This window comes from Lycorma delicatula, chromosome 5 (assembly GCF_047948215.1).
Source record: "Lycorma delicatula isolate Av1 chromosome 5, ASM4794821v1, whole genome shotgun sequence".
In the NCBI taxonomy this organism is placed as follows: domain Eukaryota; kingdom Metazoa; phylum Arthropoda; class Insecta; order Hemiptera; family Fulgoridae; genus Lycorma; species Lycorma delicatula.
This window is the reverse complement of record NC_134459.1, coordinates 2,327,991-2,904,706: the sequence shown is the minus strand read 5'-3', so window position 1 is coordinate 2,904,706 and position 576,716 is coordinate 2,327,991. Positions and strand designations below refer to the sequence as shown.

At 33.0% G+C, this 576,716-nt stretch overlaps 6 protein-coding genes across 11 annotated transcripts in view; 3 read left to right on the top strand and 3 right to left on the bottom strand.

The window, feature by feature from the left end:
* LOC142324663 (uncharacterized) overlaps positions 1 to 28,953 on the bottom strand; it is a 37,731-nt gene extending 8,778 nt beyond the window's left edge. Inside the window, exon 1 of the mRNA XM_075365535.1 lies at positions 28,824 to 28,953. Within this exon, the coding sequence (XP_075221650.1) occupies positions 28,824 to 28,830 (7 nt within the window). The 5' untranslated portion in view covers positions 28,831 to 28,953. The remainder of the gene's footprint in view (positions 1 to 28,823) is intronic.
* LOC142325816 (galactosylceramide sulfotransferase-like) lies at positions 9,881 to 13,623 on the top strand. Its single transcript, XM_075367841.1, has 2 exons — positions 9,881 to 9,993; positions 12,582 to 13,623. Exons 1-2 carry the CDS (start codon positions 9,881 to 9,883, stop codon positions 13,621 to 13,623), a joined length of 1,155 nt encoding a protein of 384 aa, XP_075223956.1.
* On the top strand, positions 28,933 to 113,843 carry LOC142324662 (venom protease-like). Of its 2 annotated transcripts, none has more exons than XM_075365534.1 (7): positions 28,933 to 29,090; positions 55,397 to 55,669; positions 56,291 to 56,463; positions 92,523 to 92,641; positions 98,465 to 98,718; positions 108,385 to 108,533; positions 113,548 to 113,843. In XM_075365534.1, exons 1-7 carry the CDS (start codon positions 29,021 to 29,023, stop codon positions 113,716 to 113,718), a joined length of 1,209 nt encoding a protein of 402 aa, XP_075221649.1. In that variant the 5' UTR covers positions 28,933 to 29,020; the 3' UTR covers positions 113,719 to 113,843. The 2 variants fall into 2 exon arrangements, with proteins under 2 accessions (XP_075221649.1, XP_075221648.1); XM_075365533.1 differs by lacking the exons at positions 92,523 to 92,641; positions 98,465 to 98,718; positions 108,385 to 108,533; positions 113,548 to 113,843 and adding exons at positions 61,409 to 61,515; positions 64,198 to 64,457; positions 66,231 to 66,391; positions 77,648 to 78,511.
* Positions 113,844 to 120,433: 6,590 nt separating this feature from the next.
* Prp3 (pre-mRNA processing factor 3) lies at positions 120,434 to 206,429 on the bottom strand. Of its 2 annotated transcripts, none has more exons than XM_075365529.1 (13): positions 206,022 to 206,429; positions 202,353 to 202,531; positions 180,056 to 180,276; positions 175,582 to 175,776; positions 160,939 to 161,124; positions 160,368 to 160,556; positions 154,863 to 155,023; positions 148,623 to 148,708; positions 141,267 to 141,409; positions 137,464 to 137,678; positions 132,558 to 132,704; positions 131,769 to 131,859; positions 120,434 to 120,505 (listed from the first exon to the last, which is right to left on the bottom strand). In XM_075365529.1, the coding sequence occupies exons 2-13, from the start codon at positions 202,501 to 202,503 to the stop codon at positions 120,488 to 120,490; spliced, it is 1,803 nt and encodes a 600-aa protein (XP_075221644.1). In that variant the 5' UTR covers positions 202,504 to 202,531; positions 206,022 to 206,429; the 3' UTR covers positions 120,434 to 120,487. The 2 variants fall into 2 exon arrangements, with proteins under 2 accessions (XP_075221644.1, XP_075221643.1); XM_075365528.1 differs by lacking the exon at positions 120,434 to 120,505 and adding an exon at positions 121,054 to 121,659 and having other exon boundaries at positions 206,022 to 206,428.
* A 2,375-nt stretch (positions 206,430 to 208,804) lies between these two features.
* Positions 208,805 to 221,232, top strand: Ufc1 (Ubiquitin-fold modifier conjugating enzyme 1). Its single transcript, XM_075365527.1, has 4 exons — positions 208,805 to 208,990; positions 209,594 to 209,725; positions 211,927 to 212,094; positions 220,972 to 221,232. Exons 1-4 carry the CDS (start codon positions 208,868 to 208,870, stop codon positions 221,050 to 221,052), a joined length of 504 nt encoding a protein of 167 aa, XP_075221642.1. The 5' UTR covers positions 208,805 to 208,867; the 3' UTR covers positions 221,053 to 221,232.
* Positions 221,233 to 252,232: 31,000 nt separating this feature from the next.
* On the bottom strand, positions 252,233 to 502,014 carry LOC142324656 (uncharacterized). 4 transcript variants are annotated; one of them, XM_075365524.1, is made up of 9 exons: positions 501,788 to 502,014; positions 368,962 to 369,039; positions 275,882 to 276,066; positions 273,506 to 274,232; positions 270,039 to 270,166; positions 267,757 to 267,906; positions 262,577 to 262,723; positions 260,669 to 260,735; positions 252,233 to 257,265 (listed from the first exon to the last, which is right to left on the bottom strand). In XM_075365524.1, the coding sequence occupies exons 1-9, from the start codon at positions 501,805 to 501,807 to the stop codon at positions 257,199 to 257,201; spliced, it is 1,569 nt and encodes a 522-aa protein (XP_075221639.1). In that variant the 5' UTR covers positions 501,808 to 502,014; the 3' UTR covers positions 252,233 to 257,198. The 4 variants fall into 4 exon arrangements, with proteins under 4 accessions (XP_075221639.1, XP_075221640.1, XP_075221641.1 ...); XM_075365525.1 differs by lacking the exon at positions 501,788 to 502,014 and adding an exon at positions 433,997 to 434,082; XM_075365526.1 differs by lacking the exon at positions 501,788 to 502,014 and adding an exon at positions 434,041 to 434,078.
* Between the last annotated feature and the right edge of the window lie 74,702 nt (positions 502,015 to 576,716).

The window sequence follows — 576,716 nt, the reverse complement described above, 5'->3', positions numbered from 1 at the left end:
CACGCAATATGAAGCTGCAGTGATGGTCGTGCCACGTTCCATGAATTCCACCCACAGAACTCCATTCCGGTCCCGGAACACAGTACCATATGCTTTCTGCTGGAGAAGGTTCGCTTGAACTTCTTTGGTTTACTGGGAGAATGAGAATACATCCGCTGTTTGGATTGTTCTTTTGTTTCTTCAGTTTCGAAATGGACCCGTGTCTCGTCCCCTGTGTCAATTTTGTTTTAAAAATCTTCTTCATTGTGGTAGCGCTGGAGAAACGTTAGGGAGGCGTCCATTCTCATTGTTTTGTGATAGTCGGACAGCATCTTGGGAACCCATCTCGCACACAATTTGCGGTACTGAAGTCTCTCACTCACAACGGTGTAGAGAGCTGACCTTGAAATTTCAGGACACGAATCGCTCGATACAGAAATTGTGAACCGACGATTTTCTCGAATCGCCTCATCCATTCGCTCAACGAGATCATCGGTTGACACTCACCTCCTTCCCTGACCGCTGTATCATGAACATCTGTACATCCTGCTTTAAAGTTCCTGCATCATTGTCGCACTTTGCCGTCACTCATTGAAGTTTCACCGTACACATTACTTATGCGTCGATGAATTTCAGCCGCATTACACCCCTCAGCCTGAAGAAATCGAATTACCGCACGCACTTCACACTAGGCGGGAGATGCTATTGTTGTAGATATGTTTACCTGCTAGCTGCGTGTTCAGATCTAAACGAAGTAACCCGGCGTGATTGAAGGCCATACTAGAGACGCTGCGCAACACATATGCGCAAAGGTTCATCCGATTTTTACGCGGGTTTTTATTCCCCGACCGATCGGACCTTGAAAAAAAATAACCCTCGTATATCTGTATACTGCTTGTAGCTCATGGCTTTCTGTACAAATATTTAATGCCGCTGAAGTTGTGAAAACACAACATTAATTTTTTTCTCCCTAGATATAGGCGTAATAAATAACTGATGATAAGTTTACGTAGAAAAACTATCGCTATTTTGAATAATAATCATTTAAAATAATATTGTACGTTGGAGCTTATTCTTATATAAATTATTTATAGATAATTTTAGAAGAAGCAAAAAACGATTACATTTAGCGAACGATAACATAAAATTCTTATAACCAAAAAAAGTGTTTTTGCTATTTTTAATGATATGCAAGATTTTTATTAAAATAGTGTACTTAAAAACAGTAAACAGATATTATTTCATGTAATAATAACACAAAACAAATCACGTTGCATTATATATCGCAACTTCAGCTGTATACGGGTTAAGATTTAAAAAATTATAAATAGTGTAAATTATTGCAACGATTAAAAAAATGCTACTTATACGTTCCCTATTAAGAATTGTCTATCTGTGATTAAATTAAAAAGATTGTTTTGGTTTGCTACAATAATTAAGCAATTTGTCCTTTATTTTGGCAGTGTTTCTGCTATTTGAACTTCATAAAATTGTATTTTTTCAATTATTTTTGTAAATCTTTCCAAAAAAGTAGATATTTTATAGGATGTGATGTTTTCTGTAGAATGTGTTTATTTTTTTTTTAATTTTTGAGAAAGAAGAAAACTGATCTTTTAATTATTTGTATATACTATAGACTTAATTTTCTAAGCGTTTGGCACCATCGGTATTAATATATTTTTTGTATAAAATAATATTTCCACTTACCAAAAATTTTTAATATATGTATCAGAGCACTTTCGGAGTCAGCTTTCCATCATCAGGGATTATTTGAAGTTATTAATCTATATAACTTGTTATTCGTGTATATAACTTATGTGTAATTATAATTAAATTGTTAGGTTCATAATAGGCGATTGACACTTAATAAATTAAGTTAGCTTATAAAGATGACGTTACGTTTTTATTAACGTATAAATTATTTTATTAATCGACAATCGACGTAACAATTTTAACATCGATTTAATTATAATTATACATAAAAAATTATACGCACAAACATTAAATTAATAACTTCAAATAATTTCTGATGATGGAGAAATTACAGCAAAAGTGCTCAGATACTTATATTAAAAATTGTTGGTAAGTGGAAATATTATTTTTCACAAAAAATATTTTATACTCCTCTGAATGAATAAATCTTTTAGGCGATCCTTACTGTAATTTGCAGAAGCCAAATCATAAGTATAATATGCATACTCATTTTTTTTAAATTATGAATTTTAGGACATCCTACAGTCAAGGCTATACAGGCAAGCGGCAGAGCGTCAAGAAAATATTTCAAACTGGTACATGCTTTCAGCGTTGACCAATACTGGATGAAAGCGGCAGAGTGTTGCCGCACAGACGCTGTTTCTGTTTGATATTTTAGTTCACTCGTGAATGGCAAACAGTGAACATTTGAGACGAAAGTTTGATGGCTGCGGGTAGAATATAATAAATTCATTTAGTTATAAAAAAATTTGGTTTAGTTCTGTGTCGAATTCGTTTAGTTAATAGCGTCGAATAGCGAGCATTTGTGACAGAAAGTTATTTATAAAAGATCTGATATTAAATAAAGGATCTTAAAAATAATAAAGCAAGCGGAGAAGAGCAAACAGTTACAGAAATTTGGGACAATGCAGGAGAAATTAAGAAAGACATTAAGAAATCTTTGCATAATTCTCTGGTTAAAATTTGGGAATCCGAAAAACTTGCAGAACATTGGACGACCGCTGCTATTACACATCTTTTACACAAAAAAGGCGACAAGACAAATGCGGACAATTATCGTGGAATTTCGTTATTGGATTGTACATATAAAATGTTATCTAGAATTATTTATAATAGAATTAAGGACCGACTAGAAAGCGAGGTAGGCGATTACCAAGGTGGTTTTCGGCCTTGGCGCAGTTGTCGAGATCAAATTATTACTTTGAAATTACTTATAGATATTTATAATAGAAAGTAAAAACAGATGATTATTCTTTTATTGATTCAAAAAGCATACGATTGCATACATAGGCCTTCGATGTTAAAAATTCTGAGAAATCTCGGATCGGATCCTAAATCGGCAAATATGATGGGTTTAACATTGACAAATACAAAGTTTAAACTGAAGTTTCGTGGCTAATTTTCCGAACCTTTTTACATAAAATCCGGACTGAGACAAGGCGACGGACTTTCACCTTTATTATTAAATTGTGCACTAGAATTTCTGATACGCGAACGGTTTAAAATTCATCCAAAAAATATTCACATAGGATACAAAAGAGATAACTTAAATTTAAATCGCCAAGGATTTGCCGACGACTTAGCTTTATTAGCTAATAGTATCGGAAAAGCCAGAATACAAAAAAAGTATAGAAGAACTTGCAAATAAAATCGGACTTAAAATTTCTTACGAAAATACTAAAATGATGGCTATAGATCCTTTAGTTATTAACTCTGTTAATATTAACAGAAACAAAGTAGAACTTGTAGAAAAATTTAAATATCTTGGAGAGATCATTACTTTTAATCGTAACGAAAAACAAAATCGGACCGAAAGACTTAATAAATTATTTAAAGCGCTACAAGTAACCAAAAATACTTACAACAAAAAATCGCTTTCGATTAACACTAAAATTAGACGTTACAAAACTGCGGTTAAACCGGTAATTACTTACGCGAGCGAGACTTTATTTAGATTAAATCAGAAAAATAGAACCGAACCTTTGCTTAAAGTCGAACGTAGGATTCTTAGAACCCGCATAAACAAAAAATATAAACACGAAAATCGGTACAGATTATCGCCTAATAAATTTCTGTACGAAAACTTGGAATCCTTAAGCGATACTATGAAAAAGAAGCGAATTTCGTTCTGCGCACACTCGTTAAGATTACCGCAGGATAGGATTACTAAGAGAATTATCGATCGATTTTGGTCTTTAAAAAATCCGCCATTATGGATCAAAGAAATTAAAGAAGACATGCAAGAATTAAATTTGACTAAATTTTTTAATTAAATTTTTCGGATTTATTAAGATTTACTTAATAAATTCGAAAAATTAAAATATGTTATTAAAGATCCGAATACCGACTTTAAAGTAAGAACTTTTAATTATACAAGACTAAATATCGGGAGAAAGTAAAAGCTAAGATCTTAAAGGCCAAAAGATCGGCAAAAAAGACTTGAATTATTCTGACTAAAGTGGTCCTTTGCGGCCTTAAAAGTAAAAAAAAAAAAAAAGATCTGACCAATCTTGTGGCAAAGTAATAGAAAAGAGTACAAAAACAAAAATGTAATCGACAAATTGTGGGATGAAGTGGGAAAAGAATCCTATCCAGGTGAGTTTATTTATTTTTTATCTCTGTTATATTTACTATATATCGTACCGTTATTTCATCTACATTATTATTCGTCGTATAATTATGTACGAAATATATGTAATATTGTATACAGTGGATATACTCTATTAAAAATTCTGTACTACAGGCTAAGTTTTTGTCTAGTTAATTACCGTGCGTTCCTAAACGCTTAGTAAATTCATCTCTAATTGCAGATGCTACTTGGCCGAGTTGTTAATTCTATTTTCCCCTTCGGGTCTTCGGGCGGTCAGCAAATCGCCATCGCTATCGATCGTTCTTGTAACTTGGGTGTAATCGGCATCTTTTTCAGCATCTCTTGCACAAAATTGTGCAGAATGCACGCGTACTTAACATAAATACTTTCTCTTTCAGGCAACATCTATTTTGCAAGGAATCATTTACCGTAGCAAATTCCGAATGCGCTTCCTGGTAGAAGAAGGTCGATCGTTGAAGATTTTTTGCGGAGCGGTTAATTTCTTGGATATGGACGCATCAAATACGGCTTAAGCGGGTAAGCCTCATCGCCTATCAAAATATCAGATACGGCTACGGGAGACCCTGGTAAGATTTGTCGAGGAGGAACATTGAACTTTCTACTTTCCAAAAGCCGAAAGAGAGTCGATGCGATAGATGTACCCCCGTCGCTTTGCTTTCCTTTTCCACCGACTTATTTGTATCTGCTTTCCACTTTATCCGTATCTGCTACAGCTTGTAGAATAATAACGTAAGCGGTTGAAATATTCCGATCCGATATTCGGCGGGCATTTGATCTAACAACGCTTGCCGTCAGTCGATACTTGCAAATCGATTTGGGAATCTCCATCCCTTGTAGTAGCTGTGTTAACGCTCCAAATTTTTTGAGCCGTTTTCAAAAAATTTATGATGAATCGGTTTAGAGATATTAATTCAAAATACAGGCGATACACATACATACGTACATTTTCCAGAAATTTAGATGGCTTTTTTGCACTCGGCAAATCGTGAAACTTAAACGTTAACAAAAGGCCCGACATTAAAATTTAGGACAGATCCATAGTTTCCCTTTATAGTTGTAGCAGCAATAGATCTGTACTAGTCAGTCAGGGAATCAAAAATTATAGCGAGAACGCACTCAAAGATTTCAAAATGTCTCGTAAATCGTTAGTTTTAATTAATTTTATTTAATAATTAATCGACTGATGTTTGCGCAAAAAAAAAAATTGTTACAATTTAAATAAAATATCGGGAAGATTTTTTAAACGGTTTACAGTAATTTATTAAAACCGGCGATGGAAGCGTAGTATCGGTTATCGTAGTCATTTTGTTCTTTACATTCGTAAAATATACGCTAGGATAAGTTAAAATGTTTAATCGCTCTACACGATACCTGTAGATATTGTTCATGATATATTCATCATATTTATAGGCGCCAAATCTGACAACCGTATTTGTACCTTGAACATTTTTTTTGAGGAGCACAAAGAGATGATATATTTTAAACAGGAATTTATGTAAATATAATTCTAATGCTTATAAAAAATACTAGTCTGTTTTCTCGATGATTATTTTATTTTATTTTTTTAATGTTCCGGTGAAAATACATATTTTTTTATTAAATTGGAAGTTGTAACTGTAAAATAGAGCCGCGGTACGTACTCGTCAGGATCCAAAATTTAGAATCTTATCTAAAACGCTAATAATCCTTCGTTCAAAGAATCGTGTATTTTATTCACGTATCCGGTATCGATTGATTATTTGACCGTTAAAGTTAAGAGAAAAAAAAGTAACGCTATTCTTGGAGCGTTTCTTATGAACTAAATGTATCGTGATTTGTGGGAATCGCTTTGCCAAATTACATTTTAAGATATTTTGTTGTTATCCTAGAAAAAAGAAAGATTTTATTAATTTTTTTACGTTACAATATTTATGAATCGTTAAATAACAAAAAGAAGTTAATCGATCGTTATAATTCAGCTACGTGATTTTACTTGAATCCGAGCTAGTTTCATCTAGTATCAACTAAGGTAATTAATAGCGGATTTATTATCGAGTGTAATTATTATAGTAATATTTGGTCGGATAAAAATTTCGTATCTGCATCGCAACGTCGTATATGTTATTGTTTTTACTGAAGCAATATTTACTTTAACGATAACATGTCAGATTAAAATTTGATAAAATTTTCACGTTACTTTGCATTACATTTTTTAAGGTGCTTATTCTTAAACGACAAAAAATAACACGTTTAGAGTTAATATTAAAAAAAGTGAGACAAAAATGGTGTTAATTTCTGATTTCTGTATTGTTCTTTTAGATGAAAGAAACCGTTCTAGTTTTCTAATAATTTAATAACTTTTCTACATATAAATATTCTTTTTTCAAACATTTTAAATCGAAATACTTAATAATTTTATTTTTTAGTTTAATGTTTTAATGTTTATTCTACATTATGCATTTATTATTAAAAAAAGTGGACGAATGTTTTTATTATCGGTCATTAGAATTATGCGCCGTACTATTTATTTAAACGGCGAGTGCATTAGTAGAATCAAGTGTATTACTGACAGAACAAATTTGGCGATTACAAGATGAAGTGACAACAATGACATTATTGTTATCGCAATGAACATTAATTGTGATATTGTTTTCCAAACGGTTTTTATTTAAAATATTTTAAATAGTATCGAATAATATCATAAAAATAATCTTTTTTAATTACTGTAAGAAGTCGGTGTTCTTTGTTTCCTTCTACGGTATACTTGTAGAAGTATTCCTTCTAGTGCTGATAATCTTTTTTTTTACTTTTGAAAGAGAATGCGTAGAAAAATTGTTGTACTTGCAGTTATAATGTTAATCATATTTCTTCTGTTCTGTGTGATTATCGATAACGAATTAAATTCTTCTACAAATAACAGGTAATAATTTTACGTTTATTAATTTATTAAATCGGTAACATTATAAACGTGGAAAAAAGTTAAATAATGTTTGAAATTTACGAATACAGGATTTTCTAATTTCGTCTTAAAAAAATTACACAAATATCTGGTTTATTAAAAACTATATTCAATCTGTTACAAAATTATGAAAACACAAAATTATAGAACATTTTTAACTTTCTCCTGACGAAAACTAATCCATTAAAAATGTTACAATCGATTTAAAGTACCGATTACCGATTTTATTTTCGACCTTTGGATTGCTTCACGATGGATTGTCGATACGATTACAGTAAAAAGCGTTATTTGAAATTATCGGTTTCTTATCGCATTTGTACTATTTCAGGACGAGGTAGCCCGAGACTAAACAACCGTTCTTGAAAAAAATGTTATTAAACTCCAATAACCGGTCTTTAGTTAACCGATATTATTCAAATATTAAATTGTAGAAGAATTTATTTATCGGACTAAAATATTTACCGATATATAACCAAGCGATTGATTTCTATTTTGTTAAAGGACCGTTTCTTCTTTGTGTTATAAATTACATGTATGCACTTATAAAATGTTTCATGTTTCACTGAAAAACTAGTTATTAAGACTGTTGAAAATTCAACGTAAACAGATTATAGGATAACAGTTATTCTATTATTGTAATAATATCTAGTTTGTAATAATTTAGTAAAGTTGCAGATGAGAAAAAATTGTTTTTTCCTCAGAAAAAATGATACGTTTGGTGAATTTAAAAACCGATTTGTTCTAAACATTCTTGAGATTAATTCTAGCTATTCTTTCTCCTATTATTTGATTTATTTTCGATTTATTTGTTATATTATCAAAAGAAATGTAATTTAAAAAATGTTCTGCGTCGATCTGTTAAACCGTTAAAACATTACATAGATTCTAAAAAATTCAATCGTATGTTCTAAGATATCACAAGTTCTCCGGCGTAAAATTTTTTCAGCCCGGAGAAAAACACAAAGATGTTGCTTAAGAGCCGATCGGCTGCTTCCGACGAATCCGGATTCGGATGGCTGGTCTCCCCGTTCGGTACGTTACGGCTCAAAAGTACCTGGGAGTTATACTCGATGAGAATTTTCGGTTCAAGGAACATCTACAGTATGTAGCAAGCAAAAAAGGCCGCTGATGCTTTTTATGGAAGCCGTAGAGTCATTCATCCCGATCGGGGGTTGAATTACCGTACCGTGCGTATGCTTTACAAAGGTGTCAGTTATATGTTATATGTTATGCTATATGCTGCACCTGTCTGGGCTCACGGCTTGGCTTTTAGGTGTTACGCGGACATTCTGCTGCGGGCCTAGCGACTTCGGCGGTTGTAGAACATTTTCGCGGGAGGCAGTCTGTATTATAACCGGAGTCAAACCGATAGTATCTTGGCTAATGAGCGTAGGGAACGTTTCATTTCTAAGGTAAATAACCTATTGACGTCAGAACGAAAACAGGAGATTGAAGACCGGGGCCTTGCGTCTTGGCAGGTCAGGTGGGACGAATCCTTCACAGATTGCTACACGCACGGTATATTTTGTATGTCTAGTTTAGGTACGATTAGATGGGTTTCCCCGATCGGTATATCACACAGTTTCTCTCCAGGCATGGTCCTTTCGAGCGAGTTTGGCTAGGTTTCGTTTGATGGATTTGAGTCGATGCCCGGATTGTGGGACTGATAATACAACGGACTACGTCCTCTATGTCTGTCCGATATGACGTCGAACGTTCGCGAACTGTATGATAACTTTAGAGAATACATTCCTTTCTGGATCTCCGTATTATCCGGATGATCCGCGAGGAATGGTGTATAGGGACTGGTTTTCCTCGCGTCCTTGCGGTGTGTAGGTTTGCAGAGAGAGTTTAATCGAGGTATTTGATCGCGGTAGGATCCCGAGCGGCTAGGGTTCCGGCCTAGGCATTGGATCGGTCGGAAGTAGGCGGATTGGCATCGTGCCACGGTTATTTTGGTATTGTTTGTGGTTCGATTTGGGGCTTCCGCTGGTGGGGGTGGCCGCACCACCGGTGTACGGTAGCCATGCGACCGGGGGCGTGGCTTAGTTCCGCCGGTGGCAGTCCCTGATTGTGACTTGGTAATGCCGCGCGAGACTCAATGGTGGGACCGGGTGGGAGTGTCTTTCCTTTCGGGGGGTCAGGATGTAGTTATCTAATGGTTCTACATGCGACGTCGACGCGTTAGGTACGGTTTTTTGTAGGCTTTGCGAAATTTGTGTTTTGCGTACTACTTTTACAAATTATGCCGTTCATCCTTATAGGATGTTTTGTGTACAGGTTGGATTTGTGTTTTGTGCTAATAAGTTAGGGTATGACTCAAGGGTTTTTTAAAAAATATTTAAGTACTTATACTGGCGGGTAGCCTATAAGCTATCTCAGTCATTAGGTTAGTAGACGGTTGTTTTGTTTAACCACCCTTAGTGGGACTGGACTTGTACTGTATAATACTTTGAGTCGTTTTATTACTTACTTGTGTTGTTTTGTTCCTTTGATTAATATTTTGTTTCAGATATTTGTCGCTAGGTAGACATCTAGTTTGTCGATTTGTTGCTAACCTGTCATCGGCTCTTTGGTGGCTCTGGTTTGTTTATGTTAATACTTAGGTTTTTTGTTTTTGTTTTTTGAATACAAACAAAATGTCTGACAGGGGTAAGAGTAGGCAGATAAGACCTTCTGCTGACGTGTTATCCGAGGTTCAGCAAGATGATTTTTCGTCGTTGTCTGGTGATGAGGAGCTGAGGGCTGGACCGTCAGCGTCCCTGCTCGTGGGAATAAGGACTATGCGGTCCAGGATTTCCAGGGGATTATTGCGAGTGCTTGGAGCTCCGGTCCTCTTAAGAATTTTTAATGAACATCCAGCACTGCATGTGATAGAGAGTTCCAGTAGGACCAACAGAAAGGCCTAACGTGAGGCGGTTGAGAAAGAGTTAAAGGAACTTAAAATGATAATGACAATTTTGATGAACGGTTGCCACAGTTAGTGCGACCACAGCGATGGAGTGAAGTAGTTAAAGGAAAGCGTATTCATCGGGAGAATACCACGATGATGCTCCTCAAAGACTGTTTGGCGGAGAGTCGGCGAGTTCGAGTATCGATATCAGGCCATCGAATAAAGTACACTCGGGTTCAGAAGTACTTCGGGGAGTATCTTGATGACAAATTTCAATCCAAGAGGCACCTTCAATACGTTGCAAAAAAGGCTTGTAGTGCCTTTTTTGGGATCCGACTTGTAGCCGATCTGGATCGGGATCTCAATTTTATGACCCTAAGCATTCTGTACAAGAGCGGTACGAAGCAATTACGTCGTATGGTGCGCCAGTTTGGGCCGATAGGATGAAATATTGAGGGCCCAAGAACTACTATTATCGATGGTAACGGGTAGTTGCCGGATAGTTTCACAGGAAGCGGTCTTGGTGATCGTGAGAGTGAAACCGTTTGATATTCTAGCTGTTGAGAAATAGGAGCGGTATATTGCTAGGAAGTCGAGGCAGGCTAGATGGGATGAGACTATTAACGGGCAATGTACACACGATCTCTTCCCAGACATTAGAAGCTTGCGCGGTGCCTCATGAGTTTCTCGTAACACGTACGTAAATCGGTTTCTTACCGGTCACAGGGCCTTCAGGGGTAGATTCGGGTCTGTGCCCGCAGTGTGGGGCGCCGAATACGATTTGGAGCATACCGCAGTAATTTGTCGACTTTTCTTTCTTTTTCCTGTTTAGCCTCCGGTAACTACCGTTTAGATAATTCTTCAGAGGATGAATGAGGATGATATGTATGAATGTAAATGAAGTGTAGTCTTGTACATTCTCAGTTCGACCGATCCTAGTTCGACCAAAGAACACCGGTATCCACGATCTAGCATTCAAATCCATGTAAAAATAACTGGCTTTACTAGGACTTGAACGCTGGAACTCTCTGCTTCCAAATCAGCTGATTTGGAAAGACGCATTCACCACTAGACCAACCCGGTGGGTTAGTAATTTGTCGACTGGATACCGCCAGAGCAACGCTTGACATCAGTCAAAACCGAAAGGACTGGGCTGAACGGTCAACGGTTGCTGAATTTCTGCAATATGTGGCTAGTGAATCTAGGGTGCTGCTTGGTCTTGTTCCTGCGTACCGTGTTTTGTTACAATTTCTTGTTAGTGTTGTTTTTGTTTTGTTAGTGTTATATCGACTTTGGTTGTTTTGATATTGGTTTTATTTTTGCGTTTTTGTTTTTGTTTTGGTGTTTTTCCGCGTTTGTGTCGCACGTGAACTCGCTTTACCTTTCGGGTAGATAGGCGATTCAGTTCCTTCAACGACTATAGTTTTCAGTCTTGCTTGAGACTAGAGATGCGTTTTGTTAGTTTTAGTAATACTTGTACTTACACCGACGAGAATGTCGCTTGTGGCATTCGCATCGGTGGTATCCTGGGAAATGTCATATGCCAAGATGACCTCCAGTGAAGCCCATAAGGGCTAGGTACAAAGGGAAGGGGGTGGTTGTAGGATGTCTTCTCTTGGGGATCAGGATGTATATGGAAAAGTCAGTTGATTTTAGAGTAAACTATGTACGCTGTGCAAATGAATCGTATAAAAAACGATAAACATATTTTTTGTGAAAAAATCATTCAAACAGAATAGCTATTCTCAGTTTAGAATGACGTAAGCAGCAAATAACCCTATTTGAGTGCCGACAAAAGAAAAAGGCTCGTGCGATAACAAATTTTATACGCTAATATTTTTACCTTAAAATAATAATTTAATAACACGATTGCGAATAAATTTTTAAACGATTGTGCATCTGATAACACAATCCATGTGTTCACAATCGGTATCTGATTAATCGACTCTTGCAAATAGATTATTTATTCATAGGTTGTGATTTTGAGCAAGCCATTATAAAAATGGTTTTCCAATATTATTTTTCTTCGGTTTTTTAATACGTTTATCCTTTTCAGGATAATTTAATCTGATGCGATTAAATTAAAATCCATTATAAGTCAAACCAAGAATGTTTTTTACTCAGACCGCTTGCTATAGTTCTATCCTTATGTAAAGAGTTCATTGTGTAATAGAATAATTATTTTCTTTAAGGAGGTTATCAATAATATATAGTTTTTCATTCGGTGTATTTCTTAACGTCAAAGAAAGCGGTTCATCTTTTCTCGATTTAAAGCAGCTGAGTTATGCATCATTAAAAATCACTATTATCTGCAGTAAGAGCTACTTAATAGCTTGAAAAAATTCTAGAAACGCATTTCCATGCTGACAAAATAAGTTTTATTTTACATTTATGAATAGAGTTGAATATATTTCATCGTACTGATGGATGAATTTTATTTGTTTTAGGCAACATATTGTCGTCGGAAAAATTAAAACCAAAAAGCCAAAAAAATCATTGTTTTTCTTAAAAACTCATAAGTGTGGAAGTACAACGGTTCAAAACATTATAATGAGATTTGGTTTAAACCACGGATTATATTTTGTACTTCCGTATTCTGGAAATTATCTTGGAAATCCTCAACCGTTTGATCCTATTATGATTAATAAATTTACTATTCCGCAGAGTAAAAAGTTTGATATATTTGCACACCACACTCGGTACAATTATACCAGCGTAAAAAAAATAATGAAAGATAATGCAGCATTTGTTACTATATTACGCGATCCTGCAGATGTTACTGAATCTTTATTTAGTTATTATGGTAATTTCCTTAACCATGTCAACTCTAGTTTTGCAGATATTTTAAAAAATCCAAGAAAGGCGACTGTCTTAAAAAGGTATAAGTTTGGACGATATGGTAATAATCAAATGTTATTCGATTTAGGATTACACGAAAGCTTGTCGCCTTCTGTGAAACACGTTAATGATTATATTGAAAAGATCGATTATGAATTTGACCTTGTAATGATAGCCGAATACATGGAAGCGTCTATGGTTCTTTTTGCTAATTTAATGAGATGGTCTTTAGAAGATGTTGTATTTTTAAACTTAAATTCAAGAAATATTACGGCTCGAAAAATTCTTAACTTGTCGCAACGTAAAGTTTTGCATGAAGTTAATAATGCTGATTGGTTACTGTACAATTATTTTTTGAATAAATTTTACGACAGAATTAATGAATACGGGAAAGCAAAAATGCTGTTAGATGTGAGTAAATTAATCGCTTTAAATATAAAATTAAAAGCAGATTGTGTTGCCGCTGTTAATACACGAGGATATGCTAAAACAATTTCGTATAAAGCACGAAATAATGACTGGTTATGCGTTCATGCCACAAAAAATGAACTTGCTTTTACGAATGAAATACGTGCGATTCAAATAGAGCGACTGAAGGTTTTAAATAAACTTAAAATGTTTATGTATAATAATAAGACTGATATTTTCTGATAAATTACACTGATAGACAAAAAAAATTTAATGTTTCTTTAAGTGTGATACGATTTCTTGAATTGCTTTTTTGCGTACATTACAGATCTAAAAACAATTTTTCGTCTTTAAATGAAGCCCAAGCTGCACTTTCACATTAATTAACATCGAGTTAAAAATATTATCTTTTACCAACCAACTCTCTTATTTGAGGACCGACAAACATTCCTTCTTTAATTTTTCCTTCGGTTACATTCAGAAATGATGTACAAATATCAGGGACTATCCATCTTCATTGCTTTTACAAAATTTTTCATTAGTCCTAGCTTGATATGGAGAGGGGGTAAAAATATTTTTTTGGGTTAAACTAAGGGCTCGTGAATAATATTTTTCCCGTTTGGAGTTAAGTTGTTTTGTTTCTTCCATTCTTTGGTAAGATAATGTTTATCCCTAGCTCGGCTGTCCCCTTCGCAAAGAAAATACATGTACTTAGTATAGCCTAACCGCATGCCTAACAAAATAGCTATATTTTGTTAGGCATGCGGTTAGGCTAAAACATATTCCAGCTATGTTTTTATAATTTATTTTTCAAGAACATCTTTCATCACATCTTATGTCTCTTTCAAATTAATACCGTAAGCGATTGGTATCGAAGGACATTTGTTACTGTCGTGTAGTAGAACCGCTTTTAAACTATATTTGGACGAATCTATGAAAAGGCGGCAGTCCTCAGGTGTATGAACTTGTCCTAAGTGCGACATAAGCTCATCAATATTTGTGCAATAAACCAAATTATTTTCAGCTATAAAATACCGAGAAAGTTCTTTTAGTCGGCTTCGAAAACCAGAAATTTTTGTATTTTTTTGCAAGGTTGAAGTTCCAACCTTGCAGTCTTGATCCTATTAGTTCGTCTTGATTTTTTGATAAATTTAAATCCCTAATCGTGTCATTTAATTCACCTTGTGATATTATAAGATGTGGCTTATCGGAAGATAATTCAAAATCAAAATCATTGTTGACTTCATCAATACTCCCTGATTCTTCATTGCTGCTTTCGAAACATACATTCACAAATCAGGAAAGGAAATGGAATAATTTACTGTGTGTGTACTGTGAGGTACAGGCCTGATTCAAGAATGCAGTGAAGGATATTTTACAGTATGATTAGATTTTTTAGAAATTCCAGACACCTTGTTAAACAAAAGTAACAATCGGTTACATGATCCTTTGGTTCACGCCAAACCACAGGTATACCAAATGGCAAAGCCTTTCAGCCATTAACTGAAATATACACGACAATTATTGCATACTGTATGAGGAGCCCGTGTCTTATCCTGATCACTAATTTTACACTGAAAGTACAAATGAATGCTTTTTTAATTAAAGGTGTAATGTGTTTTCTATTGGATTTTACGATAAATTATCACATACATAACAAAAGGCATCCACATCATTTACACAATTTCGAGGCATTATGACACTCTACTGTTAATCTTAAGACGGTAATAACACTGAACAAAATTAATTCATTCCTAAATCCAGTGCTTAATACAAACAACACGGCTGTGTTTTCAGCTACATCTGTTGACCTGCACAGACATGATTAATCTTATCCATGTTCGCTCTTCAGTATTATATATGATGTCATAATATGTGACTATGATATGATTTAATTATTTGTCTAGTATTGTTTATTTATAGCTTACAAATTATGTTAACAAAATTAAACAATAAAAAATGGGCTAACAAAATACAATGTAGGAGCTTAAAATGCAACTATACGTCGAAAGATGAAAAAAATCCTTTAATTAAAATTTAAAAATTTTTCAAAAACGGTGGGTTATAGAAAGATTCTGAGTTCATATTCGTTTTCAACATCAATAAATGGATTAAAATCATGTATCACATGTTAGAAAACAAAAATTATGTTTATCAGTGTTATAAATATATTTTTTCTTATGTTATTTATTTTAGTGTTAAATTGTTTTTTTATACCTTTGACGTTTATGAAGTTGAGAATAAATTTATGTTAAAGATTGAAAAAGTGTAAAACAGTTCAAAACAATCAATAATTTGTAATTTAATTTTTAAAACATTGAAATAAGTATAGAATTGCTAATTATAAAATCAGTAAATTAACTGCTTATTAGTCTTGAGTTTAGGTTAGTTTTTATGTTTGCATAAGTCAATTGCACATTTCTGCTTGTTCTATGTCTGTTTTCTATTATTTTTAAGATTTAAAATAAGGATCATTTAACTATAAAATTAATTTAATGAATTTGTAAAAAGATGAGAAATAAAGATTAATCTACATACTTAAACACTCATTTTCATTATGCTTTTTCTTGTCAATGTCAACTTGATCAACTACAAGATTATTATAAGTATAAACATTAATTACTCTAGATTAGCAAACTATTTTTAGTTTTAATTAATTTTATTTTGTATGTTTTGATGGTTGATTTTTTTCTGCCGCAGCTTTTAATAACATTGTGTCTTCCTTATGATGAATGATTGAAGCTTTAAAACAAAAAATAAATTCCTTCTAATCGCAATAACCTATTTAAAGCATCTGAGGTACTGATCAGTTGCACTCTATGAACTGTACATGAGTTCCTGTGATGTACAGATAAAAGTGTCACTTATAGGACTGGATATCGCTTGTATTTCAGTAGGCGTGACATGTTGATTGTAACAGATTATTTGTTAAGAAAATAAGATAACAAGAGAACATTTCATACATTGCTTCTTTTACTAAAGAAACACACGCCAAGCTAGTAAGCTTGGCGTGTAATGTTTCTTATTCTTAGGAATGAATAGCTCTGTCATTTTCAGGGCTGACTTGTACTTCGTGTAGGGTGACCAACTTTTCAAAGACCCAACCTGGGACACATTCTTTCGATAATGAGTGTGAAGAACTAGAAAGGGGAACACACATGCACAGTGTAAAAGTCAATGAAACATATAATTTAATATGTTTCATTGACTGCTTATTAAAATTGTTTTATTTTGTGGACCTGAGACACGTCATCTTAAGTACAAATTTCTATTTTATTTTCCAATAATACTGCTGATTTACCTGCAGCTGTTAGAACATCTCTCTTTTCCTTTATGTAGAGGTAGAATTGAATGAATACATTCTAACTGAAAATTACCCCTAACTAGAAGTTCTGCTTTTATTAAGCTCATATTAAATTGGTTCCTCGTATCATTCTACTATGATGACTTCAAGCAAAATACCCTGTCTACAAAACTATTTGAACAGGAAATACTAAGAATTTTACTAATAAATTATGCTAGAATTTTGAACTTGTAATGATTAGTCTCCAGAACTGCAAAAATATCCATCCACTTTTTATGTACAGGATTCTCGTGATGTTTCAATTAAGTCCTTCGCATTTAGAAAGACTGTCAATGCATAAAATGTCCAACATGTTCAAAACTTGGAAGCACACTGAATGTCACCATATGTCACACTTGTTTTCAAGGAAAATGGTTGAAGCACACAAAGGTAGTTGGAACTATTGAAATCAAATTTTGTATCTAGATATGATAAGAGTTTTGGTTAAAAATTTGATGAAATGTTGTTTTATTTGGCATTCAATTTTTTTAGGTACATTTGTAAGTTTATTTGCAGTTAAGTAACCAAAAAAGGAACCATTTTTGTGTGAATGATCTTCTGCACAGCCTGCTCATAACATTGAACAACTCTGTTCGTGACTTCTCATTTTTTTGTGGCTTCTGATGGTCTCTTCAAATACTTTCAAAACATCTTGGAGAAACTGCATATAAATTTTTGTTTACTGAATCCAGAATGTAGTCAGTCTCATTTTGAACATATGTCCATATTAAATTTGGACAGTCTTCTTGTCTCATACTTTAAAAATATGAAACTATGGCAGGACAGCATTTTAACATCTTTTCTACAGCTGATAAGAGTTGAAGCCATCTTCTTGGGACATATCTTATGAGGCTATTCCCCCTATTTCAACAAAATTAAAAAAAAATCATGTAGAGCTTCTGTACCTTTAGCAGATATTGAAAAGCGATCAAATACTTTTAATACAAGAGCCTTGATATCACACAAAAGTGAATCACATCCTTTCTTGCAAGAGGGTTACACAATAGGTGTGCCGGACATTTGGCAGGTAAGATGTTTTTATTCTCTTTTTTTAAGAAGTTGGTACGTTGAGTGAAATTTTTCAAGATTTACATTTGCAGAGTCGGCTGAATATGCAGAAAGTTTAGAAATGTCAATATTGTGTTCGCTTAAAATACTCATAATCTTTTCTTTAATTTTTACTGCAGTTTCATTAAAATCTTAACAAAAATCAAGGAGTCTGTTGCATACACCATTTTTTACATCAAAGTACCTGAGGACTAGGCAAGATTTTTTTATTTCCATGTTTTGATGCATCGCTTGATGTAGTATAAAATGTATGGTCATTATTTAGATCTGAATGGATTAGTTATACACTAAATGGAGCCAATACATCTGTTACTAAACATGTTACATGTTTCTGCTTTTGTTCTCTAACAAGACACTTTAGTTGCAATTTCTGATTCAGGAAATATAAGTTTACTCAATTTTAGAGAAAAGTCTAGCAAACAATATGATAAAGCATGCTTATTAGTATGTCCATACTAGCTCAGCAGCAGCAATTTTTGACTGAGTGTTAGTTTCTTTATGAAAAACAAAGAATTTTTTATCGACTTAGAAGTTGATGCTCGTTTCATCCCTGTCTTATGTGATTCTGAGGTCATATGAGCTTTTACATCATTTTCTGTGCCATGCCCAACTCCAAATTTCTTTCTGCATATCGTGCAACGTGCTCTGTGAACATTGCTTACCTCTCTAATCCAACTATAAGTCTCTTGCCATATTTTATTGAAATAATATAGTCTTTTGGCTTTCTTCTTTAGTAGTGTCTTCTTCACATCCTTGTTTTTGTAGTTACTTTATTCTACTTCACTTTCTGATTCGCTTACAGGAATAACAATCAATGTTACTGATTAGAGTATGACAATGTTAATCGTTCAAAACGGCGATCAATGCTAGGCAGAGAACAACACATATGGTACTAGGTTATGGCGAGCGTTAATGTACAGAAAACAAAAAAGGTAGTTAATATCGGTGTGCATGCACCGGCTTGACGTCATAGGATACAAAGAGAAAGGAAGTGGAAATGAAATTCTGGAGCTGACCACACACTAGAAAGAGAGAGACAGGTATAGAGACTAACGTCTTAGATGCTATGCAGGATTTTTCATTTTTATAGCCTGTCAACCTTAAAAGACAGTATGAAAGTAAATAAGCTATATCTGTCGCCTTCTAATGCACGCATGTTTTCATTAGCTCTGTTGTTTTCTACTCGGGCGGCGTAGCCAATCGCTAAGTAGGTGGTGTGAATATTCACTCATTACAATTTCCAGTTCTACACACGCTATCCGAGAAAGTGAGAGAGAAACAATGCACGTGAAAATTGTATGTGCTACAGTAGCCTTTAATAGCAGTGTAGATATTTCACCGCTTGGAGATGTACCGTTCAAAACATGACATTAAATTAGTAGATGATTGCAGCTGCACACTTTAGTTACGAGCGTATAAATAGATTGCATGTGGCAACAGTATGCTCCATGAAAACAATACTGTCGTTTAAGTGTGAGACACACTATACATTCATCATTGAAAATCTAGAAGTGTCCCAGGAAGAGAGTACTCAGGACCAGGAAACTTGGAGCCAAACTCGGGACAGCGCCTGGTAAACCGAGACAGTTAGTTACCCTAGCATCATGTCAGTTCATATACAGTTTTTTTGGTTTGTAATATCCAAGATATAAACTGTGGTTTGTCATCAGTATAAGTTTATTAAATATGAAGGGTCAGCTTGGTGGGCTGTTAAAAAATTCATTTTTTATAAATAACCTCTTTAATTCAATGTTCTTGATTTTAATTTAATTTTTAAAAACTTTTTTTACGTATTAGATTTAGAACTTGAGTATTTGAAGTGATTTTATCTTTTTTTTTTAAATCAATAAAAAACTTAAACAATAAATAAAATAAATCGATCAATAATATTAAAATTGACAAATTTTAATATTTTTAATATTTTTAATATTAAAATTGACAAATTTTAATATTATTATTTTTTTAAAGTTTTATTGACTGCTGTCAATAAAATAGCCCCTTTCCAAAAAAAAAAGGAAAAACATTTATCCCTCCGTGAAAAAATCACTAGCAACATACTTTAAAACTAGTCTTGTCATCATAGGTCATCCAGTAATAGACTCTTTTTTTTTCTTTTTTTTTCCTCTACTCCCCTGGGCCGGACCGACTTGACGGTATTACGCCACCCAGAGGAGTGTCCGTTACTCTAATAGGCCCTCCCCGCCTACCGGCTATATACCGGCATGGCAGGTCAGGCCTACCGGTGGCTCTTTTGAGATTTTTTATTCTCTATTATGTCCTCTATGGAACCACATCATACCTACAAGTCGTGATGTACCCCCGGATCTTTTATAATACTCTCTTGTCCCTACAGCACACCCCAAGGAGTCCTCAGCGGATCATTGAAACCAGCACACCTAAGCATGCTGGCTCTCACCGCTGAGGCTGTCCACCCGACCTAACATACTAGAAACCCATACTTCTTTCATCTTCATTCTTCTGTTTTAGTACTGTCTTTATATAATCAGCAACCTTTCTCCAGTTCTCCTTACTGCTGAGCATGAAATCCACGGTCTCCTTCGGCGTTTTTCCATGAATACCCGCGTCGTGTCTTAGTCTTATCCATTTATTACATACTAAAAACGTATGCTCAGAATCATCGTCCTGTTCGCAGTACATGCACGTGGGTTCATTCCTTCTTCCCAACTTATGGAGATAACCATTGAAACACCCATGTCCCGTCAGGAACTGGGTGATCCAATAGTCAGTTTCTCTATGCCGCCTGTTAATCCATCCTGTTAATTCTGGAATTAAGGTTCTTGTCCATCCAGCCACTCCAGCCTTGTCGACTTGTAATAGACTGCCTTGTAATAGACTTGTCGAAGGATATTATAACTCCAGATAGAAACAAGATGACATGTGTGTAAAGGACCCTTGTCACTTAAAACTAAGACACTAAAAACACACCAAATTACATCAACACATTTAAAAATAGCATTCAGCACTTTTAAAGAAATGTCAGAAACAATCAAAATCAAGCACAGTCAGTTCTACGATACAAATAAACTTATTTCTGTTAAATTTTATCGCCTAGGTTTACCCTTCTTTATTCCATCATCATGTAGGCCTCAATATCTAACTCCATGGTGTCTGGGGTCTCGGAGATGGATTCTTCTGATCCTCCGCAGTAAATCATGGAGGATCTCCTGCTGCCGGCATCAGATGAACCTGGCTCTGATGGTGTGGTCAGCAGTGCATCAGAGTCGAGACTCGACTTTTACCGTGTGTACATTTCTCGGGTGATTTAGCTTCTATATCCTTAACGTTAGAGCCGGTTGAAGGCCCAATCCTTTGTGGAGAAGAAATCTTTTTTCAGTAACATCAGCTACCTTTTGTACGGTTTACGATTCGTTTCTTTAACTGGTATTTTCAGTTTGTAATTAATGATGCGTTCGACCATCTTGAGTAATGCTGGTGCCAGTTCATATATCATGTCTGTTTTAAAGGATGCTACTGTGGCGGGTGGAGCAACCCTACATTGCGTCGATCAGCATTCTGATCATTTCATATCGGGTGTTGTCTGGACCAGCGGCAGTGTTTGCTATTTTACTCGGAGCGTAATTGAATTTTTCATCATTGAAATCTTCATTATAATACAAATTAGCCGAGTATGAAACTATATATCGTTTTCAGTTACAGCTTTGTACTTTTTAAAATCATCATAATTTTCCGTTGCACCGACAACTTCATAGCGACTCGCAAATTTCTCAGCTATCTCAAAGACGAATCAAGGAGCTTTTCTCCATCCTTACTACAGATACCCTGGTGGTAGGATAATCCACCGAATACCGCTTTTACTTTACTCCATACCTTTGCCGAGCGATCTCTTCTGTTATTGAGAAGACATATTTTTACCGGACGGTTCTTTTTTTAATTAAAATAATTTTTTGGGCTCTAGCCCTACATTTATTAAATTTCCTTGCGTTAGGCTTTTTTTTAAATGTTAAAAGCGCTTTTGTTCTTCTTAATAGCTTCACGTAGAGCGTCCGACCACCAAGGAGCAGGTGGTCGTTGCATCATCTCTGAGGTCTCAGAAATGCCTTATTGCTGCAGCAGCTATGACATTTGTCACATGTTCAACACTGTTGATGTTTCCTGTTGGATTTGGATATGGACATCCTTTTTTTTCTTTTCTTCCCCCTTCTCTCCGCCGGCGGAACGATGCAGGCATTTGTGTAAGAGGAGGTGAAATCTTGCATAAGACATCCGGAGAGCCGTGTCATCCGATTCCTACCGACTAAACCAACCCCTCCTCATCAGCGCTTCCTGGAATTACCTTTGGGCATAACATCGGGGAGGGCAGGCACCCGCACAGGACAGAACAAACTCCCTCGACACAATAACACTCCCAACAAACAACTAACACACCAACTCACCCGGAGAGTGCACCGAATAACCGCCACACAGCCCCGCCCCACGAGCATTGCATGCCCGTATCGTGTTATCGCACACCGTGCCGCATAAGGTGCAACACACCCCACGCGGACGCAACCCGAGACCCGAACACGGGGGCGATGGAGACAGTCGACAAGCAACCCGGATTCCACTCCGACCACACAGTCACAACTTCCTCTATACAGCGACAAAAAAAAAACCCAAAAAAAACCCGAGATCACAACCGCTGCACAAAACGATCTTCTTCCTTAAGTTTTTCTTTCATGATCTTCCTAATAAATCCTGAGATACGCCCCACGACCGTTCATCGCTCGTCATTAAACGGACGACGTTATCTGACGTAATCAGGCCAACCTCCGAGAACAGGCTCCTCCTACTTGGCTCCCACCTGGGGCATTCGAATACTACGTCTTCTACCGACTCCAACTCCTCTTTACAGTAGAAACACTCACGCGTTGTCCTCCTCCTCCTGTCAAACAGGCAGGAGTTGAAACAATCCTGACCGATGAGGAAGTAGTCACCTTCTCCCCCTCCACTATCCACCCAGCCACCCACATCCGGTATTAGCCGCCTGGTCCAGTGGTCTTTACAGGTGGCATCCCACCTACTCTGCCCGCACCTCAACATCTGCCTAACCTCGCTCCTATTCCGGCCCCGGTACCTGTCACTTCTCTCCGTGCCACCAGATCCAAGGGTGAAATTCCGGTCAAAATGAATGCCGCCTCATACGACACCGTTCGATAAGCGGAGATGACGCGGATGAACATTCTCCTCACCCTCTCTAGCACGGCCTCCCATTTGGCTACTTGAAGCCCCTTCACCCAAGCCGGCACATCATACGAGACCGCTGAATCAACCGCAGAAGCCTGGAGCCTTCTGTGGGACTGGCGCGGCCCAGGATGTGGACATCCTTAGTGAAGCTAATCCAGTCGACTTTGCCAAGAACCTATCTCTTATGTACGGGATATAATTTAACGGGTGTATTTAATGACGCTGAGATTGAAAAGAGATCGCTTCCTTGTAACTCTTCAACTACTTTCCGATTCAATTTAGGCGCTACGGTAAAAGCTAAAACGATGCAAGGTGAAGAACCATCTCTGGTATTAAAGAAGGTTCCTTTACCGGTATTTAATAATACGAGATTTGAATTTAATAGAAAACCGGTCTATAGGTCTATACGCGGGGTTGAAGCGATTGAATCCCCAAAGAGGATTACGAGCATTGAAATCTTCCACAGTGATGACAGGAGAAGGGAATTGTTCTACTAGATTATATAACGTCTCTTCTCTCCGATCGAACTTAGTTAGATACACGCTGCATAAAGTTGTGTTGACTGGGAGGTGTATGCGTGTATTACATATACGCATATCCTTTACAAAGATGTCAGCGAAACTATTATGCTGTATGCTGCGCCTGTCTGGGATCTAAATGCTGTGAGTCCCTTTATGCAGTAGATTGTCGAATATAAAGATTTTGAATGATGTTTCTTCAAATTGTAGATTTTATCCGCAGTTATGGTAGATTAAATGATGAATTCTTCAAAAATGTAGATTATATGTATCCTGCCCGGAGAACCAAAAAAATATGTCGAGATAATATCCGCCTTGGTGTAGTACCTTAGTCGGGGTAATTACTCTGTGCTTTTACCGCCGGTTCAAATAATAAATAAATGTAGACGTTTATCACTTCATAATTAGATATGATCCTTTAATATTTGAATGAATAGTACAGGTTTACGTATAAGTGTATATAAATGTTTTTAATGATTCCACAAACGATACGTTGTTAAAGAATATATATTTTGTGAGTGTACGTCGAGTCCGTGAAGATTTGTAGAAGAAGGCTGGAAGACGACTAATTGAATGTAGTGTGTACGGAGCCGCTAAATCGTCAGGAGAGAAGTGCATCCGAAAGGAGGTGTGTTAACTGTATGCAACCGAGTGCAGCGAAGGAGCCGAGTGTGAACTGATAGAAAGACCTTTAAATTTTTAAATCCTTCTTAAATAAATTTTTAATAATGTGCACTAAGTCTGAACAACTATTAAAAATGTAATTTTCGTTTAAGAATATTATTTACTAAAAGTATATATAATTTAAATACAGTGAAACCTCCTCAAAACGTACGATTTCCCAAGTTCCAATATATTTTTATAGAAATTAACCTCTTCAAAACGGAAAACTCCGCAATACGAAAACGGAAGGGAAACAAAGATTTTACATTTAATTTTACGTATTAATCTTGTCCCGGAAAGGAGATTAAAAAAAATATTGTACGTTCCCACGATTTGCAAATACAGATCCAGTACTGTAACTGTTGTTTACAGCGGCGGCTCGTAACTAAACTTAGCGGGGGGTGCTGCTCCAGAAATTTTTTTTCTGGGCCTTTTCAAGTTCACGGTTAAAATTTTCTCTAAAATAAAAGTACCGAAATAAAAGGAATCAAACAAAATAGCTGGAAGCAGAATAATAATCTAATTCCACACTTTTATCACATTCAAGAATATCGTACACAGTTTTTAAGCACATTGCGCTTAAAATCCGTATTCCCCGTTTAACCGAATAAATAATAAAATTCCATACGGATAATATCTTTTTAGTATTATTAGATATTAACTTAGTAAATGTCCGCTTAAAATCACTACAGTACAACGGTGCTTAATTTAAACTTCTATGTACACAGAAACAAATACGTAATTAGTTTTTACTAATTACCTTCTCCTTCGCTCTTCCAACCTGTTTCTGGACAGATTTGGCAGTACTGATCAATACTGAAGAAACAAGTAAACCGCTTTCATATTCCTTCCACCGACTAAACTAGAAAAGGTAACGAACGAGGAACGATCCGTGGACATGCGTAGTAAAAAAAAACTGCCTTCCACCAGCACGCCTGGGTCGGCACAGCGGGAACTGCAGTGCTCTCTCTCCCTCGCAGCTCGCGTGTAAGTTCCTATGTGCGCATGCGTACAACAGCCAAACACCACGCCGCTGCAACTGTGAATCGCACAGTTCCGTGCCAAGATTTTTGTATATTTTCCATAAACTGAGGTACGGTTATTGACATTAGGTTTAAGGATTATATATTGTATAAGTATAAAGAAACAATTAAAGAAAAAAGGAGTTGTATTAAATATTATCGATAATATCGAGTGGTAATAGGGGGTGCTGAAGTTCTACAGTGCCTATACGCGAGCCGCCGCTGGTTGTTTATCTAATTATACGCCGTCACATTCTCGGCTCCAAACTTCAGGGCCATGAACACCGTGGTACGCAGCAGTATAGTTCCGTTTTGTCAAAATATATTTTAGAATATATGTTTATGTTATATATTTATAATGTATTATATATTTTTTAAAAGTAAATCGCTACAGTTTCGCGTTCTGTTTGTTTAAGTGTTGAGAGTTTCAGTACAGTACTTATTTGCCTTTATTTTTAGTGTAATCTAACGCTTTAAAACTGTAACTTAGTATTTTAGTTTTTCTTCTTTTAAAATTTTGCTCGTAATTATGCCGAGAAAAAATATTTTACGTTTAAAAGACGAATTAGATTTGATTAATTTAATTTCTAAAACGAACGTTAAAGAACTTAGTGAAAAGTTTAATCGTGGAAAAACACAAATTTACGACATTTTACTAGATAAAGATAAAATCAAGGAAGAATGGTCGAAGGGATGAAGGAATACTGATTGCAGACGGAAAACTAAAAGCAAAAATGAAGAAATAAATTCAAGTTTATTTAAACGGTTCACACACGCGAGATCAAAAATCTTCATATTTTGAGGCATATCCTGCAACAACAGACGAAAGAAATTGCAGCTAAGTTAAGAGTTACTACATTTAGCGCTTCTAAGGAAGAGGAAGACTAGAAAGATTTCGTTTGAGGTATTCTATTTCTTACAGTAAAATTTCAGCGAGGCTAAAGATGAAAACAAAGAAATAGTTATCGACTGGAAAAATAAAATTAAAGAAATAACCGCAGGTTACGAACCAAAATATATCGTGCGATAAAACCGATTAATTTTTTCGAGCTTTACCGAACCAAACACTGCGTTTCAAAAATGGAAAGTGTATTACTGCAAACTAGCGAAAGAAGAGTGGATTAAAAAAAAGTGTTCAGAGGTGGAAAGAGAAATGAACATTGATAAAATAGACGGAGCATACAGGAAAGTTAAGGAAAATTTTGGGGTACATAAATTGAAATCTAATAATGTGTTAAACAAAGATGGTACACTGATTTATAATACGGAAGGTAAAGTCGATAGGTGGGTGGAATATATTGAAGAGTTGTATGGAGGAAATGAATTAGAAAATGGTGTTATAGAGGAAGTTGAGGAAGTCGAAGAGGATGAAAGGCAGAAACAATACTGAGATCTGAATTTAAGAGAGCATTAAAAGATTTGATTGGCAGAAAGGCTCCTGGAATAGGCGGAATACTTGTAAAATACTTCGCAGTGCAGGTGAGGAAGCGATTGATAGATTATACAAACTGGTGTGTAATATTTATGAAAAAAGAGTGTTATACTCATGATACTAAAGAAATAGGAGCGGATAAATATGAAGAATACAGAACAATTAGCTTAACTAGCCGTGCATCAAAAATCTTAACTAGAGTTCTCTACAGAAGAATTGAGAGGAGAGTGAAAGAAGTGTTAGAAGAAGACCAATTTGGTTTCAGAAAAAGTATAGGGACAAGAAAAGCAATTTTAGGCCTCAAATTAATAGTAAAAGGAAGATTAAAGAAAAGCAAACCAACATACTTAGCGTTTATAGGCCTAGAAAAGGCATTCGATAACGTAGACTGGAATAACATTTTCAGCATTTTAAAAAAATTAGGGTTCAAATACAGAGATCGAAGAACAATTGCTAACATTTACAGGAACCAAACAGCAACAGTAATAATTGAAGAACATAAGAAAGGGAGTAATAAGAAAGGGAGTCCGACAAGGATGTTCCCTATCCCCGTTACTTTTTAATCTCTTCATAGAACTAGCAGTTAATGATGTTAAAGAACAATTTAGATTCGGAGTAACAGTACAAGGTGAATAGATAAAGATGCTACGATTTGCTGATGATATAGTAATTCTAGCCGAGAGTAAAAAGGATTTAGAAGAAACAATGAACGGCATAGATGAAGTCCTACGCAAGAGACTATCGCATGAAAATAAACAAGAACAAAACAAAAGTAATGAAATGTAGTAGAAATAACAAAGATGGACCACTGAATGTGAGAATAGGAGGAGAAAAGATTATGGAGGTAGAAGAATTTTGTTATTTGGGAAGTAGAATTACTAAAGATGGACGAAGCAGGGGCGATATAAAATGCCGAATAGCACAAGCTAAACGAGCCTTCAGTAAGAAATATAATTTGTTTACATCAAAAATTAATTTAAATGTCAGGAAAAGATTTTTGAAAGTGTATGTTTAGAGTGTCGCTTTATATGGAAGTGAAACTTGGACGATCGGAGTATCTGAGAAGAAAAGATTAGAAGCTTTTGAAATGCGGTGCTATAGGAGAATGTTAAAAATCAGACGGGTGGATAAAGTGACAAATGAAGAAGTGTTGCGGCAAATCGATGAAGAAAGAAGCATTTGGAAAAATATAGTTAAAAGAAGAGACAGACTTATAGGCCACATATTAAGGCATCCTGGAATAATCGCTTTAATATTAGAGGGACAGGTAGAAGGAAAAATGTGTACAGGCAGGCAACGTTTGGGATATGTAAAACAAATTATTAGGGATGTAGAATGTAGGGAGTATACCGAAATGAACGACTAGCGCTAAATAGGGAATCTTGGAGAGCTGCATCAAACCAGTCAAATGACTGAAGACAAAAAAAAATTGTAAATAAATTATAATGCCATTTGAAGACATAATTTTTTAATTTCATTAATTATTTATTTAAAAACCTAGATTATAGTACTTACCGATCAGAAATCAGTGTTTTCCTATAACCTATCAAATAGCAATAAAAATTCCATAAAAAATTGTATATTTTGTTTCTCGTCTAAAATTCATTAGATGGATAGAATCGATCTGAAATCTCAAAAGGAATCCAAGCATTCCCGATTTATGTTTGATAATAATATAATAATAGAACGTAACAAAATATAATTAAATTATTTTTACCGAAAAAATACACCTCAGAGTTTGAAAATTAAGTTTCTAGTCTAGTCTATCGTTTTACATAAAAACACTAGGGTCTCTAATTTTCTGTTTACTCTAATAACAGTGACATCATTAACGGTGTAATCGAATAGTACGGTAATTATATAACGGAAGTAAACATGTGAAGTACAAACAGTAAGAGATCCGACAGTTGCAAAGCATTTAAACCTGTTTAAATAATACGATTTAACAAAAATGTATTTTCTAGGAATTAGTACCTAACGATTAAAAATACGACGACTGTGAATTATTTTTAACGTATGTTATGGGTTTTGAAAGGTTTTAAACCGTTAAGCATCGTGTAAGCTGATCGGTATTTTAATCGCATTCACTAATAGATCTTTTCGGAATTTCCCAAACGCGCTTTTAATTTACGGTTATACAAAAAAAGTCAGAATGATTTGAGTTTTACATCGAAGCCGATGAAATAGCTTACCTGACATTTATTTTAAGAACTTATTAAACTTGTTTGCGGTTTCCTGGTAGCAAGTTTTCCTTCTTCACTGACGTTAGCGATTCACTCGACAGATTACGCGTCTTGTCCGTTTAAATAGCTCGCTACTTCATCGGCAAAAACCAGTTCGCTTTCAAAGCGTGAGTATTGCATTTAAAGATATTGCTTAGTGTTTAATCATGTCGGTTATAAGTAATCTTTTTTTAACGCTTCTTCTGGTAAATAGTGCATTTTCTCAGGAATACGAAGGTATATATTAAATGGAAATTATTATTGTTATTACTAGATAATTATATTAACTTCCTCTTGACAGTCTGATTGACGACTATCTCCGCTGTATTTTTGTTCGGCCGCTCAACAACCGAATATTTCTTTGGTTTTGCTCAATTTTCAAAACTTTGTTTTTAATCTTGTCACTTCCATTACAATTATTATTATTATTATTAGTATTATTGATTATAATAACTTTTAACTCGTCAAATTAAACCGATGAATATTTTATTTAAATGTACAACGCAACATTTTTTTACCGTAAATGATTAAATCCTTGAGAAAGCCTGCAACAGTAATAGACGTGAGAACAATTAATTTCACTTGGTGATTTCATTGGATTTTCCGTATTGTTTAATTGCTTTTACAGAACAATTGTTATCGACCTTCAGTTATTTTATAAATGTAGATTTTATTTCTTAATTCGGTAGGATCTTTATTACGATATTCAAAAGATAAATACTGTTGATACGTAATACAGTATAGTTTTAGGAAATCAGATAAAATAATTAAAATGTAAATTTAAAGATTAATGCGATTTTAGTCGGATTCGAATTACTTTTAAGGATAATTTTGGTTTACAAAAAAAAAATCACTTTTACAGATTATGACGTAAGAATATTAACCGACCGGTAAGTTGTAGGTTCTTGTGATCAGAATTTTGGTTTCTTATAAAGATTATTTTCGGTTTGATTTTCAATAGGTTTTGACAGTTTTTCATCTTACCTTTACAATTTACAAAAAAAAAATCAACTTTCATCTGATTATTAATTAATATATATAATACAAAAATGTTTTCACACGAATTTTAGTTTAAATAGGTCTTTTTATTTTTGTCAAAATTCTACTAAACTATCTGTATTAATATTTAAATTATCCTAAGTTAAAAATCTAAACATCGGTCATTAAGATATATACAAAATTATACCTTTCGTATATACAAAACTGTTTTGAATACGGATAGGATATTTCTGCATCGTGGCACTGTCCGTGGTAGTAACTTAAACAATATTTATTGATGACCTTGAAATTATGCTTATGATGTTAATTTTCGTTCGTATATTTAAAAATGATGTAATTAGTAAACGTAAATAATAAAATAGAATTTAACAACGTAGTTTCCTCTCTAGTTTATTATTTTGCACGCGATAAAAAAGAATACCTTTGTTTCAATTAGATTGTTACGAGCGATTACATTTTTAATTTTATTTCAAGTTATTATTAAAGGTTGTTACAGAAATTGAATCGAAAGGGTAATTCTAACAGGCAAATTAGTTAAGAGAACTGGTTCTGTGTTTTTCAGGAGGCTGATAAATTCATTGTAACTATTAAAAATAATAAAATTACTTAAGAATTTATAAAAATTTTAAAATGTAGTTCGTAAACGTTAAAAAAGAAAAAGAAAGATCCATAATTCTTATTATACTCAGCGTATTACGAAGCTCTTCCGGGACTTTCATAAGCTCTATTCTGCTCGTGCAAATAATGAAAAAAAGTTCATATACACGTATGTTCTAAAATGCTTCGTTTGGAAGTTCGGCTAGTGAAAAATGTTTCTCGGTTTTCAGGTATCCAGGTGAAATGAGGTCGTACTGAAAGTTTTAGGACGTTAATTAAGGACAACATTAGTGAGTTTTTATGGTTTTTGACCTGAAAAATTGAATGAAATATGTTCCGGAACCGAACCTTCAGGAGTTTTGAGAAATCTGGGGTGAAAGCCAATAAATTGGAATACAAAAACCTGTTTTTTTTTATGTTTGACGTACAATCATTTTGTTAGATGGGTAATAAACATATAAAACTTTTAAACAAAACTTTAGAAAATTTAATTACGAATAATGCGCACGTTTTGCGCTGTACGGTGTGCGTGTCTGTTTCCCTTAATGATTATTATTCGCCTCGATGTGTTTTATTCTACATCCAATTTTTTTCAGAATATTTTCATTATTAATTTTATCGTTTTATTTATTATTTATAGATTTACTCGCTTGAAAAGTATATTGTGTTTTTCTTCCAAAAGTTTCCAGTATTTTTAATATTTTTCCATCTGAAATCTATACTCCTCAGAATTTTCGTGCGTGCAATTCTTCATGGATCGGGATTTTCTTTATAAAAAAAAACTAATAACTCTATTAATCTTGGCAAATTTTTTTTGTTTTGAGTTGACGGACATAGACAAAACAAAAATTCAGTTCATTTTGTTCTATGAGAATGAAAATTTGTAGTGCGTGAAAAATGACATGCCTGAACAGAATTCGAACTCAGAACTTAAGGATGAAGTTAAGGCTGAGACTGAACCGCTCCGCCACGGAGATCGGCAATGTTTTCTGAATGTACTAAAATTTTCTCAGTCTATTTGATTTTGTTATAATTATACGCATCATATGGGCAGACATGTTGCAAAGGACAGGTACGCGAGATTGAATTTTTGAACTGATACTTCTGGATTTTTATTTTTAGCTTCTACGTTGTTAATGAATAAATACAACAGAATATACAGTACACAGAATAAACTACTTTACGTTTTCTTTGGCTTTTTAAACCCACTGCTCGTCCTAATCTACGGTTAGATCTAGCTACGGCATGGGGAAGGTGTAACTGAGAAGGTAGTATAAAAAAATTAAAATAAACAAAACTTGGAGATGAGTATTGAAAAATAATGTTTATAAAAAGCGGAAACGAAGAACGCAGTATGAGCAATATGATAGCAACAAAGTTTCGGGCTTCCTGCTACCTGCCTTTCTTTTTGTTTTTTAAGAGGTGGAGGAACCCCATTTACGGGCGCCTGAGCAGTGTCGGGCTCGCTAACAGGTTCCGCAAGATATTATTAAATGATGCTATATGTTCCTGCGCACTACCGACTAAACCTCTACTCCTGGCTACCCACCCTTCCTGGTACAGCTGGTGTGCATTACCCGCAAGATACCAAACATCAGACTAAATCTCACCACACAGTCCGCAACATCCAATCATCACTCAGAAAACATACCTCACGCCGCACACTCCACACATCACATCAAAGCCAGCCACATTCAATCACATAAACAAACACCTCACAAACAATCGAACACTACGGTATACGTACCTCACGAGTCACCATCGGACGCGGCAGCGGAGTGTACACGACCTCATCGCGCCCAGGCGATCCCCACACGTACGGGGAACCCCCTAGGCTCTCAGCCGCGTGCCTGTCCGCCCTTGCACCGTCCGATGACTCCTTCTTCTACCTCTGCGAGACTCCTCCCAGCCATACAGCTCTTCCATGATCTTCCTAGAAAACCTTGCTACAGCCGTCCAATTTTCCGCGCTTTCCAACACGATCTGCTACAGTTCCTCTGGGAGGAACATTTTCGTTTTATCTATGGGGTCAATATTTCCTTCCTTGCGTCCTCAAATCGGGGGCAGCGAAAGAAGACGTGATATGCTGTCTCTTCCCTCGTCTACTCGCACTGGACAACTAGCGCAGTGATCTAGCGTAAACCTAAAAAGGTATTCTCTGAACTCCTCCATGGCCCGCTAGAAACTGTGTGAGACGGTAATCCAGCGAGCCGTGGGCCCTCTCGCACCGACTTCTCAGGTCCCTAATTATGCGGTATGCCAATCGGCCTCTATCGCTAGTGCCACCGCATCTGACAATCCTCATTTCTTCCACGATGGAGCTAGCCGCTCTCCTTTTGTCCGCAAGTATTGACGTCCGTTGCTCTTTAATCTTCTTTCTGCGGATGATCTCCAGATCGACAGGTAATATTCCCGCCAACATTTCGAGAAATCGTACGATACGCATCTGTATACGGAGACAGCTCCTTCTATGTACCGATTCGAGAGCACCTCTGTATATGGCGTATCCAGTGACCCCTTCCCATATCTCGGCACCGTAAAGTAACGTGGAGTATATCGCTCCAAACAGCAGCCTCCTCCTCTGCTGCCTCGGACCCCCACAATTCGGCAGTAAAATGGCAACCAGCCGCATGACCTTTTCAGCCTTCGAGCAGGCCTCCAAGACGCGGATGCCGAAACGCATCCTGGCGTCCACCCGTGTTCCAAGATATTTTACCGCAGTCCTTGAAACTATCATTTGGCCCTCAAGCGCAATCTTCAATGTCGGTCTTCGCTTGGTCGTTGTAATCGCAACAATCTCCGTCTTATCTGAAGCCATAGTTAATCCGACTCCGGCCATCCGAGTTTTGATTGTTGTATATGAGCCTTGTATCTGAGCGATGGATACACTCGATATCTGAGCGATGGATCTGTCAGAGTAGTCGACTCCACCACAAGGGCTAAGTCGTCTGCGTAACCTACGAGAGTGACGCCCGACGGTAGAGGAGTGCGAAATACGCCATCATACACTATATTCGAAAGGGCCGGCCCAAGTATTGACCCCTGTGGTACTCCTCTATCGATGCACCGTTCGACTGCTCCGTCCTTCACTTCGCAGATCGATTTGCGCTCACTGAGGTAGGAGAGAATTATCCTTCTCAGATACGGGGGGACTCTCATACTCTCCAGCGCAGTCCTAATGACGTCACGGGTGAGACAGTTAAATGCGTTGCGAACGTCAAGCGCCACGAGCACGCAGATCTTCCCCCCGCCAATGATTAGGGGAATCATTGGCGGGGGGAATCATACGAGTTGGTATGGCAAGGGGTGCCATACCAACTCGGGTAACCGACCGCGCATTAAAATGCCGGCCGTTGAGCTTGGAGGTCTCTAATAAGCGAGGCTAAGACTTCCCTGGATCCTTCCACAGATAAATACCTCCAATCCTCGCCCTGACGAAACCACGCTCTCTCAGAACGTCCCGCACAGGCATGTGCGCAATCGGCCAAATGACCGCACCCCGATCCTCAGAGATAATCCGCTCCAGCCGCGAGCTAGGAACGTAGGGATCAAGAGACGAGCGGAATATCAACGCCCATCTCCGAGACGTAACTTTTCAGCCAGTGTCGCACGGTTCATATTAAACCGAACAATTTTTATTGCCAGCAACAGGTTGAGGTACGCCCGGTCCTCCTCCGGTTGTCCTTGTTATTCTCACTATCGGCCCCCTCGGGGCATGTGGAACTGCCAGTGCGGTGCCCCTCCGCATCGCACGAAAGACACTTCAGTGTTTTGCTACATTCTACAGCGTGATGTCCGTCCCCCAGCGATTATAACATACAGCCTTCCTGGCTTCGCCCCTGCAGTTCCTTGCAGAATGTCCTGTTTCTAAACATCGGTAGCATCGCAGAGGGAGATCAACAACATCCACTCTACAGCTCACAAGCCCGATCTTCATCCTTCCCTTTTGTACAACGGGTGTAACAATCGGTGCCGGGAGGCGACATATCGCCACTCCGGTTTTTACAAAACCCGGTCTAATTGTCACTCTCGTGTCAGCCGCTAACGCCTGACCGGAGGCCTTAGATAGCCCCTGTAAGATCTCACCCGGCAGTATGCCGTTCTCCAAGTCCCGTACCCGGAGAAAGGCCGTCCTGGTCTTCGTGAGAACACTACCACCTTTTACAGCGGACGAAACTATTTGCCTAAGGGCGCCGTAAATTTCCCTTTTCTCCTTAATCGCCCCCAGCCTTCCTTATAGAGAGAATTTCTGAATCCTTTGGGACCTTCACCTCCGTCTTAAATGATTTTAGGAGGTCTGCGTAGGACGCCGCCGTTTTGACTACTATAGTCTCCGTCCTACGGTTATCCTCAGGGGGAACATCACTACTCCATGCGGCTGAGAGTTTGCCGACCGGCAAACTTGCTACCTGCCTGTCGCGATGCGCGACACCCTATAGATCTGCTGCAACAGTACCGACATGTTTACGCTATTTTAAACTACGGTAAGTAATAAATATCTACAGCCGATCAAAGATATAATCCTCTCGGTCGATATTACATATTTTATTTATTTATCGATAAGCAGGTCGATAAGTAGGTTTTTGCTATTTTCACATAAAAACTACACTTATTATAAACTTTATCTGTATAAAACATATGGATATTCAATTACCCCTATTTGATTAAATATTATGGAGATCAAGTCGGAGGATCTCTGAAATAGTCTGCAATATTTTCTTAATACATACGTAAAAATGTTTTATGTTTGTTAACCGTTTAGATAATTTACTCGAAAGGTTTTTCGATAGATTTAAAAATTCGCCTGGTTTAAAGCTTTAGTTCTAAAGGGTTTACTTTGCCTGATTATAACTCTTGAAATTCACTGCAAATTTTTTTCAAATTTTGATGCGATAGTCTTTATAATGTTTAAAATAGATCGGCCGAATTTAAAACTACCAAAATTTCCTAGATTTCCATTTTTTATACTTCTTACGAAATAGTGGTATCTCCTTTACTACAACCGGTAAAGATAAGAGACGTACTGTGTCGTCTCCTTTATGAATTCCTTGTCGTAAATTAAACGTTAACATGAATTTACGATGAGCGTATTTTATATTTGGTTACTGAGGTTGGCACGGCAGGGAAGTGGACATAATATTGCCGTTCCTTTGGAGTATAAACATCGTAAATTGAAATTCGTAAATGTAGAATTAATTTTCTTTACTAAGATGACACTTGTATTTCAACTGCTTTTTTGAATTCTTTTAAAAGCGTAATAAACTTTTTTTTTTTTAATTTTCGGAATCAAATTATTTCCGGTTAAAATACCGTGTTCTATTTCATTACCGCCGATTAGAAAGAAAGAAGTCGTTTAAAAATATTTTTTATAATGTCAAACGAGTGGACAAGGTAAAACGGTAAACGTTTTAAAAAATCGTTCGGGCTTATTAATCGCGATATTTAATGAAATCTACATTTCATTAAATATTACGATCTTTTATATTCCCGTTTTACTTAAAATCCTCCTACAAGTTTTGTTTAATATTCATAAAATTTCAACAGTTAGCTTTAAAACCGGTTGTTGACCTTTGAACTATTGAGAGCGGGTATGTAAAATACAAACTTGCTATACCGACTCTAGATCAATGGACATTGTCAGATCCTTGCCAAATGACCTTGTACACGCCTATTTTTAAGGTACGTGTATGATTAATTAAACTTTCTTCTAACCGTTTTGAATGTTTTAAAAGTTACGAATTACTATCAACGATGATAATTAACATTTTTTTATATTTAATTTCCCGGTCGTGAAATCGCGTAGAATTAAATTAATTTTGCCTTTAATATACGTATGAACTACAGTAACCGTTTCTTACTTGAATAATCGCATCGCTTTCTTTTCCAAATTTATTTCTCTGTGTGATCCCTTTTGTTGGGAGTACGACCGATTAAAAGTTTCGTTGTTAGTCTCAGCAAACGGCCGGAATTCTTCCTTAAAGACTTGTTTATTTACGATTCATAATCTCTGCAGGTATCCGGTGTTCTTCTAAAAACGACCGTTTTAAATCTAAATATATATTGTTTGAGGTCGCGTAGTAAACGACAAATATCCTTCAAACAGGGATCTTATAAAAATCGTCTTCGTATCGACTACACCGATAGATAAAGAAAATTTAACCTTTATCAAAGCGTGATACCGTTTCTTGAATTGATTTTTTGCGTACATTTAAATACAATTTTTCTATCGTCTTAGTTTTAAATGAATTACACTTGAAAAAAAATTAAGGGAAAATATACTTAAAATCTGTAAAACTTATAATTTTGAACGGTCATACCCGCTGATGCTTTTCTCTTATAAATAGCCTCAGGCACATCCCGAATTAATGTCCAACAGTAATCGGCTAGCATATTAGTATTCCATTTCCCTTTATAGAGGCTTTCCGTCACTGAAATGTCTCGGTAGAAACGTTCACCGTGTTCTTCACTCGCCTCTCCGAGGTTGTCCGGGGAAAAATCCAGATGTGAATGGAGGAAATGCAATTTCAAAGAAATATTAAATCTAATAGCTTTCTATTAAGTAAGGAGTTGATTAATAATATCGTGGTAATTGTCGTATTTGTGTTTGCCGAGAAACGTTTTGCAAACGTCTTTAAATGAAGCCCAAGCTGCACTTTCTACATTATTTAACATCGAGTTAAATACATCATCTTTGACAACTCTGTCGTTTGGGAACCGACATATATTCCTTCTTTAATTTTTCCATCGCTTAAATTCGGAAATTTCTACCTGATGTGGAAAAGTCGGGGATTATCCTTCTTCATTGCTTTTACAAAATTTTTCATTAGTCCAATCTCGATTTGGAGAGGGGGGTAAAAATATTTTTTTGGGTTCAGCTAAGGGCTCGTGAATAATATTTTTTCCATTTGGAATTAAGTTGTCTCGTTTCTTCCACTCCTTGGTAAGATAATGTTTATCCTAGCTCGGCTGTCCCGTTCGCAAAGAAAAAACATTTATTTAGCGTAGCTAACCGCAAGCCTAACAAAATAGCTAACCTTCAAATCACCACATACGTTCCAGCTATGTTTTTTATAGTTTATTTTTTCAAGAACGTCTTTCATCACATCGTAGGTCTCTTTCAAATTAATACCGTACGGGAGGTGTCGAAGGTGTCCTCAGGTATGAACTTGTCGTAAGTGCGACATAAGCTCATCAATATTTTTGCAATAAACCGACTTATTTTCATCTATAAAATACTGAGAAAGTTCTTTTAGTCGGCTTCGAAAGCCTGAAATTTTTGTATTTCTTTGAAGTAAATTCCAACCTTGCAGTCTTGATCCTATCAGTTCGGCTTGATTTTTTGATAAATTTAAATCACCTTGTGATATAACATGCGGCTTATCGGAAGATAATTCAAAATAAAAATCACGGTTGACTTCATCAGTACTGCCTGATTCTTCATCGCTGCGTTCGAAACAGATTAACAGGTGGCTCAGGAACTGGAATAATTTCACTGTGAAGTACAAGCCTGATTGCAGATATTTTACAGTACGTTTAGATTTTTTAGAAATTCCAGACACACTTGTTAAACTAAAGTAACAATCGGTTACATGATCGTTTGGTTCACGCCAAACATCAGGTATACCAAACGGCAAGCCTTCCGCGTACCTTTCACCATCCTCTTAAACATATAGAAACATTAGCGTATACTATATGAAGAGTCCACGTCTTATCCTGATCACCAATTTTACACTGACAGTACAGACGATATGCTTTTGCAATTAAAGGTGTAATGTTTTGGTAAACTTACCGCATGTATGACGAAAGGAATCCGCATCGTTTACACAATTTCGACGCATTATGACACTGTACTGTTAAACTTGAGACGGCAATAAGACTGAACAAAATTAATTCATTCCTAAATCCAGCGGTTAATACAAACAACACAGCTATGTTTTCAGCTATATATTTTGACCTGCACTGACACGATTAATCTTGTCCGTAAGGTTCACTTTCAGTATTATATGCGTCTATGATATGATTTAATTGTTCGTCTAGTATTGTCTGTTTTTAGCTTACAAATTACGTTAACAAAGTTAAACGATAAAAAAGTAGGTCAGTATAGGAACTTAAAATCGTAACTATACGTTGAAAAATGAAAAAAAATCCTTTAATTAAAATTAAACATTTTTCAAAAACGGTGGGTGATAGAGTTATAGTTATAGTTAGATGTTTAACTACGCTAAAACAGTGAAATCCAGCTTAAAAACTGAAAATTCGCTTACAATTAACAATTCATCATACAAACATTAAGATTTAATTAATAGAATGAAAAAAAAAAATGTTGGCGATGTAGTCGGAACGCTAGAAAAAATCCCTCTCGGTTAAACTGTCTGTACTAGAACAAAATATTATGATTTAGCAAAAGTAAAAAATGAAATCTGTGCTTTCTAGATAGAAAGCACAGATTTAATTTTTAAAATGCGGCATTTTACTTTAATCTATCGATTTATAAAAGGTACGATCCTAACGAGTTCATTTATAAAACGGAAAAATCTGGATGCAGTCGCTAGCTATAAAAAACTTCTGCGAAAAAAATAATCGCATAAGGTAAAGCCTATAATAGAAGTATTTTTTTAAACAGATATTATTAATTTAAGAAGATATCTTTCAATAAAAAGCACCCGGTTGGTTTTTTAATAGCTTTAGTAAAAAATCGTAAAACTACACTCGTAGACAACCAAAGGACATTTCTGTACTCTATGTTCTCCTGGTGTTTTAACGCTCGCATTAATGTTTAACTTTATTAATCGGTTGCGGTCATCGAATATATTTTCAAATATATTAATAAGAACTCTGACCGAGCTTGTTCTTCAATTTTAGATAAAAATGACCAACTCTTAACTTATCTAACCGGTAAATATACGGTATAAACACAGAAGATGGTGTTTGAAAAATACTTCCTTTCGGAGTACACAAAAGGTCCTGTAGGGATACTTTTATCTATGTATGTTGAAAGCGGATAAAGAGTTTATTATGATTCAAAGAAAATTATAGAAACGCTTCAAAATCCTCCTAAAACAATTCTTGTAGGGAGTTTTTGATTTGTGTAGCGAAAATCCTTTTAGGAGAAGACTGCTATTTTGAAAATTACCTCGTATAGTTCACGGTATGCTTCTACGCAACGAGTTTTTATAGTTATCTTAATAATTGTGAATATTTTTATTTATAGATGTTACTACCTAATTAATAACATATATATAATTCGTTCACCATATATATACAAGGGGCCATCGATAGAGTTAGAGAGGAACTAAATATAGGTGTAAAGATTCAAGAAGAAAGAGTTGACGTTTGCAAAACGGTTGCAGAAACCGAAGAGGAGTCGCGAAGAATTTTAAATGTTACGGATAGGGTACTGAAAGAAGAATTTTACAAGCGTATTAACAGTCGTAAAATCAAAATATCGGTATGCACTAAGAAAAAACAGGACGAATAGAACGGCAATGAAACTAAGAGGTGAAAGTATTCGGGAAGTAGAAGGGTTTAAATATTTAAAGAGTAAAATAACAGGTGATAGAAGAAGAACCAAAAAAATTGCGAGCAGAATACACCAGACAAAGAACGTCTTTAACAAAACGAAAAACCTTTTTACAGCGAAAAATATAAGCCTTGAGTTGAGAAACCGATTACTGACAACATTTGTGTGGTAGCGAGTCAGGGACGATTGGAAAAGAGGAGACTTGTGGCTTTTGCAGTATTGCGTTACAAAAGGATGATGAAGGTAAGCGGGACGGAGAAAGTGTCAAACGAGAGAAGCTTTTTGAAACGATTAAAAAGGAAAAGAGCTCAGCTAATAGGACATTCTTAGGTACCAGAGTCTTGTTAAGAGGATGGAAGGGAGAGATTGTAGGAAAAGGCCTCTGTTACAGTTCATAAAATAAATAACGGCCGAAATGAGCTGTGATTCTTACTGGGAGCTAAAGGGCTGTTAAAAGCGGAGAGCTGCTGTCAACCGGCCCAAGGACTGTTAACCAAAGAAGAAATTACTATCTAATTTTTAGAAACCAACGCAACGTCTTTCAGCGATTTAAAAACGGTTAAAAATATTAAACGCAGAATATTCCGAGCGTTTTGCCATGCCCAGGGTTTAATATATATATTCGTGGATACCGGTGTTCTTTGGCGGTCGGGTTTCAATTAACCACACATCTCACGAACGGTCGAATCGAGAATGTACAAGACGACACTTCATTTACACTCATACATATCATCCTCATTCATCCTCTGAAGAATTATCTAAACGGTAGTTACCGGAGGCTAAACAGAAAAAAAAAGAAGGGTTTGATATAAAACGACCAGCAACGGAACAACCACCTCAGTCGGCAGTTTATAGATCCCCTTTCCTATTAAAAGATTTTTAAGTCGTATCACTAATAAACTGTGAAATTTCCAATCCGATCCAAAAAGTACATAGGACAAATATAAGGAGGATCTATCAAAGAAAATTATTAACATAGCCTCCCGAACGCTCAGCTATTTCCAACGGTGAAAGTTATAACGAAGCGTTGAGACAATAACAAAGTTTTATCGAATAAATCATTTTCCGATTTTGGTCTACCGTCAGCAAGTAACGACGATGATAGCGAAAATAAAGAATTTCTCAGCGAAAACTCGTACAATAATATCGAGCTTAACGATCATATTAAAACTAACTAACCGCTTTTATCCTGATATACGACTGTAATTTTAACTGTCGATCAAAATTATTGATTTATTTTATTTTTAAAAACGCCAAGAAGTGCCGGTAGTGAAATTTTTAATTAACTTATTTCTCTTAAAAATTCAGTTTGAAAAAACGCATTAGCAACGGTGTCATCTGGAATAGCGCCTGCCGCTCGTTTAAATTGTTAGTAGAATCCTCAAAGTCTACGTAACGATGTGCAAAAAATTCTCCGATGGAAGATGTCGTTTCAAAATGTTCGCTAATAGTGTAGAATGAATGCACAACAGCCCCGAAAAGTCCCTAGAAACATTTGACCGTACTTTATGGAATACGAACAACAAGAATCGAGTAACGGGAGAAATAACCGCAATATTATTTGGAGATTTCACCAGACTTTACCGATCGTTCCAAAAGACACAAGAGTTGATGAGATTGAATTTTCCTAGTGTCTAACGCAATCTTTAATCTCGCCTCGCGCAAAAGTATCGTCCTTTAAAACGAATATAACGATATTAAAATCTGATTTTGCAGTAAATACGCTTTTTTTTTTTAATTTCTGATCTCTATACATAAAAATGTTAATTCCCGTTAAAAATTTAACTTCTCTTATTCGGAATGTTCATGAAAACATTCAAGACTTAATATATAAAATTACTAATCGGTTTTGTGAAAAGGCAATACTGACAAAAAAAAAACAACAGATGGATATTAAAAAACACAACTACCAGAAAGCACTGCTCTTTTTGTTCTGTTTTGGTTCTTTCGAGATCTTGTATACCTCCTTTGAATTTTGAAAATCGGAAGATCGGTTGCGAAGAAATAACAACATTTTCTAATAACCGTAATCTATTAGATCGAGAGTGTACCTGATGCGTGCAAAAGTTAGCCCTCAATCTAGGTATTATAAGAGATATTATAGAGGGATATTATAAGAGCACCCCATTGCACCTTCCAAAGCAGCGCCCCTGAGACGCCCCGTTGTTACAAGAGGGGGGTGATGAATGGTTTAGCCTCGCACGAGGTGGTGCTCGCATCTCCTCGTCGCTCTAGCCTCACACGCATACGGTAAGTAAGCTTATTACTTACTGTATAAAACAGAAATTTTTTAAATTTATTTAATATTATTTTATTTTATTTAACGTAAATTTAATTATATTATTTTTGTAATATTATTCATTCGAATCGCTCGGTTCAAACTCGACCGACACAGTGATAGAGGCTTCACAGTTCATTAATTCAATTCATTAAAATTTGCGCTTCGACCGCCAAATCTCCACTACTACATATATTTTTACGCGTACATATTTATATAGGCTATGACACTCTCGGTAACGTAAGGATTCTAACGCGGGGTCATACATCTAAATCGGTTCAGCCGTTGAGCTAACACAAGGGAACAAATATACATACATACGTACACACACCGTAAATACATTACACTCCTTTTTGGGCAGTAAAATCCTTTTGTAAAAAGGTAGAGTAAATGTTATTGGAACAGATTAATTATGAGAGGTAAGTTTTAAATGAAGACGATTCTATTGATTTAAATTCTTAGCAATCGGTCGGGTTACTTTACTTTCGACTAAAATTAACTCGGCCGGCCCGTTACATTATTAAGAAACTTAGAGCTTTACATTTATAACGTACTAGATCTCAAGTCATGTCGATATACTATCGAAGCGAAGATTAAACGAAGTAGTACTAGTTATACTGAGAATTCTTCTCGCTCCTTTCGACTTTCACGTCCCGGTTAAAAGACAGCAAATTCCAGAGAAAGCAGTCAGTATTCGCTACGACAGAAAATAAAGTCTCAACATTCGGAGTAGGTTTGGAAAGAAATTATGTTTTTTTTCACGGGCAACTTTACGGGGGTTATCGAGAACAGGTATTAGGAACGGCCCTAAACTTCAACCGTGAGATTTTACAATAGAATGACAATTTTAAAGAACGAGTAATTAATTTTACGGGAGCGAGTAAAGGTCCTATCAAATGTATTAAGTCGGTAATGTATAAATAAATATTATTAACGCGATAATATAACGAAATTAACTCGCAGAAAAAATATTCTATTTGCAATGTAAACTTTACGTAGTAGATTAGAAAAAAGACGGCCTTCGTCGACTGTAATATCGTTTCGTTACATGATACACACAGATAGTACAGCCCCGCATGCAGGAAGCGGATATGATTGTTTACGTATCAGTTTACCTTACCGTTTCCAGTTTTTATGCTGATTTTGAAGATTTAGAAAATTCGGGTAAAAAAAACAATCTGAATATAGCTCGTGTTTGAGTACGATGAGTGCGATTCTAAATCGCAGGGTCGTAGATAAAATTCAAGATAGTTTCAAAAACAAGTATCTACAACGTTTTGAAATATTTCACAAATCCAGTTGCTGGCGATTTTATTTTAAAATGTAGAATTAAAATCAGTTTTACATAATAATTTTTAATTAGATTTTTTGGAGTTGCTTGTTTGACACCGCACGAGATATTCGTGGCTCGCTCTGCTCGTAAGACTGTGATCGATACTGCAGCGTGTACGCTGCACGTATAGACGTGTTCAGCATTTACCGTCTGATTATTTTAAAGTTTTTAAATCGGTTCAATATTTACGCCGCAATCGGCTTTTTTAAGTCATAATTATGATAACCGCTTGTGCGGAACCGAATCCGGAACTACCGAAAACAGATGTAACCTTAGAAGATGTTTGGATCAAGTCGGACGATCTGACCTAATTGAAAATCGAATGAAATAAAGTCATCGATGGCGTAATTATCTACGTCGAAAACCACGAGAAATATGAGGATTTTGCAAAAGAAATTGAAAATTTGTAAAAAATCGAAAATTAAGAAAATCATTTAAGAAAAGGAAATCTATCACTCGTAAAGCGTGAAGGAAAATGAGATGAAAAGAAGGGTAAGGCGCTGGATACGTTAAAATATAAAATTATTGTTAATATTGAAAACTTCAACTTCGAACGAACGCATCGTGTTGGAAGGAAGGGGTGCCACCATCGGCTGGTTACGATTAGATTTGGGAGTTATGAAAAGAAAATGCGTTTTAAATGTCTCTTAATATTTTAAGGAATTTAAACGTCGATATCTCTAAAGATTTTTCCGGCAAATGTTCGTCTGTCCACAGCAAATTAAAAGTATTATGGATAGGGAAGAGGGAAGGAGTATTAATGCTATAAATTTGAGCTCTAATTGCTACTCGATGCTCTGTGTAGTAAGTTAATGGAACTGTACGATCTGGAAATTCAGAAAACAAAACGAGAAAAAAGAAATCAAATCACCGTATAACGCCTGAAACCGCTAAGGGAAGTAGATCGTATCTTAATAAGATAGAAACGGGGTTTTATTTTTAACCACAAAAATTATTTAATAGAAAAGGACAGGCATAGAGCAACAAATTCATCAGCTTGCCCGGCGTATAGATTATCTAATCTCCAATTTGATCTTGAGGAATAATTAATGTTGAAGATTAGGTTTTAAAAAATAGATGTTCACACAAGTATAATTGTTATCGTGCAGGAGAATTTATTTATACGTAAAAAATCCAGGTTGAATCATAGATCCGACATTTACGTCCTATGTGTAATATGAGGACACCACAATCTTTATTTTATTTATCGGTAAGAATGTCCGATCTACTGCATGCAAAATTCAGAGATGAATGTATTAGACTATCGGTTGGAAATCTATGTCGGATAGAAGACAGATTAACGGAATTCCAATTCATAATTATAAGACTAGGCATCATAAAGGCGATTTAGGTATATAAGACTAGATAGGTATGTTACCTCCTGCCGGATATCTTCTGCAAATATCATGTTTTTTTCTCTGTTAATTATTATTTTTTTTTATATATAGTGGGCATCGACTGCTACGGTCATTAGCTCTTGTCACAAACAAAATACTTTCCCTCTTTATGTAAGTGACTATGTCAAATGCAGTCTTGTGAAACAGATCATCTGGAAAAACAGACTTGCCGCAAAACAATAAAACCCGCGAAAAACATTAGATGACACGGGTATATAGGGCCCATGTCACTTAAATTGTGCGATCCTTTTCTGTAGAAATGTTGTAAACAATCAAAGCGGGTGTAAAGGGCCCGTAACTATTAAAACACAATTAAAATTTCGTCAACCGTACTAAAATACTAGAACAAAAAACTGGAGAAAGCACAAATCACAGTTAAAATACAAACACAGCTAAAATGATTTCCACAATTATTCATGTTAATGAATGTATCATAGTCGCTCCAATAAACCTCTTCAAGTTTCTCAGTAGAAACTTGATCATTTTCTTTTCTCTTTTATCATTGTATGAGAAATCGTGAGCCAAATTGCCGGTTAGTCTGAGCCTCATTCTGTCTCCGTACGACGTGTACTCTTTTATTAAATGTTTCACTGCGAGGTGTGTGTCACAGATTCTACATATGGTTCCTGTTCTCCTGCTAGCATATACGTCGAAGTAAGTAGTATGACATATTTGAAGTCTAGTAAGGGCTACTTGTTCTCGACGGGTTAAAATGTTTCTTGTTTTAATGGGAAGTGGGGTATTATTAACGGAATTAAGCCTCGTTGTAAGAGTACCTCACCTCACCTTCTTATCCGTTCTTTTCTGATGACCTGTTTACTTTAGTTTTTAAGGTCATCTAGTCGAACTAAAGGAATATTGACTTCTTTGCTGTTTGCTGCTTGTTTGGCTGCTTTATCGGTTGCTTCATTACCAGGAATACCGACGTGGCTAGGTGTCCATCAAGATGCATTGTTTACTGTGTTATCTTTAAGATGTTTAATTGCTGTTAATATGTCTTAAACAAAGCCCATCGGACTGGTCTAGTCGTTAACTCTTCATCGCAAATCAGCTGATTTCGAGTCGTTGAAATCCTAATAAAGGCGGTAACTTTTAAACGAATTTCAATAATAGATCGTGAATACCGGTGTTCTTTGATGTTTTTTTCCCCCGGTGTTGCGGAGAAATACCATTTACGTACCCCCACAAGGGGAGTGTTGGACTCGCACGGGTTCGGCTAGATGTTATTAAGAGCCGATGCGTGCCCGCACCCTGCCGACTAAAACTCCTGCTTCATCGTTCCTCTCCACCCGGGGCCGGGTTTGCAATTGAGTATATCACAACCCCAGGAGTGCCAAAGCAGGGAGGCTCAGGAGTCCCACACCTTCACCACCACCGCCCACCCGCGCAAGCACGGACAGACGACGGCTCCACTGAGGGCGTCCCCACCCCTCCACACAGACTATTGATTACACTTCTGACTACAGCATTACGATCTAGAACTGCAACTGTTCTCACCTTGAAATTTATACTCGACACCTCAGTCGGGATATTGGTACTACTCGCCGCTTGTCAGGGGTAACCGGAGTCCCCCCGCTTTAACACCACCGCCCATCTGTGTAAACACAGATGAACGACAGCTCCACGAAAGGCTGTCTTTCAACCCCTTGCATCTTGCACCTTCCTATACAGCACACTTTATACAGTCTGTTAGCTTTACTCCGATGACATTGCCTACGTCTGTCTGACCAGTAATCACCATACATCTTCTTCTTTCTCTTTCCCATATAACGCATTGAAAAATGACTCCCTCTGACCACAATATTGGCGCTCCGGATTATCTACCTTGTGTCTTCTGAACAGGTAGGCTCAGAATGAGCCGTGGCCGGTCAGGAATCGGGTGAGCCAATAAATTCAGTACAACAAATCTCCTCCCGATCCACGGGTCCATTTGCCTTTTTGGGAGGTGGCCCATCTTGTCTGCCACTCTTCTATTAACTTGCGTTGCGCGTTATTCATCGTTTTATCAAGTTTTACCCGAGGTCGAGCCATCTGCTGTATAGATAACACTCCAGTAATTACAAACAATGCTTCGGTTGACACCGACGAATAGGCACATGTAAAAGAGATCACATGAAAGAGGCACATGACATGATCATTTTACATTGTGTTTGCTATTTTACTCAGTGTGTTTGAATTCTTCCTCAGTAAATTCTTCATTATAATACAAATTAGTTTGAGTATCAAACGATATTTTCATTTACAGCTTTATGTTTTCAATATCATCGCCATAAGTTTCCATGGCACTGATAGCTTCATAGCGACTCGCAAATTTTGGCTATGTCCGAAGGCGAGTCAAGGAGCTTTTCTCTATCTTTAATACAGGAAACCCGGTGGTAGGACGATCCATCGGATACAGCTCTGCTTCATACCTCTGCCGAAGCTGTCTGTCCTGTTATCGAGGAGACATTTTTGACAGGCGGTTATTTTTTCACTTAAAATAATTCTTTTGGTCCTATCCCTGCATTTTTTAAATTTTATTAAATTTTCCTGCGTAGGGCTTTTCTTCAAAATGTTAAAAGCGCTTTTCTTCTTTTTAATTGCATCACGCACAGCATCCGACCACCAAGAAACAAGTGGATGTTGCATCATCCCTGAGGTTTGAGGGATGTGTCTTGATGCTGCAGCAACGGCATTTGCCACATGTTCAACATCGCTGTTGATGTCTCCTGTTAGATTCTGAAAATCGATATCTCTAGTAAAGCTAAACCGGTCAGTTTTGCAAAGAACCCATCTCTTTTGTACGGGATGTATTATAACGGATGTATTTAATGACACCATTATTGAAAAGTGGTCACTTCCATGTAAGTCTTCATTTACTTTTCAATCTAATTTATGCACTATAGTGGCGCTGACCACACCTAAATCAACGCATGGGGAAGCAATTGTTCTGCTAGATTATGTAAATCCTCTTCTCTCCAGTCTAACTTAGGCAGATACAAATTGCATAGAGTAATTTTAACCGGGCGGTGTATGCGTGTAGCTACCGCTTGTAAATCAGTACATTCTTCGAAGGCACAACGAGTTGCTGAAACGATGGTAACTCCTTCAAGGGCCTAATCTTTGATTAGGCCCTTGATCAAGCCTAACTATATTGTACCCATTCAGTCTCAAAGTATCAGTATTCCATAAATACGTGACTTGTAAGCAAACACACAAAGGATTAACTCTCTCATTAATAGCTGTAACTCACTCAAATTCGACAAACATCCATTGATATTCCATCGCAAGATCAACTCATTTATACAAGCCATTTTGCAATTTAAGGTTTATCGCCTAGGTTTCCTCTTAGGCCAACCTTTTCTCCATTACTTATACGGCCTCTACCTCTGAAGATAGGGTGTTCGAAGCCTCGGAGACATTATCTTCTACCATCTGGTCATCCCCCTCTGATGCCACCGATTGTGGTGAGAAGGAAGTTTTGCGGCTGTTATCCAATGATACCGACCCAAATGGAGAGGGGAGTATTACATCTAAGTTCATGTTCGGTTAACTCCCCACGGTTATTTTTGGGGTGGCTAAATGCTCGCCTTCAGTTTTTCTGGAGGCTCTGCAACTACTTTTATTTGTATCTCTTTTCCATCAGTCACTTTCTCGTTATCTTTCCGATTTCCCTGAATGCGGACTTTTTCTATCTGAACTTCGACATGTTTCATATTAGACTGAGGCTTTTGTAATTTTTCTTGATTTTCTTTTATCGCATTACTTTTCGTAGGTTCTTGCTTAGGTTGAGTTCTCTTTACTTTAATTACGTCCTGACCTTTTAGTGTCGGTGCAGAGCTACTTTTTTTTATCGGTCGCATTCTAAGTTTCTCGTTAATAATCCTTTCGACCATATTCGCTAAGGCTAGTGCTGTCTCAGATATAACGTCTTTTGGTTTTAATGAAGTTGCAAGAACAGCTGCAACCTGAGCATAAGCCGTTGACTTAGGTTTCTTCTATGAACTATCTTCTTTGCCTTGATGTAGTTGATTTTTGTGTGGTCTTTACCTACTGGATGGCTACTACTTCGTTATACACCGGGCAATTTCGCGATCTTGTCAAGTAATTCCCATGACAATTCACACATACGGCCGGATCCTTGATCGATTCATCTGGACTCAACGGGCATCCACAAGAGCACACCTGTTGCCTTATACAGCATACTGCCGTGTGTTTAAACCATTGACATCCGAAGCACCTCCAGTGGAGTCGGAATAAACGGACGCACTTCAAATCTGTGAAGACTAGTCTTTACCTTTCCCCGACACTTTGGTTTGTTAAAGGTGAGGACGTGAGACGCGGAGGGTACAACTTCTCCGTTGCGTCGAGTATTTAATCGTCGACACGCTACAACTCCTTGTTCGAAAAGTTCTTCCACTATTTCCTCTTCAGCGCAGTTAAATAAGTCTCTACACACGACTACTCCCTTGGAAGTATTTAAGGTGCCATGAGGTAAAACGCCGGTCTTCTTTGTTTTAAGAAGCCGTGAAGACTGTAAATCATTAACAGTTTTGACGAACAAACCGACAGATGTCTTTGTAACTTCTTTAACCGGTTCTCTTGCGGGTCCGTGTTTCCACGCGATATCACGAAAGGACTGGTTTTTATCACGAAAGGACTTTTTTGAAATCTCCATTACTTCTTCTTACAACCAAATACTTTGATATTACCGACTGATTCTTCGGTCGAAACTTACTTCGATCCGACTTTTCCATATCGTTAACTTAAATGCTCTTTCTACGCTTCGGGTCTGAAGCCAAAGATTTTCCAAGACAAGAGTTTTTATATGGACACTCTGCCATAGATAAAGTGGAAGTTGATTGTTCCGTGAAAACAAAAATCGTTAATTTACTATGCGGTTGAACAGACACAGGGAACTCACCGATCTTCTTTAAAGCTTGAACCTTTACGCTTTGACTGTCGTTTACGAATTCGATGTATAAACCATTAAACGTCTTGCACAGAACTACCAGTACAATTTGTAACCTCTTGAGTAATTAAGAATCGGCTGACTTTCTGGAAGTTTCCATACTCCCAATAAAAATAACGATGTCAATAACGAATAGCAATAACAAGACGTCTTGGTCTCGGCGCATTGTTGCTAAACAAAACTTTCCTCAATTCTTTTCTGATTCTGTCAGTATCTTCTCTAATTCTATCAGCATCTTTTCTAATTTCGTCAGTTTCTTTACTACATTTCCGCTTTGCTTCTGGCGAATCGGTTGTTTCTAAACGACGGTGTTTACGTGCACCCTCTGCCACGTTGAATTTTCCAAGATGTTGCATTAAAGTTGATTCTTTCTGTAGTAAGGCTAGCCGCCGGAGTACACCCCCACTCCAGGGCTAGTAACGGAGGTCCGATCCGGTACTCCAGTGGAACCGACAGATGTTCTGGCAGAAAGCGGATGCGCAATCTCTGTACTCTGACTCCAGGCCATATTTACTGAAGCTTCCAGGGCTCCCACGCACCGACGTACATGGGCACCTTCGTTACTTGCTTGCCATCGCAGGAGGCTGTGAAGACAACGAAAGGGTCTGCGTTCACCTGCAATAACATCGACTCTAGCCGCCACATCGACAGCTCTAAATGTGGTATAAGTCCATTTCCAAATCATTTACACTGTGCATGACCTGCAGGTGGCCGAGAAAATCCAATTCGACATAGTGACTTGAAGGTGGCAGACTGGTCAAAAAAGATCATATTTCCGAGGAAAACACTCGGAGCTTCGTTAGTCAGCTATATGTATTGTATGTATATACCGCTCTGGACGTGGAACGTAGGTGGTGTGTTCCGGACGTGAGGATTATCTATCAGGGCGTTATTATTTTTTTAAATTGGAATATATGGTTATCGACTTCTGCGGTCATTAGCTTTCGTCACATTCTTAAAAAAAAAATTGAATTTCCATAAGGTTTGTCATACATAAGGGTGTAAAGAGCCCTTACATTTTATTCAAAAACACCAAAATTATCTACACAGACACATTTAAACGCAAACACTGAGAAAACTTACAGGATGTAAAGGACCCTGATATTAAAAAGAAACAATAAATAAATAAAACAAAACAAAAATAAAAAAAGATTGTCTTAACAATACCAAAATTATTCATATCCATAAATTCATATCCAGAGAGTCCATATCCATAGAATTCTTCTCTTTCCTTTCTTTTTAAGCATCCTCGGGGCAACCAGAACCGCATTAAGCAGCACATCAGCCTTTCCAGGATGCCGTGGAAGTTGACTGTTCCCTTATAAAATGTCACGTAGGTCTTAACCGATCGCCCCCCCCCCTCGCGTCATAGAAGCAATTCGACCACCTATTCAGGACGGCCAAAGAATCCTTCGACGGGGAGGTTTGAATTTACTTATATACTTTATGTTTATATGGCAGTTCTGCCATATAAACACTAGCCGTATTTGCAGTTTCCAAAAATGGGCTCTCCATTTACATATATGGAGCATACAGCACCATGTTCGGTTTTTGAACCATCGGTATAAATTTTAATGTGTTCTTTGTAACTACTGATGGTCGATAAAAATTCCTGTTGGATGATTTCTATTGGCTTCTTTTTTATTTCTTCACAAAAGAGATCCAATTTTGTATTTACCGCTGGTAAAAGCCATGGCGGTATTTCTCTTGTAGTAATTGCTAGTGTCTCTGGTAAAGCAATTTCATATTTTCTTGTCGATTCGTGATGCCTTATTCCTGCTGGTATGGAAAAGGTAGCACGATGTTCATATAATGCAGCCAAAGAGTGATTATTAAAAACATTGTTATTTATATGGGTAGGGAAGGTCCATATATTTGCTGCATATCTTAGCGATAGGATTTCTCTTCTATAATGTAGTGGTATTATTCCAGCTTTCGACAGTAGACTAGTCGCCAGACTTGTACGGAATACACCTGTGGCATATCTTATTCTGCTGTTATGTATTACGTCTAACATTCGTAAATGCGACTTTCTAGCAGATGAAAATACAATACATCTGTAGTCAAGCTTCGATCGAAGCAATGTTTTATACAGCCTCAGTAGTATTTCTTCATCTGAGCCCCGATTGATGTTGGATAAGCATTTAATAATGTTTAGGCCTTTTTTGCATTTAACACTCAAGTCCTGTATATGTAAACTCCATGCAAGAGATTTATCTAGTAATAGACCTAAAAATCATACATTGTCCTTGTATAGTATACGATGGTCAAAACAGGACTTCGGTGAGGAATTCTTTTCCTACAGAAGTATACACTGTATGTTTTCTCTGGTGAAATTTTGAATCCAGTATTCCTCGCAACTTCATTGAGGACACTTGTTGCAACTTGTACTTCACTATAGCTGTCGTGTTGCTGGCATACACAATTGCCAGATCATCAACATAGACACTTGTGCTGATTTTTGCTGGAATGGCTAATATTAGTTTAGTGATGGCGATCATGAACAAGGTACCATTCAGCAACGAGCCTTGTGGCATGCCATTTTCCAATCATTTTTCTGAAGAATATTCGCTGTTGATGCATACTTGGAAAGTACGATCATTCTTATAGTTGCTGAGTAAAATTGGCAGATTGCCACCAATGCCTCATTCATGCATTTGAAGCAATATTCTATAATGCCAGGACATATCAAATGCCTAAAACAAATTATTGTTAAATAAAAATAATTTAATCTCTTAATCTTATTTATTTAATGAAACTGTTATGCAGTTATTTTATATTTATTTACTACCACTTCATAAATTTAAAAAATAGGGTAATATAGTTATTACAAAGAATGAACATCACTTTTGTTTTTTTTTAATTTTACCAAAGTATTGGCTTCAATCAACAAATGTTTGTTGTTTTCAATCTGTTATTGTTTCCAAATTGCTGGGGAGTTAGAAAAAACAAAATATACTAAATATTACAATAATATATATGCAGTACGATGTAATACAGCAATTCATATGCACATAATAGATAATTCTATATATATATATATATATATATATATATATATATATATGTGTGTGAGTGTGTGTGTGTGTGTGTGTGTGTGTGTGTGTGTGTGTGTGTGTGTGTGTGTGTGTGTGTGTGTGTGTGTGTGTGTGAGTAAATTTTGGTGATAATTCTTTTATCTTTTAGTATTCAGTTACTTACATGAAACAAATTCAGATAAATTCATATCTTTGCAGTATCTGGTGTCACTTTACATTTTCTCTTTAGTATTAGCAGAAATGAATAAATAATTTTATTCTAAATTTTCTTGTAATAACTAATAAACTGTCAAATGGCCATTAAATTTAAAAAAAGATCATTAAATTGACCATTAAATTAAATTTTACCGACCATTAAATTTAAAAAACAAGATTTAACTAATCTCAAAAACAAAAACAAGAAGTTCTCAATTTGATGTATTATTTATTTTCTTCTTTTTTACACAAAAGTTTTCAGCCTATCCTTCACCAAATGTATGTTTTTGTTGAATCATTCTATTTTATATTGAAACTTGTAGTAATTGTTTTCCTGATAACTTAATTGTAAGATATTTTAACTTGAAAATTAGATTGATATTTTGAAGATATTCTTGTCGTCATTTTTGCTTAGTAATTAGATTGTTACTGCATAATGTTGTTTAGCCTGATATCATTCTAATATAGAAAGCATTTTTGAACAAAATTCAAGAAAAATTAGGGTAAAACTGATATATGATCCAGAGAGCCATAACTTAAGCTCAGTAGCAGTCTCTTTATGTTATCTTTACACTTTAATTTTCTTAATTTATTGAGAGCTTTTTTGTATGGACAGCTTTTTGTAAGCCTGCCCATATTTTAAACAAAAATGTAACTAAAAAAATGTAAAATAGAATAAAACTAAAAACTTTAAAAACATTTACTTTTCCATTTCATCTTTAAATTTTAACTTTTTGAAGTTGGTATCAAATTACATGTTAATAAGCTGTTGTTTTTAATTTGGTACTGACATATCAAAGTAAAGAATTAAAGAAGTGTTTGTAATGATTATTTTTTATTCACAAGGTTTTATTATTTTTTTTATATTGTGCAGTTGATAAATGTTGCACTAGTATATTCTATTTTGTAGAAAAAACTAAATAAATATGTTACTATGTTAAATCATATTTCTATATCTTGTGACTGATTTAAAAAAAGTTATCTTCCTCTCTTTTTCATTCTGCAATGTCCTTTATCCATTGATTGCTTCAATGACTCAGGCAGTAAGAAGTAATGCACCAGATTTATGGAATATTTCAGCTTCTAAAAGTATTTTAGAGTATATTAATGCACAAGTCTGTGCGTATAGGGGTGTTTCCTAAAAGGAAGAGTAATGAATACTCTAAAATACACAATTAACAAATTATCCCTTCCACCTGTCATTCACATATTCATAATTAGACATTATTTTACAACTGATAATAATATTGTTACCTATAAAAATAATTTTACTTTCTAAGCGTTGTAAACACTATAAAACTTTATGAGAACCAATCGCCTTTTTAAATCAATTAAATATATTCATCACAATCTCATTACAAGATTATTGCATTTTAATTAGTTTTTTAAAGGCTACATTAATGCCATTCAACCTATTTAATATTTATTAAAATACAAAGTATACGTTATAAAAATAAACAATTTAAAAAAAATAATAGATTTTAATTTTAAAAAGCTTATTCAAGTTAATACTTTATGTCATTATAAAGGATAAACAAGTACATAAAATATCAAAACCTTTTTTTTTGCCGCTCTTTGAAATTTGTCATTATTTGAATTTCATTAATTAAAGTGATTAAAATACAATACTATAAAAGTAATATTACTGCTTTTTTTGTTAGTGAATTGGTTGCTTTACTGAACAAATATAAAGTACTGTCATTTTCATTAATTTCTTATTTTAACATTTTATTCATCTTACAACCCATCTGTCTACTTATGATAAATACAGGTTTATATAGGAAGTATAAATTTGTGAAGAAATTTAAACAAACAATTATGAGATAAATAAATTAACAGGATTTTTCTATATTTTTTTTTTGTGAATGAACTATAAAAGTATGGCAATGAAGCTTCATTGCCAAACAAAAAAGAAGTTATAAATATTTAAGAATGAGTATCTACAAAATATGTAGGAGACAAACTTCTGTAAAAGTGACGAGATGATAAGAATGAATTTGCATCACACAAGATCTAGCTTTTTCTATTTAATTAAACTTTGATTTTCTTATCATGATAATGTATAGCTTGTTAATTTTTATAAATTATCTTAAAATTTTCTGTACGCTGAAAATATTAAGGAATCATTCATTTTTGTTTAAATTGGTGAGAGTCCAGTCATAATTATATTTGTTTCAATGATAGTAATTTATTCTTTTTAATATATGATATTTTTATTTTTTGATTTTTTTTAAGGTGATGTATGTAAGATTTCTAAAAATAATGTAAAGTGGACATGTAAAAGTTTGGAGACGTGTGAATCTGCTTTGAGAAAGTTAAAAACGGAAAGACCAGAAGTATGTAGTTTCAGTGGTTTTAACGTGATTGTATGTTGTGAACCTAAGTCTTCACCTACATCAACTGAACAATCGTCTTCAGTTACAGCAGGTATTACACCAAGTATTACACCAGTTACTGTTACAGAAAATCCAACACGTGCTAAGCCAACCGGATTGAAAAGTGAACAAAGTAAGTTATTGATTATTTTGATCGCTTTTATAAGTAAATTATACCTAATTTATGATTACATATCTAAATTTAATATGTATCTGTCATAAATTATTAATTGGTAACCATTTTGGTGAGGCTGATATAAAGCTATTTGATTTAATTGTGTTTTTAAATTATTCACTTTCATAGAAAATACATGTAAGTATTAAAATTGTTATAATAAGTTAGTCTTATTTTCACTAATTTTTTTGGCCTAGAAAAATGCAAAGATTGTTTTTATGCCATTTAATCAAATTAAACACGTGAACAGACCTATATTTTTAATTGGTCAGCAATTAATCACAATTGTTTCTCTTTAGTGTCAGAGACAAATCAATTTTGCCTTATTTTTTTAGTTTATATCGAGTTTGTTTTTTAATTTTAAATGCTCATTTTGTTCTATGAAAACTAATTTCTATCAGCAACGTGATGATTGTCAGTTAATCCATTGTTAGTCATGATTGTTACGAAAATATAACATATAGCCTAAGAAAAAATTTAAGTTTTTATTATCCAAATAAAGAGTAATCCTAAAGAATGACCTGAAATAATATTTGAATTCAGTGAAGCACAGATGGTTTACTTTCTTTTAATTTTCAGAATGCAGAGAGTATGCAAAATTTGTATATCAAAAACCATCGCAAGTTGCTCTAAGTGTTAATATTCCTGATGAAGATTATGATAACGATGATAAAGAAAATACATGTAGCATATCGAAAGTGCCACTCATTGTTGATGGATCACCTGTTTCACCCCGTGAGTTTCCTCACCAGGTATAATTTCAATGACTCAATTATAAAAATTATTTTAATTAAATTGAGATGTATAAATATATATGTTAGGTAATGAGCTGAAACTGATTCTTTTATTTAAAATTATCATCGATTGTTATTTGATTAATTAGTAAACTCATCGTAGTTTTGCTTCTTTGTGTAAATTATTTACATGAGTTACCTGTATTTTTCAGTTAAATTTTATTCTGTAATTAAAACTCAATTTTTTTTTTTGGTTGTATATAAAGTATAGTAAATGTTTAGCTAAAACATATAGTTTTTACTTATACTTACAACACTTAATGTACAACCCATAATTATTGTATGAATAACAAAAAAGATAAATGTACTTCATTGTAAATGTGTGATGTGTGATAATTGTATTTGAAGTTTTATGAATAAAGCTTTAAATACAACAATGGATTACAACATTATTGTTAATGATTGTGTGCAATTGTTTTAACATGTAATTTTCATATTTATAATGTCACATACTTATGATACAGTTATCCAGCATATATATATATATATATATATTTAATTAATAAATGCAAGAATGAGTGACTAACTCTGAAAGAATTGAAAGTTATGAAGATAAATAAAGTGCCTCATTTTATTTTTGAACAGTCATGGTACAATTTTTAGTATGAGTAATAATTGCATTTTGGATAAAGATGAGGTGGTAAACTGTACATATTGTTCCATTACACCAAAAATAACTGAAAAAAAAAATGTTACAAAATCAAAATAAGTTAATACGCTCTCCTTAGGTTACAAAAATGTCAAATACTTTTTGCAATAGTATTTTTTACGACTGAATAACTGAATCTATGCTTCTGGAATTTATTAGGTAATTATTGAAAGCATTAATGACATGTTAAACATAAGAGGAAAAATGTTTTTAATAACTTTCTTTGATGTCATTTTACATTAAATTGTATCTCTCAGCAAAGACTATTAACTCTGTGAAAGTAACAACATTTTCATAATTACAATAATGGTCTTAGTAACATTCAAAGAGCTGATGAAAGTGCTACGTATGTAAGCAAGGAAGTATACTATGTCTAATATAAGAGCAGTTGAGATTTATTTGGGTAATTTCACATCATCATTCTCAAGGTTTATTTCCAAGGATGTCTCTGTTCCATTCCCCTTTATTCCCAGCTAAACTTTTAAGATCTAGGTAGCTCTCATTTCCATTTATAATTTATACTGTTTTCTAGTCCCTCTTTTTTGCACCTCCTTCTTTCTATCAATGTTTTAACCGACTTTTATCCCAATACATTTCCCTGACAGTTCTTCTTCTTCATTTTTAATTTTGTTGTCTTTTAATTTATAACATTTTATCTTCTACAGAATCCTCCATGCCCATATTTCAAAGCCTTCACCCTTTCTTTTTCCCTTTTCCTTAGTGTCCCAAATTTCAGATCCATATAGAAATGTGTTCTCCAAATGTAACATTTCACAAGATATTTTTTAACTCCAACTTCACCTTACTAATACTAACTGTTTCTTTCTCTTATATGCTTTCTTAATTGTATCTATCCTTTTTTAATTTCATTTTCACTTTTGCTATCTTTATTTAACGCACAGTTTTAACAGTTAACACACAGTAGTATCTGCACAGTTTTACGTGTTTAGTTCTCTTGTGTAGACATTTCATGTCACCTGTGAAGTTATTCAGTTTATTCTTTTTCCTCCTAAACTGATTCCTTCATCTTTTCTAGAGCATTTTTGGTCATATCTGCAACAAATATAACAACAAGTTTGGTGACAATCAGAACTCTTGCCTCATTTCTCTTCCTCCATCAAACAGCTCAGTGTGAACACCCCTTATTTTCATACCAATTTTCTGGCTCATGTATAATTTTTTAATTAACCTTCTATTCTTCCGATCTACTTTTTAGCTTCTTAATATTTCCATAAGTTTATACCATTTGCTTTTTTCATAATTAAAACATGGAGCTCTTTCTATATATCTCTTACCAATAATTCTTATTAACCCAGTAGCATCCTTTGGTCTTCTTCCCCAGCTCCCCATCCTGAATCTACATTGTTCTTTTGTAACCATTTCTTCTACTTTTTTCCTGTCTTCTGTTCAAAATTCACAAATAAATCTCAAAACAAAACTTATTGTCCTATAATCTTTCATTTTGACACTTAAAAACTACAACTTTTGGAGGAATGGAATCATATTTGTTTTAAAAGCATCTTCTAGCCCATCCCATTTTTGTAGATTGTTTCACACAATTTCACCATCTCTTATAGTCCATCTTCATTAAGACATTAATCAATTCTACTGACAGCTCATTTACATACTATTCTAAATAAAATGTTGGAGTATATATATACGACATTTTCTAGGTATTTAAAGTAATTTTGTTCATAATAATTGCTTGTTATTATGAAATAATTGTCATTATCTAAATTATCTGTGTCATAAATATTATAAAAAAATTGTCAGAAATTTCACCCAAAATCAATATGGTTTCATATAATATGATCAAAATAATATAATCACACATAATTATGCAATCGTGATGCGATCACTTGTAATTGAAAAAAATTATTCTTCAATCAATTTTATTGCATCATCCAAGTTAAACGTATTATTCATTTTATCAAAATATTGTTTGACTGAAATCCTTATTCTTTAAATTCAGATATGCAGTTGCATATGGAGTATTCTTTGAATAGGGCATCAATCTTGAAAGTTTTAACTGTAGTTTATTATTTATTTTCATCAATTCATAAAATCCCACTCTTAGGTGACATACTGTCACTGAATGGAATTTTGTAATTATGAAACTGTGCTTGATTATTATTTACATTGCAGCAGAATTATTTTTTACATCATGGTTTGGTTTGTTAACAATTACTACCGCTTGCTTTGCTATAGTTACAATCGCTAACCTTGCCTATCGCTTCAGACACACATTTTTGTACATGCTTCATATCTTTAACTTCTCCTCCAAATTCTTCATTCTTAATGGTAAAATTTAAAACATTTACAAATATTTCCCTCCTTAAACTATGAATTATGTTCTTTCTGGTCCTTTTTTAATTAGTTTTTGAAAAATTTTGAATCTGTTAAATTCTTATCTGCGTATTTGAACTGTATGTATACAATTTACGTGTCATAACTATAACAGCTGTAAGCAATCTAACATTAAACTTTAATCGTTGCTGAAAATAGTACATCCATTCCCATGGGCAAGTATCCCGTGCCTAACTTATAAGAAAAAGTGAGGAATGAAATAGTTTTCCATTGCCATTTTCACTGAATTGAATATATTGCTGCACATAATCATCCAAAACTTGCCAAAATGCAGGTGATAGTCAGCTACAAATGACAACCTTCACTCTGCTGATTGTTGGGACTGGCTTAATAATGAAAATATTTACTCTCAGAGAAAGTAACCCTTTCTTGAGAAACAAATGCATTATCCTCTCCATTTAGTAGGAAACATTTGGATCTAATTAACTGTTTATTCCTACATGAGTGATGAAAATAATAAGGATTACTGATTTTAGTGTCATTAATGCAAAATTATTTATTGCTAAAACTGATGTCCTCATTAATAAAAATGTGAATAAATATAATCCTGGCATACAAAACTGAAAATATGCATGCAAACTTTCAATATAATAATAATATACCAATAATATAATAACTTTCAATACAATAATTTTAATACTTATATTCCATATTAAATGGTGAAGACTTTTGTGAAGTCCTTTTCTCTTTACTGGCTTTGGACAGTTTGCCCTAATATGATGTATGTTATAACTATATATTTAAAAAAAATATGCTTGTCATGTTTGATAACAATTTTTCATAAATTTTGGTTTTGGAACAGTTTAAAATTTAAAATGGATCATCCAACTTGCATGAAATTTTAATAAAACATTGTCATTTATTTCTAAATACTTTGTGCAAAACTTCAGATTCATACCTTTATTGATGAGCAGTAATTAATTTTCTAAACCAATTTTCAAAGCGATAAAATTTAGAGAAGATGAATTTAAATTGCTATCTTTATCATGGTACTGTTATTGAAGTGTTATCATTTCTAATTGTAAACTGTGTATTGACTTTTACAGAGGCTTTATTTCAGTTTGATATTAAAAAGGAATTTTTCTTTTGATGTTAAGATAAATTTTTTTTTCTGACCAAAATTTTCCAGGTGGTGTTCAGTAAGGTCAAAATTACAGAAGAAGGTTAAATGTACGTTATTATATACATTTCACAATTGCTTAAAAACATGCTAAGATGAAACAGTTGATAAATAAAATGTACATTGTTGCTAAAGGTTATTTTTTAATCAATATTAAAAACTTGGCTTTTTCCTATCTATAAATATATAATTATATGTATATAGTCAGTCACAAGTGCCTCTTAATTTTTATTGTAAAATTATTAGTGTGTTCTATGTAGTTAACTCTAATTAAAATTTGTTTTCAGAAAGATAAGTTATGAATTATTTTCGGTAAAATCAATACCGGTTATAACTAGTTTAATTATTTTTTTCTATAAGATTTTTTTTTATAAATTATTCAATTTAAGATGTTTGTGCTATATTTATCTAGATGGTCGTTGTTAAATTTACTTTTAAGATGTGACAAAGCTCTTAGATTTAAATTTATGTAATTATTAATATTTTATGAAACTTTTTCACATATACCAGTTTTATATTACAGTAATGTAAATAATATTTTATTTTATATTTAATAATGTTTCAGATCAAGATAGATCTAATAAAAGCTATGGTTTTTATTTGACAATTATAATGTAAGTAAAATATAACTATACAATTTGATAATTAATTATGATTTAAATTAAAGAAAATTTAATATTACTGATCAATGCTTGTTGTTTCAAATTACCTCATTAAACATGACAGTTAATTATGCGCCCATAAATTCATGTAAATTTCTGTTCCAGGTCATCATCGGTTATCAGTATGGAAGCAAAACAAAATGGGCTTGTGCTGGTTCACTGATTAGTGAAAATTTTGTGCTTAGTGCTGCACATTGCTCCAAGACACCTTTGTGGGTTATTTAACTGAAATACTAACATATTTTATTATTTGTAGAAAATATGTTAAATATTTTCAAAAGAATCATTTAGTTTTTTTATACACTTGTTTAGTTCAAATAAAATTAAAAGCGCTTGATAATAAGTAGGACGTTTTATTGTAGTCGCTGAATTGCCCCAAACTATGAAACACATTACTACAAATCTGAAGATATCCAACAAAAATAGTTGTTACAGTAAACTTTTATAAACCGTTGTAATATAATCCTTAATTCTGAGGTGTTGTTAAAAGGCTTTGACAAAGTAAGCCTAATGTCAATTTTTAATTACATTGATATTGCGCAAATATTTTCATTGATATTGCATATGATGTTATATTTAATATTCTTTTTATTTAATGTTTTTTGAATGGATAAATTGAACTATTTTGTTTTCAAATAATTACTTCTTACCTTAAATAGCAACACTGATTACTACGAACAAACTATTGTTAAGTTAGCAGGCAAGCTGTTCCTATTGACTGTGATATTGAACATTCTGAGTATGATACTGATATTTTAATGGATTATTAATAAATGTCTGCTGAAATTTTGAAACTTTGTAGCTGCTTGAAAATATTTGGGTATAATACATTGACAAATCTGTTAAAAACAGTGGAATTTCCATTTCTTCAGTAAGAGTAAACTACAGTATTTCTCCATCTTTTGTTGATATTTTTCTTTTCTATTGCACTCAATTTGGATAATATGATGTCAATAATTTACATCTGTCAATATTACATCTGGTATGCTTGAGAGAATTTTCTTCTCCTCATTACTTTTTAGGAAAATATATTTAAAATGTTCCTAATAGCATCAAGACTGACTTAGGTTAGATGAAATGTTACTAATAGTTTAATGAGTAATCCAGGTTACAGTGGTGGTTAAAACAGAATCTAATGTTTGATAATTTATTAACCTGCTGTGCATTATTAACCAGGCGGTTAATTATTCAGAGAAGTTTCATGACTTCAATAACTTCAGTATTATTGTCATGAAACCAAAGAAATCATGAGCAGATAAATGTAAAGAATGCAGAACAATTAGCTTAACTAGTCCTGCATCAAAATCTTTACTAGAATTCTGTACAGAAGAACTGAGAATGAAACAAGCATTAGGAGAAGACCAATTTGTTTCAGGAAAAATATAGGGTCAGGAGAAGCAATATAAGCGCTCAGATTAATAGCAGAAGGAAGATTAAAGAAAAACAAACCAACATACATGGCATTTATAGACTTACAAAAGGCATTTGATAACGGAGACTGGAATAAAATGTTCAGCATTTTAAAAAAATTTGGGGTTCAAATATAGGGGATAGAAGAACATTTGCTAACATTTACAGCAACCAAACTGCAACAGTAATAATTGAAGAGCATAAGAAAGAAGCAGTAATAAAAAAGGAAGTCAGACTAGAATGTTCCCTAACCCCATTCCTTTTTAATCTTTACATAGAATTAGCAGTTAATGATCTTACAGAACAGTTTAGATCTGGAGTAACAGTGCAAGCTGAAAAGATAAAGATGATATGATTTGTTGATATAGTAATTCTAGTTGAGAGCAAAATAGATTTATAAGAAACAATGGATGGCATGGATGAAGTCCTACACAAGAACTACTGCATGAAAATAAACAAGAACAGAACAAAAGTAATGAAATGTAGTGGAAATAAAGTAGATGGACCACTGAATATAAAAGTAGGACGAGAAAAGATTATGGAGGTAGAAGAAATTTGCTATTTGGGAATTGAATTACTATAGATGGATGAAGCAGGAGCGATATAAAATGCTGAATAGCACTGGCAAAACAAGCTTTCAGTCAGAAATATAATTTGTTTACATCAAAAATTGATTTAAACATCAGGAAATCATTTTTGAAAGCTTTATATGATAGTGAAATTGGATGATCGGAGTACCTGAGAAGAAAAGATTATAAGCTTTTGAAATATGTTGGTATTGGAGAATGTTAAAATTCAGATGGGCGAATGAAATGATAAATGAAGAGGTGTTGCGACAAATTGTTGAAGAAAGAAGCATTTGGAAAAATATAGCTAAAAGAAGAGACATACTTGTGTGCCACGTCTTAAGGCTTCCTGGAATATTCGCTTTGATATTGGAGGGACAGGTAGATGGGAAAAATTGTGCAGGCAGACAATGTTTGGAATAAGTAAAACAAATCGTTAGGGATGTAGGATGTAGTGGTATACCAAGATGAAATGAGTGGCACTAGACAGGGAATTCTAGAGAGCTGCATCAAACCAGTCAAATGACTAAAGACAAATATATATATATATATATATATATATATATATATATATATATATATATATATATATGTGTGTGATTTTTGTTTAATTTATAGCTTTTATACATCACAACATTTTTGGAAGAGAATTAATTTAAAAACTGTTATAGAATATAAACAAATAAATTATTAAATAATGAAATGATAATATGTGTATAATAAGAATGTGCTGTCATTTGCAACAAAGATGATGCTGCTGTTGTCTGGTAATAGACCATGTTAAGGTTAATGTATACCGTTTTTATTGCAAACACATCAGTCTGAATAATTAAATAATTCACTTTACAAAGATTAGATTAATTCACTTTCTAATTTATTTTCATTTCTGATTTTTTTTGTGTTGTATGTTGCTTTTAGCGGGCGTCCTAGATATGCAAAAATAGGAGATTTGGATACTAGTACTAATACTGATGATGCTAAACCAGAGACATTAAATATTGTTGAAATATTTGATCACCCTTCATACCTAACTGATTTTCCTTACAATGATATTGCATTGTATAAGTTGGAAAAAAATGTTTCAATAGACGGGTATAAACGACCAGCTTGTTTAAATACAAAAAGAAATATTCAAGAAAATAAGGCTGTTGCTACTGGATGGGGCAACATTGAATATGGTAGCTATATTTTATGTTAGGATATAAAATGGTAAACCTGAACAAAACAGAATATTTTAACAAAAAGTGTTAAGATATAGAAAATTTTAATACATGAAAATGTACACAAAGACACGTACAAAATATGTACATTTGAATATATGAAATAAATCTTTGATTTTATATAAACATTGTTGCGTGTTCACGGCTCAGTCAGGATATTGAGAGATTGACAATAAAAAATGTTTATATAATTACAACTTATTAGTTTAAGAACATAAATAAAGTAAGACAAATCAATAATAATAATAATCATAGTAATCACAACCACAACAATAATAATAATAACAAACAGTGATTACATACAAAACTGAATTTAAAGTATAACTCAGGATTTATTCACAGGAGTTAAATAATGAAATGCAGAATTCAGTCCCATTGACAAAAGACAGCATGACTGCTAGTTTTAACACTTTTAACCACTAGTCTTTTATTAACAACAACAGTACAATAGATAATACAAGTATAAAGTTCTTTTACGGTAAATACCTTTGCTGTTCACAAATAAAACTACCCTAACAATTTATGAATGAAAAATTTAGTACATTCTCTCTTTCACTCATAATCTAACAGTAACTCACCGAACCATTTCTTGTTTTCATGTATTGGAATTACTCATGACGTCACCTAAATCTTGTTGAACTTTGTACTTGCTAGAAGTCTGCTCCTTCGCTGTTTTCGCAGGATACTCTCGATCCAAACTCGCATAATACTCTATCGTAGCACTCTCTCGCAGACTCACATCTCACAGAATTGATCTTGCAGACTCACACCATAACGTCTCGCTTAAACTGATTGTCAACTGGTCTTCCCCGAAAGTATTTATACTCCTCTCCTCTTTACTTGCAGGACCAGACCCCCAGTTAAGCGTGAGAACGATTGACCAAGCCCTTTCATTCCCATGCATCCCTACCTTGGTCCAGCAACACTTCTCATGAAAAAACATCTGTTTCGATGTGTCAGTGAGCAGTATTATTACAAAAGATGATTGTTAAACGGACCTGCTAGCTTTAATGAAAGGGTTTCTTTTAGCCCCTTTCTGGATTCCTCCCATTATTATATTTTCTACTACTTTCTTCTTGATCGGTAGGAATCCATTACTCAGGTCCATTATATAATATATATATATATTTTCAGTAGTAAAGAAAATCGATTTGGAAGCTGATTCTAAAGTTTCAAATAAAGAAAAAAGTTAATACAAACATATGTCCGAAATTGCTTTGTTATAGAGTTATGGCTACTGAAAATGTTTTCCTGCATTTCCATACCCCCGACGAAATGAGATCATACTAAAATCTTTAAGGCGTTATATAAGGGTAAATCTGATGGTTTCTTATATGTTTGATCTGATAAATCGAATAAAACAGGTTTCAAAACTGTATTTATCTCTAAATATTTATACTCATATATCAACAAAATTGTCAAAAATATCAGCTAATTTCGGAGTGAAAAACAGTTGCATTGATCACTGAAATGACCGCAAAAGTGACTGAAAACAACATGAGTTTTGTAAAGCTTATATTAAATAGAGTTAATCTAATTGTTATTAAAAAATTAATAATTTTAATTAATCAGACAGATACAAATAAATATTTTCTACATTTCAACTGGACTTGTCAAGAGCTTTAAGTCTGTAGTTTCTTATGTTCACAGATCGATTCTCCGATTAGCAGTCATATCTAAACATACTGTTTGTTATTATTTTTAATTTAATACTGCTCTTTTTATATTTAGGTGGCGTTAGTAGTCAGCATCTTCTAAAGGTTTCACTAGACCTTATAGCAAATAAAAATTGCAGTACGTTTTGGCGTTCTGGTGGTAGCCTAAATCGTGGTATTGATGATGAACAAATGATATGTGCTGGAGATCTGGTGGGAAAGAAAGATACTTGTCAGGTAATTTTTTAATAAAAATGCATAGTTAAGCGATGATTATTTTCAAAATGCTCAAATCTGAAACAATCGATAGGAAATTGTCGGTTAAAAAATCTTCAAACTTAGAATAGTCAATAGGAAACTGTTTGTTAAATAACCCCTGCGTTTGGAGTTAATGCGAAAAAATTAGTTTTCAGGAAGTTAATAGAGCATATTTTAGATATTTTTTATGTTTCACACAGTCATAATTTAACTTGGGTATAAAGTGTGTATATTTACTTTTTAATCTACTTGAACAAATGCACACAAAATCTTTACATAAATCAAGATAAAAAAACAAGGCTCTCAAGTATTTTCCTTGTTATTTTAATTTAACCGTTTAGCTTACATACCTTTTCTGTTTTAAACGTTTTAACTAAATCTGTATGATCGGATGCTAAGCCGGCCGGTGGTGGTAAATTCCCCTGGTCTACACTAACGGGTAAATTATCCTTTCGCACCCACTACTTATCCCTGATCCCTTTTTTCCCAGTGTTGGTGTCTCTACTGGGTTCTCTATCTGCGGATGCCAGAACCTGAAGAGTCAACCCATCCGATGTTGAGGTATTGCCTGAGGGATACATTTTCTTGTTCAATGTTGTATATTATACCGTGTTTACCGGATAAATTCAGAAGGCTTAAAAAAATATTGCTGTATACATTACACGTGTGCATTCAAAATTCCTGTGATTAAATTCATAGAGATATTAATCTGTTTTACTTCTAACCGAATACCGATCTTATACGTATATATATAAATGAATGTTTGTTTGTCCCGTATGCGTTCCTATACCGTTCATCCGATTGCGATGAAATTTTCGTGAGTTATTTGCACGCCCGCGAAAGTTTTTAAATTACTTTGAACCCGCTCGGTGGCTTTGGGATCGAGATATTTCGAAAAATTGTATTTACGGTCCGATTTGGCTCGTATTCAGAACACATATTAATTACATAAAAAGAAATATTTTTGCAAAAACTATACCCGCTAGGTGGCGCCGGTGTCGAGATATTTACGAAACGAGCAAATAAATGTACAAACAGATTTTCTTCTTCTATATACATATGCTCGTGTGTGTGTCCTGAAACTTCTGGATCGATTTACGCGCGGGAAAAAGGGTGAAAGGGAAAACTGCTAAAGGGGAAAAGGAAAAAAGAAAAAATGGAACAAGGAAAAAAGAAAAGAGGAGAAAGGAAATAGGAAAAAAGGGAAATTTGGGAAAGGGGGAAAGAGAAAACGGATAAAGTTAAAGGTTAAATTTTGTGAATTCCATAATGTTCAGTTTTTTAACGTTTTATCAAACTTTCAATTGCTCAAATCTAGCAACTCAAATCTAGCAATAGCGAAGCATTGCCGGGTCTGCAATTATATTTATAAATATATATATATATATATATACATGAATGTTTTTTGTTTGTCCTGTATGCGTTCCTTTTATCCGATTACGATGAAACTTTGGTGAGTTGTTGTGCGTACGCCCGCGAAGGTTTCTGAATTAGTTTGGACCAGCTAAGTGGCGCTGGGGTCGAGGTATTTCGAAAAATTGTTTTTATGATCCGATTGGGCTCAGTGTGTTCAGAATATGTGTTACTTACATGGAAAAAAATACCGTATTTATTCGAGTACCCCCGCCACGAATAAGCCCCGCACCTCGATTTTCCGGACCGAAACTCTAAAAAAAAAAAATCGAGTATATACCGGTATTTTAAAGCGCAACAAATATGATAAAAAAATACGTAAATACAAAAATATTCAGAAAATAAAAGCATTTAATTCGTTCATTTAAATTACAATATTAATATTACATTAACAATTAATTACCGTAAGTACTAGTTTAGTTCAGAATCAGTAGGCCGGTAAAACGAAAAGAAAGTATCACGTTGAAAAGGATCATTTCAATACGCTTTTTAATATGGGATTTTATTTTTAATTAATCACTGTCACTGTCAATGTCTATAGAAGAGTTACCGGTAGTCTCCACGTCGCTCTGCCGAAGGTGATCGTCTTCACTACCATCAAATTCTCAACCGTCAAATTCATTAGATATTCCGCATTTTTTAAAACTTTTCCTCACTAATTCCGTGGAAATACCTTCCCGAGCGTCTTTGATCCAAACACAAATTTGGTTAAAATCTGGGCGTTTGATTCTTCCTGTAGGCGTGAGAAAGAAATTTTCATCAGCCATCCGTTTACTGTACGGTTGTTTTAATGCAGACATCTAGTGGTTGCATTAGAGATGTCAATCCGCCCGGAATTATTAATTGGTCTGTCGTACCCTTTTTTAAAATGTCTTTCACTTTATCGATCGTATACCCCCGATAACTATCCGTAACTAGCATACCGGTATTTTTTTTATTAAGTAAATCTCCTGATCGCTTTTGCCATACGCACCTGATCCGATCCAAAATTAAGGTTTCGTCCATCCAACCTGATTCCTGTGCTCTGATAATAACTCCATTTACCTGTAAGGTAGGAAGAGTTTTTCGTTTTAAAACAATGTACGGAGGTAATTTTGATCCGTCAGAAGTAATGCAAAGCGTAACGCTACACCTTTGTTTTTCATTACCACCAATGCGAATCGTAACACTTTTTTCACCTTTTTTGTTTACGGTTTTGTCAAACGGCATTTAAAAATATACGGGGGTTTGATCAGCGTTTCCTATTTGAGAAGGCAAATAGCCTTTATCTTTTCTAAGATTTATTATGTATTTGTGAAAACGTAATATTTTTTGTTCAAAAGCGTCTGGAAGTCGTCGAGAAACGGTCGTCTTTCGTCTTATTGACAAATCATTTCGTGCAAAAAATCGTATTATCCATCCACGGCTTGCTTTAAAATCAACTTTATTCAACGATTTCACGTGCATATGATCGACACGTTTCTGTCGTGACAGCATAACCGCATTTCCTTTTTTCCGTAACAAAGACTTACAATTTTTTTTCTATGTCTGTGTATTTTGGTTTTAAGCCACGAAAAGCCCTTTTATTACCAGTTGTTTATTCTTACGTCAGTCTCAAATGCAGCTTTCATCTACGTCAAATTTTCTTCCTGCCGCCCGATTTCCAATTTTTTTACCCTGTTCTATAACGCGCAGTTTTTCATTTACTGTAAGATCGTAGACGCTGTCCTTTTGTACTCATTTTAATGCCGTAATTAAAATAAATCACCGTATTAAACTCTGCAAGATAAACTAAACAGATAATATGCACATAACCGTCCACATATACAAATAGTACAACGACTATGGCGAATAGACAAGACGACGATGGGTAACCGATACTGTAACTGAAGCGTCATTAGAACCGGATGCAGCCTATACAGAATGAATCGGTTTTATAAAAATACTGTAACTTCGTTCCTATCGATACTATGAACAGGATGTTAATAATTAAGGATGTATTCTGTATAAGCGGCATCCGGTATTGATAAACGAAAGCCTAATGTAACTATATTTATGCGATTGAATTTAGTTACTTCTAAGAAAACGTTTACTTTACTTTACTTAAATTATCCTGGCTAAAGGCTATGTTTCAAGTAAGCCCCGCACCCTTATTTTTCTCTCCAGTTCCAAGAAAAAAAGGGCGGGGGGTACTCGAATAAATACGGTACCTCTGCAAAAAATGGACCCGTAGATAGCACTAGGGTTGAGATATTTGGAAATATTGCATTTATGGTCCGGTTTGGCTCATATTCAGGATATATATTGGTTATATGAAAAGAAATATTCTTGCGAAAAATGAAAAAGGGAAATAGGGAGAAAGGCAAACAGGGGAAAAGGGAATAAGAGAAGATGCGAAAAAGGAGAGATGGGAAGAAGGGAAAAAGGGTAAGGTTAAATTTTGTGAAGTTCCGTAATGTTCATTTTGTTAATGTTTTATCACACTTTCAATTGTGTTCATTTTATATATAAAGTGAAATCTAGCAATGGTAAAGCATTGCTGGGTCAGCTAGAATTTAATGTAATGTCCAATGTTTATTCAATGTTTTTATAAGGTTTTGCAATTACTGCTGTAAAGTCAATTTCTTTTTCATTTCAAGTATACGTACATATTAAATATTTAATAAATTGTTCATTTTATATCATTTTAATTTGCGGTTATTAAATAATACTGAAATTAAATTTATTACTCGATAGAAAAATTCACACTTCCAGTTGAGCTTATAACATTCAAGAAAGTACCCTTTGATGCTAAAAAAGATCATAAAATATAGTATAGATAGAATTTCTATAATACACTACAAAAAAAAACTTCACTACAAAATTTTAAATTAGATGACACAATATACGTGATTTGTTGTAAACGGTTCGTCGGGAAAGTTGTAGTCCTGACAAAGAAAACATAAGTCTTTCAGAATTTTATTTCTTTATTTTTAAAAATTTCATTCACTTTGTAATTTGATACATTTAGACATATGGTTTTCCAAAATGTTAATACTTTTAGTGTAATGCGATTTGTCCAACTCGGCAAAACAAGCTGAGTACAACAACTTTGACGAGGTCAAAGTTATCACGACTTTGACCTCGTCATTTGAAGCGAATCTTTGTCCAACGAACCATTTCTTCGGTTTTTAGGAAGAAAAAGTAATCACTAGGACACGAATCCGGCCAATACTTCGCATTTAGAAGCACTTCAAAGCGTTTGTCATAAAGTTTTTCAGCGATAATCCGACACCTGCTGTGCATTATCGTGATGAAAGAAACCTTTATTTTTGCCGAGATGTGAGCATTTAGCCTGAATAGCATCCTTCAATTGATTCAATAGAAAAGCGTAATTCTCCCCGTTATGGTCCTGCCTTTAATCCATATAGTCTATGAGCAACGCACAACGAGCATCTCATAAAACTAGCGATAACGTTTCCTACAAATGGAACCGTTTTCGTTTACTTTGGCAAACTTTCACTTGCTCCCGTCCGTGGTTTAGTCTCTGCCGTGTAATGGTGAATCCATTTTTCATTTACTGTTATAAAACGTCGAAGAAACTCGGTAAAATTGAATCCAAATAACTCTGAACACCCTTGAGAAATGTTCAGTCGAATGAGTTTTTTTTGTCGACTGTTAACAAATGCGGCATCCATTAGCTTTTTCATATCCAAAACATCGTGATTTAAGGTAGCGGAGGTGGTCTACCGAGCTGTTTGCGATATCGACAATTTCGTATACGTTCAATCGGCGATTATTTAATACGGAATTGTCAACTTTTGTCACGATTTTATCGGTCGTAACTATTTTTGGGTGTACCGAGCAACTAGAGTGGATGTACGACCGCATTTAAATTCTGCAGTCCACTTTTTTTGTCATCGAAAACGAAGGAGAAGAATCCTTTACAGTGGAGTTTAACTCTTTCTGTACGACCATCAGGGTTAAATCTTTTAGAACAAAGTATTTTATAACATCTTGAACTTCAATTTCAACCGTTTTTCAGAAAATGTCAAAAGTTATTTGCAACTGGATCGCCACAAACAATCCACTAAAGCGTGTGTCTGAAGCTTCGCATCACGCCGTCTAAAGGATTATACTTGACAAATATCGTTGCCATTTGGTTAAAGTTGCGCCATCTATGTCAGGGCAACAACTTCCCGAATGACACCTCGTGCAGTTAACAAATTTAAGTAGTCGGAGAAGCCAAGATTAGAGAATCCAAATCCTTTTTCTAATAAAATTTTCATAATTAACGTTGAGAACGGTAAGAATATTTTTTTGATTTTTCATTACACAGGAAATATGAAATAACAATAACCTCAAGACTGTAAAGTGAAATCATTTAGTACGTCAAACTTCAGGAAAGTTCAGTTTTATCAAAGATATGTATTACCTGGAATTGAAACGCTCAATTATTATTACCATTACTGTAGAGTTTTTATAACCTGGTAAAGAAACAAATTTTGTTTCCCTGTGCTTTGGTCACCAAAGCTGACCCGGTGTTCAGCGTCAAATCGCTGAACACCGGGTCGGGGGCAAAAAATGCAGGTCGCATGACATAGCTCGGGTGGAGGCTGTACGATACAGAATATGGCGATGCCTGAACCGGGCTAAGGTTGCGAGGACAGTCTCCACCACGTTGAACGCTTGCGTCTGGGAAAGTTGAACCTTCATCATTTCCGGGCGGCCACCAGTGAAACCATGAAAATCCTTGAGGAGTACAACCTCGAGATTCTCTTGGTCTAGGGATACTGTTAGGGAAAGGGTGGTCGGCTTCCACGGGGTTGTTGTTAATAATTCTTGTGGGACGGGTGGCCGTTCTCTGCGATCATAGTCGGCTCTGACTCGTTGTGTATCTTCTGGATGCCCCATTTGCCTGATGAGCAGTTCACCGTCGTGCGAATCACGTGTGGTACGCTCGATGTCGATCAATGAATTTCTGTCGAATCAATGATTTTCTGGCGAAGTTGGAGAGGGTTGTGGACAGTCTCTCGGGCACCAGAGTGCTAGTGGCTCTGGACGTTAACGCCAAAGTCTTCCGCCTGGTGTTCACCACTCACTGATCCTAGAGGCGCTGATCTCGAACAGTTATAGAAGCCAGGAACCTCTAATTGGTCAATGATGCAAAAGAGTCGCCAACTTTCTCTTCTGAACTGGGGGAAAATTACATCGATGTCACCTCGGTGATGGACGACTTGCTCAAGTATACCGATAGTTGGACTGTCTGGCCCGAGGCCAGTGTGAGCGATTACAGGGTTATATCCTATGAGATTGCTTACGGAGGCGGACTAAGCTCCGCACTGGACCAAGGCTCCAGATTCGGGTCGCTATAACCTTAGGGGCCTGGATCAGAACTGGCTGCGGCGCGAGTGCACAGCTGCACTACAGGGAATGTAATGGTGCATGGAGTAGGTGGAATTGGTGGCCGAACGATTTGGCCGGGCCATCAAGACCGGTTGCGACAGGTCCTACGGCAGCCTAGGCCAATAGGCGGAGTTCTGTGTGGTAGCCAGTCCGCTGATCTAAGAATGCCCGGAGTCATCATGACCTCTGCTTCTGAGGGACCGTCTGTTAGTCGCAGACGAAATCTTGGGAAAAAGTGGTTGTGACCTTAGCGTGCTACGCGCAAGGGTTACATATGCTAGGAAACGGTACCAGCGCTGCAGTAGCATCGATGTTGCGCCCGCGGAATACCTCCAGATGTACAGGCGTGTTCGTGGAAAATATGTTCGTGCCATCAAGGAAGCCAGACTCAAGTGTTGGCAAGACTTCACGCGTAAGATACAGGGGAGCCCCTGGCAGCTTACGAAATCATGTTGTCGACCAAAGCCATTGCATGTTCTGTCCGGTGTTCGATGGGAGTTTGGCGGTCGAGACCACACTTTAACACCTGTGGTGTCTTACCAGACGTTTTTGGATACTCTGTTTCCTGATGTTCCGGGGGTGAAGCAGAAGTCGGCTTTAGGGCGGGTGTGTTACCATTCCCTGACGTGCGGATTGTGGATCCCGTAAATATAGACTGAGCGGTTTCTCGAATAGCACTGCGAAAGGAACCAGGGATTGACCAACTTGACCCGAATATTTTTCATCATCTTTTGCCTACCGTATGAGAGCCGCTTGGTAGACTGTTCTCAGGGTGCCTTAGCTGGGGTTGCTTTCCGAATTGTCGGAAAGTGGCTTGGATGAGGGTGCTCATAAAACCTGTAAAGATCCTAGTGAGGTCGGCAGTTATCGACTCATCAGCCTCTTGCCGGTTATTGGTAAACTGCTGGAACGGCTAGTTGTGGAACGGCTCCGGGAAAGCATAGAAATTAACGGTTTTCTAAATTGCATTAACGGTACCGAGGATTGCATCTTAAATGCTCTTGCCGAGGGAGAAGGCGCTACATGTAAATATGTTATGGCAATTTTTATTGACATAGAGGCAGCATTTCCTTCCTGGTGTTGGAATTCTGTCCTCTATGAGTTGGAACGCCGCAATGTTCCCGAAGCCCTACAGACCGTGGTGCGAGACTATTTATCTAACCGCACGGCTCTGTACAAATACGCACGCCTATTTGTGGAAAACTCCGTAACCAGGGGAAGCCCGCAGGGTTCCGTTCTCGGTCCCCTGCTATGGTACCTGGTTTTCAACGGATTTCCGGGATTGATATTCCCAGAAGTGATCACGGTCCAAGCGTGATGACTGTCACCTTTTAGTTCGTGGTAATTCACGACCATAACTGGAAAAAAGAGCGCGGACGGCCTTGTCAGCTGAAAAGGGCTGGATGGACAATCAAAATTTAAAGATCTCTGCCCAAGAAGAAGTATATACTTCTGAAAGGTGCAGACAAATTATCGTACAGTAGAAACCCCCGAATTAAATATAAAGGTTGTGTAACCAGTCGAGTTAGAATTCATAAGTACCTAGGTGTATTGTTCTATGAAAAGTTGCCGTTTAGCAACCATTCTAAACAAGTAGCGGCAGAAGCGGTCCCTGTGATGCACACACTTAGGAGGATTGCTCATAAGGACTACGGGCTGTCGGGCTGTCGGGCCGTCAATTGTACATAGTATACCAAGGTACCTTCGACCACTTACGCGGTCCCGTTTGGGCGCATAGGTTGGATAGGAATAGAGCACTTATTCTAAATTTAAGGAGTGCCCAGCGCAGAAAAGCCTTGACAGTATGCAGTGGTGTTTTTAAAACAACCTTCTATGAGGCTACTACTGTATTGGGAAAGACTCTCCCGATCGATTTAGTGGCGAAAGTTCGAGCGGCTATGTGAAAATTGCGAAGAACTAGGGAGGCTGAGGTATTTCGGTTGCAGTTACGAGCCGGGCCGGAACGGAACGGTGATCACAATGTACCGATTCTAAATTATTAAAACGGCACACCACGACTAAGGGAAAGTCCTTGTATAAATTTATACAGAACTTGGGGGGATGGTACGCCTCTAATTCAATTTTAAGGGCAACGGGAGTTCAGGTGCTCAACAATCGTGTGAATTTATAAGAATATCTGCACAGGTTCCGCCTGGCAACTGATGAGCTGTGCTTTTACGGGGAGGTCCAGTCGAACGAGCATATTATGTTCGACTGCCCCGCTCTTGGGGGTGCCAGGACTCGGCCCACCCTAGAACTTAGAGATCAAGAGGAAAGTTGTTTGCTCACAAACGGCGAGTCAATGTGGTGTGAGCCGTATTGTTGGACGCGTGGGAGTTACGTGATGCAGTCGCGTTGTTCAGCCGGCCAATTATGGACTCCGAGTCGGTCCGTACTATTGCAGTAAAGTAAAATATAAATACTTTAATCGCTTGATTAATTTTGAAACTTAATTTAAATAAGTTTAATACTTGAAAACGTAATTACGTACACTATTATAAAAATCACATCAAGAACGATATGTGCTATTTCTAACCGAAAAGCACTCCTTGTATAACTGTGGAAAATATTTGACCGGAGCAGTATTAGAAAGTACAGAATTAATGAATAAAAATAGAATTACTCACAGTCCGTATTAGTAAATACAAATAATAAATATGAAACTACTCCAAAATATAATAATTTTATTAAATAATAACGTTGAAATTATGTGAAAGTAGAAAAAATAAAATTACTACAGAAGAAATTAACAATTTTTGAACGAGTACTTAGTACTCGATCAGTGAGTATCCGTAAAGTCAGGTTTTTCTAATTAGTTTTATTTTCAACTTCATCAACAGAATAATATTATTTTTATACAGTAAAACGACATTTTAATTTACAGTAAACCGGTGAAATATTATTCAAAACGTGAAACATCATTAAGTCAAGTAAAATCTTGAATTTTATTATTAGAGATCAGTCCAGTAACAGTATTGTTACGCGTATTAAATACAGTATGTTACATTCACGGGCTTTATCGGTACAATGACAATCCAAACATTGAAATTAGATCGCTTTCAAGTGACCTTCCGTGAATTTTTTTATTAACATCTCAATATGTTTTTTCGTGTGGAATAAACATTCAAAAACCGTTGCGCAATTCTAATCGCTAAATCTACGTATCGGTAATTTTATAAGAATGAAAGATACTATTTATTTATAAACCCTAAAAATAATTTTCATTGTTATTTACGTAATTTTTATTGATATTTATGCAAATTTTAATTTCTACTAAAAACTTAAATAGTTGTAATCGTTATTTGCAATGTTACCGTATACGATAAGATAATATTTGCGGTTTACTACTGAAAGGATTATTATATAAAAATTATCAGATTCATTCCTCGTTCTAACCGACAACTTGTTTACGTTTATGTAGCGCACTGTAAAGTAAATTATCAGAATATTCCACATTTTAAATAAATAAATTTACACTTTACCAACTGTATCTGACACACGACAAATTCATTACCGAAAGCAGCCGTAAATAAAAAATTAATTAATGTTATCGTCCGATTTTTGAATCGGTCAGTAAGTCCTTCATCTTTTGCTTAAAATATGGTTTATTTAAAATGCGATATTAATACAGTATTGTGATGGAAGCGTGTTATAAAGCTTCAGAACGATTTAGCAAAAGTCACTGAGCAGGTGACCGATTAAATAGTTTTATTGAAAAAAAATTATTAGGTTTGAATGAACATCTTAAAAAATATAAAATAGACGATGAGTCAAGACGTTTAAATTTCTAAAAAGAGGTTTACCAGTAATTCTGTTTTGAACACGACATATTGCTCTGAATATTTTCTTTTGGTTTTTATAAAGCAATCAAGTATTATCTGCTCCCGAGGTACAATATTATACCTAGTATACATTCTATCTACGCATTACAAACTACTTAACGAGTGTCATTTTAAGCGGTGCAGGGAATAATTCAAAGAACAAAAGACTTAAACCTAACCTATTGGTAAGAGGGTCAACATTTTTTTTTATTATTTTTTGAAAGAAATTGAGGTTTGAGTCGAGATCAACTGCGTTTCATCATAACAATTCAGTGAAGTCTCATCGTTTAGTTTAATAACTATCGCAGAATTTTTCATTTTATTCGATAAAATGAGTCGATGAAGTCTGAATTAAAGCGACTGAAATTTTTATTTTCTGACATAAATTTGTCATTTACTGAATTTAATTCTGAGAAAAAAGCTAAAAAAAAAAAAAAATAATATAAAAATAGTTAAATTTAATAATAATTAAAAAATATCGTTTCTCTTTTTAGTACATTTACTGTATATATAACCTATTTATTGTGAATGCCTCAATGACGTATAATGCGTTCTATTTAGTTCTCTTTACATTATTTTTATTTAAAAAACAATAATTACATATATAATTATTATTATTTATGATAATTTTTTTCAGGGTGATTCTGGCGGTCCTTTGCAGATTAAGTTAAAAGAACCGTACTGTATGTATTCGATTATCGGTGTCACTTCTTTTGGTAGAAAGTGTGGTGTACAAGTACCAGGTGTATATACGCGCGTATCAAATTACGTGCCGTGGATCGAAAGTATTATCTGGCCGTGAATGAGTCGCAGTAAACAGCAACAGTACGAAAGAAATCCGTTAAATACATCTCGATAAAAGGAACAAGAATTTTTTTCTTGAAATAACCAAATTTTCCTTAAGGTGCAAAATGTACGATCGATTAACCGTCTAAACTGATGAGATAATATTGCAAAATTTAGGAAAAAATTTATCTATTTTGTAGTTTAATTACAAAAAGTCTACTGTTTGTTATGCTTGACTTTAAAATTAAAAATACATATGTTTTTATAATCGACTTCAAGAAAATAAAGTTCTCAATTTAACAGTAAATGTAATCTTTGTGATTTTAAATGTTGTTCTTCACCAAAAGGATTAGTTTCAACGATTATTTTCTCATTTTGTACAGGAGTTCCGACGGTGGTTTCTTTTTTCTTAAAATGAAAATTTAAGTAAAAAGTAATAAATTAAAGTTATCATAGGAGAAAATTATCGCATGAAAAAGTAGCATTACACGATTTTAAGTTAAAATATATTCACCGTTTTTCTTTTATTTTTTATAGCGTTGGACTCTTATTGTGTTAAGTTATGCAGCCTAATATAATCTGATATTATAAGTGTCTTTGCAGAAATATTTAGGAAAATTTGTCAGAAAACTTAGAGTAAAGCTATAGTACATATTTTACCTTCTCGTATGCTTTAGATCGTGTAAAATAAAATAAAATTTGTAATTTCTCTCTACATTCTGTTATTTTTTTTTATTACTATAAAGATGTAAGTTTCTTAGCAGTGCATTTTTGCAAACAGCATAAAGACAGTGTTGGTTTTTTATACTTGTCTTTTGCATTTATTTTATGTTATTTCATAGTTTTTTTATAACAAGTTTTAAATCTGTTGAAAATGAAAAACATGATTGCCGAAAAAAAAAATAGGATGTTTGGCCAGCGCATATCATTACACGATAGCCCACGTACTATAAACTTCCTGTTGCCTATATCTTGAAAACGCCATTTTTCATTGTTCGACGTATTGATTTTGCTGCATTATTGGTAATATAGTATAATACTTTTTAAATTTAATATATATATATACATATATATAAAACGTATGACACTCCTAATAATGTAAAGATTCCAGCAAGGGGCCATACATTTAAATCGTTACACTCCTTTTTTGGGCAGTCGTGTAAAAATGTTGCCTAACCACTTTAAAAAGTAAAATAGAGTAAAAATATATGTAACACAGACATGAGATAAATATAAAACATAAAGTAAACCTTAAAAATAATAAAATCCACAGAAATAAGTTACATTAAAAAGTACAATTGCTCTTTTTAAGAGAAATTTTATAAAATAAAGGAGAAGCAACTAACACCATAATAGTTCTATTTAGCAAGACGGAATATAATTTTCTGTTAATTACTTTGCCTGCTATGAAATAATTTTGAATATTGCTGTTCGGGTTTGAATATTCTTGTTCTTTTAATCTTTTAAATGTAAATATTTTTGTATCCATTATCTTTTAAAAGCGATTTAGTAATTTACTAAAATTGGCAACGGTAGATCCTATCCTTTAATCTAGAGTATTACTTGAGGTTCAGTAAACCAGTCCTATTGTCTAATTAGATGAAGACGGATATATTTTTTTTTGTCTTCAGTCATTTGACTGGTTTGATGCAGCTCTCCAAGATTCCCTATCTAGTGCTAGGCGTTTCATTTCAGTATACCCTCTACATCCTACATCCCCAACAATTTGTTTTACATATTCCAAACGTGGGCTGCCTACACAATTTTTTCCTTCTACCTGTCCTTCCAATATTAAAGCGACTATTCCAGGATGCCTTAGTATGCAGCCTATAAATCTGTCTCTTCTTTTAACTATATTTTTCCAAATGCTTCTTTCTTCATCTATTTGCCGCAATACCTCCTCATTTGTCACTTTATCCACCCATCTGATTTTTAACATTCTCCTATAGCACCGCATTTCAAAAGCTTCTAACCTTTTCTTCTCAGATACTCCGATTGTCCAAGTTTCACTTCCATATAAAGCGACGCTCCAAACATACACTTTCAAAAATCTTTTCCTGACATTTAAATTAATTTTTGATGTAAACAACTTATATTTCTTACTGAAGGCTCGTTTAGCTTGTGCTATTCGGCATTTTATATCGCTCCTGCTTCGTCCATCTTTAGTAATTCTACTTCCCAAATAACAAAATTCTTCTACCTCCATAATCTTTTCTCCTCCTATTTTCACATTCAGTGGTCCATCTTTGTTATTTCTACTACATTTCATCACTTTTGTTTTGTTCTTGTTTATTTTCATGCGATAGTTCTTGCGTAGGACTTCATCTATGCCGTTCATATAGTTATTTTTTAAGAATTGCGTATTCATACGCAAACACGGATAATCTTATATTTTATACGATAAGATTACATATTTTGATACTTATAAGCGCAAGTAATTTCAAATCGCTACAGGATAAACTTCGAAGTCGGAGGGAGAAGAACGGGATAAGCAGTGAACAGTAAAACAGCCTTACTGCATTTTACTTGGTGGATTTAATGTTTAAACAAATATGTTTTCAAACAGGATTTTTTTTATTACCTAAAATAAAATTATAAAAGCTTTTTACATAACTCTGAAAAGAGGTATGTATCTATTTATAAAATCATTACTCAAACGTTTATTCTTAAAAGAAAAACGAGCTGACTTTTAACGAACGAAAGATTTGTTGTACAAAAAGGTTTTCTTCAAATATTATTATCCTTTTAACTTTTTCATCGAACGAAATACAAAAGATTTATCGATAATTAAAAACAATTATCGATACACTTTCCCGTGTAGATACAAGAAGGCAAGGTACGGTAATCGGTCCAATTTGGGCATATGCGGTTTTCACCAGATGACGTTTTGACACCAAAGAACCAAAAAAACCGGATGAAAATTTTCCGGATATTAATGTTCGTACGTACGTGTGCGTGTTCGGTGTTAGGTGTTGCGCCTTAAATAACGTTATATCTCCAGAACTACTCGACCGATTTTGACCAAACTCTGTAAGACTAGTCCTTCGGTATCTCAAGATTTCGCCTAAATAAGGTCTTATTTTTCTTAGGCGCATTTGTTAACGATTACAAAGTAATAATATTTCAAAAAAAAAAATTTGCAAAATCGTAAACCCGCCCCAAAAAACGCTCTAAAAAAACTAGTTGCTAGTCGGGTATAGTGTGTCATTAGTAATCCCTCTCACCACAAGGAGCGCTAGTGTAGCACTGACGTACAGCTGCTGTAGTCTTCTGTCATATTGTGACGTTACAGTTGAGCGGTAAAATTAAATTAACGAATAACATTTAAAGTGTAAGTGTTTAAACTGGCCGTTAGTACCGCCACACCCGCGCGAATGAAATACGGTTTGCGCGCGCGCTTTAGATAGAATCATTGAATTAAATAAATAAAAAATATTATATTAAAAAAAAAGATAAATATTTTAAATTAAGTTGTGTGTATGCGTGTATAAACCGTGCATCAGAAAAAAGTCACGTGGCGGCAAAATCCTACGACTTTATTGTCGGAATTTTTACACAGATTGGAAGTGTAATACGAAACTCAATATTTTTAATAAGCGCCGGAACCTTTTACCCTTATTGTAATAGTTTAAATTTAATTTTATTATCTGTTACCGACTTCTTTTTTGTTCATTATTTCACGATTTCAAACATCAGAATTTATTTTAAATAGAAAAAATGACTTCAGCAACAAGCAATCGCCAAATTATACTCTTAAAATAAAAGTAGCGAATATCATGAAATTTTATCGTATCATCTTATGTTGTATGCGTGCAATCACCCGTCTCTTGACGGTATCAATAAATGTCACCGTTGTCATCGGCTTTCCAGACGATTATTGATATTCACGGTGTATGTGTCTACTTGAAAAATTGAAATTATCAAGGTTTTTGCCGTTACCTAAGTGAAGTAAATAAATCTTTACGTATTTTTCTGCCGGTTTTTTAAATGTATAATACATCTTACATTTCATTTTTGTATTAGGCACATAAGAGTGTTTACTGAAGATCGGGCCAGATTTCAGAAAATAGTTCTGCATATCAAATAAGAGAAAAAATTCCACATATAAGCCGATTTCTAAAAAAAAAATAATAAATTCTGATCTAGATAAGACATCGAGTCGTCATTCAGTACGTTCAATTCTTTTGTGAAACGTTGTAGAAAAATTAAAAAACTATATTTATCGAATTTTTACCGTGCAGATGATGAACTCAGCATTATGAGTAATATCTCAGTAGTTAGGCTGTCATTCTGTCACTCCCACATGTAAGATGACGGTAACGGAAAACCTGATAGAATTTTGTTTTCTATCGATCGGTCTTAACCTAAAAATATTGAAACGAACCTAATTTGTTAATTTATTTAAGATACTTTAACGTTTAAAAAAAAAATAAGTAAAAATAAAGCCCGTGGGGGGACGCGACATAAAACATCAATCAGATTTGATGACGTCATATCTTGCAAAACGTTAGATAGTTGTTTACGGCGATCTATGCGGTTTGTTGATCTTGTGCTCTAAAACACATTTTTCGCATGTTATACGATTTCGGATAACAGTAAGACGACTACAAGTCTTTGCAGTGGAAGCGGGATTTGCAAAAGCCGTAACAGTAATTTGCCCGAAATTGATGTGGTTATGCTGGGAATGTGTTTCGCATCAAGCAGTGATTTCTGCTCAGCGGAATTCCGAATTATCAAAACTTCTATGTAAGTACACGACGTAAACATCGCCGTATATTAGGTTTTCGTAATTTTAAGTAAATATTACCTCATATTACGATCTTCTATATAAGTATTGTCGGTCAAAATGCGTTATATGTCCGCAACGCTTAATAGCCCGTCGACCATGTAGTTAGTTCTCAGATGGCGCCACTGAAACGCTACATTGAAATAAGAAAATAAATAAATAAAATTATAAATATAATCCAACCAAATTAGCCTGTACTCGCTAACCTTGAATAGCGAGCGAAGGTTAGCGAGCGTAGGTTAAGTTTGGTTATATATATTTATAATTTTATTTATTTATTTATTTCCTTATTTCAGTATAGCGTTTCAGCGGCGCCATCTAAGAACTAACTAATTATTGTTCGACGGACCGTCAAGCGGACGACTATTAAACGGGGATATAAAGGATTTTGACCGTATTGTTTTTAAGGTTAGTTGTCAGAAGAAAAACGCATCTCATAATTAGATAGTTTTAACGATGGCTAAATTTGATTTTAGGTCCTCAAGATCATCGTATGGAGATGATGCTGTAAGCTACGAGCTGCTAAAACGTGGTGGCAAAATATGTAAAATATGGCCGGAATATAAAGTTCGTGCAAATTGTATACGGTTTATTAAATAAGCATATATACAAAACAATTTGTTTGGAGTTTTAACGGTAGTACTTACACAGCGAGGCACTACACGGTACTTGTAAAACTTGGAATGCATTTTAGACTTAGTAATTTTCGAAACACCTGAAACACTCCGCTAAACATCTGATTGTTTTGTAAGGCGTGACATCATACGAGAGGCCATGACAGTTTGGACCGTTTTAGCGGGAAAATTGATCGGTTTATAAAAATGCAAAATACAACGTGTAAATGATCGTTTATGCGTTATAATGTTTATATTTTAATAAAGTAGACAGTGAGACATAATATAAACCCTTTCTCAAAAACAGTCGACCAGCCTATTATTGTTTTACGAGTATAATAATTACTATCATTTATCCTATTACTTATCTGGCGTCGTGTGGTGCCGATGATAAGCGATTAAAAATTTTGTCGTCTTTGTAACTGATATTTAATAACGATAATATAATTTGTAATGATTCACACCGTTATTTATTCAGTGAAGAAAAAGTATTTCTGTCTGTTACCTTGTTACTCTGTACGGTACGGTACAATTTTATAGTTCATTTTTATAACGGTTTTATTCAGTGTTATTTTCATTCATTTTAATTTATCCTGTGTTTTTGTGCCGATCGGGTTTTAACTATGAGAGATTTGTCGTAAAACATAAGCCGGGAAAAGTAACTAAAAAAAAAAAAATAAAATAATCAACCGCGTATATATAATCTTAAAATAACATAACTCTGAAACTGCAGTCAAAGACATTGCCCAGAAAGAAAATAATGTAACACGCGTTAGCGAAAGAACAAATTTTAATATAATAAAGAAACACAAAATTGATGTTAGCCCTAAAATGACTCGAAAGCGTGTAAAAAGATCGCCATATTAGACGATTTTACTAAAGCCGCTATCAAAAAAAAGTTCATCGTTTTTTTTTTAAATAACGATTTCTCTAACTTGAACAAAATATTAAATGCCGCGAAATCAGGTTCTAATCTGCCAGATGTTTCTAAAAGTACTTATATCGTGTTTTAAAATCGATGAATTTTCGTTTCACGTCTAGAAAAAATAATTCTTTATCGATTGAACGCGAAGATATTATTTCATTTCTTAGAGAATATTTAAGAGAAATTAGGCGATTTCGTGAAGAGGGTAAGAAAATTTATTATCTAGATGAAACTCGGATTAATGCGGGACATGTACAGGAAAAGGATGGATAGGTAAAAAAATAAAGAGCACAAAAGACGCTTTTATGAAAGGTTTGTCAACCGGGATGAAAACCCGGACCAGAAAAGTTAAAAGATTAATAGTACCGTACGTAGGAAGTGAAAATGGGTTTTTAAACGGTGTTTTGGGGTACTTGAATCCAGACCTTTCTAAGATGAAATGATTGGTGACAATTGTATCCAGCGGTTTAAAAGAATCGTTTAAATTGTTGCTAAAGGATCCGTCATAGTAATGGATAATGCGTCGTACCGTTGTCTGAAATCTGAAAAATTGCAAACGCTTCGACCCGAAAATCGGAAATTGCCGAACGGTTAAAATCGAAGAAAATCGGTTAGACCAAAGATATTTAAAAGCGAACTTTTAAAATAGGTTAAATAAAATTATATTCATTATTAAGCAGATGAAATCGCAAAATCAAAAACTCGTGTCGTGTTTCGTCTTCCTCCATACCGTTCCAATTTTAACCCGATAGTATTGATACGGGCACAATCAAAGTCTACACTGAGAGCAATAACACAACATTTATGTTAAATGATGTAAATTACTTATCGATAGAAGGCAGAAGAATAGATGCAAATGCTTGGAAAAATTGTATTAAACAAGAAAAGAGTACGGGAAACGGACAGTTTGTGTGAAAGTATTACCGAAGATATTGTGACAAATTTAGCAAACTATGACAGTAGTTTAAACTACTGTCATAGACAACCACAACTTATCGGGCAGTTGAGGTAAAAATATTTTTTTCTAGCGGTAACTTAATTTCTAAAAAATTTTATTTTTAAAGTAAATGTATCATTTTATTACAATTTTCTAATTTTTGTATTACGAGCTGTTTTTAATTCATTTTTATGTTATATGTAAAGAGAAGTGTTTTTTCCCGGATGGATTGCGCTAAATTAAATTAAATTAGAATAATCATAATGTTATGCCTTTTGGATTGCTGGACGGTTTCGTGAGAGAAAGTTTAAATAAATACGTTGAGAAAGCCACAAAAAAGGATTTTAAAACGTTTATGTTATGGAGAATGTAGAAAATTAGGTGAGTTATAATTAGGGTAAGTATGAAAAATAGAGGTTTTAAGAGTTCTAAAACCGATCAAAACTGGCACAAATTCAAATCATCATCTGAATTTGTAAGAAAATGAGCTTTTAAAGTGATAAATAATAATTTAACAGAACGTATCTGAGTTTTGTTCAAATAGTTTTAGGTGGTTCATTTATTAATAACTTCCTTATGAAATAAAGGAAGTATTGTAATCGCGAAAAAATTTCGGTTTTCAGATTTCACGAAAATATCCATTTTGACCATCCCTGAATTCATTTTGACTAGTATCGGCGTGACGATTATACGTATAGTATATATGGGCGTATGTATTTCGTATAACTCAAAAACGATTAGCCGTAGGATGTTGAAATTTTGGATTTAGGAGTGTTGTAACATCTAGTTGTGCGCCTCCCCTTTTGATTGCAATCGACTGAACCAAAGGTGTCCAAAAAGAAGCCCAATTAATTTTGATTTTGGAGTTTTTCTTAACTGTAGTAATAAGCCCTCATCGAGAGCTTTTCAACAATAAATCGTAAGCGGTACTTATTTTCATCGGTTCCAGAGTTGTAGGCAAATAAAATTTTAATTAATGATATATTTGGATCTCACAAGGGGAATGCACATGAGTTCGAATCCGACTTCATTTCTTCTTCTTTTTTAAATTTAAATATATTGATTTGTAAATAATTAATTATTAATCTCTGTTGAAAAAAATATGAAAAGAAATCAAAGTTTTTAGCAAAATAAAATTTTATGTACTTTTCATTTTAATTCAAACATTTTTACAGAGGTTAATAATTATTAATAAATCAATATATTTAAATTTAAAAAAAAAAAGTTAAAAACAATATTTTTATATGAGGTCGGATTCGAACCGATGTATCCTTAGTAAAGGATTCGTCACGTCATCACTTACACCACTTAACTACTTGACCGACGTGAAACAAAGTGGATGTATGAACTAATATAAAATGCTGATACAAATAAATGTAAGGCAATGTGGTGTCCACCACAATGCAGTTGTGTAACTGTCCACTTTATTAAAGAAATGGAAGATTGTATCTCGCTTTCAAATGAAATAAATTTAAATGAAATGCAGCAGAAAATGTGCATATGTAATTTAATAGGCGTACAAGGAAATCCTGTAGTGCCCACATCAATTTTTTTTTATATGCGGTAAAATAGAATAGATAAAATGTTAAGATTATCACACAAATAATTAAATTGTTTCACTATATATATATATATGAAACATTATATTACTTCTATTGTAGAATAAATTTTAAAAATATGTTAAATCTTGGATAATTTTATTTTAAATATGGATAAACAAGAATTTGATATCGATTGGTAATTAATTTTGAATAAATTTGCCAGAATTACTCAAATTAATATTTCAATACTGAATATTAAATGGCACCACAGCGCACAAAGCTAACAGGTCAATGACTCTTTTACAAAATGTCTTTGGTAAACGAATCATTTCAAGGTGTTTGTGGCCTGCATGATTGCCCAATCTGATTCCCCCAGATTACTTTATATGAGGGAGGCAGCGAAATAAGCAGTGTATTGCAACAGACCACGCGTTAGACATTCCATTAAGTGTTGTAAACAAATTGTACTGTGTGCAGTGTTACATTGATGCTGGAGGAGGTCATTTTCAACAATTTTATAAATTATTCCGGTTATTGTAATATCTGTTTTAATAAAATAACAAAATAAAAATACAAAGTAATAATTAAGAAAGTTTTGTCATTGCACTACATGATTCCAGTGTACAGCAACTTTCTGCACATATGTAAATATGTACAAACATGAACACAAAAATGATAACTTCATTTAGATAAATAAAAAATTGATAATAACAGCCAGTGTTCAAGCGCAGGTGAAATCAACTGGTAAAGATGTAATAGGCAATTCTGTAGTTTACCACTTTTCATCTACGGTTCAATTATTTGTGATAATTTTGACCTTGGCAATGAGCAGCACTAATTGAGAAATGTTTTTTAAGTAGAATGTATTACATATTAAAAATACGTCGGTTCTGCGATACATTTTAATGCATACACACCTATCATAAGAAGTAATGTATGCTTTTAAAAGAAAATAATTGGCTTACAATTTATATTCTTGGTTGAAGACACCTTTCTAGTGCTGCCTCTGCTTTGTGTAACAACTTCCCACAGTAACTATTACTGTGGGAAGGTCAACTAAAACTTTCAGATGATACGTGTATATCAGTTGTGCTTATAAATGTAAAAAATAATTATTGTACCGTCATGTTTTTAGAGAGATCTTAGATTTACTCTTTTCATTAGATTTCTGCTTTTTTTAAAACTTTAATTAAAATCTTGCTGACTTTCCTAATAGATCAAAGCTTACAGTCAATTTTTCATTGGCTTCCACTACCCAGTAGACTTGAAAATTTTATTATTGCTGTTACTATGATAACTACCGACATCAATTAACTGATAATTTGTGAAATTATAATACATGTAGAATCAATTTTAATATGGAGCACAGAATATAAAGACAAAATGCACATTTACTACATACAATGGAAGGGTGATGTCCAAGGATCAATATTTAATAAACGTATGGCTAATGTTTTTATAGTTCATTATTTTTATCGATTTCATACAGCGTACTTTGTAAATCTATAGATGAAGAAAATAAAAATCATCATCTTCATTTTTTCTGCCTGTTGGCAGATCACTGGCACCACTGTTGTCTCCATCTGTTTCTGTCCTATGCTTTTCTTTTGGTCTCATCATAACCATCACTACCCTTTATGTCATTTATTAACTCCAGCCTCTTCCTTTTCTCACCTTCAATGGAGCCTTCGAGAACTGTATTTATTTTTCCTTTTCCCCAATTCAGTTTTATTTTCTCCTTCTGGAGGAAATATGGACCTCCTTATGGAGGTCCATATTTTTTCTCAGCAGCAAGCATACACCGAGAAATACACTCAGCCCTTTATATGGGTATGCAAAACAAAATTAAAATAATAAGTGTAGTTTAATTTAAATTTAAATAAGCGGTTGAGGTGCAACCAGAAGAAGTTGGTGAAGTGGTAGCATGTTACTTTCAAAATTATTCTTTTTTTAATTAAACTGTTTCTTAAAGGTAATTTTTTTTAAATTCCATTCATTTTTTTTTTTGACAAACTGAATCAAATTTATTTTGAACTGTAGTTTTTAACTTATATCATAACAATTATGGTTATTTTTGCAGCCATCTTCAATGACTTGCATATATTATTTTTATTTAAGGACTAGTATAATGAATGATAATTAAATTATAATTTAACGATTTTTTATGGAAAAAATATAAAAGTTAAGTAATTTTAAGTTAACTTTTTTAATCGCTAGAGAAATTTGGGAGTTAATTCTTTAAAAGTTTTATTATGGAAAGGATAGCTGGATTAATGAATCCATATCAGGCATCCTTTCAGGAGACTTGAAGTCTAGGAAATCTTGAAGGATGTGTAATTTTAAAGTGCTTATTTATGATTTGGAGAAGCTTAATGAAAATATTTATCAGGTTATTTTTCTTTAAGTGTAGTTAACAGTTATTTATTTTGTATTATTTTTTTAATTAGTATAAAATTCTATGATTTTACATATTATTAGTTTAAAATTTAACATTTTAATGGTTTTAATCTGGTACACTGTAAAAAAAATTAATTTTTACATAAATATATTTTTATAAAAACTTCTACATTCCATAATAACTATCATAGAAAATAAAAACAAGTTTTTACTTCATTGTATGAAGTAAAGGAAATATTGTGATTGCAAAAAATTTTAGTTTTCAGATTTCAACGGAAATATCAATTTTGACCAACCCTGAATCCATTCTGACTGGTTTTGGCGTGACATCTATACACACGTACGTACAGACATAAAATCCAAAATAAAATAAAAATGGATTTTGGACTTTTTCGTAAGTGCAGTAACAAGCCTCTTTGAGAGCTTTTAATGATATATCATAAGCGGTACTTTTTTCATTGGTTCCAAAGTTATAACCCAATAAAACTTAAATTAATGAAATATTTGGTTCTTATAAAGGGAAGGCACATTGGCGAGAATCCGACTTCATTTTCTTTTTTTTAACTTTTTTTTTTTTAAATTTAAATATATTGATTTATTAATAATTATTAACTTGTAATTGTAAAACTTTTTTTACAATAAATAATAATTCAATATAACAAAAATAAAATATGAAAAAAAGTAATAAATATATAAAAAATATATGTAATCTAATAGGCGTACAAGGAAGTCATGTGGTGACAACATCAAATTTTTTTAAATAAATTTTTCATAGCTAATTTCATTGTAATTATTTGTTAATTTAATTAGTTATTGAGTTTTAAATAAAGAAGTAAACATTTAAAAATTTTATCACGTTTGCAAAATTACTAGGTCACATTCTCATATACAGTCAGAAGATTACTTAAAGTATATTTTTTTAAATATACTTTGTATATTGAAGTGATAAATACTTTTGTACTTATAAATGGTTTGACAGTGAAAAATAAATGATGAAGTAAAACCAAATTATTTAATAAATGAAATGTTTTCAGAGCTAACATTAAATTGTTTTCAATCATTCTTCCAGCATCTTCAGTAATGGTGCTGCTCTTCTTACCCTGGAATCAACTGATTCCTTTTTTCTTCTAAATACTATTTTGGTGACCGACTAACTAGAATGAGAAAAATGAATTACATTTGATTTGTATCTCTTCATCTGTTGTATCACTGTTGTATAATTTTGTGTTTATTTATTTTTTTTTTGCAATGTTCAACTGAGATGTGGTCCTTTTTGTGCATGTGAACATACAATGTAAAACCAAAGTGCATAAAAAAATACACCACAAATTAAACTATGTAACTGAATATGATAACACAGAACCATTTTATATGAAGAACATATTGAAACTGAAGAATGTAATTCTAGAAATTCTAGAAAATACAAAGCTGATTGATATACAAAAAAAAGTAATAACAAAATAAAATAAAAAAATACATCTCATTAACTCACTTAAACAAAGATTAAAAAAAAGAATCTCACAATTAAAAAAAATCTGGATTTAAGTGGTCTTCAGAAGTTAAACAAAGCAAATATACATAATTTTTAAACATACACATTGTCCCTGGAGTATATAAAGTGAACTGCTCTGAGTGCTAACGTTGTTCTACATTGGTCAAACAGGACACATCTTCAAACAAAAATACAATAAAACCTAAAAGCCCTTCATAGCAATACAGAATTAACACTTGCTAAACGCCTCTCATAGATTCTGATCTTAAATCTACTAGCATTCAGAATACCACACAAAAAAAAGGAAAAAATCTTAATAATCAAACATTATGAATACATGTCTGCACAAAAACAGATATCAAAGATATATTAATAGAAAAGACAAATTCATATCTAACATAATTTTTGACTACATTCCAAATTGTGTTAGGCACATTTGCCTAACATAAAAAAAAAACCATCAGTAGCACTATTCACTGAAGATTCTTTTAAGAGCGATTAAAAATGTTATGACTTAGAAATATCACATTTATTAAATTTGGTTTACCTTATTATTTAAAAGTTTATAGCTTTAAATAATATTCACCTTCAATGTTTTGTACAAAAATATTGCAGATTACTGTTTATTATGAATTAAACAATTTTGTTCATTACAACAGAGAATCATACCCGGAAGAGTTAATTTGGTTTTACTTTCTTTACTCATTAGTTAATTTTTCTCATTTTTTGTACTACATTAAATTACCACCTATTGTAAGTGTTTATATATGATGAAAAGATTTTGTTAGGTTTTTCGTCGTTGAATTCAATATTTCATGAAAATGAAATATTCGACATAACCTTCCAAGGACATTGAGTGAAGTGCTAAAGGCAAATATATATATTATATATCAAAAATAATATATAAATATTATATAAGAATCTAAATCTAGAATCTTAATCTCATCTTTTAATAATCTTTAAATATATATATTTTTGAATATATATATATATATATATATATATATATACATACATACATATAGATATATAATGTTCATTTTATGTATTTTGCATGTAATAAACCATGTTAATATTTTTAATAATATGTATTTTATGCAGATTGGATTATTTTATTTTCTTCTTTGTGATTTCTCTCTGGTATTTATAATGTTTCTTTTCTTTTTAAAGGAATAATCTATGTGACTTCTCAAGGAAAAAACTAATATGCTTTTAATACTATCAGGAATAAAAAAAAAGATAATTTACTTTTACTTTACAAAACCTTTTTGACCATATTTTTCGTTTGATATAACCCTTTTTTTATTACCACATGAGAATTTTTCTTTATCAGATTATAATTAATGCCTTTCTTTTGTAAAATTGTCTCTGCTAGTGCTTTGTTAAATATTTAAGTGCTTTTGCTCCATAGTTGTAATTAAAATGCTGGATAACTGTTATAAATATTAAATTACTAACTACAATAATTGGTTGTTACAGTTCAAAAATTTCATATTTAATTATAGCTAACTATTTACAGTTTAATAGTCAAATAGTATTATCTATTATTTAATAGACAAATAGTATTATCAGTAGATAAGCGTTAGTCAGACAGTATTAGTGTCTGACTAATTCTTTCATTCAGTTGAAATCTTTGATGATCAATTAACCATTCTGATGACCGGTGTTAGTCATTTAAGAGAGTTCGCAAGTAATGCTTATGAAGTAGGGATGAAAAATTAATAATAAAAATATTTAAATTATTTTAACATTTTAGATCAATGTAACCTGATCCTGGATAAAACATTTGAAACATAAAAGCTAAAAGGTGAAATCTATTTTTACCTACTGATGAATAATTGTGAAAAATTAAATGTCAAATTTAACTTTGCTAACGTTACTTTATTAAATAATATGCACTTATAGCAAATACTGATGGTTCTTCTGTAGAACTCATTGAAAATCATTATTGGAAACTGTCATATGAAGTGATCAGGTGAAATATTTTTTTTAATAATTTTTTTCACAAATAAATACAGTTATTTTTAATTGCAGGCTCTTCTTGGCTATGAAGGTAATAATGGAATAGAATGGTTGTGTGGAGGAATACTGATTAGTGAAAACTATGTATTGACAGCTGCCCACTGTATAAAAACTAAGCGTACCAGCAAAATGTAAGCCCTTTATCTTATTTAATTTAAAATTCTGATAAATTATGAATTTTATAACAAGTTAAGTTTGTTATTGAATCAATACTTTTAAATGGAGCAGTATTAATTGCATGGAACTATTTTAAGTGCAATTAATGTTAGGTAGAATATTGTTGTTTTTTTATAATTTTATATATATATATGTTGACATGTATTTTTTGTATATAGAACTTTAAAAGCAATCATACCGTTGTTTTTTGCATCCTAAAAGTAAATCATTTTCTGTCAAAATTATGGTTAATCATATGAAAATTTAACTCATAATCAATCCTATTTTATACTTACTCCAGAAAATATCATTTTTATTCACAACGATAAAGCAAATTAATTTAATGAAAATTTAATTTTAATGAACTTTTTCAACTTAAAAAACTATTTTACTACTGAACAATACATAACATTTTACTGTTTTGATATTGAAGCACTTGCATAAAAAATTACATATTAAAATTTTTTATTATCCTAATGTGTACATTGTAAGTTGTTCAACTAGTGAACTATAAGCAACCCTCTCACTGCCTGATGAGAATGATATGTATGACATGTAAATGAGGTGTGGTCTTGTACAGACTCAAGCCAACCGTTCCTGAAACATATGGTTAATTGAAACAACCATCAAAATTCAACAGCACCCGCTGTCTAGTATTTGAACCTATAACAGAAGCGACTAACTTTTACTAGGATTTGAACCTCAAAACCTTCAACTTAAAAAATCAGCTATTAAATAACCAATTTGCAATGATGAATTAACCACTAGTCCAACAATTGGGTAATACCATAATTTGAATATATTATAATTTAAAGACATTATAATTGAAAATATAACAGAGTAAAATACTTCTCTATGTGATTTGCTCCAGAAGCTTTAGTCACCTGTTATAAAATTTACAGAAAAAATTGAAAGAAAATAAATTTCTGATCTCCATGGTGGAGTGGTAGCATCTCACCTTTCATCTGGGGGTCCTAGATTTGAATCCCAGTCACACATGACTTATTTCTTATGATACAAAATTCATTTTTCATATTTCCGTGTACAAGTTTCTCTATAACCTTCTGTGATAAATTAATTAATTAAACAAAAATTAATACTAATAAATATTTCACAAAAATTAAGCTAAAGCGATTACAAATATGTATTTATGAACCAATATTAATCAGATCTAAAAATTACATATAATTATCAACTGTAGTATTAAATTATGAACTGACTGACACTTCTGGAAAAATGGTTCTAAATTCCTAACACAGACATCAATTTAAGGAGTCGAGTGGGAGATTCTGTTGTGATCAGACATACTGTTGTGCACTCTGTGTTATAATGTTATACTGGTTATTTTTCGGGTCAACGGTTTTGATATTGATTTGAAGGATTGGGAATCGACGGTGGAGATTTTCATAAGTATTTTAATATATTTTTATTTTTTGGATAGAGACTGACCTTTTTTATTGGTTTTTTATCTGAGCAACCTTATTTCCTTGGCAGTAAGAGGATGGAGCAATTAGAAGAAAGTGTCTCGGAGGAGGAAATTCCAGAGTTGGTCATGAGGCGGTGGCCAGCTGGCATGTTTGTGAACTGTGAGGAGGTCTGTGAGTCCATTTTTTGTCTGCAGGACTCAGATGTTGTGACAGTGTTTGACATGGCCAGAGAGAGCAGGTCAGAGTATGATAGGTCTTAGACAGTCTCCGGGTGTTAGACAAATGCTCCGTTAGGGCAAGCTAAGGCGTGGACAGGTGGAGGTCGAGAGGGGTCATAAGAGGACTTCAGTCCTCTTGAAGGACTTGGAAGATGAGAAGTTGGGAGGTTGTTATACGGTGGTTATTCATTCTATGGCGGACGACAGGATAGTCATTGAGGATCTCAGAGCTTATAAGAAGTTTGTGGAGTCTAAGTGGCTTTTGGTGTATAGTTGGGAACCAGGTAGGCTGGTATCTTAAGCGGATCCGCGTTAAAGGGTAGGCGGAGAAGTTAGATGGGATCAAGCAGCAGGGGCAGGGCAAGTTGGTAGGTGTGAATATTACCCGGTAAGGGATAAACCAGCATATATACTTATTAAGGATATAAAGAAGGATACGACGGAGGCTAAAATTGTTGCTGTGGTTAAGAAGGGGATAGAAGACCCTGATGTAGAGCCGAAGGTGATGTCGACGAGGCCTGCTTTGACGATCCGAAGTACGCCACGGTTGTGTTGCCGCATATTGTGGCCTCTCGTTTGGTGCGAAGGTGAGGCTGAAAATTGGCTGGGTGTTGTGACGGGTCTCTACACTCTGGCAGGATCCTTGACTGGTCTGTAGTCGACAACTGTTCTAGCGATCATCGATTAATACTTTTTGAAATAGCGGATGAGCTGCGCGATGACCATGAAGGACACTTTCCTGTTTGCCGGGGGGCTTCCTTCTTAGGAAGGTGGACGCCGAAATTCTCCTCTTTGTTGGAGTCCAGACTGGAGATTTTTACTCGAGATCTTGACGGCCTAGCATTAGATGTCCTGGCAGTAAATTTCACTTCTACGGTGGTGGCGGCGGCGAAGCCGCCATTCCTAGAGGCATGGCCGGGAACGTATATCTGACAGCAATGAAGTAATCTGTGAATCGACTCAGAAGGGCTGCGCAAAAAGAGGGTGATCCCGATCGGCGTGCGGCCGTAACTGCGGATCACCGCAGAAGGAAGGCTAGGTACTTTCATAGCATTAGGTCCTCCAAGCGTAATTCCTGGCAAGCAAGGGAATACAGACCCTTGAAGCGTTCTGTATAGAGCCCTTGGACATAAGAACAGGAAAGATGTCCTCTTGTCAGTTGTCGACCCGCGAGGGTGTGGTAATTGATAAGGACCGTGTCCTTAATAATTTGCTCCCGGATGACACAATGGTGGGTGAAGTTTCATACCACCAGGCGGGAAGTCGCGATTTTCAAGACAGACTTATAATCTTCTGAGATCACTGAGGCGGAGGTGCGCCAGGTGATCTGTAGTATGGCACGGCACAAGACCGCCGGGTATGATTGTATCACAGTGGAGCTCCTCGTCGTTTCCAGTAGTCCTTGATCCTCTAACTAGAATTTATAATAGGTTGCTCTTCGCCGGCCACTTTCCGGCGTGGAGACTTGTTGTTGTTCAAAGGTGGCAACAAAGATCCTACTGTTAGTTCTTCTTACCGTCCACCAACGCTCTTGCCTGTGATTGGCAAGGTTTTTGAGAAAGTCCTATATTTGCGTATTAATGTTAGATCGGTTACCGCTGATCATTTGCTAATGGACAACCAGTATGGTTTCCATCTGGGCAAGAGCACTGAGGAAGTGTACACGAAATGAACTAGAAGTGCTCTCGTTATTTCAGCCATCGGACCGTTTCCCTGCGTGATGGCGGCTCGGAGGTTCGTAAACTTAACTAAAGGATGCCCTTAGAACAGTGTTCTGAGTCCGCTTCTTTGGATCATAGAATTCGATTCCATGTTGTGTTTAAGGATGCCATGTTGTGTCGACGCGCTGCTACTGATTGAAGGCGATTCGCGTACCGAGGTAGAATTCCGAGCTGCTCGTGCTTGTGTGACACTCCGACTGTGGAGTCTCCAACGTAAGATGATTTTCAGCCCGGAGAAAACCGCAATGATGATGCTTAAGGACCGATTGGCTGCTTCCCGATGAATCCGGGTTCGGATGTCTGGTCTTCCCATTCAGTACGTTACGGCTCAAAAATACCTGGGTGTTATCCTTGATGAAAATGTTCGGTTCAAGGAACATCTACAGTATATGGCAAAAAAGGCCGCTGATGGTTTTTTTTAGAATCTGTAGAGTCATTCATTCTGATCGGGGGTTGAATTACCGTACCATGAGTATCCTTTACAAAGGTATCGGTAAAGCTATTATGCTGTATGGTGAGCCTGTCTGGGCTCATCGCATGCCTTTTAGGTATTGCACGGACATTTTGTTGCGGGCCCAGCGACTCCTCTTGCTGGCTGTTATAGGCGGTTACAGAACAGTCTCGCGGGAGGCAATCTGTGTTATAGCCGCAGTCAAACCGATAAATATCTTGGCTAATGAGCGTAAGGAACGCTACATTTCCAAGGTAAATAATCTACTGACGTCAGAACAAAAGCAGGAGATTGAAGACCGGGACCTGGCGTCTTGGGTGATTCGTCTTGGACGAATCACCCACAGGTTGATACACGCATGGTATATTTCCTATAGCGTCTGATTTAGGTTCGATTGGATGGGTCTTCCCCAATCGGTATATCACACAGTTTCTCTCCGGGCATGGTGCCTTTCGGGCGAGTTTGGCTAGGTTTTGTTTAATGACAAAACCTAGCCAAACTCATCAGTTTGGGACTGATGATACGCTGGACCACGTCCTCTACGTCTGTCCCCGATACGAGGTTGAACGTTCACGAGCTGTTAGGGAAGTTGAGAGAATACATTCCTTTCTGGATCTCCGTATTAACCGGATGATCTGCGAGGAGTGTTCTATAGTAGCTGGTTTTTTCTTCGCGCCCTTGCAGTATATAGGTCTTCAGGGGGAGTTTAATCGAGGTACTCGATCGCGGTAGAACCCGGGATGGCTAGGGTTCCGGCCTAGGCATTGGATTAGTTAGAGGTAGGCTCCCGCTAGTGGGGGTGGCCGCGCCGCCGGTGGCGGTCCTGATCGTGACTTGGTAATACCACACGAAACTCCAAGATGGGACCGGATTTAAGTGCGGGGTGATGTATATAATTTTTCTATTCTCTATGATTTTGTATTAAATAATGCATTATACTCCTACACTTTATACATTAAAGAGAAATTAAAAGTTTGATAATTATCATATATTATTATACGAGCGTGCGTTAAGGTGTTTCTCTTTTTAATCCATCCTTGACTAACTGGAACTAGATAAAAAAATCATTTGTATTTACAGTTTATCTTCCAAGAGTGCTGAAAACATTAAACAATGTATTCACATGAATAATTAAACCTTAACACCGGTTAACCGTTCAGACATTCTATTTACAGATGAATTTTAAACCGTATACCAGTTGCATACTGGTTTACAGGTATTCATTTTTACCCGTTTAAAGAACGAATACTTTAGTAAGTTATTAAAAAAAACATTTATACTTTTCTAAAGACAATTTAATTTTGATCATCTTGAAACGAATACTTTTAAATACTTGAGGTTATTTAATAAAATAATAAATTTATGCCTAATAATGTTCTAATTGTTACACAGTATTAATTCCCTCTTTTCATCTATCTAATTAAGGATTAAGGCAAGCGATCCAAAGATCCTTTATAATTTTTTTTTACAAAACAATAATAAACCCAGAAGTAAAACCGAGTCAAGCAGAACAAAGAAGACATGACTGAAGGAATCGATACGATTAATCTCAGTGTAGACATACGCTTTTTATCCTTTCGCTCTATGTTCTTTCTCTTGTGACTCTTTGGCGATGTGCTCCTCGTAAAAAATTGATTTTTTATCCAAATCTTACTCCCAAATATATTCTGTTTTTCCTCTGCTTCCTGTCGAGTCACCGGACACAAATTTAATAATATTTTAGTCCATTTTTCATCTTTAATTCTTCCTATGTTCAATTTTACTTCAACTGAAAAACAGAGCGAAAGAGTTTGGTTTTTAAAAGAGGTAAAATGGAGTATAAATAGAAAAAACGTGGGTGACATTAACCGAAAACAAATTATAAAAGGAATAATAAGTGAGGTTGTCGTATTAAAAACTTACAATAAACTTTATACGTAAGAGAATCTTTAGCGCTAGAGTATAATAGATAAAAAATAATTTTATACTCTTATTGTTACAGAGGTTCCCCAAAAGTAGTACTTCTTGGTGAACGAAATTACGAATCAAGAACTGATAAGCCTCAAGAAATAGGTATCGCTAAGATTATTATTCATCCTGATTACGCTAAAACTCGGCCGTATAATGATATTGCTTTAATAAAATTGGGGCGTAACTTTACTGTTAATTCCTATAGTCGACCTGCATGTTTACTATCAAATAAGGCTATAAACACTGATAAAGTAATTGCTACTGGCTGGGGTTCAACTGAAAACGGTAAGTTTATGTCACAATATTTATATTTTCTTTTACTTTTAGGTCTAGAAGGAAAATTATTGTAATCGGTCCGACTTAGGCGTGTGCGGTTTTCACCGTATCTAAACGAAACTAAAACACCGGATGGAAATTTTTCCGGATATTAATAATCATTTGTGCGCGTGTTCGGTGTTGGCCTCTAAATTAGCTTATATCTCCACAACTACATTTTTTTTTTAAGATATGGAGGAACCCCATTTACGGGCGCCTAAGCAGTGTCGGGCTCGCTAACAGGTTCCGCCAGTTACAACCAAGGGCATATGTTTGTATACCTACGCACTACCGACTGAACCTCCACCCCTAGCTTCCCTCCTTCCTGGTATTGCATATAAATCATTTCATCAGGAAGGGGGAATCGCCCTTCCTGATGAATGACACCCTTCCTGATGTTATGACACACAGTCATAACAGACCAACAGGATGTCACACGACACACAAACAACACCGAACACAAGGAAAGAAATGCCGCCTCTATATCAGTAAACATTGCCAAAAAATATTTACAGCCGACGCTTTCCACCTCCGTAAGAGCATTTAAGATGCAATCCTCGGTACCAACCCCTTTCGTGAAGCCGTATTGGCCTCGATTTAGAAAACCGTTCATATCGATGTTTTCCCAAAGGCGTTCCACGACCAGCCTTTCCAGCAACTTGTCGATAACAGGCAAGAGGCTAACGGTCGATACTGCCAATCTCACTAGGATACTTTCCTTGTTTTACGAGCATCCTCACCAAAGCCATTTTCCATCAAATCGGGAAGCAGACCCGGCTAAGGGACCCGAGAACAGCCTGACAAGCGGCTCTCTTATGACGGGCAGCAGATGTTAGAAAATATCCGGGTCATGTTGGTCGATCCCGGGTTCCTTTCTCAGTGCCGTTCGAGAAACCGCTCGGTCTATATCTAGGGGATCCACAGCCCGCACGCCAGGGAATGGTGTCTCACCCCCTCGACGCCGACTTCTGCTTCAGCCTCCGAAGCGTCTGGAAACAAAGTATCCAGGAAACCCCGGTAAGTCGCTTCAGATGTTAAAGAGGTGGTCAAGACCGCCAAACCCGCATCGAACACTGGACAACACTTGCAATGGCTTTGGCCAGTAACACGATTTTGAGAGCTTCCAAGAGCCGCGCTGCAACTCGCGCATCGGAGTCTTGCCGTAACTTGAGTCTGGCTTCCATTATGGCACGAACAAACTCATTACGGGCTTGCCGATAGATCCGCAGACTCTCAGCGCGCACGTCATCAACGATAATCTCCATTAGGGGACAACGCTGGTATCTTCTCCTAGCGGACTTAACTCTTGTATGCGGTACGCTAAGGTCAGAGGACCACTATTTTTTCCCGGGATTCCGCCTGTGTTTAACAGACGACTCCCCTTTAGCAGCAATCGTGACGACTCCAGGCGCTTTCCAATCAGCGGACTGGCCACTACCTAAGGGTCCCTCCGATGGCCGAGGCCGCCGTAGGACCCTACCGCAGCCGGTCTTGATGGCCCGGCTGAATTGTTGAGCCGTCGATTCCACCTCCTCTGACGGGAAGCCGATTAAATAGGGCATTGATACCGTCAACTTAAAAGGTCAAGAGGGTGAGGCTATAGGTCAAAATCGCTCTCAGTATCTCGAGATTTTGCCTAATTAAGGTCATATTTTTTCTTAGACGCACGTGTTAACGATCAAAAAGTAACAATATTGCAAGCAATAACAATATTTGCAAAAAAAAAATTGCAAAATCGCATACCCGCCCCCAAAAATGGTTTTTTAATCGTCCGCTATGTTGTGACGTCACAGGTGAGCGGTAGAAGTAAATAAATGAATAATACTTAGAGTATAATTTGTAACTCGGTCTGACTCGGTACCTGGTGCGTTAAGCCTCACGCCTACACCAGTCTGCCGACCGTACAAGCGAAATTTGTTCTATGTAAGTTGTGAGATTACATTACTTTAGTTAGTGTCGACCGTCGCCGGTAGTACTGCCATACCCGCGTGAATTATATACGGTAAGCGCGCGCGCGCGGGCGTTAGTTAGAATCATTGAATTAAATAAACGAAAAAATATTATATTTAGATGAAATAATAAATAATTTACATTAAGTTGTGTGTGTAAGCCGTGCATTCAAACATCTCACAGTTGAAGGACTTTCCGCGAACGCGGCTACAACTGTGTCGTCAACTTTTTTTTACCCACTACGGAACGGAGACGGTATATGCGTTTGGGGTAAGAGGTTTTGTGTATATATTTTTATATATATATGTCTGTTACCATTATCATCAAAAACTACTGGACTGATTTCGAAGCAGTTGTTTACATTACATAGGTATCACTTCAGCGCAGGTTCTTACACATGTTTTACGGTTATTGGCCACCAGGGTACGCTGCAGTAGATATGTTTCTTCCAAACGGCTTTTGAATGTTTCTAAGTCTTTGTAATTAGTATTCTTTTACTTGACGTTTATTTCGTCGTGGATTTTGTTAATTTTTTACTTTATTTACTTGCTTTAAATGGAACAGTGTATATCGTTATAATATCGTCATTAATTGTGTTTTAGTCATTTAAAAAGTATAATTGGAATAACCATCGTTTTAGCAATTCGGTATAATTCCGTCACAGCAAATACCTGAAGTAAAATTATACAGTACGTAGCGTAACAGATTTCAATTTTCAAGGTCTGTAGCTCAGTACGTAGGAATGATAACGAATCGTTTTTCTTTAAAGCTTCCGGTCTACGGTGAGAGAAGATAAACTACAATTAGGTTTTTAAAATTAAACTATTTGCTGACCGCTTTCTTGGTTTTTCGCGGTCCGTAATCAATGAAATCAAGAAACTTATAATCTACCTTCAAACCAAAATCTCGGGTTATAGAAGACGAAGTTTGTAAATTTTTTACAGATTATCGGGAGATTGGAGATGGAGAGAGACTGCAGCGACTTATATCGTGACGTCCCAAGTACAGAACTCGCATAGGTAGATTTAGTATCCGAGAGAAAACCAGAAATTCTCAAAGAGGAGGGGCGGAAAGCGATAAAGAAATTGAAAGATAAGTCATCAGGCCTAGATAGCATCGCAACGTTAACGATCAAAGCGACAGACGAATTTTACGTTACGACTACGAATGAGATCTGTAAATATACACGGTTAACCGACAAATGGCCTGATGAGCGGACAATCTCGTTGTTCATACCCCTACACAAACAAGGCGGCTCACAGCACTATCAAAATTGTAGAATTATTTCTCTGATTTCACGTACGAGTAAAGTTTTGTTCTGTGTACTCCGTTTACGGCACTATCTACGCAGAGAAATTTATTCAGAGGAAGCCGGATTCGTCAAAGAAAATAATACGCGTGAGCAAATTTTAAACGTTAGATAGTTGCAGAGAAAGCCAGAGAGTTCAACGATTCTCTTACAGTACGCTTCCCTGATTACGCCAAGACCTTCGACTAATTCATTCGGCAAGATCTGCGGCTAGTATCGAAGGAGAAGGGCGTTCCTGATCGTCTTGTTACCCTCATTCGGAACCTACATTTAAAGAACAGCGCGGTGGATAATGGAGCCCTTATACCCGTCGAGAGGAATACGACAGAGATGTATTTTGTCTTCGATCTTATTCAACGTTTACGACCGATCGTGCGGAAGAGCCTGAAAAACTGGCACGGCGGTGTACGAATGGGAGGCCGGCGTATAGCCAACTTAAGGATTTTTGATGGACGATTCGCGTTGTTCGCAGAGTCTGAACTTGAAATGAAGGAGATCCTCGATCGAGTTCAGCAAGAAAGCGAGGCGCTAGGGCTCAAATTAAATATCGGAAAAACTTATGACGATAGACAGCGCCAACGATCTTCTAGTTAGGGATGCGCGGTGTGATTTCGAGAAACGTTATTCGGAAAGATAGGGCGATCACGAGGAATACAAAGCTGAGAGCGCTTTAGATACTAGTCTTTCCATTAGTCGTGTAGACGTCGAGGTCTGAACCATCAAGGCGGAAGACCGGAGGAATATTGATGCATCCGAAATGCGGGTCCACAGAAAAATGCCTCGGCGTCGTATGAACGGAAAATAGGACGAACTACTCGATTATAAACTACTTGGATTATAATAAAGAGAAGGTTGTCCGCAATATACTTCCAGCGCATCCTCCGCTTTTCCGTTCCAGCCATACAGTCCGTAGACCGGCGAAAATCTTGAGAAGCTAGTTATCCAAGGAAAAATCAAGGGCCGCGTGACCACGCGGAAGACCGTCGAAAAGGTGGTTGTTCCAAATTGAAGAGGCGACTCTAGAAACGTCGGGCACGTTGGTTCGAATGGAAAAGGACCGTGAGCTACGGTAGGAAATTCTCAGTGGAGTATAAATGGAATCTGTATAAAGCGAGATATAAGTCGGAAATATAAAAGGGTTCATTGTTGGTTGACCGAGCTATAAACTATTTAATCAATTCTGATGGATGATGAGTCTTTTTTTCCAACTTGATGGGAGCTATATTTTGTTATTAAATATTTTTTTATCGTACACTAATCGGTAGTTTTTCAGCCGCATCTATGTAGGTGTGTTAAAATTGAAAAATATATATTTATTTATTGAATCTTAAAGAATTATTGACATCGGTGGAAAATGTTGTTTTACTATTTTTTATCAGCTAGTTCAAACTTCACGTAGAGGTGTTATAACGGATATCTCATTACACGTCATAATTTTAAAAAATGATACTATGTTGTATCTCTCTGTAGTGCTACTGCTTAGTGAAATTTAATGAAATCTCAGTAAAATTTTTTATCGCTAGTACGTTTTGTTCAGAGCTTGTTTCTAATCGTTCAATACTGTATCGTACTGTATTTACTGCTTATTATTCGGCGAGTTTAAATACAATTTTTTACAGAAAGTGTGTTTATTTTCTTAGATTTTTTAAAAATCTTTCTGCTTGTAAGCATTTCATACAATGTTGTACCCAAACCTTTCTTTTTTTCTGTTTAGCTTCCGGAACCACCGTAAGGTATTACTTCAGAGGATGAATGAGGATGATACGTATGAATGCAAACGAATGTAATTGAAGTGTAGTCTTGCACAGTGTCAAGTCGACCGTTCCTGAGATTTGTGGTTAATATGGGAAGTACACCGATATCCACGACCTAGTATTGAACTCCGTATAAAAGAAATTAACGGTACATTTCCGACAGGTTATGCAGAAGGAACATGGATTCAACAAAAATATTGCTTTAAAAAAAGAAAATTGTGATCCTCAGCGTTCTGTTACTCCAGTTTTGTTAAATTCTCCGATTAATTTAAAAAGAGGGTATAAGTAATATCAAGTTGACATTGATATTTTTAATATTTCTTACACAGAAGTATAGCTACAGCTATAATCCCCCAAGTCAGATACTTTGTTTTACTTGTCACAACTTACGGTGAGCTGAATCAGCATTCAAGGATGAGTTGTTTCACGACTCAAAAAATTATTTGGTTCAATGTTTTGAGCTTTCTTTTATTTATTTCGCTATTTTTAAGATAAAGTTATTAATTTTTAAATATTTGTTAACGAAAATTATTTACCGGTTTTTTTTTTTTTAATTTTGCATTCATCAATAATAAGTAAAAGAAATACCTATATTTTTTTAAAATAATTCTTTTATATATTTATCGGATGAGTTTCTATATTTTAAATACAATCGCATTTTTTTCTTTCCGTATTCTTTTTCTTAATAAGCATCGCTATCCCTCAGTTACAAGGAGTGCTGAAATGCGATGCGATCGTTTACAAATTGCAAACAAAACGAGATATTCAAACGGAAAAAATACGGCGTAAAACCAAATTTTATTTGCTATAAAAACTTATACTTATTTTTTTCATATTTTAGTTAAACATTTACAGCTGTACATTTCTACCGACGGTTAAAAATTCACCTTCTATTACAACCTTTCGCTAGTAGTTCCATTGTAGAAAGGATTCTCAGGAAATAAAAAAAACCGGACAAAACCGCTAAAAGTGAGAATTAAAGAAACATTCAGATCGACTGAATACGGCGACTTTCTACCCGGCATCCAAGCGACGCATTTAAGAAATTAAACGCAAGAATTTCTTTGCGTACCGCTAACAACGTAAAGAAAATGCTAAAACCTAAAAACATCTACGGGATTAAAAATCAGGGACTTACAAGATTAAATGATTATTGCGAATGTTTTTATACGTGCCAGACGGGAAGACATTTTACAAAGCGGTTCAAAGAAAATTTGCCTTATGACAATGTTATTTTCAAGAAAGCTTAACTGCGCGCGTCAAATTATGGATCGCGGTCATACTGATTTCGAAACCGGTTTCCTTCACCGCATATATGTAAACAAAGTTAGATAGATGAATGCGCTCAAGGAATTAAAACACGTAAAAACAGTTCGATTAATTCACGTATCTACCGATCGTGTAAACTTCCGGTCCGATCCCAGAGGATGGCGACAGTCAGTAATAATGGCTGCACCGCACGAATTTTTCAATCGTTGTTCGTGGACATCGGTGTGCACACGTCGCGTTTGTGCGTGGTTTTTTCTGCTGTCGATTTCGTTTGGCTTTGTGCGTGTACATGTGTATGTTTTTCGTTTTTCATTTTATTTTGATGCGATGACGTCCAGCTAGTGATTTTGTGAAGGTGGAATAGAATTCCGAAACGCGTTAAAAGTAAGTAGATACTATATAGAAAGTTCACGTAGACGGAAATAATTTATTTAACTAATTATCGATTACGACTTGGATACATTAAGACGCTTATAAATATACATATATAATTAACACCTTTTAATCATTTTTAATAATTATTAGAAGCCGATACAAAAATATACGTATAATCTCTTAATCGCGTATCTGTTACTAGATTATTTATTAATTTTTCATTAAATATTTATAGTTATTTAACAAACGATTAAACATTTTTCTGTCTATATTTGATTATTTCACGATTACGAAACAATTTAATATCGGAATTAAAGATTTATTTGTTTACGTACGGAAAGTATTTCATAACGATACTTTATATTGATGTAATGCGACTATGGAAATTACGAACGGCGCATATAATTATGGAATCGGTATGGGCAGATGTCTTTGGAGACATGCTGATCGGCCCTTAACTTTTCTTTACAGATAAACTGGGGAATCATATCACAAATTTCTCACCGATACATCTCACGATCTTCTAGAAAATATACCTCTAGCACATGTACAATAAATGTATTTCATGCATGACGATGCTCCTACACGTTTTTTTTTAACAGAAAAATCTTGGATAACATATTTGTTGAACGGTGGGATGGGCGCGACGGACATTTACCTGATCTCTTCCTGCTCGTTAGACTTAAAACTATTGAACTTCTACCTACGGTAATGTTTGAAGCGTCTGATGTATGGCACACCGATAAATACAATAGATGGATCGAGAAGTAAGTTTAATAATTGTTGTCGAAAGGTTATAGTGTAATATCTGGAACGTATTCGAAATTCAGTATTAGTTATTTTACTTGCTGCATTGATGTAATGATATCGTTTGATTATTGCCGCCGTCAGTAGGCGCGCTCTGGCGCGAGCGGGTTTTTAATTTTCTGGACGAGCACTAGTGTTTGCGGTGTGAACTGAGAAGTCGCTCAGCGCCTTTTCCTTTACGGATAATATGAAAATTGATATAATTCATACTTATAATTAATTAATTTTGTGTTATCGTTAGTATGTTTTCTGTTTAACGGCGTATTGTTGTTGTAAATTAAATATCAGCGATTCACGCATCCAGTGATCATTTACCGCTACCTACGAGGTCCACTTAGGCATTTAAGTTTCGATCGTTCAAATGGCCGGATTGAAATCTACTCTTATTATTTCAGTGTTACGGTAACGATTCGTTTAAGTGAAAAATGAAACGTTTGAAAAATACCGGTAAATATTTTTTGTTCTTCAGTAATAGTTAAGTTTAAATTATATTCGGGTTTTTGTTAAATGTCACCCCTATAGTGGCAGTTGAGGAATAACTGACGAATACCGTCTAATATTATCAAACGGTAAGTCCTGATACGGTTTCAATTAACCACACATCTCAGGAACGGTCGACCTGAGACTGTACTGCACTTCATTTACATTCGTACAAATCATTCTCCGTAGTATATCGTTCGATAGAGAACGATAAGACAGTAATAGACAATATTAGTTTAGAACGCACTAGTAAAATGTTGGACTACCAAAATTGCCAGCCTCTGTGGCGCGAGTGGTAGCGTCTCAGCTTTTCATCCGATGGTTCCGGGTTCAAATCGCGGTTAGACATAGTATTTTTCATACGCTACAAAAATTACATTTCATTTTCCTACGCACAAGCTTCGAGTGTTTGCAGTGAATTAAAAAAAAAAACACATTATTACCGAATATGACATTTTACAGAATCAATGTAGAGGTATCAATATGAGGTATTTTACAAATACCTCGTACCCGGTCATTTTTATAATTATTGAATTACGATAATAATAATATTTGTTTTAATCGTTAATAAACGACGGGAGAGTAAGTAATTATGCTACAAAAATATTTATTTAGTAACAGACTGATATTAATTGATCTTCATCGATGACGTAATTTCAGTAATAATTATTGTACGCGTTAAAAAATATATATGTATTTTGGGTTTTGCAAACTTTCTCTCTCTTTTTCTGTTTAACCTCCGGAACCGTCGTAAAATATTACTGCAGAGGATGATTTGTATCTGTGTAAACGAAGTGCAGTCTTGTAGTTTCAGGTCGACCATTCCTGAGAGGTGTGGTTAGCCCAACCGCCAAAGAACACCGGTATCCACGACCTAGCGTTCAAATCCGTATAAAACTAACTCCCTTTACTACGATTTGAATCTTAGAACTCTCGACTTCGAAATCGGCTGATTTGCGATGACGAGTTCAACGCTAGACCAACACGGTAGATTTTGCAAACCGGAAACTGTCTTCTCACGTTGAAAAATTCGAGAGTATTGTTGTACATAATAAGCTGAACGTAAAGTGTTTATCTGTAATCAAGAAATTATCTAATCACCTATTCGGACACCAAGAAAAAATTCATCATTCCACAGCTGTATCCACAACAAATTACACCATCATTATTAATGACTGATCTTTTTAATTTTAATTACTTTTTTGTTAAAAAACAATAACGTATTAACACATCTTAAAAATAAAGCGGGTAATATTATGTTTAGTTAATTATTTCCTACAGATCACTAGATTTGAACGCACTTCTGAATGTAATTAAAACCGAAAAATAAAACCAAAGTAACAGGATAATAAACACACTATTAATTTAAATAAGTAACATAAAATATGTACATTTTTTCCATTACTCTGTCAATATTTTTATAACACTTAACAGTAAGTAGAACTTGCACAACCAAATTTTTATTTTCTAATATAAAAAATACTTACAGACTTTTGTAACACATTTTGCAGTTGCTTGTATTATTTAATCGTAAGTAAGTTACTTTAATAATATTAAAAAAAATCTATGATTTTAAAATCACCGGTTCTTAGTTAAATAAACAATTAATGCTTATTTGTAGAATTGTTATCAAAATTGAATAGTTCAGTAGTATATACTATAAAAAAATTAGTAAAACGTTTCTGATTTCAGGTGGAACAACTAGTAAAGAATTACTTAAAGTTGAATTAAATTTAATCGATAATGATAAATGTAACTATTTCTATAGTGATCTTCCAAATGGCGTTGACGAAACCATGCTTTGCGCAGGAGATTTGAGTGGACGCAAAGATACATGTCGGGTAAGACAGTTGAATGAAACTAAATTTATAACCGCAATAAATAAACATTTTATTCAGACTAGGATATAATTAAACATTAATATATTTTATCATAATCTGGTAACCAAAAAAAAAAGAACTATCCGAATATTTTCTTGGCTAAATCATGGTAAAACCCTGATCATAGGAAACCACCAAGTATTTTTATAAATAAAAATAATAGATGTTAAAACAGTAGACATTAATATGGTTTTTGCATATTAATTATTGATGATAATAATAATGTAGATGTATTGAAATATTAAAAAAATGTAAGGTAACATTAATGAAAATTATTAAACAACGATGAAAAAAATCAGAAAATTAAGATTTTTACCTTCCTGGTGAATACACTAGAATCATTACACTCAAGGTGGAAAATATGGTGATCATGTCAAAAACTGGGAATTGGGTTTTTACAAATCTATATTTTAGTGTCCACTACTTCATCTAGACCAAATCAACATATCTACATTTGTATGTACACCTGCATTATATATATATATATATATATATATATATATATAAGATAACATTACTGTGTAATGTTTAGGATCAGACTTTTCTCCAAAATAACAACTTCAACAAAAGTCAGATTGAGCCTGCATGAGATGCGCCTGGATGTATCTTGAACAAGTAAAAGAAATTTGTCCGGTGAACTAAATCTAAACAAATTTCACAGCCTCATTTATCATCAAATCACACTCGCTAGATCACATCTAGAGTGGTGGGACAGTCCCACCACAGGTAACCCCTTGACAGTCAATCATGAAAGGTCTTTTAAGGAATACTCTACCGGCTGAACTAAGCAACGCCAGAGTTTAGAGAAGATAGCATGCAATCTGAAGCATTGAAATGCCCCAACGCTAGACAAACAAACAAGAAAAATACAAAGTTCAAAATCAAGCCGATGCAAATCACCTACGTTTCCACACGCTATGTAAACTTGCTCATTCATACTAGTAAACTAAAAATAACCATCGGTCTGATGGATCAACACAAAATTTTCATCATGAGTTTGCAAGAAATATGAAACACTGACTAGGACACCGTGGAATCTCAAGTATAGATTCTACAAAGGTATACATGGGAAGAGAGTGATGTAAATGTCCCGCAGTTTTTTGAAACAGGCTTTTAATTAGCTTCAAAATAATAAACTCCATACAAGAATTCAAGTCACAATCCCCAAGAATGTCAACACTCAGCCTAAAAGCATCTAATAAAATCTACACCGTAATAAATGCCTGCCCGTGTACCCACAAATAATAAAAATAACTCTCCAAAAGACCTTAAAGAAGCATAAAAGTTCTGGGATCTACTCAATCTGACAATAAATAACATACCCAAAAACCATGTTAAACAATTAATCAGAGACTTCAATGCTCAACTAAGCAGAGAAAGAAGATCATCAGAAAATGGCCCGCCTAAAAGAAAATAAACAAAAACACACAGGTTCTCATCAATCTCTGCAGAAATCACAACCTAATCTCAAAATCCACATATTTCAAGAGGAAACCTCAAAAATTAAAAATCTGGAAACACCTGACTACAGTAAAGGAGAATGGTAACTAGACTATGTCTTCATTGACAAACACCTTCACAAGTAGATTTACAATGTAAAAATCCTCCGAGGAGTAGACACAAGCTCAGATCACTATATAGTCAAAATTAAAATTAGGTTTACTTCTTAGAAAAAGCAACAAAACCAACCCTCTAAAACTAAAAGAAAAATGGACCCTACTCGATTAATCAAGAATGATAATTACCAAAAAGGAACCGAAAAAATAACAATCACGAATAAACTTGAAGGTCTAGTCAACAACCTTAAACGAATTGCAGAAAAATTAGCCCCAATAAAATCCATAAAAAACATCAATGGTGGAACAGCAAATGGGACGAAACAGTGGAGAAAAGACATGAAGCATGGTTATTTTCACCAATCCCAAAAATCAGAAACAACCTTCCAAAACCTAGTGAAACAAAAAAAAAGAAATCACATAAATCATAAGGAGAATAAAAAGACAACACCATAAAGACACACTGAAGTCAATAGGAGAAGAATCCAATAAAATACAGTTGAGAGACTATTACAAAACCTTCAAAAATCACCTCCAAAAATATGAACACCAAACCCTACTAATAAAGAATGAAAACAATAAACTGGTTCATAACAATAGACAATAGACAAACAGCAAAGACAATCCCTAAGTCCCAGCTAAATATTTCAACAAACTCTTAAACTGTGAAGAATTGACAGAACACCTAAACTTGAACAACAACACCCCAGTAACAACACCACCAGGAAACATCAACCCTCCCACAATAAAAGAAGTCTACCAAGCGCTGTGTGAGATGAAGAATTACAAAGCAGCAGGAGAAGATCAGACTTTTGTAAAGATCTGGAAACATGCAGCAAAAATTGCTCTTCATCAACAGCTTGTCTACATCTGGATCAAAGAAGAGCTACCAGAACACTAGACGACAGCCCTCATCCATCCGCTACACAAAAAAGGGGACAAAACAGACAATTACAGGGGAATCTCACTCATAGATGCAACATGCAAAATTCTTTCAAGACTCAACCTCAAGGGATTGGTTCACAACTCAAAAAAAAAAAGGAGAATACCAGGGAGGTTTCAGACCCTGGAGTAGCTACCAGATCATAATGACTTTCAAGCTAATAATGGATTACAACAGGAAAAGAAAAAGAGACATGGTGATAACATTTGTAGATTTCATGAAAGTTTATGACTGCATCCACAAAGAATCCCCACTAAAAATTCTAAGACATCTCAGGCTCGGGCTACATATCAAATTAATAAACATTACAAAACCGACCCTCACAAACACTAAGTCGAAAGTAAAATTCAGAGGTGAGCTCTTGGGATTGTACCAAGACAATGGGCTCTCACTGCTATTATTCAACTGTGATCTAGAAACGGTAATGAAGAAATGGCTCAAAAATGCCCCCAAAAGTAAAAAATAAACAAAAAAATGGAAAGTTGTCGGTTTACCGACAACTTGGCACTGCTAGCAAACAACAATAAAACTGTATAAAATTGAAATAGTAACCCGATTTAAATACTTGGGAGAAATAATAACAAACTACCTAAATGAAAAAACCTTACCCAAATTAGAACAAACAAACTAAATATCTCAAAAATGAACCTAGTATACTTACAATAAAAAAATGCCCAACAATAAACGCAAAAGTAAGACACTGCAACAGTTATATAACCAGAAGCCACTTATGCAACAGAAACACTCTTCCACCTGAATGAACAATTAAAGACAGGAAGACGAAAGAAGAATTGAAAGAACCTGCATCAATAAAAAGTACCAGAAAGATGGACAGTGGTGGATTGTGCCCAACACTGTAGTGTACAAAGAGTTAGAACCCATCATTGATACCATAAGTGGAGACTAGGATTCTTTGGACATATTATGAGGATGCAAGATTCAAGACTTCAGAAACAGTTAGTACAGTATAAGCTCGGCACGAAAAATACCAAGAGAGGATGCATGTGGACCAGAGAAATAAATGTGGATCTTTAGGAAATTAGACACCAGAAGACATTGCGTATAAGATAAAATTGAACAAGAAATCAAGAACACAAACACTTGCTTCTTACTCACAAGAAAAAATTCAAAACATGAACATTTTCAACTCTAGAAAGGGTACAAAGATCGGAATGTATGAAAAATTACTAGGAGAACCACAAGGCCCAAACCAAACACTCCCATCAAAGAGACTTGGATAATGGATTGACTAAAGGTATGCAGTCGTAAAAGGTAACAATAAATATCTATAAATGAATAAATATATACATATATATTTTTTTTTATTTGGATGATTGGACTTATGTTTCAATATCACAACCCTACATCCACATTTCATCATCTGTTAATCGCACATTTGAACAATTCTGAATCATCACCGATTTCATCTAATAATTAATTGTTCTGATATGTCTTTGCTATGTTGCTTATTGAAAATTCGGTAATTTTGCAACAAATTTTTTTGCTATCAGTTTCACATAAAAAATATCAGTCATTTTTTCATGCAAGTCATAAGAGATTCAACTTCTTTAGCGACTTTTCTAATAGTTATTTGAAAATTATTGATCACAATATTTTTCATTTTGTAGATATTTTCATCAGTAATTAATGTGTTAGGACATCTAACCCTTTTTTATCTTTAATGTTTTCATGACGTTCTTGAAACTATTTGTACCATTCCGCTTGGTGTTGACATAACATCTTCGCTATAACATGGCTTCTGTAACATATTTATTAGGCTTCACTCCAAAATAAATTGCCACTCATAATAAAATACATTGTAATTACTCACTTTCCGAATTTGATCTATGCATCTAAAGTGACTGATAATATTTCTACACATTATAAACAGTGGTGCGATTGCGTGAGAAATATACGAACTCAGTTGAAAAGACCTAATGCACAGAATTCAAAAGTTCTCATTTTCTTTTGATCAGAACTTGTATATAATTGAATCATGTATTTTTATGAATCTCATTAACTTTTCCCACAATTAAGCTTAAACGGCATGAATGCTTATTGTATCTAATAACAGTAGGCTGACGCCCAATAATAAGATTTACAATGATGATAAGCGGTGGAGTTTTTAGCATAAGTAAAATCCCGAGCGACCAGGATTTGATCCCAGAATCTTCCATACGTAATCCACTCCGCTGTGGATGTTAGCTATACCTTGACTGTATACCATTGCCTCTACAGTTGGTTACAATGTATGTTAACAATAACCATATATGTTTGCCATGTTCCTATGTTAAGTTGAAATTATAAAGGATTTTTTTAGCTGTCATCTTTTGAAACTCTGTATCTTTTTAGATACTGTTAAAACAGATTGCTTATACTTATACTACCATAAAAACTTAATATGTTTGTTTGATGAGTTTCATCACTTAAATATGAAAAATTTTTAATGCTAAAAAAGAGTCTTGTGTTTTTTCAGGGTGATTCTGGTGGACCTCTGCAAGTGAAATTATCTGATCCATATTGTATGTACGGTATTATTGGAGTAACTTCACTCGGTCGATATAATAAGTGCGGTACTAAGCAGCCTTCTATATTCACCCGTGTATCTGATTATTTACCGTGGATTGAAAAAATTGTTTGGCCATAGACAATGTATTTACTTGATTACTATTTCTACTAATAAAAATAGTCAAACAACAGATATTTTATTTAATATTCTGCCTCATTTTTGTATCAGTTTACTGTTCAAGTAAATTTTTCTTATGTTTTTAATTGCCTTTTGATTTATTTGTTGTAATTTTGAACCTCAAATTCTAAGCCTTCTTTTTTAATATGAACTATAGATTTAATAACAATAGAAATGATGTAACAAATTAAATGCAGGACATAAGAAATCTTTGTTACAGCTCCTCCCATTCTTAGATTGTGGTCATTCTCGTCAAAATTGTTTTTCTTCTATTTGACTTTTGGCTGATCAATTTGAAACCAAACCTTCTACATATTAAATAATAATAATAATAATAATTATTATATATATTTTTTACGGTCTCCTCACACCTCCTGTACCACCATTTGACTCCGTTCACACCAAGGCACAGTAGGATTTGTGATGAGATGGTCTTCTCAGTGGAAGAGAAAAAATTATCTTAAACATACTGACCCGACAAAACTCAGTCCTAAAGTACTGAAAAAAACAAGGTACTTATAAAAATTATTCGGTTACGTCAAAAACCAGAAATAATTATTAAAATATTTACCGCAAAATTTTGTTTTTTCTCAACAAGACCAAAAACCAAATTAAATATACAAATCATAAAAAATTTAATAAAATGAAAATTTAGACAGAGGTTTCTTGGAGTCGACATCGATGTATACATTTATCCTGACCTTAGTGCAATCATGACTCATGCGGTTAAGTGTGATGTGTAAACTTTTTAAAAAAAATTATTGCATTAAACACAATGCAGTAGTTGGAGCCATCTTTTAGCAAATTCACTTTGTCAACAAGTGTTCATTTTTTGTCATTTATTCACCAGAAATAATATTTAAAAAAATAAATAAATCTATCTGTAATAATCAATTACATGTAAACATGTCAAATTTTTCACATGCAGTAAGTTAAAAATTAAAAAAAAAAAATTAGATTTATCGGTTAATTATTTTTTGTCATTTAAGTTGTTCTAATAAAAGATTTTGAATAGAATAACGTAGTTTCAAGAAATCGTGTTTATCTTTTACTTATTTCATTTGGTTTTTCTGCCTGTAATAACTTATAAAAATAATGTTAGAAATATGTTATTAACATGTTTTTTATTAGTTATATAAATCATCTTTATATTATTTCATAAATAGCCGTTTATATTTCAAAATTATAATTATTATAAAAATGTATTTTAAGTAGTGAAATAAAATCAAGTACCTAATTTCATGATAATTATAATAATAATTGAAATCTAATAGCAAGTCTTTCATTAAACCTTGTAATATATTAAATAATAAACTATATTAACCGGTTAATTCATAGCTGTATGAATTTTGCTAACAAATTAAAAAAATAAATAAAACAAATGCTGTAATATATGCTATGAATGGCTTCCAAGGCACGTGGCACCTTAAAATTTCATGTTAGCCCTGAGAAGGGTTGTTTGAGGTTTCTGGAGTGGTAGCCATGAAAAGAGCTATTTTTGCGTTAGGTATGAGAAGAGCTGTTGGATCCGGAAGCGGTCTCCGAGTTCTGGAAGTCAACCGAGTTGACTTCACCGTCAACCGTCAGGGAGCTGCGGCTCGTCCATTGAGAAATCAGACCGGGCTTCCCCTCAGCGGCAGTTGGGTCCCCACTACAGCATTGCAGTGGTGACTCCCAGAGCCCCGCAATGTCGGGTCAGCGTCGGTTGTCTTTCACTGGCGTGGCCGAGGCGGTTCTCCCCGAGCAAAGAGACCAAATATCTCCCTGGATAACGAGATCACGCTCTATCAAGGCTCTTTTCGAAGGGCGGAAGCAGTTGGAGGCCAGAACATCCTATCGCTCTCGGGATGAGAAATCATTCCTAAATCCAAACGAGCTACTACTAGCTATTCAACAGCGTAGGAAGGCAAGGAGGAACTACTGCATTAAACCGGTAGATTATCAAAAGCTAGATGGCCTCAAGCAGGCATGTGAAAAAGCTGAAAGAACAAGGAAGTTGCTGCCCTTCTTCTGAACTGCCATGCCCCGAGGCAGCAAAGGAGGAAACTACTTGTAAGCGTAGTTTATTCAACGTTACTCTACGTAGCAGAGCTAGGGGAGGGGGGGAGTAATGAAGTACCAAAAGTACAAAGGCGTGATGGAGTCCTTACACAGGAGGTGCTGCCTAAGAATCACGGCAGCATACAGGACCGTGTCGAAGGATGCGATAGAAGTACCTGCGGGAATCCTTCCGATAGATATGGTAATCAAAATACAGATAAGATTATGCGAGCTTGGGGCTCTCTACCCCGCAGACAGAAGAAGATGGACACGTACACTGACGGAGGAGATGGAGAACAAGCGGCAAGATCGGCAGGACGGCAGCACTAAAAGTAAATGGACACACCGGCTGGTGAGAGATGTAAGGCGCTGGCGAGGGAGAGCTCGTGGCTCGCTGGATTACTGCCTTACCCGGTTTATGGCGGGCCATGGGGGATTAGTATACGGCCTCGACAATGAACAGAACTACCCGCCATACCACGTGTTGTTTCACCGTCGAAGGTACGAAGGACCTAGGACAGAGTTACTCGACGTACTAGGCAGAGAAGTGATGTTCCAGCCTGAGGAGCCGATGGACTTAATGATAGAAAAGAAAGAAAACGGGAAGGCGATCACTACGTATGTGAAAATCGTGATGAGAGACCTCCAAACACGGGAGGAGTCACGAAACAATAGGCGGCGTCGGAGAGTGCGGGGACGGACAGGTTCATGAGTGAACGACTAGGGGGTCCCCCGTACATGCGGGGGTCGCCTTGTCGTGAAGAGGCCGCGGACACTCCACTCCTGTATCTTATGGCGTCCGCAGGTAGTAAGTATAAGGGGTATGTATATGACCCTGGTTAGTTTACGATGAAAGTTTGCCGTACTGATATTACAATGCGCTTTCTTTTACGCATATATTTGAGTATTTTGCTTTTGATGTATTTTACGATATCGGGCTAATTCCCTTTTTTGGGGGCCTTATTGTAGTACGAAGTATTTTGTATCTTTTGCATTACGTGAGGTTTTGCTGTTAGGCTGCAGATTTTTTTTTTCTTCTGTCCGATCTATGCGTTTTTAGTGTTGTGTTGTTGCACCGATCGTGTAATAATAATGAACGTCTCTTTTCAGGCGTTTCTTTTTTTTTATGTTTTTCTGTTTATATTGCTGTGAGACTTGCGTATATCGTGTGACTTTTTTCTTTGTTTATAGTATGTAGTTTCGTAATCTGTTTTCTGTATCTTGTTTGCTGTAACTGATGCGTTTCTGTTGATTTTCCTATTACGATGCGATTGCACTATAACATACGAGTGTGTGATCGGGTCTTCCAGAAGGAATGCTTCGTTAGCGGTTCCAGGAAGGGTGGTAGACAGGGGTGGCGGTTTAGTCGGTAGTGCGCAGGTTTACATAGACATATTAATAACATCTTGCGGCACCTGTTAGCGAGCCCGACATTGCTTAGGCGTCCGTAAATGGGATTCCCCACTTCTTTAAAAAAAAAAAAAAAATTGCCTCAAGCAGGCCATCTGGAATTATACACAGTGGAACTGCATATGAAAGTATGATCTGGGAAAAAGGAATGAGAGAGGAAAACTTTTAATATTCACGGTTTGATCACCGACCAAGAAGGTCATATTGACAGGTATCAGCTTGATTACATTCTAGTTTTTTGGACGAAAAACGTTTCGTGTCATCATCGCATTCTTGGATATTAGCAAAAATAGACATTAAATTATCAAAATAGGCTTAAAACTGTGATGAAAACTAATACGATTAAAAAGGCAAAAGAAACACGACGATTTGGATAATATATGAAATATGAATAACGGGTTAAATCTTATTAAGTATATTAATTCTTTTTAGAGCCTTTCTAGTACATTCTTGTTGTTTCCTAGGACTCGCCTTATGTCCCTCGGCAATTTAAATTTGCGACGTAAGGCTGCATAGCATATGCAGTCCACAAGGATGTGATGCACCGTCAAGCGGTAGTCGCATCAGACACATAGTGGTGGTGCGCTCTTCGTTGACATCAGGTGTCTACGAGTAGCTTTGGAATGTCCTAATCTCAATCGACACAGGATCGCTTCCTATCGGCGAATTTTCCTGCAAGAAGAGTCTCATGGTAACACCGTGTCTTTTATGCGTCGGAGTTTATTATCTGTTGCAGCGGTCCAGTCATCTTGCCAACTTCTTCGAAGTGTATGTTTAAAGGAATTGAAGAAATCGGTGGTTGTAACTCGATTGGAGAAGGACGGTTGGCTGCATGCATCTTTAGTAGCGGAATCGCTACTAGTATCTTTAGTAGCGGAATCGATAACGTTCGTTATCCAGGATTCCCACACGGCTAGGGATCCAATAGAAATTAACCGGTGTGTTGTGACGATTTAATTCAGCGATTATATTGTGTATTTCAGTGGCGATAGAGTCTGGAATACAAATCCTCTTTTCTTCTTCGGGCCACAAAATGTTATAATCTATATGCGTAATAAAGCAAGCGTTTATAGACTAACGGTGAATTTATTTATTAATATAAAAGAACCGGCGACATATATTTACACGATAATTAATAGCGCATTAAAGCATAGTTATTTGACGGTATGGATACTTTTTTTTTGGTCCTTTTGGACCGTCAATATTGAAGTTCTACAGTTCAATACTTTAACTTACGATTAATACCGGAGAAAGGAATTATTGGAGATTCAGGTATTATTCAACATCGCAATCGGGTTCCCGATATTTCATATTATTATAATATTATTTAATTTATTTAAATTTAATTATAGGGTTAATACTTTAGATTATCTATTCGAGTTATTGATATTACAACGGGGATAGAACAGCTAATAAGGCAACGAGGGTCGATAAAGGCCTCCGTAACAAGGATCGGCAAATTTGTCGATACATTTGATCCTTTACACGGCGATAATCGTACCTTACGAGTTAAATTACACAACCTTTTTGATCGATCTTATTCAGACAAAGCTTCAAATGAATTTTCACGATGACGTTTTGTCTTTGGATCGAGAACAAGTCGAGGAAGATTTGTGCACCGTAGAGTGTAAATTACAACAATTAATAACCATAATAACAATCAAAAACCATCCGACCGAGAAATTAATTCAATACGGTTACAGCCGATTAATATACCTTTATTCAGGGGTAATATTTTAGAGCGGCGGCATTTTTATAACGTATTTATCGACTTAATACGTAGTAGAACTGACTTAACAATTTACAGCGACTACATTATTTGCACGCTTTTTTGAAAGATGAAGCCTTAGCCATCGTTAAAAATTTCACAATAACGAATGAAAATTACGTAATCGCTTTAGATTTACTAAGGACACGATATATAACAAATGCATCTTAAGGGCAGATTCCATAAAAAGAGAATCTGTAGATACTTTAAGTTCATTAATGAAATATTCTCGCATGTAAACTCGCTTGAGACGATACAACTTTCTGTCGATAACATGAATTTACAGTAGTCCGGTCGCTTTAAATACGCAAATGAATACAGGAAACAAAGTCAAAGGAAAGAACTATAATAATTCATCCAAACTTTTCAACAAACGCCTCACCTTAAATGCTATCAAGCAATATAGAGGAAATACTGTTAGTTATTCAAAATATAATTTTAATCGCGTAGTTTGTTCTGTAACTCGATCGTTATCTAAACCGGTGTAAAGAATTTTTAAATTTGACCTTTGATAATCGTAAAGCCTTTTTTGAAGATAATAATCGTCGTTCTAATTGTTCGGATAAGGCCCATTCTATTAATCGATGCGTTTCAAAGGGTCAATGTAGGATTTGTGCCAAAAAACACAATGATCATCCGTACGGGCAAAATTTATCATTCTAAATTATAAAATAATAAGTATGAAATTAATACCTATTGTTCTTTTAAAAATCACTTAAAGGAAAACAATTTTATCCACAGCAATATGCGATATCAACGATAAATATGGCGATACAGATTCGTGTAGAATCGGGTAATCAAGCAAATTTTTGCACATATAGTTTTGCTTGAAAATTAGGCCTCAACTTCTACATCTACCATCTGCAGAGATGGTGACATTTTAAGTAAGAACACATCCAGAATAATTCAGATGATTTTTATTGAAAAGATCAAAGAAAAAATACTGCACTGTTATTGGGTATTTAATGTCAAAAGTACATAGTAGATGATAAAAGGAAATTATTTATCACGCTTCTAAGGGATAGAATTTATTTAATGAATTACTTTAGTAAATTCCATACAGATAATAAATTACTTTTAATATAAATAAATGAGTGTGTATTAAATTCTAATTATTTAACATTAAATTTTAGCAATGAAATTTTTCATTGAAGTTGATACTTTCATGAAAAATACTTGTTTTAAATTACCAGCTTTTTAAACATGAAGCTTCCATTAAATTAAATAGATCTATTTTTTTCTTTAGTCATTTTGTTTCGACTTAACTTTTTAATCGTAGCTATATTTATCAAGAAATTATTTATTCGTAATAATGATGTTTATTAATTTTAGTATGGTTTGTCGTTTAAAAAGTTACGATTTCAAATAATTTTCATCGCCACTATAATTATGAAAAAATCAGTTAAAAAAAATTATATTTATCAATATACAAAAAAGGAAGTCCTCACTTACTCATTCACCGATAATTCCCTTTCTGTCTGGATAGCTACAAAGTTGAACTTTTGGAACCGGTTACTCCCAAACAAATATCTAGGAAAAAGGGATGAAATATTTCAACTAAGTTATTAAATCATCATAATACTAATGTTAAAAAAAGAGTATCTTTTAATCTGTTATAACTTAGAATTCAAATAAATAATATAACAGGTTAATAGTTGTTAAAAGTCTGTTAGGAAGACCAGTCACAAAGCAGCTGATGATGACAGTGAAATTAAATGATACTGTAAATAAAGTTCCAAATATAACTTTAATTAAAAAAATGTTCAATATTTCTTCTTTTAAAAGAGATGAATCGCATGACATTTCTCCGTTAACAAGCTAGTAATTAATATTAGGTAATTTTAAGAATTAAATTTTAACACATTCATCCAAACAAAGATCTAAAACTTTTTAACTTAAGTATTTGACAATAATTAAGTATATGATATTTCTGTTAAAACAATTCGCATAAACGAGTAATTTTTGTGATTGAAAATCTGTAGTCATTCTTGCCTAACCCTTAAACCAGAAAATTAAATCTTAAAGCAAATACATAAGGTAAAAGGATAAATAAATTTCAAAAATAAACACGATGCACATTTAATTATTTTACAAAATTATTTATTTCACAGCTAAAAGTTTACTTTGAGGTAAAACGTTTTCTATCGTAATCAGCTCAATAACAGTATTTCAAACACCTAACATAAATTAACAGGAAATTCCTTATACGAAAATTTATGTATACTGCTTCAATATACTTAATTGTCAAGCCATATCGCATTTTACATTCTCCAAATTAATTACAACCATGTACACTGTACAAAAAACTTTTAGATACTAAAAATTTTAGTTACAAGTTGGTATACCAGCACTTAAATAAAATTAAACAACACATATGTACTTTGTATTTAATATATAAATAAATGTTCATAATGGAAATAGAAAGCAAAACATCCAGACAAACTGTTAAATTTTCACTGTCATAAACGATATGTACAAAGGGCTTATCCTAATAATTCAAATATGCAGTTTATAATTTGTAACGCTTAAAATTATTTGTCATCTTGATTTTCAAGCACAGATGTACTATATGCTAGGTCCCAGTATTGTTCTACACCGTGTTTTCTAAATTGTTCTCGAGCAAGTTTCTCAGTTGCACAAACTTTAAATTTCATTTCACCAAAGCTTCTGTTTTGGGCAGTACCCTGAAACAATATTTTAATTATTAAATCTTACTATTTAAATTTTAAATGAATATTGATTAAATTCATCGGTATTCTAAAATCAATGACCTTTTTGTATACAAAACCTAATTTTATAAACAACCTAACCTAGAGGGCCTCTCTCACTCTCTCTCTCTCTCTCTCTGTGTGTGTATGTATATGTATATGCACATAGGCATAACCAGGATTTTCTTCAGGGGAACAAAAATAAGATAACATTTTTTGTTAAAAAATGGTTTATTTGAAAATACTAAAAGTAAAAAGTAAAAGTTGCAACGCTTTTCGAACCTATCTAAATCGTATTTCTAGCCTAAGAGAGTTCTGGCTAAATCTTGACAAAATTTCTTTCTCAAATTTATTTTTAGTTTTCAGAACCCTCTTTTTTATGCACATTCATCATACAATAACCGACAAGCCGATTTTCTGTCATTGTTGACTGTATTCAAGTTTTTACCATGTGTAAGGTGCTGTAGGATGTTCCGATACTGTATGTTGTGCAGGGCTGTGCAGTCTTGTTTTATAGATGGGTAGAAAAACTGGGTTTCTTTAACTAGTGTAGCTAGTGCTATCTCCTTCAGCCTGGCATTAGGTCATTTTTTCCTTTCCATTGGTTGTGCCAAAGTTCAGCTTCACCGAGGAAATCATTCAAATTGTAACTACAAAAACTTGTAGTTATTTAAGTTACAGAGTCATGTAACATCATAAGGAATCAACCTTGGATTTTTGAATCAGTACGCCAGTCAATGCAAAGGCCTGTTGTATCATGCATTACCTCATATGGAGGTCATTTTAAGCACCTATTGTGATTTATCTTTCTGTTAGTGGGCGTTTTAGGTGCCTACTGTGAGCTTGTTTCATTATTTTTCAAAACATTAAAAAAAAAAAAATTTATTTTTAAAAATATTTATCTTCCAAAACATGTCATAACGAATATTATTGTAATTTCTGTTGAAATTATGTATTCGTTTTTAGTAGAAAGCTTGATAAACCAAGTATGCTAGTTGGTTCAAAGTTAAAAAAGAAAACTTTTTTGAATCTTGTTTTTTTTTTATAAAATCTATTGTTTTTGTATTATTTGGATTTAAAAATTTTAAATGGCCGCCATTTTGAAAAATATTATTAGATAAGGTTGTTTACTTTTCTAACAACAGGTTTTTATCTTACTAAGTACCAAGACAAATTTCAGCATATTGGTCAAACCATTCTGGAGATAAAAATCATTTAGTGAAAAAAGCAAAATGATGGCTAGTGGAAAAACAAAGCATTTCCAGTCCCGTGTTTATAGAAACATTTTTCTTTATTTTATTATAAGAAAACCACTGCAGACTGTTTAGTTTAGTTTAGAAGTTAGATTAGGGACGGTGACCGCTATTTTGTAACAATTTAAAGAAGTGGTTTCTTCTTACCTCAATGGAAATGCAAATGTGGCTGCAAAAGAAAAACTACTCCAGCAAAGGATCAGTTATAAGTAAGAAAAAGTAAACTTGATCCAAAATTATCTGCTGTAGACTTAAATCGCGAATTAGCAGCAAGTGGAACAGATTTATATGTGACAACTGTTAGACATCGACTTCTTGCAGCTGGATGAAAGACTCATTAGCCAGCTAAAAACAGATTTTAATACCAGCAATGTGCAAAAAGAAAGGCTTTGTAAGCCAAACTACACCCTGACTGCACCGAAGAAGATTGGAAAAATGTTCTTTTCCAAGAAGTCACATTTTTAACTACAGGGACAAAGGGTTCCAAACATGAGAAATACATCAAATAAAAAAAGATCACCAGCTCATATCCAACTATCAGTTAAACATCCTCAGAAAAAAAATGTTTTGGGGTTATTTCTCATTTGAAGGCCATTGTTATTTACTTCCAGTAGATGGTATGTTGAAGACTGAGGGATACATCAAGATTCTGAAGGAGAGGATTGTGATGCAACCTCAAACAAATTCCCACAAGGCAACAGAGTGCTCCAACAAGATTTAGCGCCATGCCGTACTGCCAAAAGTGGGAAAATTTTTCAAAGAACGAAACATTAAAGTGTTCCAGTGGCCACGCAATTCCCCAGACTTAAATCAAATTGAAAATCTTTGGGTAATAATCAAAAAATAACTATCAAAAATGACCTCATTAAAGCAATAATATCTGTATAATAAAATAATATTAAGAAATACCCAATAATGTCATGATGAAAAAATTAAAATAATGTGCACTTTAAAATTTTTAAAAGTACACTTGTTAAATTGATGCTAATATGTGTTTGTGAAGTGATTATGAATAAAGGACATGTTAATTACTAGATAATCACAGATTGTACAGGTTTGATTTTTTTCTAAATAAAATTATTTTTTTTATCAAATAACATCCTGTGTTCAAATTAATTTGCATGCTACTATATACATAAATAATATATGTATATATTATTATATATATATTTATGTAATTTTTTTTTCAGTCATTTGACTGGTTTGATGCAGCTCTCCAAGACTCCAAGACTATGTAGTGCCAGTCGTTTCGCTTCAGTATACCCCCTAAACCCTACATCCCTAACATATCCTTGTTTTACATATTCCAAACATTGCCTGCCTGCACAATTTTACCCTTCTTTTTCTTTTTTCCCCTTCTTTATATGCATATATGTATGTATGTGTGCATGTGTGTGTGTGTGTGTGTGTGAGTGTGTGTGTGTGCGCGCGCGTGTATGCATTCATAAGTTGCAATCTACTCAATTTCCCAATATGAAATGTACACTTGTACATTTCTTGCAACAAAAGAAATCATCTTTTTCAATAACAAGCTCATGCATGTCCATATAGAAATCTTTATGTAAGAACTTCATTGTTATCACTTATTTTATACTCTATAATATATGTCTCACTTTCAACCCTCTCTGCAAAATTTTCCACAGTCAGTGCAGAATTTGTAATTCTAGACAAGCTGATCTAGTTATATACCTGGACTACAATGGTACATACTACAACTTCTTGAAACGAGAGGTATTCCACAATTTTTCTTTTTATACAGACACCCTGTGATTTCTATTGCTTATCCAATTATAGTTAGATTGCTTTGGATGGCTGTTTACCGTATTTTGTTCTGAAATGTGACTGCAAGATAATAACAGAGTTTGTTTTGGGTAATTAAAACACAAACGAGTGATATTCGAGGCCACCACAAACTCTGTCATTGAGTCTTGCCCACCAGGATGTAGGGCATGACATTTGGGTGGTAAAGCTGTTCGCATCTGTAACAGAATGTTACACGTGTCCCCTGTTTAACACTAAATGAGCAGTGATAAAGAACCGCCAGACTGTCTTTTCATTGTTTTGATCTCCTGGCAAAAACATTGCAATGAAAAACAAGGCAAACCAAACTTTTTAACAGTTGTCCTTAGGACTTTTTGACAAGGCTCCAGAATAAGAATATGACAAATCAACATAGGAGGCATCAGTTGCACTAAAAGTGAACACATTAGTAAGTTAGCAATTAAATTTATACTTGAAGTTATCACAATCCAGGAAACACATGCAGCTGATAATTACCAAATTCAATCATGAAGCTATATATATCAGTATAATCTCACTGCAGCAATAAATCATCCAAAATATGGAATCGCTTCAAATATTAGAATAGGTATTGACAATATTTCTATAACCCACTCATCTTCCTCACAAGATCTTTTTGGAGATATAATGATAACAATACACAGTGTAATCCTAGGAGACTAGGAAGAGAGAAGCAACCTTAAACTACTCTTTGATGCTAGCAGAAACCCACATTTCATTCTGCAAGATGAAGGAAAGACCTGACCTAACCTTTATAACCATGGGCGCACAACTATGCCAAAGTGTTAGAGAAGTACTTGACAACTTTCAGATCCTCAAGTCAGACTGATAGTAACCACTCTAGGCACAACAATTCCATCAACTGTTCTTTTCCCTTATCTAGATGGAATTTTAGGAAAGCCAAATGGAATAAATTCAACAAGCAACTAGAAGACAACATCAGGTGGATCCAATCAAAAATAAAGTACTATAAAAGAATTGCTGCGCTAGTAATCAGCTCTGCCAAAAAACATACCCTAAGGAGTAATAAGATTCAACATTCCCCTATTGGATTGAAGAGTGCCAAGAACTGAACAATGCTTATGAACGCACAAGAGACCAGGTAATAGGTGAGCCCTAAACAACGCTAGAACAGTTGGATAGAAAGAAATGCTGGAAAGCCTCAACATTAAGCACAGCAGCAGGACAGCATGGAATTTATTACATAAGCTGGTAATCGGCCAAAAAACACCCGTCACTGCTACTAACACTTCTAGGCCAAAAGTCACGGCCAAAAACCTATCAAAGATCATTACTGATAAAGACATAAAAATTTCACTAATTGCATACCTCACTTCTTGTGAGATATGCAATTGGTGAAATTCTTAGTCATCAACAGTTCTTCCCCATTATGGACCATATCACAATGGAAAAATTCAATGCCGCAATCAAATTAACAAAATGTAGAAAAGCTGCTGGACAACATATATCCTGAGTTTATTAAACACATTGGTCCAAACATGAAAGGATGACTTTTAAATTTTAGTAATGATATCCTGCGAAGGGGTAAGTTTGGTTTGCTTGGCATTTCTCCCGCCACCACCCTATTTGGTCACCCTAAAGCATAAGACCAAATATCTGTGCCACAAACAGCTCTGAGCCTTGAAACAGTTTAGCGACCGGTGTCCTAACTAGCTCCTAGACCTAATCTAAAAGCGTGAGCAGAATAACCATGGTACCATACACCATTCGCTTGCGTGTCCCATCGCCCACTTGTCATATTTCACTAAAATGGGTAGGCGCACCCTGTCAACTACTAAAACATATATGACTATCAATAATTAAATTTATCTTGTCAAAGATAAATAGTATCAGTAGTTGGCAAACTACTGATGACAGTTGAAAAAAGCATTCGCGTAAAGGAACTCCCACACGGTCCAACAATGCAGCTCTTGGCAAATTGACCTGCTACTTTTTTGCCAATTTTCCCCTTGACCTCTAAATTACCGAGTGGCCTTAGTTTTGCCGCCCTGCCCAAGAGCTGGGCAGTCGAACATCATCTGTTCATTCGACTGGACCACCCCGCAGACACACAGCTCATCAGCTTCCAGGCAGAACCGAAACAAATGTTGGTTTAAATTTACATGATTGGAGAGCACTCGGGCTCCTGTTGCCCTTAAAAACAAAGGAGAGGCATAACATCCCCTCAAATCCTGTATAAATTTATACAAGGATCTTCCCTTAGTTGTTGCATGCCATTCTTGCTGCCATGCTTCCATCGCAAGGCTGTAAGCCTCCTCCATAGGTGGGAGATGAGCAACTGTTTGAAATTTAGAACCAGTGTACTAAGATCACCGTTCTACTCTGGTAGAGGCCCGGCTCAAAACCGCATCTCAAATACCTCAACCTCCCTGCCTCTTTGCAATTTCCACATGGCCACCTGAACTTTCACCACTAAATCAATTGGTAGAGCCTTTCCCAATACAGTGGTAGCCTCATACAAGGTTGTTTTAAAAACACCAGTGCATACAATTATGCTCTGCGCTGAGCACACCTTAAATTTTGAATAAGTGCTCAATTTCTTTCCAAACTATGCGCCCAAAGGGATGCCACGTAAGAGGTCATACTTTCAAAGACACCTCGGTACACTATGTACAAATGACCGCCTGACAGCCCAAAATCCTTTCAAGCAAGCCTCCTAAGCTTGTGCATTACAGAGATGGCATCCACTGCTACTTGCCTATGTGGTTGCTAAACAGCAACTTTTCATCAAACAAAATACCTAGGTACTTATGAACTCGAACTCGGCTGATTACACAGCCTTTATAGTTAATACAGGGATTACGACTGAATGATAATTTGTCTGCACCATTGAGAAGCACAAACTACGTCTTGAGCACAGAAATCTTTAAATTTTGAATGTTCATCCAGCCCTCTGCGGTTGACAAAGCCACCTGCTCTCTATCTTCTAGCTGCGGTCATCAGTTACCACGAATTAACAGGAGACAGTCATCGGTAAAAGCCTGGGCCTAGACCCCTTCTGGGAATGTCAGTCCCACAAATCCATCGAATACCAGGTTCCACAGCAGCAAGGGACCGAAAATGGAGCCCTGCAGACTTCCCCTGGTGACGGACCTTTCCACAACTAGATGTGTATCCTTTTAGAGCCGTGTGATCAGACAAGTAGTCACGTACTACAGCCTGTAAGGCTACAGAAGACTGCGTTGTTCCAACTCATTGAGGACAGAACTCCAACACAAGGAAGGAAATGCTGCCTCTATGTTAATAAAAATTGCCAAGGGGTAAGTTACCAAAAGGTTTCAAGAAAAGTAAAGTAATTGGCATTCCTAAGGTTGAAAAGGACATCGTTCAACGCAAAAGCTACAAACCAATAGCACTTTTAAGCAAATGTTTAAAGATCTCAGAAAGAATACTACTTGTGTGTCTAACACAAAGCTTACCATGGATGGTCTGGATCTAGTTGTTGTTAGTTTGTACTTTCAGTATAGGGATCCCACTGAACAGCATTTGGAAAAATGGGATAGAATTGTTAGGCAGGTAGCAGGTTGTTCAATTCTTATAGGTGTTGATGCAAACGTATTCTTTACAAAAGTGTCTGTGATGCCATAATGTTGTACGCTGAACCCGTCTGGGCTCATCGTTTACAATTCCAATGCTATAGGGATATTCTATTGCGAGTCCAGTGTCTTCTATTGTTAGCTGTTGTTGGTGGCTACGGAACTGTCTCAAGAGAGACAGTCTCTGTGATCGCTGGCATAAAACCCACTGACACTCTAGCTACGGAACGTAACAAGCAGTATGTTTCTAAGAAGGGACGCCTTCTTACTTCTGGGCATATGCGAGAAATCGAAGACCAAGGTTTTGACTTTTGGCAAGCTAGGTGGAATGATTCTTCTACTGGTCAATACATGCATCGTATATTTTCAAATGTTAGGGAGCTGCAAGCAATTAAATGGGTCTCCCCCAATTGGGACACAACTCAATTCTTCTCAGGACATAGTGCTTTTAGAAACAGTTTGACTAAGTTTGATTTGGTCGATTTGGGCTTGTGCGTGGACTGTAGAGTCAATGACACTGCAGACCATGTCCTTTATGTTTGTCCCCTGTATGAAGCTGAACGTACCAGATTTGTTAGAGAGCTTGAGAGAGTGAACTCCTTTCTTGATCTGCGGGTCAACTGGAAGACTCGCAGAGAATGGACTATTGTGGCTGGCTTCCTCTGTTTCCTCGCCCTGAGCAGAACGACTGAAGGGGTACATAGCGTAGCACCCCAGGTAGCTAGGGACCACCTGGACAGTTGATTGGCCGAAGGTAAGTATGTTGGCATTGAGCCACATTTAGTTACAATTTGTGGTGATTATTATTGAAATTTAGCTGTCGGAAAAAAGATGACTGCACTGTCGAGGGTTTGGGTTACCATGCAGCCGTGAGCTGTAGCATCATTTTGACGAGGGCAATTTTTGAATGAGCAAGCATTACTGTCAGCAGATGGCGACTGCAATGCCAGGGACATGGATTCCTATGCAGGCCTTGAGATGTAGCGGCATCTCGATAATGGTAGTAAGTAAAGTAAATGTCATGCGGGACTCTGCGATGGAGTTGAGTGGGAGTAGGAGGTCCAGACCGGAGTCTATACTGAAACCAAACCAGTGTTTCAGTATGCCAAGTCAGTGGCATCCCAACAAGGCTTGGCTTATTACTATGAGATGTAAAAAGTTAGAGGGCAAAAAACGACTCCTGTTAAAGCCAATTAGGGCTAGGAACAGGTGTGGGGGGTTGTGGGGTTGTGGTGACCAGAAGCGTCACAAGGTAGTTGTCTTCCCCTTTGAAATTGGGATGTGTGCCTAACACCCATTGTCAGTAATAGTATACCAATGGAGCAGGTTGGTTTTATGCCAGGAAGAAGTTGCTGCAATCAGGTCCTTTTGCTTATAACCTATATAAAGAATTTCAAAAAAGGCTTAAAACATCTGCTGTGTTTTTTAATCTAAGTTCAGCCTATGATACAGTTTGGAAAGGACTACTGCTCAAGGAGTACCAGTTTCTTTCTTGAAAATCGTTCTGTAATTTACTGGATGAGATGCTGAGTGTACATCTCAAACATCCCATCATCTCATTCCAACACCTCATCATCCAACACATCTCATTCCAAGTACATTTCAAACATTTTCCACGGGCTACAAAATGGCCTACTACAAGGTGTACTGGCACCTCTATTGTTTAATATTTATATCTCAGATATACCACCAACTACATTTAGAAAATTCATGTATGCAGACAATATTGCCATCAGTACCCAAAGCCCAAACTGAGGGTGTACTGACAGAAGACCTTGGCACAATCAGTAAATATTTCAAAAAATGGGGACTCCAGCCAAATTCAAATAAAACTGAAGTCATGGCATTCCATCTTAACAACAGGGAAGCTCAACAAACTATTACCTTTAACTACAAAGAAGTCGCACTGAAACATAAGGATTACTGAACATCACTATGTCAGAAAGATATTCTGACCTTTTCATAGTGATGTGATAACTATGTGAGTTAGTGATAACTAACTCCAACAGATAGATCCAACTCTGAGGGTACCAGGATTTACCCTTCCAAAAAGACAGTAGTGCAACACGAACAGGATTCGCACAAATCATGGTATCTGCAATAATGACCAATGGGGTGCTGCAGAAAGCCCACAATGTAACCGATGTGGAACTGAAGAGCAATGATCGCCCACCTGGCCCTGGTTTGTCCAAATGCATCTTTTAGAAGGTCATTACAAGACACCCATGATCTTACCCCTGAAGCATTGGAATGGCTGACCCACTGTGACCTGCATTTGCGATTAAAAAAAATGCAATAGACATAATATCATTAATAATATTTACATAATATTGTTAATAATATTATTGACAAAATATTGTTAAATTATTGTAAAACTTGCAATGTTTGTAAGTTCATTCGAATAAATATATATCGAGTCATTCCCAACAATCGTGGTCAGGAAAAATGTCTCTGAACAAGTCCCGTTCAGTTATGACAGCAAGGAGGAACACTGTCTTGTTGCCAAATAAAACTGTTGGTCCATTTGCAGTTTTAGAAAAGAGCCATTATGCAGCATATTCAAATAAATAACTCACGTTTCGCTTGTTACAGCAAAAAAGAACAGCCCAAAAAACCTGCTATTGAGATCATTTAATTTTGGGTAGTTCCTTCTGCATTGTAAGAGTTCATGGAGATTTTCTGATCCCAAGATATGGACAATGTGCATGTTAACTTTTCCATTAAAGTGTAATGGTGACTCCTTACTAACAATATAACTTATGAATAAAACTTATTTAAATATATTATGAAGTGGTCAGCATAAAATTTTCTGCTAGCCATCTTAAAACTTTTCTGGAAATGCTTTTATATGAACTCTTTTCTTTATTTTCGCTGTTACAATATATACTTTTTTTTACCCATCCTATAAATATGAATGATTTTATAATTTTGTGTTTTACCTTATAGTAAAAAGCTGCAAATGTAACTGTCATAGTCAGTTTTTCTTTTCTTTCTCTTATTACTTTTCTCAAGTTATCGCCTTTCAGTGGAATCATCAAATAAATTTTCACTAATGAGATTTGAATAATGAAATTTTTTTGCATTCTTTTAAGCATTTCTTTGCTAAAATTTTTTTAATTTTTTTCTGAACGTAAAATAAGTTAACGATAACAGGGTGCATCAAAATTCAATTTACATTAACTATTTAATATTGAATCTTAATAAAATTAAACGGCAGATCTACTTTAAACCTTTCTTGGATAGTTAGAAATCTGAATTTTTTTGTTTACAAATTCTTGATAAAGCTTATCAATTATATAAAAGTGATGGATTGACAAAATATCTATTAGGGTCATCAACACTATAATCTTAACTGTAACAATATGTATTTCTTTAAATCCACATGTTCTCTAATTATCTCCTCATAGAAATCACCTTTTCTCGAGTTAACAACAAATCAATGTATAAAATTACAGAAAAAACTTTAAAAACATACCTCCCATACAAGATCACATTTGTTTGGCTCTTCTTTACCAGATGCAGCTTTAATTGTGTCTTCCTCCCATTTTATTCTATGTATCATTAATCTGGAATAAAAAATCATTTAAAAATTTTATCAAATAGAGGAAAAAGTCCAATATCTGTATGTAAACTTAATTGAGAAACAATTAATTTATTCATGAGAAATTAGTAAACAACTAACCTAACAACCAAAAACTAAACTTCAAAACACAACACAGTTCCGATCAGTCATTAAACTTTCTATTAAAAAAAAACACCAGAATATTTTTAAATTAAATCAAAGATACGTAAAAACATTTAGACAGCATTTTAACATCTTGTAAAAATTAAAATATGATTGCTTCTTTATGGTAAATACATTCAATAATAATCTAAAAATTTCATCTCATGATTTTATCATTTAAATGCAAAAAGATTAAAAAATTCAAAGAAAGAACCCTAAAAGTAAATAATATGTTAATGTAATTTAATTACTTTTTATTTCTGCTTTTACCTATTTTTAAAAAATTAATTTACAGTTTACATTATGCTTACATTTCAGGTTCTATTAATGACATAGTTACTAGGTTGTACTCAAAATCAAGTACATTTTTTCTTAACAGTTAGCAACAGCAAACTATACTTAATCACACAAATTTTCAATAAATTATTATTTTTGTTCAACGAAAAATAAATAGAGACTACAAAGCACCAATATATTTTTACTACTTTAGATGAGCAACATTATTATTAGCTTTAAGTACAAATTTGAAAAAAAGATTACCTCTTGAATTTTTTTTGTTGTTTAATTCCTCCTTCGACAACAATAACATTACAATCTTTGAACATAACAACACCACCAGTCATAAACAATTGTTTTGCATTTGTTTCTACTTTGAACTTTTTAGAAGCGCTGGTTAACTCTCGTACTCTAAAAACATAAACAAAGAATACATAATATGTATATGACTGCATTTTATACATATAAAAAAATTTATATTTAATACATCAACCCTAAGTACAGAATAACTGAAAAAGGATGACACCTTATTTCATTACACAACAGAAGCGCTTTTGCGAACTTGATTCCCATCATCAGCTGCATACATATATATATATTTATTACAAAGCCATCAAAAACTAGCAATCCATGATAACATACCACCCATTCACTTATAATTTTATGTTAAAAATATTTTTAAACTAATTAATTTTTTTTTTTTAATTTAAATTAAATTTAACTTTTCATACTTTAAAACCAGATAAAAATTTGTCTGGCATATATATAATGTATGCAGCTCATGATGCAAATCAAGTTTGCAAAAGCGCTTCTGTTGTGTAATGAAATAAGATAAGTCATCCTATTTCAATTGCTCTGTACTTAGGGCTGATCTATTACATATAAATTAATTTATATTGGTACAGAGGAGTATGATTATTAAAAAAATTGCTTTTAAAAAAATTATAAATGTGTGTATGTGTGTGCACATGCGCGTGTGTGTGTAATATACTTACAATGAAGGGAAATGACTCAGAAGTTTTAAAATATTACATACTAAAGTTGTTAAAATGCTGACTCAGTTCTGAAAGATTTTTCTAAGTAGTTCCTGAACATAAAAATAACAAATTATTATCAAGCTCTTACAGATCCTGTAGATTATAAATTAAAACTACTCCAATAGAGGCAGTCTCTCTGTAGAATTTTGGGAACACAATCAACTTTTGAATTTTGGCTGTACTGCATGACCAACAGTCACATGAGAACTAGCCAGATTTTGTAATACTATATATAGCTGTGAGCTCCCAGCATTGTGGAAATAGTAATAAAATATCACTCTTCAATCACTTGATGTGATTGAAGTGTCATCAATTGCATTAAAACCATCTTCAGCATTAGTATGAATGGAATATAATCGCAAAAGTTGTTTTGAATATAAGCAAAATTACTGTTACTGAAGAATTACTTGTAGTTCTTTTTCTGTAAGTGATACAAATAAAAAGATTTCTTTAGCATAGCTAAACTCTGAGATATCAACACACAAACACAGTATATATTAATCATCATATAATTAGACAGTTTTAATAGGCATTTTAATTAATATAAATAGAAAAAACTGATGAATAAAAATGGAGTTTTGACACTTTTAAAGACAGATGTGAAAGAGTCTTTACACCCTCTTCACTAAAATAAAATATAATTTTTCATAAAATCTGAATTTCTTATTTGCATGGTCTCCAATAAATAGACCTAAGGATCTAAGGATTCAACTGCTAATAAAATATTTTTTTATGGTTGCTAAAAGTCTAACCTTATGCTAAATAGAAAGAAATTTTCAGTGTAAACAAACTGTACTGTAACTGCTTGTAAATTTTTGTTCAGGTTGGTTCTTAAATGAATAACCAAAGTAATATTATAGCTTTCTAAAATAAGTATGTTTTTTACCTTCCACAGAAAACTCACATTTATTTTAATAATATAATTAAGAGGATAATTTAAGGTTTTATTCCTTAAACTGTGGCTTAAGAAAAATTTAACACTGATTCAGTGTTAAACTGTGTTAACAATGTTAAACAGTTTTACCAAATCTGTAGAAATGTTGAAAGAATTTGAGAACTGATCAACAAGAACTATAAAAAATTAATTAATGAGTTCAAGAAAACATCAAGATGAATTGTGGGACTTTGTATGAGATTGTGATAGAAAGTATGTACATCTGTTGCACATTTACTAAGTTTATTTCATGACCTGACAAATGAATAAAAGCAGCAATATAAGAAGATCTGTTTTGAGCTTCATGAGAATTCAAAAACCTAACTCATATTTAGAAGAATTTCAACAATCAACCTAAAAGCATCTAATAAAATCTATACCATAATAAACATCCATGCGCCCGCCAATAATAAAAACAAATCTCTAAAAGACCAAAAAGAAACAGAAAAGTTCAGAGACCTACTCGACCAGACCATAAATAACATCCCCAAAAATTATGTTAACAACCAATCGAAGACTTCAACATTCAACTATGCAAAGAAAGAAGATATCGTGACATCATTGGAAAATAACCTGCCCAAAAGGGAACAAATGAAAATGGACCAAGACTCATCAATTTCAGCAGAAACCACAACCTAACCTTGAAATCTACATATTTCAAGAGGAAACCTCAAAAACTCAAAACCTGAAAACACTGTGTGACTACACTAAAGGAGAATGGCAATTACCCCTTTCATGGACAAACACCACCACAAAAATATCTAAAACATAAAAGTCCTGTGAGGAGTAACAAAGACTCAGATCACTATGCGATCAAAACTAAAATTAAATTCCCAAAGTTTCCAAAGCAAGCAACAAAACAAAGTCCCTAAAACTAAAAGCAAAATTGACCCTACCTAACTAATCAAGAATGAAAATTACCAAAAAGCAAACAAAAAAATAACAATCACAGGTAAACTTAAAGACCTAGTCAACAACCTTAAACAAATTGCAGAATTAGCCCCAATAAAATCCCACATAAAGCATCAATAGAGGAACAGCAAATGTGACAAAACTGTAAAGAGACATTAAAAGCCTAGTAAAACAACGAAAATAAATCACCTGAACCCTAAGGAAAACAAAAACCACGATAAAGGCATACTGAAATCAATAGATGAATCAAGCAATACATTTTGTGGCAGTCAACAGACTACCACAAAAATTATGATTTTATGATAAAAATCATAATCCGGTCCATAACGAAGACAACACAGAAATCCTAGCTAAATATTTCAACAAAACTCCAAAATTGCAAGGAAGTGACAGAACATCCTAATAACAACACAACCCTCCCACAATAAAAGAAGTTTACTAAGCACTGGGTGAGATGAATAATTACAAAGTGGCAGAAGATCATATACCTTTTTGGAGATCTGAAAACTGCAGGAAGCCCAGCAAAAATCGTCCTTTATCAATAGCCTGTCGACATCTGGATCAAAGAAAAATTACCAGAACACTGGACGACAACCCTCATCCACCTGCTATGCAAAATAGGGGACAAAACAGACCCTACAACTACAGGAGAATCTCACACCTAGACACATATAAAATTCGTTCAAGAATCATCCTCAATAGGATTGGTTTACAACTCCAGAAAGAACTAGAAGAATACCAGGGAGAAAAAACTTCAATCCAAATAAGAACAAACTAGCTAAAGCAGAAAAACTAACCTGGTGTGCCCATAGTAAAAAAGTCTATCCATAGATCCAAAAATAAGACACTACAACACAGTTATAAAATCAGAAGCCACATATGCAGCAGAAACACTCTTCCATCAGAAAGAAAACTCAGAGATCAACAGACTCCAGAAAATCGAAAGAAGAATCGGAAGAACCTGCATCAATGAAACGTACCATAAAGACAGCAGTGGTGGATTGTGCTCAATAGAGTTGTTACAAATAGTTAGAGCCCATCAATGATACTATGTGTAAGAGGAGACTAGGATTTTTTCAACACATCATGAGAACCCAAAAATGCTCCCTAAAAAGGCAAACTGTATTTTATTACCTTTAATTTGAAATCTTCGTAGCTCTTGGACATAAATTACAAAAGTGAGGCCTATAAAAAGAGAAAAATCTGCATATCCTTGAAAGATAAATATTTGTAAATGTAACCAATCAAAAATGAATACATTTTCTTTTTAAAGGTCTTTAGAAGAGTAGCTCAATATCATGTGTGTTAAGAGCTGAAGAAAACATTGTGATGAATTATGGTACGTGTATGTATATGTTGTGTGTGTGTGTGTGTATGTGAGTGTGTACACTCAATAATACACATGAACAATGATACAATAACACAATGAACAATAATACACAACTAATATTTTATACAGTGAAATATGTACAATGTGCATGATTTTATTACATTTTCTACACAAAATGCTGAATTTTCATGAAAAAAGTTTTCATAGTTTATTAATTTAATTCAATAAAAAAAATTTTATCATCGGCAAATAATAGAAATTTTGTAAAATTAAAACACTTATGATTTTTTGACAAGAGTTTTAGAGATTTACAACCCATTTCTGACACATTCTAACAATAAAAACCTAACTTAATGATATCATACCAACCTAAAAATCAGATAATTTTATTGGATTATAATGCTATGATCCACTATGACTTCAGAAAATTGCCAAAAAAAAAGATACATACATATATATATATATATATATAGAACAATGATGTAATCAACTGGTTCCTTCTTGAAAACAATTCATTCTCCTACCATTCCTTAAAATTAATAGAATTTTAGAAGAAAAACATGCAATCATTCCACCATGGTACAGTGAGTGTACTCTCCAGAAGAACATCATACCAAAATGAAACTGCATCTGAAGGTATGACTTCTGATATAGTTCATGACATCCAAAGGTAAATACAGGTATCACTCAACATTATTCAGGAAACAATTTCCAGACTGTAACCGAGACATAAAACAGTGAGATTGCTATATGTTTTCAAGGACAGAATTTTGAAATAGATGACAGCCAAAATCGAATACAGTAAGAAAACATTCTTATTCATTGTTAAGGAACTTCTAGAACACATTTTGCATTGTTTTGATAGATCCCTAAAATTTACTTCAATCAGAGAAAACATTATTTTCTTCCCTACGAAACTTTGACGATAACTGAAAATTTTATTTAATTAATATTTACCTATATACTGCAACATGAACACCTAAAGTTGTATCTTCTTGTAATTTTCTCATTTTCTTTTCTCTTCTCTGTTCATCTGTTAATTTGCGAGATGCATTTGCTTCTTCATGTGCTTTTTTTCTTTTGGCCATCTGGGCCCTAACATGCGCCTCAATCTTTGTTGGATCTTGAACAGCTTCAGTTCCTAACACCCTCATAAGGTTTGATATTCTTAACTGAAAAAAAATTACATCTAATAAAATATACAAATTAAGTAAAACGTTATTACATTTCACAAAATTCAGAATATTTTTAATTTTCAAGCATTTCACTTTTACTATGTAACTGGACGGGTTTACCCACGGGAATGTTCCTTGTGTAAGAATGAGTTTATAAGATAGAAAATGGGCTGTCAAGATCACTGTTAGGCACCCATAAATATGAATTGGGTTAACTGATGTTTAGTAAATTACACATATTAACTTTTCCTTGTGTTTATACTCATGAATGTGCAATCTTTACTAAAAAGAAAAGTCACTGAATCAATATTCACCCACTACTAAACCAGGCAAATTATTTTTATATAATTCAACACAATACTTTAGCTTACAAGAAAGGCCTTTATTATGCATCCATTGCTATTTTTAATAAATTAACTAATTACCTGAAAATCTTCTCACTGATTTATTATATAAAAAATATAATTAAAAGAATAAAAAGAATATTACTGTCAATGAATTTTTAGTTAATATTAATTAAAAGATAATATAAAAAAACCTTATTTCTCTAAGTCTGTTAACGATTCTTTTTCCTGGATGTAAAACGAAGTACCATCATTAGCACTTATTATTAACTTATTAACGCATTATTTATACGTTAAAAAATTATATTTAAAATATTAACCTAAAAATGACACAAAAATAATATATAAACACAGAATAGAAGGAAATGAACATGTTGGATGCTAAGAGGAAATTAAAACCGTGATAAAATACAACCTGGCATATGCCAAATGTCATAAATTTATTTTTTTGATACTGAATAAAGACTACTGACAAGACTAACTCTAGGTAAATCACTGTTACCGACCAAAATAATAATGGTCTATAATAGCTTCTAAAGAAAGTTTTGGAGACACCAGGTAAGACTCGGGGTAGGGTTACTGAACATCAGGACAGATTGATAGACAAAAATGTACCCGATGAAGACAGTACAAAACACGCATGATCTACCATTCAATAAACAGAGATCTAAGTTCTGACTCAGTTGATCAACTATAGTGCCTCGGGAAGAACATGATGATGAGCCCCATGAATAGGGTTGGGCACTGAAATTACCAATTATTTGTCAGGGTAAAGGAAACTGGGAAAACAGACTGGATAGATCATCTTTACTGATTTCGGAATTTGGAGGAAGGGGTAAGTTGTAGAAATTCATTTTGAATGGTGCCAATCTTAACTAAGACTGCAGGGATGTTTGTTGCTAGCGGAATACGGGCAGTTATTAACATTTTCCTTGAGGAAAATAACTACACCTTCACGTCCTTTCCCCTCAGTTTGATGGTTGCATCTTTCACAGACGTATCCACAAGAGGACACCTCATCTTGGGGATGGAGGCAAGTCTCCTGCAGACACAGTATTAAAGGATTTTCTTCCTTCAGCAATATTCTCACGGTGGGAACAGAGATTATAAACATTTCACTGAATAATATTTGAAGCCAAATACTTTTTTCTTGTTATATATTAAATTTTTGCAAAATACTCACCAGTTTTCTGTTTGAACTTTATAATTTTCTTTTGGCCAGAGATACTGTACCAGGCGATGGTTTTTTTTATAGATCCCTTCAATACAATCGTAAGGTTTGCTGCGTTGCTGGTGCAGCAGGAGGACCAGCAGCACAGCAAACAATTTTTGGTGGTGAACTAACTGAAGTGATTTTCGGTACACTAATGTTGGTCTTTTTACAAAAAATATCCTTCTTCTTTCCAGTATTCAATGCTGCAATACGAGAAACGGGAGATTTTACCTGGTCTGACAAAGCCTGCATCAATTTGGTCAGTTCTTTGCGGATACGCACTTGTTCTATTATTGCACACTGCCAGAAAGAGCTTGGAAAAAGTAACACCAAGCTGTACAGGATTCCTCATGTTGAGGGATTTTCTATACTCCCCCCAGGCCCACAGAAAAGACTGATTGCAGGGATAGCTCTTCTGATATATCTGCTAATTCAATACCAGCCAAGTCACGGCAAAAGATCACTCCCTTGCTGGAATTTATGTACTGTGGGGCTTTACTATAACATTGTCCTTCCCTTCATTCCTAAAGGCTAGGAGCTTCTGACTCTGATCATCATCAATTGATGATGACCTTAATCATCAAGGCACCACTCCTAAGCTTTTTAATAGATTTAGGAGAGTCGCAAGCCATTACTATACATTTATTTATCAGGAACAGAAAAACCTAAGAGAATGATTAAACTTCACTAAAAGAAAACAAACATTAGAAAATTTAGCACTACCTTTACAGTTTTTTGTTTTCATATCTCCAGATACTCTTCGGCTGACATTGGTCAAACTCTTTTCAAACTCCCCAGTTTGCTGGTTTTTTCAAGTGGACAAACCATCACCAAAAGACCGTTATCTGAGACTGCCATACGGTTCCCACAAGTACCAGTGATATAACGGACCACTCCAGCAAAGTGCAAATGTACTGGAGCTAAGGTTGCGTAAAACTGGGTTCACCCTGTTGCCCATAGGACTAGTTTGAGACTCACTACGTAGAGCCATCCACCCACTGGCAAGATAGCTTCCACTTTGGATTAAAGTTGTGTTTCATAAGGTGTCGCAACCACACCGAGTGCAAGTGTAAGATGTTGTTGTGTTGCTGTGTAAGGGTATATATTGCAATTTGTGGTGTGGTATATGTGTATGTGTATGGTGTCAAAGGTTCTGCAGCTCTCTGTGTAGTAGGAAGAAAAGGTGCCAAGACTAGGACCGTGGGTATGCAAATCCCCTAAGTCTTAAAAAGTAAGACTTAAAGAACTTTCAATTGCACCATCTGAATTTTGAATAATTTAATTGTAATTTTTTATTTTACTGCATTTACCATAACATTATTTCATACCCTTGCATTTAAATAATATAGACCTTAAACCAAATTCCCTTTTTTATCTTATAATTTGTTTTTATATTTATAATTTACAATATAAAAATTTGAATTATTTACACCTGGCTCCTGAAAGGCAAATTATGTTAACTAAATAACAATAATGTTATTTAATGTTATTTATTAACAATAATGTTAATTATGTTAACTAAAATAAGGTTTTTATTTTTGCGTTTCATGTTTATTGTAAATTAAAATTAAATCCAGGGTAAAATAAATATCAATAAGTAAATATTATATAAATAAATATCAGCTTGGCATAGAGTACAATACTTGTTATGTGTAGTGAATAACATTTTTGTTGCAATATTTCATGAGTTCTGAACTTGCTAATCTAAGCTATAATTACAATATTCAGACCTTGTCTGTGCAAAATTATAATTATCTAAAAGAATTTTTCAAATTACATCTTTTATATATCACTACGCTGAGGTAAACGTAGTAACTTGTTTTATGCATTAGAATTTAATATAGTTCTAAATTCAAATTAATAGGACAACATTCAGAATCTTTAGATTCTGTTGTCTGAGGCCAAGAAAAAGCTGATTTTTACATTTCACTTTACTTCTAACATTTACTTGTTGATAACATTCATTTTCTTCATTCCAACAAAAAGTTATAATAGAATACAATATTTATAAAAATGCTGTACTAATACCTTTGGTTCAGGTGGAGGTTCTAAACCAAGCCTTATTTTTTCTTGTTCTTCTTTCCAAGCTTCTCTTCTATTCTGCCGTCGTAATTTCTTACGCTCTTTCTTTGTTAGAAATACAGGCATGTAAGTAGGTTTCATTGAATCAGCTATAAACAATAAAATGCAAAAATAACAATATCAAATCTGAATTTAAAGAAAAAAACAAACTGATTTAACAATATCAATATGAATAAAAAATTTTTAATTTTCTTTGAAGTTTATAACAAACAATAATAAAACTTTCCCCACAGCAGCCTATTTCGCACAACCCTTTAACAAAACATCTTTTATGGCAATTTTTTAGTTCATAAAATGACCCCTTATTAAGGGCTTAATTTAAAATGCTTATTCATAAAAATTGTGATATTCCTTACTTTAGTGTACTCCTTCACTAGAGGTAAGAAGTACTATTATTAGTTGTAAATGCACCTATGGTTACTAAAAGAATAAACAAAATGACAAATACTTAACATTTTGGAGTTAACGGTTTACCATTATGCAGATAACAATGTAGTTAGGCTCAATATCCATAATATCTAATTATTCATTACTTAATTAACAGTCCTAAATTTTGCATAATTTAGTTCAGAATAGTTTATTTTATCAATTATATTTTATATTAACCATTTCATTGCTTATTCTTTTTTCACCTCTTTCCTACACTGAATGCATTACTGACAAAAACCATTTTTAGTATTCATTTTTTTAAATTTATTTTTACAAATATTATGAACACATCCTTTTTATATTTTTCTCAAATAATCAGTAGTAATTGTAAAAAAATTTGTTTAATGAGAAATTTTTCTAAACTTTGTTTTACACTGACAAATAAATGAATATCTGCATTGAACCTTTATATAAATAAACTATTTTTTTATATTTGTCACTTTTAAAAGTATATTAAACAGAAATTTATTAATAAAACATTTTAGCATAAAATTAAGATTAAAAAGCTTATGAAGATACACCTACTCCGCATAAAAGGTGATTTAAATATTTATTTAAGACATTTTTTCTTTTTCATCTTTTATAACTGCATACCATCACTTTAGTCATTATCTAAGTCTCTTCCAAGGGACTGTTTGGGCCTTGCAGTCCTCCCAGTACTTTTTCATACATTCCGATCTCTTTGCGCTGCCTGGTGTTGAAAATGTTCATGTTGTGGGTTTCTTTCTTGCGAGTTAAGTGAATGTTTTTGTCCTTGATTTTTTTTGTTTAATTTTATCTTATCTGTGTTGTCTTCTGGTGTAAGACCAACTTCATTCAAATCCTATCTTTATTTCTCAGATCCATCTGTATCCTGTTTGCATTTTTTAAGTCAAGATTGTACTGTAATAGCTGTTTCAGAAATCTCAAATCTTGCATTCTCATGATGTGTCCAAAGAATCCTAGTCTCCACTTACACATGGTATCAGTGATGCGTTCTAAATTTTTGTACACAACTTTGTTGGGTATGTCCACCACTGCCCATCTTTCTGGTACTTTTTGTTGATGCAAGTTCTTCCAATTCTTCTTTCAATAGAGTCTGTCGGTCTTTGATTGCTTGTTCAGGTGTAAGAGTGTTTCTGCTGCATATGTGGCTTCTAATTTTATAACTGTGTTGCGTTTCATTTTTGCATTTAAAGATCATTTTTTTACTGTAGGTGTACCAGGTTAATTTTGCGCTTTAGCTAGTTTGTTTGTTCTTCTTTGGATTGAATCTTTTCATTTAGGTTGTTTGTTATTATTTCTCTGAGGTAATCAACTGAGTTACTATTTTGACTTTATTATGGTTTATGTTAACTTCTTCTAATTGTATTTGTTTTTAGGACATAATTTCTGTCTTTTTGAATATTTTGAGGCCAATTTCATTTGCAATGTTTTGAAGTTCTAATATTTGTATTTTAGCTTTGTTCATATAGTTTGCTAGCAAAGCCAAGTCGTCGGCAAAACTAAGGCAGTTTGTTTTGATTTTTTGGCCTATTTCTATTTTAAGGGGCATTTTTTGAGCCCTTCCCTCATTACCGTTTCCAGAGCAAAGTTGAGTAACATCAGTGAGAGACTATCGGTTTGGTGCAGTCCGGTTTTAATGTCAAACAGTTCCAAGAGTTTGCAACTGGATTTCACTTTTGACTTGTGAGAGTCAGTTTTATAATGTTCATTAATTTGAGATGTAGTCCAAGGTGTCAGAATTATTAGGAGGAATTCTCTGTGAATGCAGTTGTATGTTTTCTTGAAGTCTATAAACATTATAATCATGTCCAGGAATTACCATCATGTTGTGTCTAGGAGTGAAATTCTCCTGTAGTTGTTAGGGTCTGTTTTATCAATTTTTTTGTGTAGCAGATGGATTGGGATTCCCCCCCCCCCCCCACTAGATCACCCGGTGTTCTAGTAGTTCTTTGATCAAGATGTTGACTAACTGTTAGTGAAAGGAGATTTTTGCTGGTCTACCTGCACGTTTCCAGATCTCCACAAAAGTCCGATCTCCCACCTGTTTGGTTATTGCCACTGTCAGTAGGCGCACTCTGGTGCAAACGGGTGTTTTGGCAACTAGTATTAATTTACTAGACCAGTAGTGTTTGTGATGTGGACAGAGAAGTTTGGCTTAGCGCCTTTTCCTTTACAGATCATATGAAAATTGGCATAATTCATACTTATAATTAATTAGTTTTCTATTTTCATTAGTATATTTTCTGTTTAATAGCATACTGTTATTTTAAATTAAATATCAGCGATTCACATATCCAGTGATCATTTACCACTACCTATACAGTCCACTTAGAACTTTACATTATGACTGTTCACCGCCGTTTTGTAATTCTTCATCTCACTCAGTGTTTGGTAAACTTCTTTTGTTGCGGTAGGGTTGTGTTGTTATTGGGATGCTGTCGAAGTTTAGGAGTTCTGTTGGTTCTACGCAATTTTGAAGTTTGTTGAAATATCTAGCTAGAATTTCCACAGTGTCTTTATCGTTATGAGCCAGATTATGGTTTTTATCCTACATCAGTAAGGCTGAAGGTTCATATTTTTGGAGTTGTTTATTGAAAATTTTGTGGTAACCTCTAGATTGTGTTTTGATGAATTCTTCTTCAACTGATTTCAGTGTGCCTTATGGTGTTGTCTTTATATTTTCCTTAGGGCTAAGGTGATTTCTTTTCTTTGTTTTACTAGGTTTTGGAAGGATGTCTCTGATTTTTGGGATTGTTGTAACAGCCACGCTTAATTTTTCTTCTTCACAGTTTCATCATATTCGCTCTTCCACCATACAGGATTTATACAGGATTTTATTGAGGCCAATTCTGTGAATTGTTTAAGGTTACTGACTAGGTCTTCGAGGTTATCCATGATTGTTATTTTTTCGGTTGCTTTTTGGTAATTTTCATTCTTAATCAGTTAGATAGGGTCTATTTTTGTTTTATTTTTAGGGACTGGGTTTTGTTGCTTGCTTTTTTGAGACTGAATTTAGTTTGAGTTTTGACTGCATATTGATCTGAGCCTGTTTCTACTCCTCGTAGAGTCATTACATTGTAAATCTCACAAGTGGTGGGACTAGGACCCAAGTTACAACTCTAGTTCTGATCTAGTAAGGCGATGTGGAGTATGACTTGATAGATGAAGTTTCTTTAGATTCAGTTACATTTTTTAGATTCAAGTTACATTTGTATGTGACTAAGGCAAGCCAAATAGCCAAATAGTGGACACAGATTCTAACAGCAGAACCCATATAAGAAAATTTACAAGGGAAGTCTTATCACCGCTAAGCATAACAGTAATTATATGCCATACGTATTCAGAGTCTAAACAGTGTTCAGTGATTACAGAATTCACACTTTATTTTAAAATATGGTGCAGTTTTGTTTGAAAATAATTTAATTACAGCTTGCATTAATAATGCATTAAATGTAAATTGGAATAGGGGCACAAATAAAAAAAACCAATGACTTGTTGTTACACTTCTTTCATCCATATGTTCTTCAATATGAAGTTTATGGTGAACTTCAATCCAACTCTCCAAAGATGACAAGAATGTCGATACCAATTAGTAGGGTATTAAGAAAATTAACACCATTAGAATTCACTAACATTACTGGCCATAATTTAAATATTACTGACACATTATGTACAGGATTAACTGTTATTTTCTTTAGTTACATCTTAATCAGCCATGAAAAAATCAGAATGGTTCTAATGTTAAATATAATTCACTTCATGTTAAAAAATATATATGATCCGTTAATTGTGTTATTTTAACTGTTTGATATGACTTAATAACCAAATTTTAGCAGTACAATGTAAAATGAAATTTCTACATATTTTGAGCATATGCTGCTCTTATATTAGCTAAGTCTCTGTGATTAAATTTGAATGACTATATGCATATATTTGGTTTTATGAATATTTGATTTTTGAGTCGGTAACTTTTGAGTTATTTCAGTTTGAATATAACTGATTTTATGCAAATTACAATGTTTAAAGGCTTCAAAAGGATAAAACTCTCTAGCTTTCATATTTTTCCATAAAGTAGTTTTATATGAAACCTCAAAAAAACTTAAAGATAAGTGTCTCTTCCCCAAAAATATTCCATCCCAAAGTTGAGATTTTATGTTTTTACAACTTAGATTTTCAGTTAGTATTCGGAGTTACTTTCTTCAGTGCACGGCAAAATATACTCTGGACTTAAAAATATATACGTTACATGGAGATTAATGTGGCTTCTGTAGAACATGATTGCTTTAAAAAAAGGAAATTACTGAAAGTTCTGTAACCTAAAAAATTGGCCAATGTTCATGAAATGGCCAGTCAAAAAGATATGTAACATCCTAAAAATTAAATAACTCCTGTTTTTAGCTCTTGAAATATGGTAAGACTTTAACAGTAAACTACCGGAAAGATTACTAGACTGACAAAATCTTCATAGGCTGTCTAAATTGCAGCTCCAAGTTTCATGTATTATTTAAAAAAATTTTTAAATTAAAATATATAATTACGTATATAATTTGGAATTTTCATTGTGCAAGTCAGTAATCTATATTAACTTTAAAAATAAATAATTGATTACTTTTTTAAATACAGTAGTTGTAACACACATTATAAATTGAATCTGATAAAAATCCTCTACAGTAAAAAAGATCTTATCAAGTTTTCAATTTGAATATAAGTTGCTGTAATTAGATTTTTTTTGTCCTCAGTCATTTGACTGGTTTGATGCAGCTCTCCAAGATTCTCTATCTAGTGCCAGTCTTTTCATTTCAGAATACCCCTACAGCCTACATCCGTAACAATTTGTTTTACATATTCCAAACGTTGCCTGCCTGTACAATTTTTCCCATCTTTCTGTCCCTCCAATATCAAAGCGACTATTCCAGGATGCCTTAAGATGTGGCCTATAAGTCTATCTCTTCTTTTAACTATATTTTTCCAAATGTTTCTTTCTTCACTGATTTGCTACAGCACCTCTTCATTTGTCACTTTATCCACCCATCTGATTTTTAACATTCTCCTACAGCACCGCATTTCAAAAGCTTCTAATCTTTTCTTCTCAGGTACTCCGATCGTTCAAGTCTCACTTCCATATAATGCTACGCTCTAAACATATATTTTCAAAAATGTATTTGACGTTTAAATAAATTTTTGATCTAAGAAAATTATATTTCTTACTCGTTTTACCTGTGCTATTGCTGAATAGCACAGACTATTTTAAAAGGAATTATATAAAATGCCAATTTTATGTAACTCCTGTTTCGTCCATCTGTAATAATTCTACTTTCCAAATATCAAAATTGTTTTAACTTCATAGTCTTTTTTCATTTTTTTTTATATTCAGTAGTACATCTACCTTATTTCTACTACATTTCATTACATTTTTTTGTTTTTGTTTATTTTCATGCGGTAGTTCTTGCGTAAGACTTCATCCATGCCACTCATTGTTTCTTCTAAATCTTTTTTACTCTCAGCTAGAATTACTATATCATCAGCAAATCATAGCATCTTTATCTTATCACCCACCTTACACTGATCCTCCATATCTAAATTATTCTTTAACGTCATTAACTGTAAGTTCAATATAAAGAATAAAAAGCAACAGGGATTGGCAACATCCTCGTCTGACTCCCTTTTTTATTACTCCTTCTTTCTAATGCTCTTCAATTATTACTGTTGCAGTTTGGTTCCTGTAGATCTTAGCAATTGTTTCTTCTATCTCCCTAACATTTTTAAAATTCTGAACATTTTTATTCCAGTCTACGTTAGCAAATTCCTTTTCAAAGTTGGTAAATGCCATGTATGTTGGTTTGTTCTTTAATCTTCCTTCTACTACTAATCTGAGCGCTAAATTGCTTCCCTTGTCCCTATACTTTTCCTGAAACCAAATTGGTCTTCTCCTAACATTTCTTCCAGTCTCCTTTCAATTCTATGTACAAAATTCTAATTAAGATTTTTGATGCATGAATAGTTAAGCTAATTGTTCTGTACTCTTCACATTTATCTGTCCTGGTTTCTTTGATGTCATAAAAATAACACTCTTTTTGAAGTATGATGAAACTTCCCCTTTTTCGTAAATATTAGACTTAAGTTTGTACAATTTACCAATCACTTCCTCACCTGCAATGCGCAGTAATTCTGCAAGTATCCTATCTATCCCAGGAGTCTTTCTGCCATTTAAATCCTTTAATGCTGTATTAAATTCAGATTTCAGTATTGTATCTCCCTTTTCATCCTCTTGAACTTCCTCTTCTTCTTTTATAATACCAGTTTCTAATTCATTTCCTCCGTATAACTGTTCAATATATACCACCCAACTATCAACTTTTTCTTTCGTATTATAAATCGGTGTACCATCTCTATTTAACACAATAGATTTTAACTTATAACAAAAAATTCTTCTTAACTTTCCTGTATGCTTCATTTATTTTACCAATGATCATTTCTCTTTCTACAATAAAAGTATACTACGTAACCAAAAAAATATAAGTTAATTTTTAGTAAAGAAAAAAAATGTAATAAAATGTTATAAAATAATGCAATGAGCCTAACAAAAGACAAAGTAAGCACAAACCCATATAAACATAAAGGTACTGTACTAGTTTCATCACCTAAGAGTTGCCAAAAAAGTCTATCTGCAGACACTTCACTTCTAGTGCTGATCACAAGCTGTGCACTTGATAGCGGTGACTAAACAGTCATATGGCAAATTGTATCCAATGCGCTATAATCAATTATGTAGCCGGTTAATGTTGTGAATACTTATTGCTATAACTAATAATTTCAATCGATCTAAAAACTATTATACCTTCACAATAATAAAAGAATAAATATATATAAATACTTAACAACACTTACCAGGTGATTTTGCTTGTATTGGATGTTCTACTAGATGAGTAATAGCAGATTCTTTAATACATAAATTACCATCTGCATTAAAATATCTGAGAACAAACATTAAGTACAGGAGTAGTTAATATTTACTTATGTTAAGGAAGATAAAATATAAATTAAACTTATTCATTTTTTAACAAAGGAAGGTAATAAGTATTAATGATATTTAAAATCAGAAGTAATATTATACTTCACAATGTTGTAATTATCTACATAGATTTCATAAAAATGTAATTATAGTTCTTCAACAGGTACAAGAAAAATACACAATTTTCTACTGATGTTATATTTTGTTGTAACAGTTTCAACAAATCCATATGTTTGATCAGTAAAGTTCCTTACTGATTATTTATTTAAAAGTATTCCTACTACTGTCTGATACCCCCACTAAAGCTGATTATTTACAGAACTAAATAAATCATGAATAACAAGCATTCTCTGTACAATATAACATAAATGACAGGGACAAAATCTGGTCACTGTAAATTAATACAGTTTTCAAATTTTAATTAGATAATCTTTTTCATTAATCTCATAATTCAATAATTAATAAATGACATAAGAACATTAATATAGATATGCTTATAAAAAATATATACAAGTAAATGCATAAAAATAGAAAACTTTAATGTGCACTTAGTAAAAACAGCCAATATGTTTTTACTTTCCCGTCTAATGCTACAATAAAGCTTTAGAAGGGAAAGTATTATAATCGGTCTAATTTGGGATATGCGGTTTTCACCGGATCTTGATGTTATGACACCCAAAAAACCCAAAAACTGGCTGAAAATTTTCCAGATGTTCATATGTACATGTGTATGTTCAGTGTCACCCTCTAAATCACCTTATATTTCCAGAATTATTCAACCGATTTTGACCAAGCTTAGTCTGATTACTTCTATATACATACATGACATTGATGTCATTAAATTTTCAACATAAAAGGTCAAGAGAGTGAGGCTGTAGAGCTCAGTATCTTGAGATTTCACCTAAAGTTATATGTTTCTTAGGCAATTTTGTTAACGATTAAAAAAATAACAATAGCTGTAAAAAAATCATTTCAAACTGATGCATCGATCAACTTTTAAGCTTAGCATTATTCTGGTACACAACTGCACTAAACGATGACTCACAATCAACTGAAAAACTGGAGAATGTTAATGTTTCATCCACGCAGACAAAACCAAAATCTCTACAAAAGAATCTACAATCAGTTTCACAGTTTTCTCGTAAGAGTAGAAGCACAATCTCATTATTTAATAGATATATCGCACATTATTAATTTTAAGAAGTTATATTTTATTTTTTTTATTTTTTAATTACAAGAAGCAAGGAGAGAAAAAAGGGAAAAGGAGAGGGAAAGAAGAATTTTCCAAAATGATAACTTTCAATGTATTCTGAGAAGCAAATGGGATAGAAGGTGAAAAAATTATTTTTTATTATAGTAAATTACATAACAATAGAAACGTACTGGGATCTACTCAACCTGACTATAACTAACATTCCCAAAAAAAAAAATTAAACAAAAACATGTTAATCTGAAACTTCAATGCTCAACTAGGCAGAGAAAGAGGATATCGTGACATCATCAGAAATTCTTTTGGGCCCGCCCAAAAGAAAACAAACAAAAATGTACAGAGACTTGCAATCTAATCTTAAAATCCACATATTTCAAGATGAAACCTCAAAAACTGAAAAACCGGGAATGGAAACACCCTGACTACACTAAAGAAGAATGGCAAATAGACGACGTTTTAATGGACAAATATCACCACAAGGAGATCTACAATGTCCTCCGAGGAGTAGACACAGGCTCAGATCACTATGTAGTCAATATTAAAATTAAATTTACTTCCCAAAGAAAGCAACAAAACTAAAAGAAAAATTGACCCTGCCCATGTAATCAAGAATGAAAATTACCAAAAATCAACAGAAAAAAAAATAATCATGGCTAAACTCAAGTTAACAACCTTAAACACACCGCAGAAGAATTAGCCCCAATAAAATACAATTTTAAAAAAATCAATGGTAGAATACCAATGATTGTAAAAAACATTAACAGCAAATGTGGCAAAACAATAGAGAAAAGGCATCAAGCATGGCTATTTCACCAATCCCAAAAATCAGAAACATCCTTACAAAATTTAGTATAATAAAGAAAAGAAACCACCCGAATCCTGAAGATAATAAAACTGCACAACACCATAAAGACATGCTGAAGTCAATAGAAGAAGAATTCAATAAAACACAGTTGAGAGACTACTACAAACCTTCAAAAATCAGCTCCAAAAATATGAACCATTACTAATAAAGATTGAAAATGGTAAACTGGCCCATAACAAAAAAGACAACGCAGAAATCCTAGCTAAATATGTCAACAAACCTCTAAATTGCAAAAAATTGACAAAACTCCTGAACTTCAACACCAACACCCCCCCAATAACACCACCAGAAAACATCAACCATCCCATAATAAAAGAAGTCTACCCAGCACAGGGCAAGATGAAGAATTACAAAGCAGCAGGAGAAGAGAAGACTTGTAGAGATCTGGAAACGTGCAGGAAGATCAGTAAAAATTGCTCTTCATCAACAGCTTGTCTATATTTGGACCAAAAAAGAGTGTTCCTACCAGAACACTAGATGACAGCCCTCACTCATCCGCTACACAAAAAGGCGACAAAACAAATAGGATCTGTTTAAAAACAAAAATTGTTAGGGACAATCACAGGGGAATCTCACTCCTAGACACAACATGCAAAATTCTTTCAACGATCATCCTCAATAGGATCGGTTTATAACTCGAGAAAGAACTAGAATACCAGTGAGGTTTCAAACCCTGGAATTTTCCAGACTAGATCATGAGCCTCAAGGTAATAATAGATTACAACAGGAAAAAAAAAGACATAGTGATAACATTTATAGAGTTCAAGAAAACTTATGACTACCTCCACAGAGAAGCCGCACTAGAAATTCTAAGACATCTCGGACAACATACCAAATTAATAAAGATGATAAAACCGACCCTCACAAACACTAGGTTGAAAGTAAAATTCACAGGCGAGCTCTCCAAACCATTTGAGATCAGAATTGAATTCTGCCAAGACAATAGGCTCTCACAACTATTATTCAACTCCGCTCTACAAATGGTAATGAGGAAATAGCTCAAAAAATGCCCCCTAAAGTAAAAATAGACCAAAAAAAATTGTCTTGGTTTCACACCGATGACTTGGCACTGCTAGCAAATGACATCAACGAAGCTAAATCACAGATATTAGAACTTCAAAAATTGCAAATACAGGTGATCTCAAAATATCATTTGAAAACACAGAAATATGCCCCAAAAACCAACACAATTAAAAGAAGTAAACATAAATGACAATAAAATCAAAATAGTAACCCGGTTTAAATACGTCAGAAAAATAATAACAAACAACCTACATGAAAAAACCTTGATCCAAATAAGAACAAACAAACTAGCTAAAGCTCATAAATGAACCCGGTATACGTACAATAAAAAGTACCTACCAACAAATGCAAAAATAAGATACAACACAGTTATAAAACCAGAAGCAACTTATGCAGCAGAAATACTTTTCCACCTGAATGAACAATCTGACAGACAGACTCCAGAAAATCAAAAGAACTGGAAGAATCTGCATCAATAAAAAGTACCAGAAAGACGGGCAGTGGTGGATTGTGTCCAATAAAGTTGTATACCAAGAGTTAGAACCCATCACAGGAGACTAGAATTCTTTGAACATATCATAAGGGTACAAGATTCAAGATCTCTGAAACAGCTAGTACCATGTGATTTTGATTCAAAAAACACCAAGAGAGGATGCAGATGGATCAGAGAAATAAGAAAGGATCTGAAAGAAATTGGCCTTTCACCAGAAGAAATCACATATGATAAAATTAAACCCTAAAATCAAGAACAAAAACACTCGCTTCACAATCACAAGAAAAACTTACAAAATGAACATTTTGAACACTAGAAAGAGCAGCACAAAGATCAGAATGTATGAAAATGTACTGGGAGGACCACAAGGCCCAAACAGTCCCATCGAAAACACTTGGATAATGAACTGACTAAAGTGATCCTACGCAGTAATAAAAGATAATAATAAATTATATAAATCTAATATTACCATCTTTTCTTTTAACTTCATTCTATTAATTTTTTTATTCTCTAGAGTGATTTATTATTATTATTATTATTATTATACATTCCACAAAAGTTAACAAATTTTATTTTTCGCAAAATTATATGCGAGCATTGCTTATTATAATAAGCAATTATGGCTTGGGGGAATCAGCCTAGAAAATCAAACCGTATATGAATCAACAGCGAAACTGAAATTGAATTAACAAGAGGATAGATTGAGTTATTAATTTTACTGAAAATTCAATTACATACTCATGAAAATTAGCAATTGAATGTAAATTAGGTAATAATTAATTAATCCGTAAGCACGTACTTACAGTTTAATGCTCCAAAGAATCAACTTGCCTACTTTCTGATTGCTTGTATGTAACTGCTTAAAGTACCACTTCAAAAAATATTTCTTTCTACAAAAGACTATATTCAGATAAATCCGTATAAAAAACTAACATCTTAATTAGTAAAAGCTTTTCCATACAAGGTTTGATCGGCCCATCAAAGAGGTTATCATTGCCTTAAGTCCCTTGACAATCATTACCTATCATCACCACATCTCTTTTACTTCTGTGTTGTACATGTGATTGCCTCTCTTAACACATTCACTGCTGATGACACCACAATGGCATGAGAAAAGGGGAATTGCTTCACGCGCATGTCGCCACCTAAGCGTCAAGGGTAAATAATTTTTCTATCCTCTCCTAATCTTTTTCAGCAACCGGTAAGGATTTTGTTATCGTGTATCAGTGCAGAGAAATGATTCTTCATTTTCGTTGTGCAGTTCATTGTTACCTTTTTGTTGTGTTATACTTGTACAGCTTTGTTCAACATAGATCTTTTTTTTTGCAACTTCTTGGATACTGTTTTACAGAAAATCAGGTTAGTACAATTTTTTTTTTAAATTCTATTTATCATATTTTTATTAATTTGTTTTAAAATGCTTAAAATTAACTTGGTAAGAAAAAATATTTAGAAATTTTTTTTTTAAATTCTTTAAAAATAAACTTAACTAAAAAATTATCATAGTAAAACATAAAAAATCCTAAATTATTTATAAAATTACTAAAATCATAATTTTGTTATAGTTTTATAAAATCCGCATTTGACTGCTTTTTTTAGACCCAAGTCATAACTCTAACTTTTCATTTTAAATTATAGAAAATTTTGTGAAGTATGATACACATGCCTTCATTTTTATGTTTTATTTAAATTTTCATTTCATACTGAAATATATATAATTATATTCTAATCGGTTTAGTCTTTCCTTTACATTTGAGAACTTTTAAAATTAAAAAAGTTAATTTAATTAAATTAAATTTGATTAAAAAATATATAGAAACACTTTTTTGTTGAGAAATTATATTATAATTTCAGTAAATTATAAAGCAAAAAGCCTGCCTAACATTGCTCTGACAGAATATTAAACCATACATTTTAAAAACCATCAAAAAAAGAAATGTTAAATATATGCCAAGAAGGCAGGTTGCACAGCTGTACATCACTTATATACCAATTTGCTGATGTCATCATCACATACTTTCACGGTTGCGAAAATTGTAGACTTAAAACAACTAGCTATATATGCTAGTGATACAATTTATTTAAAAATTAGCATAACATGAAAGAAGAGAAAAAAAATTCAGCAGTGAATGTGTCAATACGGGCTCCCCATCTCTTTCAACAGGTTTGAAACTTTTTTCTGTTTAGTCTCTGGAAGTACCAACAGGTATTACTTAAGAAGATGAATGAGGGTGATATGTATAAGTATGAAGTGTAGTCTTGTACAGTCTCAGGTTGACCATTTCTGAGATGTGGTTAATTAAAACCCAACCGCCAAAGAACACCGGTACCCACGATCTAGTAGTCAAATCCATATAAAAGTAACTGCCTTTACTAGGATTTGAACCTTAGAACTCTCGACTCCAAAATCAGCTGATTTGTAAAGTCATGTTCACCACTAGACCAACCCAGTAGGTTTAACAGGTTTGAAACTTAAATCCACAATAAACATCTTTATATTAAAATAATAAAAGAAAAATACTTACTCATCATTTTCTAGAATTACAGAATCCCACCACTCAACCTCTGGAATTTCATCGACTTGTGTCTCTACTTTTGGAGCAATTAAAGCAAGTTTTGTAGCCGATGTGATACCGGTTTTACGAGCGATTTGTGATATTTCACTCTGAAGTTTCTCTAACTGAGCCTAAACAAATATTAAATTAATAGAATTATTAATTTAATATTATTAAATTAATAGAATATTATTAATTATAGAATTATTAATAGAATTATAGAATTATTAATTTAATATTAAATTAATAATTCTATTATTAATTTAATAACAAAATTATTTTAAATTAACAAAAAAATAAACATTTTATTATATGAAGTAGCTAATTAAAATATAACATAGCTGTAACATGACTGAATGAAACAGTAAAGATGTATTACTAATCACACCGATAAGGTAAAGGCAAAAAATAATAATCACGAGTTAAAAAATCAGCATTACAGAAAAAATAATTTTAAAATACAATCTTTAGTTCTGTACTGTTCCTCAAGCAATAATTTTATTTTAAAACATATGAAGGTATAATTTTTTTCTCTAAATATTTATATATATATATATATATATATATATATATATATATATATATATATATACACAAACTTCATAAAATATAATAACTTATCAACCATTTATTTATTTTATCTAAAATTTAAAATCTTTAATTTTTTTACTTTAATAATTTAAACTTTTATTCAGTTAAATTAAAAATTAATTAAAATTAAAATTAAAATTAAATTTGTAAAAATATGACGTCAAGGCATAAAATCAAATTAAAATTAAAAATTCAAATTATAATCAAATAAAAATAATTTTAAGTAAAGCAATTATGCATGTTGTCCATTTAACTGAACTTCCTTTACTATTCTGATTGAAATATATTAAATTTTACATCACTATCAAAATAGATGGTGGTGCCATCTACTGGAGCTTTTAAAATAGTCATCCAATATTCTATCTGAAGGTTTTAAATATAACTTAAATATATAAATTAAATTTATTTTTACGTTTAAGTATATAGTATCTTTCTAAAATATCCAATCCCTTACTATTTGTATTCATATTATTTTTTTTTATTTCCAGTATTTTTTAAATTTGTCCTAATATCAAATATTGTCAAATGTATCCACATACCAAACAAATAACCACATAGTAAAACATCTAAGTAATTAAACATAATGATTCATCTGATTTATATAATTTGAGTGGTATTTATAAAATTGAATGTAATGATTGTGACCATGTTTAAATAGGAAAGACCACTAGATTATTTAAGGCTAGATCCTTGGAACATTTTACAAATTATAAAAAAGGTAAACTGGATTTCTCTAATGTATCTCATCATCTGATTAAGAATAAATATACAATATGTGATATTAGGATAAATTTTTAAATACTGGAAATTAAAAAAATACATTAGATATTTTAGACATATTAGACAAAAACGTCATATTTTTACGTATGTAAAAATTTGTACAATTTAATTTTTAATGTTAATTTTAATTAATTTTTTAATTTTATTCTAATTTTTAATTTAACTGAATAAAAGTCTAAATTCTTAAAATAAAAATATTAAAGGTTTTAAATTTTAAATAAAATAAATGATTGATAAGTTATTATATTTTATGAAGTTTATAATTTAATTTGAGATGAATATGTAATGCAGCTGATGATGCGAGTAAATCGTGAAAGCGGTCCTGCACATATAGTGGAATAAGATAAGTCACCCTACTTTATTTATTCTGTACTTTGGTTGATCTAATAAAATAAAATAAATATATTTGTATATAGTACAGAGGAGTATGATTCTTAAAAGAATTGATTTTTAAAAAATAAAATATATATTATAAATCTATCTATGAACCATTTTTCATTCATTTCTGACGATTCAATTTTAATTACAAACATGCTTAAGTTTGCAACCATACTATCAAAATTACTCAAAATGAGTACTTTACACAGTTCATTTAGCAAATAGAACGTAATAAATAGCTAAACACATGGAAAATATGGCACAACTACTTCATTAATGTGCAAGTTATAGATTTACCAACAAAAATTGTAATGAATCTCTAAAGTACTCAAAAAAATAATTAACACAAAGTGAAAAAAAAGATTAATATAAATAATTTAAGACCTACTTAATGCAGCGATTTCCAAAGTTTTTCTATATAAGTGTTAACGTTTTAGAATCCTTGGACTATACTTGTAGATTTATATTTTATAATAATGCAACTTAGTATAATTCAATGATTTCTTTTTAACAAAAACCCAATCCCTTTCAATAACTTTATCATGTGACATCATCATCATCATCACAAAGGACATTATGTTTAGTACTGAAGGATTCCTATTATCAGCAAGATAATAAGCAGACATTTAAAGCAAGAAATAAGTTAAAAGTAATTTTAAAAATTTGTGTATGATTGTGGTTTTACTTCTTTCCAGCGCTTGTGTTATAATCTTTCAACCGTGTGGAATTAAATCAGTGAATATAAGAATAGAGGCCGATGAAGAAATACTTCTGGGTAATGGTATAAGCAATTGTTATTAATAATAATGGAACAGGAAACAAAATCTGTGGAAAAAATGCGGGATTCTTCTCACACTTTTCTGTTATTGTCATAGAAAAGTTTATATTTCATAAAACAAAATTTCTATATTGTTAGAATATGGAAAGAGATGGCAGAACCATATGGAACTGAATTAGCAGAGACTATAACAAAAGATTATATTAATTTATTACCATATACAATTGTAAATTTGAAAGAATTAAAACCTGGAGATCAAAACTGAATGCTTTATGGTGAAAAATTGTTTAATTACATGTTTTATTAAATGAAAATAAAAAATATATAGAATACTTCTAAAATCACTAACTATAAAATGTGTCATGGAAGAAAAGTTTTTCAATTATATCTTATGAACCATTCAGTAAATAAAATTAAATTTCATCCCATATTAAATCATATTTCCTTTACTTTATTCCAGTGAGTTTCAATGTATTTGAAGATAACCTGTATGAATTAAGATAAAGTACAAGTACAAGGTCTGTTCAAAAAATACGTAGACCAACATCATAAAACAATATGTACTTTATCTAGAAGTTACTTGTCTGGGTCCCCTTCAAAGTACTCTCCTCCCCGACGCACACTCTTATCCCAATGGTGTTCCAACTTTTGGAAACAGTTCTGGAATGCTTCTTTTGTGATGTTCTTCAGTACTTTCATCGCATTTGCCTCAATCTTGAGAATCGTCTTAAATCTTCTTCCTTTCAAAGGTCTTTTGAGTTTGAGAAACAAGAAGTCATAAGAGCAAGGTCAGGTGAGTAGGGTGGGTGGGGAAGAACAGTAATCGAGTTCTGAGGGCTGAATGGGCTGGAGTGTTGTCGTGATAAAAAAACTTGTCACCACTCTTCCACATTTCTGGCCTTTTCCGCCGTATAACATCCCACAGACGTATGAGAATTTCAATGTAGTAAGTCTGGTTCACTGTGGAGCCTTGGGGGAGGTACTCGTGGTGGACTACGCCCTGACCATCAAAAAAAACTGTCAACATCACCTTCACATTGGTACGATCTTGGCGAGCTTTTTTTGGTTTGGGAGCTGTTTCACCCATCCACTGGAACGACTGAACCTTTGTTTCGATGTCATAACCGTACACCCGAGATTCATCAGCTGTTATGATCCTCGACAAGAACTTTTCATCTTCTTCTGAACGTTCAAGCAATTCTTGACAAGCCTGGATGCAATGGGCTTTTTGGTCGTCCGACATCAGGCTAGAACAAATTTTTCAGCAATGCGGTGCATCTTCAATTTTTTGGTCAAAATCTCGTAAAATGATCCAACTGATATCCCACACTCTTCAGCAAGCTGAATGGTCAGACGTCAATTTGCCCAAACCAGGGTATTGATTTTGTCTACATGCGAGTCGTCAGTTGACGTTGAAGGACGTCCAGGACGCTCATCTTCAATTGACTGACGACCATCTTTAAAATGTCCATGCCACTTAAAACATGTTGTACACTTCATAGCAACATCACCTTAAGCCATCTTGAGCATATCAAAAGTTTCACTCACAGATTTTCCGAGTTTAACACAAACTTTTCACAGCAACTCTTTGCTCGTTCAAGTCACTCATTCTTAAATCTGCCAAACGAAAAAACACACTTCACAAACGACCACACAGCTAAGCAACTAATAATGATATTTGCAATCAAAAAACTGCATTGTAATCAGCTGATCGAACATGTAGATCAAACATGACAGCTGTACGAACATGGCGATGCCAAGCAGATCTGACTGGAACCAAGCAACTCAAACAGTCGACGTATTTCTTGAACACACCGCATATAAAGTATTCTACTTTTGCTTGGTTTTCATGGAAGTAGAAGTAGAATTGAATGTTCCACTTCAAAATTAGTGTTTCAGTATATGTGAGAACAGTTTAATCAGCCGCATAAGAATTTTTGAAAACTCTCAGCATGTCTGTAATTTTAACAAAATTCTATTTTTTTAACAATTTTTTTTCCACTGAACCAGGTGTTTTATAAATTCAAGTAACAACAAGATGTAAAAACAATAATAAAGGAAAGAAGTCTCTATTAACTGCTGGAACATTAGCTCTCTGTGAGAAGCACATAGTCAGTGGTTCCACATTAAAACAGCTGAACAAGCAACCTAATGCACACACTGTATTCTTCACTAATATAAAACAATTGTACTCTTTTCTAACAGAAAAGAATACAATTTTCCTTTCCTGCCTGCATTAATAGGAATTTTTCATTCCTTCATTACCCTTTTTCCTTCATAAAAATTATGTATACATCAAAATGTTTTAAAATACATAATTTAGTGCAAAAAAGAATTCTTTACAGCAGGCAGAAAAATGTGTAGGCACAGCTTGTTCTATTGTAAAAATTTCAATTTAAAAAAAAGAGAAACTTCGTGACATTAGATCACCATAAGGTCTGAATCTACAAAATTCTGAAAAATCTGTTATAATGCACACAGTCATCGATTTTTAGCTCAAAACTACTTACTGTAAAGTAGAACTTTATCTTAGACTGGGTCTCATGTTGACTGGATACTTTGATAGGGTTTAGAGCAAAAGCACTCAGTCAAAAATGAGAAAAAACTTAAGCCAAAGGTGATAAAGTGTTCATCCTAATGTTTGGAATATGAAAGAACTAATTTTTTAATTCTTTTTGGAAAATCAAGAAACAATTATAATTAACATTATTCTAATTTATCATTTTTCCAAAGTTAAATCTGCAATGATTTGAATGTGTCAAGGGAAGAATAGTAAAGCTGCAATTCTGTTTTATGACAACATATGGCATATATTATTAACAAATAATTTAAGTTTAATGTTTATGTAATAAGTATTAACCACAATATCAATATGTGTATATTTAATTATTGAATGGCTCTCATACATATATTCTATAACAATAACTAAAATTAAAACAAAATATTACCTTCATTCTCATTCGATCAGCTAATTGTTGGAATTTTCCAGGTTCATGAAATCTTAATGCTCTTTTATTTCTTATACTTGGCTTTGCTCCAATTCTTGGATCAAAAAAATGACTGTCAGAAATATCTTCAACAGTTCTTTCTTGTAACTGTTGCCGGAATTCCTCTCGCTTTTTTGCACGTATATTGGCCTTAAAAAAAATACATATATCGGCATGAAACTCAAAATGTATCGATTAAAAATATAATTATTTTAAAAATAGGATTCTGTAAATGGATATTTACAGTGTGTTTAAACTACCAGTATTATAATATCAACTGGAAACAATCTGATAATTGATAAAGGATGAGAGGTCAGGAATGGATATAAATATTTAGCTTCTCAGGAACAAAGTTACAAAACAAAACAAATTAATTTTTCAAATATTGACTTCAAAACTCAGAATGATGAATTCATTATAATATACATTATACATGTATATGATTATACATTATCTAAAACTTAATAAAATATCAACAATTAATAAATCTAGCTCTTTTTTTATATAAAACACACTAAAAAAATTAAAATACCTTAAGTGTTGGTACAACATGAGTAAGTTGAATTTCTTTGCCGGTTATGTCAACAGTACGGCCCTGACTATCCAAAATAAGAGGTGTTGGTTTGTCAGTTGGAGCAGCAGTTATCACCCCAGGTGCACTGCTTCTGCTTGTTACAGATCCTAGGACACCTGAAGATAATTTTGACTGAATCTGAGCCTGTACGTACATAAAATTATATTATATACACAAAAATAAAGAAAAATATAAAAAATAAATATGAAAAAATTATTTTTAAAAATCTGTAAAATTATTTAAATATTCTAATTTAACCAAATTTTAAAAATTGAGCATCAATTTTATAAAGTTTTTCTTAATTTTTTATTACAATTTTTTAAAACAGGAAAAAACAACACAACCGATACATGTCTATTTTCTTGAAAATAGACAAGTGTAGTAGCCATGGGATTTTCAGTGTTTTTTTTAAAGAACACAATTTAAGTCAAATACTGTTACAGAAGGATGAATATGTATGATATATATTTTTACAAACTTATTATCAAGCAAAGGTTCTGGAAGGTTCATACCAATTAATAGACAAAAAATAACAATATTAATCAGGGCTCTAAATTATTCAAAGTAGTGAACGTTAAAGGTAGTTGAGAAATTTATCTTATTAACGATAATGGAAAAACTACATTGTTGAATAAGATTAGGCAAACATCTAACTACCTTATAGAATTTAAAATTTATTGAAAAGGTTTTGTCAAAATTAAAAATTTAACTAAATTTTTCTTTTAAGGAAAGGACATTTATACAATTGGTTGAAGGCTTCAAATCTGTCTTTCTTGAATCTTGAATTATCCTACAAAAATATTTTTTTATGTGTTTTGTAAATTTTTATTTAGTATAATTATAGTTTATAATTGCTTACTTGTATCTATCAAGTGTTTTTTTCTTTTACAAATTTCTTGTTTACGGTTAATAATTGGTCATTATGTTTTAGATTTTGGATTAATTTTTTTTTAACATTCTCCATTTCAAATTTATGTTTACTTAATCCCAATCGTAAAAATATGAATGAATTTCCTTCAAAATAAATAAAAGTGAAAATGATACTTGTTAGTTACTGCACCGCCACATTTTTTATGCAACTTCTTTGTTAAAAAACAATGTAATAAACAAAAAATATGTCTCAGCAAGTATAGGTTATGTTTGGTTGGGTTATGTTTATATACGTACGATTCGTCAGTACATATAGTCAACATTATCTAAGTGTTTTGTAATTCTTATTTTTCATTAAAAAGAAATACATTTTCCACCTTAAATAAACTTTATTATTCACATCCTCATGAAATCTGAAGAAGTTGCGTAAAAAAAAAGTGGCAGTGCAATAACAAACAAATACCATGAAAATTTCTTCAAAAAGCCATCATATTATGGACCGCTCTTGATATAAATACAAATGCACTATATTTTGCACTATTATTTTACACTTAGAACTACCAGTTACAATACCTTTAAGGTAGGCTACATAATGGGATTAGTAAAGTGTTTTCAAAATTCTCCACTTTAATTAAAGTACTTAATAAATTTTTTAAGTATATCAACCAATTTACTAGAAAATAAAATACTGTTATAATCTACAAGAAAAATATTTTTAACTGATATATTCTCATTTTCCAGCAACAAAATGAATACCTTTTTTTTAAACAATTTTCTGTAAAATCTGAAAAATTTTAAAGTATAGTAAACTCTCTCTATAACAAAGTTTTCATAATAAAAATTTCTCTGCAAAAAAAAAATTGTTAGTTCCTTCAAATTTCTACATCAATCAATGTATTTTAAACAATCTGCTCTAAAAAAAAAAATAGCCAAAATTTCCCACAAAGGGCCAAAATGCATCAACAACTATTTCTGAATCGATGGATGAGGTGTTTTTCAAGGATAAACGATCAAAGGTTATTAAACCTTGTTATTTGAACTGTTTGCATAGAAACAAATTACACTAGATCACAACTGTGCTCTTTCTATAAATTTTATAAATGAATTTTCCTTATTTGCAATATAACAAGGATACACCAACAATTCAGTAGTACAGTATACCTTCTTTTTGCTACGTATAAGCCAAAAATTTTATTCTAATCAGGTTGATAATAAATAACCTTGAGGAGATATATATCATATTGTATTGCAATTAACAATAGGAAATTCTTAGAATTTTATGACTAGTTAACAACTGCACTGCACAACTGCTATGACTAAAAATGGCTGTATCAGTGAATTTATGTTTCACTAATGTCAAATTTTGTTAAAGGCAGTCATATGTTAATTCTTAAAATTAAAATATATACAACTGTGAACTGTTTAAGCTTGTACTCTCGTATTGCCCACTGTTGAATAACACATGGTACTAAGTTTCCTCTCCCTGACGGGGAGTCTTATTTTTTAAGACTTTGGGGGTTGGCGTCCCCACGGGCCTAGCCTCTGCAGCTTTTCTTCCCGCTATACAGTGAGCTGCAGAACACTTTACACTATACACATATACTACACCAAGAACACTACGTAAATTACAACATACACACTTACACAACAACATCCTACATTGATATTTCTTACATTTACACTCAGTGGTGTTACGTAGAATGGCTCTACGAAGTGAGTCTCAAACGATGTTTTCTGGGCACTAAGGCGAACCCAGTTGTATTTAGCTCTTGATCCAGTATGCGTGCACTCTGCTGGAGTGGTCCATTTTTCGCCGGTACTTGTGGGACCAAAATTTCAGTTCCAATAATAAATACTATGATGGTTGGTGGTCCATCTGAAAAAACCACCAAATCTAGTCTTCTGAAGAGACCTCGGTCAGCTTTGCCTGACGAGGATAAAAGTCCTACTAAAGAGAACTGCAAATCATTAGACTTGAATTCTAAAAATATTAGATTCCTTGTTCTCCGAAATAATCAAGAAGGGGGCTCCCTCCAAAAGGTTTTACCTTTCTTAATAAACAAAATTATAACAGGTGGAAGTGGTTCCTTGAAGAACATCAGGAAATTATGTGACGGATCGATTCTGACTGAAACATTCAACGATGAACAGAGTCGATCTATCTTACGTCTCCGTAATATGGGTGGTATAAATATCAGTGCAGAATATCACAAAATGTTAAATACAAGCCGAGGAGTAATTTTTTGTCAAGACCTTTTAGATATGGATATCACTGAAATAGTTTCGTCCCCAAGATGTTGTTGAAGTGAAGCATATAATGAAACGGCAGAGTGGAACAGAAGAACCGACACTGTCTCTTATACTGACATTCAATCTCCCTGTTCCACCATAGAAGATTAAAGTCGGTTACCTCTCGGTTCGGGTACGACCATTCATACCCAACCCACGGCGATGTTTCAGATGCCAAGGATATGGTCACACTACAACATCTTGCTTGAAAATGGAGATCTGTGCTCGATGTGCTAACCAAGGTCACAATGACACTAACTGTGAAGAAGCTGAAAAATTTTTGAACTGCAGTGGTTCACAAACAGCCTGCTCCTGAGATTGCCCAACCTTTAAAGAAGAAAAGGCAATTCTCAAAATCTGTACTGAGCAGAAGCTATCTTTCCCGGCTGCACACAGAGAATATAAAAAGATAAATAATTCACGGAACCTGGTTAGTTAAACCAGATGTATCTTCTGCCACTGCTACATCGAAACAAACTCCTACAAATGTTAGTAATCAGCAGTATGGATCCTGCAATGAACTTAAAAAACTTGTTCAGATGCTTTCTGACCAAGCTGCTTCACTTACAGCCACTATTTCAGAGCTGACAAAGATGAACTTCATGGCGATCCCTACAAAAGTTCCTGTTCCCAAAGTCTTACCGGTACAGGCAGGGATTATCACAGCTGGCAGTAAGCCACCTAATAAGCTCCCTGTACAGGGCAACCTACATAACCACTCCCTCTGGGATGTCAACTGCAGCATCCCATTCTAATAAATCTCCTCCACCATCACCTCATGTACTGGAGGCTATGGTTGAAGAACCACCCGACCCCAGGGCATCGAAGTTCTTTAAAATAAAAAATACAAAAAATAAAAACCGAATCACGTAAACTAATTTTTATATAGTTTCCTAAATTTATTTATAATTTTTTTTTTATACTTATGAACATTATTCAGTGGAATGTTAGAGGTCTTCGGTCCCGCATTGATGATATTAGAGTACTGACGCACGCACATGACCCACTAATCATGTATTTCCAAGAAACTCATCTTCTACAACATGACCCAATAACACTCAGAGGGTACTTCTGTGAGAAATCGACTGTCTAGTAGACAGTAGAGAGAGTGGTGGAGTGGCTATTTTCATGAAAAATGGGGTGTCGGCTACAAGGATTCAACTAACCACTCTCATTCCTGCTGTTGCAGTAAAGGTCTCTATCCCCTTCAAATTGCATACTTGCAATGTGTATCTCTCACCGAACAATGAGTTCAGTGCTCTAGATGTCTCAAATCTCCTCAGGCAAATACCATCTCCATCGTTAATAGTAGGAGACTTCAATGCCCACCATATTTTCTGGGGCTCAATCTTCTGCTCCACTCGAGGAAATATAATAAACAGAGTGAGATAAAACTTGAACATTCACCTGTTGAATAATGGATCACACACATTCGTGTCTTTATCATCTGGTACTGTATCTAACATCGATCTCATCATATGCTCACCGAATTTATTCCCTCATCTTAATTGGTCTGTTTGTGATGACTTTCACAGCAGTGATCACAGACCAATTATTATTGGTTTCGGTGTAGACTGCGAGGTTAAAAGAAGGCCACGGAGTTGGATTGTTAAAAAGGCAGATTGGAATGGATACCATAAAGCCTTCCAATCACAGTATGACGATGGAGCAAACATCTTTGACCAATGTTCCTCTTATGTCCATGATACCTGAGAATACCAACAGATATATTTCACAAACATCAGGTAATCCTAGACGTCCTTCTGTTCCATGGTGGAATGGTGATTGCAAATATGCTATTAGGAATCGACGACAGGCACTACGCAAATTTAATCATAAGCCTACAGCTGAACATCTAAATTTATACTGCAGGGCTAGAGCGGTATGCCATCGGGTATTCTTGAACACTAAAAGGAGTTCATGGACGAAATATGTGAACACTATCACACGCACTACTCTCACGTCTACTGTGTGGAAAAAATCCGTGCAATTTTTGGATCACCGAAACAATCTATTCTCAGTCTTATTGATGAAGGAGAACTCCTTTCATCATCTTCAACTGTGGGAAATACTCTAGCAAAATCTTTCCGCTCGGTGTTTATCACTTCATCATACAATAACGATTTTCAAAGGTACAAGATACAGATAGAAGTATTATCATTAAACATTGGTGATTCAGTTGGTAAATTAAACACCCCATTCGTATTTAAGGAGTTGTTACACGCACTTAAAAACTCACATGGCACTTCCTCTGGATCGGACAACATTCGCCTTGCATGCTTTCATCACACCTCCCTAATTTGGCACAACATTTTTTGAATATTTACAAAGGTTTATTCTCCAAACAAGTCTTCCCACCCAGCTGGTCACAAGCATTTATTATACCAGTACTAAAACCTGGTAAAGATAAAACCAACCCCTCAAGAAACCACCCTATTTCTTTAACAAGCGTTTTGTATAAAATAATGGAGAGAATGGTAAACCGTAGGCTTACATAGTACTTGGAGACATGGCTTTCTATCTCCAGAACAGTGTGGTTTCCGACAAGGACGATCTTCCATTGACCATTTAGTGTCAATGGAAACAGCCATACAAAATGCTTTCCTAAACCGCCAGCACCTCGTCGCTATCTTCTTTGATATAAAAAAGGCGTACGACACGGCCCTTAAACCCCTTAAAGAATGGGGAATCAAGAGCAATATGCTTGCTTTTACCTGGGGATTCTTAAATCACTGAACGTGTCGTGTTTGTGTGGACGATTCGCTCTCAGGTAGTGTCATCTTGGAGAATAGAGTGCCTCAAAGTAGTGTATTAATTGCCACCTTATTTTCTGTAGCCATAAACAGTATTATCAATTGTGTGCAGGCTCCTGTCTCATGTTCTCTATTTGTTGATGATTTTGCTATTTACATTGCGAGCCGTTCAACACCCACAGCAGAGAAACTACTACAGAACACTATATCTCACCTTGAAGCTTGGTCCAGGATTACTGGTTCCACATTTTCATCCGACAAAACAAAATGTGTAGTCTTTTCTCGGCTACGAAACCCTTCTATTCCGCAAGTTTTTCTCAACGGGGAGCTAATTGCTATATCTCCTTAGGTCATGTTTTTGGGTTTATTTTTTGATAGCCGTCTTACTTATAAAATAATTAAAACAAAATGTTCCAAACTTTTAGATATGATGCGAGTCCTTAGTAACACCAATTGGGGTATCGGTCATTTATGATACATTTTTACTATTCCTTCGTTCGTTCCCATTTAGATTATGGTAGTGTTGCCTACTGTTCAGCTCATCAAACGGTGCTTAAAATGCTGGATGGTGTACAGTATGCTTTCCTTCGGCTTGCCACAAGCGTGTTTAGGTCAAGCCCTGTCGCAAGCTTACTTGTAGACTGTGGTGAACCATCACTCTGGGATAGACGAGACCAGCTTATTATCTTATTTTGCTCATCTCAAAGGACAGCTGAATCACCTGGTTGTTGACTCAGTCCTTAGAAATCCTAATTTAGGAAAGTATGAGGACCATCCACGTTGTACTGCACCTGCAGGTGTCTGTACCCGATGTCTGCTGCAGCATATAAAAGTTGACACACTGTCATTCTTTCCAACGTATCCATGCTCATATTCTCCGTGGGGAATAAATCTTATAAATTTTACTTTTGACCTTACGACATACCATAAACAATCAACACTACCTACTGTCTTCCAGCAAACAAATGTTTCAGTGTGTTCTCTCCAAGATGAACCCAGACGCGGTGGTATACACTGATGGATCAAAACAAAACGATACAGTTGGTTGTGCATTTGTTGTCAATGAAAGAACTTATATGTTTGGTCTCCCCGGTATTACGAGTGTGTTTACCGCTGAATTATACACTATAAATAAAGCTTTAAATATCATTAACCCTAAATATAGAAAAATTCTTATTTGTAGTGACTCGTGTAGTGCTCTCCAAGACTTAAAAAACATTTATTCCACACATCCTATCGTCATTGAAATTTACAACGGCAATCTCTGAGTTGAATAATCGCAACACAGAAGTAAGTTTTTGCTGATAATAAAGTTTTAAACTGCATGTTTCTGTTTTTGCGTAGTGCTGGGTTAATACAAAAAATTTAATATAAAAATTTAATTTCTGTGGTTCTGTTTTGTTTTTGTTATCTGAGTAGGGAGCCGTTTACACTCCCTATCGGAATTTGTCAAATTTTATATAGTTTTATTATTTTTAAAATTATTTTTTGCTTTTATGTTTTAAAAATTTTGTAAGATTTTAATGATTTATTGATTTTTTTGTTGTAAGATTTTAATGATATTAGTTGTAAGTCTTTAAATATAATAGTTTTAAGTTTTATTTCGCTTTTTTAATTTTTGTTTTTAAGTTAGTTTTAATTTTTTATTATATTCCTTTTGTTATCCGAGAATGGGCCTTTTACACCCATCTTGGACCTTGTTAAATTGTATTTACTTTTGTTTTTATTTTCAATTTTACCTGTGATATTAGTTATAAGTTTTATTATTTATCCGTTAGATTAGTTTTCATTTCTTTTACTTTTTGTTTCATAAAAAAAACAAATCCGGGCGATGATAACGCATAGACGTTTTTTCGCCCACAAAAAAAAAACTAAGTTTCCCCAGTACTGAACTTACGTTTCTTAAACAATAAGTAACTTAAAAAAAAAAAATGTTAATTTTAAAAAGTAACATTTTGTGACTTTGCCTTTAACAAAACAACATCTCCTCTATAGCATAGAAATATTCTGGATTGTGAAATTTATTTACTGTATTTGTTTTATCACATTTCTGTAAAAACATTTCTTACAAATTTTTTCTGAGAATGATGATGTAATTTTTACGCAAATTGAACAAAAAAAATCTAAATATTAATAAAATATTATTTTTGTTATCTTACAGAAGATGCTTTTTTATTTCACAAGATGTCTACACTGTTAAATATATTAATGCAATACTGTAACAAAAAACTTACTATAGAAAAACTCCATTACAATACCTTTCATGAAAATAAATAAAAATAACATTATTAGCAGAAAAATGTTGTAATGTAAAATGTATAATTAGGTTATTCTTAGCTCAAAAACAATCAAATGTTACCTTACAATAATTTTACACATTAAGGTGACAGAATATAAAAATAAAATAATCTATACAGATTGTATTTAGATCATATTATTTTCACTATTCAGTAGTACATATAATGTCTATTAACTAATCAATCGCACAAATGTTATATGTTTACAATTAATCTATATATATATGAGGTGCGACAATAGAGTAATGAGACTGATTTTTCTTTGCAAGATGTGGCAACCCTGCAGCTTGCATAGGCACACCATCTTTGACCTTGGTCTATAAGCTACCTCTAGTCCAAGCGGCATATTGATGCAACTGCTCAGTCGTGAGTTGTGCTGTAATAAGTGAACACGTGTTTGTGTCCCTCGTCACAGAAATGAAACCGCAAAATATTGCGCAACTCTATGCCATTTCTTTTTGCGTTAAATTGGGTGAAAACGCGACCACAACTTATGGTAAACTTCAGAAGGCTTTTGGAGAGGAGCTCAAGTTTTTATGTCAAGTTTTTCAGTGGCATAAAATTTTTAGTGTGGCAGAATGAATGTTGAAGATGAAGACCGCAGTGGACGACCATCAACATCAGCACAGATGTCAACTTGACCAGGGTGCGTGAAATCGTACGATCTGATCGAAGATTATCCGTGAAAATGATCGCAGAAGAACTCAACATCAATCGAGAAACGGTTCGTCTAATATTAACTGAAGATCTTGGTATGAGAAAGATTTGTGCAAAAATGGTCCCCCAAAAATCTCACACAACAACAGCGAGAAACACAGAAAAATGTGGCAGCCGATCTGTTAGAGCAAATGGAAATCAATCCAGATTTGTTGAGCCATGTTATCACTGGTGATGAAGGTTGATTTTTTCAATATGATCCAGAGACAAAACGCCAAAGTTCGCAATGGTGCTCAAAGGGATCACCCAGACCAAAAAAGCTTGCATGTCAAAGTCAAAAGTGAAATGCATGCTTGTGTGCTTCTTCGATTCCAAGGGAATTGTTCATAAAGAGCGGGTGTCTCCTGGACAAACAGTTAACCAATATTTCTACAAAGAAATTTTAGAAAGACTTCATAAACGAGTTCTTCGTGTCCGTGCCAACATTGCTGAAAATTGGATTCTGCATCACGATAATGCGCCATCCCATACTGCTCAGTCAGTACATCAATTTTTAACCTCAAAACAAATTTCAGTACTACCACAGCCACCTTCTTCACCAGATATCGCTCCGTGCAACTTTTTTCTATTTCCAAGAGTCAATTTGGCGGTCAAGGGACACCATTTTCAAACAACACAAGATGTCCAAAAAGCTGTGACGAGGGTCTTGGAGGATATTACAGAAGATGAGTTCCAGAAATGTTACGGTCAATGGCAGAAGCGCTGGAATAAGTGTGTGCAATCAGAGGGGAACTACTCTGAAGGAGACAACACTAAACATGACTAAAACGGTAAGCAACATTTTTTTCACATCAGTCTCATTACTTTATTGTCGCACCTCGTATATATATCAATATATATATATATATATATATCATTATTCTTATCACATAACGTCTTTTAGTTTATTGTAGTACCATATAAATCTAACATTTTCTAACAGAAAGTACATTTTTTCAGGTGACTATCAATTAATTTTAATCAGTTTTATATCTGATTATTTTCATCAAGAGTGAGATTAGGTCATTGGTATTACGTGAAAATAGATCTGCCTGGGCGAATGCCTTTGATTAAAATCATCCAGCCAATCAAACATCTCATAAATTACTCTTACCAAAAGACATGAATTTAATGAAAAATGATCAATAAATTTAAGAAAGAAAACTGAATAATCAGCATCTCAATATCATGAAAATGTTCATTTGTTTCTTATGTTGCCTCTAAGTTTATCAGCAGCTTACTATTTGGTGGTTATTTTTAATTTAGGCCTATCTTATAGTAAAACACAGGGGGTGTGTAAATGTATTCTCTAAACATTTTTGAAAGATCATTGTTAATCATTAATGATATCAAGCACTTGTATTTATTTATTTTTTATTGAATATCTGTAAAACACATTAAAGAAACAATTAGATACTTAAGTGACTCATTAACTGAGCATTTTGCAAAAAAAAATCCTACTACTTAATTTAAAAATGATTTTGCATAAAAGAACATGTATTTGAAAGAACTTAATCGCATAATTTGTAAATTATTATTGTAAATCCTAATGTTTCAATTTGGCATTATATAACATTTAACAAAACTTTTTGATTGTTTTAAAAATCTGCACTTATTAATATCAAAACTGCATGTTAGATTTGCAAGTTTGGAAACTATGAAATAATGTCAATAAAAAAATAAGTTTTTGTATATATTTCCTTGTCAAAAAAGATCACCAATTTTATATGTATGTATGTATCTTCACTACAATTAAACATGCTGTACTATATGAAAAACGTCCCTAAGTAATTGCAAACATTTATTTGACTGACTAAACATTAAATAATAATAGAAATAAAACATAAGGCTGAAAAAGGCTTTGTTACGCTTAAGGTAAGGCTTTGTTTCAAAGGCTAAAACCCTTGTGGAAGTGTAATTTGCTACTCTGTCCTCTTAGTTTTCAAACTTCTTCCCACAATGAAAGCTTCAAGAAGGCCAATTCAATACATCCGATAATACTAAAAGTTAGTTTTACTGTGTTTAGATTTTACAAAAAGCAATAATGCAATCAGTATATTTCTTTTTAAATGAAAGAAATCTATTTATACTATATTGTTTCGATTAATCACTCGCTAAATCAAACACAAGTAACAGTTTCATGACAGAAAAACATTTGCGAAGTACTTATTGATCATGTAAATGTTTTATTATGCCATTAACCACGTTAATGGTAAATGGTCACATGTGGTTTCATCTACAAAGCTACTGTGCTGCTCAAATTTGCAACAAAAGTATACTGCGCTAGAGAAAAAGTTATTAAAGGCCATAAGTGAGAATAAATCTACCAAAAGTGAAAGTGACAGAGAAGAGTTACCATAATCCAATACCACACAGCTCCGTACCAAATAACTTTGAGGAATTTTTGCCCGATTACTTGGAGACCTGAGAAGAAAGTTTATTAGGGACAAAATGATGTTGCATATTAAAAATAAAGAATAAAATATAAGAAAAAATAAGAGATCTACCAACAATTTAAAATTATTGGGTTTAATTTTAGTCTAGCATACAAGTCAAATTAATATTTTCAAACAAGAATCAATACAACAATTTATTAACTCTGACTGATTAACATTAGTGTTTTCATTTGATTTACTAATAGTTCCCTGTTGCAGCTTTGCCCGCACTATATAGTTACTTGCGTTTCCTGTAGCACTGAATTTTTTTATTTCATGTTTTTTTAGTTAGGTAACTGGAAGCAGGTGCAGCCAGTCTCACACATACAGTAACGATCGCAGTGACTGTATTGGTTAAGCAACAGTGCCGTATACCTTTGCACTCCTTAAAAAGATCAGAATTAAAAAACACCATAAAATGGTTTTTAAATATTTATCTGAAGAGTATTTGCAAGCCAAAATCTACAGAACATCTCATTTACTATAGTCAGGTTTGGGAAAATTAACAATCATTCTTCAAAATTTTTTTTACCTTTCTTCATCCCCTTTCAGGGTCAAATTTCAAAAATCTAGAAACTGGTTTATTCACATGAAGATTACACTCACCAAAAATCAGGTTGATTTCTTCATTTGCTGCAGAGAAATTAAAAAAATAACAGGGATTCAAAAAAAATTAAAAAATCCATTTCAACCTCTGAAACTCAAAAAATCTAGAAAATGGTTTTCAGATATTCACAAACATTCAGTTCAAACCCAGCTCACACAGTGATAGACACTCACAGTTCACAATTCATTAAAGTTTGTGCTTCAATTGACAAATATTCACTATTATATATATACATATACATACATATATTTTTTTTTTTTTTTTGGGAGATGAAATATATCCAAAAACTTTTTCAGTTATGCCAAGAAACATGGGTAAAAATTTTGTAGTAATAGATCGGGTAGTTTTTTTGTTTATCCTGAATAAAAAAAATTACTATTCCTCTTCCTCTTTATATAATAGTATAAATTTACAACACTTTTCTCATTTTAGAATTTTTGGATGACTATTTAATAAATGCTAATTAAAAAAGTCACTGGAGTTAATAATGCTCATATAGTTTAACCAATTTTACATGTTTTTAACTATCCATAATTCTACGTCATTTACAGACTTTATTCTTAATATTAGCACCGATAATCAGGAATTTCCTCTACAAATAAAATTCAAAATTTTATTAAAAATGAAGCTACCAAGGTTTCTCGAGCAAAGCTATAAAAAAAGAACTTTCTTTAAATAACTTCACTTTGTTTTATATTTGAAATCCACTGACAACTAAATACCCAATATGTAAGCTCGTGTTCGATATGTACCATAACTATAATAGTTATACACAATCTAACACTAGTAACAATTCTCTTCCAGAAATAGTAAAGACATTCTCAAGAGTAATGAGATCCCATACCAGACTAGGTAAACATACTAGACCAGTGGTCGGCAAACCACGGCTCGCAAGTCACATGCGGCTCTTTGACTCCTTGGCTGCAGCTCTTCCACAAAATTTTTAGTGCAGACACGGAATATTATTTATTAATTTATCTTGTAACAGACAAGTAAACATTTTTGAAACATAAACCTACAGAAAAGAGGCATATTTTTAGAAAGCAACAACAGCACGGATAGTCGCTCGCAAACATGTGTATCATTATCTCTGATGAATTGCTGCGCGTCGAAATGTATTTTAACTATTTGTATTTAAAATACTTTTCGGCGAGCAGCAATTCGATAAACAAAGCAGCATAGATACAATTTTTTTTTTTTCTGAATTTATTGTTTTAATATTATTCGGTCGGTCGGGGACATTGAGGCGCATGTGATTCTTGCACAAGTTATGCAAGCGACCCCAGTCAGCACTCAACCAGTAGTCTCACAGCCCAGTAATTAAATTATAATCCATAAACCTTTCAAGTGACCCAGAAGTGTATATATATTTTAAATTCATAAAATTATATATATATATATATATATATATTAGTAGTTATACATATGTTAGTCATCTATTTAATACAGTTATATATATTTTTCCATCTGCAGATTCCACAGGTATTTAATGATCTTTTTTTACTTTTGTTATAATTTTGTATTTAATACTTTATTTTTACTCAAAATCAAACATTTTTTTAGGTGCCCAGCATGGCTACTAAGAAAAAGCAAAGAAAAACAGAAGATGAAACCCGTGAATTAAAAGTGGAGTGGAAAGAAAACTTTGCGTTTATCCAAAACTTAAATGGTCTTCCGACCTGTCTTATTTGTCAAGAAAAAATGGCACATAACAAAAAATCTAATTTAGAAAGACACTTTATTACTAAAAATGAATCATTTAGTATCAAATATCCGGTTGGTGATGCAAGGAAGAAAGCAGTCGAGGAACTCCAGAGGAGATAAGAAAGGTCAGCTTTTGTTTTTAATCGTTGGGTGCAATCTTCTAACAATGTTAATATGGCGAGTATTGTAGTTAGTCAGGAGATTGCTCAGAGAGGAAAGCCATACACGGACGTAGACTATATAAAGAGCTGCTTTTATAAGTGCATCCGAAGAGCTTTTTCGAGATTTTAAGAATAAAGCAGACATTTAAAAAAAAATTCGAGAGATACCTTTGTCTGCTAAAACAGTGAAAGAAGAACAGTAAAAATGTCTGCAAACATAACAAACTGACAAACTGAAGATCTCAAATCGGCCTCAACTCTACCAATAGCAATTGACGAGTCTTGTGATATAAATGACACAGCGCATGTTTCTCTTTTTGTGCGATTTATCTCCATTACAGGAGATAAAAAGTTCCATTAAACTAAGGCAAGCTCGAGAGTGTACTTTTGATCCTAATTATTTCCATAAAAATGTCTCTACTAAAGCAAAGTTTAAGTTTAAAAAAAAAATGGCTCTTTGAATAAACTTCAATTTTGTATTGTTTATATTTGGCTCTTTTGGATGATGAGTTTGCCGACCACTGATCTAGACAAACAATGCACATGATATTCTACCTTACAACTAAAACCTTAACTCTGTTCACAGCAGGATCTACCTACATTGTGAACATCATTATTCTCAGCAAAAACAACCCTGATTGGTCCCTCTAGCCATTATATGTTAGACATAATACAGGGACAGTGTATGAAAAAAAACATTACATACAACACATGCAACACATTGTTTGCCACAACTCAGTAAGAGAAGTAATTCATACCAAATTTAATTAATTAATATTATAAATTTACCTGTAACTGAGCTATTTTCTTAGCCTTTTCTTCTGTACGTTGCACTGAAGCTGAGGGAGGAAGCAAATTTTTATTTGATTTATTTGCTGATGTTTCTGTCTTGGTAGTAGGAACAGCATCATTAGTCTTTAATGCATTCAGTGCTTTCTTTCTTTCTTCAATCATTTTCTGTGCATTAGCCATCATGTCTTTAATCTGCAAGTAACATAACACACCACCAAATTATAAATTCTTCTGGCCACTTACATATATTGGCATCAATATTTATTTATTGTTTTTTTTTATTTTTTTAATCAACAATGGCTTATAAAAATAATCAAATTTAATAACAGTTTTAAAACTAAACAAATTAAATATATATTAACCATTGAAGCAGAATAACAGAACCAATACAGAGAAAACTCACACACAAACTATGCATATAACATGACCTTAAAAATTAATTGTTTTTTAGCAGCCAAAATTGAAATAAAACATTGAATTAAAGTGTTTTTCAAATAAAATATTTAGTATTAATAAATTTACTGAAGTGCATCACTCTGATGGCCACCCACCAAGCGGGTTATTTTTTTTTCACCAAATTTTGCAGTCTTTGATCCTGTGTAATTTTTAACAGATTAATAGACTTCAATGCAGCTTTCTTGAAATCATTCTTATTCCACATAGAAGATTATTAACTACTTAAATACCCAAAACTGTGTTCTGGATATGTAATAGTTTTTAATATAACTATTAAATTCAGATGAGAGCTCCCCATGTAAACAATTAACCAGTCATCAATGTCAGTCATCATGAACAAGCATTCTTTAGCAATATAAGAAGAAAAAATAGCCTGGAACCCTTAAGAATTGAAACAAAGAAATGAAAATTCACCAACACAAGATGAAACAGAAGAAGGAAAAACAAAAGAAACAATAACAGAAAAAAAGGAAGGGTGATGGGTTCACTGAGAAAATACCTTAGAAAAATCCTATCCTACTCCAATTAGATTATGGTAAACAACATATGAGTCTACACTTTGTGTGAGCCTCAAAGATGACAGAGGCTGGAATAAATATATTTTCCACAAACCCATCTTGAAAACAATGTTGGCATTCATCAAATATCTGGAATGCAAAGTCTGGAAACCAAGGTCCTATGTAAATACTGCACAACAACAGAAATTGGCTGTAAATCAGCTGGAAACTCTGACCCAGCTTTCTTGGGGATGAAAACAGTCCAGCTCCACAAGTGCCATAGAAAACTGCCAGAATCCAGGACCAAGTTGAAGAATAAAGAAATAAGTGGAGTCAGCATAGAATTCCTAAATCACACCAACATTCAGTCGGGCCACAAACGAGCTGGGCTTTCATCACCTCTTTCAAACAAAAAGGTGCCCACACACAGGACTACGTGGGATTGTGCTGTACTGGTACATCAGGGTCAGGGTAAGACCCCACCGGGTTGGTCTAGTGGTAAACGCGTCTTCCCAAATCAGCTGATTTGGAAGTCGAGAGTTCCAGCGTTCAAGTCCTAGCAAAGCCAGTTATTTTTATACGGATTTGAATACTAGATTGTGGGTACCGGTGTTCTTTGGTGGTTGGGTTTCAATTAACCACACATCTCAGGAATGGTCGAACTGAGAATGTACAAGACTACACTTCATTTACACTCATACATATCATCCTCATTCATCCTCTGAAGAATTATCTAAATGGTAGTTACCGGAGGCTAAACAGGAAAAAGAAAGGGTCAGGGTAAGATAAGAGTGCCAACAAATTCAGTCCAGTGACTTATAAACTACTGGGGGAAGAATGGCAGCCCGGAACAATGCCATTCCTCCTAAAAGGAAGATTGTCCAGAACAGCCCTCGCCGCTCTAGAAAAATTATGCTTAAATAGATGCTGACCTGCAACATATTCCTACCATAATAGACCATTTTGTGAGAGGGGTTGTAGACAGAAGATATACGAGCCCTTTGCGGCCCAGATGGAAGTCACCAGAGACAGGAAATGACTCGATGAAGTAGTCCTCCTGTGAAGAGAGAACAGGCTAACCCCAAAAATATGATTCAGCAGCACCTAGTTTTGTAGCATTGAACGATTTGCAACACTGGACATCAGCAAGAAGGCCACAGACAGTGTCCAGAGAAAATACATTACCAACAGTGGGGCTGTTACTACTCACAGGAATAGACTGGGATAAATCAGAACACAATAAGGGACAGGTAGTAGAAAGTGTCTTACTAGAAGTGTAGAAGTGTCTTACTGGGAGGGGATTTGGGCATCAGTAAAGCCACAGAAGATGTGATTGCCTCTAAATACCACCCACCAGCACAAGACAAAAGGTAGAAATTAAGAAACCTAACTTCAGCTAGCGTTGCTGAAGCTTCCTCGCCAGCCAACATTCTTCCTGGGTTCAACACGCCTTAACTTTAAACACATCAACACCTACATAATATGAGTCCAAGTGAACACAATGATGGTGATTAACATCATACTTTGTTGCAAAGGCCAAATTGCAATCTACACATCTGTGAATCACAGGCAGCGAAGCTTGAACAGTGCTGGGGAGAACATAATTCACATTCAAACTGCTGACAAGATGTAATGAAACTCTGGGAACAAAAGAAGAGGAAGAAGATTGTTCGGCAGGACTTTTCTGAATAGGTATTGAGCTACGGCTCTAAGGCGCACCACAGTACGAATTTTTAATGTTCCTTAAACTTTTTGGGCCAACACACTTGAAAAGCTATGGAGGTGGCAACCACACATGATAACTTGAACTCCTGTTTCGGACCGAGCTCCCAGACACCCAATGGATAGGACAGACTGTTAAGCAATTGCGTCTGGGTTATTACTTAGTGTCTCCCCAAAGGTTGGCATTCTGTCAACCCACTGCTGTCCGGATAGTGAACCTGGGCAGGTTGACCCACAGCAAAGAAATGCAAGCACTACTGCCAATTCAACCTGCAGGATCAAACTAATTCTTATATACCAACATTTTTGCCCTTAGAGGTTTTTAATTTTTTTTTTACATTTTTTTGTTCCAAATTAATCTATGAGTGAACAAAGAAAAAACAGTATATAAAATAGCTGATCAATAAAATAAATATTTTAAAGTTGCTAGCTAATATCATTAACCATATGAAGTAAATGATATGGAAATTAAAGTAAAATGAAATAGTAATATGCTTATCATAGCTTTCTGTCTTCTTCAGATAGCCTAAAATAGGATTTCAAAACCAAATAAAAAAATTTTATACAGCCCACATGCTATTACCATTATAAACAATATAATGAAGGTCTGATATTAATGAGTGTCAATTGCGCATAGTCGCACAGTTTTTTGAATACAAATTGATAAGGTTTCTTTACAAGAAAGGTTTAACTAATTTAAAATAAACTGAATAATTTTATAAAAATATTGATTAAGTTTGTAAAAATAAAAAATACTCATCATGTATTGTACATTATGTTATGAAATAACACCAAAATGGAAGCAACTTTTTAAGTGAAAACTTATAAAACAGAAGTTATTGTCAATTACACTTCAATAACAGTCTTACTAATTCATACATATACATTCACACACAAATATTTTGAATTTTGCATGAATATAAAAATATTTTTCACACTGAATTGTTAACCAATATGTCTGTCTATTCCCCTTACGTTACAATATGACATGAAGAAAAGTTACCTTCAAAAAGTTATATCTTATGAACCAGTGGTAGGAAAAGAAAGTTTTAGACAATATAAACATTTGTCCTTTTCTGCATTACTATTCTAAGCTGCAAATTATTTTAAGAAAATTCTTAAAAACTATTGAAAATCATCCATAAAAAGAAGCTTTGTTTTTCAATATTGAAATTCAATGTTCCAAAGAATGTTACAAAAAATTATATAAAAACTAAAGCTTATGAGTATTATTTAAAAACATTGTTTTTTTTTTGTAATCACAAAGTAATTAACAAAATTGTTATATTTAATAAGTTATTCACTGTTCTCATAACAAAGAGTAGCAAGTAGTAAACACCACCAGGATAATACACTTACCTGCATACTTTTTTCCAAGTTCCTTGCTACTCTAAGAATCAAATTTTTGCATTCTTTGTCCACTCTGTTTGCCAGACATCATTCCCAGCAACTAATCTGTATTTACATTTATAAATTTCTACTCAAAAGAAAAAAGATTTCAAGATACCAAATAGGTAAAATTGAAATTAGCACTCTAGTACTTCAAAAGAAGACACATTTTTAAGAGAATGGAAATGTGTTCATATATATAAATATCACAGAACAAATAACAATTCTGTTTTGTAAAACATATATTTAATTGAAATCTTACTAATAAAAACCCAATTTGTAAATACAACTAAATGTACATTAGGAATAATAATTTATCGTTTCAAAGTGTTTTATTTCATGATAAAAATAAAATAACAAAGTCATTACAGTGGTAAAATATAAGAATAAATCAGTGCTTTACTAACTTGATTAGCAGAAAGTGGTCCTGAAGATATAGTAACTCCACTATTAACGTTACCAGCTGTGTTGTTGGAATTAGAAATTTTAGCTTTTTTTGTAATTTCAATATCAGAATCATGATGACGTTTTCTGGCCTGGAGACCTGTCCTGACATCTTCAACAATTTCAAACACCTTTTCTGCAAGTCGAGATGCTTTGGAAGAGTCCAGCAATGATGACAGCTTCTCTGAAAACACATACAATCTACCTCAACAATATAATAGGTCTTGATTAAAAGTAACATTAATCTTAAAATAATTAAAAATTATACAATATAAAGAAGAGAGTTTAACACTTTAATCACCAAATGATACTACAGTTTACACAACCAGCAATTAAATGAATATTAGATTTCTTAGAGATTTATTGGCAAATATTTAGAAAAGATATCAATTTAATTTTTTTTTTTTCTTTAAATAGGTTGTACACATTTGAAGAAAAAATGGAATATTTTCAAATATTATAAAAATATTTTTCCAGAATTCTTCAAATAACATTATTTTCCAAGTTTACAAGTTTTCCAAGTTACAGTTTATTAATTAAATTTTTTATTACATAATTAGGTAATTTTATTACACTAAAATTATGTTTTCAATTTTTCTCTTGATTTATTTGATTTCAGTTGGTTTTTAAAACGTTTATTACATATGTTTATTATTTCTATTGTCTTTTTTGTTTATTTCTATACTGTAATAATTTTTAATGTTAATTACATTGATAGGTAAAAAACATTTTTTAATGTTCTCTAAGTGTTATACCATTTCTTGAATTGCTTTTTTACGTACATTGTAGATCTGTAAATACAATGTTTCTATCACCCTTAGTTTTAAATATATTACGCTTCAAAAAAAATTAAGGGAAAATATAGCTAAAGTCTATAAAATTTATAATTTTGCATGGTCATGCCTATGTTAGAATGATTTCGCTGATACTTTTCTTTTATAAACAGACTCAGGCACATCCTGAATTAATGTCCAACAGTAATTGGCTAACACGATGGTAATCCATTTCCCTTTATAGCGGCTTTCCACCACTGAAATGTCTTTGTGAAAACGTTCACCGTGTTCGTCACTTACGTCTCTGAGGTTCTCTGGGAAAAAATCCAGATGTGAAAGAAGGAAATGTATTTTCAAACAAATAATATATCCCACAGATCTGTATGAAGTAAGAAGCTGATTAACAATATCGAAGTAATTGTCAGATTTTTGTTTACTGAGAAAAGTTTTGCTAATGTCTTTAAATGTCGCCCAAGCTGCACTTTCTACATTATTTAACATTGAGTTAAAGACATCGTCTTTGACCAATTTTCTTTTTTGAGGACCTCTTTAATTTTTCCTTTACTTTCATTCGGAAATTGCCTAAGTACAAAAATTCAGGACTGTCCTTCTTCATTGCTTTTACAAAATTTTTCATTGATCCTAGTTTAACAAGAAGACGGGGTAAAAATATTTTTTTGGATTCAACTAAGAGCTCATGAATAATATTTTTCCCATTTGGACTAAAGTTGTTTCTTCCACTCTTTGGTAACATAATGTTTATCCCAAGCTCGGCTGTCACATTCGCAAAGAAAAGACATGTACTTAGTATAACTTAACTGCATGCCTAACAAAATAGCTTTAACTTTCATGTTCCAGCTATGTTTTTATAATTTATTTTTTCAAGAACATCTTTCATGACATCATATGTCTTTCAAATTAATAACATAAGCGACTGGTATCAAAGGATATTTATTACTACTGTGTGTGATATTTATTACATGTGTGTATTTATTACTGTAGTAGAACCACTTTTAAACTATACTTGGACGAATCTATGAAGACACCAGTCCTCAGGTTTATGAACTTGTCCTAAGTGCAACATAAGCTCATCAATATTTATGCAATAAACCAAATTATTTTCATCAATAAAGTACTGAGAAAGTTATTTCTGTCAGCTTCAAAAACCAGAAATTTTTATATTTTTTTTAAGTAAATTCCAACCTTGCAGTCTTGATCCTAACAGTTCAGCTTGATTTTTTGATAAATTTAAATCCCTAAACAAGTCATTTAATTCACGGTGTGATATAAGATGTGGGTTATTGTAAGATAAATCAAAATCATTGTTGTCTTCCTCAGTATTGCCTGATTCTTCATTGCTGCTTTCTTAACATACATTCACAGGTCGTTCAGGAACTGGAATAATTTCACTGTGAGCTACAGGCCTGATTGCAGATTGCAATGAAGGATATTTTACAGTATGTTTAGATTGTTTAGAAATTCCAGACACAATTGTTAAACAAAAGTAACAATCGTTTGCTTGATCCTCTGGTTCATGCCAAACCATAGGTAACCTTCAGTTAACCTTTCAGCCATCCTCTTAAATAAACAGAACAATTAGCGCATACTATATGAGGAGCCCACATCTTATCCTGATCACCATTTTACACTGAAAGTGCAAATTATATGCTTTTTTAATTAAAAATGTAATGTTTTTCTATTTGATTTTACGGTAAACTCACCACATACAAAAGGCATCCACATCATTTACACAATTTCAAGGCATTATGACACTGCACTGTTAACAAACTTAAGACTGCAATAACACTGAACAAAATTAATTCATTCCTAAATCCAGTGCTTAATACAAACAACACAGCTGTTTTCAGCTAATGTTTTGACCTGCACAGACATGATTAATCTTGTCCATGAAGGCTCAGTCTTCAGTATTAGATATGATGACATAATATCTGACAATGATATGATTTAATTCTTTGTCAAGTATTGTTTATTTAAAGCTTACAAATTATGTTAAAGTTAAATAATAAAAAATGAGCTAACAAAATACAATATAGGAGCTTAAAATGCTAACTATATGTTGAAAAATAAAAATAAATCCTTTAAATTAAAATTTTTTTTCAAAAATGGTGGGTGAAAGAAAGATTCTGAGTTCATATTCGTTTACAGCATCAAAAAACAGATTAAAATCATGTATCGCATGTTAGGAAACTAACATGTTTATCAGCATTATGTTTATGTTTATCAGCATTACTATTAATCACATTTTATATTGTAATTATTTATTTCAGTTGTTCTTAGCTAAACAATTTGACTAAAAATCAATTCTTTTTACTTCCTTGTACGAAGTAGACACTATGTGATTATGAAAAATTTTTTTTTTTCAGATTTCAACGGAAATATCCATTTTGACCATCTCTGAATCCACTTTGATTAGTTTCAGCATGCAGTCTGTATGTACGTATGTATATATGTATCTAACATAACTCAAAAACTATTAGCCATAGAATGTTGAAATTTTGGATTTAGGACTGTTGTAACATCTAGTTGTGCACCTCCCCTTTTGATTTCAATCAACTAGACAAAAAGTGTCTAAAAAAAGGTCCAAAATCCATTTTGGATTTTGGACTTTTTCTTAACTGCAGTAATAAGCCCTCATGAGAGCTTTTCAACGATACATAAAAAATGGTACTTATTTTCATTGGTTCCAGAGTTATAGCAAAATAAAATTTTAATTAATGAAATATTTGGATCTTACAAGGGGAAGGCACATTGGTTTGAATCAGACTTTATCTCCAATTTTTTTTTTAACTTTTTTTTTTAATTTAAATATATTGGTTTAATAAATATTAATATCGGATCGTAAAAAAATTGACAATAAATAATAATTCAATAATAACAATAAAAAAATATCAGAAGTTATTAACAAAATAAAATTCTTTGTACTTTTCATTTAAAAAAAAAAATGTGTATATGTAATTTAATAGGCATACAAGGAACTCATGCAGTGTCAACATCAGATTTTTTATAAATAAAAAAAAAATGCTGTATTTTAAAAAATAATATATTTTTATGCTTTAAGAGATGAAAAAAAGTGAATAGTTCTTTGATCTTATAATTTTTATAAATAGTTTTTAATCTTACAAAAAACTCAAAATTCTATCATAACATTTCACAGAGGCTACATTGCTACAATGCTACCAATGGACTAATCGGAGAGTAAGATATTTTCAAACTACAATAATGCTAGTCTGAGAAAATCGTATAAAATAAAAATTAAACATTTGAATAAAAATACATAAATGATACAACACAATGATTAAAATAAAAAAATACCACAAATAGAAGTAATAAACACAACCAAATCACTCCACTCAGTAAGCTGGTGGTATATGTTAAATGTTTTTGTTCTACGTATTTATACTAAGATTTCACTACAAAATTAAATTTCAGTATTGATAAGACAGAAATAACGACTGAAAGCTTTCTTCTTAAAATTACCATCAATAATCATAAATTTAATCTATTAGTTAAGGTGATTAAAGAGAATATAATGGCAACTGAATGCAGTGTCAGTGTTCACATTTTGCTATATATATATATATATTACTTCCTTGTACGAAGTAAAAGAAGTACTGTGATGAGGAAAATTTTCTGTTTTCAGATTTCAATGGAAATATCCATTTTGACCATTCCCGAATCCATTTTGAGTACTTTCGGCGTGACATCTGTACATACGTATGTATGTATATACGTATCTTGCATAACTCAAAAACGATTAGCCATAGAATATTGAAATTTTGGATTTAGGACTGTTTTAACATCTAGTTGTGCACCTCCCCTTTTGATTTCAATCAACTAGACAAAAAGTGTCTAAAGAAGCCCAAAATCCAAAAACATTTGGATTTTGGACTTTTTCTTAACTGGACAAATAAGCAGCCCTCATTCAAAGCTTTTCAACAATATATCATAAGTGGTACACTTATTTTCATTGTTTCCAGAGTTATAAGCCAAATGAAATTTTAATTAATGAAATATTTGGATCTTATAAGGGAAAGACACATCGATTCGAATCAGACTTGATCTCCTTTTTTTTATATTTATTTTTAATTTAAATATATTGATTTATTATAATTATTAACCCATGATTTTAAAAAAATGTAATAATTATTCAAAAATAACAATAAAAAAAAATCAAAAAAAAATCATAAATTATTAGTAAAATAAAATTTTATGAACTTTTAAAAATGTACATATGTAATTTAATAGGCATTATTACATATGTGTATAAGTAATAGATTTGGTGAAATATCTGATTATTTAATATTAATTGAAAATTATAATTTAAAGTCATACTATATTTGGATTTTCTAGTGTAATTTCTATTTAATTTTATTTAATTATTCTGAAATTTCTGTTTAATTTTATCTACATTAAACTATAGAGTGATTTAAAAATAGACCCTCACAAGAACAATATATACACTGAGGCACACATGCCCGATCTTTAATAAATTGCAAAATTCTTATCTTTTAGTTCATTACTCCTCTGATATTGTCGTACAATATTCTCCCTAAGTCACAGTTGATCATCATTTTGTTTATTTGTTTTTTGTTGCCAATCATTTAATCTCCTCTTTGGTGTGATATAAATTTGAGGAATATAGAACCATTTGCCTAATATCGCATTCGCAGCTAAGATACTATTAAAAGTGTTGAATGGGAGATTTTATGCAAGACTAGAGAAGATCAATTGGGGAAGAGCAGTTTGGGTTTAGAAGGGGGAAGGGAACAAGGGAATTGAAAAGCAAAGAGATTTATACATTGTCTTCATAGATCTGGAGAAGGCATTTGACAGGGTGGGATGGAATAAATTGCTGAGAATCTTAAAGGAAAAGGAGATTAATAAGACTCTGTACTTGTCACAGAAGGTAAAAATAAAGATTGGGAATGAGTCATCAGAGGAAAGCAGACTTGGGAGAGGGGTGCAGCAGGGATGTTGCATGTCACTGACTCTGTTCAATTGTTACCTGGAAGCGATAATTGAAAAGAGTCTAATTGGTAATAAGGGTGTAAATATGGGAGGAAGGAGGATAGAGTGCGCTAGGTTCGCTGATGACATGCCAGTGTTGGCAGAGAGTGAGTAAGTGATGAATGAAATGTTGAGAAGAATAAATCAAACCTGCGAGTACAGGATGAAGATAAATACAAAGAAAACAAAAAAGCATGATAATTAATAAATCAACCAAAAGGGCCACAATTAGGATTGAGGGAAATAAAGTTGGCAAGTGGCGTCCTTCAAGTACCTGGGGTGCATCATTAAGTAAGAAATGAAGTGTAATCAGGAAGTTAAAGTACGAATTGCTAGGGCAAAGGAAGCATTCAGCAAAATGAGGAGAGTGCTATATAGCAAACTAGATCTGCGACTAAGAAAAAACCTTGTGAAATGTTTTGTGTGGAATGTGGCTCTTTATGGGACAGTGACATGGACTATTAGAAGGGAGAGGAGAGGTGGTGATTGGAGGGCTTTGAAATGTGGGTTTGGAGGAGGATGGAAAAGATCAGCTGGACGGAGAAAGTTCAGATTGAGGAGATGGTTCGTAGAGTGGGAGAAGAGAGGTTATTGAAATAATAAAAAAGAGAAAATGAAGTTGGTTGGGACATGGGCTGAGATATGACTGCCTGTTGGTGATGGCATTGGAAGGATTTGTAACGGGGAGGAAAGCAAGAAGTCGGAGACTAATGAAAATGGTAGACAATATAAAAAGGAAAGGAAGTTACTATAAAATGAAACGGATGACACAGAATCGAACATAATGGCGGGTGGCCATGTGAAAACCTACCTTTGGACAGAACACATTATTATTATTATTATTATTATTGGTTTGATATAACTCTTCAAATCTTAATTTGTGTACACGTTCTGTAGTTTTCAAATTTTCTCTGTTTATATTCATAATCCTCTCTTAATCTTTTAATTCTTTCCTTGGTCTTAACATTTTCTTCCTCTTTATATTTATTTAATATACTTCTCTTAATTTTTTTATTCTTCCTTTGTTCTTAACATTTTTTTCTCTTCATATTCATTTTCTTCTTGTTTTTTGAGATATATTTCTTCATGTTATCTTTCTTTTTCTTGTATGACTGTTTCTTTTTCATTTTTGATTATTCACTAAATAATCCAATAATAAAAACTGAATATTTTACACCATAAGATCAAAATTAACACGAGGTAGAAGTTCACTAAACAGAATAGTTTAATTATTATTAAATTTTATTTATACAACATACTAGAAATCTGAAACTTTTGTTAATCAGCAACACAAAGATATGAATAATACTGATCTAGTAATAAAGGGACTTTTACTCTAGCCTAATACTTCATGTAAGATTAATGAATTAATAATTGTACAGATATTTGATATTAATAAAACTAATATTTCAGTAATTGTGTCCAAATTTAAAGAATTGGAGGATAGTATCTCACTTTCAAATGAAATAAGTTTAAATGAAGTGCAGCAAAAACTGTGTATATGGAATTTAATAGGCGTACAAGGAAGTCATGTGGTGTCCACACCATATATTTTAAACATACTAAAGCATGCAATAATATTATCACTACAAAAGTTGTTTTTTTATTGATCAATTAATTCACAACAGAAACTTACAACAAAGAAGCTTGTATGTGGGACTATGAAAATAAAAACTTGCAGTGTACGAAAAATGCCATGTCTTACCAGGATTCAAACCTAGGACCTACGGATGAAAGATAGAGACACTAACACTCTGTCATGGAGAGCGGCAGTTTAAAACTAAACATTGAAAACCTTTTCTCCTAGAAAATATTATCTAGATGTAATATTTCAAATAAATTAAGTAACCAATAATTATGATTCAAAACTAAACATAAGTTAAAGAAAATTGTTTGAAACAAATATTTTTATTTAAATACAAGAAAATACTTTAATACAACTTGGTACAGAATGCAATACTCTTATCACTTTAATCCTTGCATCTGTATATGTTTTTAAGGTGGTCTACTTTTCTTTCTTTTTCCTGTTTAGCCTCCAGTAACTACCTTTCAGATAATACTTCAGAGGATGATATGTGTGAGTGCAAATGAAGTGTAGTTTTTTGTACAGTCTCAGTTCAACCATTCCTGAGATGTATGGTTAATTGAAACCCAACCACCAAAGAACACCGGTATCCACGATCTAGTATTCAAATCCGTGTAAAAATAACTGACCTTACTAGGACTTGAACACTAGAACTCTCGACTTCCAAATCAGCTGATTTGGGAAGACGCATTCACCACTAAACAAACCTGGTGGGTAAGGCGGTACTACTGTATCTGTGCTATACTAAGATCGTACTACACAATAAAATCTTATTCCTGTGAGCATAAGCTGTAACTTAAGGTGAGTCAAAAGTTCAAAAAGTTTATTTTTGTCATTTTTTTTGTTTTTTTTTCACTTTATTACACTTCAAAATCTTGTGATTAATTTGATATATTTCACATTGTTGTACAATGTTCCTTTCTATTTTTAAGAAATTTTTAAAATTTGTGCTGCAAATAGATTTTTCTCCAGTGCTCCTGACAGTGATGAACCAGATGGTCACATAACCATCTGTGATGGTTACAGATAAATATAACATAACACTTGGTAGATCCTCCGCAACCACCTTATAAACAAAGAAGTATCCCTAGGGCAATTTTGAAAGTAATAAAAACCTGTTTTTCCAGCTTTATCAAACTGTAATTTATTAAGTAAGTGCATACATGGAACTATGAAAAATGTAAATGTTAATAATGTAGCGTGGAGAGTACTTCCAAAAAATGTATTTATAAAAAGAAAAATCTTGAATTTGGTGTGTATGAGGCTGTGGCTAAATTCAACAACGAAAACATTAGCTGCTGTGGTGTTATTCATAGACTTGAACTTCAACCTGGATATTACACGGTAAAGGCCATGAAAGAACTTGACATACAACGAATCCAATGGGCTGAAAAGTCAATTTCAGCTACGATTTTATTACGAGAGATTAGAGCATTGAAAACGCCAGAGATTAGAGCCACAAGAGAAAAGAGCGTTGCCAAGAGAAAGTTGGATGAGGAGCAGCGAGAAGAATATGGAGCTGGCCTGTTTTTAAGATAGGATAAAGTTGTAGTTTACTTACGTTTTATTTTATTTTTGCAACTTTGTGAGTTCTACAATTTTAGCACAAAAGGAACATTTTCTCAGAATCAAAATGACCAATCAAACCCAAATTTTCAGGTATGTCTTTACACATCCATATACACATTTTAACATGAGATATTTGTTGAAAACAATTTCTGTATGTTTTTACGCAGTTAAATTGATCAAAATTTGATACATGTAATACTAGAATACAAAAACATTTTTATTTATCTTTTATATCCAAATTTTTAAAAATCCTCATGTTAAAAAATGTATCAAGGATAGAGTAAACAGCACAAAAAATTTCATAATGATCAGACTAATTACAAGCTGAGAAAATGTTCCTAATATTAGTAGGGGAAGACAGGTCAGAAACAGAACTCCTGAAGCCCCTTAAGTAGAGTAAAAATTTTCTATAAATCCAATTTAACCAGGGAATATTTATGTTTTTGTTCTTCAGTTTTAAAGTGTAATGATACAATGAAGAATAGAAATAGAAAACTAATTTTTTTTTTCTCCTTTATTATAAAACAACAATATTACAATATCACAGAAGAATATTAGCACGCATAGAAATTTAACTTCAAAACATTAGAACAAGTTTTCAAAACATAAAAATGGACTACATCACTGTTTAGTGCCCAAAAATATGATTCGTGCAGATAATTAGTAAATAAAAAATTTCAACTTATCCTTGTTTATAATTTATGAATTTATAACTATTGCTAAAAACAATTTTCATTTTATTCTCTTAAAAATAACAATATACACATCCCTCTGTCAAACCAAATATCAGAATCATTTTCATGTAATACAGCCAATACCTTGGAACACAAGAAAGATCATTACAATGCCTTGATCATTACTATTTTTAGTAAATCATTAACAAATTCAAAGATACCGACCAATTTATTTAAAGGAAAATTAAACTTTTTTTTTTTTACTTAAGTAATATTACACTGTTATTGAGCTTTTTAAATAATACTAAAAAAAAATCTGAGTGTTCCATACTTCTATTTAACATGTACATAAATATGTGCTCAAATAATCTTCATTGACAGCTCCTGAAGTTTTATTTAGTTTCTTCATACATTTTAACCAATCAGCCAATTAAACAAGCTGCCACTTCTAAGTTACGCCTAGTCGGCATGGGATCATTGTTGTGCTTCACGCTCAAGAAAAAGTTGGAAGTAGCCAAAAACATTGTGTTGTGGACAATATTTGGGGCACTTTGGTTCATCAGAAATGCCAAATTTTGCTACGAGCTAGTATAATGATCGGAAGCGGGTATGGCACAAGCACAGAGAGGGACTCTTTAGAAGGCTGTCGTGTCTGAGCACCAGCATTTCAGATCCCACAGGGAGTAAAGAAAAGATCTCAAACTGTCCTTGACGAACCACCATGATTGGCAGAGCTACAAGAAACTGGATAACCTACATCAAGGTAGGAGCCTCACTACTGAGTGTTTTGTCACCCCCCTTTTTTTGGATGCACAGGCATAACAACAACTGAAATCATGAGAAAAACAACAAGTCAAACGGTAAGATTTCAACTCTATTGCTTTAAGGGTATGATCTGAGGTTTGTCATCAGTTACCTCCTTCCAGTGTTAGGGCTGTGGAGTAGGATACATGTAGTAAAAGCCAACCTCCCCAGATAAGGCACCCCTTTCCGTTTTCTTTTGTTTTAGGTTTGTTATAGGTGCTACAGACTTGACTACAGTGACCAAACCAGCAAAGAAATGGCTAGAAGAAAATGTTAGTTGCTTGTTTACACAAATTTTTTACTTAGTATAAATTCAAGTCATCCCCAAAGTCCTCTATCCTATATAGAGAAGATAATGAAGACTGCCAAAAGACAGCAACGACAATAGGAAAAGAAGCCCAGTAGTTGCCCAACAGGATGACAGAAGAGGCCTGCACTTTCCCCTACAATGTTCTTTTCAGAGCTGACAGGTCTTTCTAAGATTACGGTTTGTAATTATTTACAACTGAAAATAAGGAAATTCAAGCCAAAGAAGACAGAAGAAGGAACTACAACTCGCAACATCGAACTTAGCCCAGCCACAACTCGGCTGAGGCAAGATGAAGAAGATGGTAAGACTAAAGAAGATTGAGTAATCTTACAATTTTCAGTTTCAGGGAGTTGCTTGCTAGCACAAGCAACTCCCTCTGGTGAAAGGAGTGCAACGCACCCTTTGATAACTAGGGTCCCATCAAGCACATTCCTGCTAGACCAAAAGGCGCTAACACTGAAGGTGAAATCGCATCAGAATAAAGGTGCAAATACCTTGTTAGTGTCTGAAAAATAACCCAAGTTACAACAACCAAATAAAATCAAATTGGTCTGCAAAGTATGAGCAATCATTTGATTTTATTTGGTTGTTGTAACTTGGGTTATTTTTTAACTTGGGTAATTCAATTGGGGATTGCCCCCAATTGAATTCAATTTACTCAGGTACTCAAAAGTAACATGTTACAGCTCTATAAATGAATCAATTCTTCTGAGAGTTAGACCCTGTGTGCAGACTGGATATAAAAATTACAAAGATTTACAAAACATACAATAACATAAAAAATATATGTATATGAAATAAAAAATTATTTTCTAATTACCAAAAACTTTTTTCATAAATTACTTAAAATGTATTGTTCTCGATTTATTGCATTAAAATTCAATTTTTTATTTTATTCTTCAATAATTTGGATCTGACTGATAATGCTTTGTACATATTGGGCAGTCTACTGAAATTAAGTTTAGTAAAATAAAAAGGATATTTTTCCTAATGTTCAATGTAATATTGGGTAAGTTCAAAGATTTGTTTCTACTAGTCGGTTGTTGTTATTAGTCGGTTATTTGTTTATATTAGTCAGAAATCTATTTTTTTTTTTATAGTGAAAGCTTAACGCAGATATAATATAGGTTTGTTTTTATGACAGAGGTTCTTTAATAGTATTTCTTCCATAATTTGTTAGTTTTTCCATTTTAAAACAAAACAAATATATAACTGCCATTAAATAATTAAATACCTGCCTGATAATAAGAAAGACTCATCAATAAGGGACTGATATCCAGGCTTTGCAATGAATAGGGAGGTATCTATCTCCTGATACCCTTGGCGTTCTGTTCCATTCCACTTTACGCATTTAATGAACTACTATTTCATATATTTATATCTTAAACTACTCAAATTAAAGTCTTAATTTTCAATTAACTTGTATTTTATAATGCTATTCTGATCAAGGTTTTGCCTTGATCATAACCAACTAGTTCGACTGGTTTCTCGTGCCTTCCAGCCAAATGCTCGGACAGTTCCGATTTTTTTTACACATCAATTAGCATAACTAATAATTTTAACATAATCGATGTAATTTTTTATTATTATAGCACTGACTGAATAAAATATTTATTTTTTAACAAAAAAGATAAATAAACAATCAAGAAATATTGGAGTCCGGAAAAAAGTTTCTTCTCATTTTCCCACAAGATGGATTTAGGACCGCATAATTCTTCTGGTAATGTTAATTAAATCTTGTCAACACTTGTTAATTAATAATGTCAACACTTGCTTGCTTTTGAAAGGTAACCTATAACTGAATATTTTTAGAAAGGTTATCATTATATTGGTTAATTTATTTAAAACATATACTTCTTGAAAACGAGTGAAAATAAAGAAGAAATTTTATTCATTTTGATACTTTATTAACAAAAAAGGAAAAAATTTGCTAACACTACTAAAAAAATTTGAGATGTTTATGGACATGATGACACCAGTATGTGTCATCATGTCATGCCTAGCAGCATAAAGCTAGGTCAAGGTTTTTCAATCTGTAAATTTTGACGTCAATGATGTACCTTGCTCTGGCCAGCCAAAGACTGAAAAAATTGATGAAATCATGGAAAAGTTTGAGCAAGATCAACAATTAGCAGTCATGATATCAGTAATAAACTAAATATCTACCACAAAAGTTTTAAACCATTTAAAGACTAAAAAAAACTTGATGTTTGGGTTTCACATGATTTTCACAATGAAAAATTAAATGGATCGAATTTCCATTGGTAAATTGTTGCTAAAACAGAACAAAATTGAAATGGCTCATTACAGTTGAAGAAGAGGTCTGTACAACAATAATGCACAGAAAATATCATTGTCAAGCAAGGTAAAGCTCTGCAAATGGTAGCAGAGCCAGGATTGATGGCAAAATGTATGAGTGATGGGATTGGAAAGAATTGTTCTCTACAAGCTGATACTGCCTGGTCTAACAACTGATTCTAATCTCTACTGTCAACAACTGGAAAGAATACACTGAGCAATGAATTGACCAGAACTAATCGACAGGAAAGTTGTCTTCCATCACAATCCCAGACAATTTTGGTGACCTGGAGAAAATTAGTTGTATCTATTGTATAGTCCTGACCTTTCACCATCACAATACCTTTAATCACTTATCACACTTCTTTCTCCAGAAAACAAAACACATAAGCTGTACAGCAATGGATTATGATTTACTTCAAATATGTCATTAGGAGGTGAATCATATAGCACATAGTTAATTTAACAAAATTCGTTTAAAATGTAAAAAAAAATTATGTTTTACTTTTACATTAATTACAAGAAATCTTTTTCTTAATCCTACATTAAGAAAAAATTCAAACTGTTACGCTAAATTTACTGACTTTATACAAACAGCCTCAGTTCATAGCATCATTTTCAGTACAAGATCAGATACAGAAGTAAGCGGTTACATTTTTTTTTTTTTTAAACAAATACAATTCCCTTAATAATAAATGTTAATGAAAATAAATAAGGGTAAAGACCATCTAAGAATTGAAGGGCACTTTTGTTGGTAATTCTCTTTTATTACTATATCTGATGTTCTATTCATTAATGTCTAATTAAGAACAATAAAATACTCGCTAGAGATTTTTTAAAAATATTTTTTGCAAATAACATTCATAAAATTCCCAATATATAGACTCTTCAAAAGTAAAAATAGAAATTTTTAAAAGAAGTTCTAAAACAATTTTAACCTATAAGTTCACAAATGAAGACTGGGTATTTTTCCATACTATGATGTTGCATAGCATCAAAACTAATCCAATCTAAAAGTTGAGATTTTTTATTCTAAGTTTATCCTCAAGAATATACGATTCTGTAAAATGGAAGTTTAGGGCCTTTCCCTTTCTAGCATCAAAATGGGGCAATTTAATTCTTTAGACCATATATAAGAGCCCACAGAAACAAAGTGGATAAGATTCTCAGGTTTCACTCTTCAAACATCCCAGCTAGATAAATTTTACTGTACAAATTCTTAAATCGAACACAATTACTGCTCTAAAAATATTCCAAATTTTTGAGTATAATTACATGTATTTCCACTAAAAAAGCAAAAGATTGTTAAAAAAAACTTAAGTAGAAAATATTAAGGTTTATTTGAATATGATAGCTATGGTAGAAAATAAAAATAGTAAAGTGATTTTGAATAAAAATGTAGTGCTGAGTAAAAGAAAAATGACCATCACAAAGGGTTTGAAGCGTCCCCTACAATTGAAATTAAAAATTAAGATTAATACTATATATAAAATGTAACAATATTTTAAATACACCAAGCTTCAATACACTTTTGAATTAAGTGATGATTTCATATGACCTGTGAACTTAATAAATTCAAACTGATCACATAACTAAACAGCAGTATTATTTAGTCAGCATCTTGCTTGTAACTGACTAACAAATAATCAGTAGCAAAAAAATTTTTTAAATAATGAAACCGATCAAATAAATTTTACTATCTTCTGTTTATTTATACAACATTTTTCCCTTACAGTCTTACAGATGATTGTTTTTACATTTGAAAATAAAATAATACATAGAAAATAAATTGAAAACTTTTAATGTAAGCGTGCATTAATGAATTTACAGGTAAATAGGAAGAGATATTTTTTAAAGGAATAGCAGAAAAGAGATAAGTTGTAAGTAACTGTACAGGTTGTACAGTTGTAACAAAACTGTTACAACTAATTGCAATGTTATTCAATAACAAAAATAATATGGCTGGTTAAAATAATCAACTTTAATATTATTACAAATATGTAACTTTAAAATACTGTATTGTACAAAAAAGGAATTGATAACGAAAGCACCAAAACGTTTTTGTGCATTCTTAACTAGAAAACATTTAGTTAAAACAAATTCAAATTGGCCCACCAGTAAAATGGTTACTGGGAAACAGAAACCATCTCAGGACAAACAAATATGGTGAAATATATACAGCCCCACTCATGCAAACTGTCAAGGATAAAATAAAAATTTGCAATATAAATTAAATAAACTACAGCTAAACAGCATAAAAACAATGCACAATATTTCAATAGAAATAATAAATTCTTTAAATAGTAATTTAAAAAAGACCAGGTGGATGTCAAATTTTAACCAACTTCTAATCACCGACACTAAATTTCTAATTAATACATGAATAGGCAAATCCTTCTTCAAAATAATTTTTATTGGTACAGATGTACACAAGCAAGGTTATACGGAGATTTTCACTAGTAAATACTTATTGAACAATAATTGAGAATTTTTGTTCAGTAAGGTTTGAAATTTGTGATAAAATTTTGTGGAGACAAATTAGGTTGATCAGCCATGTATTACATCCAGGTTATATCAAGCTGATAAAAGAGGGGAGTGTACACGATAAAAATGGTAGAGCATGACAAAGATGGTTTATATAAAACAAATAATTGACTGAGGATGTACGCAAAGTAGTTAGGTTGAAGTTGAAAAAATTAGAACAAAATGGAATGGAGAAAAGCAATGAACTAGTCAAATGATTATTTTACAACACAAAGACTTCTTTTTATTAAATAATTAATTTTTAATTATAATTTAGTTTAACTGTATAAATAAATATGTAGTCTTCTTTCTATGTATTCTCATCCGGTCTGATACTAATGAAAATTTTACAAAAGCGAAATTGACTCCCTAGATCATTGTTGTTAGAATGAATCAATAGAATAACAATCATACAGAGGGTGTTTTGTTTATCAACAGCAATAAAGTCTAATTGTAATGGAGTCTAATTCATGTTGATCATATATGTAGTTAATTTACAACTATCTGTCTATTCTCTCTCATAATTGTGACAAACAGAAATTAACTAAATACTTTAAGAATAATTAATTTAAATGTTGAATTCCCAGAGTACTAGACTAGCACAGTCAAATCTGTAGACAAGCATACTTTGGCACTTGTATGTAAAGTAACTCTCATCATATAAAATAACTTTCAACATATAAACAAAAAAGGTTCTATTAATTTGTTCTTATAGGAATGTCTACCTAGTCACAGTGGAAAATTATTGTGTGCATTTAATTCTTAATTAGCAACTTACTCATATCTAGTATCTTTTTTTTTTTTTTGTCTTCAGTCATTTGACTGGTTTGATGCAGCTCTCCAAGATTCCCTATCTAGTGCTAGTCGTTTCATTTCAGTATACCCTCTACATCCTACATCCCCAACAATTTGTTTTACATACTCCAAACGTGGCCTGCCTACACAATTTTTCCCTTCTACCTGTCCTTCCAATATTAAAGCGACTATTCCAGGATGCCTTAGTATGTGGCCTATAAGTCTGTCTCTTCTTTTAACTATATTTTTCCAAATGCTTCTTTCTTCATCTATTTGCCGCAATACCTCTTCATTTGTCACTTTATCCACCCATCTGATTTTTAACATTCTCCTATAGCACCACATTTCAAAAGCTTCTATTCTTTTCTTCTCAGATATTCCGATTGTCCAAGTTTCACTTCCATATAAAGCGACACTCCAAACATACACTTTCAAAAATCTTTTCCTGACATTTAAATTAATTTTTGATGTAAACAAATTATATTTCTTACTGAAGGCTCGTTTAGCTTGTGCTATTCGGCATTTTATATCGCTCCTGCTTCGTCCATCTTTAGTAATTTTACTTCCCAAATAACAAAATTCTTCTACCTCCATAATCTTTTCTCCTCCTATTTTCACATTCAGTGGTCCATCTTTGTTATTTCTACTACATTTCATTACTTTTGTTTTGTTCTTGTTTATTTTCATGGGATAGTTCTTGCGTAGGACTTCATCTATGCCGTTCATTGTTTCTTCTAAATCCTTTTTACTCTCGGCTAGAATTACTATATCATCAGCAAATCGTAGCATCTTTATCTTTTCACCTTGTACTGTTACTCCGAATCTAAATTGTTCTTTCACATCATTAACTGCTAGTTCCATGTAAAGATTAAAAAGTAACGGAGATAGGGAACATCCTTGTCGGACTCCCTTTCTTATTAGGGCTTCTTTCTTATGTTCTTCAATTGTTATTGTTGCTGTTTGGTTCCTGTACATGTTAGCAATTGTTCTTCTATCTCTGTATTTGAACCCTAATTTTTTTAAAACGCTGAACATTATATTCCAATCTACGTTATCGAAAGCCTTTTCTAGGTCTATAAACGCCAAGTATGTTGGTTTGTTTTTCTTTAATCTTCCTTCTACTATTAATCTGAGGCCTAAAATTGCTTCCCTTGTCCCTATACTTTTTCTGAAACCAAATTGGTCTTCTCCTAACACTTCTTCCACTCTCCTCTCAATTCTTCTGTATAAAACTCTAGTTAAGATTTTTGATGCATGACTAGTTAAACTAATTGTTCTATATTCTTCACATTTATCTGCCCCTGCTTTCTTTGGTATCATAACTATAACACTTTTTTTGAAGTCTGATGGAAATTCCCCTTTTTCATAAATATTACACACCAGTTTGTATAATCTATCAATCGCTTCCTCACCTGCACTGCGCAGTAATTCTACAGGTATTCCGTCTATTCCAGGAGCCTTTCTGCCATTTAAATCTTTTAATGCTCTCTTAAATTCAGATCTCAGTATTGTTTCTCCCATTTCATCCTCCTCAACTTCCTCTTCTTCCTCTATAACACCATTTTCTAATTCATTTCCTCCGTATAACTCTTCAATATATTCCACCCATCTATCGACTTTACCTTTCGTATTATATATTGGTGTACCATCTTTGTTTAACACATTATTAGATTTTAATTTATGTACCCCAAAATTTTCCTTAACTTTCCTGTATGCTCCGTCTATTTTACCAATGTTCATTTCTCTTTCCACTTCTGAACACCTTTCTTTAATCCACTTTTCTTTCGCCAGTTTGCACTTCCTATTTATAGCATTTCTTAATTGCCGATAGTTCCTTTTACTTTCTTCATCATTAGCATTCTTATATTTTCTACGTTCATCCATCAGCTGCAATATATCGTCTGAAACCCAAGGTTTTCTACCAGTTCTCTTTATTCCGCCTAAGTTTGCTTCTGCTGATTTAAGAATTTCCTTTTTAACATTCTCCCATTCTTCTTCTACATTTTCTACCTTATCTTTTTTTCTCAGACCTCTTGCGATGTCCTCCTCAAAAATCTTCTTTACCCCCTCTTCCTCAAGCATCTCTAAATTCCACCGATTCATCTGACAACTTTTCTTCAGGTTTTTAAACCCCAATCTACATTTCATTATCACCAAATTATGGTCGCTATCAATGTCTGCTCCAGGGTAAGTTTTGCAGTCAACGAGTTGATTTCTAAATCTTTGCTTAACCATGATATAATCTGTCTGATACCTTGCAGTATCGCCTGGCTTTTTCCAAGTGTATATTCTTCTATTATGATTTTTAAATTGGGTGTTGGCAATTACTAAATTATACTTCGTGCAAAACTCTATAAGTCGGTCCCCTCTTTCATTCCTTTTGCCCAGCCCGTATTCACCCACTATATTTCCTTCCTTGCCTTTTCCAATGCTTGCATTCCAATCTCCAACTATTATTAAATTTTCATCTCCTTTTACGTGTTTAATTGCTTCATCAATCTCTTCGTATACACACTCTACCTCATCATCATCATGGGCGCTTGTAGGCATATAAACGTTAACAATCGTTGTCGGTTTAGGTTTTGATTTTATCCTTATTACAATGATTCTATCGCTATGCGTTTTGAAATACTCCACTCTCCTCCCTATCTTCTTGTTCATCACGAAACCTACTCCTGCCTGCCCATTATTTGACGCTGAATTAATTACTCTAAAATCACCCGACCAAAAGTCACCTTCCTCTTCCCACCGAACCTCACTAATTCCTACTATATCCACATTCACCCTATCCATTTCCCTTTTTAAATTTTCTAGCCTACCAACCTTTTTTAAGCTTCTAACATTCCACGCTCCGACTCGTAGAATGTTATTTTTTAATTTTCTGGTGACCCCTTCCTTAGTACTCCCCACCCGGAGATCCGAACGGGGGACTATTTTACCTCCGGAATATTTTACCAAGGAAGGCGCCTCCATTATTGCTATGTGAAAATGCAGAGAGCCACATTTTCTTGGAAAAAAAAGCAGCTGTAGTTTTCCATTGCTTTCAGCTAGTATCATAGTTCAGGTAATTCAAACACGGGTAATATAATTTTTTAAATGAATTTGGAGAACTACAGTTTTTGGAACAAGTGAAACAGGTTAGAAAGAGTGAATACTTTGCAGTTATATTAAAATTGCTCATTCACAAGATACGTTAAAAAGCATCACACTATGTATATGGCATTTATTTAACTATTTCCTGAAGAAATAGACCACTTACAAGTTATTTTGTTTATATTGGATTAGATATTACAGTAGGCTACAATTATAGTACTATTAAATAAACCAAAAATACATTTCCCTCACGTTACATAAGCAGGGATAGAGAATACAATGACACAGGTAAAATGATTGAAAGCTAAGAACTAGGCTGTATACTTTGTACAGTAAGTGCAATGGTTTAACAAGATTCTAATTATCTGATTATTACAATTTATGATTATTTTTTAATTCAGTTAGTTATACAAATCTTGTATCTACATAACACATTACTCCTCATCAACATATATGAGGGTAATTCAATAATTAAACAGACAAAATAGCTGTAGTACAAAAATGGTTTTTTAGATAAATACAATCTTTTTATCTACTTTTCCATGTAATCCCCACCAACTTCTCTGCACTTGTCTCTTTTTTTACGAGTCTTCTTACTCCCTCAGCGAAAAATTCTTTACCATAATCTCGAAGCCAGTTTTATACCTTTTTTCTTTACCACTTCAGTGTCATTGAACTTGATGCCACGCAAAGCTTCTTTTATCAAACCAAACAGATAAAAACCCAAAGGGGCAAGGTCGGGGTTGTAAGGAGGATGAGGTAGGAGCTCCCAACCCACTTTGCCAATAGTTTCCAGCATCAGTGTGACACTGAGCATTGTCTTGAAGAAGACAATGCACGGCTTTCCTCTGTCATTCCAGACATTTCCTTTTCAACACAAGCTTGACTTTGTTCTCAACCATGGCCGAGTAGTATAGGCAGTTGATAATGTGTTCAAATAATCGCAGAAAAAATCAAACCATGGATACTTCAAAAGATGATTAATATGACCTTATCAGCCGATAGTTGCGTTTTGAATCTCTTACAGACAGGTGATTCAGGGTGTTTCCACTGCATGCTTAACACTCAGACTCCAGCTCAAAATGATGTACCCAAGTTTCGTCGCAGATTAAAATCCAGTCCAAAAATGCATCGCTTTTGTTTTTAAAATGATTTTTGAATTTGGTGCAATTGCAAAATCTCTTGGCTTTGTGATTAATGGTAAGCTCTCCGAGAACCCAGCTTGCATAAATCTTATAGTAGTTCAGTTTGTCTTGAATGATGGTATGAGTGGCATGTGTGAGGCTATTATGCTATATGCAGCACCTGTTTGGGCAGATAGGCTAGAATATAAAAGTTTGCAGGACATATTATTAAGGGCTCAAAGCCTAATATTGTTATATTAGGTATGGTAATGAGTAACTGGTAATGAGTGGTTACCGTACTATTTCAGTCTTGGTGAATGCAGGCGTCAAAATTATAGACTGATTGCGTCTGAGAAGCAGCAGCACTATGTTGCCAAGAAGTCTGGTCAGATAAAGTTCGAGAAATTGAACATGGCAATGCCTCATAGTAAGCCAAATGGGATGAGACAAAGGTGGGTGTTATACAATGATCTCTTTCCAAATGTTGGCTTACGGAACGTCTCTTGGGTACACCCTAATAAATATATGAAGCAATTTCTTTCCAGCCATGGTGCTTTTAGGGACAGATGACAGAAATTCGGTCTGATAGCTTCTAGGATGTGTGTCATCAGTCTGGACAATTGGATGACACCTACCTGGTTTTTAAAAGTGCTCGAAGTATGATTTAATGCACACGGACATCTGTCGGCTTGATCTTATCGGGTCGGCATTGTGCCTCCATGTAAACTGGAGGAGCCAGGCTGAATGAACAATGTGGAAAGTGTACTTGGCAAAGGAGAGGATTGCTGAGAGGATCTAGAGCCTTGCTTGGATTTCTCTTGTATTCTGTTTTTGTTGATGGTTTGTTGTTTTTGTCCTTGTTTTGTTTCAATGATACTGTGTTATTATTGTTCCATGTAATATTTTTATGTTTTATTTTGTGTTAGTAGGTAGTTCAGTTCCTTTGTTTTGTTAAGTCCTTTCAGTCTTATTTAAGATGTCTTTTGTTTTTGGTTTATTAGATAGTGATACCGATGGGAATGTCACTCATGGCATTTGGATCGGTGGCATCCTGGGGTTTTGAAGATGATCTCCAATAAAGTCCGTAAGGGCTAGGAACGGAGGGGTTGGCGGAGGGTGTTTTTACTTTCAGGGGTCAGGATATGCCAACACCCACTCTACATTTTTCAGCAATTTGTTCAACTGTAAGTTGTTGGTCTTCTTAGATAAGTGAATCAAATCAAGAATCTAATGCAGGTCGACACTGTTACCAGTCGCCAAAGCGGTGCTCATCGGTCAAACTTTTGCAGCCACTTTTTAACTTTTTCACCCACACATAAAAACTCACACGATTCATGCAACTACTACCGGTAGTGACGGTTTACACTTTCCAAAAGTAAAAATCAAATCATAGAACGCTGTTCTTCAAAAGTATTTTCTTCAAGCAGACATGCTAAGACTTTAGCATGTCATAACTACGACTTTAGAGGTTATGTTTACATAAATATTAATCAAACAGCTAACAATCTTTGCAAGGTTGCCAACTGAAACAGAAGTTTCAACTGCCTGCATTAAGCATTTCCATCACTAAAAATATTTGTCTGTTTAATTACTGAATGACCTTCATAAAAGTAAGAAAAGTCATCAAAATTTTAACTTTATATGATAATTTACAAACAAAGTTATTAAGAAAAAGCAAGTTCACCTGTAGTCTTCTTTCTATCATATCCTGACATCAAACAATTCATAGCTGTCAGAACAAGAGATGGTTCAGTAAAGCCAAGGAATTTTTCAATTGTCTTATCAATATATGGTTTAATTTCATCAACTTCTTTTCTTGACAAAGATGCAGTCATCTTGAATAATTAATTTAAGCAGTCCTACCTACACAACACATCAAAACAAACAAATATATACATAAATTCCTGCTTGTAGGTCAAGATTTTTAAGTAAACAATTTTTTTTTTAATCATGGGGGTTGTCATCTTATATGCTTCACCTGAAATAGTCTACTTAAATTTTGTTTAAGTTAGTGTATTCGGTTTTCATAAATTATTAATTTATTAAAACAAAAATCCATTACTCAGTAAATATACATTTTTAAAAGTTTATTGGTATTACCATTTACTATTAAAATGAAATATTTTTTTTTTTTTTTAATAAGGACAATTCTTGTAAGTTTCTTGAATGTTGTGGGTTAATTTTTTTTCTGAATGTCAAATATTTTTCTTTTGGGAAAAATTGCAGAGGTCATTATTGCTCACAAACTACTATTAAGAAAATTTCAAAACTACAGGAAAAGTACAAAAAAAATTGTGTAAAAATTGTTTGAGAAAGGAAATTATGACAAAAGAAATTTTGCTACTAGTCCCTTACATATAAAAAAATTACAATTAACCTTATAAAGAGACCCCCATGAACAGAAGCAAAAAATAAGGTAATGTTGAGCAATTACTTAATAATTTCAGTTTTTCTAATACTTTAATATATCATAGTAGATATGTTTACCATCAGGAAAACAAGATCTCAATATCAGAAACCAAGTTTGGACAGCGAGTAATCTGTACAAAGTCATTGTCTACACTGCATTATCAGTACTCTAATAAATTAGTAATCAGTTTTGTGAGTTATGGGGATCTGTTTATATGCTAATCCATTCTGTGGTCACAGGTTAAGGTGAAGTTGGCCTCCATGGCATGAGTGGTAGCGTCTCGGCCTTTCATCCAGAGGTTCGGGTTCGAATCCCGGTCAGGCATGGCACTTTTCACACGCTACTTGTCATTCATCTCATTCTCTGACGCAAGGTGATGATGACCTTGTGTCCTAACGGTGAACCCAGAAGTAAAAAAAAAAAAAATATGTTAGGATTAAGGTTAGAGTTCTGTGGAGATAGTTCAGGGGTAAAGGTTATCAACAAAGGCGATACTAAACATCATAGTTGGCTTAGCTTCATACTTGGCCAAATTTACATTTAAACAGTACTACATAGAATGACTACACTGCGTGTTCCATGATAAAAGTCGTGTGTATGATGGAGAATCATCTTATGAAGAGCACCAACAATCAACTTCAATGGCTGATCCCAAATCTTAAATCAGCCATTATTAAGGTTAATTTATGGTTTATTTTGCGGTGTGAAAAAATATGATATTGATCAAGTAATTGCTCAGTTATCTTAACCTTAACTCTAATCTAAAACCTTAATCTTAACCTGTCTCCACAGAACAGATAGCATTTGAATAGGTCACCATAACTTACAAAACTGATATCTAATTGACTAGAGTACTGATAATGTGATGTTGACCTTGCTCAGGTGACCTGCTGTCACCCACCGGGTTGGTCTAGTGGTGTGAACGCGTCTTCCCAAATCAGCTGATTTGGAAGTCGAGAGTTCCAGCGTTCAAGTCCTAGTAAAGCCGGCTATTTTTACACGGACTTTAATACTAGATCATGGATACCGGTGTTCTTTGGTGGTTGGGTTTCAATTAACCACACATCTCAGGTATGGTCGAACTGAGAATGTACAAGACTACACTTCATTCACACTCATATAATTGTGTGAATGAGGATATTCATCCTCATTCATCCTCTGAAGTATTATCTAAACGGTAGTTACCAGAGGCTAAACAGGAAAAAGAAAGAAAGAAGGTGACCTGCTGTCTAAAGCTGCTTTCCGATATTTAAATCTTGTGTTTTCCTGATTCTAAGCATATCTACTATAGTAGATTAAAGTATAAACAAAATTAAAGGTGATCAAGCAATTGCTCACAATTACCAAAATAAAAACACAATGGGGGAAAAATCCTGGAAACTATTTGAATAAATTGGTAATAATGTACAGTATCCAAACACATGTAATACATTATATAAATGTATACAAGAAATTGAGACACAGTATAAACAGATCTCATCAAAAGTGACTGTAACTGAAAAATTTATGTTCAGGTAAAAGAACCACACAGATTTCACATATTTAATTCAAAAGTTTTACAATTTCAGCCACATCATCATCTAATATACTGATAATTTTGTGCTAGATTAAATCTCTGAGATAGTGCCACACAACAAAGAGTAAGAAAGAATGTGATGCAAGAGCAATGCATCACATTCTTCTTTATGTGGCAGTTAACTAAGTTATCTAAATTTATGTGGCAATTATCAAAAAGCACATCATCACTACCATGCTACCTCACATCATCATTACTACTATGCACTACTGAGGAATCAATGTGCATTTCCCAAACACAAATGACAAAGTATAAATTCTTCACAGTAACTGCCTTGTATTGAGACATTTTATAGTAATACACTACCTTGCTTATTTTAATGTAAACATAAAGGCTAAAGTTGGCCGAGTGCAAACTTCCTTAATGATTACACTGACTAATTTTCTGGGGCTCTTCAAATTACCTGGCTAAAAACTCAGAACCATCGGTTCTATAACTGTAGCTGAGAACAGACTAAAAAAATGAGTGTATAAATTTTTTTGTGGGATGGATATCTAAATAGTACTAGCTGAATCACAATAAAATTCATTGACAATGAGATAAAGGTAAGAGAAGAAGAATAACGGGAAGAGAACTTATTGTTTTGGTGAGTAGAACAAGTAAATAAACTCTGGGAATAATTTGAAACATATCTCAATGGAATCGTGTTTCTTAGAAACATCAATGTAAATAACATCCGAGTTTATCTCCAAACAAGTCTGCAAAACTTCAGTTAGAATATAAACTGATAAATATCAGTTGCTTTTACACTAATCTGGCTGCAGTAAACAATTAAGATATGAAAAACTAATGGACAGCAGATTACCTGGTAGTTAGAGCACAGAAAACACAAATACTGACAGAAACTGTTAATAGAGATGCCCAATAAAATCATCATGAAGCCCACTACAGTGAACACTACAATAGAGAATACGAGTGGTTGAATCTTTGAATAAATTATGTAAGGCATTTTTTGATGATCTTGTTAAAATAAAACAAAAGACATCACTTTCAACAAAAATACTTACTCTGAACTAGAACTGAATGTACCAGCAGCAAGTTAAAGAGAGTTGTTATGCACAATATCCTAAAAAATACTAATCTCGTGGAAGAGTAATTCACTGAACCTTGATTTAATTAACATCTTTAATATAGAATATAAAAGAATAATTTAGGTGAATTATTCATTCATAAATGACAGAAGTACAAATGGTTTTCAAATTCAGCTGTGTGCTTCTAAATCAGGCAGTTGAAATCATTAGTGACCATTAATTAAGTAGTTATTAACAATGAACTGACATATCTAGTACAGAGCCAGTGTAAATTGTAAAAGCTATTCAATTAGGACAACAAATCCCTTACATTGAATCATAAACAAAGTAAATTACCTGTAATGAAATACTTTTTAATTCTAATTTTTCGTGCAGATCTTTGGTTAAAACCAGGTGTTTTAGTTCAAAAGTACTAATTTTTTTGGTTTTAAACAGCCAAAACGATACTTTTTTTAATTATGTAAAAACTAGCTTAATTTCTAAATATCAATTCAGAGATTAAGAAGATGCCGCAAACAAATAAATAAGGTTATGTAAGTATATATATATATATATATATACAAATTGAGAATAAACAGTTGATTCCAAACTAAACATAACACATATGCACCACGAAATTAAACAAAAGTAACAGAAAATCATATACTCAATAACACTTGTATAAAAAAAAAACTGAAAAATGTGACACATTCAACGTTTGTAATATAACCGATAACCACAGTGTTCTAACATAACCGTAAAACTATTAACAGCGTTCGTAAGGCTATTCCCGTTATTATAATGGCGGTGGCTACAAAACTGAAGCAACGAAACTTAGAAATCTCAAAAGATGTGCAAGAAACTCCCTGAGAATTCAATTGTCATAAACTCATAGCTTCAAAAAAAGTATATATATATATATATATATACACACATGAGGTGAAAGCTTATATTCTGCTTAGTTTCGGTATGAAGGAAGAATGCTCAAGCTCCTAAGACTATTTCTTTTTATAAAGAATCGTGACTGTAATTACAGATTTAAAAGATTCTTTACCAGCTGTGAATGAATAAAATAGGCTGATATTTTTCAAATTCATGTACTTAATTGTTGTCCATTTATCGAATTAGAACAGAGTTTAATTTTTTTTCCAAAGACGTTTACATATGCCGGCCTCCGTGGCGCGAGTGATAGCGTATCGGCCTTTCATCCGGAGGTCCTGGGTTCAAATCCCGATCAGGAATGGCATTTTCACCCGTTAAAAAATTGTAATTTCATGTGAAGCAATACGTTATACTAACGGCGATCCCGGAGGCTAAAAGAATTGTTAAATATGATGATTCTATTTAACAATAAGAACTATGGCTTAAGACCTCCTCGAATAAGTTTTTCCCAGTTGATGTTTATGAAGATTACACATTCTTATACGAATGTTACTGTGGACTTAATTTTTAATAACGATTCATGATTCATAATTTGAGGATAACCACGGATTAGATAAGTAATAAATAAAAAAAGTACTATTTAACGTATAACCGACAGATAAGTAACACTTCCATCATATTTTCAATATTAATTACACTTTTAAGTGTAGGATTTATGAAGCAAACCAAAAAGTAACGACTTTCTGTATATTGTACTTTAAGAAAATTTTTTCGTACCTACTTAAGCAGTTCCTTCTTCATTGAAGTTTCCAGTGGGCCTAGCAGTACCCGCAGAAGGAAAGACGATTAACTCCGAAAAGTTCTGGAAGTTCAACTTTTGCATGATTTTTAAAAGGCTAATCAATAAAAATTTAAAGTATTTTTGAAAAGTGGTTGTGATAATCACATTTTTCCATGCTAATTAACGAATTATTTTTGTTTTACCTTAATTCTGTAGATTCTCATTGTATACACTATTCTCGTTGCTTTTTCAAATTAATGAAGATTGCTCAGATTGGAACCCTTTAAAGATTCTTTTAATTTCCTGCTAACTAGCGTTTCAAAGGGAAGCAACCCTTCAAATGAGGATATCTAAGGAATGAATACAGTTTGTGAGACAATAAAAAATTATTCTCAAGATTAGCTATACGTAGCAGTTTTTAATCTATTATATACTAGTGTTATTTTAGTATCCGTTCCTTGGTGTGCTGTCAACTATATTCTTTTCAATCATGATTTTCTATTTATTGTTAAGACAAATTTCGTGGATGATTCTTTCAAGCAGGTGAAAAATGTATCCTAACTAAAATTTGTCCATTCTCCCGTATCCAATAAGTTGACTATGCCACTTTTGTGAGAACGGAATGTACAGAATCAAAATTTCCCGGTTCATTGTGTCTGTTACAGCACAAATTCTTGAGGCCATGAAAGAGCAAAGCGTTCTTAAGATTACTATTAACGAATCTCACAGACTGCATTCTGTGAATGCAGAATCCAACCATAGCATGAATGCATTCATAGCAGCTCCTGCACTCATAGCTGAAAAAAGTTGCATCCATATTGCATTGTGTCGTTCATCAATTGTAAGAACCTGTTAAAAATAAAGAAAAATTACTGTCTTGTCGTTAGTTTCAGTATTTTGTTTTGCTTTGTTTTATTCACTTCCTAAGCTCAATATTTGTGCATGTGAAGATGTCAAGTCTCACTGGAATTCGAAACGAGAATCATCTGGATGAAAGATGATGTTATCAATTCGTCACAGAGGTAGAAGAAAAAGGAAACCGAGGCACTGAGAAATTTTCCCAATAGAATATTAAAAAGCATAATTTTTTTCAGTACAATCCTGATATGCTTGAACCAAAAATTTAACAGTAAAAGTGTGGTTTCAAGCATTACAAAAAGGAGCCCAAACCGCAAACAGAAAAGAGCTTAGGAGAAATTATTTTTATAATTTATTGTGAATTGAAATTTACTGCAGTCTTAATATTTTTGTAATTTGAGTTTTACACTGAAAAAAATAATTCAAATAAATATTTTTAAAATTCGGGTTGAGTCTGTTTTGAAGATTTTTTAAAATTTTTACTATTACTTTTTTTTAATAAGAACTTGAGAATTTAATTATACTATAATTATTAATTCTAATTTTAACACTAATTCAATTTTGTAAATAATAGTATTACGTACAGTTGTGGAGTAGCAGATGATTTCTGTGAAAAAGGTGACGTGTCTTTGTATACAACGGCTATATGTAATTGAGAGGTTAGTTCACAGTAACTTCGATAATGGTTGACGAATCGTCTAAAAAAACGCTTAGCTCTATCCCACTGCTAAAAACTAAAGCAGGACCTCGTGATAAAGATCTCTGGCCGCAGAGATTAAAAGAAGAATATCAGGCCTTAATTCAGGTATAATAATTAGTCATTAAAAATTCATGTAAACTACTAAACATTGATAAAATCTACCATATGTTTAAATATTAATGTTGGAAATTTTAATGAAAGTATGTTTCTAGTTTTCATTTTGCCCACCAGATCTTTAAAAATGTTATATGTTGCACTTTTTCAAGTGTACATTTTTGTAGTTTTTCCAGGTCATAACAATTGCATACGTTTAAGGAATAAACCCAATTGAATTTACTAACTACTAAACAACACCAAAATATTTTAGACATTTTGTGTATGTTAGTGCAAAAATGTTAAATCTTGAAAAATAATTATCTACATAATAAAATTAATGTATGATTATGTTAGCATGATGGGAAATAAGTATGACTTAGAAACTATCAGTAATACTGTGACTAATGGGATAAAGAAATCAAGTACAATTTTGGTTAAGATAATTCCAAGAGATTACAATAAAACTGCTTAATCTTTGTTTTGTTTATGAATCTGTCTTTTAAAATATCCATTTTATTATTATACTATGTAGTGTTTATGGCTATTTTGTATATAATTAAAAATATCTATCAGATTTTTGTATCATTTATCTTAATATTTATGTTTTTTCAGTATGTGCAAAACAATAAGGCAGCAGATAATGATTGGTTTCGATTGGAATCAAACAAAGAGGGAACTAGGTGGTTTGGAAAATGTTGGTACATACAGAACTTACTGAAATATGAATTTGAAATAGAATTTGATGTAAGTTGTTTTATTTTTATTTTTAATGTAAAATAAATTTGTAATAGACAGATTTTCTATAATCATTATATAAAAACTATACATTTTGCAATATCTGTTATATTTAAAGGTAAATAAAATTGACTTTTAAGAAACTTGTTGGTACTTAACGCATTAACACCACTGCAGCTACAGCTTTATTTAAAAACAAAGTAGTCAATCAGATTTTGGTGGAAAATGGGCCGATATACAGTTTAACATAGATTCAAAACAGTCTCTTTATTAATTTTAATAAATTGTTATTTATATTTATTTATTTTATAAATATAATTTAACCAAACTTAACCTACACTCGCTTCGCTCACTAACCTTGACTAATTAATAGGAGTGTTTTGATTATTTAAATAATAAATAATTGCAATAATTAATGAATTTATCAAATAAATACTCAAAAAATTACAGTGTTAATTAGTAAAGGTTAGCGAGCATAGGTTAAGTTTGGTTAAAATATTTATAAAATAAATAAATATAAATAACCATTTATTATAATTAATAAAGAGACTGTTCACTTTCCACCGAAATCCGATTGACTACTTTGTTTTTAAATAAAGCTGTAGCTGCAGTGGCGTTAATACGTAAGTACCAACTTGTTTTATTATTAAGTCCATGTATGATAAATAAATTAATATAGCCTAATATTTTACTGATTCAGAGTTCATTAGACCAACAGTGCATATACTCACTCTATTGTAGCTTGTCATAGTCACTCTTAATTGGTTCAGAATGTTATGTTTTAAGTATACAATTTACCTTTGGGCTACAGTTAATAATACTGCCTTATGATGATTGACCTGAGTCTGACAGGTTTTATCATTCTCCTTTATTCATATTAAATAAAGCATCTATTTTTCCTGATTACACTTCTCAGTTAAATAAGAAAATAGAAATTAATATTTTAATTAAAACTGTTCTGTTAAGAAGGATGATTTAGCTACTTTTTTTTTTTTTAATTAACATTTGTAGGTAGCTGTGTAAGCAGTAAAGTGATAAAAAAACAGTATTTACTTTTTCTGAATCACTTTTAAGTAAATACTGAAGTAATAATAATAATAATGATGAATAAAAATTATTCATATTAACTTTTTTCTGACTTCTAAAATATTTACAAAAGAGGTACTTTAAACTGCATATAAGTACTTGTTTTACTTAATAAATACTTAAATAAGTGAATAAAATGTTCTTAAGGTAATTTGAAGTAAGTACTGGAGAAAAAATTAGGTTTCTTAGATCAGTCTTTGATTTGGAAAATATAGATACTATTTTAATTCACATTACATAGCTGTGTATATAGCAACTGTAAAACATTTAAACTGTGTCAGAATGCCCTATAAACTATAAACAGTTACTTCATTTTGAGAAACCTTCCTTTTACAGCAGTCTTATGAAAGAAGAAGAGCAACTTTTAACACCCCAAGAAAATTGGAGGTATATTTAAGATATGCTGTGACCCAGAGTATTTAGAAACTGAATAGTGGATATTTAGAAATTGAGACAAATTGAATTTATTATGTGCTCTGACAATTCAGCAACTCATGAGTGCTACTATAATATTACACTAAATACTGTATTCGGTAGACAGGACCCACAGATACAAGAAATAAATACAGGCACTACACATAACAATGCAGAACCAGATTTTGAAAATCTCAGGATATACGTACAAAGGCAAATGGCTAATTACACAAAAACAAGATAACATATTTGAAACATATTTACAAGCACACAAAATAAGACAAAACAACTATTTAATAGACAAGCAATGTAGATTGAATATGTTATTAAACTACATACTTCAGGAGGTTCATATTTTTTTAAGACGGGCACTAAATGCAGCCCTACCACCTGCTAATTAACTACAAAAGGTCCTAAGAAAGAAAAAGTTCCACTATTTTGAAAATGATTTAATTCTTAATAATTTAAAATTTATTAAATTATTCATCTGCTATTTATTACATTTTTTATTCTTTAAAAGTTAAACTCTTTGTTTAACTTTTAAACAAAGAGTTTAAAAGTTAACGTGATACCGTTAACTGTGTTCTGTGTTGCCGATCTGTAAATTGGATTATATTCAGTGGTGATAAATTCTTTATAAGGATTTCAGGTAGCTCTATTTCAGGATTTAATATTTTAGTGTGTAATAATTGGTGCAATTTTTTTTTTAGATTCCAGTTACTTTCCCAACTACAGCACCAGAAATAGCAATTCCAGAACTTGATGGTAAGACTGCTAAAATGTATCGTGGTGGTAAAATATGCCTTTCTGATCACTTTAAACCATTGTGGGCAAGAAATGTTCCAAAATTTGGTATAGCTCATGCAATGGCACTGGGAGTAAGCATAATAAACCAATAACTTATTAATTTAAATTTAGAATTGAATGAGTGAATGCATAAACGTTTATTTCCATTATATAAAATACAACATAAAAAAGAATTACAATATATGAGGATCGTTCAATAAGTCCTTAGAAAAAGATAGAAAAACAAATTATTTTGTGTAGATTTTTTTTATTTTTCAACATAATCTCCTTTTAACTATCCTTTTAAGTCATCCAAAAAGTAGGATTTCAGAAGGTCCTCAAAATAAGCATCTGTTTGGGTGATGACCTCCTGATTCGACATGAACTGTTGCCCACCAAGCCATTTTTTCAAGTTTGGAAATTAAAAAAAATCACCGGGGCCAAATACGGTGGATGTTGTAATAATTCAAACTTTAATTCCATAATTTTGGCCATTGAAACTGTGCAGAGTTGCACCTGTGCATTTTCTTGATGGAAGAGAGAGGATCTTTTTCAAACGAGGCCTTTTCTTGATTTCTTCCCTCAGTCGGTGCAGTAACAACACATAATGCTCTCCAGTTATTGTTTGTCCTTTTTCCAAGTGATCAATGTAGATGATACCGCGTGCATCCCAAAAAACCGTGCCATGACTTTATACAACTCAGCTTTGATCTCTTTTGGTGTTAAGCCTTTTAAATATAAGTGTTTAATGGCCATTTGAAACTCACTTTTTTCCATTTTTCTAAATAAACAATAGCTTGTTGCTCGATCAACTATGACAGTGAAACCATGTGATGGATACAGCTGAAACTTTAACTGCACCCTAGGAAGAATGACGCTTACTAAAAGCAAACTATTTTCGATACTACAAGTGCCATCCCTTGGATTGTCTAAGGACTTATTGAACGACCCTTGTATAATTAGGAAACATAATATCTGCAAAGGATAACCTGTGAGCAGGTATGAGCCACTTTATATAGTATTTATAAAAAGGGAATATAAAAATTAAAACTATTTTTAAAGTAAATAGTTGCAATTAAAAGTTGTTACGTGAATAAATAAAAGTTCTTACGAACAAAAACTTCATTGTTAAAGATTGAAATCAATTAAAATTTAAACTTATTATCTTAGAAATATGACAAAAAAAAATGGAACATAATAATACTAGTAACAAATGAACACTGGCACCCACGCATTAAATTTCAACTTTTTAGATTTAGTAATATCAGGAAGATACAAGAATATGAAGATGATGAAAGTAATATTTATATTGTTTTATACTTTTATGAGTAGTATATTGTATAAATTGGAGAAAAATTAATATTTTTATATCTGTTATGTTATTAAAAAATTATTTTGTAACAAATCTTAGTATTAATATTATGACTGTAATTATAATTATAAATTTATTATTTATTATAATTTATAATTAAATTTATTTAATATGTTTGCCTTCTTTAGTTTTGATTAACATCATTATAGGATTTTATATAAAAAACCAAAACATTATTAAGATATCAGAAAATTAACTTGCTGTTCAACAAAAGATTTTTTTTATGTTTCCTTCACTTCATTAGTCAAATTTTACTAATTTTGGGCTGAGAAAAATGAATATGTTGAAGAAAAATTTTTATTAGCTTTAGTTTCTGTGATATACCATAGGTGGAAGTATTTTATTTTAATGGATTAAAAGAAAACGATACATTTTAATTACATATACCAACAACACAGAAAGTCCATTTGATATTTTTTTAATGACAGTTGCATTCCAAGAGTTCTTAATCGATAGAAAAATACCTGGCAAGTGGTTGGGTCTGAAGAAAATCATGTGATGGCTGCATGAGATTGTTGTCTTTTGGCTTTTCTGTCGTCCCTATACACAGACCAGCAGTAATTCGCAAGCATTGCTTCACTCCAATGGCCCTGATATTTTTGTTCCGTTACAGTAATATCCTGATTGAATTTTTCTCCGTGTTCATCACTGACAACCCCACAACTAGGAGGGAAAAAGTCCTGCTGTGAGTGGAGAAATTGGATTTTAAGGGACATGTTATGTCCGAGTTGATTGTATTTTTGCAGAAGTACTGTCACCAACTGACTAGTTTTCATCTCCTTTGTTACCTAAAAATCCATGAATGACTCCCTTTAAGGCTTCCCAAGCTTCCTTTTCTTTCACCTCCAAAATTTGGAAATGCATGATCCTTTACAAGTTGTAATTTGTGGCCCGACAAAAATACCTTCCTTAACTTTTGCATCACTTAATGTAGGAAATTTGTCCCTAAAGTACTTAAAAGGCCTGTCCTTCTTTGTTCATATTTTTGACAAAATTTTTCATCAAACCTAGCTTTATATGAAGGGATGGAAGAAGATCATCTTTTGGGTCCATAAGAGGCTTGGCAACAACATTTTTCTCACTACAGTTAAGATTTCTTGCGGACCAGTCTACTTGAATGTGATTTCCTATCTTATTATCCCACATATGAGGTTTGTTCAAAAAGTAACGAGAATTTTTGTTTTTTGGAAAGAATTTTATTTATTAGTCTACGTTAATGTTTTCCCCTTCAAAATAGTCCCCATTAGATATTATACACCTATGCCAGCACTTTTTCCAATCCCTGAAATACTTCTGGAACTCGATCTTGCTTTTAATCTCATCTGTGCTTGTAAAATGACTGCCTTTTAAGGTTCTCTTTATTTTTGGGAATAGAAAAAAGTCATACAGGGCCATGTTTGGTAAATATGGCAGCTGAGATATCATTGTAGTGTTGTTTTTGGCTAAAAATTGACGAACAAGCAATGAAGTGTAAACAGATCAGATGCATTATCGTGGTGCAAAAGCCGTGAATTATTTCACCAAAAATCCGGGTGTTTTTTTGGGTTGCTCTATGCAAACTGCGTTGAACATGTAGGTAATACTCCTTATTGATCATTTGACCTTGTGGTAAGAACTCATGATACACTAGGTCGTTAAAATCAAAGAACACGGTGAGCATAACCTTCACACTCGACTGAACTTGTCAAGCTTTTTTCGGTCTTTGTGGTCCAGAATGCCTCCACTGGGACAATTGAGCTTTAGATTAGACATCATATCCGTAAACCCATGTTTCATCACCTGTTATGACATCTTTCAGTAGTTCTGCATCGTTGTTGACTTCATTTAGTGATCCTGAACAACTTCCATTTGCCACTGTTGTTGTTTGAAATGAGCAGACTCATCAAAAGTAATATTTAACATTTTTAAAACATTGCTACACTTTATTCTATTCTTATAGCAAAATTTAATACAAATCCATTATTTATTCAAATAAAAACAATTTATACAAATAAAAAATCACTGATCGTACCAAAACACCTGTTATTCTTTTGACAGCTGACAACAGACTAAACATCCAATATGGCTAAAAATGTACAGATACTTTTTCAGACATGTTTACCAAAACAACAACGAAAAAATCCTGAGAATCGTACTAATACAACCCACAAAATTTCAAAATTCCTATTACTTTTAGATACACCTCATAGATAAAAAGCAGCAGTATTTAGTGTACCCCAGTTGCATTCCTAAGAGTACAGCAATGACTTTTAGATTGCTACAAATTTTCCACTTGTGTTCACCATATTTGATTGAGTCTAAGAGGATTGCCATGTTTGCATAAGTCTCCTTCATGCGAACTGCATGACCAACAGGAAGAGAAGGAAGACAGTTGCCATTGTGAAGCAATACAGCTTTCAAAACTAAGCTTGGAGAAGTCTATGAATAGCCTCCAATCAGTTTGATTATGATTCAAATTCAAACATTTCATCAAGCCAATAACGTCGCAGCAAACAAGATTGTTTTTCTTCTCAAAAAAAGAAGCAACAATATCTGTACTGTGAGACCCTGACATCATGTTGGAGAAGATTCCATTGCTGTAGTCATGAGACCCTGGAAGTTCTGTCTTCTTTGAAAAATCAAGATCTTGAATGAGATCACTCAGTTCCGCTTGACTCAGTCTGTGCGGTTATCATCTTGTTTGTCAAAATCAGAGTTATGGGATGTGGAAGGCTTGTTGGGTTCTTCTTACACACTGTCTTCATTTTCTACTTCAAGCTCATAATTTTGGGGTGGAGTAGGAACTGGTAAACTATCTGAATGTGGAATAGGTCAAATAGCAGATGGAAGATTAGGGTATTGAACCGTTCCTCTTTTCTTCATTGACAATCCTGCCTTTATCGGTGGAATCAAGCAAAAATAGCAGTTATCTGTATGCTTTGTAGGCTCCTGCCAAACCATAGGCACAGCAAAAGCCATAGATTGTTTTTTTTATTTTTCACCCATAATTGCAGTATAACTGAACAAGAATTGCATCATATATGTGGAGCCCATGACTTTTTCTAGTCCCGTACCTTCATACCAAAATAATGTGGATAGGCAGTCTTCACAAGAGGTGTTAGATTGCGTTTCTGTGATGAAAATGTCACCACAAATCTAACAAAAATTATTCACCAAATTCACACATTTTTGTGGCATTTTGATTTAACAAATCTATCACTTCAAAAGCACTTGCAAACCAGAGATTCTGCAACACAAACATATGAAACTCATAATCACAGAAACAGTAATAATGTTTATAACCTACAAACAGCTGGAGAATGTTGTGTTTTGTCATTTAACAGGTTTGGCAACTCCAAAAACAAAATTACCCCCAAACTAAAAATGCATGTCGGGTAAAAAATGGAATGTCATTTTATCTCTTTTTATGGTAATTTTTGAGTTTAGCAGATGGAAATACATAAGAATAAGCTATTTTTGAGCCCAACACATTTTCATTGTTGGGTAATGTGTGTATCATTTAGACAGGATGGCAAAAACATGTTTAGAATAGCTATTCGTATACATTATTTGTCACTTACCACTCATCTATTTCTTCAAGGAATTTTTGTTCACTCTGCTATAGATAAATTTAGCAGGAATAAGATTTAATAGTTTAGCAGAAATGTAGATGAAATGTCTTTTGCAGACTGAAGGTCATTTCAAGGTATTATAAAGGTGATACTAGATGGCCTCAGATATGATGAATCACGAGTATTAAAGAGATTATATTTTTAATAATATATAGAACAATGCTTTTGACTGTTAATACGCATATGCTTAACTTAATATCGGCGGATGGCAATGGTAGCAGCACAGATGTCAGCAGTATTACAGTACATGTACATGCTTGAACAAGTACCACTCCCACTGCACAGATGATGATGCAGTTCTCCCACCATAGCAGCCCTGTGGCCCAACCACTCTCAGGCTCCAATAAAAGAGTGTGCACGAGAGTGAATTTTTAATTCAATGTTGACCACCACCTGGAGAAGACCAAGAAGAAGATGGAAGAAGACAGAAGTTCTTTGGCCACCTCAACATGGGACCTCCCGGCAGATGCCAACATCCCCATCGGAATAGCAGGCCTGCCCAGCCTGCCGATGGAGCCGCTGGACGTGGATGCTACCTTCCTGCTCCATATTCCTCCTTCCATGGCCAGCAGACTCAGCAGCAGGAGCCGGCCTAGCAAGGGATCGCTCAGGGAGTACCGCCTTGGTCACACCGATGAAAGACAACCGACGCTGACCCAACACTGCGGGGCTCAGGGGGCCACCAGTGTCACACTGTAGTGGGGACACAACTGCCACTGAGGGGAAGCCCAGTTGATTTCAAAGGACGATCTGCAAGTCCCCGACTACAGCGTAATCGACTGTGCTGGAGACCAGCTTCTGAACACAACATCTCTTCTCAAAGCTAATGCAAAAAATGGCCCTTTTCCGAGCTACCACAAGGTTACAAATTACGAGCCGCCAAAGCCAGTCGATGACAAAAACGGCCCTTTTCAGGGTTATCACAAGGTTAAACAGTGCCATGTGCCGTCGAAGCCATTCGGCGACATGGTGTAGAGCTGTCTCATTGTTAACACGTTAAATTCCATTAAAAACATGTTAAATAAGTCAATTGTAGGGTAAAGTCTGGGCCTATTTAAGGCTGATTTTAGTAAGTGTTTTTGAAGCACAAACGCTTTGTTTAAGTGTATGTTTCTTGCTCCATCCCGTGTACATATTCAATACTGCAATATTGACTTGGCCAACACAAAATAATACATGTCTAGTGATATTGTTATTTTTTAGTTTACTAAATTTGGTGGAATTTAAGGATTAAGTGATTAATCCCTTTGCACTTATTTTTATTGTTTGCATTCCATTTAAAGTGAGGGATCCATACACCAAGATATTTTATTTACTTTTTCTGCTGTAGGACACAGACGTGGAGTAGAAATTGGCCTTTTGGAATTTGTTGAATGCATGGTTAAATTACTTAGGTTAGGAAGATGACTACTGTGATTTGTAGAAAACATCATAAACATGTTTTTTTTTATCATTTAAGGTTAGTAGATGTTCGTCAAGCTTTGACACCTCTAAGACCTTCAGCTGGCCATATAACCTCATCCCATTAGAAGCCCGTGTAAATCAAGGCAGTGTCATCAGCCAAAGATATTATATCATAGTTTTTTAGTTTAAGTAAATTATTTATGTACAATAAAAATAAGATAGTAGACCATATTCATATTATAGTAGACCTGTGTAGACCATATTCAGTCAAGCGCTTTATACTTGTATTTTTGTAGATGATAAGTACTTGCTTCTGTTTTTTAGGTAACTTGTAAAAAATGTATGAGATAAGCCATGTATTCCCAAACTATTTAATTTTTGTAGCAGCTTTGAATGCGGTATGGTATCAAAGGCTTTTGCCAGATCTAAAAAAAACTACTATAGTTTTTTTTATTATCCTTAAAGTTATTTATATGGAGCTGATAAGGTAATTCACCACATCTTCGGTGCGTTTCTTTGGTTGAAACCCATATTGATTTGCATGAATTATGTTGAATTTACTTAAATATTTTGTCACTCGTGATTTGATTTTGACAGTTTTTTCCGTAACTTTAGATAGACTGTTCAATAAGCTTATTGGACGATAATTGTTGGAATATAACGATCTGCGACTTATAATATTAGCAGTTTTAAATTTATTTGGAAAACACCCTATGGCAAAATATTTAATTCTTTAATAGGCTTAGCTATATATGTAGAGATTTATTTTGAGAGTGTTTTTAAAACCATCAATACAGCTGAATTATTTTTGAGAAGAGTAATTATATTGATTATTTCATTTTCAGAAACAGAAAAAGAAAACCATGAGTTTCCATATCTGCATCTGGTTAATGATTGTCATGTATAACAGGACATATTTACATTAAACAACTTTTCTGCATATTCCTTACCTACCTGAACAAAATGGATATTTAACAGTTCATATATGTAATCCCACAAGTTTCCTTTGGCTTGTAAAATTTTACTTTTGTGTAATAGTCGTGTTGACATTTTTTAATTAGTTCGCCTAAAACATTTCTGTATTTTCTATATTTAAATTTTCTAAATTGGCATTGAAAGGTTGTTTGAGGAGAGTTTTGTATAATTTATCACGATTTCTTATAGACACGGTAAAGCCACTAGTTATCCAGCTTTTTAAAGGTCTAAATTTATATGTTGTGTGCTTTTTATGCATACATTTTTTATGCGATGGGTAAGTTTATTCAAAAAAGAATTAAGCATATCATCAACATGACCTCACAACATTCTCCCGCTTTTCTAATTTAAGATTTTGCACTAACATATAATCTACTTCATTAATTGACTGTTCTTTAATACTGTTATTTACCTTATTTTCCATTCCAAGATGGAGGGCGATGAAAAAATGATCTGAGATCTTAGTTTTAAGAATTGATCCGATAATACTTTCAAAATAAAAATTAGTATTCTTAAGAAATATGATCGATACAAGATTCAGTATTTTCTTGTATCTGTGTGGTTTTATTTAAGTATGTCTTAAAAAGCAATTTGATAATAGTATACTGAAATATTCATAAACTTCATCTATGTTTCTGTTTAAATGGATGTTCATATCCCCTATTAAATTAATGTTATGGCCGTCCCTAAACCTATGTAAACACTGATTCAAACTGTTAAGGAATATATCCACAACTCCAGATTGTGATCTATAAACAGCAATGAGAGTAATCTTTGTGGATTCCAAGCCTCAAAATTATTTATTTGCTTTTAGTAATTCTAAATTAATTCTTTTAACCTTCAGTTTGAAATTAAGAAATAACTGCATAGATGTCTCAGTCATGTTCATGAAGCTTGTATCATTATAAGAGTAAAAATAAAAATATTTTATTAATAATTGCAAAGATTAAAACTATTTCACTACCAAAGATTACACGAGGGGTCGGCAACACGGCACCCGCAGGTGCCATGGTGCCCTCGATAAGATTTTTATATGCCCTCACTATAGTACTATCGTACTAAGCCCGATAAACATATCGGCATCACACATATATAAGATAATATAATTGTGCTAGCTTAGTGTCAGCAAATAACAATCGAGGTCGTAATTGACATGCTTGCTACTTAGTACATATTTTGAGTGTTATTGTTATTTTATTACTTATGTATTATTAGTAACCATATCACACAAGATAGCCATGCTTTTCACTATCAAATACGTATCGTACAGGTTAAACGGATTTTATAAATAACCCATCATGAATAACTGTTTTAGAGTTAACTGGGAAGAATAATTTTGTTTTATTGACTTTAAAGGCAAATTTATCTGCTTATTGTGTAATAATAGTATGGCACCCCCAATAACTGACAAAAGGTTGCTGACCTCTGGATTACACTGTTCCACTTTATAATTTTAAATAATGATTTAATATCATCTAAAATTTTTATTCTGATAGTTGTTAATATTTTAGAAAATTTAAGTTTAAAAAAATTATTTTTACAATTAAGAGAAATTTATTTCCCATTCACAAACTTCAAACCCGATATAATTTTCCTTTTTGTTTCAGTTGGGTCCGTGGTTAGCAGTTGAAATTCCTGAATTAATAGAAAGAGGGGTTGTTGTTTACAAAGAAAAAAGTGAAACGTAATAATTATTATTATTATTATATTGTACATTATATATTTAAAACATTCAATATTAAATATTATAATTTATAGTTTTATGAACTTTTAAAATATTTTAACTAGGAAGATATGTTTTGTGTATATTTTTTATATTATATTTGTTTGTATCTGAGAAAATAGAAAAAATAAATTTGTGATCCTGATTATTATTTTGGTCAAAACAACCCTACTGATTACTTTTTCCAATTTTTGCTAAAATTTACATAAAATTGTTTATCTGACTGACAAAAATAGATTGTTTGAAATTAGAAGCATTAAAATAATTTTTTTTACAGATTTTTGTTGTCTCCTTACAGCATAACATTTTAAAAACTCTTAATTTGTTGGACTGATCTATAGATCAGAGAAATTTTATATACTTTCTTGCTATTGCTATAGCAGCATATATCATTATAGCAAGTAAATTAAAATGAACCATGGTGTTTAAAAGCTTCTGTCAAAATGATTTACCTAATCGTCATGAAAAAGAAATTACAGAAATTGTTTGTAGTTGTGATTAATACCTGAATCTTTTAATCCAAAAAAAGTAAACATGTTCATAAAGTAGATATTACAGATACGGCTAAGGAATGATCCTTAACTATGCTACCATACCATAACATATAATAGTAAGCTGTAATGCTTTATCGGTACTAGGTAGATGTATATGCCAGCTTCCATGGCAGAAGCGGGGTAGCATCTCAGGCCTTTCATCCAGCAATACGTAACAGTGGTCCTGGAGGCTAGAAGATATATATTAATTTTGTCATTTAAATCTTTTTGCATTTAGAAGGGCCATCACATACATATGTGTTTTAAGAGGAGGAAGTCAGCTGGTATTGCCTTTTCTTTTTCTTTCCTGTTCAGCAACCAGAACCGCAGTCAAGATTACTTCAGTATCAATACGAGTATAAATGAACTGTCATCTTGTACAGTCTCAGGTTGATCATCATTTCTGAGATGTATGGTTAATTGAAACCCTACCACGAAAGAACACTGGTATCCGCAATCTAGTATTCAAATATAAAAGTAACTGCCTTTAGTAGGTGGGTGAACCCGGCTGGTATTGCTAGTCACTTGTAACTATTGATGTAGACCTGAAGTAAAAAAAATATATATATTTTATTAATTTTTTCTTTATATATAGTAGGTCTGAAAAGTTTCCGAACTAAATTTCTGTAGTTGATAAAAGTAGCGCCATCTCAGGACAACCAAGGAACTATGTAGTACAATATCTGATGAGTGTACAAAATTTCATCACTACAGTCTCTAGTTATACTCGGCCAAATACACTGTGTTCATGTGATACATGAGTGATGTGAGAAGCGCAATAAAATTTGATTAATCGGTCAAACCGTGAATTCTAAATTCTATTTGGAAGTAATGAAACTCCTGATGCATTGCATTCGCTGAAGCTGGCCCAAGTACTGGGATCCAGGCGGTTGGATCCTTACATTACACCATTATATTATCAGTTTTAACATGGTACACCAAAAATCAAATCACCATCTTGGACTCTCTCCAGCACACTATCTTCTGTTCCTGAAACTCAAGTTGATGTTTTATTTTCGTTTAAAATATGCATAGTACAAAAAATATGATATATTGTTAACATCCTACAGGTAATCGTTTGAGTTATGCGAGACACAGATTTGTACGTAGTGGATTCAGGATGGTCAAATGGATATTTCTGTTGATTTTTCATGATCGCAATAATTCCTTCATATAATAACTGTCCTGTTCTTGCTAAGGAATAAAGTAGATGTATTTTCTCCAGGTATTCTGTTAGGTGACTGCTGTTCGAATATATGCCTTTTTGCACTTTCCAGTATCCGAAGCATATGCCACCGATTCAATAATATTTTCATTAGTAACTTTTCCATATTGTTTAGGTTAATTATTTTTATTATGTACATATTGTTATATTTAGATTCACAATTTTAAGTTTTTATAACAGAATTTAAATCACTTTAAACGTTTACATCTTTTTAAGAACCGATTAACGTATAATTACTGATTATAATATATTAGCTGTTGAACTCAACTTAAATTAACATATTTGTATAGCTTACAAAAGTAAGAAGAAAAGAGTTACACAATTTATCGTAAATAAGGAGGACATGAGACAACATAACTGCCTATCAAAAATCCTGAGGATTTTTCCTTTATAATATGTAAATGAAAAAGTATTTGTAATCGACAAGTTTAACAATATAATTATAAATATTGTATTATACAAAGTAAAATTTAAGATGTGTAATATGAAAATTGAATAAAAGTTATCGGATAAAAGTTATATGAAATAATGATTATAAATTAAATTATACAATACGATATCAGCGAAAATATTAATTACACATTTACAGTTAAATTACTGAACCGATAGTTTCAAATTATGTTCACACCAATTTGGAATAACACAACTGATAGTAATGAATAATAATAGAGCTCGATTTTTCTTTGTGTTAAGTGCATAAATATTGTAGTAATCATTGTTCTAGTAAATCGGGTTAACTGAATGTATACCTGCTTAATGTACACCAAGCTAGTGTATCTATGATTACTTAATTTACTCCAGTGAACACTGGGATAGTGTATCTATATCTGCCTAATGTACACAGTGAATGCGGTATATGTATTTGCATATTTTGTATGTATGTATATGCATGTAGTTAATAGCCCGGTCTGTAAATCGTTTGTATGACATACAAGAATATGGTAAGCAATTTAAATAAAATTTATTTTAATCTGTAAAAGTTGGTAAAAAAATTTATGTATAGGTCTCTAGTGACCCATTAGCTGTTGTAAGTCTACAACTGACTAAAATTGTCAGGACTCAGATAAACCTGAGTTAACAACTCCATGCTTCCAATGCACGGGTAAAGTATTTTTGTTGATCAGAAGTAGATCAACTGAAAGGTTACAGGTGGGAAAACTCCATTTGTTGCACAGTTAATGCAGACAGTCATTTGACCACAGTTCCAAATGGATTATATAAATTTTTGGAACAGTTGTCAACAATCTAATCGCATAATTTCAACCCTTAGATAGTTAGGTTAAGGTAAAGATGTGAGGACATCTATGGTCTGTGGAAATTGCAAAAATAGGGAGAGATCTGTCAAGCCTCATGTGTTAACTCTGTATAAAATTGCTCAAATTTGAGAATTGTCTTTCCTATTACACAAATTATGATATTTGACATCTTTGATTGCACTTTCCCATCAACCGCTAAATGCCTTGTGATGTTGAAAATGTATAAATATCTGATTTAAATTTGTCTGACTATAAAAAATACTTTTAGCAGAATGAAAGTTAGCATCATCAAAAAATATTTTAGTAGGTATACCTCTACATGAAATTAATCTTTTGAAGGCAGAAATAAATGATTGTGAAGTCAAATCAGAAACTAACTAAATGAATACCTTTAGTGGCTAAACATAAGCCTTAATGTTTTGGATCTCTGCCCGCCACTATTACACAAGAGAATGTTTGGGAGGGAATCACTAACAGGCAGTAATTGACCAAGCTGCAGCACTTGATTGTTTAAGATTCTTTATCTCATTATTGAAATACATGGATTGTGATTTCACAATCCAGGTAAAGAGTATGAACTAATTCCTTAGTGGTTAGAGTACTAAAGTTATGTACTGACTTTTTTGATTTAATGTTGTGAATGAATCTGAAACCAACTAAATGCTCATAATACAGCATGTAAAGATGAAAAGCTTGTGTGTGTAATCACATACAACATTAGATATACATGAAGTTAACATAGTTTTACGTCTTTCTAATAAACATTCAAGATTTAAATTATTATTGAATGTAATACAATCAGTTGGCCAATGGGAAGAAGATTGTAGACGAGGAGGACCATGCCACCACAGTGAAATATCAAGTAACTTGCTTGGTGAGCAACCTCTAAACAATACGTCTGCTGGACTATCAAACGATTTGAATCGTAATTGAAGTTTTTTGTTGAATTTCAGAAACTATTACCTATAAATACTTTCCAACTCTAAGAATGTCCATGAATCCAGCAAAGAGCTATGGTGAAATCCGTGTACAACTTTCTCATCTAAGTGTATATTTAATGCAGTAGATACCTTCATGAATAAACATGAAAGTAGTATAAGTATCTGGTCTAAGGGTATATTTAATGCAGTTGATACCTTCATGAATAAATATGAAAGTAGTAAACAATCACAGAGTTAAAGTTTGGGTAATGTGATTTGTTTTAAGAGTAATTTTGATTTAGAGCATAGTAGATTGGATGTAATTACATGGGTTGAGTATAAAGTGTATATATAAAGGCAATGAGATATCTTGTGACTAAATATGGTGCACAAGAGGTTCCATAAGTTACAGTTTGTAGTGCTTAATGTTTTCTGTTTTGGAGAATTACACCAGCGAATCCATTGTAAATCAGAATTACTGGATTTAACTAGTACCTGTCAATACATTTTTATGTCTGAGGTAATGACAATTATGAATTCAGAATCAACAATATAGAAAATAAATCTTGTTGGATAACAGGTCAAACTAGAAGAGTGAGAGAAACCGTTAGTGGTTTTAAATGAATCGTCAAAGACCTCTCAAAGTTTAGTAGTTAAAACTAGATTTAAATACCGAATGATAGGGTAATAACATACATTTGAGTTAGAATATTTGTGACTTGGATCACATGTCATTACTTAACTTCAGTGATTTAAGACATGTGACTCAAGTCGCAAATATTCTTGTATGAAAATGGAATAGTAACATTTAAGATTGGTATCATTGTTTAGCCTTCTTTCCAATGACAAAAATTGTTTCATTAAATGGAATATCAGTATTAATTTCCTCAATTTTTCAGAAGTTCTCAAGTACTTCTTTTTCGAGAAATAAAAAATCTTTTCGAGAAATAAAAGATGTAATGGTATTGTTGCTCTTAAGTTAATAAGAAAACAACCACTGAATATATCTCGATTTGGTTTCGTAGAGAAAAATTGTTTAGGTAAAATAAAATTCAAGTAAAATTGTGTTCCAATAAGGATATCAGCTTTAATTGTTATATTAAATTCAGGATCTGCAAAAACAGATGAAGCAGATCTGTCATTAAAGTTAGCACATTTCAATTGGAATGAAAATTTCATATATAAAGAATGCAGTGTCCAACACTATATTCAGAATGAGAAAGTGTATTTATTCCTAAGATAGGAATATCATTTCATAAATCTTTGTTCTAATCTTTGTGCAAATTTATTAGTAAAAAAATCACTTGACTGCCAGAGCCTAGTAAAACTTGACATTACCATGTAAAACTTGAGTATTACCATTGCATTATTGTACGTGGTAATAGTTATATTTTAATTTAGAATTAATATTTATATGAATAAGAATTATGTTTTTGAGATCAAATCCTCAAACACATTTAAAATAACTTGCCAACTGAATGACTAACCAAACAACTGAAACAATTATGATCCAAAAATTCCTTCCATTCAACAGAAACACTAAAAATTTCTTACAATTTAAATAATTAGAATAACAGTTAAAATTATTTGCCTTATACTATGTTAGCATTTATATTAAAATGTTTAGTATAGGATTTAGTTTCATTGTACCGTTGTCCCTTGGAAATATGTCTTGAGATGTCTTGCTGGTTTGACTTATTTGCATCAATATCTTGAAGCATCTGTCTTATTTAATGTAAAAATAATTAAAGCATACATCATCATATATCCACTGCCAAAATGTGTAATTACTATTTCTATTTAGCCTATTTTTTTTTTTTTTTTTTAATATTAAATAGTATTATTACTTCTGCATTAATAAGTCATAATAATTAAAAATTAAATACTATTATGGATTTTTTAATTAAAATAGTTTATTAAAAATGAAAACTGAAGATGGTCAACAACAGAAAGATATCTTTTGATTCATTAGTCTCTACTTTATTAGAAGGTTAGTTTATCTATATTTTTTCTATAATAATTATATATCTTAAAAACTTGTATTATATTTTTAATAAAATTAAAAAAAATTACTGTCATTAATATACATTTTTTTTAATTGCTAAAATCAAAAGAAAAATTTTGTTCTTGCTAAGTTTTTGTTAAAGACAGTCAGTGATTAGTTTTACAAAACTATTTAAAACTATGTTTTTAAAACTTTAATTTTAATTTATTCTTTTGACTGATCTTCATGAGCCATCTTCATTCATGAAGAGTGGCACTAGTGTGAATGACCAGAGGATATTATGATTTAAGTTTTGAAATATTGTATTTACTAGATCTATTATGGTTTGTCTTTTTAAAAAAATATATTTGTAGTTTTAAAGAAATAATTTTTGCTCATCTGTAAAGGGATAGTTTGACAATCTTGTGTGCGATTAATGTTTATAGCACTATTAACTAAAAAAGCTACATTGATTTTCATGAATAACATATTATTCTTTTTTTAGTCCTACTTATTTCAGTTTGCTACTTGCTGCATTGTAAAAAGTACAAGTAATATAGAAACTTTAAAAATAATATTTACTCTCTGTAACCCATAAAGCTATTTTGTGTAGAGAGAATCCTGTTTTGTTTATCTGAAATCATATGATTCTTCTTCATTTTCTTTCAGTTACCTTTTCTGCAGTAATGTAATTTATAAATATTCACTTCAAAATGAGGTTATATTTTTGTTTTTTATGCACCATTCGTACAATATGTCATATGCTTTAATTAATTTATTAAAATAGCGTAGTTTCTATTGAACAATAATTTTAAAATGAAATGAAATATTTTTTCAAAATCTGTGAAATTTTTATTTATTGTTGTTGATTTTGCAAGATACTGTAATTCCAATTTGCTTCGGTTAGTTTATGTTGTGTCATCTCATGGAAAGGTTTTGTTAATAAAGTAGGCCATGGTTATCTCACCTGACAATTTTTAACTTTTCTCAAAATGCTCATTTTATCCTCGCAGTTTCTTGTGATTATTTTAAGTTTGTCTTTATTTTTTACATTGAAAAATATTAAAATTATATAATATTAATATATTATTTTGACTTGCTGATTAGATGACGGGTTATTATCTGATCGAAAAAGAGACGTGAAGAAGTGGTATAAGAAGCTGGAGATCCACGTTTTTCACTTAACACTCATCAATGACTTTTCATCAATAGATTTTTTTGTATCTTCCTATACAAAAAATTTCCTCTTTCCAAGTCTTTACATGAATATTGTAAACCTGTAATAGCACTGGTTCTTTCATCCTATTGACCCTCAATTACTAGACATCCCCATGCCTCTAAACGCATCTACTCCACATCACGCACCTGTGCATGATGTCATTTCATGACACAACATCCAGAAAAAAAAACAGAATTAGAAAATGCTTGTGAGTTTGATATGACAAAAAGTAAGAAAAGACACTAATAATCGTGTAGTGTGTCCAGAGTACCCACTGCTTTGCTGAATATGCAGTAAACTCCGCCCGAAAATTAGAATTTTGGACTCATTAGGCATTAGTGTTTTCCTTTGGTATTTTTTATAAATTTTAAATGTTGAATCTTATTGCTGTTGTTATTATTTATTTATTAAGGTATATTATTTTTTTATGTTTTATTTTTTGTTTAATTTATATCAACTTTTTTATTTAATTTAGTAAATGCACATATTTACCATGCCATGCTGTAAGTGTTAATAAAGTGAATATCAGTCCATATACTCTCTAGTTATTAGTTTTTTTTATTAAATGGAAATAAATCATGTAAAGTTAGATTTTACAATGAGATTTGCTGTTTAAGTTAATTTATACAATTCATGTACAATTCATAAATGAGTAGAAAATAATCAGTATTATAACTAGAAATTTTTGTAACATTGTTAAGATTACTATTTTTCCCTGCAGTTAAAAAAGGATCTAATGTTAAATCTTTGAATGTCTGAAGTAATTTGCATTCTTGTTCAAAAATTTGGGGATATATTCAGACTGCTCATGATGATGTTGGAAACAGAAGATATACTGATAAAAAGAAGGAGTGGTGGAAAGATTACCTAAGTAATATCTTCAAAAAAACTTAGAAAAGAAATGTGGAAGATGAAGAGCTTCCACTTATCATAAGGCAGTTCATAATATAACTATAGATCCTGCGGTATTATGAAGAGGTCAGTCACATAACAGTAGCACTAGGCAGTGTCTTTAGGTTAAGTCTCTTGGTTATTCATGTATTAGGGTGTTGGTGATATCATATAAATGGGCAAACCAACTTCCCCTTCCAATCCAGAGATAAAAAGATAGGTGTAGTTAATCAACTTTCTGGTTATTTCTTCTTCTGGACAATTCATGATAATACATAGGCTTCTACTGTGTATCAGGAGGAAAGGGGTTTCCATTCGGAATCTCAATTAACTAATGAATGAAATGTAAAAATCTTATAGATTTTGGATGTTGGAATACATGTAGCTTCCTAAAAAAACATTTCTGTGGGAACATATATAATATTCCACTGTTGAATATATATAGCGAGGAAAGGTCACAGTTCATTGTTTGAGAAAAAGTGATGTTTTTGAGAGACAAAAATAAAATTAAATGAATTGACGAGGGGGCTTAGAGAGTAAACTGTAAAAAGCAATAAAAAAAAGGTTATCTTGCCTTTATACACTTATTACAAAAAAATTTACATCTGTATTCAGCCATTTGGTTAAAATTACAAAGCATGCATGGTAAGAATATGTAGAATTATTTTTTAATCTTACTAATTTGTAAAAGTGTTAAGAAATTATCTTTTAGAAAATTTAATGAAACTTTTACTAATTGTACAATTAGTAAAAGGTTTTAGATTACCGAGTCAGGTTTTAAATTAGAGTAACATCAGCAACTCTAGAAAGTCAAAAATACATAGGTGGAAAAATTGTGAAACATAGTTTTGCAGAAAACTATTTAAAAAAGAAAGTTAATTTAAATAATAAATATATAAAGTAAAATATTTTAAACATAAAGTTATTAAGTTACAAGAGAAAATTATAAAAATAATAATAATTCCATTATATGAGAATTAAAATTCATCCAATTTGTGCAGATTGTTATGTGTTATCTCATTAGCTTGAATGAAAAGTTAGAAAACTAAAAAAGAGTTTTAAGGAATAAAAAGAAATTTAAATTAAGTATGATATTAACCAACCGATCAGTATTTATAATTGTGAGAATGAATAGATAGCTTGATTTCAATTTTTTTTCATAATTTTTTTATTTCAAGTTCAGATCTGCATGCAAATATTACTTGGTATGGAAGGTCATATAGTTTTTTAAATGATTAGAGAATGTTTTGAATTTTTTAGTAATAAATGCAAAATATGAGCCACAATTTTCAAAACTTTGATTTCGTGATTGACTATGGATCCCATTATATTCTAAACCTATTAGTATAAATTAAAAAGATTACAGAAAAAGATAGGGTCTATTAAAATAGTGGAATTTTAAAAACAGTTATTCATAAATGTGTTATAGTTTATATGCTAACTAGCCAATCAAAATTTGGAATTAAGAAACGTTTTTGAAGCTGATACTCGGAAAGTGCTTTCTTCAGTAGATCAAATTCTTTATAAAAGTAAAAAATGTATTTCTTTTATTTCAGTGACTAAAGATATAAGATACAGACATACAATACAATACAAGATATATAATATAAGATACATACACCGGGACCTATAATATTGTAACTTTTCAGTGTACTTCAGATTGTGAACTTAGAAATTGGAAAAATTGTGTTTATATTGATCAACATTATTTAATTAACCTTTTTATTTTGAACAAAATGTATATTTTATTTTGAAAAATTGTAAAAGTCATCTAAAAAGTTTTTTTTTTTTTAATATTTATTGTCTTAATTTTTAAATTAAAAAAAAAATATTTTGGAATAATGTTTCACAACTGTGGATGTCTAACCAAGTCATCTGTCTTCTGGTTTATTAGAGTTTTTTTTATACCAAGCCCCATATTACAACCTTTTTGGTCGCCAAATAATAATAATAGTTTTGCCAGAACCTTTTTCTTATCAGATAACGCTTGAATTGGAGGCACTGATATCAGATTGACTGGTGTTAATCGAGTTGATTTGAAAACCTCTCTTTCAAGTTAATAATCTTAAAACTTGTAATTTTCATATCTTACTTTACATTATATTTTAAAAGGCTAATTTTGGAGGTAAAAATATGTTTCATATCGGTTGTGTTATTAACACTATTAAACTATTTACTCAGTACTTTGATACCATTAAGCATCCAGTTTTTACCAAATTCCTTCATGACATAAAGTTCATTGAATAAATTGTTGGATTAATTTATTTGTACAGTTGTAACATGCTTTCTTGATAAACTTTTAACTCTACCAAAATAGCATTCATCTGGTAAAAAAACTATTTCTTGTTAAGGGAAATAAAATTTTACTTCTTTAATTCATTTTTTTTTGTTGTGTGTAAAAAAAATTTGTATTCTATTAATTATTTTATTATTATTATTATTTGCAGTTGTACCAACTCATTGTGGATGCAGCCTCTTTTGAACATTCCTGTTAAACATTCTCCCTGACAAACTCTGCCTCCAATCTCCTTCATGGCACTTGGTCTCAAGCCCTCCACTTCCAGCTGACTCCAACAGTTTGCTTGATATCCTTATCCCATCAATCTGTGGGTCATTCTCTTGCCCGAGTAAAACTATCTTGGAGACCATTCTAGCACCAAAGCTGTCCAGAGGCCATCCTTATCTACTTGCAAAGTGACCTGTCCACTGCCACTTTAGATGTTTTATATACTCCAGCACATGTCTTTTTGTCTAATCTAGTCAGTCCCAGCATACTTCTTGCTGTTTCTTGCTGTGCTGGTACTGATCTTCACTTTCTCTTTATTACATTGCTTAATGTGCATGTTTGGCAACCTTACGGCTGTTAACTAAGTACTGTCAGGAAACTGATCAAATACTTGTTTCTTTACAGTCACAGGCATTCTAAATTTGAACATGGTTGCGTTACATCCAAATACTTTCCATCCCAGCTTTGTATGTCATAAGACTACTGGAAATAGTGAGTTATTCATATTGTTGAGTTGTCCCAAGTAGGTAGGTATCTTCTTCAACACTTTCCAATTCGTTTCCTCCACTGTAATTTTTCCATGGGATCTGAAGGCTAGATCAATTCAAGAGTTAATCTGTAGGCCAATTTTTTTCAGACTACAACAAGATCATTCATGAGCATTTGTAACTCTTCAGCAAACAGTATAATGTCATCGGCAAATCTTAGGTGTTTCAGTTGTTTTCCATTAATTTTGATCCTTTCACACTTCTCACTTCAAATCTAAGCTGAGTCTTTCAAATGCCATCTTATAGGACACTGTAAATATCTTTGGGTTTTACTCCTTATGTTCGTTAGTGATTTTATACTGATTTTCTCCAACACTAATGAATGCTGACGACTCTTTATAAATACTATTCTGTATTTTAATGTAGCCTGTCTACTCCCAAGGTCGGCAGGACTGTCATAACTGAACTATTAGCTGAATAGTTGACAGAGTCTATGTCTGTATAAAATCGATGAATGCTAGGCAGAGAGGAACACAATACTCTTTCGTTCTACTTATCACTTCACGTAGTACTTGGATGAGATCTGTGGTACCGTATCCATTACAAAAGATAGTTCTCTTTCGGTTGGGCTTTATCCAGTAATCTGCTTATTCAGTTTTTAATGACTTTCATGAAGACTTGCACACAACTGGAAGAAGACATATTGGGTGATGATTTTTTATATTTTTGGATTTTTTATATTATGTAGGAGGATTATTAATGATTTATTCCATCGACTTGAAACAAATCCATCTTTAAGCCACTGGGTAAAAATTTTGGTCAGATAGATGTCTGTCTCATTCCTTATTAATTTTAATACATCCACAGTCAGTCCATCATCCCCAGCTGCCTCACCCCTTTTCACATCTCCTACTGCCATTCTAATTTCACTGGGAAGGATTTCTGGTACATGTTACCACCTTTTGGTATTTTCAAATTTTTATGTTTCCCATGTGATGTAGAACGCCTTTTTGGTTTTAGCCTCTTGCCATTCTCAGTTAAAGCAACAGATGCATTCTCTCCAAAAAAATTTTCTGTTTAACCTATCTATAGCGCCCTTATTCTCAAAAGCCACCATTACAAGTCTTCGATTACAAAATCCTCTAATTTTCTTTTTTTGTCAAATATACTGAAAACTTTCAGTATATTTCATTCAGTCTCTGTATTTCTGTTCTTTTCTTTAAAATCTTCAGAAAATTTCCTTTCTTGCTCAGTTTGATGATCCCAGCAATATCTTTTTGGTGTTACCATTAATAACATGGCTAAATGCAAATTATCATTAGAAATTAATCTTTTATTGCCTTAAGTTGAACGTTTGGAAAAATTCTCGTTCTAATTAGTTTGTGGTTGCTATAAATCTTGTGTAGTTTAAATCTTGCTACAAATCTTGGTTCAAATCTATTTAAAACAAGCATATCCTGGACAATATGCTGTAGGTTACACAGTATAAAGTCTACCTCGCTTTTTGTCACATAATCAGGACTTCTCTATATTCATCATCTATTGTGATGTTTTTTAAAGAAAGTTCATGATGTACATATTAGAGGATTCAGTAGATTAAACAAGTCTATCGTCTCTTTCATTTTTTAATTCTAAGCCAAATTTGCCCATTACTTTATTACCATGCTGCTTGCGCCCGCTTTTGCATTAAAATCCCCTGTAACCATTTCAAAGTGATTGCTAGGCTCCCCAGAAGCCTAGCAATCTGTTCATATATACTGCCTCAACTTCTTCATATTCAAGACTCAGTGCTGGTAGATATGCTTGTATTATCAGCAATTTGTAACATTCAGTTAATTGGAGCTCAAGCCTAGCCACACAATCCAATATACCCTCCATTTAAATGAATCTATCTTTAATATTCTTATTAATCAGAAATCCTACACCATTTGTGTTCACATTAGACTTACCTATGTGCTTTACACATTACCAGGCTGTAGTGTAGGTAACTTTTCTTGCCATCGAACTTCATTCAATCCAACTATGTCTCATTTAACATTTCTCAACTCCTCCTCTAGTTCCTTTAGTCGCACTTCATTGCTCAATGAGCGGCAGTTGTAAGTACTCATCCACAAATTTTATGAATATTATATTACTTTTAATTTGTGAAATGCACCCTTCAGAAAAAAGTAACAAAACATCTTTTTTCCACAGTCCCCAATTGATAAAGTGAGATAATAAAGCAGCTAACAGATATTTCATCGCTTCTTTTTAAAGTTTGATCATCCAACGAAGTGTAAATGTAAAGTATTTTAGTTTCTAAATCAGTTGCCCAAAAGTAATAGAAATTGATCTGTCTCATATGATATTCTTCCTCTATTGGAGTTTTTTGAAGTACATGGAATCGAGTCATAGAAATTAACCTTTGTTAATGAGTCTCATTCATAGAAAGTAATAAGCTTTTGTTTCTGGACTTTTTTTCAGTCATATAATTTGTTTTCCTTTTCCATTGTTTTTTGTGTTTAGCTTTGTGTTTCAGAAGCAACAGTAACCACACAAGTGGGATGCAGGGTTTTTAAACTTATTGAATTCATTGTTAACACAAATTTCTCTCCGTTGTGGGATTCTAAAAATAATATTCTGTAGTATGCTCGAGTTTTCTGCAGACATGAACCTTTACCATCTGATGGTATAAAAAAATCAGCAAAATATGTGTGCTTACCTCACTGCTTTCTTATACTTAGAAAGAATTAAAATATAACATCAACTTTCTCAGAATTATATTCTCTGCTAGTTATGATAATAGAATGTACGCATTTATTAGTCATTTAACAAAGTTATTACACTTCAGACCTAAAAGAACATGTTTTTTTCATCAAACTTTTTACATCGGTTATGAAAACTACTGGAGATATAGTTCTGGAACCTGTTTTGATTTTTCTGATCAAAACACATAAACTTATAAGTTTACCCCTTATAAAACACCTTCAAAATTTCAGCATTACCTCATTTCACCAGGGCAACTGAAATCCATGGGAAATTTTTTGCTAGCCATTAACTCTATAACAGAGTGTTTGTACATATGTTTGTATGAACATTTTTCTTTATTTCAAGCTCTAGAATTAGTTCCAAAATTATTTTCCTTTATTCCTGGATCATTCTGTATATTAATATTGCACAATCCAAACCCATTACCGAAGCTATTGATCGGAAGGTGAATTATAATATTAACATAACTGCCAATTATTTATTCTATGATGCTGCTGCTGGGTTGTGATCCCAATATATTAGAATGGTCTACTTTGAATATTTTTTGAATACTTGTACTGAAATAGTTAATCGAGCAATTATTTTAACTAAAGATCTCAAGTAGTTTTAAATTTTACTATAAAAATTTTTTCTATGTAAAATATAACAAAATTATATTAAAAAGCAGTACAAAGAAGAAAATTATCAGTATTCTAATTTTTATTTATTATTACACATTTTATTTTTAAATAACTGCAGTTGAGTAGTAGTCGGTGATGAGAGAATTGATGTGAAATGACATCTCTATAAATCTTTATAATTTGTTGTTTATACACTAACTAGCTGACCTGGCAATGCTCTGAAACTTTAAAAAAAAGGTAAAATTACAGAACATCACAAAATTTAACCTTTCCCTTTTTCCCACTTCACCACTTCCTATTTTTTTTTCCTTTTTTCCTTCTTCCCTTTTCGCAAAAATATTTCTTTTCACGTAACTAATACGTATTCTGAGTATGAGCCAAATCGGACCATAAGTATAATTTTTTCGAAATATCTCGATCGCAGCGCCATCTAGCGGGTCTAAACCGATACAGAAACCTTCGCGGGCGTGCGCATAACTCACGAAAGTTCATCGCAATCGGATGAATGGTATAGGAACGCATACGGGACAAACATTCATTTATATATATAGGCCATTATTCAATGGCCTATTTATTACTTTGGTGGGTGTTAAGACTCGGGTTTCATTTCCTACTTTTTTAATTGTAAAAATAGAGATTTTCACTTTTTTCTTACTCTTTATAAATTTTCACTTTTTTTCTTACTGTTATTAGATGAATTTGTCTAATGCTCTCTTGTTAGCCTTGTTCTATCCTTCAAAGACTCAACGTGTGCTTATTACGAATGTACAATTAATTAAAGCAATAATGTTATATATATGTATGAAGTACAAGTTCAAAAATTATAATAAAGATAATTAATATTATAAATGAAATAAAGACTTTTATTTATTTGATTGAACCAGCGAATAATAAAATATTTAGAATAATTAAACCTAATCGAGGTATTGAACAAAGGCGGCATATTACTCGAGAATTTTGGTCCTCCGGCCGCGGATCAAATCTGAACTTTTGAAGAACAGTCAACTTGATCTTCCAGAATTGCGGGTATAATCAAAAATTTTCAAGAATCTTAATATTCAACAAATTACTATATTAATAGGGCTCGCAGCAATTTGATGTATATCATTTACGTAATATCTTTCTTAATTTATATCGTCTCATCATTTATGTAATAACATTTGATTCATTTCATATTTAATTTACTTTGTTAATATTTCACATCGTTAATGTAAGTTATTACTATTATTACGGGTAGGGAACAATTAATTAGAAAAAGAGGGTTAATAAAGGCCGCTATAACTAGGATTGATACACTTACAATTATGATCCTTCACAAGGTGATATTCCCACCTTACAAATAGGAATCTTCTTGAATCGCGAAGGAAATATGAGAAAGGAGTAGAAGAAGAAGAAGAAAAATTTATTTAAAGTATACGTACACGACCATGGTGGTCGTGTAAGTGGTGGTTGGTATCATTGAAGTTGTTTAAAATAGGCTTTTTGATCGGATTACTTGTATCTGTTTTATTCGGCATCTATTCAGAACCACCATCACTACAATGTCCGTCGGTGAAAGCGATAAGGTGTAAAGTTGTTTTTTTTCACAACCAGGTAACGTTCCATTGATACGGTGCAATTCGTCGGCGGTTGAAGCAATGCTTTACACTTCATCAGACACCACCGCTAATATAGAGCCCATGGTGAAAAAACTGGTCGTTATTAAACCCATCTTCAACAACCACTGTTACCAGGGAGGTGGTCTACTTTAAACAATTGCGTAGTCAAGGAGCACATCATTACCGTCGTAATAAAGAACATTGCTGTTTCCAATGAGTAACAATACAAAATCCGTTGTAATTAACACTTTGTCATCATTACCTTCAAGAACAGCTACGACCTTGAAGAATCTTCCGTAAGAAGTACACCATATACGATTACAAATGTTTCTTTACCAAAAGAAACTGTGTAAATGATTATGTTGACTTTGAAGATACAGAAGAAGAAGAAGAAGAAAGTTCATCAAAAGTGGTGGGGAGTAACCCTAAACAAATCTACAGTTATAACGTAAAGCAATAAGAAAATTGTCAGACCTCCTCATTCACAGGTGAGCGGCTGCCATGGAAGGAAATTTACAGAAAGACAACACCGACCAGTCATTGCTGATCGCGAAAGAAACTTTATGTAACAACGATGACGACTACGCTTTAGTAGAGAAAGAAAATAATAATAATAAAAGGAAATTGAACGCAACAAAAATTACAGAAAACTTATAGAAATTGAACAAAAAAATTACGTATAGAGAATAAGAATATTAAAAATAAGCTGAATACCAAAGAAGGAAAAAAATCGCGTAAACTACCGTTCATTCGACCATGTACACAAAGTTTTATACGCCCGTACACGGTAAATCTGATAAGTGGTGGGGGATAATATTCACAATACCACTGCGTCTACAGTCGTATAAAAAAATTGCATTAGACCTCATTCACGGTTGAGCAGCGGTGATGGAAGGAGTTATAGAGAATCACGGCTTCCTCGGCAACTGCGGTAGTTATAGTTAAAGAACTTCTTTCGTCAGTGAAGGATGCTATATGATTCTTCATTTTCGTTCGCCGTAACCGAGGACCGAGTTGAAATCAAAATATAGGCGGACGGCTGCTTGATTAGAAAGAAACTTTCACAAATTAGATTGGGATTACGGTGACGCTGTATTCAGTGATGATGTTATGAAAGTGTTGTGTTCACAATTCGATGCAATATACACTAAGAGACTAGAGAAAACCGAATTCCTCCGTCGATTTCACGATGATGTTCGGACGATACCGAAACCGAGTTCGAATTACATCGTAAATTGTTCATATCATAACCTACATGCGAACGGAAAACCTGTTGTTTCTACATAACAGTGGTTAAGGTTACGTAGAAAACCGTTGGATCTAGTCAGAGAAGCGGATCATTTACAATCGTTTGAACACACAAACGGTTTTTACTATTCTTTTAACCGGTTGTGCGTAAATGTTGGTGCAACGAACCGGTTAACTTAGACAATTTACCGCATTGTAAGAAGTGCATCGAGGAAAATATTCCGCTTTCATTCGAGTCTATTGTGCCTCGAAGTCTAGAGCCCAGTCTGCTACGAGATGCTGATGAATCCACATCTTTGTTTAGAGATCTTAATTATTGTTGTAGCCTTCCATATTGGCTTAATGCCTGGAATATTAATTACGCTTACCGTGGATCGAATACAAACATTAACAAGAAAAAGACGTGTGAGAAAAAACATACAAAAAAAATCTCAGTGCGTCGCGGTTGCTACCTCCAGAGTGGTGTGGATACGCAACCAAATAAAAGGGGTCTGATGATTCAATGTAGTAACAGTTTAGCAATGGATGTTGATATAGCCGCATCGGTGTGGTTAGTTAGATTTTTCCCGTATCGTCGTGTAAGGACATTGTGACATCTGACGAAAATTGTGAACGCAGCGTTTCCGCAAGCTTTAAGCACAAATATTGATTTAGATCGTTTCAATACGGTTAGAGTAGTTTTCAATTATAACGCAACCTACGATGAAATTCACAGTCGCTTACAAGAATATTTTGATAGTTGATAGTTGATCGATACTGTTGAAGTATGTGTAGACGTTGTGGTGGTGAGAATAAGGTATACTAAAATATACCGTTCTTCAGCAATTACGATTAGCAACAATTCGCATTACGAACTATTAAATATGAGACCATTGACTTGTGCACCATATTTAGCCATTAGATGTCTAATTCAAATGAGAATGATTTTCCACAAACCTCAAAGGCCATGCGAAATGATTTTTATGTTGATGAAACAGGTTCAGATAACTTAAATGAAGTTATTCAATTGAAAATTGATATTTCTAAATTATTACAATACGGTTTTCCATTCCATAAATGGTTTTCCAGAACGTATCATTTCTTCTTCTGAACAAAATTTCTTCATTCCTTCAAATCAAGAACAGAATTTATGAACTTTAGAAGTTCTTTGGAATAATTCTTCAGACACGCTACTTTTCCAAATTATTCATTCTAATGATTCTAAAAAAACACACTAAAAGAAATATTCTGTCCATAGTAGCAGGTGTGTTTGATCCTTTAGAATTCATCGGATCATATTGTTCTCTCATATAAACATTTTATGCGATTGTTGTAACTTAAAATTAATCCGGACGAAATATTATTCATCGCTTTATTAATCACAACGGTTCAATTTATACAACCGTTTCATTCGATTGAACGAATTAAAATAAATCGTTCCGTGAAACCTAACATTGATAGTAGAATTAATTTTATTCAAATACATGGACCCTCCGATGCCTCTATAAAAGACTATGAATGCTGCATTTACATACGAATCGTATAAGACAACCGTACTTCTAATTTACTTTGTTCTAAATCAAAATTAGCATCCTTAAAACAAACACGCTACCAAGACTTGAACTTTTTGGTAGTTTACTACTTAAATCGTTTATTATTAAAGGTAGGTAACTGCCTTAAATATACATTTTGATGAGATATACGCAAATTCTACAGTAGCACAGTAGATTCACGGACAACCATCTAATTGTAAAGTATTTGTCAGGAATAGAATTTCTGAGATTCAGGAAAATACTTCAAATGCTAATCGGCATTATGTCAAATCCTCTGATAATCCAGCAGACGTATTCTCTAGAGGTTGTAACAAAGTAAATTACTTGACATGTCACCTTGGTGGCACGGTCCTCAATGGCTTTCACAATCTTCTTTCCATCGGCCAAAAGATATCTACTGTCTTATTCGATTAAACAGAACGATCTTCTTCACTACACATTTAGTTTCCGTTTGATTTTTTCAGAACGCTAAATTAATTAAAACGGAACGAATCATCGGTACCCTAACTACAAAGGAATTAAATTATACTCTTAACTTTTTTATTTAACGATCGAAACTCATGCGTTTTAGTATTGAAATAAATTACCTTAAAAACAAACTATTTCCAATCATAGCAAACTTATATCACTTGATCCATTTCTGGATAATTTAAGCTTACATCGTGTAGGAAGCAGATTACAACACTGCGTATTATATTACCATGTTAAACATCCTCTTATTTTACATCCAGATGCAAATATTTTAAAACTGATTATTAACTCTGAGCATTTGCGTCTTTTACATTCGGATGTTCAATTAGTACATCATTCTTTACGTCAGAAATATTGGATTATAAACGGTAAGAGAATTATTTCTTCTATCGTTGATAAATATGCAAAAGGATGGTCGGTTACCATCTTCCAGACGGCGCTCTAATTATGATTCGTCATATGGCGGGAAGGGTCTGGTTTCACATTCATTTAAAAGATTTCACTCATTTTTTCCGATAATAGTTCCAACTTCCGTTGCGCCAAAAATATACTTTATAATTTGTATCGATTTTTAAATTCAAAAAAACTAAAATCAGACATTCAAGCATTCACATGGTCATTTATTCCTCCCTCTTCAGCCCATTTTGGTGGTTTATGTGAAAGCGTAAACAAAAACGTTAAATTTTATATGCGTCGACTAATTGGACAAACGATCCTTAATTTTGAGGAATTATATAGTTTTAACACAAATTGAAGCCTGTCTCAATCCCCATCCTATCTTTACTATTTTAACAGATCACAGAGATCCAGAACCTCTACCTCCAGGACGCTTTCTCATTTTTTTTTTGTCTTCAGTCATTTGACTGGTTTGATGCAGCTCTCCAAGATTCCCTATCTAGTGCTAGTCGTTTCATTTTAGTATACCCGCTACATCCTACATCCCTAACAATTTGTTTTACATATTCCAAACGTGACCTGCCTACACAATTTTTCCCTTCTACCTGTCCTTCCAATATTAAAGCGACTATTCCAGGATGCCTTAGTATGTGGCCTATAAGTCTGTCTCTTCTTTTAACTATATTTTTCCAAATGCTTCTTTCTTCATCTATTTGTCGCAATACCTCTTCGTTTGTCACTTTATCCACCCATCTGATTTTTAACATTCTCCTATAGCACCGCATTTCAAAAGCTTCTAATCTTTTCTTCTCAGATACTCCGATCGTCCAAGTTTCACTTTCATATAAAGCGACACTCCAAACGTACACTTTCAAAAATCTTTTCCTGACTTTTAAATTAATTTTTGATGTAAACAAATTATATTTCTTACTGAAGGCTCGTTTAGCTTGTGCTATTCGGCATTTTATATCGCTCCTGCTTCGTCCATCTTTAGTAATTCTACCTCCCAAATAACAAAATTCTTCTACCTCCATAATCTTTTCTCCTCCTATTTTCACATTCAGCGGTCCATCTTTGTTATTTCTACTACATTTCATTACTTTTGTTTTGTTCTTGTTTATTTTCATGCGATAGTTCTTGCGTAGGACTTCATCTATACCGTTCATTGTTTCTTATAAATCCTTTTTACTCTCGGCTAGAATTACTATATCATCGGCAAATCGTAGCATCTTTATCTTTCCACCTTGTACTGTTACTCCGAATCTAAATTGTTCTTTAACATCATTAACTGCTAGTTCCATATAAAGATTAAAAAGTAACAGAGATAGGGAACATCCTTGTCGGACTCCCTTTCTTATGTTCTTCAATTGTTACTGTTGCTGTTTGGTTCCTGTACATGTTAGCATTTGTTCTTCTATCTCTGTATTTGAACCCTAATTTTTTTAAAATGCTGAACATTTTATTCCAGTCTACGTTATAGAATGCCTTTTCTAGGACTATAAACGCCAAGTATGTCGGTTTGTTTTTCTTTAATCTTCCTTCTACTATTAATCTGAGGCCTAAAATTGCTTCCCTTGTCCCTATACTTTTCCTGAAACCAAATCGGTCTTCTCCTAACACTTCCTCCACTCTCCTCTCAATTCTTCTGTATAGAATTCTAGTTAAGAATTTTTATGCGTGACTGGTTAAACTAATTGTTCTGTATTCTTCACATTTATCTGCCCCTGCTTTCTTTGGTATCATTACTATAACACTTTTTTTGAAGTCTGATGGAAATTCCCCTTTTTCATAAATATTACACACCAGTTTGTATAATCGATCAATCGCTTCCTCACCTGTACTGCGCAGTAATTCTACAGGTATTCCGTCTATTCCAGGAGCCTTTCTGCCATTTAAATCTTTTAATGCTCTCTTAAATTCAGATCTCAGTATTGTTTCTCCCATTTCATCCTCCCCAACTTCCTCTTCTTCCTCTATAACACCATTTTCTAATTCATTTCCTCCGTATAACTCTTCAATATATTCCACCCATCTATCGACTTTACCTTTCGTATTATATATTGGTGTACCATCTTTATTTAACACATTATTAGATTTTAATTTATGTACCCCAAAATTTTCCTTAACTTTCCTGTATGCTGCATCTATTTTACCAATGTTCATTTCACTTTCCACTTCTGAACACCTTTCTTTAATCCACTCTTCTTTCTCCAGTTTGCACTTCCTGTTTATAGCATTTCTTAATTGCCGATAGTTCCTTTTACTTTCTTCATCACTAGCATTCTTATATTTTCTACGTTCATCCATCAGCTGCAATATATCGTCTGAAACCCAAGCTTTTCTACCGGTTCTCTTTATTCCGCCTAAGTTTGCTTCTGCTGATTTAAGAATTTCCTTTTTAACATTCTACCATTCTTCTTCTACATTTTCTACCTTATCTTTTTTACTCAGACCTCTTGCGATGTCCTCCTCAAAAATCTTCTTTACCTGCTCTTCCTCAAGCTTCTCTAAATTCCACCGATTCATCTGACACCTTTTCTTCAGGTTTTTAAACCCCAATCTACATTTCATTATCACCTAATTACGGTCGCTATCAATGTCTGCTCCAGGGTAAGTTTTGCAGTCAACGAGTTGATTTCTAAATCTTTGCTTAACCATGATATAATTTATCTGATACCTTGGAGTATCGCCTGGCTGTTTCCAAGTGTATATTCTTCTATTATGATTTTTAATTTGGGTGTTGGCAATTACTAAATTATACTTCGTGCAAAACTCTATAAGTCGGTCCCCTCTTTCATTCCTTTTGCCCAGCCCGTATTCACCCACTATATTTTCTTCCTTGCCTTTTCCAATGCTTGCATTCCAATCTCCAACTATTATTAAATTTTCATCTCCTTTTACGTGTTTAATTGCTTCATCAATCTCTTCGTATACACACTCTACCTCATCATCATCATAGGCGCTTGTAGGCATATAGACGTTAACAATCGTTGTCGGTTTAGGTTTTGATTTTATCCTTATTGTAATAAGGATAAGCTTTCTCATAGGATGTCCAATCGCGCTCTTTCCTGAACTTGATTATTAAAACATTTAAATGAATCGCTTAGGTCGTTGGAAATTATTTCATAACTTCATACAACCTATCTGGAGAAGATGTTCTTAGGACAATTTACATTATTTACAGCGACACAATAAACGGCGTTTTCCATCCCGTAATGTCTATGATGGAGATTTAGTATTAGTTACCGATGAAAATTCTTCACCCCTGCATTGGAAACATGGAATTGTCACCGAGGTTTACTCAGGCTCTGATAACCTAGTAAGGGTTGTCGATTTGTATACGTTTAACGGTCCATTAAGAAAACCTATGCGTAAATTATGCCTATTACTAATCTCAAATGATTAATTAAAATATTTTTTTTTCGATTTAATTATTTTCATACTATCGTTCTTGTAATTTCATTTGATTTATATTCTTATAATGTGACTGTTTACAAACTCATAAATAGTGTATTGATGTTTATAACCTAATTTACATATTTCTATTAATTTAATTACGCTTTCATATATATACTATACATTATATGATTAGGTATTTTTTTATATATTAGATGCAATAAGACACCGTTAATAATTTATAGATCTTGAGAACTAGGGTTCTCTAGATTTATTTATTTAAGATTAATGTGAATGTAATTTCAAACTGTTATAGGTTAAAATAAATATTCAATTTTATTATTTATTTAAGCAATATGCTGATTATTATTATTATTCAAAATACTATTATGAGCTTTTTAATTTATTATACGTTTATATGATTACTATTAATATTATATTACAAATGAATATAAATACCGTTTCAATTAAACATAAATATTAACAATTTAATTATATTATTGTTCATTTATTCGTGACTAAAGTTGTTTGTTATTCTGTTGAAACGCAACATTATGGATTGTATCATGTACGTAGCTTATGTTAATTGCAAATATCATGTTATTGGTTGTTTGTCATAGTTTCATTTACAATGTTAAAACAAAAAAAAACAAACATGATTTTTGGCAGGCAGTTACGTTAAGAATCAGGTTTCATTTCCTCATTTGTTATTTGTAAAAATAAAAATTTTTCTCTTTTTTCCTACTTTTTATAAATTATCACTCTTTCTTTTACTCTTAATAAATTCTCACTTTTTGTTACTCTTATTAAAAGGATATTTCTTATGCTCTATTGTTAGTCAGTCTTGTTCCAATTCTCAAAGACTCAACATGTGTTATTATAAACGTATAATTAATTAATATAATAATGTTATACGTATGAATTACAAGTTCAAAAATTATGATAAAAATAATTTGTATTATAAACGAAATAAAGATCTTTATTTATTTGAATGAACCGGCGAAGCGAATATCAAAATATTTAGAACGATTAAACCTAAGAGAGATATTGAAGCAAGGTGGCATATCATTTGACAGTGGGTATATTTTAAAGGCCTAAAATATATTTTAAATTAGCCGTAAGATAATTTTTTCAACAATTATAATTTCTGTATTCATCTGGTGAATTAACAACTTATTCCGCGGAATTTAAATAGTTTTTTTAGATATTAACAGAAAGTAATTTTACAAATAAAACAAGGTCATAGCATCCCAGGTCTAATATTAAATATTTGAACGATCAATTGAACTTAAAAAAATCAACTTCATTGTTACTATTCTGGTCACCCACAGAATCTAATAATTATAAAACAAAAACATACCCACACATCTGCAGTTATAAATACATTTGTAATTATATATCTTTATACATAATTACAAAAAATGTATATACCAGTATAAATATCAAAAGTAAATTTTTATAACGATACATAAAATTAAAATTTAGAAAAGAAACTTGAGATTCAGAACGGTTTATATGCAGCACATTTCTTTTCCAGAAATGTCTACATTTATATTCAAAATATACTGCTATGAAATCTATAACACGGTCCTTTAATAGATTTAATAGCAACACGTACTTTCGTACTGCAATATTTGTAATTTATTTGCAATTGTATCTGCTATTCAAATAAAGAATAAAAAACAAATTTCCTTATTTCCTTCATAAAACTTAGCCTTTATTTAAAAAATCTGATGTGGACACCTCATGACTTCCTTGTACGCCTATTAAATTACAAATACACATTTTGTTACAATCTGTAATCATTATAAATTTTGACTAAAATAGGCTCATAGGGCTTAATTAGGTCGGTTACTTTATTTGTATCATATACTTTTTATTTTATAAATTTTGTATTACGTCGACGGACGATTTTAAAAGGCGACGTTAAATGGATTTATTCAGAGAACACCGATTGTGGATAATCACGGCATAATTTAATTCTTATCGCACATTCTTGCTAAAAATAAAAATTTATCGTAGTACGGCATCATGCTCGCAACGGGAACAAACTTTTCCCACAGAAAGCGTCGTGTTAGTGTGCGTACACGCACTCACATAGACCGAGTAATTCTCAGGAATGGTGGTGGGGGTTAGACTGCGAGACCATCGAAAGACGCAGTTTGTGTTCGGATTCGTAGGTGTGAGCTGAGTGCAGCGAGTTTGTTCGGAAAGCTGTTCAGGATGTTTGCAATTTATGTTATTAAAGGCCTCTCCGCAAAAATACTTCAACGGAACATTCGACTATTTAATAAAGAATTATTGAAAATGTTAATGTATAATGATAAATTATGTTCAAAATTATAACTAGAATTAATTTCGGATCGGCCAATTCCGTATTAGTATATGAATTAAGATGATTTGTGAAATTTTGATGTAAAAGTTCAAGTAGATAAATAATAAGGGTTCTTTGGTTCGTTTATAATGAGTGTTCTGAGTCAAATATTCACTAAGCAAGTGAGTTTGTTTTATATGTTCTTTTTATCAATTTATAAATAGTTTGTTTCTAATGTATAATTATTCATTGCTGTCAATTATTCACATTTTTTGATGTGTTGAGTTACTGTAACTGGTTTTATGTTATCTTTGGATATAAACTTATCAAGCAGCATAGTCTTAGTACATTGTTTCTCAAATCCCAACATTAGTAAATTCATTTTTTTTTTAACAAATTCTTTAAAAAATTTATATTTGGAGTAGTATAGAAGCTTACAAATCAAGAGGTTAATAGTTGTTAAATCAATATATTTCAATTAAAAAGTTAAAAAAAAAAAATTATTTATAAAAGTTAAAAGAAAAAAGGGAAATGAAGTCGGATTCGAACTGATGTGCCTTCCCTTTGTAAGAACAAATATTTCATAAATTAAAATTTTATTTGGCCATAACTCTGGAACAAATCAAAATAAGTACCGCTTACGATATATAGTTGAAAAGCTCTGGATGAGAACTTATAACTGCGGTTACGAAAAAGTTCAAAATCCAATGTTTTTGGATTTTGGGCTTTTTTGGTTCAGTCGATTGCCATCAAAAGGAGAAGTGCACAACTGGATATTACAACAGTCCTAAATCCAAAATTTCAACATTCTACGGCTAATCGTTTTGAGTTGTGCGAGATACGTACATACGTGCAGACATCGCGCCGAAACTAATCAAAATTGATATTTCCGTTGAAATTTAACAAACCGAAATTTTTTACGATCAAAATAATTCTTTTACTTTATACAAGGAAGCAAAAATTATCAATTAACAAGAAATAATTATTTCTAATTTTTCCTATCAGGGACCCAGACGGGGTTAAATGTTTTCTACGTCAATGAAAAAGCAATCATTTTCGTAACATAGTTCACACGAATAATTTTACATTTTAATAATTATTTACATTTTAAGTTATCAAGATGATTGAATCGTGTTTGTGTTTGAAACACAATGATCTTAATATCCATAGCCTCTACAGTCTTCCGAAGAATCAATATTATTAACATTTTTTTATTTCTCCACGTCTCGGTGGTACAGATGCTAACAAGCTTGCCTGCTAGACTGAAGTTCCTGGATTTGATTCCTGGCTACGATTTATAAAATCTGATGATTCAAATTCAACATAGTTGCTAATGACCTTATTAACCGATACGATTTAAAAGTAATATATATATATATATATATATAGGTAAATTAAAATTATAAACCAAAAATTTATAAACTTTTAAAATTAAAAATTGAAACATTTAAAAAATAAAACTTTTTTTTTTTAATAACTCACTTCCATTTCCTCTTCTGATGATCTTTATATCAGTAGTCGCTTTAGATGATTGGAAGAACTGAAAATGTTTTGAAGTAGTTATTAAAAATGTTTTATTTATAAAATATTTCAATTTATCGTCTCAAAAGTTTTGAGTAATTGAAAATTTCCTCATCGTAAAACATTTACAAACGATTAAGATTTTAGTTTAAAAAAAACTCAAAACTGAACATTTTACATTAAAAAAAAAATCAGTTATGTATCGTAATGGCCCTTACATAAACATGTTTAGTTTAATCGTTGCATGACTATTAACACTTTTTAAATACAACTATATTGTTTTTAAATTTAACAATATAGACCAAACCGATTAAGAAAATTTTCAATATTTATTTCAAAGAAAAACAACATTTATATTTCTTACATCCAACTTCCTTTAAGGTATTAATATTTATTACTTTATTGCTGTAAATAAGATTTAATCATTACAATAGCAAACTGAAAGAATTTCCATACAGTCATTTATTAGAATCTATAATTATATCTACATCGCTGAATAAATATCAGTAATTTAAATTAAAAATTATTACTTTTATTATTTATCACAGATCGGTTATATAAAAAAGATGAAATTTAGATACAGAAGAATATAATATCTTAGAATGAATTAACTAGAAACAAGTAATAATAGTGAAGATTACAAACAACAAATAAATGATGTATTATAACATATATATTATACTATTTCATACGCCTCTAGACATTCTATAAAACATTTTACTTAATTTAAAGAAATTAATAAGAGATTGAAAATTCTACTTCATATAGGTAAACACTACGATGAAAACTTCATACCGGTAAAAGTACAGCGTTTATAACAAACATTTACATTCACTTGTCAACCATTTTGCTTTATCTACCAAAGTAGATAAAAGTTTCCAAGAACGGTTTTGGCGATCGCATTAGGTATTTTTTTGATCTTCGGGACTAGTTAAAAATTATTGACCATCCCAATAGAAAAAAACAATTTCAGGTTTTTTGCAACATCTTTTCTATTGTTCATTTTTGATAAAAACGGTTCGTTATAAATTTAATAAAATTATAAATTTAAATCGTATATAATAAATTAACAGACGGTTTAGAAGTTATATAAGAAAATAAGTTATTAACTCTGCAACTTTTAATATTTCAGAGCGTATATGAAGTTAATGTTAATGAAGTGTTCGTTAACAAATAGAAAATTTACAAATAATATAATTTGTAAAATTAGTCTCATTTCTAAAATGAGACTAAAAAATGTAACAAAAAAGTTATTGCTATACAGAAGAATTTTCAAAAATGTTTTAAAGTAGATAAATAAAAAGCACAGTAACAATTATAATATTACACAGATAAATTGATGATATTCAAACAAATTTTAGAAACAGATTTGTAACGGCAAATATAATGTAATATTTTTTCTTTTGTCTTGCGCTGAGCTTTAATAGGTTATATTATCTATATTACTTCGGGTTCTAAAATATTTATATTAAAACCCTCCATTAAAAAGAAGGAATCGAGCAAGTCAGAAAACTTTATGTTAAAAATCTTACTCAAAAAAGTATTAACATATGAAAAATCTTCACGACTAATTTTTAGATAATATAAAATAAATGTTTAATTATTCTAATAATTACGCTTTGAAGATATAAAACAGTTCAGTCCATTACACTTACTCCACTAAATTTAATAGCGCATACACCATGGAGAAAGTAATGTCCTCAAGCAAATGTCTGATTATAAATGAGTAACAGGAAACGGAAGGATTTGCTAGGAATAAACAGTTTAGATTATTACGTGTAAAAACATGTTTTATAGCTAGTTTCAAAGTTTTAACGGCTAATCCACGTAAACAAATACGGTACTTCACTGGAATAAACAGGATACCGAGTATCCTGTTAAGTGTCATATATACTCTACTTACTATTGGATGTATTAAATTCGGTAAATGAAGCTAGATAAAAATACTAATCTAAAAACGATCGGCCTAAGGATCGCAAAGTTATTACCCGCATCAATTTATGACTGCATTTTTTTACGGTTTACTTTTTTTTTAATTTAGGGACACTACATTTGCTGAACATTATCATCGGTTAGAATATATTTACAAATTTTTTTTCACATAATAATCTGACTAAGAAGTAATAATAACATCCTTATTTTATAAATTTATGAATGTATATGATAATATTTTTCAGGTAGATAACTAATGTTAGAAAAAAAATTATAAATGCTAGGTTAACAGTTCTGTTGTCACAGACCTTATTTTAAGCATTTTTAGCCGCTTTTAATTTCGTAAAATTATTAGTTGCATATTTAAAATCTTTTTAATTTTCTGTTTTATAATTTTTGTAAATTAGGTTAAAAAAAAAGTTAAACATTAAAATTTAATTTATGAAAATAGTCTTTTCCATCAGATTCTGGATTTTGTAACGATAAACGGTTGAAACTTCAACTAAGTTAACAACATGTGTGTAAATAGTACTCGAATCCTTATTTTAATATCTGTAAATGCAAGTTTACCAAAAAGGTAGATAGGGAATGCTTTTGATATCATTTAGCTTATTGGAAATAAGCATATCAATACGTGGAGTGTAACTGCTAATATGTTGAAGTATTACTATTTTATATTTTAGCACTTCAAATGGAAATTTTTTGTTTACATTCTGAACAAAAACTACCGGCAAAACTTTACTGCTGAGAAATGTATACGATTTAGAAATAATTTATGACCGTAATTAAGTTTTTTCTTTCATTTTTATAAATTTTGAAGCGATTGTATCTCAAGTGTAATACTTATTTTAAAGACTTTTCCATCGTCAAGATGTACTTAAACGCGTTAATACTTAATGTAGAATATCCCGCAAAATAATATTTTTTCTTATTTGGAATAGCAAGACAAAAAATAATTACAGTACGCCCCAAAATATACAGTACTGTAGCTGTTATTCTGTATTATTTTTTGTCCAACCTGAATTCAGTACGGAAATCCACCTATGTTTTTAAAGAATCGCCGAAGCGACGTATCGTTGACTTTCATTTTCAAGGACGTTCGTCGAAGAATTCGTTAAGCGACTCCAAAATCCGATCAAGGTCACGTCCGTTATTCTCATTTGCGGCCGGTTACCGAACTTCCCTTCCGTTGACACAATACACAACCGGTAGGTCGAAATTTCGTAACGATAGGCCGCATAACTGTGTCGCTTGGTGCCGCCTTATTAAATTGCTCGCGATATTGTTCCGCCGCTAACTTCAAACCAGTTTTGAACTCCAATCTTAAGCGCAACGTTGTTTGCACTACCAACAACACATAAAGCCGATTAAACAAAACTCCGATGAACGGACATGCGCATGAGAACTGCGCGAAATCCAGTACTGTATATTTTGGCGCTTACCGCATAAAGTTGTATATTCAAATATGAATTTAAGAAAATAACAATTTATTTACTATTTGCCAAGTTAATTAAATCTTACCTATTTATTGGTTTTTTATTCTAAACTAATACTAGAAACTAAAGGAAAGCAATACATTAAAAAACATTAAAAAATTCATTATTTTCTTCAGCCTTAATGAAAAGTTTGATTTCTTGAAAAATATATAGTATAATGTTTCTCTCCTTTATTCAGAGGTAGAAAACACTACGTTCTGTCTCCACACTGCATTCTTGTTTTGTTGAAAGTCTATATCTCTAAGATTAATTGAAAGCAAATAGCAAAATACAAGAATTTCTTCAGAAAAAATGCAACATAGTAATAGGTCTATACACGTTTTTTTTTTCAAAAACAAAATTTTATTTGACACATATGTTTAGCATTTACATATATGTTAAATAGCTAAATTATTATCTTTAAAAAATTCTATTAGTAACTTTGGTTTCCATCATCTATATAAAAATAAATTAATTAGAACAAATTATAAAACCGTACACTTTAGAGCATACAAAAGACACAAATGCACATAAAAACAGTTAAAAAATATAATTTCTCATATTTTAAAAGAATTCCACAAGAATAATAAAAATAAAAAATATTCTGTAATATTTATTCACTGAAACAGCTCTTAGAATGTAACACATTATACATTATGAATTTAATATTTTATATCAATAACATTAAATCAATAAAATTATATCGGTATTAGCTGTTGATTTTATTATATCATTTTTAATATTATACAAAATTAATATCACACTAAAAAAATATAATTCTTTTTAAAAAAAAAGTGATAAATACACATACAAAAATATATTTCAATAATAAGAAGAAATACACAAGCGGTTAATAACAATGAAAAAATAGCTGCTTTTCACATTTTATTCTATTTAATTACATACAGTGCTTCTTAATTGAAGAGGTAACAAACACATCTTTCAAATATCTCCTGTGACAATGTATATAGAAATAATATTTATACACGCTAACAAAAAAATTAAATCTTAAAATATCAAAGGAATGTTATCAAAAACATTTTAAGACGATCAGATATTCACTTGCATGAACATACATATTATACACGCATATCATTTCTATATGCAGCCTATAATTACATTCAAATTATAAACAATTTAATACTTGTACTCGTAAAACCGATAATAACTATTAAAAACTAATAATTATTAACTTCAATTGTCAGACGACATATATTTTTATTTAAAATTATTATTCCATAATGAGAACAAATGTATATGTTAATATATTTGTTAAACAATTTGTCAGAAAAGCTCTTCAAACAATTTTATAATAAATGTACTACTAGTGCTATCAATTAAATACTGGCTGAAGCAGATAGGATTTTTTGGTGCCGAGTTACCCATCGGTCTGTTTAGTATATGTTTCAGTATAAGTATATTTCATGATCTTCCGCTAATTTTTAAACAGGGTTTCAATAATATGTGGATGGTGACAGAAGTTCATTAGATATATAATTTTATGATAAAATGGTTTAAATTAAAATTAATAGCAAAAAGTTAATTAAAACGGTTAATAGCAAACTTACTCTTCCTTACTGAAAAAACTGTTGGATCTGATTTACTTATTGTTATAAATTATTACGCAAATCAATGACGTAAACATCTGTATCTATATAGTTCTTGGGATTCTGCAAGTTCTGCCAGAAACAATATTAACCGATGAGATCATCATGCGAATTACAACGGTAAGTGTTTTGCACTTATGAAGAGATATGAACCTGGATAGCCTTAAAGTAACTAAGAACAGGCATTGCCAAACACACAATTAATAGATATATGTATATATATTGAAGAAACATGAACCGATCTGCGGTTGGATGTGGAAGAAAACATAATTTTATCGACCGATTCGGCAGTCAGAAGTTGCAAAATGTTTCACGAGTCAGATGTGAATGTTGTTTATCTGTAAAGTAAGTATGAACTTTACATATAAAATTCTGAAAAAATACATTGAATTTTCTCCCTGCTTCCTTATAGATGAAGCGGGAACAGTTACAAATGTTTGATGGCCAAAATCACACCTTTCTACAGAGTTTATATTGATTTCTATCGGTAAAAATTAATGAAATGTAAGTATTAAATTTGCACTGAAACCGAGTCGGCAATATTAAGTCCCATAAGTCTACTGATGTCTTCTTCAGGAAAGATATTAGTCGATATAAAACAGTCGATGTACAACTAAAACATACAAAGTTGCTGATTTATTATGAAATTATTATAAATATTTTTAATCTAAAATAATTTTTTTCTTTTTAAATTTTTTAGAACTTTCCTGACGAACTATCTTTATGTCTTTTAATATTTACTGTATATTTTTATCATTACAACTACTCTATTTAAAATTCAAGTAAATAAATAACACGTAAAATTAACACTATATCGCTGCAAAAAATGTTCATGTATTGAAACCACTCTCTTAACTATAACCTATCAACATATTAAAGAATAAATTTACGTTTAAAAAAATAAGTAAACGCTAATCTGCTTTATCGATTATTCTTAAATTAGTATTTTCATGCTCAAGTTAATAAAGTTAAAATAAAAGAATAAAGTTTCTATTAACATTAATTATCTAGTCGTAAAATATGTAATTCTTTGGCACAATGAATGAATATACTTAACTTATTACGACACAATATATATTATATTAAGAATAAATATAAAATAACAAAGATTTCATTAAAATAAAAACATCGGTTTAATTAAATACTGAAAAATTATAAATAATACTTATAATTGTAAGACGAACTACAAAAAAAAAGTGAACTTATTCAGTTTAGATTCATTCTTCAAAAGTTTTATGGCTTCAGAATGAGTTGTGTTGTGAACTAAAATAATAGTAAGGGAAAATATAATCGATCAGTATTAAATTAAAAACATTTTATACAAATTTGTTACATGCGTGTATTACACGAAAATGCCAGAGATATCGACAAATTTCATTTACATCAGGAAAAAACTGTCGTAAATCAATCTCATTTATTTTATGTATACAAATAGTCAATAAATGCATTACTTAAAAGAAAATTTTTAATATACTTTTTTTTTGTGAATTGTAAACTATTTGAAGGAGAATGCATAACCACAAAATAACTATGAATTTGAAGGTAACTATAAAATTGAAGATGGAATGATAATTTATAAAGTAAAAATGAAATTAAAAATTTTATTTAAAAGTCATTGTTAAGAATGAAGAATTTTTTATTTAAAAAAGATTTATATTGTGCAATCACATGATTGATAAAAACAGTTTTATTTATATGATGAGTTGATTTTTTCTGAATGAGAAATGCTTCTTTAATGATAGGAAGAGTTATTAAATGAAATTGTTTTTTTTTATGAAACTGGTTATTTGCTAATTCTAACTTTGAATTACAATCGGTACAATTATTCTCCTGTTTTTCATTGTTTCTGTTTAATATATTTCCTCAAAACTATGAGTAAACTCGTTGCTAAAAGTTACAAAATTATTTGATTCCATTAAATAGGTTTACTCCCACCCACAACTAATTACAAGTAAACCGTAACTTTTAAGTTTTATACTAATCACATCACTTAAGTATGAGAAAATAAATAGCGATAACATTAATTGAGAAATCATAAAAGTATTATATTTAATATCTTTGTATATAAAGATATAAATTAATACTTATTAAAATCATAAAAGTATGGTTTCTTTACCATTTCCCCAAAGCTGAACAGAGGAATTTTGTAAAAAACATCTTTAAGAGTACAAACTTTCTTAAACTCCTCGACTGTGACAAGATCTTAATTGATGGTTTATGCGCTTAAACATTTTATAAACCAACAAACAAATAATGAATATTTTATAAATCAAACTATATTTATTTAATACAATATTAATAAAAAATCTTATAGGTAATGTGAAGGTACCCAAGGTTAAGAAAGAAAATTTAGCCTATATTTACATCAAAATATTATATCTGATTAATATAAAAATATTTATTTACCTATTTTTCCCATTATGTCTAGTTCTTCACCTTTTATTTATTTACAAAATAAATGTACAAAAGGTGAAGAGAAAAGTTTTGTTTACTTAGATAAAATTTATTCATTCGGTCATGAAATTACAAAATAATCATGAAAGATAATTCTTTCATAAAAGCAACACATCATATTTATTTCATTTTTATTACAGGCCTATTCTTGTTCAAAATTTTAATTTAGTCCAACAACTTATAATACTACAGCTGTTTTTAATGCTGTGAGAAGAATGACTTTGCAAGTTTTACAGAAATCTTTTATAATGAGTTACAGATGGAATAAAAAAGATTTTTTATTATTAAATGTCTGATGAAATTTAAATTGAAGCGTATTTATTTAGCAGAAAATATAACTTCACATTTCTAAAAATAATCATTAAAAATCTTTTATAGTAACTAAAACATTTTAAATGATTATGTACCCTGAAATATCAGCACACTGTGTATTTCCTGGTGCAAGAGCATTTAAAAGATTAATCCCCAAAAAATTATAACTAAAACTGGAAGTAATCGATTTGAATATACATAAAAAAATTATAACATCAGATTCAAAATAAGATTTACTAAAATTAATTAGCGCTTATTTATTACATTACTGAATAATATTCAGAACAAATATCTGGTATTGTCATGAAAAAATGAATCAACATGGAAAGGAACATTTAATATTTAAAATAATAGACATTAAAGCTTACGTTATTTAGAAGTGATAAAATTAAAAATTTTAAAAATCCACAAAGCCGATTTGAAGAATAACACTGCATCACCCCCTGGTGGCCTGTGGCCTGTGGCCTGTAACCATGAAACTAATCTAAGAACCTGCTCTGAGGTGATACCTATGTAATGCAAAAACCATATTAAAATCGGCCCAGCCATTTTAGAGAGACATCTACTGCTGGTAGTCTATAACCGTAAAACATGAATAAGAATCTGCTCTGAACTGATACCTATGTTAGGTAATGCAAAAAACCTCATCAAAATCGGCCCAGCCATTTTAGAGAAACATCTACTGCAACACCCCCTGGTGGCCTACAATCGTAAAACACATCTAAGACCTTGCTCTGAAGTGATACCTAAGTAATAAAAAAACCGTATCGAAATGGGTCCAGTAGTTTTTGAGGAAAATGGTAACACATACACCAACCTCTTACCCCAAACACATATACCATCTCCGTTCCATCACGGGTAAAAATAAATCTTTAAGAAAAGTCATAACAAAAAAAATAATTATTTCTGTAATTAATTCATTACTTGTGTAACAATAATGAAAAAAAAATTATTTTATTTAAATACCTATCATGAAAATGTAGCAAAGTGATATACTATTTAATAATTTAAAAACTAATTCCTTGACTTACTGTTGACAAATGGTTTTTAAAAATATTTACTTTACAATTTTAAAAACATAATTAATTACAAATATATATTTGAACAAATATTAGAAAAAATATACATTAATAAAAAAATAGTTTTTATTTCTTGAATAAAAATTCATTAAAACTATTCACATCACTTACACAACATAAAAAATAACATTATAAAGTTAGTATTAAAAAGAAGAACGTATATTTAAAGTGAAGGAGCATTTGCTATGGTACTGCAAGTTTTTCAACAGCCAGCGGTCATTAATTACATTAAATGTCTTTGTTGCAAATAATAAATTCTCAAGCAAAGTGTGATCAGTCAATACAATTATTAACAATGATGACTTGAGAGAAAGAAAAGAGAAATGAAATGTTGATATTTACTTTAATAATGGACACATGAGTTAATGTCTTAAAACTGACCGACGTCACGTTTTTGTTTTTTCACAAACTGATTTTATAAGATCTACTAATTCCTGATAAAGGAAGCAATCTCTGAAACAAAAACATTAAATGACTATCAGTAATATAATAACAAATTCTTACCATAGATAACATAGTAAATGAAAAATTTAAATAAAATTTTCTTAAAATTATTTTTATTCTTACTATTTTAAATTCTTAAAATTCTCACTCGTACTAAATTAGTAATTGAATAGATGAAATGTAGCAACATCTATTCAAATAATTTAATACATCAAAGTTGATTTTTCTTCTATTAACAGGTTTTCAGTTAAGTTCACAGTGGTAAAATTAATTTGGTGCTGGCAGAAGCACTGATTCTGGTGAAGGAGGAGAAAATTTTGAATAGAAATTTTATTATGGAATCAAAAAAAGGATATTTTATTTTGATTGGAACAAAATAATCATAAATTACTACATTATAGATCATGTAAGGAATAAGTAGGTGTGTTATTTCACTGAATATGAGTAACCAATCCAGCATTTGGCTGGATGGATCAAGGAGAAACCGTAGTAAAATTTTGATCAGAATAGCAGTGAGAATATACAATTATTATAAAATGAGAAAGTAACTCAACTTTACTTTTTAATCTAAATGTAATACTAAATATATTTATATATATATATATATATACCGACAACGATTGTTAACGTCTCATATGCCTACAAGCGCCCATGATGATGATGAGGTAGAGTGTGTATACGAAGAGATTGATGAAGCAATTAAAAACATAAAAGGAGATGAAAATTCAATAATAGTTGGAGATTGGAATGCAAGCATTGGAAAAGGCAAGGAAGGAAATATAGTGGGTGAATACGGGCTGGGCAAAAGGAATGAAAGAGGGGACCGACTTATAGAGTTTTGCACGAAGTATAATTTAGTAATTGCCAACGCCCAATTTAAAAATCATAATAGAAGAATATACACTTGGAAAAAGCCAGGCGATACTGCAAGGTATCAGATAGATTATATCATAGTTAAGCAAAGATTTAGAAATCAACTCGTTGACTGCAAAACTTACCCTGGAGCAGACATTGATAGCGACCATAATTTGGTGATAATGAAATGTAGATTGGGGTTTAAAACCTGAAGAAAAGGTGTCAGATGAATCGGTGGAATTTAGAGAAGCTTGAGGAAGAGCAGGTAAAGAAGATTTTTGAGGAGGACATCGCAAGAGGTCTGAGTAAAAAAGATAAGGTAGAAAATGTAGAAGAAGAATGGGAGAATGTTAAAAAGGAAATTCTTAAATCAGCAGAAGCAAACTTAGGTGGAATAAAGAGAACCGGTAGAAAAGCTTGGGTTTCAGACGATATATTACAGCTGATGGATGAACGTAGAAAATATAAGAATGCTAGTGATGAAGAAAGTAAAAGGAACTATCGGCAATTAAGAAATGCTATAAACAGGAAGTGCAAACTGGCGAAAGAAGAGTGGATTAAAGAAAAGTGTTCAGAAGTGGAAAGAGAAATGAAGATTGGTAAAATAGATGGAGCATACAGGAAAGTTAAGGAAAATTTTGGGGTACATAAATTAAAATCTAATAATGTGTTAAACAAAGATGGTACCAATGTACCATCTTTGGTACTAATATATAATACGAAAGGTAAAGACGATAGATGGGTGGAATATATTGAAGAGTTATACGGAGGAAATGAATTAGAAAATGGTGTTATAGAGGAAGAAGAGGAAGTTGAGGAAGATGAAATAGGAGAAACAATACTGAGATCTGAATTTAAGAGAGCATTAAAAGATTTGAATGGCAGAAAGGCTCCAGGAATAGACGGAATACCTGTAGAATTACTGTGCAGTGCAGGTGAGGAAGCAATTGATAGATTATACAAACTGGTGTGTAATATTTATGAAAAAGGGGAATTTCCATCAGACTTCAAAAAAAGTGTTATAGTCATGATACCAAAGAAAGTATGGGTAGATGAATGTGAAGAATACAGAACAATTAGTTTAACTAGTCATGCATCAAAAATCTTAACTAGAATTCTATACAGAAGAATTGAGAGGAGAGTGGAAGAAGTGTTAGGAGAAGACCAATTTGGTTTCAGGAAAAGTATAGGGATAAGGGAAGCAATTATAGGCCTCAGATTAATAGTAGAAGGAAGATTAAAGAAAAACAAACCAACATACTTGGCGTTTATAGTAAAAATGCTGACGTGGATACCACATGACTTCCTTACATATACACCTATTAAATTACATATATAAGAATGAAGCCGTAATAAGAAAGGGAGTCCGACAAGGATGTTCCCTATCTCCGTTACTTTTTAATCTTTACATGGATCTAGCAGTTAATGATGTTAAAGAACAATTTAGATTCGGAGGTGAAAAGATAAAGATGCTATGATTTGCTGATGATATAGTAATTCTAGGCAAGAGTAAAAAGGATTTAGAAAAAACAATGAATGGCATAGATGAAGTCCCTACGCAAGAACTATCGCATGAAAATATACAAAAACAAAACAAAAGTAATGAAATGTAGTAAAAATAACAAAGATGGAGCACTGAATGTGAAAATAGGAGGAGAAAAGATTACGGAGGTAGAAGAATTTTGTTATTTGGGAAGTAGAATTACTAAAGATGGACGAAGCAGGAGCAATATAAAATGCTGAATAGCACAAGCGAAACGAGCCTTCAGTAAGAAATATAATTTGTTTACATCAAAAATTAATTTAAATGGCAGGAAAAGATTTTTGAAAGTATATGTTTGGAGTGTCGCTTTATATGGAAATGAAACTTGGACAATCGGAGTATCTGAGAATTAAAGATTAGAAGCTTTTGAAATGTGTGCTATAGGAGAATGTTAAAAATCAGATGGGTGGATAAAGTGACAAATGAAGAGGTATTGCGGCAAATAGATGAAGAAAGAAGCGTTTGGAAAAATATAGTTAAAAGAAGAGACAGACTTATAGGCCGCATACTAAGGCATCCTGGAATAGTCGCTTTAATATTGGAAGGACAGGTAGACGGAAAAAAATGTGTAGGCAGGCCACGTTTGGAATATGTAAAACAAATTGTTAGGGATGTATACTGAAATGAAACGACTACCAGTCAAATGACTGAAGACAAAAAAAAAATATATATATATATATTTTTTTTGAACTGATAAATCATTAATTTTTCAAATTTAATCACTATTCGATATTATTTTTTAACTAATTCTGTTACATAATTAATCATCAAGTAAGCTCACAGTCTAGGTAATGTGACATTAATATTTCTAACAAGAATTTGAATGCAAAAAGTTTTGAATGAAACTTGATGTTGCTCTCCCATGGAATCAGTGCAAAAATTATTATTTCAGATAATATCTGGAATTACTTTGGATTGTTCAATAATCATTTAGCACTTAATTTACAGCAAATAAACAGAAAATGAATATCCCAAAATCATACAATACTCAGAAAACTTAATAAATTTACTGACCTACTTCTAGGTTTACATATATTTCTATGATCTGTTGGTACACCATAAAAATCACCTATTTCTGCATCTGTAAATAAACATGAAACAATGTTAGTATAAGAATTAAGTCTTAATAAAAATTAAGTTATGTAAAAGAAAATTTGAATATAAAAATTATCTTATTACTGAAAGTCAAACATTTCATAAAGTATACATAGAATTCAGCCTGTTAAATTTTTAACCCTGAAATGAACTGGACTTGAAAAGGACACAAGTGTCCCAAATACAAAAGTCAACAAGTAAGAATAGTATATTTCCTTTTAAATTTGTTTTTTTTTAGATTTAAATCATTTAAAGAAAGATAAAAAATTACATTAAAGATAATTAATCATGAACATAGTTAAAATTTTATTTTTATAAATAGTTACAAGACCTTTATATCGTAGTTATCCAGAAGTAACTTCTGTATAACGTGTAAAATAATTGTATAGTTTTTAGACAATTGTAATTTTGAAACAAAGTATGACTGGCATGAAGTGTATGTCAAATTAAAGAGAAACTCTCCAAGAGACTTACCACCTATTCATTCGATTTAATATGGTTGTTTTTTTTTAGTTGTCCTCCAGACATCAAGACAATATTCAACTTCTTACCATTCATGACAGAGACTATCCGTTGTGGGTATTTCAGCTTCAGCTGATTCATTCTTTTAAATGTTTAAATTTATTTTTTGAGCACAGAACATTTGGCTCTTTACTTAACCCAATAAATAAAAATCCATAGATTTAGAATGCAATTCTTCAGTATCTGTGGCACTACATACACTCATATTCAGGAAGTTTCCCATTAAAACGTTTTCAGCAAAATAAGCAATCAATAACTCTGTCTTATCCAATTGTACACCACATATTTACTTTTAAAGCTGTCATATTCATCCTTAATGATGTTGTAGAGGTCAGTATTTCCAACATTATGCTCCTATCAGAAAACATTATGCCCCAGTATGATACTAGATCTGACTTACGTTATCAAAAACTTGAACAGCAGTTTCTCTTCATTTTTGCAGATACTTCATGCTGTGTTCCAAAAATATAATCTTTAAAATTACACCACCATTTTTAATGGACACACTGTATTTATGCTTTGTTAACTGTTTGAAACCCTACCATTATCTTATGAACACACTATATTTTAAAAAAAAACAACCTCTGTACAGTTACGATATCTTGTATATAAACAACTTAAATTCATTATAACAATTAAAACTTTTCCTACTTTTCAACAAAGTCCCCACCCAAATTATCATATTTTTCAGAATGTTAACAGACTTTTGCATTCTATCATCATAAAATTCTGTATTTTATAATTAAATTATCAATCCATGTTGGAATACGACTGGTTATCATTAATATTAAATTATTGTGATGGAAGTCAAAGTACTTGCTGTTAATTAAGAAATGTGTTCACTAGTTGCCAAATCTTATCAAGTGGTAGTAGTAATCTTAAATGTTAGTCTGTACTTTATAAAGAACTCTGTAAAAGATGTATTGAAACAATCAGAAACGTTTGGAATTTTTTTCAGCAGTTCTCTTTCTTTAATTGTATTCAGCCAGGGCACATTTTCCCCATAATAAACATTGTTATGCTTCACTTTTAAGTAAACATTAGCATTTTTTCTCTGGCCAATCTCACTTATTAATCTTTTAAAATTACAAATTAGATGTTTATTTTGAAATACATAATTTTTATATATAGGAAACTTGTTTCTTAGTAAAACTTTCTCTCTACTTGTATTAAATGTCATACCACAATACTATGATAATGTGATGTTATCCCTACTTCCTCATGCACCACATTAAAGAAGGTTACTTTACAGGTAATTAATTTTTTTATCTGTTAATAATTATATTTTTATTGAGATACATTTACCTGCAGATTCAACAGACACAATTCGAACATAAAACAATGACATTAATGTAAGCGTAGTCTCAATAAAACTCCTAACTTCAACGTTCAAGAGATTCTTATCAAGTAATGAACGAAACTTTTTGTGCAACTCAAGTACTTCAGCAGAATCTGTAATGTGCAAAAGATACAATATTAGTGATGAAAAAACTATTTTTGTTTGCATTTGTCCTGAATTTGAAGTCCAGTCTGGCTTAGCTTCTCATAATATAAAAATTCTTCTGTTATCAGTAGACGAATCTGAGCAGCTAGTCTGTAGTGGCTTAAAAAAGGAAATAAATAAATATTATTTATTTAACAATGATGGAGTTTGATTACTATATATTGACCTTTAATACAATCTTCAACACCAAATTCTAACACATCCAAACTGATTTTGTCTGAAAAATACAAAAATTATCACAAAGTTGGAATTATTAATATTATATATATATATATATATAATATATAATAATTCATTAATTTATATTTAATAGATCAACCCTAAGTATAGAATAATTGAAATAGGATGACAGATGACTTAACCTTTTTCATTATATAACAGAAGTGCTTTTGTGAACTTGATTCGCATCATCAGCTGCATTTATATATATATATATATATATATATTATAAATTTGCAATCCATGATAGTATATCACTTACTTATAATTTTTTGTTAAAAATATTTTTTACTAATAAAATTCAAAAAATAATTTTTTTTAAAACTAAATTTAACACACTTTAAAATCTTATACTGCTTCTGTTATGTAATGAAATAAGGTAGTCATCCTATTTCAATTATTCTTTACTTAGGATTGATCTATTAAATATAAATTAATTTGTATTGGTGCAGAGGAGTATGGTACCAATATATTGTATTTTTTTCTATAATCAAAAACCAACTTGAACAATCCAAGTACAGAATTACTAAGTAAATTAAATGACAGTTACCTTATTTTTTTTTTCATTATTCCAATAGCACTCTCTCAGGATCCCGCATCATCAGTTGCATATAAATTATATAAAGTTACTGAGATCATTTACAGGATTTTGAAGATAAGATTATTTATGACATTCATGCACATGATATCCTATTATGGACTAGGTACATTGATGAAGTTTTCATAGTTTATAATCCCATTATACGCTATGAACGTTATTCAGAATAATTCTGAATAAAATTAATTCATATTATAATATTTTGAAATTGACATAAATAGAGAAATAAATTTTCTAGTGTTAGTATCAAAATTAACAAAAATAATCAATTTATAATTCAGTATATAGGAAACCCACAACCAATGAAACAACAGTACATAGAAATTCAAATCATCCGTGGTCACACAAAATTAGTATATATACACGCACGGTTAATAGAGAAATTAATTACACACAATATAATAAAAATAAAAGAAAACTGAACAAAGAAATTTATATTATAAAACAAATTGCTAAACATAATGGTTATAATGTTTCATTAATAATACCATCTCTTATATCTATAAATGATTCACAAAAAATTGATAACGTACATTTAAAACATTTATACACCAATAATAGTCTTGAAAATATAACAATATTTATGATACAATAAAATATTTAAAAAATAACAATCACACTCACTATGCGGAATTTATAAAATAAAATGTAATGATTGTGACCATATATATAGGTCTTTTAAAACCCTGATAGGTCTTTTAAAACTAGATTTTTAGAGCATATTAGAAATAATAAAAATGGTAGATTGGGTTTTTCTAATGTTGCTGACCACCTTATTACTAATGAACATTCTGTATCTGATATTCAGACAAATTTGGAAATAGTGGAAACCAAGAAATTTAATTTAAATAATAATAGTTAAAAGTTTAGACATTTTGGAGAGATTTTATATATGTAAGTGCAAAAGAATTTCCAATTTGATGAACTTTCAGACAGAATATGAAGATGATACTCTCGTAAAAGCAACAACAGATGGCAGCATATTTTTTGATAAAAATAATAATCAGAATGTACATAAATAATTTCAAATCCACTCAGTAATGTAGCATTGGCTGGCCAGGTTACATGGTATACATTTTCTAATTATTTTTATTTTTAATTCTTAATTTACGTCATATTTATATATATGTAGTTATTTTATTTAATTGACTTCATTGTTTTGTATATATGTTAGTAATTTTAATTTTTATTCTAAAAAATAAAATTGTTATGTTTGATATGTAACAATGTAATTTATATACAACTGATGATATGGGATCCTGCGAAAGCGCTATTGGAATAAAGAAAATTAAAAAAATAAGATAAGTGTAATTTCATTTACTTTGTAACTCTATACTTGGGTTGTTCAAGTCGGTTTTTGATTATAAAAAAAAAAATACAATATGTATTAAAATACAATACATTATATATTAAAATACAATATGTAGGTTTTATTACCTAATAAAAGAATGAAGCTACGAAAGGTAAAGATTAGTTAACAAAGAATATATATCCATTAAGATATACAAGCAGGGGATCTGTATCTTCAGTCCGTTGAAGAACCAAAGATAGATTCTTGGAATTAATATGGTAAGTTTAACTTATCTATTTTTACTATGTCTGATGGCCTTAAATTAAATGTCATTTCATAAATATCATCCTCATTTCACTGGGTCATGGGGTTGCTTATTGTTTAAATTGTTCACATTAACAACAGAAAAAATATATTTATATAAATGTATATTAAATGAAATTATAGATTATTAATATGATTATTTTAAAGTAATTAGAGAATTAAATACCAAATGAAGATCCAGGATCTCATGAAAATCAGTTTTTGGAATTAATATGGTTAGTTTAATTTTATTTATTTATTGACAATCGATAAATCAGCTTCTTGCATTTTCATAGATAAAAAAATTACGATTTCTATTTAAACAACAGTTTTACAAAATGATCCTTTATAATAGGCTAATATCTACAGATAGAAACAAAATTCGTAAATTGTGAAAAAACCTTATGCGATGAAATTTTTTAAATGTTTACTATTTGCAGCACCAAAAATTCTATTGAAGTCACTAGATAGATTCCAGATAATTTTACCGTTGCAGATCTGTGTTATTTGGAAAAACAATCAGAAATATTAATATCACCACTTTACAACATAACAACTTGTTAGTGAAGAGACTCAAAAGAGAAAATTCTATAGGACAGATGGTTAATTATAACAAATACAGGAGGAAAAATGTGTTTTATCCAAACTGTGATCCTAACCTGGAGAACAACATTGACTATCAATTATTATGATGAATTCTAAAAAGTTGCAAAAATAAAAGTCTGTAAGAACAGGAGCAAAAAAATTAACTCCTATCTCCCTCTTAAATCAGTTATAAGTACTAATATAACTAATACATCTTTAACTTCAAAATCCCCTCTGATTTTTAACTTAACAAAGTAGATTACATTAAAAAAAGTTAGTTTAACTTTAACAAAATTTAAATAGGATTCTAAAACTTCCAACTTCACCTCCCTGGTTGAACCATATTATCGGTTTTGAAAAGATAAGTTTACTCAGACAAACTTTCTTTGTTCATTAGACAAACTTTTTCAGTCCTGAGTAAGATGCAAAACCGAATCCTTTAATTAAAATTAATGGAATATCCTGAAAATTAAAGGTGTGAAGTAAGGATAACATACTAACAGCCAAAGCTACCTGTAGTTCACCAAACTAAATCATAACGGTTGAAATTCACTGCATGTTGTTGACAATTATTGTGGCCAACATTCTGAGCAATCAATTTTATTACAATTTAATAAAATAGGTACAATTTTTTAGTACTTATATAAAAAATTGTGCGAAGACATAATATATAAACAAAAGAAAGAATGAAGATAGCAAGAAACAGTTTTTGTAAAAAATTAAAATAATATTGATGCCGAGTATAGAGATCCACATACTGGAGTGTGTACTGTAGTGTTAGCACATACAGGAAAACATAAAACAGGAAATATAAGATACTTGCAGAAGAAATGTATAAATAAATTTTTTTTAAAGAAAGTTTTGTATTAAACATAATAAAATAAAATTAGTCAAGTCAAATAAATTGAATAAAACATTAATACAACTGCTAATGAATATTTGATGTTTCAGTTGTCTGGCCAAAGTGAGATTCTGTTTTGAATTTGTTTTTTGGCATTTTGTTTGCCTGTATGCTTGTGACAATAATGGGCAAATGTGTTTAAGAAATTTTGCTCTAAGTTGTATTAGACAGAATGACTATGTATAATCATTTTTCATTAATTCTCAATTTTAAAACACGTGCGATACAACAATATAGTTCTTATATAATATATGTATGTTATTTTGATCGATAAAACATTTAAACCGTCGACAACAATTTAGTCTATTGGCATGATCTGTAGCTTTCAGTTCTTGAAAGCACATTACTTTGTAGGGGAAAAGTTTCAGTTCTTTTTTTTTCAGCTTTCTGTGATGTAGTAGGTCTGAATCATGCTGCTATGCTTACGCATCAACTTTAATGGACTTTTGGTCATAGCATCTGAACTATCAAACAGCTTCTGTTTGATTAGTTTAGGCGGTCTTCCGCTTCAATCAGTCTTCAACAGAGCCTGTTGCCCAAGAATTCTCAGTAAGAGTCTGAAATTCATTGCGGTGAGAACATTTTGGAAACTTTTCAGAAAATTTGTCCTGCACTAAATCAGTATACTTATCACCTTCATGAAAGACATGTTAAAGAAAAATGCGTCCCTCTACTGAAATATCCATTATGTTTCTCACAACTAATGATTCCGATAAACAAAACAAAGCACCGTTCAATCATTACTCTAAAACTGACATCTTGATTATTACTGAGCAATGTCCAACGAACCCACAGGGCATCCAACCTAACGCTGAAAGAATAGTATGCACCACATAATTCTAAAGCATACTGCACAACAACTTTCTAAACACTATATTTAAATATGTACATAACTATATCTTCTTTGAAATTTACTTATACAACTCTTTTCCAAACAATAGTTCACGAGTATATTGACATATCACCTTTAATACATAATAAATACACAAAAATTTTAATAATGTATTTAATAAAAAGTCCTTTAAATAATTCATTAATGCGTTAAATAATACATAATAATATTCAGATATATCAAACAATGTACCTTTTTGAACCTCAGTTAATTCAATTGATTGTCGAAGTAATGGCAAGTTAAGATTGGCAAGAGGTGAACCTCTATGTGGAACGCTGTAAAACAATATCCCTTTTGTATTTAGGCTAATATTCATGTGCGATTCAACAGGACTTTCACAACCTACAAACAGGATACAACACATTCATTCATTAGGAAATAAAACTCTTAAAACAATTAAATCTTTTGAAAGCTGAGAATGACGTTGAACTTTCCTACCGTTTATATGAACCATCAATTTTAACCTCTTTTCTACTGCTTCAGTAAGAAATTATCTTTACCGTAAATAAAATTTCCACAATATTTTATATTTCTGCTAGGATGATCATAATTGATTTGAGTGTTATTTTCTGCCCTTTATAAAGAGTGACAAATGGACTACAAAAAATGTCAACTATGAATGTTAGAGAGTGCTAAAAGTAGTTTTGAGAATGAAATATTCTGAAACACATAAACTGCATATGTTAGAGTGACAATGCTAAGAAGGGCAGAAAATAACATCCAAATAATATATTCTAATTATTTTATTTACTTTGCTCCTAATTATTAACTTATTTTTCTAAATTTTTTTATTTATGTTTTTCAACCTAATTGTTTATTTATGTATTTAAATAAAGGATTTATTTAATATACATATTTATGTATTTAGATAAAGAACATTTAAGAATGTTTTGGTAAAAATTCACAAGAATTTCAACCTAGTACAAAATTCTAACCAAAGGTATACACAAAATGAAGATAAAAACACTTCAAATGGTAGTATTTTTTGACTATTTGAATAAAGTTACTTTATAGAAATCTATTATCTAGAGCAATGGTTCCCAAAGAGTGCACCTTGGCTCCCAGGGGAGCCATGACGTCCTCACAGGGATCCTGTGAAATCCTACTCGATTTTAATCATTTTATTCCCACTTTCAATTCAGTGTTGTAGTGCACAACATCTAGCAGAGCTGGTGCAAACCACTTTTCTGGTACTTGCATTTATATATACAAATAAATAAATCTCAGTTTTGCACGGTTTTAATGTTGAATTAGTTTTTATAGACTAGATCATCTGAATACTGTACTTTTTCTCATATGCATTTTTAAAAATAAATCACGTTTTTACTAAACAGCAGTAAGCATTGTGAAGAGTGAAAATAAAGAGGACACATTGTCAACCAATAGCAAGAGTGTGAAAAAGTGTAAAAATCGAAAATATGATGACAGCTATTTGGACTTTTATGTCGAAAGAAGTCAATGGCAAAGAGAGCTCACAATGTGTATTGTGTGTATGAAAGTTTTGGCACCAGAGCACATGCTATTAAACAATTTGAAACACCACTTAGGAACCATTCATCCTAGTGTTATTAGTAAATTTTAAATCTTGTGACTACTTCAGCAGGAAGCTAAAAACATTAAGTAAACAAAACAGTAGTTTTTATAAACAGGCATCAATATCAAATAATACTTTGCTAGCATCTTATAAAGTAGCAGCACATAGAATTAAAAAATGTAAGAAGTATCTACCATATAATTATAGAACTCGTCTACCAGCTGTTGGTAGGGTGAAGATTATGATCGGTGAGTCTGCTGAGAAACTACTTCCAAAAGTGCCTCTGTCCAATAACACAATCAGCTGCAGAATACAGTCTATAGCAGAGGACATCAATGATCGATTAATTTTAATTGAACAATTAAAAAAAGTATGCAAATGCAAGAACGGAATCCAGAACTTACATAGAATCTGGTCTCTGCTTTTTTAATCGTCCTAAAATAATCGTGAGGTGGACCAAGCTTCCCAGCCTGGTTCTTTTTATCTCTTCTAAGTATTCAACAATGTTAAAAAAATTACAAGAAAGTATTTATGCCTGGGGTTAGATTGTCCAGTTCATCAATTATTACTAGCAATACATTTAGCTTTAATTACATTGTAACAGTTGCTACAATATTGCTAGTCTAAAGTAAGGCTACCTTGCATAGTTGAAACTCTGTAAAAAAACAATCTCTTAGATTTGTAAATTTTATATAGTTCATCTTTAAAATAACAACCCTGCATGAAAGCACATCATAAAACAGAAAAATAGTTTTGATTAGTCAATTATCCCTCAACTTCTTAAAAACGTTTTAAGTTTTAAAAATACAAAGTTTTCACAGTTTAATAGAATATAAGTTTGATAAATTCTATTTTTAATCGGTATATTTATAAACAAATGAAGAAAAATACAACCTGAATTTAAAATAAAATTATCACATTAATTTTAATTAATTCTTACCATGTACAAGCATTTGTTTTACAAATAATCCGCCTTTAGAATGGCCAACCCAAATAATTGGATATCTTCCAACACCTAGATTAACCAGATGCTCAATCATTTCCCAACCTCTCTCACACATCGATGTTCTGAAAATCAAAGTATGATAAACCAAAGTATGATAAATTTTTACTGTGTATTAACTTATCACAACACAGATATATCAATCATATATTCAAGATCCCTGATCTTGAATATATGATACCATCTTCCCTAACACCACGTTAGGGAAGATGGTAAATTGGATTTCTTTATTATACGGTTCAGGGTATGGTTCGGTTCAGGTTATAGGAATCTGGAATAACTATTATCTTTTATTGAAAGATTATTTACAATGGCAGCAGTAAAATGAAGGTCTACCACCAGGGGAAGGTTTAAATATTATAACTGAATAAGTATCAAAAGGTCTTACTGCTATACATTAAGGCATTTGGGGGAACGTTATACAATTGTTAATGCAAAGCATCCCAGTCAGGTTAATGATTGATAGTTTCTCCAATGAGATTATTCTAAGAATAATTTTCTTTTGGAAAGGAAAATGCCTTCGTTTCCATACAATTGCAAATGGACAGTAACTTAAAAAAATTACACCTTTAAAAAGTTTAAACATCACTGATTATCTTACAGCAGTTAATCTAAATCCTTCATACCATGAAAACGTTTCAAGAATAAGCCTATTAAAACAGCCAATAGAAGTTTGATTCGGTAAACAAAAACGGTCTAGTTTAATGTAGAATTTATATATTCATTTAATAACTGAAATATATTAATTAAATATATTCTTCCACGGGCAGAAAATGTGTTTATTAGATATTCTATAGATCAAAGTAATACAAGTCTGTAAAATAGGTTAATTGAGGATTTCAGAACTCTGGTAATTACTGTTCAGATAATACTTCAGAGGATGATATGTATGAGTGTAAATGAAGTACAGTCTCAGTCCGACCGTTCCCGAGATGTGTGGTTAATTGAAACCCAACCACCAAAGAACACCGGTATCCACGATCTAGTATTCAAATCCGTGTAAAAATAACTAACTTTACTAGGACTTAAACACTGGAACGCTCGACCTCCAAATCAGTTGATTCGGGAAATCGCGTTTACCAATAGAGGAACCCGGTGGGTTACTATTTACGCAAACTATTAATGTAGCATTACTTCCAGTCAGGTGCAGATTAAAACCACCACAATTCCTTCATTATGTTCAGTCTAAGTAATGGTGATAAAAAGTAAACGTACAGGTTAAAAGAAATTTTACGAACATCATGAAATTTCAACAAATTTTCAAACAGATGTCACTGTAACATATAGGATTAAAACAAAAAATTGTGGCACGAATAAAATAAATTATGTGCTCCATTAAATTAGCGATTAATTTAATTCAAAATGTAAAAATCAAACGACGAATCTTATCTTACTTGGTGAACAAGCGGGTATTGTATGAAATAAATATTTGCTACTAAAACCGATAGAAAAAATTTATATTTGTCTAGCGTAAATAAATTATAGATAAGATACAGTCCATTGTATTTTAATGCGATACACTTTTATTAACTCAACCAATTTAACCAAGGTCAGTTGCTTGACAGACTAAATATGAGTTCAATGGACACAATTAACGACTGTAAAACTGTTTTGTGGCGGGGGATATTTTGTAAGGAGAAATAGATGTATGAAAAAAATAGTTCCACAGTCGTCTACAAGTTAATTTGAACAAACTTGTACAAAAAATAAACAAGAAATTAAATTACGCGACCAAGAATTTGCACATGTGCGTAAGAAGGAGAACCGGATGGGAGGGGAGGCTAAACAAAATTCAGACCTACTTAGATCGTATTGACTTCTCATTCACGATATGTGGTCGGACATATTGTGGTCAAGGCCAGTTTCTTTAATTCTATTTTAACGATGAACTACACGTGGCTTAGTCCGCGTGATTTAAACATGTGAACTACGTAGCGAAGGAACTTTATAACGGAGCCTTACGATTCAATTACTCTTTCTTTGTTTACGCTAAAATCTTTTTTTCACAGTTAAACAAAATTACATAATTAAGATATTTTCACGGTTGAAAGTGTTTTAGGAAATCTTAACCGATGCGGTAACACTCATAAAAATCATTATCGTGTAGGCAGTTCGAATCCCAGCTGAACCGGCTTATATTTTTACCGTTAACGGTCCCTCAATACTGTCCCACATCACTGTTACGTAGTCGGGTTAACAACACAAAACAAAGACTGGCGATTCACGATATACGTAACAAGGTATATCGGTACAGCCTAATGTTTTTAATTATTTTATTCCAACTATCATCTGTTTTCATCATTTTTACCGGCTATTTTCTAACGAATAAAAAATTTGGTTTATCTGAAACCGAAACTCACATTTTTATTTCAAAGTTGCTATTTTGTTTCCTAGAAAACTGACATTTTCACATAACATTTTTAGAACTTTCGTTGAAAGATTGTGTACACAATCGTGGAGGAATGGCAACCGATACTAAATCAAAAGCCTTTTCGTGGGATACCATGTACATATTTTGGTATAAAAAACACGAAAACAATTTATAATATAACAAACAGGTTTGTTATTAATATAACACAGGTTTCTATCAAACCTGTCGGTTTAATATACGAAAGACCTGTATTGTGGTCTTTATTTACTTCCGGATCGCTTTTCTGTTAAAACTTAAGAAACAGACTTACATAAGAAAAATTAAAACAAATTATCCTTTTTAATACATCTTTTAAACTTATTCCACAAAATTCGTGTAACGTGCGAAAAATAATATTTACGAATAGATATGCTCTGTTAACAAATATTATTATTATTAATAAATTTAGGTTTCTTTTGCCCGATCTGGGCTTAAAAAAAAAAAAAATTACACATTTAATTTAATAAGTCGCCTTAGAAGCTTCTGTAAACTGAATCATTCCAGGCTTTGTGCTGACAATCTAAAAAGTCAACAATTACGATTTGTCTGATAAAATCCAATAGAATATTAAAAATAATTTCCTTTTAAAATCACAGATAACAGAATATGAAGTACATAAAAAAAAAAATAGCGTATAAAAATGCGAATATAAAGCGAAACTTCAAAAGAGGATTTATATTAATTATTGGCTAGAATTTTATAAGCACAGCAAATAAGTAGAAAAGTGAAGAATAAAAATGAATTACAATGACAACCCGATAACTAAATAATGGGCCGACTGGGATGCAAAGAAAGCAATATTGGACCGGATAATTTAATGGACTGAAGAATATAAGGGAAAACCCCCGATCGCTTAGATAATTTTTTCTGTAACTCGATTTTTCAATTTTATCCATTATTTTTTATTTACATTTAAGTTGACCTGACAAATTACCGATTCGTATAGATAATTCTTAATAAAAGTATAACAATTACACAAGGAATTTTTTCTTACCTAGATCTTTTTGATATCCATACGGGTCTCCAAAGATAAGGGTCGGTAGTGTAATTTAGAGCGATGATACGGACACCAGGACAATCCATCGGCAACCAATCCTTGGGCCAACACCTTGACACAGGCTCTTTATTATCTTTATTCTCTGACGTTTCGGTAGTCGATTCAGGGGTTATCGTAGCTTTAGACGATTCGTTCGCTTTGTTTTGTTGATTATTTGTATTGTTACAGTCTTCTGAGCCGTCATCACCGCACGTAAAAAGAACTTGATTTACCGTAATAGTATTATTATTTTCTACAAAAACCTTTTCCCTAACGTCTCTCATGTCGGTTAAAACAAGCCCGTTATTAGAGCTGTGACTTCTACTAACGGTATGTGACGTTTCGCTATTATGTCTAATAGATGAAGTCGAACAACTTTTTCTTAATAAAACCCTGCTATTTCTATTATCGGAGTCTTTAAGATTCCATAAACCTTGTGTCCACGTTCTATCTAACGATCCTTTTAAACCGTGAATAAATATAACGTCGGCTCTAATTCCATCAGGACCTGGATCGTGCAGTATTTCACAGTGGACGCTCTTTTCTGGTTCTTGAATTTGACGTTTACCACTTTGTTGTGTCCGTTCTTCAGACGGATTCCATAACAACTGGCGCGGTCTAAAATTTATCACTCTGAACGTCCTCAGCAGTGGATCCAATTTGCTGGAACCGTACGCTACTTCTCCTGTGTAAATAAATATATGTATTTAGTTACAAATACTTAAACGATAAAATGAAATATTATAGAATAAATATCGAGAGTAAATCGCATCAGAATCAAATACTTTTTAAATTACATATTCATCGTTTACCTCGGACGACAATGTTAATATGCAGTTATATACAGTTAACACACAGATTCGGTTACAAAGGACTAAATCACTCTTTCATTTCTTTGAGGTATATACATTTTGATCGAAATTGATCACATCTATTTACTTATTGAAATTTTACCGACAGAATCAAAATGCACTTTAAATACGGGTAACTCTAAAAACTTATACCTCGTTTTTTTAATTTTTTATGAAATTTATTCATATAAACGACATACAGGATACATAAAAACCAAGATCTACTGGGAAGCGCTGAATTAAATGTGAAGCATTATATTTAATTTAAAAGAAAATTTGCTTTTCAGAAAATTCATCCGTCTTTACAGATTACAATTTTACTATTCTTTCGATAGATTGAGGTTAAAATAAATTAAGAAAAGATAATAAATATAGAAAACTGAAATTTAAGAAAAGTTAATTTAATTTTTATTTCTAAACTATCTATTTTTCTATATGCAATCGGCACACCCTAAACGTTTAGGGAGCCTTCATGGAGGAAGGTGACAAAATATTAAAATAGAAAAGCTAGGATCGGTACAGATTATTTTAAAGGGATTGAAAAACAAAAACCGATGTAAAAAACAAATCAGGCGACCACTCTAACCAAAATGAGAGGTAATTTAATGTTTTTCACGGCAAGTTTCAAAAGCGGTCTAGTAATTCTTAAATAACAAATGCCTAATCTATACTCAAAAATACTTTACAATATGAGTCTGCACTAACGGGGAGTAACTAAACAATTAAGTACAGCACTGAAGAACAAAAAACACATCGGCATAAAAATAATTAATTTTAAAAGCGCCCTTCAGTATATCCCAAGTAGTAACTTTGTGCTGAAAAATAGATTATTCTGAAGTAGGAGCGTTTGCTAAATTTTATTTTTTTTAGTGTTGAACAGTCAATTTGACAGATGCTGTAGACCGCTTTTAAAATTACTTGTGAAAATTATTAAAGTACCACAGTTTTGATTAGGCTTGTCGTAGTTCGTCAAAGCTTATGAAAAAAAAAAAAATTGATTTTCAATACGCTTTAAATTGCTGTGTCACAAACTTACACTTTCAATTTCACATTTTTGATCCCCCCCAACCCCGTGATTGCTGTGAATGCAGTGGTTTCATACAGAAAAAATAGGTCATTACAACGCATGAACGTTTGTTAAATTTCACTTTTCTATGTTTAACGGTTAAAAAATTATTTAAGGGTTGCGTACTTTATGAACAAACAATGAATAATAATAAATATATACAAATATATAAGATGTAATATATGTTATTTAACAGTACGTGTCTGTTTAATAAGGTAACGCCGCTTTAATAGATTCATCTTAACCCGTTACCAGATCTTCATACTGCATTTAAAAAGTATATTTTTGACGATAAATGTTTTAATTTAATTTTTGTAACTTAACTTGGACTTTAACCCTTTAAAAATAAAATGGAACGCAGATAAAACTTGAGAATTTTAATAAACCTAACCTAATTTAATATAAATAAATAAATACCTGCTGAGACAAATCTGATAGAAAATCTTGAAGTGATAGCTGCTAGAAGAACCGTAATAACATTACGTTTAATGGAAGATAGTAATGTTCTTTGATGTTTTATCCACGTATGGCATAGTGCCATAACATATGGTACAACTAATTGGATAATAACGTTCACATATTCTCTCAATACCCGCATTTTTCTGTAAAAATAAAAAAAATACTTGAAAAATAAGCAAACAAGTATTAAAGAAAAATAATAATTAAAAATATGCCTTTTATAAGGGGCATAGATTCTTTAAACGCGCAATAATTTGTATAATTATTAATATTCTTATTAAGTTAACATATATTTTAATTTTTCAATACACCGTAAGCGGTAATGGCTTTGATTAGCATTATGTGGTAGTATAGGAGACATTTAAAAATTACGTTATGTTTTAAGAACCTACGCGTCAAATTATTCTCATGTAAACAATATGTATATATACTATTTCACACACTAAATGCATAAAATATAACATAATGTATTATACATATGCCGATGAGCATTCAGGAAACATCTACGATCGACACCTATCCTGATTTAACAGACTGTACAAAAAAAAGGCGACTGAAGAGATGTTAAGAATATTAATTGCTGTAGTACAGTTAATTCAGCTGTAAATATTAACAGAGTTTCACCCGTTGTCATTGAAATCTTTATTCCCGCTTTTTCTTGTAAAGTTTAGGCGATTAAATGTCAAATTACATTTTTGTCATACGTTAAGTATATTTTTAATTTATACACCAAAATAAAAATAATATTGCAGAAAAGCCGAACGAATTTACGATTCTTATATATGTTAACATTAGATATGCCAATTTTTGTGGTGATGTGGTAGCATCTCAGCCTTATATCCGGAGGTTTCAGGTTCGAATCTTGTTTAGGCGTGGCGATTTTCATACGCTTAAATTTCCATTTCATATTCTTATTTTCAGATATAAAAATGTTTGAAATCATTTGTTATAATACAGAAATAAACGGTTCAAATTAATAAATTTCTTCGGCACAAGTCTGATCAAGATTCAATCCGTTCGGATAGACATTATTAGTTTGTCATTGAGAATCCATAAACTAGTTAGTAACGATCAGCCCTAACGACTAAGAAATTCGAAGAGAATCCACGACTAAGAGATAAGCCACTTCCGTCAGTATTATTGTAAAATTCGCATTAAAATAGTACATTCCAATGCGTATTACAGAAAGATCCAAAAGTCACACGCATCAGAGTAATAAAAAAAATAAAACATTAAGCGATAATATTTAAAGATTTATTTATTTTCACAAAATATGCTCAAAATGGCTGCCCATTTAATAATGCATGTACAAACTCTTTTTACAGTGTTTGAGGCCGCTTTATGGAGCACATGTATATTGATGTCGTTAATGTCTGTTATGTTCACCTTTATCTCCTCCAAATTCTAGTGTTTTGACTGTTTACGTAGTGAACATACATAATTGTTGTTTGATGTAATTATAAATATTAAAAATCTAATGTGGATCCCACATAACTTCCTTGTACGCCTATTAAATTACATATACATATTTTTTTTTTTTAATGAAAATTACATTAAATTTTATTTCATTAAAAAATTTTATTTTTATATTTTATTACAATTATTATTTTTTGTTATTCATCGTAGACTTTTTTTACAATGACAATGAGCCATATTTTTACAATGAACCGATGTGCCATTTCCTAAGATTAAAATATTTAATTAATTAAAGTTTTATTTGACTATAACTCTGGAACCGATGAAAATAATTACCGCTTATGACATATCTTGAAAAGCTCTCGATGAGAGCTTATTACTACAGTTAAGAAAAAGTTAAAAATCCAGATTTTTTTCTGGATTTTGGGCTTGTTTGGACATTTTTGGTTCAGTTGATTGCAATCAGAAGGGAGGTGCACAAATAGATGTTACAACTGTTCTAAATCCAAAATTTCAACATCCTATGGTAATGGTTTTTGAATTATGCAAGATACATACATACGTACTTATAGACATCGCATCAAAACTAGTCAAATTGGATATTTCTGTTGAAATCTGGAAACCAAAATTTTTCACGATCACAATACTTCCTTAACTTCATACAAGGAAGCAAAAAAAGATAGTAATCTGTTTTTTGAAAACATACAATTACAAATTTGTTTTAGACTTTGTGAATAGGGATATATAAAAAAAAACAACGGAATAAAACACGAGGAGAATTTAAAATACAAAAAACCAAAACTGTAAATAATGTAATAATTACATTATAATGTAGAAGACAAACGAATAACACAATTTTCCATCAACTGTATAAAAATTCAACAACACCTCTTATGCCTATTTATTGTTTTTTCATTTAATAGCGCTTTCAAGGGTTTCCCTCATCGTCAGTTAATAAAACATTTCTTTTAAAATTATACATCAATCTCAAAATATAAAACTGTCAACATAATATAAAAATATGTAGTCAAAAATAAATAATTCCATGCGACCAGCCACACATACAGTACTGTACTAACTGAACTGAAACTGAAATATATATACTTATTTTTTTGAGATGAAAATAGTTACAAATAATTATATTTTTAGCTACTGAATATTAATTTGGGTTAAATTACTGGATACTGCTAGCAAACATTTGCAAGATAGATATTTCTTAATTAAATAAATTTTATTACTTATTACTTTTTTTTACAATACTACTGTTTCAGTAAAATAATAATTCTGCTTTAGCCATTTTTTTTATTCTAATAAAACCACAAGAGATATCTATACTTATGAAAATTAAAAAAAAAAAGGTTCAGGCATTATCTACTTCACTGAATCTGGTTTATACAGATAATTAATCAGCAAATATAGTTCACAAAATGCAGGTGATAGATATTCAGACCTAACAAGTGACATTTTATTCATTCACCATATATAACATAAAAAATTAAACAATGTGGAACAATTTCCAGTTAATCACAAATACCCGATTAAAATTAAGGGCCATGAATCACAAAATTATATCAAAATTGAAATACAAAACCAATTTTATTAAATAAAAAAAAAATCATACTACTCACTGGAAAAAAGCCTCTACTAATCATTTATTTAAAATTTACTAAAAAAAATTAAACTTAAGGATTTTGAGCTGTCTTTTCCAACGTGTTATTTCAATAACACAAAAGAGTCTAGTCTTTTGAGCTTACTAAACATTTGGAGAAGTTTTAAAAAATCTAAGGAAACACATTCATCTTTTTAAATGCAAGAAGGAAAAGGTTTTTCTAAAATTTATGAAATAAATTTTCTAAAATAGTGTTAAAAAAAGATTCACAATTAAAAGTGATATGTTAGATGACAAATAACACCATGAGTTTTACAAATTGTAGTTTCTTTTGCCAATAGTTTTTGAGTCTTTCATATTTTCAGTTTATTTTAATACCGTTTGGTGAAGATCTTTTTATTCAGTTTAGTTGATTAAAAAAATGCTAACGTGGATACCACATGACTTCCTTACATATACACCTATTAAATTACATATATAAGAAAGATAGTTTTTAATCTTTACATGGAACTAGCAGTTAATGATGTTAAAGAACAATTTAGATTCGGAGTAACAGTACAAGGTGAAAAGATAAAGATGCTACGATTTGCTGATGATATAGTAATTCTAGCCGAGAGTAAAAAGGATTTAGAAGAAACAACGAACGGCCTAGATGAAGTCCTACGCAAGAACTATCGCATGAAAATAAACAAGAAGAAAACAAAAGTAATGTAATGTAGTAGAAATAACAAAGATAGACCGCTGAATGTGAAAATAGGAGGAGAAAAGATTACGGAGGTAGAAGAATTTTGTTATTTGGGAAGTAGAATTACTAAAGATGGACGAAGCAGGAGCGATATAAAATGCCGAATAGCACAAGCAAAATGAGCCTTCAGTAAGAAATATAATTTGTTTACATCAAAAATTAATTTAAATGTCAGGAAAAGATTTTTGAAAGTATATGTTTGGAGCATTGCTTTATATGGAAGTGAAACTTGGACGATCGGAGTATCTGAGAAGAAAAGATTAGAAGCTTTTGAAATGCGGTGCTATAGGAGAATGTTAAAAATCAGATGGGTGGATAAAGTGACAAATTGAAGAGGTATTGCGACAAATAGATGAAGAAAGAAGCGTTTGGAAAAATATAGTTAAAAGAAGAGACAGATTTATAGGCCGCATACTAAGGCATCCTGGAATAGTCGCTTTAATATTGGAAGGACAGGTAGAAGGAAAAAATTGTGTAGGCAGCCCACGTTTGGAATATGTAAAACAAATTGTTAGGGATGTAGGATGTAGAGGGTATACTGAAATGAAACGACTAGCACTAGATAGGGAATCTTGGAGAGCTGCATTAAACTAGTCAAATGACTGAAGACAAAAAAAATTACATTTATACATTTTTTTAAATGAAAATTGCATAAGATTTTATTTCATTAATAACTTCATATTTTTTTCTTTTAATGTTATTAAATTATTATTTATCGTAAATTTTTTTACAATCAGAGGTTAATAATTATTAATAAATCAATATATTTATGTTAAAAAAAGTTAAAAAAAAAGGTGAAGTCTGATTCGAATCAATGTGCCTTCCCCCATTGGAAACAATGAAAATAAGTACCGCTTATGATAAATCATTGAAAAGCTCTCGATGAGGACTTATTACTGCAAGAAAAAGTCCAAAATCCAAATCTTTTTGGATTTTGGGCTTTTCGGACACGTTTGGTTCAGTCTATTGCAATCAAAAGGTGAGGTGCACAACTACATGTTACAATAGTCCTAAATCCAAAACAACATTATACGGCTAATCCATAGGATTATCCAATATGGCTATTATACAAGCTCCAAAATTGTTTTAAAATTAACTAATAACTTACTTTTACAAAGTTTCAAAAAAAATTCTGCAAATTACTATTCGTTCAAATTACAATCGTTCAAAAGTTATTGTAAAACAAATAAACACAAAAGGAACACAGATTAACAAGCATGATATGAGAACCCCAGCTGTCCACTAAAATTCAGTTTTTTTTTGTTTTTTTTTATTAACAATAAAAATATTTAAGCAACTTTATGCATTTTAGTGAAAATTACTACACCAAGTAAATTTTTTTCTTCTATTATTTTCCGCATCTACTCACCCTATTTTAAAGCTAAATCTATTAAAACGATCAATCACTTTCGCTAGAACCGCCATTATTAATTAATTTTGTTTTTCATTATCACTTATAAAATAAACTTATTAACCATTTGACTTTTGTTTTATATTATTTTTAAAGTATGAAAAATTAACATCGTGAGATCAGTTAAGTAACAACTAAAGTTAAATCAATAATTTTGCTTAATTATAATTTTCCCCCCTCCATTATTACAATTTTTTTTTTAATTCATGTTGACGTTACATAATGAGACAGAATAATGTTGGCAGTTTTTATCAGAATCATAAAAACAATCTATGACAGTATATTACTAGATAAATTAGATATTTATGTAATATTACGTAGAGATAAAATATTACTGGTCATTTTTTATTATTATTACTAAAATAGTAATAATAATAAAAATAATAACAATAATATTCTATTATAAAATTAGGTGGTATTTCTAGATGAGATAACGACGACTTAGTAATGATAAATACTAATTGATAACGAGTTTTATTTTAATTTATTACTCTTTCTTAATAAAGTAATAATTAAATATTCTCTAAAACATTACTACATAAGAAAAACTGATGATTAATAAATAAATATGTAATTAAAATATCTAATGTTAGCTCAAATTTATTTTTTTTTTAAGAAAAATGTTCTCGATTCCACTAAACTGTGGGCATATTTTTATTTTAATAACCGATTATAATAACTACAGCAAAATTAATATTATATTTAAATATATAAAATAATGAGAAAGATTTAGGGGGGAAAAGACCAAGAGATATTTAGGATGCAAAGTATGAAAAATAAGATGAAAGAATACAATCTGTAATTGCTTTGAGACTGCAATTCTCATTTTGAAGTAAAACTTCCACGACCAAGAATCCAAAAAGATCAGATAAAATGAATTACTGGAAAAGATTAAGAAAGAATTTAAATATCTTCTAATAGATAATGAATAGCTAGTTCGGTAAGGATTATCTGGAAGCAGTAGTATTTCCTGCAATAAAAACAAGAAAATGGAAGGGCAAAGAGAGTCTTTGCCCTTTAGATGATAAGAAAGGAGCAGGAAAAACCGAAGTGAAGATTAAAAAATGAGGAAACAACTTACTCTTGGTGGTGTACAAGTCCTTTCTGAGGAGTTATTTTATTCAACCTTTTTAAAGTAATAAGTTGCAAAATGGAAAACATCTAAGCCGTATCAAAAAGTTTTAGATGAAAGTTTTTCATCTAAGCCGATGAAAAAGTTTAAATCAAAGACATAAAAATATAATACAGAGGAGGATTGAACAGGATACTTTTTTTAGCGCAAAGATTTATAAGAGATAACTGTAAATGATAGCTACAGAAATGCTTAGGTGCTGCAATAGGTTGTACTGGATCTCTTAATTTTAAATAGATAAATGAGACAGTTTGTTGTTTTAGTATATATGTATGTATAGTTTTGTTGTTTTAATTTATGCATGTGTGTTTATATATACATATATATGTGTGTCTGTGTGTGTGTGTCTGTCTGTCTCTGCGCGCGCGCGCGCGCGCGCGTGTGTGTGTGTGTGTGTGTGTGTGTGTGTGTGTGTGTGTGTGTGTTATGTATAAGTCCATAACTGAATGTTTTGGACTTCACATGAGACACCAGTCAATTAGAAATAATAGGTATTCTATCAATAATAATCACTCATCACTTTCCTTAATAAAGTGATAATGAAAATCTTTTTTTACTCATCACTGAAAAACATAAAAATAAAAATCTTTTTTTATCTTCTTCATTGAATTTAAAAATGAAAGAAACACTTTCATTTTTATCACATGCACTACTTCAAATTAAATGTTATTTTTTAAATAGAATTTGTTTTAGGTTGTTTTTTAGTTTGCAGTTATCTTAATAATGTTTTTATTGTACAGTTTAATAGAATAATGGAATAAAGTGTTGTTTTCATGCAGAATGATGAAGTAATTCATTGTTATATATATAACCTATTATTTAGCCCAGTTACAAAGTTTAAAGACTTCGGTCATAGTATCATTAATATTGCGTTGTCATTTCATCATTGGAAACATTTTATTGTAATAAATTTCAGGGATTTTATAACAGAGAAGAGGAAAATTACAAAGAATGCCAGCTCAGTTAACCTCTGTCTAGTAATTTGCGATCGCCCAATGGTAATAAATACATATGCGTAGAATAAATGTGTACTGAATGAATAAGCACACTTACATAATGGAAGATGTATTACGAGTACGTATTTTTTTTGGTATCATCAGCCATTAGTTTGATGCTATTCTCAATTCCCTTTTGATCTGTTCTAATTGTTTAACCTCAACCTACTTATATTACCGGTTTCATATATTCCAAACTTCGTTCAAACAATCCGACTGACCCGGTTTGCCTCTAAAGAGTTTGGTACAAAAGTCTTTTCTCATATTCATCAAAAGAAAGATTTCATTCCATTCTGATTTGCTACTGTCCACACATTTCATTATCTTTTTCTATATTCTACATAAATATTTTGTAAAATTTTGATCAAATTCTGATTCTATATTTTATACTAGCAAATTTCTTTTCTGTAAGAAACTCTCCTTGTTTGTACCGGTCTATTTCTTCAACTTCTGGTAGATTGTGTTCCATTATTTTAATATTTGATCCTATTATTTACCTTCTATCCCGCTTCATTACGTTTGTTTTTATTCTTATTTTGTAAATAAATGTTTCTCAAAGCAATAAACCCACGCTATACGTATTTCTTCTAATTTATCTTTAGATTCTACCAAAAAACCAATGTTATCAGAAAATCTTAATGTCTTTACTTTACTTTTCCTGTACGGTTAGTTACTCCAATATCAAATTCACGGTTTGTTTATGCTGTACACAATTGAAAATCAACTGGATAGACCTAAATCCTTGTTCCCAGTCATTTCTGAATTACTTCTTGCTATCTGCTTCATTGCATCTTCATTTTCTACTTATAAACTGCTACCTGATTACTATAAAAATGATAATACCCTTTCTTTCATATATATTTTATTTTGAAGTCTCTTAAAAATTAGAATGTTTTTCGTTCTTCATTATCGAAGTGTTTCCTCTACAAACCTACAATGGCTTGCTGGTTTTTTGTTTAAGCCTGCCTTCTAGATTTAATCTACAAATTAAAATTACTGTTACGTTACTCTTTCTGAAACTGAACTGTTCTTCATCTACACAAAATCTACTCTAGACATACTATTTGCCATTGCATATTTTTCGTATAATGAAATGTTAAAACTGAAGGTACAAGTTTTCACATTTATCTCTGTACATTCTCACATTTATATGGACTTAATAAATAAATTCAACATTTTTTTTTTTTCTATCGGATAATATAATTACATGAATCACTGAAACAATTGTATTGTTACACTATACATTGAAATTAATACTTTAGAAATAGTTAAAAAATATGAGGTTATTCAATTAAATTTTTTGAAACTAAAAAAATTAAATTGTTTTGTTTCAAAAAACTTTATATATCTAAAATTTTTTATCTTTATAATCTTGCAATCTTTACATATATTTATATATAAAGATTTGTAATAATTATTTATAATTTGTATTATTATTATTACAAAGTCTAGATTTTTTTAAACAAAAGACATTTGATAACCTAAGCAAATTTAAGCAAGAAAGGAAAAGTGAAATCCATTGTTCAAAATTCTATCTTTTATCTGAAATACTACACAGAAAATTAATAGCAAATAACGATCATATCACGCAAAAGAAGTTTTGTGTTTGGACAAGTTTATTGGAGTTAGTAGAAAAAGAACGTGCGTATTGAATAAGAGTATGTTACGTGTTTGAAATAAAATAATGTTAACATTATTAAATCCGATTAACATCATCTTTTAAAAATTTAATTTAAAACGCTGGAAAATGAAATTAATGATGAATATGTAAGCACATAATATTACTGAATTAATAGAAGATTGATAGTAAGTATCGGTATATGCATTTTTTAGTAATAGAGACACACGTATATAAATATTAAACTTTAGAAGAAAATACTCATCGGTTGAGATTTGTAACAAATGATAAAAAGTGTTTACTTTATGTTTGTTTAAAGCTATTTTAATTTTAAACAGTCTCGGCGAATCAATAAGGGAATAACGCTTCCTCACTCTAATGTGTTTTAATAGGCACACAAGGGAAATCATATGGTATCCACCACATCAAATTGTACAGCTGTACAGTGTCAGTGCTACACTAGCGCTCCTTGGGGTGACAGGTGGTACTACTGGCGCAGTATACAGTATACCAGTTAAGACACTAGTTAAAGCATTTTTTGGGGTGGGATGGGTGAGATTTTTTCGTGCTTTTTTTTTTAATAAAAAGATTTTTCTATCCAAATCCGGAATTTATTTCATTCCAATATAGTATATCCTACAATATAAACCACTACGTCGGTAACTATGATTATTTAGTCAACCGCATTGTAAACAACACACCTATAATTTGTAATGATCAGACTGATTAATATACAATAGCATATAGTCACATCCGAATACGGTCGGTAAGGGGAAATAATTATAAAACCTACTTGCATGCTCTGTATTAGATAACTGAATTCACAATATAACTCTGCTGCTGTTCAGTTCAACTTATTTAAAATAAACAACCGACAATAAAACTATTTTAAATCGTTATTACCGTACTTTGTATAATTTATTACGTACAATACAACAGTCCCGTCGGTAAGTTCACAGTCCAACAAGCACTACGGTGAAGATCCAGAAGCATGCCGTCAGGCCCGATGCGACTCGATCCACACCAGGACTGCCAATTCTACCACGAGCCCAACAGCGAAGAAATTCAGATTTCAATCTTGAGACTGACTGGAAGAAATCAAGCTGCCGACACTTTAATTCATCCACGAGAGCGTAAATCGCATAACCGAAGACAAACTCGTGGCCCTAGACTCAACAAAACTCTATAGAGCTCCTGGTATGAAAATGTTGGCACTCTCAAAGCGATGTTTGTCTCAAACGACTGATTACCGTGAAGACATTTGTAAAAGAACAGCAAGCGAGAGGTATATCGTCGATCGGCCGAAGGCTGAATTTTGAGAAAACGGCATCTCACTTCAAACTCGTTAAATCAAGCGGTTTCTAGAAACTTAGCGAGAAATTAAATAAATTTTTGCCGTATCTGTTCAATATCGTCAGTCGTATAACTCCGGGAGCTATTCCAGATCGCGCTATAGTACTCAAGATGCAATCTAACCGACGATTTATAAAGAACACACCAAGTATATAGCGACGATAAAACATCCCGTCCACCTAATCAAAACCAAATTCCGTTTAGCACTACTGATAATATTCTCAAACGGGGAACAAATGAATACTTCTGATCGATGAGCAGACAAAGATCTTTTTTAACTTTCATCTCCCGAGAACAAACAAAATACCGTATATAACAAGCGTATTTACTTTCTCGAAGACGTCACCGCAATCGTCTTCTTCGGATTCAACGGCGGTCCGTATAGTACTGTACTGACTATGAAAAACCCATTCGATAGCCGATTGTAGCGTACGATAATTCTGTCAGGATCCGAACGAAAATTTTTCACCGTTTGCGTAAATTAAAGTTTCAGACGACATGCTGGAATCGCTTTAAGCTGTGTCGCTGATAAAAAGTAAAAATAAAAGTGGACCAAGAATAGAAAACCGACTGACTTGTAACGCCAGAAGTCAGAGAATCTTGAAAAAAACATCCTCCAAAACTCTTTCAAAAAAAGGGTCCGATCAAATCCATCTCACAAGAAACGGTGAAAGGACGAATCCTTTAGTTTTTCAATTAAAAACCGACTGCAACATCCTATCAAAGGCCTTGCTGAAAAAATAAATCGCATCCACACGGCCGCGTTCCTCAACTACGGGACCGGTATAATCGATAAACGCTGTTGGATCGATTGTAGTATATCTTAGCCAAACCGTGCTGGAAGGGGTCCACCACGGACCCCTGATCCTTGACCGGCTCAGGGCTCGTGACGAAAGCCCTTCTTTGGAACAAGTGTAAAAACAGCTCCTTCCATTCAGACGATAGACTTACTCGACAAATTGGCGAGTATCGGGGCGATAAAATCATCCAATCCCCCGCATATCCAATGCCACCAGTCCCGGCGTGTATTTGCCATTTAAATTACCAGTATCTAAACTTCGAGAACGGCACTCCGGTACTTTTGAGATATAATTTCACGGTCCGCCCGTCGACCACAACAACCGTGGGACCACCTACCGAGTCAAAAATCGTCCTAATTCCTCACATAGACGGTTCACAGTCAACTTCAGTACCAGAAGGAGCAGAAGAGTCCTTACACGAATCCGGCCGATGTACTTTAATAATAATCGTGTATAATTTTCACGTAAATAGAATACAACGCATAGTAATCAAGGTTATATAATTTCACAGAACCAGATTAAAACTACAATTAAAAGTGAATTTTCATATTATCATTAAGAAACACAGAAATACCGAAAAATGTTAAAAGATAAATAATTGTTATTTAAAGTAACTCCGACCAAACATCAGTGTTACTTACACTTGAAATACAAACGACGATTTTAAAAAAGTGTTTTCATCGGCTCGCTGTTCATAAATATTTTTTTTATTTACCGGCGAATATTATTTTTACATACTGGCGAATCCGTGTTTCATCTATCGTTATAAAACTTTTAGGAAACTCAGTGGAATCCGATTTAAGTCTAAACACGACTTAACAAATGCGATGCCCGTAGAGCGGAAAAAGCTTTTTCATACCCAAAACTTCGAGTAAAATTTAGCGGACGATGTCACTATTTGTTTTTTTTTCTAATCTCTCGTATTTTCAGACGGCGATCATTTAATAAGGCGATGTGAATTTTTACAACGATTTTTGTCGGACGACATAATCTTTAATGAATGTACCATCATGTTTCAATTGCGCAGCCCGCTTTTATGCCGTCGAAAACGAGCGATATAACATTTTTACGTTCACCGAGGTTAAACCTTTTAGAATAAAGTATTTTATAACGGCAATTTTATCCGTTTTCCAGAAAATCCTTAAACCTATTCGCATTACTCGATCGCCACAAACAATTTAACCGGTTTCAGAAGCGACTTCGCACCGCGCCAACTAAAGGGTAAACGACTCTTCATAGAGTCATTTGGTTATACTTGCGCCATTTCGGTGTCAGGCCGAGAACTTTCTCAACTACCCCGGTGAGGTTTTCGGAGTGGAATTTTAAAAATAAGACTCGGTTCCGTTCTAATATTTTATATTTATCAAACGGGGTAAACTTTTTTCGTCATATAAATGGGATTTTATAGAAAACAATATTTTTCACTTATATTTATGTGCGGCTAACCGACTAAATTACTATCGGCTGAAAAACACAAGTAATAAAAAATGTCGTACTGTTTCAAAGTATGAAAAATCTTTAACAAAATTTTGAGGAAAAACTATGAAATACGTAAATAATAAAAGAGAATTTCCAAATATCATATACAAAAATACGGATATGAATCTAGACAGTGGATGCCGGTGTACTTTGGTGGTCGGGGTTCAATTAACCACACGTCTCAGGAATGGTCGGCCTAAGTGTGTACAAGACTATACCTCATTTACACGTCATACAAATCATCCTCATATCTTTGTGATTTGGGGGGGGGGGGTTGTTTATTGTTCTCTAGTTGAATAGATTGCAACAAATTACGTATTAGAAAAGAAAATTAAATTTAAGAAAAAGTTTACATTTTTAATTGTAAAAGTTAAGTAATTAGTAAACGAAGTAAAATTCGTATAACAATAAAAATATTAAAATAATAAAACGATCTACATTTCATAGTTTTTACGGATGATAAAACATACTGCTACTAAATTTAGCCGAGTTAATAATCAACACTGAAAATAAAAGTGTAATGTATCTTTTAAAAATGACTGAATGAATAGGGTTATATCTTAAATAATTTTAAATCTTTATTAGGAATGAAAGCACCATGAACGATAAACAAAATAGGTTTATTACACATAAATATAAACGCCGAGTATTAAAGTTATCGATTAAAAACAAATAAAAATAAATTTCGAAAAGGGTTATATCTTAAGAATTTTTTTTATTACAATAATCTGACGGATGTGATTATACTCTCTGCAATTCTACTTGTGAACTTACAATTAAGTCATATACAGATAAGTTTTGCCAACTATTTAGATTTATGTAGGGCGGTTATGCATATCGTACAATTACCGTGTTTATCGACAAAATAATATACAATTATTTTACTAGATTTACACAATAATTCACGACGATCTAGAAATAATCTATGTCGCTGACATTTTGTTAAAATTACATCGACTACAATAGATTTAAAAACATGTGGCGGGTGAAGGTCGCCGCTTCCTAATCTTGTCCCCCCACCAGTCTTATTGTGCAGCAGCGCGGAGCGCGGATGGCCATCGCTTTTTACATCACCAAATCCATCATTAACTATGGATAAGCTCACATAACCGACAGATCACAAAAATAATGACTACATCCGAAAAACTGAAATCATTTTTCAATAACCTCGGTCAAGGTATTTTATGTAACCGTATATTTCTTAATTTCTTTTTGTATTTTTATCGAAGAGCAGTCGGGTACAGAGGAAAATCTTTTGTTAAATAAAAAACTTGTATTATTTAGTTTAATTGTTATTTTAAATAGCCTATGTTTACTATTTCAAGACTTTGTTACGTCTGGTTTGTGCGACTTTTGTTTTGAAATATAATTTCGATCGGTTCAGATTACGGCTTTATATCGATCGGACGTGCGGTTTCTTTAGCTGATCTTTGAAAGTTCCGTTATTTTAATCGTGTAATCGTGAAAGCTAAAATGGCAGCGGTGTGTTCATCTTCGGAAACAATCTAAAAATGATTTATAGGGTACAATTATTTAAAAAAATTTGCTAAAAGACAAAATAATTGTCGAGCGATAATTTACCCTTTCTTTTTCGTATATTAGATACCTTTCTTTTTCCTGTTTAGCCTCCGGTAACTACCGTTTAGATAATACTTCAGAGGATGAATGAGGATGATATGTATGAGTGTGAATGAAGTGCAGTCTTGTACATTCTCAGTTCGACCGTTCCTGAGATGTGTGGTTAATTGAAACCCAACCACCAAAGAACACCGGTATCCACGATCTAGTATTCAAGTCCGTGTAAAAGTATCTGGCTTTACTAGGAGTTGAACGCTGGAACTCTCGACTTCCAAATCAGCTGATTTGGGAAGACGCGTTCACCACTAGACCAACCCGGTGGGTTGAGCGATAATTTACCCGGACAAAACGTAGTAAACCACAACCGTTCCGGGAAATGCATAAGCAGTATTAGCCTTAACTGCCGGTTGTAAAGGGATGTATACCGCGCTGGTTGCTATGAACTTGGTTTAGTAAAAGACCGTGCCGCTCTCTCGTTTTTCAATCGAAGCGTACGGGGGACTTCCACGAAGAAATTAACAGTCATGTATTCCGAGAAATTGTTTAATGTATAATCGTGTAATGTATTCTGAGAATCCATCGCGATGGATAATGTCAGCTATGTGCTGCGCTTAAAGTGACCGACAAAAAAAAGTCGCAAATTGTTTCACGGTTGGAAGAGAAGAAAACGGAGAAGAAAATACTACACAAGCCTTCACACGCAATTCCCGAATTATTATCTACCGTTAATGAACATAGAAAGGTACAGACGGGTTGACGAAACCAACAGAAATGGGGCGTGAAGTCGTTAGACTACTGCCGCATCGCTCCCAGTATAACCCGATCGAGCTGACTTGGCAACCACTTGCAACACGTTTTCGTGAACTTAAAACAAGATGACAATGGCGAATATACGACAGATTCATCAAGCGATGAAGCCTTTCGGATTAAAATTTATTTAGATTTTGTTTAAAGTTTTACGAATTTTTCAGTTTTAAAGTCCATATTTACATTTAGCCGTACTATTTCCAAATTTTTGAACGCGTGGGAAAATTAGGGAAATATTTTACGTAAAATAAAAAGTTTTAGATGCAAGATGATACGGTTAGTCGACGAAACGTCGCCCTGTAAATAGAAAAGGAACAGTTCAGTATAGTATTATTACCGTAGTGCAGGGGGAATGAGGAGAAACCTTAAGCAGCGGTAGGGGCAAGAGCGCGTGACCTTCACTAGCAAGATGATTTCAAACGTATAATGGAAATTGTTTGTCCTACCTTACATCTACCCGCTATCTTTTTAAGATAACTAAACGGGCCGCTGTAGCAAATATTTTCATAATTGAAATCACGTGTATTCAAAGATATCAACAAATTTAATTAAAAATATATATATACACACCGGGGTTTTCTCGCTGAATAATGAACTCCACATGAGTCTTCTACACCGATGTTATCATTCATTATAAGCACACTCACTAATTATAAATTTATTTAATAAATTCCAAAAAAAAACAATATTAAAACGTTCTTATCTCAGCTTTAAAGAACTGTGGTGATCCAAGACTTAAATCTGCGATATCGGAGTAAATTCCACAAAACAAAACGAATAATATTTTTCAATCTTAATACAAATTCGTTTAATATATTTTAATATAATAAATGTATTATCGTTATATATTTATTACCGGTTATATAATAATCATATGTGAACGATTAGTCAGATGTAGTAACAATGTAATTTATTGTTGCTCGCTAAAAATTTTGTTTAGCGAAACCTTTAACGTATGCCTCAAAGAAAAATTATTTTTAACTGTAAAAGTTACACTACATATCGTTTACGTAAAAAAAAATACACCGAATGATTGTTCGTTTCACTAAATACAAATAAATATAAACAATAATTTGATTAAAAATATTTCACGTGCGATATATGTTTTTTACAAATATTCAATCCGAAATAAATAACATTGCACTCAGTGATCTCCAAAAAAAAGTAAATAAAGATTGAAAAATTATCTTTCATACAAAAAGTAAATAATGCAAAAAATTGTAAATAAAAATCACATGATGTTAATATTATTATAACATTTTTAACTAATCGCAGATTTATAAAAAGTATAAATGCAGTCACATAGCTTTATTTCAATATTTTTATTATAAATCGAATAAATTTTATCGTTATTTTATTTCACTAAAAATTAATCGTACTATGATTCTGTAAAAATCAAAGATTTTGTAATTTTTTGATTTCTTTAATACTTAATTAATCGATTATAAAAAAGGAGGAAGTACTCGATTCAATCCTTACGGCTTTTTCTGTTTTTAATGTAAACTCAGGCTTACTTTTACTAAATAATTTACATAAAATATTTGAAGTTGCAGCATTTGTGATTAAACATTTTTAACGAATAGTATTTTTTATTAATTTAATTTTACGTCTCCAACTACTTTTTTATTATATATATATATTTTTTTAAAAAAAAAATAATTGTTATAAAATTAATTATAATTATAATTATAAAATAATTGTTATAAATTTTCCTGGTTTGTGTGTGTTTTATTTTTTAGTCCTCTCTTTTTCTCCGGCAATGCTTAACAAGACTTTTATTAGAGAGCATCAGTGACTGCATAAATTTTGATTATTTTTTCCAAAATAAATGTTTTTATTAAACGACGGAGACGACGTTTAACATTTCGTCTCATCGTATCGATGACACGATTACAGCTAAACATGTTTTTCGAGTTTTATAAAATTTTGGCCGTTTTGTTTTTGTTTAGCTTCGGACTTCAGAGGATGACATGTATGAATGTAAATATCCGAAAATAAAATAACTGCCTGTACTAGGATTTCAACCTTTTTCCTTTATTTAACCTCCGGAACCGTCGTTAGGTATTGCTTCAGGGGATGAGATGAATGACAATTTTTGTAGCGTGTGAAAATGCCATGCCTGACCGGGATTCGAATCCGGGTTCTCCGGATGGTAGGCCGAGACGCTACCACTCGCGCCACGGGGTCCGGCAGAATTTGAACCTTAGAACTCTCGACTTCAAAATCAGCTGATTTGCGATACCGAGTTCACCGCTAGCTAGACCGACCCGGTGGGTTCGGAATGATTTTTCATAGGATGTTATATTTCGAATCGGTGGCCGTTATCTTTCTTAGAAAAACGGTCGAAGGAGAGGTGCTGAAAGGGAAACCTCTGTCGCCAAGCGACTGCTACGCAGACTGCCAACTTATTTCCCTTTTACTCCTGATGCGACCTAATCGTGACACACACAGTTTTAAGTCTGTATCTCAATCGGTAAAGCGTTAAACACTATTATGTCACTCTTATCCCGTATTTAAAAGTAAAATTTGGCTCTGATACTGCTTTCTTGTTAACGCAAAGGATCGGGGTTAATGTAAAGGAAGGTAAAGAGGAAGTTCCATTGTCAACTTACCGATGATGCAGATCGACGCGTATTCTTATAGCGTTAAACCGTTCACAATCATTTACGCTTAACGCTTCCGTTTTGTACTTTAATCTGACTTCGTCGTAGAGCTTAATTTCTAATGTTTAATTCATTATCAAACGAGAGCTAATTATTAACAGAACCGGTAGCAGAAAAATATTTTATGTTACGAACCCGTTATGTCAGCGAGTTAAATTACTTGAAACTGAACGAAATTTTGTTAAATAAACAAAAATAATTGCGGCGACTTCCATATCCTTTTTTACTTCGTTGTACGAAGTAAAGAAAGTGTTGCGATCCCGAAAAATTTAGGTTTTCAGATTTCATCGGAAATATTCATTTTGACCATCTCTGAATCCATTTTCACTAGTTTCGGCATGACTTCTGTACGTAACTCAAAAACAATTAGCCGTAGGATGTTGACATTTTTCATTTAGGACTGTTGTAACATCTATTTGTGCACTTCCCTTTTGATTGCAATCGACCGAATCAAAAGTGTCCAAAAAAACCCAAAATCCTAAAAAAATTGATTTTAAACTTTTTGTTAACTGCGGTAATAGGCCCTCATCGAGAGCTTTTCAACGATATATCATAAGCGGTACTAATTTTCATGTTAACGCAAATTTCATCGGTTCTAGAATTATAGGCAAATAAAATTTTAATTAATGAAATATTTGGATCTAACAAGGGGAAGGAATATCGGTTCGAATCAGACTTCATTCCCTTTTTTTTAAGTTCTTATTTTTTTAATTTAAATATATCGATTTAATAATTATTAATAAATCTCTGATTCTAAAAAAAAAAGTTTTACGATAAATAATAATTCAATAACAACAATTAAAAAAAAAAGTATCAGAAGTTATTAATGAAATAAACTTTTATGTGCTTTTCATTTAAAAAAAATGTATATACAGAGTGATTCAAAGAAACGGGAAATTTTGAAAGTTGTGTCGGTAGCCGTGGGCGATTGGTACCACTTGATAAGTGGCGCCAGCCTCTCTAACCTAATCTGCCATTTAGTTGTCATGGATCCTTGGAGTGGTGCGCAACGTGTGTTTGCTATCAAAGCGTTTTACAAAAACAATGACGGTGTGGAGGGAGTGCGTAGAGAATTTCGCCGTCATTTTAATCTGGGACGGCACGACCGTGTTCCATCAACACGTGCAATTAAAACGTGGATATCAAATTTCGAGGAAACCTGTTCGGCAATGAGAAAGAAACCTCCAGGCCGTGAGCGAACCGTCCGTACACCACAGAATGTTCAAGGATTACAAGATGCTGTCACACGAAGTCCACATCGGTCAATCCGTCGTCCCTCAGCATCTTTACGATCGCATAGTTCAAATGTTCGAAGAATGTTAGTGAAGGACTTGCAATACCATCCGTACAAGTTGCAGATCGTCCAAGGACTGAAACCGAACGATGCAGGTGTGCGAGCACAATTCTGTAATGTAATGCTTCAGAAGATAAACGACAACGAAGAGTTTGTTCACGAACTGTGGACGTCAGACGAAGCGCATTTCCACCTCGGTGGATTTGTTAACAAGCAAAATTTCAGATACTGGACGCAAGAAAATCCTACGCAGCTACACCAGTGTCCGTTGCACAGCCAGAACATGACCGTGTGGTGTGCTATGTCATCTTACGGTGTTATAGGCCCTTATTTTTTTGAGGATGACAACGGTCTTGCGATTACAGTGACGTCGGCTCGTTACGTACCCGTGCTTGAAACCTTTGTTGTGGAACAACAAAAGAGATTTCCACCGATTCTTAACACAGCCTGGTTTCAACAAGGCGGAGCATACTGCACGAATATCGATGGCAGCTGTACGCCGATTGTTTGGACAACGTGTCATTTCACGAAACGGTGACATTAGATGGCCTCCCAGATCACCTGATCTCTCAGCTTGCGATTATTTTTTGCGGGGTCACCTTAAAAGCAAAGCGTTCCACAGTAGACCTGCTACAACGGAACAAGTGAAGGCAAAGATCCGAGAAGCAATCGCGGAAATTCCAGTCGAGATGTTACGTCAAACCACGAACAATTTAACGAAGAGACTTCGTGATTGTTTACGTAGAAGAGGAGGTCACCTGGAAGATGTCATCTTTAAAAAATAAACTAAAATGTATGTATCCTAAAATGGCAACATTTATTCAATTACATGAAATAAAATTCATTTTCTAAAAAAAATTTTTCATTAACGTTATTTAATTTTTAAAATATCCCGTTTCTTTGAATCACTCTGTATGTAATTTAATAGGCGTACAAGGAAGTCATACAGTGTCTACATCAGATTTTTTTAAATTGTAAAAGATTCCTCTAGAGAGTTTGTAGTAAGTCTTTTTTAAAGGAATGACTAAAATTTTGCTAAAACGCCAACCTCGGTTACCAAATTAAATATATAATTACAAAATTAAACAGACTATCTGTAAGTACGATTTTTATTAGTTTGTTGCCATTATTATCTAATATCGGTTTGTTACAGCCTGATGCTATTTTGATAATCAATATATTTTTACGTAAAACTTTAAGTAATAATACACATTCTGGTATCCGAGACAGATGCAGCTTACGCTCAATGCGATATACTTAATGTCTTTTTTCTGAAATAGTTTCCTTAATTTTGATCAAAACGAAGGTTTCCCGTTTTCTGCGTTTATCAAAAACAGTTTCTTTTACACGAGCGGCGATATTTTAAGTCTCTTATCCTTATTTTAGACATAAAGTAAGCTAAAAAAGCCGGTAACGTGGTTGTCATCTTTGCTTCACCCCGACTTTAATTAAAGGACAACTATTCCATCCCTTTAAAAAATTTTCATAAATATTTAATAGCATCCCGACGTGCACACGATTGCATCCCAAATCTTTCCCGATATGTACGATTCATCCGATTGAATTTCACGATTATAAGCTCATCCGTTCCAGAGATAGTAAACAAAATAGATACCGACACTCATTCATACGAGACCGTCGTACCTCAAGGTCCTCGGAGAGGTCCGTGGGAGGCAACTTAAAAATTGTTAATAGAAAGAGCAGGGTTTTGAAATATTTTAACGTGCATTAAAAAAACAAAAATTTTAACGTAAAAAGCTGTGGGATACGAGCCAAAACCAAAATGTAGGTTACTTTATGTTTTTCATAGCTATTAGTTTACGTAGCATGAAAACGATCTATTCTTCGGTATTAGAACCCTACTGGGATGTACTGTAGAATTTTTAAATTAACTCTATAAAATATTAAATAACAAAAGTTTTGGTTTGGATAGACGTAAACAGCTTTTTACTTCAATTTCCTTTAAAATGGTGTATCACAGTAATATTTTTCATTTGTCTCCTGGCGGAGATCCTACGAGAGCTTGGAGTACGGTGGTCTCACAAAAAAGTAATAAATCGTTTTAAGAAAAGAGCATTTGCTAAATTTCATTTTTTACGCTTACCTGTTGCAAATTTATTTAAGCGTTTCCATACTTCATTAACAACCGGTATACATAAAGTTGATTTTTTAAAGTAAATTCTGGAGTAAGAAACCCTGTATAAGATTATCGATTAAAATATTTTTCAATTAACATTTTACAAAAGTTTAAAAATTTAAAAAAACATTTACCGTTAATTTTGGATAAATAATAACAGTAAATACTAGGAAAATATACTCTAGCGATCGACAAGATAGAAGAATAATAGATTCTAAAAATTTATACGAATTAAAGTAATATAAAGAAATATTTTCGTATTTTATATTAATAATGAAATCTTTGCGCCCGATTAAATAAAGTTTAACCGGGTTTTTAAAGTTCTTACAAAAAAGCGTAAAATCGGCTATAGGTCACGGAAAACTGTGTTCTGTAAAAGTCAATTTAATACTATAAAGGAACAAACTGTAATTTATTAATAGTTTTTCAAAGATTTTAAAACTAGACATCGATTCAATAGTTTTATAACGTAACATTTTACAGTATAAATGTTGGAAGCGGATATCGGGATTAAAATTATAGTTTTTAGGTTTTTTCTACTCGTTAAATTTATCAGTATTCTACGCCGATAAATATTTGATCTAATTTCAGAAATAAATTAAATATTTACAAAATTAATACTGCTTTTACTTCGTACTCGTATTAAATAATATCAAACAGTAAAAAGAGAGTTAAATAATGTGACCTCCAAATGTTGTACGTTAAAAAAATTTAAATAAATAAAAAACGTAATGGACGAGGTAATAGCACTTAATATTAAACGTCTGTAATTACATTAAAAATTCCTAGAATTTTATGGAAATTAAATCTATTTCTTAAATTCATATTAATATTACTAGAAAATATTTGTAGAAAAATAAATTCAAATAAAAACAATTAATAAGAAATCAATTAGAAGCGAACAAACGCTTTTAGTAGAAAAAATGTTGGAAATACTGTCTTTTATAAAAATACGTGTCACACAAACGTAACAGCTCGATAAGCGTGTTAGATTTATTTTTCTCTAACAAGTTATAGTTTTATTATCGGCCCAAAAAAAATAGTTTTAAACGTTTTCAATTTTAATCCGTTTCAAAAAAAAGAAATTTCAAATTCAACCCGGATTTAATGTTTTAATTTTAGTATTACATACAACCTCGCGTATGCTAAACAACATAGGGTGGCGCACGAAACGATCCGACATTTGGTTTTGTTAAAATTTATTTATTTGAATCTCAATACAGAAAAGTAAATTACAACGTTTTTACTATATATCTGGAAATTACGTTCTGCTTATGGCGTTTTCAATATGATTACTATCTTTCTGAAGAAGTTGCTAGATAGGTGTCGTTATTAACGACACGTACGTCGTTAATAACTCGACGACGCAAATCCTCGGTTATTTCGTTGCACACGCCTCTATGATCAGCGCACTCGCAGTTCCAGCACTGTACGAGGATGTTTAGGGAAACTCTTTTCCTTTAGAAATCCCCAAAGAAAATAATCACACGGATTCAAATCGGGACTGTTCGGGGGCCAGTTCTTTCTACACGCAAAACGATTAGGAAATCGGTTTGAAATCGCATTTGCGTTAACAGTTTTACGCAGAAGGTCTAACAAAATGTTAGCTCCATCCTGCATAAACCGCTCGTTTTCTAACCGAAACCCTTTAGCAAGAAACCGAGGAACAAATTTATTACGCGGCATGTTTAGATAACGTTCACTGTTCACTGTCCAAAAAAAATGGCCCTATTACTCTGTGACTTGAGATAGCGGCCCGTATCGTAATTCTTAGAGCGTGATGCACCTTTTCATGAACCGCGTGTGGATTTTCGAAAGCCTAAAATCGCACATTTTGTTTAACAACCCCGTCTAGGTAAAAATGCGCCTCATCTGAAAACCAAACATTGCGTCTTGGTAAAAAGTCCGTTCGGCGAATGCCATTATTTTACGTTTGTTGTAAACCGTTAATTTAGGCAAAAGGTTATTTTTTACGGATACAACTGCAAATTAGTTTCTAAAATTCGCTGCACAGATCGTCTAGAAATCCCAAGTTGTACTGTTGCTTTTCTTGGTTTACCCAGGGTCCTCAGCAACGCTGCTCTGACAGCTTCGACGCTCTGTGAACAACATCGGCAGGCCGTTCGCGCTTACTCTCAAATACTGAACCGTCACTATTAAATTTCTCGTAAAGTCTACGTATTGTATTAAATGAGGGCGACTACCGAGTCGGAAAAGAGGAACGAACCTGTCTTTGTGTAACCATCACGCTTCTCGTTTCGTTTAAAAACAGTCTTTACCCGCTGTTCAACAGTCAGTATTCCTTTGTCAGCCATCTTGGAATGATACACAAACAGCGCAATCGGAAATAAGTAGAAACTACTATTCATGAACTGTTGTCGCTTCTGCGATCGTAAAACACGTTAATAATTATTAACTTAAACGATTATTGCCGAATCAAATGTCGGATCATTTCGTGCGCCACATTTTAACGAAAATATGAATGTTTTTTATTAAGTAAAAAATTGCCAGAAACATTTAAGGATTTTAATTTAATATTTAACCCTTACTCTTTTACCTACATGGACCGATTTCAATGATATTTTTTGATTTTGTTGAAAACGTTCCTTTGTAAACCTCTATTATTTCTTTTCGGTAGAAGATATTATAAATAAAAAGTTCAGATTATCTTTACGATTTTAAGATATTTAAAATTTTTATTTATCGTTATCGATGAAAGTCGGATTATTATAGCGTATTAATATATAGCCTGATGTCCATTCCATATTAAAAGTATTTTTAAGTAAAAATTCAAAAGTCGGTGGAAAGACCTATAGTTCGTGTAAAAAAATATTTCACATTCCAGCATTCCGTAGAGTCTTAGGTCACGCTCGGTAGCTTTGAGTCTTTTGTTTGCGCTCATGATTTTTGTCTTGCTCTTCGCCAAACAGGCCGATTATATCGATCATTGTTTAACAGAAAAAATTCCTATGGCGGGTCCGTTCTAAGTTTTTACTAGATTATTTTAAGAGTACAATCTTTTTAAAGAAAAGAAAAATTACACAATATTCATAGACGATTTTCAAATGTCTCCGTACGAGTATATTTGAAATATTTTGTTATAGTCACTCGATATTAAATCATTAGATAATATTATAACAGCAAGAGAATAATAATACATATCACGGTGTTAATCTAATACGCAATACGTCATTCACGCGAAACATCATCGCAGTAAGTTGGAGAAATTGAGGTAAAATAATACCCCCTTGCGCTGCACGTTAAATAATCTGCTAGTCGTTTCTGTGATTTTTTTTCATTTAATCAAGGAGTAGGATTTTAACCTTCGCATTTTTCGCGAGCAACGTTTCCATTATCTGTTTTGTGATTTTTATAAAAATACAGGTTTAAAAATAAATAAAAATAAAGTTTTAACGGAAATAAACTTATTTAAAGAATAAGGAGCGCATTCAACACGAATACACTCATTATTCTTTAACCTGTTGAACTTAGAAAAGTAACACAATCGATTCTTCTAAGAGACTTGAGTATGTCTTTGGTATCTTTTTTGGTTATGTCAAGGGCTTTTAATAATCTGCCACGGCTCTCTGCCCCCCTGTTTCAACAGCAGAAGAGTGATTGTATGCAGAAAGAGCTGACCGTATTGTAGAGTTATTTCAGCGATCGAAATGTCGTTCTTCGAAACGATGTTGCAGAAGTAGGAAAGAACTATCTACAGGTTGCCCGTAGGATGGTGTTTCAGAACCTCTGCTCTGGGTTGTTGAATTTGATTCTTTGATACGGTTGAGGTTACCCAGGGGCCGCGTCATCGCGTATGCGGATGATGGATTTTTGTCGGTTAAAGAAGATTCGAGGAACGAGATCGAATTCTAGGCAGCCTAGACTTGCAAGATACCGCAGTTGTCGAGTTTGCAACATAAGATGGTGTTTAGCGCAAAGAAAACAACAGTGATTTTGCTCAAGGGCAGACTATCTGTTACACGACGACCTAGCGTATCGATCGCAGGTCATCGAATTACGTATGTCCCGCTCTGAAGTATCTAGGAGTTATCCTCGATGAGAATCTTCGATTCAACGAGCGCTTTCAATATTCTTCCAAAAAAGACTTGTAATACTTCCTTCGATGTTCTGAGAGCAAATCACCCCGATCGAGAGCTTAATTTCAGAACCGTGCGAGTTCTATATAAGGCTGTATAAGAAGCTATAATGGTGTCTATTGCACCTGTCTCGGCTCGTCGAATGAAGTACAAATGCTGTAGGAATATTTTATTGAGACGTGTTTTTCAAGAAGCGGTCCTTGTTATTTCTGGTATTAAGCCCGTCGACATCCTTTCAACTGAGCGCCAATTACATTGCGACGACAAAAAGTCACGCCAACTTACCTCTGGACGCATAAAAGAAATAGAAGAGGAAGGTTTTCATTTACGGCAGGTCAGACGGATCGGATCGTCTGATAGCCGTTACGTGCACGGTAGTTTTCCTGATGTGAAAAGTACGCAGGTTGTTAGGTGGATTTTCCCGATCGGCATATTACACGCTTTTTTGGACACGGTGCTTTCCGAGATAGGTCGGCAGATATAGTTTGATTAATTCAGGCTTGCGTCCGGAGTGTAGGGCCACTGACGATGTGCGCCATGTCTTATATGTCTGCCCCGGGTAGGAAACTGAACGTACCAAAGTAGTCAGAGAACTTGCGAGAATCGATTCCGGTTTTGATCCGCAAGTTAATCGGAAAACCTAAAGGGAATGGAATTTAGACGCTAATTCCTGAGATTCTTAGCCGTGCGGTGGATGGCTGACGGGGTCTGATGCCGGTGTGATTGTAGAGATAGAATATTAACTTAAAATATTTAATATAAAATAAAAATTAAAAATAATACAACCTACTTAAAAAAAAGATTCAATTCTGTTCCAAATTAAGGATTACTCAGATTGCAGCAGTACTTGGTTATTAATATCGAACTGACTTCTAATAGTCTTATTAAATAAGCCTTCTTTTTTTTTGTATTTAACGTAGCGATTTTTAAGGTTTGTTTCATTACGATTTTAAAGTTTAACGAAAAACCGGTGTTTTAATTTCGAAACGGTATCTCTTCATACAACTAAAGCACGATGAGTCTTTCAAGCGCTTCCTTAGTTTTGGGAACGGGTGAAAATTATTATCGACTAGATCTGGGCTATACAAAGGATGCGGTAGCAGAGGAAAAAATCCAGTCGAATTGCTTTTTCTTATTGTTGCATTCGTATTACAAATATACATTTTTTAAATTCTATTTTCAAGCACTGATACTTGATAACTTTATATTCAAATAATTTTGGTATTCTGCTTGTAGTAATAAATGATGTAATACAAATCGTCCGGTTCCTGCTTATTAAATTTGTGAATCTGTTTCTATATATTTAAATAAATGGAATCGCAGGACAAAGTTGTCGTTGTTGCGATCAACAGTTATTTTTCCGGTACGAGAACAGTCGTTCGAGTAACGATCTGAATGCTTAGTCAAAATGGGAATAGTTTTTGTGTGAAACCTTCGGAGTTAAAGGAAGGCGCACGGATCAAGCTTCCGCGAATCTGTTAATTTGATAGTCGAGTGTTATAAGTTACAGAGGAGCCATACGAAGGCGAAAGTCGGGTAAATACAACGATGTAGATGTCTTCCGAGGCATTTGCATCGGTGGCATCCTGACAAAAGGCCAAACATGACTGTGATGCGTATCACATTTAGAGGTGTAAAAGAGAATCTCCGGTATAACCCGTCAGAAATAGGAACGGATGGGGTGGCGTGGTGACTGGGATCGTCACAAGCCGGAGCCGGGTGTCTTCCCTACGGTCAGGATTTTATAGGCTGTGTAAGCCTGTTTTATTGTTTTGAAATGTCAAGACTAAATTTTTTCATCCGGTCTTTTGTAAGATATAACTCCTCTGAGTTATACGTTTATTCTAACCTGTAGCTTAGTGTCGGATATATTTATCCTATCCGCGGTTACATTTTGAAAATACTTGCGTAATTTTTAGCGTATTTTTTCTTACGTATGTAAACAGTGTTTACATCCGTCATATTTTTATAACTATTATTATACTTAGCCTACTTCCTATAGCGAATACTAAATAATCAAAAAAGTATCGGGTGATTTTAAATTTTAAATTTAGACTTTTAATATCTTACGCGCCTTAAGGATTTAGATCAATTGTAATCGGGTAGATAAGAGGTCCACTCCGATGACGTAGTTAGAAATAAAAATTTATAACAGTTAGACTGTAGAAATGAAAAGAAATAATAATAAAAATAAAATATAGAAAACTTAATCTAAAACAATTTTATTGTTAACTATTCGTTCTCAAAAAAAAAAAAAAAACTATTAGAATTCGAGGAATAATGGAACGATTTAAGTTTACTTAACAATAAATATTGCAGGAATGTAATATAAAGAACTTCTAGATGTCAAAGTAATGTAAAATTGAACATATTCGTAAATATAAATAGCGATTGCACATTAAAACCTCGCGAAGAAAAGGAAGCATAAAATGACCTTGAATTTAATCACAAGATCAGTCTTTATTTTGTTTTATTTATTATATCGTTCCTATGTATTCATTAGACATTACAAGATTGTATGATAAAATAATACAGTGATACTAGGTAATTTACGTAATTAGCAGAAAATAGAATCGACTAAAAAAAAATTAACATTAGGTAAACAACATTCAAGCGTAAAGGTAACGTCGTTAGCTACGTTTTATTTTTTACGTAAATGTTATTAAATATAACGATTTTATTAATTCTATATTCAGTAATAAATCTGTACTATTATAGTCCAATAAGGAATTTTCAGATATTAAAAAAAGATAAATCACTTATTTTTTTTTATTAATAAGATTTGCGTGAAGGGAGGGAATATTTTTTCATATCATACTTTATCTTACATGTCGGAGAACGTTAAATTCCTCGGTAAAAATTTGTAGATAAAAATTTTAAAGAGTTTTATAACAAATTTTTTACTTCAAAATAATAAACGAAAAGCCAAGTTCTAATACTCGGCTATTTATTCTTAAATAGTGAAAAAATAAAAAATATATGGAATAGAAAAAAAAATCTATATATTTTTATTCGATATATAATTTGACAATAGCGGACTCGATCCTCAATCCGATGCTGACGTAATTCCATCGTGATTTTGTATTACACTAGCAAATATCCCGTTGGAATTTTTTAAATCGGAAGATCGGTTGCGAAAATATAACATTTCCGAATTAACTTGATCCGTTAGATCGAAAGTTTACCTGATGCGTAACCTTCAACCTACAAATATCCCGTTTGAAAATCGGACGATTGTTTGCAGAGATATTATAAGAGCACCTCCCAAAACAGCGCCCCAGAGCGCTTTTATTACACATTGTTGGTGATCGGTCTAGCCTCGCACAACGCGCTCGCATCATCTCACCACTCTATTCTCGCAGCTACGGCTTTAATAATAACTTAACGTTATTATTAAACAGAAATTATTTAAATTTATTTAATATTATTTTATTTTATTTAACGTAAATTTAATTCTCTTTTTTTGTAATATTATTCGTTCGACCTATATGAATCGTTCGCTTCAAACCCGGCTAACATAGTGGAAATAGGCTTACAGTTCACAGTTCACAGTTAGTTAATTCGATTAATTAAAGTTCGTGTTTCAACCGGCAAATCTCTACTACTGCATATACATTGGTATAGCCTATGACACTCCCGGTAACGTTAGGATTCCAACGTGGGGTCAGGCCATATATCTAAATCGGTTCCGCCAGTCAGCTGTTACGATGAAACAATCATATTTACATACATACGTACATTCTAATTACTCTCCTTTTTGGGTAATCGTATAAAAATAATGAGCGTAACTGAAATTTTTACGTATAAGTATTAATTAATAAAATATTACAATAATTTTCAAATGTATTTTATTACTGACACTGTAATTACATAATTTCGTAACAAAAAATACTTTACTTTTAAATACTTTAGAATCTATCTTACAATACAGAAAAAATCTAGAAATTACACTTTTCAAATACTAAATTGACATATTGTATTATTATTTACATTTTAAATCGATTAAATAATATACTATTTAATTTTTATTTTATATAAATTTCTTTCTGTTGTATTATTTATTTCCAGAAATAACAAAAATAATTTATAGAAAATATTAGTTCAAAAATCTAAAAATCTAATCGGTTCAAAAAAATCTAATTCAAAAATGAAAATTTCGTCTACATCATACCTGACTGGAAGTAAACGATATACAGTCGGAAATCTAAAAATATTCAAACGATTAAAAAAAAAAGAAGAAATCTGTTACTTCTTACATTTAAATTTTATATTCTTCAAATAAATATAAAATAATAAACGGGAGATGGAGGAAATCTTCTAAAATCTGACGAATCTCAAGCGAAAGAAAGTGGTGTAAAAACCGTATTTAATGAACGGCCTCATTGTAGTACCGCTTTTAGAAAAAAGCGGTACTAGTTACGTTGGATAATTAAGGTATTTATAAAATTCGACTATTTATTTGCTAATCTATTATCACGGTCAAAAGTTTGCAAAACTTTTCCCACCAAATCCGTCGTGAATATTTATTAAAATATTTTATATTTCGATAAAAGTAAATACCTGTAGAATTACTGCGCAGTGCAGGTGAGGAAGCGATTGATACATTATACAAACTGGTGTTTAATATTTATGAAAAAGGGGAATTTCCATCAGACTTCAAAAAAAGTGTTATAGTAATGATACCAAAGAAAGCAGGGGCAGATAAATGTGAAGAATACAGAACAATTAGTTTAACTAGTCATGCATCAAAAATCTTAACTAGAATTCTATACAGAAGAATTGAGAGGAGAGTGGAAGAAGTGTTAGGAGAAGACCAATTTGGTTTCAGGAAAAGTATAGGGACTAGGGAAGCAATTTTAGGCCTCAGATTAATAGTAGAAGGGAGATTGAAGAAAAACAAACCGACATACTTGGCGTTTATAGACCTAGAAAAGGCATTCGATAACGTAGACTGGAATAAAATGTTCAGCATTTAAAAAAAAATATGGTTCAAATACAGAGATAGAAGAACAATTGCTAACATGTACAGGAACCAAACAGCAACAGTAACAATTGAAGAACATAAGAAAGAAGCCGTAATAAGAAAGGGAGTCCGACAAGGATGTTCCCTATCTCCGTTACTTTTTAATCTTTACATGGAACTAGCAGTTAATGATGTTAAAGAACAATTTAGATTCGGAGTAACAGTACAAGGTGAAAAGATAAAGATGCTACGATTTGCCGATGATATAGTAATTCTAGCCGAGAGTAAAAAGGGTTTAGAAGAAACAATGAACGGCATAGATGAAGTCCTACGCAAGAACTATCGCATGAAAATAAACAAGAACAAAACAAAAGTAATGAAATGTAGTAGAAATAACAAAGATGTACCGCTGAATGTGAAAATAGGAGGAGAAAAGATTATGGAGGTAGAAGAATTTTGTTATTTGGGAAGTAGAATTACTAAAGATGGACGAAGCAGGAGCGATATAAAATGCCGAATAGCACAAGCTAAACGAGCCTTCAGTAAGAAATATAATTTGTTTACATCAAAAATTAATTTAAACGGCAGGAAAAGATTTTTGAAAGTGTATGTTTGGAGCGTCGCTTTATATGGAAGTGAAACTTGGACGATCGGAGTATCTGAGAAGAAAAGATTAGAAGCTTTTGAAATGCGGTGCTATAGGAGAATGTTAAAAATCAGACGGGTGGATAAAGTGACAAATGAAGAGGTATTGCGGCAAATAGATGAAGAAAGAAGCATTTGGAAAAATATAGTTAAAAGAAGAGACAGATTTATAGGCCGTATACTAAGGCATCCTGGAATAGTCGCTTTAATATTGGAAGGACAGGTAGAAGGAAAAAATTGTGTAGGCAGCCCACATTTGGAATATGTAAAACAAATTGTTAGGGATGTAGGATGTAGAGGGTATACTGAAATGAAACGACTAGCACTAGATAGGGAATCTTGGAGAGCTGCATCAAACCAGTCAAATGACTAAAAACAAAAAAAAAAAGGAAATATATACGAATACCATAAATTCCATAGGTTTAGAATTACTGAAGGTATGTTTAATGAATAATAAGTCGCGCGTGATACGAATATAATAATTCTCAAGAACATAAAGCACACGTACCAGGCTTACTAGAGAGAGTTTTCCAGCTTGGAATATAATGTTTACTTTAACATATTACCGAAATTCGGGTGTTATTCAAACTTCCAAGCGGAGACCTAGAATTATACTTGTAATTTTCATCCGTGCCTTCGGTATGTAAGGCGATTTACACGCGTTCCAGCAGTGCGAAAATCGTTTAAGGAACAAAATTTACGTACCTCTTTTTGTGACAAACAAACAAATTTTCAAATCCATACTCAGTAGGAGAAGCGAAATTTTTTTTAAAAAATAAAAAATAAAAAAAGCAAAATACTCTGACGAAACGATTCCCTTTTTTCATTTATTAAATATTATTATTAAGCTACAAAGAGGAATAAAGGAATCGGGGTTTTCTGCGCAATTAATTCACATCTCTTACTTCTCATTTTGAGTAGAGAGAGTTTATATATGCATTATTTTCAACAGAAAGACGGTATATTAATTATTTTTTTATTTTTCACAATTTGTTGCAATCTTTCTTTTGGGGAAGGATAAAAGATTCTGAGTTACATGAAAAACAGCCACATTTATTTTTACTGAGAGTAATAACGATTATTATTATTATTATTAATTTATTGCTTGATGAAGTAAAAGCGTTGTTTTTTTAATACAATATCATTTGTATTTTACAGGACTTGGAAATGCTATTACTTAACCTTTATTCGGCTCACTGAAGACGGCAACGGCAAACTACTTCACTTTCCATAGCGAGCCTGATAGGCGCTTGTTTTTCTTTGGAATGGCTGCATCATTTTTCCGACAGACTTCTATTTCGTGTCAGATTGTTAATTCCTGTTAAGTTACGGGACGTGTAAACATATACATAATTTTCTAAAATAACGGTACGAAAGGTTTGCGATGTTTATGTTTTGTCATATGAAGTATCACGTACACCCGTACAGCCCGTACAGCTTGAGTAATTTGAATACAGAGTCGACATCTGAGTAAGACTTCTTTCTGCTTTCTTTCTAAGAGAAAATTTTAAATCGCAAGTAATCGACCGTTTATTTCTTGATTTTTAACGATATGTTTAAACTAACTCCTATCTAATAATTTCTCTCGTGTAGTTTATCGGTCTAGAAGATTATAAATCGTACTTGTTTTTCGATACGATATGAAAACCGATAAAACTCTGCGGTTCAAAACCGTACACGGTTTCATCTTTGAGATACCAGGCCGCGAGATTAAACCGCATCTAATAGTATTTACATATGTCCGGGTGTTAACAAAATATAGAAAAATTAAATTTATTAAACGCTCTCGAGTCGAAAAAATACATTGTCCGATATGAGACCGCCGTACTCCAAGCCACAGGGGCCCACGAACACCCGATATATATATAATTTTTTTTAAACAATTAAATTGTTACGTGGGAGGTAACAAACTAAGCGGAGATTTTTATGTTTTTTTAAACACATTAAAGAGTTTTTTCAATAACTATTTTTATTTACGGTAGTTGAACAAAGATTCTGGAACGTAACATAAGCATAAATGAACTCGATAAAAATTGTTCGAAAAATCATACATATATCTAAATTGTTAATCGAAACAATCTTTTTATTCATTTTCACAAAATTTTATCTGTAATTTAAAAAAAAAAATAAATTTATAGGAACAAATAAAATAAATCTGACTGTTAAAACGATTTGAGTAAAAATAAAAATAACGCAAAACGAATATATATTTATACTTTCAACTTTTGCATCGGTTATTCAAGCTACTTATATAATTTACATAAAAAAAAAATGATTACACATAAAATTTTATTAAATAAAATACGAGTCATATGGATTACTCAACATCGATTAAAAAAAAACAAAACAATGAAAACGTATTTAGTTAAAAATTTAATTTTTTAGAATTCACCGGTGCTAAGTAGGGGATAAAAAAAATGTGCACCTTAAGAAAAACTTCTATTTACTAGATACGACAGAAAAAAAGTTTCACATATTTAGCATACGGCAAGTCCTATCTTCTTACAATTCCAGCAACATTTTGGCGATCCTTTTCCGTAAGGGAGAGTCATATCAAAAATTGTTTCAGACAAATAATATTTAAAGGGCTAACGACCATTTTAAACCGATTTCACACTTGCCTATTAAGGGAGGTATGATATTTTTTCTTCAAAACCCCATTTTTCCATTCCGTGGACCGACGGTTGATGATATCAAAAAACTTTAATTACGTAAGTTTTAAGCCCTTAGTCGAAGAATAGTAGGAACTATAAACCGATTAGATATTTTGAGAGAGTGGTGGGGCTGCAACGCCGCTATGGTGGGAGAACTGCGGGGTCATCTGCGCGGCGGTAATGATGCTTGTATCAGCGCGTCCCTATACTTTGCGCCAGTTAGCATCCGAGTTGCCATTGTGTTCGCCCGCCGAAATTAAATTAGGCATATATGCGGTAACAACTCCCCCCCTCCCGTCTAGGCGGGCGCATACGGATCCAGATCCGATGGATCGTGCTGTAGTTGAGTTTGTAGACGATTGAGGAACAGTTTTGGGTCCTCGTACGGTAGACCGCTGAAGGTTGTCGGTATCACCAGCGAAAATTCTGCACGGATGCTCGCAACCAGGCAGTTGATATTGTTCGGCGCCTTGTTCCGTCGGCAACGTGTGGTCAGCAGAGGCGTGGCTATGTCCAGTCTTCTCGTCCAGACGGTTTTCGCCCACATTGAGCGCCTTATGGTAGCCATGTCGGTAAGCGCCATGTGCCGTCGAAGCCATTCGGCGAAAAATTATAATAAAACAATATATTTAAATTAAGAAAAAAAAAGAAGTTATTTTTAAAAACTTTTTTTCTAAAAACATTGTGGCACAACCACGATGTGCCACAGCGAAGCGTGGCGGGTACAGCTAGTATTTCATAATTTGGCTATAACTCTGTAACCGGTGAAAATAGGTACCGGTTTTGATATGTCGTTGAAAGTCCTCGATGAGGGCATATCGTTGCGTTTAAGAAAAAGTCTAAAACCCAAATTATTTTGGATTTGCAATCAAAAGCGATCGCAACCGAAAGGGGAAGTGCACAACTAGATGTTACAGTATTCCTAAATCCAGAATTTCAACATCCTACCGCTAATCGTTTTTGATTTATGCGAGATACGTACGTACGTACAGACATCACGCCGAAACTAGTCAAAAACGGTTCACGGATGGTCAAAATGGATATTTCCGTTGAGATCTGAAAATCGCATTTTTTCGCGATCACAATACTTCCTTTACTTCGTACGCGGAAGTAATAATAGACTTAAAGAGCGCAGTTAAAAGCGTACGATAAAATTCTTTTAATTTTACTATTAATCTAATTATTTTAGAACCGGCGTAAGATAACTTTATTTGTCAGAAATTATTTATTTTTAATTTTGGATGATTTCATAAAGTCAAGATTAATAAAAAGTAGAAAAAATATTTTCTAATTTTAATATACTTTCTAAGGCCGATTTCAATTTTTAAAAATTTATTTTATTTTTAATTTAACTTTTATAATTATGAAAATCGCTACTCGTTCGAATAAAAAAATACCGCCTGTAATAAACGGAAAGACGAGAAACGTAGTCTTGAAAAACAAAATAAAAAAATGTATTTATACGTATTAAAAAAGGACGCGTATTTTCTGTAATACAGGAATATATAATTTTCTACCGTAGAATTTTCTTTTAAAGTACTTCGAAATTTATAATGAAATAAACAGAATTTATAAAAATTTAACACTTCACGATAACAAATAGTTTTCCCCCCATCTAGATAGCGCTATACCAGAGCTACAGCTCTAGAAAGGAAAGTATTGTAATCGGTCCGATTTCGGCACACGGGGTTTTCACCGGATCTTTACGTTTTGACACCTAAGGAACCCAAAAAAATCGGATGGAAATTTACCGGATGTTAGTGTTCGTATGTACGTGTGTGTTTTCGGTATCAGCCTCTAAATCACCTTATAACTCCAGAACTGCTTTTGACCGAACTCGGTCAGATTACTTTTACATATGGGGAATTGTTGCCCCGAAATTTTTAACTTAAAAGGTCAAGGGGATGAGGCTACAGAGCAAGGTCACCCTCAGTTTCTCGATATTTCTCTAATTAAGGTCGTAGTTTTCTTAGGCGTATTTGTTAACCATTAAAAAAATAATATTTGCATAAACACGTTTTTGCAAAATCGCATCCACACTCTAAAAAGTGCTGTGTCTGCTACGTTGTTGCGTTACAGGATAGCGGTAGAATGAAATAAACGATTATTATTTTAAATCTAAAAAAGTAACTCGGTCTGGCCGGGTCTCGAACTCGTTCGCCCGGTCGACTCGGTACCTGGAACATTAAGCCACGCGGCTACTCCAGACTGCCGACCGTACAAGCGAAATTTGTTCTATGTAAGTCGTGAAATTATATTAGTTTAGTTAGTGTCGAGCGCCGCCGCTAGCGCTACCTCATCGGCGCGAATTAAATACGGTATGCGCGCTCGCTTTAGTCAGAATCATTGAATTAAATAAACGAAAAAATGTTATATTTAAATAAAATAATAAATATTTTTAATTAAGTGTGTGTGTAAGCCGTGCGTCAGAAACAACTGTGTTATCGGTTTTTTATCGTCCGTTGGATATTGCGATCTTTATATTTAAAAACTTCTGCTATTAAAGTTATATAAAATAAACTTAATAAAATAAAACTTATTAAACTTAAACGATATCATCAAAGAAACTAATATCCTCTGTACGGAAGACTCGTCAGTCCATTTTGCCAAGAGTAGGTTTGAATCGACGTAAAAACATAAGCATCTCCTTATTCATACGAAGTTTAAAGAGTCTTTTTTTTTTTAATAATCGCATGTAGGGTGATGTTGCATCGTACAATAATTTCTAAGTTACAAAAGAATATAAATACTCGTATATATTTTTATACGGATAAGAAATCGCAACGTAAATTTACTAAAAGTCGAAAGAAGTATGGTACTTTGCATCTACTATGACGCAAAGAAAAAAAATTAATTCCGTTCGCTTCATAAACAGTATAATAAAAGCAGTCTGATAAAAAATTTCATGTCTTATAAAAAGCGACAGAGAAACACGTGTTTTATAATCTGCCGTCATGTCATGTGCTATCTACTATATCAGTCAGTTACATATCGGTACGATCACAAACGATTATGGGCGAGAGGACAGTTACGAATGCCGACTACATAGTACGCGAGAAACAGCAGCGCATAATGTCTGCGTCATCCTACCGATTACGTTCAATTTGCCAATTGACTATCTCAAGCACGACCAATTGACAAATTGTTAAACTTCTCTCCGTCTGAATGGCTTACTAAGGCTACAACTAAGTTGTGGTATTACGAAAATTTACTTACGCGAAATAAAAATAACATTCGACGTAAAGTTTACGAAAAAATTTTAATCGTAAATTAAATAAATTATATTTTAAAAAGTTTAAAAAAAAAGGGAGATGCTCGTAAACACGTTCTTCAGCGCTAGCGGGATATCAAGAAACCGATCGATGCGGCTTAATTTTTTTGTTAAATTCACCTCTTTAAAAACTTTATCGATGCAAATATTTGTTACTTCCTAGTACGAAGTACAAGGAATTTTTGTGATCGCAAAAAATTTCGGTTTTCAGATTTCAACGGAAATATCCATTTTGATCATTCCTGAATCCATTTTGACTAGTTTTGGCGTGATGTCTGTACGTACTTAACTCAAAAGCGATTAGCCGTAGTACGTTGAAATTTTAGATTTAGGACTGTTATAACATCTAGTTGTGCACCTCCCCTTTTGATTGCGATCGACTGAACCAAAAATAATTGGATTTTGGACTTTTTCTGAACTGCAGTAATAAGCCCTCGTCGAGAGCTTTTCAAAGCTATATCATAAGCGGTACTTACTTTCATCGGTCCAGAGTTATAGCCAAATGAAATTTTAATTTATGAAATATTTGGATCTATAAGGGGAAGGCACATCGGTGCGATTTCACCTCCTTTTTTATTTTTTTAACATTTAAAAAAAAATTAAGTATATTGATTTATTAGTAATTATTAAACCCGTGATTGTAAAAAAAAACTTTCACAATAAATCATTATTTAATAATAAGAATAAAAAAAAAATTAAAAAATCAGAAGTTATTAGTGAAATAAAATTTTATGTACTTTTAAAAATGTGTGTGTAATTTAATAGGCGTTATTACATATGTGTATATGCAATAGATTTGCTGAAACATCTGATTATTTAATATTAATTGAAAATTATAATTTAGAATCGAATTATTTTTAGAAAGAAAGGTTAACGATTGTAAATGAAAAAGAATGTAACTGAAGCGGTAGAAGGAATATATTTAATAAATTCAAATATAGTATAAGGATACGATTAAAAGTTACGACTATCCTAAATTTATTGACGTAAATGAATTGAATACGGACGAAATGCAACACTCTGAATTATCAATAAACCGACGACAGTGAGAAAAATAATACGATTGCAGGTGATACATCGATTTTGGTAATATCGTATATTAATTGTAATTGTTATTATTGTATTTATTGAAATATTTACAAGAAAACACATCTGTGCCTGATAATCAACCCCGCTGTGTTTTATTTACGGTCGGGGGAGTTATGTTACAGTAAAATCCTGACGCATTGCATTCCATTAGCCGCGTGTGCTTCATATCACTTAATACTTAGAAATCTCCTCGTCGGGGAACCCGGTTAGAGGCAGGCAACTGTTACGATCAAGACCCGGGTGGGTCTTGTTTAGGTTGCGTTGGCGACGACACCTCCCGGAGCCGAGTTATGCTTAATTGCAGGTCCGGCTCCAGAAGGAGTGTATATAAAACCGAAGAAAAACAAAATTAAAAATCTACCGTATGATGGACCGCAATGCAGCTGCATTCTGTACAAAGCGTACAGAATAATTATTCGGTTCTGAATAGACTCGTCGAGTAAAGTTGTATCGGAGTACTTGTTCGATGCACTTCATCGTCCTAATTTAATTCATCATTATCATATACGCGAGCTGATGTTAAAAGTTAATTATACACAGTTAATGTGTACCGATTGTAATAATGTTAATCGTATAAAGTTTACGTTTGATTTATTAATAATTATTAACCTCTATGATCGTATAAAAAAATTTACGATAAATTAGAATTCAATGTCATTAATGAAATAAAACTGTAGATAGTTTTCATTTTTTTTAAATGCGTGCACGTAATTTAATAGTCGTACAAGGAAGTCATGTGATGTCCGCATCAATTCTTTTTTTTCAATTTAGTAATGCTTCTGTAGCAGGAAACGGCTGAAATATTTAAAAATGTCATAGTGACGTCGCCCGAAAGAAAATTCAGACCTAACACATCTTCCGAATAAATATCATCCGTTTTTCCGCTATACAGTCTGCTATGTTCTTTATCAAAATATAAATGTTCGTGTTACGGGTTATTTCGTAGAACATAACAAGTAGCAAACAAAATAATTATCGTGCTATATTTTCATTAGTTTTATTCATACTGCACAATTTGGCCCTCTGCGGTTAACAAAGCCGCCTGCGCTCGGTCTTGTAGCTGTGGTCGTGAATTACCACGAACTAACAGGAGAATATCTAGCGGTATGTCATCCTTCTCACATAGTTACCGTAAGTCGTTCACTACCTCCAACAATCTGTAGTCACATCCCGCCATGTCCTATGTTCGGCAGTAATCGTGTTAGTTAACCCCTTCCTCTTCTTTATTCGTGAGCTGTGTGAGTCTGGAGAATCTTTAGTCGCAACATTAAGTTTCTTTTCAGTAATTTCTTCTTCTGACACAGGCAAAGGTTGTGTAGGCCTTTTGTGTGACAGCGCCTGCAAATGTGTTATTTCTGCTTCAGGAATACCTGGTATTACATCCATCGCTTTTCTTTCGTTTATCATTTCGGTTCTTTCTTGAGCTTCATAGCATCCTGCCGCCATCTGCCGCAACATCCTTCCGACTTCTGATTCACCACCGCCTGCTGATCGAGTATCTGTCTCCCCGATAGGTAATCTGTTCTGTTTCCATCTCGAGAATTCATTCTTATCAGTTCTTCGTCCTTTTTCGGTGGTATTTTGGGTGGACCACAAACCATCGTATGTTTTTAAAAAAATGAGTTTTCTATAATTGTTCCCACGAATATCGATGAATTATAGTACCGCTCCAGCAGAGCGCACGCGCACTGGAGCTAGGCCTACAATACAACTGAGTTCGCCCCGGTTCCCAGAGTACATCGTTTCAGACTCACTACGCGGAGCCATCCACCCATCAGCACGATACTTTCTACCTTGAGTTACGGTTGCGGTTCGAAAGGTGTCGCAACATCACGGTGCGTAGTGTTGTGTCTGTGTGCACGAATGCAGTATAACGGTACACGTTGTACTTGTGAAAAGTTGTTGTTGTATTGTATTGTACGTGTGCTTTGTAGTGTTCTACAAACCAGCGTGTAGCGGGAAGAAGGCCGCAGAGGCTAGGCCTGTGAGGACGCCAATCCTGAGAGTTTTGTAGAACAAGACCCCCCATCGGGGAGAGAAATGATATCTGCCAAATTCTTACCGTACGGTTTACGAGGCTGAACGTACCAGAGTCGTTGGGGTCATTTACTCGAGAGAGTAAATTTTTTTTTGGATCTACGGTTCGATTGGAAGACCCGTACAGAGTGGATAATAGTGGCTGGCTTCTTGAAGTATCTCGCACTGAGCGGATCAGCTGAGGGGCTATGAGTAGAGTAGTACCCCGGGTGGCTAGGGTACCGCCTAGACAGTTGGATTGGCCGGAGGTAGGCGCATCGGCATCGCGCCTCGGTAGGTTAGAAGTATATTGGGAATTGTACAAAGAATAAGCTGTTGGCGGGACGGCGACAGCACTACCGAGGGCGTGGGTATCCGTGCAGCCGTGGGTGTAGCGCCATCTCGACGACGGTTGTTTTAGGTGATGAAATAAATGTCACGCGGGATTCTGCGATGGATCTGAGTGGGAGTCGGCGGTCTGTCCACCTCTCCCTGGCAGACCAGACCGGAGTTCGTAGATGTAATATAATTGAAGTCTTAGATCAGAAAGAAATGAGAAAATTAAGGGAAATAGGAATAAATTCCGTTGTTGCGATCTACATTGCTGGTGGTATGCATTATATTTACCAAATAAACTCGTTCGACACGAGGCATTTACAATTACAAGTAGCTTATTTAAATGTAGAACTAGGCGCGGGGTTCGTGCTTCCGCGAACTAGGTTAGCTAGTTCAGAGAGAAACGATGTAGGACATTGAAGATATCCGTATGAGGCCTGCAGCGAAGGCAAAATCCGAGTTAAAAATCACTGATGTAAACGTCTACCGAGGCATTTACAACGGTGGCATACCAACCGAGGCTTGGCTCATTACTGTGAGGTGTAATAAGTCAGACGGTCGGAAGACGATTCCCGTCAGAGCTCATCAGGGCTAGGAACGGGGGGTGGTGTGACGATCGTTATCGTCGCAAGGTGGGTGTCTTCTCCTATGGGGGTTGGGATGACGTCTTTATTTAATACTTGATGGTTAAATATAGAGCGATTGCCTGAAGTCATTCTCATATTTAACGTATAAAAAGCGAAGGTTGAGTTCTAGCCTTTGTGGAGTAAGGATGTGCTGCTGTGCACTAGTTTATCAGCATTGCTTGCCGATACACGTGTTGTTATGACTAACTGTGTTTTACTTACAGTTATAATATCTTCTGGGTATTTTATTAAGTCTGACAGAACTCCTGTGTCAAATCAGTTTTCTTTTATTTTTTTATAAATCGGTAAATAAAATATTACTTATAATATTTTTAATTATGTTGAATAAATTTGTAACGCCGAGTCTCAGAAAGAAAAATGAGATCCTCCAGTTAATTCGCCTGACGAGGAGGATCAAGCGGCAAAATGAATCCTTGGATTTAAAAATGTAGGTTTGCTTCAAGGCTTGGAAGCGACGATGAAGAAATTCTTCGATGAAAACTTGGCCAAACTGGCAACAAAAGGAGATATTTTGGATATATCAGCTGCGATTCGAGATGTCGCAGAGGAAAACAGATCATTGAAAGAAGAAGTATGGATTTTGAAGGAAGAAAACGCCAAAATTTTGAGTTCTTATGAATTTTTGTACTTCTGAAGATTAGAATCCCCGCTTATGAAAGGTGATATTCCTATCTTAGAAATAAATAATATACTTTCTCATTCTGAACATAGTGTTGAATCGATACTGCATTCTTTATATATTGAATTTTTCATTCCGATTGCAATGTACAATTCTAACAGAAATAACAAATAGCCTACCGACATGTAGCTTTGCTATTTCACATTTTAATTTGCCTCGTAATCTGTTTCTTGCAGATCCTGAATTTAATATAACAAGTAAAACTGCCATCCTTATTGTAGCACAATTTTATTTGGAATTTTATTTTACCTACAGAATTTATTCGAAACTTTAAATATCCTGTTCTCCAAGAAACAAAATTGGGATATATTCACGGTAGTTGTTTTCCTATTAACCCTAAGAGCAACACCATTACATATTTTATTTCTCGAATGGTTTCTACAAATCTTTCGACCGCATTAGAGAACTTCTGGAAAACCGGGGAGATTAATACCGACATGAAAGTTCTATTTGTGAAAAATATTTTCAACTCGATTCTGCTTGAAACAATCAAGGTAGATTTATAGCGGCATTACCATGTAAACCCAACAATATAAGGCTAGGTGATTCTTTCATAAGCGCAAAGAAACTATTTTTATCATCGGATAGAAGGCTAAACAACGATTCCAATTTTGAACGTGACTATTCCACTTTTATACAAGAATATTTGGACTTTGGTCATATGTCATTACTTAACTCCGATGATTTGTTAACAGACAAATCAAATATGTTATTTGCCCCGTCATCTGGTATTTAAATCGAGTAGTTTAACAATTGATTTTAACAACAGTCAAAGTGGTCTTTGACGGTTCATCTAAAACCACTAACGATTTATTTCATAACAATAATCTACTAGTTGAACCTGTTGTCGGACAAGATTTATTTTGTATACCGTTAAGATTCTGAATTCATAACTGTCATTACTTTAGACGTAAAAAAGACGTATCGACAGGTACTAGTGAATTCCAGTTATTCGAGTTTACAGGGGATTCTCTGGTGTAATTCTCCAAAACAAGAGATGAAACACTACGCACTACGAACTGTAACTTATGGAACAGCATGTGCACCGTATTTAGCCGCAAGATGTCTTATTCAAATATCAATTGAAAATGAAAATAATTTTCTACAAGCTTCTCAGGCTATTAAGAATGATTTCTATGTAGATGATCTCATTACCGGTTCGGATAACCTAAATGAAGTTGTTCAATTAAAGAACGATATCTCCAAATTATTACAACAATATGGTTTTTCACTTCACACATTGTATTCTGATAATTGCAGTATTTCTATGTCGTACTTCATCCGTACCATCTAATCAAGAACACAACATATGTACTTGTAAGAGTTCTAATGAACAAAAAGTCAGATTCACTAAATTTCCAAATCACTCGTTCTAACAATTTGAAAATTTATACTAAAAGGAATATTCTTTCCATCATACCAGGTGTCTATGATCCTTTAGGAATAGCGGCCCTATTATATTTTCATGCAAATAGTTTACGCAATCATTACGGCAACTCAAAATTGACGGGGATGAAATATTACCCAAACCATTAATAATACAATAGCTTTCACTAAATATAATCATATATTTGAGTCATTTAACATAAGTAGATCCATTGTTTAATAATAGTAATATTCATTCTATTCAATTACACGGATTTTCTTACGCCTTTATTAAGGGCTACTATGGTTGTTGCTTTTATATTTGCACTTTGTACTCCAACCGTGTAATTACATCTAATTTACTATGTTCTAAATCAAAATTAGCCCTCTTAAAACAAATCATATTACCCAGACTAGAACTCTGCGGTTGTTTACTACTTTCATGTTTATTTGTGAATGTATCTACCGCATTAAAAATACTTTGACAAGATACACTTACTCAGATTCCACCGTAGCACTTTGTCGGATCCATAGAGATTCTTCGAACAGTAAAGTATTTATAGGTAATAGTTTCTGACATTCAACGAAACACTTCAATTAACAATCGGGATTATATCAAATTCTCTAATAATCCAGCAGACATATTGTCTAGAGCCGTTTCACCAAGCAGGTTACTTGATATGTCACTACGGTGGCGCGGTCGTCCTTGGCTATACAATCTTCTTCTCATTAGCCGATATTACGTTCAATGATAATTTGAATCCTGAATGCTTATTAGAAAGATGAAGAACTACGTTAACCACGTATATCTGATTACTCGCAAAGATTTTCATCTTTACGTGCTTTATTATGAACATTTAGTTTGTTTCAGATTCATTTATAACATTAAATCAAAATCGTCTGAACGTAACTTTAGTACTCTACACATTAAAGAATTAGATCGTACTCTATACTTTTTTATACATCAATCAATAATGAGTCAATAATGAGATAAAGAATCTTAAAAACAATCAGATCATTGATAAACAAAGTAAGCTTAGTTCACTAGATCCATTTTTGATGATTTACGTCTAATCCGTGTAGGAGGCAGACTTCAACATTCTCTCCTACAATACCACATTAAACATCCTATTGTTACATACGAGTGCGTACTCTACGAAATTAATTGTCAACTCTGAGCACTTACTCTTCCATTCGGGTGTAAGATTAATACATCATTCGTCGTGACAGAGATACCGGATAATTAATGCGAAAAGAATCACTTCGTCAATCGTTTATAAGTGTAGAACTTGTTTTAGATTTGACGCAAAAACTCAGTCTCAAGAACTTGGTCGATTACCACCTGATAGCGATTCCGTCCCAAACATTCTCTTGCGCAGTAGATTACAGCGGCCCAGGGCCCGATTATAATTCGTCATGGCGGGCGCAGATCTAAAACATCGAGTAAGGCTTATATAGTGCTTTTTATATGTTTAGCCGCTAAGGCTATTCGTTTAAAATTAGTTTATTTCCGCCTTCAAAAGATTAATTTCAAGTAGAGGTATACCTACTAAAATATTTTCTGATAACGATGCTAACTTTCATTCTGCTAAAAATATTTTTTTAAATTCAAACAAATTTAAATCAGATATTCAAACCTTTTCAACATCACAAGGAATTAGTCGATCATTTATTCATCCATCTCCTCATTTTGGCGGTTGATGGGAAAATGCAATCAAAGGTGTCAAATATCATAATTTGTGTAATAGGAAAGACAATTCTCAACTTTGAGGAATTTTATACAGCGTTGACACATAGATTGAGACTTGTCTTAATTCTCGGCCTATTTTTGCAATTTCCACAAATCATAGAGATCCAGTACCACTGTCTCCGGGACATTTTCTCATCGGATGTCCTCTCGCATATTTACTTGAACCCGACTATCAAACCGCTGAAATCACACAATTAGGTCGTCGACAACCGATCCAAAAGTTCATACAATTCATTTGGAAACGACGGTCAAAGGACTATCTACATTATCTTAAACAACGCAATAAACGGTGCGTAAATAGGTTGATGTTTATATTGACTTTCGAAAGGCGTTCGACACCGTGTCTCATAAACTACTAATCTACTTTGGTTGAAGCTCAGCTTGCTTCGGTATTAGTGTAGCAGCATTGAAGTGTTTACAGAGCTACATTAGCGACAGACCTTTTCGAGTGAAAGTGTTCGGTAGGCGTCTAGCGAGTTTAAGGTCGCTTCTGGGGTACCCCAGATCCAACCTCGGCCCTTTTTTATTTGTTCTATTTATAAATGATATCGGACTGGATATTTCTTCTAAGGCATTATTGTAGGCTGATGACCTTAAAATTACGACTAGGGTTAACAGCTATTCTGATCGTAAGGTTCTGCGGTCTAATATTAATGAAATTCATAAACGGTCAGTCGATAACAGAACGCCGCTTAATTTGCAAAAACAGCTCTTGTAACTTATTCTAGGAAAGCCCTTCTGACGAAATATACTTAAAAGACTGTTCAAAACTTAATACGACGTGTCGAAGGTATTTCTGATCTCGGGGTTTACTTCGAGCGTTAATCCGATGTTATTTTGAGAAGTTAATTTTCAGTGAACATATAAGAAGGATAGTCTACAAGTCCATAAGGAATCTTGGTTTGCTTTTTCGGGTCGGTCGACATTTCCGGTATGCAAATACCAACTTGCACGTTTATAAAAAACTACGGTTTGACCCGTTCTTGAATATTGTGGTGTCATCTGGAATTGTGTTATACGTGTAATAGTATAGAAGTAGTGAGGAAGCGACTATTCTATACGCTGCGTCTTCATTGTAATATATCTTCTTTTGAAAGATATCAGGAGGATGCTGTTTTTGGAAGATGCAGTCGCTCAAGGTTAGGCGCACTTTACAAGATCTTTTCTTCGCCTATAAAATGTTTAACGGTGTTATTGAGTGCGATTTAAGGAAAATAACTATACATGTTCCTTTCATTAGCTCTAATAGGCACTGCCTGGCCTGTTTAAACGGTGTAACAATAGTAGATTGACGCCTTTAGCTAGGTGCATTAGCAGGCTAAACGAGTACGGTTGTGTGATCAATATGTTTCGAGTAAACCCTTGCTGCATAATAGGTTTATTGGAGTACGATTTCTTGTTAGTGCCTCGTTAGTAATATATATATATATATATATATTTTTTTTTTTTTACTGTTATATTTGTGTATTTATTTAATGTATTATTTTTGACGTCTCCTGATAGGGCTAGTGGATATACAAAGGTTTTCTTTACTGTTCTATGCACTTTCTTCACATTAGAGTAAGTCAGCTTCCCTGTTATTTAGGGGTTTCTTTCAGGGAAGCCGGGATGGCTGTAAGGGGAGATGTGGAGGCCATCTAAAGCTAATATTGTTATTAATAAAATATTAAATAATAATTACTTTATTATTATTATACGGAGTACTGCGCCTCCACTACGCGGTTGCGATGATGCTTCGTGACCTGAGCAGCTGGAAGAGTGTGACCTGATTTATCGGGAACATTCTCAGGACCAAGAAGGGCGACCTGGATAGTCATGAGCAAGGATAGAAGGACTCGGCCTGAAGTAATGCGTTAAACGGTTCCGAGTCGAGTCGTGGTAGAAAGGGGGATAAAAAAAAATTATTCTTATTTTGACTTTTACGCATCGTCTAATGAAAGAATTCAAATCCATTTTTTTCCTTTTGGCCCCAGCCAGATCAGCTTTATTCTTATATTACACGATGCTTCAGATCTAACGTTAAGCGTGTAAGAATGCATACGCTATATCACATCACAGATGTGAACAGTCCGTAGATAAATAAAATATATTTATCTTAAATTTTTTATCGGATTTTATACATTCTGTGTTTCATAACGGTCTCATATTATACGCAAAAACGCAAAACGTTTTACAGCTTAACTTACTATCCTGTCTGCAATATGCGCATCGTAATTTAATAACAAATTAATTTTTTACCGATCTTAAAATATTTTTTTAATTTTTTTTATTACATTTGTTCGACGTCTACGACATGTAAGGCGATAAATCTTAATATAATAATCTTTATAACAAATAACAATGGATAACGGTCGGCCTGAAGTGCGCCAACAGGCTGTAAATATACGATTAAATTTTACCGATTTTTTACGTTTTACCTCAAAACATTCTTTTCTTCAGATTTTATCGCAAAGTTAAACCGAAAAACAAAGAACTAAAAATGCAGCTTTGATTTCTAAATTTAGCGAAACTTTTATTTAATTAAAATATAATGAATATAAATATTAAAAACCGTCGTGATATTTAATTTCATCACTTTTTACACAGTGATAAAGATTCCATTCCATTTTTACGTATTACAATGAAAGAAGGGTAGATAATACAGTATCGGGGATGGATTATACGTTGGCATTTACGTCTATTGATCGGCTGAAGGTTTTATCTCATTCCCTGTAAACAGATTGTTAAAATTTCTTTTTTAATTTTCACGGTCGAGTAATCCTTTGTATTTTCTTTAATATTTATATTTAGAATTTTAATTTAAAAAAAAAACCGATATACACTATATTAAAATAACTAAATATCGACTTCTCTTCTTACCTTAAAGGGAATATTGTATTTCATATTTAATATATAAAAAAAATAAATTATTTATTTTTTATTACATTCTATCCGTTTCTTAATAATAATTACTACGATCAGATATCGCTATATTTTGTTAAAATATTTATTATTTCCAAGATATAAAGTAGAAGAAGAAATATAAACAGGCAAAAGCGGTAATTACAGTTGTTTTTTTTTTGTAGCGAAAAAAATAATAGAAAACCAGGCAAGCATCTGAAACCGTAACTGGTTCCGCGGGTCCTGAGTTTGTCATTTGTAAAGATCCATAATGGTGATTTTTTTCCTAATTTAAAGTCGCTTTATTTATTCCTAAGTATTATAAAAAATTTGATGTGAACATCACATGACTTCCTTGTACCCTAATAGATACATAAAAACAAAAATAAATACAAAATAATTGCCTAATAAATACATATACGCATTATGTTTTTAAATGAAAAGAACATTTCATAAAATAAGATGATAAATGAAAAGAGGAAGGAGACATTAAGACCAAGGAAAGAATAAAAAGAATAAGAGAGGACAATGAATATAAACAGAAGCTACAGAACGTATACGTCACAAATTAAGATCAGAAGAATTATATCAAACCAAAGAGCGATTAAATGATCGGTAACAAAAAACAAAACGAAATGATTATCGACTCCGACATAGGGAGAATAATATTATCCGATAATATCAGAGAAGTAATGATAAAAGATAATAAGTTTTTGCAATTTATTAAGGATCGGGGATTCTCGCATCGTTCTTGCGAGGATCTACTTTTCAGTCGTTCTGTGGTAAATAATAATAGATGAACGGGTGAAACACAATATATATTTTAAATTACCGAATTGAAATACAATTGATTTTTTAACTTTAATGTAGATAGAATTAAACAGAAATTCCAGAATGATTAAATAAAATTAAACTAGATAATCCAAAAATAGTACGATTCTAAAATATAATTTTCAATTAATATCAAATAATCGGATGTTTCACCAAATCTATTGCATATACGCGTATGTAATAATGGCTATTAAATTACATATTACACATTTTTAAAAGTACATAAAATATTATTATTAAATATTTATATATTTAATATTTATATAATATTTAATAAATATTAAATCGATATATTTAAATTTTAAAAAAAAACTTAAAAAAAGGAGATGAAGTCTGATTCGAACTGATGTGCCTTCCCCTTCTAAGATCAAAATATTTCACTAATTAAAATTTAATTTGGGTATGACTCTGGAACCGATGAAAATAAGTACCACTTGCGATATAACGTTGAAAATGGCTTATTAGGCCAGTTAAGAAATCGTCCAAAATCCAAATGTTTTTGGATTTTGGGATTTTTTGGAAGTTTTTAGTTCAGTCTATTACAATCAAAAAGGGAGCTGCACAACTAGATGTTATAACAGTGCTAAATCTAAAATTTCAACATGCTCCGCCTATTCGTTTTTGAGTTATGCGAAATACTTACGCATACGTACATACGTACAGACGTCACGCCGAAACTAGTCAAAATGGTTTCAGGTATGATCAAATTTAATACTTCCATTGAAATCTGAAAACCGAAATTTTTCGCGAACACAATACTTCCTTTACTTCGTACAAGGAAGTAAATATAAAAACTCTCTGTAAAAAATTATCTATAACAAAAATCTGATGTGGACAAGACATGACTGACTTCCTTGTACGCCTATTAAATTACATTTACCCATTATTTTTTATTTTAATGAAATCAACATAAAATTTTATTTCATTAAAAACTTGTGATTTTTTTCATCTTTTTTTTGTTATTTAATTATTCATCGTAAAAAAGTTAGGTAGATTTCATAAGAAAGCTACCTATTGATATAGGTACCACGATTCGACTTCCGGAACTTGGCGTTTCATATCCCCCAGATCCCAAAACCGTCAGAACAAAAGTTTATATATATTTCATTTTCTTGTGGACACGATAACCGCCGTAATTTTGCACCGATCGCTTTCAAATTGTAATACGTAAACTAAATAACCGGTATACGAGGACCGATAAAAGAACCGTTTGAAAACTACCTTAAGGGTAGAACTCAAATTCTGACTTTAAATAATATCAGTGATAACAGAAAATCCTCGAACTTTGGACCACCACAAAGTACCGTTCTCTCGTCAATAGTTTTTCTAATATACGTCAACGATTTTTTAAAACTGAACCTTCCTAACGATATCATAGTATCTCTCGCTGATGACAGCTTTGGGTTTTTCGGGCGAGAGGTGGGATGAAGTACTTAAGAGCGCTTTCCGTGGATTACTTATGTACGGTAAAATCTCGGTTGAAAACCGTATTCTTTCGCTCAACAAGACGAAATATATGTCGTTCTCCCCTAATGAAACCGGCAATCCTCCTTGTGAATTTCAACTGAAATTACAACACGTTCGGTAAATAATAGCGAATCGATAAACAGTAACTGCTGTTGTCAGTCGATAGACGAAGTCTAGCGGTTAAAATATCTCGGAATAATATTGGACGATCATATGAACTGGAATGTCCACGTAAATTAAGACTGATACACCTTATTCATACTTTTTACAAAATTAAAGATCTCGAAATAATAAGAATTATATATTTTGCATATATAATTCTCGTTCGGTTTTTCAATACGAAAACGAGATACGGGGAGGAACATACTATATCCATTTTAATAAAATATTTACGCTCCAAAAATATTTAATTAGAGCAAATCTTAGCAGACCAAGGTTATATCCCGGTTGTACACGTTTATTTAAAGAATTTAAAGTACTTACTTTGAGACAAATATACGTCAAAAAAATAACGCTACACGTAAACAAATATATAAGTGATTTTGAATTTAAAAATACGCCGTACAATACTCGTTCGGCAGCAAAATATACTTATGCCGTATTCTTTTCAAAATTAATGTTTGCAAACGTCAATTTTCGTAATTACTCTAGTATATTTTCTAACAAAGTCACCGATCCTATTAACGTCCAAATAATAAATAGTAATCTAATCAAGGAAATAGATGAACGGGTGAAACAGAATATATATTTTAAATTACCGAATCGAAATACAAAAATAATCCACACTAATAACAATAAATTCAACATATTATTACAATAAAATAAATTAATATACTACTTAATATTAAAAATCTACATATATAAATCTGTAAATGTTTAAGCGAGTGCTAAGGCTGTATAAATTCATAATACTATTCAGTTGTCTTATCATATGTTATCTTACGCTTTTTTTTATGAAATTATCCCGTTTTTCTCTTCTCTTTTTATAGATTTGAATTTATTGTATTTTATTTGATTTCAATGTAAATTTAAATAATCTTACATTCTGGTTCTATGTATTTTTTCTGTTAGTCTAATTTTTTATTTTAACTTAATTTTTCAATTTTAATTTTTTTTTTTATGCTATGTTACAAAAATCATATATTTTTATACAGTTGTTAAATATTAAATTTTTGGTTAGTTGTTTTATTAATCATCCTGTTATAATGATATGAACTCGTGGCTAGCGCTCAAGGTTTCTTTTGCTAACTGCGTCAACGATAAATGTGTTGGATAAAATTGTATATGCGTTTTTCAATCGACAATAAATATTACAAATTACAAATGCTGTTAATCAGTTTTGTAGGGTAATTATTTTTTATTAAAAAATTCACCGATTATTTTTCCTCCGTCGATCAGGTCCATAATTTTAAAACTCTTTTAGCCAAATTTCTTATTACAGCTTTTTTTATAAGATACGGGCTGAGATGATAGATAGTTTTAATATATACCTGAAGAAGTCTTTTTTGCGAACCATTTGATATGTATTTTTCCATTCCTATGGGATGCGGTCGTATCTACAAATTATGAACTTTTTATTACGTTCTATTTCACTGGTAAATTTAAGGTATATGACATTCGTTGAATTCATTTAATATCCAAATAATAATTAATTTTCGATTTGGTTTTCAGGCAAACATAATATGAAGCAAAACGCTGTTTAATTATAATTTTTGTATTAATTTCGTATTAGAATATTGTTAAACGGTTGTACGACCTAGAGAATTTTAAACTAAATATTTATTATATATATATATATATATATATATATATATATATATATATATACCAGCTCAAGAAGTACAGTACTGTAGAGTTGTCATCGGTTTTATTTTAAATTAGTCTACAGTCCGGCACGAATGAAATTATTCCTGAGATGAGACATGTAATAGTAGGTTAACAAGGACGCACGGATTTTCATTACTTTAACCGCTCTTTAACAATGCCCATCCTATCCGTAGCTCGACTTCAATCGCTTTCTTTCCGGACTGCACTTCGTGATTAAATGAATCGTGTTAATCGGAACAAGTATGAATTAAAAAAAATTTTTTTTTACGTCTGTACCTTGAATTATTTACCCCGTTAACCGATTCTAAATAGAAATGAAATTTCGTCTAACATTTTGATTTAAAATTTTACCTTACTTCTAAAAATATAGATCTGTATACTTCTGAAAAATAGATATTCACGATTCGATTAACACATTTTCAGATAACGGTGTTATGTAGTCTTTCAAATAATTATATAAGATTTAATCTTACTTCAGGCGAATGATATATTTTGTTAATCGATCATAAAATTTATTAATTTTGTTCCGTTGAAATTTATAAAATTAAAACCGATGTAATTACAGTTTTGAATTAAAAATAAAATCGGTATTTTATTTAATAATCGTAAATTTATAGCGATTATATTAGGATATTTTATAAATTAAATTACCTAAATGTAAGAGAACGTTAATCGATTCAAACACGACAAATGACGCACAAAACATTTAAACATTATTTTATTAAAGACAATACAGATTATTATTATTATTTAAATTTTTTATAAAAAACAGTAGCATCACGTTTTTAGCTTAAAGAAATACAATAAACGTGTCGAAATAATCAAATCGTTTCCTTGTTCAAATGAAATGTCTTATCGTTAGACTTTGTGTTTACTACAATATTATTAACATAGAGTTAGTTCCTCTTGTTATATTTTGTTAAACAAAATTGTTGTAATCGCTTTGTAAAATTAAGGTAAAAATATGAAATAATAGTCAGCATTTCACTAAATACAATTAACTCGACCGCGTTTTCATCTTTCACATTATTAAGAATACATTAAAAAAATTAGTAACGATTTAAATTTTTTTCCTATAACGTTTCAATTTTATCGCTAAGAAATGGAATCTACTTATATATCTCTTAGTTACTTAATCGATATACTCGGTAAGTATTAATATCTTATAAGTTTGGAATCGTATTTCACTAGTTAACGCAATAAATTTATTTTACGAGAGGTATAAAAGAATCCAGCAAATATCGATTGCTCTACCGTTTATATTACAGAAATGAAAACTGAAGTACGGTTAATTAACTCCAGCAAGTACAACAACTTTACGTACGTAAAAGATATTAAACGAACGGCAGAAGAACAAAAATTTAACTATAAATGATACTTGTAACGCGAAGTAAAATTAAACGGAAATGAAATTATACGCGACGATATTCCTTTTTACAATTTAACATTACAGAGACCAGTATTGAAGAACATCAATGAACTACCGACTAAAAAAGACGCCCGATTGATGTAAACTAACAGCCAGTAAGAAGAAGACATCTAAGTAGGGAAAAAATATATCACCAAGCGCATCAGACCGTAAATTTAACGGTAATAATAATAATATGAGAGTAATTATTATTATTAATATTATCATTGTTACAGCTGTAGAAAGATTTTCTCAAAACGCTATAAAGAACAATATTTTCCTAATTACAGCCGTATAATAGGTTAAGATTTGTAACTTGCGATGATTTTAATCTGCGGTTTGAAACGCTTAATAAATAATACGGGTTAAACTGTAAATAAATATCAGTAAAAGTCTCCGTGTATGATATTAAACTAGTAGCTGAAATTCGAGAAGTTTTTACGCTGAAAAATCAACACGATACAGCAAAATCATTAACTTCTCGTGTATCGGTAAACGTAAACGAGTGAATTTAACAATGAACATATTACACCGTTAAAGTAAATTCTTTATTTATTCTTAATACGTACTTCGTACTTAATGAAACACATATTAAGTAAAAATACATCAAGTGAATTCTTAACGACTCCAGCCAGCATTACGAAACTATTTAAATACCATAATACTTAGTGTAATGTAACATATTTATAATTTACGGATAAAACATACAGATTAGAACAAAATTTGGATGTCTTTTATTACTCAGAATAACAGAAATTAGAAAACGACAGATTTTTCAGTTCTGTTACAAGTTTTATCATATATAGCTGTTATTTATTAACGCAAAATAATTCATCCGGTAACTTATGAGTACACGTATGCAGGTATATTTGCAATCTTTCTCGTTAAGAGTACTCGTCCCAAATTTTCCTGCAGCTGCGGCATTTAATTAATCAAAGATACAAGCGGTTCTAGTTTTTCTTTCTTTAAGAGTAATAATCTTCACAAAACGATCGAATCCTGTGATGAACAGAACGCGGGTGTCTACTGGAAGAGATGACGTAAAAGTAATATGAAGTAATATGTCGATACACACGCTATAGGATGTTCGGCTCAGTAACAAGGTAACGAAGAACTACCGTCATCTTTTCACTTAAACTCTGGTTTGGAGTTCACGCTGTTCTTTGGAAATAAATATTTTTGGGGGCGATTACCTTATAACAGATTCATTTTCAATCGGTTTTATTCCTTGTTTATTTTTTCCATTTATTTGTATTTTTATATCATCTTTAATTCTTCTATAAGTTCTTTTTCATTTCTCCTAACGAAAATACCCGGACCAAAAGTTTTGATAAGTAACTCGATGTAGACAGATTTTTCCGTTACGCTTAATGCGCTAAGTCTTTTTCTTATTTAAGTTTAGCGCTGGTAAGTTGCTTTGTCTATTTAAAATATTAAAAAATTACATTAATTTATTCTAAAAAGTTTTACGAGTAATTTCATTTGCCGCTTTATTAACGGTAGCGTCTTTTAAAAGGAGGTAGTGTTCTTTCTCTTCACTATTAAAATTGTAATCGGTTCCGATAGTTCCATTATTGTAATTCTCCAAACTTTCTTTTGACGGGTACAGATCTATTATTATATTTTAGAACGGATCGGTACTCCTTTGAATAATACTTAGTTGTGTATGCCCGACGAAATGAAATCTGGAGGGATTACATCCAGAAATAAGTTTTTGGTTGTGTAATAATAAATCTCAAAAAAAATTGACAGCGTAGAATTCGGAGCCTAATGATTGACATATAACATTTCGAAATAAACAATTTTTTTATCGGATAGCTGAAAAAAAGTATGTAATTCGACTTAAAAAAAAAATTAAAGAAAAAAGGAATTCTTAATTTTACCCTTTTGTTCAGTGTACATAGAGGACAAAAACGAATACGGGATATAAACCTATTTAATGTCTCTTAACTTTGATTTACACTAACGAATCGCAAATAAAATTAAAAATACTACAGTTTTTCGCTTCACGTATAACGCGAGTACCTTTCATCACGCCGCACGCATCCAACCGATAGGAGATTTCATCCCGTATTTTAACCAGCATGTCTGGAATAACGAAAGCGACAGCTGCTTCAATCCTGTACTTCAAATCGGGTAGGTCGGTAGGTAGCGAAGGAACATAAAACACTACAGGTAAAGATCACAAGAGATCAGATCGGATGATCTTGGAGGTCACCGCAAACAAGTTCTGTCCTCGGGTCCGTGTCGACCGATCCAGCGGTCGGGAAAAACGTCATTCAATCAATCCCTTACAGAGTTATGCAGGTCGGAAACCGTCCTGTTCCCGATTAAAATTCTCTGGTTCATCTTGCAGTCGAGGAAAGAGCCGTGTACACGGCATAACCGAATAAGCGATTCCACTTAAGCTTACTTTAGCGGAAAAGAACGTTCCGTAAACTTGCCGTCGGTATATCGCACAGAAAACATTTAGTAGACATCGGTGCGCTAGATGAAATGTCGACTCGTTACTATATTCAATACGATCAAGAATGTTGCCGTCTTCATGCCGCAACATTTCGCAAACCCTGTAACGGCTGTAATCAATACGGACGTATACGCAAGCTTTTCCTTAAAACCTTCCGCACTCATTCATCGGTATCGTTAGTTCGCGGCCGGCCTTCCAAATAAATTTTTTTACTACTACGCAGTAAAGACTCCCTGAAACGCGCGACATTTTCTTCATACACCCTCGATCGTCCCTTAGTCCCGTCCCGTCTTCTTTCCTTTCCAGGACATCCGGTCGTTGGCAACTTATGCCGTCGACGAACGTTATTGTAACTCGGAAAATCACAATTAAACCCTCTATTCAGCAATATAACAAATTGATGAATACAGAAGGCTTTCTGTTCAGGAGTCTACATCTTTGCTAGTAATGCTGTGAACTGGAAAGATAAGGAATCGATCATGCGCGCAACTAAAACTGTCCTTTGACTTTCCAGTCTAGATAGCGCTACAGCAGATGCAGGTCTAGAAGGAAAAGCATTATAATCGATCCGATTTGGGCAATGGGGATTTTTTGCTCTTTGATTCTAGCCTTAAATGAAAACTGCGCAACTCATCCAACAGATATAACAAATTAAAAATCCGATATTTATTTTTTGCGCACCCGATATATTCACACGCTTTACTCTTACCCAAACGGGCAGAATTGGATAATCCTTTTTGTTCTATTTTGTAGAAGTTCTTCAAAATCGTGTAATTTTAACGCAAACGTTTTTAAATCTTACATGATGCCATTTTCATTCGTTAGTATCGAATTGAAATCGACTAGCGATATATTATCGAAATAATTCTGTTATTCAAAGAAATTTCATACAAAGAATCGCTCTAAAAACTTGAAGTAATAATTTATATAGTATATATTTCTTTTAATATTAGAAATAATTTTTTTTCCGTAGGGGGGGGGGAAAAGAGCTCTGCCAGCCGCCATCAGGCCTGCACTGACGGCAGTGCGGAGCTCTCACCCGCTAAAAAACCTCCCCTCCTATCATGCAGGGGCCGGATCTAAGCCCCTGCATGTATGGTATGCACACCCCCTTCATGATCACCCAGGCAATCTGCTATCCGAATCCGTATGACCGGAAGGCGTCCCCAAGGGGCTATCGACGAGCGACGACTCCGAGGATCCCCCGTCGACCACCTCCAGAAGCTGGCCTCCCTTGATCGCCCGTCATCGAACTCCACGTCTCTATAGATCCGCATCTGCTCAGCCTGTCGTCGCCTCTCTTCATCGGCCTTCTCTCCTACCGTTGATGCGATCGTAGTCAAGATAGATTCCCATTCGTCGCTATTGCCGAGCATCATTTCGATTATATTGTTGGCCCCCTCCACACCCTGATCCTCGAGCGCTACTCTTAACTTGCGCCATCTACTGCAAAAAAATACCACATGCTCTGCTCTGCTGTATCCAGTCCGCCGCAATCGTGACAGCCACTGGTAACAAAGAGTCTTATATCATGATCTGTTGCGGTCTATTTAAATAGTTTCTCAGAACCCTTTCTTTTATTTTTATAAAAAATAAACGACTTTTGGTGTTTGTTCAACGAAGTGTGTTCTATCTTTATACCAAATTATGTAATTATTATAAAATTTATTTTAAAATATCACAAAATAATATGATATAATAATTAGATACAAGTTTTCATAATCTTTCGCTTTGATCGATAATCTTTTTTACTTTTCGATTCTGGCCAATTAAGACCGACCTCATTTACTACTTTCTTCGCTGTCGTTTTCTCTTTCCCCTACATTTATACATTCTCTCCACATGCTGTTCTTTGCGTTCTTTTGACCGTTTCATTTTCGGACTTTTTTTACCTAGCAGTTTCAAATCATTTTTTTTTTTTTTTTTTTACTTTTAAGACCATAATGGATCACTTTAGTTCATTTTTTTTGGCAAGTTCTTTCTTTTCTTGCTGATTTGTTGTTTTTCAGCTTTTCTTTTTTGCCAGTAATTTCTAAGGGTTTCAGATCTTCTTGCCCTTTCTTGTTCAGAGTACACCCGGCTTATTGTTTTCTTGGGTTTTGATAGGAATCTTGTTTCTTTATTTTTTAATTTCTCATAGTTTCCGGTATTCGTTTTTAGGTTTTCACGGGTTACGTCTAATTCCTCCATGTCTTTCTGTGCTTCGTATAACCGGTTCGGTCTGCTTTTCTTGTTCCAGAAAAGTTCGATTATCCGTCTGATAAGTCTGGTCTCTTCCGTTCTGAAAATACGTCCTAGAAAGGAAATTCTCGTATTTCTCAATTTATTAGTTATCGGGATGATCGTTTTGTAAATCTCTTCGTTTGGAATAATTCTCCAAATCCCGTCTTTTTCAATGCTTTTTTCCGACGCATCGTCGTAGAATCTGTCTTTCAATCTTTTCCAGTTTGTCGGTAAACCTTGTTTGATAAGGTCCAAATATGGTTTCGCATCCGTAAAGTATTTCCGGTCGGATAACTGAGTTATAGTGTCTTATATTTGTGTTTACGGACATGCATTTTTTGTTATAGATGTTTTGTGTTTTTATTGTGGCTTTGATGAGTTTATTTATTCCTTCATTCCAGTTTGGATTTTCTTGGAGGTTGTGTGTGATGTTTTCCCCCAAATATTTAAAGTTTTCTACTAGTTCTATGTCATTATTGTTTATTTTTACTTTGCTTATGCATAGTGGGTCTCTCACCATAATTTTGGATTTTTCGTATGAAAATCCAAATCATTTGTTATACATTTTTTTATGTTAAATCAGTTTCCAACATTAATTCCAAGGTTTTTTACCGGTTAGAAGTTAAACATTAACTTTATTGATCGAGTTGGAAGTTATTTACGATGTCGAATAATTAAATGGAAGATAAAAATTGTGAATTCTGGCATATTTGAATACTATTTTAGATCTGTTTCGTTAAATTTTCATAAATTTAAAGAAAGAACTTAATCGTTTGATTATAGTAATTGTATTAAAGCCTTGTGTATCTGACGCGTAATGTTTGCAAAGGTTATATAGGTTATAAAACTATAAGAATACATAATAAACGCTTAATAATAGAGAAAGATCGATGTTCCCCCCCCCCCTCAAGAACTGTTATCATTATTTTCTACAACTTTGTAATATTTAAATTTAAACAAACTATTGACAATTTTTCAACATTTATTTTCAATTGTTGACTAGAATTTTTTTTTGAAAAAAATAAAATTATTATTTTGGTAATTTTAATTTGATTATTTTAAATAAAAAGATGTTGTGTTTAGGTGGTATGCTTTCTGCGCGTCTTTAAACTCCAGCTTTACTACATTTATCTCAATCATAATGTTATCTACCGATTAATCTGTCACTAGATTATCGAATAGTTTTAAAAAAATTAAAGGAGAATTTAAAAAAAGGAAACAAATTGCCCGATTTCAAGTCGGCACTACTATTTTTTAAATTAAAAGACCAAAATTGTATAAAACTTATGAAGCGGGTTATTAAATAAAAGAGCTAAAAAAAGGTTTTCATATACTTATAGTTTTATATACGGTAGGCCTCTCTTATTTTGTACTCAGTTGATCGTGTGTTTAGGCAGTGCTGAAAATAATCTTAACACAAGTACCATTTCCAGGGACACAGATTAATTATCGAGAAGGTGCTTCCATTTTATTTCAAATACATATGTGTACAATAAAAATATAAATAAATATCATAATATATATCAATATATACATATATATTTATTTATTAAATTTTTATATTTATTTTCTAAAATTTTTTAAACTACAAGTTTATATATTCATAAAAATTAATATTTAAAAATAATAAATAGAATGATCACACGCTAGGCGGTGCTTCGTTGAACGAAGCTCGACAAACTGTACTAAGCACCATTTTAAAGCAAAAAAGTTTAGTGAAATTCGTTATGAATGTGAAGATCAATGTTATAGCAAGGGAACTTAACACCAAAGTTCTATAAAAATACAAAAAGGACGTTTTCCTCTTAACTGCGTAAAAAATATCGAAACGGAAGTTATGTCAAAAGATCAAATAAAAATTAAGACATCGCTTCGCTTTGATCGATAATCTTTTTTACTTTTCGATTCTGGCCAGTTAAGACCGACCTCATTTACTACTTTCTTCGCTGTCGTTTTCTCTCTCCCCTAGATTTATACATTCTCTCCACGTGCTGTTTTTTACCTAGTATTTTCTTTTTGGAAACGCTCTAACATCATAATTTTTGCTTTAAAGGTGTTTAAATACCTTTCTGTAAATTACAATTTTTTTTAAATTTCAAGTCGTTTTTCTCTGTTCATCTCTGTTTTTCTATTATAAAATTCAAAGAAATGAAAGATTAACTCGGTTTGAACTCATCCTACAAGGTGAGTAAAGAAAATTAGCGTTCGCTTTTTCATTGTGTCCGTTTATATACGAGTATTACATTGTTGTTTCTAAGTTTAAATGCGTTTCTATTCTTTACGGTATCTAATATTTTCCTAATTATTAGGTTCTAATTATTTTTCTATCGCTAGGTTCGACCCGCACTGCAGAGAGGACAGTGCTGAAACGTTATCCCTATCGAATGCAGGTTTTCCTTAAGCTAACCGATGCTGATTACGATAAAAAAGTTTACTGCTTCAACGGTTCAAGGACTTCATTAGGAGGTAACACTGGCGTTTTTATATCGAGTGTTGTATGTAAATAGTCATCTACCTATATGGTAATAAAAACCAGCAGATTTTCTTTAAATGTTTCCTATACCCGTTACAAATATAAATAGATCTTATATTTTTAATTTAAAATAATAAAAAACCGAATCGTTACGAAAAGCTTAAAAAACTTTGGTCAAAGCTTTTGTAAAAAAAAAATAAATAAAAATAACATTATTAAATTAATAAAAATTGTTTCTCGATCAATAAATCTCTTTTTTTGTTTTTTTTTTTTTTAATTTTTAAAGAAACTTTAAAAATTTACATATAGTTAAACAATTAAATCCTACCGGCAGATATAATTATTTACGAAATTAATTTTTACACTCGATTAAAATAAATTTTTAAATTAGGTGGTTAAAAATACCTTTCTTTAATGTTGTTAATATTTTACACATTCTTTTCAATAATTTTCACAATAAAATGTTATGATGATCCGGTTATCTCTACGAAAGAGTAAACGCGACGAGAAAACATTAAAAAAATATGCGAATAAATTAACTTTATAAATAATGATTTTTACTTCCTTCTACCAAGTAAAGGAAGTATTGCGATCGCGAAAAGTTTCGGTTTCCAGATTTCAACGGAAATATCCATTTTCACCATCCCTGAATCTATTTTGACTAGTTTCGTCGTGACATCTGTAGGTATGTATCTCGCATAACTCACAAACGATTAGCCGTAAAATGTTGAAATTTTGCATTTAGGAGTGTTGTAACATCTAATTGTGCAACTCCCCTTTTGATTGCAATCGAATGAACCGAAAGTGTCCAAAAAAACCTCTTCTCTTAGCTGCAGTAATAAGCACTCATCGAGAGCTTTTCAACGATACATCATAAGCGGTACTTATTTTCATCGGTTCCAGAATTATAACGAAAAAAAATTTTAATTAATGAAATATTTGGATCTTTAAGGGAAGGCACAGCGGTTCGAATCAGACTTCATCTCCTTTTTCTTAACCTTTATTTTATTTTAAATGTATTGATTTATTAATAATTATTAATCTCTTATTGTAAAAAAGTTTTTCGATGAATAATAATTTAGTAATAATAATAAATAAATATGAAAAATTATCAAACGTTTTTAATGAAATAAAATTTTATGTACTTTACATGTAAAAAAAAATATATATCTATATACATTTAAAAATGTAATTTATTAGGCGTACATGAGTCATGTGTTGTCCACATCGGATTTTTTATTTAATTTAGTAATGCTTTTTTGGCCGGAAACCGTATAGTTCCTGTATCTCGTACATTCATTTTTGGTCCATTAGAAATTATAATGTGTGTGTTCTTTCTCTCTTTTTACAGTAGTAATAAATTATTTACTTTTTTGATTAATTACTTCTTTGCCGACCATCGTGATGATGCGGTAATATTTTCCATCCGGAAGATTCTGGTTTCGATTTCGCCGGGCATAGAATTTTTCACACCGTAAATTTTATTTATTAATTTCTTCAGTTAGATCGGCACCCAGCTATTAACAAGTTCCCCGATGCTTAACCCCAGAAAATGACCCAAAAATTGATATTTTAATATACGTGATTACTTATTAACTAAAAATTCGCGTATAACGTGGCGTTTTCTTATTTTTACCTGTAATGCTTCTTTAAATGGAAAAACAGCTGCTTTTATCTATATAGTACAATAAATATTAAGCTAAAGTACAAAATGAAATGCTATGTACTACGTCGGCTGTAACTTGTTCAATTTCCACTTTCTCTTTACGCTATTCGGGTTTCCTTTCTGGATTCACGACAAAATTTTTATGAAAACTGAATTTTACAATGCGTTAATGTCAATGAAGCATCCGCTGATCCTTATCGTCCAAACATTTTCTCTAAAAATATTAATGCTTGTAATTACAAATTTATCTGTTCTGTATTGTATCTCAATTCCGTATCGTTAACTCACCGTCGATATTATTTTCTTTATTTGCTGTATTCCATTTATTACCGTTAACAATATTTGGATGTCTACTGATTTTACATAACACCTACGGAGTAGTTTACATCTCGTTCACGATTTGAATATAAATTTAGTTGTTTTTATTAATAACGCAAATTAATCGTAAATACACAAACGAATGAATGACTATAAAAATTATATTTTACGATGAATTTAAAGTAAATGGCGGGTGAAGTAATTTTAAAAATCTGAACTGGCTTCGTGCCACAGAATCGCATCATTAACTACGTTCGATGTCACTGCATTGCGAATTCACACGTACCCACACGATCTTGGTTTAGCATACATTTTATATAAATCGATGATGTTTTGATACCGAATCCGCTATCGTGAAAATTTAATGCGTTGTACGAGGTAGGATCGATTACGTTGCACTATAAACGGTTAAAAAGAAAATAAATCGTCGATTAATTACACCAAAAATATACAAAATTTTTTTCATCGATGATAAAAACTTTACGGGTTGAGTTATCAAAACTCCTTAAGTTTTTAATTTTAAAGTTTAATTCTACATTCTGAAAAAATCGTGCCTAACTATGTTTTTTTTTCTCATAACCCATAATTACTTACTTTACGGTTAAGTTTTACTTCTTTGAACGAACTATAGGAAGTATTGCGATCGCGAAAAATTTCGGTTTCCAAATTTCAACGGAAATATCCATTTTGACCATCCCTGAATTCATTTTGACTAGTTTCGGCGTGACATCTGTACGTACGTATGTGTGTATGCATACACGTAAGTATCTCGTATAACTCAAAAACGATTAGCCGTAGGATGTTGAAATTTTGGATTTAAGTATAGGACTGTTGTAACGTCTAGTTGTGCGACTCCCCTTTCGACTGCAATCGACTGAACCGAGTGTCCAAAAAAGGCCAAACCCCATAAAATTTGGATTTTGGACTTTCTCTTAATTACAGTAATAAGCACTGATCGAGGGCTTTTTAACGATATATCATAAGCGGTACTTATTTTCATTTTTTTCCAGAGTTATAGCCAAATAAAACTTTAATTAATGAAATATTTGGATCTTAGCGGAATGCCACATCGGTTAGAATCGGACTGCCTCATTTTTTATTTAAGTATATTGATTTATTAATATTTATTAACCTCTCATTGCAAAAATAAAACCCTTTCGGCACGACGGAAGGCGGAGGTAGATTTCACCGGTGCTAAGTAGGGGGATAAAAAAGTAGTACCTTGAGGCAGTCCCAAGTTCGAGGATTTTCCGTTATCACTGATATTATTTAAAATCAGAATTTGAGTTCTACCCTTAAGGTAGTTTTCAAACGGTTCTTTTAGCGGTCCTCGTACAACACTTATTTATTTTACGTATTAAAATATCGTGAGGAATTGTGTCAAGTGCCTTAACTAAATCGAGGAATATTGCTATGTTCTTATTTTTTCCAGATCGATAACGTACTGATTTTTATGAATAAAAATATTTTTATCAAAAAGCTTTATGATTCGACGTTTTAATATTTGTACAATTATTTTGGAAAAGTTCCTTAACAGACTTATAGATCTGTAATTTTCCGGGTTGTTTTTACCTCCCTATTTCGGCTATTTTAAATTTAGTAGGGAAATATCCTTCAATAAAATATCTATTTATTATGCGTTCAAATGGTTTTACTATGTAGTTAGTTATTTATTTCTTTTAAGCAAGACGCATTAAAGCTATCGATTCCAGGTGACGAGCTATTTTTTAAATTTTTTATTACGTTTAATATTTAATTAATATTTTTTTGATTAAGAAACGGGGGCTATGAGTGAGGGTGGGATTAACGATAGAGCCAGATTTAAGTTATTTGTATTTTTTAGCATCGCATTTGAATAATTTTCCTCTACATTTTTAAAGTATTTATTAATTTATTAGGTTTAACTTTCGGTCGTGTAATTTCTTTTTTCATATCTAATATTTCGTTAATACATTCCCGCGTTTTCTTAATACTGTTTTTGTTTATTTTGAACTTATTATTAAAATAATCAATATTTGCTTTCTTTATTATATTGTTTAATATGTTCCTATATTTCTTATAATAATATTTTTATCCGTTTCTTTCACAGCAGCTACGATGGTCGGAACGATCCGTTGTTTTAGCGGTTTATTTTTACGTGATATTTTAATATGTTTATTTAAGTAGTCGGTAAGTTTATCGATAGAATCCGTCGCTAATGTATTTAAAGTATCAGGGTTATTATCGCATACGTACGAATCGGTTTTCTTATTCTAAATTAGATTTAAGTTCATCGTAATTTATTTTATCGATAATATTATCGGTTGTTGTCTTTTACAGAAAAGTGTCGGATTAAAGAATGACGGATTAACGAGAGATGACTGCACCTGCATAATTGAGACTATATTTCTCAAATATTTCAGGAAAATCTGTACAGGCGGTTTGGTGTTGCACGGACGTGTAATAAATCAGTATAACTACAACAGACCTTTAAAATTCAATCCAGACGGTAAATAATATCCACAATATTTATGAAAACAGTTATACGGTTTTCAAATATTAAATACAGAACGTTTTTATTTTCAGTTCTTTTATTAAAACAAGAAATCAACATTTGAACCAGATTTACAGAAAACGGTGTTAAAATAAAAAAGGCAAAACCTTTAATAAATTAATATTGTTTCGCTAGTTTTCCGTGTTAGTATAATTTTAAGTTAACTTAAACTGCATTAAGGCTGACTAAGGCTGCATTAACATAATTATTAGTAAAAAAAAAAAATATTTAATCGATTAATTCTTTGTTATATCTTATTTCTATTAATTTCTTAGCGACTTAATTTACAGTATATACTGTAATATTTTTTTCTTAAATATCAATTAAATCAAATACGGGAACAAACGTTTTCTTTCGTCTCATGTGATTGAAGTAACTGACGCTTCATTATGCGCATATTGAAAAATAAAAAGACTAATAATCTTCAATGTAACGCTTCTTCATATAGCGGAATCGGTCTTCTCATAAACCGGTACTGAGGTCAGCGTATTATTGTTACGAAGAACATCATATCAACTAATCCGCATAAAATTACAAAAATATCACGTACCAGTTAAACGATAAGGTTACGTGCTAATGTCGCATGCTGCTTACTTTATGTACTGTATGTAAAAAAAAAACTTATAATTATCAGGAATTCACATTATTATTAACGCCACTGATAAAATAAAATAATTTTAATTTTTTTATTAAACAAGGAAAATTTATATCCATTCTTTTTAGGTTGGGATATAACAAAAAAAAAAAAGAAACAAAAGACAAATATTAAAAATGAAAAAGCAAGACTGCTAAAATAAAAACATTGCTCTTTAATATATTTATGTAGCCTATGACATTCCCGGTAACGTAAGGATCCCGATGCGGCGATGCGGGGTCGTACATCTAAATCGGTTCAGACGTTGAGCTGCTACGGTGGAACAAACATATATACATAAACTGTAAATATTCGTACATTACACTCCTTTTTGGGCAGTCGTGTAAAAGGCACCAAGTATAATAAACTAGGCCAAAGTTTTCATTCGATTAATCTATTATCGTCACAACGAAAACGTTTATGAAAAAATTCCAAAAATATCCTTTTGTTATTTTTCTCATTATGATATTAAATGACGTACAATAATATATTTCTTCGAAAAACCAAAAAAATTGAATCGCAGTAAATTTTACTTTATTTGAAATTAAAAAAAAAAATTACCGGAATTTTAATTTTATAAACATTTGATCAAAGTTTTATAAAAATTTATCAAAAATAACATATATAAACGTAGATATACGTAAGATACCTATTACACATACATACGGGTATATTACACATTTAAAGATACAGACAAACACAAACAGATGGTTTTAAAAAATAATAAACGGCACGGAAAAATTTTTTTTAAATTTTATTTTCTATTAAATTACTTTAGTTCGATTACCGATCAAAATCGATAATATAATTTTTATTCCAGCAAACAGAGTGAAAAAATAACTTATATAGTCGATAAAAATAGAGACTGCATTTATGAAAGGGAGTTAATTAAAAGGATACCGATAAACGTTTTTGGTGATTTTACGACGATAACAAAAGACGCACTTAAGAGTACACACACCCCACAGATATACGCACATTTATCAGGTTTTTATCATTTCTCTCTTTAAATCAACAGGAATTCTTTAATCGTGTACATTCAAATTTAAAAATACGTTATAAAAATTTGGTTAATGATATTTAATACGGTTTTCATCGCTTAATAAAAATCGTCCCGTCCTTTATCAAATAATTTTTTCTTATTCGTCCGGAACGTGTTTGCAAAAGAAGTGGCGGAACATCGTATTGTCCTCCGACTTTAGTAACTGTGCAACATTTCATCGATAGGCATTGTCAGGAAGTATGTTAAATTATTACACCTGCATCCTTAATTTCCATCCTTAATTTACCCCCGTACGGGGGGATGTTTGCAAAAGTAACGGTGGAATATTGTATTGTCATCCAGCCTTAGTAACCGTGCAAACTTTCATCGATCGGCAATGTCAGGAAGTATGTTAGATTAAGGAGGAAAAACATTGCGAGTTAAAATAAACCGAGTAAAAAATAACAGTTTTTCTTGTAACGGTTTCAAAAGTACATTTTTAGATCTGGATGTAAGTTCTCAAGTATCGGATGAGAGGATAATACTCTAAAGAAACACAGATAAGATAGTGCTCCTATCAGAAAAGTAATGTTTAATCGCACATAAAATCTAACGTTAAAAATAAAATATCTGCAGTTAAGTACATTTTAAATTAATATCGAGTTGCATTAGCGATAATGTTTATTTTTTTTTATAGTTACTCTGCAGTACCCGTGCGGTAAAAAAATTAGTACGCCCCTTACCACTCCCGTTCAGACGGTGATGTAAGGCTTTCTCATCTTCATTTAAATTAAATGTAAATATATATTTATCTCGTTAAATTTACCGCTATTATTATAAACTGTTAAAAGGATGTTCTACTTTAAAATAAAAGTATGAAAATCAATGTTGTCGCAGATTTCACGCCTATAATTTTCAATAAACAAAAAGGCTGCTAGCCCCTTGAATTAATAAAAATTACAGTACTTGTTCATTCCTTTTCTCAAAGTATTAATTTTTGAGGAGTCAGTGGATTTCCTATTACGAGTATGTTGGGAAATTTCTAAACCTTAGGCAAGAAAAAAAACAACGGTGTCACTATGGAATCGGGACTTATACCCCCGCTTCGTTACCCGACCGCCTTCAATTAGAAAAAAAAAATAATAATAAAATAAACCAAAACGGTTATTTCTTGTTGAATTTCAAGTAAAATTAAAATCAAACAAACCTATTATTTTCTACATTCGTATCGATATACTTTACGCTCGTTTAAAACACAAGTTAGATTTTAGCAGAACTCGGTCGCCGAATTAAAATCAGCTGGAATGAAATATTTACTTTTATACGCATAATATTTACGAGGGAAGCCGTAAATACTTATTCTCTTGATTTCTTTTTAATTTTTCCGCTGAAATTGCATTTAAATAAAACAATTACAGCGAAAAATCAAACGCAATAATATTTGTTACTTAGCAAAAACATTTTATGAAATTTCGATAAGGCTCTAAGCTCTTTTCTAGCGAAACGATTTTTCAACAGATTACCTTACACAGAAGTTATTTTAGTACAAATTTTTAGGCGAAATAAAATTGAAATGGAATTTAAATTAATGGAATTTTAATTTTCGATGAACGTTTTTGTTAATTTTAATCGTCTGCACATAATAAGATTTTTGAGGAGGACATCGCAAGAGGTCTGAGTAAAAAAGATAAGGTAGAAAATGTAGAAGAAGAATGGGAGAATGTTAAAAAGGAAATTCTTAAATCAGCAGAAGCAAACTTAGGCGGAATAAAGAGAACTGGTAGAAAACCTTGGGTTTCAGACGATATATTGCAGCTGATGGATGAACGTAGAAAATATAAGAATGCTAGTGATGAAGAAAGTAAAAGGAACTATCGGCAATTAAGAAATGCTATAAACAGGAAGTGCAAACTGGTGAAAGAAGAGTGGATTAAAGAAAAGTGTTCAGAAGTGGAAAGAGAAATGAACATTGGTAAAATAGACGGAGCATACAGGAAAGTTAAGGAAAATTTTGGGGTACATAAATTAAAATCTAGTAATGTGTTAAACAAAGATGGTACACCAATATATAATACGAAAGGTACAGTCGATAGATGGGTGGAATATATTGAAGAGTTATACGGAGGAAATGAATTAGAAAATGGTGTTATAGAGGAAGAAGAGGAAGTTGAGGAGGATGAAATGGGAGAAACCATACTGAGATCTGAATTTAAGAGAGCATTAAAAGATTTAAATGGCAGAAAGGCTCCTGGAATAGACGGAATACCTGTAGAATTACTGCGCAGTGCAGGTGAGGAAGCGATTGATCGATTATACAAACTGGTGTGTAATATTTATGAAAATGGGGAATTTCCATCAGACTTCAAAAAAAGTGTTATAGTCATGATACCAAAGAAAGCAGGGGCAGATAAATTTGAAGAATACAGAACAATTAGTTTAACTAGTCATGCATCAAAAATCTTAACTAGAATTTTATACAGAAGAATTGAGAGGAGAGTGGAAGAAGTGTTAGGAGAAGACCGATTTGGTTTCAGGAAAAGTATAGGGACAAGGGAAGCAATTTTAGGCCTCAGATTAATAGTAGAAGGAAGATTAAAGAAAAACAAACCAACATACTTGGCGTTTATAGACCTAGAAAAGGCTTTCGATAACGTAGACTGAAATAAAACGTTCAGCATTTTAAAAAAATTAGGGTTCAAATACAGAGATAGAAGAACAATTGCTAACATGTACAGGAACCAAACAGCAACAATAACAATTGAAGAACATAAGAAAGAAGCCCTAATAAGAAAGGGAGTCCGACAAGGATGTTCCCTATCGCCGTTACTTTTTAATCTTTACATGGAACTAGCAGTTAATGATGTTAAAGAACAATTTAGATTCGGAGTAACAGTACAAGGTGAAAAGATAAAGATGCTACGATTTGCTGATGATATAGTAATTCTAGCCGAGAGTAAAAAGGATTTAGAAGAAACAATGAACGGCATAGATGAAGTCCTACGCAAAAACTATCGCGTGAAAATAAACAAGAACAAAACAAAAGTAATGAAATGTAGTAGAAATAACAAAGATGGACCGCTGAATGTGAAAATAGGAGGAGAAAAGATTACGGAGGTAGAAGAATTTTGTTATTTGGGAAGTAAAATTACTAAAGATGGACGAAGCAGGAGCGATATAAAATGCCGAATAGCACAAGCAAAATGAGCCTTCAGTAAGAAATATAATTTGTTTACATCAAAAATTAATTTAAATGTCAGGAAAAGATTTTTGAAAGTATATGTTTGGAGCATTGCTTTATATGGAAGTGAAACTTGGACGATCGGAGTATCTGAGAAGAAAAGATTAGAAGCTTTTGAAATGCGGTGCTATAGGAGAATGTTAAAAATCAGATGGGTGGATAAAGTGACAAATGAAGAGGTATTGCGGCAAATAGATGAAGAAAGTAGCATTTGGAAAAATATAGTTAAAAGAAGAAACAGACTTATAGGCCACATACTAAGGCATCCTGGAATAGTCGCTTTAATATTGGAAGGACAGGTAGAAGGGAAAAATTGTGTAGGCAGGCCACGTTTGGAGTATGTAAAACAAATTGTTGGGGATGTAGGATGTAGAGGGTATACTGAAATGAAACGACTAGCACTAGATAGGGAATCTTGGAGAGCTGCATCAAACCAGTCAAATGACTGAAGACAAAAAAAAGCACATAATAAAAAAAATTCAAAATTAATTTTTCATCTATACACTGTATTTTGTTTTCTGGATAATACTTTAGTATAGCGGGTATCGGTAAAAACGACTACCATCCGTACGAAGTTGAATGATGCAACTATTTTTCACGTTTATTTATTATTAATTTTACGGTTACGTCGTATATTAATTACTTTTTAACTTTTATATTTTGTAATGTTTACCCTATTATTAATATTCCAGTAATAAATAAATGCACATTTAAAAAACGCATAATATCGTAACATTTCAAGTATAAAAAATCTTTTTTAATCGCATATTAATAGCAATTACAGTAATTAACAGCACTGTTTTAAAAAACCTTTACTAAGCTCTACTTGTTCAATACTGTTATCGCATCAAACGGTAGCAATGATTATATAAGAAATTTACTTTATCTTTTACAGTGAATAATTCGTTGTATTATTAAATTATTTAATAGCTTTAGTTATTTTTAGTATTTCTAAATAAATGAAACAACATTTGAAAAATTAAGGGGAAAAATAATCTAAAGATTCTTTAAATTAATTAATTTTTTTTTAAATTTTACGGTGGCAGAAACATGCACAAAACGATTACCGGTATTACAAAAAAGAAAATGAAACACGGATGATATTGTCGGAGTGTATTTGAAATGGTAAACAGCCAATATAATTAGAAAATTTATTTATAGTAATACGGTATAGTTCTTATTATAGTTCTAATACGGTCTAATTCTAATCTAAAACAAAAAAAAAAAAAAAAAAAAAAAAAAAAAAAAAAAAACATTATGATTTATTGTATAATCCAGAATACTGCACGGTGATATTTTATAGAACGAACGTCGTATATTTGTGTAAATTTAGTTGATAATATTTATTTTGCAATATATATTATAATAAACACAATCGACTTAAAATATAAGATAACGGCTTAATGTTTGCTATAGTAGTTTGTACTATTGTAACAAACTCAAATTACCGTTTTGTTAAGATAACAATTATCTTAACAAAACCAGAAGTTGAGGAGTTACTTACTTAAGAAGTTATAAAACACAAGAAAAATATTTCCACGATACCTTCGCGTACACAAAAAGAGCGATTATTTTATTTAACAGAATTTTAAAAGGCTAAACTCAATTAATTTATAATTAAGTCAATATTTTATACGAAAGGAAGTTTTTATAAAAAAAAGCACGCTGTTGACATAAATATGAAGCTAAGTTAAACTACTACGAAATGTAATTACAAAAATTTCGAAGGATCGATTCAAGTATGGAGAAATATGTATATATATTTTTCAAAATATAAATAAAAACATGCTTTTAAACATTTTTGTTTTCAACAAAATAATATGTAAAAAGCGTCTATGTTTGCAATACCACGATGTAAATAAAGTACGGGGAGAACCTCAGTTCTATTTTGCACCTTAACATTTTAGTTCGTCCAAAGAGACTTGCTACATATTGTATACCGAAGTTATCATTTCCATTCTGCATCAAAACCTTTGTCGCATTTAAAGAATTCATGTAGATATTGAATATGAAACCTACATAGACAACTTTGTACGTATTATTTTGTTGAAGACAAGAATGTTTAAAAGTACGCTTTTAATTTTTTTTTACATTTTATTAGTACGATGTTTAAATATTTAAATACTACCGCAAATCCTAGCTACATCGACGCAAGTTGCAGGTTTTGCGGTTGTTACAGAACATCTTGAAAACTTGAATATAATACGGGAATTTTCGATATCTCGTACAAGGGTGTTCGAAGCGTTAGGTTAATCGATCGAGTACATCGATGTTCATCTCAAAAACCTACCGCGCATGTGTACTACTTCTCTCCGCCTTCTGTGCATCTGTATTACTCCCGTTAACCGTGGAACGAAAGCGAGCTAAAGAAAAGCGTGTAAAAATTAAGAGATATTTTAACTCGCCTTCGTAGTAAGGAGAATTAAATTAAATCCTATTACGAGTAAATATCAGATTCAAAATAATTACATAAATATAGGTCTGTATAAGGTTTTTGGTACGTGTAAATACGGGTAATAAGAAAATAACATTTTTAAAAATCGCAAAAATATTTTCATTTCAATTTTTTTTTTCATTTAATCGATGTAAAAAAAAAGACGACGTCAAACGATAAAGCAAATTTTAAACGACTTCTCGCCAAATAAAAATACAATAACCTTTATGTAAGGGTGTCTGTAAAATACACAAAGTTTTGAAAAATAAATTCTAAATTTCAAGCCATTATTATGCACTAAAAACTTTACAGCAACTAAATATGGACAGTAAGTAAACCAAAAACTTCTTAAAAATGTACTAATAAAGAAGAAATTTCATACATACAACAAACCTTTTTTTTTTTCTATAAAAATATCTGATATCAACACCACATGACTTCCTTGTGTGCCTATTAAATTACACATACACATTTTTTTTTTTTAAATGGAAATACGTAAAAATTTTATTTCATTAATAACCGTGGTTTTTTTACGTCCTTTTTTATTGTTAGTATTGAATTATTATTTATCCTAATTTTTTTTTACGATCACAGGTTAATAATTATTAATAAGTCGGTATATTTAAATTAAACAAAAAGTTAAAATAATAGAAAAGGAGATGAAGTCTAATTCATACCGTATGCCTTCCCCTTGTAATACCCAAATATTTAATTAATTAAATTTTTATTTGGCTATAACTCTGGAACCGATGAAAATAAGTACCGCTTACGATATATCGTTGAAAAGCTCACAATGAGAGCTTATAACTGCAGTTAAGAAGAGTACAAAACCCAATTTTTTTGGATTTTGGGCTTTTTTGGACACTTTTGGCCCGGTCGATTGCAATAAAAGGAAAGGTGCACGATTAGATGTTATAATAGTCCTAAATCCAAAACGTCAACATCCTACGTCTAATCGTTTTTGAGTTATGCGAGATACATACGTACACACAGACGTCACGCGGAAACTAATCAAAATGGATTCAAGTACGCTCAAAATGAATATTTCAGTTGAAATCTGAAAACCGAAATTTTTCGCGATCGCTATACTTCCTTTACTTCTAAAAGAAAGTAATTAAATTAATTATCGATTAATCTATAACGATGATGGTAATTAATCGTCGTCGATTAATTTAATTTTTAATTAATGAATTAAATCGTAATTTTGTTTTTAAATCGTCAAAATCGGTTTATTTAATGAAGGATAAATAAGTTTTGAACGTTTATATAAAAATTAATAAAATACAAATACAAAAAATTAAAAATTTAAATAATAAAATTCGATATGTGAAAGTATAAATTCGTTATGAATCGATGAAAAGGAAAGCGTTTAACATCCTTATATAAAAAAATAAAAAATAAATACATTTATTTTTTCTTTAACGATCGAGATGATATATAGAAAGTTAACCGTTTGGGGTACGAAAATTAGAGTAGATAAAACAAGTAACGAACAGAAATAATAAATAAGTTTATATTCTAAGATTAACTTACAATATTATGTTAACGGAGAAACGTGTATTAAATCAGTTAAATAAGACGACAAAAAAACGAAGGTAAAAATCTATCTTCTAAATTTATAAAATTCTTTGGAATAAACCGTTTTAGAATACCTAATATGTTTTTTTATAAGATAAGTAGCAGACCCGGCAATGCTTCGCTATTGCTAGCTTTGAGAGTATATATATATACTCTCAATATAGATTATATTATTATTATATTATATTATATTATATAGATAGATATATAGATATATATTATATAGATTATATTATAGCATATAGATTAAATGAACACAGTTGAAATTCTGATAAAACATTACCGAACATCACAAAATTTAACCTTTCACATTATCTCTTTTTCCCCTTTGTCCTTATTTCCCTTTCTCTCTTCTTCACTTTTCCCCTATTTACCTTTTTCCCTACTTCCCTTTTCTGATTTTTCCCTTTTTCCGGCATGTAAATCGGTGCAGCAGCTTTTAGTTTATAGCGGACATACATACGAACATTACACCTTTTATATATATAGAAGAAGAAAGTCTGTTTGTATATTTGTTTGTTTCGTAAATATTTCGACACCGGCGTCACCTAGCGGTTATAGTTTTTTTGCAAAAATATTTCTTTTCGCATAATTAACGTATATTCTGAATACGAGCCAAATCGGACCGTAAATACAATTTTTCGAAGTATCTCGACCCCAGCGCCACCTAGCGGGTCCAAACTAATTCAGAAACCTTCGCGGGCGTGACCACAACAACTCACCAAAGTTTCATCGCGATCGGATGAACGGTTTAGGAAGGCATACGAGACATACAGACAGACAAATATTAATTTATATATATATAGATAAATCGCATCCGGTACAGATTAAAAATGGATTAACTAGAAAAAAACGATTAAAAAATGCTTATTCAACTAGGCGATTTTAATCTTAAGTATGCTTATTTGGATAAAATTTTTCACATTCTCATTGAATTATCCCGTGCAGGCGACGTCAAATTACGTGGAATAATTAATTTCGTAATATTACCATGTAACAACATTGATATTAAATAAGGTAATAAACGTTTAGCATACTGTTGTAAATAATAAAACGGTTCATTAACCTAATAAGAATATTTTAATAAAATAATATCGAAGACATATTTTATTATCAAACGTTACATATTATACGGACAAAATATTATTATCTTAAAAATCAAAGTTAAAAACAAATTTTTTTTCAATATATTTGAAGAGCATGTTTTTAAAAAAATGTTTACAAAAAACATTTGGTTTACAAAATGGTTTACAAAAAATTTCGATAGATTTCTTCAAATTTGTCAGATTGTTTTATTAAAAAATTGAAAGGAAATATTTAATAAAAAAAGTATTATTATTTAATTATTTATACCATTATAACGATAATTCTACACAACTCACTTCCGGTTAGTGATTATGAACATAATGATTAATTTCCGATTTTTTATAAATTATACTTCAAATATGTGTGTGTGTGTTTTTCTTTTTTTTTGTAACATGTAATGCGATTTTAATCTCACGTCACTAACATTACAATACAATCTATTTTTACCAGTTTATGTATATTTAATTAAATTAGATCACTTAGGGAGGTGAACGCATTATTTGATCACGCACATTGAGCCGTGGGCCGGGACGGAGTTTGGCGAACCAACACAAGCTTGTGCATTACAGAGATGGCGTCCGCCGCTACTTCTAATGTGGCTGCTAAACAGCAACTTCTCATCAAACAGAACACGTAATTACTTACGAACTTTAGCTCGGCTGATCACACAGCCTTTATACTTAATGTGGGGGTTACGACCGTACGATAATTTGTCTGCACCCTTGAGAAGAATAAATTTCGTCTTGGGCACAGAAATCTTTAAATTTTGCATTTCCATCCAGCCCTCCGCGGTGGACAAAGCTCCTGCGCTCGGTCTTCTAGCTGCGGTCGTGAATTACCACGAACTAACAGGAGACAGTCATCGGCGAAAGCCAGGGCCGTAACCCCTTCTGAGAATGTCGGTCCCAGAAATCCGTCAAATACCAGGTTCCACAGCCGGGTGCGCATCTCTAAACAGAACCGTACGGTTAGACAAATAGTCACATACTACGGCCTGTAGGGCTACGGGAACATTGCGGCGTTCCAACTCACAGAGAGGACAGAACTCCAACACAAGGAAGGAAATGCTGCCTGTATGTCGATAAAAATTGCCGAAACATACTTACAGTCGGCGCCTTCCACCTCGGCAAAAGCATTTAAGATGCGATCCTCGGTGCCAATCCGTTTCATGAAGCCATACTGGCCTCGATTAAGAAGTCCACAAGCGGCACAGCTATAAAGAGAAAGTACAGCGATCAGTTTGAAGTCGGGATTTTTTCAAATATGTCCCGTGACAAACGACAGACGCCACCTGCTCCCTACCCCCACAGACTGTCCACTCTTGCTATTCCTCGTCTCCTTATGCTCATTATCTCAGACACTTGTATAACACTTGCCACTTGTCGCTTACAATGCTGCCTGCGTCTAACGGTACTATAACCGCCACACATCGATCTCTCGAGTCCAACCGCTTCCTACAATAGCGAACGAAATGTTCTACGTAGTCGAAGGCTCCACAATACGGACACAAATCATTGTCGTTCCGATAGCTCTGGCGAACAGGTATTATGTGAAACAACTGTGCCTCGATAGTAACCGGCTGAACCGATAATCGACCTCCCTAAATCCCCTGTCGACTCACGGCACCGTATACTTGATCGACCTGTACGTCCGTCGGCCGTCTTCCACTGTGATAGCCGCCTAACAAGAAGAACATCATACAAAGACCTCTCTCAGGTCTCAATACAGTTCCTCTCTCGGTAGCATTTGTTCCAGACACCAGCCAGCAATTTCAGCGGCGACAATAACAACGTCGCCACAGAGGAGACAGTTCTGTATCCGAAACAGACACGCAAGGACATTCTCTTTTCAACGCGCTCGAGAATCAACGTATTGTGCCGGGTGTTCATGGCTCTAATCCGAGCAGGAATCCCGTACAAAAGTACAGAATTAACCGTGCTTTCACATAAACCCTTTTAGAAGCTCTTGGACCTTTACCGTTGGCGAAAAGTCTGCTCAACGTGGTCACTGACTTCTCGGCTTTAGTCGCGACGTCGACTATTGTCTACTAAAGGAACCCACGGTCCAGCCGTAACCCGAGATACTTGATAACAGACTGGGAAACACAGTCACGCTCTCGACTTGGTAGGCGGTACTTTATAATCTCCGCCTTCCAGCTCGAGCAGCACCATTTTTAACAAACTATATTGTTGTTAACCTTATCGAATAACATTTCACCAAATCGGGCACTTAATAATCCCATAATATAGAACTAAATAAACTTTTAAGTCCTTTAAGAATATTACTACATTTTTTTTAACGTAATTCAATCGACCGGACCCAAAACCTTTTACTCAGAATTTTTTTTTTTTCAATTACATATTTTTAGCGCATATCTTTTAAGGGAAAAGCCATATTATAAATAAATTAAGTCAAATCGGACCCAAATTTTTTTACTGAACATTTTGATCTTTTACACAATTGTACTTTAAGTACTGCATAATCAAGTTATTATTAGTTAGAAATCCTATAGCGTATTTGTAATATAAATCTGTCAAAAGCAAAGCCCGAAGAGTTACTGAACCCTCTGCCGACGTTTTACGAGTAAATTCAAAAAAAATCTGGCTACTTAGAGCCATTTTTACGAATCGATAAAAACAACTTTGATCGATTACTGATATAAAAAATATAATAACACTATCGTTCATCGCAAAGAAAATCTGCAAAGGAATTTTGAAAGATTCTATCGGAAAACGATTCGCGCTTTATACACCGTTAAATGAATGTCTGAATACGGATAAAAATACTCCTGGTCTAGTATTACTTTTGTAATAGAAGTTTGATTTTATACGAGTACATCCACGATTACAGATAATGTTATTTCCAGGTTTCTTTTCCAGCGATGGAAATTCTCAATCCTTAATCTCGTTATAAATATTGTAACCTTTATAATTAATGTTTTTGGTACCTGTCCCGCTATTTGGTTTTTACTTTTCCGTCTATATAGTGGCTACAGCTATATAGAAGGGAAGTATGGGGTGATCGGTCAAAATTAGGCATATCCGGGTTTTCATCGAATCTTGACGAACTGACCCCTAAGGATCCCAGTAAATCGAAAAATGGCATCGAAATTTCCGCAACAAAATGCGGGTACGTATGTATGTGTGTATGTTGGCGAGTAAATCGACTTAAATCTCCGGAACTGCTTGACCGATTTTCATCAAACTTGGCAGTAATATTTCTATAGTAGGGTCATTGATGCTTATAAGTTTTCAATTCAAAAGGTCAGGAAGTGAGAGATACAGGGGGGAAAACGAAATCGTCTACAGATTTTGCTTAATTAAGATTATTTTTTGGTTGACATTTTTTTGAATATTAATAACTTTTGTAAAAAAAAACCAAAAAAAACACGGTTTGTTAAATTTCACCCCCCCACCATTAAAATGGTTTTAATTTTGAAGAGTTATAGAAGGCAATACAAGAGGTGATTTTTGTTGCGTTTCTTTAAAAATATTTTTGTGAAAAATTATAAAAGAACATCTTTTGTGTAAAAATGTTTTTGCTAAATTTCGCCCCCGCTCCAAAAACTAGTAATAATTTTGAAACGTTGTAGAAGGCGATACAGTGGGTCTTTTTCGTTGCATCTTTTTCTATTAGGATTCCATCGAATCTACAAATTTTTCTCCATCAATATGGGGTCTTAGCTAGGCTAACCCCCTTACACACCCCGCATCCCACTTAGCGGCCGGACAACTGCTGTAGTCGTCCGCTAGGTTGTGACGTTAGTGGTGAGGGGCATAATTAAATAAATAGATAATATTTAAAGCGTAAAAATTTATTTAAAGTGGCCGCTAGTACACACCTGCGCGAATGAAATACGGTACGCGCGGGCTTTAGTTTTTTTTTTTTTTTGTCTTCAGTCATTTGACTGGTTTGATGCAGCTCTCCAAGATTCCCTATCTAGTACTAGTCGTTTCATTTCAGTATACCCTCTACATCCTACATCCCTAACAATTTGTTTTACATATTCCAAACGTGGCCTGCCTACACAATTTTTCCCTTCTACCTGTCCTTCCAATATTAAAGCGACTATTCCAGGACGCCTTAGTATGTGGCCTATAAGTCTGTCTCTTCTTTTAACTATATTTTTCCAAATGCTTCTTTCTTCATCTATTTGCCGCAATACTTCTTCATTTGTCACTTTATCCACCCGTCTGATTTTTAACATTCTCCTATAGCACCGCATTTCAAAAGCTTCTAATCTTTTCTTCTCAGGTACTCCGATCGTCCAAGTTTCACTTCCATATAAAGCGACACTCCAAACATATACTTTCAAAAATCTTTTCCTGACATTTAAATTAATTTTTGATGTAAACAAATTATATTTCTTACTGAAGGCTCGTTTAGCTTGTGCGATTCGGCATTTTATATCGCTCCTGCTTCGTCCATCTTTAGTAATTCTACTTCCCAAATAACAAAATTCTTCTACCTCCATAATCTTTTCTCCTCCTATTTTCACATTCAGTGGTCCATCTTTGTTATTTCTACTACATTTCATTACTTTTGTTTATTTACAAATAATTTAAATTAAGTTGTGTGTGAAAGCCGTGCATTAGAAAAAAACCGCGTGACGGGAAAGTCCTACGACTGTATTGTCAGCTTTTGAAATATTAAATTGCGTCGAGATTATATTTTATATAAAAAATATAACTCCGACCTCATATACGAAAAAAATAGGACGACTGTACTTATTAATATTTCAACATTAAATAACTTTGACCCGAGTAATTTACAATTTAAATTTCATATGCCGAAGATAGATACATCTTAAAACTACTGGAGAAGACTTTTTTTAATTTCGTCGTAGGTAAAACTATTCTACCTATTAAAAAATGCTACAGGAAAATGCAGGAATACTGTAATATTAAAAGTGTAAAAAAAACTTAATTTATAATGTAAACTCCTAACACTTAAATTTTCGTCCATACGATTAAAGTAAGTTCGTTTTTTTAAGTCTTAACATTTAAATGATTTATTCCGACAGAAAAATGCTATAAGTAAATTATATTTCCGAAGTCCTTGGAAAGGAGTTAGATAAAAATAAAAATGAATCAAATAATAGCGTACCGCATCACATTATACTCCACCGTTTAACAGTTTAAGTGACTCGTCTACGCAACCATTAAATATTAACTACGATTATCTAAGAAGATATACAGGTTCAATTTTTATTTAATTTTCTCTTTCTTTCAAGTACACTTTCAAATAATCATTACGGCTTTGATATATTTTATGTAAATAAATTGCTGTTTACGGTTTATTTTAGTTTTTCTAATTCTCCTTGACATAAAATAAAGTTTAAAAAAAATGTTCTCATTGTGTCCAATTACCTCAGATTGCAAAAAAAAAAAAAAATAGTAAAATTAAATTAAATGTGTTAATCTAAATAAATTTCAACATATATCACTTTAGTTAAATTAAATTTAAACCCGGTTTTCACCATCCTTCTTTACCATTCTACCGTTCTTTCCTTCCCTACCTATCATAAAGGCTATCCCCCTTTTGGTTTATAACTTTTTACCCCCTCACCACCAAAAAAAATGTTGTATTTTTTTGGCGGATAATGCTTTCCCCTTCAACACCCCCCTACTGGTAAGGAACATTTTTTATCGTGCACTTTCGAAATCTTTGAGTTTTTGCGACCCCCCCCCCTCCTTCTAAGGCGTATGGGATGTCAAACTTAGTGTTTTAGTGTGCTCTAACCGTTTTTGGGGGTTAGACTTGGTTTGGATATCTTCTTTTCTCGGAAAATGGTGAAACGTAGTAGGAGACAACAGCAACAGGCTCTCCAATACGCGTAGAGTTCGAGGGACTCTACAGCGAGTTAGTTGACTGAGGTGGCATCGGCGGAAGAAAAGAGGAAGGAAAGGAGGAAGAGAAGCCGCTCTGCCAAAAAAGTAATTGCAGAAATGAAGGTGGAGGAGAGGCTGGAAGGTACCTTTCAAGTTCCAGGGGTTGACGGCGTAACAGCAGAGGCGATGACGGCGTTGGTGGAGGCCTCTCCCTCCACATTTTTTGAGGCCTTTAATGGCTGTTTGTAGAAGGAGTATATACCGATATCGTGGAAGGCAGCAAGGGTGGTCCTCCAGCCTAAAGAAGGTGGGGGAGAAAATGGCCCACCAGGTTATAAACCGTTTGCCTTCTCTACAGCCTGGGCGAGCTGTTTTAGATTATACTGGCGAAAAGGCTTCAGAAGGAGTTGCAGAAGACTGGCGGACTATCAGACAGACAGAATGGCTTCCGCAAGAGCAGAAGCTCGGTCGACGCGGTACGGAGAGTGCGGATGTTGTGGAGAGGGTAGCCAGGAGTCAAGACATGTTAGAAGGATTCCCGTAGTTGTCCTACTCGACGTAGCCGATGCATTTAACACACTGAGATGGGAGTCCATACTGCGGCTGTTGGAAGGAACAGGAATCGCGTTATATCTGCTTAGGATGATACAGCAGTACCCGAGTTGTAGAGAGCTCTTAGAGTAATGTCTGAAGAAGGGGAGGAGGTTGTTGCACCCGTGCTGTGTGGCGTGCCACAAGGGTCCGTACTGTGGTATGTGGTGTATGATGACCTCCTTCGGACAGAACGGCCGGCAGAAGTGGTAGCTGGTAGCCTATGCCGACGATTTTACCGTGGTGGTAGCGGCAAAGGAAATAAGCACCGTGGTGACGAGGCTACGGAGACAGTTGAGCAAATAAAGATCTGGCCCCAGGAACAAGGTCTGCGGCTGGAGTTAATAAGACCGAAATTATGGCGGTGGCAGGAAGGAGGCGCTTGCACCAGTTCTCAGTTACAGTGGATGGTGTGGGGATTACTCAAAAGAAGCTAAGCTAGAGCTAAGCTAGCTAAGCTTAGCTAGAGGAGCTAAGTACCTCGGGGTACGGCACCATAAGTCTCGAAAATATGCCTATCATGTGCAGCAAGTGGTTATGAAAGCAGAGCGGATGTCCTCGGCGCTATTTAGGCTTATGACCAACGTCGGGGGCCTCAGAACCTCCAGGAGTAGATAGTGGTGTCGGTCATGTTATATTGCAATGCCAGTACGGGTTGAGGCTTTTAGGATTCGAAGAAACACCAAGAGATTAACTAGGGTGTCAGGAAGTTGGCGTTAAGGGTGGCACAACTGAACAAACCGGTTTCCCTTGATGCGGCACTGATGGCGGCGGGATTGCCGCCGTTAGACCTCGTGGCAAGGGGGAGGTTGGACAGGGTCACAAAAAGGGAAGAGGCGAGGACACGAATGCTAACGGAGTGGCAAAAGTGGTGGCGTAGAGCGAAAGAGGATAGCTGAAATTTTATATTGATACTTGATGTTACAGCGTGGGTTACCAGAACGCACGGGGAGGTGGACTTCTGGACGGCTTAATGGCTGACGGGTCACGGATCGTTTGGGGTCTACCTCTGTAAAATTGGCAGAAGACAGACGGATAGGTACCAATATTGCGGTAAGGCGTACGTTTTTTGACTGCCCTACGTGGCTGGAGGAGAAACCACAGGAAGATTTGAACTCACCGGAGGGTTTCATGCAGTCGATGCTATTTTCCGGTGAGGGCTGGAATACGTGTGTTCAATGGTTCTGAGGCGAACTTCGGCAAACATTAATTGAAGGAGAACACGTGGAGGACAGTGAAGATGTTGGGTGAGGGCGGTGATGGGGCGCCAGTTCTCGGGGGCGGTTGGCGGGGGTGCTCTTTCATTGTCGTCATCGATGGCTCGCGGCGGACGCGGCCTTGCCGTATGAGGTCGGCATCACAGTCAGGAGTTAAGCGAATAGTGTGATGCCGTTATATGTATTTTTGTAAATAGAGTGTGAATGAGAGGTGTAAATATTTGTACGAATGTGAGGAGCGCCTATGACGCGCGTAGTGCTGAGGTTATGCCATCGGCGGCAATTCCAGCATCACGTTGCGCGAGGGAGTGGTTTTTTGGTGGGTCCCACTGCAGTAGGCGGTGAACCCCACACACTCAGTATGTACGGGCTACTGGGCGTTCGGTTGAGGCAAAATTTTTACCTCCGACGTAAAAAAAATAAAAAGTTAAATTAAACTTAAAACGGTACGCTCAATTTTAGCTCTTAAAATCGTAAAATTAATAAATAAATAATTACGGATTCGTGGCATAACAATATATAAAGAACTCGAGAATATAATATAAAAATTAAACTCTATATCTTCCATATCAATGAAAACCTAACTAGAACTTACCTAGTTACTCTCGTTTTCTATTAAACTTCGAAACTGTTAAAACCAAATACATATAATTTTAAACCAGACGTCCCCCACTGGAAGCTTATTCCCTTCTTTACTAAAATAACTGGGTTTTAATTTATTTTTTTTAGTACAAAGTAGTATTACTTCATAATTATTAGAATTACTGAATATTTTTATTTTTATTATTGTCCGATAATTATTAAATTACTCCCACTTAAACGTTATTTAACGAGAAAATTATAACGAGCAAACAATGTAAATTAAAACCATTGTATTAGATGGAAGTAATATATACATATATATTAGAAAATGAGAAATTCTGAAAAAAAGATGTTTTAGTTTACAACACCGATTTTTCCCTGAATAACCTTTATATTTTGATGAAATAGTGAGAGAAAAATTTTAATCTAGCTGAGAATAAATACTGCGAAATCGAAAGATTTTCTGTAAAAATACTGAAAAAAAAAAATTAATAGGTTGTAAAAACTTGTAAAATACAAGCATTAATGTTTATTTTATCAAAAGAAGATAATTTTAGGCAGGTTAGTGCTCACTACAGAAGAAAAACATAAAAAAATAGAACTAATAATTCGAAATACTGGAAATTAAAATATCTGTTCTATTTTTTTTTTTATTTGTCTATACGTTTGTAACAAGCGAATAAAGTCTCTAGAATCTATAGTTTAAAGAAGTCGATTTTTTAAACAACTTTTCTTTTCTCACATATTATCTGTTCATTAGTACTATAATTAGCCTATGTATTAATCGATTATAAGTAACTCTGTAAATTACTCGTATGATAGGAATGCCACTCTCTATCTACATCCAAGTATCAAATCCAACAGTCAATGGAAGCGAACCTTAATTTCAATTCGGTTTTGAAAGCTCCCAAACAGCATCGTCCGACATAGCCATCGCTAAGTTCTTTGAACGACAGGTGAGGCAGGCGACGCATTTCTTAAAGCGCTACAGTTCACTACTGATCTTCTAGCGATCGTCAGTTATTAAAGAATGACAAATATTATAAAGAGTAACACGATTCAAACCCTGTGTCCGTAGCGCAATTTTAAAACAAGTACATATTTTTATTTATTATGAATTTTTTTTTTAATGTCCTTTATAAAAACCGTTAATTTTATTATCAGTGGGTAAATTTTATTTTTCTTACGACTATTGTTATTATCACTGTGCTTTTTTTTAAATTCTAATATTACATAAATTACACGTAATTATTGTAATACTACTAACTACGCACTTTTCATAAATAAATAATTGAAAAAACCAAGTACGTTATCTAATATAATTTCATTTACCGTATTTTTCAAGCGAATTTATTCGTAACTTCTTTCCTATTTCTTGATTCATTACTGTCGTATTAATTTTGAAATAAACAAAATTAATTAAAAAAACAAGTACGTAATTTTTTATTTGTAATTTATAGACGAACTTGTAGATTCCAATCTATAATACGAGTATTACATAAAGAGGAAGAAGGTTTTTGTTTGTTCGGGGTAAACAAAGAAACCACTCTATCAATCGCGACCAAATTTTTACCCGTGTTTCTTGGCATAACTGAGAAGGTTTTTAGATATATTTCATCTCGAAAAATATCTAAAAAAAAATTACAAACACACACATACACACACACACACATATATATATATATATATATATATATATATATATATATATATATATATATATATGCAGTAGTACAGATTTGCCTGTTGAAGCACAAACTTTAATGAACTGTGAATCTGTGGTGCAATGGGGTCCTCTTACTGTATCTCTGCAAACAATCGTCCATTTTCAAAATTCAAACGGGGTATTTGTTAGTAGGTTGAAGGCTAAAGTTTGAACGACCTAGGTTCGGGTACGCTCTCGATGTAACAGATCACGGTTGTTCAGAAATGTATATACATAAAGTTTATCCGTTTGTTTGTTATCGCATCACGCGAGAACCGACGATTACTTTCAAATTTTCAGGATACATGCCGACCGAGGCCCTACCTCTCTTGAAGGTGAAGATATTAAAAATATTCATTATTTTTTCGTCCTCAAGGAGGGTGAAGTTATGCGTTAAAGATATTAATAAGAAAAGATAGATTAATCCTTTGATTTCATTATTGTATTTCTAAGTTATGAATATTTCGTCGTCAAAGGTGTGTGTACTTCAATTACCGTAGTTATTATTATTCTATAGTTTCTTTTTTAGATTTCTATAAAGCACTAATATTATAGTTATCATTTATCGGTGTTATTCTCACAACCATGAGGATAACGTACAGTACGAGGGTCCAAGGGGTGCAGCCCCCCGGGTAGTTGGGAATGACGAGCAAAGCGAGCTCTACGGCCGCGGGGAAAGCCCCTTGGCCCCGGAAGGCTCCGAGGTGCCCCCGAGTTGGCTCCGGGATTCGCCTGGGGTGACCTGACCCCGAGGGTCCAGGTTCTGGCTAGAAGAGCCGGCTAGTTTTCAATAAAACATTATGCGACCGACTAATAAATTTAATAGTTTATTTTTGCCAGCCCAGTTCTATTTTCATTTAGCTTTATTTACGTACTACTTGCGATAGGATGTTTTCGTCGGAATTATCTTAAATAATTTCTCACGATCCGAGTTTACTTTCTTATATTCATAAAATACGAATGTAACAAGTTACGTATCGAATTATGTTATCGATTTTATTTTTTCAACGGTCATAAAACGACAAAGAACGCGTTAAACAAGATTTATATAGATACTTAAAATGCCTCGAAGTGTGTGGGGCATATTGGCGGGCGTGGGGTGCATACCCGGACCCCGACTAGCAGCTATGAGTGGGAAGGGTAGCCTTTTTAGGGAGGGGCATCACGGCATCCAGAAGCCGTGGTCGGGAAGTTTCGATGAACCGGAAGGGATCCCGATGGGAGGTCCAGTTATTGGACTGAAGTCAGGGCGGGTTAATCAACGCCACGTACCTTTGGGCCAACTGAGGCAATGTCTTTAGGCGGTTACTGGTTACCCCTGAGTGGTTAAAAAAGGATAATTTAATTGCAGTTTTTTTTGAGATTATTTGGCAGTCGGCAACGTAAGACATCAATGTAAAATAAAATCATTTTATAACGATATAATTATTGTTACTATTATCGTTATAATTCAAAGAAGATCGCGAAATAGAATTAAGAATTACGATTTTTAATTCTCAAATTAAAATTTAAATAAGGGAAAACAAACTGAACAAAAATAAAAATTTTCCCTTATCGATTATTCGGTGAATTTGCAAACGTAAATCCCTGTTTACCTATTAAAAGTTAAATTTCTATCGTATTTTATCTGTACGTACAATAATTAATTATTTTCCAGCAAACGTTTACAATACTCGTGTAAATTGAGTAGTGAAAAAGTAATAATTTATGATTTATATCTTAAAATTCCGTAACAATTTAATGTTTATTTTATACGGTTTTTGTATTTTAACGATTAAAAACCACATGTACAGCAATACAATAAAGTAACTTAAAAATTCATCGACGGTTAGTAAAGTTTGTTCGGTGATTTTACTATAAAATTAATAGTGATGAAATAACATGCAAACGAGACATCGCGAAAGGCTGAGGGATATTCATGTGCGGACGTATATACTGACAACGTTTGTCAACAGATCGCGTTCACATCGGTTTATGACATGACGCTTTTAAATTTGACTTCTTTTTCGTTTCCCGTTTATAATATATAACGATCATATTAATCTTATAATTAAATACGAGTGCGAATGCGAATTTCTGTATCTCATGCACTATTACGTGTACTCTTGTCGGTATTACGTATATATATTTATTAATAAAATTGAAACTACGTCAAGGTCGATACAACCGTAAACCGATTAAAGCAATGTCAATAGACCGGTTAGTAAAACTCGTCAAAATCCTTTCTACTTGTTTGTAGATCTAATCTTGACCTGATTCAAACTGATGTTTTTTAGATTTTCTAAAATATACCGAGTCAGGGGAACATCATATCGTCTTGGCTAGAAATTGTTTTTATTTTCTACTTATTCCTTTAAATGTTATTTTACTATGTTTTTTAGTTATTTTTAATCTTACAGCGAGAATAAATTTAGTTTGAAACATATTTTTATATACATTTTTTTGCCCTTTACCGGTAGTCTACCGTAGTTACATCAAATAGCTCGCTAGATTGACAGCACTAACTAGAGTTAACTGCTATGTGAAGTCAACAATTCTAAAAAAAACAAAAATACAATATTTATTATCAAATAATATAAAATGCAAAACCTTGTGATTTTGACAACGGCATTTTGTAACCACCGGTATTTATTGCTTTGAGAAATATAATTTTCAGATTTTGAGATAGATTGTATTACGTTTTTATTCATTAGTCTTTTTAGTAATACGAAAGCATACGAAAATGATTCTCTTTACCATTTGGAAGATAAACGGAACCCTATTACCGAGCTACTAGGGACCAATTTAGAGCGATGACTATGAAGTACAACGGTTACACGCAAAACTATACACAGAGGCTCTGTTTCGATCGACGGATGTGACTGTTCACTAGTACTTCCTGATAACGAGATAATATACATATAAGTTTAGCGCCTAATCCTCTGTATTCTTTGGCGAGGCCTACGTAATTTACTCTGCGTTGAGTGTTTGAGGACCGAAGTGACGACAACTTCCTGATAATAACCGACTCTAAGAGTGTACTTGACAGCTTAACTGCAGACGATCTGAACCTATCGTTCAAATTATCTACGACACCCCCTCAAGAGTACAAAAAAAATGTCCGTACGGGTCTCGGGCCACTGCGGCATTCTCAGAAACGAACGAGCTAATGAGGCTGCCAAGAGAATGGCAACAAATAGTCTCCGATTGGAATTAACGTGTGAGAGCGACTTGACGAAGGCAATCCTTGTAAAATTACGTATTCAATGGAATAAGGTCTGTCTGCTGAATCCTCCCACGGCTCTACATGGCAACCGGCAGTACGTCTTCGAGAAACCTTTTATCCCAAACAACAAAAGATATCAAATCATCCTAACGCGGTTGAGGCTAATAATCCAAGCCCAGAGGGAAGCCATTAGGCTACCCTCAGCAGAACTATGAGGCTTGGTATTTCAACCGACACCACCCCGTTCGGTCGCTCTGAAGCATAAGACCGAATGTCTGTGCCACAAACGGCTTCTGAGCCTCGAACAGTTTAGCGACGAGTGTCCTAAATAACTCCTAGGGTTTATCTAAAAGCGTGGTGTCATACACCATCGGCTTACGTATCCCAACCGTTCACTTGTCATATATTTGCTAAAATAGATAGGCGCACCCCGTCAACTACTAAAAATATATATGAAAACCATAATAAAATTTATTTCGTCTAGGCAGCAATTCGCTGCCACGCCTAGGTCGCTGAATGCCGGTAAGTACCTGTCCATCATTTTATAGCGCACGGAGCCATAATGATTGGCTGGTGGTCAGCCATGCTCAGGGTTAGCTTCCCACGGCATGCGGTAAGAGTCTTTCCCTTAAGCAAACCACGGATGTCGGTTGAACAAAGTAACCGCATCTACGAACTCCGACAACGCGGCTCTCGCCACACTGACTCGCAGTTTGTGAGTATTGCTTTTATTCGGATTTGAATACTGGATCGTGTATTTGGTGGTCGGGGTTCAATTAACCACACGTCTCAGGAACGGTCGGTCTGAATCTGTTAGAAGACTACATGTTCACCGGTACAATTACAGTTACACTCCGGCCGCTGTTGACTTTAATCGTTGATGGGACTATAAATAAAAAGAAACAAAAAAAATGATAAAAGAAAACTCTGAGACAAAAACAAACGACCTTGATCAGCAGACTAAAATATGTTAATCTATGAGACAAGAACCGGTGACAATTATTTAAAACTTCTGTGGTACGTTCAGTTTAAAATGTAGTCTTATAAATTTAAAAAATGCTAACAACAAAAAATACGTTACATTCTTATTTTCAGTTACTTAATACTTCGCAAAGTAAAGAAATCCATATGTAATGAGAATTATGATTTTTAGACCCGTAAGAAAATAAGCAAAGAGAAAATAATTCTAAATTACAATAATTGTTGTAACTTATCATAAACCGGATAGTTATAAACATCCCCAACATTTTTTTTTTCAAGTTTTAAAATCGACGCGGTATCAATGAAACCGAGATCGGAATTTATTTTTACTCTCTAATAAGGTCGTACGACTATTTAGAAAAATAACTGAATAAAAGTAAATAAACTGAAGTAATAAAAAAAAATTACACTACTCCTACTTTAACGGTAATATGTGTGCACTACAAAGCGATCAGACACAAGGTTACGTAAATATCAGCATCCAAGTAGAACAGTACATCGACGTAATTTGTGTGGGAATGAATAAAATATAGAACAGGCTTACAGTCTAGACTACGTGGATAACAAACAAATAATTACAGTAAAGAACGATATTTGTATAATAAAAATAGTTATTCTAAAAGTAATTATAGTAAAATTACTCCTATATCGGTAATGACCTCTGACAAGATTAAAACTGCGTATTAAAATAGTAAGTACACACACATATATATACAGAGTGTACCACGAAGTTTTCCTGGGACTTTCATAACCAATTCTACTCGGGAAAATAATGGAAGAGGTTTATATAAACATTTCCTAAAACGCTTCGTTTGCGAATTACGGCTACTGAAAGATTTCGCTTGGATTTCAGGTACCGCCGTGAAATGAGGTCGTACTGAAATCTTTGGGAAGTTAATTAAGAAGCAGAATTATTTGTTTACAATAGTTTTTGAGAAATCTGGGGTGAAAACCAAGAAATTGGGGTACAGAAGACCGTTTTTTATGTTTAAGTGCAGTAACTTTGTTAAATGGCTAATAAACAGATAAAACTTTTAAACAAAACTTGTAGAGAATTTAACTCTGAATTCTTTTTTGTCTGTATGACAAAAAATTGGCTTTCAGGAGAGCATGAGCAGGGGCAGGAGCAAACTTTAAAGGGGACACAGTCATGCGATAAGTTATTTTAAAGGCCGTTTTGAGACATTAAAAACGGTATCAAAAAATATTAAATTCTGACAATTTAAACCAAAATGGCGACCAAAATATCATTACGTTCATTAGAAATTGAAAAAATTAATCGTTAACATTTTTCAAATACTTCTTTCGATTAAAGTTACAATCTTGAAGAATCATATTTAATTTAACTAACGGTTCGCAATTTAATTACTATTCACGAGTAATTAATTCTTACATAATCTGTAATTAATTAAGTCGTATAATCTCATGAATTAAAAATACCGCCAAATAAAACTATTTCAGTAAAAAATATACTGTTTCTCATCTCACATTAAATGTCCAAACTGCCCCCCACACAGTAATACAGACGCTGATCAAAAGCTTCTGACACTGTAAAAGCTTTCTGGTGAAATTTTGCTGCGTTCTAGCTAAATGAGTTCCTTTAACTTTTCGTGATAGGTTACTGTGAACTATAAAAAATAAATCTGTGTACCATCTTTGTTTAACACATTATTAGATTTTAATTTACGTACCACAAAATTTTCCTTAACTTTCCTGTATGCTCCGTCCATTTTACCAACGATCATTTCTCTTTCCACTTCTGAACACTTTTCTTTAATCCACTCATCTTTTGCTACTTTGCACTTTCTTTTTATAGTATTTCTTAACTGTCGATAGTTCCTTTCACTTTCCTCATCGTTAACATTCTTATGTTTTCTACGTTCATCCATCAGCTGCAATATATCCTCTGATATCCAAGGTTTGCTACCGGTTCTCTTTGTTCCGCCTAAGTTCGCTTCTGCTCATTTAAGAATTTCCTTTTTAAGATTCTCCCATTCTTTTTCTATCTTATCATTTTTTACTCAGACCTCTTGTGATATTCTCCTCAAAAATCTTCTTTACCTCCTTTTCTTCAAGCTTCTCTAAATGCCACCGATTCATCTGACACCTTTTCTTTAGGTTTTTAAATCCCAATCTACATTTCATTATCGCTAAATTACGGTCGCTACCAATGTCTGCTCCAGGGTAAGCTTTGCAATCACAGTTGATTTCTAACGTATCAGATACTTTGTTGTCGTATCACCCGGCATATTCCAAGCGTATTTTCTACTATGATTTATGAACTGGATGTTGGCAATTACTAAATTATACTTCGTGCAAAACTCTATAAGTCGGTCCCCTCTTTCATTCCTTTTGCGCAGCCCATATTCACACACAATATTTCCTTCCTTGCCTGCCTTTTCCAATGCAAGCATTGAAAAAGGCAGGCGTTCTTCTTCATACATATACATATAGATACTTTTTCATACGCATCTACTGTTCACTGTTTAATAATCAAAGTGACCAAATAGTTTACGATTTTAAATAATTTTTTTTTAATAAAATTTTCTCTTTTTTTAACTTACAGAATATCAATAAAGACAAAAATTATAGATAACAATTATAATTATCGGGCTATTTTTTTTTCTTTGGAGTGAATATAATGTTTTCTCTACCGGGTAAATATTTCTCCTGTTTAATTTAAACCTTATATTTATAACTTAATATTTAAAACGGGAGGTGGACAACTAGATGTTACGAAAGTCCTAAATCCAAAATTTCAACATCCTATTGCTAATACATACGTACGTACGTACGTACAGACATCACGTCGAAACTAGTCAAAGTGAATTCCAGGAATGGTCAAAATGGATATTTCCGTTGAAATCTGAAACCGAAATTTTTCGCAATTACAATACTTCCTTTACTTCGTAGAAGGAAGTAAGAAAGTAGGAAATGATTTGTACATCAAATCATGATTAGAAGTACAAAATGAAAATTATAGAATAAAAAAAAAAAAAAGAAGAAAAACAATTGTTTAATAACATTGCGATGTCACTAAAAAAATTAAAAAACTATTACTATTGCGGTAACTCCGCTAATAATTAATACAACATTATGACCAATTTAACAGATTTAAATTTGTATTTTTTCTGAATTAAAAATAAACAAATATTTTACAATTCTGCCAAACATAGCGTATTTAATCTTAGAAAAAATTTGCAAAAAAAATAATATGTAGGATTAAATTAACTGAAATAATATAATATGTAAATATATGGCTTCGCCAAAGGAAAAAGTTGTATTCCCTTCTGCGGATGCTCCTCATAACATCTATTCCTCTCAATCGCTACTATTTTTTAATATTCCACTTTTGACGTCATGGAGTATAACAGTTCTCCTACGGTGTCGTATTCTAAAATTATTAACGATTACCGTTCTCAATAAGTTAGATTAAATAAAAGCACTGTACGGAAGAAACGAAATATAAAAAAAATATCGCAGAATCTAAATTTATACTTTTTGCATATTTGCTTATACGAAGTCCATTAAATAACCCTGAGGTTGACTAGCCGAAAAAAGAATACAATTTTCTAACATTAATATATTGTAACATTTAATATATTAATATATTGAAAATTTTAAACGTAGTATTAAACAGGTTATATATATACAAAAGATTTCAGTCCAAATTCTCTTTGATGATAATCAGTCGGTTTTAACTGAACCGTCCAAAAACGTTCCTATTTTAATCGATGTTGGAGAAAAAACTGGAATCGAGAGACGAACTACAAAAAATAGGACAGATCTGTCGGCAGAAATTCATAAATTCCTTTCGTAAAATCTTTGGTAGAGTGTATAGCTGTAATATTTACAATCGTATGTTATAAAACGATATTCAAAATAAATAAACTGAAATTATAAGCTAAATTTAAAGATAATACATCGGGTACGGCTTTACTTATGAAAAATAAAAAAGTTTCCGTTTCGCAGTATCCTTTTTCGAGTTACAAATTCGGCTTGACAGATCAAGAAAAACTACCAGCACAGTCGAAAACTTTTAACGAAAAACTTACTTACTTTTATTTAGTTTTGTCATATTAAACGTCTAACTATTCGGTGTAAAAAAATGTATTTTCGTACATTTTGGACTCATTAAATACGAAATGAATGAAAATAAAGTAAACAAGAATCGAGTTTCTGAGCGTGCTAATGATTTATTGCGCAAATAAGTATGCTCTGCGGTTACAATTTAGTGATAACAGTGAAAGGAATTTCTATCTTACAAAAAGTTGCCGTTTTTCAGCTTAAATAACGAACCGTACAAAACTAATAAATCAATTATAAACTTACGAATTAGATATATTGTAATAACGATCCCCAAGTGTCTCCTGCAGTGTGCAAACGGCTTCGTCCATCCTTATGGAACCACTGAAAAAAGTAATAAAAAAATTACAAATTTTTTTTTACTGCAATTCATTTTAACAGATAATAATAACTACTTACTTAATAACTTATTACTTCTAACTAAATTTTATTTTAAAAATACCGAAGATAACAGAATTATATTTTTTGAAGGGCATCGATATATAAAAAAAATTTTTAAATATTATTTTTAATTAAAAATGTTATTTTCCAAAGCGGCTTACATTTTTCACGTAAAAAAATGAAACGGATCAGATTTTGTAAACAGACGTAAGTATATTTTAACGATCAACGAAGCGAAAATATTTACAACATATACGGTTTTACATCGTAAGAGAATTTTTTTTTTCTATTCCTAAAGTGAACGTTGCAATTTATTCGACAGGTGAACAATATGCAATCCCCCCTCTCCGCGGACCATTGAGATGCGGAATGTATAGCTTGCGATAGACTCAAGTTCACCGTTCCTGAGACGTGAGGTTAATTGAACCTCAACCCCCAAAGTACACCGGTATCCGTCGCTAGTATTCAAATCCGTATAAGACCAAACGATTTTGATAAGGATTTGAACATAGAATAATAGAAGATATTATTTATCTACTTAGTCGACAAGAGTCAGCTGTTTTATTTGAATTCAGTTGTGTTTTTTAGTGCTCGGTGTGTAGAAATATACGCTCATAGTAAAAATATGTGTTGCGGTGACAAAGGTTTTACACTTAGGAAACCTGAAAGTATAATTAAGATTTTTTTTCTTGCGATTAAGCCTATTTTTAAATTAAACTCAATCATCGTTAGTAGGCCGGTTAGGTTAATCTAGCTAGCATGTAACTGCTCTGTCGGTAGCTGTTATGGTTCAGCTGTCAGCCGATTCAACTAAAAGCAACGACAGGTTATATTCGAGTTTAAGTCTTCAAACACACAGAAAAAGAGGACCTTTGATACGATCAAGCAACGATCCTAGAAAATCTTCGCGGCGCAAGCTTATAAGAGATAACGTTGTCGACAATATAAGTGACGTTATCGACGACAGGAAGTATGTCCGTAGTCCGTAATCGAAAGTAGACTTTAACTTCTATCGTATTGTCTGGGGAGGTATCAATGAACGAGAAAGACAGCTTTCTCGCCGTATTATTCTATAGTTTCATTATTTCAGAAGGATTGTAAATAAAGCAGTATAAAAGACAAACGTATATAATATATCTATCTATAACAACTAACGATGGATGACAAAGAATTTTGTAGCTATGAAAATTTCATGACTAACCGGGAATAAAAATTCCGGATTGAGGGCAGAAAAAGTTACCGGTCTGCCACGGGGATTGGATGAGGTAACATGAGGATAATACCAATCAATTTTATTTTAAATTCATTCATTTTAAATTACGCTACCGTAAAGTAGTAAACCGGCTTAAAATATATACGCATGTGTGTGTTTATGTTTATATATAAACATAATATTAATTAATATTTATAATGTATATATGTATTTAATAATATGTTTATATATAAAAGAAAACAGTGAATGATTGATTGGAGGTGTTGCAATATTAGAATTCATAAGTAATTATTGAAAAAACATATTCTTTGAAATTAAATAAATTGAATCGAAAGACAAAAAAGTGAGAAATAGCTTACCGAACAGATACTGAATAGTTATTTTATACGCCAGGTAGTGAAAGTACGCGACAACGTCTGGATGATTTTTTGTCCACAAACAAGAAAAAAAAATTCAAAAATAATACACTCGGTACAATATAGTCAAACTAAATTACAGAGACGATCCTCAAAAGTTAAAAACGTTTTTGATGTACGATGTACAGGAATCGTCAATTCTACATCGTCCCTTCATACGCTCGCTTCCCTGTTCACAACAGAGACAGAAACATTTTCCCCTTTCTAGACTAGTATTCTGATTCCTATATAGAACGCAAGTATGACTTTACCCCTTCCAACCGCTATGCAAATGCTACGCCGGCAAATGAAGAGGTGCCAGACCAATTTCTTTTCAAATTCTAACTCCAGCCGGGCCCTACTTGAAATATCACAGCCATAAGCGATCTATATTGTATATATCTCGATCAAATATAATTTCGATCTCTTTCAAGGGCTAAAAAGTAACCTCTATCGCAGAATAAATATACACACATGCAGTATATATATGTAATTTTATTTACAAATAGAAATCGCTAAATGAAATTAAACCAAAATATCAGTTACGCGAGAATAAGTACGAACACGTCACGTATGACGTGATTAATGTATGATGGTTACGTAATTTAAAATGTTTGTATCGCACGAAATAAATTTAACGATAAAGAAAGCGGCAAATTTATTTAATCGTAGTAAAAATTTCTCGTTTAATTACAATATAAAAACTAAATGTTCTGTTGTTTTTTTTTTCAATACTTTCCTATCTAAAAATTTAACCGTAAAAATTATAAGATAGAAATATTTTAAAAGAGATCATTTGCTAACATTACTTCCTTATTTATCCATCCACAATATTTTGTTTTTTTTTAAGTATATTTTTCTTTTATACAGGAATGATTTTTTTTTTTCAGAGAATAGTAAACAATTTAACATCGATTTATTTTCATAACAGTGTATATATAATAATAAAAATCCATAAATTTAATTTCATAGAGCGGATACATTGGGTATTTTAAAATAGTGTTAAACAAATATTTATAAAAATTTTAACGAAAACTAAATAAATAGAAAGAAATGAGCGCACGTTTCAAATAGAATTAAATATATATATGTATTATAAATCTTAATACAAGTAGATATTTAAATATACAAAAATATTAAATTCAAGATTATTCGATATTTAAACAAAAAGTTCAAGAAAATTATTTAATTTTAAAAAACTAATAATTTATTAATTTGTCTGAACCCAAAATTTGAATAAACGACTGGCGTCATCGCCGTAATAAAAATCTCTTTGTTATGTTACAGGACCCTAATTCCGATTTAATTAAGTATATAGATTTAAATTGGATTTGATTGACCGCGTCACCGGTTTTCTTTTTTTTAATTAGGCGGAGGGCAGAGCTCTCGTTGTCACGACATCGCTTAATACCGGTAACAGTAAAAAATAAGTTGACTGGATTAATAGACTGTTAAGGGACAGTATACTAAATCGGTTAATTGATCTAAGCAGCCTTAAATGGAAAATAATACAAAAACAACAAAGGTTTTTTTTCAAAACATTATTTAACAAAAATTTGAGAATATTACTCCATCCAAACATAATTTACTGCGACTACAGTTTTTCCAAAGCGACACAAATAATCGTAATAATAAAAAAATATACATAAATTTACGTAAATAATTTATTTTAATTACAAAAAAAAACAAACCTGCACATTTTTAACAAATTCATAGGACTTTTCCAGACATAATACACTAAACCAAAAGTACGAGTACGTTATAATTTAGAAGAAAATGTCGATGTAGTTTAATCGGCAGCACGTAATAAATTAATCAAAATTGAACAGAATCGTATTAAATCACTGTATATTAATTATTATTAAGATATTTAATATTATTGTTGTTATTCTTATGATAATATTTAATTAGGCATTGCTTCCACATGTGTCATATATTTGATTTGCTGTGTACATATTATTATATTAGATATTACCGTCTGATAAATGTAACATCATCTGATATCTAAGATGTAAGTGTTAACTAGCCTTCGCGATCTCGTGAATGACTTATTCGTATGCGTATATCTATGTTTGTATACAAGCTAAAATTATTTGTACGATCTTGACGAAAAGCAAATAAAAAATCTTCGGCTTTTATATTTATTTTTATACTAATATATTTCTAAACGAATAATTAATTATAAATGATACTTTCAGAAAGTCTTTTTTTTTTCAAATTAAAATATCGATTTACATCGTATAGAATTACCTATAATTCTTTTTTTAATCGATTCCTTTGTTACGTAATCAGGATTTAATCGGCGGTAGGTCATGAGATCGCTTCATAAGTACGATATTTATAATATTGTACCGTAGAAACGTCCTTATTAGGAGGAATATGATACCTCTAACAGAAAAATAATTTCGAGTAATATCGAGAAAAAAAAATTCAAAATTCTCAGGGATTTTCTTTTATACGACTCTTAATATTACTAGAGCTCGATGTAATAAAACATTTTTAAAGGGCCTATCCCAGTCAGGCAAATCGAACTGCTTCGCGCAAAACACATTTGGGAGAGCGCGGCTGCCATGCGCGGTTAGTCGTCCAGTTTGTCGGTCAGTCTTCGACGGCAATCACAATGGACTGTGCACCTGCCGCTGCTGCATTTATTTCAATTTTTGATATAACTAGGAGAAAACTAGACGAAACCGTCTACTTTAGGTAAAGCGATTATACAAAAACAGATTTCTACGAGGTAATAAATAAAAGACGTAATAAACTAATAAAAGTAAACTATATCGCTTAAACAGATCGAAAGCACAAATGACGATAAAGACTTTACATTTTACTCGCCGATTGAAATCGACGTAAAAAATGGATACTAATTTACAAGGGGATTAAGATTCTAACTCGCCGGAGACAAAACACAGTACTTTTTCCCATTACCTTAGACGTCTTCGCGTCTTCACATACCGATTTACGTATAATAATAATGTAATTACGAATTCCATAACAAATCTTTCAAGTTGCGACGGTGAATTAACATTTTAAACTTCTATTTATCGATTTCCAGCCGCGCGTCGGAGAAGAGAAACGCACGACAACTATCCACATCGACACAACTGTTCGAAATAAATTCCCTTGCCGACGGCTCAAAAAACAACTAGCGTTTCGCATGTGGTATGTTCGATCTGTTCGCGAATCAATTATATCTCTCCATCATCCGCGGCAAATCTTTCGAATTGCCTCGCGTGACAACCGCGGGCAATGGATACCCGATGTACTATTTTCGGGTTTCCTAAATTTCGTGAAAAAAAAAACCAGTACCTATAAGCTATATTTATTTGTTAACCGTAAGTCAATCGCAAGAAAATTCAAACGCGATATTTGTTTTTAGAAAATGTACGGAAAAATATTTATCCTATTTGAATCTGAGAAATCTGTATCGATAAATGTTTTACTCTAAATTTACTTTTAAAAAAAAATTTGGTCATGAGTAATGCTTGAAAAAAAAATATATATATACGGTTGTTCCAAAAGTCGCTCGACCGAGAAATACAATATTTGTACTTTATGTCCTACGACAATGTTGTTTGAAAATTTTCGTATTTGTTAGGTCGGCTACTTATATTGTTTTCATTTTTTTTTCCAGACGATCGAGTAGTTCTTTGTTCATTTTTACTAATGTTGATCTGTAAATTAACCGTGAACCGTAAACTAACAACCGACCGACGTGATTTTCTCCTGCAATATTGGTGGAAGGCCAACAAATATAGTGTCATTCGGCAATTTGAAGGAAAATTTCTTCAAAGTCCAGCAACATCCAGTTAAGCGATCTACAACCTGAATAACCGTTACAAGACAACCAGAAGCGTACATGATTTGCCAAGAAGTGGGTGTGACCTAAAACTGCTTCAACCGTTGCCGAATCGGTTATTAAGAGCCCAAAGAAATCTATTTGTAAAAGATCTGCCGAGTTGGATATTGCTCGCAGTAGTGTGCATCGTATTTTGAGAGCGTTGAAACTTAAAGCTTACCGACCACAACCGCATCAAACTTTAATAAAAGATAACTTCGACAAGCGTTTTGAGTTCTGTGAATGGTTTGTGATACGCTGTGAGGCAAAGCCTAACTTTCAAAATCGAATTTTGCGGACGGATGAAGCTATCTTTAAACTAAACTGTTATATCGATCGTCATAACTGTATGTAATGGAGCGACACAAATTCTCACGAAATAGTTGAACGTGAACTAAATGTTTCAGGCATCAATGTGTCGGCTGATGTACCGGGCGGTGGCATTGTTGGTACGTACTTTTTCAACGGCGGGTAAGTAGCGATTCTTACCTTGAAATGTTACAAGAAGCAGTTTTACCCGAGCCGCAAACCAATCCTTTGTTTGAAAATGTTAATTTAGTTTGGCGATAAGATGGCGCTCCACCGCATTACGGTTTATCGGTAAGAGAATGTACCGGCAGCAACTTTGACGAGCGAATCGGAAGACGCGGTACAACTGACTGGCCGCCTAGATCATGCGATCTTTTTAAATTAGACTTTTCAGTTCGGGGAGTTTTGAAAAATAACGTTTTCTCTCATAAGCCTAGAGATTTGTAAGAGTTGAGAAGCGTTAAATGCAAACAAAGATTTATGTAAAAAAGCCGCTGTGAAAGATTTATCGAAGCGCACGAGCAGCATTTCGTCCACGGGCAGAAGTATTGTTTTCAGCTTTTCAAATATTGTATTTCTCGGTCGAGCGACTTTCGGGACACCCGTACTTTTTATTAAAATATAAGTATATAATTTTAATTATCGTCTTACCGTACATTTGTCGTAGGAAGTTTCTACACTCTTCGCCGCATCAACGTATCGGCATCAACACGGAATGAAAATTTTCACGATTGCGTTTCGTCAATCTTACATACGAAACAAACATAACATCGCACTGCAATATTACATATTAAAGTATATATTTACGAGAAACAAGCAAGCAAATCGACGCGTTACCCGGTCGAAATCTAGGCCTGCTCACAAGTTAAGGCCCAGAACTCGATCAAAGTTCAACAGTAAGGCTGATATGTACTGAAGTGCACTCTTGCACAGACTCAGGACGACCGTTTCTGAGACGTGTATTAAATCGGACCCCGATCACCGTAGTACACAACTGGCCGCCGTATAAAAGCGACTAATTTTTACTAGCATTTGAACCTCACAACCTTTGACTTCAAAAATCAGCTGTTAAATAATCGATTTGCAAGGATGACTTAACCGCTAGACCAGCTCGGCGAGCTTGAAGATATATAAAACATTTTAATTAATAAATAATACATACCGATCGAATCGAGAACCTTTTCCGTTTTTAGAAGTCTGTTAATAAATATAGTATAAGAATTTGAGTGCCTACTTGCATTTCCGGACTTTATAAAACCGTAGAAAGAATCGTACCGTTTTATTTATTTTTACTGTTTTCATAATATAATAATTTATTTTAATTTTTCATAGAAATTGAAAAAATTAGGTTTTTTTTTCAGAAAGTGTAACTAATGCGTTTCAGACCTGCAAGTATTTAATAATTTAATCGGATGATATTTGCCTAGTATAATTAAATGAATGATGAGCTTCTAGATTTATTTAAATAAATGCGTTTTGTAAATCGATTTCTCGTATACGTTATAATCTGTGAATATCTTGCCCTTGAAGTCGGCGGGAAATATTATTAGTCGTTTAGTAATAAAGCGGAGGATAAATTCTTTAGGAACAAAATTAATCATAACCTAATAATTTTTTTTCAATACGCTTTGATGTTATTACAGCTTTTCAAACTAAAGTTAAGATCGGTACTAATAGCGCCGTATCGTTCACGAAAATTTTTTATTTAAATCCACTGAAATTTTGGGAGTTTTACAGTCAGAATGTTTTTTAATTTTAAGAATTTTACAATCTTAGTTTTTGAAAAGTTAATGAATTTATAAAAAAAAAACCAATAACATTATTTACCATTTTCTTACATTTTTAATACTGTTCTAACAATGTTCAGAAATTGTATTGTCACTATCTAAACGAATTTAATTAAAATTAATAGTTCTAAGAAAATTTTAAGATTTTACAAAAAATATAAATTAAAATACAATTTTTTACATAAAGAAATAACGTTTTAAATTAAGCGATATAAAGGGTAAGTAAATAAATGTAGAAAAAAGATTACGATAGAAAAAAGATTAATCATTTTTCCAAAGAAACGGACTATATTTCGAATATATTAACGATAAAAAAAATTAGACTATCTTTAATTTTATCAGATATTAGCAAAATTAATAATAATAATTAAAAACAGGAGATTATAAATCAGATAGTAATATTTATTTACGTTAAGTCTTTACAATTATATCAGTTGATATTATCGATAATAATTATGTCATCAAATACACACAAAATTTCTAGAAAAAATCGACTAAGTATTAACTAAATATAATAATATATTTCGGTAATAACAGGTGATCGATATTATAAAAAATATTAATTGTCTTTTCGTACGCTTTAAAATATATAATCACGTAAATGTGTGTGGGAATAGAATGTTATTTAAAGTAATAAATCAGACATTGTATAAATATAGATGATATGTACGCCTTAGAATTTTTTCTAGTTACAATCAAATTAAATTTCTGCATGCAAAATATTGTCGCACATTCAGTATAACGCGCGCAAATAAATTCACACGAACACATGTGCATCTGCATATTTTAATACGTATTGTTGCTTTTTATTAATCTATTTTTAAAAACGCGCATAAACTGACTGCATTTCTACGCTGTACAGAAAAATTATTAAGCTATTACATAACATTTTTATCAACAGAAGAAATTTACGACGGCGTTTAACATCGGTAAATAAAGATTAGGTATGTATCTATTTCGTTTTATTCATCAATAAATGTTATATATTTACAATCGATCGAGAAATGTTTTTACGTGAATCGCACGTAAAAACTAACGGAAATAGGATAGTTAGTAAACAGAAGCTCTAAACTATATAACTGAATTACGAACAACACTTAAGGTATAAATTAAACTTTTCGGACGTTTAACAGAAATTTTTGAGCTATACAAGTCGTAATTCGTATTTAATTGGCTTCTTTTTTTATTATTATTTTATTTTAACGAAAGCGCCTTTATTTAATTATCGGGAAGCTTTTCGTTTCGGTTATAACATTGCTTCCTTTAAAAAGTTTCAGATCGTCAATAAAACTAATTTTAATCGCTGGCATTCTGTTTTCAAAATACAAAACTAAATAACGAACCGGTCACGAAAGGTTATGTATGTTTGTCGGGTTGTTTTACAGAACGTAAGAAAAGAAGGCTAACCTAACTCGTTAAACACGGAGAAACAGCGACATCCGTCAAACGCATTCGTTTCGTTTTACCTACGTGCAAGTAGGCTGCTTCACATTTAAAATTTTTCTTTAGTGTAATGTACTAAAAACTCCCTACTTCTAAGCGTTAACTTACCGTTAATCGAAAGTACTACGTAAAACGTTACGTAAGAAATAAAGTAATTATTACGAAATTATTTTCGTAATTTTTGTTTAACAGGATGCGGTCCAGATTATTTTTTTCATAACTACATATTTTGGTAAGCTACTTGTAGGTTTGCGTCAATTTTTTTGTAGCATCAATACTTTTTTGAATTATTCGCGATTGTAAGTGTTGATTTTTCATCCGACCGTTGAATGATTTTTCACGAATAATTCAAAAACCTTACGTTTTTTCGAAAACATTACGGAAAAAATGTAACTTATAAAATAACGAAGAGATTTTTTTTTTATTTCTGTAGATGCAATACGAACCGAGTTATGACTCGTTGAAGGTAACTATTCATTCACCGGAAAATGAAGTCGAACCTTTCAACGTTAAATAACGGAAAATTGTTCGAGGAAAACTTAGAGGATATTTTTCAAAGTACTTAAAAAAGGACCTTTAAAATTAGCTTTAATAAAAGTCATTAGCGTGAAAACTAAGGGAGTTATGACGAAAATAAAATGGTTGTCTCGCTTTTTCGAAGAAAAAAATCACCGATGAAACAAATGACTATTCCGCAGGAACAACTTTTCCGTAATCATTTTACAATTTACTTTAAGTATTAACAATATGTTCTAAAAGTTTGACCGGTTTGTTATGCCTAGATTTGAAAAAAGATCGATTCAAATTTGAAAAGTTTTTTAGAAATTTCTTAAAAAACTTTCTTTTTTTCACAATAATTCAAAAACTAAAGAAAATACATAAAAAATGCAGAGTACAAAAATTTAGTTTTTTTACTGATTTTTTTTTTCTATAGAATAAAAATTGATTGAAATATCACCGTTAGAAATTTGCATTTGAGTGAGGACCACGTTTCCCAAGCCCTTTAAACTTTGCAGATTAAAGGACGAAAACTAAGGGCGTCCGGTGTAGCCAGAGATGAGGCCAGTTCTATTATACGAGAACAATGGAAGGTGGCACGGGCGGGTTCAGCAGTGGCCGCATGGACAAGAAGAATTATTTCGGACCTGGATGCTTGGCTAGATGAATCTACTCTCATGGTGAATTAAATTACCACACAACGCAAGTCATGCGTTGTGTGGCAAAAAATAATACAAACTTTTATTTCAGGAGGCTAAATCTATAAGAAGCACGAGGTTGTTTACGGTGTATTTAACGAAGATGAAATGAAAATATACTTGATAGAAGAAAAGGGCATGAATTACGGATAAGCGACGTTTTAGTAATGTTAGTTATTTGGAAATCTCCGAAAATTTTTAAACAAAATATAGTTACATTTTCACAAAAAGATTTTACTTTTTTATGAAAAATTATAAAATATAATAGATTAAATTAATTTAAACGTCGGCCACCGAGAGGATTGCCTGCAATCCTCATCTGTTATTCACCGGTTCCCGATGAATTTCATAGCGATATTAGGTACCAAACCTAATAAATGTTGAAAATCGATTGGAAAACTTTATTTTATTAACGATACACCATCTGAAAGGTAAAAAATATTAAAAGCAACGAAAAAAGTAAGATAGCCAGCCAGCATTCCTCACGGTACACCATTAAAGAGTTAATTTTTGTATACTATGAGGAGTGCTAGTAATCCTCATTATAAAGAAGATATAAAAAGACCGAATAATAAGATAAAATTATAAAATGTTTTTTAAGCAATTATATGCAATATTTTAGTTTTATAGACGCTTTCATCATAAATATTTTTAATGAGTTTTTGTGAAACACGTTCAGCACATAAATCTTTTACAGATGTTGCACTTTGTTGAGACGTATTCGACCGTTTTCTGAGTAATGACTTCCTTTTTTGCGATGTCTGCATAACAGTAAACACGTATTTTCCTAATGCAACGATTTCTTTTGTCTTTTTCTGATTTTATGAAAAAGACAGTTTTCATCGACTGTTTTCATCAGTCGGATGTCCAGTTTATCAATTCTCCTCTAAATTCAGCTATAGATTTTTGTTTTCCTTGAAAATGTTATAAATTAACCGCGCCTCTACAACAGAAGTATTTAATAATACTTCAAACGCCACCTTACGGTACCGTCTAATTGTTTTACGGTGTGGTGAAAAGTAATTAGTAGTTTGATCCGATAAGTTGATTCCCTAACTTATCTTTTCTGTAGTCTATTATGGCTGCAGGTTTTGCGACAGGTTCTCCCGATCTATTACTTTTACCGGTTAGTTTCATTTCTAATGTGTGTTTTGCGAGATCACGACTATCCTTCCGTTATGCGACTACAATTCCACTTGAATTTAATTTCCCGACTATCTGTCCTTCTTTTTTTTTGCCGCATTAATTCTGTAGGTAAAAATTTTCGGTCGCTTCGAAGTGCGCCTAGCAAACGAGTATTCATTTGGATCGATGAATTTGCTAATGGCACAGATGTATAGCGATTGTCGCAAATTACGATGCGACCTTCAAACAAAACTTTTTCTTCTAGTTGTAGTACAACATTAACAGTAACACGTCCGCTATTTGGTCTACCGGTAATTTTCCGTGAATATACTGCAGTTTGTAATCTATGCCCGACAGGATTCCGTAATTTAAACATTTTAATCCCGTATTTACGGGACTTATTTGGTAAATTTGAAAAAAAACAGTAATCTTCCTTTGAAAGAGATCATACTCTCATCGACAGCTACTATTTCTCCTGGAGGTCACCCCCAGGAGACTCGCTAGCAAACCTCTCGTAAATCGTATCAAGCAGATTTCGTATTTTGTACAATCTATCGTCAGTCGCTGGTCTGTTTTCTGCAAAATGAATAAATTTCAGAATCGATTCAAACCTGTTGCGACTCATTACCTTTGATACGACAAAGTTTTTATACGGGATACCGGCAGACCGATAATCAGATATCTTGGGATATTTAATCACCCCCATATATATAACCGCAAAGAATTTACACGTTTATTCTTCGCGCGTATTATTCCACTTCAACTGAGAATAACTGTCTCTATTATTCTGTAGATAATTTAGCGCATTTTTTTGGTTTCTGCAACTATCGCTTTTAATATTCGAGTAGTACAAATTTTTTTATAAATTTGAACTCTCAACAAATTTTCTTTATTAAGCGGACAATTTTTATCGTAATTATAAGTTTTCCTGCTTGTAAAAACGATACGTGAAGGCAATTTACAGACTTCAACTTCATTTGGAAACGGCTGCGAGTGAGGTTGCATAACAGCAATGTCATGTAAACTGTAGTTATTATCGTATTCTGATGAAGAGATTGACAATAAATCTTCTTCATCTGGCTGGAATTCTGAATCGTATATGGAAAAAACCCCATCATCACTGAGGAGCAAATAAGTCATCTGATAATACCTTACTAGGCTGTTAGTGTTTGCAACTCTACTGCAACCTGGTTTAGGATTAATATTTTTTTTTTTTTTAAATTGTTCAATAATATATGAAAAATGTTAATAAATCCCGTTTGCGCTTAGACCACGTATTATCACATTAAGATATATATTAGAACATTAACCTAAAAATCGAACAAGTGTCGCTAACTTTTCGTCATTTTAAGGTCGGTTTACAATATACTACGGTTTGAAAAATCTAATTTAGCCTAATAATAGCTATTATCTACTACATTACAAATACTCAACACAAAAATAAAACTAAACGAAAAATAAACTCTAAAGAACAACATAACCGAACAAAGCTGGCGAATATTGATTAAAAAATTAGTTAGTTCTAAAAAAAAGTGCGACAAACGGCAAACATTTGCAACAAAATTAAGATTGGCATTTCCTGTATACCGCGAAATAGATTAAAATACGTTCCTGTGAACAGCTCTCTTTTGATTCTGTATTAAAAAACACACGTGTTCCTCACGGTACAGAAGTTATAAAATCTGAATAGTACAGGCTACCTCACGGTACCTAACGAACTGCTCTGCATTCTTACCGGTAACCAACGTATTAATTTTAATTAATTAAATTTAATTATTCGGTTCAATTATTTTATTTATTTTTGCGATACTATTTAGCGGTTCTTACTTTAGTTACTATAACTTCATAATTAATTTGATTTTTAATTGAAAATTAAAAAATAATCGTTGAATTAGTTTTTAATTAAATTTAACTAAATTTTTTTTAGTTTATTAATTTTTAAGTAATTTCACCGGTAAATACAGGTTTCTCTACCGGCGATTAAAAAACAGCATTTGACCAAAATAGTAAGAATTACCGCTTAGAAAACAATATTTAAATTTTTTTGTCGACCGTTTTATTAACAACGATAGAAATAATCGTTTCGTAATGTTTAATTTTTTTTTGTTAACCTACTATTTCTTGTTAACATTTTCAATTTTTATTGTCCGTCTAGTATTAGATTTTAAATATTTGTAAACGTTTTTAAAAAATTTTATTATTTTCAAATTTATTTTCAGTATTCGTTAAACGAATCATTTATTTTTTACGTTCGTCTTTGCATTTATTTTTTACTTGTTAATGTAAAAGAATTTTAACTTACTAATACGTATTACGCTGCAGTAAAAGCTATAAAAACTAGTAAAACATTATTATTTTTTTATGACTTGCTTGTATAAACATATTAAATAAGGGAGGTTAGTACGGGGCAACTTGTACACAAATCGACTAAGAAATAAAAAAAATAAAAAAAGTATGTAATACTGTATTTATAACACTAAAACATCCGGCGATTGTAAACAAGGCGTACGTTTGTTTGCACGACAGCTGAAACAAAACCGAAATATATCGTCGTCATTAAGTACGCTATTTTATATTTGGATTAATTTAACCGATGGATATATTTCTTAAATATTTATGATTTAATGCGCCAAATCATTTTTTTTCTCTTTACAGAGTAAAACAACCTTCGATTCGGACCGTAGTCCGCGTAAAAACCACATACACCTTCTACTTCTTACTTTCGACTTACTGAAATCGAAGCCGCACAGTTATCTTACTCGAAACAATATCCAAATCTTTCGTCCTTTTTTTCATTTTACATTAAAAACGAATACGAGTAAATACAGAGAACGTTTAGGTTTGTAATTCGGTTTATTTAGCTCTCTTAAAATCTTAAACCGCTCTCGTTGTTACCCTCTTCGAAGATGATACATACGTATCGATATGCGATGGTAATTACTTAATAGGGTTGCCGAAGACGACAAATCAGAGAGATGGGATTGCCGCCAAAACTACGCTAAAGAGAGAGGGAAAGATTATCTAAACGTCACCAGACACTGGTAATCGTATCTTTAACATATCGGAAGCGTTTCTTGAGCTTGATGCTGTAAGTATTGCAGTAGTTAATCTGTCCGTGTAAATTTATCCTAGGAAGAAACGCTAAACGTTACGAAATAAAATACGGTAAACTACTCATAAAGCAGTCAAGCTAATAGAAAATCTTACGTTAGCGGTTCAAAAATTATTGTAAATAATTATAAAACATTTAAATATTACTTATTTAAATATTTACTTGGTCCGGGAGACCGAGTAAAATCATTCGGAGGAAATAATTATCCTAGATCCTGGATAAATAATAATGGAAATAGATCCTGGAAATAATTATCCTAGATATTAACAGTTTAAATTCACCGAATTTCTCCCGATATATCGATAGATCACGGTAAACCTCCTGTTCTGAAGATAAATTAATAAGATGAGAAACGTAGAAAAAACGAAACTTGAAACCCCGTCGCTGCTTTGCCCGAAACTTTCACGCATCGTTATAGATACCATATACGAGGTGCGATAAAAAAAATACGGTGAATGAATTTTTGTAGCGGCAACTGCCGACGCTACATCCATATGGTGTAATTTGACCAACAGCGTGGTCAACTGAGACGGGCAGGGACAAGTTGAAACACGTTCGAGCTTGCCAGAGTAAGGTTGTGTTAATCATGTCTGTCGTGCAACATGGATTTTTAACAACGCATTAACATTAAGTTTTGTTTTAAGTCGCAAAAGAGTGCCGAAGAAGCTCACGAAATGTTAGAATCGGTGTAGGGCGATAATGCGGTAACTTTGAAGACTGTGTACAAGTGGTATGACCGATTTAAAAACGGAAATGAGTCTGTTGAAGACGAGCAGCGTGCGGGACGTCCAGTAACCTCAGTTGAAAACAGTAACCTCAGTAACAGTAACAGTAACAGTAACCTCAGTAAACAGTTGAAAATGTGCAAAAAGTGGAAACAATGGTTCGTTCAAACAGGCGAATGACTATTCGAGAGCTATCGGAAGACCTTAACATCTCGTACGGATCCGTTCAAAGCATTTTAACTTTTAACGTCGTACGAAGAAAGCGACCAGAAAAATGGACCGATAGCTTCCTTCTTCACCACGACAACGCGCCGTGTCACACCTCGCTTTTTTGGCCGAAAAAAGTGTTCCTGTCTGTCCACATCCGCCATACTCGCCGGATTTAGCACCATGCGACTTTTGGCTCTTCCCAAAAATTAAAACTGCGCTTAAAGGAAAACGTTTTGACACCATCGCTGACATTGAGAGGGCCACGACCGAACAGCTGAAAGCCCTTCCGAAAGACGCCTTCCAGAAATCCCTCCAGTCATGGAGTCCACGTTGGGATAAGTGCGTTGCTAGCCAAGGACAGTACTCTGAAGGAGATTAAATCGAATTATATGTAACCTTATTACTTTTTTTAATAAAAAATTATTCACCGTATTTTTTTATCACACCTCGTATGCCTTGCGGCTGGTGTTCTCCGATACGATCTGGATTTCGGCATTTTACAGCCGAAATATTTGCCTTAAAAAATCAAACACGAAAAAATTCGATCGACTTAGTAGCCGATCTGATTGCTGAAACCTTCAGCGTACGCTGAACTACAAAGTTTTGTCTCGGTGGATAGACGAAATTCGACTGAAATCAAAGACGAAAGATATTTTGGAACGACGACGAGTATTATTCAAAATCAGATATGCTGACGAAAATATACGGTCGATATCTAAAGATATTTTATGTCGATTCAACTGCGGGACAGGTTCGCCACCTAGCGGCCCGATTGAGAAATGCAGCATCGTAACGGATTGTCTATTAATTACACGTTTTAATAAATAATTTTTCATCTTAATGTAGCCTATGGCACTCCGGATTACATAATGAAGCTACTGTTAAAATTTGATAGCGATTAGTTAAGAGGTTTTTAATTTTTTTTTAGTTACACAAACAAACGTTTCCTCTTTATAACAACAAATGTATATTCTTTCGCTATTTTAGGATCGTAGATTCATTTTCTGTACTTTGTGTTATTTTTCTGACGGCCATCGTAGAGTAACTCAAAATAAAAAAAAAGTTTATACTAAACGTAATTTTTTTTTCACAGAAGTATAATGTATTTATTTAAAATATTTTTACTTCACGACACAAAGAATGACGATAATCATTCATATGTCTATATGAAGATCTATATGTCCAGATGAAGCTAATTACCACACTTCATCATCTTTATGCAACAGATAAATGATCTGAACACATATCAAAGTAATATATATATATACTTTGATATGTGTTCAGATCATTTATCTGTTGCATAAAGATGATGAAGTGTGGTAATTAGCTAATTACTTATTAATGAAGCTAATTACCACACTTCATCATCTTTATGCAACAGATAAATGATCTGAACACATATCAAAGTAATATATATATATATATATATATATATATATATATATACTTTTTTTTATATTTTTTCGTGACCTTGAATAATAGAAACATAAATGAAAATGAATTTCCCTGAATTAATAATTCTACAAGTGCAAATAATAAAAATATTTATTAAAAGAATAAATTACATTTTAAGCTAAACGCAATGAATATCATAAATATATAAATATAGATATCAATTTATAATTATTTCCGGTAGATAAGTGAAGAATTAATTGAATTTCATGCGATAGTTAAAGTTCTTTTATTGTCTGTAAATAATACGTTTATTTATTCATCGGGTAATTAAAATTCATTAGTGTATTATTCAAACAACAAATAATTGTTGTTTATTTTTATGACGTAATAAAAACGATTAAATGATATTTCATTTCAAATAATTAACATTCATAATTTACTGTACGAGAAAGAAAAATGAATAAAGCCTTCTAGCAACCCATTTAAATGACTGAATTTACTGATAATACTAATGAACTAATTAGTTCAATGATTTGATAAGATCATGCCTCAACCCTAACGAAGGGGGCGGGGATTATGTGATTTTTTTTTAATAAAGCTTAGCCTGTATTTAAACTAAGGTCTATTATTAAGAAAGTGTTGTAAAATTGCGGGCTCCATAAGTAGTTCCCAAATACGCATGCCGATCGTGAAGGTAAGCTTTCCTTTTAGAATCGATCAGACCGCAGCGAGTTTCGAAAAATTATGAACTCTAACAAATTGAAGGTATCTGATCAGAAGTATTCTACCAAAAAATACAACGGCTCATTGGAGTTATGAAAATAATAATTCTTATGTTTATTATTAAACGTTGCGAACGAGTTTTATTTTCAAAAGAAATAAGATTAACGAAGTATACAAATTTGCGGTAAAAAAAGTAAATAAAGTCTTTTTACATCGGCTATAATATTAAATAATTTTGTTTTGAACAAGACCGCTGATATATCTGGTAATTTGTTCATTAGGCTCGGCTATTTTTTTAATATTATATAACGGCTCTACTATGACCTTGGACGCACTGAAAATAGTTAAAAATTCGTTGACAGTACAACAATAAACTTCAAACGCAATTTACTGACCGTAGAATGTATAACTTCTAGACAATAATATATTATAAATCTTAATACGTATAATCGCGCAAAACATACATTTAATTTATTTAACGGTTGTTACTCTAAAAACAAGGAAATTTTTTTCGCATTATTTCTTTTACCGTTTAAATTGTAAGTTAAATAACTCGTTTCAAAATAAGGAAAAAAACTGGAGGACTGTTTTAGTTTATTCCCCGTTTACCTACACGAATTCATTTCGTTATAGAAATTTTCTTTAAAAATCTAAATAAAAAGTTATCCGTATTTGACTTTTTTTAACTAAATATGAATTGACACCCGATAAAAAATCCACAATGAAATGAAGTACGACGTATTAACTAACTTACCCGGTTTGCGTCATTTTCATCCTAAAGCGTTTCGGTTACTGGGATTTTCCAAATAACAGTTATTTCAGTTAGAGATAGTTACTTTAAAGTTTAAATAAACCACAACGATTAGATGGCGAAATTCACCACTACAAGCTGCCGTCGTGATAGATTTCTAATAAAAAATTGAACCTATAACTTTTGTGCTACTGTACATCAACAGTAGCACAAAAATGTTTAATCGTACTGCAATTAACAAATTTCAATTTTTCGCGACGTAAACGGTTACGTTTTCACCGTTATAAAAGTTTTCTGACTTATCGAAATGAATATAATTTTTTTTTTACCGTTGATATGAGAAATAGAGAAGCTATCGCTTGGAAACGGTAAAATTGAAATGGAAAATAAGCTAAAATAAACTATTTAAGCATTTAATACAGTAAAATGTTCAATTTTATTCAGAAGAGCGTAAAATATTTATTAAAATAGTAAAAAAGGTACTTTTCTTTAGTTTTATGAAATAGTTACCGGTCAATAGAAGAAATAACTGAAACAACTGCGCACTACAGCAATAGTACACGTTTTAAAACAACGTACTGAATAGCTTAATAATTACGCACGCACAACATATTTACCCATAACATTTACACTCGTAATAAAAGGTAAGTAAATAACTGCAGCAATGGCTTAAGTAAACCGGTTAGATTAATCGGTTTTAGCTTACAGTCGTATGATTTAATTTGCGTAGTTCATCTAATCAACATAATCTTAAAAACGGTTTCTCGATTTCGGATTTCTATGTCTTAACTTATTCGGTTTTTCGGATTATCGGATCAAGCTTTTAAAAGCTTTCGCTCAAGATTCAGTAAAAATATGTAACAAAAACTAATCCAAAGTTATTTTTTGCAATTACACTTGCGTATTGTTAAAAATTTGTTAAAGGCACCTTTTCTTTAAAGAATTTTTTTTCTACTTTAACTAAGATGCGCGTTATTTTTTTGGTAAGAAATATTATTCTGAAATCTATATTTTATTTATTTCAATATTAGAAAGGTGACAAGCAAAACAAAAGTTTAGTTTACAATCGGTTTGGTTTAATCGATTTTTATTACGGGAAAAATATTTTCTTTTCACAAGAGGAAGAACAAACGACTTAATCGACTACACCATCTATATCATTATAAAGCTTTATAGAACAACTAAAACGTAATTCGATAAACGATAAGGAAAAAAACAATAAAAACAAACCAAAGTAAAATCAAATTATTAGTGATCTGTTAAAGACACGTGCTGTACAATAATAGAAAAACGGTCTCAAGAGGCAAACTAAGCGTAATGATAGAATAAAATGTGAAAGAGTGAAGGGTCTAACCTCTAACGCATAACCTCTGACAAACAAACAAACCGAGAATGGATTTAGAAGTCAGGAGTACGAGGAGAGCACGTGGTCGATGTCTTGATACCGAAAATCTCCCTCCTCAGCAACTCTCTCTTACCCCATTGTCCACAAAAAATACCTACTGCAATTTTGTAACAGTAAATTTTATGAAAAATTTTTACGCATTTATTAATCGGTCTAATTAGAAGGATTATTATTGCAAATTTCCACAAAAATCAGAAAAGGCGTTTGGCCATAACTTCATCCCAAACACACGAACAGATTAAGTGCAAAATTAGGATTAGACGAGAACTTACTTGCTTGTTCGATAATATATGTACATCGTTTGATACGTTTGAAGCTCTTATCGTACCACGACACCGGCTTTCGCAAGTTCTCGTAGAACACCGTTGTCCAACTACCCAGAATCCGTGTGGATTACCGACCTCATCCGGGAACACTTCATTATTTTAAAAACACTACTTTGTAACTAGTTAGATATTCACGTCGACGAAACGTTAGATGTAACTCGACACCGTGAACCGGGATGATCGATCTAACATCTAAACCGCTCCCTTTGTGCTACCTGCGGAGTCGGACCGAGTATTAACAAGCAGAAAAACTTACTTCGTGAGCATTCCACGCCTTTTCTTTCGGATCTGAAGCTTCTTTAATATTTCGAATGAACTCTGTCAACAGATTTAGCGACTGCGTAACCGTCTTTTTTCATTTCGATATCGCCCGCTTGGTTTTAGCTCCTTGAAGTGTTCGTCTGCCCATCTTGCTCCAAATTTTCGCCTGTCTCTCAAACTATTTTTAATTATAACGTTAATATAAATATTAAACGATCGTCAATTGATGTAGGAAATGCCGAGTTCTCGCGCTTGCAAAAACTACCAAGCCGCGCACCTCACAACAGTCGGGATCAACAAAAATAGATTCAATAGTACGGGCTTCAACAGCACACAACGGATCGGACGACAGAAGCGTATGACATCTAGTTGTTACTGTTAGTTTTAACGCTGGCGACTGCTGCCCGTTTGCCATGTTACTATAATAAACCGCTTTATTTTCGAAAGCCGATCGGAAGACGCCAATTTTAGAACGATCTCGTATCTAATAGAAATATTCTAGAAAACGCCATTTTTTAAGAAATAATTTTTTTCTCGTAGTTACCTTATGCGAATCGTTTTGTACTATTGTCTCGACGCTTAAATTTTATTTATTATTGAAGAACTTAACCGAATAAAATGCTTTTGAATCGATCTCTTATATTAAAGGGAAGATAAGAGCGTTTTAAAAAGTTACATTTATAGAACTTCTCAGGCTGTAAACATAACCAAATATTTTTCACCGTGAAATTCAACAAAAAATAAATCACGGACACGCATATCTTTTTGGTATTTCATACGATAAAGTCAGATATTATAGATTATTCGGCCTTGTAATAGTAGTTAACGTTTCTGTGAACTTATTTTAGTTAGAATCTCTTGAATATCTAGTATATGCCTAATATTGCAACCGCCTGAACGGTAATCTGCTAAACTAAAAAGATAGTAAACAAACCAAATTTTATGAATAAATTATGAATGATGTATTTACTATGCATGCGTATAATAAACGTGTGTAAACGTTTTTAAACATGTTTCGATAGGCATTAGATGCCTCTTTTAAAAGGTGTATTTTAAATACAATAAATCCTGAGAAGTGTTTAACATTTTTAAACTTTGTTTCTGTTATTTTATTTTATTTTAAACATCTTTATTGGTTATTTTTTTTTTTAATTAGATACTCTGTTTTTGCATAAAGTATTCTGTATCTCTACATTAATACTCCATTTTTATAGTTTTATTTTTATTTAATAGACTGATAATAATGATTTTTTTATTTACATTCGTATTGTTAAGAACAGTGAAGAAACGAAAGAAAAATCCTTTTTAAATCGTTTCTTTAGTAATTTAATATTGAAATGTCATAAGCGTTTCACTTGCACGATCCAAAGGAAACGGAAGTTACGATTTATAAAGCCATCGTAATCTGCGGACTAGTCCGTAGAGAAAATAGTTATCATTAAACCACATAGATACCAAAACGTCTAAAATATCTAAATTTCTTACGGTTTCAAAGTTCCTGCAGCAGATCTAGTGAGAATTTGGCGAAAAAACCTAGGAAAGTAAGGATCGATAAGAGAAACGACGATGAATAGCGGAAAAAAGGATGATCTGACAAAAAGGCTTGTGAAACAGTCAAAATATCCCACCCAAGTGACTATTTTAAAGCAGACAAAGGGCATTCGATCATCGCACCCACATTCTATCGAGATATAGGGATTGTATAGAAAGCTATATGTTACCGATCTTATTGCATCGAATAGGTGACAGTCGGTCTGTATTTTCCTCCAGGTATTAAAGAACTATCTGAAAACATTTCAAGTTTCCTTAAAGAAAACCGTATCTTATCTCTAGAATTATTAAGCGTGTAGAAGCATCAAATTGAATTATACATCGATCAGTCAGACTTCCCAGAGCGGATTAAATGTTAACAAAGTATACAAGCGGGTCTTAATAAATTTATCCTCGACTGTTATTTTTATTTTAAATATAAATTTTTCGAGAACTGTAAGAAACCGTACCCAAAAAGTTTCTTATAACTGTACGGAATTCCCTCTGTTCACGTTAAACCTAATATTTTTGAACAGTGCAGGTAGTATACGAGTACGTATAGTGGCTCGTATACCACCTGTACTGTTTTTTTTGCTCTTTTTCATTTTTTTTCCGGTCAATCGGCTTAATTAGTCGGAAATGCGTGCTTCCCAGAGAGAGTTAATCGGTAACAGTTCTTTAATGCTGTTAAGACTTTCAACTGCGATTTATAGTAGCGTAGGAGAAGTCAAAATATCATTTGGACTGATAATAAACAAAGCACACGCGTGTAGTTAACAGTTCTATATTTATAAACTAGATGAACTCCCCAGTGTTCCTCCGACTTTTAGTTCTTATTTATAATCCAGAAACGAGCCCTCAGTCAAAATACCAAAAAGTGTACGCTATAAAAAAATTTAAATTTGCTTTAATTCTGTCCTCAACGTTTTTACTAAAATTCATACAAAGCGTGTAATCACAAAAAAAACTCTGCTGACGTATGATGGTGGAAGAAATTCCGTTTGAAATTTCAGAAAAAGGTTTTTGAAAAATTTGAAGTCTTACGATGCATTTTTTGTTAAATGCATCATAAGGATCAGATTTAAAAAATAGGGGAATAATTTAAATCGTCTCGTTATTTTTCCTGTTTTTAATACGATCTGATCGAGTAAATTTCAAAAGAGGGGAAGGCTAATCGATAAAAGCAATTAGCTAAAAATAAATGCGGTGAAACCTCTACAAAACGGAAACCTCCTCAAAACGCAAGGTTTCCTGAGTTCCGATATATTTTTATAGAAATTAATCTCTTCAAGACGGAAAACTCCGCAATACAGAAACTGAAAAGAAACATAGATTTTTCTTTTAATTTTACTTATTAATCTTGTCCTGTAAAACGGAAAGAAAATTAAAAATGATTGTACATTCCCACGGTTTGCTAATTATAAATCCAGCTGAGACTTTTATTGTTATAAAAATACAGTACTGCAACTGTTGTTTATCTAACGATCGACTATCAGGTGAGGCTAAAGGTGTAGACTCAAAAAATAGTTATCGACTGGAAAAATAAAATTAAAGAAATAACCGCAGATTACGAACCAAAAAATATAAATAATTGCGATGAAACCGATTTATTTTTTCCAGCTTTATCGAACAAAACACTGTATTTCAAAAATGAAAATGTATTGCAGGCAAACAATCCAAAGACAGACTGACTGACTGTTCTGGTGTGCGGTTTTGCGGATGGCACGTTGCTTAAACAATTGCTGATAGGTAAATCTTGGAAGCCTCGCTGTTTCAAAAATGTCGTTCAGATACCAATGAAACGGTACGCTAATAAAAAGTCCTAGATGACGTCTAACATAATGGAAAAACGTCTGTATAATTTAAATGAAAAAACGGTTATCTACTGTTTTTAGACAATGCGTTTAAAGAAGCATTGTTAAAAATGCGTTTAAAGAAGCCGGTTTTTGCACTGAAACCGATAACAATTATGTTCCCGATACGTGTAATTTGCGCAGTACAACAATATTGCGTGAAGTTAAATTTCTGTCGCATAATAAGCGGTCAAACATCGGTTCATGCTGAAGACTACGCGGGTATCGATAGCGATTCGATAACCGAAGAAGGATTTCAGACCGTAGATGAAATTATTTTCTCTGAAACAGGCAAGTTTAACAAAAGTTCAGAAAAAGAAGGACACGGAGAGAACACAGAGAACAAAATTAACAGTTTTGGAGAAGCATTGGGTACGGTCGCACAGCTGAAAGAACTCGCGATTCGTATAAAGTACACGTAAAATGTAAAAATTACTACTTATAAAAATTATGAAAAATAATTACTTATGAAAAATTACTACTTGTAAAAATATAAAACACCCTCTTTTAGTGTAACTGAAAAATTTTTGAAAATTAGCGATTAATGTTCTCTATATGCGGTATAATTTTCGGATTATTCCAAACGTTTATCCTTGTCTAAGTTCATTTTACATTTGTACAATTCATAGCACAGGACCTCACGATTAATTAACTCGATTTTTAAAAACTCTGCAAAACTGAAACTTCTTCAAAACGAAGTTCTTACTCGGTCCCGTCAGATTCCGTTTTGGGGAGGTTTTACAGTATATAGTGTTTCATTTTACTCGCTCCAGACGATTTTCTCATAAATAACGCGCAATAAAAAAACGATCTAAACAAACTTACACAAATTGTAGGGAGATATCTCATGATAATCTTGAATTTGACCTTGTTTCAGGGTTAACACGATTTTTTCCAAATGGAATGACCTATTTTTGAAAAGAGCAGAAAATTTTACATTGGAATATGCAGTCACACATATGACGGACCATTTTTGAAGATCATACGGCTAACCATCAGTGATAGTGTTATACGAGTCGCACGTTTTTGAAGGTTATACGCTATTTCAGGCCATTTATCTCGCAAACTACGGGAAAGAGCATAAAAATAACTTTATACTATAGTACAACATTACCTCTGACGGTTAGCCGTATGACCTTAAAAAAAAAGGCCAAGGTCATACGTGTGGCTATATTTTCCAGTGAAAAATTTTCTGCTCTTTTCATCGGCGGGTCAAAAATGTCAACCCGTTTGAAATCTTATTAACCTTGAAATAACGGGCAAGATCACGATTAAGGTCAAATCCAATATCACCATGAATGTCCCCCAACGGTCTACGTAACTTTTGTTTTGGTCATTTATATGTATAATTCGTATTTTACGAGAAAATCGAAGAATACATATAATGTATATATGGGGCGATTGAAATGAACGCTGTATATTACTAAGATTTTAATCGCTCATCAATTAATCGTTAGTCTACTGAAAATAAATTCATTTTTCAAGATTATTTAAAACCAAGTTATGTTTTTTCGCGGTTAATCGCGTAAAAACAATAGAGCAAATGCGAATCAAGATAACTAACGCGAATTGAAATGAACAACACCGCTGGAGAAAAAGCCCAGTTGTTTTAGTTATACATGGGACACAAAGGTAGCATAAGAATAAATTTTATCTTAACATTTTGATAAATGAATACTGAAATAACATTTTTTCCTTTTACTTTCCCGTCTAGCGCTATAGCGAAACTGTAGCTTTAGAAGAAAAATCACTGTAATCGGTCCAATTTGGGCGTATGCGGTTTTCACCGGATCTTGAAGTTTTGACACCTAACGAATTCAAAAATCCGGATGAAAGTTTTCCGGATGTTCGTACGTACATATGTATGTTAAGACTTGCACTCTGTATATCTTCTCCGGAACTGCTGGGCCGATTTTGACCAAAGTTGATCAGATTACTTCTATATGTGTGGCATTGATGCCGTTAAATTTTCAATTTAAAAGGTCAAGGCGGTGAGGCTGTAAAGCAAGGTCACCCTTAATATCTCGAAATTTCTCGGAATTAAGGTCTTATTTTTCTTACGCGCATCTGTTAACGATAAAAAATAATAATATTTGCATCGAAAATACTGCAAAATTCCACCCCAACCCGCTTTATTGTGCAGATAGTTTATCAGGATAAACCGTTTTCAAATTTCAATAAAGTCAGCGGTAAAAAGGAAATCATTCTATTCGGACCACGAGTTCTTGAAAGTAAACATCGGTACATAGACTTATACAAACGTTCTGATTTTTTTTGTAAGAGAAATGCGCTTTTTAAAAAGGAACGTTTCCACCGTTCTGCTTCATGACGCTAACGTTCACCGAACGAGAAAGTAAATAAAATTATAATAAAGTTATTTTCATAACGTATAATAAACTAACGCACATTCGCGCAAGTAAGGACAATAACCTTTTCCTCGATTAATTTTACAATATGCGTAACGATTATACGACATTGTATGAAATACTACCCGGCCCGTCTAGCTAGAACCTGTGACCTAGGGGCTCAGGTCAGCCCAGGCGAATCCCGGAGCCAACACAGGGGCTTCTCGGAACCAAGGGGCCTACCCCGTGACCGCAGAGCTTGCGTCGCTCACCGTTTCCAATTTGCCAGGGGGACCGGTGTCCAGGACACCCTCAGAGCTTGCTTCGGTCGCCATTCCCACATACCAGAGGGCTACATTCCCGCACTGTACGTTGTCCTCAAGGTCGTAAGAATAATACCGATAAATTATAATTTTACTATTCAGGCTTTATAGAAACCCGAAAAAGAAACTAAATTACAAAATATAGCCAGATCTGCGATTAAGCATCACACAGCTCAGGGGAACGTCCTTTAAACTCTAACGGTCTTCCCAACTACCGGCACGGCAGGTCAGCCCGCCGGTCGGATCTTGTATTTTCTTTGCCCGCCTCTAATCACTAGGTCCGGGTCCAGTCCCGGCTATGCTTTCCCGTATCCCGTCTAGCAGCCGGGTCTCGGTCTTTATGCCTTTTGCCTCTAACGGGAGCATACCGAGAGGCGATTCCACCGGGACTCGGTCTTTTCTTTTTCGGCAAAGGGGTTTGGTAGTCCCAGCGCCTCCTCGCTGCCATCCACCGTCCAAACACGGACAGATGGCCACTCAGCAGGGGGGGCTGTCCCTCATCTCCTCGTCTCCCCGTCATCCCTATCTTTTTTCTGTATGATTGTAGTCGCCAGTCTTGTTAGTTCTTTGAATATGTCAGCTCCAATCGGCATGCGCTCCACGATGTTTTCCACCGGAACGGGATCAGTCACCGTTTCACAACGGTGGCGCTTCTCAGCCCACCTTTGGCAGTCGAACACGATGTGTTCCGGAGTCTCCATTTCCCCAAAGGAGAGACACCCTTCTCCTAGCGCTCAGGTAGACCCGGAATACGCCGCAGCCAGATAGGAATTGGGTCAAACAGAATGTTACTTCTCAAAATTTCCGGTTATCCCATTGCTCGACCTGTCGAATTAATCGGTGTTTCCCCCGTTTTTGCCACGATTCTTCGTGGCAGATTTTTACGATTCTTAACATTCGGTAACTAAAGTACACACACCTTTGACGACGAAAAATTAATAACTTATTTCTTTGCCGTAGCGACAGAAATACAATAATGAAGTAATCTATTTATTATTTCACGTTATTTATTCGATATTATTTTAGTTTATTAAAGGAAAATTTAATTTTATTATTTTGGTAATATTTTTCACTCGATCGATTCGAATCATTCAGTTCAAAACCGGCTCGTACAATGATAGAGACTTACAGTTCACAGTTCATTACATTAATTCAATTCATTAAAATTTGCGCTTCAACAAGCAAATCTCCACTACCACATATATAAAATATATGTATTTTTATAGAATTTTTTCGATGAAACATATCTAAAAAAAACCTTCTCGGTTATGCCAAGAAACAAAGGTAAAAATGCGGTTGTGATCGATCGAGTTTAAGTTTATCCCGAATAAATCCTCTTCTTCTTTGTATAATAGTACATATGACTAAAGGAAAAAAAACTAATGCCCTTGAAGGTGAAACAGATTATGAAGCCACATGAAAGCGTTTTAGAAAGCTCGGTCTGTAAAGTATATCCTGTTACGTATTTATTAGGTAACAATCTTATAAGGATTGAGGTAGGCGTATCATATTGAATAACAAATAACACTAAACAAAATGTTCGGAATAATATAAATATATATATATATATATATATATATATATATATATATATATATATCTTCACTTCATTGTAAACTTCTAACGGAAGTGAATCTAATGAAAATAAATTTTATTTGTCGATGTTTAATTAATTTAAGTTTAATTACGCGAAATCGTGTTTAATTAATTTACAAATTGAGATAATTTATTACAATAGAAATTGAATATTCGAAAAATACAAAGCGGTCTTGTTACTCTTCTCGTTTACTTTTTCTTTCTTTCTTTCTTTTTCCTGTTTAGCCTCCGGTAACTACCGTTTAGATAATTCTTCAGAGGATGATATGTATGAGTGTAAATGAAGTGTAGTCTTGTACGTTCTCAGTTCGACCGTTCCTGAGATGTGTGGTTAATTGAAACCCAACCACCAAAGAACACCGGTATCCACGATCTAGTATTCAAATCGGTGTAAAAATAACTGGCTTTACTAGGACTTGAACGCTGTAACTCTCGACTTCCAAATCAGCTGATTTGGGAAGACGCGTTAACCACTAGACCAACCCGGTGGGTTCGTTTACTTTTCTTAGGAAGAACTTAAAATACGGTCGTATTAATTACAATTACAATACGGTTGTAATGATTTTGAGGTTTTTGAAATATTTTTATCGGCCGAGGAAATAAAAATGTAAATTTTCAATATTAAAAATTACTATTTTTCACATAACATTTTATTCAAAATTTTTTTTTTTAAACCGACGTTTTTCTATACAGAATAAAAAACGTGTACATATAATACTATTTTTGAACAAAAAAACCTGAACTCATGGCTTTAAACTACAGTCAAAAGAATGATGATGAATTCATTTGATATTAAATTTTTTTAAACACGTAGTTTGCACTGACATTATCTTTTAGAAAAATAAATAAAATCAAAAACAAAAAAAAAAACAATTTATAAATATTAAAAAATGTTGACCTTAATAAAATCTATATTGCTGTATTGTAATTTATACTGTCATTCGTCGAGTGACTTTGCCGTGTTACGGTCGTCAACAGCAAAAAAAGTTTAATTATATCACAATAAATTTAATTATCGTTTCCTTTAGACTGGTGTGAAAATACTTCTTAAAAGCGGTTATTCTGCAGACTTTCGGAATTTAGGGGGTTTAAATACTAATTTATTAACTACATAATATGTACGTAGACGTAATATTACGTCTTTATGAAACGCGAAAGAAAATTCTAAAAATTGTCAAATTAATCTACATGCCAAATAAGGGCTAACATTTTTTTCTTTTTTCTCACCCGATTAGGACGTTTTAGACCCGGCGGTTTTCCAGCTATAGAAAACTTTTCAGGTAATAGATATTTCTGTGACAAATATTTATTTTCAAAACTAAAAAAATCAGTAGCCTGTGGAACTTTTGATAAGCCGATTAAGAAAATATCGGTAGTAATTAAAAGTACGGTTATTCTACTAATAGCTGCAAAGAGGAAACTCTGTATAGGTACTTAATGATATGACGATATCGTCGTACAATTGTATCGTATTGGAAGCTTGTACCTGCTGCTTGTAAAACAAGGCACCGGATATTCTTTTACTTCAAGAGTTATTAATCGACGCCCGCATTGCCAAGAATTATTTAGTCATCTTATCTATAAATATGAATTCATCCGCACGTACATTTTCTCATTCGGTTTAGCATACCGGTTATTTAATTTATAAAATCATTATTTGTAGTTTAGGATATGTTTTCAGATTTCTTTTGTGTTTAACACGAAAATAAATTCAGGTTCGGTTAAGAAGTTCTAAAAAAGGTAACTTTTCTTTTGTTATCCTTCGATTTAAAAAAAAGTAAATTAATGTAAGGAAAGACACTGTACGGGTAAACAGAGTACTGATCGAGGAATAAAATAACACCGTCCGTCATTTTTGCCGTAAAGCGATCAATTAACCTTTTACTTATCGATAAAAGTATATGGTGTCTAGTATACCCGTTATCTTTGATTTTCATTTTATCGGTAATTTTTGTTTTATTTCGAAAATAAAATTAAATGTAATATAAATTGAACGAGAGAAAGAAAATTAATATTAAAATAATATTTACATAAAGAATGACGGTCAATGAGAAGTTTAATTCCGGAGTTATACACCAATATAAGCATGTTGGTCCAAGACGTATATTTTTTTATAAGTAAATAGAACACAAAATCATAATTTTATATAAATCTTATATAAAAACGACACTAGTCGCAAAATTATTAGTCTATTTTTAAATCGTAGTGGAATTTATGAACAAATAACAAATTAGTAATTCAATAACCTACACGCTGTTGACATAAGGAAGAGAAATATATATTTTCGAGTATAGAAAATATAAAAATATTGGATATCAACAGAGACTAATTAAAATCCTCTCGCTAACGAAAGAAAATAAAAATAAAACGCAGCGAAGAAAATTAATAAATAAACAAGTGAAATTTGAACGAGACGATTTGAATATGAAAATAATTTATATAATTTAAATTATAAACGGAGGTTTGCCGACTTCGGTGGCCGAGTAGGTAGCGTCTCGACATTTCGTACGGATCCCAGGTTCAAATTCCGGTCAGGCGTGGTATCTTTTCGTAGGCTACCGATTTCCACCGGGTTATTAGCCCGGTGGATGCCCACTGGTTTTATGAAAGAGCGGGCGTTAACCCGCTCTTAAAAAAATACAAATTTATATTTAAAAATATATATTAAAATTACGGTTCAAAAATCCATAAACTACAATTCAAAATCTAACAGATATTGCCTAGATTCAGATTATTACATCATCACTGTCCATAGAAAAGGATGGTGGATGGGTTTGTTTGTTGTATGCGTTCGCGTTATTATTTTAGCTGCTATTGGCGCAGAGTGGACCAATGTGGTGCGCCGGGCGGCTGCGCGCAGCGCAGGAACGATTGATACTACTTGATACGATTGATTTTTTAAAAATTATACTCGTGTTTGGGGATGAAAAATGAAAACGTTGTGGTTAAAGCTGTGTTAAAAAATTACAAATCAAGAAACGGCTAAAAATGTTAGGATTTTGAAGCTTTTAATTGTAAAAGTTTTTTTGTTGTTGTCGGTACGCTAAATTCATGAAGGTTATTTACTTACAACCGGCAAAAACATTTAACAAAATCAAGCGTAATAAAACATAAACCGTGTAACATTTTAACATCAACCAAGGAAAAGGGTATTTTCTTCTAGATCATATAACAAGAGGATTAACGTACATCTTAAATTATGTTTTTAATTAAATTTAACAAAGAAAAACGTTCTGATAAAGTAGAGATCTGTGCAAAAGTACGGAACAAAGAAAATAAATTTATAAAAAGGAAAATATTAATTTAAAACGTTCTGCGAAAATAATGACCGAATTGCAAAAATAGGAACAAATAATCAGAACGTAAAGACTGAACGTCCGGCTTTTGCCGACGATAGCACTGCGAATTAAACAACGAATTAGAACAAGAAGCGATCGACCGATTGAAAGAAGTAGCTGAAGAAAAGGCTTGCAGAATTCCTTTTCAAAGACAGAAACGATAAGTGTCAGTAAATATCCCAAAAAGACAATAGAAACAAAGTACGGCAAAATTATAATCGCGGACCGGTTTAAGTATCTTTGAGAAATAATCCGTTAGTAGAATCGAAACGGATAAACTAGCGATCGAGATCAGAAAACACAAATTAGAACGATTAAACTTTTACAAAGAAAATATTTACGATAAAAATAACCTTTTTATAAAAGCAAAATTAAGGCATTATAGGGCAGTTGTAGGGCCAGTACTCTTGTACGGCGTGGAAACTACAAATATAACCGGAATAGAAAAACTATTAAGAATCGAAAGAAAAATATTAAACAGGATTTACGGTCCAAGATTGAGATCGAGTAAAGAAATATCAGATAAAATTGAAAACCTGGAAGTAACAATAAGAAAACGACGACTAAAATTGTACAGACAAACGGTTCGAATAAACCGATCAAGACTAAACAAACAGATTTTCAATAAACTCTGGAATTATAAAGGTCAAGCTGTCTAAACAGATGAAAGAAGAGCGCAAAAAGTTCAACGAAAATAAATGTATCGATCGAAAAGAATACAGAAATAAAATCTTTAAATTAAAGGTCCCCTTGTAGACGAAAAGAAAAAACTCAGCAGAGGAGAATGGACTGAAGAAAAAGTTAAACGGTCCGAAAGAACGAAGAACTTCTGGAAGAAAAAAACTATTTGAGTGATCCTTGAAGGCTTACCAACGGGATTAAAAAGATATTAATTTTATCGCAACACCCATCGTTTATCTAAATTCCATATTTATTAATACGTTCAAAACGGTATAGTATATTTCCTATAAATCTAAGATTTATTTTAGGTTTATTTGTCTACTCGAATTTATATAGAAGTAACTGTTAACCGTGGCTTCGTCGCGTGGGTTGCACTTAGAATAAGTTTCCAAAAGAAACGTTAGATTTTTTCTTAATTCTACCGTAATTTAAAGTTTAATATTTTGGTGGTTATATCGGCAAACCGACCTATTTACGTTTAAATTTGGGTCTTATCGGAACGACAAAGAAGTATTACTTCGCATCGTATTTTAACGATAAAACGATGCAGATAGTGAACCGGAGTCATCTCCTAGAATACGATCGTTTTGTTGTATTTAGAATGTTCACGCAAAATTTTTGTCAGCCTCCTTCTTTCACCAACAAATTCGATTTTAAAAAACCGTGAAATATGTGATTTTTAGCATGAAAAATCCAGTTTTCAAATTAACGACTAATAATTTTTCCTTTGTCCTTTGCCACCCGCTAAATTGTATTTTTGAAAAATTATAAAATACGTATAATTCTATTTTGAAAAGTGTGTAAATATAAATTTTCACAGCGGTAAAATTTCGGTTTCCGAGATATAAGAATTAATTTAAAAATTCGCCCCTCTCTTCAGTCTCTTACAGATGGAGTTTTCCAAGGTCCTTCCTTAGTCGATGCCCGTGTAATAAAAACGACAATGTACCCTCCAAAATCCGCCTATGTCGGTTACGCATGATGACTGAAATATGTTTTATCAGGACGCTTCTTCTTTCACCGTCGTGAACTATTTACTCCAAACGCTAAATAATTTCGTTACTTATATACCCGTTTTCTAATTGTATTTATATAAAATTACATAGAATTAATATTAATTTATTTATTTATACGATACCGATTTGCATAGTAACAGCACAGTGACACGATGTCAACAGTAAGTGTAATCGTACCGGTAAATGTACGGTCTTAAACAGACTCAGACCTACCGCTCCTGAGACGTACGGTTAATTGAAACCAAAACACCGAAAAACGCCTGTATTCACAGTCTAGTATTCAAATCAACACAAAAGCAATTGCCTTTTCAAGGACTCCAACCTTAAAACACTCGACTCCGAAAATCAGCTGATTTTGCGGTGACGAGTTTAACCACTAGACTAATTCGCCGGGTTAAGATTATATAATATTACAGTAATTTTTATTGTTTGACAGTACCAACGTTTATTTCAATAAAAAAAAAAATATATATATATATATAACAAAGAAACTGATAAATAAGGATGTTACAGATTGAAACGTTTTGTTAATAATGATAGTAAAGGTCAAACAAGAAAAAATGAAAATAAAAAAAAAATAAAAAAATGTTACGAACTTTGACTTTCAATTTCAAATACAATGTAAGACTATGCAATGTCTAATTACTATCACATGTTGTCAGGACAATGCGATAACATGTTGTAATTTGTTTTATTTTCATAAAATCAATAAATATTTTTTATGATTCAACATATTTATCTACACGTTTATGCGTACATATAAAAATATAATTTATTGACGATGAAGGTATGTATATATATATATATATATATATATATATATATGTGTGTCAGAATCTGAAAAAAAAAAAAATATATATATATATATATATAAAACTCATTCATTCTTCTTACAATTTCCGCACTTATTTAGATGGAAAATTAACTATATAGCATATGAAAAATCTCAACCCTGACCGGAATTCAAACCCAGAACTTCGGGATGAAAGACGAGATGCTGTTACTCTACGAAGAGATCGGCAATAATAATAAAAATAAGGAGGTTAGAATGGAGTTCCATGGTGATTAGGCGTGTTTCTTTCAACTCCGTGCTAGTGTTCGTTTTTACGTTCTTTCGGTTTACTGCGCTTGTTTTTGTTTGTTATTGATTTTTGCTGGATCGGTTTGAGTTCAGTTTTACGCTTTTGTTCCCGTTTTTATTGTTTTATTAATTTAATTAAACTTTATTTACATCTGAGTTGTTTACCATAGCAACGTAGGTTAACAGTGACTATTTCTGTTTCTGTTCTTTATATTTTGTTGTGTCGGTTGTAATTTATTATTTATATTTATTATAGATTACATTATACATTTTTCTGGCGTTTTACGTCTATTTTAGTCGGTAAAACTGTATTTTTAAATAATTTGTTTACAACAACTGTTTGTTCTTTCTTTACTGTTGTCGTTGGAAGATTATCCTGTTCGTTTTTTCTGATGTCCGATTTCGAAGATCCGAAAAGTGAAGAGGACGCCGTCCGGTTTCGAGGGGAGCGGGGAGGCCGTTGCGAGGTTGTAGACCTCGCAAATGTTCGTCTGGTGAATCTTGAGTCTGGTCTCTCAGTGAGAGGAGGCTTACCTAGAAGGCTTACCCGAGAGGTTTACCTTCTAGGAAGGGTCACCGTTCGAGCCCGTTGAAGGTGGTATTGGAGGATACCGGTCGGAAGACGCATTTTAAGCGGAAGGAAGATAGGGTTACTCGGTTGGAAACTCGCCGGATTGCCGTAGCGGAGTACGAAAGTTCAGACTCTTCTTCGTGGGATGACAGTCCCGATCTCACGGACCGTTGTGCGGTTGAAACGGAAGAGTGTTTTGTGGTGGGAGGTAAATCTAGCCTTAAGCGACAGAAATCGCCGTCCTCGCCTGCCATCAAGCGAAGATCGTTTCCAGATGATGGTAGTTATATGACTTTGACTGCCGAGTCCGGTGGTGATTCTGGTCCTGATCTCTAGAACTGTGGGGCTCAGGAGGCGTGCCCGGAGCTGCTGACCACGGGATTTACAACCGTCCTGGAAGATCTATGTTCCCGAGCTGAGCTGTTGGATTCTCTCGTCAAACCGTGATCTGAGAATAAGCAGGATGTTAAGTCGACGTCTGCGGCCCTGGTCGGCTTGGGGCAGCGGGTTAGGCTGATTATTTCAACCGGTTGGCTGAATGAACTACCTCGAAAGACCGAAGCGGTCTTTCTGAGAATCAGAGGTTATGTAGCGGTTGTAGAGCGGGAATAAGGCCAGGGTCTGATAAGGCCACCCAGGCGCTCAAAAGAATCTGATCTGACGATATAATCAGGAAACTGGAGGAAGGCATTGATGACGACGAGGTTCCTATACTTGTTGCCAAACACTGAGTCGAGGAAGTTTTCAAGATGTTAAAAACGGCTGATACTTCGTTCACAGACAAGGAAGGACGAGACGTTGTATTAATACATGATTTGGGACCGATTTCAGCTAAGCGAACGAGTAAGGCTTGTCGGATGGCGCCAAGTATCAGGAGATTGGAGGACAAGTCTGAGATTAAGAGTGGACTATTGTCGGTTGACATTCGAGGTCAATCAAGGATGTATTCGGCGGTGAGGAAATAGATGTGGGAGGTACTATCTATACGATAGTAGTGAACTCAGAGGATTTAGATGGGACGATAGCCGACTGCTTTAGGAGCATCAGGAAACTAAGAGATATGGAAATGGAAGCTCCTTTGTGTCCCCGGCTGGTAGAAATAGAGCCATCTTGAAAAGATTACTAGAGTGTGATGATAGACGGGCTGGTAAGGAGCGGATGTAATACACTGATGAGTCTACTGGAGAGCTGAAGGCTCTCCAGTAGACTCATCAAGGCGACAGGGTGAGCCGTCACGTACAATGTCGATAAGAGCTGGGGGGCGGAGCTTCGCTGAACCGTTTAAATGTGTGAAGGAAGGAGTGGACAATAGCGTGGCTGAAGAGCTATCAGTTAGGAAATGGAACGCCAATAAAGGAGGATGCAGAATGCCACGATAATGGTGCCTGGGTTTGTGGCGCGTAGGTTATTCGAAGTTCAGAGGATACAGATAGGCAGGATTAATTGCAGAGTGTGCCGGATGGAGGAAACATTGAGGTGTTTCAGGTGTGGGGAGAATGGCCGTATGGCTGCGAAGTGTGGAGAACCAGACCGGTCTAGACTATGTTTTAGATGTAATGGAGAGGGCCATAAGAGCAGTGGATGTCAGCAGCGGCTAGTTGACTGATTACCTTACTTTCCTTCTTACAACTAGCTCTAGAGCTGTAATTCTAGGAAAGTGGAAAAAACTTTTGTAAATAAAATCTAGAAAATAATAAATAGAATGGAGTTTTAACAAGTGGTTAAGCGACCCACCTGAGTAACATTAAATGAAATATAAAATAAATTCAGTAATCTATCTGTGAAGGACGACCGGATATCAAAACTAAACAAATTGACTAACTGATTCTCTCTTTTCACTAAAAACTCAGAGATAACGAAAAATAAAGTTAAATAACATTTAAAAGTCGATAAATTAAATTATCAACAAATTAGATACTACTGAACCATCAACAAAAGCTACTGATCGATCAACAAAGAACCGAATTTCAGTGAAATTTTGTACAGAGACTCGAGTATATTGGGCGATTTGTTGGTAAAATTTGAAATCAATATCTACAAGGGGTGGCATGATAGTTTTTTGTTTCATTTTTTCAAAATTTTGCAAAACCACTTTATATTAAGCTGACAGTACATAAGTGCATGCTTATCTTACTTTTTTTTAATTTACTCCAAAAGTCCCCCTTCCAAAAAATACGAAAATCTTTTTTATTTATCGCATATTTTTTAACCGATTTTTTTTTAAGGCCATCGAAGGCACAGTAGAACTTCAAGCGACACGGAAAAAAACTTTGGATGCAATATTGGGGGGTGAGAAGCCGATCAAAGTTTAGAAATATCGATTTTTAATTTTTCAAAATTATTTTTGGTTTATTTTAATGTAACATTAATTTCTCACGATATAAGAATAAATAATCTACACCAGGAAAGTATTATCAATTTTGTTGTCAGCTGTTTTTGTATATTCCACATTCGGTAAATTGTAATACCTGAAGGTATTCTACGCAGTCTTTCAGTACTCTACAAAAAAAAATTGTTCGCTTTACAACTTTTATTTTCAGAAACATTTACCTTCAGAATAGTAAAAATTAAATAGCGTTATCCATCACGAAGAAAAACGGAAAAATTATATCTTACAAATTAGCTGATAGAAAAAAAACACGTTTTATAAAAAAATTCATTCGACTTGGTCTTTTCTAAATTATTTCTGTCAATTTCCCGCTGGAATTTAAATGATTCCTAATCAATTTATTTTATGAAAATCCGTAGGATTTACGACAGAAAATTACTTGTAAATTGGTGTTCTGTTTTCCGCATGATTTCTGGAAGAGCAATTTTAACGTTCAGTAACTTCGTTATTATAAGATAGTACTTAATAGTATTTAAAATATTCTAAAATAGAATAGTACCCTATTCTTAAATGTAAATGTATTTAAGAATAGAACTGTGTCTGCCGCTCAAAGTTTTATCCTGATGATCGATTTCATTGTGGCTACAATTAGAATATTAAAACAAACGAAACGGGGTATATTTTAAATGTAATTTTTCCTAATTCCTACAAATGTTTTTTTTTTTTTTTTAATTACTGAAACTACCAACAAAAATACAGAAGAGACAAGATATAAAATGATACATATATATATATATATCTTTATATATAATTTCTTGTGTGCGTGTGTATGAGAACGAACTCCTCCTAAACGGCTGGACTGATTTTGATGAAATTTTGTGCGTGTGTTCAAGGGGATTCGAGAATGATTTAGATTCACAATTTGGTCCACTGGAAAATGTTTTTTTAATTAGTTTTTTATTTATAAGTAGTTGTTGATTTTGGAATGTTTTACATTGGATCCGGCAAACTGCGCTACCATCGCAGTATCGAATATTCAATAATATTCTATTTTAATTTTAGTTTGTTCCGACAGTTGGTGGTGCGATCAAATTGAGAAAAATATTTCGTAATTTTGTGTTATTATTGTGTTACAAAAAATCGCGAGAAAACAGTTTTTTAATAAATAAGAGGCTAATAAATCAGATAGAAATGTAAACAAAGGAAAACCAATCAGATCAATGCAAGATGGCCGCTGTCAAACACAACGACCAATCACAAAGAGCCCGTATGGCTGTTGTCAAGGTAAACAAAATCACAACTAATTAAGTAACAAGTAGGCAGCACTGCGATCGCGTTTAGAATTGTGCGCGTATTGAGAAATATTATATTATTATTTATTGAAATAACGTTTTAAAATGTAATTAAAAAATATGCATTGTGCAAATTTGTAAGGTACAGTATTGAAGTGAAAATGTTTTTCTTTCACAATTGGGTCCGGTAGGCAGAGCTGCGATCGCGTTTTAGAAGTTTTTTTTTTTAATTTTTGGTTTATCAGTCAAACCCGGTAGTTGGTGCTGCGATCGGATTCTAGGAATTTTTTTTATTTTGTAGCTTTTTCGCATATCAGTTATTTGCGTCGTAGCTTAAGTTTGTAAAATAAATTATAACATTTATAAAATTAAAATATAAGTTACTTATAATATAGTTTAAAGTATATTTAAAAAACTGAATTTATAATGTTTTAGCTGATAAATTTTATAAAAAGTTTTCTAAAATTATTTTTAATTTACAATTATCTAAAATCTGGTAAAATAGATGTTAAAATAAAGAATGAGAAAAATTATAAAAATTTCGACTAAAATTTTAACTACGTTGCTTTTTTACAGCGCTGTAATTTTTTTATTAATTGATTAATTAAGCTGTTACATGGTTATGAAACATCAAAATTATTAAATAAAAAAAAAATATATATATGTATAGGAGGTACTTTTTTAGAATGATAAGTGAAAATTAGTAGTAATGTGGATGAAAATTTATTAATTTTTTAATTAAATTTTCATCGGATATCTCAATATTTAGTGAAAATAAATATTAACCGTACTACACATAATTAATCAATAAACCCATTACAAATAAACCCAATACAACAATCACAAACTGATAATATCATACTAATAGTCATTTTAATGAAATTTTGAACTCATTCCTGCTAATTTTAACTTAATTAAGTTACTTATATTTATGTGTGTGCATTTATTACAGAATAATGCCGCATCAGGACAACGTCTGTCGGGTCCGCTAATATACATATATATATATATATATATATATATAAATGTTTTTCTTTCCCGCTATGAATCGTAATCCTTTACATAGAGGTATCAACATACACAAAAACGAATAAATAAATAAAAATTATTACACTAAACCTTCATTTAGCAGTCGATCTTTTTCAAGTTACCTAAATACAAAAAAAGGGAAGAGCAATAACTTTTTCAAAACGAAAAAATACTTCCTAGCTGTATTGCTATTGCGGCTCAAGAATTCGAAATAATATTTTTGAAATCTTTTCACTATTTTCATTTACATAATAGACAGAAACTAAAGAAATCTTTTTTATATTTTATTTCATTCTATTAATTTAAATAATTCAAAATTCAAATCATATTTATTAATTTAATTAACGTTTTATCTGTTATTCCTCGATACGAATTTTTAATTACAACTGAGAAAATAGTTTATCTCTAACATACCAGATCCAAAGATTTGATCCGTATAATAAATTGAATTGAATTGAATTCACTACCGTACAATTGATCGATAAAAACTTTTTTTAAAGGTTTGGGCTTCCGATAAGAAGTTTTGAAAAACTGTATTCCGTAGCGAAGAAAAGCGTCAAAATATTAAATGATACTCATAATTAATTTGTCACCACAAAAAGGTGACCTATTACTACTTATTAACCCTACTAATTTTTAACCCCTTCATTAAAATTGAATTCATATAGCCAGTGTACCCTACCCAGAAAACGAAAAGGGTTAATGGTTATTAAAGGAATAGTTTTTTTTATTTAAAAAATTAAAAACAATTACATTTGAACTTCAACTGAATTTTTTTTTTTAGTTATTTAAACTTTCACAAGTTTTTTTTTTTAATAATATTACGCGGAATCCTACGAAGTATAACTTTTAAATCGTATCAAAATCGTTTAATTGACAATTCACTTAATCACTTTCAGACAATTTTGAAAACAGTCGAATATTATTTGTTATTTCTTTTTTTTTTGCAAATTTGTATATCTTCAATACAACTATGTAATTACAAATACATATTTGGTACTTCTACATGAAAGCGATGCACCTGTTTTGGAATTAAAAGAAGCACAAATATATATATATCATTAAAATTCATCGCTCCGCTTGCGGTATACTTGAGCAAAGGTAATAAATATCTGACTATAAACGCTTTAAAGAGAGTTTTAGGTCAGATTTTGTGCCGTATAGAAGTAAAAACGCTCACATTTTTAAGACACCGCTTTTTTATGTCAAATATTTCCTTCTAAAACTTTGTACATCATTTTTTACCGACCAAAAAAAACTTATTTTATCGATTACGGGTTTGTATACACGTTTTTATAATTTACATTAATAAAATATTAAATTCTAACGATAATAATATCAATTAAACGATTTTATTTTAACCGTAAATCTATTTAACGATTATTTAAAATTATATGAAATACATATTAAGAATACCTTTCATTCTTCAACGTAGTCATCTTCCATTAAAGTTATCCGATATTAAATTTACATAAATAAATAAATAAAAAAACAGAAAAATAAAAAAAGTAAAAAATTTACAGTTGTTACTAACCAGCAAAACCTTATAACAACTGATAAACAACAATGATTAAATCAAGAACAATGTATGAAGTACGTACAAAAGTTGAAATGAAATAATGAACAAAGAGAAATTAAAAAACAAAATCGTTAATGTAAAAAAAAGTCCTTTATTCTTCATTCGTTTTGCGAAAAAAAAATATTTTCCTTTATAGTTTTAATTTTAAATAAATAAAAGAACGATATGTGTTATTACAAAACACGTAAGTTAAAAACAAACACCACTATTATTATGTATAAAAACAATAGTACAAGATGTATCACCTCCTGTTGATCATAAAAGAAAAGCGGTACTTAAAAGGTAACGTATAATGTACGTACGTAGTGTTTTTTCATCATGTAAAATAATAGTTAACAATGAATAAGCAAATAGGTTTACGCGTAATAATTGATTGCCGCGAATAAAATTAATAGAACGATTTCAACAGAACAACAAATTAATAGATCGATTTTATTCTAAGGAAGATTTTTCTTGAATATAAAAACTTCCTTTCTTCATATGAAATTCTAAAACTTGAATATTTTCATTTACGGGAGAAATTTAACGATTAGAGAAACAAACAGCAACAGCGGAAAAGTTGTTTAATAGTATAAATTAAAATTATCTGATGTTCACATCGGCAACCCTGACAGAAAATTCGATAGAATTTCAATTATTAGAACCTTCTTTTTGTTTCAAAATTCTGGTTTCGCTTGAAACGTATACCGTAGAAGAACAGCGTGCTGTGATAAAAGTTTTATTTTCTGAAGGTGTAAAAGCGTTAAAAATTCGCTGGCGGATGTTAAAACGGTACGTTAAAAAGTATATTAACCGCGAAAACTTTTAAAAACGGATCAAACAGTTCAAGCGGCGTATCAAGAACGCACAAGAAGAACAAGCGGCATCGATTTTCATCGTAGCGGAAGACAGGTAGAAATTTCGACTGACGCTTTGCAAAATCGTATAAATGAGCTTATTCGCCAGAAGAGACGCGTAAAATTTTTGAAGTTTGTAACGGGAGTATTTTCACTTCCCATTCGATTATCCACGATAATCTGAATTACCGCAAAATATGTTCGAGGTGGATTCCAAGATGGTCGACTCAAAATCACAAAGCACCCAAAATTATATTTTTATGAAACTAAAATGACGGAATGCTTCTTTAGATCGCATAATAACTCGCGATGAAACTCGGATTCATCATTTTCAGCCGGAATCTATACATTACAGTATGAAACGGACACATCCGAATTCGCCCGCTAAGAAAAATTCAAAATCTACAACGTCATCCGGTACTGCGATAGTAACGGTTTTTTTTTTAAACTAGAAAGGCCCATTTAGAAGAATAACTTACCACGAATTGAACAGTTCTTTACTACCGGTATAAGAAAACTCACATAAAAATGAGATAAATGCCTAAATGTAACCGGGGATTATAAAAGTAGCGTTAGTTTCATTATCGGTGAATAAAGAGTAATTTTTCTATACTGATTTGTTTCTTTAATTAATTAAAAATCCTCGTACAAACAAGAATGTAAGTACGTATGTTTGCTTATATACACTGAAATTCGTTTACAACTCAGAAACGGCTGAACCGAAATAAATAACTCTTATGCCGATTGTTTTTTTTAATTTTGTGGAAAGGTTTACGTGTAAATTTATCCAGACCCCACCGTTATCAGACGTAGATTACGTAAAACATTAAACAGTATCTTGATTTAAGTCTGGTTTGCCTATTTTTACTGAAGTGTAAATAAACTCTTTAACACTCGGCTTAACAAAATTTGCAGAATGAACTTATTTAAACCGTACGTACAAATATTTTGAAATCTAAGCTGTAAGGTGTGTGTAGTGGTGTAATGGACTCTGTCGAAGGAATACGTTTATGTTAGTACTCCCGCGAAATTCACAGTGTGGTGGTTATAGCGCATTCTGTACAGCGATTTTCGGTAGAGTTTTGCGTTTAGTAGTGGTGCGTCTTGCTGCGAAATTTCGTGAGTATTTATTCAGCGGTTCGCTAGTTATTTTAGCGAACAAATATTTGCAGCTTTTGTCTGCTATCGGTATCAAAATACATTATGTAGCAGAAATATTCTAAGTCCAACTCACTTTGGAACCGATGTACGACGTCATCGTAAAGAACACGTAAACAAGCCCTTACAGTTATCTTGGTGTTTTACTCGACGGCATTTTTTAAGTAGATAGATACGGGGAACGTGAATTCCTCGTATCTCTGTTGCATCAGTCCTGATCTCCGAGGTGAACCGGGGGATACGTTTTCATTTCCCGTTCCCCACCCCCAAAAAAATCTGAATTGATTTTTGGGAAGATATATTTTACCTTACCCCAACCGTCTCCAAATAGCGTGCGGGGTGTCAACGAACACGGTTTTTAGCCCGCAAGACATTTCTAGTGGTTATAGTGCGATACTAATCGACGGAAAGACGAAGATTCCTGCCGCCGGTAGAGGCAGGGAGCGGGAAATTCTAAGCAAATGCCTGCGACTAAGGCAAAAAAGACAGACTACAAACCGGGGAAGAAACGTTTACGTCAGGCATCGTCTGAAGAGGAAGAGGCTACTCCGGCAGCGTGTACGACCTTGCAAACCGGTCGGAACACTGCCTGTTTAACCTTAGGAAAAACCTACGGGCCGGGTTACCCAAATACTTCGGATAGCAAGAAAAAGAACTTACAAGGATCTTTAAGATACTCAAGGCGTTTAAAAAAATGTCGTCCCCAACAGTTAGCATAACACAGGCGACGCAGACCGAGCAGGATAAGGGCAAAGACCTAAAGAACATCATGGAGGAAGATATCGACGACGAAGAGCTCCTACGATCAGCGACCAGAAGATGGCCTCAACAGAAGCACTGAAGAATTGGAAATGCACAGAGAATATAGCCGAAACGGAAGGCGACCAGGGACAGTTGTTTGATCTCTCTGGAAAACATCCGGAGGTTACCGGTTCCAATCCCGGTCAGGCGTGGCATCTTCACGCGCTACAAAAATTGTCATTAATCTCATCCTCTGAAGTAATATCTAACGGTGATTCCGAAGATTATGTTATACCTCTAAGTTTACACAGATAATTCTTCTGTATTCTACTTCGTTTTCTATTATACTAAGAAAATTAAACACGAAGAAGTTAATCCAACAAAGTTTCACAAGTAACAAATAATTCGTATAACCTTATATAATGTGCATTTTTTCTTACGATTAATGATTAATGTATTTATTTATAAAGAATCAAGAACGAGAGATGTAGTAAATATTCAAACGGTCATCTTTTCTAAACGCAAATTGGTCGCATCAAACTACACAAAATGAAACAATACGATTAAGTTTTTTCGAAACTGCCGAAATTAATAAAATAAATTATTTTATTATAATATAGTATTACTGACATTAAATGTACAATAATATCGCTTCACCTAAATGTATATACATATAACATATATAATACTTCTTTTTTATTTAATTACATTTGAAATTAATAAAGTCGTATACGGTAACTATTATATTTTGCAGTTTATATTTTTTTATAGCCGACAGTTTTCTTTTATCTGTTACAACAATTATTTAAATTAAATCGCCTAAAGATTGTCGGTTACCACGTAAACTCATTTAAATCGTGTGTGACGTTCTTAATGAAACCTAGCAGGGTTAGCGGTTACGTGATGTTTTTTTATTTCGTCGTTTATAAAATAAATTTTTATTATTATTGTTAAATAAATTACCTTCATTAACGACAACTAAATATAACAAACATGTTAAATTAATAAGTTTAGAAACAAAAAAGAGTTACAACGGTGTCTGTATTTACGTACAATTACAGTTATGTTCTCCGTAAGATTATTTTTATAGCTTTAAAATGTTATAAATTTATCAAATCCGTAAAAAACTGTTATCTAACAGAGATATAAAAATAAATATTACTTAATGACAATTACTTAAACAAAGCTTTCAGTGGGATCCCGTATTAGAAAAAGAATTCAATATAAATATATGTCCTTCTGACTCCCTTCCCCTCCCTCTCGCTCTTTCTCACCCAAAATACCGATATAAAATGAATACAAAATATTGCAATGTACAAAACAATTAGGAATCGCATTGTATTTACTCGGGGTAATATTTTTTAATATTAAAAATTTTAAGCGGTATCTCTTACTCGAATATTTTAAATGAGAAATACATATCGCTTTAATTTTCTTCACAAGACAAAAATATTGACGCAAAACCTCTTCCCAATTCTATCCAAAAAGGAAGTTTTTTAAAACGTTAAAAACTATTAAAATTCCTTTTTTAATCTACCTTCAGTCTGGATTTCATGTAGTTACGTTAAATTGTAATGACGTGTTCAAAATACAAACTAACATTTGCAGATATTTAAATAAATTCATAAAATTCGGATAGATATGCATTAAAAGAGTAGAGCAACAGGTAATTAATTATAAGTCATTTAGAACGTATCTTTGGATAACGCATTCCATTTTTACTTCGGCAACAGATTTATCGTTGATGCTGCACCAGCACGGCTATAAAAGAAAAGTACTGTGGTCGGCCAAAACTTTTTGTTTCGAAGTTTGTGCAATATCGACTTTTTAAGACCTTTTTTTTTTTTGGTCTGTAGTTTGATTAATATCTCCGGATCCGCTAATCAAAAAAGTTGAAATTTGGCTCTATATATATATATATATATATATATATATATATATATATATCCCAGTTTTGGCCTAAATTTTTTAACGATAATCTTTTTTATCCTCGTTGAATGTGATCGCGCCAGATTATCGGCCCAAGTTACCGAAGTAAATAATTAGTGAAATAAATAAGTTATTAAGTCTCAAAAAAACAAGGGAGCCGAATGGCGCTCGTACTTAAAATATCATTTTTTGAATTTTCAAGATTTAAAATCCAACCGGTATTTAGTATTAATGTAGACGACAAGGAAACTCTTTTTTAAAACAAACGGGGGGATGGCCTCAACTAATATACAATCCGAATTAAATCGGTTAATGGAGTTGGCTGGATACACGAAAGATAAGGGTTAATCAAGCTAAGTCGAGCCATGTGACGTTCGGAATGAGAAGAAGAAACTGCCCGCGGGTCCACCTTGATGGCATATTTATTCAGCATACTGAAAGTATAAGGTACCTGGGTCTTCACCTGGACGTGAAGTTCAAGGAAATGTACCGGATGCCTGACCTATCTTTAATAAGTACATTTATACTAGGTTATTTTGAAACCGATATGGACATATGACGTCCGACACAAACAAGTCAAGTGTTGAAATAATAGAGCAGTCTCAGAACAAACTAGCGAGTTTCATAGCTGAAGCGCCGTGGTATGCTAAAAACAACGAATATTTAGGTCTGTGGTACGTCAAGGAAGAAATACAACGTTTTAGTTTGAAATATGAACTTCGGCTAAATGACCACGTTAACCGCTGGGCGACAATCTCTTAGAGAACGGTGAAGATGTTAGAAGACTTACGCGGCTGCACGTCCTTTCTTTTCCTGTTTAGCCTCCGGTAACTACCGTTTACATAATACTTCAGAGGATGAATGAGGATGATATGTATGAGTGTGAATGAAGTGTAGTCTTGTACATTCTCAGTTCGACCGTTCCTGAGATGTGTGGTTAATTGAAACCCAACCGCCAAAGAACACCGGTATCCACGATCTAGTATTCAAGTCCGTGACTTGAATACTAGTTCAGCATGTTTTTTTTGTTCTTTGAACACTTTCTATTACAAAGCGATCGGTTAAATGGCAAGTGACCTTTACACCCTTGTCGTTACTCGTTTATCGCTATTTTTATATTAGTGTTTTTTTTTTAAATCTTGTAACGGTGATTTGAATAGCGTTTACTTGATGTGAATTTGATTATTTGACAACGTTTCGTAAGAAACGGTTTTGTTTCTTAATCGGCAAGGAATATTAACACCCTTGCCGTTCTGTGTTTCTATTGGGGTTTTATCCCATGATAGGTCTGCTTATTAGATGATCGATATTGACAAGACAAGTCTTCTGACTAAGTCGCTCGTGTTTTTAACCGAGAGAGAAAAGTATGTTAGCAGTCGACACCCCTAAAACTTCAAAAAAAGAGAATAATAATAATATAACAAAAAACTTTGATACTTAAAAAGAAAAAGTTAAATAAGAGGGTTAAATTATTAGAAGAAAAGTTTTTAGGTGCCGCTGTAATGAATTTTATATTTTAAATATAAAATATAAATATAAAAATATATTTTTATATTTTTACACTGTAATTTTTACTTATATTTCGGTACAGCTGTTTTTTTATTATTATTTTTTTAATATTGCACTTATTATTTCGGGATAAATTTGGGAAAAATTAAACTCAGACCGTTTATAAGAAAAAAAAAAAAATTACACATTAAAGATGTTTTATTCAAAAACTAAAAATAATTTCGAAAGTTTTAATTTAAAATTGTCCCGTTCAGTTTGGCATTAAGAAGTATATAGCGGTTGAATTAAAACGATTACAACTCTCAAGTAATCTAAGTCGACATAAGGAATCCAACTTTTGGGCCTGACTTTAGTTTTGAAATAATAAAATTAAAAAAATTTAAGAACAATTCGAGCGATACCGCGATAAGTTAAAAAATTCAGTTTATATACATCGACGTTCGGTTTAATACGTAAAAAAAAAATTAAGTCATTCCCGAAAACATATAAACTACAATACAGTTATTGTAGTTTTAATTGTCATTCAATTATTTAACGATCATCCGTATCATTGGACGTTAGGTTTTTAGCCGGTAGTAAGCTAAAATATGTTAGATCGTGGATACCGGTATTCTTTGGCGGTCGGGTTTCAATTAACCACACATCTCAGGAACGGTCGAACTGAGAATTTACAAGACTACACTTCATTTACACTCATACATATCATCCTCTGAAGAATTATCTAAACGGTAGTTACCGGAGGCTAAACAGGAAAAAGAAAGAAAGAAGTAAGCTAAAACAAGAATGAAGAGATGTTTTAGTCTTACGTGACAAATTATAAAAAAATCAAGCTTCATTTTTCTAAATTTGGAGATTATTCAACGATCAATCGTCTCATTTTATAACGTTTTTGTTAAAATAATTATTTATCGCTCGTGTGTTTTACATAAAGAATAGCTTTTAATTTTCCTGTTTATTTCAATAAAAAAAAAAATTTAAAAAAAAATAGTAGTAAACAGGCTTTAAAAACTAGTTATAATCAAATACGTATATATATATAATTTTAAAAATTAAAATTATACAATTTTGTAATCTAGAAATTTAAAAAAGAAACTCATACAAATAAGATATTAAAGCTAATTTAAATTTTTAAGATATATTTAAAATAAAATATTAAGATAAAATATATTGTAAAGAACACAACTAATAAACAGATTTGTGCAATCTTTGTTAGTTATTTGGCACGTTCATAGCTTAGCTTTTAATTTACTCAAACTTGGCTACATCATCCAGTAACCGGGAAAAAATTTTCACGTGTCTTAGAGTCGCTTTATGAATCTTAATATCATATTATAACAAATAATAATTATTATTTCGACAAAATGATTTCAGAATTTAATAGAAAAAAATAAGTAATCGTTTAAGAAAATTTTGCAAGGTGATTTATAAAGTAATCATTTATTAAAATAATAATAAAAAAATAAAAAAATATTAATCTTACATCGCTTAAAGAATTGTTAAATACGTAATTTAATTTAAATCGCCCAAAAATATTCAGTAGGACATGTTGCATTAATATCTAATTTTATACACGTATATTTTACTAGTTGTTAGTATAGTTTTATAATTAAATATAATAAGTTGAAGTTTGTCGGATGACAGATCTGTTGATCTGTTTGAAGTTGAAGTTTGTCGGAGGAGTACATCGATCGGATTAGGAAGCTGCATTTTGTTAGATATTCAGAAAGGTTCAGAAGAGTCTTTACCTTTGGGAAGATAACACCTACTTCAGACGGTTCAAACGGATCCTATATTCGGTTAAGTAACAAAACGAAATTTTATCAGAACGGTTCAATTTCTTTTCTCCGAGATAAAAGCGTTAGCAATACGACTAAGAAACAGATATTTTAGACGACCGTAATATAAAGTTTAAGAACTTTACGATCTCTATTGACGATTAAAGTATCGGCTAGACGACGGAAGCTTTAGGTACGGACTACTGGAGAAAGTAAGTTTGAAAATAGAATAATAATAAAATAAAATTACGGGAAAGATTTCGAACAGAATCAAAGAAAGCAGCGATGACAGAGTATTACGGACGAACGGCTTATGAACGTTTACTAAAACAGGTCGTTCACACACTAAGTGAAAAGAAATCGAGGCGTTCACAAATTTCACGGCAGCACAACATTTTTGATTCAATAGAAAGAAGAGACCTACATTGTGCGGAAAGATAAAATAAGTTGGTGTTTGGAATGCAGGAAAAAGCGAACGATGTTCCAATAACCGCTTACAAAGTTTAATGTAACGATATAGAATATAGAATTAACGCACTAATATTACAACTAAAAATTACCATTAATTTTCATATTATTTATTTTTACGCATTTCATAATCATTATAATCGATCGATTCGAGTCTTCAAGTATCTAATAAAACTTTCACGATTCGGAGCTCGTACTCGATTGGATTACATAAAAAATAGACGGATAAAAATTACGAATATTTTTTCAATTCTTCTTTTAAATTCCAACATTTCTGAAGTCGGCGTCAGATTAAAAACCCCTAATTTAGCGCGATTTGAAAAAGTTAAAATTTATAAAGAATCGGAAAAGGATGTTTTTATTTATTATAAAAAAAACGTAGCCTTCAAAATCGACGTTTGCAACAAACGTAAGACTAGACTCCTGCGTTTTGACAAAGATATTAAGAGCGGAAAGAAGCATTTAAATGATCACGGCTAGACTGTATAGAAGACCTCAAATATTCCTAATATTTTTTTGAATTTTTGTACGTCCTACTACGGCATAATAATCAAATATTAATGTAATATTTACAAAAAAATTAAAATACATCCTATTTACCTAACTAGACAGCACGAGAACGTCGAAATAACTTAAAAAAAAGAAGTCATTGAAATCCGTCCACCTAAATAAAATAAGGCTTACACCAGCTATGCCCAAACCAAGATAGTTATCGGGCCAATAAAATACTAGAAATTTGAAGCGAGCCGCACCCGCATAAGTAAATTGTTTAACTTATAATTTTATTATACGGTTTTCAACGTAATAAAACGATATTTTAAAAAAAATAAAGTTTTTAATTTTTAATATATTTTTTTATAATTGTGTTTTTTATCAAATTCCCCAAATTTAACTTACGATGCTTTCCCGTATTTTGTTTCTAACATATTTATTTTAATTTTTAATTAAAACATATGTATTTTATTTTTAAATCGTATTATTTTAAAAATAAAAACTTTTACAGCGTGTATTTTTTAGACTATAAAAGCCAGTGAATGTTGTAAATAGTTTAATATAAAAAATAGCGATGAAAACTGTATTACGCTGTTAAGCAGTCATAACCGATGTACGTAGATGTTCAATTACTTGTATAAAATATATTATAGTTTTTGTTACACTTTTTAACGCGTAAAAAAAGCATCTATGTAAAATCTATAAGGACCACACAAAAAGAAAAACCGGGCCGCGGGTTGTACATAGTTGGATAGTTTTATATAAAATATTTCTTAAGCAGAAATAAAAAACACACTTCGGATGAATTGAGAGTATTTTTCCTTAAAGTCATTTTAAAAAATAAAACATAATTGATGTTCGATAAAGCGAAGCCATTTTAATTAGATATTCCATCTGTTCATGTATATGACGGAGTTATAACTAAATTCTATCTCGATTTTTATTCTTCGGTGAAGAGGCGGTTTACATCGGCAAACCGGATTTGGTAAAAGACCGAACACGTGGTGTTTTGTTGTTTTTTTTGGGGATAGTAGTACATCGATGGGAATGTTATATGCCGCGTTCGTATCGGTGGCATCCTGACTGAAGCGAAAACAGCGCTGAGAAACGCCCTTTGCCGAGGTTCTGAAGATGACCTCCGGTAAAGCCGATAAGGGCTAGGTACGGACGGGGTAGCGTGGCGACCCTACGGGATCAGGATGAACACGTGGTCTCCCTTACACCGGGCGACTTTAGCTGTTGTGCATCCTTCCCTGGGCATTACGGGACGTATACAGCGATCACTTCTCAACTACTTAAATAATAATATTTCTAGCTTCGACTATCGTGCTGCAGTCTAGTTACCGATAGCGTATATTAAAAATCTTCCAAAAATCAGTTTCAATCGTTTTATACTTCCTTAATTTTCACGTTTTTAAATCAATTTCGTTGTAGGTGTAATTTTTTTTTAATTTAGTACAAAATTATCGGTCTGCTGTTCCTAATCTTATTATTATTAATGTCGTTTTTATTTCGGTTTCATATTTACTTCTACATAACGAAAATTTATCTTATAAAATATTTTGTTATCTTTCCTAATATTAAAACCGGACAAGAGAGATAATAACGCCATCTATGATTTTCACTTTTGAAAATCATACTTATTTCAAAAACCGGTAAAGAATATATTATTATTAAAATCGTTTGCGGTCCTGTAATTTAATAGATACGTTATATGTATTTTTTATTTCAGGATTTTAACTGGTTTTTATTATTACATAACGTATTTACGATACGCTTAAATTTATCGTATCCGGTACCACGGCAAACGTTCCTTGAATAATGCCGTTAATCGGATTCCAGCAGTAAAACAGTAATCAATATTCTTTTAAAAGTAATTACCCTTAAATCGGGTTAGAACCGCTGTATTTAAATATTGTGCAGAATAAAACCGACTTACTACGACTGTACATTATACAACAAAGGAAGCGAATAGGCGGGGAAAATGTTACTAAGTAATACAAAGGACAAGTCGATCGAACAAGTCGCTTCAGGAGAAAGTGCAACAAAAGATATAAAGAAAAATGCGATTATATAATTCCTGTACCCGTAGTAAAAAGGATTCCTTTAGGAAAATAATATATAAACACCGTTACGTAGTCGTGTAATGCGTTTTAATCGATACGAAACCGTAAAACCGTAAAGTCGTAATCGGTAGATGTAAATTACCAACATCTGCAGCGTCGTTAAAATATGTACGTTCAATCTTTAATAAGATGTTTAACTCGCCAAACAAGCGTAAAAAAATCGAAAGCACGAAGGGGATTTAAACGCGGGACCTTACGGATGAAAACCTGAGACACTAACGCACCGCAACGGAAGGAAGAAGACCTAAGTTTTAGTCTCCGTATCTTTCGATTCGCTGTTCAGTATAATAATACATATGCACTGTAAGTAAATATTTCGCTTACTCGTTACGTATTAAATTATATAAATATATTGTTAACGATCAAATTGTCGTTACAATTTATTCCTACTATCGCTTTCGCTTTATCATAAAATATTTTTACTTTAAATAAAATATTTATAATTCAGTACTTATAAAAATATCTTTGAACCGACTCTTCTGTAACGATAGTTTATTTATAGATTACCCGAATAATTTATTCGATAAGCGATTTCCATACGGTTCTTACATTAAGTTTTAATTTTCTTTAAAACTGTCAATTTATACGTGAATTAAATAGCTATAATATCGACGTCATCTCCTTTTGGAAAAACAGATCGTTCTCTTTATACGGTATCCAGTATTCTACAATCAGACGACCCCAAAGACTGTACTTTATAAATATACTTAAATTTCGCAGCGACGATTGAACTCTCGATTTATTCCTAGAATCGTTTTATCAAGTTCTTAACACACTCGTTATCATTTTCCTGCGTACCATTATAATTCAAGATGGAAAAGGAAAACGGAAAAAAAAGGTTCGTTAGGTACAGTATTTTTTTCTAAACATAGATAAGAGGTAACATTATTTCACTTGCCGATAAATAAATCGTTTATTCTGATAGATATATGATATATAAATATATGATCTATATCGTATAGATCACGTCAACAACGATAGATAAGTTATTTCTTGTATAAAAAAAAAATTTGTTCCGGCATTTTACTGTGTGGATCAAGGGAAATTGCGGTAAAATATTGAACCGAGCGACATTTCAAAATTCAGAATTAATTATGAAATTAAAATAAATGTCACCGAGCGTTCCATAAAGATTGCAACGATACGGCAACATAACTTAAAATTCTTTCATAACCTATGTTAAACGAATTAAAAAATAATAATTATGATTAATATCGGGAAGTATTATACACAAAACTAAGTACACGTAATCGGCTGCACACCAAAATTTTATGAAAGTCAGCTTGAGAAAAACCGTTATTGGATTTCTGAACTAAATAAGGTAATTATACGATAAGAGAAGTAGAAGATTTCTCTATCGTCACAAAACTAAAATAATTTCTAGGAATAACTTAAAAAAAAAAAAAAAAAAACAAATTACAGTATATTAAGTGAACGTTGAATATAATCCGATGATGATTAACAAATAAAATAAAGTTCTCTTTTAAGTAAAAAAGAAAATTTTAAATTAGACTAAGTACTTTGCACGCCCTACATTTTACGAAAAATGTGCTGATTTTTATTTTTTTTATAATTATTATTTTATTTTGAAGCTAACGTTCGGTATAAACGTTTTTGAAAGGATAAGATAATATTTTTGTATTTTTTATTTGTTCGTTATCATTGCTACTGGATTAATTTAACACTGCATAATTTAATATCATTCTGAATAACTACGTAAAAAAATGCATATCAGGAAATTTAGCAGACGCTAACATTCTTTTTATATCATTTTTCTGCATTCTTATTCTTATTTTTAAAACACGTACATTTCTCGCCTTATTTTTACAAACTGATTTTTTTTATATGTACAGCACTCTTTTTTGTAGGTTACCAATAGTTTAAATAAAATAAAACTTTTAAACGGAGGACTAAAAAATAAAAATTAATACTTTTTCAATTGTTCTTTAAATTTCAACTTTTTCACGTAGACATAAAATTACACACAAAGAAAGATAAAAAAGCAATTTAAAAGTTTTTAATTTTTTTTTTAAACCTTTATATTACCGAAACTGTAATAAGATTTAAAATCAACATGTAGCACGTAAAAAAATCAAAATTAATCCGAGATCTAAATCCAAAATCTTCCCGTTAATCGACAAAGACGATATTACTCTGCTGTTGACTATTTAAAAACAATAAAAAAAAAGGCGCCGTAAAAAACAACACAATACGTGTAGTAAGTATAATTTTTCAAAAAATAAATATTTGATAGGTTATCGATCAGAAACCGACTTATACTCTATATTTTCACTTTAATCTAAAAAAAAAATCTTTTAAATGAGAGAAGGTGTTATCCAGAGTTAATTATCCAGTAAATGTACTTTATTTTTAGCCAACACAAGTTGTATTTTTAGTACGCAAGAAATTATTTTTAAAGAATCACATTATTACAGCGATAACAAATCTGTTTGGAAAAATTCCAAATGACCGTTAACTTATTCCGGTTTCACGCACGTGAAAATTCATTAACGAAGATAAATTCGTATATCGCAAGGTGTATATTATATAATTTTTTTTTAGCAAACGTTTGATAACAAAGACCTTAAAAAAGAAAAATATTATGCGTAGCAAGTTTTTAAAAATATTAACGTAAAAAAAAATAAGGAATTGCAGATTACAATATCTTTTTTTTTGGCGAGGAAAATTGACAGGTGTATATTACTGAAATTATATAACGCTTCATAAGATTCGTTTTACAAAGTCGACCTGAAAAAAAAAGGTTTCTGTTTTATTATAATATTCTGCCAACACAGCTTCACGACAGGATTCAAATTCAATTTCAGTTTTCAATTTATCTATAGCAGCCTCAGAAAAAGATTGCGAGAATTAACTATATGATAAACAGCTTATCCGCTTTTAAAAAAATTATAATTTAATTCGACCTCGGGGCTTGATTAAACCTTATGTACCAATAAATACGACGAAAGCGGTTTTTTATCTTATTCAGAACACCTAAGCGCCGGTGATTTAAAATTTACAATATTTCATTATTAATCTTGAAGCCTGATTAACAAACTGATTTTCAAATGTAAAAAGTACCGATAAAAATACCGCAAAAACCCCTACGCAATATCAAAATTCCGTGTGCGTTTACCTGCATGCCACAACGCATCCTCAAACTGATACGGTGAAATATTACTAGTTGTACAAGTATAAACAATAGAGTTAGAATCAAACTGCCATCACGATATGTAAACTTTACACCACACCCCAAATATTGCTCTCATACCGAAAATTAATGCACCCAAATTAGCGTTCTCAAAATTATAATTTGCTTAATTTAATTTTTTAGCGTTTTATGGTGAACAGGCGCTTAACAACTATAGACAACGTTTGAAACGCTCACGCCGCTATTTTACTAAGGCTTATCGTAGCTCAAAAGTTTTTTTACATCAAAATATTTGTTTATAACGCCTTTAAAATCACGCGTCACAATCCTATCATTACCGTTTAAAAGTTTTGAATTGAAGATCTCAGAACCTCCCGGGTGCTTGCAGTGTGACATCTTTAACTATCAAAATGTTTTCAAAGGATTACCGTAATTTATTAGTTCTCTTACATATACAACAGCCCGATTTTCTGTATTTCAAAAAAAAATCTGGTACGTCAATAAAAAAACAAACTTTTCGATCGAAACTACGAAGAAAAGTTAATTTAGTTATACCGATAAGTGTCAACGACAAATTTTAACATATTTTTACGTACACCAAGCTTTAAAGAAAACAATCGCGACATCAGCCTATTACACTTAACTAGTAGATCTATCGACCGAGCCTGTACAAAACCTGAAATGACACTGCAGAACATATAGTAAGACTTATAATACGTCAGTTTATACAAATTGAGTTATACTGCTGAGCAGCGGTCTTCTCAAACCCTTTAAAATCGTTTTTACATTCTTCTTAAAAAATTTACTCGTGTTCTATTTTTAAGATTTCGAATAAAAAATAATAAAAGCTATAAATATTCATTTTTAAATCTATTAATTAAACTTAAAATCTAATCGTTATTTGTTAATAAATTATAAACGTTCTATCCGTTTGAAAATATATCTTTTAATTCCCTCTATGTTTGTAGTTCACGTGTGTAATTTTTACGAAACTCGCTTGAAAGGTTACAACGACACCGGCTTAAACTTCAACTAAATTTAATTACATACATTCGATTAAGATACATTTATTTTCTGAAAGATCCGGGTAGAGCTGGGCGTGTACGGCCCTGTAAGTTATATTGCGTGTACGTTAACCGCGATAATCATTATCAGCGATACAGGTGATCTCACTTAAGTCAGAAGTCGATCGCGAAAAACAAATTTTTAAAATAACAAGATTCTAATGTACCAAGCTTACCGAGGAAAATCAGGAACGAAATCGTTTTTCCGTTGCCTTTTTCACCGAAGGATTTGATTATATAATGAACATCATTACTCCAAGAAAAAACGATTCTGATTACAGCTTCTGGATTCTTTTGCGGCTTATATACGTAACAGTTGTAAGAAGGATCGGCTTCTACTCAGCAGAGGATGTTTATTACCGTAATTCGTGAAATAATTTGCCTCGGTATTAATGTGAAAAGCAGAATTCCAAACGTTTGAATTTAAAATAATGAACATTTAACGTTCAGTATTATTTTAATAATTTTTTTTTAACTTTCTTAGATAGAAATACGAAAAGACTTTTGTAACGGATTACAAAAAATACTTAACTGTTAATAACAAGACTGCTTAAACTTGACCTGTATTCTTAGCACTTATACTAAATTTAAATGTAATAAAATATAAAACTTCATGATATGGAGAAAGTAAAAATTGAAATGACCTAAATGTAACAATAAGATAGTCTGAAAACATGTCATTATTCAATAATTCGTGTCTATGAAATGTTTTATTACGCTCTCTTAAGTTCTTATTATTTTGCAGTCGTTAATTTTTTATTACTTTTTTTTTATTGTTTCAATCAATACGCTTACTGATTGATGCTGATTTGTGATATCGAAATTCAATTAATTTTTACAAGAGCAATTAAATAAATATTATTCTAAAATATTAAATTTATTAACACATGTATATTACCAAATTATTTTCGAAAGAAAATAAAAGTATCGAAAGAAGAACAACCAAGATACGAAATTTTACTTCTCATTCGGTAAATGTATATATATATTGCAAATTACTTATTTATTTCGGTAACTATTTATATTAATGTTTTGATTTTCATCTTAATTTATCCTATCGGTAAAATGCGGTCTAATAATGTGAACTTCAGATTTATTAGCGCATTTTTAAGTTATGTTGCACATTTGTTTCAAATTGATGTTATTAATAATTTAAAATACTGGAATCGTAAAAATATAATAGTTAAATAAATATTCTTCGATGAAACGGCAAATCGACGTAAAGTAAGACAGTGTTTCTGATTACTGTTATATCAGCATACGATATAATTTTATTTCATATATTTTAATGCTGACGCGAACATAATAAGTATTCAAAGTTTGTTTTTTTAATAATTGAAATTAAAAAAAAAAAAATATCGACAGGTATTATATAATCTAAATAATCTAAATCGCTATCTGGAATATAAATGGACTCATCGGCAGAGGACAGGAATTGGAGGGTTTAACAGTTGCCGAATCGTTGGATGCCGTCCTGCTACCGGGAACGTACTTCACCGTAATTATTGATTATTATCGTATTATCCGTATTACCGTATTATCGTAATTATTTTCGTCTCCAGGGATAGAGTAGAATGACAAGTATTCCTGTCTAATAATACTACGCATCCTGATGGCAGAGCGCACGGAGGAGCTGCAGTGATCATCAGAAACCCGTTACGGCACCGTCAGTTACCAGAGTTCAGGGCAGATCACATCCAGGTCGACTCGATTGAAATTCATGATCGTCTTGCACCGATCAGGCTGTCTGCTGTCTACTGTCCTCCTCGCCATTTGATGACGGATTATTCCGACCGACTCTGAGTTCTTCTCGACAATAGGTTCACGGTTTATCGCAGGCGGCGACTGGAACGCGAAGCATCTTTTGCGGGTGTCTCGATTAGTTACTACAAGCGGCAGAGCCCTTCAAATCTCTGGAATGCAACCTACCTACTGGCCGTCGGATCCGGCTAAGATTCCGGACTTATTAGACTTCTTTGTCGCTTTGGGTGTATCATCGTTCTACACTGAGATCGGAAATAACTACGAATCAATGTCCGACCGTTCAACTGTTCCGGTCACTGTCGGTACAACGGTGATAAGGAGGAGGAATTTTCCTGCGCTTCATAACAAGACGGACTGCAACTCTTTTCGAGGTTGCATTGAAGAAGAACTAATTACGTCTGTCCCTTTGAAGCAGTCCGCTGACAACGATGTTGCAACGCAGTGCACGACCTCGATCCTGCAAGAGGCTGCGTGGGTCGCTAACTAAGGAAGGTGAAGGATCTCATCGCTACTAACAGGAGGCTCAGGAGGAGGTTGTAATGCTACAGGAGGCCTGAAGATAGGACTCCACAAACAGAGCTGCTCGCAGGCTGAAACGCGTGTAGAAATCTACTAACAGCGAGATATTTAAAACCTACGTTGAGGGTCTGTCCCCTTTGCGTAAAGACGGTTATTACTTAGGGAGAGCCACGAAGATCTTCCAGCGACCTACAACCGCGTTTCCTCCTTTGAAACTGTCGAATGGATCCGGGCTCGGACCGGCAAAGAAAAAGCTAACCGATCTGCTGCCTATACGGGCAAGGTCTTTTAACCGCTTACTGTACAGGGTACTGGTTAGGATGAAATCCTTGAATTCTCGAACAGCCCGATTCCGTTGATTTTTTTCTGTCGAAGTCTTTTTCCGCGACGGAAGTTCTGAACGTAATCAGGAAGGAAAGAATTCAAAGAAGGCGCCAGGATTCGATCTAGTTACTAACAAGATGCTGCTCGAGCTTCCTCCCTAAGCCATCTGTACGTTAACGTACCTCTAAAGGCGTACTCCGGATGACGTACTTTCCGATAGAATGGAAGGTTTCGCCGACGGTTACGGTCACAAAAGCCGGACAAGCCGGTCCATGACGTATAGTTGTACAGAACAGTACGTCTGTTACCTGCGTTGTCAAAGATATCTGAGAGATTGTTTCTTCGGGGGCTGTGGCCTATCCTAGAAGAAGATCATGTTATTCCTGATCGTCAGTTCGGCTTCCGTAATGGACACTTCACTGCCGAGCAAACGCACAGGCTTGTTAATGTTATCAGCGAGCGCCTTGAGGAGAAGAAGAACTGTTGAGCTGTCTTTTAGACGTCCAGCTGAACTTTGATAAGATATAGCCGCCTGAGCTGCTAAACAAATTAAAAAGCCTCTTTCTCATAGTATTACCTAGTCCTGCGTAGCTATCTGGATACACGTTTTTTCCAGTCGAAGTATAGTCTGCACGGTCAGTTATGTTCAGTCTTATGTTCTTCGACGCTAAATCGGGTGTAAACCAGGCTCAGTTACGGGTACTGTTCTATGTTCCGTCTTCATCGCGGGCCTTTCGACTGCGGAGAACATCACCGTTGCTTTTTTTACTGACGACACGGCTATTCTAGCCGCCGATACGGGCCCGACTGTAGCTCCGACTATTCTGCAATCTGGGTTAGAAAATGGAAGATAATCGCTCGCTATGCACGTATCGCGTAACATTGTTTTACAATGCGCATTTCACTACCTTTACTGAGAGCTGAAAGGACATTTTGATATTAAATAACCGTTACATTGAAAAAATTAAAAAGTAAATATTTTGCTCTTAATCGTAATTAAAAATTAAAAAATTATTTTTAAGAAAATTATAAATTCTGAAAACGGATAACCAAGAACACAAGATAACAATAGAGTAAAATTTAAGAGTAATCGATCGTAATTTTTGCTACTACAACAACCAACAATAATGATAAAAAGAATAAAATTTAATATACATTAACATTTCAACAAGCGCACATTTTTAAAGGACTCAGGAATGCTACGAAAACATAACACAGTTTTAAAAACAAAACACCTAGAAAAGTATTAATATAAAACCATTATTGCGGGACAAACAGAACAGAGATAGATTTATTTCACGAGACTACTAAATATTTAACCGGCACAAAAGGTGAAAAACAAAAAAATTCTTGGTGAAAAGGCCAATTTATTTGAAAACTCGCATTTAAAAAAAATATTCAAAAATTATAAACGTTAAAATTAACTTCGAAAAGATAATACTTCCCGCATACGTTTATAAATAAAGCTGTCAAATACAGTGACGAAATCTCACTGACCTCTATATTTATACTTGAAAATTCATCCAATTTTACTCCCGCCATATTTTAACCGCTAATAAACTTAAACTAGGTATGCAACTGACAGGCTACTATTAGAACAATAATAAAAAGACCAAACAAATTGTAGATAATAATCAGTAATACCGTAATATAAGTTATATTAAATAAAGTATCCTAAAATAAATAAATATTAATATTATTTAATAAATAATTTTGTTTACATTGATTATATTATTATGTGTAATTGCATCGGCATCTAATCGTTATGAAACAATTAAATTCCGAAGTCTGTATCCCTAACTAACTACGTTTTCCACTCGATAACCGAGACGGGATTCTTACAAAAGCCGATATGAATCAAACTTAACAACACGTTACTTTCATATAAACTTCAAATTCTTTAATAAAATATAAACAAAATAAGCAGATATTGTGTGTGTGTGTGCGCGCGCGGGAGCTAATATTTTATTTACTTACTAAAAATAATAAATTATTTTTACTCATTCAATATTTAAGTGTCGTTATTTTTACTTATTTATTTCATTATTATTTGTTTAATACAATTAATGATAGTTTCGCCAATTAATAAGTTACATGAAACTATTTGTTTACAAGAACACTAAAGAATTTTAAAAATGTTGACTGATCCTTTGCGATATAAATAAATAAAATCGATCGGATTATGTACTTTATTTAAAAAGAAATAAAACGGTAGGACGGTTAACCGCCCAATACGCTACAGATAGTCTACATCGTCAAAAAAGAAAGTCAAAAGACTATTGACAGGAAAACTTACGTTTAAGTGACGGGTAGAAACGAAATATCAACTAGTACCTATTAAAATTGATTATTGTAATAAACTTTTATAATAAATAAAATAGTTTATATTTAACCGCAGAATTAAAAAGTTTTATAGTCAAGTTCCTTAGACTATAATATTACAACCTGTTTTTTATTTCGATTGAATCAAAACACGAATGAATATTTAATTCAAACATTTATACAATTTAATTTTTATTCATTCGCAATTTATTTTTTTATTTTCTAAATAAGAAAATAATAATTAATTTGTTCATTTTATTCAGTATTTTTTTAATAAAATTTATTTTTTAGTATTATATATATATATATATATATTTTTTTTTTTTTTTTTTTTTTTTGCCGCAGTGTCTGTTTAATTTACAATCGATTACATATTACCGGAATCAAAATAAATTTGAATAGAAATAAATTACATGCAGAGAGGAGTGGTGTCCATTGAAATCCCACAAATAACTTGTACATACACAGATGAGTACAAGGAACATTGAAAAAGTTCAGAACATAAAAAGCAATGAAAACACCAAAAATATTCTTATCAGTCGCCCAAAGAATAAGCAATCAAACAAATAAAACGGTAAAACAAATCAAAGAACCGACAAAAGTATGTGGAGAAACTAAATGAAGATTTCTGACGATGCATAACACCCTAGGGTTGCTGATTAACCTCAAATTTCAAGGAATTTATAAGATCTAACATATGCAGTCATTCTCGGCGCCTTACGTCCTCGCTGGTATTCAGGAGGTTAACCGCGAGCCGGTTCACGTGTTTATTCAGCCTCATTTTGTATCTTGCACGAATCGCCTTATCTCTTCTCGATCGGTTGGCGATCCCAGATAATATTTCAGTGTTTTTCGCAAACTACGTCGCTTCTGTTATATTTCTCAGTAGTTTGCTTTGGAATCGCTGTATGACTTTCATTTTACTCTCGCTTTTCGTGCCCTATAGTTGGATTCTGTAGGTCTAAATCGGTTTCAGGACCGCTGAATACAGCAGCGGCAGGCCGGGGGGTTTTTAACTATCAAATTAACCCCCTGCCCAACAACCTACATCTCCCTGAACTTAATGTTAAGCTGCGTCCTTTTCTCCCTGATATGAATCCTCCATGTCGGAGGACGATCCAGATACGGTCCAAGGTATCACACGCTGTTGGCATGCAGGATGAAAACGCCATTAAGTTGAACTCGCGGTCAGTCACCCTTCCTCATCGTAACAACCTCAAACATAACACGCGTAGACTTAGCCGGATTAACCTTCGTCTTTCATTTATCTAGCCGTTCGTTAATTAGATCCAATACAGTTTGCGGTTTAGTAAAATCTACGATCGGGTCGACATCCACGGTCAGGATCGCCGTGTCACCCCAAACGACACAACTACGATGTCTTCTGCAGTCCGGTGGTCTGCAGTGAACACCGAGTACAGAACCGGCCCCAGAAATGAGCCCTGAAGAACGGCCGACCTAGTATCGTAGAATTCAGGCAAGTCTTGATTGTTCTTCGCCTGGAAAAAATGTCCTTCCAAGTAGCTGTGTAGGGTCAAATAATACGGTTGAGGACGGCTTCTTTTCAATTTATAGAGTAGACCAGGAAGCCAGCAGACCTTATCAAAGGCTTGCTAGATATCCAACAAAAAAAAAACAGCCAAGCAATAAATTTCCTCTAGACGCTTGCTAATGACGTCGAAAAACCTGTATATTTGTTCGATTGTTGGGTGACCATGTCTGAAGCCGAAATGATGGTCAGGGATAACACACCCTTCATTCAACATCTGCCATAGCCTCAGAAGAAGTAATCTTAAAACACCTTTGATAGAATAGGTAACAGGCTTATCGGCTTTTATTAAGCTACATTATAGGTCGGCTTACCCGATTTTGGGACCGTTACAACACCTTCCACTCCGTCGGGAAGCTTGTAAATATATATATCACGGAGTTCGTAGTTCGTCGTTAAGAGGCGACAAAGACAACTAGCTACGTTTACAGTTCTAAACAAGACCTAACCTAACAGTGAAATGAAAATAGAAAAAATAAACGTGAAAGCAAGATATTTCAGTTCGGTTAGATTTGTAATAAAGAATACTTTCAAAAAATATCTCGAATTTTGTTAGACGATAATTTTTTTCCATTTGATTAACCGACGGAATAGAATATGTTATTTTATTCATTTGTTTAATGTAACTTTACAAATCGCGCCGCTAGATAGCAGTACTTGATAGTAAGTAGTAGGTAGCGTATAAAAACTTGATAATGTACTTAAAATAACAAAATTTTAAAGAAAATATAGTAGAGCTTGTTTTAATAGTAAATGGTCTTATGTAAATGAAAGTACTGAAAATGAAACAATTTTTTTTATCGATCGGTAAAATCAATCGATTGGTAAAACAATTATTCGATTGGTAAAATCGAATCTAACGAAAATTATAAAATTGTACGGTAAGAGACTCCCAGATATCATATCTTCCGCTCAAAAAACAAAAATTTTTGTTACGTAAATAAAACTGTTTTTAACAAAACGATACTGATATCAAAAAAGGTAAGAACTACATTTCTATTATCAAAATCTGTTATTAATTTAAAATTTTGTTTAAAAGAAAACACATATTATTTATATGTAATAGACAACAGGTATATAATAACAGATAATAAATATTGTTTAAGCGTTCCATATAATAAGAAAAAAAAAAATTTGTTACAAACTCTTACCGGCCCGATTTCATACATTAAACAATGAATAACTAACTAAAAATTGTATTTCTGTAAATGCGATATGTATTATTCGTTGTTTAATAAATGAAATCGGGCCGGTAAGAGTTGTAACAAATTTTTTTTTGCTTATTATATGGAACGCTTAAATGTTGTTTACTATCTATTATTGTATATCTATTGTCTATTACATATATTTAACGTGTATTTTTTTTAAAGAAAATTCTAAATTAATAACAGATTTTGATAATAAAAATGTAGTTCTTAGCCTTTTTTGATATCAGTATTATTTTGTTAAAAACAGCTTTAATCATATTACACAGATTTTTGTTTTTTGAGCGGAAGATATGATATCCGAGAGACTCTTACCGTAGGGATTACAATTTCATTGTAATTTTTGTTTGGATATATATATATACTGGTATATCCTTCGAGGTCAAAATAAAATATTGTATTTATTTTCTTGCTATTTTTGTTTGCTAAATCTTTACTTTTTCTTTTAAATTATCTTTTTATTTTATTTACGGATATAATAAACAATAATCGAGCGGTAATAACACCAAATGTTCTCGAAAAAGAAGGAATTCAAAGTAGGATTCGTAAAATGGAAACAGTTTATAGGCCGACAGCGGATGTTTACAATAAAAAACGCTTTACACGTAAAGCTAAATTTACGACATTACAAAACAATTTGCCCAGAAGTCTTGTTCGCAACCGAGTGTTTAGGAAAATATAACGAAAGAAATCTTTTAAAAGAAGAATCTTAAGAAAGATTTTTGGGTCTAAAATAACAGAGGAAAGTTATAGGCTAATATTCAATAAAGAAATTTAAAAAAATAAGACTTAGAAACGGGAATGCGGCAAAGACGAATGAGGTTTTTAGCCGTATTTATAAAACGAGTGACAATAGATGTACAAAACAATTATTTTACTTTTACAAAAATAGGATGGCGTCGGGAAGTAGACCAAAACCTAGAAAAAGAAATAAATATTATAAAAAAATAGTAACAGGTAGAATACAGTTTCGAAAAACAATAGAGGATTTCATAGTAGACGATGGGAAAACCAAAGAACAGCTCCAGAAAATTTACAGAAGAGCAAAAAACGCTCCGGAAAGATGAAAAAGTACTAGAAACAACGGAAAGAAGAGGAAAAGAAGGAAGAAGATGCCAAAAGATCTAATCGAAAGCAGAAGAGACTACAATAATTATACAGATTATAAAATTTATATTTAAAATACATTACTTCAATTTGCAGTACAACTGTACTATAGCGATCGATTTATTTACCGAATATTCTTCGTTGGATTCTTGACTTGTTCTATTTAACACTTCGTTACTCACTACTCAATCGATACGCTTTGCACAAGCGGTATACTTAAATAGGATACGTAAAAAAAAATTAAATTTAAAAATTCAATCGTTGTACAATTTAAATAAAATAAAAAAGAAAGTAAGAAGAAGAAAAGAAATATAAAAATTGCATCGCAACAACAGTAGCGATACAAATACGAGTAATACTAAAATGAATAGAAATTATTTAATAATAAAACAGTTGTTTCATTAAATCGTATCGATAACTCGCTAACAATAGACATTTTAAGATAATATAACCGATTAAGTAATGGATCACTAAAGGTCAACGATATCATAAAACGTAATAATGTATACACTACCTAACGATTGAAGTGGATAGTAAACCGTCATTAGCGAACGCTAATCACCAGTTACTTAAAGAAACCAAGAATTGATTAAACGCTACTTAAGAGAGACATCACTTAAAGAATTCACTAAAATACTGCAGTACTTTACATAATAATAAATATATATAAATTAGTTACTTTTAAGTACGTTGTATTGAGTTTCCTACGAAGTTTCCTAACGAAGTTTTAAACCGTTACTAAAACTTTTCACAGTCCATTATTTCAAAAGGTCTCCTATACTCGAAGCACTGTATTTAGCGTCTACTTGACACGCTTGGCAATTTCATAGGATACTCATCAAAACCGTTTGAAACCGATTAAGCTTCAAGGAGGACCGTCTACAATTAAAAAGTACTTTTATAAGAAATTCAAAATTTTTTAGTTTAAGATTACAATCTGGAAAAGGTACCGGTTATATTTCCTCATATAGAATTATTTTCACTTCGACCGTTCTGATGAACGAATATTATATTCACCGCTATAAAAATAAATAAAAGATATATTTAATTAACAAATGGTGCACAAACGTCTATCGCAAATTTTTAAATACAGCTCAGATATTACAACAATCTTATCGATAACTTAATCTAAGCTACATTAATTAAAATTTAAATCTAGCCCTATAATTTCAGTATTTTCATGCTAAACATAGTCCCTATCCGAAGGTAATTATCGTTTTAAAAATTCGGTAGTTTACTATCGCATGAATGTTTAGTACGTAAATAAAAATTATAATATAAATTTTACCTACCTACAAAAAAAGCAAAAATAAGTTTGTCAGAAACTATAGACTAAGTCAATAGCAATACAAAAGAATACAATTTTATTATTTTAAACATAATATGTAAGGAGTTATAAAGGATCGATCCCGCCGAAAGATACAACACAAATATTGAACCGAATAACAAAGCTATCTACTTAATAAATTGTAATTATAAGGCCGTAAAGATCGTGAAAAATATAATATACTGCTTTGTCTGTAATATCCCCCGTTAGTTTTATACTAGATTTTCGAAAATTTCCAGCATTCCTACCCTCAAACCGAAGTAATGGAAATCTCTATGAATGATTTTCCACGAAGCCATCGCGTAGATAAAATAATAGAGTGATTTACGCGAGCGATTCGGTTATGTTTTTTACCTCCGTATTTAAAACCGGATAAATTACCTACGATAAGATTAATTAGATTCTTAATCTTAATAAATCGGTAATCTAAAAATTACAAATTGATTTTAAGCCTCTCGAATAACTTTTACCCTGGTCTCTTTATTATCGTCAAAACAATAACAAAATTTAATTCACCTTAATTACATCGAGGTTCATCTTAGCTTAACCGGCACAACGGCACGATTATAAAACTTAAAAAAATAGGTAAACGACCGACAATTTTCGTTAAAAACTGAACGATCAAAATATTGCAATAAGTATGTTCACCGTCAGTACGTAATCGAAAATAAAAACATTTCTTTTTTAACGACCGGTTTATTTTTCTTTTTAAATTAAGAATTTTAATATTGCAATTCGAAAAATCTTGTTGAAATCGGCTTACGTAAAATACATCTAACTCGTTAAACCGGAAAAATAATTCCATTACATTTGTTAAAACAAACCGAAGTATAATTATGAAATACAATTAACAATTAAAGTAGATATACGTATATGTAGAAGCGGTTATAACACGTGAAATGGATGTATACATTTCAAATATTCATGCGGAAATAGAATATAACGTAAAATTTCTTCTGTTATAATTAACCTTTATGGAATCCTATTTTATCAACCGTCATTAATTAAGAGGTTTTTTACTCGATTAATTCACAACAGATACCGACTCGTAAAAATACGATTCGAAATATTTTTAAAACGTGAAAAATCCTTTACACGACTGGTATTTGAATTCAGAACCTTCTGGACGAAAGACAGACGCTATCGTTTCGCTAATTGTTAGATGTAATAATTAACCTAATAATTTATCTAAGAAAGGAATTAAATTTAATACTAAGTATTTTATAACCAATTTTTTTTAAAAAAAACATTTTATTAAATTATTTTTAACAATAATAAAATAAAAGTAGCGTTACACCGTAATACAGAAATAAAAATATTTTTGTCGCGTAATTAAAATTAACTTCTATCAAAAGTTACAAAATAATAAAAAATTAATGCGAGTTAAAAAATATTAATCGATAAAGTAAAACTGAGTTTTCAATTTAATTTTACAAAAAAAGGTTTTATTTAAACTAACGCACGAAATAACTATATTCATGTTTTCTCTAAAACAAACACGTTGTTAAACGACGTTATTTAAATAGAACTGCTGTAATTACAGGACGTATTGATTAACGATACTCCTTTCCGTACGTCCCTGGTAACGATATTGTTTAGTGAAATAACACTGCATATTTTATATGCATCTGCATGTAGGTATTAAATACCTGTAATTTAACAGGAAGTTACCCGTCATATCTTGGAATTAAACAGAAAAATTAAAACATATTCCTAAACATTTTTTTAAAAATGTTTAATATAAATCTGGTCGGGGCAGGTTGAACAGTTTTTACAAGGGCTAATCGGAGTCGGTAAAGGGGAGAACTGATAACCATAAATTAAGCAAATAGGATGAATCCACCTAATTGTAAATAAGTTACAGCACGTCACCAAAGAAAATACAATTTTAAAGAATTGAAATAATAAGACCCGTTTATTAAAGGAAAAAGTTTAGTTTTGTACCTTATTAAAACTTCTATTTCCTGCATTTTTGGTAAAATTTCAATTTATTTTGAAAAAACTCCTGTAGTAATTACGGCACATAAAATGTACTTCACGTAATTTCGTGACTGCAATACAAACGTTTCAAAATTTCTTTAATAGATTTTATATACAATATATATATATATATATATATATATATATACACACACTTGCTTGCAATATATATTCTTGCAATATATATATATATAGCAATCTCTTATGTATATGCGATTTTTCATGTAAGCAATTTTGTGTATGTATGTATGTATGTGTGTGTGTGTTTGTGTGTGTGTGTGTGTGTGTATATATATATATATATATATATATATATATATATATATATAGTACTATTACGTCTTTATCTTTTAAAAAAATGTTTTAACTCTCGTTTAAGGATTTTAGTAATTTTTTTTATAATTAATTCCAGTTTGATTTTTTTAAACAGCAATTTCGTCTCAATAAATGTAGAAATCTTTTACCCGTTTCAGAATTCCAGCTTAATTACTTTATACTATTAAAAGCCAAGCTTCCTAAGAGAAACTGCTAACGAAAACTAATTCTAAACAATAATGAACTTAAAAGTGCGATTATCGCAAAAAGCAAAAGATAAAGAAAATTTTAATAAAGTGCTATTTTAAAGTAAAAAGAATAGTCACAAGGCAACTTTAAATCGAGAATGCTAGATGAAAAAAAGAAAACTATCAGGTAAAACAATTTTAATGAAGAACATCTTGAAAAAAAAACAATAAAAAATTACGTCGAATTTTTTTTTGCAAAATTGTCTTTCGAAACTTAGAGTTTCTTGAAACAATTCGTTTCAACATGTAATCCGAATTTAAATAAAAATGCCCAATTTAAAAAAAATTATTGATTTCAAATATGTGCGTATTCCAAATGCGACACGTAATTACGTTAATATAAAAAAACACTTAAAAATTTAAAAAAATTCTAATTACTTTTACATAAGAGCTTATAATTATCAATAAACTGTTAAGATATCTGTATTTTATTAAATTTTTGCATATTAATTTGTTTAATTAAATGCGATGGGAATCCTTTAGTCAGAAATGGCGTGCAAGTATGACCAAATAGACTATGATATTTGTGAAGTATCATCCTTTAGATGGCTTGTAGCAGTCGAGTAAATCAGTTTTGAGGGTTTTTTGAAAAACGGATAAAATTTAAGTTCCAGCTATCATTAAGTATTTTGTTTTAAAAGGTTTAACCCCCACACATATTCTACATTAAAAAAACTCTTTCCCTTCGTTTTCGATGGTAAAATGTAAGCCGCTTAGTCTAAATGTGGTCGTACGTCTATTCAAAATGGCGAACTCTCGGGACGTCCAAATACCGCTAAGACTGAGGAAATCGTCAAAAGAATCCAAAAATCGGGTATTAAATGATCGCCGACTGAAGGTACGCGAGCTTGCTGAAACCACAACATCTCGATAGACCGTGTCCGTGATATTTTACATGTAGTTTTGGTTACGAAAAGATTTCCGCTCGACGGGTGCCGTGGCATTCGATTGAACACTCTTCAACGGCATTTAGAATTATTTAAACGCGGTTCTGCTTAGTTTCTTCGACTTTTATAACAACAGATGAAAGACGGATTGACAATTACACCCCAGAAACCAAGCAGCGGATGGGAAGAGACCAAAAAAAATTCCGTTAACAGAAAAAGTCATGAATACTGGTTTTTAGGATTCTCGAAATGCGGTATTCATAGACCGCCTGGAAAAAATGGAAAAAGTAGAACCATCGTCGGGAGTATTAGGTTTCATTACTGGACCGACTGAACGGTGTTGACGTATTCGAAAGTGCTCTTCCACCACAGTAATGCACCTGCACACACGAATCGGGTTGTTGGTGCAAAACTGTGTGATGTAAGCTTCAAAATGCTTCCACATTCGTTGTATCTGGCTCCCAGAGATTACTTTTTCTTACCAAACCTGAAGAAATAACTCGCTTAGACGACGATTTATTTTAAACTATGAGGTCGAGCCGAGACAACCGCTTATTTTTCAGATTTAAGCGAATTATATTACAACGAACGTATTAAAAGTCAGCAAGTCATCGGTCTTAATGACGCAAATTGCAAGGCGACTAATTTGAAAAATAAAAAAAAGGATTTTTGAAAAATCTGATTTTCTTTGTCGCATCTAAGATCTTTCGAACAACCCCCTACAAGTACGTAATCGCATTACTATTTATAATAATTACGGGTAACTTTTAATTTATTTGTGATTTCGATGAACAATTTTAAGTAACGTTGAATACTTTTTCACCGACTATACGATCTTCGTTGTTTTTGTTTTTGATGTGATAACCGTTTTGGCTGTTTACCTTCGCAGAAAATAATCCCGCTTAACAGGTTTTAAACAAGTTTAATTTTGTCTACATCCGCGTTTATTTCTTTTTATACTGCCGATTTCAAAATTTAATTTTATATTCATTCCGTTTAAGTAATAGCAGTTGGAATTACAAGACAAAAAGATAATAATGTAACAAATAGAATTCAAAGTAAAAATTAAATTACATATATATTATGTCGCAAACTTTAATAATTTTAAAAATAACCGATCATTAATTCAACAGACTATTATTAAATATTTGATAATTAATTAGAACTCGTACGTAATTATAAGTCTACATCGGTGTACAATTTGATTTGATTTTAAGTAACCCTAATTCATATTGTTTGCATTCAGATGGACAAATCGCTGACCCGTCCGATAATATGTGGCTGTGTGTATGAATGTCGCCTTGACTCATGTTGAAGTATTGTAGCCTAGAACGCGAACAAAGTGTAAAGTTGGAAAAAATCCAAACATAGCGCATTTGATTTTTTAATAACAAGCACAGTAACTACAATACAAAAACACTTCGCTTCATCGCTCTAAAGATAACATAAAACAAGTGTCTTTGAATCTGCGTACATGCGCGTAAACAAACGCGCGGGCTTGCATACCTATATAAAATAAGTATATTTAACATATAACCGGTTCATTCACGCTGCCGGCTTCAAATAAAATACTGTGTTATTGAAATTAATATACATATTTGTTACCCGGGAAAAAAACTGTAAGTCGGCTTCAATAGTAAATTTATCCATCAGATTCTCTTATTTTCGTACTAGGTATTTTCTTAAAAACGTAAATTTTATTATCATTTTTATCTGAGGCGGATTTATTTAACAGTAATTTAACGACTACGATTAGTTCGTGCTAACTGTACTAAAAAATTACAAAATTTTTATGAAATCGAAACGAACGATTTAAATTTTCAATTTAATTTGCGGATTCGATAAACGGTAACATCATCGGTAAATTCTTGATTACGGACAAATTATTTAAAATTCGAAAAAAATTTAAAAAAACAAATACATAGATATACGATTGAGAAAAAGTAAACGAATAAGAAAAATTTTCATGAGATCAGTGATCCCGGACGATCAAATATTTTAAGGTTCCAAATGAAGATACCGAGTCAGAAAGTAATCAAAAAGTAGCTCGCCTCTTCGGTCGATTTATATTTGTTTCTAGCCCTCGACGAGTTAAAAATATTCTAAAAGTTGCAATTTCGAATCGTAACGTATACCGGAAAGTTGCAGTTTTGCATGTAACTCAAAAACATGGAGGATGTATATGAAGCGCCACAGCCAGCAACGGCGGTATTCACAAGAATAAGAAAATACCGCACCGCGTTTATTACAGAAAATTAGGAATGAAATAAATGATTTTCCGTGATTTCGCCGAACAGAATATACAATCGCATATCAACATACGAAGCCTACCAAAATGTAGGCGACATTCTACCTTATTATTGACACTTACTCTGTTTACTTTACGGGACCGGTTGTATAATGAACGTCATTACAGTAAGAGCGAATGTGGCTGCTACTTCTTGTATCTCAGGTGTACTACGTGCGCCACGCCGTAACAAATAGAAGAAAAAACAAATTATCCGTCACCTCTATTGTGAGAAAAATAATATAATTTAACCCATTCTATCACAAATAACTGAATTTTACATTTTCTACTCGATCCTCTACTGAATGTAGCATTCATTAGAGGGTTACATCGGTTTGAAACATTTTCATATTTTAAGATTTAAAATCGCCCTTTATGGTTCATAATATTATCAAAATCCTTTCATTATCCTGGGAATTATGAAAATAAAGATATAAGTATTAATTCAAAAATTAAATTACAGTAATAATTTATAAACAGCGAAAACAGAGAAAATTAATCTAAACATTTTTGTTATTCAGAAACGCCCCACAATATGTTTACAATTTAAAACGATACTTTTGAACCGTTTCACCCATATTTTGATATTTTTATTTATCTTTAAAAAAAAAATACAAAAAAAAATCCTTTCAGTACGCCGGAAGATGGAGGTAGATTACACCGGTGCTAAGTAGGGAATAAAAAATATTTCTACCTTAAAATTAAGAAACACTTCAAATTTACTCGATACGACTACGGTTGCATGCGAAAAAGTTTCACGTGTTTAGTAAACGACAACCCCTTCTTCTTACAATTCTAGCAACGTTTTGCCATCCTTTGCGGTAAGGGTTGGTCGTATCAAAAATTGTTACAGACAAAATGTTTAACTAACGTTTAGAGAACTAACGACCACTTTAAACAGATTCGATATTGCGGCTATTAAGGGAGATATGATATTTTTTGTCTTCAAAACCCCATATTTTCCACCCCCTGGGCTGACGGTTGGCGATATCAAAAAACTTTACTTACATAAGTTTTAAGCCCTTATTCAAAGAATAGTAGAAACTTTAAACGAATTCGATATTTTATTTAATAAGAAAGTCATAACGATATTTTGTTTTTTTTTAAATCCACCCATTTTCATCCCCACGGTCAGATTTTGGCCGTTAACGAACTCGACCGAGATTTTAGGACGAGTTATTTTTAAGGAACAATTTGAAAGTGACTGGAAAAAGATTACGGCAGTTATCGTGTCCACAAGAAAGTGAAATATATATATATTGAACTCACGGTGGTTTTGGGGTCGGAGGATGTAAAACGCAGAGATATGTCGAAATTTTCCGGAAATCGAATCACAGTACCCATTACAATAGGTATCTTTCTTCTGAAATCTACCTAAAAAGCATTTTTAAAAGAATATACTGAAAAATAAGACGATTAAATTATCACCCGATCTTTAACTTTTTTCTCTTGACAACCTATCGTTTGTTATATTGTTATACGTGCCTCTAACACAAAAGAGAAATATAAAACGCATTTTAAATAATCATTTAAAATACAGACGGCATTTCCTGAACGTATGATTTGTTTTAATAACATTCGTTTTTAAATGATGGAAAATAATTTTTATAACAGAAATGACTAAAATAAAAAAATCCAATGTGTACACCGCATAACGTCCTTGTACGCCGATTAAATTATATATAACCATTTTTAAAAGGGCATAAAATTTTATTTCATTAGTAACTTCTGATATTTTTTTTAATTATCGCTATTATTGTAGTATTATTTATCGTAAAAGTTTTTTTTTATAATCAGAGGTTAATAATTATTCATAAATTAATATGTTTAAATTTAAAAAAAATTAAAAAAAGGTGATGAAGTCTGAATCAAACCGATGTTCCTCCCCCTTTTAAGATTCAAATGACTCATTAATTAAAATTTCATTTGGCTATAACTCTGGATGGAAATAGCAGCGACATCCTAGTAATTCATAGGTCTAAGAATTGATCTATGAGGGTTTTATAATTCTCATTTTTCTTATCCAGAAATCGCTTTTCTCTACACGTACACAAAAGGGATCGTTTAAAGGTTTCCTTGAACGAGATTACTTTAGGATACAATTTAGATGAATCTATGAAAACATGCCGATCGGAAGATAAATGTTTCAAATTAAGTTCACCGATTAAACCACCAGTACCGTAACAGACGCAAAGTGATCCTTCCATTTAATAAAAACTTGAAAATTTGATATTCCGTTTTCGCTAAAGCGAAACGCATGTGTTTTTATCCGACAAGTTTCATCGTCTGAAACCAACAAGTTCAGCTTTTTGTTTTTACGAACCCAGTTCGCACACCAAATCATTTAATTCGTTTTAAGTTATTAAATGAGGCTTACTGGCGGTAAGTATAAACGTAGGGTCGCTACTAGTAGTCTCAGGAAGTCGTGAATCAAATGAAGAACAAGGAAAGTAACGTTGTCCAAGTATAAGGCTCGATCGGTACCGTTAATTTTTGCAACATCGAAGACTAAAACTTGCCGTTTATAAAATATAACAAAATCACTAAAAGACACACGACTGTACGCAAGACTGAATTAAATTAAACTTTAAAGAAACATATCAGAGTGTTTAAAAGCTCGTAAAATGCGATGGAAATGCCCATTAAAACCGTAAGTAAGCTATTGCAGGTATTCCAAAACAGGTTAACTGGTACTCGGAAACGGACGTGGTAGGACATTTCTGCGAATACATAGTTTAATAACTAGAAAAATGAACACAGAAGAGCGTTTTCAATGTTACAAAAATCAGTGTTATCAAGGCTGTCTCGTACTATTTATCGAGAAACGAATAAAAATGTATTTCAATGAACAATAAAAAGGATGGTTGCTAAGCAACACGCAATTTTACGCTACCCGTGGAAGAACTCTTATACAATCTTCTCGATCGTTATCTACGGTTACTTCTATATCGTTTCTCCCTTTTTCTGAGATTTTGCACAGCTAAGAAGTCACTTATCACCCCGTTTAATAGTTGAACCGCAATTTTAGGGGTGAATTTCATTTTAACGTTTTACAGTTTTACCTACATATCTTTAAAAAAAATCTAATTAAAAAATGAAAATGTTTATAGGGCGACTTCAAAAAAATAAAAAATATATCGATTAAATTTGTTTGTTTGAAATTTTTTTTTAAATAAATGGATGTTTTTTAATGTTATTACAACAAATATAAAAGAAGATCGATTAAAAATAAAAACTACTTTTTCGTTCTCTTGAAAAAAAAAATTATAAGCAACATTTAATAAATATTAAAGAGTAAATTTAAATAAAATTTCGTATTCGGTTTACTCAAACCAATTTTTATAATAAATTACTTAATCAATGCGGATCTATTAAACCGTTCTTGTTCATTAACTACATTCAGATCAGCGGATCAACAAAATTAATATTCAATTCACAAGAAAAATTGATCACAGCGACATCTACGTGTATGTAAATATTTTTATTTTTCATTTCCAGTATCACGCGAGATAATCTTTAATAAAAAGAACGATAAGATAAAATTTATCTTTAATAATGAATTTGATTATAATAATCATTAAGACATTATAATACAGTAAGTATTAAAATAATGCGTTTGAATTATTCAGTTTAACGTTAACTAATCTAGTAAATTAGATACATCTTTATTTAAAATATAATTTGAAATTTTCATTAATAAATTGTTTTATAATGATATTACAATAAAATATATTTTTAATTAGTTACTCTCTCAATTAATAAGCGTAGTAACGTCTGTATACTTAATTAATAATTGGTTAACGTCTATGAAACGGATACAACTTAACCGCTAGCACAGTACTCGAAGAAGAGAACGCAAGCTGAATTATGCACTCGGTGGATAGATAATAAATTTTAAAAAGTAAAAAAATTATGACTTTGAATAAAGCCCCAAAGAGAAATTTTTTCTATTCTTCTTCGCGGTACCAAATAAAAAACAATTCGGTAATACATCTTATTTTAGTGTAAACTACAAAATTTTTAAATTCAAAGAGTCAAACGATTTTTTTTGATTCCATATTATTTTTAAAAATGTATATTTTATTTTTTATTATATGTTTTTTGTTCTATCTTTTTATTTAAATTATAAAACATCTATAAAACAAAGAACGTATGAAAACAAGCCGTACCGAGAAACGTAAAGACGAGAAATCTGCGTCGTAAGAATTAAAAATCTGATGTAACTTCCTTGTACGCATATTAAATTACATAACACATTTTTAAAAGTACATAAAATTTTATTTCACTAATAATTTCTGATTTTTTTGATTTTTTTTATTATTATTGAATTATTATTTATTGTAATTTTTTTTTACATTCACAGGTTAATAAATATTAATAAATCAATATATTTACATTAAAAAAAAAGGAAATGAAGTCGAATTCGAACCGATGTGTCTTCCCCTTATAAAAACTAAATATTTCATTAATTAAACTTTTATTTGGCTATAACTCTGGAACCGATGAAAATAAGTACCGCTTATGATGCATCACTGAAAAGCTCTCGATGACGGCTTATTACTGGATTTAAGAAAAAGTCCAAAATTCAGATTTTTTGGATTTTAGGCTTTTTTGGATACTTTTGGTCAAGTTGATTGCAAACAAAAGGGGTGGTCCACACCTAGATGTTACAACAGTCCTAAATCCAAGATTTCAACATCCAAGGGGCTAATCCTTTTGAATTATGCAAGATACATACGCCCATACGTACAGACGTCACGTCGAAACTAGTCAAAATGGATTCAGGGTTGGTCAAAATGAATATTTCCGTTGAAATCTGGAAACCGAAATTTGTTGCGATCACAATACTTCCTTTACTTCGTACAAGGAAGTACAAAAGGAATCCAAATAAACTGTATAAAAAGAATGCTGTACTGATGAGTTAAAACTACGTAAAACGCGGAACGATTTATTAATTCTTTTCATCAGATCGAATTTTTTTCAAATAATTGTCTTAAAATTACGTAAAATAATAATCTATATATAATTACGTTATAAAAATCCAACGATGAATAACGTTTCAAAATATAAAACAAATATCATATACGGATCGCAAGATCGAACTTGACGTGTTCTTTATTTAAATTTCTTAAAAAAGCATGCAATTAGTGAATATACAAAAAAATATTAGGTCTTTTGTTATAAACATAAAATTAAGGTACTGTAAAAAAAAATTTCCCTTATCATTTTATATTTCTTCGAAATTTAATGTTCCTGAATTAAAAAAAAAAACGAAAAACGTGAAAACAAAATTTTGAGTTTAATAGTGTAGAGGTGGCTGTCTTTTTACTTTCTTGTACGAACTTAAGAAAGTACCGTGATCGCGAAAAATTCGGTTTTCAGATTTCAACGGAAATATCCATTTTGACCATTCCTGTGAATCCATTTTGACTAGATTCGGCGTGGTCTGTTCGTACTGTAGTCAAAAACGATTAGCCATAGGATGTTAACATCTTGGATTTAGGACTGTTGTAACATCCAGTTGTGCAGCTCCCCTTTTGACTGCAATCGACTGAATAAAAGTGTCCAAAAATTTCCAAAATTCAAAAAAAATTTGGATTTTAGACTTTCTTAACTGCTCTCATAGAGCTTTTTCTTAAGCCCTCATGGATAGCGTTTTAACAATATATCATAAGCGGTACTTATCGTTTTTAATTTAAATACGCTGATTTATTAACCTGCGATTGTAAAAAAAATGTTACTATAAATTATAATTCAATAATAACAATAAAACAGAACAAAAAATATTTAAAAAATCAGAAGTTATTACTGAAATAAAGTTTTATATACTTTTAAAAATACGTATATGAATTTAATAGGCGTACAAGAAAGTCGTGTGGTGTCCACATCAGATTTGGCGAAACGTCTCATTATTCTTGAGTATAATTGAATATTGCGTGTTAATATTTTGCGATGAAGATAGAAAAACAGTGTACTATTCACACACGCAATACGGTTCAAATCGGTGTCCAGATTTGTACTTGATAAGTTTTACTCTATTCATTTGATACTTGAATGTCTGCTTGTTTTGAATCTGATACTGCTGTATTATAATTTATTGTGGATACGATTGTAATAATTTTTTATACAAACAGGTTAAAATAATTTGTGATATTTTAATCGCGGTTTAATGATACCTTAATTCTGTTCTTACTACAGGATCGAATTTAAGCAAATTTTAACAACCGATCGACTACAATAAAACCTTAAATTTTACTTTTTTAAATGATTTTAAATTTTATCCAAATCCCAGGAACGTTACTCGTAATCGTTTTTAGCTTACTTTCTAATTATGAAGATTTTTTAAAACTCGTAATATCTTCGATGACCCGTTAACATTTTTAATTTACACAAATTGCCCGTTTAATTTGTGAAACGGAATTTTTTAATAAGATATTATCGTTTACTCCGATCGGTTAAAATAAAAAATAAAGCTTTACGAATAAAAGAGGAAAAAATCAAATCAAACCTTTACATCTTAAAAATGTAGCTCAGAAAATTATTCAAAAACGAATGCTAACGATTAATAGGTAACAACAGTACGGCTTATGGACGCCAAACGATCTATACGTACCCAAGATCATCTGACACCAGCTATTCCCTAATCGGAAAACTAGGGTCATTTGCCGACGGTCGAAAGCCGTCACTCGAAAAACAGGTAGTACTTCACCTCGGTTTATCAAACGGTTACATATCGGGCTTAAAAGCAGTACATATATACCGGCGTACTAGCTTAATCTGTGTGAATGATTCAATAACAGCTAACAAATCGCGCCAAGTGAAACCGCTCCTCCAGCCTTTGAAGCCCATCCGAGCGGTGCTTACTTGTAGGCCGAATGGAATTTCAAACCGAAGTCGTGTAAGTAAAACAGGTCGAACACGAGATGAGTCAGGCAGGAATATGAACTCGTACCGGGTTTGAAAGTACATCCTTCCTATCTGTTCTGAGTGATAATGGCCATCGCTATCCCGAAAATCAATAGGACGGTACAACGGAATTTCCACCCGCTCGGGGTAATAATTCGTGGAATCAAAGATTGCGGGGTCAACGGCTCGTCGTACTTAGCGGCCATGTGTTCCATCGATTCCGTCCGCTGAACGGGATAGGCTTGTACAGGTAGATAAAACAATCATTCCGAATCGTTTTATGATCCGCAAGGAACCGCTACGAGCAACCGACCTTGCTTTGTGTCTATATGCCTCAATAATACACTAAAATGCTAGCAAAATAATTTCTTCCTCTAAGTAACTTACGTTTAAAGTAATATTAGTAATATTGTTGAACTCCAAGCAGTCGGTTAGATGAATTAATTAATTTAAGTTAAAATTTAACGAACGAAATGTTAAAAAATTAAATTAATGAAATGTTAAAATAAGTCGTCACACTAATAATGCTAATAATGAACTACACTTTAATTGGTCGTAATTAATGTATTAAAAGAAAACTATTTATAGTAAAATTAAAAAATTATTCAAAAATTTAATCGCCGTTGGTTATTAAGAATACTAAAAAGAGATAAATTAATAAAACAGTTTTAATAAATAGACCGCCAGATGTTAACGGGCAATATAATCTTTTCATTAAAATTTTGTACGTTCAGTAAAATTATTATTTTAGGTTGGAATCGCAACAATAAAACCTACAAAACAGACTCGACGAATTCTAAGTTTTACGTTCCGGCTTCTACAACACGAGAGGAAAGTTTTACTATTAGTATATAGATTAAAATATCGCCCTCTCCCTGAAGTTTTATATTTCTCAACGTTTTCAGATTCTTTGCGGTCCTTAACGGTAAAATAAATACAAGATTTTAATCTCTTTATAACCATCATATATCATATGCATATACAATCGATGCAAAGATTCATAAATTAAATAAATAGAACGGCATAGATGAAGTCCTACGCAAGAACTATCGCGTGAAAATAAACAAGAACAAAACAAAAGTAATGAAATGTAGTAGAAATAACAAAGATGGACCGCTGAATGTGAAAATAGGAGGAGAAAAGATTATGGAGGTAGAAGAATTTTGTTATTTGGGAAGTAAAATTACTAAAGATGGACGAAGCAGGAGCGATATAAAATGCCGAATAGTACAAGCTAAACGAGCCTTCAGTAAGAAATATAATTTGTTTACATCAAAAATTAATTTAAATGTCAGGAAAAGATTTTTGAAAGCATATGTTAGGAGCGTCGCTTTATATGGAAGTGAAACTTGGACGATCGGAGTATCTGAGAAGAAAAGATTAGAAGCTTTTGAAATGCGGTGCTATAGGAGAATGTTAAAAATCAGACGGGTGGATAAAGTGACAAATGAAGAAGTATTGCGGCAAATAGATGAAGAAAGAAGCATTTGGAAAAATATAGTTAAAAGAAGAGACAGACTTATAGGCCACATACTAAGGCGTCCTGGAATAGTCGCTTTAATATTGGAAGGACAGGTAGAAGGGAAAAATTGTGTAGGCAGGCCACGTTTGGAATATGTAAAACAAATTGTTAGGGATGTAGGATGTAGAGGGTATACTGAAATGAAACGACTAGCACTAGATAGGGAATCTTGGAGAGCTGCATCAAACCAGTCAAATGACTGAAGACAAAAAAAAAATAAATATAAAAGTAAAACTATAAATAAATTATTACCAGCAATTAATTCCATTTACTTAACAAAATAAAACTAGACGCGATTTATTTTTGTTTATTTTATTTCGTTTAGTGTTTAGTTCATAATAAGTAGTCAGTAGATATAAATAATTAGTTCGTAGTGTTTATCTCAAAACAAATTTTATATGCCTACTAACCAGACCCGAAAATTAAAAATAATTACGGTTAATTACGTAAAGTAAAGATAGATTAGATCGACAAGCTAGATTAGATCTTACCGTAAAAAATAGCTAATCTTAAAAATTACTCGCAATTTTTTTCTTGTTCACGTTATATTTTAACGCGTATATCGTAAAACCTTTTACAGAAAGAGGAATTATAAGAAGGATTTACGGTCCAAGAACATAAGAAGGCCACAGGTTAAGATCAAATAAAGAAATATACGATAAAATTGAAGACCTGGAAATACCAATAAAAAACGACGATTAAAATTCTACCGACAAAGGTCCGAATGAAACGATCGAGTCTGAATAAATAGATCTTCAATGATCTCTGGAATTTTAAAGGTCAAAGTGGTTAACTTAAGCGGGTGAAAGAAGAGCTCAGAAAGTTCATTACAGAAAATGACTGTCCAGACCGAAAAAATGCAGAAAAAACAATTTTGTAGTTAAAGGTTTCTTTATGTGAAAAGTAAAACTCGGCAAAGGTGAATGGACTGAAGAAAGAAGAGCTAAACAGTCCGAAAGAACGAAGAACTTCTGAAAGAAACGGAAGAAACTACTTGCGTGGTCCTTGAAGACCTATCCGCGGGGAAAAACTCGGTAAACTTATCTGTTTTTATTTAAAATTCTTGCTTACACGAGTACAAATTATTCCGGTTAATTGCAATCTTAATCTCAATAGATTATTCTGCAAAAATTATCAATTTTTGTAATTTAACGGTACATAGAACGTACTAAATTTTTTGTTTTTTTACAAATCGAGTAAGACGTTTGTCTTTGAACGTATCCGAAAACTGTGGGAGTCTTAATAGAAAGAAATGAAGAATGATGAATGTAAAATTATACAGTATTTATTAATAAATGTGATGTAATAATGAAGAAGGTCAATAAAATAAATTAGGAAACAAAAAGCTGACACCAGACTTTTTAATAATTCACATCTACCGCGTAATTTTTTCATCGAGGACGAAACGCATTAAGTTTTGTCTAATATACCGAAAATAAAAACAAGCTCGGATTATAAAAGAAATTATTAAAGAGATTAAAACAGGGGCATGACCGCATTACTTTTGTAGTGGAGAAAAATTTGGATAAATATTGCCTTACAGTTAATATTTCCATAAAAATCAATAGCAGTGTTATTACGATGAAAATCGATTAAAAATAATTACTCTACCGAATATCAAATTATTCTTGATCGTTCAATTAACGGAATACCACTGAAATAATCACGTTTCAGTAAAAATATATTTATTTCGCCGTTCAGACAAGTAGTTTGTAAAATAAATTTTGTCGTTTCATTTCTTTAACGACGATTAATGACTACAACAAAATAGTACAAGTTACAATACATATTCCGGTCGTTATTTAATTATTCATCCGTTCACTTTGTAAATGAAATTTCCTTTTAATTGTTACCTTATTCAAATACGGACATTACATAAAATATTCCTATCGAGAATGTTTTTAATATGTATAGCATTATTAGCATATATTATAGCGTTAACAAGCTACATAAAAGTGGTAAAATTACCAATTTATTAAGCGATAAAAAATAAAAAAAGCTAACACACTTTCAGGATTTTCCCGCCACACGGCTTTTTTCTGTCGCGTACAATTTAAAATATTTATCGTTTTATTTAAATATAATATGTTCTTTTTATTTACTTCAATGATTCCAACTGAAGCGCGCGCGCATACCTTATTTCATTCGCGAGGTGTGACGGTACTAGCGGCCGCTTTAAGTACTTTTCCACGCTTTAAATAATATTCATTTAATTCTATCGGAGTGCGACGGTGAAAATTTATCTTATACGTAATATAACCGGGTATTATATTGTAGACTATATTGTGTATTATTATCTTAGTATTGTCTCAAGAAGGAATATTTTTACTCGGTGACGTTTTTAAATAAGCGACATAACCTTCCATAGCGCAAGCTACAAGCTGTTATTCCTAGTAACTGCGAATCGGCGCGACGTAAGTTAATTAGAGACGACATAATCGATAACACGAATGACTTTTCAGGAGCAGAGTGAAAATGATATTACGGATTTTACTGAGGCAAACCCTCCCTGCCAAGCGATACCAGTACTGCGCATACAAAACGAAAATGTCAGTCGGCAGAACGATGAAATTCCACTACCAAAAAAACGCCATCGCACGTATTATACCGAACCTAATATTCGCGTACAATCAGGTTGTCCGTCTACTTTTGCTGTTCCTACGTCAAATAAATTTAGTCTTCTTGAAAAAATTATTGACGACGAAGTTGTCGTGCAAAAACATTAAAACCTGAGCTTATTTTTCTAATAGTCGTTAATGCGATAACCGAATTGAAAAATTTTCTGTCACAATTATTTCCTAATTGTAACGTTATTAAATATAAATTGACAATGAAATCAGACCGCATTAAAGTTCTGCCGGTTGATATTGAAACGTATAAAATTACTAAGTCAAAAATGCTTGCAAACAATATCGGTCGCTGTACATATAAACTTAAACGTGAAAGAGCAGAGTGGTCATGCGAGGCATGCATCATTCGGAAGATAAATCATTTATCATTGACGGCGAAGTTAGACCGCTAGGAACGTCACTAACATTCTACATCGTCAAACGAAGTAACCGCTGCCACTTTCGTAGATTTGAAGCCCAAATCTAATAACAAAGAAATTTTTGACGTGAGATCTGTCAACTATACAACTGTAAGCTTTGAAGCTCCGTGTGTTAAAAAAGAAGCGGTCCGATCCAAACGTTGCCAACGCTTTGAGCGTAGCAAAAATCAATGCAATATGTATAAAATGCGGTACAGATCGTGCCATAATTGTCTGTTCTAAGGCACCACAGGTTCCAGTTTCCTGCGTCAACTGCGGCGATCAACACCCAGCGAGTTACAAAGGGTGTAAAATTTATCGACAGTGTAAAACTAAGGTCCATTGTTCCAAACCCGCCCTATCTTCCAGAGTTGTAACTAATAATAATTATACTACTGTCAACAATAACAATCTGAGTGCTAAAAGAGGAGATGTTCGTATAACTAACTCGAGTAACAATCATTTTCATAATTATAGTAGTAGTAATTTAAGCGATAACAACAATAATAGGCTAAATATTTCTGGTCCTATCTACGCTGGAAAAGGTAAAACGAGTAATCTCTATGATCAACAAACTTTTGATAACCAAATTTTTCACGGGCTCGTGAATGTCGTGCACCATATGTCAAAGATTTGAGCGAACGCTTGAAAATATGATGGATAGACTGATCGGATTGTTCGTGAATCGTCTTGAGAAAAAATGAACAACTGTTTCTAACTAGCAATCTGGAACGCTAACGGGTTGTATGATAAAAACAAAGAATTAGAAGCTTTATTAAATATTAATAAGATAGACATAATGCTTATATCTGAAACAAGGTTTACCGATAGATAATTTGTCAAGTTTCACGATTATGCAATATATTGCATCAATCACTCATCAGGAAATGCACACGGGAATGTACTGCTGTTATTATTAAAAGCACTTTTTCTCACTTTGTATCGAACACAAAAAGGACTTTTTACAAGCCATTACCGTGGTTGTCCACGATGAACAATCACAATTTTTGCCTCTACCGTCTATCGCCCACCAAGGGATTCCGTAAAGACGGATTAATTTACATCATTTTTTAGATCCTTGGGTCCGAGATTCATCTGCGGTGGAAATCGGAATTCTAAGCACCTACACTGGAGATCGCGAATAACATCACCAGAAAGCAGACGACTTTTCAGATCAATGCCTAACAATAATCTGGAGTGTTTGTCTTCTGGAGAACCAACCTACTGGCCTACAGATCTCGATAAAATTCCAGATCTCCTGGACTTTTTCATTTTCAAAGGTATTCTGAAAACTATTTACATGTTGAACCGCATTTTGACTCGTCGTCAGATCGTACAACTGTTGTGCTTACGATATCTTCTGACGTTATGCTAGCTGCTCGATCTCCCGGTTTGTTTAATAAATTGACCGGTAAACTACGTTTTCATGACATTTGGAGGAAAATACAAGGACGCGCATTTAAAATCACCGGCCGATGTGGATAATGCAGTACAGACGAATCGATTCGGTCAGCGGCGTGGGCCTCCACTCCCGATTTGGATTCTGCTATCCCAGCTTAAAATACATATCCGGTCTTCACGAGAGAAAAGATAAAAGAATGGCGGACACTACGACGCGTACGGCAGAGAAATCGTTACCCTACTGATAAGGGAAGATTTAATAGGGCTTCTCAAGAATTAATTAGATTAATTCAAACTTTTAAAAACATTTCGTTTCAATCTTATATTGAAGGTATCTCTGATAGACGGTCTGCTTAATGTACTTTACGGAAACCTAAAACGTCGTTCAAGAGACCACCAGCAGTCTATTCCTCCTCTCCGTAAAAATTACAGAATTCGGGCGAGAAGTTTTCAAGAGAAGGCGAAGTTATTTGCCGAGCACTTTTCCGACGTGTTCCAGCCCGATAATTACGAAACGGATCCAAATGAAATTAGAAAAATTTCCGAATATTTGATTTACCCTTTTCAAATGTCCTTATATTATTAAACTGTTTACAATCCACGAAGTTTCTTCAGCGATTTACAACGAAGTACATCTAACAAAGGCGCCAGGATATGATATAATCACCGGTCAGGTTCTTCAAGCATTACCTCGACAAGCGTACAGGTAAGTCGACATTAGTCGGTCTACTTTTTAATGCTGTTATTCGGATCGGTCGTTTTCCTGGTCCGTGGAAAATTTCACAAATAACTGTTATACCAAAACCGAGTAAAGAACCGACAGATGTTAAATCTTATAGGCCTATCAGCCTGCTTCCAGTGCTCCCTAAAGCGTTTGAAAAGCTCTTTTTAAAAAGAATTAAACAGATCGTCAAATTCCATATCGCTAATTCGGATTTAGAGAGAAGCGTGTTAGTGTGGAGCAAGCAACGTTAACAACGTTAGCAAGGTTAACGTTATAAATCATGCTCTGGACAAAAAAAAATACTGTTCAGCGGGTTTCCTCGATGTCGGTCAACCTTTTGTAAAAATGAACTCGATGTAGTAAGTGAAATCATAAAACGCATTGAAAATTATTTTTTGACTCCAAAAGGTAACTACGATAAAATTGCCGAGTACAGTTTATTCACGCATCCGAAATTTAGTATAAATTAATAAAGAATATGTATTCCTTTGTCAGGTACTACTTATGACATCAACAATGATGTCACGCTAAACGATTCGGCATAGCGATTTAATACAACGATTCCAAATTATTGAAAATTAGCCGAACTCGCTTCTACTATTTAAAAACACTACATCTACGTAATATCATTAAGACAGACGTCAATCTGAAAAACGCTTCAAAGTTGTAATTAATTCAGTCGGAATATAAGATGATCGTGATCGAAGTACGTATACCTTTGAAACCGGTTCGCTTTAGTAGATTTACAAAATGAGCAATGAGGTGGAAAACTGAAGACCTGTGAAAATATTTGGAAAATTCTAATTCAAAAATTTTAAGTTTAGAACAATTTGAAGAAAGACTGTTAAAAAATTGGCAATTCATTTATCGTTTTCATTTTGAGGGTTTCCATACTCAAAAGGAAGCAGTCGGGTAAAATTAATTTGTAAGAAAATTTAATCCTAAATGTTGATAATAAATTTAAATAATAAAAATAATTATAAAAATTAAAAAATACGACTGTCAAAAAATAAAAAAAATAAATTGAACTAAAAAAAAACAAACAAGGTATAAAAATAAAGAACTAAACATCGTTATGCCGTAATTAATTAAATAAAATAACGGGTGAACGATCGACTATCAGGCAATTTTAATTTAATTTTTCATGTTGCAGAAATAGCAGGCATTTAAGATCGTCTGATGACTAAGTTCTCACCAGGTCTTACATCGATAAAAAAATGTTATCCTTAAACGAAAATATTTAAGTTCAGTCGTCCTGATTAGTAATTGTCCTATATTAAAGATCCCCTGACTGCATTTTAAAATTTTCTTATCGATGTAAGACCTGATGAGAACTTTATCATTAGACAACCTTAAATGCCAGCTATTTCTACATGAGAAATATATTTAGCTGATCGGTCACCCATTACTTTATTTAATTAATTACTGCATAACGATGTTTATTCCTTTATTTCCATACCGTGTTTTCGTTTGGCAGTCATGTTATTTAATTTTTATAATTGTTTTTATTATTTCGTACTTTTTAGTAATCACAGAGGTAAATTCACAATTCGAAAATTTATGGATATAACGTATTTAACGTACTGAGCCGAATAAGGAAACGGTAAACATTTCAAATTATTTATTTAATCGGCTTACACCGATCTAAACTTACAGATTTCTCAAGCCTTTGAGTTCCTGGAAAGACTTTTCGTCGTGCGGAGCATACAGCAATTTTCTGGGATCCAAACAACTAACGGCTAACTTCTCTATTATCTCAAAAGACTCGGTACTACGTAGGCCTGGCCCTTGCAAAGATGCGAGTGCTCAGATCTAGGGTAATCCCTTGTAGTTTATGCACCGTCACAGCCCGGCTCAATATTAGCGGCAGCACACGCCGTTTCACTTTGCCCTGTCCCCCTAAAGCATCAAATTCGACAATAGCGGGCTCGATCCTCAATCCGATGACGACATTACCTCTAATTGTACCGTCATTAAACTCTATAAACGCAATTTGTGGCAGCTCGACGGGCTCAAGCCGGTATCGGCGTGCAGGCCACTCGATTTTCTTGACTTAATCGGTTAATTTTTGTTCTGATTTGGTTCCATCGCAATTTTGTATTATATTGGCAAATATCCCGTTTCGGTTTTGAAAATCGGAAGATCGGTTGCGAATATATAACATTTCCGAATAAACGTGACCTGTCAGATGTGCCAACTGACGCGTGAAAAAGTTAGTCTTCAACATACTAACAAGTGCTCCGTTTGAATTTTGAAAATCGGACGATTGTTTAAAGAAAAATTATAAGAGCACCTCATTTCACTTCCCAAAGTAACCCCCAGAGGGTCCTCGTTTGTTACCGGTTGATGATGATTGTTCTAGCCTCGCACAAGGTGCTCGCAATACCTCACCACTGTAACCTGACACGCAGAATTTTTAATATATAAATATATAATTTAACGTAGAATATTTATTATTAAATTTTTTTTTTTAATTTATTTAAATTTTTATTATTTAACGGATATTTAATTATACCAGTCTTGTAAAAAATAAAAATTTTTAAATTTTAGCTACTTAGAATTAAGACTGTATCTCTCGTTTTTTACACGATTGAAAAAATCTCTTTTTCAGAAAAGGAGTGAAAATTTTTGGATAATCTTTTTCCATAAAAACATTTTAAATGCGACGGTAACTTGCGAGATGGATTAAAATTTTTAATTAAAAAATATTTTGTTAACACAGACCGCTGGGGTGGGACGGGTAAAAAGTTATTATATCGGTTTGAATTTCTATGGATGTAGAAAATATAGATGCAAGAAGCTTCCATTAAGTCCTTTTCTGAAGCGACATATTAAATATTCAATTAACAATATTTAAATATATAAAAAAAATACTTTTGAAATCAATCGGCAGTCGGTTGTTTCCCGCGATATTGTGCTTGCTGTTAACTGTGTATTATGATTTATCATCGATTTATTAGTTTGGTAACATAACTCTCTCAAACTAACCGAAACCGCGGAAGCGCGAACCACGCGCCTACTGAAGATTTGAACAACGCCGTTCGTGACCGTGAATGCCTAAGAGAACGAACGAGTTTAAAGTTAAATCAGTGCTACACTCATACCGAACAAAATTGTTTTACGCGACATACAAATTCAGACCTACACCCGATTAAGTCGACCGATTTAGATCGCCTAACAAGGAGAACGCAACCTCATTCCGGTCCGCGCAGGAGGCGGGGACAAACACCGCACCACTATCATGATGTTTTGCGTGGCATTGCCAACTCACGATCACGACCGCCACCGGCGGATGGAAGCCACGCTCCCGGTCGCACGGGTTAACATACCCCGGAGGCGCGGCCACTCCCACCAGCGGAAGCCCCAAAGCGAATCACAAACAATACCAATATAATCGTGGCACGATGCCGATGCGCCTTCCTCCAACCAATCCGATGCCTAAACCGGAACCTTAGCCACTCGGGATCTTACCACGATCGAGTACCTTGATTAAATTCCCTCTGCAGATCTACACACCGCAAGGGCGCGAAGAAAACCAGCCGCTATAGACCACTTCTCGCGGATCATCCGGTTAATACGGAGATCCAGAAAGACTTAAGAGAATGTATTCTCTTAAGTTCCCTAACAGCTCGTGAACGTTCGACCTCGTATCGGGGACAGACGTAGAAGAAGTAGAGATCTACTGTATTATCAGTCCCACAATCCGGGCACCGACTCGAATCCACCAAACGAAACCTAACCAAACTCGCCCGAAAGGCACCATGCTCGGAGAGAAACCGATCGGGGGAGACCCATCCAATCGCACCTAAATCAGACACTATGGGAAATATACCATACGTATAGCATGGTGGGACGAATCACCCAAGACGCCAGGTCCCGGTCTTCAATCTCCTGCTTTCGTTCTGACGTCAATAGGTTATCTACCTTGGAAATGTAGCGTTCCTTACGCTAAAAAATAGGCTAATATACTCTAGCCAAAATATCTATCGGTTTGATTCCGGCAATAACACAAATTGTCTCTTGCGTGACTGTTCTATAACCGCCTATAACAGCCAGCATGAGAAGTTGCTGGGCCGGCAACAAAATGTTCGCGGAATACCTAAAAGCCATGCGGTGAGCCCAGACAGGCGCAGCATACAGCAAAATAGCTTTGCTGACACCTTTGTAAAGAATACGCGTGGTACGATAATTCAACCCCCAAACGGGATGAATGACTCGACGGATTCCGTAAAAAGCATCAGCGGCCTTTGTTGCTACATACTGTAGATGTTCCTTGAACCGAAAATTCTCATCAAGGATAACACCTAGGTATTTTTGAGTCGTAACGTACCGAACGAGGAGACCAGCCATCCGGACCCGGATTCGTCGGGTAGCAGCCAATCAGCCCTTAAGCAACATCATTGTGGTTTTCTTTAGGCTGAAAATTATCTTATGTTGGAGACTCCGCAGTCGGATCGTTTCACAAGCACGAGCAGCTCGGAACTCTACCTCGTTACGCGAATCCCCTTCAATCAGTAGCAGCGGTCGTCAGCATAAGCGACGACATGACAACCACATGGCAACCTTAAACGCAACATAGAATCAAATTCTATAATCCAAAAAAGGGGGTTGAGAACACTGCCCTGAGGGCATCCTTTAGTTAAGGTCTTACGAACCTCCGAGCCGCCGTCACGCAGGGCGACGGTCCGATGGCTGAAATAACTTGAGAGCACTTCTAGTTCATTTCGTATGCACTTACGCTTCTGCATCTGAAACATGACCACCATAAGTTGTTAAATGCCCCAGATATGTACAGAAAACCCCCTAATACATATTTACATCAACCACCGACTTTAGTACGGCATCCTCCGTGCTCTTGCTAGTTGTCTATTAGCAAATGATCAGTGGCATTAATACGCACATATAGGACCTTCTCAAAAACCTTGCCGATCACGGGCAAGAGCGTTAGCCGGCGGTAAGAAGAACTAACAGTGGGATCTTTGTCGCCACCTTTGAACAACACCAAGTCTCCACGCTTTCAACACACCGGAAAGTGGCTGGCGAAGAGCAAACTATTATATATTCTAGTTAGAGGACCAAGGACTACTGGAATCGCTCGGACGAGGAGCTCCACTGTGATACAATCATATCCGGGGGCCTTAAGCCGTCCCACACTACAGATCACCTGGCGCACTTCCGTCTCAGTGATCCCAGAAGATTGTAAGTCGGTCATGAAAACCGCGACTTCCCGCCTGACACACCGGTGGTATGAAACCTCACCCACCATAGTGCCATCCGAAGTAAATAATTCAGCAAAATGTTAAGGACCCGTTCCTTATCAATTACCACACCCTCGCGGGGTTAAAAAAGCTCACAAGAGGACCAAAGAAGCGCCAGGAATTACGCTTGGAGGACCTAGCCATCGCTCTGCGGTAATCTGCAGTTAGGGCCGCACGCCGATCGGGATCACCCTCTCGTTGCGCAGCCCTTCTGAGTCGGTTCATAGGCTGCTTCATTGCTGTCAAATTCCGAGACCACCGACCATATATTTTTCAGATATATATTTAAAAACCAATTTCAAAGTTTTCGAATTTCGATTTTTTAAGGGGCGTACACTGCGGCGGCTCAACCGACACGGCCGCTGCCAGTGTTACTGTCTTTGTGACGCGGCTGGTTGCACCTCCTCCATTTGCTTAACTAAAAAACATAAAATAAAAAAAATTGACCGCGACGGAAACGCAAGTAACTCGGGTTAGGCCGCGTTGGGGGGATGCTAGTATATTTACATTCTGTTAAATAAACCACCTGCTACAGAATATTGAGATAAAACATATCGTACCTTAATTTTTCATAAAAGTACTTTCACGGGATACCGCATTCCCAGTCACGATTGAAATAATCCTCGGTCAGTTCATAATAAAAATCGAAAAATAAAAATACTAAAATAATGAAAATCGCATATTAATTTACACGAATTCTGCCATCTGTTGCGGTTTTTATAAGACCGTCTTCCTCAAACACCGTCTGAAAGTTTATCAAATTAAAATTTTGTTTGCGTTTATGCAATATTTCTCTGATATATTTAAGTTTACGTCACCTTTATTAATTTTTTAATATCGGTAAATTTTTGTTATACCAGAAATAGAATGTTTATTGTTTATCGGATAAACCTAATTTATTATTTTTTTAATTTCTATAACGTTCAAGAAAGGTAGTTTTAAAGGATCTATTTGTTTTCGTTATATAAATACCGCCACATCCACACAGATTATTTTATTATTAATGTTTCTAAATAGTTTCTTATTTGGTTATTAGGTTTGTTTACCGGTTTAAATACTTTTCTATCGTAAGTTTTAGTAATAAAAATAACGAATAACAAAGAAATTTGCGTGTATAATCCGTAACATGAATCTTAAAGAATAATTTCAGTAAATATATATCGATCACCGCTTCCAAAACCGATACCATGCTAGAACCACACTATCGGCTTAGCCCGAGGAATTCAGATATAAGCTGTGCATATAAGTTCTTATTGATGCGTGCGTACACTTGAATGTTATGTCACGCAATTTTTAATCGCATCGGTAGTCTGAAAAATCTAGGAACCGTAACATAACTAAGAATTTTCATGAAATAATTTCATACCAGAATGACGACTATTATAATATACGAGACGTCAAAGTGAAAGAAAGTAGGCATCATTCGCTATTTCGTATTACCCCAAATAAAGACGGTTAAATAAAACTAAATTTAAGTTAGCCGGATTAGTATCGAGTAAATATCGGAATAATTTTAATCTAATACGTTCTCTTTAGAGCGTTATAACTACACGAAATAGATAGAATAAAAGCCATCGACACTGAAATGTAACAAATAGGAAGGGTTCAAAGAAACAGATGCAGAAATTAGAATTAGCCAGAAGGGGTGACCGAATATAAAAAAAACAACCGATTTAATTACATAAATGTAAACAATACGTTGAATCGCATTCTGCAGCCGTTGTGTATAATAATACGTCGAGGAAGATTAAACGTATAATTACTTTTTTAACCTTGAGACAGTATTGTCTCACAGCATGATATAAGACTTATTAGTCTTGGTAGTCTGAGAAAACATTCCTAACATCGACTGCAGTATCTATTATTGTGTAATAGTACATACGCGTTTTGAAACGGTTAAATTAAATTTAACTTTAAGTCTGGTAATGCAGAAGTATTGAAATTTTTTATCGATTTAAATCGATAAAAAATGTTAAAATTAATAAATAATGAATAATTAAGAAAGTTGTGTTTATAATCCTTAAAAGTTAGGTGAGAAATCACCGAGGTGGTACTTTTTTATACATTTACGAATCGCTTGGTGAAGTTTCCGTTGTTTGTGCCTCCTAATAGCTCTAGACCCGATATATTGTTTGCTTACGGTCCATCATTCTACGTCTTACCTCGTAAGGTTACGTCTCTTGTTAATAGATTAAATTAAAAATCCCCCGACCTGCGAATCGAGTATTAGAAAATCTGAGTTGTTGCTCCGTCTTGTTGATAGTAATGGCGTCGATCTTGGTCGTTATTTTAAATCGCATCCGTATAAACGATACCGTGTACAGTCGCCTCCTGGAAGAAGAACGGGCCGACAGTCTTTGTTTACTTAGAGTACAAAAAACACAGACCTTAGGACTACCACGAATGCGACGCACAATTTCACGGGGGTTTTCGTTACCCCGTATTAAGCTGCAGTTAGGGTGTTCACCTCGCCGCTGATGTGAAACGTCGACTCATCGCTAAAAATTACACAGTCGTCACTACATGTATCGTCGTCTGCAATTCTTTCCGTTATCTCCACGCAAAACTGCAGCCGAGCAACTTGTCGTCGCCTGTAATGTGTTGCACCACGGTTAGCTTGTACGGCTTCAAGTGCAACCTTTTACGTAATACGCGCTAAACAGTCGTTTCTGAAAGGCCAGTTTCGCGCGATACACGTCGAGTTGATTTCTTCAAACTACGTGCAAAGCTTTCTCTACGCGAGTTGTTCCGCAGCAGCTTCAGGGACCTGTGGGCGTCCTGGTTATTTTGTACGTATAACAGAACAACCCGTCTCGACGAAGGTTTAAATTGTACGCCTACTAGGAAGTTCACTACTGTACTCTGCACGAAAATTACGTTGAACTGCAGTCGCTGAATTCAAACGTGAAAATCAAACACAGCGAGCACGTTCCTCACCGGTAAACGTATCCATTTTTAACAACACTGGTGAAAGCTCTGGTGGCCAAATTCGGTACTAATGAACTTCGCGAGTCAAAAGTTGATGTATTTTTCCATGAAATGAGACTTCATTCTGTTAAACCGAATCTGTAAGTTATATAAATAAATTTTTATACGCTTTTAAACTGTGAAGTCCTTTTAGAATCATCCGGTATTTAATGAAACTTTAATCTCATTTTGTTGAACAGGGTAACGCAGCGAGCCGAGGCTGCAATCGGTAAGATGAGCAGGCTCATGACCAGACACAGGAGTCCATGTTCATCGAAAACTGATTTTGTCAGTCGCAATAACAATTATTTTATACGGGGTCCCGGCGTGGGGCGAGGCCCACGCCGGGAAGAACCTAAATAAGATATCTCCTCTGCAGAGGAAAGCTGCGATACGAATTGCGTCTGCATATAAGACGGTATCAAAAAACGCAACAGAAGTCATAGCGGAACTTCTAAAGACCTGTCGGGCTTACGGTTCTGATGCTCCGACGAGTTAACTGCGAGATACATAGAAGTAAAGCTAAAAGACAGACGCTTGAAGAGCGGCAGGAACAGCGGGAAACATCTGGAGGCTGGACCAGAAGGATAATTCCTCAAGTCAGTATATGAATGAAAAGGGGGTACGAAGAGGACTTTCATCTCACAAAACTGTCAACTGGACACGGCGAGCTGGAACGTACCTCCATAGATTTTGGTAGGCGAATCACCCCAGTCTGCCGATACTGTAACGAAATTGACTCGGTAGGGCGCTCGATATACAGATGTAATAGATGGGAGGAGATTAGGCACTCGTTTGGGATAAGTCAACCGCATCCGGAAAACCCACTTCAGTACATGCTAATAGGAAAAAACCAATGGAATAACGTAGCTTCTACGGTAACCAGAATAATACAAATCAAGGAGAGAGACGTTAGGGAGTGGGACGGGGAGATACTGGTGGTAGGGAAATACAACCGCAGCCAGCCCTCCTCATGAAAGGACGGTTCCCCGAGGTGGGCCTCTTTCCACGATTGACCGAGGACCCTTGAGTCCGGGGAAGATTGAAAAGAGAGGAGACCCGGCTAGATTCCCCTGTTGGAGGGGAACTAGTTTGAGGCACGACACAAAGAAAAGACAGAGTCCCGGCCTACCGGGTGAGCGACCCCCGCAGGGCACGGCACCGCCGAATTCTGGGGGGTCCCGGGAGGTTAGATTCCGGGCAACCACTGAGGATACGCAATGCGTAACTGCTGGACCGTCCTCAGTGGTCTTGGGGGAGAAAAAAACTCATGTTGTAAAGCCGTGTCAACAATCGCTCACTGTGCCGTAGCAAATGAATAATTAAAAGCAGTATGTATTCTTAGTTTAATAGTTTAGTTAGCTTTTAATTAGTTGTAATTAAGCTGAAAAATTTATTGAATGTCGATAAGGTATTAAACGGAGCGATCTATTAGCCTTTCTATTACTGTTAAATAAATAAATAACAAAAAAAATCTTAACGATTAATTTCTTAATTTATGATATCATAATTCGTCGATGTAATTCACATAAGAAAAAATTAGATTACGTGTGAAATAATTATAAGTAAGGTAAAAAGGATTTATATACCAAAAGAAGCTGAAGCAAATTAGAATACTGCTACAATCTTTAATGCAATTCAGATTTATATAATTAAAAAAAATATCGTACTTGAAATATACATTTAAATAAATTCGTTTTTTTTTTTTTTTTTTTAATTAGTTTTCCTCAAATCAATACGATTTTTTTTTAATTACAAAAATAAAGCGCCGATATGTTAATTTTTTAAAAATTATTAGATAGTAATTTTGAACCCGATATTAGAGAAAATTACAATTAATTTTATCCAAGAAAGGAGTTTCACATAGATTAGTACAGGTTAAATTAAAACTTTATTGTGACGCCCAAATAAATGCACCGATTTGAAGAGAAATAAATTTTGAAAATTAAAATTTTATAGGTAACGTCACCGTATAGTGCTCAATAATAGGGTTCAAGCCCTCGCTTTGGAAACACCGCAAAAGGAGAGCGAGACTTTACTTAATGGAAGGTCACACCGATGTCGGGAGACTGTACGCCTCTAAATTTTATCAAACGAACAAGAAATTATCAGACTCCGTCCGAACAGTAATTTATCCATTATTTGAAGAACTTCGGCCTAGTAGCCGATGAATCTTATATTTATATTACCGGTCCGATAGGGTAAACGTCTTATTAAAGACGGTCCGACTGTTCCACTGCTTTGCTCTCGGTGAGGGCAAAAGACCGTATCCACATCGAGCTTCAAGTTTAGGGGAACTAAATCTTATCGACGGCAAAGCTTTACGGAACGAATCGCACCCCTGACTAAACGGAAAACGGCCACTAGTTAGATTTTATTCGGTAGATCATAACGGTGTACCGATATTAACCGGTACTAGAATCGTGTAAATTAAAATACGGAGGTTTTACGTTAGCCAAGGAAAGTCCTTCTACGAATAGTTTTACGTCTAACAACTACTTCATTTTATTTATTCGTCGTATGAAATGTAATGTATTTACTGTAGAATATGAAGCGGACCGGGAGACGCACGCCTCACAAAAAATACTTGTGTTTAATAATAATACGGCTTACCGAACACAATTTATAACATTTACTTTATCCTTTAAACGTAAAGTTAGGTTTTAGTCTGGATTTAAATTTTTAAATGATAAAGGTCGCAAAGAAATTCTATCAGAAATACATAGTAATACATTTTGGATCTATGTAGTTAATAGCCCAAAAGAGAAGCGGTAGGGAAAATACCAATTTAATAAAAAATATTAACATTATTATTATGTATATTGAGACGGGCAGCAGCATTTGAAATGAAGTCATTTCTAAACACCATTTGCCGATACGTGAAATCGGTAAATGCTGTTTTTTTTTTCTAGAGTATCTAAAAATTAAAATTAACATCTATAAGTTATTCCAGTTATAAGCTAAGATAAGATTATTATTAGATTAGATTAAGATTATTATAAGTTATTCCTCAAAGCTATATAATCGCAAAATAAAAACAAACGCAGGGGTAATACCGCTTTAAAATAATTAAACGGTAGAACAAGATATAAGTCAGCGATTCTATTTTAAATCGGACGACATATTTTAATTATTTAGTTTGTAATGTCTCATATAGCGACCAGAGATTTAGTCGGATTAAATTGGAATGTTCCCAAACAATTCGTTGACCCGTTAGGTGAACGTGAAGAAATAAAACAAAGGCGAAAACAGAATTTTCTAAATTTTTATTCAGAAACGAGCGTTAGGTACAAAGGCGCACAAAGAAAATCGTGTTGAGTCAAGTAAAATGAAATCGTTACAAGGCGATAAAAGTTTCAGCAAGCCGAGTCGCATTAGAAAATATTAATAATTAATATTAACATTAAAAATGAATTTTTTATTTTAATTTAACAGAATACAAGAAGAAAATTGAAAAAATTCACGCGTTGATAATTATATCAATCCCAGAAATAACGAACGAATTATTGATGAAATAGTAAAAAACAATATTTTAACGTTAAATTTTTATAAAATTGTTTTACACACGTTTTTGGAAATAACATGTACAAAAAAAAGGAATAAAAGTTGCGTTTTTCTGGTTTTTGTAAAATTATGAACTACACGTTTTTTTCTTGATGTTTAAAGAGCTCTTGATAAAATAAACCGTTTAACATATGCTTTAATTTTTTGTTCGCTATGAATTTTTTTAACGGTCCTTTACAAAATAACATAACTTAAACTTAAATAGAAGAATTCTAATTTTCCTCTAAAAATAAAAAATTAATATATCGATATTAAAATGGTATACGGTTCTATATGTAAGTTTTTAAGAAGTTCAGTAGAAAATAACGTCATTTCGTTAAATCTTTACATTAAGTTAGGTAATTTACATTTATTAGCGTTCTAATGAAAAACGAAAAATGTTTTAAAAAAATGCGGTAAGTTTAAAATTTAACATGTGTCCAATCAGTGTATGGTTTACTTATAAAAATAATGTGCCGATAACTTTTAGTGGTCATTTAAACCTTCTCCACTATCTAATGACTCACGCTTTGAAAAATAATAAAGCTGTTCAGAGAATTAGACAGATCTAATTTGTTCTATCCGATCTAATTTATTGATTTTGTATTAACTACTACGATATTTCAAGATAGTTGGTTTTAAACGTAATTTTTTTACATCTTAAACTTGTGAAGCAAACTATTTCGTTTAAATCGGAGCATGTTAGATAATTAAAAAAATAATTTGCTAAAAAAACAACAAAAATCATGCGGATGATCTAATTATGTTTAAAATTATTTTTAAATAATAAAAAATAAGCTTTTTAAATGTTTAATGTGGTGGAATTATTGCATTTTGAGAAAAGTCTGAAAATAAGTATAAAAACAATAATGAAATAATAACGGAAAGGAAGACGATGAGAAACAAAATATTGTAACAGAAGAATGTAGTACATTACATAGTTACATCACATTAATCTAGTACTACGTATGCGATATAACAATATATACATAATATAATATAGCATTACATTAATATAGTATACATTACATAGTTCGTATATTACAAAGGATGGACAAAGTAATGCAGATATCAAAATCAGACCGACATATAAAAGGAGAGCTTCCGTGCAGAAAAGTAAAACGGCAGTTCGTCAGAAACGTTACTCTTCGCTACGATGCGGGAGTACACACCGTATCCGAGGTGGGAGGGCGCAGGCACGCAGACCGTTCGGGAGAGCGGCCGTGTCAGAACACGGCCATCTCCGGGACATCTGCCGAGAGGACCGTACTCCACAGGGTATAAGAAAACGGCCTCGTACCGTATTAAACGAACCACCGTGAAGAGGCGGTACGAGAGTCAAAAAATGACAAACCAGGCTTAGGAGCCTCTGTATTGCGTAACCTATAAATGGAAACCGCACAAAAATTCCGGCCGCGAAAGCGACCGTTTTCGCAATTAAATTATGTTAAAACTATAAAAAAAACTAGACATCACCCCACACCGTTCCACGAAGAGACCGCAATTTCATTTAGTCAGCATATGCGACTCTCTCCGGAGAACGGGACGCATTTCTCCCTCCAAATAACTAGAGCTCCGGTAGGCGCACTCCTGCTAGCCCATAGGTGCCGGTACCGAAAGTACTTCAGCGGATGGACTGAAGGGGAATCACGCCGGGATTACTAGGCTCAAAAAGCTTAGTCTATCACGGTCAGAACCGGTAAATAAATTACACCGTGGTCCATACGGATAGGAACGCAAATTACCAAATAAAACTTAAAATTTATAACCGATGAAATTCGCCCGATAATAGAAAGACACAGCAGCAAGGGACGTTGTCCAGGCTCTGCGATCTGTAGGGAGAAATATTGAAACTCCCGCCAATCTTGTGTTCCCCCTAAAACGGTAGCATCAATTATAAAGAAAATCTTGAAAATATTTGTGGAGCGTTAGCTAATAAAATAATAAAAAAACATGAACGCGTTAGAAGAAATGAAAGTAAAAGAATAAATCCTACTGAAATTTGGTGAAAGATGTTGAAAACTAACCGGAACGATAAAGTTGAAGACGAGGTATTAAGACGAATAGAACAGAGCGATTTGCGGCAAACCTTGTCAACAGACGAACTAGGTTGATTGACCATTTAATAGGACATCATTTGGAAATACAGAGATGCGTTAATTGTAACAACTATAGGGGAAGTCAAAGACTGTAGTATATACAACAGATTATTGAGGCTGTAGGATGTAGTAATTCTTTTGAAGTTAAAAGATTACCGAAGCAATTCGAAAATAGCATCAAAACAGCTAAATTAATGACACCAAAAAAAGATGTTTTTTTAAAACTATTTATTATTTTTATATGAGGCTTTTCAGTTAATTTCCTGAAATTCCGAACTTATAAGACATAAATATAACTATAAAATTTTGGGAAAGATAGTGTAAAATAAACGATTGACGTACTCCTTTCTGCTTACTCGGTAGATAAAAACAAAAATCTAAATAGAACAAACCAAGAGAAACAACTCTGACCAAAATTACGTTGGAATTCACATCTAAAACTTCTCACATAAGCGTACTAACAATGAAAAATTACCGAGTAGGTACAATACACCGGTCGCTAGGGTTGTAGGAAAGGTATGATGGTAAAATTACAGAAAAGATTGGACGTTGCCTTTTTAGGCAGGTTTATCTGTTTTTTCACACATTTTGAAGGGCAATTTCAAATTCAACCGTCGTTTAGAGAAAAAAAGAACCGTTGATGATGCAGTTATTACGAGAACGACGCCTATTTTGCTACTCCGGTTAATCCACAGGTGGAAGATTCGCGGAGAAAATTACATTTAAATGCTCTGCGCACGGGAAGAATTCCCCGCGGTTATTAGATAATTTTTAATGTTAGACTAAAAGTTTGATAATTTGTTGCAAAATTCGTCTTTTCACATATAGTTACGCGAAGTTTTGACTTCGCCTAACTATAAAGTAGAACTAGATGGAATATAATTTTCGGAAAATAATGGATTTGCTATTTGAGTCTGCTTATCGGAAGACACGATTGGGATTCGATAAGCATCTTCATCGTATCGATTCCTATTCTTCCTGCACATGTACCGACCGATATCAGGTACACGTCTAGATACGGACAGAAAGGTCTTATTTGTAACCGGCGTAAACGGCATAACATTACGAAAAAACATGTTCCCAGGAATAAGATTACCGCTGCGGCCAACAGATTAGGTTCGAGAAGGCGGTTTAGGTTCTGATACGAACCGGTCCTGTATAATAGCAGTCTTTCTTCCTACAATTTATCGAGAGACAGATAATTCTTATTATCAAAAACCGATAATTTGAGGAGAAAATTGCGTTTGAAAATTCATCAGGTTACTTCTGATGGAAGACAGAGTCCCCGTGAAAAAATTTCACGGATTTATCGATCGATCAAATAAACTATTTTTATTCGTATTCTAAGACGAGTTAGCGAATAAAAAAAGTTTTCCAAAGCTGCACCCTCAGGGTTATATAATAAATAAACATAGAAAGTTAGATGTACAAATAAAGCATTATAAAAGCGAATAATAAAAAAACAACTGCTACTTAAAAAAAGATAAATTTATTTTACATCGCCACTGCGTTTATTTATTAAGCGTTGATAAATTTTAAACTCGTCTTCACTCTCGGATGAATTTAGGGTTGGTACAGCTCCGTCCAGGAGGGGTGGGCCGCTTAGGTCCCACCCTCGGTGATTGGACGGAGACTCCCTTGTGGCTTCCTTTGGGTCCCCTCATTAGCGGCACGACATATCACCAAAAGATCGAGTCCCAGCTGCCCGGGGAACTTTAGTTCTCGACGAGGCAGTTTGAGGCGAAGGCATATCCCCTGGAGCTGTGCTAAGGATTAGCTGTGTGTCCGGATCCGGGGGGGGGGGATAAGAAACGATGCGCTCAAAAAAGATAGGTTAATAACTTACGTTCTTACGTAATCTTTACTTAATTCAAGATAATTAATTAATAGGATCGATTAGTAATTATTTTTAATTCAAGATAATTCATCGGTTCAAGATACTGAGAATTTTTACCACGCGTACGATAAAAATTAATTTCGCTACACGAGTGACCAAAATCTAAACATCCGATCGATTTAAAGAAAAATAAATCTATATAAGATTACAATTACATTTTGATGGCTCTATGCCTACTTTCCTTTTGTTTTTGTAGATTGAACAAGGATATTTTTTTACAAGTTCATATATTCTTGCCGCGAATAAATTTTTTAGAAACTAATTTACTAACTACACCCGAATGTTACTTAATTTCATATGTTTATATGAAACGTTGTATTACTAGTAATAGTGCGTTAAATGCGTTGTGGGACACGCAGTTTAAAATAAAATAGTTTTAATTAATCTAATTACCAAGTAAAAAGTTTTTTTGTTTTTCTAAACCTGTTATGAAAAAGTGATTTTACAACTTTTTTTTTTTTTAAGCATCGAGTATAATATAAACAATGTAAACAATCCAGTTATACAAATATTTTAATAAACCGATAGCTCGTTTAAAACATTAGCTAATGTAATCGTAACATCGTTGCTTTGTACGTTAAATAATCACGGTTTAATTCAAAATATTTTCGTCACAAGTATTATAATTATTTTTACTAATTCAGTACCTTGATACTGTAAAGTTTACTGACAAGAATAAAACAATTATTAGCATACTAATTACGTAACACTTGCTACTGGTTTTGTTTTATTTTATTCCCGTGAACAATACTGTTAAAAATTCAAGGCAAACGTACTATAAAACCGCTATAAAAAGTAGTAGACCGTATTATTTGTTTAATTTCTTTATTTATTTATCTATCTACCTAAATTTCCCTCTTTTTTTCATAACATATATTGCATTTTAACGAACACTTTCACTGCATCAGAATAATAATAATATGAAAAACAGTAAAAATTAACAAAATATCAATTTTAAATGAATACGTATTGTAAAATAATTCAATTACAAAAAAACTATTTAATAACTAAAATAAATTTTTAAAATCGGGCCGACGATTCGATCGAACTTTTCCAGAATATTCGTACAACTTAAAATTGAATCCTTACTCGTATTATGAAGTTAAAAATTATTATTCCCTTACGCCTTGACTTAATCTATCGCCTCTTCCTAATTAGTCACTCAAAACTAGAAACGCATACGTATTCGTAAATTTGTTATATACCTTCTAACTAAAAAACCTCGCAATTATATTTGTGGCGTTTTACAATTAATATTTAGACAAGGAACGACTACCTAATAATAATTCAAAGTTCCGACAAAGTTAGCATAACAAGCGATGTAATTTTGTTTTAAATAGATTAACCGTATAATTCCCTACAGTCAAAAGCATATTAGGGATAATTTATTATCGACTTCGACGATGTATACCAAATAAAAAATAAAACAGCAAATACAAATCCATAATAAAAAAACAAATAATTTTTTAACATATTTTATTCAGAAATGAAGCTATAAAATATTAAAAACAATTCATCGAAAAAGGTTCTATATACTCTACCTAAAATTAAACAAAAACCATGCACGATTGAGCATTAAAAAAAAAAAACAATAATAATTCTTTCGTTTTTTTTTGTTAATATAACGACAAAATTACAACGATACTAAATATCGATAACCTTCTTTCTTCTTTATTTTCCTGTTTAGCCTCCGGGAATTACCGTTTAGATAATACTTCAGAGGATGAATGAGGATGATATGTATGAGTGTAGTCTTGTACATTCTCAGTTCGACCGTTCCTGAGATGTGTGGTTAATTGAAACCCAACCACCAAAGAACACCGGTATCCACGATCTAGTATTGAAATCCGTGTAAAAATAACTGGCTTTACTAGGACTTGAACGCTGGAACTCTCGCCTTCCAAATCAGCCGATTTGGGAAGACGCGTTCACCGCTAGAGCAACCCGGTGGGTTAAATATCGATAACCTATCCTACGTTGTCTCTCGGCTCCTAAGTCCGTCACGTTGATTTTTTTTCTACGGCATTCATAATGCTACTTAAATCTAAATAAATTTTTAAGACTCTTTTATTTATAATAATAATTTGACAGAACAAAAGTTATGTTTACAAAGAAATAATTCTACTCGAAGGAAATACTGAATTTTATCGTTTACATGTTTTCACGACATCTTCGTGTTGCACGTTTTGCATTTTCTAGTTTACTTCATATAAAAAATACGCTTCAAACTTTTCTATCTCATTTCGACGAATTTTAGTAAATTGCTTCGACGTAGATTGCTTGAAATATAGCTGTAAAACCTTTAAAAAATCTTTATTAATTCGTAGAAATAAATTAATAAAGTTTTAACGCTACAAATACAAGCGTTTCGAAATCTACCGATAAATTAACAGTAGGTTCGATTTTATATATGTTTTATTGTTATTGAAATAATTACGAGATATATTATAATCTGTTAACTTTAAATCTTGGCGTTTAATGGAAAGGCAAATGTCCTCTTGCCCCTGAAGTTATAATTAATATATCAGTTAAATGGAATACAAGAAACTAAAGCAGTCCAAACCAAAGTGAACAGAATAAATGGCACGCATCCAAACTAACATCAAACATTAAGATACATTAAAAAAATGTTAGGTTAGTCAGGTAAGTCGCACGAAAACAAAAACAAAAAATAACATAAGACAAGTTTCATACTCGTATATCGCTTGAAAAAATAGTATACAAATAGCTTAAAAGATGGATTTCTAATAGCTCTTTAGGTACATTACAATATGAACTTAAGCGCTATAAAGTACACATCACGTAAGGTTTTCGAATTCATTTTTTTCTAATTATAATAATTAATCGTGTTTAATTTATAATCGCGAATTTGTTACAGATGAAAGTAAACCGCTGACCACAATCGATCAATTTTAAATATAAGTGAAACGAGGAACCGTTAGTTATACGATTGGATGCGGGTATTAAGCCTACAATTTTACAATCTGTTATGAAGCAGCACATATTTTTAAAATAATACTAATGCCAATTAACTACAACAAAAATTTAAATAATTAAAATCGGAAGAAAAATAATAAACAAAAAGTAGCCGTGATATAAAAAGCATTTTATCCTACAAATATCAGAATAGTGATCTTAAATTACGATTTCAAAGATTTAAATACTATTTTATTATAATAATTCTACAAAAATTTTCTTTACAACTTATAAATTATAAAAAAAACTTATCGGTGTAATAAATATAATTACTTTTATTGCTGTTTTTGTAAATAAAAATTCGTGCGTTAATTAGTTTTTCACCGATGGGCCGTGGTATTTCACAAACCTTTAATTAACGGTCGTAGAATTATTACGGTAAAAAAGAAAACTACAGTAAGAAATTAAAATATATTTTTAAAGACACCGAAATCCATTAACAATAATGAAATCTCCAAGACAATAATGACAAAAATAATCGATTTACCAAACAGATTTATCTAAAACTAACAACTGATTATCCATATCGACTGATGTAAGTAATTTTTTTTTACGCGGTTGTGAAACACAGTAATGGACGGATGTTGTCTTCGATAGAAGTTAAATAAATATTCATCATAACCGCTAAGGTTTTAAATATACTTTTGCAAAATACTTTCTGTTTAAAATATCGTGGACATAATTACGCAAACAATTTGTTTTCATTCAAATTTGATGAATTCTCCAAAATCTGTTAACACATAATTAAGATTTTTTTTTTATATTTTCATATAAATTTATTTTCACGTTAAAGAAAAAAATAAACCTTCTGCGATATGGAAATTCAAAAATATATTATCGGAATAAAACGTATTTCTGAAGCGGGATAATAAAAACATTTAAGGGAATCCGGTGAAATATTACCGGTTAGAAGGACTCGTATTACATTAGGAAATTCTAATTCTTTTACTTTCCCGGCTACTTTATTTATAAAACAGATAGAAATTACGATATTATTATCGGTGAAAAAATGTTCTCTCGGGATGTTCTATTTCTTAAGTTTTAATGTATTTTGTATTAAAAACTATTTTTACTTTTTCTGTTTAGCCTCCGGAACTACAGTAATGTATTACTTCAGAGGATGAATGAGAACGATATGTAAGAACGCAAATGAAGTGCAATCTTATGCGGTCTCAAGTCGACCGTTCCTGAGAAGTTTGGTTAATTGAAACTCGAAAGCCAAAGAACACCGGTATTCACGATCTAGTATTCAAATCCGTATAAAATTATAAAGCCTTTACTAGAATTTACTAGTAACCTTAGAACTCTCTACCGAAATCAGCTGATTTGCGATGACGAATTAACTACTACACCGACCCTATGGGTTTGAGTTAAAAACTATAAAAATATTTTACGAACAGTTTGGGTTCCTATTTGGCTTTATATCTAAGACGTAGTTTGACCTTCTTTCTAGATATCCGGTGTAGAAACTTTATTACTAAGAGTAACGATTCTATTAAAGCAGGATGAGAAGTCGAGTAGTCGTGGGGAAACGGACGTTAATCTATAATTTTATTTCATTTTCTATTCCTAATACGTACGTACGTTCCAGTTTTTTTACTTGCGAGCAATACAACCCCACGTCCCCAGAGGATGATATGTACGACAAACAAATGAAGCGTAGTTTTGTACAGATCGGACCAAACATTCCTAACGCGTGTGATTAATTGAACTCTAATCACGCCTATATCCACTGAATAGCATTTAAATTAGAGTAAAGAGACTTACGTTTACTAGGATTTCAACTTCCCTTTCGAAAATCATTTGTTAAAAAGCTGATCTCCGTCGACGACCTTTACTATAGTTGCGTAATGAAAAAATTACTCTTACAACGGTTTATCCTACTAAAAAATGGTGCTGTCGAAAATTCTAAGCTTAAAACAAAATTTAAAAAGAAAAGATTAATTAATGAAAAATGTTAATTCGTCCATACAAATAGCAATCGAATGTATATTTTTTTCCTTTTTACCTAACAATCTAAAATATGTTACTTTTTTTGTACTTTATATCGGTTAATTTTTGTATTTATACGGACAATAATAGTTTACATAAAACAAGCACGAAGTTTTACGTTCCAGTGTCGATGAAAAATTTAAGGTTACTGCTGCCGTCCATGAAGAGTTCCTGCGAAAATTCCTAATTGCCTTCTATCGATCTGCAAATTTGGCTCAGAAAGTGTCATAATTCTACTTTTATCGATCTAATGATTACGGAGAAGAAGCTTAAATATCACAAAAAAGAGTGTTATGACCGTATTTCTTTGACGGAAGTCCAACAGGCAAATCACATCTTGAAATGATAAGAGATGTTATTCCCGAGCCTCTTTTTGTTAATAATAAATTTTTTGTTAGTTTTTTTTAATTAGCGCCGGGGAAGTTTACTTTATATATATGTAAAAACCGTAAAAATATTTATATACCAAATATATTAACGTAACAAAGCCCTTACGACTAGTAAATAATAAAAAGTATTTAAAAACTACTTCAAACTGAACTTACTGCAATAATATATAGTTTTCCAACACGGTAGTTTTACTGAATTTCTTTTTATAAAATTAGTATATCTTAGAAAAGAGAAAAAGCAGTAGATATTTTTCAGGTGTTACATGCTCGTACATAAATCGATTTTTACAGTAAAAAATAAATCAATATTTTGTAATAATTTCCTTCACGAGTAATTTTTCCTGTACCTTAGAGATACAATGAATGGAAAAAGTGAGAAGACAAAAGTAACGGGATACATATATATGTGTGAGTGAGTGTGTGTGTGTGTGATTGAGAGAGAGAGAGAGAGAGAGAGAGAGAGATAATAGTTAATCAGATTTAGATAGTGAATAATCAGAGGAAACAATCCCCTTCCAACCAGCTCTACGATTAATAATAGTGTTATAGAAACAAAAACTAATTTTGTAACCAAACAATAGTCTCTTATCAACAATTGAAGCTAATAATTCAAAATAATAAACAGGAATATCGTTTCTATAATAGATAAATCAGAAGTATCGATAAAAATAATTCTAAAACAAGAGTTTTATTTGTCGAGTATCATAACTATAACCGTTACTATTGTCATCACACGATTCAAAAGTTACTTCTGAAAAGGGCATAAGCATTTCAAGAACGACAAGCACCTAATGCAAAATCCATTAAAGAAAGTCACGCTTGCAGTTTTCTCTTCTTACTCTTAATGTGATCCGTACATATTGTTACAAATTAACATGCACAGCTTACCGCAATACAGCCCGACAACTAATAACATATTCACTACGTTTCTACAGGATCTACTCGCATAATTAACATCATTATTCTCATAGCAAGCTACTCTGTTTGAGCTTATTATACCTAGTTGCTTCAGTGAGGTTATAATCTTAATAAAGATTAACGCAACAAATTAATGTACCCTCCATTTTTACTGGAACAACGATCGTTTACATATGATTCCTCAACTTGTTAGCGGAAGTGCACTCGTACGTTGTTTGATAACTCAATAAAAATCACTTCATGAATAAACTTCATAATAATCACTTCATGGTTTTCGAATGTGTTCTTATAAGGGAAGAAAAGAGAAAATCGCAGGTCATTAATGATGTAGGAATGCGAAATTATGTTGCGATAAAAAATATTACAAAAATGAAATTAATGGAGAAAAACGATCAATACTGTTAAATGACAGGACAAAATATATATATATATATATATATATATATATATAGGCCTTAAAATCAGTAAGGATTTCCACTACCAGTGCGTAACATCTGACGCTCATAACGGTCGTAATTGATTGCCCGTTATAAGCTGATATGCTATTTTTCTGCAGGTACTAAAGTAACCGGCAAGTAAAAAGGTTAATTTTATCTTGTTTTCTGTATTAAATACTAGTCGCTGCTAATTTTTTTTCATAGATTCAGATCTATTTTTAATTATTCGTTTGTTATACCAAAGTAACCACGGTGTCCTTATACGCTAGTAAAAAACATTTTTAAACAAAAATTGCGTATATATTATCGTACAGCCAAGCCTACGTGAAACTCTGAATTAATTTTCAACAATATATTCCCAGTAACAATTTTGATTAAAATTATTATTACAGAAAAAAGGCTTCTCTTCTAAAGAATCCGATCTTAGAAACCGCGTTTTGGAAAAGATATATTTTTGTACCGTTTTCTAAATAGTTCGTTTTTTCATTATTCCTGAGAAATTCAATTTATTTTTTAAAAAATATTCTATTTTCATTTGCGTTTCTGGCAGTGCAATTTTCATTGTTCCATAACTAATTACATTAAAAAATAACGGAGTAAGTATATTTCAGAACAGATTTTTATATGTAGTTTAAACATTTTTTTTTTTAACTTTCCGACGGTTGATTTCAATATAGTAGCCTCTTGAAAAAGAAATTTTATTTCCGCTCTTTATTTTGCTACTCGAACAATCAGAAAGATTTTTCATTAAAATATTTCTGTAGAATGTTAACATTTTTGGTCGAAAAACATGCGGGCAATAAAAAAAAAAACAAAAGAAAAGAACGAAGACTTTTGAAATACAAGAGGAAGTTTAAAATTAGGCGGTAACGAACTAAGTCGGTAGACCACGTATACGGCGTCCTGGTTTATTTAATTTAAGAGGATACAGGTTAAATCGTAGGATACGATAATTATAATAAAATTAAACTATTAGCAAAGAACCGAAAGGAATGGCTTTAGTATTAAATCGGTCAAACGATTGACCGATGACTATAAAAACTTCGGCTCTTATTAAAGAAAACAAATTGTTTTTTCACAGAAATACCTGTTTTAACAAAACTCTTACGGCACGTGAAAATTTCAATTAAAACCGAAAACCAAAACGGAGAACTGTCGGGAAGGAAATAAAAATTTAGATTAAAACGATGTACCTCCGTAGATAGATACAGAATAGAAACGTTTTAATTTTATATGCGTTCTTTATCCGGCGATCTCTCGGGTATTTTTAAAACATAAGCGCTTAATTATCGAAGCTCAGAAAAAGAAAGAACCGCCTACACCATAACCCTTACGGCTTCCGACACTTTCTATTACAGTTGTCAATAATACTGCACGCAAATAAATAAATTTAAAGCGTACAAAAATTTATTAAATAAATACTTTAAAACCGTTCGTTAATTGTTATATACTGAATTACGGTTAACCGAACACGTTTTTGTTTTTAAACCTGAAAAGGAACTCGAATATAAAATATATACCCGAATGCACTGTATTTTTAAGAAAAAAACAAATTAATTTTCTTAAAAATAAAATGAATAATAAAGAAAATCGATTGACAACGTGAAAAGAAATCGGCTTTAATGCCATCACGAGTTTACATCCTTTCTTTATTTCGCTTTTTATCATTTTTTTTTTTTAAATTATAAACAACCGTAACAACAAGCTTCATCATTGTATATTTTATCGTGCTTGTAATTTGCAATGAGATGATCGGTACGTAATAACATTTTTTAAATAAATAAAACTAGGTAATTTAAATATCGCATATAACAATATTTTAATCAAATAATACAAAATAAAATAGAAACCGGCATTGTAAAAAAAAAATTATAAATAAATAAATACATTAAGTGTCAATCTACTAAAATTATATCGATCTATAACTTCCAATATAGTCTTATGTAAAACATGAAGGCAGTTCCCCCCTTCAAGCTACCTCTACTTGCCTCCTTTACAACATTCCTATAACCGATATGCGGAACATGTGCTACTAGCCGGGATAAAATGATACAGACTTGTATCTACTATAATTTTTATTTTTTTTATAATTGTTTATTCTACCGTATTCATTTATTTTTGTTGTTACAGTATTTATTTATTTAAATTTGTCGTTTAATTATTTATTTCGTCTGTTTTTTATTTATTCTACTATATTTATTTGTTTGAGCTATTACATAAATTATTTTGTACGAAATCATTTTATCTTTTACCTTTTATTATAGTACGAACTTAATCTCTGTAGAATTCATAATTTATTTTTCGAATAAAGCTCTAATAACGATTATAAATATGTTAGAGTTACTCGCATTTCTTTTATTTATGTATATTTTTGTACAACTTAGTATTTTTATTTTGTAGTTTTGTAGGCCTACAAAGCTCAAAATAATATTAATTATCGGTGCGTACGCTATTTAGAAATAATTTTCGTAAATAATACGCCGCTTCAAAGAAATTTATAACATTATAAGCCTATAATAAATAAACATTTATTACTTTTAAATAATACGAAAATACGTTGGAACAAATCATATACTTTCAAGAAATATTATTATACTGTTGAACAAATTGTTAGGCGTAAATAATTTTATTTGTAATAACAAATTATATATATATATATATATATATATTTCACTTCCTTGCGGACTCAAAATCTGCCATAATTTTGCACCGATCACCTTCAAATTGTTCCTTAAAAATAATTCCTCTTAAAATCTCAGTCGAGTTCGTTAACGGTCAAAATCGGACGACGGGGGTGAAAATGGGATGGCTTTTTCGAAAAAACAAAATATCGCTATAAGTTTTTTCTTAAGTAAAATTTCGGATTCGTTTTATTCGTTATGTCATAAAGATGAGGATCGATAAATCGATAGACGGTTTACCGTTTTAGAAATATAAAACGTCTAAGAGGAGATAATATAATATTACGATATATTTATTACCGTATGTATTTGAGTGCTTAACACACAGTTAAGGCTGATCTTCATCGGCTGCCCAAGAGTACATAGTTGGAAATTTTTAAGCTTATTAAAGAGCGCATGTCAGGAAAGTAGAGTACGGAGTAACAAAAGAAGACGGGTATAGCATATAAGAGGATGCCGATTACATCATCAAAAGTGCGGACGTATCCGGAAAAATACGGTGTGAAAAAGACACGATACATAACCCGCAATCGATTAAACGAGAAGATAAAAAAAAAATCACGATTTTATAAATGCCGATATCCACAGCGGTATGGTAACATATTTGTCGTTCATCCAAAAGGTTTTAATCCAGAAATCAAAAGGTTTCATCCAAAAGATTTGAATATCGGTCAGACTAGGCAGACTAAGCGCTTTTTTGTGCGCTAAAAGATTCACTTAACATAAATAAACCGTAATCGAATGTCATCCTCTTGTTTCTACTGTAAATAAATAAGCTATATATATATTTCTCTTAATAAATAAATTGTTTTAATAAATGATAAGTTTTACTTTAAATTATTTTAACTGCTTTTGTAAGAAATTAAGTAAATCCTATCTTAACTACAAACATATATTTAGAAATCCAGTTTTCAAGAAATCCACATCGATACGTACACTGGATGAATCGTCCGTCATTTTATTTTATCCATATATATCGGTCCAGCTATTAGCGGTATAAACACACAAACAAACAAATTACCCTTCTAGTGGCGGTACATAAAAAAACGCAGCATATATACAAAGGTTAATTAATTGCATCGTAACAGTAAAAATTAATTTTATTTTTTATTATTTATCACTGCTTTTATTCGTTCTGTTTGTTTTTTACCGCTTTCTCAAGATTTCTGCTTTCGTTTTCAACATTAATTAAACCGTTAACATTGTAGCGATATGTATTTACTGCAAGTCGCTGAAAAACACGAATTATTTTGCTTCTAATATTACTTTTTGGTATACAACAAAATAACGGTTTGAATGCATTTTTAAAATATATTTTTGAGTAAAAAGTATACGTTTAAATAAAAATATAAATATTTAACCGAAACGCATTTTCGGTATTTAAATTAAACGTGACAAATTTTAATTTAGCGTTCGTACTCTTAATTTTTCAATACTTAAACGTAGAAAAATTAAATTCACCAAGCGCTCCTACCGTCAAAAGATCTTCCGAATACCGAAAATATTTTCGGTTAGAGATCACCGTACCCCGACCCCCAACGGGAAACATTTCAAGAGTTTTAAATGAAAACGGTTAGACCGAGATGGATAAATTTAAAAGGCTTGAAAAAAAGTTTTGATTTAAAAGACAACGAGCTACGACATTCCTTACAAAATAGCGACGACTTAATTTTTTCATAGCTAATCTCAAAAACGGTTTATAGTACAACTTAATCCGTGCAATAGTGAAACGGTAAAAAAATATGAACTTTAGCAAATCTGCTATCTCAAAACGATTTATTTTTTACGTATGAACTTAATACTTAGATACTCGTATTGTAAGCCGCTTTAAAAACTAACCGGGAAGATTAAAAAATGAACCGACTGTGAAAATTACTAAAAAATTACCAAATTTTTAAAACTTCTGATTCGTCAAAAGTTTTACGGTTGGTTTTTTAAAACTATACTCGGAAGCCCCGCGGAGGCTTGTGACCACCAGGCTTGTGACTCAACCAAAAAGTAGATCGTTTTGAAGCGGGAACATTTGTTAAATTTCATTTTGGCTATGCGTATTGGCAAATGCAATTATCGCTACCGATTAAATATTTAAAAATAATATTTAATAATATAGCAATAATAATTAAATATTTTAAAATACAATCCGTTAAACTAGAATTTAACCGTGTAATTAGTTATATGTTTCATAACCGTTTGTTATTCTCACGGTAAGAAGTTTAAATTTGTCGCTGTTGATTGCCGATAGCTACATGTTTTTCACACTTGAAAATAAGTATTTATTTCTGTAAGAAGGTAAAAAATAAAAGCAGAAAGGAGAAAAAAGTTTTAATAAATTTAAATAAATAAAATTGTAAAAAATGTTAATATCTACCGGGTTCATTAATTGAGATTAATAAAGATTTCATGTTAAAATATTTGTATAACAAATTGAATAAATATGATTCGCGATTGCAAAAATATTATTTGGAAAGAAACTCTTGTCCGAAGAAAATAATCGAGTACCTATATATATATATATATATATATATATATATATATAATAAAGCCTGTACTTCAATAAACATTTTAAAATAAAAACGATTTTATTTATGGTAATTTATTTTAGACACAGGTAAAGTAGGGAAAACCGTGGGTAATTGTCATAAACTCTACATTTTATTTTTTTTCTTTAAGCGTAAAAGTAACTTTCCCTATAAATATCACGTCTGCATTTTCCATGTTACCGCAGGAATTTATTGAACTTTTGCTGCAGCAATAACATTTTTTAAGGCGTTCCGTAGGTTTATTATTAATAATTCGTCTGAAAACCGAAGTAACCCACGGGGTAAGTCGTCACGCTAACAAGTCGACTTAACAGGGTAAAATTAAAAATAAATTAGTTTATTGTGAACCGCGTTAATATCTCTTTTTACCAAATTAAACGATTAACGTGTAATAATTAAAAGCGACGTAAAACAGTTCGTTACAACCGTTACAGAATCGCGGTATATAAATAGAAAGTATTCACGAGTTGCGATCCTAACCGTCGCGCTTATGAATTTTAACCGCCCGGATTAAAATAAAGTAAACCGCTGAAGAAAAATTTATCGTAATTTTACGACAGATGGTGCATTAAATATCGTGAAAAAGTTCCCGTTACCGCGTTATCGATGCGAAAGACTCGTTACTACACATTAAATGTGTGCGCGGGTCTTATACTAGTCTTATTTTAATTTTAAATACAGAACCGGTAAGAAAGACTTTGATAGTTTAGCAGAAATCAAATTTAACATAGCGACAACTATGTAAGTAATAACTTATACGTAATTCACGGGTTAAAGAAACGATAGGCTTCACAAACGAGTTTCATTGAACCGTATTACATTATCGTAACACTTTAACGTAGAATTTTCACACTACCTTCTACTACAGTTTGTCGCAAACATTAAATACCGATTATTAGAACTAATTAACAATCGGGTAACGACAAAAGTATTCCGTACTTTGTATCCTTATAAACCGATTTATTTTTACTAAATAATTAAGAGGATAAGAGAAATTAGCGAAAAGGTAATAATGAAACCGATTAACTTACTTTCGCTAATATCCTTTTACCCCTAACGTTTAAAAAACAAATCTTGCAAGGTTTCATAAAAATGCTTTTTCTGCCGTTCGAATATTATCGATCGCTATTAACTATCCAAAAACCGAATTATTCAGAGTCGCCTCATACAAGGATTATAAATAAACCGTTTGATGATTTATCGTTATATAATAATGCTCCATCGAAAATATAATAAACGCGGAACGACTAAATCAAAAACTTATTTCGGTTTTGCGTATTTGCTTAGCGGTATATAATTTTGGAAAATCAGAATGCATTTCGACGAATATTTACAAGTTTTTATTTTAAATTTTTATCGCTTTGTTAGGGTTTACAAAAAAAAATCTCTAAGATACACAGTAATTTTATAAGTCCTTTAAAGCCGATCAAAAAACGTATAATTGTCGTAATTTTCTACACGCGCTTAATGAAAATCATACGATCCGCTACAGAGATATTTACCCTCAAACTAGACCAAATATAATACTTAATCGGATAATACTACTAGTTTAAAATGTAACGGATAAAATAAAAATCGGTTTTATAACTAATTACATGGTTATTTATTAATAAAGTAATAAAAACATATTGTACTTCTAAACAGAATCGTATTAAAAAACTTATTTTTAAAAACAAAGAAAAGCAATATATCATTACAGTATTAATTTTTATTATTTCTTCCGTAAAGTTAACAAGTCACGTAATCAATCAGGACACACCCACCTGTTTTACTATAGTCATCGACGATAAAAAATTATCCTCCTTAACAAGTTTAATAATCTTCCGACCACAAGAAACCACAATACGCCCTTAACAAAAGTAAAAACTAAATAAATAATTTCTTCAGGTTTTTTTTTTATTCTTATAATGACTTGCATTAACATTCGCGTACAAAACTGAATAAAATGTTCCTGCAATTAAAATGATATGAATACCTGAATATATATATATATATACCTGGTGGCTGAAAAGTAAATTACATCCCCTCAAACATTTTTTATAATTGAAATAACCGGGTGCGACTTGCGGCATTCTTCCTTGTACCGAGAGGCTATTTCAATTAAAGTGCCGAGGGGCACTTTTTTGATTTTTGAGGAAGCGGGGGGGGGGCAACTCAAAAATCTCAAACGGGACAAGTGGTCGTTTTAAAGAGTTCAATGAGACGAGAAAATGATACGATTAAATCGCCGGATCCAAAATGACGGCCGACAATGTATTTGTTTTAGATTCTACAAAGAACAACGGTTGTATGCTCACCTTTAATTTTATCCCGATTCTCCGTTTGAAAATTTTCTCCGATACGGGAGGTCGAACGAACACATGATGTTTGACTTCCCGGCTCTTGCGGGAGCCAGAACTCAGGCCGCCCTGGAACTTAGAGGTTAAGGGGAAAATTGGCTACTTGAGCCGCATTGTCGGACCGTGTGAGAGTTCCTTGATGCGGTTGCATTGATCACGCGACATCAGTAGTTTATTAAAGGAAAAGAGACTCCTACCGACCTGCTGTAGGAGGCTACCTTCGAGGAATGGTCGGCCATCGGCCAATAGATCCAAGCTCTATAAACGGACAGGTACTTGCTGGTATTCAGCGACCTAGGCGCGGCAACGAATTGCTGTCCTCAGATTTAAGTTGACGCGATAAATGTTATATTTATGATAGTGATATATCATAGAATAGAGGAGGTGCACCTACTCGATTTAGTTTAATACATGACAAGTAAAGAACCCAAAAATCTAATGTTGTATAAACCGATATTGAGATCTGAATTTAAGAAAGCGTTAAAATATTGGAACGGCAGAAAGACTCCTAGAATAGACGGAATACCTGCAGAATTACTGCACAGTGCAGGTGAGGAAGCGATAAATAACTTGTACAAACTGGTGTGTACTATTTACGAAAAAGGGGAAGTTCCGTCAGATTTCAAAAAGAGCGTTATAGTCATGATACCGTACCGAAGAAAGCAGCAACAGATAAAGAATACAGAACAATTAGTTTAACTAGTACGCATCAAAAATCTTATCTATAATTCTGTATAGAAGAATCGAGAGGAGAGTGGAAGAAGTGTTAGGAGAAGACCAATTTCGTTTCAGGAAAAGTATAGGGACAAGGGAAGCAATTTTAGCGCTCAGATTAATAGTAGAAAGAAGATTAAAGAACAAAAAACCAACATACTTGGCTTTTATAGACCTAGAAAAGGCGTTCGATAACGTAGACTGGAATAAAATACTCAGTATTTTTAAAAAATTAGGGTTCAAGTACAGAAATAGAAGAACGATTGCTAGCATAGCATTTACAGGAACCAAATAGCAACAGTAATAATTGAAGAACATAAGAAAGAAGCCGTATTAAAAAAGAGAGTCCGACAAGGATGTTCCCTATCCCCGTTACTTTTTAATATTTACATGATATTAAACAACAATTTAGATCCGGAATAACAGTACAAGGTGAAAAGATAAAGATGCTAAGATTTGCCGATGATATAGTAATTCTAGCCGAGAGTAAAAAGGATTTAGAAGAAACAATGAACGGCATAGATGAAGTCCTACACAAGAACTATCGCGTGAAAATAAACAAGAACAAAATAAAAGTAATGAAATGTAGTAGAAATAACAAAGGTGGACCGCTGAATGTGAAAATAGGAGGAGAAAAGATTATGGAGGTAGAAGAATTTTGTTATTTGGGAAGTAGAATTACTAAAGATGGACGAAGCAGGAGCGAAATAAAATGCCGAATAGCACAGGCGAAACAAGCCTTCAGTCAGAAAAATAATTTTTTTACATCAAAAATTAATTTAAACGTCAGGAAAACATTTTTAAACGTATATGTTTGGAGCGTAGCTTTATACGGAAGTGAAACTTGCACGATCGGAGTACCCGAGAAGAAAAGATTAGAAGATTTTGAAAAGCGGTGCTGTAGGAGAATGTAAAAAATCAGACGGCTGGATAAAGCGACAAATGAAGAGGTGTTGCGGCAAATAGATGAAGAAAGAAGCGTTTGGAAAAATATAGTTAAAAGAAGAGACAGACTTACAGGCCAGATATTAAGGCATCCTGGAATAGTCGCTTTAATATTGAAGGGACAGGTAGAAGAGAAAAATTGAACAGGTAGCCAACGTTTGGAATATGTAAAACAAATTGTTAGGGATGTAGCATGTAGGGGTATACCGAGATGAGACGACTGGCACTAGATAGGGAATCTTGAAGAGCTCCATCAAACCGGTCAAAAGACTGAAGACAAAAAAATTTAATTCTGTCAGCAATTTCTAATCGCGTTGATGTTTTCGTACGGCGAGAGTGCCGTACAAAAACACGTTCTCGACGGTGTTTAAAAGATTTCCTACATTTATAGACGCTTATGTTTGTCAATGTTCTTCACCAAACTGTCTTTTAAGTCTTTCACAAATCTCTGACGGTTTCACATTTTTTTTGTACGAAATTTTATAAACCGTTCCACACTCGGTGCAATTTTTTCGCTAATATTTGTAAATAGATAGCCGGGTGATAAACGACTGGAGTAGGTTAGTGTTTTCCGCCGATCAGACGGTTCTACCGATCTCGGCTTTTATTTCTTTAATCCGAGTCAAATTCGAATTACAATTTCAATCGGAACATTTCTCGTATTCCATATTCTTTTCAATCATCCGTGGAAAAATATACCGACCGGTAATCACGATGACGTAGTACGATCGCCGATTCATCCGGTTTTTGTGATTCGTCTGCGTTTTTCAATTTATTTAATTTTTCTTCCGCCACCTCGGTCGGCCGCCCTAAATCCCGAGACCGAATGTACGTACCTCGAAGGGCTACTGTACCTTGAAACAGTTTACCCGACCTAGTTCCTAATAGCCTCTGGAGGCTATTCACATGTCATATATTTTGAAACGGGTAGGCGCACCCTATGTTATAATAAAATACGAGTGTATGATCGTCATAAATTAGAAATTTATCTCGTCGATTTAATTACAATTAAATAAGGACAGCAATTCGCTGCCGCGCCTTGCGTTTGTCAAATTTTTTTCAAGTATTTCAGTCAACGCATTTGTTGTAGCCCGTTTACATAAAACGGTTAAAGAAGGATTAATTTTTAATGCACGCTTCCAAGAATTTCCGCTAGCAAAAACAAAATAACATATCGGCATCATATTATCGGTCGTTCTGTTAATTGAATTTTAAATTCCATTAAATTTGTATATAAACGTAAAATTTCCAACGTTTCGTGTTACGTAAACGCTAATAAAAGACGGTGACTTATTTGATCGCACCAGGTAAGGTTACATGAACCCACCGGGTTGGTCTAGTGGTGAACGCGTCTTCCCAAATCAGCTGATTTGGAAGCCGAGAGTTCCAGCGTTCAAGTCCTAGTATAAACCATTTATACGGATTTGAATACTAGATCGTGGATACCGGTGTTCTTTGGTGGTTTGGTTTCAATTAACCATACATCTCAGGATTGGTCGAACTGAGACTGTACAAGACTACACTTCATTTACACTCATACATATCATCCTCATTCATCCTCTGAAGTATTATCTAAAAACGGTAGTTACCGGAGGCTAAACAGGAAAAAGAAAGTAAAGGTAAGGTTACATGGACTATCATTAAACAGGAATTTCTCTAATTTCCGTCATACGTTTAGTTCGCTAATTTGCTTAATATCACGACAACTTAAGTCTCAAAATAAGTAAGTGTTCTTCCATATCTTCGACAGTTAATTATCTTTAACTTTTTTAAAATAACAGAGAAGAAGAGAAGAGAAAACCGTTCCTACACACCTTACCTTTAAGAAAATATCGGTGATTATTTTTTGTTTTTTTTTTTTATATATTTGAATTAACCAGCTATTTTTATTAAAAAATTAACTACGAAACAAACGAGAACAAATAATTTTTCAAATAAACGGAAATCTAAAAAACGCATGCGTTTGAATTATAGAAGTTTCGCTTTACGTTACGTATTTTTTAAGTACTATAAAATATTAGCCGGCCTTCGTGGCGCGAGCGGTAGCGTCTCGGCCTTTCATCCGAAGGTCCCGGGTTCGAATCCCGGTCAGGCATGGCATTTTCACGTGCTACATTCTCATCCATCTCATCCTCTGAAGCGATACGTAACGGTGGTCCCGGAAGTTAAACGAGAAAAAAAATTTAACGATGAGTTCTTTCAAATAAAAAATACTAATAATAATAGATACGCGTTAGGATCTATAATATATTAACAGAATTAAAATATATACGTTTATGTATTTGTATATTTACAACGGGTGAATTTAACAAAGCTTAGATATGCATGTTGAAACGTAATTACACAAGAGGAAATAAATACAATGAAATACAAACGGAGCGTAAATAAAATTAAAAACGACAAAATATAAATGACTAATAACGAGAATAAAAGAATATTCGCATAATAATTAATTTCAGTATAACAAAAGAAAAAGTAACCGAAAAAACTGTTAACTAAAACCGGTTAATTAATCGATTTTTTATTAAAAATATTTGTAATTTAATTATCAGTATACGCGTTAGAATAGAAGAATAAACAAGTAAAATATTAATATTTATTTGTTTATCGTTGTGTAGTTTACACCGATACGGTATAATTACACGAATCAGAGCGATCCATTTCTAAATACTTTCAAAGGACAAACACGATTATTTCAAATTCAATTTTTATCTACAGTAGAAAAATCTAAAGTAAACAAAAACTTATTATAAAACTTTTTTTTATCATTTTAGGCGCGTACCTTAAAACTTTTTAATTACGTAAGCGTAGAGTTTTTTTAACGTAGTCTTTATGGAATGGAATGGAATGCAAAGTTGGCAGGAGTCTATTACTCCCTACTTTATCGCAGAACCTGGACAGAGTCCCTTGCTGCTGGATCATTCTACTCGGGCTTGTTTTTAAAAGGGTTATTTTTTTAATCTCGGATCTAATTTTTCAAGTTTTGTTTATTATTATTTTAGTGAATTTAAGACGGATTTAATTGCATTCCAATCCGTTGTTAAACCAGCGTTATCGAACCCATTTCACGGGCCGACCGCGGAAGGCTAGGCTTATAAAGCCTGTCCTCCCGACGTAATTCCCCTTCAGACCGTCCACTGAAGTCCTTTCGGTGCTAACTCTTTAATAGGCTAGCAGGAATACGCCACAACGGGGCACTAGCTATAAGGAGGGAGCAATGCGTCCCCTTTTCCGGAGGAGTCGTAATTGCTGGGATATTTTGTCTTACTGTAAGTTTTTTTTAAATTTAGACCGCGTTTTTGTTTTATGCGCGACTTACCGTGTTTGACGTCTTCAAACTATATAACTCGCGAAAACTTTTCACTCGCGACCCCGGAAACGCGTCTGACGCACTATTCCGTTTATGGCTCATGCGATATGGAGGCCCCTAAGCCTGGTTTGTCGATTTTCGGCTACCGCACCGCACCATCACGGTGGTTCGTCCAGTACGGCCGTAGTCTTTAAAACTGGATTCCATTATATTAAAAAATATAATTTCAGTTTATATTAATTGTAAGCGTTTAAAATTAAAAACGGTGCAGTCTACAAATATTTATCTTACTTTATCGGCTACCTAAATGACCGAATTAATAAGCGATAAGGAGAGAAATTTATTCGACCGTATTACCCCGTTTACTCCCATAAAAGCCCCCTTCCTCTTTTAACGGTCAAAATATCTATTTTATGTTATACGACCGGAAATTTTCTATTCAAATTTTGATAGGTTCAAGTAGTAATAAATTACATTTTTCATTTAGACAGAATAATATTCAAATCGAATTTCTGGAATGCGAATCATCAATCGGCGCAGAAATACAATGACATCTCCTGTAATCGAGTCGTTCTCATAAAAGTATCACTCCTCTTTGTACTGCTTCCTGTGAACCGCTTGCAACTTAAAACGATGAAAAATTATTCGCGGAACAACCTTGAAGTTGTTATTTACAAGCGGAAAACATAGAAGTTAAATTTAACCGAACTTACGATTACCTAATCTAATCTAAACAATAGCGTTTTGTTTGTACATCGAAAATAAAATTGGAATACTTTTTTAAAAATAGAATAGTACGGAGTAAGGACAGCCTCGTCCTTTGATCGAACGGTAAACAAGCAGCGGTTTAATTTTCAAATCGCCGCTTGCATTTGCACAAAACAACAGCACGAGACGGTCTTTCATCTGCTCTCCTCTGCTATCATATAAGTCGGTTCGGCATCTTTTTCCAGAATTCACAAGCTTCTTGCTGCTTCTCCGTGCCTCACGACGCTGCGGATGGCGGTTCTTCTCTTAAACTTTTCGAAACACCCACGGATTGCCTTGAATGCTTATTTTTCGTCCTTTAATGATCCTGGCGTCTTCTTAATGAGATCGCCAAAAATTAGTTTCGCCGCCTTACAAATTACGTTTTCGTTAATAGTGTCGCCTCGCATTTTCTTCTCGTCGATCCGTAAGAGAAGCGATCTTTTGACATCGTTGAGAATACGTGGCCGTCGCATAGAAATTCTTGTGACATCCTTTGAAACATCAATCTCCTTAATCTTATCCTTGTTTTTAAGGAAAGTGTAAATCGTCGGTGTAGACCGATCGTATGCGCGTGCTAGTTCCGTCACGCTCACACCTCTTTTTTACTTCTCAATTATTTGGCGTTTGACTTCTACGGTGGTTTTACTTTTACAGACTGATAGCCGAGATGCAGGCAGGATGTGACGTCACGATGTCTCTTCGTTCTGCGAAAAATCGTTCGTTAAGGAATTTCAACAATTTTTTTACATTTTGTTTTGCTCGTTATTCGAATCACTCGTTTTGGAAGGTGCTCGTTGAGCGAGGTTTGACCGTACTGTGTTTTATGTTTGTCGCAACCTCGGTTTAAAAAAAATAATAAAACTGAAAAGTATTATTTATCCGATCGTTACTTTCACTCGTATTTTTTTTAAGCAAAGTCAATTTTTAAAGACGAAACGAAACTGAAATTAAGAAAATAGCTGCTAGTATTTCTTTTTACTTAACTCCGACTTCTAAAAGTAGAAATTTTGAGAACTGAATAATTATTAGTTTTTTATTTTATACTTTTTAAAGATTTTGTTATTTATTATAATATTTAACGTTATCTTAGAGGAATTGCGAAATATTAATTTTATTCTTTTTTTAAATTCATTCACAGTTATTAAAAAAAAAGAAGAAAATACTAAAATTAAGTGAAATGTAACTCTAACGAAATAATTATCTACGTTATCAAAGAAAATTAATATATTGCTTGTTTTTCTTAAAAAAATACAAGTATTTAACGTATAGATTAGTCAATAACATACGCAGCAGTTTTAACGATTTTAGCATACCCGAAATTCAGGGTCTTGTTGATAACTGAAGTAGATTTAATGAATTCTTGATCGGTGTTTGATATAAGGGTTTAAAAATAACATTTTGTTTTTATTTTAATTACTTTTTCATATTTTTAATAGTTTAACTCAAACGGCTTCTTTGAAGGATATTAACGTGAGAAGTAATTAAAATAGCCGTTTGTAAGCTTCTTTTACTAAAAGTTATAAAAAATTTAAAAAATTTAATTTGTTTAAACAATTTTTATATTAAGAAAAAGTGCTGAAAAGATTTTTTAAATCGATCAGATAAATCCATTATTAAGTGATCGGTAAAGCTTGTACAAAGAGCTTTACAATACGCGTAGTAATATTTTAGTTCGTTGAATTCTGTAGGCTAATAGCTACATTGTTTCCGCAACTGAAATTTATAAAATACTGAACTTTATTTTAATTTTCGAGATCGGATAAACCGTCAGCTATTTTTAATAGAATATTTTATTGTACTATTTTTTCGTACGTAGACGATCTACATAATTTTTCGCATCGAACGCTACCGATGAATCTTTTACATAATTAAAGTTACGTCTGTAAATATCGCTAAGAAGCGTTTATTATTCAAGCTATTTTTTTGTTTCATATAAAACTAAAACAAAAGGGTTTTTTTTTAATTAACTTTGTTTATTTCCTTTTTCAATTTTAACCTATTATCTCGATCGGTGTCTATTCTACAGGTTGTAAAGGATTACGCACGAACGATCTAACTTATTTCCATGAAACATATTGTAACCCTTATAATAGAATGAAATCGATTTAAACGAAAACAATTTATTTCCAAGATTGAACTCTTAGTAATTTCTGCTACTTCTTACCTTGAAACATTTACTTGCGGACCGTCTTTCCTTAAATAAAAAATAGATCTTAGTACGTAATCGCTGAAAATTAAAAAAAAAAAGTAACACGGTAAAAAATTGAACCTGCTATCCCTGTTTTGTGGAACTGGCTTTTGACTTTACGCTCAGGATCCATTTTATTATTAATTTCAAACGATGAAAATTAAAAAATAAAACAGAACACCAACATCTGTCGCAGATAATTTTATGGATTTTTAAATCGGGTGGCTCCTTTCCATATCTTAGGAAGGCAGTTTTATTTTTTGCGATTTACATAAAATCACTGTCTTTAGTAAAAGATATAATCAAATAAAATTTTAAAGAATTTTCGTATGATTTTTTTTTTTAATTTTGAAATTTCGGGTAATAAGTAAGGTTTAGCGCCTGAAGGAAGAATTCAGCTTGTCAAAAATACATAAAAGTTACGATCATCTTAAACAAAAATAACTAAGCGACAATAATCAACAAAAATGTGAAATTTTAGACAAAAAATTTGTCATATGTAATATCTACAATAAAAGCGTAACGTTTCTTGGAATAATTGTAAACTTAAGAATGAAATAACAAATGTAAATAGTCAACACGAGAAAACCAGCTATTTATTACTTCCTTTAATAACCACTTGGAGGTTACTGTTTAATTATGTACATATATTTAATTGAACTATTTTAACTAAGGAAAAAATTGCACGTAAAGAATACTTTTTCTTCTGCAGTTTATTTGTTCTGAAAAAAAAGAAATAAGCAAAGCCCTTTATTGTTGTGCGACTAACAAATTCAAAAATACGAGTAAGATAATTCAATAATTAGAAACACGTTTTTATTTTCCATTTTAATGTTCTTCTACCTACTATATCGGGTACATTAAAATTAAATAAATCAAGGTTTTAGAAAGTAAATTAATAAATAAAGAAAGTAAATCAAGTGCTGGCGGCCTTCGACCGAATATTCCTGGATGGTTGTTTGCCACCACCAGAATAGAAGGAGGCCAGGGTGGTGAAGAGGTAGGAGGGCCAGTCGGAGACCGACCTCTTTGCCTGTTAAGTTGCCTAAGCGAACTCTTCGACAGGCTGTTGACGGAGCGTCTACGAGATGAAGTAGAAAGGAAGGGAGGCCTCGGTGAATGTCAATATGGATTCAGGAGAAGGTGGACGACGGAGGATGCCGTACCTAGGGTGATGAGGATTATCGATGAGACCGCAGCGGGTTGTTGGAGGACAAGGTGCATCCCGGCGGATGTCAAGAATGCATCCAACTCACTGCCGTTCGGGTGCATCATGGATGAGTTCCTTCGGAGAGATATCAGCCCGTATCTTGTGCGAGTCCTTCAGAACTATTTTATCGGCAGGAGGATAGTCGGTCATGCAGAAGGTAAGGAGGTTACGGCCAGTATGGATCGCGGTGTTCCGCAGGTTTGGTAACCGGACCGATTCTGTGGAACCTAGCATATGATGGCATTCTCAGGTTGCGGTATCCTGAGGGAGTTTCGGTTACCGGTTTTGCCGATGACGTCTTCATGGTATTAGTCGCCAGAAGAGAAAAGGAGATAATAAGAAAAGGTGAACGGGCCATTCTATTGTTCGACAGATAGTTGGTGGGCCACGGCCTTAGCCCCGCTGCAGAAAAAACGAGGTTTTCTCTGAAGAAAACCTTCTTCGCGGAAGAAGGCGAGTCTCCCCCGTCAGGCTAAGAGAAGGGGGGTCGTTATCGAGCCGGTCAGTAGAGCCAAATACCTGGGGGTTTGGCTTGAAAGCCGGAGAGCCTTTCGAGATCATGTCAGGAAGGCAGTCGACAAGGCAGATAGAACAGTGTCGGCTGACTCGAGGCTCATGAACAAGGTTAGCGGGCCAAGCTCATCAAAGAGGAGGATGCTGGCGGCGGTGGCTCATCGGTCCGTTGCCTTGTATACCGTGATAGTGTGGAGGAGGGGGTTGTGCTCGAAAGTGGCCGTTCGGAGGCTTGCGGAGCTGTAACGCCAACTGGCAATCGGCGTTGTGGAGAGCGGGATACCGCAGAACATACTCTTCCAGCGGCCAAGGTGAGAAATGACAGGATGACGATGCCGACATGTTATTTGCGGTTCCGAGAGGTTACCGCAAATAACATAATGGAGGTAATGCTTCACGGCGAGAGGAACCGGTCTATAGTCAGTAAGATAATAGGGAACATCATCTGAAAGAAGACCCTGGAGGAAGTGCCGCCTTTAAATATTGAACGGGGACCCCTGGGGTCCTTAAGCGGGGAAAAGAAAGACCGATACTCGGTTTTGGGCCCCGATAAGGGACCCCGGATTAGAGGTGGCGCTTATTAAAAGACCGAGACCCAGCCACTGCGGGGTGCTGTCAGGAACGGCAGAGCCGGGTCTGGCACGGCCTCGCAGTGGAGTAGTGGCAACTAACACCCTCATCAAGGCCGTGTTACACGGGATCGTTGTTCGGACCTTGAGGGGAAGGGAGAAAAATAAGGCGTATGAGAAGCTTATTAGGGCTTACGGTCCCAGCCGACGTAAAAAAAGAACATTCGAATCGTTTCAGCATACAGAACGATTTCAAACAATGCGGTAGAAGTTATCGCGGGAATTACGCCTTTTCATCTAAGAGCGATGCAGTTAAAAAGGACGCATGAGGGCATGCGTAAGGGTGAAGTACGTAGATTAGCATCGGAAGAATGGCAGGCGGAGTGGGACGGAGCTCCCCTCCTTAAGTCGGTGTGGACCAAGAGATTGATCCCCAGGATAGAGCCGTGGGTCCAGAGGAATCACGGCGAGGTGGACCGTTATCTCGCCCCTTTCTTTTCGGGCTACGGTGAATTCTCCTTTTATCCGCATCGTTTTCGCAGGAGGGAGGCCCGTGTATTTGCTGTGGCATCAAAGACACCCCTGAGCGTACATTTTTGGCTGCACCAGACGGGCTGAAGTCTGATGAGGAAACAATATGGAGCGGCTGATCCCGGGTAACGTCATGGAATTTACGCTCAAAGAAAAGCAAAAACGGGACGCTGTAGGAAATACAGACATCTTACGAACCGAGGAAGCTGACAGCAGGATATGGGATGCCGATTAGACAAACCGAAGACGAAGACCTCTAAACAAAGTACCGAGGTAAAGATCTTAATTAATGTAGAGATCTTAATTTCCATTTAATCTTTTATAAAGAAAAGGAGACAAAATTGAAAATAATAAAAAAGCGAATATTAATTAGTAAAAATCGTACACCCTCTTAAGAATTATTTAAAGTAATGCTAGACAGTAATATTAAATAACACTTAAAAGAAGACGTAGACACCTATAATCTGTATATTAGGAGGTAGAATACTTTCTCAAACTACTTTCCTGGATTCATTTTTTTACAAAATGAAAGTAAAATCATTCTGTTACTTATTTAATGCCAAAACCGTTTGCTTTAGTTCAAACTAAAATGATTAATGATTTTTTAACTTTTAAAGATTCTAAATAAAATTTTAAAAAAAATTATATAAGTACTAGCTCCCCGTCGCAGCTTCGCCCACGCTATACGGTTAATTACGTTTCCCGTAGCGGTCGATCTTTTTTAGTCAAGTAACCGGAGACAGGTGCGCAATTCACACACAGTATCGGTGGCAGTGGCTGTGTTGGTTGAGGCACAGCGCCGTACCTTCGCACCCCTTAAAAAAATCGAAATTAAAAATAACCCGAAAACGGTTTTTAAATATTTACCTAAAAATTATTTCCAAGCCCGAATCTACTGAATACCTCGTTCACTATAATCGGGAATGGAAAATTTGCAGTCGTCGTTCAAAATTTTTTTTATCTTTCTTCATTCCCTTTCACGGTCAAATTTTAAAAATATAGAAATCGGTTTATCGACGTGAAGATTACACTAGCCAAAAGTCAAAAAAAGATTTTTTCATTTATTTCCGAGAAATAAAAAAACCACAGGATTTCAAAAGAAATTCAAAAATCAATTTTAACCCTTAAAACTCGGAATGCAACTGAAAAAAATCAAAAAATTGATTTTTAGATGGTCATAATCAACCGGTTCAAACCCAAGACCTCTTTTTTTTAGCGTCCGGAACCGCAGTAAGGTATTACTCGGAGAATGAACGATTACGATACGTACGAATGTAAATGAAGTATAATCCTGAACGGTCTCAGATCGATCGTTCCTGAGATGTGCGGTTTAACGAAGCGATAATGAAAGAACACCGGTATCTACTGTCGAGTATTCAAATCCGTATAAACGTAACCGCCTTTACTAGGAATAGAACTCTCGACTTCGAAATCAGACGATTTGGAATCGTCGACCTGAGACCGTACAAGAACAACACTTCATATACACTCGTACATATCGTTCTCTGAAGTATACCTTACGTCGGATCCGAAAGCTAAACGGAAAGAGAAAGAAAGATATCGGTTCAAACCCGGCTCACACGGAGAGACGCTTAACGGTTCACGATACATTAATTCGATTCGTTGAAGTTTGCGCTTCAACCGAAAAATCTTCAATACTACGTTAAATATATTTTAGACTTTAAGTTATGACAAAAAAACACGGGTAACAATTTAGTAGCAATATATCGGATAGCTTTTTCGTTTAACCAGAACAAAAAAACCCTTATCCTTTTTATATAACAGTAGATCTTTTAAATCTAACCGAAGATTTATAATAGCTTATAAAAAATTGATTTTTTTTTTTTTTTTTTTAATTAAAAACTACTTTTTTAATTTTTAATTTATTTTCTCTGTAAGAAATAATCCTTCGCGATCCAAAGGATATAAATATATAAGGATATATAAATATAAAAACGTTATGCGTTTACATACAACGAAATTATGTGAAAATAGTCAATTGCAGGTAGGTGTACTCATATTCATACATACAATCGCTGAAATACTAATAAGAATCGCAAACGTATTCGCTACACGACCGATTGCTGTTTTAAACAAAGAGCAGACGTCAGTACTGTAGCCGAATATCCTGATATGCAAAAGTATATATTCGGATCGATTAAATAAATCAATAGGAAAAGCCATTTCACGTTTCTTTTGTAAGCTTAGTTTATGTCGCTCGTGATTTTTGTAGAACGGGCACGCTAATTTCGGAAGTTACCGGTGTCTCATGTCAGGTCTCTTTAATATAATCGTTAACATTACTAACAACTGTAATATTTTAATTATTTCCGATAATCGAATAAATAGTACGTAACTTGAACAAATACACGTATAACTGTAATATATCCCCGTTTTGTAACTATAAAATTAAGAAAGCAGTAGAATTAAGAATAAATACGATAAATAATATTGCAACTGTAATATCACCGGTAAAACGTTTATAACTTATTGTATTTTAAAAATGTTTTGTTCTTTTACAAAAAAAGATATCGGTTTATTCAGCGATCCCCACGATCAAGCAAAATCCTCAGCTTCTTTTAACGAAGCGATAATTAATTTATGAAAGACGACAAATAGTGTTAATAATACAAATGATATGTAAGTATAACAAAAAGTTACATAAATGCAAAAAATACTTTGATAATGTAAATCTTTATATTAAAAAAGGTAAATATAAAAAAAAATCCGATTACGATAATTCGAACTATATCGGCTTTTCCTTTGAAGATAAAATTTAATAGTTTAAATAATCCCGTACTTTTAAAATTATACACCTTTTTTAAAGAAGCGCTATTTAAAATTCGATAAAAAAAGAGGAAAATTTCTATTACATAGACTTTTCTACAAAGAAATGATAGTTCTTCTATCAAAAAATAGTGACTGACCTCTAATAAAAAAATAACACAGATCGTATTTATAAAATCGTTAATTAAATATGAACTTTCCTATTTTTTTCTAATAATAGAGGAAAAAATTAATAATAATTTTACTAATAGCTCTTTCTGCACGAGATTAACAATAAAAAGTTATCAAATTTGTTTTTAATCGATTTCAATACATCGTTAACGCCTAATATTTAACATTACTTGGATAAATTTCAATGGAATTAATCGATCGAAAATAAAATTAATTTTTTCCTTTAAGGAAACTAAATGTTTGTATATTAGTTACGAACTCGATAACTAATATGTTTGTTTAATTATTGTAAAATAAAACTTTGAATAATACATTGTATAATCGTATAATATATTAACAAATAATAATTTACAAATAGAAACACTGTTTTAAACGTAAAACGACACGAATGTAAATATATGAATCGGTGAAAAGAAATTTAAAATAAGTTATTAAAATAAACTTATAAGTAAAAATTAAACAAAGAACAATAAAAACCAGCCAAATAAATTATAAACAAAAATTATAAGTCGTATTCAGCGAGTCACTTTGGCAGGATTAAAATTTGTACCGGATTTTTATATATTATAATATTTATTATATAATATATTATTATATTTATATATTTTTATATATATATATATATATATATATATATATATATATATATATAAATGCAGAAATTTATGGTGGGTTCTCTCTTTCCGTTCGCAACAGCATAACGCGAGAACCAACCGACCGACTGCTTCCAAATTGTCAGGATACATATCCTAAGATTGTGTATTTTAAGCCACAGACCGAGACCCTAGCCCCCTTGGGAGTAAAATTGTGAAGTTTTCCTCGTCGAAAATCTGTTTACTTTACTTACTATTATTCTTTCTTTTGTAATTTATTTTCTTTGTCGGGTATTTGTAATCGTCTTTAAACTTTAATCGTTATTTATCGGTATTATACTCACGACTATAAATATAACTAACATACCGGGGGTCTGGTTAAACGGGAAAGCTACTGTTCTTTGAATAAGGCCTAAAATATATATAAGTAAAGTTTTTTTGATATCACCGACCGTTGGCCCGACGAGTGGAAGAAATGGGGTTTCGAAGACAAAGAAAATTGCATTTCCCTTAATAGGCGCAGTATCGAATCGGTTTAAAGCGGTCCTTAGTTCTCTAAACATTACCTAAAACTTTTGTCTGAAACAATTCTTGACATGACCAACCCTTACGGCAAGGGATGACCAAAGTTTTGCTGGAATTGTAATAAAATGGGGATTGTCATATGCCAAACGTGTGAAACTTTTTTCGCGGTCAACCGTTGTCGTGTCGAGTAAATCGGAGGTTTTTCTTAACTTTAAGGTGGAAATCTTTTTATCCCCTTCTTAGCACCGGTGAAATCTACCTCCGCCTTCCGGCGTGGCGAAAGGATTTTTTTCTCCTTTAAAAGAAAAATAAATTTACGATCGTAACGTTTCTGTTTGTAAATTAAATTTTATTTCCAACTCCGTCCATTAAATTTTAATTTACTGGACTAATTTGTTCTAAAAGCCTCAGAAATCAAACAAAATCAAAGACTGTTTTGTCGTATAAATATCTGTATGTTTATCTTAATAATATTTGCACGCGATTATATTTTAAATAATTAAAGATAATAAAATTTAATCGCACCTTTGATTTATAATTAATTGGATATTTAGTTATGTTTCTACATCGAGATGATCGTCACGGTGTCCCTTGATCTATCCAAGTAAACGGCGGAGCAGTTCTTGATATAGTCTGTGGAATAGCATATCGACTTATTCCTAATGCGATTTATATAATGAATCGTTTTATGTACCGATCAGAACAGATTATTTATTTATTTACTTAAAAGCGCAATTCGCTAAGAAATTATCAAAATAAGATTAAACAAGAACTTCCTAAAATGCAAAAGTAACGTCTAATAAAAATATAAGATTTTATGAAGCAGAAACACGGTAAACGTAGTTTACTATTCTTTAAAAAACCTGTGTTACTAACGTGGTCTTATTTAAAAATAAGAAACATTTCTTTCGTTGAATGTATTTTAGGTGTAATTATTCAAATATAAAAAAATTTGATGCGGACAACATACGACTTCCTTGTACGCCTATTAAATTACATTTACACACTTTTTTTTTAAACGGAAAGTACATAAAATTTTATTTCATTAAAAACTTCATATATATATATATATATATATATATATATATATATATATAATTATTGAATTATTCATCGTTATTTTGTTTTTTACAATGAGAGGTTAATAATTATTAATAAATCAATTTATCTAAATTAAAAAAAGAGGTTAAAAAAAGGAGATGAAGTCTGATTCAAACCGATTTGCCTTCCCCTTATAAGATCCAAATATTTCATTAATTAAAATTTAATTTGGCTGTAACTCTGGAACCGACGAATATAATTACTACTATATCGCTGAAAAGCTCTCAATGAGGGATTATTACTGCAGTTAAGAAAAAGGCCAAATGTTTTTGGATTTTGGGCTTTTTTGGACGCTTTTGGTTCAGTCGACTGCAATCAAAAAACAGGAGGTGCACAATTAGATGTTACAACAATCCTAATTCCAAAATTTCAACAACCTACGGCTAATCATTTTTGAGTTATGCGAGATAAGTACATACATACGTACGTACATAAATACGTACGTACAGACGTCACGCCGAAACTAGTCAAAATGGATTCAGGGATGGTCAGAATGGATATTTCCGTTAAAATCTGGAACCGAAATTTTTCTCGATCGCAATTTACTTTACTTTACTTCGTACAAGGAAGTAAAAATAATATAAAAAAGGATAGTTGTGAATATTACCGACTTGTAAGCAGAAACGAAAGTGAACGAAGCAAAGTGAACATTAACCTTTAACAACCAAAAGATTTATTGATTCTGAAAGATTTTAAAGTTTCTTACGAAAACGTAAGAATCACTATTCACCCGTAATAATGTGATAATTTGAAAATAAAAAATTCACACTAGAACGGAAAACAACGAGCGGTATAATAAACCTGGGCGACTGATAAAAATATTTAAAGAGCCTTACGTAAAAAATTGTCAATCGGTTTCATAGATTATAAACCGCAAGCAGTTTTACGACTATAATCAAGTTTTAAAGGAATTTCCCTTAAAACACCTTAATTACATTCTAGACGTAAACATTAAATCAAAGGTAGCATAAGCACCGATAAAGTCCAGCCAGTAATAAACTAGAAATCGTGATAATGTCCTACCCGGTTCTACGAATAAAATTACAACAAAAAATTATAATAGAACGTAAAAACAAATAGCGTTATAAACGTAACGTAAACACTTTGATGACGCACAATTTAAGAAGATAGGCCTCGTCCTAATGTAAAAATTAATAACAAGGTGTAAATCGGAATAAACAATTTTCAAACCTTAACGACTAGAGCGAAAAGAATGCTTAGTGTGCTAACAGGTGCGAGTGTAAAATAAGTACGATATATTTGATTTACAATACAAATCGACTGAACTAAAATGGGCGTGTACTTACTTAATGTTATTCGATTCCATTTTATCAAAACGCTGTACTTAACTCTTGATGCAGAAAAGATAACGTTATGAATTTACGGGTTCAGCAGCATATCACACCGGAGAACAACGAGAGGCTAAATGCACCGGACGATTGAACGGACAGCAGACACAGATACTACGACGAGACACGTGCGAAAGCGATGCCCTCTACCGTGCTCAAATCGACACAGCTACAGCACAGCTGGGTTCGCAAGACACTTGCTCCGCTGACAACCGCACTACCAACTTAGCCGCTTAAAATAATCGTATTTTATACAGATATTATCAGTTTTATACTTGCTACGGTTCGCGGCTTCTTTTTTAACATAGAAAATGATGTTATCTTCAATATGAAACTGAAATCGCAAATAATATTTACAGATATTAGAGAAAACACATTATTAAGTAATTTAAAAATATATTGTCGCTGTAATTCTGTCGATTTTTATAAACGTTAAACGGATATAACTACAAACAATATATACGTTATTTATTTAATAACTTTTTTCTTCAATGTAAAATGTTTCAGTCGTATTTTTTTATAAAACTAGAAAACAAAATAGAGAATATACTAACGTTTCTCGTGATATGGAAACGATTAAAATTATGATAGACTACAGATTACATTAACGATTATTATTTTCAAACAGAATCGAACATTAATAAGAATAATAAAAATGTACATAGAGCTTTAGTAAAATTATTTTTACAAAGAATTTTAGAAATTGCTTTTTCTTTACCGACGAACTCGCCTCCCAGAGTGTAGAAGCGGGGTCGCCTTAAGTGTAACGTCATAATCCTCATCAGATCCTTCTTATTCGTAATCATCAACTTCAGATCAGATCCTTCTTCACCTTTAGGAACAGCCAAAAGTAGCACGGAGCTAGATCTGGACTGTGTGGTGGGTGAGGAACCGTTTTAGTTCTTTTCATTTCAAAAAAAAATCCTTGACAATCTGAGCATTACGGAGCGCGCACAATCGTGATGCAACACAAGTTCTTAATTTTATATTGCAGGGCGTTTTTTCTGAAACGAGTCAGCACTACGATTGATGTCGGTTAATAAGATGATCGTCGTGACTTTACCCGCGCTGCGTGCAGCTTTCGCTTTGTTCGAAGGCGGTGAAGAAGTCGACTTACATCGGGGTTATAATGGAATGTCCAAGACTCGTCAACGATTAACGCATTACATAAAAAGCGTATTCCTTTCTTCTTACAGCGAGCCAAAAATTCTTCACAGACTTATTAGTCTGTAATATTCCGTTTGACCGTGCGTAAAGAGCCGCGGAACTCAATGACACGCGACGTTATTCATATGCATTCGCTCGCTCAGAATATATTGTTTGCACAGCATTTTGAGAGGTGTACAAGTTAACCCGACTACCGCTTCGCTCTAGTGAGGATAATTAACATCATCGTGAAAAATAAAAAAATTAAAATTAACTATTTAATTAATATATCGTAGCGCGGAAAATTTTTAATTTGATAATGTAATTTTCCATTCTGTCCAAAAATAATACGTTGCGGTCTAGTAGCTGTGAAGGTTGAGAAACGTGCTCTGCATTAGTCCTCCCGGAAGGTGAACGAAGTTCTGTTTTCGGATTAATTTTGAAGGTCGGTAAGAGTTCGTACAATCTTCTTTAGCGTAATAAAAAAGTTATAGCGTTTTTCTTTTGCGTGTTTGGAAGTACGCGGACCGGAACTTGTTTTAGGTTAATACGGTCCGCCACTTTAGGGTTGGAATTTGACCCTTTGCGAGTTTTTGATGTTTTTATCGAGAGAAAAATTTTTTGAGAGAGTGGAGAGAAGAAGATCTCTTCCCAGCATGGATATTACGACGCCATCTACTTCGACGACGCCCCAGACGGACGATTCTGAGAAAGCGAGTCCTAGGAAGAAAAAAAGACCTAAGCCTAAGTTTGCAGAAGAAGAGGAACCGTTGCCAGGAAGCACGGAAGAGTCGACGAATCAACTAGGGGCACGATTACTTAAGCTAAAACAGAACTCGGGTGCTGGTCTATCTAAGTATATATTCCAGCACGGGAAAGAGTCGGTCGGTATTTGTAATGGAATTGAGGAGTTGCAAGAAGTGTCGCCGCCTCTTTTAATGATAACTAAGGCGACTCAAACCGAGGGAAATAGGAAGATTAAGATTAAATGTTTGGATAGATACCTTAATGACGAGGAAGCGGTTAACCTGGCGATGAAGAGATGGCCGGTTAGATTAACGGAGAGAATTAAGACAATATATGATTTATCTAAGACCGAGGGTGACATTGTTTTCTTGAACGATTTAGCAGTCGATTGTGTGAGAAAAGGTACTGTGGCGAAATATACGATAAGGAATGTCTTAAAACTAGGTACGGTGACGACAGAAGAGACTAGGTTTACGGGGATTGATAATCCCGCTATTAATAGAAGGACCTTTACGGTGTTTTAATGTTCTTCAGATGGTGAAGAGCAGACCTTAAATAATACACTGGTAGCCCTTAGGAAGATAAAGGAAGAAACCGCAGTGATTACGTTGGCCGGCGATAGACTACAGGTAGCGACTAGGAAGTTGTCGTGTTACTTATATAAAGGAGATAAAGGTAAAATTAAAATTTACGTTCGACCGGGAAGAGAGGATGAAAGTCTTCCTGAACAAGACACTGTGAAGGATGCCTACTGTGAAGGACAGCGGGACAGTAGTCGTTAAGGCTGATGGAAAATCGTGCACCGATTTGGTGAAAGTAATGAAACAGACTCTCACAAGAAGGGTAAGTTTTGTCCGTAAGAAAAAGTCCTAAGGAGGAACCGCGCATTAGGATTAAGGATGCGCAAAAAGCGGCAGAATTTCAGTCCACGCTGACAGCGAAAGTGGCAGATCTTCAAGTGAAAGCCGCTGCTGAGGTGCGTGTAAAGGGCATCGAGGCAGATGCGACAAAACAGGAGGTGCATAATACCATCACGCAGGCCGTTGGAATTATACACGAGTTCAAAATTACATTCTTTCGTCCGGCGTTTGGACTGACCAAAAATGTTATTATCATAACTAACATGCGAGTAGCGAAGAAACTAATAGAGAAAATATTGCGTATCGGTAGGGTACACTGCCGTGTCCAGATAAGAGAGTGGGAACCGAGATGTTTCCGATCTTGAGCCATCGGACACGTTTCAGCCGAGTGAAAAGGGGTAGACCGGTCAGATTTGTGTTTTAATTGCGGCATGCCGGGTTGCCAGCACGAGCAGTGCGAGGTGCCTGCTAGTTGTGCGATTTGCGGTAAGGAGGGCCACAAGACGGAGAGATGTGTGACCTCCAAATGAAATATCTCCAGATGAACACAGGGAAAAGTAGACTAGCCCAGGACCTCTGCTGGGATACTGCTCTGAGAGAGCATGTGGACATTGCAAACCGAATGTATCAATTGTCTCGAGACCTGCGCGACTGGTTGATCGTTCCACGGTAGCGGCGATAGGCTTCCCGGTGCCTGATGTTCCGATTGTTATGAATGGAGGGAGACACGTCTTTGTACGGGCTGATTTGGGCAGTGTTATCATTTTTTCACTCTATCATTAGCCCGGTGAGGATATTGCTGAGTTTATTGTCTTCCTTGACGATCTCATCGAGGAAATTGCTCAACATAGAGGAAAGAATATATTAATTAGTGGAGATTTTAAATTCCATAGTCCTGAATTTTCCGGAGAAGTAAGCAATATTCAGGGCCGGCACCTCAGAGACAGGATGAGTGCGTTAGGCTTAGTATGCATTACCGAAGCTGAAGCGACCTTCCGACGAGTCTCCTCTTATTCAGTGATTGATCTCGCATATGTTCCGATGGAGAGAATTAACGATTACAGGAAGCGGTAGATCTTAGAAACCGAGAGTCTTTCTGATCATCTTTATTTAGTGTACGAAACAAGGACAGGTGTGGTTAGTATTACTCCGCCGAGAACGATGGTCTCCAGAAAAGGATGACTCGTATACAAGCTAGACTGATCGGGATCACGTTCCAACTGAGTTGGTTACGATAGTTCAAGACGAATGAAAATATCTGGTGTTTTGATCCCCAAGAGGAAAAATAAGCATGCATATTGGTGGACTGAAGAGGTAGAGGCTCTCAGGAAGCAGGCGTGGAAGATGCGAAGGGTGTATCAACGCTTAGAATACCCTAATGGAATTGTACCTATCGCCTTCGCCGACGATCTCGCTCTTGTGGTCTCGGCGAGGCGTGAGGAAGATATAGTTGCAAGAGCGAATGTTGCCGTTGATGTGGTTAACACGTGGATGAATGATAAGGGGCTAACCTTACCCCATGAGAAGACCAGATTTATTCCCATGACAGGAACATCTACTGAAGGTTACAATGACATTAACTGCGAGGAAAGTGAAAAATGTGCGAACTGCAGTGGTTCACATACAGCCCGCTCCCGAGATTGCCCAACCTTTGATGAAGAAAAGGCGATTCTCAAGATCTGTACTGAGCAGAAACTATCTTCCCCGGCTCCACGCAGGGAATATAAAAAGATAGTTAACTCACGAAACCTCGTAAAACCAGATGTGTATTTCGCCACCGCTACGTCAAAGCAAACTCCTTCAACCGTTCATAATCCACAGTGCGGATCCTGCATTGAACTTAAGAAACTCGTTCAGATGCTTTCTGATCAAGGCCTGATTACGGCCACTATTATACAGCTGATAAAAATGAATAAAAAGTCCTACGTCGCAGTAAATGAATCCAACAGTGTGGTCCATACGAAAGTTCCTGCTCCCAAAGTACTACCGGTACGGGCAGAGACTACCACAGCTGGCAGTAAGCCAACTAACAAGCTCCCCACAAGGGGAACCCATATCCATGTTGTATTCGTAATTACAGTAAATTAGACGTACAATTTTCACTGGACAGTTTGTTTTTTTTTTTTTGTAAAATATTTAGAATTTTTAAATTCTTATTATTAAGCGATGTTTTCGTCGATTGAATGTACTATTATTATTATTAACACTTACTTGAAATTTGCATTATATGTCCAGTTCCTTTGAAGTTTACCAACTTCTCTGTCTTAATCGGAACAGTCACTTTCACTACCGCTATCTAGATGTACGTTAAATTTATCCGTCATTTCGTAGATTATCAGTTCCGTCTTCTTATACTCGGTTACAGCTTTTTTTTTTATTCATTTATTAAACAACGAATTATCATAAGAATTGTCTTATTTCTGTAGATGTGATATGAATTATATATAAATGAAATCGGGCCGGTAACAGTTTTGTAACAATTTTTTTTTTTTCTAATTATATGGAACGCTTAAACATTATTTATTATCTATTGTCTCTTTCATACATTTAACGTGCATTTTTTTAAAACAAAATTCAAAATTTATAACAAATTTTGATAATAGAAATGCAGTGTCTTACCTTTTTTGATATCAGTACCGTTTTGTTAAAAACAGTTTTATTTATATTTCAGAAATTTTTGTTTTTTGAGCGGAAGAAATGATATCTGCGACATTCTTACCGTACGGTTTGCAATTTCATTGTAATTCTTTTGGGTATCACTGCGTTTTGTTAGATTATTCTTTTTTTTTTATGAATTACTGAATGTTATCTTACGGATTTATTATTAAAATTTATCGCCTTTCTAGAATAAACAAATATACAATTTTTTTTAACTTCTCGGCCAATTTGTTTTGTCGATAGTCATATTTTTCATACCGTATTTTTCCTTTTTAAATAAAACTAGTATAATTATAAACCTTCATATCTCCACTTTTCCTATCGTTTGAATTCGGAGGCTTTCTAGAAGTGAATTGTGTTATGGCGCATTACCGATTAAAAAAACACTGACTGGTGGGGAAGATCAGGAATTAATTTTTCAGATGACCATCTCATGAAGTTGTTATTGACACTGACGTGATAGTCACCGCATTTTAACATCGCGTTCGGAACGAATCCCATTCCTCCTCCAGCGTGGATTACGATTAACCGGTCACCTTTATTAATCAGCACTTTTATTCCTTCACCGCTGTCATTCGACCACGATTTTGTCGTCGATCGGGCGTTAAAATATACGATTCATCGAAATAAACTATATAAATCGAAGAATTTTATTTTTTGAAATCCGTAATTTTTCTTAAATATTCTATCCTCTTTCACCGGATGTCTTCTTTCTCGATCACAAGTTTCCTATTATTATCGGTTTTTTTGTCGCTTTTTAACCTCCGGAACCACCATTAGTTATTGCTTCAGAGGATGAGACGAATTATTCGTAGCGTGTTTGAAAACGCCATGTCCGATCGGGATTCGAACCCGGGACCTACGGGTGAAAGGCCGAGACGCTACCACTCGCGCCACGGAGGCCGGCGTTATTATCAGTTTTATATCGCTTAACCCTAACTCATTTAGGATAGCTGCTAGAATAGTTGTAGAGCCTTTAAATTGAATACTCTTTGGCAGTTGATTACGTTTAGCGTGAGATTCGTTAACTCTTCTTACAACGGCTTTTTATACTTTTTTCGTGTGCTGAATGAGCAACGACTAAAGAAGATCCTTCTTTTCTTTTCGGAATTTTTCAACTTGTGATATTTGGAAATCCAGTTTTCGCGGTTCTTTCTCCACATTTTTGAATGCTTTTTAAATGTTTGTCATCTTCTAATTTCCCTTCTTTCTTCATAAAATTGTATACTCTATTAACTATTTTACAAGCTTACCTAAGGAACGTTTTATTCTTAGCTGTGAGTTTAAATTCTGCCGTTGCAAAAAAAAAAAAAATCACTAACAAAAATCGCAAAAACATACGAATTCATTAATACACGCAAAACATTAACACGCCACACATCATAGAAGGAAACAACTATACTGTTTGTACCGGGACACGCAAGGAATTGCACTAAATCGGTTTACTGAAAATGAAAAATAAACGTTAGTACTGAATATTAGTCGATAATGCGAAAAAATAATTACTTATCTATTCTATGAAAACGTATAAGATGACTAAATTTTTTAATAAATTATTATAATTTGTAAGGTATCGGCCTATCGTTTAATAGCCTCAACAGTACTAATACCCATTAAAACGAGTGCATTACACCAAATATTTTGATAAAGGGGGGGGAGGTGTAATAATGTATTAAAGCAAGTATAATTAGTCGTTTTTGTACTATATAAGTAAACATTCATAAGTACGCTAAAATAATATTTTTACAGAAATTTATTGTCTGCGATTAAACAAAACGATAACAAGTTGTAACGTGTGAAAATGCCGTGCCTGAACCGGATTCGAACCGTGAACTTCCGGATGGAAGGCCGAGACGCTACGACGAATGAATGAGCCTAATGTTACGAGAAAAAAGTTATATAATGCCTTGAACAGCGACCGTCGGCTTCACGCAAGCGAGCTTTTATTTTCACCGCGTTACACGCGTTACACAAATTATCACTTATCGTACGACATTATAGTTTTTGAATTCACCAATAGGTGGCATAGCATGTACGTATCGAATATAATTTGTTCCCGTACGCGCGTGTGTAAACATTTAGGACAATCGCATCGTGGAATTATAGACGTTGAAAACATCACCAAACGGATAAACAGCGAACGAGTAATAAATTAAGCTTCGCTCGCATGCAAAAATAAGATGAGCGCTAAAGTAGCAATATTTCGCATCGAATTTTAACGATAAAAATTGAGTAAGCGACCCGGAGTCGTCTCCTAGAATGTAATGATTCGTTACACATTTTTTTTAAATATGGAATTCTTATATAAAATTTTCGTTCTTTCTTGTCCCCAAATTGAATTTTTTTTAAATGTTGAAACATGTGCTTATTTGTATAAAAACAAAATCTTTATACCGACACCTTTGGCTCTATAAAATCTCGTGAAAATCTTATCTCCCTTTGACAACAAAATTGGATTTTTGAAAAACGGTGAATCACGTGTCGATTATTTTTTAGACATTATAGACGGAGTTTTCTAAAATTCTTTCTTAGCGGATACCTACGTTATAAAAATATTCTACCCTCAAAAATTCATCTTCATAGGTTAAACGGTTTGAGCTGGAAGTTAATAACTCAGTCAGGGTATGCGTAGATTAGAATAAACTGTTTACTTTCTAATTCTTTATTACCGCTGTGACGCTTGGTTGTAACGGAAGGCAGGCGATAAGTAATAGTTGTAACAACTAATTTATTAACTACGTTACAATTCGGGAATCTCTGAATAGGAGGAGGTTTCAGTGGTTTAAACTAAGTTTTAAGCTTTCGATTAGATTGGCCTAAAACGGTGTTTTTTGTTTTCTATTAACGCTATTAGAAATGTTCGTTTTATAGTGTTTGGTAAGTATTGTTTGTTTAACTAATAATAATTATTATTCTTTTTATTTATATTTACAGAATAAAGGCGGGAATTATTAGTCTAAGAACCGTAAAAAGTTGCTACTTATTGAGAAGGAATTTTTTTTAGAACTTATCGTAAGACAATCTTAGTTACGATTAGAAATAAAAACTTGCAGTAACAAAAAAGAGTTAACAGAGATGTCATGGATGAGTGAAAAAGAATCACCCGATACGGTTTGATCAAGCGAACAAAATAATTAATTAAAGGCTACCGAATAAAATTCTCGGTTAAGCTCAACTGGAAAACGGAAAATTACCTGGCCCGGTTAGAATTATGAAATTCAATAGCTAATATCTGCGTGTGACCTACAGGTTGAAAATTGTGTGGACAGGGAAAAACGGAACGAAGAAGCAACAGTACCTGTAAAATTTCCTTAAAAGTGAAAATCAAAAATAGGCTTATTTATTTAAATTCCTTTTCTATATGTAATATTTCCTCTATATCTATATTCAACATCCTACGGCTAATCGTTTTTGAGTTACGCGAGATAATAATACGTTCAGTTGTCACGCTGGAACTGGTCAAAATTAATTCAGGGATGGTCAAAACGGATATTTCCGTTGAAATCTGAAGACCGACATTTTTTTCGATCACAATACTTCTTTTACTTCGTACAAGGAAGTAAAAAAGTGTATAATATCTTGATTTCTTTAAAGATTTCATTTTATTCGATAAAAATAATAACAAAAATTTATAGAATAAACTTAATAATTTATTCAGTATCATAATTCGGAGTCTTTTATCCTCCCTAAACATGCAACGGTTGAGGTCAGAAATAGGTCGTACTTGTTGCTTCTTTAGCAACCGTAGACGAGTAATAGCGATCTATTTGTTACTTTTTTTCAGTTTAACCTATAAAACAAAATATATTTAACTAATTTATTTTAAATAATTTAAAGAAATTATTTTACGGCTACTTAACAAACGACTACGATAGGTGAAATTTATATAATAACGTCTACTAAAATAACTGCATATAAAATCTAACATTTTAAAAGCACCTTTGGTGTTAATCAAACACCCCTAGAGGTTCTGCAATTTGATTTCTTTTATTGTTTGTCCTGGATGAAAACTTAAAATTTGAAACAGAGGCAGAGATAAGATCATGGATCTACATAAAAAATTATTTTGGCTGTTTTCTAGTTTTTGCTTAGTTTTTTGGGTTATAAAAAACCTACAAAAATCACAGACTAATAATACAAAATCCAAAAAATCAAACTCAAAGCCTAAAGATATTATTAATTATAAAAAAAGTGAATTAGCAATGCAATGCTTATCGTAACAATCCTATGATGTAATAACAAATAATAATAAAATTACGTAATTTTAAGAAAAAGAAAAAATCTGTTTGATACTGCGTGTCAATTAAAATTCAATACCGCACAACAAATTAATTCAAGATACGATTTGTACAAAATAATAAAACAAGACGTAAAAATTCTTTTCGCATCTAAAACTCTTGGCGTTACTAATATTGTACAATTAGTTATTGGAAATGCGTATGGGATTCACGAATACAAAATTTTTCTATAGTATTTAGGGTTCAATTAATGCTTATATCATTTACAACATACAAATTTTCTTACCACAATTTTATTTGTTAATTGAAGTTACCAAAATACACTTAGGTTACATCAACGCATTTTTTAAAATTACCAAAATAATCTCAATTTTTTCCGGGTTTACAACAAATCATGTTATGAAACAACAACAAATGTTATGTTTTGTTTAAATAATATAAAAAAATTGATAAAAGTAAAAATTATTTTTTTAAATGTTGAAACGTAAACATTGTATTAAATAACACCTATTGTGCACATTTTATTCTAAGATGCAAACCAAACAGATTCTTCTCTTGAAATAGTAGAATAGATTAGTAATCTTTTTTTTTAACGTGCAAAGGTTATATTAGACTGTTGTAGAAATTCTGAAAAGAGTTTATTTTTTTACTAGATTAGCTTTTTCATTCTATATCTAATTGTAAAAAAATGAGTTAAATTTTTACTGCTCTATCCAAAGTTTTTATTTAACACAGGTTCCAAATAAATCAGTTTCTTATATGGGGTTTTAATAGCTGTTTCCATCAAAGTATTATTTTTTTGTAAATTTATTCGATTATATGTCGCTCTGAAGATTAATACACTCGTATACTTTGTACAACGATCATTTAACAGTCGATGATGAAGAAAGACAGGCTCTATTTTAGAAACGAGTAATTCAGACAAGGAAGTGTTCTTTCTCCGTTGCTTTTCAATTTGTATATAAAAGATGCGATGGAGGAATTGAAGGATTAATTTCAGATAACAGTAATAATCTAAGAAGAAATAAAACATTAAGATTTGCTGATAATTTTCTTTTGGAGAAACTATAAACGAGTCGGAAAGAGTTCTGAATCGAACGAGTTTATTTCAAGAAGAGAAATTCAATTTGAAAATAAATGACGTCAAAGAAAAGTAACCGAATGTGAAAAAAGCCGACAACACAGTTGTAGGAATTTCCTGCCACGCGGTTTTTTTCTAATGCAGGGCTTACACACAACGTAATTTAAATTATTTATCGTTTTATTTAAATATAATATTCTTTGTTTATTTAATTCGACGATTCCTAACTACAGCGCGCGCGCATATCGTATTTTATTCGTGGCGGTACTACCGGCCACTTTAATTATTATTTATTTATTTAATTTTACCGCTCCCCTGTGACGTTATAACATACAAGACGACTACAGCAACCGAACGTCAGTGCTACTCTAACGCACCTTGTGATGAGAGGAGGTACTAATGACATACTATACTCATTTAGCCGCTAGTTTATTTAGAGTATATTTTGAAGTGAGGGTTCGATTCTGCGAAAACCTTTTTTGGAAATAACATTATTCTTTAATCGCTAACAAAAGTGCTGAAGAAAAGTAATATCTTAATTAGGTGAAACCTCGAGATACTGAGGGTGACCTTGGTCTGCAGCCTCATCCCCCTCACCTTTTAAGTTGGAAATTTAACGGTATCAATGCCTCATATATAGAAGTAATCTGACCAAGTTTGGTGGAAATCGGTACAGTAGTTCTGGGTATATAAGGTGATTTAGAGAGCAACACCGAACGTGCACACGTACAACGAACATTCGGAAAATTTCCTTCCGGTTTTTTGTGTTCCTCAGATGTCAAAAAGTAATCCCGTGAAAATCGCACTTGCCCAAACAGAACCGATTACCGTACTTTCCCTTCTAGAGCTATAGCTTTGCTATAACGATAGGCGGGAAAGTAAAAATGGAGGATGATGAGGAATTAAATATTAACATGGGGAACACAAATGAGACAATTTTGTTATTTAGTTGTTAAAATTACACAGAACGATCAAATTAAGATAGAGAACAAAATAAGTTTTATGTATATATACGAGTAATAAATTATTTATTTTAAAGATTCTTTAAGTTATACGATATTAAATATTAATAAATAACAAAAATACAAAAAAAATATTAGAAAAAAAAATACAAAAAATAATTCAGTTAAAGTGAAACGTTGAATTACACTGATAGACAAAAAAAAATTTAATGTTTCTCTAAATGCGAGACCATTTCTTGAATTCCTTTTTTGCGTACATTACACATCTATAAATACAATTTTTCTATCGCCCTTAATTTTAATAAATTACGCTTCAGAAAAAATTAAGGGAAAATACCAGAGGTAGAATGATTTCATTGATGCTTTTCTTTTACAAATAGCCTCTGGCACATCCCGAATTAATGTCCAACAGTGATTACTGCCGGACATTAATTTTTGGCTAGCATATTAATATTCCATTTCCCTTTATAGCGACTTTCCATCACCGAAACATCTTGGTGGAAACATTCACCGTGTTCGTCACTTTAATCTCCGAGGATGTCCGGGAAAAAATCCAGATGTGAGTGGAGGAAATGTATTTTCAAAGATATATTACATCCCATAACAGTAAGAAGTTGATTTAACAATATCGCGGTAATTCTTGGATTTTTGTTTGCCGAGAAACGTTTTTAAATGAAGCCCAAGCTGCTCTTTCTACATTATTTAACATCGAGTTAAATACATCATCTTTGACCAATTCTCTTATTTCAGGACCGACAAATATTTCTTCTTTAATTTTTCCTTCGCATACATTCAGAAATTTCTGACTGACGGACAAAAATCCGGGACTATCCTTCTTCATTGCTTTTACAAAATTTTTCATTACTCCTAGCTTGATATGGAGAGGGGGTAAAAATATTTTTTTGGGTTCAACTAAGGGCACATATATAATAGTTTTCCCTTTTGGAGTTAAGTTGTCTCATTTCTTTCGCTCTTTGGTAACATAATGTTTATCCCTAGCTCGGTTGTCTTATTTGCAAAGTAAATACATGTACTTAGTATAGCCTAACTGCATGCCTAACAAAATAGGTATAACTTTCAAATCACCACATATTTTCCAGCTATGATTTTATAACTTACTTTTTCAAGAACGTCTTTCGTCACATCATACATCTCTTTTAAATTAATACCATAAGCGATTGGTTCGAAGGATATTTGTTACCGTCGTGTAGTAGAACTACTTTTAAACTATCTTTAGACAATCTATGAAAAGGCGGCAGTCCTCACGTGTATGAACTTGTCCTAAGTGCAACAAGCTCATCAATATTTGTGCAATACACCAAATTATTTTCATCAATAAAGTACTGAAAAATATCTTTTTGTCGGCTTCGACCTTGCAGTCTTGCTCCTAACAGTTCGGCTTGATTTTTGGATAAATTTAAATCCCTAACCGAATCATTTAATTCAACTTGTGATATAAGATGTGGGTTACTGGAAGTTAATTCAAGATCAAAATCATTGTCTTCTTCAGTATGTCCGATTCTTCATCGCCGCTTTCGAAACAAACATTCACAGGTGGCTCAGAAACTGGAATAATTTCACTGTGACGTACAGGCCTGATTGCAGATTGCAACGAAGGATGTTTTACAGTATGTTATGATTATTTAGAAATTCCAGACACACTTGTTAAACAAAAGTAACAATCGGTTACATGATCCTTTGGTTCATGCCAAACCGCAGGTACACCAAACGGCAAAGCCTTCCGTGTACCTTTCAGCCATCTCTTAAATATACAGAACAATTAGCGCATACTATATGAGGGCCCGCGTGTTATCCTGATCACCAATTCTACACTGAAAGTACAAATGAATGCTTTTTTAATTAAAGGTGTAATGTTTTTTTCTATTTGATTTTACGGTAAACTCACCACATACGAAACAAAAGGCATCCTCATCATTTACACAATTTCGAGGCATTATGATGCCAAAACTTGCTAAGACATTAATAAGACTGAACAAAATTAATTCATTCCTCAATCCAATGCTTAATTAGAATCGACACAGCTGTGTTTTCAGCTACATGTTTTGACCGGCACAGACAGATTAATCTTGCCCGTGAAGGCACACTCTTCCGATTAGATATGATTTCATAATATGTGACTACGATATGATTTAATTCTTCGTCTAGTATTGTTTATTTATATCTTACAAATTACGTTAACAAAGTTGAACAGTAAAATATGAGCTAACAGAATACAGTATAGGAGCTTAAGATGTTAAGTATACGTTGAAAAATGAAAAAAATCCTTTAATTCAGATTTAAAAATTTTTCAAAAATGGTGGGTGATATAGATTCCGAGTTAATATTCGATTTCAGCATAAAAAAAATAGATTAAAATCATATATCGTATATTACGAAACAAAAATTATGTTCATCAGTGTTATTTTTTTTTTTTTTTGTACTTTTTGAAATTTTTTTTTTTTTTTTTTTTTTTTTGTATTTTTGTTATTTATTAATATTTAATGTCGGTAACAACCTAAAGAATTTACAAGATAAAATATTTTTATTATCTACATAAAACAACAAATGCTACGATTCAGCAAATGCTACGATTTGCTGATGATATAGTAATTCTAGCCGAGAATAAAAAGGATTTAGAAGAAACAATGAACGGCATAGATGAAGTCCTACGCAAGAACTATCGCGTGAAAATAAACAAGAACAAAACAAAAGTAATGAAATGTAGTAGAAATAACAAAGATGGACCGCTGAATGTGAAAATAGGAGGAGAAAAGATTATGGAGGTAGAAGAATTTTGTTATTTGGGAAGTAGAATTACTAAAGATGGACGAAGCAGGAGCGGTATAATATGCCGAATAGCACAAGCTAAACGAGCCTTCAGTAAGAAATATAATTTGTTTACATCAAAAATTAATTTAAATGTCAGGAAAAGATTTTTGAAAGTGTATGTTTGGAGTGTCGCTTTATATGGAAGTGAAACTTGGACAATCGGAGTATCTGAGAAGAAAAGGTTAGAAGCTTTTGAAATGTGGTGCTATAGGAGAATGTTAAAAATCAGACGGGTGGATAAAGTGACAAATGAAGAGGTATTGCGGCAAATAGATGAAGAAAGAAGCGTTAAAATATAGTTAAAAGAAGAGACAGACTTATAGGCCACATACTAAGGCATCCTGGAATAGTCGCTTTAATATTGGAAGGACAGGTAGAAGGGAAAAATTGTGTAGGCAGGCCACGCTTGGAGTATGTAAAACAAATTGTTGGGGATGTAGGATGTAGAGGGTATACTGAAATGAAACGACTAGCACTAGATAGGGAATCTTGGAGAGCTGCATCAAACCAGTCAAATGACTGAAGACAAAAAAAAAAAACATAAAACAACCGAGATGTCTCTTTTTAAATAATATATATAAATATATAATATTTTTATTATCCTCTTACCATATATTTGTCACTGGAATATTAACTCAACAAGTTTCATCGCATAAGTATATCACCATCGTTAGGGAATGAAATTAATAACAATTACGTATCGTCAGTCTTACATACAAAAAAACATATAACATCACACCCCAATATTAAAGTATATCTTTACAAGAAGCATGTACGCAAATATCCGCAATGTTTCCGGTCTAAGTCTAGGCCTGAACCGATTAAAATTCTATTAATATTTATTTTTTAATGCCGATGCAGGAAACATTTTATCGCATTCAAAATTTATTTGTTCATTTATGAGTTTTCAACAGAGTGATTTTTTTGTTTTTATATATTTGTAGACTTTCCCACGCGTTCGTCCTTTTTTACAAAAAGTTTACATCCTTTATTACAAGCTTTTATTATCTGCATCGTTTTAAAAATTACATTATTTTCATGTCGTGTATTCAAAACGTGAGGTGCATAATTTGAGTTTTTTTGTCGGTTCTATCTTGCAGCTATGTTGTTTGCGTTGTATGTTGTTTGTACCTATTTTTTTAATTTATTGTTTGGCCAATATTATGACACGATTCGCAAGTCATTTTGTAAACACCAGAACCGTTGTATTTGTGTTTTTGATCGATATTTGTATTAATTTTCATTTCTAATTTATAACTAGTCTTATATGCTGTTTGTGTACCAGTTCTTTTTCTGAAGAACAAAAGCGTGCATTTTCTCTTTTGAAGCTATGTTTCTATCGGATTTATTAATAACGAGTGACATTTGCAACGGGCTGTCACACATCCTTAACAGGAAAAAATAATAACATATACCAACTTTATAAACCGTATTAGCTTGATTTAAATATTTTCTAGCTTTTTATTATATTCTAAATTAATTTTATCTTTAAAACGATGGTTTTTTTTTTAATTTTCTACTTCTTAATAAAATCTTCGATTTTTTACATTTAATATTGAACTGTACATGTACAAGTACATACTTCAATATTTTTGTGACATTCTATTATTTGTAAAGTTAGATTTTATTACAACCCTCTTAGCCTATCCTACCCGTACACTATCAACCTTTTAGAACACAAAGAATTTTCCTGAAAGATTAATAAATTTTCTTAAAATTTTACACATTAAGAAATCGTTTTTATTATTTATCCTTAATTAAATCTACTTATAATCGACTTATAAATAGAAGATTCTCGGTCAAGAATATAATATTTTTATCTTCTAAGACTTATTCATCAAATTATTGATTTCCATGATACTTTAACTTTAAAAACCCACTTTTATTGTAATTTTTTCCAAATAATACCGAACGACCCGTAAGTTATAACGGGATTTAAACATCTAATAACCTTTTTGTTTACGATTTTTTCTTTTAGCTTTTTTCAGAAATTGTAGTCTCTAATAAGGAGATTTACGATGGAGAAATTTACAAGCGTAAAACGAATCAAAAAAATTGAAATCTATTTTGTAAACCGCCATTCAGCAATCGAGAGGCAACCTGCGTACCATCATCGTTTCAGAATAAGAGAAACTATTCGTCATCTTTCACAACGTTTTCGACAGCAGAGGGCTGTAAGTGACCTTCCGCGTGCTGGAAGACCGCGTTCATCCTGAACAAATGCAAACGTCACACGTGTTCAAGATGTATCGAAGAGGTACCGACAACGTCGACTCGAAGACGATCCATTCATTTCGGTGTAGCTTGCACTTCATTGCAGAGCGTTTTACACGGTTTGCATCTATATCCAAATAAAATTCAACCGGTCAGGCGCTATCACCAACCGATTATCAGTAAAGATTAGACTACGCTATCCGAGTACAACGATCAAGTCGGAAGAACTTGGGAAGAATACGTCTTTATTCAATCTTACATTAATATTTTCATAACCAGCGGATTTTTTATTATTTAAAAATTTTATTATATTTATTATTTAATTTATATCGGTCGGTAAGAAAAGGAAAACGGTTATTTTCCTGGTCTATTCGTATTTTAAATTAAAATAAAATTAAAGAAAGTAAAACAAAGCGACTCTTTTACAATATAATCGCTTTTAAAAAATATATCGATTTACAGGTATATGAGTTTTTAAAGGCCTGTGAAAATTAAAAATAAAATTTTTGAAAAGTTTTGTTAAACGTAAGCTAGTTGTGGTATATCTTTTACGATGATTTTGAAGTTTAATAACTAACTCGGTTTCTAATAAAATTATGAAAATCGCGGGTGGTCTTATGTTATTCCCAGATACGAGTGAAATCTATTCTGTTAATCTAAGCGATTTAATTTTATTAACGGAATTTTTATTATAAAAATCGAATAAATACTAAAGAAAAATATAACGTAATTCGATTCTAAGCTCGCGTTAAACGAGAAAAATATTAAAAATATGTCACGTTAGCCTAAGAACAAAACTTTTTTCATTTTCTCTTTTTTCAGTTATAATAACTTTTCAAGGTAAAACGTTTTCTTTCGGGAATTTTTATTCTTTTTTTAAATTTAAAACCCTATTACAGTTCACCCCTTCGTTTTTGTAAGTCGAGTACGCAGGATACCTACGAGTACAGTGTACGAAAAAGTACGCGTAATTAAAAACTATTATCGCGTACAGATTAATCAGTATCTGTAATTAAAAATGTAAATAAGTATTTAATATTTTGCGCCGGTGCGAAGATTTACAGTAAATCTCATACAAAAAAACGATCGACATTGTTTTTAAACAACACTTCAACTTAACAGCGAGTTGTTATTATATAACTTTTATAATACTTTTCCCTTTCCGCAGCAGCATTGCGTTAGTTATTTTAAAATAATTTTTTTTTAACTCCGTATCACTCCCGTTATAAAAATAATTAACTTTAATTTTCTTATTCGGTTACCGAAACGCGTAACTTTTTTTTAACACACAATCCTGAGTGAAATAAATTATTCGGAAAACGGTTGGGGTAATACGACTGCGGCCGTTAAACACCCAGATTGAGTTAGGACAATTAATTAGAAAGTAGCTAATAGGATATTGTTTTAGATTTTTTTAGACTTGTTACGTAAAAAATACTGAATCAAGGGTACTTTTAGACGATAAATGTTTAGTAATGGAATTACCGTGTAGTTAACAAAAAATTGATTTTTCAATCAAATCTCTTGCTTTTATTCCTATAGAATTACGTATAAAGTTTATAAAAATTAATAATAAAATGTTCAAGGCGATACACACATTCCTTATTATCGTGCATATTCTTTAAGATGTATCTTTCTTTCCAAATATTATAAAAAAATTAATAAATGAAATGAAAGTAATGATTTCTTAGATCGCTGTAGTCGTCTTAGTAAGAAACGGAAAGAAAATTTGTGAAATACAAAGAAGCAAATAAAGAATTAACTCGCGCCGATTCTATTTTTCTGTACTTCTCGAGAAAACAACGCGTTAAGAGCACTATTCACGATTAAGTGAATCTTCTACCGCAGAGCTTAGCTCATACAATTACCATTACAAAGGGCAAGGATGACCACGTGATAGATCACGTGATCAAAGAAGAATTAAAGAGGGAGAAAAAGAGGCACGATGATCACGTAATTCACCGCTTAAGAATAACTATAATTCATGCGGTTAACGAAACATTCTGGACGGATACCCGATAAATAAATATACAAACTTAAAAAAAAAATCGTCATTTATTAATAAATTAAATTAATATCGCAGGCCAAGAAATAGAACCGCAGAAATTATTATTAGTTATAATCCCGATCTCCGCGAGGAACGGTAGTCTCCGTACGTTTTATCCGATAAATCCTGGGCTCGAATCCCATCGGGCTTTGCGTATTTTACACGCTGCAAAAAATTCATCTCTCATCAGGGGCTGTAATCGGATGATTAGCCAAGTAATCGCTTAAAAAATTAAATAAATAAATAACAATATTTCTTTTCACAGGAGACAAAGAAAATTCATGAAGCTCCTCGTTTTAAATGAATTTTATCCCTTCAGTTTTTACTCTGTTTTACGTCATATATTCTGTAATAATTTCCCAGACCTTTTTACGTAGTGCTAAAAGAGAAAACTTTACTTTTTTTAATATTATTATCATAGAAATTAATAATTATACAGAATTATTTTCAAAAACCTCAGCTTGTGCACAGGGAGGAAAAAAACAGTGGAGCTTCATAAAATAAAGCTTCTTATCGTCATAAAAAAAAAATAAAAATAATTTTTAATATTTGCAATCGATAATGTTACTCGTGCGATGTAAAATGCATATCTGAAATGCAAAATCTTTATCTTAGTTTTCAAAAAAATGTGTCTTCAAGTCTCACAAAACTCATAAGGATGTCTTAAAAAATCTTGGAGCTCGGTGCGCAAAAATCATGTCGACCTAAAGTAATCCTTTTTAGTTTCAAAGTTGCTAGTTCTTTGGACTCGTAGTAGTAATTCAATTTTATTACTTTTAGATAAGTAAATTACTTAGAGTTTAACTTATACAAACCGCATACATTTAGCGTATATAACTAACGCCGAAGAGGTTAATGCGAAAAGAAAAATGATTTTTTAAAAATAATACTCTATTTTTTACTCGATAATAAATAACACGATAACGTGTGTAAATCTTTTATTAACGTTTATTTATTTTTATTTTTTTTAACCTCCGGGTCTACCGTTAGGTATTGCTTCAGAGGATGACACGAATGATTTGTAGCGTGTGTGAAAATGGCACGCCTGACCGCGATTCGAACCCGGGACCTCCGGATGAAAGGCCGAGACGCTCTTTTATTGACATGTAAAGATCTATCATCGCTCCTACTAGTTTATATTCTATAAATCGATGGTGATAATTAAAACGTATCGATCTCATCAGCGAAAGACATAATTTTTATTTACCGTGAAAAAATATACATCGGTAAACGCAATCGTTTAATAAAATGACTGACGTGATTTTCTTTTCTTTATTTAGACAAATATTAACAGCTACAGGTATTTACATTTAGTTATTCTATCGATTAATTAAATTAAAAATTCGATCGCGGCACGTATAATACTACGATTTAATCGCTTTTTTTATGAAGTAGAAGAAATTATTTTGTAAATTTTAAATCCTGTTTTTATGAATTTATTGTTACGATTTAAATATGTAAAATTATTTTTACATCTTTTGTTATCGTTTAGCATCATTGTTCGTATATAACAATAAGCAATCAGGTATTTGTGTGTAATATCGTATAGAAACAAAAAGGAATGTAAATAACAAATGCTACTGCGTATAGATTTTTTCTTCCGTAAATCTCTAAACTATTATGAAAGACGTAAATAATTTTTCAGTTATGTAAATTTGTAGAAAAAATATATACATGCGATCGATGTAACTTTATTAATTAATTACTCCTCGTTTATGTATTTTTTAATTGTCAACATGCGAAGAGAAAAACCGAACGTTTAAAATCTACCGATTATCATTATTTCTCTTCGGTCGGTTTGTAACATCATTTGAATAGAAAGAAAAAAATGTATATGTAAATATTACTTGAATATTTTAGTATAAACGAAATCTACATTAAGCTTTTGAACTTTCTGGAAAAAATTAAAAAGAAATCGGATTTATATGCGACTGTACTTTTGTATGTAGTTCTCTAGTTATGTGGACGATACGGGGAAACTTTTTCAGTCGTACGATTACGTATGTAATTTGGCAAGAAGTATTAAAAAACAAATCTTTCAGGAAAATTAAAATAAAAAGTACGAAATTTGTCATTTATTGCGTACCGGTTTTAAAGATGATGGAAGCGTTTATATTACGTACAGATTATAAAAAAAGCTCGTATTAAGTCATATACGAATGTTTATGTATTTGTAAATAAACACGTATAAAAAAAGATTTAAATTCCGGCAAATAAATTATAATTTCAAAGATGTAATTTAATAAAAATCTGCTTTTTTTTATTTAAAGCTTAATAGACTAATTATTAGACGATGTTTTTTTTTTTTGTTTTTTTTCCTTGAGGTGCGAAATCATATTACGGACACTCCGATAGAGCGTGTCGGACTCACAACAGGTTTCGCTTGATGTTAGTGCGCGTGTGTGCCCGAGAATACCGACCAAACCACCACCCTGCCGTCCTTCTTACCGGAACCGCCGCAAGGCATTACTTCGGAGACGAGCGGCTTTCTCATCGTGACGTACGACTACCCACGGCTGCCATCATCGGAGATCCCGTCACCGAGAGCGTTACCTACTTCGTAATTCGGGGGGACGACCCCGGTTGCTCGGGACCCTCCAGAAGCTCCCCAGGCACCATGTCCCCAGACTTTAACGCCGAGACATCGCCGTCGCTCTTTCTTTCCTGGCGACTTCTTGAGCTCGTAGTTTCGAAATTACAGTACCGGCCCGGTCCGACACTGCTTGCCGGCTCTTGACCGAAGCGACCGTTATCTCTTCGAGATCTTCAGGCGGAACGATCTGCCTATTTTCAGCTTGGCCACCGATGTGTTCCTCTCTAAGATGGGCACTCGCAAAACACACGGTACGCTGTTTCCTCGATGTTCTCGCAACCGGGGCAAAACTTTGAACGATCCGGCCCAAATTTTAATAAGTAAGCCCTAAACCCTACATTACCGGATAAAAACTGGCCGTAGTTCATGTCACCGTGCCGCCTAGAAGTACATTTGGCAATATCGCTGATTATTCGTTGACTCCAACATCCTTTACCGGGTCGTTCCTGTCTATCCGTATTCCAAGGTATTTTACCGAAAGTTTTACCTTAATTCTGCGACCTGAGAGCAGTACGGATATGTTTTACTTTTTTTTTTAGCCGTGACAACGACCAGATCCGTCTTTTCGGCTATTCTGTTAAATAGTTATTCTGTCTGGACTCCTGTGAAACGTAACTGATTTTATTCAGAACCACACTTTTCCTGAAACCGACCGGTCTTCATCTAACACGTCTTCCATCACAACTGTATTCATCTGCACATTTTCCTACCGATTATTTTCTACGCTTGAGATGTTAGAACGATTATGTTTTATCTTCTTATTTCTCTTGCGATGTTTTTTATACCCGTACCTCTGATACTAATATATTTTTGTTTCGTTTCTACAAAGTTTTGATTACGAAACTTTATCTTCTCCATAATCATATTTTCTTAAATTCACTACTCGGAAAAATAAAATCGGTAATCATTAGGTAGATTAAAAGATGAAAACCGACTTCATTGATGATTGATTTATTAATAATTATTAACCTATGATTCTAAAAACCTTTTACAATAAATAATAGTTCAATAACAAAAAAAAAATATATATGAAAAAATATCAGAAGTTATTTAGTGAAATAAAATGTTATGTACTTTTCATTTTAAAAAAATGTGTATATGTAATTTAATAGGCGTACAAAGAAGTAATGAGGTGTTCACGTTAGATTTTTTATTAATGCTTTGTAAACGGTTATGACAAATTTCATTTTAAAAAATCTGATACGGACACCACATCAGACTTCTTTTTTCGCCTATTAAATTACATATACGCATTTTTTAGAATGAAAAATACACTAAATTTTGTTTCCTTAATAACTTCTAATATTTTTCATATTCATTTTTTTTTTTATTATTGAATTATTATTTATTGTATAACAATCAAGGTTAATAATTAATAATAAATCAATATATCTGAATTAAAAAGAAAGTTAAATAAAGGAGATGAAGTCGGATTCGAACCGATATGCCTTCCCCTTGTAAGATTCAAATATTTAATAAAGTTTTATTTGGCGATAACTCTGGAACCGGTGAAAATAAGTACCGCTTACGAAATATCATTGAAAAGCTTTCAACTTGGGGCTTATTACTGCAGTTAAGAAAAAGTCCAAAATCCATTTTTTTTTTATTTTGAGCTTCTTTGGACGCTTTTGGCTTTTTTGAACACTTTGTGATCTTATTGTATAATTTTCTCAGCTTATATTTGAAATAGCCTAATTTTATATACTCTTTAAGCGACAACAGAGTTACGCCCGGCTATAATAAACCGGGCGTAACGCATATATATATATATATATATATGCGATCACAATACTTGCTTGATAAAGCAAGTATTGTGATCGCGAAAAATTTTGGTTTTCAGATTTCAACGGAAATACAAACTCCTCCTCGGCGGGCCGGCCAGACCTGCTGCTCCGGCGGGGATGTTGGCATCCGTTGGGAGGTCCCACGCTGAGGCGGCCAGGGAACTTCTTCACGATCTTCTCCTGGTGGTGGTCGACGATGAATCGATAATTCACTCTTGTGCACGCTCTTTTATTGGATCCTGAGAGTGGTGGGGCTGCCCTGCGCCGCTATGGTGGGAGAACTGCGCGGTGGGAGTGATGCTTGTACCCGCGCGTCAGTATACTGTGCGCCAGTTCACATCTGTTGGGTTCGTCCGCTGAATATATACATGAAAAAATATCAGAAGTTCTTAATGAAATAAAATTTTATGTACTTTTCGTTTAAAAAAATCTGTAGATGTAATTTAATAAGCGTACAAGGAAGTCATGTGTTGTCCGAATCAGATTTTTTTTATAAGGAAGCCCAGCTCCTTTATCAAATTTATTTTATTTAACATTTAATTGTAATTTTTTTTCTAATTTTATTATTGTTAAATTTTCCCAGTTTATGAAAATATTGAATTCCAGACGAATTGAGGCTAAACCGCGCCGTCTTGTGACGCTGATTTTCAACCGTATACATTACTGTACAACCTTAGATAAATTTCATTGCTGTAAGTGCTAAGGCTATTCGAGACTAAAAATGAAATTCTGGAGAGGTAAGTTTCCAAAAAAGCAATGTCTGTGTCACTATAGATTTTCTAAGAGACCAACGTTTTTAATTTTTCTTTTATTTGTTAGATCATTAGTTTACTTTACTTTTAATAACGACCGATAAAATACGTTTAAAGTGAAATTTTACAGTCGTTAAGTATACTTTTCCCTCTTTTAATTCTATCTGTAGCCGGATGTAGGAAATCGTCGTGGCAGTTTTTACTTTATCGATAGCAATTTCAAATAACACATTTAAGCGACAGTAATACCAGACCCAAATCGCGCAATGATTGTGCAGCCCGAATAAGATTCTCAGACGTATTTTACGTCTGGCGATAAAATACGTCTGAGAATATAATAAAGATCACTCGGCTCTATTTTTACATTCTGCAAGAAAAGGCAAAGATAAGTTATAATTGTAAACTTTTCGCGTCGATGTAATCGATATTTTTATTTTAGAAAAAATGAAGAAAACACGCCTTACCGTCTGGAAAGTACCTAATCCGGTAAGCCTGTATTGTGGACACCGGGCAAGAAACGGTATCTAGTAGACTATCTGCAGATGACCTCCTACTATAAAATACCGATAATTCATCGGCCAGCATCCTCAGCTAGTAGAACTTAGCAAGATGAGATTTACACCGGCATAATCGTTAACGGAGTAGAAACATCAAGGATAAAGAAAAGCATCGGACGGTAAGAAGACCGTAGTATAACACAAGTATGTCCCCGTAGAAATCGCCAAGAATCCCTCCAGGTAGCGGGGTGCTGCTCCCTCTTATAATCTGTCGGGAGGTCGGAATATTTTTATTTAGGTGAGCGTAGCGTATTGTAACGATTCTGCCTCGATCGGTTTAAAAAAATTACTTCAAAAAAATGTTTTCCTCTAGGAATTAAAAAGCCTCCTGAGAACCGATACAGGATTCTTAAATCGCAATCTCGTTCGTCTCAAGAGAGTATGTATGGAACGAATAACGATCCGACAGAATTGTAATCCGTTTGGCTAGAATCGAAGTAAAACCTTTTAGAAGTTGTCAGCCTCTCGCGCACTATTTCAACGAATAAATAAATAAATAACATGTCCTGAATATATTTTCGTTTATAAATGTTGAAAAATAAACATTTTATTAAGTACACAAATACATAAACAACGCGCACAGGGACATCCTTAATTAATTAAATCTCAAAAAAATCACTCGATAGGCCCATTAAAGCTGAAAAGAAGAAAAAATAAGCCGAACGTAAATAAATTAATCGCAAATAAAAAATAAATTATTTTGTTTACACGTTACATTTTTTTAAATTATTTTTTACCCCGTTCTTTTTTAGATGTTGCATTTTAAAAGAGCTTAAATATTACATATTCTAAACCGAAACTATGAACAATAACTTACGTACAATCATTCCTCTTAAATCTGTATCGATGACTAGAAAAAGCCAGCCAGCCTCTTACCTGTTCACAATAACCGACAACGTTTAGATGAGATCGATAACTTTACTGCTACATTACTTTAATACTTTATAACCGATACAAAAACCGTAAACTCCATTTTTAAACATTAACAACGCGGCTTTTAAATAAAAACAACTTAATTTAAAATAGTTATAATTTTGTTTAAATATATTTTTTCGTTTGTTTAATTCAACGATTCTAACTAAAGCGCGCGCGCATACCGTATTTAATTCGCGCGGGTGTGGTGGTACTGGCGACGACGGTCGGAACTAATTAAACTAATATCAACTTACATAGAATAAATTTCGCTTGTTCGGTCGGGAGCTGGTGTAGCCGCGAGGCTTAACGCACCAGATACCGAATCGATCGGGCTATCGAGTTCGAGACCCGGCCAAACCGGGTTACTTTTTTACACTTTAAATAATATTCGTTTATTTAATTCTACAGATCGCCGTGACGTGTGACGTCACTACATAGCAGTAGTTTAGAGAATTTTTTGAGGTGGGGGAATGCGATTTTGCAAAAATTGTTACTTTTTAATCGTTAACAAATGCGATAAGAAAAATACGACCTTAAGTAGGCGAAATCTCGAGAGGGTGACCTTGCTGTACAGCCCCGCCTCTAAGTTCCCCAGCAGAGATGCGTCCTGAAGGGCAGCTATACCAGAAGCGGATGAAGAGCTTCTACACAACCTCTCCCTTTCAAAACTTACAAGTTAGATAAAATAAACCGGCAATGCGACTCCTCCGGAGTAGGGATCGCATTGCTCCCTCCTTACAGTTAGTGCCCCGTTGTGGCGTATTCCTGCTAGCCAATTAAGCGTTAGCACCGAAAGGACTTCAGTGGACGGTTTGAAGGGGAATTGCGTCGGGAGGACAGGCTTTATAAGCCTAGCCTTCCGCGGTCGGCCCGTGAAATGGGTTCGATAACGCTGGTTCAACAACGGATTGGAATGCAATTAAATCCGTCTTAAAATACTAAATAATAATAAAGAAAACTTGAAAAATTAGACCCGCTAACAAAAAATAAACCTTAAAAACACGCCCGATAGAATGATCCAGCAGCAAGGGACTCTGTCCAGGTTCTGCGATAAAGTAGGGAGTAATAAACTCCCGCCAACTTTGCATTCCATTCCATCCCCGCCTCTTGACATTTAAAATGAAAATTCAATAGCATCAATGTCCCATATGTAGCAGTAATCTGACCGAGTTTAGTCAAAATACGAATATTAACATCCGGAAAATTTCCATCCGCTGTTTTGGGTTTTTTCCGAGCGATAATTTAACAACTTAGCGGATTTGAACAAACGTTTTAAAGAATATTCTCTCAAACGTTAGACGATATAAGAACCTAAAACTATTTCTTCTCGCGTATATACCCGTATACTTCAGTCACTTTAGGGGTTAAATAAACCCGAGAACTTACATCGTTTACGATGTTCTGTTGTATTTTTCATTATTTTTTTTTTAGAAAAATAATAATAATTATCTGCAATTTTAAGGAAAAGATTTTAACATTAATACTTACTTGTACGAGTAGGATTCGTAATTCTTTTCGTTAATATTTACATAGGTTTTTATTCTCCTTTTATAAAATACGGCTTAATTACGCGATCGTGTAATTACAGAAAACGTAAGACCGATGTTTTAATAAAGGTTCAAACTTTAATCGATGACAAATTCAGCGATATTTTTCTTTCTCGGAAAAGGAATTTTTTCTGAAGGTTCCAAATTAATCTTTTTCATATCTTAAACGGAAAACATTTAAATCGAAAATTATGTTTTTTACTTAGATCTTTCGAACAAAAATTTCTAATTTATTTATTTTACTTTTTATTTTTCGGTCGTCATCATCGCTAAATATCGTATCGATATAGACATATCGATGTATAACCTGACGTCATTCTGCTATTTTAAGTATTTTCACAGGAAAATTCATGAAAATTTGTTTAAAAACCTATAACAGCGTTACCTACTCTTGCATTAAAGATAGCCCAGCTTCGCTAAACGCGAGGCTGGGCTATCGTAGGCGAGTTCATCGTAGACCTACCCCACCGGGTCGGTCTACGATGAACTCGTCATCGCAAATAAGCTGATCTCGAAGTAGAGAATTCTAAGGTTCAAATCCTAGTAACGGCGGTTACTTTTATTCGGATTTGGATACTACATCGCGGATACCGGTATTCTTTGGCGGTCGAGATTCGATTAACCGCACATCTCAGGGTTGGTCGACGTGAACACAAGACTACATACACTTCGTTTATATTCATACATATCATTTTCATTCATCTCCGAAGTAATACCTTACGGCGGTTCCGGAGGATAAACAGAAAAAGAGCCTGACGTTTGGAGAAGTTGGCTTTTATGTACATAATCTGCATGCACCCGCATTTTAAGTAATCGTTGTTCACGCTCTACATTATCCCTTTACCGAGTTGCAATTCATTCATTTTCTTTTTTATCAAGACCCGAGTTTCTCGCCTTTAAGTTTTCCCTAACGTAATGAAAAATATTTCAAAATTCTGACGTTTCAAAGAAGATTATAAAAGTTAATTTTAGTCTTTAGTATGGATTTTTATTTATTTATAAATTTCCTTTTTTTCGCTCATCAGTGTTAGGATAAAGGAAGAACAGATAATCGAATTACAATCGCAAGCGATGCTAGTTCTCATTAGAATACCGTTGTTACGATTTTTATTAACGTATTCTACCGACAAATATAATTAATTTTACCTACATGTATATTAATTAGGATGTTGGTTATAATTATTTTCGGTTATAAAATTTTATAAATATACCGATTGAACTAAGAAGTTTTTACAAACAGCACCCACGATTTATCTCAATATTTAGCGACTAAATATACTCCAGTCGTTTGCTTTCTTTATTTTTATTTTAGGGTTTTTTACAAAAATAATATTATAGTTATTGCAAGCAGTTTTTTTCACGCGCAACTGATATGACTGCGGTTCTAATCGCTCGTCTGTTTTCGTATATAAATGAAAATTACAATTACAATTGAACAAGTTAACGGTTACCCAAAGCGGAAAAACTGGAATCTGTAATAATTTTTTACGCTTACCGTTTTGAACATAAAAACAGAAATCAATATAATTTGAAAATGATACGGCCGACAGTAGCTTTCGATTTTAACTTCCGCGTAAATTTTAAGTACATGTTTTATATTAATTTGGATTCCACAACTGACAAATACGAATTCTGTATATACAGGTAATTAATTTGCATATCTATTATTTTATATTAACAACTATTTTACATGATATTACACACTAGTATTTCACACGGTATAAAAGTTACCGTTTTTATATAAAATTATATAAAAACGGTAACTTTTATACCGTATTTATTAAGGTATTAAAAGAAAAACAACGTAAGAATGCTTCCTGTTTTAAATACGAAATAGTTTACTACAGTGAAAAAAAATCAAAAAGGACGTAATAAGGAAACATGAATGACCGATGAACTTTTTTTTTGACACGTTTAATGTTATTCGGTTTTCAAAACCCGGAGAAAAACGAACGGCTTATAGACTGTTCGGAGAGTGAAAAGGGAGTAATATAATCGGTTTATTTTGCGTATATCTCAGAAATATTGAGTCTTAGAAAAAAATATATAAAATCTTCTTTACAAGTTACAAAATCACCTGCCATAGCGTTTATATTATATTATTTTATTATAAAACCGAGTAATGACTTAAAACTTTTGCGTTTTTTAACTTTCAACCCGATATAAGTTTGATTCTCAATTCTCGTACTACGATTTCACGATTAATCGTAGAACTAAATTAAAAAAAAAAAACCATAGCTCGCCGTACCAAGAGTCCATGATTATCGCATAGTAGCCGGAGATGGTGTAATAAAATCACGATTGAAAGATAATTATAATTGCGTATACAAATTAAATTAAGTTTATACAACAAACCTTCACTAAAAAAAAAAATAATTAGTAACGAAACAACTTGTAAATTTAGCAAAAAATAATAAAGAAATTAATGAAAATTTTAACAGAAAATAAATATATAAAAATTTGTTATTTCAAGAAGTAAAAAATTCAAAAATAAAAGATTATTAAAAAATCTGGCCTCCTCTATGAATCATGAGACCTTGTCGTTGGTGAGGGGGCTTGAGTGCTCAGGGATACAGAGTAGCTGGACCGAAGGTGCAACCGTATCGGAGAGGTATCTGTTGAGAGCCAGACTAAGGAAAGATTCCTGAAAGAGGGCAGCAGCTCTTTCAGTAGTTGTTAGGGGCATGAATCAGAACGACTTAAACGGCCATATCAACATCACTCAGTCCTCTGAGTACTGCGCAGCTGAAAGCAATGGAAAACTACAGCTGCTTTTTTTCCAAGAAAATGTAGCTCTCTGCATTTTCAAATAGCAATGATGGAGGCGCCTTCCTTGGTAAAATATTCCAGAGGTAAACTAGTCCCCCGTTCGGATCTCCGGGTGGGGACTACTAAGGAAGGGGTCACCAGAAAATTAAAAAATAACATTCTACGAGTCGGAGCGTGGAATGTTAGAAGTTTAAAAAAGGTTGGTAGGCTAGAAAATTTAAAAAGGGAAATGGATAGGATAAATGCGGATGTAGTAGGAATTAGTGAGGTTCGGTGGGAAGAGGAAGGCGACTTTTGGTCAGGTGATTATAGAATAATTAACTCAGCTTCAAATAATGGGCAGGCAGAATTAGGTTTCATAATGAACAAGAAGATAGGGAAGAGAGTAGAGTATTTCAAAACGCATAGCGATAGAATCATTGTAATAAGGATAAAATCAAAACCTAAACCGATTATTTGGGAAGTAGAATTACTAAAGATGGACGAAGCAGGAGCGATATAAAATGCCGAATAGCACAAGCTAAACGAGCCTTCAGTAAAAAATATAATTTGTTTACATCAAAAATTAATTTAAATGTCAGGAAAAGATTTTTGAAAGTATATGTTTGGAGTGTCGCTTTATATGGAACTGAAACTTGGACGATCGGAATACCTGAGAAGAAAAGATTAGAAGCTTTGAAATGATTTGAAATGATTGAAGAAGATTTGAAATGCGGTGCTATAGGAGAATGTTAAAAATCAGACGGGTGGATAAAGTGACAAATGAAGAGGTATTGCGGCAAATAGATGAAGAAAGAAGCGTTTGGAAAAATATAGTTAAAAGAAGAGACAGACTTATAGGCCACATACTAAGGCATCCTGGAATAGTCGCTTTAATATTGGAAGGACAGGTAGAAGGGAAAAATTGTGTAGGCAGGCAAAGTTTGGAATATGTAAAACAAATTGTTGGGGATGTAGGATGTAGAGGGTAAACTGAAATGAAACGACTAGCACTAGAAAGGGAATCTTGGAGAGCTGCATCAAACCAGTCAAATGATTGAAGACAAAAAAAAAATCTGGCGTATAAAATAAACTAATTAAACGATCTACAAAGAAAATAAAATTAATAAGGCGATATTGTAATATTTAGCCGAGACGATAAAAATTTTAACAAAAAATACCCGTAAAATATACAAATTTTAATTTTTTAATCTTTATTAAATTTCAACTTAATCTTCACCTCAAAATTTAAAATTTTGAATAAATATATATAAATCTATTACAAACAGATATTAAATTTATTCGATTCATTTTACTTAGCGCGTTTTATACTTAGAGATCTGAAGTAGAATACTGAGAAATTAAAATTTATACAAAGCGCGCACACAATAACAATAGTAATGCGAATAATATTATAACAATATAAATTTAACATAAGTTGTCGCGTAATAAAAATACTTGTTATCCCTATTGTGAAACCGTAATATAATTTAAACCAAAGGTCGATTAAATCTTTCTTTATGACTATATTTTTTATATTTAAGTTTTATTAGATGCCGTTTTTATTAGAACCTGCTACAAAAGTATTTCTCCGTAACAACGAAATTACTCGGTTTTAGTAAATTTAGTTAATAAAAAAACTAATCTTTATAACTTTCTTTTAAGTGAGGAATAAGTTGACGCATATTTTACTTCATATTTCGTGAAAAAGTTAAAAAAATTTTTTTTTTATGAAAAATATTTCTTTTTGCTATATATTAAAATACGGTTATTTATAAATCAAAACCATTAATACCGATGTACGTAACAACCTTTTTTACAAAAATACGTATTTGACTCGTATAATTTAAGCGACTATTTCTTAAACGTTTTAATTTATTTCGACGATATTCTCAATGGGATGACCGGCTATCGAAAAACATTAAATAAATTACGCACACCCCACGAACTTATAAGTAAAAACTTTTTATTTTAGTTTGCTTGGTTATTGCCGCTTTCAACAGAGGACGATAGACGACTCCCGTTAAAACCCAACACGGCAAGGAACGGCGGGAGGCGACCGGAACGTCACTAGGCGGGTGTCTTCCCTACGGGTTGGGATGTCAGTAGGCGCGCTATGGCGCGAGCGGGTCTTTTGGCAACTATTATTAATTTACTAGACCAGTAGTGTTTGTGATGTGAACAGAGAAACTCGGCTTAGCGCCTATGAAAATTGACATAATTCATATTTATAATTGATTAATTTTTTGTTTAATAGCGTATTGTTGTTTTAAATTAAATAACTGTTATTCACGCATCCAGTGATCACATTATTGATACAGTCCTCTTAGATCTTTACGTTATGACCGTTCAAGAATTTTCATTTAATATATACATAAATGTTTACCTTTATACATATATTAGTCCTTTTATTGTAACCATCTTTTTGGAATCGCGTTAATGTTGTAATGCGTTTCGTCAGCGACTAATTTATAACGACTTTTTAATTATTATTTTTAATATTAAATGATATTTAATAAAAAAATAAATAATTTTCAGAAAATATTGTTCGCTACTATAAACGTAATCCTAAAGTTTCTTCGTACTTTAATGCAAAAGTAAAACGATGTTTTTCTTTTACATTTCAAATGAAGTTTATTAAACAAAATATGTGCCGTTTTGATAGACCATCTTTTGCCATTTTTGAGGTATCCCGAAACAAGTGGTGATCTGACGATGCAAGATCAGGACTGTACGGCGGATGCCTTAAAAACTTTTCCGAAAATCTCTCCCGACTTTCGACGAGTCATCGAAGACGTACGTGGTCTGGCGTCGTGGAGATGGAAGACTACAACCTATTTATCAATTCTGATGGTTTTATCTTTATCGCGTGACGTAACTTTTCCAAAGAAGGTAGACGCAATCGCTCATCGGGGCGGTAGCGGCTCATAAGTGAACAATTCTCACCGTACACAACATCACTTTTTTGGAGTCTGGCTTTTTCACCGTTTGCGGAACTTCAACTGCCTTCGACCACGATCGTACATTTCTGTATATTATTATCGTACGCGACTCGCTTTCACCTGAGCTTTTTCAAAAACGGTTCGATTTCGTTCCTTTTAGCAAAGATTCGCAGATGAAAATTCGATCCGTTAAATCGTTCACAGTTAAATCATGCGGCACCCACCGATCGAGATTTTTGTATCTTGTCTTCATCAAACGATTTAAAATTTTTTGCGGTCGACGTTTATTTCGTTACGGATATCAAACCGGTAATGTGCGCCGGTTTTGCTCAATTTTTTCCACGATTTCATCTACTTTTTCAGTCATCGGCTGACCAAAGAGAAGCAAATCGTTAAAATCTACCGGCTTTGTGCCGCGCTTTCTTCTCTGATAATACTTTGATAACGTTGAAGGAAAATTCACTCCTAAACAAATCACCGAATAAGTCAAAGAAATAACCTCGTGTAAAAATGTTCACAGCCTTTTTGGGTAGCAGACAACTATCCTTTTCATAATTCCTTCCGTAAGGTGTTCACATATTACGGTTCAGGTTTACCTAATCGTAACAACAAGTTTAATATGAGATTAACATTAATTTCATATTATGTTTTACATAATTTCACATTAATTTTTAGTAAACCTTTTTTTACTTTCTATTTTTCATTAATAAACAGTATCGCTATCGTCAAATAAAGCGAGATAATCTGACTATAATGTATTAGAATCATTAAATAACGACGATAAAGTAGATATTCATTACCTCATTACTTTCATTTGATCGCACCATATTTATCTCTATATTCTTCTACTTCTAGTTAATTTTCTTATCGATTTCTGATATCTCTTTTTCCGTTTAGACTATCTGTAATTTTTATTCTTTTCTAGCCTCTCTTCTTTACACCTTCTGCTGATTCTTCAAGCACTGATTTTATCCAACATTCTTCTCTCGTGATTTGTTCCACCGAGTTGGCTTTTCTTTACTGAATTCTTCTCCCGTTAAGGAGATCTGTTTTTGTTCGTACTTTACATCACTCCTTTTTTCGTTCCACCTGTCGATTTAATTTTATCCAGTCTCCACATTTTTACACCCTCTATGTCTACATTTCAAATTCCACCGGCCTTTCTTTTCCTTTTACCTTAGTATCCGTGTTTCATGTCTATATAGAAATATATTTCACCTATATAGAAATATATTTCACAACGCGCTTCTTGAAGTCTAATTTCATATTCTTTTATAAAAACCGTTTTCTTTTACTAAATATTTACTTATCCATTGCTGCTCTATTATTATTTTCACGTCGATGTTACAATTCTCTGTTAACATGCTTCTCAGGTACGTTTTATTTATTCCTTTACCTAGACGTTCATCGCTTTTATTATCTCCTATCGTTCGCTATTCTTCGCATTTATTTACATTACTTTTGTTAATCTCCTAAAAATACCAAATCATCTGAGGACCTTGGATAATTTATTTTCCTTTCTCCTATGCTGATCTGATCCTCTTCTAGGCTGTTATTAAACATAACCCAAGTCAGATGCAGATAGCATCCTAGCATCCTTGTCTCGCTCCTTTTGTTACATGAATCTAATGAATTTGTACATTCATTTTTTTTCATCGCTGTAAAAACAAATTGTAGAATGTAACATTTGAATGATTATAACTGTTTATCTAGGCTGTGAATTTAACACAAATGAAGATTGGAGTCAAGAATAGGCCCTGATTCTCAACAATGAAATTATTCAAGTAATACATCAAGAAAATAACTCTCTACAATTAAAACCAGAAGAAGAAATAGTACTAGTATGTCCAGGAAGTCGACCGGTTATAAACGATGAACTCTTGTGTACGACATAACTCATATAACGGCCAGGTGTAGTAAAGAAAAGATTATAAAAGTCTGTGGATATGATTACATCTTCGATTCGGTAAAATGTAGAACACCAGAAACCGTAACTAATAGTGTGGGAATTTGTTTTGGTAATTCTAATATCTTAGATTATTAAAGTAGGTTTTAAAGTCGGAAGTAATTTCATAAAATTAATAACTGTGTGTTTTGAAAGAAGTAAATTAAGTACGGTTTAAACGACACCAAAATAATCGGAAGGCAGCATGGAGTACAAAGACCACAATGTTACGATAATGCTGGATATAATGGAATCCATGTAGCAAAACTTTATATAAAAAATCAACAGACAGCTATAATCGCTAAAATACTAGATTCTCCAGAATTAGCTAAGAAGTATATAAAAGAAGATTTAAAACATTTTTTAGCTAGAGGACTAAAAACTGCTGAGGCAGATTTTATATATAGTGCTGAAAAAATAGGTACATTTTATTACATAAATGTAGCACTACAACGGCAAATAATAAATATCGGTAACCGGGTGACTTTAGAAAAAAGTATCATAAGTTGTGTAACAAACAAAGATAAAGAAATACCAGTATATACAGCGCTATGTAAGGTAGCATTACTACTAGATGTATATGGTGTTTTTCAAGAATTATATATTTATTATGAATGTGGAAATCAAACAAAATGACAGAATTTATCCTGCTAATAAAAGGGTTAAGTCATCACACATAGATAGCCTAGTACCGGTTCCAAAGTTTTTATAAAAATCTTATTTATTAAAGAAGATAAACAAGGAACGGCGTTTGTTACAATAAACAGTCCTTATCTTGATGAAATTACTAAAGATTACATACTGTGTGATGATATATGTGATAAATATTCTTGGCTTACATGGGATGCGCAAAAAATTGAAAACGGTTACTATAATTGCTGCTCCTATCATCAGTTAAAAAATATAATCGAATTCGTTCCAGATCTACCGATATTGGAAGCGCTTGATTAATTACTTCGTTAATATACTTCTTATAAGTACACTAAATTATGTAATGTCTCGACCGAGTACTAGGTTAGAGTTACATTAGGTAAACTACGTAAAGTAAAATTTCTGAGTGTTTTATTAGATGACAAATTCTCTTGGAACGATCAAATAGATTTCGTTTGTAACAAAATCAAACTGTATTATTTTGTTTTGAAACGCCTTAATAAATCGCCAAGCTTCTCATCATTATTGTTACGCTTTCATATATTATCGGCTGAAATATATCACCTTTATGTGCTCGCTTAAAAGGTCAGAACAAGTTTTCATTCGCCTCTGTCATATATCAACCTTTATCAAATCGGGCGACAAAACTTTAAGCTTATAAGAAAGAGCTGAATCGTTAAATACCTTGTCACAAATTTATTTAAAATAATATTAATCTTGTATTTACCTTAATAATACTTGGCGTAGTTATATTGTAAATAATTAATATAAATTTTAATCGTCCCTATTTTTATTTTATAATCTCTTGTGTATTTTATGATACTGCTCTGATGAAGGTTTCATTACGATTTCCCTTGATCAATTCTGGCAAATGCCGCGGGGGGGGGGGGGGTTACTTTTTTATTCAAGCAGTATCAAATTTACCCGTTTATGATGCGAATAATGTAATGAATTAGTATGCGTTAAACAGAATAAAAGTTCTATTTATTTATTTACCTATAAGCAGAGTGTATGTTTACCTAACAGTAAATTAGATTACATTTTTAATTCCCTTACGTATTTATTTTTACCTCTTTCTTGTATTACATTTTATATAGCTTAATATTTTTTATTCTATTTTCAAAGGACAAATTTCTTTGTAAGGAATACTGATTTTTCTACTGTTATTCAATAAAATCTAAAAATTACTACTTTAAAAATTCAAGTAGTGTTAAATTGTATATTGTAATTTTTTTTTAATATTCATTTTTAAAGATCTCTTTGAATTATCAAACAAATGTTTTTATGCGGTACAGAATTTATAGTCTGACATTTTACGGTTTCATAATGAATGTTTTGAATAACTGTTATTGTTTAGTTACTAATATAGGTAGTCTAAAAAATATTGAGCCTTTTGAGCGCAAGGTAGCATTAGCGTATTCTGGCAAAAGTCAAGGAAGACTTACATGTCAGTAAGCAGCCGTGATGTCGCCGATGACCTTAACATCCATCACCAAATAGTGTTGAATTATTTGGAGGAAGCAGGATAAAAAAAAGAGCTTTATGTTTGGGTCCCAGATGACCTGACTCAGAAAAATTTACTCCATTGAATTTCTATCTGTGAATCTCTACTGAAACGTAATGAAATTAGTCGTTTCTGAAGCGGTTGATCACAAGCGGTGAAAAATGTATAATGTACGAGAACAGTGTGCAAAAAAGGTCGTGATCAAAGCGAGGAGAAGCTTCACAGTCTGTTGAAAAGCACACACTGACGCCTAAGAAGGTTATGCTGTGGATTTGACGGGATCGGAAGGGCATCATGCATCACAAGCTGCTGCTGCTGCTATGCAGTACAGTAGACTCAGACCCGTACTGTCAACAATTAGCACGATTGCGCTTAGCGATTCAAAGGAAACAGCCTCAACCGGTCAATAGAAAGGATGTTGTGTACCGCGCTGACAACACCAGACAGCATACATCTTTAACAACTCATCAGAAATTGAAAGAACTTGACCGGGAAGTTTCAATGCATCCTCTGTATAGCCCAGACCTGGCACCATCAGACTACGATTTGTTTCAGTCTCTGTAGAACTTCGTGAATAAAGTTAGTTTCAAAGTAGTCCCGTGAAAACCACGTGTCACAATTTTTTGACCGGAAACCACATATGTTCTATAATGTTGGGATTATGGTGTTGCCAGAGAAATGGCAGAAGATCATTGGATGGTGCATATGTGGTCTTTTAGGGTTATTTTCAATTAGAATAATTGTATTCTTAATTTTAGCCTCTAATGGCTCAATACTTTTTAGACCACCTGATATAATGATTTGTCGAGAAGAAATATTGTTTTGATGTGTTCTATATTTTATATTTATATATAGTTAAACTTTATCTGTTTGTTAGCCATAGATTGAGGCCCTAGACCCCCCCCCCCCTTGTGATGAAGTTGTGAATTAACATATTCATTAAAGAAAAAAAATGAATCCTTTTTATTTCATTATTATACTTCTGTCAACACGGCAACAGAAATATGTAGTAAAGTTTTCCTTGTCAGAGTTCTGCATATTTAAGTTACCGTATTTACTCCTATTCTGTCTTTTATAATTTAGTTTCTTTTTCGGGTTTCTATAAAGCCTGAATACTTTAATTATTATTTATCAGTATTATTCACACGACCGTGAATAATTCAAAAGTCTAGGGGGTGGAGCCCTGTAGACAGATGGGAATGGCAAGCAAAGAGAGCTTCAAATGTGCATTCAAATCATTCAGTACAACATAACTAAACATATCATCCAAGAAGGATTACAAGAAACTGTGAATGAGATTATATAAAAGGCGTTGGAATTTTGTAGAGTTACACTGATTGACAATAGAGGAATGTAACCAAAAGTTTTTTTTAATGCGGTCATGATTCCAATCCTGCAAAATCATGGTGCACTGAAGCGCCACAATCGTGAAACGATTAATTTAATATCATATTCAACAATAATTCTTCGGAGAAAATTGTTAACATAATACGGAAAAACAATACAGGTTTAGGACGGGAAGAAACACAAAGGATGAAATCCAGCTAATAAGAACTATTAGAGAAAAGTAAACAGAAATCAGAAAAGAATAAGCGTATGTTATATCGATATAGAAAAAGCACTAGACTATGTCAAAAGGGGTAAACTAATAGAATTATTAAAAAGTATGGAAAAAGAATGGAAAAGACATGGAATTAATTAAAAAGTTTTTAACGAATCAGAAAATAGTGATGAAAACATCGGATGCACAAACCGATTGGTTTGTCCAAGGAAGTAGAGTAAAGCAAGATGCACATCTGCAACCTTGCTCAATAATAATAAATAGTTTAATGCTGATTTTCTTCTTTATTTCTGAAGAAATACTTTGTTTTATCAATTTTTTTTTTAAATTTAGATTACAGTTGTATAAAAACTGTCAATATCTGTGATGTCAGTTTTTTAAGGGTATTTTATAATTATTAGGGTAATTGTGTTTTGAGCTCATTTTCAAAATGTTATTTAATTTGATTCGGTGACAAATGTTATTTTTATTAACGTTATGAATTGTTGATGTATATCAATAATTATGATGCATAAGAAATTTTTACCATTAATTCATCACATAAGCTTGAATCTTGTGCCGTAGGAGAGGAAATGAAAGCTTGAACCTTATTAAATGGAAATTTTGTGTAGAATGAAAGCGCCATTACCAGGACTCAGACCTAGGAACTCCTGATGAAAGCCCGAGATACTATCACTCCACTATGGAGATCGATCGAGTAGGAAATAATTCAACTTATTTAAATGGCTGTGATAGCAAACATCTGCACCTACAATTTTTTTTTAATGATTTTTTATATGAAAAATATTCTAAAGCAGAGGTCTCTGAAAAATCCTCATCGAGGGAAAAATAAATATTACATTTTTATGAGCTTAATATTATGGATTTTCATCTAAGTGTTTAATCTATGTATTTAATTTTTATTTCAAAAGCAATTCTATTGAGAAAATACTACCGCTTCTCATATCACACACTTTTTTATGAAGTAACATGAAACATATCTTTACATTTTAATTTTTTTTTTGTCTTCAGTCATTTGACTGGTTTGATGCAGCTCTCCAAGATTCCCTATCCAGTGCTAGTTGTTTCATTTTAGTATACCCCCTACATCCTACATCCCTAATAATTTGTTTTACATATTCCAAACGTGGCCTCCCTACACAATTTTTTCCTTCTACCTGTCCTTCCAATATTAAAGCGACTATTCCAGTATGTGGCCTATAAGTCTGTCTCTTCTTTTAACTATATTTTTCCAAATGTTTCTTTCTTCATCTATTTGCCGCAACACCTCTCTTCATTTGTCACTTTATCCACCCATCTGGTCTTTAACATTCTCCTGTAGCACCACATTTCAAAAGCTTCTAATCTTTTCCTCTCAGATACTCCGACTGTCCAAGTTTCACTTCCATATAAAGCGACACTCCAAACATATACTTTCAAAAATTTTTTCCTGACATTTAAATTAATTTTTGATGTAAACAAATCATATTTCTGACTGAAGGCTCGTTTCGCTTGTACTATTTGGCATTTTATATCGTTCCTGCTTCGTCAATCTTTAGTAATTCTACTTCCCAAATAACAAAATTCTTCTACTTCCATAATCTTTTCTCCCCCCTATTTTCACATTCAGTGGTCTATCTTTGTTATTTCTACTACATTTCATTAGTTTTGTTTTGTTCCTGTTTATTTTCATGGGATAGTTCTTTCGTAGGACTTCATCTATGCCATTCATTGTTTTTTCTAAATCCTTTTTACTCTCGGCTAGAATTACTATATCATCAGCAAATCATAGCATCTTTATCTTTTCACTTTGTACTGTTACTTCGAATCTAAATTGTTCTTTAACATCATTAACTGCTAGTTCCATGTAAAGATTAAAAAGTAACGATGATAGGGAACATCCTTGTCGGACTCCCTTTCTTATTACGGCTTCTTTCTTATGTTCTTCAATTATTAATGTTGCTGTTTGGTTCCTGTAAATGTTAGCAATTGTTCTTCTATCTCTGTATTTGAACCCTAATTTTTTTTAAATGCTGAACATTTTATTCAAGTCTACGTTATCGAATGCCTTTTCTAGATCTCTAAACGCTAAGTATGTTGGTTTGTTTTTCTTTAATCTTCCTTTTCCTATTAATTTGAGGCCTAAAATTGCTTTTCTTGTCCCTATACTTTTTCTGAAACCAAATTGGTCTTCTCCTAACACTTCTTCCACTCTCCTCTCAATTCTTCTGTATAGAATTCTAGTTAAGATTTTTGATGCATGACTAGTTAAACTAATTGTTCTGTATTCTTCACATTTATCTGCCCCTGCTTTCTTTGGTATCATGACTATAACACTTTTTTTGAAGGCTGACGGATCTTCCCCTTTTTCATAAATATTACACACCAGCTTGTATAATCTATCAATCACTTCCTCACCTGCACTGCACAGTAATTCTACAGGTATTCCGTCTATTCCAGGAGCCTTTCTGCCATTTAAATCTTTTAATGCTCTCTTAAATTCAGATCTCAGTATTGTTTCTCCCATTTCATCCTCCTCAACTTCCTCTTCTTCCTCTATAACACCATTTTCTAATTCATTTCCTCCATATAACTCTTCAATATATTCCACCCACCTATCTATCGACTTTACCTTCCGTATTATAAATCAGTTTACCATCTTTGTTTAACACATTATTAGATTTCAATTTATGTACCCCAAAATTTTCCTTAACTTTCCTGTATGCTCTGTCTATTTTACCAATGTTCATTTCTCTTTCCACTTCTGAACACTTTTCTTTAATCCACTCTTCTTTTGCTGGTTTGCACTTCTTGTTTATAGTATTTCTTAATTGTCGATAGTTCTTTTTACTTTCATCACTAGCATTCTTATATTTTCTACGTTCATCTATCAGCTGCAATATATCGTCTGAAACCCAAGGTTTCCTACCAGCTGAAAGCACACATCTTCCAACAGTAACAGTTAGTTATTCACGTCTCATTAAAAATCAAACGCTTATTTATTACGTGTTGTTTAGCAATTGAACACCATTAAATGCTAACCAGAATTTGCTTTCAAAAAAATAAAATAATCGTGAAATATTTTTAATTATTTTTTCTTTATATGTATTTCAATAAATAAAATCATCTCCATTTACACAGATAAAGGTATTTCTTAAATTAAAATATTTTTTATCTTAATTTTTTTTTTAATTATAAAAGTAATCAAGGAAAACAAACTTGTTTTTTTTAATCTAAAGTGCACTTATCAAACTAAAAACAAAGACCCAACACTTCCTATCAAAATCTCACCAAAATTCAGTATAATGTAAATTAAAAAAAAAACTGATATAAAAAAAAAATTGATATTGTCATGAAATTGTTTTCATAAATCACACACATATACTAAGCTTTTATCATTATTCTGAAGTTACTTGTTAATTCTGTAAATGTAATGGCATACCCATATTATTATTAAATGAGATAATTACAAACGCACATGCACGCACACACCACGCACGCACACCGCACACCACACACACACACACACACACACACACACACACACACACAAAGAGAGAGAGAGAGAAAAAACAGAAATTCAACAAGAAATAATTGTTTGTTTTTATTTGCTTTTTACTACAGCTGAATAAGAAAATCGTAATGTACACAGCCACACATTACAAATGACATTAGTCATTGTGACTACAATTCGTCAATATTTTGTCAAAGTAACTACACATAAAGAAGCTTATTTATTTTTAGCAGAGCTTAATCACACTATTTTCTACATATCTGCTGAGTGTGGAATATTTATACTTATGCCCGTTTTAACAGTTCTTATCTTACTACAGTAAGTACCGATTATCAAAATCGAAAGAGACTAAAGACTTGGTATCAATCAAATCTTCCAGCCAAGATTTGTAATGTTATGTTCCTTATAATAGAAGTCATGTTCTGGTATTTTACTTACTCCTTGTCCGATTTGACGATTGCTGTGCGTACATAATTCCGGTTTACTTAAACAGTAGCGGTACGCGGGAGGAGGATTTTAGAAGATTATGGAACTTTATGAAAAACATCGGTGAAAATTGTTACTTTGTACAATAGGAGATCGACAGGTACTGCCGGGTGAAATAATGGAGAGTGAATGGCACGTAAATGCGATTAGGTGTGGTTAATGCTCGGGGGCGGAAACCGATTGAATCGTGTGAGAGGTTTAATCTGCGTTTGATAAACGGAAGAACAGGGAGCGATGAGAAGGATGAATGAACTTTTATTGGGGGGGATGGGAAGTTCGGTTGAAAATTTATGTCGCATATCAACAAAGTTGTTAAGTACAGTTAACGACTTTCAAGTTATTTCTCGGATCACACGACCATCGAGGCGAGAGTACAACGGCAGAGTCCATTTAAAAAGGATAATTGTTTTTTATCTCTGTTACCGAAGCTGAGGTGGTTTGCGGCGGAGACAGAGAGGTTCAAGTATGCGTTGGAAAATTTAACACAGGACGTGTTAAATTTGTTATTGCACGTTATAAATGTTGAATAACGTTTAACGTGTATATCGTATAAACAAATTGTATTAATTGTTATAAACGTGTTATTCTGAGAAAAGTAATTGTAGGTATGATTTATCAGGCAGCCGGAGGAAATCGGTCAAATAGAGGAAATATTAAAGAACCCGGTTGGCATAAACGGTTTGATCGGGAATGTCTTAAGGCTAGGAAAAAGGTTTTGCTTGTTTAAATTTATATAGACGGCTTAGCACAAAACAAATGCGCCTTATTTACTTGGAAGACAGAAAGAATTATCGTAGTCTCTGTAATAAAAAGAAATCTGATTTTTTTAAAGAGGTAAGGAAAAAATTTCTAAGAGTTCGGGATTCACGGGACTTTTCAGAACTAGTTAAAATTTTTAAAAAGAAGGGATTTAAATGTACGGGGAAAATTATAGCGAGTGAACGGGCGCAGCATTTTCGTTGTCTATTATCTGACGGAAGTTCCAGTCGCATATGCGTTTCTGTTGGACTCTCCAATCGATGAGGTAGAATTAAATGTTGTCTTGCAGAAAGCAGAATAAAATAAAGCCCCGGGTACAGATGGGGTTTCCTATGAATTTTACGAAGCTGCACCGAAGGATTTCAATAAAATATCGGTTAATTTTTTTAATTATATTTTAGAGACCGATCAAGCGGCCAGTAAATTTTCTAAAGAAATTATATTCCCGATCAAAAAAAAAGATGTTAAGAATTACAGAGGTATATCATTTATTAACGCAGTAGCAAAACTATTTTCGGGTATTTTATTAAACGGGCTAATAAAGTGGCTAGGAGACAATAATATTTTAAATGAATCTCAAATCGGTTTTAGAAAAGCTATTCTACTGTAGACAATATATTTAATCTGAATACTTTAATTAATTTGACTTCTGTTTGTCGATTTTACGGCCGCATTTGAAACATCGATAGATCGGCGCTTCTATATGTTATATGAAACGGATTTGTCTTACAAGTTTTGCAGGGTTATTGGAAAATTATATAAAAATGCGCGTGCATTTGTGTGGTGTTTTAGAGTACATTTAACGGCTTAAAACAGGGATGTTTATTGTCTCCCGCTTTGTTCTCGTTGTTTATCGACGATGTTATGGATCGCATCGGTGAGGGCGTTTGGATCGACGATCTTAATATTAAACTATTGTTGCTTGCTGATGACCTGACGTTAGCGGTGTCCTCGCCAAAAGCGCTTCAGATAATGATGATTAACGATATAAAAAAATACTGCGAACAACGGGGATTAATAATTAATATAGAGAAAACAAAAATTATGGTTTTCAGGGGAGGGGGTCGGTTAGCGAGACATGAAAGATGGTTTTGGAGAAATGAGCAAATCAAGGCGGTCAGTAAATACAAATACTCGAGCGTTACTTTCATTTCTTTGCTGTCTTTTGGAGAGCACATCAGGGAACGTATAAGGTTTGAATAATATTGGAGCGATTTTTGGCTAACAATGAAATACCGGTGAAAAGTAAACGGGGTGTTTTTGAAGCGGTAACGAGGGCGGTATTACATGTTCCACGAATTAGAGGTTTTATTTACTTTTAGTACGAATTATATACGTATTAAACTTAAAATATATTAAACTTTAAAAAAGATCGTCGGCCGCGTAAACTTGCTATTAAAGTTATCGAGAGTACAATATCGGATGATATAGGGTGGGGAAGTCAATGACGGAAAGGTATGGCGTTAGTTTAGCGAGGGTGTGGATGGTGCACGCGATTGGTACGTACAGCTGATCGGTGTGAATGAACGCATGGAATTAAAGGAGAAATGGATGGCGCGTGCGGAAAAGTCGTTATTTCATAATATTTACCGTCGTCTGGATCATGTACTCGAAGAACGGAATTATTTTACCGGTAAATTTAACAGGAGCGAAATGTCGGTAATATTTAGAACGCAGGATGCACTATGGAGATTAAATAAAAGGGAAGGCGGGCAGTGGCTTCGCACATTGCGCGATCGGCTGAACGAAGAAGACATCACATTTTATCGGAAGATGCCCGATATTAGCGCATATAAGAAATTCTATACTGGGAAACAGCGTATTTGCAGGGGAACAAATAATTAATCTACTTAACGGAAGGGATTGGAAAAGGCCGATAGGATTTATTAGGCGCGCTTGGTCTTACAGATGTAGTCGCTGAATTTAATACTTACGAGTCGAATATTGAAGTACGTGTACATGTGGATGTGCTATCCAGATGCTTCGAATTTAGGATTAAGTATATATCGCCGAGTCCCGCTGTACTGAAACACATAATTTAAAGGCGAGGTCATAATCAAAATACATAAATGAAATTTATGTTCGTTAGACCGGGTGCAAATTAACGGTTATCTTGAATGTGTTGTATCGTACTATTTTTTATTATTATTATTGTGTCTAGTTTTAGTTTATTTTCATTTAGCCGTTAATCATAGTAGAATTTGGTTTACTTCCGGAAATTATATTTATAACTTTACGTCTTTTTATACATATATATATATATATATATATATATATAATCATTAGATTATTCTTGTGTTTATTGATAGCAGACGTTTATTAATATTAGAACTCAATCTGACAGACTACCGGTTCACAGTCAGGTCTATAAAATGTTTTTTTTTTTTTTTTGTAATTATCTTCATTCTGAAATAAACATTTTATTATTATTACTTTTTTTGAGGTCACAGTGGACCACTTTAGTAACTCTGGTTCGTGTTTTCTTTTTATTTTTCTTCTCGGTAGCTTCCCAATACTTCTTCATTCTGTCATATCTTGCTTTTTGAGTTCTGAACAAACCCTCATTGTTTTTTCCTTTCTTTAATTTAAATTCAGGAGTTTGCTTCTTTTACTATTTTTATATTGTCGGTTTTCTTGTATAATTTCGGTGTCTCGGACATTAGTTCGAGCATAGTTTCTTTTATGCGTACCTGATACGGTTGCGGTTTTAATCGCTCATCTGTTTATCGTATATAAATGAGGATGCTTACTGAAGGGTTTTCCAAAACAGGGAAACTGGGTCTCTATTAAATTTTTACGCGCACTGTTTTGAACGTATAAACAGAATTCAACATAATTTGAAACGATACGGCCGACAAAAGCTTTTAATTTTAACTTCCACATAAATTTACTTTTATTAAGGGCATATTTTTATATTAATTTGGATTCCACAACTAACAAATACTATTTGTATAAATCGTATACTTCGTTCGAGTAATTACGACTATTTTATATGATATTATACATTCGCTAGTTTTTATATAAAAGTAGTAACTTTTATTCATTTAGGCGTTTAAGAAAAAACACTGCAAGTGCGCTTCATGTTTTAAATAAGAAACGGTTTACTATAGCGAAAACAAAAATCAAAAAAGACGTAATAAGGAAATATATAATGGCCGATGAACGTTTTTTGTTTGACATGTTTAATATTATTCAGTTTTTAAAACTGGAGGAAACCGGTTGGCGTATAGATTGTTGGGAGAACGAAAAGGGGGTATTATAATCGGTTTATTTTGCGTATATCTCAGAAATATTGAGTTTTAGAAAAATATATATATATATATATATATAAACCTTTAAAACTTTCAAAATTACCTGCGATGTTGTTTATATTACTTTCCACGATAAAACCCGGTAACGACTTTAAAAATTTTGCATTTTTTAACTTCCAACCCCATATGAGAGTGATTATCAGTACTATAGATTTGATTCTCGTACTGAGCTTTAAGCTCATGATACCAACATTCAATGAGCCAGAGGTGGTGTAATAAAATCCTGATCGGAAAATAATTAAAATTCGGTTTACAAAATAAAGTTAACGTAGAAAATCATCGATAAAAAAAAAATAATTGGTAAAGAAAAATTGGTAAATTTAACCAAGATAATAAAAAAAAATTATAAAGATTTTAACAAAATTTGTAATTTCTAGTCTATTTCAAGAAGTAAAAATTCAAAAATAAAAAAATTATTAAGAAATCTGGCGTACAAGATTAATTAATTAAACTTACAAATAAAACGATCTACAAAGAAAAGAAAATTAGTAAGGAAAAATTGTTATATTTATCCAAGACAATAAAAAGTATTGAAAAAGTTTTTAAAAAATGCATAAAATATACAAATTTTAATTTTTAATTCTTTATTAAATTTCAAGTTAAACTTTAGTATTTAATTAGCTCAAATTTAATCTTTGAATATATTAAAATCCATTATATACAGATAATTTACGATATGCAACTAGCCTATAACGATAGCCATTAATGCAAAAGTGCGGTGGAAGTTACTTCACGATCCTAGGCGAGTTTCGTAAACTTCGCAAGACTGCATTAATGATCATTTATAGAGAGTCGCATATCGTATTCGTATTTCTTCTACGGCTGAGAAAATATTGGGATTATCGGTTTAAATCGATGACAGAATATTTTTTTTAATTTATCAAAAAAATCTGTGGCGATAGGTTATTAGTCGTAAATGTTGTCTTTTCTTTAAAATATCGATCGGTGTTAAAGACATTTCTTCCTCAAAATCAGACATTATTTCAAAATGATAAACAATGTAATATAAAAACTTAGTTATCTATCGCTGTACTTTCAGATCGACTTCTGCTTGCTAACTACTAAATCGGATTAAAATCAAATTAAAGAAACAGCCGATAGATTAAACACAATATCCGCTTCTGATGGGTCAGCGGTTGAAAAGAGTATGCATTTGATCGATTGAACTGCTAAATTATAATGAAAATCTGTTTCATAATCGCCCTCATTCCGATACAGGTTCCGGCCGCGTAATTTGAATATCATAATACAACCGTAGAAAAATTTTTTAATACTTAGCGTGTTTTACACTTAGATACCTGAAGTAGAATACCGATCAATAAGAATCGATTAATACCGACGTATTTTTTCATACGGACGATAATTTTCGTTATTTGTAATTTTAAATAAAAATAAAGGTAAGAAATGAGCAAAATAAAATTACGAATTTAAATATAATGAAACAGATTTAAAATAAACCACTCTAATATTTATTTTTTCTGTCTGTTTTAAAACAGAGAGTTTTAAGAACAGTTATAAAAAAGTTTACGAGGGATATCTTTAAAGACCTCTGGAAATTTCTCTCCTTAAGGTTGGCAAATCTGTGTCGTTCATGGCCACGCTAGTAATGTACGCACTGCGTAGTTGTCGCGTTGTTGTATCTTTGATTACGTGTGAGCTATTACGTTATAAAATGAATAGGAAAATCGATGTTGCCGCCGACTGTGAAATACGTGGATTGACTTTTTTAAACCGTCAAAACGTTAAGGCGGCTGAAATTCATAGGCAGTCGGTTGCTGTGTACGGTGATAATGTAACGAATGAAAGAAACGTCCGAAAATGGCGTGAAAGGTTTAGAAATAAACAGAATTAATGCGTACGATGAACGTTCGGGGAGATCCTCGATAAGCACAGAGTACTTTTTGAAACGCGTCGATGGTGAAATCAAAAAAGATCATCGCTCAACGATTTCCGACCTGCTCTTCTCTTTCCTGATGTTTCAAGAGCTGTTACTGGTCACACTGTGCATGACCATTTAGGCTACGGAAAGGTTTGTGCACGTCGGGTGCCGTACGTCTTAACGGAACGTCACAAAAAAATCCGAACGGTATCCGGTTTGGAATTTTTGATACGCTACACAGAGAAAGGTGATGAGTTCCATAATAATTCGCCTGTTACCGGCGATGAAACGTGAATTTCGTATAACAGATCAGAGAGAAAACGCCAGTCAAGTGAATGGCGTCATCTTCAATCACCGACCAGACCGACAAAGGTCAAGCCGCAACCGTTTGGACGCAAACTGATGGCCAGAGTCTTTTGGGATCGGTTTGGCATGCTGCTGATCGATTTCACGCCGCGTAGAACGTCTATAAATGCAGAAGCCTACTGCAAATCTCTACGTAAGTTACGACGCGCCATTCAAAATCGGCGACGTGGGCGACCGACCTACGACGTCGTCCTGCTGCACGATAATGCACGTCCACACGTTGCGGGTCCGACACGTGATTTACTGACGACATTTGGATGGGAAATTTTGGATCACCCACCGTATAGTCCGGACTTAGTTCCTTCTGATTACCGTTTGTTTGCGAAATTGAAAGAACTTTCGACCGGTAAGCGATTCGAGGGTGACGATGAAGCCGGTGTATCGCTACGATAAATGTCTGAATTCGTGTGGCGATTATACAGAGAAGTAGTACAAGAGATATAAAAAATATTTATAAAAATGTTTTCCGAGTAACATTTAACGAGATAACCTCTCGTAATTTTTAGCGCGGTTTTTTAAATCGGTTTTATTAATTTATTTTTAAATCGCTTTTCTTTTTCTTTTTTGCTTCTGTTTGCAACCGTCCAATCCGTCAGATGTAATTAATTTCACACGTATACATGTATATTAAATATAGGTTGTAATTAGTACGGGTTATCACATTTTCAGTACGTGTATTGCTTGAAGTACGAACCCTATATTTTAAAAGTAGTACTTATGATTTATCTCAATTGTTTCGTGACGATCATTTTATTATACGATTTAGTTATGCGCTTTTTTATTAAAATTTTTTGTTTAAAATAATACTATCGTAATTGCAAACCCGTTTTTTTTACGCGTACCTGATATGATTGCGGTTTAAAGCACTGATTTGTCTGCCGTATATAAGTGAGAGTACTTATCTAAATTAGAGTTCTACGAGTTAACGGTTACCCGAAGTGGAAAAACTGGAATCTGTATTAAATTTTTACACAAACTGTTTTGAACATACAAACAGAATTCATTATAAGTTGAAATGATACGGCCGACAGTAGCTTCCAACTTTAACTTCTACAAAAATATACTCTTATTAAGGACATGTCTTATATTAATTTGGATTCCACGACTAACAAATACTATTTGTATAAATCGTATACTTCGTTCGGGTAATTAATTTATAAATTTATTATTTTTATTAATTATTATTTTATATTAACGACTATTTTACACGATATACATTCCACCAGTTTTTATATAAAAATAGTAACTTTTGTACTGTATTTATTAAGGCACGAGTTCTTTATTTATTATAGGCTTAATGTTATGATTTTCTTTGACGTGGCGTAGTTATTTACGAAAATTTATTTTTAAAAAAACCGTTAGTGTGCTACATATTTTAAATACGAAAAAGAATCAAGAAAGGATGTATTAAAGGTTTATTTAAGAATTTAATTAATTATCTAATTTAACTCGATAAGTCTCTTATTAAAATGTCAAATTAGTCTTTACTTGTGCTTTAAAATAAGGAAAAATTTCACATCCGACTGCTTTGTTTTCTGTCTTATCTTTTTCTGTTTAGCCTCCGGAACCGCCGTAAGGTATTACTTCAGAGGGTGAATGTACGAATGAAAATGAAGTGTAGTCTAGTACAGTCTCAGGTCGACCGTTCGTGAGAAGTTTGGTTAATTGAAACCCGATCGCCAAAGAACACCGGTATTCACGATCTAGCATCAAATCCGTATAAAAGTAAACTACCTTTACTAGAATTTGAACCTTAGAACTCTCGACTTTAAAATCAGCTGATTTGCGACGTCGAGTTTACCGCTAGACCGAACCGGTGGCTACTTAGTTTTTCCGTCTGTCTGCATGTTACATCTGTTTACATTACACTTACGTTTGTTTATATTTATTTTGAACAGAAATCCATAACTTAAGAACGGATTGAAATATCTAATAAAATTCGTTCTACTCCTTTAAGACGATATTTCCTACGAAATAAAATGAATTTTTTTTGTTTTTATTTAAAAATCCCAGAATAGAAACGTTTAAATTTTTGAATAATTAATCTCTCGGTAACTGTTATTAATTCGGGCAAATTACGTTTTGTTAGGAAAAGTTTAAAGAAGTTATTTTTTAATAAAAGTTTTTTAAAAACTTTACAAAACTATCGATGGCTTCCATTCTAAAACGAAAAGATTCCATCTAATATTTTTTTTTTTTAATTAATTATTATTTCGTTAAAGTTAACTATTTCATTGTAATATTTTAACGAATTATTTATTTTTTTTAATTTAGTAGGTACTCAGACCAATACTAACTTATCTAAATACTATCTTGTGATAAATAAAGAATTGATTTTTTTTTTCATCAAGTTCAATTTTCGATTTATAAATGCATCGATTAAAATTAATGCGAAGTCGCAGTACATCTTCACGTTTACTCTTTTGTAAAAGTATTTGCAATTTATTTTAAGTGTGTATTGACCACCCGTTTGAAATTTCATATACTTATATGTGCGCGCGCGCGTGTGCGTTCAGTTCATAGATAGTGAGCGTTCGAGTGATAAACGTTATTCTTAAAATAGCCGCAAAGGAAAAACTCACAACTCGGCAAATTTGGAAGACACGGAGGTTACGGCCCTTTGCTGACAGTTAGTTCTTCTGTAAAAGCCGCGTGAAAAATTTACTAGCGAATAGTTTGATGATCGACGCGTTACACTTTCTTAAAAGACGCCGTACGTTTTTTGAAGTTATTTCGAAGTTTCGACTTCGAAATGAGCTGTTTTACGACGACCGAGTTTATCACTAGACAGACCCGTTTTCTCTTATGTTGTTAAACCGTACCGGTTTCTAATTAAAATCATAAATAAGATGCGTATTTTATTCCGGTTTGTTGTAATAACTTACGTATACGTATTTTTTAGGGACCGGTACAAATTTTTCTATGAATATCATATACGCTTTCTGAAGTCATAACGGAAGTTTGTCTATTTCGATTTGCGATTGAAACCGATCCCGTTTTAAGCAATTTTTTAGCCAAATTGTGGAAAAGATTTGCACGATACTTTGTCGGAATACTGGTATTCGGAAATTTTTCTGCGAATATTGTGCGTTCTAGAAGAACGCATAAAAGCTTCCGCTGTAACAAATCGGGGATAAAGCATTTTAAAAAATCACACCTGCAAAAAACGAAACTATATTGCACAGAAACATAAACAGTTTGTAACTAACAACAATAAACTAGTGAAGTAACATACATCATAGCAGCGCAACAAGTAGCAACGTTAAATGTGAAATAACTACTGATCGGTGCTCCACCGGAATATACATTTATATATGTACCGATATACAAAATACAAAGAATGTGTATTTCATATCTGATTTGGGGCATTAATGTAAATAAAAAAATAAATTAGCAAATAATATAATCATCCACCTTACCGGCACGTTGATACGTTCTCTAGATCTTTCGGCTTACTTGGAAGCCATTATCAGGACAGTCATGACTGTTATTAAATTTTAACTCTGATTTTTAAACTGACTTTAATGCATTAATTTTAACTCCTGATAATGGCTTCCAAGTAAGCCGAAAGATTTAGAGAACGTATCAATGTGCCGGTAAGGTGGATTACATTAATTGTTAATTTATTTATTTAACATATCAGCGGTATCGTGTTTGAAAAATTAATTAATAAATAAAAAGGTTACTACGAGGGTAAGTCAATTATTATCCTCAATGTAGTTATAAATTTTATTGCGATGCAAATAAGAAACTTACATTTTTCAACATAGTCCCCTTTGCATTTCAACGCCCTTGGTCCATCGTTACACAAGCTTCCTGATGCCCTCATAAAAGAAGGTTTTCGGTTGTGCTGCGAGTCAGGAATGCACCGCTTCTTTCACTGTTTCGCCCGAGGTAAATCGACGGCCCCTTAATGCCTCTTTGAGTAGACCAAACAAGCGGTAAGGAGCAAGATCAGGACTATACGTAGGACGAGCCGGTACTTCAAAGTCGAGTTTCTGGAGCGTTTCAGCAGTGCGAGCAGCAGTATGTGGACGGGCATTGCGTGCAACAACACAACACCTTTCGACAGCAGTCCTCGGCGTTTGCTTCGAATCGCAGGCTTCAGCTTGGCAGTAAGCATCTCACTGTAACGCGCACTGTTTATTGTCGTGCCCCTTTCCTCATAATGTTCCAGTAATGGGCCTTGTGAGTCCCATAAAACCGTAAGCATCGGTTTTCCTGCGGACGGTTGGATCTGAAACTTCTTTTGCAGGGAAAATTTGGATGTTTCCATTCCATACTCTGCCGTTTACTCTCCGGTTCGTAGTGATGGATCCGTGTTTCGTCACCGGTGATGATTCTGTCTAAGAAGATTCGTTAACGTAGCGATCCAAATGTTTTTGGCAGATGTCCAGGCGTGTTTGTTTATACGACTGTGTGAGTCGTTTTGGGACCCGTCTTGCACAGACTTTATGAAACCCGAGTCTGTTGTGAATGATTTCGTAGGCAGAACCGTGACTAATTTGCAGACGATGTGCCGCTTCATCGATAGTTACTCGTCCGTCTAAGAAAACGTGCACGCTCAATGTTTTCCTCATTTGTGGCGCTAAACGGTCGTCCGCTCCTTCTTCGTGCGTAACACTTGTGCGACCGTTTTTGAACTTTTCAATCCGTTCGTAGACACTCCGTTGCGGCAACACACTGTTCCCGTACTGTACCGAAAGTCTTCGATAAATGTCGGCCCCTGATACACCTTCCGACCGCAAAAAACAACGGATCACTGAAGGTCGCTCTTCTTTCGTGCAAACAGAAAGCGGAGCGGCCACGGTTAACGGCAGGGCAACGATAATGGAACTAACTAGCAGCATCAAACCTGCACAGACATAACAACAATTAAACCACGCATGCGTCATCTACACAACACGACAGTACTACCAACATAAACAAAAATATAACTAAATTGCGGATAATAATTGACTTACCCTCGTATTATAAAAACATATGTTCGGAAACGCTTAGTTTTCGAGTTACGTCTAGAGAAATAGTTCTCTAGTCGTACTGAAATTTCAGAACCCAAATTAAGGGAAAATTTTTCGTGGTTATGTATGTATTAAACAAAATATTGAGTAAAATAGGTTTCAGAACTGTTATCTCTAGTAATTTCAAAGAAAGCGGTTATATAGCCCAAAAAATTGGAGTTTTTTGGAACCGAAAAAACGGTTCCTTTTTCTGGGGAGGGTTTGCCGTAAATTAACTTTGTTAAACTACTAATAAATAACTATAACTATAAAACTCGGTAAACTTCGTAAGATCCACTTGGCCATTCAGATTTTCCAAAAACAAAAAAAAACCCGATACATTTTTTCTAACATTTCATTGGCTTCGAAAGTCCACATATGGGCATTTTAATAAAGGAAACAAACCTCCACATATGGGCATTTTAATAAAGGAAACAAACCTCTTTTGGGTTGATGATGTTACACTGATAAGTTGAAAAAATTGAATTGTTTCTTTGCAGAATGACTTTCCAAAATACCTGCCATTCAATATTCCTAATGTTCTTAATGCTAATTATACTTCATATTAGCAGTTCATAACGTTAATTTAAAATTTTTGGGGATAACATGAAAAGGATTTGAACCTGCTTGATAACTGTTTCTCCCAACAATTTGTAGCTTTATATACGAGTATTTTTGTAAAAGTTTGTAGGCATTTCTTGAATCGTTTTAACTTTAAACACCACTGTTGCCTTCAATGATCACTTTGCTCTGCGATAAATTAACTAAGAAAGATCAGAAGATCTAACTTTATCAGATATGTTCTCTACCGTAAGGAGGGTATGTTGTTTAGCAAGAAAATTCAAATTTTTTTATACTCTACAACTTGTCAATTCTCTCAGCTTGACAAATCTACACGCAGAGTTGAACCTAATAAATTATACAAACTACAAAAATACAAACTACAAGAATACAAAATACAAGAATTCAAACTACCTTAGTGTGGATCCACTAGAACAAAATCCAGTACAGATGAGGAAAAAACTATTGTCTTTATTAAATACAGTCGTAAAACATAAATTATAAAATTTTAATCTTAACAATATAGATTATGACCTAACCGGGTTGTCTGCCACAGTCAGTAAACTAATGACAAATAGAATAGAATAGAATACTCTAATATAACCTAATTTTGAAATCGACTGTTGAATATCTAATACTTAATCTCTTAAAAATACCAGGTCATCTGAGAATTTTAGATATTTCTTTCCTTCCTCCTACGTTTACTCCTTGATCTTCTTCTAGGCTATTATTAAACATATAAATAAGAACAGAAGTTGAATGCGCATAACACACTTTGTCTTACTCCTCTTCCTTTTTTTCATACTGAATTTTTCTGAAATTAATTATAATTAAGCTTTTTTTGCATAAATCCCTGCTTCTTTGGAGAAAATTTTTATTAGGAAAAAATAGTAAGATAATACTCGTAGTAATAATAATAATGAAAATTATTAAAAACTACTGAAATATATGCTTACTATCTTAATAAAGTAAAATGGATCAACCTTCTATCATTGTAATCTTTTTTGTTAGTAGATAATTAAACTATTTTGTACCCGCATTTGAATTATAATAAACTTATTATTTTCATAATATATTCAATGTGTTCGAATTTTATTTGTAAATTCATTATATTTTCACTTGTATTTTTTAATTTAATTATAAGTATTAATTTTTAATAAAAAATAATCCAACAAATTCAAATCACTTTTACTTTAAAAAAAAAAATCAGTTTCAGTATCTACGGATAGTTCTGACAGCACCATGGTTATTCATTTTAGCATAGCAGAAGTGGTAAACATACTTCTGTAATCTTTAATATTGTTCATAATGTTTTATATAAAAATCCATTCTGAAAGAACAACATCTCTCCAAAAATCATTTAATGAAGTTAAGTGTGTGTGAAAACAATTTTAACACAACTATTATACGATTGTATTATTTGTTTCTCTTAGTTTAATTATTGGTAACCTTGATTTATCATAACAATAAATTAATTGATGATTTATTTTCTAAGTTTAGCTACTTTATTTCATTTATTATTATTTCACTTCAATAAAATCATCATTGACAGTCAGTCGTGTAGCGTAATGATTCTAGATCGACTAGTGCATCTGATTCTAGATTCAATTCCCAGTAAAATTTGGAAATTTTAGGTGTCATTTCATCCATCTCATTTCCCTTTTAAAATATATGTTACAGTATAACAGAGGTCATGTTTTGATGTTATATAAACAATTAAATTTTAGTTCAAAACATGTAATAAGAGAGCTATTACCTTTAATCTTTTAAAAGATCGATCGAAAAAGATTCAATTAAAAATCTTTGAACCTTATGGTCAGAAATAGATCGTTGGAGAAGTAACAAAGATCAATAACAAAATAATAATTACTTCAAAGGATTATATAACAAAAAAAATTAGATAATTTTATAAGCTAATAAAAATAAAATTTAAATAATAAAAAAAGTTGCAATAAATAAAATATTTCCATGTAAGTAATTTAAATCAAATAAATATTAATTACAATTATAATCACTCACTTTCACTACTGTCTCTAAAAATTGTGTCATTGCCATCATTATCCCATATTAGGTTGTCTTCTGTTCCATCAATGACATTTGTGTTGCTGCACTTTTTAAGGAGTAACATTATTTCATTTGGGATTTCATTCCAAACGATAGAAATTCATTCCACTATCGGTGAAAAACTCACCTTTTTTAATTTTCCAGAAGCAGTGAAGAGGATGGTTTGTTGAATGTAACCACAGTTTTCATATTGTTTTCTTACATGGTCTTTAAAAGGCTTTGTAATGCAGATATCGAACGGCTGGAGTTGGCCGATCAGACCACCCAGGACTATTACAAAGTCATAATTTTTTTCCTTTAATTTATTTATCACTGGATCAGCTAAATATTCCTTAAATGCATCCATTATAAGCAAGCATTAAGGTTTTCAGAGAATTCCTGGTCTCTGTTCCACGTGGCACTTATCCAGTCTTCCATAATTTCGGAAGCCATAATTTCTTGTGAGCACTCCCTATCACACCATTGCAAAATTTCTCGTTTTTGGGCATTATTTTCCTATTTAATACTAAGAATGGCAATAATTTTTGGTCACATCTCATAATACAAGGCTGTTTTTCTTATCCTGTTTATTTCAACTCTTTTTTCACCCTTTGAAGTTACTGTATAATTACACGGCATATCAAAGTAAAAGGGAAGTTTCATCTGCATTTCCGATATTCTTAAATTCATATGTGTTTACCACAAAGTCCAATAACATGTTGCTGAATCTGGATGAGTTTATTCGCAGGAAGTTTCTGGGATATTGAAGCCCTAAGAGAAAATCCCTTTTTTTTCATAATTTTCTGCGCAAGCCTCTTAATACACTAAAATTTTCAGTTTTAGATTTATCAGTCGCTTATCTTGCCTTTAACATTTTCATTAATACTGATACTGCTTTAGGTTGAGCATCTTTTGTAAATTTAACAATGTAATTATCTGTTAGGGATATTTTTCTTTTTTTCCTGTGAAACCCTTTGTTTTAGATTTGCAAGTAAAATTCAAATAATGCTGTTTACACCATCGATGAAAATTTGTTTCTTCTATTTCAAACTTTCTGTCAGCTGATTTATTCCTATTTTCTCTTCCCCATATAAAATCACCTTCCATTTTATAACAGTTTTGTGATGAACTCTTCTTGATACCGTTGCTAGTACGCTGAAGATAAGACTGACAAAAATATGGACAATAAAAAATGCAGTATGTAAAAAAATCAAATAGCAGAATAATGGAAATAGGTAAGTACACATAACCGATTTATAAGTTAGATTAATACCTAAGAAGTTTACCGCAGATATTTTCCAAGTGATTTTTAAAATCTAAACAATTGTTATTTCTTAACGTAGTGAAAGGACTCATTGCTGTCCTTTCCTTGGGCTAATGTTCCTAATAGCATTCTGAAAAACTACCTGACTAAGAAAATAAGGTAAAAGTATCAATTTCTAATGAAAAATGTTTAACTCTGGAGAGAGGATGTTTTTAATATTTGGATATTAAAAAGAGGAAAAACATGTGGCTTAGATTCAAGCAAATGTAGTACTTTTTTTCCTAGATTGTTAACAGAAGATTGCTAAAATGTAAAAAGTAAATAAATAAAAACAAAATACAAAGACTAAAATATAATTATTAATTTTTCACACGTGCGCGCAAAACATTTAACAAAAAAAAGTTATGTAATACGATAAAATTATTCTTGAGGAAGCATAATGTTTGAGGTGTACTTCTGTATGGATGTAAAACATAGACTCTAAGAAAAAGGGAAAAGTAAGAATGGAGACATTTGAAACGTGATTATGGAAATATTAGAGAAAATTAAATGGAGATATGAAGTGAAAAAATAAATAATGAGATGAATGAATGAAAATAGAAACTTTTATCAAAATAATTCAGTACAGGAAAGCAAACTGGGTGAACAAATTCATGAAAGGTATGATGAAAACAGTGCTAGGATTTGTATTAGATGCAAGAGAAGCTAAAAAAGAGTAAATATAGACAGTCTAAAAATAAATGGGAGCTACAAGGAACTGAAAGATTTAGCTGGAAATAGAAAAGTGCAAGGGCTGGCCTCAGAGAGATGTTACAATTACAATTAGCATCCTCTACACCCAGGGGAAATGTTTATAACCTTTCAAATTCTGTTTTCCTACTTTTATATTTAAATTTTGAGTATTGCCAATATATTATTTTCTTCACCTATCTTGTAGCGCTTCTTCATGTTTTTGAATCTTACAAGTAAATATTATATTACTTCAAATTACTTCTTTGATTTCCACTTTTATAATTATATCTGATTTTTCATGTTCCATTTGTGTAACATCCCTCTCATAAAATTTTTCTCTTTTAGTGCTAACTTTGATAATTCTTTTCTTATAGGCAATAATTTATTTCACTTCCATCGGTTTTATTTTAATGATTTAATACTGTTTAAGAGCGAGCAGCTTGATTTGCATATTTTGAAAAAATTCTACATTACTGGATGTTTTGAATTTTCATGAATACTGAGTTGGTACTATTGCTTACCTCAAGACTTCCGGGTGTTTTACACTTTCACTCTTTCTAGACTGTTCCAGGATTCCAGGAATGAAAAGTAGACCCTCTTTAATAGTAAGGTTTTTTGGTTTCCTTTATAAATCCAGTTTTGTTTTTTAAATCTTCATTTTTTCAGAAATGAGTTTCATTTTTCACGAGCACGGTTTGTTTCAATAATTTTTCACAATTGAAATTAATTTTTTTAACATTCTCTCTAGTTTTTTTTAAAGGATCTTTCATTTTTCTGATGTCAATAGTCAGTATTATTCAGTCATATGTTAAATTATACGTGACAAACAAAAATAAAATTTACATTTTAAATAAATATAAGAAAACAATTTCCTTCCTTCAACAGGCCAAATCCTATTATATTAATTCAAATATAAATTTGTTAATAGCTTATACATCAATTTTATCTTATCGAATTACAATCTGTAAAGAAGTGAAGATTTCAAGTTGACAAAATGCAGGAGTATTCCAGTCAGTTTGAAGAATAATCACACTATCAGTATCTCTCCACAAGCAGAAAAATTACTATCCTTAGTATTTTAAATACTGAAATATCAAATTTGAAGATTTAAACAGTGATATGAATCTAAAATAGGCCTTATTATTTGTATAACTGAATTCAAACCGCTGAACAACATTTGTTTATTAGACTGGTGAGGAAGCAACATAGTTGTTTCTATCAATTATCGAGCATAAGGCAGCTAACATCACGTAATAAATGTTACAAACAAAAAGAAGTACTATGCCCTCAAAATATGAAAAAAAAAAAATTTTTTTCATGAACCAAAGAAGGAATATTCAAATAAAAGTTAAAATAATTTATTACTAATAAACTGTACATAATTAAATGGCTTAAATGAACAGTAAATAGAGATGTCTAACAATTTGACAAAAAGCGGTAATACTTTACTAACTATTAAGACTCTCTTTTAAATTATGTGCCAATAGTTTACTGATTTGCACAAGTTAATTCTGTTGTGTGTAATGCCTGAATGTGTGGATGAATGTGGGTCTAATCTGTTTGATATATCATTTAGAGCAATCATTGCAAAATTAAATTTGTAAACTTGAATGCAGTAGATACAACATTGTTAGAGTAGAAGCGTATTAATCCACAGATTCAAGGAGTGCTTATAGGCAGAACACAAATAATGGAATCATCTTCTACTAACAGGACACACAAAATAAACGCATTAATCATAACAAGCAAATAATGCACATAACATATACAAACAACCCAATATTTCAACCCGCTTAAATGATATGAAATATACAAACAAATTAGATTTTATAAAAAGTGCATGTAAAATGAAGAGATACAGATCAAATTTATTTTTTAATTACATTCTTGACACATTAACAACAATGCAACTAAAAATTCTTAAATTTACATCAGATAATTTGCTTCAAAAGCATTTTGAAAGGAACATATTCCCATAAACTGAAAGTGAATCACTTATAATTTAAAGAGATGTTTTTACAGTAAAAATGCTGGGGAATTAGGGCATTAACAATGAAGAAGTATCATAAATTATCAATCAGATTGTATCATTGAGCTATTCTCCATCAAACAGTTTATTTTTATTTTTGAAATAAGAAATATTTAAATTATCCACTAGATTATTAAAATGGCTAAAACCTAAAATTCACTATTAACAATAGTAATGTTTAATTATACCTATATTTTCACCCTCACTTCTAGAGAATTTAGGAAATGCTTTTAAGGTCCAAGATTCAGTGAAGGGAAAATTCAGATATTAATCTCCCTTTGGATGAGGCAGTGATTGTATATATATATATACAAACTGTTAACATTTACAAGCAGCTAATGAGTGAAGGAACCGAATTACTCCCAATATAAAAAATTCCCCCATTAAAAGTGCAAATGCAAATGGCCTGAGAGGGCAGATGAGCAGTGGTGGTACATGGCACTCTATTACCCTAGGACTGGAAAAACAGCCCCAAAAGTGGAGGAATTTTTTTAAAGAAGTCAACAGTATTAGAACACAGAAGGTAATGGAAAATCTCTGCATTACTTATCCGTGATAATTTCTTGCATTACACTATGATGTAAATGTTCTGGAGTTAAAATAGCTTCTCATTTGGATTTCTGGGAGAAGCAACAGAAGTTAAAGGATCAATTATGTATAGAACCTTAGATGAGGAAAACTAAGATAAATAAGGTGTACATATTAGGACCGAGTAAAGTAAGGTAGGAAGGACAAGATGAAATGAAGAGTTGAGAAGTTACATTCTATTCTGGAAGAAAGAAAGGAAAAATAGAGTGGTTGTAATTATGAGGAGTGAAGTAGCAAAATGGGTACAGAAAGTGTGCTACATAAATGATAGATTAACATCATTAAGGATTGGGATATTACTAAAACTTTACTCATAGTACCAATACAAGTATATATGCCAACATCAAATTACAAAAAAGAAGATATTGAAGAGATATATGAGAGTACTAAGATGTAATAAAATCAGAAAAGTGCTGCTGTAAGGTACTGAGGAAGACTGGAACGCTGTGGTCAAAGGTGAAGAAGGAAGTACGGTAGTAAAATTTGGCTGAGGGTAAGGAATGGAAGAGGGAATAAATTAGTAGAATTTTGCAAAGAGAATAAACTATTCACAACCAACACTTGGTTCAAAAACCATAAAAGAAGGACATATGTGCCCTGGGAACAAAGCGTGTTATCAGATAGACCATTCCTTCTTAATGTGAGTTTTCAGAGCATTCTCCAGTGCTCAATATCTCCTATAAACTTCGCTGCTGACTTCCAGTATCTTCTGTCTGTCAAAATTTGTTCTAACTCTGAGTGAGTCACAGTCATAAGTGTTCAGCCTAATTTTAGTTTTTGTGGATGTGAGCATTTCTTTTGTGACACTTGTCTAAGTTCTGACAAGAATTATTTGATATTGTTTCTAAAAGTGACAGACCATATATCTTGTAGATGAAAGGTATTCGAATGCTGTTAAAAAAGCCAATGGATTAGTATGTACAGGTACTGCTAGTAGTGATCATGTTCTACTTATGAATTGAAACAACTTTAAAAGAAGTAGAGAAAAGGAAAGTAGTTAATGGAACTTAGAGAAATTATAGAAATTGTATGAGGAAAGAATGAGAGAAAAACTAACTACGCAATTAAAGAAAGCAAAAAGGCAAATGAGGACACAGAGGAGACCTAGGCAAGATTAAAAAATGCCATAATAAAAACAGTAGAGGAAAAGAAGGTAACATAAGAGAAACAGAGTCAAAAAATATGGAAAACAGAAGTGCTAAAGAAAATAGAAGAAAGAAGGTGATTTAAGAATAATTTAAAATAAAATGAAAGAGTGATGTATCACAAATTAAACAATGAATTATGGAGGGAAATATAAAAAGTTAGAGAAAGGTGGTTGAAGGAAGAATGATACTCTAGATTGATACTCTAGAAAAGAAAGGTCAGTATAATATGATTACAGGAAGGTAAAGAGCATTAAATGGGATAGTTGGAAAAGGAATGATAAAATGAAAGAAACTGAGGATAAGGATGATAAACTGCTACATAAGGAGAAAGAAGGAGATAAATAGAAGGAATATATGGAGGACCTCATATGACAAGAGAGAAATCTGAGGAACTAAACATAGAAAAGGAATGGGAGGTAGCTGAAGACTAAGGATGGTTGGAGAGAAATATTAAAAGGAAGAAGAGAAATGAATGTGTTTCATAAACTTAGAATCAAATGTGAGAAAATGATTAAGATTCTTAGACAAAAGAGTGGAATGGAAAGAAAGTTAATTAAAGAACATTACACAAGACAAACAACAGCGAAGAAAGTAAATATGAATATGACTGACTGGGTGGGTCTTGGTCGAGATGTTAGGCAAGGATGCTGCTGCCTCTCACACACAATATTCAAATTTACAATGAAGATATGATAAGGAATACATTAGAAGAGGGAGAAGAAGGAATAAGTAGGAGGATGAAAAATAAGATGCGTAAGGTTTGCTGATGATATGGTTATCAAAGTAATTCTAGCTGATGGTACACATGTATTTCAAATATTGGTAACAGACCTGGAGGAAGGAATGAAAGATAAGTTATGAAAAAAAAAAAAAAATATATATATATATATATATATATATATAAGAAAAACTAAAGTAACAGAAAAGAACGATGAGGATTTATTGGTAAGGACAGGTGATGAAAGAATAGAAAGATTAACAAATTATAGCTATTTGGGTATTATGGTGAGAGAACTGAAAGAGTGCAATGAAAATTAAAGTTAGGATAGCGATGGCAAAGAAAGTCCTCAGTAAGAAGAGAGAATTATCATGTAGCAAAAGTCTGGACTTAGGATTAAGAAAGAGTGTCTTGTTGTATAGGAGTGAAGCATTGATGATAAGGAAGAGAGACAGGAATTAGATTGAGACTTTTGAAATGTGGATATGGAGAAGGATGGAGAAAATAAAATGAAAAGACACGAGTAAGGAATGAGAAAGTATTGAACAAGATTAAAAAATAAAGGACACTTATATAGGAAGCACACAAGAAGAAAAGGAAACTGGTTACAAGTAGTTAGAGAAAGTGGAATCTTGACAACTGCTTTGGGAAGATCAGTAAAATGAGAAAGTAAGCGAGGAAGAAGGATGAAATTAACAGACGAGGTGAAGATTGGAAAATACAAAGGGAACAAAGTAGAAAAATTGGGATATAAATGGATACACCATTTACCTCTTTTACACCACCACCACCAGAGAACAGAGGTGGTGGGTGTAAAGGGACCTACTGACAAACAAAACACAATAAAATTTCTAGAATTTTGAAATTTGAGTCCAGGTCTTGTTCCCAGTGACCCAACCCCCAAGAAAATCAGAAGTAACAGAAAACAAAACAGATTAAATCAATGATAAGGTTTTATTACTTTCTAAATAATGAAATGCACTTCAGATTGTAACTCCTCAAATTTCTTACAATATTTATTACTATAATATCCCTAACTAAAAATACTTCATCTTATTTCCACGATTGAAGCTTGAATAAAATCTATTAATTTTATAAAACTTTCTTATGCAACAACAAGAAACAGAACCACAAGATGCTAAATGGGGTTCAGTCAAGAAATTTCTCAAATTGAGATAATGGTTTTATGTAAAACTGCAAGGAAACCTTTACAATATGATAAAACAATGCTCACAATGCAATTTTGTATTTAATAACAACAGCTATTATTTTCCATCAGATGATAAACAGAGATCTTTCAATGACCGAGCTCTTTTTAGAATCGGGTCCCAACAGCTGATTCTATAGTAATATATAAATCTGTGCGGTTATGTTTCCATTTTGCCATGAAATAGTACTGCTAATGTCTTATTCTGTGAGTTCAAAAGAGAAGGTTTTGCTTTTACTTTTTTGTATCTGTTAAAAAATAATGGGTTCTCATGACAATTCAAATGAAGGTAATCCTCAGTTAAAAAAAGAGGAAAAATAGATATACTGAACTTTACAGATGCAATTTTAAAAGGCAAAGATTAAGTTAACTACACTTCCTAAACAGATCGGACCACTGTACAAGCAAGTATAAAATAGAATTCTCTTTAAATTCTGTTCTACTAGTCATTAATGATAAACAGTTTTTTATGGGTTGGTATGCAAAATAATACACTATACAAACTCACTGAAAAACAGCTGTACTTTTTTATTAATAATAATTTTGTTACTCATTCTGATCTCAAAATTACAAACAGTACAACAGTACAACTATTAATATTTTTACTATGAAACGTTTAGACCCGATAAGAGATTTTAGTACTGTAGGCCTACTATGTTTTATTCTGTGTACTATGTTTTAACAATTACAAGCCGAATCTGTCGAAAAGAAAGATATCGTGGCTCGCAGTTTTATTAACTCTTTCATTAAACACACTTTTCTTACAAAACATACAGACAGGCCTCCAATGCAGTTCCCTCAGAGTAAAGCATATTCTGACAAAATTCCTACTATCAAGCAAACTTATATTTAAAAGTCCACGAATTACATTACATTAAAAAAACAGTTTTATGAACAGATTTTCAATGGCATATCAGCAAAGAACTTAATATGGATGATAAAGATTGTGATCAACATTGTTGTTGTTATCTTTTCCGCTAAGAGTACAGTAAGTTTTGACAATCAAGAGGTCCCGAAATGCATCAACATATAATAAAAGAATGGGGCTAAGAAAGGTAATCAGTACTCAACATAAAAATTGTGATCAAGAGTGGGTATTGATTTTTACAGTACTAATATTTCATTATTATTTGAATTATTTTTTTATTATTTCTATTTTTTATAATGTTTCATAGTCAGTCATTTCAGCTGCTTTATGGAGAATATCTGAAATAATGTTGTTCTGGAGGCTTAACAGAAAAAGAGAGAATAATACGGTATAACTATCGCACGTAAGTTAGCACAAAAAATTACTAGCATTCAGTAAACATTTGGTACGGTACTAGGCCAACTGAAAACATTATCACTAGATGATATAATAAGAAAAAAAAATTCCTTTTGGCATGCCGGAAGGCAGAAGTAGATTTCACCAGTGCTAAGTATAGGATAAAAACTTTTTCCACCTTAAAGTTAAGAAAAACTTCAAATTTACTCAATACAACAATGGTTGCATGTGAAAAAAGGTTTCACATGTTCAGCATACAATAAGCCCCATCTTCTTACAATTTTTTCCATTCATTGACCCTTATCCAAAGAATAGTAGGAACTTTAAACGAATTCAATATTTTACTTTACTTATAAGAAAGTTATAGCAATATTTTGTTTTTACTGTTATTTTTTGTTTTTGTCATCCCTTACTGTAAGGGTTGGTCATATCAAAGATTGTTTCATACAAAAGTTTTAGATGTTTACAGAACTAACAACCACTTTAAAGCGATTCAATACTTTGTCTATTATGGGAGGTATGATGTATTTTGTCTACAAAACCCCATGTTTTCCACCTCAGTGGGCCAATGGTTGGTGATATCAAAAAACTTTCTTAGATACGTTTTAGACCCTTATCCAAATAACAGTAGGAACTTTAAAAGAATTTAATATTTTACTTAATAAGAAAGTTATAGCGATATTTTGTTTTTTCAAAAAAGCCTCCTCATTTCCAACCCCATGGTCCGAGTTTGCCCATTAACAAACTCGACTAGGATTTTGGGTCATTATATTTTATGTAACAATTTGAAAGTTACTGGTGCAAAATTACGGCAGTTATGATGTCCACAAGAAAGTGAAATATACAAATGTATAAATAAACTTTTGGACTGATGGTGGTTTTGGGGTCTGGGAGATGTGAAACACGAAGATATGTTGAAATTCTCCAGAAGTCAAATCATGGTACCCATTACAATAGGTAGCTTTCTTATGTAACCTACCTTATACATAAAATGCTATATAATTAAAACTAGTTTAATATCCCAATTAATATTATTTTAACGTACTTCAATTATTTTTTTCTTTACTGCTATACCTCACAAATTCTAAAGTTGCTGTCGTTGGTAGATTAAACAGCTCGTGCCGATTCTGAATTCACATTTACCACAAAATTTTCGATGTGCACATCGTATAAATATTCATCTTCAATGTATTTTTTTTCAACGTTGACATGTTTGCAGTCATTGCTCCACTTGGCTTCAGAGAATTTATGAAATTCCTCTTCAGCTAACTTAAAAACATCTGACAAGTTAAAAGTTGTGTTTCTTTTAGCTACTTGCCCTTTCACTTTACTCCAAATCATTTCAATGGCATTTGTATCAGGGTGATAAGGTGGCAACTGTAGAACTATGCGACCATAATTTTTGGAAAATTTCTTTCTGAGAAATCTAAGAAATTTCTTTTGATTTTCTTAGTGTAATTTTATATCATACAATTTAGTCTTCGTCATAGCAAGAGAACAGTTAATTCATTGTTCAGCTAACCATTTCATCATATTGCTTTTTAGAGTTAGAACTTGGCTGCTTCTGTAGCAACAACATTGTGATACGATGAGTTATCTAGTGACCGAGTGAGGTGGCAAGTTGGGAATATATTTCTATCGTAACCATTTCATGTACTTTTCGGAATCCATCGATTTGTTATAATCTCCTTTCTTATTTAAATCAATATAAGTAAAGCATGTTAGTTAATGAATCCTTTATTATAGCCGGCAAGAACAATTATTAATAGCGTGCCTATCAGTGGATACTGGTGTGTTTTTCAGTTTCTCATGAAGCTTGGTTGCATTTACCCACGATTTTGGTGTCGCATGACTACTGTGAATGTAGGTTTCATCTGTGTCTACAATCGGTCTTCCTTCTTCACGAAACGGAAATTTGACGTAGAAATTTCGTTCCTTGCATTATAATGTCATCTCGTTCTATCAATATTTTACTATTGTCTTCAGTTTTTTTTTTTTCATCTAAATCCCATTTTACATAATATTCTACGTAAAGACTTTCACCCTCTTTGAAACTAATTTCATTCTCACAGGCTTTTTGCATAATTCCCTTCACAGAAGGAACACATTTTTCGGTTACATAAAATTTATTTATTAAACATCTCAAAGCATCCATGTCAAACGAATCTAAATTGCACACAACTCTGGGACGATTTACATGTTTTCTCGGTGAAACAAACACGAACAGCTTCTTAGTTTCATTTGATTTCCCTTCTGCTGTAATTTTTGCACAGTTTGTTTTGAAACTTTTGTCACTTGAACAACTGTCTTCAGCACTTCAATTTTCTTCACTATTCCGGTTCCGGAATTATTTTGCAAAAAGGAACTGTAAGCATTGAATACAATTTCCCTCGCCTGACTATGAACTTCTGTACCTTTTCCTTCTAACTTGAGGATTTTAAAAGATAACTGTATTGAAATATTAAAAATTTACATGACTGAACTTATAACAAAGCCTTAAATGAAAACAAGACAACAAATAGTAAAAATAAATCACAGCTATTCACTTCATTAAGTAACATATACACCACAATAAATGTTTCTATAATAACCACTTCTGGAACATAATTACAAGCGATGTCTGACATATGATTCTTCACAGCACAATGATTAGAGTATATTAAAAATAAGTAAATGAGATTCTGAGAATCGCATGTTGTGTTTAAAACAATTCATAAATAACACATTAGTCATGTATGATACTATTGTTATTAGTCGCTATACATCAGGAAGTAGGCCTAGATCACAACATTAATACATAATTTAAAATAAAACTAACAATTACATACGTTACAGCAAGTTTACAAAATCTGTTTTTTATATATTACCATACCACAAAAGGCTTATAGAAAATGACAATGTTTTTAATTTGCTTGTAACAGAGGCCAATGTATGCAAATGCTAGTACATAGGCTTTCAGTACCTGCACCAAAATATGTGCCGGCAAGTCAACGGTACTTTAGAAATATTTTTCTATTTCTACTCATATCAGCCATCTGCTATCAGCAAAAATAATTGTAATTTAAACTTAAGCTATAGAATATTAAAATAAACATTTATATTATCGGTTTATTCATTAATGTTTAATTTTCACTGCCTTACTCCTGCAATGTAGATTATAAATTACAGATTTTGCTGAAAGAGGCTCAGTCAGTGCCTTTTAAAGGGGCATAAGTTGGCAGAAATTGATTTTATTTTTATTTTTCCATGAGCAATTAAAAATTAGGCTAAATAAACAGTTGTACCTAACATGATAAACGCAGCTTTCAAAAATAAAAACAGTTTCTTATTGGCTAAACCCCTTTTAGCATCTTCTGATTCAACAGCATCATAACTCAAATCAGATATGCTTTCACAAAGCCTATAAAGACCAAAATGATTTTCTTGTTTCATATTCCAACTGACTAACGCAAAAATTAGATGTTTGTCTGTAATTATAGTAAAACTGCTTTCTTGATGTAGAATATATATAAAAATATATACTGCAGTTCTTTGAATTTAAGATGCACCCTAAATTTAATACATAATTTCTGGAAAAAATATAAATAACTACTGTAAACAAATAACTAATAAACTACTGTATAATTTATTATAAATTACAGTAAATCATATAAGTATTTTGTATGTATATTATACATCAGTATTTTTCATTAAATTCATTCTATTTTGAAAAATGAATATAAAAAGTGAAATAGTAGCTACTTACAATTTATTGAATAATCCAAATATGCAGTAAAACACCTAAATCGAAAGCACTTACACTGTATTTTGTATTATAGTACCTCAAATGTAATATAGTTAGCTATATTACATTTGATTAGCATTAATTTATTATTAGCATCATTGCAAATCAGCTGATTTCAGGTTGAGAGTTCTAAGGTTCAAATCCTGGTAAAAACAGTTACTTTTATACAGATTTGAACAGTAAATTGCCAATACCAATGTTGTTCTTTGGTGGTTGGGTTTCAATTAATCACACATCACAGGAACGGTCGACCTGAAACTGTAGACTACACTTCATTTAAATTCATGCATATCATCCTCTGAAGTAATACCTTACAGTGGTTTCGGAGGCTAAACAGAAAAGAAAGCAATTTTTTGTGACTATACAGTGTGTCTCGTTAGCTTTCTATGTTATTGTCCAGTCGTCATTGTCAGTTTCATTTGTGTCACTGTGGTTCCTAATACATCATCTTCAGAACCGTACGACGCATTCAACAAGAAGAATGACTTTAAAACTATTTCTGATGGCAAATCATCCCAAGCTTTTGAAAGCTGCCTACAGGAGATGATCGTTTTCAGTCAACCGCTGATTGTATTGTGCACAAATACGATCTTTAAAAGATTTATTAACCCCAACAGCCAGAGGTTGTAACTGACTTTTTACGTTATCGGTTTGCTTGGCATTTCTCCCACCACCACCCCATTCAATCAACATACCAAATAAATCTATACAAGGACCTTCCCTTAGTCGTGGCATACCATTCTTGCTAGCATGCTTCCATCGCCAGGCTGTAAAGCCTCCTCCGCAGGCGGGAGATGGGCAACTGTTCAAAATTTAGAACCGGTGGATTGAGATCACCATTCCGCTCCGGTACAGGAGTAGTACGGAAATGGGGGTACGGTCGCCATTTGTGACGTCATTCCAAGATGGCCAAGAAACGTCACTACTGACGTCATTAATTCAAGATGGCGGTGGTCGGCCATCTTGGATTGTGACGTCATTGTGGACCGTAGCCCGTCAGTGTTGCCAACATGATTTATTTTGTGTCGACAGCGAGTCAGTGTTGCCAACTTGATTTAATTTGTGTTTGCATTGTTATATATTGAAGTAATATTTCAAAGGTTGGTATCACTGTTGTTTGGCGGTCGGTTTGAATTAAATGAATAATATTTAAAGTGAAAAAAAATTCTGTCGGCTAGAGGATTCGAACCCGGTCATGACGGGACGCGACCGACTGACGCCTTAAACCAATCGGCTGCGGTGACTCCTGATGTAATGAGTGAAAAATGTTCTACGTAAGCTGTGAATTTTAACGTCACATCAGTCTGTACACACACACACACACACACACACACACACAAACACACACACGCGCGCGCACACACACACACACACATATATATACACACAAGTGAATATAGACGTACCTTGAGGATGATCCTGGTCGTCCAGGCGATGGCGTCGGGAGGCGTTACCGCGACGGAGAGAGGTTCTCGTCGTGGATCGTGCACCGGGAGGCGGTGGCGGCTGTGTTTGCGTGCGTGCGTGCGTCAGCGGAGTGACGTAGAGGTGTTTACCGTGCGAGATGCAGCGCTCGACTGAAGAATTGTGGGACCGACGTGGTCTGAAGTTGTCCGATTGACCAATCGCAGCGTTGGAATTCGAATCGGCGCATGCGCACTAGCCGTTAGTGCGTACGTGCGAACTCGAACGTCGTCTCTAATAAGAGCGGATGCGATAAGGAAAATGTTTTTTTTAATAATTATCGGATCACTAATACAAAAGTGACTTGAGTTGTTGTAACTGGTTAAATCCGGTTGTGTCTGGATCTGTAAAAGGAAAAAAAAGTTATGAAATGAATTTATGTGTTGGAACACTCTCCTCACCATTCGCAAGTGTAATTCGACAACAGATGGTGAATCTGACGTCGGATTACACCGCAGGCCTTGGAACCTTCATCCAGTAATGCCGATCGACTAAATTTTATTTCTAAAAAATAGTTTTACATTACTGTATGGGGGTTTAGAGTGTTGTTGCATTTCCACACCACCCCAGAGGTAGCAACCGCGGTGCGTTGAGATTTTTTTTTTTTTAGAGTGATATCTCTCCCCAGTAGGCCTACAAAACACTCGACTATATATATCTTAAGAAACGTCTTCATGATACTTCTTTACAAGAAAGAACATCTATGTTAAACAAAAAAAAATCCCAAGATAACTCTAATTTATGTTATAGTCCTTAAAAGGACTTATTTAAACATCGTAGAAATTAAAAAATTCGTTGACGGTTTTCTTTATACTCTTCTTTGCGTTTCGTATTCTTGTATAAAATAAAATAAAGAGAAGCGATGTGACGTCCTTTCATATATCGATTGGTTTTAACGTAATCGAATTCTGAATTTTCATTTGTGTCGTACGCCACCAACAGCGGTTGGGTATCATCGTCACAACCATCGGCAGAACAATCTACCTCATCACGACCTCTGAAGAAAAGTCCTCCGTCCGTCGCTACATTAGCTGTTACTCTTCTTTCGTTTGTAGCAAACACGTTTACAGCGAGTACGTTATTTTTTCGATGCGACGTATTGAGATTTTTTAACACGGACGCATTCAACTTCATATTCGACGAACGATTTAATTTGAACGCCTTTACGTTACCGTCGTCACCGTAGAATCCAGAAAACAGTACTTCTTTGCTGTGAATAAGTGCGATAGCTTGTTCACCACATTCAAATTCGCAATAATATTTTCGTCCATATCCAAAATCATCATCATTGAAAACCACTCTTATGGTCAAGTTATCACCGTTTTTATCAAAATCATGATCAGATAAATCGACAATATATACGTAACTGTGTTTTAATTTAAAACACATAGTCGTCAGTTGTTGGTCACCTGACGCGCACGCGTACATCTTCTTCACTAAACTGAATCATGTTTACAACTCGAACGTTTCTCAACGAATAAACTGCTTCACTCAGTTACACTGTATTTATAAGCTCCTCCCCACCACCACAACTACCACACCCTGCTATCAACGAATCAGAATGTCACCTCCCCTCCACAATTCGAAAAAAATTCATCTGATAGGTATGGTGATATCCTGACAAGTGCATTTTGTATGATTTGAAGCTACAATTTTTCAATTTATTGTTAAACACTCTCCTCACCATTTGCAACAAAATCCGATAGTAGATAAATCTATTACCAGATCGTGTCGCGGGCCTTGGAACCACTGCATTCAATAAACGTAACTAAATATCGTTTTCTATCTTGTTTACTTTAAAAGAAAACATTTTTTAAAAAACAATAGTTAATTACAGTTTTTATTGAATGGGGGTTTAAAGTGTTTTTTGTTTTGTGTATGTATGTGTAATTTTGTGTATGTATGTGTAATTTTGTGTTGTTTGTTTAATGTGTTGTTGTCCTGAAAAGGACAGTTTAAATAGCTACCTTTTAATCATTATTCGAATGCTACATCGAAAGCTTTACCAATTAGTCCTTTATATACGAGTTTTAATTTCATAGATACCATTTTTTCTAATTCATCCTCATTAAGCATTTCGGTAAAACGTCTTGGTAAATAAACGTTAAATGGTTGTTCTTCTTCACCATCTCGTAAACGACATACTATGCTCTTCCCATAACGTGTAGCGATTTTCCTTAACCATGCAATTTCATAAGGTTTACCGATAGTGAGATCACCAACGCTTTTTGTTTCGAAGTTGGTAGCAACAAGTCGCTTATTCAATTGATGAATAAAATCTTTTCTGTTACCGTCAGTCATGATGATGTTGTTTGTCCAAGAGTTAGCTTTAGAATGAGACTAGGGCGATTACAAATGGCTATTTATACCCACACATCTGCTTATCAACATCCGCAATCGGTATTCCAAGAATCGACAATTAATATTTATTTTAATTGCTTAACAACATCTGGTTGAGCCAATTATTTTTTCTTATCAAAGCCATAAATTATTTTTATTTTAAGTTCTTATCTACTAATCACATCCGGTCGAGCCAATTATTTCTTATCAACGCTATAAATAATTTGTTATTGTTATCGTCATGATAATTAATTCCGCGTAATTAAAACGGTGTATGTCTGCGGTAATACTTGTTGCGTGAGGAAACGCAGCAATTGTAAGTTTCATAAGATGACGCAACATTCTTACGCGACGATTCGGAAAAAATCTAATCGTCCACACCGATGCGGCTATGTCAACGTCCATCGCTAAACTGCGGATGGAATTACACATCGGAAGGTTTTTTAAGGGGAAAAAATAGGTTTACTATAAAACACTCTCCTCACCGTTTGTAACACTATTGATAGTGGATAAATCCAATATCATATCGTGTCACGGGCCTTGGAACCACTACATTCAATAAATGTAAATAAATATCGTTTTTTTTAAATTAAAAAAACAATAATTAGTTACAATTTATTGTATGGGGGTTTAAAGTGTTTTTTGTTTTGTCTACGCGTGTAATTTTGTGTTGTTTGTGTAATGTGTTGTTGTCCTGAAAAGGACGGTTTGGGAAAGACGGTGAGGTGACTAGTTGAAATAGATTTTTATATAGCCAGTCACCGCTTGTCTACACATCCCACATGGAAGGTTGTGTTGTATTAAATACCGTACACAATCTATGCAGAATGTGTGACCACACGGTAGTATCGTTGCTCCTACACGTGCAATCAGACATATTTTACATCGCAGTGTACTGGTCAAATCTTCATCCCGTATAACACCTCGTTCTACTGCACATTTCACATTTCTTAATGCCTCACTAAGCGATTCTAAAAAGGGTACATCTGCACCCTTCACACTTGAGATACTACGCACCAAGTTTCTAATACTGGTAACCACTCTTGCTTTAGCAAGTTCGAATGATGTCGATGTTCTCTCACCCATGTTCGTCTGATGTGCAGCTGTGTTGTGAAATGAATGATGTAGTGAGCAGAACGACAAATATATATACCTTATCAGTGCTATGGACCCTGTACTTCCTGTTATTTCCCGCTTGTTATTTTAAATTTAAAAAAACGGTTACGTTTCCACACCACCCACGAGGTAGCAACCGTGGCGCGTTGAGATTTTTTTTACATGAGTGAAATCTCTCCCCAATAGGCCTACTGTAAAACACTCGAATCTTTTTTTATATTTTTTTTTATATATATATATATTTTTTTCATCAACATCTTGCAGCAGACTGAGCTCTACAGCGGTATTCGACGTGGAACAACATGTTCAAACGAAAGCGGTACGTTTTCCTTGATGCAGTTTTGACAACGAGTTGAGTGGTGATGCACATCCATCCTTTCGTTACACCAACAACATTTTACACACAATTCGTTGAAGGAATAGTAATAACCGTTTTTTGCCAATTCCTCTTTGTTTTCCGCGTTTGTGTTCGCAAACGATCGCAATCGATCGGCTTCTCTCACCAGATCCAACGGCTTTTTACACATCTTCAACCACTCCATGTAGAAACAACCGGTTTGTAACGCACATTTTCCACTCTCCTTGTGCGTGTGGTACGGACAATTTACGATATAATTTGAATTCGGTTTCGGTGCGCCGTCCGGTATCTGACGAACATCGTTATGAAACCGTCGCAAAACTCCACTTTCTCCAACCCTTTGGTGTGTATTGTGGCAAACTGCGAACATAACGCCTTCATGATATCGTCGTTGTATACGACTTCGCCGTAATTCCAATCGATTTTGTGAAAATTCCTCTCAAACCATCCGACCATCCGTTTGTATTTAGATGTCAACTCAGACTTTGGGTACGGTGATCGAAAGTGAAGAATCATATAGTTTCCATCACCGACAACAGCAAGTTCTTTAACTATAAACTCACCTCGTTTGCCGAGAAAGCCGTGATACTCGATAACTCCTTCCATGACGATCGCTCATCCGTGTATGAGGATGGCGATATGTAACCACCAACGATGTCTATGAAATCACAATGTTGGTGGGGGATATCCCTTCGT

Bases quoted from the DNA above. Each gene is read 5' to 3' on its own strand.
- LOC142324656 (XM_075365523.1), bottom strand. From the start codon at position 409,733: ATGACTACGTTGAAGAATGAAAG. The intron at 267,907-270,038 runs GTAAGAATTAAT...TCCTGTTTGTAG, and splicing joins AAAACAAATGCTTGTACATG to GTTGTGAAAGTCCTGTTGAA. The intron at 260,736-262,576 runs GTAAATGTATCT...GTTTATTTACAG, and splicing joins TGTGTCTGTTGAATCTGCAG to ATGCAGAAATAGGTGATTTT.
- Prp3 (XM_075365528.1), bottom strand. From the start codon at position 202,503: ATGACTGCATCTTTGTCAAGAAAAGAAGTTGATGAAATTAAACCATAT. The intron at 180,277-202,352 runs GTGAACTTGCTT...ATGTGTTTTCAG, and splicing joins TGATAGAAAGAAGACTACAG to AGAAGCTGTCATCATTGCTG. The intron at 121,660-131,768 runs GTATGTTTTTAA...ATATTGTTTCAG, and splicing joins AATGTGATCTTGTATGGGAG to GGTACTGCCCAAAACAGAAG.
- LOC142324662 (XM_075365534.1), top strand. From the start codon at position 29,021: ATGTCGGTTATAAGTAATCTTTTTTTAACGCTTCTTCTGGTAAATAGT. The intron at 29,091-55,396 runs GTATATATTAAA...ATTTTTTTTAAG, and splicing joins ATTTTCTCAGGAATACGAAG to GTGATGTATGTAAGATTTCT. The intron at 55,670-56,290 runs GTAAGTTATTGA...TTTAATTTTCAG, and splicing joins CGGATTGAAAAGTGAACAAA to AATGCAGAGAGTATGCAAAA.
- LOC142325816 (XM_075367841.1), top strand. From the start codon at position 9,881: ATGTCTGACAGGGGTAAGAGTAGGCAGATAAGACCTTCTGCTGACGTG. The intron at 9,994-12,581 runs GTCAGCGTCCCT...TATTTGTTTTAG, and splicing joins GAGGAGCTGAGGGCTGGACC to GCAACATATTGTCGTCGGAA.
- Ufc1 (XM_075365527.1), top strand. From the start codon at position 208,868: ATGGTTGACGAATCGTCTAAAAAAACGCTTAGCTCTATCCCACTGCTA. The intron at 209,726-211,926 runs GTAAGTTGTTTT...TTTTTTTTTTAG, and splicing joins AATTTGAAATAGAATTTGAT to ATTCCAGTTACTTTCCCAAC. The intron at 212,095-220,971 runs GTAAGCATAATA...TTTTTGTTTCAG, and splicing joins CTCATGCAATGGCACTGGGA to TTGGGTCCGTGGTTAGCAGT.